General features: G+C 42.6%; 16 protein-coding genes, 2 long non-coding RNA genes and 1 other non-coding gene across 25 annotated transcripts; 6 read left to right on the top strand and 13 right to left on the bottom strand.

Annotated features, from left to right (window-relative positions):
- The first annotated feature begins 10460 nt into the window (after nt 1–10460).
- LOC138611185 (uncharacterized) lies at nt 10461–13838 on the top strand. Its single transcript, XM_069684160.1, has 3 exons — nt 10461–11556; nt 11645–11880; nt 11967–13838. The coding sequence occupies exons 1-3, from the start codon at nt 10461–10463 to the stop codon at nt 13836–13838; spliced, it is 3204 nt and encodes a 1067-aa protein (XP_069540261.1).
- Nucleotides 13839–31524: 17686 nt separating this feature from the next.
- On the top strand, nt 31525–35121 carry LOC138611857 (uncharacterized). The gene is made up of 3 exons (XR_011309618.1): nt 31525–31614; nt 32215–32258; nt 33864–35121. It is a non-coding gene; the product is annotated as an uncharacterized lncRNA (long non-coding RNA).
- Nucleotides 35122–42456: 7335 nt separating this feature from the next.
- On the bottom strand, nt 42457–45956 carry LOC138612185 (uncharacterized). Its single transcript, XM_069685498.1, has 4 exons — nt 45875–45956; nt 43958–44263; nt 43598–43876; nt 42457–43047 (listed from the first exon to the last, which is right to left on the bottom strand). Exons 1-4 carry the CDS (start codon nt 45924–45926, stop codon nt 42923–42925), a joined length of 762 nt encoding a protein of 253 aa, XP_069541599.1. The 5' UTR covers nt 45927–45956; the 3' UTR covers nt 42457–42922.
- A 3779-nt stretch (nt 45957–49735) lies between these two features.
- LOC138611184 (uncharacterized) lies at nt 49736–61420 on the top strand. Its single transcript, XM_069684159.1, has 4 exons — nt 49736–49787; nt 59866–60171; nt 60253–60531; nt 61332–61420. Exons 1-4 carry the CDS (start codon nt 49736–49738, stop codon nt 61418–61420), a joined length of 726 nt encoding a protein of 241 aa, XP_069540260.1.
- A 2880-nt stretch (nt 61421–64300) lies between these two features.
- Nucleotides 64301–70653, bottom strand: LOC138612225 (uncharacterized). The gene is made up of 4 exons (XR_011309626.1): nt 70569–70653; nt 66396–66702; nt 66036–66314; nt 64301–64479 (listed from the first exon to the last, which is right to left on the bottom strand). It is a non-coding gene; the product is annotated as an uncharacterized lncRNA (long non-coding RNA).
- An 8262-nt stretch (nt 70654–78915) lies between these two features.
- LOC138612140 (uncharacterized) lies at nt 78916–84942 on the bottom strand. The gene is made up of 4 exons (XM_069685452.1): nt 84861–84942; nt 80686–80991; nt 80326–80604; nt 78916–79782 (listed from the first exon to the last, which is right to left on the bottom strand). Exons 1-4 carry the CDS (start codon nt 84910–84912, stop codon nt 79652–79654), a joined length of 768 nt encoding a protein of 255 aa, XP_069541553.1. The 5' UTR covers nt 84913–84942; the 3' UTR covers nt 78916–79651.
- A 3754-nt stretch (nt 84943–88696) lies between these two features.
- On the top strand, nt 88697–100458 carry LOC138611183 (uncharacterized). Its single transcript, XM_069684157.1, has 4 exons — nt 88697–88748; nt 98781–99086; nt 99168–99446; nt 100241–100458. The coding sequence occupies exons 1-4, from the start codon at nt 88697–88699 to the stop codon at nt 100327–100329; spliced, it is 726 nt and encodes a 241-aa protein (XP_069540258.1). The 3' UTR covers nt 100330–100458.
- Nucleotides 100459–107884: 7426 nt separating this feature from the next.
- Nucleotides 107885–113282, bottom strand: LOC138611182 (uncharacterized). The gene is made up of 4 exons (XM_069684156.1): nt 113201–113282; nt 108918–109223; nt 108558–108836; nt 107885–108015 (listed from the first exon to the last, which is right to left on the bottom strand). Exons 1-4 carry the CDS (start codon nt 113250–113252, stop codon nt 107885–107887), a joined length of 768 nt encoding a protein of 255 aa, XP_069540257.1. The 5' UTR covers nt 113253–113282.
- Nucleotides 113283–116577: 3295 nt separating this feature from the next.
- On the top strand, nt 116578–128587 carry LOC138611181 (uncharacterized). The gene is made up of 4 exons (XM_069684155.1): nt 116578–116629; nt 126702–127007; nt 127089–127367; nt 128165–128587. Exons 1-4 carry the CDS (start codon nt 116578–116580, stop codon nt 128251–128253), a joined length of 726 nt encoding a protein of 241 aa, XP_069540256.1. The 3' UTR covers nt 128254–128587.
- A 2657-nt stretch (nt 128588–131244) lies between these two features.
- LOC138612260 (uncharacterized) lies at nt 131245–137489 on the bottom strand. The gene is made up of 4 exons (XM_069685576.1): nt 137408–137489; nt 133229–133534; nt 132869–133147; nt 131245–131313 (listed from the first exon to the last, which is right to left on the bottom strand). The coding sequence occupies exons 1-4, from the start codon at nt 137457–137459 to the stop codon at nt 131276–131278; spliced, it is 675 nt and encodes a 224-aa protein (XP_069541677.1). The 5' UTR covers nt 137460–137489; the 3' UTR covers nt 131245–131275.
- Nucleotides 137490–140784: 3295 nt separating this feature from the next.
- Nucleotides 140785–153212, top strand: LOC138611179 (uncharacterized). The gene is made up of 4 exons (XM_069684154.1): nt 140785–140836; nt 150923–151228; nt 151310–151588; nt 152386–153212. The coding sequence occupies exons 1-4, from the start codon at nt 140785–140787 to the stop codon at nt 152472–152474; spliced, it is 726 nt and encodes a 241-aa protein (XP_069540255.1). The 3' UTR covers nt 152475–153212.
- Nucleotides 153213–164386: 11174 nt separating this feature from the next.
- Nucleotides 164387–167077, bottom strand: LOC138611178 (uncharacterized). The gene is made up of 4 exons (XM_069684153.1): nt 167059–167077; nt 166753–166977; nt 166393–166671; nt 164387–165252 (listed from the first exon to the last, which is right to left on the bottom strand). The coding sequence occupies exons 1-4, from the start codon at nt 167075–167077 to the stop codon at nt 165122–165124; spliced, it is 654 nt and encodes a 217-aa protein (XP_069540254.1). The 3' UTR covers nt 164387–165121.
- Nucleotides 167078–183355: 16278 nt separating this feature from the next.
- On the bottom strand, nt 183356–287176 carry kirrel1b (kirre like nephrin family adhesion molecule 1b). 2 transcript variants are annotated; one of them, XM_069684472.1, is made up of 15 exons: nt 286775–287176; nt 223153–223302; nt 215655–215804; nt 213691–213848; nt 209035–209185; nt 208346–208451; nt 206246–206394; nt 204955–205082; nt 204361–204487; nt 202380–202480; nt 197591–197807; nt 195378–195485; nt 192858–192985; nt 192243–192353; nt 183356–190747 (listed from the first exon to the last, which is right to left on the bottom strand). In XM_069684472.1, exons 1-15 carry the CDS (start codon nt 286818–286820, stop codon nt 190115–190117), a joined length of 2463 nt encoding a protein of 820 aa, XP_069540573.1. In that variant the 5' UTR covers nt 286821–287176; the 3' UTR covers nt 183356–190114. The 2 variants fall into 2 exon arrangements, with proteins under 2 accessions (XP_069540573.1, XP_069540574.1); XM_069684473.1 differs by having other exon boundaries at nt 192243–192317.
- A 2576-nt stretch (nt 287177–289752) lies between these two features.
- On the bottom strand, nt 289753–408283 carry cadm3 (cell adhesion molecule 3). Of its 2 annotated transcripts, XM_069684019.1 has the most exons (11): nt 408003–408283; nt 406268–406426; nt 360543–360692; nt 337895–338047; nt 328192–328329; nt 312512–312682; nt 311828–311918; nt 302488–302660; nt 300260–300280; nt 296219–296344; nt 289753–293805 (listed from the first exon to the last, which is right to left on the bottom strand). In XM_069684019.1, the coding sequence occupies exons 2-11, from the start codon at nt 406356–406358 to the stop codon at nt 293687–293689; spliced, it is 1233 nt and encodes a 410-aa protein (XP_069540120.1). In that variant the 5' UTR covers nt 406359–406426; nt 408003–408283; the 3' UTR covers nt 289753–293686. The 2 variants fall into 2 exon arrangements, with proteins under 2 accessions (XP_069540120.1, XP_069540121.1); XM_069684020.1 differs by lacking the exon at nt 300260–300280 and having other exon boundaries at nt 408011–408283.
- Nucleotides 408284–410288: 2005 nt separating this feature from the next.
- trnar-ucu (transfer RNA arginine (anticodon UCU)) lies at nt 410289–410362 on the bottom strand. The gene has a single exon. It is a non-coding gene; the product is annotated as a tRNA-Arg (tRNA).
- Nucleotides 410363–411977: 1615 nt separating this feature from the next.
- Nucleotides 411978–415911, bottom strand: sdhc (succinate dehydrogenase complex, subunit C, integral membrane protein). The gene is made up of 6 exons (XM_069684953.1): nt 415878–415911; nt 414748–414807; nt 414465–414566; nt 413906–413967; nt 412562–412725; nt 411978–412257 (listed from the first exon to the last, which is right to left on the bottom strand). Exons 1-6 carry the CDS (start codon nt 415892–415894, stop codon nt 412153–412155), a joined length of 510 nt encoding a protein of 169 aa, XP_069541054.1. The 5' UTR covers nt 415895–415911; the 3' UTR covers nt 411978–412152.
- A 2807-nt stretch (nt 415912–418718) lies between these two features.
- Nucleotides 418719–472504, bottom strand: atp1a2a (ATPase Na+/K+ transporting subunit alpha 2a). The gene is made up of 24 exons (XM_069683982.1): nt 472420–472504; nt 470192–470266; nt 467785–467844; nt 466765–466968; nt 463094–463207; nt 462503–462637; nt 459773–459890; nt 457730–457998; nt 454606–454804; nt 453465–453574; nt 449954–450088; nt 446291–446370; nt 444014–444123; nt 440991–441166; nt 437162–437298; nt 433045–433195; nt 432147–432315; nt 428842–428996; nt 426103–426226; nt 421755–421900; nt 421539–421669; nt 421312–421413; nt 420984–421075; nt 418719–419085 (listed from the first exon to the last, which is right to left on the bottom strand). The coding sequence occupies exons 1-24, from the start codon at nt 472429–472431 to the stop codon at nt 419057–419059; spliced, it is 3033 nt and encodes a 1010-aa protein (XP_069540083.1). The 5' UTR covers nt 472432–472504; the 3' UTR covers nt 418719–419056.
- A 3368-nt stretch (nt 472505–475872) lies between these two features.
- Nucleotides 475873–493610, bottom strand: mpz (myelin protein zero). Of its 4 annotated transcripts, XM_069683985.1 has the most exons (7): nt 493402–493610; nt 491772–491938; nt 488106–488319; nt 486952–487081; nt 486403–486445; nt 479406–479435; nt 475873–478370 (listed from the first exon to the last, which is right to left on the bottom strand). In XM_069683985.1, exons 1-7 carry the CDS (start codon nt 493445–493447, stop codon nt 478359–478361), a joined length of 642 nt encoding a protein of 213 aa, XP_069540086.1. In that variant the 5' UTR covers nt 493448–493610; the 3' UTR covers nt 475873–478358. The 4 variants fall into 4 exon arrangements, with proteins under 4 accessions (XP_069540086.1, XP_069540084.1, XP_069540088.1 ...); XM_069683983.1 differs by having other exon boundaries at nt 475873–479435; XM_069683987.1 differs by lacking the exon at nt 479406–479435.
- Nucleotides 493611–502313: 8703 nt separating this feature from the next.
- lig1 (ligase I, DNA, ATP-dependent) lies at nt 502314–568005 on the bottom strand. 2 transcript variants are annotated; one of them, XM_069684550.1, is made up of 27 exons: nt 567870–568005; nt 567296–567358; nt 564828–565008; nt 562748–562913; nt 560052–560186; nt 555587–555973; nt 555323–555431; nt 551762–551848; nt 548501–548557; nt 547634–547692; nt 546269–546382; nt 545937–546103; nt 545488–545564; nt 545214–545305; nt 542798–542897; nt 542519–542604; nt 540226–540341; nt 534902–534997; nt 529105–529215; nt 525296–525367; nt 521548–521692; nt 520834–520916; nt 518994–519146; nt 512472–512525; nt 507180–507323; nt 504999–505091; nt 502314–502496 (listed from the first exon to the last, which is right to left on the bottom strand). In XM_069684550.1, the coding sequence occupies exons 1-27, from the start codon at nt 567884–567886 to the stop codon at nt 502422–502424; spliced, it is 3039 nt and encodes a 1012-aa protein (XP_069540651.1). In that variant the 5' UTR covers nt 567887–568005; the 3' UTR covers nt 502314–502421. The 2 variants fall into 2 exon arrangements, with proteins under 2 accessions (XP_069540651.1, XP_069540652.1); XM_069684551.1 differs by having other exon boundaries at nt 562748–562910.
- Between the last annotated feature and the right edge of the window lie 3733 nt (nt 568006–571738).

Below are 571738 nucleotides of genomic sequence, written 5' to 3'. Positions count from 1 at the left end.
GTCACTGAGAACGGAGCTTTTGTAAAACTCCGGCTTCTTCTTCTTTGCATGACCAGGTTATATCGTCGCCTGTTGGTGTGGCATTCTCATGGCAGTGTTACTGTTGTGTTTTGGTGTTTTCGTTAAGACAGGGATTTTTTAAAACCGTGCTTGTGTGGACGGGGATTTTTTGGGAAACAAAGGAGGCAAAAACTCAGTTTACAATAATACCTGTGTACCTGTAGACATGGCCTGATTATAGTACTTTTTTTACAGAAGCTTTGCACAAAAGAAAAAAGGGAGCAGAACAACTTTGCTTTGCATTTTTACTTCTTTATTGGACTGTGTCACTCTTTTCCCCTTGCGTACCTGCGTACCAAGCAGGGGCAATACACACACGCTCTGCAGAGCAACAAACAGGTACACACACAGATAAAAATGTCCTCTCTCCTATAGACATGCTGTTCTTTTTCATTTATTTATTTATTTAGGCTTTTTGTGCATTTATTTAGTGAGAAAGAGAGGACAGTGGATAGTGTCGGGAACAGGGGAAGAGAGTGTAGGGATTACACGCAGCAAGGGGCAGAGGGTGGGAGTCAACACAACATTGAGGACTACGGATCCTCACACGGCCCTACTGATTACTGTTCATACTGATTCAAAGTTGAAACCAAAAGTTTTTGGGGCGAATTTGCTTAACACAATGCAGATGATCAAATGTCAACAGAACGCACGTTAAAGGGGGGGCAGTCGAAGAGGCTGGAGCCGCTGTTTGAGAAAAAGAAGCTAAGAGCAGATAAAACCAGTTTGTGTACAAACACAACAGTAAAATGAAGAATAAAGTACAATCTGTGAAACTGTGAAACAAGAAATGTACCTGTGATGGAATCCCCCTTGATTGTTGATATGTGATTAATCTCCTTACCTAGTTTATAGAGCTTATTGTTTATGTGACCAGCTCTACGGAGAGAGACCTGTACATAAACATTTCAATCAGGCGATGGTTTTGATATGTATATATATGTATTGTGTTTTGTAAATATTTATATTTGGAATTTTCATATTTTTCTATTTTTAGAGTTGTGTAATTGCTTATATTTCTGTTGTATATTGTCCTAATGTTCCATCATCTCGTACATTGATGCTTCTGCAAAATGCTTCTTAAACATGTATTTCTAATAAATCCTCTGAATTAACCTGAAATTGAAAGAATTAATTTGAGCTTACACTGAGCGTCATGTCAGCACAAACAGCTGTAAAACTATATGAAAAAGACACTTAACATCACCACCACTAGTTGCTCTTTCAGCCATGAGGTAAAATACAAACGTCTTGAAGACCATTTGTATTTGTTGTACCAATAATGTGTCCCTGAATTGTTGCCTGTGTTCACAGCTAGAGAGCTAGCTATCAGTGTGTAGAGCACCAAGAAGATGAGGAGTAACTTTTCTTATATATTATTATATTATTGAAGAAATGTTCACCGTAAAACTGCAACAAACTACATTCGAAATTATAAAAAAAGAAACTCATATTATGAGGCACAATGTTAAACCCCAATTATAAGAGTGGAAACTGCTGAGTCATACTGCTAGCCACGAGCTCACAGCTCTGCTAGCAACCAATGAACACATTTTACATATGCCCTTTAAGAGCAACTTGCAGGTTACATTTTTTACTACATTAATACTCAGTCTTGTCTGAAAATGGCTGTGGAAAAGGTTAATCCTTGATTTCATATTATTTACAAGACTTAAAGGCACAGACATGTAATGTTTTACCATCAACTGTGGATCAGAGGAACAGCATGAAATCAGCTACACATGCACAACATACACAAAACATGAACTTAGTCATTAAAAACAAAATGTGAAACGATATGAATATGAGGATAGTGACAATGAATAAGGCTGAGGTGTGGGGAAGGCTTCACTGGGGATCAGCAGCAGCTCCCGGGCTGACGGACCCTAAGGAAAGAGAAAAAGATATAACAGAAGGGAAGGGGGGGTGGGGCACGAGAAACGAGAACAGACAGGTGAGAAGGGCGGTGCAGCTTATATAAGCACATGACAGGAAATGATTGATTAAGGTGGTCCTGCTCCTGAACTTCAGCTAAACTTTATCTCCAATGCGTCAACAATCTGATGAGTACGAGTTTACACGTTCACTCGTCGCACCTGACATGTAGCAGGTGTAACAGAGCAGCTGTTAGAAACGTGAACTAGTCGTTGGCAGACCCTGGGCGTCCTCTGTTTACTGCTATGCGTCCTTTAGACAGTCACACAGCCACCCCGGCAACCTGGTGTTGTCGGGGTGTCGGCTCTACAGGGGCTGTCGGACGGGGTACTGACACTACATTAGCATCACCGGCTAATGAGGACTTGCTACAGCAGCTAATTATTGAGTTTCCATGTTATGGAGACGTAGTTCCACTTCACTTAGCCTCGCCATCACTGCATCTAAACTACAGTATTGACATGTGCCGCTGTCACTACGGAGGCAGAGGAGAAGCTAAACACCTGAGACACCTAGCAGGAAACAGCAGAGGCTGTCGCTAACAGCTGAGCTACAGTATGGTCATTAGCAGAACTGAATGTCAGTCGGATGAGCGATGAAGAAGAGAGCCGAGTGCTTGATCAGAGCTACTGCAAGTTTCATTGTGCAGTTTATTAATGAGCTGCACTAATGAAAGTTTATTTTGTTGCAGTGATGAAATAAGTACTCAAAAAAAATATAATAGAGTGTATAAATACTCATTACAAGCAAAAGCCCTGCAATAACATAAGATAAACCTTTATTAATCCCGATAGTCCTACAGTACAGTAACTTAAGGTAGCCCACTCACTGTGCAGGACGGCCTATTTCAGAGTGCTATGTTTAATATCAGTGGATTATTACTAAAGCATTACTGCGTAGGCCTACACCACTTTTTAAATGTGGAGCTGTTTTTAAGTACTTTATATTTTTCTTTCTATCTTTCTTTCTTTCTAAATTCAGTGGAGTAAAAGTATAGATACATTATAAGTTCAGTACTAAAGTATATGTCTTGGTTTATTTCTACAACTGTTTATTATTGACATTATATCTAATAATTGGTTTACCCGCCAATGGCAGGTAGAGCAAAAAGTTCCAGTGTTTTAAATGAAGACAATGTGGAAGTGCAAAAGACTTCAGTTCCTAGAGTTTACACTTGATGCTGGCTCCAGAAAAAACAAGGTGCAGAAATCAACAAATAATCTGTCTCTGTGTGATTTATTGTCCGTCCAAGAAATCTGTGCTCCTGCTCTTCGGTGAGTTAAATTCTAGTATCATTGTATTGATATTTTTGCACAAAGTAGCAGGTACACTGCGCTGCCACGCCCAGCTTGTTAGCTCATTCAGTGTTTGTTACGTTTATTTATTCTTCAGCTGGTATATAGAGGTCAGGATTGTTGTCAGCTTTTCCCCAGAGAGATTATAGCGGACCGTAGTGATGAGAAGACCGCTTTTTTTAAGTGTCCCGGTACGCAGTCGAGAAACCAATGGGTGACGTCACGGTGGCTACATTCATTACTCAAACAGACACATAGGTCCATATCAGCATACAAAACATAATAATATAAAACAAAAAGACAACAGCACTAGGATACAATCATTACGGTCCACAGGTCCACAGATTTGTTCCAGACTTCTTAACTTTCTTTAAGAAAGAAATGCTTATATGCTCCAAACTGTTAACTTTGTATCATTATCACCAATTTGTTTTGTTCTGAGTCTTACCAGCAGACTTTTTACAAAGATCTTCAATCCTTTTGCTGTCCTGACACTGGATCTGGAGGGACAATAACAGGTGCGAATAGTTTTGAAACAGGAAACGACTGTGTATTAATATTTGAAATGTTCAGTAACCTACCCACAACTGTGACCTTGTATGCAGCTACAACTGTTTCACCTTCACCAGAAACCTCTGCTCTGTAATCTCCACTGTCATCCTCTTGCACATTCTTCAACAGCAAAGAGAGATTTTGTGCAAAATATTCAGCTCTTCCTGAATAACTCCTGAAAATTGTTTTACTAGTATCAGAATATCTTGCAATAGTTTGACTGCCATTGACACTCCATGTAAAGAGATCTGACTCTCGTAGATCAACATGTTTCTCCACATCCAGGAGTAAATCATGTCCTGTCTGCACAAACACAGGAGTCACAGCGCTGGTACCTGCAAGAAGAAAAGACATTCAAATAATCTGTACGTATATTATCTGTATTCAGTATTTACATATTAAATTGTCTCCTTGTATGTGAAGGTGCAAAAACACACCTGAAACAGAAGTGAATGTTGGACTTACATTAAATGAATCTCCTAAAGCTGTAGTAAAAGAGGCCGTATCTAATATTCATATTTAGTGTGTGCCTGTTTACACTCCGCACACACGCCCTGAAGCCTGCTTCCCCTTCTTCTTCTCCGGTTTCATCTCTGCCTGCTGTTTCCAGCGCCAGCCCCCCCTACTGTCATCCATTAGCAATAACAACTTCACTGGTTCATCTCCCTATTCAGACTGTTGTCACAGAAAGGGCTTCCTGTCCACGATGCACTTTTAAAAGGGTAAACAAAATCAATCTTCGTTACATAAAATGTAACACTGTTCCACCACCACCCACTGTGAGTAAGATGGCTCTTTTAAATGTGAGGTCTCTCTCTAATAACACTTGTATTCTAAATGAGTTTATCTCCTCCGCCCTCCAAGACTTTCTGTTCCTCACTGAAACTTGGTTGGAGTCTGGTGAATATAGCCAGCTCTAAGAATGATGTCCCCCCAATTATCACTTTTTTAGTTCACCCAGGCTTTGTGGACGTGGAGGAGGTATTGCACCGTGCACTCCCATCGGGACTCATGTTTACACCAGTTTTGAGGTGTTTATGTTTAAAACAGGAGGTACAAATCCCATCCTATGTGTTACTGTGTATCGCCCGCCCAAAAAGAACGCCATTTTCCTCGTTGAATTACCTGAGTTTTTATCAACACTTGTTTTAAACTATCTCTGATCTCTGGGGATTTTAACCTTCATGTGGACACTCAGTCCAACACCAGCACCGCTCAGTTTCTTGGAACCATGGACTCTTTTAACTTTACTCAGCATGTAACCAGTCCAACTCCCAACCGTGGCCATACCTTGAACTTAGTTTTTACGCTTGGTCTGTCCATTGGCTCTCTCGCTGTGGAAGACTTGAATGTCTCAGACCATCAGTGTATCAGGTTCTCCACCTTGTTTCACACCGTCCACAATTACCAATGACCTGTGTGCTACTCCCGCTCCATAAACACCTCTACTGCAAGTATTTTCTCAGATGCCTGCAGAACCTCCTCTCTGTTCAACACTATTGAGGCACAACCCCTTCGGCTGGACACAGACAAAGTGGTCTCAAAGTTTAATTCATTTTGTGGAGACATCTTGGACTCTGTAGCCCCCCTGAAAGAGCCAAATCTCAGCCCTGGCTGAATAGTGACACCCGTGCTCTTAGGCAACTATGTCGTAAGGCAGAACGCAAATGGAAGAAGGATCGGCCTCAGGTGTCTTCTGAGATACTGAAAGGCTGTCTGGAGAATTATCAGCAATCTGTTAAAGCCGCATGAGCGAATTATTTTCCCAACATTGTAGCGGTAACTACCTTTTTGGATTAGAAATTTACTCTCGTTGAAAGGGGCACCACCTCCGATTAGGAGGAAAATAAACAGATAGGATTACAGGAAAATTTATCAGTCTCGTTATCTTTTTAGTAAGATCTGAACACATTGACCATAGTTCTGTAATGACAAATATAGACAGACAACGACTTTGATCAATAAATGAAGACCTTTTATTTATAATAAAATGATGATTAATAAGTGAATAAGTGAGCATACAATGAATATAAACACTTAAAGAAAACTGTTACCTGGTTATGAACTAAAGTATTAAGCTGGTGATAATGATAAAGAATATGATTTGATTTAGTTCATGGCGGATAAACGGACGGGTCGGATATCACGTAGATCTCTAAATTTGGAATGGTGAAATTTCAAATATTATACGCTACATCAACTTTTGATCACAGCAGTGTCGGGTGTTTTATGCCTACTTGTTGCAGCGTTGTCAGAGGGCTTCTCCGGTGGGGTCCAGCTGTAGTTGGCTCCAGTCGGCGGCGTCAAGGGCTCCGCAACGGGTCTCCACCCGGTGAAAGGCCGTCACTGCCGGTCGACGAATGCAAGGATCGATGTTACTTTAGCTGGCCCGAGCATCCACCACGGTGGATCGGTAGAAGTCTCTGGTTAACTGCCTGGGCAAAACACGCTGGTCCCGCGTTCAGTGCTGGTAGTCAAAAGCCGAAGGCGGACAAAACTTCTTAATTAACTCGTTTAAATAACTTCAAAGTAATCTCGCCGGCCGGACGATAATACCTTCAAACTATAAAAGCGGGCTTTACTGATGTAGAAAAAGAAAGAAAATCAAGCTTGCTGAGCTGGATACAATTACGCGTTACTTTGACGGTCGAGAAGTTAAGGAAAGTACGAAACAAAAGAAGGTCCGGAGAAAAGAATTAAGGTTAAGAGGAGTATATATGGCTCTTTGGTGGACCGTGAATCCCAAAGGGAAAAAGAAAAAGAAGCGCGGACAGAAGAAAGTTTGTGGTTTTATCAATGTTGTGACTCGTCACTTTGTGGGCGGTCTCGAGCTCTCATCTTACCGCCGCAAACTTTCTTAGTTTAAAATAAAGGAAATTTCCTATATAATCACGTAGTTATTCGTTTACTTAATTTTCGCACAAAGTAACATATTCTTTATCACTTGTCAATAGATGTTAAGCAGTTGTTTTTAAAACACACATTAAATGGAAATAGGAACATAATCATGAACACAAGATAACTACGGCAACATACTTTATGAGCATTATAGATTATTAAACGGCGCATGCAATTCCTAATCCATTCGTTGCCAGATCTAACTTTCTTTCTACATTAAAAGAAATAGGGGTTAAATGACTCATTTTAATAAAGATCGCCGGATTATCAATAATTCACAGACGTATTTCAACATGTCCACTGGATGGCAGTATGACCACACGGTAGAAGTTACAGTATAATTGTAATTTCATATCTCAGTAAAAATATAACGTACAGAAGCGGGAATTGCACCATTTTGCAGGGAAACACAAATTGAGCAACATGAACTTGTTTCCTGAATGATTGGACCACAAGTTTACCTCAATTCAGAGCTGATCAAAAAGTACTTCAGAACACACACAAGAATGCTCTTAAATTTATGACTGGCGTCTGTTTTCACAGTGAGAGTAGGAGAGAGGAGGAGGTGTTGGGTGTGTTTATGTTGAGATGAGAGAGAGAGGAGAGACAGATAAGACATAGGAAAGGCAACCATTGTTATTCAGTGTCCTTATCAACCAATTCTTGTTGATTCGCCTTTTGGTCTTGTCAGAGGGTACAGTCTTCACATTAGAATGTTTCTGTGTTAATCCATTTGATTGTGAACAAAGACAATTCTACCCAGTCTAATATTTCACGGTCCACTTATGATCCCTCTCTGGTGTCTGCCTGCTCTGCCTTCCTTAATGACTTTCAGCCTGTGTCCCTCTCCAACATTTATGACACAATCTCTCACACAAAGTCCACCTGCCCCCTGGACACTGTTCCTACACATCTTCTAAAAGAAGTGTTGGACACTGTAGGTCCCACAATTTCCCTTATTATTAATAGCAGTCTTGCAAATGGAACTGTCCCGTCCTGTTTTAAACATGCAACAGTCCAACCTCTCATTAAAAAGCCTAACCTTGACAAATCACATCCATTCTTTATTGCATCCAGGACGTGAAATGCTGGATGGCAAAAAACTGTCTTCAGCTAAATGACAACAAGACAGAAGTGATTGTTTTTGGTCCCCCCAGCACCACAGGTAGTATAACCAGCCTCCTAGGGCCATTGTCATCAAACATCCATACCCAGGCCAGGAATCTCGCGGTCATCTTTGACTCTGAACTAAAATTTGACACACAGATCAACTCTGTGGTGAAAGGTTGCTATTTTCAGCTAAGGAACATTGCCAAACTTAAATCCATCATCTCTCTCAACGACACGAAAACCGTCATCACTGCATTAATCTCCTCAAGACGAGATTACTGCAACTCACTGTACCTGGGTGTCGGGCAGTCCTCTTTGTCTCACCTGCGGTTTAAGAAAAAGAGACAGCTTTAAACCGATACTAGCATCCCTGCACTGGCTGCCTGTTAAATACAGGATTGATTTTAAGGTTCTTCTAATTGTTTTAAGGCCACACATGGGCTGGCACCCCTGTATATCTCAGAGCAACTGTTTGGAACTGTTCCAAGGTCAGGGCTAGTGGGTAAGGGAGACCGCGCCTTTGCAGTGGCAGCTCCAAAGCTTTGGAATAGCCTACCATTTTCCATCAAATGTTCCCCCTCCACTGACTCTTAAAGATAAAACTCAAAACGTACATGTTTTTTTCCGCCTTTGGTTGCTCTTAGTGTTTCTGGTGTTTTAGACACATATTATTGCTTTGTATTTGTTCTATTGTCATCTATTGTTGTTTTTTGTTGCTTTGGTGTGCCGTTTATTTTAAACTTGTACAGCACTTTGGTCAACTCTGGTTGTTTTTAAATGTGCTCTATAAATAAACTTGACTTTCTTCAGTCATGTAATTGATTGATTGCTTTTTAAAGCCTCACACCTAAAGTAAGAAAAAGTCACTGACACACGATCTTTAGGCTTCTTTTAATTCACAAAGTCACAAACAAAGAAGACGAGTATATAGCTTAATAAGTATCCAATGAGGTGCTTGAACAGATATTGAAAATGAACATTTCATTTACAAAACACACACATAGGCTGTATATACCAGTGTGTATTCTTTTCTATAATGTAAACAGGAGCACAGAAAGTGTTACACATAGGCCTATTCATCGAAGCTTTTTCTTGTAGCCTTATTAGTTTGTCTTTTTCATACACAAAAAACTTTATTTCTGCAAATAAGATCCTCTAAGAACATTGTTCATATGGTCATGTCTGCACAGTTAATCCGTTTACACAGAGAAGTATAAACTATGTAGAATAAACAGCATTTGAGTTAAAGATGCACTTTGGATTTATCTTGCAAAGAAACAATGTTTCTGTTCACATCATGTTTTACTCACCAGAATGCATCGTGAATATGTTTCAAGAGTTGCAAAATGTTTGAATCTATTTCCCTCCTAAAAGACTTTAACAAAAGCACAGTTTTACAAATATTTGAGTTCTTTCATTGGATGCATCCATGTTTGCAGTTTTATACCTCCTCTAGCTACATCAAACTGCTGTTCTATTTCATTCTTACTGACCGCCAGAGGCAGTGCTTAACACTGGATGTTATCCATCTCGCGCATGCGCAGGTCGAGTATTTAATATCAACAAAGTCACATGTGACCTAGGATGACGTAGGCTAGCCCTGCCTACATAAGCTCATGTCATCATCAAAGATGTCCCTCGCAGGTAATCCGCGAATGCAGGTTGAAACTATAAGCTTGAAATAAAAGCAGATAGCCGGTGACTCTTCGCTGGTAGCCCTGTAACCACATGGTTGGAGCTACGGTTTCGTCCTCTAAGGGTCGGTTGGGTATACTACGGCTAAACTCAACTTTGCTGACAGACCGGTGTTTTCGCCCGTCCAGGCAGCCTAACGTTTCGGGTAGGCAAACACAGGAGCGTCTTCGCCGGCTCCGAAGCTCGCCTGGAAGGGTTAGTATTCTCCTTTGTTAGCGTAAAGTTACGTAATGATAATATATTAAAAGAGGCCTGTTTTCAGGGTTCCTCTAAACTTTACAGTGGCTGTACGGTGTGTTAGCGCTTGCAGTGAGCATCAAGGCTGGCATCGGGATAGCACTAGCCTGTGCGGCTGGGTTATTGATTTATTGATTTATTGATTTGACAACGTATTGTTGTAGTTAAATCACCGCTCCCTGACGACTGTTTTCGCTCGTTAAAGTGTTTATTATGTTCCTCAATTGGGATTTCAGAGCGGATGCTCCCAAGTACCATGTGTTTCGTGTTATCGCTCCCTGACGAATGTTTTCGCTCGTTAAAGCGTGTAGTGTACCTCCTCAGTTGTGTGTTTTAGTCTAAAACACTGCTCTAAAACTTTTAGAGCAGATGCTCCCCAGTATTGTGTGTTGCTAGTGGGTAAAAGCTTCCTTTGTTGCACTTAAAATATTGCTCCCTGACGATTGCTTTCACTCGTCAAAGCATATTATTTACCTACAGTGAGTAGGGTAACATTATCTTAGTAGTGATTTAAGTTTTTGTTACTAAGTATAATTTCATTTGTGATCGGCGGAGTGTCCGTAGTGAGTATATTTCGCTGCTATATTAATGATTATGTGTTACTTAAGAGTGTGTGCGCTCCCAAGTAATTAAGTGAACTGAGTAAAGGACGAAAAATACATGCAGGCTGGCCCTATCATGTTAGACTCACATGCTTGCCGCACCTGCATGGCTCCACTGCTAGCTGCAGATGGACATGATGAATGCCCCACATGTCTCGGTGTTGTCCACCTGAGGGAGGGGCTGTCTGATAGTCAGTGCATGAACTGCAGTTATATGCCGCGTGGGCTAAAGGTAGCCCATCTGGCTGAGGTAGAGGAACGGCAGCTTGAGGGCGAGCTGCCCCCATCTGGTGTGGCTTCAGTGCAAGGACGCTCTCCTCCTAGGAATGCTCCACCAAGAAAGAAGGCCAAGAAAGTTGACTGTTTGGCAGCCAAAGTCCACAGCCTAAGCTCTGAGTTTGCAGTGTTTAAAGATTTGCTCCTTAATCTTCAGCCTGGCAGCGGGACTTCAGTCCCAGTGCACAGCCCTCAGGCTCCTAACCCACAAGGATGGGATGAGGACGCCCTGTCTACAAGGGCCTCCTGCAGCCAGTTTTGTGAGGACAGGCCTGGACTGGGAGAAGGGGAGGCTTCCACCCATGTTTCCGACACCTGTTCCCAGCAGTCTGGAAGTGGGTCTAGGGCGGGCTTGGAAACTGCCCAAACCACAGTGAAGCCAGTTGTCCGCATGGCACTGGCACGCTTGGGGTTGGATGAGGCTCCAGCAGCAGGCACCCCAGCTAGTGCATTTTTTAAGTGGATCCCGCCGCAGGCTACTTTCTCTGTGCCGCCATCCCTGCCATTCATTGGGGAGCTCCACAAATGCTGGCCAGACCCCAAATCCTTTTCTCACCACACCAGTGACAGCAGGGCCCTGGCTTCCATGCAAAATACCAGCAGTTACGGACTGGACCGCATGCCAGCCGTGGAGACATCTATTGCCTCCCTGATTGTGTCACCCGAGGAGGTACTGAGACGTGATGCTCGCTGTCCCAGGCCACAGTGTCGTATCACAGATGACCTTCCGTCAAAGTGCTACGATACGGCAGCACGCATGGGCCGTGTTGGGAATTCCCTGTCCCACCTGATATTAGCCCTGTCCCAGTCCCTGCAAACCTCCAGTGTAGACGCTTCCGTCCAGAGTCTTAGTGATGCCTCTCTGCAGGCATTCGCCTTCATGACCCGGGAGCTTGGTAGGCTAATGTCAACACTTACTTTGACTCGCAGCCCAATCTCCACTTTCAGAGCCATGCCGCAGGGTCCTCCGCACTCTCCCTGTAGTACCAGGGGAGCTGTTTGGCCCAGCAGCACAGCAGGCCTTGGAGCGGGGAATCCAGGCAAACCAGACTAGGCAGCAGTTTGCTAGCCTTCGGGGACCTACACCCCTTCCGAGACAGCGGCCTCCACAGGGTTTTGGCACCAACTGCCCTCAGCTACCAGCTCGTCCTGGTGGCTACCCAAGGACCTCACATTCCTTCGTGCGACCTGATAACCGCCGCCGGGCTCCCACACGGCAGGCGCCTCAAACGCAGAGGGGTCGGGGGTCTGGGCATTGGCAGGCCCTAAGTGCGTGGGGTCGGCTGTCGCACGCTTCTCCCAGTAGCACCTCAGCTTCTGGGAGAGCTGCACTACAGACCCTTGGGTGGTGACTACGCTTTCCCAAGGGTACAATCTCCAGTTCCGACGCCGGCCCCCAGTTTTCAGCGGGATCCGACTGACCATAGTCAGCGATCCCACAAAGTCTTGTGCACTCAGCCAGGAGATATCCACCCTCCTGGAGAAGGATGTCATCGAAGGCGTAGATCTTCAGACACAGCAAGGTGGGTTCTATTCAGTTTATTTTTTGATTCCCAAGAAAGAGGGTGGGTTTCGCCCTATACTGGACTTACGAGGGCTGAACAAATTTCTAAAAGTGTTGCCCTTCCACATGCTACGTACAGCAGACGTGCTCCAAGCCGTGACACGGCACAGTTGGTTCACATCAATCGATTTAAAGGATGCCTATTTCCACGTCCCCATAGCACCTCATCACAGGCAATACCTGCGCTTTGCATTCGAAGGACAGGCCTATCAGTTCAAGGTGCTCCCATTTGGTCTTTCCCTAGCCCCACGGGTCTTCACGAGGTGCATGCAGGCAGCACTGGCCCCGATGCAAGCCACCGGTGTGCAGATCCTCCCTTATTTAGACGATTGGCTGATCTGTGCCCCCACCCGGGAACGGGCAGAGCAGGACACAACAGCCCTTCTATGCCATGTGACGCGGTTGGGTCTAACCGTCAATCATGCCAAAAGTTGTCTCGTACCCAGCCAAAGGATAGTGTTTATTAGGATAACCCTAGACTCCTGCCAAATGCTTGCCTACCCAACTCCACGACGGGTAGAGGCCATACAGCAGCTCCTCCTCTGTTTTCGGAGGAACAGGAGGTTAAGGTACAGCCTATTTCTCAGGCTGATGGGTATGCTGACTTCTGTAACATCAGTAGTGCCACTGGGTCTCCTCAACTTGCGGCCGTTCCAAGTTTGGACCAATGGCCTCCATCTAGATCCGAGGTTGCACGGATTCAAGAAGGTCAGGGTTTCCAGTCGATGCCTCCTGACATTGCGGCCATGGAGAGACCGGGCTCATCTGGCCAAAGGTGTCTCATTGGGTTCAATCCCTTCGCGCCGCGAGGTGGTGGTGACCAATGCTTCGCCCTCCGGATGGGGGGCAGTATGGCAGCGCAGAGCAGTAAGGGGACTATGGAGTGCACAGGAGGCTGCAGAACACATAAATGTGCTCGAGCTCCGTGCTATACATTTGGCTCTCCGCAACTTCCTACCATATTTGCGGGGCAGGCATGTTCTCATTCGGTCCGACAACAAGTCAGCCGTCTACCATGTCAACGGCCAGGGAGGCACCAGGTCGACACAGTCATTACACGTAGCACAGCAACTCCTTGTATGGGCTTTCCCTCACTTATCCAGCCTCAGAGCCATGTACCTGCCAGGACCACAGAACGTGGTGGCCGACTTTCTCTCCCGACAGAAGCCCCCCTCAGGGGAGTGGAGACTCCACCCAGAGGTAGTAGAGGCAATAGGGGGCAAATATGGCACAGCAGAGGTGGACTTGTTTGCTTCGGAGTCATCGACACACTGCCCCCTCTGGTTCTCACTGACGGAGACAACGAGTCCGTTGGGACAGGATGCCCTGGCACACCCATGGCCAGATCGCCTCCTTTATGCTTTTCCACCATTTCCGCTCTTAGCTGTGACGCTACACAGAGTTCAGCTAGGCAACCACAGACTCCTGTTGGTGGCCCCGAACTGGCCAGGGAGACCCTGGTTTCCAGCGATGTACAAACTTCTAGACGGGGATCCATGGTGCCTGCCCAGGAGGAGAGACCTACTCTCACAGCTGGGGGGCCAAATCTGGCATCCAAACCCGGAACGTCTGCAGCTTTGGGTATGGCCCCTGAGGGGCCTGACCCACTCCTAATGGCATGTGATCAGGAGGTAATCCAAACCATCATGGACTCAAGAGCTCCCTCCACCAGGGCACTTTATGCTAACAGATGGAAGATATTTTCGGAGTGGTGTAGAGCTCAAAAAGAGGTACCTGAGAGTTCCTCTGTGCCAATGATACTGCGGTTTTTGCAGTCTTTGCTAGAGAGAAGGCTCTCTGCTTCTACCTTGAGGGTCTATGTGGCTGCGATTTCGGCCAGGCATATTAGAGTGGATAACCAGACATTAGGGTCTCACACTCTGGTGACCCGTTTCCTTAAAGGAGCCCAGCGGCGGAACCCCCCACAGGCTGTCAAAGTTCCCTCATGGGACCTGCCTCTGGTGCTGGAGGTCCTTCGTCTCCCCCCCTTTGAGCCTCTGGAGCAGGCAGAGCTAAAGTGGCTTTCAGCAAAGGCTGTTCTGCTGGCAATGGCGTCAGCGAAGCGTGTGAGTGAGCTTCATGCCTTGTCAGTGAGTGAAGCATGTATGCGCTGGAACTCAGACGGCACAGGGGTGGCACTTTGGCCTAACCCGTCATTTCTCCCGAAGAGGCTGGCTCCAGCCCACTTTAATCAGGTCATTGAGCTAGCAGCTTATGACCCCGCTTGCCTACAGGATGACGAAGCTAGTTCAGCAGAACTTCTCTGCCCGGTGAGGGCCTTGTCACATTATATACAGGCAACTGCTGGCTTTCGCCGCTCTGATGGCCTGTTTGTCTGCTATAGTGGTCCTAGAAAGGGGCACGCCCTGTACAAACAGAGACTTTCCAGATGGATTGTTGAGGTAATCGGTGAGGCATACAGGTCAAAGGGACTGCCTCTGCCTCTCAATGTCAGGGGCCACTCAACCAGGAGTGTCTCCACTTCCTGGGCAGCACTATGGGGGGTGCCTCTAGATGATGAGATGAGATTTGTGCTGCGGCCACCTGGGCTTCACCGTGCACCTTTGCCCATTACTACAGGGTCAATGTCGCTGCTCCCAATGCATTGGCGGCAGCGGTTTTTCAGGAACCCTCAGGCCGTTTCCGGTAAGGTGGGTACTGATTCCTCGTGACTATGTTGGTAATAGTCATCCAGTGTTAAGCACTGCCTCTGGCGGTCAGTAAGAATGAAATAGAACGAGAGTTACGTATGTAACTGCGGTTCTATGAATTCTGGATGGAAGATTCTATAGGGACATCTTTGATGATGACGTGAGCTTATGCAGGCAGGGCTGCCCTACGTCATCCTAGGTCACATGTGACTTTGTTGATATTAAATACTCGACCTGCGCATGCGCGAGATGGATAACATCCAGTGTTAAGCACTGCCTCTGGCGGTCATCCAGAATTCCTAGAACCGTAGTTACATACGTAACGCTCGTTTTCCCATCAACTGTGGCTACTTCAGCTACACATGCACAACATACACAAAACATGGACTTAGTCATTAAAAACAAACGGCTCCACAGTGCTGCTGGTGGTCAAAACGTCCACAGGGAACCTTTAACTAAAGAGTTATTTGTAAGATAGTTGTTTATTTTTTCTTCTTGAGCTTCTCTATGACGTGAACACTGATGACGGCGGACACCATGATGATCAGACCGACAGAGAACACGGCTGTCTTCACCTGGCACACAGAGATACCAGCGGAGACACTCTCTGAATCTGAAACACAACATAAGTTGTTTCATTATAAATATGACACAACTGATCAAGGATATGGCACTGCAGCACAACAGGAGTGGAGGTAGCAAAACAAACCTCTCTTTATTTCAGGCCAAGCGGCTCCAGTGTTTTAAATGAAGACAATGTGGAAGTGCAAAAGACTTCAGTTCCTAGAGTTTACACTTGATGCTGGCTCCAGAAAAAACAAAAAAACCCTCATTAGGGCGACATCAACACAGTCACACAGTCACGCAACTTAACTTTGTTGTGTTTTTGTTTTTGGAGCCTTTTTGGGATATTTTTGATGCAACAATCGACAAATAATCTGTCTCTGTGTGATTTATTGAACTATCTGTCTGTCCAAGAAATCTGTGCTCCTGCTCTTCGGTGAGTTAAATTCTAGTATCATTGTTTTGATATTTTTGCACAAAGTAGCAGGTATACTGCGCTGCCACGCCCAGCTTGTTAGCTCATTCAGTGTTTATGTTACGTTCATTTATTCATTGGCTAATACACAGGAGTTTTGTTTTTAAGTCTTACCAGCAGACTTTTTACAAAGATGTTCAATCCTCTCAACATCCTTTTTCCAGCTGACCTGGTTGCTATGGTTACATATGACAAAGCCACTCTCCAGGTAGACACGGAGAGAAGCAGCAGATGTTGTAAACTCTGACAGTTCTCGTCTCTCATGAGAGCAGGTTTGGTTTACACATGTAAAAGTGCTGTTGATGAGAGAGTCCAGAGCGCTGCAGGTCACTGTGAGGTTACTGGAGTCTGTGCTGCAGTGTTTCACTGTCAGCTTCACCGGGGACACTGGATCTGCAGGGACAATAACAGGTGTGAAGAGTTTTGAAACATAAAGCACTTTGTATCAACATTTAACATTTCAAGAAACTTACCCTGAACTGTGACCTTGTATTCAGCTCCATCTATGCGATGGTCAGCAGAAACCTCTGCTCTGTAATCTCCACTGTCATCCTCTTGCACATTCTTCAACAGCAAATAGAGATTTTTGTGCAAAATATTCAGCTCTTCCTGAATAACTCTGAAAATAGTTTTACTAGTATCAGAATATCTTACAATATCTTTACTGCCATTGACACTCCATATTAATTGATCTGACTCTCCTAGGTCCACATGTTTCTCCACATCCAGGAGTAAATCATGTCCTGTCTGCACAAACACAGGAGTCACAGCGCTGGTACCTGCAAGAAGAAAAGACATTCAAATAATCTGTACGTATATTAACTGTATTCAGTATTTACATATTAAATTGTCTCCTTGTATGTAAAGGTGCAAAAACACACCTGAAACAGAAGTGAATGTTGGACTTACTGTCACAGTCTGCTCCACTCTGCCAGTCTGCCACACCTCCTCATCAGACCAACTCCCTACACCTGTCTCTGCTCCACTCTACCTGTCAGCCACGCCTCCTCATCAGGCCAACTCTCCACACCTGTGAGAGCCCTGGCTGCATTTAAGCCTGCTCCAGTCTCTGCTTCAGTGCCAGATTGTTCTTGTATTATGCCTGACTTTCCAGCGTTTTTCCCCGGACTGATCACCTGTTGCCGACCTCGTCTGTCCCCGACCTGCCTGCCTCGTCTCTGCCCTGGATATTACCTCAGCCTTCTGTCTTCGACCACGAGTTTCGCCTATTCCCTCCTGGTTACACACCTACTCGGCTCTGTGGCTACACAGCTCACCACTGGACCTGTCTGCCAGCTAGGTAATCCACCTGTTGTTGGCTTTGCCTTCAGGCAGCGACACCAGGCTCACTCCTTCTCAGATCTCGCAGAAGATCACTGTGAGCCAAGACTTTTCACCCTGCCATTGTATAAACTGTTAAAGACTGCAGTGAATAATAAAGGTCATTACCGACTGATATCCCGTCTGCCTGTGCTGCTTTTGGGTCCTCACCATACCCGTTACACTTACATTAAATGAATCTCTTGATGCATACTATTATTACTCCACATGTATGCTGGATTTCAGTGCTGGATTGGGACAGTGATGGGCGGAGTCTGGAGACGTTTCAGAGGTGGAAGAAGGCAGTCGGGGTGATGTTTTGAATGTGAGGTGCAAATGAAAGGGTGCTGTCCAGAGTGACGCCGAGGCTCTTGACTTGGGGGGAGAAGGGTACAGGGAATCTGTCGATGATGATGGGTGTGGCTGGGGTGTGTTGTGATTTTGTGAGGGTGGATTTGGAGCCAATGAGCAGGGCCCCGGTTTTATTGCCATTGAGCTTTAAGAAGTTCCTGCTCATCCAGCTCCGGATGTCTTCCGGGCAGGTGATGAGGGAGGTGGGAGGGATGGCAGCAGTGGGTGTGAAGGAGATGTAGACCTGTGTGTCATCGGTGTAGCAGTGAAAATGGATCCCATGGTGACAGAGAATTGTGCCCAGGGGGAGGAGGTAGATGATGAAGAGTGGACCTAAGACTGACCCCTGGGGGACACCCAGTGAAACACCCGAACACCCAGACTTGTGATCCCTTATCTGCACGAATTGTTGGCGGTCAGTGAGGTATGAAGTAAACCAGCAAAGTGCAGTACCAGTGATCCCCATGCCAGCCAAGCGGTCCAGGAGTAGTGTGTGGGAGATGGTGTTGAATGCTGCACTGAGGTCGAGGAGGATGAGAACGGTAAGTAGGGCTGTTTCAGTGCTGTGTTTTGGACGGAAACCGGATTGAAAGGGTTCATGGAGGTTGTTTGTGTCAAGGTGGAGCTGTAGTTGTGCGGCAAGCACCCTTTCAAGTGTTTTGGAGATGAAGGGGAGGTTGGAGATGGGCTGGTAAAGGTTAAGGTCTGTTGGGTCAGCACTGGGTTTTTTCAGGATGGGTGTGAAAGCAGCCAGTTTGAGAGTGGGGGGAACAGTGCCAGAGGTGAGGGAGGAGTTAATTATATTGGTGATCATGGGAGAGATGGATGGCAGACAGGCTTTGACGAGGGAGGTGGGAAGAGGATCAAGCTGACAGGTGGTGGCTTTGGCAGATGAGTTCAGAGATGGTCTGTTCTGATACTGGGGTGAAGTCGGAGAGGGAACTGATGAGAGGTTGGCCGGTGGTGATCATCCAGGTTGAATCGTTGTAGGAGGTGCAGGATGAGGCCAGTTGTTGGTGAATGGTGTTGATTTTAGAGCAGAAGAAGTCCAGGAAGGCAGTGCACTGATCGGTGGAAATGTCAGGTGGGAGGGTTTAAGGCCTCTGAATTAGGTGGCTGTTGAGAATAGGAGTCTGTTGTTACCTTTACCAGTGTTGATGAGGTTGGAGTAGTATGAAGATTTGGCAGAGTTAAGGGCATTCTTGTAGTGATGTAGGTGGTCAGAGTTAATTTGGCTGTGTACAGTGAGTCCGGTCTTTTTGTACGGTCGCTCCAGTCGGCGGCCTGTGGTTTTTGGCTGGCGTAGGTCCGGGGTAAACCAAGGAGCAGTGTGGGTAAATGATACTGAGCGGGATTTCAGGGGAGCCAGGGTCGTGAGGGAAGAGGAGAGACAGTTATTGTAATGAGTCACCAGGTCAGCAGAGGAGGATGCTGGGGGAGGGCTGGGGTAGGAGCTGATCAGGGTGGTGAGATCTGTGGTGTTGATATGTTTGATGTTTCTGAAGGAGATGGTCCGTTGTTCTTTGACTTTGTGTAATTGGGTGTAAATGTCAAAAAGTTAAGCTTTGTGGTCAGAAATCTGTGATATCGAGGTTGGTGGGAGTGATGTCAGTGCAGCAGATTAAGTCCAGTATGTGGCCTTTACTATGGGTTGGGAGGTTGACATGTTGTGTTATACCGAGACAGTCCAGGGGTCCGTTTCACAAAGCAGGTTTATTGAAAATTCGGAGTCTGTTAACCCTGAAATGAGGGAAACTCTGAGTTTTCCGTTTCACAAAGGGAGGTAACTTAAGCTCTCGGTCAGTTACCGTAGTAACAGACTCTATGAACCTAACCTGGTCGCGAGCAGGTTTTCTTCAGGAAACTCAGAGTTTCGTCTCCTCCCTCTAGAATATAAAACCCTCATTCGACTTCCTCATTCATTCAGCCCGTCTCACGCTTGTGTTTGAGCGGTTACCGAATTAAAAAAAGAAACGTTGCGTCTCTGTGCTGCTCTGACCGCTTTGCAAAGTCTTTTATAATTATAATAAAAAAGTCAAAAGACAAATCTGTGTCAAAGTCATCATTTTTAGATTTTCCACCACCACTGCCGAGGGCACTCATATAAGACGTCGTAAGTTATTGGATTTTTTTTTTTTTAAACTAACACTCAGTTTAATCAACATAAATTATAATGCATGTGAAGTCAGCATCATGTTAGGGATAAAGCTAATACACATTAAAACAGCCACTGAATGATATTTCATTAGTTTAATATTTAAAATATGACTGAAGTGAGGGTCAGCCATGAGCCTGTTCTGCCTGAGCCTTACTTTGAATGATGATCTGGTATTTTATTTTTAACTGCTTCCAAGTACGTTTTTCTCCCGCTGGATTGCTCCTAAATTAATATAAATTTTAGCTTCCGGTCGTGTTTAAGTATTAAATAAATAGACCAGTTTAAACTTGCGCATTAACTAGAGCAGCAGTTTCTTCCCACGCCGCTTCTCTCTCTTTTGCAGCTGCAGCCGTGTTACTTTATTTTTCTAAAAACATGCTCGTATTCGCTGAACGTCCGCATGAGGATTTCGAGCTCCACTGGTGTGACGTAGGAGGACCTCTTTTTGTGTATCGTTGCCATGGTGACTCGTGGTGTTGGGGCTCCATTAATGCTGGCTTTTTACTGTCAGCGTGCACGCACTTAACTCTGGCTGAACCTACTCAGAGTTGATTGAACTAACTCTGATCAGCTGTTCTGGAACCGAAAACTCAGAGTTTCCTATCTCAGAGTAGATCAACTCAGAGTTCAGGGTTAGACTCAGAGTTTGTTGAACCTGCTTTGTGAAAGTTGTTGGCAAGGATACTGGATGGGTTATCAATGTGGATGTTGAAATCGCCGAGGAGGATAACAGCGGGGGACATTGCGCATACAGATATTAGTAGTGATGAGAATTCATTGAGGAAAACAGCAGAAGGTTTTGGTGGCCTATAGATGGTAACAATGATGGTGGGTTTGGGGCCTGTGAGTTTTACAGCTAACCATTCAAAAGAGGAGTGATGGGGGACAGTGACAGCAGTGACTTTGATGTTATCATGGTGAAGGAGAGCGAGGCCGCCCCCCCTCCCTGTAGCACAGGGTTTACTAGTGTAAGAAAAACCTGGTGGAGCAGCCTCATTTAGGTGGGAAAAGTCGTTAGGCTGTTGCCAGGTCTCAGTGAGGCATAAAATGTCCAGCTTACGGTCAGCAATAAAGTCAGCTATCAGCAGAGCCTTGTTACTGAGGGATCTGATATTCAGCAGACAGAGTTTCAGACAGGTGAGTGTGTATGTAGTTGCTTTGAGCAGGGGGGACAGTACATTGTGATTTACAGGACTTACAGGATGGGCAGTGCGGGGAGGGGGGCGGGGCTCCGTGGACCAAAAGGAGCGGATGTTTGTGTTGCTGTTGTGTTGACTGTACTGAAAGTTCCGTCCAGAGCCTCTGTGGATGTATCTCGGTCGTTTGAGAATGTAGTGCTGGAGTGCAAGGTGGGGTGGAGGGGTCCTGGAGAAGATCCGGAGACGTAACATCTCTGTTATCGAGTAACGGAGCGGCAGACTTGCACTCGTAAGAGTCACACACAGCGCAATCCAGAGCAACAGGTCAAAAATCCACATGATGTAGGATGGTCAGCGACGTAGTCCAGCTGTAGATGATTCAGGTGGTGAAGCCACAGAACCAGCGCAGTGGAGGCAGAGAAGTGAAGCGTGTAGGTTGTAGCTTCGCTGGAGACGGGTAAACAGCTGATCGACGCTGGGGATTAGCTAGCCGGCCGGCGAGCGAGCACCCTCGGGGCATCGGTATAACGGGGGTGCAGCATCCTCCGCCTTGACAGTAATCAGTGGGCGCAGGTAAGCATCCAGGAGAGCTGGCAGGGTGGCAGCGGACCAGTCCGATCCAGAGCAGGCTATCCAGCCACAGAGTGCGGAGAGGAGCCCCAAGAGCCCTGTGCAGGTGAGCCTTGTATCAGCGAAGCTAGCCCAGTGGCTAACCAGTGGCGAGGCAGTAGCAGCAGACAGGTAGAGACTGTTTGACTGGTGTTTCGGTGTCGCAGAGTGTTAGATCGAACAAGTCAAATCAGCAGATGGCTTTAAAGTCCAGAGTTCATACACAACATAATCGACATGAGGCAACAAAAGCAAATATTGCAAAAACAGCGAAAACAGTATAGGAGGTGCGGCAGTAGCTTGCCAGCGGTCCCTCCTCTACCTGAGAATTACCTGTAGTGTACCGCATGTTCAGTTTTAGGTCCAATTTATTTTCAATTTACACGCTGCCACTTGGCCAAATAATGCAGCGCCACAATGTCTCCTTTCATTGCTATGCAGACGACACACAGATATACCTTCCACTGAGACCCGGGGACCCTAGAAGCCTAGCTGCTGTCAAAGATCGTCTCAGTGACATAAGCTGTTGGATGGCTGAGAACTTTCTCCAATTAAAGCAATTCTTACCTTTCTGGCATTTTTACGCTTTTCTTTTGTAATCATAAAATGCTCCTAATAAGCGTATAGCACAATAAAATGTAAAAGAAATCAACTAGGCGTTGAAACTCATCAATATTTAATTCTCATATATTTCTGATAAAAGTCTGACCAATCATTTTATTCAGTCCGAATAAATTGATTTGCCGAGCTTCCTGTCTGTCATCCGTCGCCGCGTCCCTCCCAGTTGCACCGCTGTCACGGCTCTCAAGTCGCGCGCCTCTCTGGCAGAGCAGTAGAGCGGTGAGAGAGAGCAAGGAACGGAGAACTGACAATGACTGACCAAGGCGAGCCGCCACTTCCATCATCAGCTGCCCCCCACAGAGAAAATTATCAGGACAAAGAAGACTATTTCACAAAAAGCTGCCTCAAAGAAAGAGCTTGATGCGGCAAGAGGCAAGACTCGAGTCAACATCGGCTCTGCTTTCTAGCAATGGAGGAGGCTAAAGCAGCTTCATCCGGAGCTAAAAAGAGATGAGATGGTCGCGGAGTTTCTGCTGGACAGGTACTTTTAGTTTGCCTAATCCTAGAACACAACAGTACATGTGATAACATCAGTTACCAGTTACTGTCGTTCTGTAATATTGTGTTATTTGTGCAGGGAAATTTAGCCTAGCGTTAGCGTTAGCACCGGTAGTGTAAACAAACTGACTCCACAGCTTGGTTTGTTTAACGTTACCGGTGACGTTAGCTTCAGCGTTAGCCTCAGTGTTTATTGTGAAGTTGTCATTAACCCAGTTCTAGTATTATAACTCCGGGGTTGCGTTTGACTTGGTTGGTTGTACAGTAACCAGAGCTAGTTCAGCACATTGCTAGAAGACTTCTCCGGCTAATAGATAATGCTGGCTAGCTGACATCTGTGTAAATAAGACCGATCTGTCTATGTTTGGGACTTTTTCCATCCTTGGGAAGAAGTACTATTTACCAGTAGTGAATTTTAAATTGTAATAAGTTGATACATACACTTGCTCCACTTACTGTACATTGTGATAACATCACTCTGTGCCAAAGCAGCCTAAGATCTATATAAAATCTAGCCTGTTTGAGTTTATGCAATTTATATCCTGTGTCACGTTTCTATTTCTTTTACTCTTTGTCAAGGTACACCACTCTCACCGTAATGGAGGACATCCGGCACCAGCCAAGACTTGGTACCCCTGGAACTCATGAAGAGCTGAATGTTACATCTAAAAGATTTGTTTGCATTACTAAACAGTAATCTTGCAAGTGCCTTATGTTGTTTATTTGCTTTTTTATTGGGACCAAATAACTAATTTCTTACAGAAGACAGCTGTAAAAAAAATGATAAACTGTGTACAATAATAAATGTTTTTCTAAAAAAATGATTTTAGTAATTCACTGCAGTTCATTCAGATGAAGTGGGAATATGAAAAAAGGGTCATAATGGAAGTAAAGCATAATAAACATTACGTTATGTGAGTAAAAAGACAAAGGCAATTATACAATGCAAGGTTTTATTGAACAACGTGAATAAGAAAAAATACAAAACTATATGAACTGCTGGACTCGGATGAGATCGTCAGGACTGCGTACAGCAGGTCCACGTGCCCTCCGACTGGCTCTTGTTTTGGATCTTGGGGCAGCTTGTCTGCTGGTTCCGGGCCTCTCCTCAGCAGATTCCCCACTCTGCATCACCCCACGGCCCTGCTGCTCCTAACCTGGAAGGACCCGCCCTTCTCGGGGCTCTTACACCTCCTGTGCTGGTTCCTGCTGTAGGCTGCTGCTGTCGGCCCCTGCCTCTGAAGATCCGGAACGTAGTCGGGATCTCCAACCACACTCTCCTCCAAGAAGCACCACAATTTTAAAAAAAAAGAAAGAGCCTTTTACTTTGTGACTTTAACATAAAGTTAAAAGAAAAAAATGTTGAAGCTAAACGTCTGAACGAGGGCTAAAGTTAGCTACCGTTAGCTACCATTTGCTGACAAAACAGGTTCTCAACAAAGTTAACCTGTAAACAAAACTGCTTCAACTGCTCCTAATTTTATGACAAACGTTACCGGGACAATTCAGGCAAGGTAAGACGTTATGACAGCAAGAAAATATTAATTCTGCAGAAAAACGACGCATTTGACTGTAAACAAACAGGCGATGAAATGCTATAATTACGATAGTAACGTTGGTAGTTCGTCAGACTACAAAAGGTAACTAAACGTTACGAGGGAGGGAATTTTATTTTATACCACATGCAGAATTGAATATTATTTAATTACTGTTGGTTAGTTTTCACTTACCTGTGCCTCTGACTCTGACTCCGACTCCATTGACCCGTTTCACTCGCGTTAATTCTCTCACCGCACGCGTCAGGGATGCATGGAGGAGGAGGGAGGGAGGGAGGGAGGGGAGCGTCAGAGGTCAGGCAGGGGGAAGAGGGTGGGACTTTGAAGGGAGGCGGAGTTGTTCATGTTCAAATTTTAACTAAGTGCTGAGGGACATGCCAGAAAGGTAAGAATTGCTTTTAATAACTCCAAAACCGAAATAGTACTAATCAATCCACATAACTCCACCCTCCATATCGATAGCGGCCTTGGCACCCTATCTGATAATGTAAAACCAACTGCCAGAAACCTTGACGTAATATTCGACAGCGACCTTACATTTGACCCACACGTAAAGAGAGTTGTACAATCCTGCTTCCATCAGTTACGCACCATCTTAAAAACTAAAGCAATAATTACTAAACCGGACCTTGAAAAAATAATCCACGCTCTCATCTTCTCCAGACTGGATTACTGTAACTCCCTGCTCTCCGGAATCAGCCAGAAATCCCTCTCTCGCCTCCAAATAGTCCAGAATGCAGCAGCTAGGCTTCTTACTGGTTTTAACAGACGACATCACATTATCCCCAGTCCTGGCTTCTCTGCATTGGCTTCCAGTGACTTTTAGAATTGATTTTACTGATCACTTTCAAAGCACGTATAGGTCTGGCTCCAAGCTATATCACAGAGTTGTTGTCACCATACGAGCCAGCCCGCAGCCTTATTTATGTTTTAAAAATGTAATTTTACCTTATTCTTACTTTTCCATCTTTCATTGTTTTTATTGATCCTTTATCTCCTTTATTGCTTTTATTGCTTTAATCTCTTTCGTTGCCTTTACTGATTTGATTCCTTTTAATTGCTTGTATTGCTTTAGCCCTTTAATTGTTTTTTTTGCCTTTTACTGATTTCTATCTCTCCTATTGCTTTTACAGCTTTTATTTCTTTTTGCATTATTTCCTTTCTTTATCTCTTTTAGGTATTTTATTTTATTTCATTTTATTTACTCTTTCTTCTTCATCCCCTTGGTCTTGGTTGTGTGGGTTCTCCTGCTGCCTGTTGGGTATTGGGTTTTGTGCTTTGCTTGTTTTGTGAGTTGCTGGTTTTGTGATTTGCTAGTTTTATGATCTGCTTGTTCTCTGCTTTACTTTGTTTGCTTGGCTGTCAAAGCACTTTGTAAACTCTTGTTTTTAAAGGTGCTATATAAATAAAGTTATTATTATTATTATTATGATTAATATAATATGATATAATGTATGTAATGTGATATAATGTACAATATAGTATTGTATATTATGATAATGAGTATTATGATAATTAATCAAAATGTTATATAGCAATGAGGGGCGAGGCCCGGACCGGGGCATCGGAGAGGTGAGCAGGAGACCCCCGGCCCCTAGAGGCACAACCCGAAGCCCCGACAGGAGAAAGGCGGGACAGGTCAGCGAGGGCCCCCCCCACAACCAAACACCCTTTATTTATTTATATATATATATATATATATATATATATATTTCATTTTGTTTGTTTTTTTATTTTTTAGTGAGCCGTCCTGTACATGGGGCCGCACTCAGGCCCAGAGGTGAGTGCTGGCCCGCTGCACTCACAGTTTCCGCTCCCCTACAGCTCTCTCGTGATTTTTTGAAAAGTCCTGTTTGAAAGCCACAGAATAACTGCAGCAACGGACATGAACAAAGTGTAAAATAGGTTAGCAGCAAAAGGAAGGAAGGGAAACGCACTGCTCTCTGCTGGGTGGAGCACGTGGGAGATTGTGTCACACTAATGTAGCACTACAAGTTTACTTTAGACAAGCTTTAGACTACATACAATGTGTTCATGGTGCTCTGTGTTTTCTATCCGAGGGTGATTATATATGAGGGTGATTTCTTGGTTTCTGTTATGACTGTCACTGCGGCTAAAGACAGAAAGTTAGCACTTTATTCAAATACACTATGTACATTTGCAGGAAGTTTAGCTTCCTATGTTTAAAGCCTTAATTAAAGAAGATATGTTTATCACACTAATAAAGCACTTAGACTGTAACTGTCGTTGAATTTGAGGAAGTTGCAAGTTGAATATGGGTTAATGTCTTTATGCCATCACAAACAGCTTCTGTAAATAACATGCATGTAAATGCTTTCTGGATGTTACAGTTTGAAAATACTACAGTGAACTTTCTGTGTGTAGTAGGAGCCCTCCAGTTACTAATGTTGTCACATTTTTGTCGAGGCCCTTTTACCTCTTAGATGCCAAGGGCATGAGGTGGACTTGTAAGATGACCACACCAGACTACAGCTGAGTGATGAAGGATGATGTGAAAGAGATGTTGTAAGTTACAAAGGATTCTGTTTGAAATGGGCGACAACGATGGAAAGACATGACGAGTAGAGCGAGGACGAGAAGAATTAACATCAACATCTTAAAAGTAAAATAAGAAGAAGGAGAGATGACATGAGACCACTTCTCTTTTTATGTTAATTTAAGTTGAACCGGAAACTTCAGTGGGAAGTTCAGTGTGTGCACATAAAGCCTTACCACTTCCCTCTCTCTGTCACTGTGAAAAATGGGTCCCATCGTACTTCTCTGTGCGTCGCTACTACTTTTATTTAAACCACAAGGTAAGAACTCTAGAATTGTATTTAATACTTTTTTAAGCTGTAAAAAAATGACTCAAGCTAGTGGTTAACATGAATAGACACTGAAAATGTATTCCAAAATCCATTGATGTTGTCTTCCAATTCTGAGACATCCTCCTCTATCTCTAGCAACTTCAGTCTCCTCTTCATCTGGTTCAAAAATGGTTCAGTCTGAAATGTGTTGTCCTTGCAGGGGAGTGTGTGGATGTGTATGGGGATGTTTTCCATCTGATGGATGAACATAATGTAGTGTTACGCATTCATTTCCTTTGGTGGTCATTTTTGTGCTGCTGCTGTCTTGGCCGGGACACTCTTGTAAAAGAGATTTTTAATCTCAATGAAGCTTTTCCTGGTTTAATATAATTTAAATAAATGACCGGGAACACCACAGGGGTTACAAAGTTGACTATTATATAATCAGCAATTATCAGGGATACTCTGATTAAATATATTACAGCCTTAGGCCCTGTGAATATAAGGAGCCTCGTTCACCTTCATTAGACTGAAAACATCATATCCTAAAAACTGTGATGCAGACTCGCAGCGCTGAGAGGGGGAAAGCACGAGCACAGAGGGAGGGAGGGAGCGTGATCACGGACTGAAGTGACAGACAAACAGAAAGATCCGACTGATTAACACACAGATCTGTGATCTCTCTTCAGTTGCCCCCAACAGGGCATGTCATGGAGGGAAAGAAATGACTGCTCACTCGAGGGGTCGAATGAGGGGTCACAGACAGAGATTCGACTCGTCACTAGTGATGATATATATAATTACATTTAACCAAACTTTACACGTTAGAGAGAGGACAGTGCATAGTGTCGTAAACAGGGAAAGAGAGAGTGGGGATGACACGCGGCAGAGGGCCGAGGGTGGGAGTCAAACCCGGGGCTGCCGCATGGAGGACTGTAGCCTCTCTATATGTTGCACGATTTAACCACGACCTAAAGAGGCGTCCCTTATCTGTGCACCTTTAAACATTTCTGTATCTCTCTTACCGATGGATTTATTTTTCTTGGACGACATTTAGTCAAATTACAGACTGCTTACTACAGAGTATAAAAAATACTGGAATCAGCATAGTCTGCTAATCACAGTGAAGCTCCTTATGAACTCTTTTTGAATCGCTGCACAAAGCAAAGGTGTGAGCGGCAATTCAGAGGTCGGGGACCAGGCTATCATTTTAAGCTACAAACACTTTGCTTTCAGTATGATGGTGATTCTTTTATGCACCTGCAGTAATTCATACGGTCACTCTGTTTCAAAGTGTGGATTTAAAGAGAATTTCAACACATTTTTTCTTTCAACAAAAAGTAATTCTATTAAATTGCTTTAAACTAACTACACCCTGAAATTCTGGTTGGACCCTCCCTCCGGATATCGTTATGTTTTTCTTTACTGAGAAACTTTGTAGTATTTATCTTTAGCGTGGAAAACAAGTGTAACTTCAATGATTTTAATCCGGATTTAATCTGGATGCAAACAACTTGAAATGATAACGTGTAAACAGCCGCCTCAGTGTTTTATGTAGAGGGTCGGGGGAAACAGACTCTGACTGACCACTGAGAGTTTTCAGCTAAACCAAACATTGCTATTTTTTTTACATTAAAGATTTTTTACAAAGCACAGAAAAAAATATTTTGTAAAATTTAGGGTGGACTTTCTCTGCAAGGCCTTTAATCTACTAAATGTACTTCCTTTCAGCAGGATAAGTCACTCAGTATCAGTGCTGCTTTCATGGATGTCCTGCGTACAGAACATTGTGACGCCAAGAAGGATAACACAATTAAATAGGGAACGATTGTTAAATTAAATACAAAGTTTGAAACAAATCTAGAGGATAAAAGAGAACTTTTAAAAATGATCTTCCTCTTAGCACATGAGTGTGTGTGTGTGTGTGTGGGTGTGTGTGTGTCAGAGCCTTACAGCAGCAGATACTATTTTGTAAATGCAGGGAACTTTTGTGTGAGAAAAGAGCTGCAGCAAAGTGCAACAACAGAGATAAGTGTTATGTTCTATAACCACTTGAAACCAGACAGCTTCACGGTCACGCTGTTTTTTAGGTCAGCTCATTTTGTTTCTTATTTAGTTCCTGAAACCTTTTTTCTATCTGTTGACTAACTTGTTAACTATATTTTCAGAGATGTAACAGTTGAGACTAAAAACTACCCTTCTATTTTTAGTTGGTGATCAATATAAAAGTTGTGAGTCGCTAACACTATGTCAGATATCCTACAGTTATATGACTTGCAACTTGTGAATACAGTGAATACTTCAAACTATGCAACATTGCAACATACCGGATCAGACTGAAATTCTCCCTCCTACTTTTACATTTATTTTACACTTATAAAGCTACCTTTAAAAGGAGATGTAAACCACCTGGATGTTATGGTACTTGTGAAACCTGACACAGATTAATTAGTGTAAAAACTACATGATCTTGAGCTGATTCGTAGCCAGTGGCTGTATATAAAGATGGACAACGCGTCTCCAGCTCTTGTTGTACAAGGATTTCCTCATGGATATGGAAAGTTCAATAACTGTAGTCATGGTTTTAGTTACATGTCTGTAATCAGGAACAGAACACTGCAGGAGTTTTATGGAATCAAATAACTAATTAAAACTAAACTAATCAGACAAAAATCATCATAAAAAATGTATTTAACGTGTATTTTGATTTAATAGTTTGGCCAATGTCCCATCTGTTAACATGGAGAAGTTGGGCTTTATGACCTATAGGTACTGCAGCCAGTCAGCAGGGGAGTACAAAATGATTTGGCCTTACTTTTAGGGAGCTGTCATGTTTTGTCCATCTTTTTATACCGTCTATGGTCTGACCTGAGAAAGAGGGAGGCTTACGATGCTGAAAAAAAAGCTACCTACCTAAGCTCACTACCTTCTGCATCTTTATGTAACAAGAGGGGCCGTGTCAAAGCCACATTTGTACCTTTAAGCACCAAAAATTGTGCTTAACTTTTCATAAGAGATCATGAGAACAGTTTTTGAGGATAAACTGCAACATGACAAGTGCAAGTTTTGTTTTACCCAACACTCCCCAACATTGTAATATCCCTGTAGCACAACAATACAGAGATCTCACTGTTGAAGTTATACACATTCATCATATACAGAGCTACGTTAGCATTCATTAAGAGTTATTTATGTAGTGTAAGTGTAACATTCTCTTCTGTTTAGGTGTGTTTTTGTACCTGCAGATTTAGGTGATAATTTTCTGTAGTTGTGATACCTTGACTGATACTGAGACTGATCATTTTTAATATGTAAATACTGAATACAGTTAATATACGTACAGATTATTTGAATGTCTTTTCTTCTTGCAGGTACCAGCTCTGTGACTCCTGTGTTTGTGCAGACAGGACATGATTTACTCCTGGATGTGGAGAAACATGTTGATCTAGGAGAGTCAGATCTCTTAACATGGAGTGTCAATGGCAGTGAAAATATTGCAAGATATTCTGATTCTAGTAAAACTATTTTCAGTAGTTATTCAGGAAGAGCTGAATATTTTGCACAAAATCTCTCTTTACTGTTGAAGAATGTGCAAGAGGATGACAGTGGAGATTACAGAGCAGATGTTTCTGGTGAGCAGCGCATAGATGTAGCTGAATACAAGGTCACAGTTGTGGGTAAGTTACTGAACATTTTAAATATTAATACACAGTCGTTTCCTGTATCAAAACTCTTCACACCTGTTATTGTCCCTGCCGATCCAGTGTCCCCGGTGAAGCTGACAGTGAAACACTGAAAAACAAAACAACTGTCTTACTGTCAGGCAAAGTGTTTATTGTAGCCTGGATTAGAATGAAAAGTTAATCAGCTGCTTTGATGAAACAATCGATAAATTCAGTTTGTTTCAAAAAATGGGTTTAAAACATGTATTTGTCCTTTTGTTTTAGTGGTATGTAGGTCGTAAGATTTAAGGATTTTCAAGTAACAGTTGCTCTGGTTGCAGATTCAACATCATTCATTAGGTCCAACCATAGCAGGCTTGAATTATTAAATCAAGAGCTAGACTTTTTCACTGTTAATTGCTGTGTGCTTACTTGGACAGGAAACAAAAACATTTTTTTTAATTATAAAAACTACCACCTACAGAAAAGACAGAAAAGTTTTGCCATTTAAATTGACTAAGATGAAAAGTTGTAGACCTAAAAATGGCGAGTGAAATTCTCCACTATTATTAGACTTTCAAAACATGCTTTCATAATTAACCTCTGCAGGGGTGACTTGTATAATCAGGAGGATGTTGCTGTTTAAATGTACTCATAAAGTTGGTAGTTTAAATTTGTAACAATGCCTGTTGGAAATAAACTGTATGATATTTAATCATCAGCTCTGTGAGTAAAACTGCATTATTTCAAAAGCATTGGTGAGCAGCATGTGAAGCTACAGTAGCAAACTGTCATTAAAGCAGCATGACTTCAAACAGGTATGATGTTCTAATCTGGCTTTTGTTTTTCTTCACAGATTCCGAACATCATGACGACAGAAAAAATGTCACTGCAATTGTTGTTCCCATCGTCGTTCCGATCATAACTGTTGTTGCAGTATTACTTCTTTATCTTCTTCATCGTTATAAGAGAGGAAAGTGTAAGTCAAAGTCTGCATTTTAACAGAATTAGAAAAATTCAGCAAAATCCTAATTATTCACTTTTCATTCAAACATACGTTTTAAACAAGTGAATCACCGCCCCCTGTTTTATTATGCAATGAAATAACATTTCACATATCAACATCTGAAGCCCTGCACACACTGTTACATGTACTCATGTACGTATACATTTACAAAATACATGTAATGCTTTACGTAAATTTAAGCCCATATATATATCAATGTTTTATTAATTATATTGCAACTTAATAGTACAATTATTTTTTTACCAGAGTGGGTTTTTCAATGTCGGAAAACAAGACAATCTTAAACTCAGTGCCGTCTTTATTTTGTAGCTTGTTCATGTTTAGCATCAGGGCCAGATGTACCTGCAGGCTGTGCTGTTTGCAAAAGCACATTTTATGATACAACTTATTGTTGATGGGAATTATTAACATCTAAAGAAATAACTAACCCTACACACAGAGGCTGGGAAGCTACTGTTTGAATACAGAGTTATTTAGACACCTAAATTATGGACTCCATGTTGGTGCAGCTCAAGTAATGTTAATGTCATTTTTTTTATGACTGACCTGCAGATAAAACTGTGGACACGGAAAATACAATATATGAAGATCCAAAGGTAAGAAGGAGAACACCACCAAAGAACACCACTCTCGCAAATTCACTCCCCAAATTAGTGAACAGACTTTCAGATTCTGAGAAAATTAACAAGTGAAGTGAAACAGGCAAAAAAACAAAATCAAAAACTTTATGCGTCTATTGGCCATGCTCATGCTCACCAATTACTGTACAATTTTCATACAATGTGGTCCATATAATGTTCTTGACCTTTGAGTCCTTGCTAAAGAAGCCTCTGCATCGGTCTGCTGTTCCAGGTCGTGCTGCTTGCTCTAACCTGCCACACGCTTGTGCCTCTGGTCGTTCTGCTTTCTTTTGATTCATCGTCTCACTTTGGTCAAAATAAACCAGATTAATTTCAAGACGAGCCACGACTCATCTCTTCCAACCTGCTGCCACAGTGCCATCTCACAATCAGTGAGACTCCTATTATCTCAGACTGCAGTGCTTTTTACGTATGATTGCCTGCTTTTTTCAATATATATTTTTTAATTATGTAATTATGTGTTTTTTTTAGAAACAAAGAGTCCATCTTTGAGAAAAATAAACATTGTCTGCCAATGGTGTGTTGTAGTTTGCAAAAAACAGCAAATGCAGGTAACACAAAGTTTCACAAACCACATGTTGGTGTCGATAAAAGCATCAGTGCAATAATGCCATCTACATTCGGCCATGCATTGCTTTCTGCATTTGTTTCCGTTTGCTGACACACACCAGGCATACTAAGCTAAATATGACTTCTTACTGACCCCAATATTTTTACTCTTGTGCTCTTATTCAGTAAAGATTAAAGGCCACCTGTTTAAAGGGAACAAAAAATATATGTAGCAAATCAATATAAGAAAACTATATTTTGCAGTGTCAGTTTATAAATAGGGTCTGTTTCTAAACAGACCAAAGACTCATTAGGTTAATTGCTGGCTCTAAAATTGCCCATCAGTAGGTGTGAGTGTGAACATGAAAGGTTGTCTGTCTCTATGTGATTGACTGGCTATCATTCCAGGGTTTATCCCGCCTCGCACCTAATGACAGCTAGGATAGGTTCTAGTCCCCCGCAACCCTGAACAGGATAAGCGGTATGGATAATGTATATTTCTAAATAAAACAGATGCATGTGTTGTCAGTAAGTGTAAATGCTTTCTTTAACCCTTTGTGTTTAGGTTGCTGTGTGTTGTGCTCTGTTGTTTGCAAAGGAATCTCTTGCACCTAACAGATTTGTTGGAGGTCAACGAGAAGTTAATTTGTTTAGGCACAGTGGAACCACGTCTGACACCGTACAGGGTTCTCGAAAAAAAACTGCAAAAGTCAGCAATCGATCCATCCATTAGCTACACCACGTATCCTGTTCAGGGTCGCGTGGGGGCCGGAGCCTATCCCAGCTGTCTGACAGCAAATTACAACAATAATACACAAAAAAATAGATTGTTACATAAAAACAGGGTTATAACTTTTAAGGCTTTTACTGCATAGGAGCTGTTGTTTATTGTAGTGCGATTACCTCATATGCTTACACAGTCTAATAGCACCATCTCACCATTTGAAATAAATAATGAATTTAAAATACTGAATAACCTTTATTGTTTTTGTTTTGTTTGTATGTTTTTAGGTCGAAAATACAAACCAACCTCCGAATCAGATCCCAACAACTAGTGCACCTGTTTCTCCTCCCTCCACCTACTGCTTGGTAGGACCTCACGCCGGCACTGTGGGATCCTCGGAGGCTAGAGGCAACACTCAGCCAGAGAGCCTGTACGCTACGGTGGAAAAACCTGCAAAGTCCTGAAACAATTCATCACAAATTGTTTTCCACACACTGCACTTACAGCAGATAGAAGTTTGTATGCAAGTGCTGCCTGAGCTGGCGATGCTTATTCTAATGCAATCTCTGAACTCATCTGCTTTTATCTGACCACGTACATGGGGCGCCTGCTCTGGCTCAGAAAGGAGTTCAAGAGATTCTGTCTGCATTTCTAAACAAATGTTTTTCTATAGAGATTAATAAGAGCTAATAAGAGTACGGCTCGAAATAAGATTGAAAAAAAATAAAAAATAAAATAAAAAAGTGCCCCCTCACTGGACCGACTCCCTCACCAAGGGTCTGGGAGTGGTCCATATACAGGACGGCCATCGGGCCATGAGATTTGGCCGTTTTTTATTTTTTTGCAGCAGGCCAGCACTCACCTCTGGGCCTGGGTGCGGCCCCATGTACAGGACGGCTCACAAATAAATAAATAAATAAATAAATGAATAAAGGGTGTTTGGGTGTGGGGGGGGCCCTCGCCTTTCTCCTGTCGGGGCTTCTGGTTGTGCCTCTAGGGCCGGGGGTGTCCTGCTCGCCTCTCCGATGCCCTGGTCCGGCCTCGCCCCTCATTGCTGTATAACATTTTGATTAATTATCATAATACTCATTATCATAATACACAATACTATATTGTACATTATGTCACATTACATACATAATATCATATTATATTATATCGTATTGTGGTAAGATATCATTATATTGTTATATTATTTGGTGGTTGCTGATGGTATCAGGTTAAACTGATCATGAGATTGTCATGTTTATGATAATTATTATACTACCCTATTACTAATACAATAACATCACAGCTAGTTATTCATTTCTGTATTTTATTCACTTATTTCTGTGCCACAACTGCCGAACCCCCCACCTGTCCAGGTCATACAAACATCCAGCCACACACACACACACACACACACACACACACACACACACACACACACACACACACACCATACCTGAGTCTAATTTCTACTCCCAGACTGTAATGATATCAACACTTACACTGTCGTAACTTTTCTATACTATTGGTTTATTTTATTTTTGGTTTGTTTGTTTGTTTGTTCTGTTCATTTGTTTGTTTTTTCTGTTCAGTGTCACTTTCTTGTTTGTCATGTTAATCCACAAATAAAAAAAAAAGAGATTAATAAGAGCTAAACGTCTGAGGCCATGTCCACACGTGCTCGGGTGTTTTCACAGAACGTAGCTTTTTCTCTGCGTTTTGGCCTTTCATCCACACACACGCCATGTTAGGTCACTGAGAACGGAGCTTTTGTAAAACTCCGGCTTCTTTTTCTTTGCATGACCAGGTTATATCGTCGCCTGTTGGTGTGGCATTCTCATGGCAGTGTTACTGTTGTGTTTTGGTGTTTTCGTTAAGACAGGGATTTTTTAAAACCGTGCTTGTGTGGACGGGGATTTTTTGGGAAACAAAGGAGGCAAAAACTCAGTTTACAATAATACCTGTGTACCTGTAGACATGGCCTGATTATAGTACTTTTTTTACAGAAGCTTTGCACAAAAGAAAAAGGGAGCAGAACAACTTTGCTTTTCATTTTTACTTCTTTATTGGACTGTGTCACTCTTTTCCCCTTGCGTACCTGCGTACCAAGCAGGGGCAATACACACACGCTGTGCAGAGCAACAAACAGGTACACACACAGATAAAATTGTCCTCTCTCCTATAGACATGCTGTTCTTTTTCATTTATTTATTTATTTAGGCTTTTTGTGCATTTATTTAGTGAGAAAGAGAGGACAGTGGATAGTGTCGGAAACAGGGGAAGAGAGTGTAGGGATTACACGCAGCAAGGGGCAGAGGGTGGGAGTCAACACAACATTGAGGACTACGGATCCTCACACGGCCCTACTGATTACTGTTCATACTGATTCAAAGTTGAAACCAAAAGTTTTTGGGGCGAATTTGCTTAACACAATGCAGATGATCAAATGTCAACAGAACGCACGTTAAAGGGGGGGCAGTCGAAGAGGCTGGAGCTGCTGTTTGAGAAAAAGAAGCTGAGAGCAGATAAAACCAGTTTGTGTACAAACACAACAGTAAAATGAAGAATAAAGTACAATCTGTGAAACTGTGAAACAAGAAATGTACCTGTGATGGAATCCCCCTTGATTGTTGATATGTGATTAATCTCCTTACCTAGTTTATAGAGCTTATTGTTTATGTGACCAGCTCTACGGAGAGAGACCTGTACATAAACATTTCAATCAGGCGATGGTTTTGATATGTATATATATGTATTGTGTTTTGTAAATATGTATATTTTGAATTTTCATATTTTTAATGGTGTGTAATATTTCTGTTTTGTATATTGTCCTAATGTTCCATCATCTCGCACGTTGATGCTTCTGCAAAATGCTTCTTAAACATGTATTTCTAATAAATCCTCTGAATTAACCTGAAATTGAAAGAATTAATTTGAGTTTACACTGAGCGTCATGTCAGCACAAACAGCTGTAAAACTATATGAAAAAGACACTTAACATCACCACCACTAGTTGCTCTTTCAGCCATGAGGTAAAATACAAACGTCTTGAAGACCATTTGTATTTGTTGTACCAATAATGTGTCCCTGAGTTGTTGCCTGTATTCACAGCTAGAGAGCTAGCTATCAGTGTGTAGAGCACCAAGAAGATGAGGAGTAACTTTTCTTATATATTATTATATTATTGAAGAAATGTTCACTGTAAAACTGCAACAAACTACATTCGAAATTATAAAGAAAGAAACTCATATTATGAGGCACAATGTTAAACCCCAATTATAAGAGTGGAAACTGCTGAGTCATACTGCTAGCCACGAGCTCACAGCTCTGCTAGCAACCAATGAACACATTTTACATATGCCCTTTAAGAGCAACTTGCAGGTTACATTTTTTACTACATTAATACTCAGTCTTGTCTGAAAATGGCTGTGGAAAAGGTTAATCCTTGATTTCATATTATTTACAAGACTTAAAGGCACAGACATTTAATGTTTTACCATCAACTGTGGATCAGAGGAACAGCATGAAACCCTAACCCTAACCCCAGAAAAAACAAGGTGCAGAAATCAACAAATAATCTGTCTCTGTGTGATTTATTGTCCGTCCAAGAAATCTGTGCTCCTGCTCTTCGGTGAGTTAAATTCTAGTATCATTGTATTGATATTTTTGCACAAAGTAGCAGGTACATTGCGCTGCCACGCCCAGCTTGTTAGCTCATTCAGTGTTTGTTACGTTTATTTATTCTTCAGTTGGTATATAGAGGTCAGGATTGTCGTCAGCTTTTCCCCAGAGAGATTACAGCGGACCGTAGTGATGAGAAGACCGCTTATTTTAAGTGTCCCGGTACGCAGTTGAGAAACCAATGGGTGACGTCTCGGTGGCTACATTCATTACTCAAACAGACACATAGGTCCATATCAGCATACAAAACATAATAATATAAAACAAAAAGACAACAGCACTAGGATACAATCATTACGGTCCACAGGTCCACAGATTTGTTCCAGACTTCTTAACTGTTTTCTTTAAGAAAGAAATGCTTATATGCTCCAAACTGTTAACTTTGCATCATTATCACCAATTTGTTTTGTTCTGAGTCTTACCAGCAGACTTTTTACAAAGATCTTCAATCCTTTTGCTGTCCTGACACTGTATCTGCAGGGACAATAACAGGTGCAAATAGTTTTGAAACAGGAAACGACTGTGTATGAATATTTAAAATGTTCAGTAACCTACCCACAACTGTGACCTTGTATGCAGCTACAACTGTTTCACCTTCACCAGAAACATCTGCTCTGTAATCTCCACTGTCAGCCTCTTGCACATTCTTCAACAGCAAAGAGAGATTTTGTGCAAAATATTCAGCTCTTCCTGAATAACTCCTGAAAATTGTTTTACTAGTATCAGAATATCTTGCAATAGTTTGACTGCCATTGACACTCCATGTTAAGAGATCTGACTCTCGTAGATCAACATGTTTCTCCACATCCAGGAGTAAATCATGTCCTGTCTGCACAAACACAGGAGTCACAGCGCTGGTACCTGCAAGAAGAAAAGACATTCAAATAATCTGTACGTATATTAACTGTATTCAGTATTTACATATTAAATTGTCTCCTTGTATGTGAAGGTGCAAAAACACACCTGACACAGAAGTGAATGTTGGACTTACATTAAATGAATCTCTTAAAGCTGTAGTAAAAGAGGCCGTATCTAATATTCATATTTAGTGTGTGCCTGTTTACACTCCGCACACACGGCCCGGAGCCTGCTTCCCCTTCTTCTTCTCCGGTTTCATCTCTGCCTGCTGTTTCCAGCGCCAGCCCCCCCTACTGTTATCCATTAGCAATAACAACTTCACTGGTTCATCTGCCTATTCAGACTGTTGTCACAGAAAGGGCTTCCCGTCCACGATGCACTTTTAAAAGGGTAAACAAAATCAATCTTCGTTACATAAAATGTAACACTGTTCCACCACCACCCACTGTGAGTAAGATGGCTCTTTTAAATGTGAGGTCTCTCTCTAATAACACTTGTATTCTAAATGAGTTTATCTCCTCCGCCCTCCAAGACTTTCTGTTCCTCACTGAAACTTGGTTGGAGTCTGGTGAATATAGCCAGCTCTAAGAATGATGTCCCCCCAATTATCACTTTTTTAGTTCACCCAGGCTTTGTGGACGTGGAGGAGGTATTGCACCGTGCACTCCCATCAGGACTCATGTTTACACCAGTTTTGAGGTGTTTATGTTTAAAACAGGAGGTACAAATCCCATCCTATGTGTTACTGTGTATCGCCCGCCCAAAAAGAACGCCATTTTCCTCGTTGAATTACCTGAGTTTTTATCAACACTTGTTTTAAACTATCTCTGATCTCTGGGGATTTTAACCTTCATGTGGACACTCAGTCCAACACCAGCACCGCTCAGTTTCTTGGAACCATGGACTCTTTTAACTTTACTCAGCGTGTAACCAGTCCAACTCACAACCGTGGCCATACCTTGAACTTAGTTTTTACGCTTGGTCTGTCCATTGGTTCTCTCGCTGTGGAAGACTTGAATGTCTCAGACCATCAGTGTATCAGGTTCTCCACCTTGTTTCACACCGTCCACAATTACCAATGACCTGTGTGCTACTCCCGCTCCATAAACACCTCTACTGCAAGTATTTTCTCAGATGCCTGCAGAACCTCCTCTCTGTTCAACACTATTGAGGCACAACCCCTTCAGCTGGACACAGACAAATTGGTCTCAAAGTTTAATTCATTTTGTGGAGACATCTTGGACTCTGTAGCCCCCCTGAAAGAGCCAAATCTCAGCCCTGGCTGAATAGTGACACCAGTGCTCTTAGGCAACTATGTCGTAAGGCAGAACGCAAATGGAAGAAGGATCGGCCTCAGGTGTCTTCTGAGATACTGAAAGGCTGTCTGGAGGATTATCAGCAATCTGTTTAAGCTGCAAGAGTTAATTATTTTCCCACCATCATCTCCAGAAGTTCCAATAATCCCAAAGCTCTGTTCCATACAATAAATTCAGGTCTCCACCCTGTCGCTGCCACCTGTCCTGTGCCGACCACAGCCATCTGTGAGGACTTTTTAAACTTTTTCTCCACAAAAATTGATCAGTCTAATATTTCACGGTCCACTTATGATCCCTCTCTGGTGTCTGCCTGCTCTGCCTTCCTTAATGACTTTCAGCCTGTGTCCCTCTCCAGCATTTATGACACAATCTCTCACACAAAGTCCACCACCTGCCCCCTGGACACTGTTCCTACACATCTTCTAAAAGAAGTGTTGAACACTGTAGGTCCCACAATTTCCCTTATTATTAATAGCAGTCTTGCAAATGGAACTGTCCTGCCCTGTTTTAAATATGCAACAGTCCAACCTCTCATTAAAAAGCCTAACCTTGACAAATCACAACTAAACAATTTCCGTCCCATCTCCAAGCTCCCATTCCTGTCCAAAGTGCTGCAGAAAATTGTCTCCATTCTGTCTTATCTAGACAACTGTAACGATCTGCATTGACAAATGTTAACCCAAAAGCATGACAACAGACTAGGAATCCAAGTAAATAATAAATATTTATTTACCATAAATTCAGAGAACAAAACACAAGAAATAACAAGAAAGCCTGAACTCACCCTGATATCAAAACCGGACTTCTGATAACAGAAAATCTCACAAGAAATAAAAATCACTGTTTAAATAGAGGAAAACTCTAATCTAGAACAAAATACCTAATTGTGATAAAGAAATGAAAATCACTCAAAAGAGGATATCTAGACTGAATAAATAAACAAAGAAAATCTCAATAGTGGCAAAAACGCAGAAACAAAAATAGTCTATCTAATCTCGAACTCTCACCGATCTGACTTGGAACATGGAACATGGATCAAGGAAATTGCTGGGACAACTGACATGAAGACAAGTACGAACTGGCACAGAACAAAGGGAGACACCACAATTTAAACATGAGGAAGGGAATGACAGGTGAAACCGATTAGGGAGGGGCCAGACAATCACCAGAAGCGGGAAACAAAGGGGCAGGAAGTAAAGTGATCTGAAACAAGAGGGAACAGAGTTACTTTCAAAATAAAACAGGAAATGACAAAACATGAAAGAACGAGACAAAAATGGTAACTTGACTAAAGGAAAATGACGAGACATGACAACAACAACAACATCATGGAGAAATTCCAATGTTGTTTCAGGGCTCGTCACAGCACTGAATCTGCCATTCTTAAAGTCTCAAATGATCTATTGTTGTCTTTAGACTCTGGTAAATGTGCCATTTTAATTCTTTTAAACCTCAGCGCAGCCTTTGATACAGTGGATCATTGTATTTTATTAAACCATCTTTAAGACCAGGTTGGCATCCAGGGCTCTGCCCTCAAGTGGTTTGCCTCCAATTTAACTGTCAGGACTTTGTTAAGATTGGCAGCCTCCTCTTCTACTGCCCATTTAAGTTGTGGTGTACCTCAAGGCTCCATCTTAGGGCCCATTTTATTTGCGCTGTATATGCTTCCCTTAGGCTCCATCTTCTGCAAGCACAATTTCACTGTTACGCCGATGACACACAAATATACGTTCCATTGAATCCTGGGGATTCCAGCTCCATCACATCCATTCTTTATTGCATCCAGTCGTCTTCAACTTAACGACAACAAGACAGAAGTGATTGTTTTTGGTCCCTCCAACACCACAGGTAGTATAGCCAGCCACCTAGGGCCATTGTCTTCAAACATCCATACCCAGGCCAGGAATCTCAGGGTCATCTTTGACTCGGAACTAAAATTTGACAAACAGATCAACTGCGTGGTGAAAGGTTGCTATTTTCAGCTAAGGAACATTGCCAAACTTAAATTCATCCTCTCTCTCAACGACACGAAAACCGTCATCACTGCATTCATCTCCTCAAGACGAGATTACTGCAACTCACTGTACCTGGGTGTCGGCCAGTCCTCTTTGTCTCACCTGCAGCTGGTGCAGAATTCTGCAGCGAGACTTCTAACCGGTTCAAGAAAAAGAGACAGCATTAAACCGATACTAGCATCCCTGCACTGGCTGGCTGTTAAATACAGGATTGATTTTAAGGTTCTTCTAATTGTTTTTAAGGCCACACATGGGCTGGCACCCCTGTATATCTCAGAGCTCCTTTGCCCCTACTCCACCACGAGGCCCCTCAGATCCTCAGAGCAACTGTTTCTAACTGTTCCAAGGTCAGGGCTAGTCGGTAAGGGAGACCGCGCCTTTGCAGTGGCAGCTCCAAAGCTTTGGAGTAGCGTACCATTTTCCATCAAATGTTCCCCCTCCACTGACTCTTAAAGATAAAACTCAAAACGTACATGTTTTTTTCCGCCTTTGGTTGCTCTTAGTGTTTCTGGTGTTTTAGACACATATTACTGCTTTGTATTTGTTCTATTGTCATCTATTGTTGTTTTTTGTTGCTTTGGTGTGCCGTTTATTTTAAACTTGTACAGCACTTTGGTCAACTCTGGTTGTTTTTAAATGTGCTCTATAAATAAACTTGACTTTCTTCAGTCATGTGATTGATTGATTGATTGCTTTTTAAAGCCTCACACCTAAAGTAAGAAAAAGTCACTGACACACGATCTTTAGGCTTCTTTTAATTCACAAAGTCACAAACAAAGAAGACGAGTACATAGCTTAAGAAGTATCCAATGAGGTGCTTGAACAGATATTGAAAATGAGCATTTCATTTACAAAACACACACATAGGCTGTATATACCAGTGTGTATTCTTTTCTATAATCTAAACAGGAGCACAGAAAGTGTTACACATAGGCCTATTAATCGAAGCTTTTTCTTGTAGCCTTCTTAGTTTGTCTTTTTCATACACAAAAAACTTTATTTCTGCAAATAAGATCCTCTAAGAACATTGTTCATATGGTCATGTCTGCACAGTTAATCCGTTTACACAGAGAAGTATAAACTATGTAGAATAAACAGCATTTGAGTTAAAGATGCACTTTGGATTTATCTTGCAAAGAAACAATGTTTCTGTTCACATCATGTTTTACTCACCAGAATGCATCGTGAATATGTTTCAAGAGTTGCAAAATGTTTGAATCTATTTCCCTCCTAAAAGACTTTAACAAAAGCACAGTTTTACAAATATTTGAGTTCTTTCATTGGATGCATCCATGTTTGCAGTTTTATACCTCCTCTAGCTACATCAAACTGCTGTTTTACCATCAACTGTGGCTACATCAGCTACACATGCACAACATACACAAAACATGGACTGAGTCATTAAAAACAAACGGCTCCACAGTGCTGCTGGTGGTCAAAACGTCCACAGGGAACCTTTAACTAAAGAGTTATTTGTAAGATAGTTGTTTATTTTTTCTTCTTGAGCTTCTCTATGACGTGAACGCTGATGACGGCGGACACCATGATGATCAGACCGACAGAGAACACGGCTGTCTTCACCAGGCACAGAGAGATACCAGCGGAGACACTCTCTGAATCTGAAACACAACATAACAAGTTGTTTCATTACAAATATGACACAACTGATCAAGGTTATGGCACTGCAGCACAACAGGAGTGGAGGTCGCAAAACAAACCTCTCTTTATTTCAGACCAAGCGGCTCCAGTGTTTCAAATGAAGACAATGTGGAAGTGCAAAAGACTTCAGTTCCTAGAGTTTACACTTGATGCTGGCTCCAGAAAAAACAAAAAAAACCCTCATTAGGGCGACATCAACACAGTCACACAGTCACGCAACTTAACTTTGTTGTGTTTTTGTTGTTGGAGCCTTTTTGGGACATTTTTGATGCAACAATCGACAAATAATCTGTCTCTGTGTGATTTATTGAACTATCTGTCCGTCCAAGAAATCTGTGCTCCTGCTCTTCGGTGAGTTAAATTCTAGTATCATTGTTTTGATATTTTTGCACAAAGTAGCAGGTATACTGCGCTGCCACGCCCAGCTTGTTAGCTCATTCAGTGTTTATGTTACGTTCATTTATTCATTGGCTAATACACAGGAGTTTTGTTTTTCAGTCTTACCAGCAGACTTTTTACAAAGATCTTCAATCCTCTCAACATCCTTTTTCCAGCTGACCTGGTTGCTATGGTTACAGATGACAAAGCCATTCTCCAGGTAGACACGGAGAGAAGCAGCAGATGTCGTAAACTCTGATAGTTCTCCTCTCTCATGAGAGCAGGTTTGGTTTACACATGTAAAAGTGCTGTTGATGAGAGAGTCCAGAGTGCTGCAGGTCACTGTGAGGTTACTGGAGTCTGTGCTGCAGTGTTTCACTGTCAGCTTCACCGGGGACACTGGATCTGCAGGGACAATAACAGGTGTGAAGAGTTTTGAAACAGAGAAGTACTTTGTATTAACATTTAACATTTTAAGAAACTTACCCTGAACTGTGACCTTGTATTCAGCTACATCTATGCGACGGGCACCAGAAACCTCTGCTCTGTAATCTCCACTGTCATCCTCTTGCACATTCTTCAACAGCAAAGAGAGATTTTGTGCAAAATATTCAGCTCTTCCTGAATAACTCCTGAAAATTGTTTTACCTGTAACAGAATATCTTGCAATATTTTTACTGCCATTGACACTCCATGTTAAGAGATCTGACTCTCGTAGATCAACAGGTTTCTCCACATCCAGGAGTAAATCATGTCCTGTCTGCACAAACACAGGAGTCACAGCGCTGGTACCTGCAAGAAGAAAAGACATTCAAATAATCTGTACGTATATTAACTGTATTCAGTATTTACATATTAAATTGTCTCCTTGTATGTGAAGGTGCAAAAACACACCTGAAACAGAAGTGAATGTTGGACTCACATTAAATGAATCTCTTAATGAATACTATTATTACTCCACATGTATGCTGGATGTGTAAATAGGAAACTGCTTATAATCTTCCTGTAACAACACAGTGATACAGTAACATCACACTTCTGCTCAACATATCTACAGACAACAGTTTGTGTGATTTCGTACAGAAAGGTCAGACACAGGTTTTGGTGACTCATTGTATGAATGTAGCTTCGTCACGGCTCACTTCTGGCATCACAAACACTAACGCTAAATTTAGCGTCTTTAGCTTTTTTTTTAAGGTCTGTTTTCTCCCTTTCTAACGCATTGTTATTGTGAGTTAAGTTTTTCTGACTGTCTATGACTCGTTAAATCATAGCCCTCTCTGAAAGCTCTTTGACATCCATCCAGAAATAAATCATTTCCTGTCTGCACAAACGCAGGAGTCATAGTGTCAGTACCTGCAAACTGAACTGATGAAAATCATCTTTATGTTTAAAGCAACTATCATTTATGTTCCTATATGAACAATGTTTCTCTTGAGTACTTGTGTGTGAAAGGTGTCCCTTGTTGTGATAAACTCATAGAAAGTTATCAGTGGACCTCTCAGGTGTCTTTCAGCTTCTCTGCAGTGTGTTCAAAACTTAGCTTGAAGTGAACAGACATGTAAACCATGAAATATGGAATATAGACCTGAACCTTAATCCCTGACTATATTGTTCATTTAAGAACGTCTTTTTACAAACAATATTTAGATATTAAGAGATATTTTCAGTGGCAGGTAACCAAGCCAACATGTTCCTTGTATTTGGCGGTGGCTAATTCCATCCCCTCCTCTAACATGAACCCTATTGTTCACCAGCGTCGTTTCTTAGCTGCTTCGGTTCATGTGTCAAACTGGCCTCGAGTAAGAACCACAAATTGTTCTCCGTGTGTGTATGTGAGGGAAAACATGAGATGTTTTCGGGCAGAAGCGTCCTCCAAATTGATGTTGTCAAAAATATCTTCATGTTGGTTTTGGGACTGAATTTTCATGCAGACGTGTTGGCCTTTAACGCTCAACACCTGAAATAAGGTGTTTGTTTGCTGCTTTAAATTCTGGATCTGAGACGTTTTTACTAACTTTACTAACTTTACAAAACGGCTTCAGGCTCACAGTGATGTCACATTAATGACTCCACAATGTTCTCTTGGAGTTAAACTGTTTTAAGTCTTAATGTGTTCACTGCTGTTAAATATACACAGAGACACTGGACATATTTACCATAATGAAACCTCTCCACTGTGTGTTTCCTTCCTGTCAGATTCTTAGATCAGTCCTTCCTCTTGTATATGTGAACACTTGGTTGATGTTAATATACTCCACCATATTGCTCATACATTAGGAAGCATATGATTAAACCTGAGTAACTTTATGTTGCTCCTCTTATTAATCACAATAAAGAGGCGTGTTTATGAAAAATGGCTGCATCTGTTAATAATATAAATGAGATGGTGTCTTCTCCTACCTCGTGCCTTCATGCAGAGCAGCAGCCCCAGAATCACACAGATGGACATCATAGAGTCTCTGTTGTCCTGCCTGCTATAACGTGTGTTCTGTTTCACTCTAACAAACACACAATAGGTTAAAGTCTGTCCACATTGTGACTTCCAGTCAAACCCACAGACTGTCAGTAAGTTACACAGCTGATGACGTGAATAAATGTGCTTCTCTCTCCAAGTTCAAGTCCATTAATTATGTTTTATTTACTCCCTTAAGAGAAGCTAGTCTTTAATGTTGCACCAGACCTAACTTAAGTATGTTTAAAACTTTATTTGAAAGTTATTTGAAAGAAATGAAAATTGCATCAAACTTGAGAAACGAAAAAAGCTAAGAAATTAAATTGTGTCAACAGGACATTAAAACTACACAACATTGTTGTTTGTTCTCTGTATTAGTTCAGGTTTTGCTGGGGCCTCTCCTTTTCTCATGTGTCTGTATTTAACACCTTGTATTTTCAGAATACTAGAGTCTAGAAGAGATTACAAAAACTGTTACCCACTACCATACATGTAATTAAGCCGATTTAAAGTGAGTTGAAGAAACTTTTGCTCTTCCTGTCTGTACTTCCATCTTTACAGTATGGTCTGTTAAAATAAACTTACATATATATACATTAAAATAAGCTACAGCTACACTTCAGCAATAATTAGGTTCCAAGTAAGAAAAAGTTCCTCACTAAGATGTTTTTGACAGGAAGTTAAAGTGCATGTTCTTCAGACCAAACTTCTTGTTAGTGATGGAGAAGGTGAGAGCCGTGTGCTCAACTAAGGTTCCTGTGTTGCTTGAGTCATCACTGGCTGCAAGTAGACAGGAAATCTGCACCTCAGATTATTTACTGTAAAATCATCAATGTAACCATCAATGATTGTCAGAAAGCGAATCTCGGAACCCATTGGCCATCGTCTGACAACCAAAGTGCGCTGCATTGTTTACAGTCCGACCAGCAACTTGAGAAGCCAGAATGGAGTTGCAGTTAAGATATCACGTCTAAGAACAGGTCGTTAGCTGCACTTGCATGCAGATGTCTGTTTATAGAGATGAATAACCACCTTCCCGCCCCTTTTGCTCTCCACACTTGCATGCAATCAAAGCCTGCTTACATGATTGGTCAATACTACTTGGACTATGAAGGCACTACAAACAAAAGCTTTCAATTCCAAAATCTGGTCCTTCGCCTACATATTATGCTTTTTTATGCAGACTCTGTAAAAGTAGATACGGTCAAATACGTAGCGGACTTTGCCTTCTTCGACAAAGTGACCAAGACCAAGACCCCGCCCATCTTTAAGACACCCAGCCCCCAGCACGTGTACAAGAACAACGGGGGTGGGCTTGTGGCCGAGGTGTCCGATCCAGAGAAGACTCGTCTGGAGCAGAGCTACAGGGAGAGAGGGGAGGAGCGAGGCCCTGCCAGAGACGCTCCTCTCAGTGTTCGTATCAGCAGTGTGTGAAGAGATGGACTGGATGAGATTGGAGCATTTTATTTAGAGCGCAGGAAACAGGCAAGTTCAGTGCCAACAGAAAATCAGTTTGAGACTGTGTTTTTAGACTGTTTGGACTCATATCAGAAAGATATCTGGGTCCTAGTAGCACCAAATGATGCAGGCAGCAAAAATGGAAGGCTTTTGTAACCCAGGTCATAAAATGTATAGCTTAAAATAATAATATATTACAAATATAAAATTATGATAAAACGGTATTGTATAAAATTATTTTGTATATTTATATCAAGATTTAATATAAATTGTACAGCGTAAATTTAATATAAATGTGTTTTATGACAGCAGTCTTAAACTGTCTGTGGTCTAGATCCAAATCTCGTGTTGCAGCATGAAATGTTTGACGCTGCGGCGTGTATTGTTACTGTTAATGAATGTTACATGTGTTGAATATTGCTTAATTGCCAATGCTAAATTGTTTGTGCTAAATGTTCGCTGCACAGCAACTAGCTGTATCTAATACACAGTGTGGGGCTGGTTTATGCTAAATATATCGCAAATGGCTTGAATATATGACGATGAGAAAATTATATTTAGTTTAAATGTTTATTTATCAAAGTTTATTTTTGTATTGAGATTAATTGCTGATGAGTTATAGCAGCTTAAAGTTCTGGCCTTGTTTCATACAGGCCAGGTGTTTTTGATCCCCTTTCATGGATGAGTGATGGCGAGCTACGAGAACTGAACCAATCGGCACAACTCACCCAACTCTTACCTCTAGACTAGGAAAAATCTCTCTTGACTCTTCATTTTGTTTTTGGACTTTACACCTGAAAAGGTTTTTTTAAATTTTATTTAAAGGACAATTATAAATGAACCTTTGAAAATAAATTTAATGTATTTTGAGTTTAGATTATATGAATGTCTTGAGCTGTCTGGTTGACAAAAGTACATTTGATTTGTGAATTGTTATAAATATATTTTACTTATTTTTTATTTATTTTTCATTTTCCTAAATATAAGGTATTTTGCTAAAAAACATTTAAAGTCTCCTGAGTTTTATTAAATATTAACATAAGTTTCATTTTCCTCCTCTTTCAGAGTTTATAATCTTCTGGTTTAATTTTCTCTAGTCCAATACTTAATGTTTAGCAATCATATATTGTAGTTATATATGTATATACTACACTTTGGTCAACGTCACGGTTTACACTGGTTTGACTGTATTTACGTAGCAGCATAACACTCAGCCTAACTCTAGCTACTGAATGTATTTTGGAGAATATACTGTAGACACTCTCATAAATAACAGGTGGATTTATTGATCACAGAGAAAAAAAACCCATGGGAATATAAATACAAAAACAAAACCATGAGTGGAGAGTACGAAAAACGTACTGAAAAACTTTGTCAGAAAAATGTGCAAGCTGTCATGTGTAGGCAAGTACAGGGGTTGGGAAGGTTAGTATCACAAGGGGGGTGGGAAATCACCCACACACAGTTTGGTATAAATGTGTGTAACTCTCTATATGTCCTCTAAAATACCCATGCAGTTAAAACACAAACACAGAAAGCAGCTACACTATTATAAGTTTCAGCCCAGTTTGCTTCTAGCAGGAAAAAAGTAAACTGACGCCACGTTCTGTAGCACTCACAGTTTCCGCTCCCCTACATCTCTCTCATGATATTTTGAAACTTCCTGTTTCAAAGCCACAGAATAACTGCAGCAACTGACATGAACAAAGTGTAAAATGTGTGTACTGCACAAGGAAATGCTCTCTGCTGGGTGGAGCACGTTGGCGATTCTGTCACACTAATGTAGCACTACAAGGTTACTTTAGACAAGCTTTAGACTACATATAATGTGTTCACGGTGCTCTGTGTTTTCTATCCTCTTACATGAGGGTGATTTCTTGGGTTCTGTTATGACTGTCACTGCGGCTGAAGACAGAAAGTTAGCACTTTATTCAAAGCCTTCATTAAGAAAGATATGTTTTTCACACTTCTAAAGCACTTACACTGTAACTTTTTTTCTCTGCTGAACGCAGTGCGTCTGTCTCAGTGGCAAACAGACTAATACAAATGGGTTAATGTCTTCATTCTTTCATGAGAAGTTTTACTGCTGTTAGAAAGCGGAACACTGCGGCCCAGGAGCTCTTACTGTATGCAGTATGCCTAATGTCACAATGATGTAAATATAATAAAGTAAATATACAAACTGTTGATATGCTAACATGCCAATTCTCTTTTCATGATTGTTTTTTTTGCTCCAAAAAAGAACACTAGATTTTTTCTTTTGAAAAACTGAAACATCAGTGCAGTCTGAGGAAAAAAACGTCTGCGTACAGTTAAAGGCGGATCACTTCCTCTTTAGGTCATTGTGAGGAATGGGGCCCACCGCACTCTTTGTATCGCTGCTGCTTTTGTGTGAAACACAAGGTAAGAACTATATTGGATTTATGTTTCGCAATTTTTGAGTAGCTTTGTAGACGTTGTACTGCTGCATTGTTTTAAAGACAATCTTGGATCCCATCGGCGATAGTCTGACTGCGATATAGCCTCTGGGCACACTGGTGAACATCCTGACATGTAGCCATTTAATCCCATAGGTCACAATAGTGACCGTAAAAAACCTTTTCAGTTAAAAGGTCCTAAAAATGTTACTGAATGATGTATTGATACATTTCCAGAAAATATTGAAAGAATAAAACCTCTTGATAACATACGTACAGTTTCACGTTTAGTGTATATTGTCACATGACCAGAGCTGATTACTTCTGGTTGCATAATTAGAGGAGGATGACTGCTTCAAAGCTTGGACATGTGGCATTAATATGAAGAAGAACATCTTTAAGGTGTTTAGAATTGATATATGTATTTACAATCACTCACCTTTGTTCAGTGTGGTCACGGTATGAGTAAACATGTTGACGGCAACAATAGTGACCAGTGGGATAACAGTGTATCTAGATATACACATACTTATACAACTACAGAGTTTTTGTTGTACTGAACTCTCAACAGTGTTCTTCCTTTTAGTTTATCTTTGAATTACACATGTGGGACCTAGAGAACAATCTATCCGTCTGTCTGGCTGTCTATATGTCTATCTGTTTGCTTATATGTCTGTCTGTGTGTGTGTCTGTCGATATGTCTGTCTGTTTGCCTATATGTCTGTCTGTGTGTCTTGTGGGTCTTACCTGCCAAAATTTCAACAACATGATGCAATGGAGGTCAGATCGATCATTTCTGCATTAGAGGAAGTTGGTGAAAACTGAACTCTGAATGGCTTTCGTGACACTGCGTCAGGGAATTTATCTCAAGCTGAGTTTTAGATCTAGAAGGGTTTGTCAGCATGTGGATGTCTGTTTAAAGAGATGAATAAGAAGCTAAATCATCATCAGATAGCCGCTGATGGGAGCCGGGATGTTGCATTACGTTCTGCCTGCTTTTGCCGTCCACAGGGACTGTTTTCCTGCGTACGCCGCAGCCTGCTGATACAGGATTGGTATTATATGTGATGGAATATTATCCATGTCCTATTTTGACTTACTTCATCTTAAAACGAACAGTTGAGCAGCTCAAGCCCACCACCTGCTGCCTGGATCCTGTCCCTATCGCCCTTTTTAAAAATGTTTTTAACTGTCGAGCACCTGAGGTGTTACAAATGATTAACTGCTCTCTCCAGTCAGGTTTATTTCCTACATCACTTAAAACAGCTGTCATTCAACCACTTCTGAAGAAGAGCAACCTTGACGTAACAGTTAGTCAACTACAGGCCCATCTCCAACTTACCATTCCTCAGCAAAACACTGAAAAAAACATTTTTTTCCCAGCTTAATAATTATCTCACATCAAACAACCTTCTAGATATTCATCAATCAGGTTTCCGATCCCACCATAGCACAGAAACACCTCTTATTGAAGTTAATGATCTGCATATAAACAGACTATATGGGCACTCTGATGGACAGTGATCTACATTTTAAAAGCTGTATCAATCAAATCACAAGCTCAGCCTTTTACCATCTAAAGAACATCTGTCAAAATCAGATGCTGACAAATTAATACATGCATTCATAACAAGTTGACTAGACTACTGCGATGGTCTGTTCAACCGCCTCCCAAAATCAGCTGTTCAGTGTTACATTTTAATTAATTCAAAATGCAGCTGCACAAATTCTCAATAGAGCTAAAAAGTTTGAACACATATATATTTTACAGATTAAATTAACTTACCACTACATAGAGGTGTGTGTCTTTCTGATTTATGTCAAAGTTGAAACGTAATAGAAATACTCGATCTATTCAACTAAAGTTTGTATTTTCATTCTTTATTGATAACATTTGATGGATGGGTAAGTTGTATTCAGAGATTCTGCTACGCAAAGCTTAATTTACTTCATACAATAGATAACTGGTAGACTGAAAGTACGCACAGACATACTGACAAAGTAAATACAACAGAAAAGGAAAGGATGTAAAATACTGGGCAACCCCCGTGTGATAAAATATATATAATACATTTTATTAAAATTCACATTTTTCATTCTTGCACAAGGTCTTAGTACGTTATACTGAGACAGAATTGTCAGCATCCGGTCAACAAATCTGTACTTCAATGCTGTGAATCCCAAAAAACAGAAAACAACTTTGATATCTGTGAAACTTTTAAAATGTCCATATCTCTCCTTTTAGAGTCTTCACAGTCAGACTGTCAGTCTCAGAGATGTTCACAGATGATCATATTGAAATAGTTGATGAATTCATTTCTTTGGCCTACGTTTGTCAAATTTGCTGACTGTAGAGTATTCAAAATTGTCACACGTCAAAACCAAAGACAAACCCAAATGCACGACTCAGAGACCAGAGTTCACAAAAAAACAGTTTCTTTACTGAAACAGTAAACAGGTTACAAGGACAAAATATCCAGGCAGGCAAACCAAGTTAGAGGGATCAGGCTGAGGCAGAGTCGGGAAACAGGCAGGGTTGATATCAGGATCAAAAACGGATAATAAGGCAGGATACAAAAACGCTGGAAGGTATAGGTACGAGACACTATGACAATTTGGCAGAGGGTGAGTGGGGAAGCACATGTTAAATAGTGTGGGGAGTGATTAGGGAATGAGGAGCAGGTGAGGTGAGACTACAGGTGAAGGGACTTGTCTAAATGAGGTAGGAGGGGTTAGGAGGTGGAACTGGAGAGGAGGCGGGGTGAGTGAACTAAGGGTGAGGGGAGCTGAGAGATGAGGGTGACCGGGTCTGAAATGACAGGAGAATTAGTAAACAGAATATTGCAGACAAACAGAATGAATATTGCAGGTGTATAACTAAAACCATGACAGAACCCCCCCCTCAAGGAACGGCCCCTGACGTTCCACCAGGCTGGTCAGGATGTGAGTGATGGAACTCTGAGATGAGCTCCGGATCCAGGATGCTGCGGGCAGGGACCCAGGAGCGCTCCTCAGGACTGTAGCCCTCCCAATCCACCAGATACTGGAGCCCCCTCCCTCTGCGTCTCGACTTGAGTAAACATTTGACAGTATAAGCCGGTTCCCCATCAATGAGCCGGGTGGGAGGTGGGGGTCTAGAGGCGGGTTGCAGAGGGCTTTCTTTGACAGGTTTGATGCAAGAGACGTGGAAGGTGGGATGTATTCTGAGGAGGCGCGGAAGGCGCAGGCGTACAGCTGCAGGGTTAATGATCTTGGAAACAGGGAATGGGCCGATGAATCTGGGAGCCATCTTCCGGGACTCCACCCATAACGGAATGTCCCGGGTTGAGAGCCAAACTCGCTGGCCCGGAGTGTATTCGGGTGCTGTGGAGCGCCTCCGGTTAGCCGCTCTCTGATACCTCTCAGAGGTCCGAAGAAGAGTAGAGCGGGCCCTAAGCCAGGTGCGACGGCAGCGTCTGATGAACGCCTGGACAGAGGGAACACTGGCCTCTTTTTCCTGTTCCGGAACGAGGGGAGGCTGATAACCTTGGGAGCACTGGAAAGGGGATAGACCAGTGGCGGAGGTGGGGAGAGTATTGTGGGCATACTCGACCCACAACAGCTGCTTAGACCAGGAAGAGGGAGCATGAGAGGCAACGCACTGCAGGGCAGTCTCCATTTCTTGGTTTTTCCGTTCCGTCTGGCCGTTGGACTGTGGGTGAAACCCTGAAGACAGACTGGTAGAGGCTCCCAACAATCTGCAAAATTCCTTCCAAAAAGAAGAGGTGAATTGGGGCCCCCGGTCAGAAACAATGTCTCTGGGGAGGCCGTGCAGGCGAAAAACATGATGTAGCATAAGTTCAGCAGTTTCTTTGGCACTGGGAAGTTTGGGCAGAGGGATAAAGTGTGCAGTTTTAGAAAAGCGGTCAACAACCGACAGAATGACCGTGTTACCTTCAGAGGAGGGCAGACCAGTAACAAAGTCCAGGGATATGTGGGACCAGGGGCGATGAGGTATAGGCAGAGGTCGGAGGAGACCCGCAGGGCTAAGGTGGGAAGACTTGTGTTGTGAGCATATGGGGCAGGCAGCCACAAACTCACGTGAATCCTCTTCCATGGAGGACCACCAGAACCGCTGTCGGATGAGGGCCAGGGTGCGCTGCACCCCAGGGTGACATGCCAGACGAGAGGAGTGCCCCCACTGCAGGACCTGGGAGCGGAGATGATCTGGGACAAATAGGCGGCCATCTGGACAGTTACTAGGTGCAGGAAAGTCAGAATTGGAATCTTTGACCTTACCCTCTATGTCCCAGATCAGAGCTCCGACCACGCAGGAAGGGGGTAGGATTTTCAGTTTCCACAGGGTTCTCCTCCTTTTGGAATTGTCGAGAAAGAGCGTCAGGTTTGGTGTTCTTGGAACCTGGGCGATAGGAGAGAGAGAACTGAAAACGGTTAAAGAACAGAGCCCACCGGGCCTGGCGGGAATTCAACCTTTTAGCAGAGCGTATATATTCTAAATTTTTATGGTCTGTCCAAACCATAAAAGGGAGCTCTGCCCCCTCAAGCCAGTGTCTCCACTCCTCCAATGCCAACTTAACAGCTAACAGTTCCCGGTTGCCTATGTCGTAATTCTTCTTGGCGGCCGACAGTTTCCGGGAGAAGAAAGCACAAGGGTGCACTTTCTGATCTTTAGCTGACCGTTGAGAGAGGACAGCCCCCACACCAGTGTCCGAGGCATCCGCCTCCACCACAAACTGCCTGGAGGGGTCAGGGAGAGTGAGAATAGGAGCAGAGGTGAAGCGTCGCTTAAGCTCCTGAAACGCGGCTTCAGCAGGGGGAGTCCAAGAGAAAGAGCTCTTGCAGGAGGTAAGGGCTGTGAGAGGGGCCGCCACCGAGCTGTACTTCCGTATGCAACGTCTGTAGAAGTTGGCGAACCCGAGGAATCCCTGTAGTTGTTTGCGAGATGTGGGTTGAGGCCATTCTGTGACCGCTTGGACCTTAGCCGGGTCCATCTCGATGCTCTCTCCTTTGAGTATAAATCCCAAAAAAGAAACCTCTGGAACATGGAACTCACATTTTTCGGCCTTTACGAAGAGCTGGTTCTCCAATAGTCTTTGCAGCACTTTCCTCACATGACCCTCATGCTCCTGAAGGGATCTGGAAAACACTAGAATATCGTCCAGGTACACAAAGACAAATTTGTTAAGCATGTCCCTAAGTACATCGTTCACCAGGGCTTGAAAAACAGCAGGTGCGTTAGTCAGGCTGAAGGGCATGACTAGATATTCATAATGTCCACTGGGGGTGTTGAATCCTGTCTTCCATTCATCCCCCTCCCTAATGCGGACCAAGTGATAAGCATTTCTGAGGTCTAATTTGATGAAGACAGTGGCACCTTGGAGCAGTTCAAATGCAGAGGAGATGAGTGGGAGGGGGTACCTGTTTTTCACTGTGATGTCATTTAACCCTCGATAGTCAATGCAGGGACGCAGAGTCTTGTCCTTTTTGTCCACAAAGAAGAATCCTGCTCCTGCAGGGGACGAAGAGGGTCGAATAAGACCAGCTGCCAGAGACTCACTGATGTATTTCTCCATGGACTGTGTCTCCGGAGCAGACAGGGAAAACAAACGACCTCTGGGGGGAGAGGTGCCAGGGAGAAGGTCAATAGCACAGTCATAAGGTCGGTGGGGAGGCAGAGAAGTGGCACGGGATCGGTTAAAGACTTCCTTTAAATCCAGATATTCAGGCGGCACCTTAGACAGATCAGAAGACACAGGAGGAGAGGGAGAGCCATGGACAGGAGACAAGGCATTTCTGAGGCAGATAGCGTGACACTTTTCACTCCAGCCAGAAATCACTCCAGTAGACCAGTCAATGTTAGGATTATGTTTACATAACCAGGGGAACCAAGAATAACAGGAAGTTGAGGGGCATGAATTAAATGAAAAGACAGGGTCTCATGGTGGTTACCTGACATGCTGAGGTGCACTGGAGCAGAGTGGTGGGTGACAGAGGCAAGAAGGTGACCATCGAGAGCGCTGGCCTGAATGGGGACCTCCAGGAGGTTCTGTGGGATGTTAAACTGTCGTGCCATCTGATAGTCCAGGAAGTTGGCGTCTGCTCCAGAGTCAATGAAAACTGACACTGTGTGAGTGTGTCCATCCAGCAGGAACTGAGCATGGATTAATGGTCGAGAGGGCATTTCAGGAAGTCGAGCCCGGCCCACCAGCGCCCTCCGGATTACTGGTGAGCCTTCTCTTTTACAGGGCAGGTGGCGACAAAGTGTCCCAGTTGTCCACAGTACATGCACCGTTTCTCCAGGTGTCGCTGACGCCGTTCCTCCGGAGTGAGACGAGTCCTTCCCAGCTGCATGGGTTCCGAGTCGTTGAAGGCTCTCGAGGGCGAAGTGAATGTCGGTTTTGCTGGCTCTGTGAAGACAGGAAAAGGGCGAGCAGGTGCACGGGAAACTGTGGACTGGAGTCTCTCCCTCTTTCTCTCTCTCATGCGATTGTCAATACGTATAGTCAGTTCTATGAGAGCATCAAGCCCGATGGGTAATTCTCGAGCGGCTAGTTCATCTTTTATTTTATCCGACAGTCCATGATAAAAGGCATCATAAAGAGAGGGAGAGTTCCACTTACTTTCCGAGGCAATTGTCCGAAACTCAATGGAGTAATCCGCCACTCGCCGTTCCTCCTGTCGTAAGTTGAGCAATCCCCTTGCTGCCTCGCAGCCCGAAGCTGTGTGGTCAAACACCTTCCGTAATTCCGCTGAAAATGTCTCAGCGGTGTCGCACGCCAAAGACTGCCTCTCCCACTCGGCCGTTCCCCACGACTTGGCCCGGTCAGTGAGCAGAGAAATAATATAAGCGACCTTGGAGCGTTCATTGGGAAAGGAGGAAGGTTGCAGTTCAAAAGTCAGGGAACACTGGATCAAAAAAGGTCGGCATCCGCCAGGTTCACCTGAGTAACGCTCCGGGGAGGGGACACGAGGCTCCGGTCCGGTGGCAGCACGAGCAGGAGGACTGGGAGGCGGAGCAGCAGCCGCTGCAGCAACCGGACCAGTAGGTGACGCTTGGTAGAGCAGCGTTAGCCGCTGAATCTGGTCGTGTAGAGCTTCCAGGTTCTTGTCATGCCGTGCTGAGGATTCTTGGAGCGCTCCGGCGATGGCTGTGAGCTGTTGGTCATGGTGGCGTAAGGCGCCAGCCTGCGCCTCCATCTCTAGTCTGAATTTGTCAGAGTCGGCTGGGTTCATGTTTGGGCCAGATTGTTCTGTCACACGTCAAAACCAAAGACAAACCCAAATGCACGACTCAGAGACCAGAGTTCACAAAAAAACAGTTTCTTTACTGAAACAGTAAACAGGTTACAAGGACAAAATATCCAGGCAGGAAAACCAAGTTAGAGGGATCAGGCTGAGGCAGAGTCGGGAAACAGGCAGGGTCGATATCAGGATCAAAAACGGATAATAAGGCAGGATACAAAAACGCTGGAAGGTATAGGTACGAGACACTATGACAATCTGGCAGAGGGTGAGTGGGGAAGCACATGTTAAATAGTGTGGGGAGTGATTAGGGAATGAGGAGCAGGTGAGGTGAGACTACAGGTGAAGGGACTTGTCTAGATGAGGTAGGAGTGGTTAGGAGGTGGAACTGGAGAGGAGGTGGGGTGAGTGAACTAAGGGTGAGGGGAGCTGAGAGATGAGGATGACCGGGTCTGAAATGACAGGAGAATTAGTAAACAGAATATTGCAGACAAACAGAATGAATATTGCAGGTGTATAACTAAAACCATGACAAAAATACTAGAATCAGCCACAGCCTGCTCATCAGAGTGAATACGGTGAATACTTCAAACTAAGAGCTATACCACATGACTGAAATTCTCCCGCCTACTTTTACACTTACTTTACCCTTGGACTACATAATACAACTCTTTGCCACCTGGATTGTATGTTGTAACTTGCAGGCTGTTCTCATTCATTATTGGAACTTGTGAAACGGGACAGAATAATTTGTGTATAAACTGCATGATTGTAAGCCAATTCATGGGTCTTACCAAATGATAAAAAGATGAATGACGTGTCTCCACCTCCCCCTGTTGTAAAAAAAGTGAAGCCAAAATACCCACTGGAGTGGGCCCGGCCATCTTGTGCATTTAAAGCAAGTGTCTGCGCAGTAGAGATCGGTAGAGCCGTGGCATTTACATCCTTACCAAACTGCCAACTTACCAAAAAGATGGCAAAAACTCCTCACAATGTACTTATTATTTTAGTTACATCTCCTCTCATGGTTCCTCCTCTACTCTGCTACTCAAAGACAGAAATTTGTCAACAGAGCTGTCAATCTTGGTGTTAGAACCTTTTTATAGCATTAAATATAACTACAGTATTGGTTGTATAACATGTTTTTTTTTTTTTTTTTACCTTGAAATACATCTGAAAAAGTGGGATTGTCTAGACTTTTAAATGCAAATACCACTTATCCGAAAAGTGAGCGTAGTCTACCCCTCACGTCTGAGGTCAGCCATCACTCACAACTACAGAGGCAGGGGAATGAAAGACTGAAGGACATGGTGATCGTCTGGGACTAAATCGCTCAAAAGTAGGCCAAGTTAACCAACAACTAGGGCGGAGTAATGATGCCAATTTTAAGATAGTGGTTATCAGTGCAGCAGAGTCAAAAACAGCTGTCAAGCAGCAAAGACATATGGTGTCACAGAGTGTAATGTCCGAAGACGGTGAGCCCAAAAAGATCGTCTTACAAATAGCAGTCAGAGAAAATCTGATTTAAATTAAATAAAATGTCATTTGTCCTATTTGCGGTGGACACTTGTGTTGTGAAGCATATGACAAATAAACTCAAACTTGTTCTACTGCAAATATGACACAATGACACAATACATAGGCTCACCCATCAAAGCTTATAGTGGGTTAATGTTAGCTAGCTTTACATGCTAACATTGGATAGCATGTTAGAAAACGTGTCAGTTAGAAAACACACTTAGCGAGTTCTGTCTGTGGTGGTTGCTGTTGCATTGCTCACGTTGTAATACTCATTTGTAAAATGATGACTTCATGAACATCACTAAAAGGGAGTATTTGCTAATTGAGTTCATCATTACTACATCATCACGTCACACAAGGTCCCCATTACTTCCTTGACTTGTGTCCCCCAAGTAAAGTGACTTCATCATTTCTTAATGATGAAGCAACAGGAATTCATGACCTGCATTACTTCATGCATTAAATCATCATGAGTCATGCATTAGTTAAGCATTACTTCAGTATATAAATTGTACCCTTAATGTAAAGTGTCAGAAACCAGTCATTGAAGTTTCCATATCAGAGAACATTAACTTTGGACCAACACAAGAAGCTGTTCTGCTGTTAAATACCAATGTATTTAACAGCAGAACAGCTTCTTGTGTTGTTGCGGGATCCTTGCTGTTTTTTTCAGTAAATTAAGTGTGTGTTTTGTTTTGCATTAGTGGCGACGGCGGCTCCACCGGCCGATCTCTACAGCACAGCTCTGGCTCCAAATGACGTCACCATCCCAAGATGGCAGCGCCTATCACAGGGGTTATTTTGGCATCAATTTCATACAATGAGAGCAGATTGACACGCGTCGTCCATACAGTCATTGGTAACACTAAAGAGGGACCCTGTCAAAGCAACATTTGTACTATAAAGCATCCGGAATGGTGCAAAACTTTTCATTATACGAAACAGTTTTTTGAGGATACACTGCAACATGATAAGTGTACTTTTTTTTACTGAACACTCCCTAACATTGTAATATCACTGAAACACTTGATACAGGTATCTAAATAGCAAACAGTTGCCAAAATACACATTCAACGAACAGAGAGCTAAAGTAGCATTCATTGGAAGCTGTATTTATGTTGTGTGAATCCGACATTCACTCCTGTTTTAGGTGTTTTTTTCACCTGCAGAATTAGGTGATAATTTTCTGTGGTTTGTCAAAACCTTTCACATACTAGGAGCCAAGTGATCGCTGTTAATATGTAAATACTGAATACAGATAATATACGTACAGATTATTTGATTATCTTTTCTTCTTGCAGGTACCAGCGCTGTGACTCCTGTGTTTGTGCAGACAGGACATGATTTACTCCTGGATGTTGAGAAACCTGTTAATCTAGGAGAGTCAGATCTCTTAACATGGAGTGTCAATGGCAGTAAAAATATTGCAAGATATTCTGATACTAGTAAAATAATTTTCAGGAGTTATTCAGGAAGAGCTGAATATTTTGCACAAAATCTCTCTTTGCTGTTGAAGAATGTGCAAGAGGATGACAGTGGAGATTACAGAGCAGAGGTTTCTGGTGCCCGTCGCATAGATGTAGCTGAATACAAGGTCACAGTTCAGGGTAAGTTTCTTAAAATGTTAAATGTTAATACAAAGTACTTCTCTGTTTCGAAACTCTTCACACCTGTTATTGTCCCTGCAGATCCAGTGTCCCCGGTGAAGCTGACAGTGAAACACTGCAGCACAGACTCCAGTAACCTCACAGTGACCTGCAGCACTCTGGACTCTCTCATCAACAGCACTTTTACATGTGTAAACCAAACCTGCTCTCATGAGAGAGGAGAACTATCAGAGTTTACGACATCTGCTGCTTCTCTCCGTGTCTACCTGGAGAATGGCTCTGTCATCTGTAACCATAGCAACCAGGTCAGCTGGAAAAAGGACGTCAAGAGGATTGAAGATCTTTGTAAAAAGTCTGATGGTAAGACTGAAAAACAAAACAACTGTCTTACTGTCAGGCAAAGTGTTTATTGTAGCCTGGATTAGAATGAAAAGTTAATCAGCTGCTTTGATGAAACAATCGATAAATTCAGTTTGTTTCAAAAATGGGTTTAAAACATGTATTTGTCCTTTTGTTTTAGTGGTATGTAGGTCGTGAGATTTAAGGATTTTTAAGTAACAGTTGCTCTGGTTGCAGATTCAACATCATTCATTAGGTCCAACCATAGCAGGCTTGAAATATTAAAAGAACCATTTGTTGTGCTGAACTTGTTAACGATTTTTTGTGCCCATCTCGAGTTAAACTTTTTCACTGTAAACTGCTGTGTGCTGTCTTGGACAGGAAACAAATACACATATTTTTTAATAATAATAATAATAATAAAAACTACCTATATTTCTGTGAAAACGGACAGACAGAAAAGTTTTGCCATATAAATTGGCTAGCATGAAAAGTTGTAGACCTAAAAATGGCGAGTGAAATTCTCCACTATTATTTGACTTTCAAAACATGCTTTCATAATTAACCTCTGCAGGGGTGACTTGTATAATCAGGAGGATGTTGCTGTTTAAATGTACTCATAAAGTTGGTAGTTTAAATTTGTAACAATGCCTGTTGGAAATAAACTGTATGATATTTAATCATCAGCTCTGTGAGTAAAACTGCATTATTTCAAAAGCATTGGTGAGCAGCAGGTGAAGCTACAGTAGCAAACTGTCATTAAAGCAGCATGACTTCAAACAGGTATGATGTTCTAATCTGGCTTTTGTTTTTCTTCACAGATTCCACAGGTCATGGCAACAACAATGATGTCACTGCAATTGTTGTTCCCATCGTCGTTTCGATCATAATTGTTCTTCATATCTTATAAGAGTAAGTCAAAGTCTGCATTTTGACAGAATTAGAAAAAATCAACAAAATCCTAATTATTCACTTTTCATTCAAACATACGTTTTAAACAAGTGAATCACCGCCCCCTGTTTTATTATGCAATGAAATAACATTTCACATATCAACATCTGAAGCCCTGCACACACTGTCACATGTACTCATGTACGTATACAAAATACATGTAATGCTTTACGTAAATTTAAGCCCATATATATATCAATGTTTTATTAATTATATTGCAACTTAATTGTAGAATTATTATTTTACCATGTGGGTTTTTTAATGTCGGAAAACAAGACAATCTTAAACTCAGTGCCGTCTTTATTTTGTAGCTTGTTCATGTTTAGCATCAGGGCCAGATGTACCTGCAGGCTGTGCTGTTTGCAAAAGCACATTTTATGATACAACTTATTGTTGATGGGTCAAAGTATCTGTGTCAAAGTCATCATTTTCAGATTTTCCACCACCACTGCCGAGAGCACTCAAATAAGACGTTTAAGAAGTTATTGGATTTTTTTTTTAAACTAACACAATTCAGTTTAATCAACATAAATTATAATGTATGTGAAGTCAGCATCATGTTAGGGATAAAGCTAATGCACTTTAAAACAGCCACTGAATGATGTTTCATTAGTTTAATATTTAAAATATGATTGAAGTGCCTCCATGTACGTTTTTCTTCCACTGGATTGCTCCTAAATTAATATAAATTTTAGCTTCCGGTCGTGATTAAGTATAAAATAAATAGACCAGTTCAAACTTGCGCATTAACTCGAGCAGCAGTTTCTTCCCACGCCGCTTCTCTCTCTTTTGCAGCTGCAGCCGTGTTACTTTATTTTTCTAAAAACATGCTCGTATTCGCTGAACGTCCGCGTGAGGATTTCGAGCTCCACTGGTGTGACGTAGGAGGACCTCTTTTTGTGTACCGTTGCCATGGTGAATCGTGGTGTCGGGGCTCCATTAATGCTGACTTTTTACTGTCAGCGTACACGCACTTAACTCTGGCTGAACCTACTCAGAGTTGATTGAACTAACTCTGATCAGCTGTTCTGGAACCGAAAACTCAGTTTCCTATCTCAGAGTAGATCAACTCAGAGTTCAGGGTTAGACTCAGAGTTTGTTGAACCTGCTTTGTGAAACGGACCCCCGGTTATATCGTCGCCTGTTGGTGTGGCATTCTCATGGCAGTGTTACTGTTGTGTTTTGGTGTTTTTGTCAAGACAGGGATTTTTTAAAACCGTGCTTGTGTGGACGGGGATTTTTTGGGAAACAAAGGAGGCAAAAACTCAGTTTACAATAATACCTGTGTACCTGTAGACATGGCCTGATTATAGTACTTTTTTTTACAGAGGCTTTGCACAAAAGAAAAAGGGAGCAGAACAACTTTGCTTTGCATTTTTACTTCTTTATTGGACTGTGTCACTCTTTTCCCCTTGCGTACCTGCGTACCAAGCAGGGGCAATACACACACGCGCTGCAGAGCAACAAACAGGTACACACACAGATAAAAATGTCCTCTCTCCTATAGACATGCTGTTCTTTTTCATTTATTTATTTATTTAGGCTTTTTGTGCATTTATTTAGTGAGAAAGAGAGGACAGTGGATAGTGTCGGAAACAGGGGAAGAGAGTGTAGGGATTACACGCAGCAAGGGGCAGAGGGTGGGAGTCAACACAACATTGAGGACTACGGATCCTCACACGGCCCTACTGATTACTGTTCATACTGATTCAAAGTTAAAACCAAAAGTTTTTGGGGCGAATTTGCTTAACACAATGCAGATGATCAAATGTCAACAGAACGCACGTTAAAGGGGGGGCAGTCGAAGAGGCTGGAGCCGCTGTTTGAGAAAAAGAAGCTGAGAGCAGATAAAACCAGTTTGTGTACAAACACAACAGTAAAATGAAGAATAAAGTACAATCTGTGAAACTGTGAAACAAGAAATGTACCTGTGATGGAATCCCCCTTGATTGTTGATATGTGATTAATCTCCTTACCTAGTTTATAGAGCTTATTGTTTATGTGACCAGCTCTACGGAGAGAGACCTGTACATAAACATTTCAATCAGGCGATGGTTTTGATATGTATATATATGTATTGTGTTTTGTAAATATTTATATTTTGAATTTTCATATTTTTCTATTTTTAGAGTTGTGTAATTGCTTATATTTCTGTTGTATATTGTCCTAATGTTCCATCATCTCGCACATTGATGCTTCTGCAAAATGCTTCTTAAACATGTATTTCTAATAAATCCTCTGAATTAACCTGAAATTGAAAGAATTAATTTGAGCTTACACTGAGCGTCATGTCAGCACAAACAGCTGTAAAACTATATGAAAAAGACACTTAACATCACCACCACTAGTTGCTCTTTCAGCCATGAGGTAAAATACAAACGTCTTGAAGACCATTTGTATTTGTTGTACCAATAATGTGTCCCTGAATTGTTGCCTGTGTTCACAGCTAGAGAGCTAGCTATCAGTGTGTAGAGCACCAAGAAGATGAGGAGTAACTTTTCTTATATATTATTATATTATTGAAGAAATGTTCACCGTAAAACTGCAACAAACTACATTCGAAATTATAAAAAAAGAAACTCATATTATGAGGCACAATGTTAAACCCCAATTATAAGAGTGGAATCTGCTGAGTCATACTGCTAGCCACAAGCTCACAGCTCTGCTAGCAACCAATGAACACATTTTACATATGCCCTTTAAGAGCAACTTGCAGGTTACATTTTTTACTACATTAATACTCAGTCTTGTCTGAAAATGGCTGTGGAAAAGGTTAATCCTTGATTTCATATTATTTACAAGACTTAAAGGCACAGACATGTAATGTTTTACCATCAACTGTGGATCAGAGGAACAGCATGAAATCAGCTACACATGCACAACATACACAAAACATGAACTTAGTCATTAAAAACAAAATGTGAAACGATATGAATATGAGGATAGTGACAATGAATAAGGCTGCGGTGTGGGGAAGGCTTCACTGGGGATCAGCAGCAGCTCCCGGGCTGACGGACCCTAAGGAAAGAGAAAAAGATATAACAGAAGGGAAGGGGGGTTGGGGCACGAGAAACGAGAACAGACAGGTGAGAAGGGCGGTGCAGCTTATATAAGCACATGACAGGAAATGATTGATTAAGGTGGTCCTGCTCCTGAACTTCAGCTAAACTTTATCTCCAATGCGTCAACAATCTGATGAGTACGAGTTTACACGTTCACTCGTCGCACCTGACATGTAGCAGGTGTAACAGAGCAGCTGTTAGAAACGTGAACTAGTCGTTGGCAGACCCTGGGCGTCCTCTGTTTACTGCTATGCGTCCTTTAGACAGTCACACAGCCACCCCGGCAACCTGGTGTTGTCGGGGTGTCGGCTCTACAGGGGCTGTCGGACGGGGTACTGACACTACATTAGCATCACCGGCTAATGAGGACTTGCTACAGCAGCTAATTATTGAGTTTCCATGTTATGGAGACGTAGTTCCACTTCACTTAGCCTCGCCATCACTGCATCTAAACTACAGTATTGACATGTGCCGCTGTCACTACGGAGGCAGAGGAGAAGCTAAACACCTGAGACACCTAGCAGGAAACAGCAGAGGCTGTCGCTAACAGCTGAGCTACAGTATGGTCATTAGCAGAACTGAATGTCAGTCGGATGAGCGATGAAGAAGAGAGCCGAGTGCTTGATCAGAGCTACTGCAAGTTTCATTGTGCAGTTTATTAATGAGCTGCACTAATGAAAGTTTATTTTGTTGCAGTGATGAAATAAGTACTCAAAAAAAATATAATAAAGTGTATAAATACTCATTACAAGCAAAAGCCCTGCAATAACATAAGATAAACCTTTATTAATCCCGATAGTCCTACAGTACAGTAACTTAAGGTAGCCCACTCACTGTGCAGGACGGCCTATTTCAGAGTGCTATGTTTAATATCAGTGGATTATTACTAAAGCATTACTGCGTAGGCCTACACCACTTTTTAAATGTGGAGCTGTTTTTAAGTACTTTATATTTTTCTTTCTATCTTTCTTTCTTTCTAAATTCAGTGGAGTAAAAGTATAGATACATTATAAGTTCAGTACTAAAGTATATGTCTTGGTTTATTTCTACCACTGTTTATTATTGACATTATATCTAATAATTGGTTTACCCGCCAATGGCAGGTAGAGCAAAAAGTTCCAGTGTTTTAAATGAAGACAATGTGGAAGTGCAAAAGACTTCAGTTCCTAGAGTTTACACTTGATGCTGGCTCCAGAAAAAACAAAAAAAACCCTCATTAGGGCGACATCAACACAGTCACACAACTTAATTTCATTGTGTTATGTTGGAGCCTTTTTGGAATTTTTTCATGCAGAAATGAACAAAAAATCTGTCTCTGTGTGATTTTCTGTCCGTCCAAGAAATCTGTGCTCCTGCTCTTCGGTGAGTTAAATTCTAGTATCATTGTTTTGATATTTTTGCACAAAGTAGCAGGTATACTGCGCTGCCACGCCCAGCTTGTTAGCTCATTCAGTGTTTGTTACGTTTATTTATTCATTGGCTAATACACAGGAGTTTTGTTCTTAGTCTTACCAGCAGACTCTTTACAAAGATCTTCAATCCTCTCAACATCCTTTTCCCAGCTGACCTGGTTGCTATGGTTACAGATGACAAAGCCATTCTCCAGGTAGACACGGAGAGAAGCAGCAGATGTCGTAAACTCTGATAGTTCTCCTCTCTCATGAGAGCAGGTTTGGTTTACACATGTAAAAGTGCTGTTGATGAGAGAGTCCAGAGTGCTGCAGGTCACTGTGAGGTTACTGGAGTCTGTGCTGCAGTGTTTCACTGTCAGCTTCACCGGGGAAACTGGATCTGCAGGGACAATAACAGGTGTGAAGAGTTTTGATACAGGAAACGACTGTGTATTAATATTTGAAATGTTCAGTAACTTACCCACAACTGTGACCTTGTATTCAGCTACATCTATGCGCTGGTCACCAAAAACCTCTGCTCTGTAATCTCCACTGTCATCCTCTTGCACATTCTTCAACAGTAAAGAGAGATTTTGTGCAAAAATATTCAGCTCTTCCTGAATAACTCCTGAAAATTATTTTACTAGTATCAGAATATCTTGCAATATCTTTACTGCCATTGACACTCCATGTTAAGAGATCTGACTCTCGTAGATCAACATGTTTCTCCACATCCAGGAGTAAATCATGTCCTGTCTGCACAAACACAGGAGTCACAGCGCTGGTACCTGCAAGAAGAAAAGACATTCAAATAATCTGTACGTATATTATCTGTATTCAGTATTTACATATTAAATTGTCTCCTTGTATGTGAAGGTGCAAAAACACACCTGAAACAGAAGTGAATGTTGGATTTACATTAAATGAATCTCTTAATGAATACTATTATTACTCCACATGTATGCTGGATGTGTAAATAGGAAACTGCTTATAATCTTCCTGTAACAACACAGTGATACAGTAACATCACACTTCTGCTCAACATATCTACAGACAACAGTTTGTGTGATTTCATACAGAAAGGTCAGACACAGTTTTTGGTGACTCATTGTATGAATGTAGCTTCGTCACGGCTCACTTCTGGCATCACAAACACTAACGCTAAATTTAGCGTCTTTAGCTTTTCTTTAAGGTCTGTTTTCTCCCTTTCTAACGCATTGTTATTGTGAGTTAAGTTTTTCTGACTGTCTATGACTCGTTATATCATAGCCCTCTCTGAAAGCTCTTTGACATCCATCCAGAAATAAATCATTTCCTGTCTAGACAAACGCAGGAGTCATAAGAATACTTCGGATCCGAACCCAACTGCCGTCGTCTCCGGACCTGGACCTATTTAAAGTTTTGAGGAGCGCATCTATTTTAACCTGCGCAGCTTTTTTGTCTTTGCGGTAGTGATTTGGGGGTCCAAGAACATCGCGACTGACCCAGTGGGTGCGTGAGAATACAGATCCTGGCTGCTTCCCAAGTCTCTTATTTGATAGCTCCTCGCTCCTCGCCCGAACCGGAAGTAGTTCCGGAGCCACCATATTGAGGATCGTCTCAAAGGTCTTATTGCTGCTCCGAGGAGCGGGGAGAGAGGAGAGAGGAGGGAGTTCAGATGAGCGATAAGCGAGGACACATGAGAGCAGCCTCCACGGAAGTCTTTTACTGTCCGACACGCCCCCTTATTAGATATCAGTTAGTGATTGGACGCTGCAGCAGATCGGACTCATGTGAAACTTCACAACATCACCGGAGTTTCATACTGCAGAGAGAAAGAAGCGGACCTTAAAACAGACTTTACAGGGCGCCTTGAAACCGACTATAAACAACGTCGGTATAATGAGTTGGTATTTGACACTCATGATCGTTTAAAACGAAATATTGATCATAACTTGTCATAAAATATATAAAATGCAGTGAATAACTGCAGATTTGATTTGTTTTCTGAGTCAACATCTGAGTAAAAATAAGTTTAAAAATCAAAAGCAGCAAAAACAGATTCATTTCTATTAAATTGAATCTTAAAAAATACCTCTCGTCACGATCAGTTATTCCCCTGCTAACTTTTATTACAGATGAATGAATGAATTCAGAGGGAGCAGGAGAGTCTCTCTGTCAGCAGGTAACACTACGTGTGAGAGTGATCATCAGTGAGGTCGGGTTTGATCAGCGTGACGTGATTTCTATTTATCCTGAAACTTTGAGCCTAATGAATCATTTTCATAGTTCATGAACAGACAGTATTTGGGCTTATTAAAAAATGAATTCAGATCAGATGATCAGTGATCAAAAATGTAAATAATGAACAAATAATATAAAGACACAGTGCTGGTGAGAAATGTCCGTATGGCTCTGCAGCAGGAACACAGACTGCAGCCTGTTCTTCATGTGCAGGTGTTTGTTACACAGGTAACAGGTTACAGAGAGGAAACACTGTTACTGTGTGTTTATTAGAATGAATACAGAGCACATGTGTGCAGACACAAACAGCTGTTAAAACAGACTGACAGATGATCCAGCGATGATCAGCTGACGTGATCATCACAAACGGACGTCGCAGCACGTGACGCTTCATCGGAAAGGACGTCTCATGTCTCTTAAAAAACATTCCCTCGTTTCCTCTCTCCTCTCTTGGTTTCCTCGCGTCTCTCCATGCATCTCTGGTGGGAGGGACTAAGACGTAAGTGAACGACGCAAGTGAAGGAAACATGGATGCAATTTAAGAGACTTGGGAAGCAGCCACAGACTGAAGAGCTAGTCGACAAGAGAGTTACAGAGACACAGTGGGAGAAAATAAGTGAGTTAGGGAAAAGAAGACATGGCGTGCCCTAAAATGAGAGCAGTAGAGAAAACCGAGCTTTTAAGACTGGACAGACTCGTATATGTTCCGTGACTGTGGCGATTATTAAACGCGGACATTGTCTGACACTGTCACTCTGTTTGTCTCTGTTAACAGAGACTCCAGGCTGCAGTTTAGTTCAAACACTTTATTGATAAACCTGAGAGTTACACAGAGCTACATCAGCTTCATCATCATGACTAGTTTTCCTCTTATTTCCACAGTTCTGTTCTTATATGTACCGGTATGTGCCCTCTCTCTCTCCCCCTCGCTCTCGCTCTCTCCAGCAGTCCGTCAGTGTACAGTGCGTTTAAATGTTATTTATTTCATAGTCATTGCCTCTTTTAAAACTCACCATGAGAAAAAGTTTAATGCAACTGCATTTTGGCAAAACATAAAATAAAATATAAAGTGAATCCCCCTGTTATGGTCACATCTTGATAACTCTGTCAGGAGGCAGAGAGACAGCAGCTTAAGTGAAGAGGTAAAGCTGTCTCTCTCTTTCATGTGATTTCTGCATGGACAACATTATACTACCAGTAGTACCAGACATTATATTATTTGTTTTCATTTACAAATAAAGACACTTCCATCACAAACTGGGGCATACAATAAACCACAAATACAGGAAATAAAGGTTTTGACACTCAAAGTTTCCTGGGGGAGACCCCCCCGACGCCCCGACATACAAACACACAGTATATTTCCTTACCAATATTGAAGTGTTCATTATTATTATTGTTAAATTATGAGAGCTCTGTGTAAAAGTTGTTAGCGCTGTTGTAAAAACTATTTAGCCTAATTGTATTTTCTTTATTTGATTTGACAGACGTTCAAAATGTATAAATGTATGGTACTGAATCATAACGCAGGTCAGACATTATGATGTTCCGGACCTTTGCTTGAGAAAGAAAATCTCTAACTGGACCTCTTTGAAGTTTAATTGAGTACCCCTGTACTGAACCTTAATCACTGACTATATTGTTCATTTAAGAACGTCTTTTTACAAACAATATTGAGATATGAAGAGATATTTTCAGTGGCAGGTAACAAAGCCAACATGTTCCTTGTGTTTGGCGGTTGCTAATTCCATCCCCTCCTCTAACATGCACACTATTGTTCACCAGCGTCGTTTCTTAGCTGCTTCGGTTCATGTGTCAAACTGGCCTCGAGTAAGAACCACAAATTGTTCTCCGTGTGTGTATGTGAGGGAAAACATGAGATGTTTTTGGACAGAAGCGTCCTCCAAATTGATGTTGTCAAAAATATCTTCATGTTGGTTTTGGGACTGAATTTTCATGCAGACGTGTTGGCCTTTAACGCTCAACACCTGAAATAAGGTGTTTGTTTGCTGCTTTAAATTCTGGATCTGAGACGTTTTTACTAACTTTACTAACTTTACAAAACGGCTTCAGGCTCACAGTGATGTCACATTAATGACTCCACAATGTTCTCTTGGAGTTAAACTGTTTTAAGTCTTAATGTGTTCCCTGCTGTTAAATATACACAGAGACACTGGACATATTTACCATAATGAAACCTCTCCACTGTGTGTTTCCTTCCTGTCAGATTCTTAAATCAGTCCTTCCTCTTGTATATGTGAACACTTGGTTGATGTTAATATACTCCACCATATTGCTCATATATTAGGAAGCATATGATTAAACCTGAGTAACTTTATGTTGCTCCTCTTATTAATCACAATAAAGAGGCGTGTTTATGAAAAATGGCTGCATCTGTTCATAATATAAATGAGATGGTGTCTTCTCCTACCTCGTGCCTTCATGCAGAGCAGCAGCCCCAGAATCACACAGATGGACATCGTAGAGTCTCTGTTGTCCTGCCTGCTATAACGTGTGTTCTGTTAAACTCTAACAAACACACCAAAGGTTAAAGTCTGTCCACATTGTGACTTCCTGTCAAACCTACAGACTGTCAGTAAGTTACACAGCTGATGACGTGAATAAATGTACTTCTCTCTCCAAGTTCTGCTTTAATTCTTGAGATCTGTTGATGAAGTTAGTTTGTCGAGGGAGCAGATCAGAATGTAAAAACCCATAAAAGCATGATAAACAAGATTATGTATTTCATCAAATCCTGTAGGTTCCTAGATTATAAACATCAGCTCCATTATTATGTTTTATTTACTCCCTCAAGAGAAACTTTAATGTTGCACCAGACCTAACTTAGGTATTAGCACTTAATAAGTAGCACTTGCATGCAGATGTCTGTTTATAGAGATGAATAACCACCTTCCCGCCCCTTTTGCTCTCCACACTTGCATGCAGCCAAAGCCTGCTTATACATGATTGGTCAATACTACTTGGACTAGGAACGCACTACGAACAGTTCCTTCAGCTTCAAACACTCCTATTTACTGTAAAATAATCTGTTTATTTTTGCACAAATGTATTTCTTTAAAATGAAATGTTCAGATAAATGTTAAAACCAGTGAATGCTAATAGACTGTTGAGGATGATCCCATGATGAAGAATTAAAATCATTAACTTCTTTTTCTTCCTGTTCACATGACCTCTGGGTCAGTAATGAGTGAAGCCAGCTAATTTATGGCTCTTGTAGGAGGACGACTTTCCTTGATTTCTGGCTAACATCAAAAGACTCACTCGAGCAACAAGATGGAGATCTCCAAAAACTGTATGAAAATAAAGAACTTTATGACTAAAATGTACATTTACTAATATGTTATGTGTAATAACCAACTGAAGTTACTGGACTGATGCTTAATGTTGATTGTTGATCCTAAATGTACAGAGAGGATGAGTGTTATCTGTCCGCTCTCCCTCTCATCCCTCCTGCCATTGCTTTAACTGATAAGAGATACTACAGTTCTGTGACTCTCTGAATTACAGTTCATTAATACTTATTCTTTTACCTCAATTATTTTACTTTATCCTGTTAGACTTATATTTATGTCACAAGTTTCCTAAAGTCTCTGATAGGAATGCATGCGCACATTAGAGCTTAAGCCTCAGTTACTCTCCATATTTTAAATTATATATGTTTGATATGTAACGAGGGTGGTAATGTCGATGACCACGTGTCGGTGAGTTTAACTCAGCAGCATCCCATCCTTATAGAATGGACCTTTGGTTTAATACGAGGGAGGATGTTTGAGCAGACATGTTAAACCTAATATTAAAGTGCTTCACAGTCTTCCAAGATGCTCCTTGAACTCTCCACTGCCGAATGGTGTTTTATACATTCAATCAGTTGATAAACTTCCAAAGATACGGTCACTGATTTGAGTTGACTTAATGTCAATCCTATTTAGAGATTGTTCATCATGCAAACTATTCATTGTGCTCGCTCATTTATTTCTCATTGTCATGAACCGGCGACCAAGAATGAAAGACTCAATTGCAAACTCAGACCAGCGGACAGATTTCAGAGATTTAATGCTGGGCAAGGTACGGTACACAAAATAGGCAGTCAAAATCAAGCCAAGGTATCCAAAAGACGTGAGGCAAAAGGCAAGGTTGAAAGGCAAAACAGGGTCAGAATCAGAGGTCATACACGAGAGATAGGAACAAAAATGCTGGAACGCGACACTAGGGTACAAACGAACTGGCAACTAGACAGGGGAAGACAAGGGGTAAAATACATGAGGTAATGAGGGTGATGAGACACAGCTGGGGAGAGCACAATCAGGAGCAGGTGAGCACACGACGGGGGAGGGGCAGGACACAGACCTGAAACAGAGACAGGGGTGAGTGATTTCAAAATAAAACAGGAAGTACCAGACAAGACACATGAGGAAAAAAGAAAAGAAAACTTAACCTAACGGGCAGGCATGACACTCATTTACTCATGTATTTCCTATTTAGTAGTTTAGTCATGCAGTCAGTAGTTTAATAAAAATCTCATCTATAAAGACCTTGATTCTGTGATTTGTGTGTGTATGAAATGCTAAAGTCAGTCATGGCCAAGAACCTCGTAGCAACCCTGAGATCACAAGCCTAAATTAATTAGTAACTAATTATAAGTTTTCCCTGTTGTGTCAGAATTGGGTGGCGTCCAACACTGAATTTGAGGTAAACCTAAACTCTGTTAGCTAAAGATGAGTGCCCTCACTCTCCTTCAGCTTTTACACTAATGTCTGTAATAATGATGCAAAACTTTGAGTTATGGATGAGTGTTACGTAATTTGATATTAATTAGTTATTAATTATTAGTCCTTTAGCAGCTACAAGACTTGTTAAAAACAAAGGTATGGCAGACAGAAGTGATCTAGTTTAACTAGCTATAAATGAGATTTTGGAGTCAATGCGCAAACGCGTTCAGATGCCATTCCCATGCCAACCCTGACCCCACCTTTACCCCTCCCAGTATAATCCCTGCTTATATTTTCAGTTTAAGACCTTTATAGAAGTCAGCTTTTAATTATAGAGTGGCACAAGATAAAAGAGACAGTATCTAGTATTCATATTTAGTGTGTGACAGTTTACACTCTGCACACACGCCCTGAAGCCTGCTTCCCCTTCTTCTCTGGTTTCATCTCTGCCTGCTGTTTCCAGCGCCAGCCCCCCCTACTGTCGTCCATTAGCAATAACAACTTCACTGGTTCATCTCCCTATTCAGACTGTTGTCACAGAAAGGGCTTCCTGTCCACGATGCACTTTTAAAAGGGTAAACAAAATCAATCTTCGTTACATAAAATGTAACACTGTTCCACCACCACCCACTGTGAGTAAGATGGCTCTTTTAAATGTGAGGTCTCTCTCTAATAACACTTGTATTCTAAATGAGTTTATCTCCTCCGCCCTCCAAGACTTTCTGTTCCTCACTGAAACTTGGTTGGAGTCTGGTGAATATAGCCAGCTCTAAGAATGATGTCCCCCCAATTATCACTTTTTTAGTTCACCCAGGCTTTGTGGACGTGGAGGAGGTATTGCACCGTGCACTCCCATCAGGACTCATGTTTACACCAGTTTTGAGGTGTTTATGTTTAAAACAGGAGGTACAAATCCCATCCTATGTGTTACTGTGTGTCGCCCGCCCAAAAAGAACGCCATTTTCCTCGTTGAATTACCTGAGTTTTTATCAACACTTGTTTTAAACTATCTCTGATCTCTGGGGATTTTAACCTTCATGTGGACACTCAGTCCAACACCAGCACCGCTCAGTTTCTTGGAACCATGGACTCTTTTAACTTTACTCAGCATGTAACCAGTCCAACTCACAACCGTGGCCATACCTTGGACTTAGTTTTTACGCTTGGTCTGTCCATTGGTTCTCTCGCTGTGGAAGACTTGAATGTCTCAGACCATCAGTGTATCAGGTTCTCCACCTTGTTTCACACCGTCCTCTGTAACCGGCTGATTGGTAGGGTGCGCTCCGGAGTGTGTCAGGTTAAGGGGGGAACCAATCACCTGTGGCTTTTCACTCAGTTTCTGGGGATAAAATACCCTGTTTTTGCTCCCCTCACCCTCCACAGTACTTTCGTTTCCAGGGCAGGTATGGTCCGCGCCGAGTTTCATGCTGTCTGTATTTGTGTAGATTCTGATTTTAACTTTATTCCAGGCCGGCGGTTTACTGGTTGCTGTCGCTGCTGTGTCGGTGAGCGGGGGTGTTGTGACATGTCGGGGTAGCGAGCTTAGGGAGCGATGCCGCTGTTGCGCTGCGGACAGCCGAGGTAACCCCTTATTGTTTATTTTTGTTTATATTAATTATGATTTTGGTGTCATGTTGGTCAGTCAAAGTATTAACATGTTCTATTTTCTTTTGGTTGCAGACGGCCACTGTTGTCTTGCCTTTTGTTGCCTTTAGTTAAACCTTTTGTTGCCTTTAGTTAAAGCTCTTGTTGCCTTTAGTTAAACCTTTTGTTGCCTTTAGTTAAAGATTTTGTTGCCTTTAGTTAAACCTTTTGTTGCCTTTAGTTAAAGCTTTTGTTGCCTTTAGTTAAAGCTCTTGTTGCCTTTAGTTAAACCTTTTGTTGCCTTTAGTTAAACCTTTTGTTGCCTTTAGTTAAAGCTCTTGTTGCCTTTAGTTAAAGCTCTTGTTGCCTTTAGTTAAACCTTTTGTTGCCTTTAGTTAAAGCTCTTGTTGCCTTTAGTTAAACCTTTTGTTGCCTTTAGTTAAAGCTCTTGTTGCCTTTAGTTAAAGCTCTTGTTGCCTTTAGTTAAACCTTTTGTTGCCTTTAGTTAAAGCTCTTGTTGCCTTTAGTTAAAGATTTTGTTGCCTTTAGTTAAAGCTCTTGTTGCCTTTAGTTAAAGCTCTTGTTGCCTTTAGTTAAAGATTTTGTTGCCTTTAGTTTACGCTTTTGTTGCCTTTAGTTAAAGCTTTTGTTGCCTTTAGTTAAAGCTCTTGTTGCCTTTAGTTAAACCTTTTGTTGCCTTTAGTTATAGCTTTTGTTGCCTTTAGTTAAAGCTCTTGTTGCCTTTAGTTAAAGATTTTGTTGCCTTTAGTTAAAGCTCTTGTTGCCTTTAGTTAAAGATTTTGTTGCCTTTAGTTAAAGCTCTTGTTGCCTTTAGTTAAAGCTCTTGTTGCCTTTAGTTAAAGATTTTGTTACCTTTAGTTAAAGCTCTTGTTGCCTTTAGTTAAAGCTCTTGTTGCCTTTAGTTAAAGATTTTGTTGCCTTTAGTTAAAGCTCTTGTTGCCTTTAGTTAAAGATTTTGTTGCCTTTAGTTAAAGCTCTTGTTGCCTTTAGTTAAAGATTTTGTTGCCTTTAGTTAAAGATTTTGTTGCCTTTAGTTAAAGCTCTTGTTGCCTTTAGTTAAACCTTTTGTTGCCTTTAGTTAAAGCTCTTGTTGCCTTTAGTTAAAGATTTTGTTGCCTTTAGTTAAAGCTCTTGTTGCCTTTAGTTAAAGATTTTGTTGCCTTTAGTTTACGCTTTTGTTGCCTTTAGTTAAAGCTTTTGTTGCCTTTAGTTAAAGATTTTGTTGCCTTTAGTTAAAGCTCTTGTTTCCTTTAGTTAAAGATTTTGTTGCCTTTAGTTAAAGCTCTTGTTTCCTTTAGTTAAAGATTTTGTTGCCTTTAGTTTACGCTTTTGTTGCCTTTAGTTAAAGCTCTTGTTGCCTTTAGTTAAAGATTTTGTTGCCTTTAGTTAAAGATTTTGTTGCCTTTAGTTAAAGCTCTTGTTGCCTTTAGTTAAAGATTTTGTTGCCTTTAGTTAAAGCTCTTGTTGCCTTTAGTTAAAGATTTTGTTGCCTTTAGTTAAAGATTTTGTTGCCTTTAGTTAAAGCTCTTGTTGCCTTTAGTTAAAGATTTTGTTGCCTTTAGTTAAAGCTCTTGTTGCCTTTAGTTAAAGATTTTGTTGCCTTTAGTTAAAGCTCTTGTTGCCTTTAGTTAAAGATTTTGTTGCCTTTAGTTTACGCTTTTGTTGCCTTTAGTTAAAGCTTTTGTTGCCTTTAGTTAAAGATTTTGTTGCCTTTAGTTAAAGCTCTTGTTTCCTTTAGTTAAAGATTTTGTTGCCTTTAGTTAAAGCTCTTGTTTCCTTTAGTTAAAGATTTTGTTGCCTTTAGTTAAAGCTCTTGTTGCCTTTAGTTAAAGATTTTGTTGCCTTTAGTTAAAGCTCTTGTTGCCTTTAGTTAAAGCTCTTGTTGCCTTTAGTTAAAGGTTTTGTTGCCTTTAGTTAAGGTTTTTGTTGCCTTTAATTGAACATTTTTGTTTCCATGAGTTAAAGCATTGCTTTTTCTTCAGTTACATTTTGCTCAGTATTATTCTGTTGACGCGGTTGCTCGTGTGCTGCTCAGATCTAACCTGCTCAGTAGTCTTCATGTTGTAGGAAGGAGCAGTAGGGGTATCGGCGCCGGACCTGTTGTATCAGGGCTTTCTTCTGTTGTATCTCATTAGTTGTGTGCCTTGGTTCTTTCCTTTTTTAGTTTGCCCATTGTAGTGTTTCTTTTTTTTTTTTTCCTTATTTAGATGAGATAAACAAAGGGGCACTGGAATTGCAGGGGTTCCGGTGCAAGTACAGCTGTGCCCCCTTCTGGCAGCATTGCTTCCCCTGAATAGACTGTTTGCATGGCCTGATGTTATTTATTGGCTAAATTAAATATAATTGTGTTTAAAAATAATATTTTTGCTGAAAGAAAATAAAGATTGAATTTATATTTGTAAACCACGCCTTTGTATTCATTTGTCAAACGTGCCTTTGTATTTTTCTTTGGTTTATGGTTCTTACAAAAGCGGAACCCTCATGTTAAAGGGGGGGGTCAGGTGTTACTTGCCGAATATTCTTTGGGTGAGAGTCCCAAGGTGGCGTTGTTGGTCATCTCCATAATAATCAGTCAGGCAGAGCTCCTCCTCTAGACCTAACTCGGTTACAATTCAATTACCAATGACCTGTGTGCTACTCCCGCTCCATAAACACCTCTACTGCAAGTATTTTCTCAGATGCCTGCAGAACCTCCTCTCTGTTCAACACTATTGAGGCACAACCCCTTCAGCTGGACACAGACAAATTGGTCTCAAAGTTTAATTCATTTTGTGGAGACATCTTGGACTCTGTAGCCCCACTGAAAGAGCCAAATCTCAGCCCTGGCTGAATAGTGACACCAGTGCTCTTAGGCAACTATGTCGTAAGGCAGAATGAAAATGGAAAAAGGATCGGCCTCAGGTGTCTTCTGAGATACTGAAAGGCTGTCTGGAGGATTATCAGCAATCTGTTTAAGCTGCAAGAGTTAATTATTTTGCCACCATCATCTCCAGAAGTTCCCATAATCCCAAAGCTCTGTTCCATACAATAAATTCAGGTCTCCACCCTGTCGCTGCCACCTGTCCTGTGCTGACCACAGCCATCTGTGAGGACTTTTTAAACTTTTTCTCCACAAAAAATTGATCAGTCGAATATTTCACGGTCCACTTATGATCCCTCTCTGGTGTCTGCCTGCTCTGCCTTCCTTAATGACCTTCAGCCTGTGTCCCTCTCCAGCATTTATGACACAATCTCTCACACAAAGTCCACCTGCCCCCTGGACACTGTTCCTACACATCTTCTAAAAGAAGTGTTGGACACTGTAGGTCCCACAATTTCCCTTATTATTAATAGCAGTCTTGCAAATAGAACTGTCCCGTCCTGTTTTAAACATGCAACAGTCCAACCTCTCATTAAAAAGCGTAACCTTGACAAATCACATCCATTCTTTATTGCATCCAGGACGTGAAATGCTGGATGGCAAAAAAACTGTCTTCAGCTTAACGACAACAAGACAGAAGTGATTGTTTATGGTCCCCCCAGCACCACAGGTAGTATAGCCAGCCTCCTAGGGCCATTGTCATCAAACATCCATACCCAGGCCAGGAATCTCGGGGTCATCTTTGACTCTGAACTAAAATTTGACACACAGATCAACTCCGTGGTGAAAGGTTGCTATTTTCAGCTAAGGAACATTGCCAAACTTAAATCCATCCTCTCTCTCAACGACACGAAAACCGTCATCACTGCATTAATCTCCTCAAGACGAGATTACTGCAACTCACTGTACCTGGGTGTCGGCCAGTCCTCTTTGTCTCGCCTGCAGCTGGTGCAGAATTCTGCAGCGAGACTTCTAACCGGTTCAAGAAAAAGAGACAGCATTAAACCGATACTAGCATCCCTGCACTGGCTGCCTGTTAAATACAGGATTGATTTTAAGGTTCTTCTAATTGTTTTTAAGGCCACACATGGGCTGGCACCCCTGTATATCTCAGAGCTCCTTTGCCCCTACTCCACCACGAGGCCCCTCAGATCCTCAGAGCAACTGTTTCTAACTGTTCCAAGGTCAGGGCTAGTGGGTAAGGGAGACTGCGCCTTTGCAGTGGCAGCTCCAAAGCTTTGGAATAGCCTACCATTTTCCATCAAATGTTCCCCCTCCACTGACTCTTAAAGATAAAACTCAAAACGTCTTTTTTTTTACGGCCTTTGGTTGCTCTTAGTGTTTCTGGTGTTTTAGACACATATTACTGCTTTGTATTTGTTCTATTGTCATCTATTGTTGTTTTTTGTTGTTTTGTGTGCCGTTTATTTTAAACTTGTACAGCACTTTGGTCAACTCTGGTTGTTTTTAAATGTGCTCTATAAATAAACTTGACTTTCTTCAGTCATGTAATTGATTGATTGCTTTTTACAGCCTCACACCTAAAGTAAGAAAAAGTCACTGACACACGATCTTTAGGCTTCTTTTAATTCACAAAGTCACAAACAAAGAAGACGAGTATATAGCTTAATAAGTATCCAATGAGGTGCTTGAACAGATATTGAAAATGAGCATTTCATTTACAAAACACACACATAGGCTGTATATACCAGTGTGTATTCTTTTCTATAATGTAAACAGGAGCACAGAAAGTGTTACACATAGGCCTATTAATCGAAGCTTTTTCTTGTAGCCTTATTAGTTTGTCTTTTTCATACACAAAAAACTGTATTTCTACAAATAAGATCCTCTAAGAACATTGTTCATATGGTCATGTCTGCACAGTTAATCCGTTTACACAGAGAAGTATAAACTATGTAGAATAAACAGCATTTGAGTTAAAGATGCACTTTGGATTTATCTTGCAAAGAAACAATGTTTCTGTTCACATCATGTTTTACTCACCAGAATGCATCGTGAATATGTTTCAAGAGTTGCAAAATGTTTGAATCTATTTCCCTCCTAAAAGACTTTAACAAAAGCACAGTTTTACAAATATTTGAGTTCTTTCATTGGATGCATCCATGTTTGCAGTTTTATACCTCCTCTAGCTACATGAAACTGCTGTTTTACCATCAACTGTGGCTACATCAGCTACACATGCACAACATACACAAAACATGGACTGAGTCATTAAAAACAAACGGCTCCACAGTGCTGCTGGTGGTCAAAACGTCCACAGGGAACCTTTAACTAAAGAGTTATTTGTAAGATAGTTGTTTATTTTTTCTTCTTGAGCTTCTCTATGACGTGAACACTGATGACGGCGGACACCATGATGATCAGACCGACAGAGAACACGGCTGTCTTCACCTGGCACACAGAGAGACCAGCGGAGACACTCTCTGAATCTGAAACACAACATAACAAGTTGTTTCATTACAAATATGACACAACTGATCAAGGTTATGGCACTGCAGCACAACAGGAGTGGAGGTCGCAAAACAAACCTCTCTTTATTTCAGACCAAGCGGCTCCAGTGTTTTAAATGAAGACAATGTGGAAGTGCAAAAGACTTCAGTTCCTACAGTTTACACTTGATGCTGGCTCCAGAAAAAACAAAAAAACCCTCATTAGGGCGACATCAACACAGTCACACAGTCACGCAACTTAACTTTGTTGTGTTTTTGTTTTTGGAGCCTTTTTGGGACATTTTTGATGCAACAATCGACAAATAATCTGTCTCTGTGTGATTTATTGAACTATCTGTCCGTCCAAGAAATCTGTGCTCCTGCTCTTCGGTGAGTTAAATTCTAGTATCATTGTTTTGATATTTTTGCACAAAGTAGCAGGTATACTGCGCTGCCACGCCCAGCTTGTTAGCTCATTCAGTGTTTATGTTACGTTCATTTATTCATTGGCTAATACACAGGAGTTTTGTTTTTCAGTCTTACCATCAGACTTTTTACAACGATCTTCAATCCTCTCAACATCCTTTTCCCAGCTGACCTGGTTGCTATGGTTACAGATGACAAAGCCATTCTCCAGGTAGACACGGAGAGAAGCAGCAGATGTCGTAAACTCTGATAGTTCTCCTCTCTCATGAGAGCAGGTTTGGTTTACACATGTAAAAGTGCTGTTGATGAGAGAGTCCAGAGTGCTGCAGGTCACTGTGAGGTTACTGGAGTCTGTGCTGCAGTGTTTCACTGTCAGCTTCACCGGGGACACTGGATCTGCAGGGACAATAACAGGTGTGAAGAGTTTTGATACAGGAAACGACTGTGTATTAAAATTTGAAATGTTCAGTAACTTACCCTGAACTGTGACCTTGTATTCAGCTCCATCTATGCGCTGCTCACCAGAAACCTCTGCTCTGTAATCTCCACTGTCAGCCTCTTGCACATTCTTCAACAGCAAAGAGAGATTTTGTGCAAAATATTCAGCTCTTCCTGAATAACTCCTGAAAATAGTTTTACTTGTCTTAGAATATCTTGCAATGTTTTTACTTTCATTGACACTCCATATTAATTGATCTGACTCTCCTAGATCAACAGGTTTCTCCACATCCAGGAGTAAATCATGTCCTGTCTGCACAAACACAGGAGTCACAGCGCTGGTACCTGCAAGAAGAAAAGACATTCAAATAATCTGTACGTATATTAACTGTATTCAGTATTTACATATTAAATTGTCTCCTTGTATGTGAAGGTGCAAAAACACACCTGAAACAGAAGTGAATGTTGGACTCACATTAAATGAGTCTCTTAATGAATACTATTATTACTCCACATGTATGCTGGATGTGTAAATAGGAAACTGCTTATAATCTTCCTGTAACAACACAGTGATACAGTAACATCACACTTCTGCTCAACATATCTACAGACAACAGTTTGTGTGATTTCATACAGAAAGGTCAGACACAGTTTTTGGTGACTCATTGTATGAATGTAGCTTCGTCACGGCTCACTTCTGGCATCACAAACACTAACGCTAAATTTAGCGTCTTTAGCTTTTCTTTAAGGTCTGTTTTCTCCCTTTCTAACGCATTGTTATTGTGAGTTAAGTTTTTCTGACTGTCTATGACTCGTTATATCATAGCCCTCTCTGAAAGCTCTTTGACATCCATCCAGAAATAAATCATTTCCTGTCTAGACAAACGCAGGAGTCATGAAAATACTCCGGATCCGAACCCAACTGCCGTCGTCTCCAGACCTGGACCTATTTACAGTTTTGAAGAGCGCATCTATTTTAACCTGCGCAGCTTTTTTGTCTTTGCGGTAGTGATTTGGGGGTCCAAGAACATCGCGACTGACACAGTGGGTGCGTGAGAATACAGATCCTGGCTGCTTCCCAAGTCTTATTTGATAGCTCCTCGCTCCTCGCCCGAACCGGAAGTAGTTCCGGAGCCACCGTATTGAGGATCGTCTCAAAGCTCTTATTGCTGCTCCGAGGAGCAAGGAGAGAGGAGAGAGGAGAGAGGAGGGAGTTCCGAGGAGCGATAAGCGAGGACACACGAAAGCAGCCTCCACGGAAGTCTTTTACTGGCCATCGCGCCCCCTTATCAGATATCAGTTAGTGATTGGACGCTGCAGCAGATCGGACTGATGTGAAACTTCACAACATCACCGGAGTTTCATACTGCAGAGAGGAAGAAGCGGACCTTAAAACAGACTTTACAGGGCGCCTTGAAACCGACGATAAACAACGTCAGTATAATGAGTTGGTATTTGACACTCATGATCGTTTAGAATGAAATATTGATCATAACTTGTCATAAAATAAAAAAAGCAGTGAATAACTGCAGATTTGATTTGTTTTCTGAGTCAACATCTGAGTAAAAATAAGTCTAAAAATCAAAAGTAGCAAAAACAGATTCATTTTTATTAAATTTAATCTAAAAAAATACCTCTCGTCACGATCAGTTATTCCCCTGCTAACTTTTATTACAGATGAATGAATGAATTCAGAGGGAGCAGGAGAGTCTCTCTGTCAGCAGGTAACACTACGTGTGAGAGTGATCATCAGTGAGGTCGGGTTTGATCAGCGTGACGTGATTTCTATTTATCCTGAAACTTTGAGCCTAATAAATCATTTTCATAGTTCATGAACAGACAGTATTTGGGCTTATTAAATAATGAATTCAGATCAGATGATCAGTGATCAAAAATGTAAATAATGAACAAATAATATAAAGACACAGTGCTGGTGAGAAATGTCCGTATGGCTCTGCAGCAGGAACACAGACTGCAGCCTGTTCTTCATGTGCAGGTGTTTGTTACACAGGTAACAGGTTACAGAGAGGAAACACTGTTACTGTGTGTTTATTAGAATTAATACAGAGCACATGTGTGCAGACACAAACAGCTGTTAAAACAGACTGACAGATGATCCAGCGATGATCAGCTGACTCGATCATCACAAACGGACGTCGCAGCACGTGACGCTTCATCGGAAAGGACGTCTCATGTCTCTTAAAAAACATTCCCTCGTTTCCTCTCTCCTCTCTTGGTTTCCTCGCGTCTCTCCATGCATCTCTGGTGGGAGGGACTAAGACGCAAGTGAACGACGCAAGTGAAGGAAGCATGGATGCAATTTAAGAGACTTGGGAAGCAGCCACAGACTGAAGAGCTAGCCGACAAGAGAGTTACAGAGACACAGTGGGAGAAAATAAGTGAGTTAGGGAAAAGAAGACATGGCGTGCCCTAAAATGAGAGCAGTAGAGAAAACCGAGCTTTTAAGACTGGACAGACTCGTATATGTTCCGTGACTGTGGCGATTATTAAACGCGGACATTATCTGACACTGTCACTCTGTTTGTCTCTGTTAACAGAGACTCCAGGCTGCAGTTTAGTTCAAACACTTTATTGATAAACCTGAGAGTTACACAGAGCTACATCAGCTTCATCATCATGACTAGTTTTCCTCTTATTTCCACAGTTCTGTTCTTATATGTACCGGTATGTGCCCTCTCTCTCTCCCCCTCGCTCTCGCTCTCTCCAGCAGTCCGTCAGTGTACAGTGCGTTTAAATGTTATTTATTTCATAGTCATTGCCTCTTTTAAAACTCACCATGAGAAAAAGTTTAATGCAACTGCATTTTGGCAAAACATAAAATAAAATATAAAGTGAATCCCCCTGTTATGGTCACATCTTGATAACTCTGTCAGGAGGCAGAGAGACAGCAGCTTAAGTGAAGAGGTAAAGCTGTCTCTCTCTTTCATTTGATTTCTGCATGGACAACATTATACTACCAGTAGTACCAGACATTATATTATTTGTTTTCATTTACAAATAAAGACACTTCCATCACAAACTGGGGCATAAAATAATCCACAAATACAGGAAATAAAGGTTTTGACACTCAAAGTTTCCTGGGGGAGACCCCCCAGACCCCCCGACATACAAACACACAGTATATTTCCTTACCAATATTGACGAATTCATTATTATTATTGTTAAATTATGAGAGCTCTGTGTAAAAGTTGTTAGCGTTGTTGTAAAAACTATTTAGCCTAATTGTATTTTCTTTATTTGATTTGACAGACATTCAAAATGTATAAATGTATGGTACTGAATCATAACGCAGGTCAGACATTATGATGTTCCGGACCTTTGCCTGAGAAAGAAAATCTCTAACTGGACCTCTTTGAAGTTTAATTGAGTACCCCTGTACTGAACCTTAATCCCTGACTATATTGTTCATTTAAGAACGTCTTTTTACAAACAATATTGAGATATGAAGAGATATTTTCAGTGGCAGGTAACAAAGCCAACATGTTCCTTGTGTTTGGCGGTTGCTAATTCCATCCCCTCCTCTAACATGCACACTATTGTTCACCAGCGTCGTTTCTTAGCTGCTTCGGTTCATGTGTCAAACTGGCCTCGAGTAAGAACCACAAATTGTTCTCCGTGTGTGTATGTGAGGGAAAACATGAGATGTTTTTGGACAGAAGCGTCCTCCAAATTGATGTTGTCAAAAATATCTTCATGTTGGTTTTGGGACTGAATTTTCATGCAGACGTGTTGGCCTTTAACGCTCAACACCTGAAATAAGGTGTTTGTTTGCTGCTTTAAATTCTGGATCTGAGACGTTTTTACTAACTTTACTAACTTTACAAAACGGCTTCAGGCTCACAGTGATGTCACATTAATGACTCCACACTGTTCTCTTGGAGTTAAACTGTTTTAAGTCTTAATGTGTTCACTGCTGTTAAATATACACAGAGACACTGGACATATTTACCGTAATGAAACCTCTCCACTGTGTGTTTCCTTCCTGTCAGATTCTTAAATCAGTCCTTCCTCTTGTATATGTGAACACTTGGTTGATGTTAATATACTCCACCATATTGCTCATATATTAGGAAGCATATGATTAAACCTGAGTAACTTTATGTTGCTCCTCTTATTAATCACAATAAAGAGGCGTGTTTATGAAAAATGGCTGCATCTGTTAATAATATAAATGAGATGGTGTCTTCTCCTACCTCGTGCCTTCATGCAGAGCAGCAGCCCCAGAATCACACAGATGGACATCATAGAGTCTCTGTTGTCCTGCCTGCTATAACGTGTGTTCTGTTTCACTCTAACAAACACACCAAAGGTTAAAGTCTGTCCACATTGTGACTTCCTGTCAAACCCACAGACTGTCAGTAAGTTACACAGCTGATGACGTGAGTAAATGTACTTCTCTCTCTAAGTTCAAGTCCATTAATTATGTTTTATTTACTCCCTTAAGAGAAGCTAGTCTTTAATGTTGCACCAGACCTAACTTAAGTATGTTTAAAACTTTATTTGAAAGTTATTTGAAAGAAATGAAAATTGCATCAAACTTGAGAAACGAAAAAAGCAAAGAAATTAAATTGTGTCAACAGGACATTAAAACTACAGAACATTGTTGTTTGTTCTGTGTATTAGTTCAGGTTTTGCTGGGGCCTCTCCTTTTCTCATGTGTCTGTATTTAACACCTTTTATTTTCAGAATACTAGAGTCTAGAAGAGATTACAAAAACTGTTACCCACTACCATACATGTAATTAAGCCTTTTGCTCTTGCTGTCTGTACTTCCATCTTTACAGTATGGTCTGTTAAAATAAACTTACATATACATACATTAAAATAAGCTACAGCTACACTTCAGCAATAATTAGGTTCCAAGTAAGAAAAAGTTCCTCACTAAGATGTTTTTGACAGGAAGTTAAAGTGCATGTTCTTCAGACCAAACTTCTTGTTAGTGATGGAGAAGGTGAGAGCCGTGTGCTCAACTAAGGTTCCTGTGTTGCTTGAGTCATCACTGGCTGCAAGTAGACAGGAAATCTGCACCTCAGATTATTTACTGTAAAATCATCAATGTAACCATCAATGATTGTCAGAAAGCCAATCTCGGAACCCATTGGTCATCGTCTGACAACCAAGGTGCGCTGCATTGTTTACAGTCCGACCAGCAACTTGAGAAGCCAGAATGGAGTTGCAGTTAAGATATCACGTCTAAGAACAGGTCGTTAGCTGCACTTGCATGCAGATGTCTGTTTATAGAGATGAATAACCACCTTCCCGCCCCTTTTGCTCTCCACACTTGCATGCAACCAAAGCCTGCTTACATGATTGGTCAATACTACTTGGACTATGAAGGCACTATAAACAAAAGCCTTCAATTCCAAAATCTGGTCCTTCGCCTACATATTATGCTTTTTTATGCAGACTGTGTAAAAGTAGATACGGTCAAATACGTAGCGGACCTTGCCCTCTTCGACAAAGTGACCAAGACCAAGACCCCGCCCATCTTTAAGACACCCAGCCCCCAGCACGTGTACAAGAACAACGGGGGTGGGCTTGTGGCCGAGGTGTCCGATCCAGAGAAGACTCGTCTGGAGCAGAGCTACAGGGAGAGAGGGGAGGAGTGAGGCCGTGCCAGAGACGCTCCTCACAGTGTTCGTATCAGCAGTGTGTCAAGAGATGGACTGGATGAGATTGGAGCATTTTATTTAGAGCGCAGGAAACAGGCAAGTTCAGTGCCAACAGAAAATCAGTTTGAGACTGTGTTTTTAGACTGTTTGGACTCATATCAGAAAGATATCTGGGTCCTAGTAGCACCAAATGATGCAGGCAGCAAAAATGGAAGGCTTTTGTAACCCAGGTCATAAAATGTATAGCTTAAAATAATAATATATTACAAATATAAAATTATGATAAAACGGTATTGTATAAAATTATTTTGTATATTTATATCAAGATTTAATATAAATTGTACAGCGTAAATTTAATATAAATGTGTTTTATGACAGCAGTCTTAAACTGTCTGTGGTCTAGATCCAAATCTCGTGTTGCAGCATGAAATGTTTGACGCTGCGGCGTGTATTGTTACTGTTAATGAATGTTACATGTGTTGAATATTGCTTAATTGCCAATGCTAAATTGTTTGTGCTAAATGTTCGCTGCACAGCAACTAGCTGTATCTAATACACAGTGTGGGGCTGGTTTATGCTAAATATATCGCAAATGGCTTGAATATATGACGATGAGAAAATTATATTTAGTTTAAATGTTTATTTATCAAAGTTTATTTTTGTATTGAGATTAATTGCTGATGAGTTATAGCAGCTTAAAGTTCTGGCCTTGTTTCATACAGGCCAGGTGTTTTTGATCCCCTTTCATGGATGAGTGATGGCGAGCTACGAGAACTGAACCAATCGGCACAACTCACCCAACTCTTACCTCTAGACTAGGAAAAATCTCTCTTGACTCTTCATTTTGTTTTTGGACTTTACACCTGAAAAGGTTTTTTTAAATTTTATTTAAAGGACAATTATAAATGAACCTTTGAAAATAAATTTAATGTATTTTGAGTTTAGATTATATGAATGTCTTGAGCTGTCTGGTTGACAAAAGTACATTTGATTTGTGAATTGTTATAAATATTTTACTTATTTTTTATTTATTTTTCATTTTCCTAAATATAAGGTATTTTGCTAAAAACCATTTAAAGTCTCCTGAGTTTTATTACATATTAACATAAGTTTCATGTTCCTCCTCTTTCAGAGTTTATAATCTTCTGGTTTAATTTTCTCTAGTCCAATACTTAATGTTTAGCAATCATATATTGTAGTTATATATGTATATACTACACTTTGGTCAACGTCACGGTTTACACTGGTTTGACTGTATTTACGTAGCAGCGTAACACTCAGCCTAACTCTAGCTACTGAATGTATTTTGGAGAATATACTGTAGACACTCTCATAAATAACAGGTGGATTTATTGATCACAGAGAAAAAAAACCCATGGGAATATAAATACAAAAACAAAACCATGAGTGGAGAGTACGAAAAACGTACTGAAAAACTTTGTCAGAAAAATGTGCAAGCTGTCATGTGTAGGCAAGTACAGGGGTTGGGAAGGTTAGTATCACAAGGGGGGTGGGAAATCACCCACACACAGTTTGGTATAAATGTGTGTAACTCTCTATATGTCCTCTAAAATACCCATGCAGTTAAAACACAAACACAGAAAGCAGCTACACTATTATACGTTTCAGCCCAGTTTGCTTCTAGCAGGAAAAAAGTAATCTGACGCCACGTTCTGTAGCACTCACAGTTTCCGCTCCCCTACATCTCTCTCATGATATTTTGAAACTTCCTGTTTCAAAGCCACAGAATAACTGCAGCAACTGACATGAACAAAGTGTAAAATGTGTGTACTGCACAAGGAAATGCTCTCTGCTGGGTGGAGCACGTTGGAGCTTCTGTCACACTAATGTAGCACTACAAGTTTACTTTAGACAAGCTTTAGACTACATATAATGTGTTCACGGTGCTCTGTGTTTTCTATCCTCTTACATGAGGGTGATTTCTTGGGTTCTGTTATGACTGTCACTGCGGCTGAAGACAGAAAGTTAGCACTTTATTCAAAGCCTTCATTAAGAAAGATCTGTTTTTCACACTGCTAAAGCACTTACACTGTAACTTTTTTCCTCTGCTGAACGCAGTGCGTCTGTCTCAGTGGCAAACAGACTAATACAAATGGGTTAATGTCTTCATTCTTTCATGAGAAGTTTTACTGCTGTTAGAAAGCGGAACACTGCGGCCCAGGAGCTCTTACTGTATGCAGTATGCCTAATGTCACAATGATGTAAATATAATAAAGTAAATATACAAACTGTTGATATGCTAACATGCCAATTCTCTTTTCATGATTGTTTTTTTTGCTCCAAAAAAGAACACTAGATTTTTTCTTTTGAAAAACTGAAACATCAGTGCAGTCTGAGGAAAAAAACGTCTGCGTACAGTTAAAAGCGGATCACTTCCTCTTTAGGTCATTGTGAGGAATGGGGCCCACCGCACTCTTTGTATCGCTGCTGCTTTTGTGTGAAACACAAGGTAAGAACTATATTGGATTTATGTTTCGCAATTTTTGAATAGCTTTGTAGACGTTGTACTGCTGCATTGTTTTAAAGACAATCTTGGATCCCATCGGCGATAGTCTGACTGCGATATAGCCTCTGGGCACACTGGTGAACATCCTGACATGTAGCCATTTAATCCCATAGGTCACAATAGTGACCGTAAAAAACCTTTTCAGTTAAAAGGTCCTAAAAATGTTACTGAATGATGTATTGATACATTTCCAGAAAATATTGAAAGAATAAAACCTCTTGATAACATACGTACAGTTTCACGTTTAGTGTATATTGTCACATGACCAGAGCTGATTACTTCTGGTTGCATAATTAGAGGAGGATGACTGCTTCAAAGCTTGGACATGTGGCATTAATATGAAGAAGAACATCTTTAAGGTGTTTAGAATTGATATATGTATTTACAATCACTCACCTTTGTTCAGTGTGGTCACGGTATGAGTAAACATGTTGACGGCAACAATAGTGACCAGTGGGATAACAGTGTATCTAGATATACACATACTTATACAACTACAGAGTTTTTGTTGTACTGAACTCTCAACAGTGTTCTTCCTTTTAGTTTATCTTTGAATTACACATGTGGGACCTAGAGAACAATCTATCTGTCTGTCTGGCTGTCTATATCTCTATCTGTTTGCTTATATGTCTGTCTGTGTGTGTGTCTGTCTGTTTGTCTATACGTCTGTCTGTGTGTCTTGTGGGTCTTACCAGCCAAAATTTCAACAACATGATGCAATGGAGGTCAGATCGATCATTTCTGCATTAGAGGAAGTTGGTGAAAACTGAACTCTGAATGGCTTTCGTGACACTGCGTCAGGGAATTTATCTCAAGCTGAGTTTTAGATCTAGAAGGGATTGTCAGCATGTGGATGTCTGTTTAAAGAGATGAATAAGAAGCTAAATCATCATCAGATAGCCGCTGATGGGAGCCGGGATGTTGCATTACGTTCTGCCTGCTTTTGCCGTACACAGGGACTGTTTTCCTGCGTACGCCGCAGCCTGCTGATACAGGATTGGTATTATATGTGATGGAATATTATCCATGTCCTATTTTGACTTACTTCATCTTAAAACGAACAGTTGAGCAGCTCAAGCCCACCACCTGCTGCCTGGATCCTGTCCCTATCACCCTTTTTAAAAACTGTCGAGCACCTGAGGTGTTACAAATGATTAACTGCTCTCTCCAGTCAGGTATATTTCCTACATCACTTAAAACAGCTGTCATTCAACCACTTCTGAAGAAGAGCAACCTTGACGTAACAGTTAGTCAACTACAGGCCCATCTCCAACTTACCATTCCTCAGCAAAACACTGAAAAAAACATTTTTTTCCCAGCTTAATAATTATCTCACATCAAACAACCTTCTAGATATTCATCAATCAGGTTTCCGATCCCACCATAGCACAGAAACACCTCTTATTGAAGTTAATGATCTGCATATAAACAGACTATATGGGCACTCTGATGGACAGTGATCTACATTTTAAAAGCTGTATCAATCAAATCACAAGCTCAGCCTTTTACCATCTAAAGAACATCTGTCAAAATCAGACGCTGACAAATTAATACATGCATTCATAACAAGTTGACTAGACTACTGCGATGGTCTGTTCAACCGCCTCCCAAAATCAGCTGTTCAGTGTTACATTTTAATTAATTCAAAATGCAGCTGCAGAGCTAAAAAGTTTGAACACATATATATTTTACAGATGAAATTAACTTACCACTACATAGAGGTGTGTGTCTTTCTGATTTATGTCAAAGTTGAAACGTAATAGAAATACTCGATCTATTCAACTAAAGTTTGTATTTTCATTCTTTATTGATAACATTTGATGGATGGTTAAGTTGTATTCAGAGATTCTGCTACGCAAAGCTTAACTTACTTCATACAATAGATAACTGGTAGACTGAAAGTACGCACAGACATACTGACAAAGTAAATACAACAGAAAAGGAAAGGATGTAAAATACTGGGCAACCCCCGTGTGATAAAATATATATAATACATTTTATTAAAATTCACATTTTTCATTCTTGCACAAGGTCTTAGTACGTTATACTGAGACAGAATTGTCAGCATCCGGTCAACAAGTCTGTACTTCAATGCTGTGAATCCCAAAAAACAGAAAACAACTTTGATATCTGTGAAACTTTTAAAATGTCCATATCTCTCCTTTTAGAGTCTTCACAGTCAGACTGTCAGTCTCAGAGATGTTCACAGATGATCATATTGAAATAGTTAATGAATTAATTTCTTTGGCCTACGTTTGTCAAATTTGCTGACTGTAGAGTATTCAAAATTGTCACATGTCAAAACCAAAGACAAACCCAAATGCACGACTCAGAGACCAGAGTTCACAAAAAAACAGTTTCTTTACTGAAACAGTAAACAGGTTACAAGGACAAAATATCCAGGCAGGAAAACCAAGTTAGAGGGATCAGGCTGAGGCAGAGTCGGGAAACAGGCAGGGTCGATATCAGGATCAAAAACGGATAATAAGGCAGGATACAGAAACGCTGGAAGGTATAGGTACGAGACACTATGACAATTTGGCAGAGGGTGAGTGGGGAAGCACATGTTAAATAGTGTGGGGAGTGATTAGGGAATGAGGAGCAGGTGAGGTGAGACTACAGGTGAAGGGACTTGTCAGATGAGGTAGGAGGGGTTAGGAGGTGGAACTGGAGAGGAGGCGGGGTGAGTGAACTAAGGGTGAGGGGAGCTGAGAGATGAGGGTGACCGGGTCTGAAATGACAGGAGAATTAGTAAACAGAATATTGCAGACAAACAGAATGAATATTGCAGGTGTATAACTAAAACCATGACAGAACCCCCCCCTCAAGGAACAGCCCCTGACGTTCCACCAGGCTGGTCAGGATGTGAGTGATGGAACTCTGAGATGAGCTCCGGATCCAGGATGCTGCGGGCAGGGACCCAGGAGCGCTCCTCAGGACTGTAGCCCTCCCAATCCACCAGATACTGGAGCCCCCTCCCTCTGCGTCTCGACTTGAGTAAACATTTGACAGTATAAGCCGGTTCCCCATCAATGAGCCGGGTGGGAGGTGGGGGTCTAGAGGCGGGTTGCAGAGGGCTTTCTTTGACAGGTTTGATGCAAGAGACGTGGAAGGTGGGATGTATTCTGAGGAGGCGCGGAAGGCGCAGGCGTACAGCTGCAGGGTTAATGATCTTGGAAACAGGGAATGGGCCGATGAATCTGGGAGCCATCTTCCGGGACTCCACCCATAACGGAATGTCCCGGGTTGAGAGCCAAACTCGCTGGCCCGGAGTGTATTCGGGTGCTGTGGAGCGCCTCCGGTTAGCCGCTCTCTGATACCTCTCAGAGGTCCGAAGAAGAGTAGAGCGGGCCCTAAGCCAGGTGCGACGGCAGCGTCTGATGAACGCCTGGACAGAGGGAACACTGGCCTCTTTCCTGTTCCGGAACGAGGGGAGGCTGATAACCTTGGGAGCACTGGAAGGGGGATAGACCAGTGGCGGAGGTGGGGAGAGTATTGTGGGCATACTCGACCCACAACAGCTGCTTAGACCAGGAAGAGGGAGCATGAGAGGCAACGCACCGCAGGGCAGTCTCCATTTCTTGGTTTTTCCGTTCCGTCTGGCCGTTGGACTGTGGGTGAAACCCTGAAGACAGACTGGTAGAGGCTCCCAACAATCTGCAAAATTCCTTCCAAAAAGAAGAGGTGAATTGGGGCCCCTGGTAAGAAACAATGTCTCTGGGGAGGCCGTGCAGGCGAAAAACATGATGTAGCATAAGTTCAGCAGTTTCTTTGGCACTGGGAAGTTTGGGCAGAGGGATAAAGTGTGCAGTTTTAGAAAAGCGGTCAACAACCGACAGAATGACCGTGTTACCTTCAGAGGAGGGCAGACCAGTAACAAAGTCCAGGGATATGTGGGACCAGGGGCGATGAGGTATAGGCAGAGGTCGGAGGAGACCCGCAGGGCTAAGGTGGGAAGACTTGTGTTGTGAGCATATGGGGCAGGCAGCCACAAACTCACGTGAATCCTCTTCCATGGAGGACCACCAGAACCGCTGTCGGATGAGGGCCAGGGTGCGCTGAACCCCAGGGTGACATGCCAGACGAGAGGAGTGCCCCCACTGCAGGACCTGGGAGCGGAGATGATCTGGGACAAATAGGCGGCCATCTGGACAGTTACTAGGTGCAGGAAAGTCAGAATTGGAATCTTTGACCTTACCCTCTATGTCCCAGATCAGAGCTCCGACCACGCAGGAAGGGGGTAGGATTTTCAGTTTCCACAGGGTTCTCCTCCTTTTGGAATTGTCGAGAAAGAGCGTCAGGTTTGGTGTTCTTGGAACCTGGGCGATAGGAGAGAGAGAACTGAAAACGGTTAAAGAACAGAGCCCACTGGGCCTGGCGGGAATTCAACCTTTTAGCAGAGCGTATATATTCTAAATTTTTATGGTCTGTCCAAACCATAAAAGGGAGCTCTGCCCCCTCAAGCCAGTGTCTCCACTCCTCCAATGCCAACTTAACAGCTAACAGTTCCCGGTTGCCTATGTCGTAATTCTTCTTGGCGGCCGACAGTTTCCGGGAGAAGAAAGCACAAGGGTGCACTTTCTGATCTTTAGCTGACCGTTGAGAGAGGACAGCCCCCACACCAGTGTCCGAGGCATCCGCCTCCACCACAAACTGCCTGGAGGGGTCAGGGAGAGTGAGAATAGGAGCAGAGGTGAAGCGTCGCTTAAGCTCCTGAAACGCGGCTTCAGCAGGGGGAGTCCAAGAGAAAGAGCTCTTGCAGGAGGTAAGGGCTGTGAGAGGGGCCGCCACCGAGCTGTACTTCCGTATGCAACGTCTGTAGAAGTTGGCGAACCCGAGGAATCCCTGTAGTTGTTTGCGAGATGTGGGTTGAGGCCATTCTGTGACCGCTTGGACCTTAGCCGGGTCCATCTCGATGCTCTCTCCTTTGAGTATAAATCCCAAAAAAGAAACCTCTGGAACATGGAACTCACATTTTTCGGCCTTTACGAAGAGCTGGTTCTCCAATAGTCTTTGCAGCACTTTCCTCACATGACCCTCATGCTCCTGAAGGGATCTGGAAAACACTAGAATATCGTCCAGGTACACAAAGACAAATTTGTTAAGCATGTCCCTAAGTACATCGTTCACCAGGGCTTGAAAAACAGCAGGTGCGTTAGTCAGGCTGAAGGGCATGACTAGATATTCATAATGTCCACTGGGGGTGTTGAATCCTGTCTTCCATTCATCCCCCTCCCTAATGCGGACCAAGTGATAAGCATTTCTGAGGTCTAATTTGGTGAAGACAGTGGCACCTTGGAGCAGTTCAAATGCAGAGGAGATGAGTGGGAGGGGGTACCTGTTTTTCACTGTGATGTCATTTAACCCTCGATAGTCAATGCAGGGACGCAGAGTCTTGTCCTTTTTGTCCACAAAGAAGAATCCTGCTCCTGCAGGGGACGAAGAGGGTCGAATAAGACCAGCTGCCAGAGACTCACTGATGTATTTCTCCATGGACTGTGTCTCCGGAGCAGACAGGGAAAACAAACGACCTCTGGGGGGAGAGGTGCCAGGGAGAAGGTCAATAGCACAGTCATAAGGTCGGTGGGGAGGCAGAGAAGTGGCACGGGATTGGTTAAAGACTTCCTTTAAATCCAGATATTCAGGCGGCACCTTAGACAGATCAGAAGACACAGGAGGAGAGGGAGAGCCATGGACAGGAGACAAGGCATTTCTGAGGCAGATAGCGTGACACTTTTCACTCCAGCCAGAAATCACTCCAGTAGACCAGTCAATGTTAGGATTATGTTTACATAACCAGGGGTAACCAAGAATAACAGGAAGTTGAGGGGCATGAATTAAATGAAAAGACAGGGTCTCATGGTGGTTACCTGACATGCTGAGGTGCACTGGAGCAGAGTGGTGGGTGACAGAGGCAAGAAGGTGACCATCGAGAGCGCTGGCCTGAATGGGGACCTCCAGGAGGTTCTGTGGGATGTTAAACTGTCGTGCCATCTGATAGTCCAGGAAGTTGGCGTCTGCTCCAGAGTCAATGAAAACTGACACTGTGTGAGTGCGTCCATCCAGCAGGAACTGAGCATGGATTAATGGTCGAGAGGGCATTTCAGGAAGTCGAGCCCGGCCCACCAGCGCCCTCCGGATTACTGGTGAGCCTTCTCTTTTACAGGGCAGGTGGCGACAAAGTGTCCCAGTTGTCCACAGTACATGCACCGTTTCTCCAGGTGTCGCTGACGCCGTTCCTCCGGAGTGAAACGAGTCCTTCCCAGCTGCATGGGTTCCGAGTCGTTGAAGGCTCTCGAGGGCGAAGTGAATGTCGGTTTTGCTGGCTCTGTGAAGACAGGAAAAGGGCGAGCGGGTGCACGGGAAACTGTGGACTGGAGTCTCTCTCTCTTTCTCTCTCTCATGCGATTGTCAATACGTATAGTCAGTTCTATGAGAGCATCAAGCCCGATGGGTAATTCTCGAGCGGCTAGTTCATCTTTTATTTTATCCGACAGTCCATGATAAAAGGCATCATAAAGAGAGGGAGAGTTCCACTTACTTTCCGAGGCAATTGTCCGAAACTCAATGGAGTAATCCGCCACTCGCCGTTCCTCCTGTCGTAAGTTGAGCAATCCCCTTGCTGCCTCGCAGCCCGAAGCTGTGTGGTCAAACACCTTCCGTAATTCCGCTGAAAATGTCTCAGCGGTGTCGCACGCCAAAGACTGCCTCTCCCACTCGGCCGTTCCCCACGACTTGGCCCGGTCAGTGAGCAGAGAAATAATATAAGCGACCTTGGAGCGTTCATTGGGAAAGGAGGAAGGTTGCAGTTCAAAAGCCAGGGAACACTGGATCAAAAAAGGTCGGCATCCGCCGGGTTCACCTGAGTAACGCTCCGGGGGGGGGGACACGAGGCTCCGGTCCGGTGGCAGCACGAGCAGGAGGACTGGGAGGCGGAGCAGCAGCCGCTGAAGCAACCGGAGCAGTAGGCTACGCTTGGTAGAGCAGAGTTAGCCGCTGAATCTGGTCGTGTAGAGCTTCCAGGTTCTTGTCATGCCGTGCTGAGGATTCTTGGAGCGCTCCGGCGATGGCTGTGAGCTGTTGGTCATGGTGGCGTAAGGCGCCAGCCTGCGCCTCCATCTCTAGTCTGAATTTGTCAGAGTCGGCTGGGTTCATGTTTGGGCCAGATTGTTCTGTCACACGTCAAAACCAAAGACAAACCCAAATGCACGACTCAGAGACCAGAGTTCACAAAAAAACAGTTTCTTTACTGAAACAGTAAACAGGTTACAAGGACAAAATATCCAGGCAGGAAAACCAAGTTAGAGGGATCAGGCTGAGGCAGAGTCGGGAAACAGGCAGGGTCGATATCAGGATCAAAAACGGATAACAAGGCATACAAAAACGCTGGAAGGTATAGGTACGAGACACTATGACAATCTGGCAGAGGGTGAGTGGGGAAGCACATGTTAAATAGTGTGGGGAGTGATTAGGGAATGAGGAGCAGGTGAGGTGAGACTACAGGTGAAGGAACCTAAGGTAGGAGTGGTTAGGAGGTGGAACTGGAGAGGAGGTGGGGTGAGTGAACTAAGGGTGAGGGGAGCTGAGAGATGAGGATGACCGGGTCTGAAATGACAGGAGAATTAGTAAACAGAATATTGCAGACAAACAGAATGAATATTGCAGGTGTATAACTAAAACCATGACAAAAATACTAGAATCAGCCACAGCCTGCTCATCAGAGTGAATACGGTGAATACTTCAAACTAAGAGCTATACCACATGACTGAAATTCTCCCGCCTACTTTTACACTTACTTTACCCTTGGACTACATAATACAACTCTTTGCCACCTGGATTGTATGTTGTAACTTGCAGGCTGTTCTCATTCATTATTGGAACTTGTGAAACGGGACAGAATAATTTGTGTATAAACTGCATGATTGTAAGCCAATTCATGGGTCTTACCAAATTATAAAAAGATGAATGACATGTCTCCACCTCCCCCTGTTGTAAACAAAGTGAAGCCAAAATACCCCCTGGAGTGGGCCTGGCCATCTTGTGCATTTAAAGCAAGTGTCTGCGCAGTAGAGATCGGCAGAGCCGCGGCATTTACATCCTTACCAAACTGCCAACTTACCAAAAAAATGGCAAAAACTCCTCACAATGTACTTATTATTTTAGTTACATCTCCTCTCATGGTTCCTCCTCTACTCTGCTACTCAAAGACAGAAATTTGTCAACAGAGCTGTCAATCTTGGTGTTAGAACCTTTTTATAGCATTAAATATAACTACAGTACTGGTTGTATAACATGTTTTTTTTTTTTTTTTTACCTTGAAATACATCTGAAAAAGTGGGATTGTCTAGACTTTTAAATGCAAATACCACTTATCCGAAAAGCGACCGTAGTCTACCCCTCACGTCTGAGGTCAGCCATCACTCACAACTACAGAGGCAGGGGAATGAAAGACTGAAGGACATGGTGATCGTCTGGGACTAAATCACTCAAAAGTAGGCCAAGTTAACCAACAACTAGGGCGGAGTAATGATGCCAATTTTAAGATAGTGGTTATCAGTGCAGCAGAGTCAAAAACAGCTGTCAAGCAGCAAAGACATATGGTGTCACAGAGTGTAATGTCCGAAGACGGTGAGCCCAAAAAGATCGTCTTACAAATAGCAGTCAGAGAAAATCAGATTTAAATTAAATAAAATGTCATTTGTCCTATTTGCGGTGGACACTTGTGTTGTGAAGCATATGACAAATAAACTCAAACTTGTTCTACTGCAAATATGACATAATGACACAATACATAGGCTCACCCATCAAAGCTTATAGTGGGTTAATGTTAGCTAGCTTTACATGCTAACATTGGATAGCATGTTAGAAAACGTGTCAGTTAGAAAACACACCTAGCGAGTTCTGTCTGTGGTGGTTGCTGTTGCATTGCTCACGTTGTAATACTCATTTGTAAAATGATTACTTCATGAACATCACTAAAAGGGAGTATTTGCTAATTGAGTTCATCATTACTACATCATCACTTCACACGAGGTCCCCATTACTTCCTTGACTTGTGTCCCCCAAGTAAAGTGACTTCATCATTTCTTAATGATGAAGCAACAGGAATTCATGACCTGCATTACTTCATGCATTAAATCATCATGAGTCATGCATTAGTTAAGCATTACTTCAGTATATAAATTGTACCCTTAATGTAAAGTGTCAGAAACCAGTCATTGAAGTTTCCATATCAGAGAACATTAACTTTGGACCAACACAAGAAGCTGTTCTGCTGTTAAATACCAATGTATTTAACAGCAGAACAGCTTCTTGTGTTGTTGCGGGATCCTTGCTGTTTTTTTCAGTAAATTAAGTGTGTGTTTTGGTTTGCATTAGTGGCGACGGCGGCTCCACCGGCCGATCTCTACAGCACAGCTCTGGCTCCAAATGACGTCACCATCCCAAGATGGCAGCGCCTATCACAGGGGTTATTTTGGCATCAATTTCATACAATGAGAGCAGATTGACACGCGTCGTCCATACAGTCATTGGTAACACTAAAGAGGGACCCTGTCAAAGCAACATTTGTACTATAAAGCATCCGGAATTGTGCAAAACTTTTCATTATACGAAACAGTTTTTTGAGGATACACTGCAACATGATAAGTGTACTTTTTTTTACTGAACACTCCCTAACATTGTAATATCACTGAAACACTTGATACAGGTATCTAAATAGCAAACAGTTGCCAAAATACACATTCAACGAACAGAGAGCTAAAGTAGCATTCATTGGAAGCTGTATTTATGTTGTGTGAATCCGACATTCACTCCTGTTTTAGGTGTTTTTTTCACCTGCAGAATTAGGTGATAATTTTCTGTGGTTTGTCAAAACCTTTCACATACTAGGAGCCAAGTGATCGCTGTTAATATGTAAATACTGAATACAGATAATATACGTACAGATTATTTGATTATCTTTTCTTCTTGCAGGTACCAGCGCTGTGACTCCTGTGTTTGTGCAGACAGGACATGATTTACTCCTGGATGTGGAGAAACTTGTTGATCTAGGAGAGTCAGATCTCTTAACATGGAGATTCAATGGCAGTAAAAATATTGCAAGATATTCTGATACTAGTAAAACAATTTTCAGGAGTTATTCAGGAAGAGCTGAATATTTTGCACAAAATCTCTCTTTGCTGTTGAAGAATGTGCAAGAGGATGACAGTGGAGATTACAGAGCAGAGGTTTCTGGTGCCCGTCGCATAGATGTAGCTGAATACAAGGTCACAGTTCAGGGTAAGTTTCTTAAAATGTTAAATGTTAATACAAAGTACTTCTCTGTTTCGAAACTCTTCACACCTGTTATTGTCCCTGCAGATCCAGTGTCCCCGGTGAAGCTGACAGTGAAACACTGCAGCACAGACTCCAGTAACCTCACAGTGACCTGCAGCACTCTGGACTCTCTCATCAGCAGCACTTTTACATGTGTAAACCAAACCTGCTCTCATGAGAGAGGAGAACTATCAGAGTTTACGACATCTGCTGCTTCTCTCCGTGTCTACCTGGAGAATGGCTTTGTCATCTGTAACCATAGCAACCAGGTCAGCTGGAAAAAGGACGTCAAGAGGATTGAAGATCTTTGTAAAAAGTCTGATGGTAAGACTGAAAAACAAAACAACTGTCTTACTGTCAGGCAAAGTGTTTATTGTAGCCTGGATTAGAATGAAAAGTTAATCAGCTGCTTTGATGAAACAATCGATAAATTCAGTTTGTTTCAAAAATGGGTTTAAAACATGTATTTGTCCTTTTGTTTTAGTGGTATGTAGGTTGTGAGATTTAAGGATTTTCAAGTAACAGTTGCTCTGGTTGCAGATTCAACATTCATTAGGTCCAACCATAGCAGGCTTGAAATATTAAAAGAACCATTTGTTGTGCTGAACTTGTTAACGATTTTTTGTGCCCATCTCGAGTTAAACTTTTTCACTGTAAACTGCTGTGTGCTGTCTTGGACAGGAAACAAATACACATATTTTTTAATAATAATAATAATAAAAACTACCTATATTTCTGTGAAAACGGACAGACAGAAAAGTTTTGCCATATAAATTGGCTAGCATGAAAAGTTGTAGACCTAAAAATGGCGAGTGAAATTCTCCACTATTATTAGACTTTCAAAACATGCTTTCATAATTAACCTCTGCAGGGGTGACTTGTATAATCAGGAGGATGTTGCTGTTTAAATGTACTCATAAAGTTGGTAGTTTAAATTTGTAACAATGCCTGTTGGAAATAAACTGTATGATATTTAATCATCAGCTCTGTGAGTAAAACTGCATTATTTCAAAAGCATTGGTGAGCAGCATGTGAAGCTACAGTAGCAAACTGTCATTAAAGCAGCATGACTTCAAACAGGTATGATGTTCTAATCTGGCTTTTGTTTTTCTTCACAGATTCCACAGGTCATGGCAACAACAATGATGTCACTGCAATTGTTGTTCCCATCGTCGTTTCGATCATAATTGTTCTTCATATCTTATAAGTGTAAGTCAAAGTCTGCATTTTGACAGAATTAGAAAAATTCAACAAAATCCTAATTATTCACTTTTCATTCAAACATACGTTTTAAACAAGTGAATCACCGCCCCCTGTTTTATTATGCAATGAAATAACATTTCACATATCAACATCTGAAGCCCTGCACACACTGTTACATGTACTCATGTACGTATACAAAATACATGTAATGCTTTACGTAAATTTAAGCCCATATATATATCAATGTTTTATTAATTACATTGCAACTTAATTGTAGAATTATTATTTTACCATGTGGGTTTTTTAATGTCGGAAAACAAGACAATCTTAAACTCAGTGCCGTCTTTATTTTGTAGCTTGTTCATGTTTAGCATCAGGGCCAGATGTACCTGCAGGCTGTGCTGTTTGCAAAAGCACATTTTATGATACAACTTATTGTTGATGGGTCAAAGTATCTGTGTCAAAGTCATCATTTTCAGATTTTCCACCACCACTGCCGAGAGCACTCAAATAAGACGTTTAAGAAGTTATTGGATTTTTTTTTTTAAACTAACACATTCAGTTTAATCAACATAAATTATAATGTATGTGAAGTCAGCATCATGTTAGGGATAAAGCTAATGCACTTTAAAACAGCCACTGAATGATATTTCATTAGTTTAATATTTAAAATATGATTGAAGTGCCTCCATGTACGTTTTTCTTCCACTGGATTGCTCCTAAATTAATATAAATTTTAGCTTCCGGTCGTGATTAAGTATTAAATAAATAGACCAGTTTAAACTTGCGTATTTACTGGAGCAGCAGTTTCTTCCCACGCCGCTTCTCTCTCTTTTGCAGCTGCAGCCGTGTTACTTTGTTTTTCTAAAAACATGCTCGTATTCGCTGAACGTCCGCGTGAGGATTTCGAGCTCCACTGGTGTGACGTAGGAGGACCTCTTTTTGTGTACCGTTGCCATGGTGAATCGTGGTGTCGGGGCTCCATTAATGCTGGCTTTTTACAGTCAGCGTGCACGCACTTAACTCCGGCTGAACCTACTCAGAGTTGATTGAACTAACTCTGATCAGCTGTTCTGGAACCGAAAACTCAGTTTCCTATCTCAGAGTAGATCAACTCAGAGTTCAGGGTTAGACTCAGAGTTTGTTGAACCTGCTTTGTGAAACGGACCCCTGGTTATATCGTCGCCTGTTGGTGTGGCATTCTCATGGCAGTGTTACTGTTGTGTTTTGGTGTTTTTGTTAAGACAGGGATTTTTTAAAACCGTGCTTGTGTGGACGGGGATTTTTTGGGAAACAAAGGAGGCAAAAACTCAGTTTACAATAATACCTGTGTACCTGTAGACATGGCCTGATTATAGTACTTTTTTTACAGAAGCTTTGCACAAAAGAAAAAGGGAGCAGAACAACTTTGCTCTGCATTTTTACTTCTTTATTGGACTGTGTCACTCTTTTCCCCTTGCGTACCTGCGTACCAAGCAGGGGCAATACACACACGCGCTGCAGAGCAACAAACAGGTACACACACAGATAAAAATGTCCTCTCTCCTATAGACATGCTGTTCTTTTTCATTTATTTATTTATTTAGGCTTTTTGTGCATTTATTTAGTGAGAAAGAGAGGACAGTGGATAGTGTCGGAAACAGGGGAAGAGAGTGTAGGGATTACACGCAGCAAGGGGCAGAGGGTGGGAGTCAACACAACATTGAGGACTACGGATCCTCACACGGCCCTACTGATTACTGTTCATACTGATTCAAAGTTAAAACCAAAAGTTTTTGGGGCGAATTTGCTTAACACAATGCAGATGATCAAATGTCAACAGAACGCACGTTAAAGGGGGGGAAGTCGAAGAGGCTGGAGCCGCTGTTTGAGAAAAAGAAGCTGAGAGCAGATAAAACCAGTTTGTGTACAAACACAACAGTAAAATGAAGAATAAAGTACAATCTGTGAAACTGTGAAACAAGAAATGTACCTGTGATGGAATCCCCCTTGATTGTTGATATGTGATTAATCTCCTTACCTAGTTTATAGAGCTTATTGTTTATGTGACCAGCTCTACGGAGAGAGACCTGTACATAAACATTTCAATCAGGCGATGGTTTTGATATGTATATATATGTATTGTGTTTTGTAAATATTTATATTTTGAATTTTCATATTTTTCTATTTTTAGAGTTGTGTAATTGCTTATATTTCTGTTGTATATTGTCCTAATGTTCCATCATCTCGCACATTGATGCTTCTGCAAAATGCTTCTTAAACATGTATTTCTAATAAATCCTCTGAATTAACCTGAAATTGAAAGAATTAATTTGAGCTTACACTGAGCGTCATGTCAGCACAAACAGCTGTAAAACTATATGAAAAAGACACTTAACATCACCACCACTAGTTGCTCTTTCAGCCATGAGGTAAAATACAAACGTCTTGAAGACCATTTGTATTTGTTGTACCAATAATGTGTCCCTGAATTGTTGCCTGTGTTCACAGCTAGAGAGCTAGCTATCAGTGTGTAGAGCACCAAGAAGATGAGGAGTAACTTTTCTTATATATTATTATATTATTGAAGAAATGTTCACTGTAAAACTGCAACAAAGCACAAACTACATTCGAAATTATAAAGAAAGAAACTCATATTATGAGGCACAATGTTAAACCCCAATTATAAGAGTGGAAACTGCTGAGTCATACTGCTAGCCACGAGCTCACAGCTCTGCTAGCAACCAATGAACACATTTTACATATGCCCTTTAAGAGCAACTTGCAGGTTACATTTTTTACTACATTAATACTCAGTCTTGTCTGAAAATGGCTGTGGAAAAGGTTAATCCTTGATTTCATATTATTTACAAGACTTAAAGGCACAGACATTTAATGTTTTACCATCAACTGTGGATCAGAGGAACAGCATGAAACCCTAACCCTAACCCCGGAAAAAACAAGGTGCAGAAATCAACAAATAATCTGTCTCTGTGTGATTTATTGTCCGTCCAAGAAATCTGTGCTCCTGCTCTTCGGTGAGTTAAATTCTAGTATCATTGTATTGATATTTTTGCACAAAGTAGCTGGTACACTGCGCTGCCACGCCCAGCTTGTTAGCTCATTCAGTGTTTGTTATGTTTATTTATTCTTCAGCTGGTATATAGAGGTCAGGATTGTTGTCAGCTTTTCCCCAGAGAGATTATAGCGGACCGTAGTGATGAGAAGACCGCTTATTTTAACTGTCCCGGTACGCAGTCGAGAAACCAATGGGTGACGTCTCGGTGGCTACATTCATTACTCAAACAGACACATAGGTCCATATCAGCATACAAAACATAATAATATAAAACAAAAAGACAACTGCACTAGGATACAATCATTACGGTCCACAGGTCCACAGATTTGTTCCAGACTTCTTAACTGTTTTCTTTAAGAAAGAAATGCTTATATGCTCCAAACTGTTAACTTTGCATCATTATCACCAATTTGTTTTGTTCTTAGTCTTACCAGTAGACTTTTTACAAAGATCTTCAATCCTTTTGATGTCCTGACACTGGATCTGCAGGGACAATAACAGGTGCAAATAGTTTTGAAACAGGAAACGACTGTGTATTAATATTTGAAATGTTCAGTAACCTACCCACAACTGTGACCTTGTATGCAGCTACAACTGTTTCACCTTCACCAGAAACATCTGCTCTGTAATCTCCACTGTCAGCCTCTTGCACATTCTTCAACAGCAAAGAGAGATTTTGTGCAAAATATTCAGCTCTTCCTGAAAAACTCCTGAAAATTCTTTTACTAGTATCAGAATATCTTGCAATATTTTTACTGCCATTGACACTCCATATTAATTGATCTGACTCTCGTAGATCAACATGTTTCTCCACATCCAGGAGTAAATCATGTCCTGTCTGCACAAACACAGGAGTCACAGCGCTGGTACCTGCAAGAAGAAAAGACATTCAAATAATCTGTACGTATATTAACTGTATTCAGTATTTACATATTAAATTGTCTCCTTGTATGTGAAGGTGCAAAAACACACCTGACACAGAAGTGAATGTTGGACTTACATTAAATGAATCTCTTAAAGCTGTAGTAAAAGAGGCCGTATCTAATATTCATATTTAGTGTGTGCCTGTTTACACTCCGCACACACGCCCTGAAGCCTGCTTCCCCTTCTTCTTCTCCGGTTTCATCTCTGCCTGCTGTTTCCAGCGCCAGCCCCCCCTACTGTCATCCATTAGCAATAACAACTTCACTGGTTCATCTGCCTATTCAGACTGTTGTCACAGAAAGGGCTTCCCGTCCACGATGCACTTTTAAAAGGGTAAACAAAATCAATCTTCGTTACATAAAATGTAACACTGTTCCACCACCACCCACTGTGAGTAAGATGGCTCTTTTAAATGTGAGGTCTCTCTCTAATAACACTTGTATTCTAAATGAGTTTATCTCCTCCGCCCTCCAAGACTTTCTGTTCCTCACTGAAACTTGGTTGGAGTCTGGTGAATATAGCCAGCTCTAAGAATGATGTCCCCCCAATTATCACTTTTTTAGTTCACCCAGGCTTTGTGGACGTGGAGGAGGTATTGCACCGTGCACTCCCATCAGGACTCATGTTTACACCAGTTTTGAGGTGTTTATGTTTAAAACAGGAGGTACAAATCCCATCCTATGTGTTACTGTGTGTCGCCCGCCCAAAAAGAACGCCATTTTCCTCGTTGAATTCCCTGAGTTTTTATCAACACTTGTTTTAAACTATCTCTGATCTCTGGGGATTTTAACCTTCATGTGGACACTCAGTCCAACACCAGCACCGCTCAGTTTCTTGGAACCATGGACTCTTTTAACTTTACTCAGCATGTAACCAGTCCAACTCACAACCGTGGCCATACCTTGAACTTAGTTTTTACGCTTGGTCTGTCCATTGGCTCTCTCGCTGTGGAAGACTTGAATGTCTCAGACCATCAGTGTATCAGGTTCTCCACCTTGTTTCACACCGTCCACAATTACCAATGACCTGTGTGCTACTCCCGCTCCATAAACACCTCTACTGCAAGTATTTTCTCAGATGCCTGCAGAACCTCCTCTCTGTTCAACACTATTGAGGCACAACCCCTTCAGCTGGACACAGACAAATTGGTCTCAAAGTTTAATTCATTTTGTGGAGACATCTTGGACTCTGTAGCCCCCCTGAAAGAGCCAAATCTCAGCCCTGGCTGAATAGTGACACCCGTGCTCTTAGGCAACTATGTCGTAAGGCAGAATGAAAATGGAAGAAGGATCGGCCTCAGGTGTCTTCTGAGATACTGAAAGGCTGTCTGGAGGATTATCAGCAATCTGTTTAAGCTGCAAGAGCGAATTATTTTGCCACCATCATCTCCAGAAGTTCCCATAATCCCAAAGCTCTGTTCCATACAATAAATTCAGGTCTCCACCCTGTCGCTGCCACCTGTCCTGTGCTGACCACAGCCATCTGTGAGGACTTTTTAAACTTTTTCTCCACAAAAAATTGATCAGTCGAATATTTCACGGTCCACTTATGATCCCTCTCTGGTGTCTGCCTGCTCTGCCTTCCTTAATGACTTTCAGCCTGTGTCCCTCTCCAGCATTTATGACACAATCTCTCACACAAAGTCCACCTGCCCCCTGGACACTGTTCCTACACATCTTCTAAAAGAAGTGTTGGACACTGTAGGTCCCACAATTTCCCTTATTATTAATAGCAGTCTTGCAAATGGAACTGTCCCGTCCTGTTTTAAACATGCAACAGTCCAACCTCTCATTAAAAAGCCTAACCTTGACAAATCACATCCATTCTTTATTGCATCCAGGACGTGAAATGCTGGATGGCAAAAAACTGTCTTCAGCTTAACGACAACAAGACAGAAGTGATTGTTTTTGGTCCCTCCAGCACCACAGGTAGTATAGCCAGCCTCCTAGGGCCATTGTCATCAAACATCCATACCCAGGCCAGGAATCTCGGGGTCATCTTTGACTCTGAACTAAAATTTGACACACAGATCAACTCCGTGGTGAAAGGTTGCTATTTTCAGCTAAGGAACATTGCCAAACTTAAATCCATCCTCTCTCTCAACGACATGAAAACCGTCATCACTGCATTAATCTCCTCAACACTAGATTACTGCAACTCACTGTACCTGGGTGTCGGCCAGTCCTCTTTGTCTCGCCTGCAGCTGGTGCAGAATTCTGCAGCGAGACTTCTAACCGGTTCAAGAAAAAGAGACAGCATTAAACCGATACTAGCATCCCTGCACTGGCTGCCTGTTGAATACAGGATTGATTTTAAGGTTCTTGTAATTGTTTTAAGGCCACACATGGGCTGGCACCCCTGTATATCTCAGAGCTCCTTTGCCCCTACTCCACCACGAGGCCCCTCAGATCCTCAGAGCAACTGTTTCTAACTGTTCCAAGGTCAGACCTAGTGGGTAAAGGAGACCGCGCCTTTGCAGTGGCAGCTCCAAAGCTTTGGAATAGCGTACCATTTTCCATCAAATGTTCCCCCTCCACTGACTCTTAAAGATAAAACTCAAAACGTACATGTTTTTTACGGCCTTTGGTTGCTCTTAGTGTTTCTGGTGTTTTAGACACATATTACTGCTTTGTATTTGTTCTATTGTCATCTATTGTTGTTTTTTGTTGTTTTGTGTGCCGTTTATTTTAAACTTGTACAGCACTTTGGTCAACTCTGGTTGTTTTTAAATGTGCTCTATAAATAAACTTGACTTTCTTCAGTCATGTAATTGATTGATTGCTTTTTACAGCCTCACACCTAAAGTAAGAAAAAGTCACTGACACACGATCTTTAGGCTTCTTTTAATTCACAAAGTCACAAACAAAGAAGACGAGTACATAGCTTAAGAAGTATCCAATGAGGTGCTTGAACAGATATTGAAAATGAGCATTTCATTTACAAAACACACACATAGGCTGTATATACCAGTGTGTATTCTTTTCTATAATCTAAACAGGAGCACAGAAAGTGTTACACATAGGCCTACTCATCGAAGCTTTTTCTTGTAGCCTTCTTAGTTTGTCTTTTTCATACACAAAAAACTGTATTTCTGCAAATAAGATCCTCTAAGAACATTGTTCATATGGTCATGTCTGCACAGTTAATCCGTTTACACAGAGAAGTATAAACTATGTAGAATAAACAGCATTTGAGTTAAAGATGCACTTTGGATTTATCTTGCAAAGAAACAATGTTTCTGTTCACATCATGTTTTACTCACCAGAACGCATCGTGAATATGTTTCAAGAGTTGCAAAATGTTTGAATCTATTTCCCTCCTAAAAGACTTTAACAAAAGCACAGTTTTACAAATATTTGAGTTCTTTCATTGGATGCATCCATGTTTGCAGTTTTATACCTCCTCTAGCTACATGAAACTGCTGTTTTACCATCAACTGTGGCTACATCAGCTACACATGCACAACATACACAAAACATGGACTGAGTCATTAAAAACAAACGGCTCCACAGTGCTGCTGGGGGTCAAAACGTCCACAGGGAACCTTTAACTAAAGAGTTATTTGTAAGATAGTTGTTTATTTTTTCTTCTTGAGCTTCTCTATGACGTGAACGCTGATGACGGCGGACACCATGATGATCAGACCGACAGAGAACACGGCTGTCTTCACCAGGCACACAGAGAGACCAGCGGAGACACTCTCTGAATCTGAAACACAACATAACAAGTTGTTTCATTACAAATATGACACAACTGATCAAGGTTATGGCACTGCAGCACAACAGGAGTGGAGGTAGCAAAACAAACCTCTCTTTATTTCAGACCAAGCGGCTCCAGTGTTTTAAATGAAGACAATGTGGAAGTGCAAAAGACTTCAGTTCCTAGAGTTTACACTTGATGCTGGCTCCAGAAAAACAAAAAAAACCCTCATTAGGGCGACATCAACACAGTCACACAGTCACGCAACTTAACTTTGTTGTGTTTTTGTTGTTGGAGCCTTTTTGGGACATTTTTGATGCAACAATCGACAAATAATCTGTCTCTGTGTGATTTATTGAACTATCTGTCTGTCCAAGAAATCTGTGCTCCTGCTCTTCGGTGAGTTAAATTCTAGTATCATTGTTTTGATATTTTTGCACAAAGTAGCAGGTATACTGCGCTGCCACGCCCAGCTTGTTAGCTCATTCAGTGTTTATGTTACGTTCATTTATTCATTGGCTAATACACAGGAGTTCTGTTCTTAGTCTTACCATCAGACTTTTTACAAAGATCTTCAATCCTCTCAACATCCTTTTTCCAGCTGACCTGGTTGCTATGGTTACAGATGACAAAGCCATTCTCCAGGTAGACACGGAGAGAAGCAGCAGATGTCGTAAACTCTGATAGTTCTCCTCTCTCATGAGAGCAGGTTTGGTTTACACATGTAAAAGTGCTGCTGATGAGAGAGTCCAGAGTGCTGCAGGTCACTGTGAGGTTACTGGAGTCTGTGCTGCAGTGTTTCACTGTCAGCTTCACCGGGGACACTGGATCTGCAGGGACAATAACAGGTGTGAAGAGTTTTGATACAGGAAACGACTGTGTATTAATATTTGAAATGTTCAGTAACTTACCCACAACTGTGACCTTGTATTCAGCTCCATCTATGCGCTGCTCACCAGAAACCTCTGCTCTGTAATCTCCACTGTCATCCTCTTGCACATTCTTCAACAGTAAAGAGAGATTTTGTGCAAAATATTCAGCTCTTCCTAAATAACTACTGAAAATTGTTTTACTAGTATCAGAATATCTTGCAATATTTTTACTGCCATTGAATCTCCATGTTAAGAGATCTGACTCTCGTAGATCAACAGGTTTCTCCACATCCAGGAGTAAATCATGTCCTGTCTGCACAAACACAGGAGTCACAGCGCTGGTACCTGCAAGAAGAAAAGACATTCAAATAATCTGTACGTATATTAACTGTATTCAGTATTTACATATTAAATTGTCTCCTTGTATGTAAAGGTGCAAAAACACACCTGAAACAGAAGTGAATGTTGGACTCACATTAAATGAATCTCTTAATGAATACTATTATTACTCCACATGTATGCTGGATGTGTAAATAGGAAACTGCTTATAATCTTCCTGTAACAACACAGTGATACAGTAACATCACACTTCTGCTCAACATATCTACAGACAACAGTTTGTGTGATTTCATACAGAAAGGTCAGACACAGTTTTTGGTGACTCATTGTATGAATGTAGCTTCGTCACGGCTCACTTCTGGCATCACAAACACTAACGCTAAATTTAGCGTCTTTAGCTTTTCTTTAAGGACTGTTTTCTCCCTTTCTAACGCATTGTTATTGTGAGTTAAGTTTTTCTGACTGTCTATGACTCGTTAAATCATAGCCCTCTCTGAAAGCTCTTTGACATCCATCCAGGAATAAATCATTTCCTGTCTGCACAAACGCAGGAGTCATGAAAATACTTCGGATCCGAACCCAACTGCCGTCGTCACCGGACCTGGACCTATTTACAGTTTTGAGGAGCGCATCTATTTTAACCTGCGCAGCTTTTTTGTCTTTGCGGTAGTGATCTGGGGGTCCAAGAAACTTGCAGACCAATGCATTCGTTGTAAATCATCACGTGACACTACTCAGCCAATCAAATCTGTCACTCAGATTAACATTGCGACTGACACAGTGGGTGTGTGAGAATATAGATCCTGGCTGCTTCCCAAGTCTCTTATTTGATAGCTCCTCGCTCCTCGCTCCTCGCTCCTCGCCCGAACCGGAAGTAGTTCCGGAGCCGCCATATTGAGGATCGTCTCAAAGCTCTTATTGCTGCTCCGAGGAGCGAGGAGAAAGGAGAGAGGAGAGAGGAGAGAGGAGGGAGTTCAGAGGAGCGATAAGCGAGGACACACGAGAGCAGCCTCCACAGAAGTCTTTTACTGGCCGACACGCCCCCTTATTAGAGATCAGTTAGTGATTGGACGCTGCAGCAGATCGGACTCATGTGAAACTTCACAACATCACCGGAGTTTCATACTGCAGAGAGGAAGAAGCGGACCTTAAAACAGACTTTACAGGGCGCCTTGAAACTGACTATAAACAGTGTCGGTATAATGAGTTGGTGTTTGACAACCTGTGATCATTTAGAACGAAATATTGATCATAACTTGTCGTAAAATATATAAAATGCAGTGAATAACTGCAGATTTGATTTGTTTTCTGAGTCAACAGCTGAGTAAAAATAAGTTAATTGTTTAAAAAACAAAAGTAGCAAAAACAGATTCATTTCTATTAAATTGAATCTTAAAAAATACCTCTTGTCACAATCAGTTATTCCCCTGCTAACTTTTATTACAGATGAATGAATGAATTCAGAGGGAGCAGGAGAGTCTCTCTGTCAGCAGGTAACACTACGTGTGAGAGTGATCATCAGTGAGGTCGGGTTTGATCAGCGTGACGTGATTTCTATTTATCCTGAAACTTTGAGCCTAATAAATCATTTTCATAGTTCATGAACAGACAGTATTTGGGCTTATTAAATAATGAATTCAGATCAGATGATCAGTGATCAAAAATGTAAATAATGAACAAATAATATAAAGACACAGTGCTGGTGAGAAATGTCCGTATGGCTCTGCAGCAGGAACACAGACTGCAGCCTGTTCTTCATGTGCAGGTGTTTGTTACACAGGTAACAGGTTACAGAGAGGAAACACTGTTACTGTGTGTTTATTACAATTAATACAGAGCACATGTGTGCAGACACAAACAGCTGTTAAAGCAGACTGACAGATGATCCAGCGGTGATCAGCTGACGTGATCATCACAAGCGGACGTCGCAGCACGTGACGCTTCATCGGAAAGGACGTCTCATGTCTCTTAAAAAACATTCCCTCGTTTCCTCTCTCCTCTCTTGGTTTCCTCGCGTCTCTCCATGCATCTCTGGTGGGAGGGACTAAGACGCAAGTGAACGACGCAAGTGAAGGAAACATGGATGCAATTTAAGAGACTTGGGAAGCAGCCACAGACTGAAGAGCTAGTCGACAAGAGAGTTACAGAGACACAGCGGGAGAAAATAAGTGAGTTAGGGAAAAGAAGACATGGCGTACCCTAAAATGAAAGCAGTAGAGAAAACCGAGCTTTTAAGACTGGACAGACTCGTATATGTTCCGTGACTGTGGCGATTATTAAACGCGGACATTATCTGACACTGTCACTCTGTTTGTCTCTGTTAACAGAGATTTCAGGCTGCAGTTTAGTTCAAACACTTTATTGATAAACCTGAGAGTTACACAGAGCTACATCAGCTTCATCATCATGACTAGTTTTCCTCTTATTTCCACAGTTCTGTTCTTACATGTACCGGTATGTGCCCTCTCTCTCTCCCCCTCGCTCTCGCTCTCTCCAGCAGTCCGTCAGTGTACAGTGCGTTTAAATGTTATTTATTTCATAGTCATTGCCTCTTTTAAAACTCACCATGAGAAAAAGTTTAATGCAACTGCATTTTGGCAAAACATAAAATAAAATATAAAGTGAATCCCCCTGTTATGGTCACATCTTGATAACTCTGTCAGGAGGCAGAGAGACAGCAGCTTAAGTGAAGAGGTAAAGCTGTCTCTCTCTTTCATTTGATTTCTGCATGGACAACATTATACTACCAGTAGTACCAGACATTATATTATTTGTTTTCATTTACAAATAAAGACACTTCCATCACAAACTGGGGCATAAAATAATCCACAAATACAGGAAATAAAGGTTTTGACACTCAAAGTTTCCTGGGGGAGACCCCCCCGATCCCCCGACATACAAACACACACTATATTTCCTTACCAATATTGAAGTATTCATTATTATTATTGTTAAATTATGAGAGCTCTGTGTAAAAGTTGTTAGCGTTGTTGTAAAAACTATTTAGCCTAATTGTATTTTCTTTATTTGATTTGACAGACATTCAAAATGTATAAATGTATGGTACTGAATCATAACGCAGGTCAGACATTATGATGTTCCGGACCTTTGCCTGAGAAAGAAAATCTCTAACTGGACCTCTTTGAAGTTTAATTGAGTACCCCTGTACTGAACCTTAATCACTGACTATATTGTTCATTTAAGAACGTCTTTTTACAAACAATATTTAGATATTAAGAGATATTTTCAGTGGCAGGTAACAAAGCCAACATGTTCCTTGTGTTTGGCGGTTGCTAATTCCATCCCCTCCTCTAACATGCACACTATTGTTCACCAGCGTCGTTTCTTAGCTGCTTCGGTTCATGTGTCAAACTGGCCTCGAGTAAGAACCACAAATTGTTCTCCGTGTGTGTATGTGAGGGAAAACATGAGATGTTTTTGGACAGAAGCGTCCTCCAAATTGATGTTGTCAAAAATATCTTCATGTTGGTTTTGGGACTGAATTTTCATGCAGACGTGTTGGCCTTTAACGCTCAACACCTGAAATAAGGTGTTTGTTTGCTGCTTTAAATTCTGGATCTGAGACGTTTTTACTAACTTTACTAACTTTACAAAACGGCTTCAGGCTCACAGTGATGTCACATTAATGACTCCACAATGTTCTCTTGGAGTTAAACTGTTTTAAGTCTTAATGTGTTCACTGCTGTTAAATATACACAGAGACACTGGACATATTTACCATAATGAAACCTCTCCACTGTGTGTTTCCTTCCTGTCAGATTCCTAAATCAGTCCTTCCTCTTGTATATGTGAACACTTGGTTGATGTTAATATACTCCACCATATTGCTCATATATTAGGAAGCATATGATTAAACCTGAGTAACTTTATGTTGCTCCTCTTATTAATCACAATAAAGAGGCGTGTTTATGAAAAATGGCTGCATCTGTTCATAATATAAATGAGATGGTGTCTTCTCCTACCTCGTGCCTTCATGCAGAGCAGCAGCCCCAGAATCACACAGATGGACATCATAGAGTCTCTGTTGTCCTGCCTGCTATAACGTGTGTTCTGTTTCACTCTGACAAACACACCAAAGGTTAAAGTCTGTCCACATTGTGACTTCCTGTCAAACCTACAGACTGTCAGTAAGTTACACAGCTGATGACGTGAATAAATGTACTTCTCTCTCTAAGTTCTGCTTTAATTCTTGAGATCTGTTGATGAAGTTAGTTTGTCGAGGGAGCAGATCAGAATGTAAAAACCCATAAAAGCATGATAAACAAGATTATGTATTTCATCAAATCCTGTAGGTTCCTAGATTATAAACATCAGCTCCATTATTATGTTTTATTTACTCCCTCAAGAGAAGCTAGTCTTTAATGTTGCACCAGACCTAACTTAGGTATGTTTTAAACTTTATTTGAAAGTTATTTGAAAGAAATGAAAATTGCATCAAACTTGAGAAACGAAAAAAGCAAAGAAATTAAATTGTGTCAACAGGACATTTAAACTACACAACATTGTTGTTTGTTCTGTGTATTAGTTCAGGTTTTTCTGGGGCCTCTCCTTTTCTCATGTGTCTGTATTTAACACCTTTTATTTTCAGAATACTAGAGTCTAGAAGAGATTACAAAAACTGTTACCCACTACCATACATGTAATTAAGCCTTTTGCTCTTCCTGTCTGTACTTCCATCTTTACAGTATGGTCTGTTAAAATAAACTTACATATACATACATTAAAATAAGCTACAGCTACACTTCAGCAATAATTAGGTTCCAAGTAAGAAAAAGTTCCTCACTAAGATGTTTTTGACAGGAAGTTAAAGTGCATGTTCTTCAGACCAAACTTCTTGTTAGTGATGGAGAAGGTGAGAGCCGTGTGCTCAACTAAGGTTCATGTGTTGCTTGAGTCATCACTGGCTGCAAGTAGACAGGAAATCTGCACCTCAGATTATTTACTGTAAAATCATCAATGTAACCATCAATGATTGTCAGAAAGCCAATCTCGGAACCCATTGGCCATCGTCTGACAACCAAAGTGCGCTGCATTGTTTACAGTCCGACCAGCAACTTGAGAAGCCAGAATGGAGTTGCAGTTAAGATATCACGTCTAAGAACAGGTCGTTAGCTGCACTTGCATGCAGATGTCTGTTAATAGAGATGAATAAGCACCTTCCCGCCCCTTTTGCTCTCCACACTTGCATGCAATCAAAGCCTGCTTACATGATTGGTCAATACTACTTGGACTATGAAGGCACTACAAACAAAAGCTTTCAATTCCAAAATCTGGTCCTTCGCCTACATATTATGCTTTTTTATGCAGACTCTGTAAAAGTAGATACGGTCAAATACGTAGCGGACTTTGCCTTCTTCGACAAAGTGACCAAGACCAAGACCCCGCCCATCTTTAAGACACCCAGCCCCCAGCACGTGTACAAGAACAACGGGGGTGGGCTTGTGGCCGAGGTGTCCGATCCAGAGAAGACTCGTCTGGAGCAGAGCTAGATTATGCTAAATATATCGCATTATGGCTTGAATATATGACGATGAGAAAATTATATTTAGGTTAAATGTTTATTTATCAAAGTTTATTTTTGTATTGAGATTAATTGCTGATGAGTTATAGCAGCTTAAAGTTCTGGCCTTGTTTCATACAGGCCAGGTGTTTTTGATCCCCTTTCATGGATGAGTGATGGCGAGCTACGAGAACTGAACCAATCGGCACAACTCACCCAACTCTTACCTCTTGACTAGGAAAAATCTCTCTTGACTGTTCATTTTGTTTTTGGACTTTACACCTGAAAAGGTTTTTTTAAATTTTATTTAAAGGACAATTATAAATGAACCTTTGAAAATAAATTTAATGTATTTTGAGTTTAGATTATATGAATGTCTTGAGCTGTCTGGTTGACAAAAGTACATTTGATTTGTGAATTGTTATAAATATATTTTACTTATTTTTTATTTATTTTTCATTTTCCTAAATATAAGGTATTTTGCTAAAAACCATTTAAAGTCTCCTGAGTTTTATTAAATATTGACATAAGTTTCATGTTCCTCCTCTTTCAGAGTTTATAATCTTCTGGTTTAATTTTCTCTAGTCCAATACTTAATGTTTAGCAATCATATATTGTAGTTATATATGTATATACTACACTTTGGTCAACGTCACGGTTTACACTGGTTTGACTGTATTTACGTAGCAGCGTAACACTCAGCCTAACTCTAGCTACTGAATGTATTTTGGAGAATATACTGTAGACACTCTCATAAATAACAGGTGGATTTATTGATCACAGAGAAAAAAAACCCATGGGAATATAAATACAAAAACAAAACCATGAGTGGAGAGTACGAAAAACGTACTGAAAAACTTTGTCAGAAAAATGTGCAAGCTGTCATGTGTAGGCAAGTACAGGGGTTGGGAAGGTTAGTATCACAAGGGGGGTGGGAAATCACCCACACACAGTTTGGTATAAATGTGTGTAACTCTCTATATGTCCTCTAAAATACCCATGCAGTTAAAACACAAACACAGAAAGCAGCTACACTATTATACGTTTCAGCTCTGTTTGCTTCTAGCAGGTAAAAAGTAATCTGACGCCACGTTCTGTAGCACTCACAGTTTCCGCTCCCCTACATCTCTCTCATGATATTTTGAAACTTCCTGTTTCAAAGCCACAGAATAACTGCAGCAACGGACATGAACAAAGTGTAAAATGTGTGTACTGCACAAGGAAATGCTCTCTGCTGGGTGGAGCACGTTGGAGATTCTGTCACACTAATGTAGCACTACAAGGTTACTTTAGACAAGCTTTAGACTACATATAATGTGTTCACGGTGCTCTGTGTTTTCTATCCTCTTACATGAGGGTGATTTCTTGGGTTCTGTTATGACTGTCACTGCGGCTGAAGACAGAAAGTTAGCACTTTATTCAAAGCCTTCATTAACAAAGATATGTTTTTCACACTGCTAAAGCACTTACACTGTAACTTTTTTCCTCTGCTGAACGCAGTGCGTCTGTCTCAGTGGCAAACAGACTAATACAAATGGGTTAATGTCTTCATTCTTTCATGAGAAGTTTTACTGCTGTTAGAAAGCGGAACACTGCGGCCCAGGAGCTCTTACTGTATGCAGTATGCCTAATGTCACAATGATGTAAATATAATAAAGTAAATATACAAACTGTTGATATGCTAACATGCCAATTCTCTTTTCATGATTGTTTTTTTTGCTCCAAAAAAGAACACTAGATTTTTTCTTTTGAAAAACTGAAACATCAGTGCAGTCTGAGGAAAAAAACGTCTGCGTACAGTTAAAGGCGGATCACTTCCTCTTTAGGTCATTGTGAGGAATGGGGCCCACCGCACTCTTTGTATCGCTGCTGCTTTTGTGTGAAACACAAGGTAAGAACTATATTGGATTTATGTTTCGCAATTTTTGAGTAGCTTTGTAGACGTTGTACTGCTGCATTGTTTTAAAGACAATCTTGGATCCCATCGGCGATAGTCTTTCTGCGATATAGCCTCTGGGCACACTGGTGAACATCCTGACATGTAGCCATTTAATCCCATAGGTCACAATAGTGACCGTAAAAAACCTTTTCAGTTAAAAGGTCCTAAAAATGTTACTGAATGATGTATTGATACATTTCCAGAAAATATTGAAAGAATAAAACCTCTTGATAACATACGTCCAGTTTCACGTTTAGTGTATATTGTCACATGACCAGAGCTGATTACTTCTGGTTGCATAATTAGAGGAGGATGACTGCTTCAAAGCTTGGACATGTGGCATTAATATGAAGAAGAACATCTTTAAGGTGTTTAGTATTGATATATGTATTTACAATCACTCACCTTTGTTCAGTGTGGTCACGGTATGAGTAAACATGTTAACATGTTGACGGCAACAATAGTGACCAGTGGGATAACAGTGTATCTAGATATACACATACTTATACAACTACAGAGTTTTTGTTGTACTGAACTCTCAACAGTGTTCTTCCTTTTAGTTTATCTTTGAATTACACATGTGGGACCTAGAGAACAATCTATCTGTCTGTCTGGCTGTCTATATCTCTATCTGTTTGCTTATATGTCTGTCTGTGTGTGTGTCTGTCGATATGTCTGTCTGTTTGCCTATATGTCTGTGTGTGTGTCTGTCTGTTTGTCTATACGTCTGTCTGTGTGTCTTGTGGGTCTTACCTGCCAAAATTCCAACAACATGATGCAATGGAGGTCAGATCGATCATTTCTGCATTAGAGGAAGTTGGTGAAAACTGAACTCTGAATGGCTTTCGTGACACTGCGTCAGGGAATTTATCTCAAGCTGAGTTTTAGATCTAGAAGGGATTGTCAGCATGTGGATGTCTGTTTAAAGAGATGAATAAGAAGCTAAATCATCATCAGATAGCCGCTGATGGGAGCCGGGATGTTGCATTACGTTCTGCCTGCTTTTGCCGTCCACAGGGACTGTTTTCCTGCATACGCCGCAGCCTGCTGATACAGGATTGGTATTATATGTGATGGAATATTATCCATGTCCTATTTTGACTTACTTCATCTTAAAACGAACAGTTGAGCAGCTCAAGCCCACCACCTGCTGCCTGGATCCTGTCCCTATCACCCTTTTTAAAAATGTTTTTAACTGTCGAGCACCTGAGGTGTTACAAATGATTAACTGCTCTCTCCAGTCAGGTATATTTCCTACATCACTTAAAACAGCTGTCATTCAACCACTTCTGAAGAAGAGCAACCTTGACGTAACAGTTAGTCAACTACAGGCCCATCTCCAACTAACCATTCCTCAGCAAAACACTGAAAAAAACATTTTTTTCCCAGCTTAATAATTATCTCACATCAAACAACCTTCTAGATATTCATCAATCAGGTTTCCGATCCCACCATAGCACAGTAACACCTCTTATTGAAGTTAATGATCTGCATATAAACAGACTATATGGGCACTCTGATGGACAGTGATCTACATTTTAAAAGCTGTATCAATCAAATCACAAGCTCAGCCTTTTACCATCTAAAGAACATCTGTCAAAATCAGACGCTGACAAATTAATACATGCATTCATAACAAGTTGACTAGACTACTGCGATGGTCTGTTCAACCGCCTCCCAAAATCAGCTGTTCAGTGTTACATTTTAATTAATTCAAAATGCAGCTGCAGAGCTAAAAAGTTTGAACACATATATATTTTACAGATGAAATTAACTTACCACTACATAGAGGTGTGTGTCTTTCTGATTTATGTCAAAGTTGAAACGTAATAGAAATAATCGATCTATTCAACTAAAGTTTGTATTTTCATTCTTTATTGATAACATTTGATGGATGGTTAAGTTGTATTCAGAGATTCTGCTACGCAAAGCTTAATTTACTTCATACAATAGATAACTGATAGACTGAAAGTACGCACAGACATACTGACAAAGTAAATACAACAGAAAAGGAAAGGATGTAAAATACTGGGCAACCCCCGTGTGATAAAATATATATAATACATTTTATTAAAATTCACATTTTTCATTCTTGCACAAGGTCTTAGTACGTTATACTGAGACAGAATTGTCAGCATCCGGTCAACAAGTCTGTACTTCAATGCTGTGAATCCCAAAAAACAGAAAACAACTTTGATATCTGTGAAACTTTTAAAATGTCCATATCTCTCCTTTTAGAGTCTTCACAGTCAGACTGATCAGTCTCAGAGATGTTCACAGATGATCATATTGAAATAGTTGATGAATTCATTTCTTTGGCCTACGTTTGTCAAATTTGCTGACTGTAGAGTATTCAAAATTGTCACACGTCAAAACCAAAGACAAACCCAAATGCACGACTCAGAGACCAGAGTTCACAAAAAAACAGTTTCTTTACTGAAACAGTAAACAGGTTACAAGGACAAAATATCCAGGCAGGCAAACCAAGTTAGAGGGATCAGGCTGAGGCAGAGTCGGGAAACAGGCAGGGTTGATATCAGGATCAAAAACGGATAATAAGGCAGGATACAAAAACGCTGGAAGGTATAGGTACGAGACACTATGACAATTTGGCAGAGGGTGAGTGGGGAAGCACATGTTAAATAGTGTGGGGAGTGATTAGGGAATGAGGAGCAGGTGAGGTGAGACTACAGGTGAAGGGACTTGTCTAGATGAGGTAGGAGGGGTTAGGAGGTGGAACTGGAGAGGAGGCGGGGTGAGTGAACTAAGGGTGAGGGGAGCTGAGAGATGAGGGTGACCGGGTCTGAAATGACAGGAGAATTAGTAAACAGAATATTGCAGACAAACAGAATGAATATTGCAGGTGTATAACTAAAACCATGACAGAACCCCCCCCCTCAAGGAACGGCCCCTGACGTTCCACCAGGCTGGTCAGGATGTGAGTGATGGAACTCTGAGATGAGCTCCGGATCCAGGATGCTGCGGGCAGGGACCCAGGAGCGCTCCTCAGGACTGTAGCCCTCCCAATCCACCAGATACTGGAGCCCCCTCCCTCTGCGTCTCGACTTGAGTAAACATTTGACAGTATAAGCCGGTTCCCCATCAATGAGCCGGGTGGGAGGTGGGGGTCTAGAGGCGGGTTGCAGAGGGCTTTCTTTGACAGGTTTGATGCAAGAGACGTGGAAGGTGGGATGTATTCTGAGGAGGCGCGGAAGGCGCAGGCGTACAGCTGCAGGGTTAATGATCTTGGAAACAGGGAATGGGCCGATGAATCTGGGAGCCATCTTCCGGGACTCCACCCATAACGGAATGTCCCGGGTTGAGAGCCAAACTCGCTGGCCCGGAGTGTATTCGGGTGCTGTGGAGCGCCTCCGGTTAGCCGCTCTCTGATACCTCTCAGAGGTCCGAAGAAGAGTAGAGCGGGCCCTAAGCCAGGTGCGACGGCAGCGTCTGATGAACGCCTGGACAGAGGGAACACTGGCCTCTTTTTCCTGTTCCGGAACGAGGGGAGGCTGATAACCTTGGGAGCACTGGAAGGGGGATAGACCAGTGGCGGAGGTGGGGAGAGTATTGTGGGCATACTCGACCCACAACAGCTGCTTAGACCAGGAAGAGGGAGCATGAGAGGCAACGCACCGCAGGGCAGTCTCCATTTCTTGGTTTTTCCGTTCCGTCTGGCCGTTGGACTGTGGGTGAAACCCTGAAGACAGACTGGTAGAGGCTCCCAACAATCTGCAAAATTCCTTCCAAAAAGAAGAGGTGAATTGGGGCCCCCGGTCAGAAACAATGTCTCTGGGGAGGCCGTGCAGGCGAAAAACATGATGTAGCATAAGTTCAGCAGTTTCTTTGGCACTGGGAAGTTTGGGCAGAGGGATAAAGTGTGCAGTTTTAGAAAAGCGGTCAACAACCGACAGAATGACCGTGTTACCTTCAGAGGAGGGCAGACCAGTAACAAAGTCCAGGGATATGTGGGACCAGGGGCGATGAGGTATAGGCAGAGGTCGGAGGAGACCCGCAGGGCTAAGGTGGGAAGACTTGTGTTGTGAGCATATGGGGCAGGCAGCCACAAACTCACGTGAATCCTCTTCCATGGAGGACCACCAGAACCGCTGTCGGATGAGGGCCAGGGTGCGCTGCACCCCAGGGTGACATGCCAGACGAGAGGAGTGCCCCCACTGCAGGACCTGGGAGCGGAGATGATCTGGGACAAATAGGCGGCCATCTGGACAGTTACTAGGTGCAGGAAAGTCAGAATTGGAATCTTTGACCTTACCCTCTATGTCCCAGATCAGAGCTCCGACCACGCAGGAAGGGGGTAGGATTTTCAGTTTCCACAGGGTTCTCCTCCTTTTGGAATTGTCGAGAAAGAGCGTCAGGTTTGGTGTTCTTGGAACCTGGGCGATAGGAGAGAGAGAACTGAAAACGGTTAAAGAACAGAGCCCACTGGGCCTGGCGGGAATTCAACCTTTTAGCAGAGCGTATATATTCTAAATTTTTATGGTCTGTCCAAACCATAAAAGGGAGCTCTGCCCCCTCAAGCCAGTGTCTCCACTCCTCCAATGCCAACTTAACAGCTAACAGTTCCCGGTTGCCTATGTCGTAATTCTTCTTGGCGGCCGACAGTTTCCGGGAGAAGAAAGCACAAGGGTGCACTTTCTGATCTTTAGCTGACCGTTGAGAGAGGACAGCCCCCACACCAGTGTCCGAGGCATCCGCCTCCACCACAAACTGCCTGGAGGGGTCAGGGAGAGTGAGAATAGGAGCAGAGGTGAAGCGTCGCTTAAGCTCCTGAAACGCGGCTTCAGCAGGGGGAGTCCAAGAGAAAGAGCTCTTGCAGGAGGTAAGGGCTGTGAGAGGGGCCGCCACCGAGCTGTACTTCCGTATGCAACGTCTGTAGAAGTTGGCGAACCCGAGGAATCCCTGTAGTTGTTTGCGAGATGTGGGTTGAGGCCATTCTGTGACCGCTTGGACCTTAGCCGGGTCCATCTCGATGCTCTCTCCTTTGAGTATAAATCCCAAAAAAGAAACCTCTGGAACATGGAACTCACATTTTTCGGCCTTTACGAAGAGCTGGTTCTCCAATAGTCTTTGCAGCACTTTCCTCACATGACCCTCATGCTCCTGAAGGGATCTGGAAAACACTAGAATATCGTCCAGGTACACAGAGACAAATTTGTTAAGCATGTCCCTAAGTACATCGTTCACCAGGGCTTGAAAAACAGCAGGTGCGTTAGTCAGGCTGAAGGGCATGACTAGATATTCATAATGTCCACTGGGGGTGTTGAATCCTGTCTTCCATTCATCCCCCTCCCTAATGCGGACCAAGTGATAAGCATTTCTGAGGTCTAATTTGATGAAGACAGTGGCACCTTGGAGCAGTTCAAATGCAGAGGAGATGAGTGGGAGGGGGTACCTGTTTTTCACTGTGATGTCATTTAACCCTCGATAGTCAATGCAGGGACGCAGAGTCTTGTCCTTTTTGTCCACAAAGAAGAATCCTGCTCCTGCAGGGGACGAAGAGGGTCGAATAAGACCAGCTGCCAGAGACTCACTGATGTATTTCTCCATGGACTGTGTCTCCGGAGCAGACAGGGAAAACAAACGACCTCTGGGGGGAGAGGTGCCAGGGAGAAGGTCAATAGCACAGTCATAAGGTCGGTGGGGAGGCAGAGAAATGGCACGGGATCGGTTAAAGACTTCCTTTAAATCCAGATATTCAGGCGGCACCTTAGACAGATCAGAAGACACAGGAGGAGAGGGAGAGCCATGGATAGGAGACAAGGCATTTCTGAGGCAGATAGCGTGACACTTTTCACTCCAGCCAGAAATCACTCCAGTAGACCAGTCAATGTTAGGATTATGTTTACATAACCAGGGGAACCAAGAATAACAGGAAGTTGAGGGGCATGAATTAAATGAAAAGACAGGGTCTCATGGTGGTTACCTGACATGCTGAGGTGCACTGGAGCAGAGTGGTGGGTGACAGAGGCAAGAAGGTGACCATCGAGAGCGCTGGCCTGAATGGGGACCTCCAGGAGGTTCTGTGGGATGTTAAACTGTCGTGCCATCTGATAGTCCAGGAAGTTGGCGTCTGCTCCAGAGTCAATGAAAACTGACACTGTGTGAGTGTGTCCATCCAGCAGGAACTGAGCATGGATTAATGGTCGAGAGGGCATTTCAGGAAGTCGAGCCCGGCCCACCAGCGCCCTCCGGATTACTGGTGAGCCTTCTCTTTTACAGGGCAGGTGGCGACAAAGTGTCCCAGTTGTCCACAGTACATGCACCGTTTCTCCAGGTGTCGCTGACGCCGTTCCTCCGGAGTGAGACGAGTCCTTCCCAGCTGCATGGGTTCCGAGTCGTTGAAGGCTCTCGAGGGCGAAGTGATTGTCGGTTTTGCTGGCTCTGTGAAGACAGGAAAAGGGCGAGCGGGTGCACGGGAAACTGTGGACTGGAGTCTCTCCCTCTTTCTCTCTCTCATGCGATTGTCAATACGTATAGTCAGTTCTATGAGAGCATCAAGCCCGATGGGTAATTCTCGAGCGGCTAGTTCATCTTTTATTTTATCCGACAGTCCATGATAAAAGGCATCATAAAGAGAGGGAGAGTTCCACTTACTTTCCGAGGCAATTGTCCAAAACTCAATGGAGTAATCCGCCACTCGCCGTTCCTCCTGTCGTAAGTTGAGCAATCCCCTTGCTGCCTCGCAGCCCGAAGCTGTGTGGTCAAACACCTTCCGTAATTCCGCTGAAAATGTCTCAGCGGTGTCGCACGCCAAAGACTGCCTCTCCCACTCGGCCGTTCCCCACGACTTGGCCCGGTCAGTGAGCAGAGAAATAATATAAGCGACCTTGGAGCGTTCATTGGGAAAGGAGGAAGGTTGCAGTTCAAAAGCCAGGGAACACTGGATCAAAAAAGGTCGGCATCCGCCGGGTTCACCTGAGTAACGCTCCGGGGGGGGGACACGAGGCTCCGGTCCGGTGGCAGCACGAGCAGGAGGACTGGGAGGCGGAGCAGCAGCCGCTGCAGCAACCGGACCAGTAGGTGACGCTTGGTAGAGCAGCGTTAGCCGCTGAATCTGGTCGTGTAGAGCTTCCAGGTTCTTGTCATGCCGTGCTGAGGATTCTTGGAGCGCTCCGGCGATGGCTGTGAGCTGTTGGTCATGGTGGCGTAAGGCGCCAGCCTGCGCCTCCATCTCTAGTCTGAATTTGTCAGAGTCGGCTGGGTTCATGTTTGGGCCAGATTGTTCTGTCACACGTCAAAACCAAAGACAAACCCAAATGCACGACTCAGAGACCAGAGTTCACAAAAAAACAGTTTCTTTACTGAAACAGTAAACAGGTTACAAGGACAAAATATCCAGGCAGGAAAACCAAGTTAGAGGGATCAGGCTGAGGCAGAGTCGGGAAACAGGCAGGGTCGATATCAGGATCAAAAACGGATAATAAGGCAGGATACAAAAACGCTGGAAGGTATAGGTACGAGACACTATGACAATCTGGCAGAGGGTGAGTGGGGAAGCACATGTTAAATAGTGTGGGGAGTGATTAGGGAATGAGGAGCAGGTGAGGTGAGACTACAGGTGAAGGGACTTGTCTAGATGAGGTAGGAGTGGTTAGGAGGTGGAACTGGAGAGGAGGTGGGGTGAGTGAACTAAGGGTGAGGGGAGCTGAGAGATGAGGGTGACCGGGTCTGAAATGACAGGAGAATTAGTAAACAGAATATTGCAGACAAACAGAATGAATATTGCAGGTGTATAACTAAAACCATGACAAAAATACTAGAATCAGCCACAGCCTGCTCATCAGAGTGAATACGGTGAATACTTCAAACTAAGAGCTATACCACATGACTGAAATTCTCCCGCCTACTTTTACACTTACTTTACCCTTGGACTACATAATACAACTCTTTGCCACCTGGATTGTATGTTGTAACTTGCAGGCTGTTCTCATTCATTATTGGAACTTGTGAAACGGGACAGAATAATTTGTGTATAAACTGCATGATTGTAAGCCAATTCATGGGTCTTACCAAATGATAAAAGATGAATGACGTGTCTCCACCTCCCCCTGTTGTAAAAAAAGTGAAGCCAAAATACCCCCTGGAGTGGGCCCGGCCATCTTGTGCATTTAAAGCAAGTGTCTGCGCAGTAGAGATCGGCAGAGCCGCGGCATTTACATCCTTACCAAACTGCCAACTTACCAAAAAGATGGCAAAAACTCCTCACAATGTACTTATTATTTTAGTTACATCTCCTCTCATGGTTCCTCCTCTACTCTGCTACTCAAAGACAGAAATTTGTCAACAGAGCTGTCAATCTTGGTGTTAGAACCTTTTTATAGCATTAAATATAACTACAGTATTGGTTGTATAACATGTTTTTTTTTTTTTTTTACCTTGAAATACATCTGAAAAAGTGGGATTGTCTAGACTTTTAAATGCAAATACCACTTATCCGAAAAGCGAGCGTAGTCTACCCCTCACGTCTGACGTCAGCCATCACTCACAACTACAGAGGCAGGGGAATGAAAGACTGAAGGACATGGTGATCGTCTGGGACTAAATCGCTCAAAAGTAGGCCAAGTTAACCAACAACTAGGGCGGAGTAATGATGCCAATTTTAAGATAGTGGTTATCAGTGCAGCAGAGTCAAAAACAGCTGTCAAGCAGCAAAGACATACGGTGTCACAGAGTGTAATGTCCGAAGACGGTGAGCCCAAAAAGATCGTCTTACAAATAGCAGTCAGAGAAAATCAGATTTAAATTAAATAAAATGTCATTTGTCCTATTTGCGGTGGACACTTGTGTTGTGAAGCATATGACAAATAAACTCAAACTTGTTCTACTGCAAATATGACATAATGACACAATACATAGGCTCACCCATCAAAGCTTATAGTGGGTTAATGTTAGCTAGCTTTACATGCTAACATTGGATAGCATGTTAGAAAACGTGTCAGTTAGAAAACACACTTAGCGAGTTCTGTCTGTGGTGGTTGCTGTTGCATTGCTCACGTTGTAATACTCATTTGTAAAATGATTACTTCATGAACATCACTAAAAGGGAGTATTTGCTAATTGAGTTCATCATTACTACATCATCACGTCACACAAGGTCCCCATTACTTCCTTGACTTGTGTCCCCCAAGTAAAGTGACTTCATCATTTCTTAATGATGAAGCAACAGGAATTCATGACCTGCATTACTTCATGCATTAAATCATCATGAGTCATGCATTAGTTAAGCATTACTTCAGTATATAAATTGTACCCTTAATGTAAAGTGTCAGAAACCAGTCATTGAAGTTTCCATATCAGAGAACATTAACTTTGGACCAACACAAGAAGCTGTTCTGCTGTTAAATACATTGACAAGCGGGATCCTTGCTGTTTTTTTCAGTAAATAAAGTGTGTGGTTTGTTTTGCATTAGTGGCGACGGCGGCTCCACCGATCTCTACAGCACAGCTCTGGCTCCAAATGACGTCACCATCCCAAGATGGCAGCGCCTATCACAGGGGTTATTTTGGCATCAATTTCATACAATGAGAGCAGATTGACACGCGTCGTCCATACAGTCATTGGTAACACTAAAGAGGGACCCTGTCAAAGCAACATTTGTACTATAAAGCATCCGGAATTGTGCAAAACTTTTCATTATACGAAACAGTTTTTTGAGGATACACTGCAACATGATAAGTGTACTTTTTTTTACTGAACGCTCCCTAACATTGTAATATCACTGAAACACTTGATACAGGTATCTAAATAGCAAACAGTTGCCAAAATACACATTCAACAGACAGAGAGCTAAAGTAGCATTCATTGGAAGCTGTATTTATGTTGTGTAAATCCGACATTCACTCCTGTTTTAGATGTTGTTTTCACCTGCAGAATTAGGTGATAATTTTCTGTGGTTTGTCAAAACCTTTCACATACTAGGAGCCAAGTGATCGCTGTTAATATGTAAATACTGAATACAGATAATATACGTACAGATTATTTGATTATCTTTTCTTCTTGCAGGTACCAGCGCTGTGACTCCTGTGTTTGTGCAGACAGGACATGATTTAGTCCTGGATGTGGAGAAACTTGTTGATCTACGAGAGTCAGATCTCTTAACATGGAGTGTCAATGGCAGTAAAAATATTGCAAGATATTCTGATACTAGTAAAACAATTTTCAGGAGTTATTCAGGAAGAGCTGAATATTTTGCACAAAATCTCTCTTTGCTGTTGAAGAATGTGCAAGAGGATGACAGTGGAGATTACAGAGCAGAGGTTTCTGGTGCCCGTCGCATAGATGTAGCTGAATACAAGGTCACAGTTCAGGGTAAGTTTCTTAAAATGTTAAATGTTAATACAAAGTACTTCTCTGTTTCAAAACTCTTCACACCTGTTATTGTCCCTGCAGATCCAGTGTCCCCGGTGAAGCTGACAGTGAAACACTGCAGCACAGACTCCAGTAACCTCACAGTGACCTGCAGCACTCTGGACTCTCTCATCAACAGCACTTTTACATGTGTAAACCAAACCTGCTCTCATGAGAGAGGAGAACTATCAGAGTTTACGACATCTGCTGCTTCTCTCCGTGTCTACCTGGAGAATGGCTCTGTCATCTGTAACCATAGCAACCAGGTCAGCTGGAAAAAGGACGTCAAGAGGATTGAAGATCTTTGTAAAAAGTCTGCTGGTAAGACTGAAAAACAAAACAACTGTCTTACTGTCAGGCAAAGTGTTTATTGTAGCCTGGATTAGAATGAAAAGTTAATCAGCTGCTTTGATGAAACAATCGATAAATTCAGTTTGTTTCAAAAATGGGTTTAAAACATGTATTTGTCCTTTTGTTTTAGTGGTATGTAGGTCGTGAGATTTAAGGATTTTTAAGTAACAGTTGCTCTGGTTGCAGATTCAACATCATTCATTAGGTCCAACCATAGCAGGCTTGAAATATTAAAAGAACCATTTGTTGTGCTGAACTTGTTAACGATTTTTTGTGCCCATCTCGAGTTAAACTTTTTCACTGTAAACTGCTGTGTGCTGTCTTGGACAGGAAACAAATACACATATTTTTTAATAATAATAATAATAAAAACTACCTATATTTCTGTGAAAACGGACAGACAGAAAAGTTTTGCCATATAAATTGGCTAGCATGAAAAGTTGTAGACCTAAAAATGGCGAGTGAAATTCTCCACTATTATTTGACTTTCAAAACATGCTTTCATAATTAACCTCTGCAGGGGTGACTTGTATAATCAGGAGGATGTTGCTGTTTAAATGTACTCATAAAGTTGGTAGTTTAAATTTGTAACAATGCCTGTTGGAAATAAACTGTATGATATTTAATCATCAGCTCTGTGAGTAAAACTGCATTATTTCAAAAGCATTGGTGAGCAGCATGTGAAGCTACAGTAGCAAACTGTCATTAAAGCAGCATGACTTCAAACAGGTATGATGTTCTAATCTGGCTTTTGTTTTTCTTCACAGATTCCACAGGTCATGGCAACAACAATGATGTCACTGCAATTGTTGTTCCCATCGTCGTTTCGATCATAATTGTTCTTCATATCTTATAAGTGTAAGTCAAAGTCTGCATTTTGACAGAATTAGAAAAATTCAACAAAATCCTAATTATTCACTTTTCATTCAAATATACGTTTTAAACAAGTGAATCACCGCCCCCTGTTTTATTATGCAACGAAATAACATTTCACATATCAACATCTGAAGCCCTGCACACACTGTTACATGTACTCATGTACGTATACAAAATACATGTAATGCTTTACGTAAATTTAAGCCCATATATATATCAATGTTTTATTAATTACATTGCAACTTAATTGTAGAATTATTATTTTACCATGTGGGTTTTTTAATGTCGGAAAACAAGACAATCTTAAACTCAGTGCCGTCTTTATTTTGTAGCTTGTTCATGTTTAGTATCAGGGCCAGATGTACCTGCAGGCTGTGCTGTTTGCAAAAGCACATTTTATGATACAACTTATTGTTGATGGGTCAAAGTATCTGTGTCAAAGTCATCATTTTCAGATTTTCCACCACCACTGCCGAGAGCACTCAAATAAGACGTTTAAGAAGTTATTGGATTTTTTTTTTGAAACTAACACAATTCAGTTTAATCAACATAAATTATAATGTATGTGAAGTCAGCATCATGTTAGGGATAAAGCTAATGCACTTTAAAACAGCCACTGAATGATGTTTCATTAGTTTAATATTTAAAATATGATTGAAGTGCCTCCATGTACGTTTTTCTTCCACTGGATTGCTCCTAAATTAATATAAATTTTAGCTTCCGGTCGTGATTAAGTATTAAATAAATAGACCAGTTTAAACTTGCAAATTTACTGGAGCAGCAGTTTCTTCCCACGCCGCTTCTCTCTCTTTTGCAGCTGCAGCCGTGTTACTTTGTTTTTCTAAAAACATGCTCGTATTCGCTGAACGTCCGCGTGAGGATTTCGAGCTCCACTGGTGTGACGTAGGAGGACCTCTTTTTGTGTACCGTTGCCATGGTGAATCGTGGTGTCGGGGCTCCATTAATGCTGACTTTTTACTGTCAGCTTGCACGCACTTAACTCTGGCTGAACCTACTCAGAGTTGATTGAACTAACTCTGATCAGCTGTTCTGGAACCGAAAACTCAGTTTCCTATCTCAGAGTAGATCAACTCAGAGTTCAGGGTTAGACTCAGAGTTTGTTGAACCTGCTTTGTGAAACGGACCCCCGGTTATATCGTCGCCTGTTGGTGTGGCATTCTCATGGCAGTGTTACTGTTGTGTTTTGGTGTTTTTGTTAAGACAGGGATTTTTTAAAACCGTGCTTGTGTGGACGGGGATTTTTTGGGAAACAAAGGAGGCAAAAACTCAGTTTACAATAATACCTGTGTACCTGTAGACATGGCCTGATTATAGTACTTTTTTTTACAGAGGCTTTGCACAAAAGAAAAAGGGAGCAGAACAACTTTGCTTTGCATTTTTACTTCTTTATTGGACTGTGTCACTCTTTTCCCCTTGCGTACCTGCGTACCAAGCAGGGGCAATACACACACGCGCTGCAGAGCAACAAACAGGTACACACACAGATAAAAATGTCCTCTCTCCTATAGACATGCTGTTCTTTTTCATTTATTTATTTATTTAGGCTTTTTGTGCATTTATTTAGTGAGAAAGAGAGGACAGTGGATAGTGTCGGAAACAGGGGAAGAGAGTGTAGGGATTACACGCAGCAATGGGCAGAGGGTGGGAGTCAACACAACATTGAGGACTACGGATCCTCACACGGCCCTACTGATTACTGTTCATACTGATTCAAAGTTGAAACCAAAAGTTTTTGGGGCGAATTTGCTTAACACAATGCAGATGATCAAATGTCAACAGAACTCACGTTAAAGGGGGGGAAGTCGAAGAGGCTGGAGCCGCTGTTTGAGAAAAAGAAGCTGAGAGCAGATAAAACCAGTTTGTGTACAAACACAACAGTAAAATGAAGAATAAAGTACAATCTGTGAAACTGTGAAACAAGAAATGTACCTGTGATGGAATCCCCCTTGATTGTTGATATGTGATTAATCTCCTTACCTAGTTTATAGAGCTTATTGTTTATGTGACCAGCTCTACGGAGAGAGACCTGTACATAAACATTTCAATCAGGCGATGGTTTTGATATGTATATATATGTATTGTGTTTTGTAAATATTTATATTTGGAATTTTCATATTTTTCTATTTTTAGAGTTGTGTAATTGCTGATATTTCTGTTGTATATTGTCCTAATGTTCCATCATCTCGCACGTTGATGCTTCTGCAAAATGGTTCTTAAACATGTATTTCTAATAAATCCTCTGAATTAACCTGAAATTGAAAGAATTAATTTGAGCTTACACTGAGCGTCATGTCAGCACAAACAGCTGTAAAACTATATGAAAAAGACACTTAACATCACCACCACTAGTTGCTCTTTCAGCCATGAGGTAAAATACAAACGTCTTGAAGACCATTTGTATTTGTTGTACCAATAATGTGTCCCTGAATTGTTGCCTGTGTTCACAGCTAGAGAGCTAGCTATCAGTGTGTAGAGCACCAAGAAGATGAGGAGTAACTTTTCTTATATATTATTATATTATTGAAGAAATGTTCACTGTAAAACTGCAACAAACTACATTCGAAATTATAAAAAAAGAAACTCATATTATGAGGCACAATGTTAAACCCCAATTATAAGAGTGGAAACTGCTGAGTCATACTGCTAGCCACAAGCTCACAGCTCTGCTAGCAACCAATGAACACATTTTACATATGCCCTTTAAGAGCAACTTGCAGGTTACATTTTTTACTACATTAATACTCAGTCTTGTCTGAAAATGGCTGTGGAAAAGGTTAATCCTTGATTTCATATTATTTACAAGACTTAAAGGCACAGACATTTAATGTTTTACCATCAACGGTGGATCAGAGGAACAGCATGAAATCAGCTACACATGCACAACATACACAAAACATGAACTTAGTCATTAAAAACAAAATGTGAAATGATATGAATATGAGGATAGTGACAATGAATAAGGCTGCGGTGTGGGGAAGGCTTCACTGGGGATCAGCAGCAGCTCCCGGGCTGACGGACCCTAAGGAAAGAGAAAAAGATATAACAGAAGGGAAGGGGGGGTGGGGCACGAGAAACGAGAACAGACAGGTGAGAAGGGCGGTGCAGCTTATATAAGCACATGACAGGAAATTATTGATTAAGGTGGTCCTGCTCCTGAACTTCAGCTAAACTTTATCTCCAATGCGTCAACAATCTGATGAGTACGAGTTTACACGTTCACTCGTCGCACCTGACATGTAGCAGGTGTAACAGAGCAGCTGTTAGAAACGTGAACTAGTCGTTGGCAGACCGTGGGCGTCCTCTGTTTACTGCTATGCGTCCTTTAGACAGTCACACAGCCACCCCGGCAACCTGGTGTTGTCGGGGTGTCGGCTCTACAGGGGCTGTCGGACGGGGTACTGACACTACATTAGCATCACCGGCTAATGAGGACTTGCTACAGCAGCTAATTATTGAGTTTCCATGTTATGGAGACGTAGTTCCACTTCACTTAGCCTCGCCATCACTGCATCTAAACTACAGTATTGACATGTGCCACTGTCACTACGGAGGCAGAGGAGAAGCTAAACACCTGAGACACCTAGCAGGAAACAGCAGAGGCTGTCGCTAACAGCTGAGCTACAGTATGGTCATTAGCAGAACTGAATGTCAGTCGGATGAGCGATGAAGAAGAGAGCCGAGTGCTTGATCAGAGCTACTGCAAGTTTCATTGTGCAGTTTATTAATGAGCTGCACTAATGAAAGTTTATTTTGTTGCAGTGATGAAATAAGTACTCAAAAAAAATATAATAAAGTGTATAAATACTCATTACAAGCAAAAGCCCTGCAATAACATAAGATAAACCTTTATTAATCCCGATAGTCCTACAGTACAGTAACTTAAGGTAGCCCACTCACTGTGCAGGACGGCCTATTTCAGAGTGCTATGTTTAATATCAGTGGATTATTACTAAAGCATTACTGCGTAGGCCTACACCACTTTTTAAATGTGGAGCTGTTTTTAAGTACTTTATATTTTTCTTTCTATCTTTCTTTCTTTCTAAATTCAGTGGAGTAAAAGTATAGATACATTATAAGTTCAGTACTAAAGTATATGTCTTAGTTTATTTCTACCACTGTTTATTATTGACATTATATCTAATAATTGGTTTACCCGCCAATGGCAGGTAGAGCAAAAGTTCCAGTGTTTTAAATGAAGACAATGTGGAAGTGCAAAAGACTTCAGTTCCTAGAGTTTACACTTGATGCTGGCTCCAGAAAAAACAAAAAAAACCCTCATTAGGGCGACATCAACACAGTCACACAACTTAATTTCATTGTGTTATGTTGGAGCCTTTTTGGAATTTTTTCATGCAGAAATGAACAAAAAATCTGTCTCTGTGTGATTTTCTGTCCGTCCAAGAAATCTGTGCTCCTGCTCTTCGGTGAGTTAAATTCTAGTATCATTGTTTTGATATTTTTGCACAAAGTAGCAGGTATACTGCGCTGCCACGCCCAGCTTGTTAGCTCATTCAGTGTTTGTTACGTTTATTTATTCATTGGCTAATACACAGGAGTTTTGTTCTTAGTCTTACCATCAGACTCTTTACAAAGATCTTCAATCCTCTCAACATCCTTTTCCCAGCTGACCTGGTTGCTATGGTTACAGATGACAGAGCCATTCTCCAGGTAGACACGGAGAGAAGCAGCAGATGTCGTAAACTCTGATAGTTCTCCTCTCTCATGAGAGCAGGTTTGGTTTACACATGTAAAAGTGCTGCTGATGAGAGAGTCCAGAGTGCTGCAGGTCACTGTGAGGTTACTGGAGTCTGTGCTGCAGTGTTTCACTGTCAGCTTCACCGGGGACACTGGATCTGCAGGGACAATAACAGGTGTGAAGAGTTTTGATACAGGAAACGACTGTGTATTAATATTTGAAATGTTCAGTAACTTACCCACAACTGTGACCTTGTATTCAGCTACAACCATGCGATTGTCACCAAAAACCTCTGCTCTGTAATCTCCACTGTCAGCCTCTTGCACATTCTTCAACAGCAAAGAGAGATTTTGTGCAAAATATTCAGCTCTTCCTGAATAACTCCTGAAAATTATTTTACTAGTATCAGAATATCTTGCAATATCTTTACTGCCATTGACACTCCATGTTAAGAGATCTGACTCTCGTAGATCAACATGTTTCTCCACATCCAGGAGTAAATCATGTCCTGTCTGCACAAACACAGGAGTCACAGCGCTGGTACCTGCAAGAAGAAAAGACATTCAAATAATCTGTACGTATATTAACTGTATTCAGTATTTACATATTAAATTGTCTCCTTGTATGTAAAGGTGCAAAAACACACCTGAAACAGAAGTGAATGTTGGACTCACATTAAATGAATCTCTTAATGAATACTATTATTACTCCACATGTATGCTGGATGTGTAAATAGGAAACTGCTTATAATCTTCCTGTAACAACACAGTGATACAGTAACATCACACTTCTGCTCAACATATTTACAGACAACAGTTTGTGTGATTTCATACAGAAAGGTCAGACACAGTTTTTGGTGACTCATTGTATGAATGTAGCTTCGTCACGGCTCACTTCTGGCATCACAAACACTAACGCTAAATTTAGCGTCTTTAGCTTTTCTTTAAGGTCTGTTTTCTCCCTTTCTAACGCATTGTTATTGTGAGTTAAGTTTTTCTGACTGTCTATGACTCGTTATATCATAGCCCTCTCTGAAAGCTCTTTGACATCCATCCAGAAATAAATCATTTCCTGTCTAGACAAACGCAGGAGTCATAAGAATACTTCGGATCCGAACCCAACTGCCGTCGTCTCCGGACCTGGACCTATTTAAAGTTTTGAGGAGCGCATCTATTTTAACCTGCGCAGCTTTTTTGTCTTTGCGGTAGTGATTTGGGGGTCCAAGAACATCGCGACTGACCCAGTGGGTGCGTGAGAATACAGATCCTGGCTGCTTCCCAAGTCTCTTATTTGATAGCTCCTCGCTCCTCGCCCGAACCGGAAGTAGTTCCGGAGCCACCATATTGAGGATCGTCTCAAAGCTCTTATTGCTGCTCCGAGGAGCAAGGAGAGAGGAGAGAGGAGAGAGGAGGGAGTTCAGAGGAGCGATAAGCGAGGACACATGAGAGCAGCCTCCACGGAAGTCTTTTACTGGCCGACACGCCCCCTTATTAGATATCAGTTAGTGATTGGACGCTGCAGCAGATCGGACTCATGTGAAACTTCACAACATCACCGGAGTTTCATACTGCAGAGAGAAAGAAGCGGACCTTAAAACAGACTTTACAGGGCGCCTTGAAACCGACTATAAACAACGTCGGTATAATGAGTTGGTATTTGACACTCATGATCGTTTAAAACGAAATATTGATCATAACTTGTCATAAAATATATAAAATGCAGTGAATAACTGCAGATTTGATTTGTTTTCTGAGTCAACATCTGAGTAAAAATAAGTCTAAAAATCAAAAGCAGCAAAAACAGATTCATTTCTATTAAATTGAATCTTAAAAAATACCTCTCGTCACGATCAGTTATTCCCCTGCTAACTTTTATTACAGATGAATGAATGAATTCACAGGGAGCAGGAGAGTCTCTCTGTCAGCAGGTAACACTACGTGTGAGAGTGATCATCAGTGAGGTCGGGTTTGATCAGCGTGACGTGATTTCTATTTATCCTGAAACTTTGAGCCGAATGAATCATTTTCATAGTTCATGAACAGACAGTATTTGGGCTGATTAAATAATGAATTCAGATCAGATGATCAGTGATCAAAAATGTAAATAATGAACAAATAATATAAAGACATAGTGCTGGTGAGAAATGTCCGTATGGCTCTGCAGCAGGAACACAGACTGCAGCCTGTTCTTCATGTGCAGGTGTTTGTTACACAGGTAACAGGTTACAGAGAGGAAACACTGTTACTGTGTGTTTATTACAATTAATACAGAGCACATGTGTGCAGACACAAACAGCTGTTAAAGCAGACTGACAGATGATCCAGCGATGATCAGCTGACGTGATCATCACAAGCGGACGTCGCAGCACGTGACGCTTCATCGGAAAGGACGTCTCATGTCTCTTAAAAAACATTCCCTCGTTTCCTCTCTCCTCTCTTGGTTTCCTCGCGTCTCTCCATGCATCTCTGGTGGGAGGGACTAAGACGCAAGTGAACGACGCAAGTGAAGGAAACATGGATGCAATTTAAGAGACTTGGGAAGCAGCCACAGACTGAAGAGCTAGTCGACAAGAGAGTTACAGAGACACAGCGGGAGAAAATAAGTGAGTTAGGGAAAAGAAGACATGGCGTACCCTAAAATGAAAGCAGTAGAGAAAACCGAGCTTTTAAGACTGGACAGACTCGTATATGTTCCGTGACTGTGGCGATTATTAAACGCGGACATTATCTGACACTGTCACTCTGTTTGTCTCTGTTAACAGAGATTTCAGGCTGCAGTTTAGTTCAAACACTTTATTGATAAACCTGAGAGTTACACAGAGCTACATCAGCTTCATCATCATGACTAGTTTTCCTCTTATTTCCACAGTTCTGTTCTTACATGTACCGGTATGTGCCCTCTCTCTCTCCCCCTCGCTCTCGCTCTCTCCAGCAGTCCGTCAGTGTACAGTGCGTTTAAATGTTATTTATTTCATAGTCATTGCCTGTTTTAAAACTCACCATGAGAAAAAGTTTAATGCAACTGCATTTTGGCAAAACATAAAATAAAATATAAAGTGAATCCCCCTGTTATGGTCACATCTTGATAACTCTGTCAGGAGGCAGAGAGACAGCAGCTTAAGTGAAGAGGTAAAGCTGTCTCTCTCTTTCATTTGATTTCTGCATGGACAACATTATACTACCAGTAGTACCAGACATTATATTATTTGTTTTCATTTACAAATAAAGACACTTCCATCACAAACTGGGGCATAAAATAATCCACAAATACAGGAAATAAAGGTTTTGACACTCAAAGTTTCCTGGGGGAGACCCCCCCGATCCCCCGACATACAAACACACACTATATTTCCTTACCAATATTGAAGTATTCATTATTATTATTGTTAAATTATGAGAGCTCTGTGTAAAAGTTGTTAGCGTTGTTGTAAAAACTATTTAGCCTAATTGTATTTTCTTTATTTGATTTGACAGACATTCAAAATGTATAAATGTATGGTACTGAATCATAACGCAGGTCAGACATTATGATGTTCCGGACCTTTGCCTGAGAAAGAAAATCTCTAACTGGACCTCTTTGAAGTTTAATTGAGTACCCCTGTACTGAACCTTAATCACTGACTATATTGTTCATTTAAGAACGTCTTTTTACAAACAATATTTAGATATTAAGAGATATTTTCAGTGGCAGGTAACAAAGCCAACATGTTCCTTGTGTTTGGCGGTTGCTAATTCCATCCCCTCCTCTAACATGCACACTATTGTTCACCAGCGTCGTTTCTTAGCTGCTTCGGTTCATGTGTCAAACTGGCCTCGAGTAAGAACCACAAATTGTTCTCCGTGTGTGTATGTGAGGGAAAACATGAGATGTTTTTGGACAGAAGCGTCCTCCAAATTGATGTTGTCAAAAATATCTTCATGTTGGTTTTGGGACTGAATTTTCATGCAGACGTGTTGGCCTTTAACGCTCAACACCTGAAATAAGGTGTTTGTTTGCTGCTTTAAATTCTGGATCTGAGACGTTTTTACTAACTTTACTAACTTTACAAAACGGCTTCAGGCTCACAGTGATGTCACATTAATGACTCCACAATGTTCTCTTGGAGTTAAACTGTTTTAAGTCTTAATGTGTTCACTGCTGTTAAATATACACAGAGACACTGGACATATTTACCATAATGAAACCTCTCCACTGTGTGTTTCCTTCCTGTCAGATTCCTAAATCAGTCCTTCCTCTTGTATATGTGAACACTTGGTTGATGTTAATATACTCCACCATATTGCTCATATATTAGGAAGCATATGATTAAACCTGAGTAACTTTATGTTGCTCCTCTTATTAATCACAATAAAGAGGCGTGTTTATGAAAAATGGCTGCATCTGTTCATAATATAAATGAGATGGTGTCTTCTCCTACCTCGTGCCTTCATGCAGAGCAGCAGCCCCAGAATCACACAGATGGACATCATAGAGTCTCTGTTGTCCTGCCTGCTATAACGTGTGTTCTGTTTCACTCTGACAAACACACCAAAGGTTAAAGTCTGTCCACATTGTGACTTCCTGTCAAACCTACAGACTGTCAGTAAGTTACACAGCTGATGACGTGAATAAATGTACTTCTCTCTCTAAGTTCTGCTTTAATTCTTGAGATCTGTTGATGAAGTTAGTTTGTCGAGGGAGCAGATCAGAATGTAAAAACCCATAAAAGCATGATAAACAAGATTATGTATTTCATCAAATCCTGTAGGTTCCTAGATTATAAACATCAGCTCCATTATTATGTTTTATTTACTCCCTCAAGAGAAGCTAGTCTTTAATGTTGCACCAGACCTAACTTAGGTATGTTTTAAACTTTATTTGAAAGTTATTTGAAAGAAATGAAAATTGCATCAAACTTGAGAAACGAAAAAAGCAAAGAAATTAAATTGTGTCAACAGGACATTTAAACTACACAACATTGTTGTTTGTTCTGTGTATTAGTTCAGGTTTTTCTGGGGCCTCTCCTTTTCTCATGTGTCTGTATTTAACACCTTTTATTTTCAGAATACTAGAGTCTAGAAGAGATTACAAAAACTGTTACCCACTACCATACATGTAATTAAGCCTTTTGCTCTTGCTGTCTGTACTTCCATCTTTACAGTATGGTCTGTTAAAATAAACTTACATATACATACATTAAAATAAGCTACAGCTACACTTCAGCAATAATTAGGTTCCAAGTAAGAAAAAGTTCCTCACTAAGATGTTTTTGACAGGAAGTTAAAGTGCATGTTCTTCAGACCAAACTTCTTGTTAGTGATGGAGAAGGTGAGAGCCGTGTGCTCAACTAAGGTTCATGTGTTGCTTGAGTCATCACTGGCTGCAAGTAGACAGGAAATCTGCACCTCAGATTATTTACTGTAAAATCATCAATGTAACCATCAATGATTGTCAGAAAGCCAATCTCGGAACCCATTGGCCATCGTCTGACAACCAAAGTGCGCTGCATTGTTTACAGTCCGACCAGCAACTTGAGAAGCCAGAATGGAGTTGCAGTTAAGATATCACGTCTAAGAACAGGTCGTTAGCTGCACTTGCATGCAGATGTCTGTTAATAGAGATGAATAAGCACCTTCCCGCCCCTTTTGCTCTCCACACTTGCATGCAATCAAAGCCTGCTTACATGATTGGTCAATACTACTTGGACTATGAAGGCACTACAAACAAAAGCTTTCAATTCCAAAATCTGGTCCTTCGCCTACATATTATGCTTTTTTATGCAGACTCTGTAAAAGTAGATACGGTCAAATACGTAGCGGACTTTGCCTTCTTCGACAAAGTGACCAAGACCAAGACCCCGCCCATCTTTAAGACACCCAGCCCCCAGCACGTGTACAAGAACAACGGGGGTGGGCTTGTGGCCGAGGTGTCCGATCCAGAGAAGACTCGTCTGGAGCAGAGCTAGATTATGCTAAATATATCGCATTATGGCTTGAATATATGACGATGAGAAAATTATATTTAGGTTAAATGTTTATTTATCAAAGTTTATTTTTGTATTGAGATTAATTGCTGATGAGTTATAGCAGCTTAAAGTTCTGGCCTTGTTTCATACAGGCCAGGTGTTTTTGATCCCCTTTCATGGATGAGTGATGGCGAGCTACGAGAACTGAACCAATCGGCACAACTCACCCAACTCTTACCTCTTGACTAGGAAAAATCTCTCTTGACTGTTCATTTTGTTTTTGGACTTTACACCTGAAAAGGTTTTTTTAAATTTTATTTAAAGGACAATTATAAATGAACCTTTGAAAATAAATTTAATGTATTTTGAGTTTAGATTATATGAATGTCTTGAGCTGTCTGGTTGACAAAAGTACATTTGATTTGTGAATTGTTATAAATATATTTTACTTATTTTTTATTTATTTTTCATTTTCCTAAATATAAGGTATTTTGCTAAAAACCATTTAAAGTCTCCTGAGTTTTATTAAATATTGACATAAGTTTCATGTTCCTCCTCTTTCAGAGTTTATAATCTTCTGGTTTAATTTTCTCTAGTCCAATACTTAATGTTTAGCAATCATATATTGTAGTTATATATGTATATACTACACTTTGGTCAACGTCACGGTTTACACTGGTTTGACTGTATTTACGTAGCAGCATAACACTCAGCCTAACTCTAGCTACTGAATGTATTTTGGAGAATATACTGTAGACACTCTCATAAATAACAGGTGGATTTATTGATCACAGAGAAAAAAAACCCATGGGAATATAAATACAAAAACAAAACCATGAGTGGAGAGTACGAAAAACGTACTGAAAAACTTTGTCAGAAAAATGTGCAAGCTGTCATGTGTAGGCAAGTACAGGGGTTGGGAAGGTTAGTATCACAAGGGGGGTGGGAAATCACCCACACACAGTTTCGTATAAATGTGTGTAACTCTCTATATGTCCTCTAAAATACCCATGCAGTTAAAACACAAACACAGAAAGCAGCTACACTATTATACGTTTCAGCTCTGTTTGCTTCTAGCAGGTAAAAAGTAATCTGACGCCACGTTCTGTAGCACTCACAGTTTCCGCTCCCCTACATCTCTCTCATGATATTTTGAAACTTCCTGTTTCAAAGCCACAGAATAACTGCAGCAACGGACATGAACAAAGTGTAAAATGTGTGTACTGCACAAGGAAATGCTCTCTGCTGGGTGGAGCACGTTGGAGATTCTGTCACACTAATGTAGCACTACAAGGTTACTTTAGACAAGCTTTAGACTACATATAATGTGTTCACGGTGCTCTGTGTTTTCTATCCTCTTACATGAGGGTGATTTCTTGGGTTCTGTTATGACTGTCACTGCGGCTGAAGACAGAAAGTTAGCACTTTATTCAAAGCCTTCATTAACAAAGATATGTTTTTCACACTGCTAAAGCACTTACACTGTAACTTTTTTCCTCTGCTGAACGCAGTGCGTCTGTCTCAGTGGCAAACAGACTAATACAAATGGGTTAATGTCTTCATTCTTTCATGAGAAGTTTTACTGCTGTTAGAAAGCGGAACACTGCGGCCCAGGAGCTCTTACTGTATGCAGTATGCCTAATGTCACAATGATGTAAATATAATAAAGTAAATATACAAACTGTTGATATGCTAACATGCCAATTCTCTTTTCATGATTGTTTTTTTTGCTCCAAAAAAGAACACTAGATTTTTTCTTTTGAAAAACTGAAACATCAGTGCAGTCTGAGGAAAAAAACGTCTGCGTACAGTTAAAGGCGGATCACTTCCTCTTTAGGTCATTGTGAGGAATGGGGCCCACCGCACTCTTTGTATCGCTGCTGCTTTTGTGTGAAACACAAGGTAAGAACTATATTGGATTTATGTTTCGCAATTTTTGAATAGCTTTGTAGACGTTGTACTGCTGCATTGTTTTAAAGACAATCTTGGATCCCATCGGCGATAGTCTGACTGCGATATAGCCTCTGGGCACACTGGTGAACATCCTGACATGTAGCCATTTAATCCCATAGGTCACAATAGTGACCGTAAAAAACCTTTTCAGTTAAAAGGTCCTAAAAATGTTACTGAATGATGTATTGATACATTTCCAGAAAATATTGAAAGAATAAAACCTCTTGATAACATACGTCCAGTTTCACGTTTAGTGTATATTGTCACATGACCAGAGCTGATTACTTCTGGTTGCATAATTAGAGGAGGATGACTGCTTCAAAGCTTGGACATGTGGCATTAATATGAAGAAGAACATCTTTAAGGTGTTTAGTATTGATATATGTATTTACAATCACTCACCTTTGTTCAGTGTGGTCACGGTATGAGTAAACATGTTAACATGTTGACGGCAACAATAGTGACCAGTGGGATAACAGTGTATCTAGATATACACATACTTATACAACTACAGAGTTTTTGTTGTACTGAACTCTCAACAGTGTTCTTCCTTTTAGTTTATCTTTGAATTACACATGTGGGACCTAGAGAACAATCTATCTGTCTGTCTGGCTGTCTATATCTCTATCTGTTTGCTTATATGTCTGTCTGTGTGTGTGTCTGTCGATATGTCTGTCTGTTTGCCTATATGTCTGTGTGTGTGTCTGTCTGTTTGTCTATACGTCTGTCTGTGTGTCTTGTGGGTCTTACCTGCCAAAATTCCAACAACATGATGCAATGGAGGTCAGATCGATCATTTCTGCATTAGAGGAAGTTGGTGAAAACTGAACTCTGAATGGCTTTCGTGACACTGCGTCAGGGAATTTATCTCAAGCTGAGTTTTAGATCTAGAAGGGATTGTCAGCATGTGGATGTCTGTTTAAAGAGATGAATAAGAAGCTAAATCATCATCAGATAGCCGCTGATGGGAGCCGGGATGTTGCATTACGTTCTGCCTGCTTTTGCCGTCCACAGGGACTGTTTTCCTGCATACGCCGCAGCCTGCTGATACAGGATTGGTATTATATGTGATGGAATATTATCCATGTCCTATTTTGACTTACTTCATCTTAAAACGAACAGTTGAGCAGCTCAAGCCCACCACCTGCTGCCTGGATCCTGTCCCTATCACCCTTTTTAAAAATGTTTTTAACTGTCGAGCACCTGAGGTGTTACAAATGATTAACTGCTCTCTCCAGTCAGGTATATTTCCTACATCACTTAAAACAGCTGTCATTCAACCACTTCTGAAGAAGAGCAACCTTGACGTAACAGTTAGTCAACTACAGGCCCATCTCCAACTAACCATTCCTCAGCAAAACACTGAAAAAAACATTTTTTTCCCAGCTTAATAATTATCTCACATCAAACAACCTTCTAGATATTCATCAATCAGGTTTCCGATCCCACCATAGCACAGTAACACCTCTTATTGAAGTTAATGATCTGCATATAAACAGACTATATGGGCACTCTGATGGACAGTGATCTACATTTTAAAAGCTGTATCAATCAAATCACAAGCTCAGCCTTTTACCATCTAAAGAACATCTGTCAAAATCAGACGCTGACAAATTAATACATGCATTCATAACAAGTTGACTAGACTACTGCGATGGTCTGTTCAACCGCCTCCCAAAATCAGCTGTTCAGTGTTACATTTTAATTAATTCAAAATGCAGCTGCAGAGCTAAAAAGTTTGAACACATATATATTTTACAGATGAAATTAACTTACCACTACATAGAGGTGTGTGTCTTTCTGATTTATGTCAAAGTTGAAACGTAATAGAAATAATCGATCTATTCAACTAAAGTTTGTATTTTCATTCTTTATTGATAACATTTGATGGATGGTTAAGTTGTATTCAGAGATTCTGCTACGCAAAGCTTAATTTACTTCATACAATAGATAACTGATAGACTGAAAGTACGCACAGACATACTGACAAAGTAAATACAACAGAAAAGGAAAGGATGTAAAATACTGGGCAACCCCCGTGTGATAAAATATATATAATACATTTTATTAAAATTCACATTTTTCATTCTTGCACAAGGTCTTAGTACGTTATACTGAGACAGAATTGTCAGCATCCGGTCAACAAGTCTGTACTTCAATGCTGTGAATCCCAAAAAACAGAAAACAACTTTGATATCTGTGAAACTTTTAAAATGTCCATATCTCTCCTTTTAGAGTCTTCACAGTCAGACTGATCAGTCTCAGAGATGTTCACAGATGATCATATTGAAATAGTTGATGAATTCATTTCTTTGGCCTACGTTTGTCAAATTTGCTGACTGTAGAGTATTCAAAATTGTCACACGTCAAAACCAAAGACAAACCCAAATGCACGACTCAGAGACCAGAGTTCACAAAAAAACAGTTTCTTTACTGAAACAGTAAACAGGTTACAAGGACAAAATATCCAGGCAGGCAAACCAAGTTAGAGGGATCAGGCTGAGGCAGAGTCGGGAAACAGGCAGGGTTGATATCAGGATCAAAAACGGATAATAAGGCAGGATACAAAAACGCTGGAAGGTATAGGTACGAGACACTATGACAATTTGGCAGAGGGTGAGTGGGGAAGCACATGTTAAATAGTGTGGGGAGTGATTAGGGAATGAGGAGCAGGTGAGGTGAGACTACAGGTGAAGGGACTTGTCTAGATGAGGTAGGAGGGGTTAGGAGGTGGAACTGGAGAGGAGGCGGGGTGAGTGAACTAAGGGTGAGGGGAGCTGAGAGATGAGGGTGACCGGGTCTGAAATGACAGGAGAATTAGTAAACAGAATATTGCAGACAAACAGAATGAATATTGCAGGTGTATAACTAAAACCATGACAGAACCCCCCCCCTCAAGGAACGGCCCCTGACGTTCCACCAGGCTGGTCAGGATGTGAGTGATGGAACTCTGAGATGAGCTCCGGATCCAGGATGCTGCGGGCAGGGACCCAGGAGCGCTCCTCAGGACTGTAGCCCTCCCAATCCACCAGATACTGGAGCCCCCTCCCTCTGCGTCTCGACTTGAGTAAACATTTGACAGTATAAGCCGGTTCCCCATCAATGAGCCGGGTGGGAGGTGGGGGTCTAGAGGCGGGTTGCAGAGGGCTTTCTTTGACAGGTTTGATGCAAGAGACGTGGAAGGTGGGATGTATTCTGAGGAGGCGCGGAAGGCGCAGGCGTACAGCTGCAGGGTTAATGATCTTGGAAACAGGGAATGGGCCGATGAATCTGGGAGCCATCTTCCGGGACTCCACCCATAACGGAATGTCCCGGGTTGAGAGCCAAACTCGCTGGCCCGGAGTGTATTCGGGTGCTGTGGAGCGCCTCCGGTTAGCCGCTCTCTGATACCTCTCAGAGGTCCGAAGAAGAGTAGAGCGGGCCCTAAGCCAGGTGCGACGGCAGCGTCTGATGAACGCCTGGACAGAGGGAACACTGGCCTCTTTTTCCTGTTCCGGAACGAGGGGAGGCTGATAACCTTGGGAGCACTGGAAGGGGGATAGACCAGTGGCGGAGGTGGGGAGAGTATTGTGGGCATACTCGACCCACAACAGCTGCTTAGACCAGGAAGAGGGAGCATGAGAGGCAACGCACCGCAGGGCAGTCTCCATTTCTTGGTTTTTCCGTTCCGTCTGGCCGTTGGACTGTGGGTGAAACCCTGAAGACAGACTGGTAGAGGCTCCCAACAATCTGCAAAATTCCTTCCAAAAAGAAGAGGTGAATTGGGGCCCCCGGTCAGAAACAATGTCTCTGGGGAGGCCGTGCAGGCGAAAAACATGATGTAGCATAAGTTCAGCAGTTTCTTTGGCACTGGGAAGTTTGGGCAGAGGGATAAAGTGTGCAGTTTTAGAAAAGCGGTCAACAACCGACAGAATGACCGTGTTACCTTCAGAGGAGGGCAGACCAGTAACAAAGTCCAGGGATATGTGGGACCAGGGGCGATGAGGTATAGGCAGAGGTCGGAGGAGACCCGCAGGGCTAAGGTGGGAAGACTTGTGTTGTGAGCATATGGGGCAGGCAGCCACAAACTCACGTGAATCCTCTTCCATGGAGGACCACCAGAACCGCTGTCGGATGAGGGCCAGGGTGCGCTGCACCCCAGGGTGACATGCCAGACGAGAGGAGTGCCCCCACTGCAGGACCTGGGAGCGGAGATGATCTGGGACAAATAGGCGGCCATCTGGACAGTTACTAGGTGCAGGAAAGTCAGAATTGGAATCTTTGACCTTACCCTCTATGTCCCAGATCAGAGCTCCGACCACGCAGGAAGGGGGTAGGATTTTCAGTTTCCACAGGGTTCTCCTCCTTTTGGAATTGTCGAGAAAGAGCGTCAGGTTTGGTGTTCTTGGAACCTGGGCGATAGGAGAGAGAGAACTGAAAACGGTTAAAGAACAGAGCCCACCGGGCCTGGCGGGAATTCAACCTTTTAGCAGAGCGTATATATTCTAAATTTTTATGGTCTGTCCAAACCATAAAAGGGAGCTCTGCCCCCTCAAGCCAGTGTCTCCACTCCTCCAATGCCAACTTAACAGCTAACAGTTCCCGGTTGCCTATGTCGTAATTCTTCTTGGCGGCCGACAGTTTCCGGGAGAAGAAAGCACAAGGGTGCACTTTCTGATCTTTAGCTGACCGTTGAGAGAGGACAGCCCCCACACCAGTGTCCGAGGCATCCGCCTCCACCACAAACTGCCTGGAGGGGTCAGGGAGAGTGAGAATAGGAGCAGAGGTGAAGCGTCGCTTAAGCTCCTGAAACGCGGCTTCAGCAGGGGGAGTCCAAGAGAAAGAGCTCTTGCAGGAGGTAAGGGCTGTGAGAGGGGCCGCCACCGAGCTGTACTTCCGTATGCAACGTCTGTAGAAGTTGGCGAACCCGAGGAATCCCTGTAGTTGTTTGCGAGATGTGGGTTGAGGCCATTCTGTGACCGCTTGGACCTTAGCCGGGTCCATCTCGATGCTCTCTCCTTTGAGTATAAATCCCAAAAAAGAAACCTCTGGAACATGGAACTCACATTTTTCGGCCTTTACGAAGAGCTGGTTCTCCAATAGTCTTTGCAGCACTTTCCTCACATGACCCTCATGCTCCTGAAGGGATCTGGAAAACACTAGAATATCGTCCAGGTACACAGAGACAAATTTGTTAAGCATGTCCCTAAGTACATCGTTCACCAGGGCTTGAAAAACAGCAGGTGCGTTAGTCAGGCTGAAGGGCATGACTAGATATTCATAATGTCCACTGGGGGTGTTGAATCCTGTCTTCCATTCATCCCCCTCCCTAATGCGGACCAAGTGATAAGCATTTCTGAGGTCTAATTTGATGAAGACAGTGGCACCTTGGAGCAGTTCAAATGCAGAGGAGATGAGTGGGAGGGGGTACCTGTTTTTCACTGTGATGTCATTTAACCCTCGATAGTCAATGCAGGGACGCAGAGTCTTGTCCTTTTTGTCCACAAAGAAGAATCCTGCTCCTGCAGGGGACGAAGAGGGTCGAATAAGACCAGCTGCCAGAGACTCACTGATGTATTTCTCCATGGACTGTGTCTCCGGAGCAGACAGGGAAAACAAACGACCTCTGGGGGGAGAGGTGCCAGGGAGAAGGTCAATAGCACAGTCATAAGGTCGGTGGGGAGGCAGAGAAATGGCACGGGATCGGTTAAAGACTTCCTTTAAATCCAGATATTCAGGCGGCACCTTAGACAGATCAGAAGACACAGGAGGAGAGGGAGAGCCATGGATAGGAGACAAGGCATTTCTGAGGCAGATAGCGTGACACTTTTCACTCCAGCCAGAAATCACTCCAGTAGACCAGTCAATGTTAGGATTATGTTTACATAACCAGGGGAACCAAGAATAACAGGAAGTTGAGGGGCATGAATTAAATGAAAAGACAGGGTCTCATGGTGGTTACCTGACATGCTGAGGTGCACTGGAGCAGAGTGGTGGGTGACAGAGGCAAGAAGGTGACCATCGAGAGCGCTGGCCTGAATGGGGACCTCCAGGAGGTTCTGTGGGATGTTAAACTGTCGTGCCATCTGATAGTCCAGGAAGTTGGCGTCTGCTCCAGAGTCAATGAAAACTGACACTGTGTGAGTGTGTCCATCCAGCAGGAACTGAGCATGGATTAATGGTCGAGAGGGCATTTCAGGAAGTCGAGCCCGGCCCACCAGCGCCCTCCGGATTACTGGTGAGCCTTCTCTTTTACAGGGCAGGTGGCGACAAAGTGTCCCAGTTGTCCACAGTACATGCACCGTTTCTCCAGGTGTCGCTGACGCCGTTCCTCCGGAGTGAGACGAGTCCTTCCCAGCTGCATGGGTTCCGAGTCGTTGAAGGCTCTCGAGGGCGAAGTGATTGTCGGTTTTGCTGGCTCTGTGAAGACAGGAAAAGGGCGAGCGGGTGCACGGGAAACTGTGGACTGGAGTCTCTCCCTCTTTCTCTCTCTCATGCGATTGTCAATACGTATAGTCAGTTCTATGAGAGCATCAAGCCCGATGGGTAATTCTCGAGCGGCTAGTTCATCTTTTATTTTATCCGACAGTCCATGATAAAAGGCATCATAAAGAGAGGGAGAGTTCCACTTACTTTCCGAGGCAATTGTCCAAAACTCAATGGAGTAATCCGCCACTCGCCGTTCCTCCTGTCGTAAGTTGAGCAATCCCCTTGCTGCCTCGCAGCCCGAAGCTGTGTGGTCAAACACCTTCCGTAATTCCGCTGAAAATGTCTCAGCGGTGTCGCACGCCAAAGACTGCCTCTCCCACTCGGCCGTTCCCCACGACTTGGCCCGGTCAGTGAGCAGAGAAATAATATAAGCGACCTTGGAGCGTTCATTGGGAAAGGAGGAAGGTTGCAGTTCAAAAGCCAGGGAACACTGGATCAAAAAAGGTCGGCATCCGCCGGGTTCACCTGAGTAACGCTCCGGGGGGGGGACACGAGGCTCCGGTCCGGTGGCAGCACGAGCAGGAGGACTGGGAGGCGGAGCAGCAGCCGCTGCAGCAACCGGACCAGTAGGTGACGCTTGGTAGAGCAGCGTTAGCCGCTGAATCTGGTCGTGTAGAGCTTCCAGGTTCTTGTCATGCCGTGCTGAGGATTCTTGGAGCGCTCCGGCGATGGCTGTGAGCTGTTGGTCATGGTGGCGTAAGGCGCCAGCCTGCGCCTCCATCTCTAGTCTGAATTTGTCAGAGTCGGCTGGGTTCATGTTTGGGCCAGATTGTTCTGTCACACGTCAAAACCAAAGACAAACCCAAATGCACGACTCAGAGACCAGAGTTCACAAAAAAACAGTTTCTTTACTGAAACAGTAAACAGGTTACAAGGACAAAATATCCAGGCAGGAAAACCAAGTTAGAGGGATCAGGCTGAGGCAGAGTCGGGAAACAGGCAGGGTCGATATCAGGATCAAAAACGGATAATAAGGCAGGATACAAAAACGCTGGAAGGTATAGGTACGAGACACTATGACAATCTGGCAGAGGGTGAGTGGGGAAGCACATGTTAAATAGTGTGGGGAGTGATTAGGGAATGAGGAGCAGGTGAGGTGAGACTACAGGTGAAGGGACTTGTCTAGATGAGGTAGGAGTGGTTAGGAGGTGGAACTGGAGAGGAGGTGGGGTGAGTGAACTAAGGGTGAGGGGAGCTGAGAGATGAGGGTGACCGGGTCTGAAATGACAGGAGAATTAGTAAACAGAATATTGCAGACAAACAGAATGAATATTGCAGGTGTATAACTAAAACCATGACAAAAATACTAGAATCAGCCACAGCCTGCTCATCAGAGTGAATACGGTGAATACTTCAAACTAAGAGCTATACCACATGACTGAAATTCTCCCGCCTACTTTTACACTTACTTTACCCTTGGACTACATAATACAACTCTTTGCCACCTGGATTGTATGTTGTAACTTGCAGGCTGTTCTCATTCATTATTGGAACTTGTGAAACGGGACAGAATAATTTGTGTATAAACTGCATGATTGTAAGCCAATTCATGGGTCTTACCAAATGATAAAAGATGAATGACGTGTCTCCACCTCCCCCTGTTGTAAAAAAAGTGAAGCCAAAATACCCCCTGGAGTGGGCCCGGCCATCTTGTGCATTTAAAGCAAGTGTCTGCGCAGTAGAGATCGGCAGAGCCGCGGCATTTACATCCTTACCAAACTGCCAACTTACCAAAAAGATGGCAAAAACTCCTCACAATGTACTTATTATTTTAGTTACATCTCCTCTCATGGTTCCTTCCATCCTTCCTCTACTCTGCTACTCAAAGACAGAAATTTGTCAACAGAGCTGTCAATCTTGGTGTTAGAACCTTTTTATAGCATTAAATATAACTACAGTATTGGTTGTATAACATGTTTTTTTTTTTTTTTTACCTTGAAATACATCTGAAAAAGTGGGATTGTCTAGACTTTTAAATGCAAATACCACTTATCCGAAAAGCGAGCGTAGTCTACCCCTCACGTCTGACGTCAGCCATCACTCACAACTACAGAGGCAGGGGAATGAAAGACTGAAGGACATGGTGATCGTCTGGGACTAAATCGCTCAAAAGTAGGCCAAGTTAACCAACAACTAGGGCGGAGTAATGATGCCAATTTTAAGATAGTGGTTATCAGTGCAGCAGAGTCAAAAACAGCTGTCAAGCAGCAAAGACATACGGTGTCACAGAGTGTAATGTCCGAAGACGGTGAGCCCAAAAAGATCGTCTTACAAATAGCAGTCAGAGAAAATCTGATTTAAATTAAATAAAATAAAATGTCATTTGTCCTATTTGCGGTGGACGCTTGTGTTGTGAAGCATATGACAAATAAACTCAAACTTGTTCTACTGCAAATATGACATAATGACACAATACATAGGCTCACCCATCAAAGCTTATAGTGGGTTAATGTTAGCTAGCTTTACATGCTAACATTGGATAGCATGTTAGAAAACGTGTCAGTTAGAAAACACACTTAGCGAGTTCTGTCTGTGGTGGTTGCTGTTGCATTGCTCACGTTGTAATACTCATTTGTAAAATGATTACTTCATGAACATCACTAAAAGGGAGTATTTGCTAATTGAGTTCATCATTACTACATCATCACGTCACACAAGGTCCCCATTACTTCCTTGACTTGTGTCCCCCAAGTAAAGTGACTTCATCATTTCTTAATGATGAAGCAACAGGAATTCATGACCTGCATTACTTCATGCATTAAATCATCATGAGTCATGCATTAGTTAAGCATTACTTCAGTATATAAATTGTACCCTTAATGTAAAGTGTCAGAAACCAGTCATTGAAGTTTCCATATCAGAGAACATTAACTTTGGACCAACACAAGAAGCTGTTCTGCTGTTAAATACATTGACAAGCGGGATCCTTGCTGTTTTTTTCAGTAAATAAAGTGTGTGGTTTGTTTTGCATTAGTGGCGACGGCGGCTCCACCGATCTCTACAGCACAGCTCTGGCTCCAAATGACGTCACCATCCCAAGATGGCAGCGCCTATCACAGGGGTTATTTTGGCATCAATTTCATACAATGAGAGCAGATTGACACGCGTCGTCCATACAGTCATTGGTAACACTAAAGAGGGACCCTGTCAAAGCAACATTTGTACTATAAAGCATCCGGAATTGTGCAAAACTTTTCATTATACGAAACAGTTTTTTGAGGATACACTGCAACATGATAAGTGTACTTTTTTTTACTGAACGCTCCCTAACATTGTAATATCACTGAAACACTTGATACAGGTATCTAAATAGCAAACAGTTGCCAAAATACACATTCAACAGACAGAGAGCTAAAGTAGCATTCATTGGAAGCTGTATTTATGTTGTGTAAATCCGACATTCACTCCTGTTTTAGATGTTGTTTTCACCTGCAGAATTAGGTGATAATTTTCTGTGGTTTGTCAAAACCTTTCACATACTAGGAGCCAAGTGATCGCTGTTAATATGTAAATACTGAATACAGATAATATACGTACAGATTATTTGATTATCTTTTCTTCTTGCAGGTACCAGCGCTGTGACTCCTGTGTTTGTGCAGACAGGACATGATTTAGTCCTGGATGTGGAGAAACTTGTTGATCTACGAGAGTCAGATCTCTTAACATGGAGTGTCAATGGCAGTAAAAATATTGCAAGATATTCTGATACTAGTAAAACAATTTTCAGGAGTTATTCAGGAAGAGCTGAATATTTTGCACAAAATCTCTCTTTGCTGTTGAAGAATGTGCAAGAGGATGACAGTGGAGATTACAGAGCAGAGGTTTCTGGTGCCCGTCGCATAGATGTAGCTGAATACAAGGTCACAGTTCAGGGTAAGTTTCTTAAAATGTTAAATGTTAATACAAAGTACTTCTCTGTTTCAAAACTCTTCACACCTGTTATTGTCCCTGCAGATCCAGTGTCCCCGGTGAAGCTGACAGTGAAACACTGCAGCACAGACTCCAGTAACCTCACAGTGACCTGCAGCACTCTGGACTCTCTCATCAACAGCACTTTTACATGTGTAAACCAAACCTGCTCTCATGAGAGAGGAGAACTATCAGAGTTTACGACATCTGCTGCTTCTCTCCGTGTCTACCTGGAGAATGGCTCTGTCATCTGTAACCATAGCAACCAGGTCAGCTGGAAAAAGGACGTCAAGAGGATTGAAGATCTTTGTAAAAAGTCTGCTGGTAAGACTGAAAAACAAAACAACTGTCTTACTGTCAGGCAAAGTGTTTATTGTAGCCTGGATTAGAATGAAAAGTTAATCAGCTGCTTTGATGAAACAATCGATAAATTCAGTTTGTTTCAAAAATGGGTTTAAAACATGTATTTGTCCTTTTGTTTTAGTGGTATGTAGGTCGTGAGATTTAAGGATTTTTAAGTAACAGTTGCTCTGGTTGCAGATTCAACATCATTCATTAGGTCCAACCATAGCAGGCTTGAAATATTAAAAGAACCATTTGTTGTGCTGAACTTGTTAACGATTTTTTGTGCCCATCTCGAGTTAAACTTTTTCACTGTAAACTGCTGTGTGCTGTCTTGGACAGGAAACAAATACACATATTTTTTAATAATAATAATAATAAAAACTACCTATATTTCTGTGAAAACGGACAGACAGAAAAGTTTTGCCATATAAATTGGCTAGCATGAAAAGTTGTAGACCTAAAAATGGCGAGTGAAATTCTCCACTATTATTTGACTTTCAAAACATGCTTTCATAATTAACCTCTGCAGGGGTGACTTGTATAATCAGGAGGATGTTGCTGTTTAAATGTACTCATAAAGTTGGTAGTTTAAATTTGTAACAATGCCTGTTGGAAATAAACTGTATGATATTTAATCATCAGCTCTGTGAGTAAAACTGCATTATTTCAAAAGCATTGGTGAGCAGCATGTGAAGCTACAGTAGCAAACTGTCATTAAAGCAGCATGACTTCAAACAGGTATGATGTTCTAATCTGGCTTTTGTTTTTCTTCACAGATTCCACAGGTCATGGCAACAACAATGATGTCACTGCAATTGTTGTTCCCATCGTCGTTTCGATCATAATTGTTCTTCATATCTTATAAGTGTAAGTCAAAGTCTGCATTTTGACAGAATTAGAAAAATTCAACAAAATCCTAATTATTCACTTTTCATTCAAATATACGTTTTAAACAAGTGAATCACCGCCCCCTGTTTTATTATGCAACGAAATAACATTTCACATATCAACATCTGAAGCCCTGCACACACTGTTACATGTACTCATGTACGTATACAAAATACATGTAATGCTTTACGTAAATTTAAGCCCATATATATATCAATGTTTTATTAATTACATTGCAACTTAATTGTAGAATTATTATTTTACCATGTGGGTTTTTTAATGTCGGAAAACAAGACAATCTTAAACTCAGTGCCGTCTTTATTTTGTAGCTTGTTCATGTTTAGCATCAGGGCCAGATGTACCTGCAGGCTGTGCTGTTTGCAAAAGCACATTTTATGATACAACTTATTGTTGATGGGTCAAAGTATCTGTGTCAAAGTCATCATTTTCAGATTTTCCACCACCACTGCCGAGAGCACTCAAATAAGACGTTTAAGAAGTTATTGGATTTTTTTTTTGAAACTAACACAATTCAGTTTAATCAACATAAATTATAATGTATGTGAAGTCAGCATCATGTTAGGGATAAAGCTAATGCACTTTAAAACAGCCACTGAATGATGTTTCATTAGTTTAATATTTAAAATATGATTGAAGTGCCTCCATGTACGTTTTTCTTCCACTGGATTGCTCCTAAATTAATATAAATTTTAGCTTCCGGTCGTGATTAAGTATAAAATAAATAGACCAGTTTAAACTTGCAAATTTACTGGAGCAGCAGTTTCTTCCCACGCCGCTTCTCTCTCTTTTGCAGCTGCAGCCGTGTTACTTTGTTTTTCTAAAAACATGCTCGTATTCGCTGAACGTCCGCGTGAGGATTTCGAGCTCCACTGGTGTGACGTAGGAGGACCTCTTTTTGTGTACCGTTGCCATGGTGAATCGTGGTGTCGGGGCTCCATTAATGCTGACTTTTTACTGTCAGCTTGCACGCACTTAACTCTGGCTGAACCTACTCAGAGTTGATTGAACTAACTCTGATCAGCTGTTCTGGAACCGAAAACTCAGTTTCCTATCTCAGAGTAGATCAACTCAGAGTTCAGGGTTAGACTCAGAGTTTGTTGAACCTGCTTTGTGAAACGGACCCCCGGTTATATCGTCGCCTGTTGGTGTGGCATTCTCATGGCAGTGTTACTGTTGTGTTTTGGTGTTTTTGTTAAGACAGGGATTTTTTAAAACCGTGCTTGTGTGGACGGGGATTTTTTGGGAAACAAAGGAGGCAAAAACTCAGTTTACAATAATACCTGTGTACCTGTAGACATGGCCTGATTATAGTACTTTTTTTTACAGAGGCTTTGCACAAAAGAAAAAGGGAGCAGAACAACTTTGCTTTGCATTTTTACTTCTTTATTGGACTGTGTCACTCTTTTCCCCTTGCGTACCTGCGTACCAAGCAGGGGCAATACACACACGCGCTGCAGAGCAACAAACAGGTACACACACAGATAAAAATGTCCTCTCTCCTATAGACATGCTGTTCTTTTTCATTTATTTATTTATTTAGGCTTTTTGTGCATTTATTTAGTGAGAAAGAGAGGACAGTGGATAGTGTCGGAAACAGGGGAAGAGAGTGTAGGGATTACACGCAGCAATGGGCAGAGGGTGGGAGTCAACACAACATTGAGGACTACGGATCCTCACACGGCCCTACTGATTACTGTTCATACTGATTCAAAGTTGAAACCAAAAGTTTTTGGGGCGAATTTGCTTAACACAATGCAGATGATCAAATGTCAACAGAACTCACGTTAAAGGGGGGGAAGTCGAAGAGGCTGGAGCCGCTGTTTGAGAAAAAGAAGCTGAGAGCAGATAAAACCAGTTTGTGTACAAACACAACAGTAAAATGAAGAATAAAGTACAATCTGTGAAACTGTGAAACAAGAAATGTACCTGTGATGGAATCCCCCTTGATTGTTGATATGTGATTAATCTCCTTACCTAGTTTATAGAGCTTATTGTTTATGTGACCAGCTCTACGGAGAGAGACCTGTACATAAACATTTCAATCAGGCGATGGTTTTGATATGTATATATATGTATTGTGTTTTGTAAATATTTATATTTGGAATTTTCATATTTTTCTATTTTTAAAGTTGTGTAATTGCTGATATTTCTGTTGTATATTGTCCTAATGTTCCATCATCTCGCACGTTGATGCTTCTGCAAAATGGTTCTTAAACATGTATTTCTAATAAATCCTCTGAATTAACCTGAAATTGAAAGAATTAATTTGAGCTTACACTGAGCGTCATGTCAGCACAAACAGCTGTAAAACTATATGAAAAAGACACTTAACATCACCACCACTAGTTGCTCTTTCAGCCATGAGGTAAAATACAAACGTCTTGAAGACCATTTGTATTTGTTGTACCAATAATGTGTCCCTGAATTGTTGCCTGTGTTCACAGCTAGAGAGCTAGCTATCAGTGTGTAGAGCACCAAGAAGATGAGGAGTAACTTTTCTTATATATTATTATATTATTGAAGAAATGTTCACTGTAAAACTGCAACAAACTACATTCGAAATTATAAAAAAAGAAACTCATATTATGAGGCACAATGTTAAACCCCAATTATAAGAGTGGAAACTGCTGAGTCATACTGCTAGCCACAAGCTCACAGCTCTGCTAGCAACCAATGAACACATTTTACATATGCCCTTTAAGAGCAACTTGCAGGTTACATTTTTTACTACATTAATACTCAGTCTTGTCTGAAAATGGCTGTGGAAAAGGTTAATCCTTGATTTCATATTATTTACAAGACTTAAAGGCACAGACATTTAATGTTTTACCATCAACGGTGGATCAGAGGAACAGCATGAAATCAGCTACACATGCACAACATACACAAAACATGAACTTAGTCATTAAAAACAAAATGTGAAACGATATGAATATGAGGATAGTGACAATGAATAAGGCTGCGGTGTGGGGAAGGCTTCACTGGGGATCAGCAGCAGCTCCCGGGCTGACGGACCCTAAGGAAAGAGAAAAAGATATAACAGAAGGGAAGGGGGGGTGGGGCACGAGAAACGAGAACAGACAGGTGAGAAGGGCGGTGCAGCTTATATAAGCACATGACAGGAAATTATTGATTAAGGTGGTCCTGCTCCTGAACTTCAGCTAAACTTTATCTCCAATGCGTCAACAATCTGATGAGTACGAGTTTACACGTTCACTCGTCGCACCTGACATGTAGCAGGTGTAACAGAGCAGCTGTTAGAAACGTGAACTAGTCGTTGGCAGACCGTGGGCGTCCTCTGTTTACTGCTATGCGTCCTTTAGACAGTCACACAGCCACCCCGGCAACCTGGTGTTGTCGGGGTGTCGGCTCTACAGGGGCTGTCGGACGGGGTACTGACACTACATTAGCATCACCGGCTAATGAGGACTTGCTACAGCAGCTAATTATTGAGTTTCCATGTTATGGAGACGTAGTTCCACTTCACTTAGCCTCGCCATCACTGCATCTAAACTACAGTATTGACATGTGCCCCTGTCACTACGGAGGCAGAGGAGAAGCTAAACACCTGAGACACCTAGCAGGAAACAGCAGAGGCTGTCGCTAACAGCTGAGCTACAGTATGGTCATTAGCAGAACTGAATGTCAGTCGGATGAGCGATGAAGAAGAGAGCCGAGTGCTTGATCAGAGCTACTGCAAGTTTCATTGTGCAGTTTATTAATGAGCTGCACTAATGAAAGTTTATTTTGTTGCAGTGATGAAATAAGTACTCAAAAAAAATATAATAAAGTGTATAAATACTCATTACAAGCAAAAGCCCTGCAATAACATAAGATAAACCTTTATTAATCCCGATAGTCCTACAGTACAGTAACTTAAGGTAGCCCACTCACTGTGCAGGACGGCCTATTTCAGAGTGCTATGTTTAATATCAGTGGATTATTACTAAAGCATTACTGCGTAGGCCTACACCACTTTTTAAATGTGGAGCTGTTTTTAAGTACTTTATATTTTTCTTTCTATCTTTCTTTCTTTCTAAATTCAGTGGAGTAAAAGTATAGATACATTATAAGTTCAGTACTAAAGTATATGTCTTAGTTTATTTCTACCACTGTTTATTATTGACATTATATCTAATAATTGGTTTACCCGCCAATGGCAGGTAGAGCAAAAGTTCCAGTGTTTTAAATGAAGACAATGTGGAAGTGCAAAAGACTTCAGTTCCTAGAGTTTACACTTGATGCTGGCTCCAGAAAAAACAAAAAAAACCCTCATTAGGGCGACATCAACACAGTCACACAACTTAATTTCATTGTGTTATGTTGGAGCCTTTTTGGAATTTTTTCATGCAGAAATGAACAAAAAATCTGTCTCTGTGTGATTTTCTGTCCGTCCAAGAAATCTGTGCTCCTGCTCTTCGGTGAGTTAAATTCTAGTATCATTGTTTTGATATTTTTGCACAAAGTAGCAGGTATACTGCGCTGCCACGCCCAGCTTGTTAGCTCATTCAGTGTTTGTTACGTTTATTTATTCATTGGCTAATACACAGGAGTTTTGTTCTTAGTCTTACCATCAGACTCTTTACAAAGATCTTCAATCCTCTCAACATCCTTTTCCCAGCTGACCTGGTTGCTATGGTTACAGATGACAGAGCCATTCTCCAGGTAGACACGGAGAGAAGCAGCAGATGTCGTAAACTCTGATAGTTCTCCTCTCTCATGAGAGCAGGTTTGGTTTACACATGTAAAAGTGCTGCTGATGAGAGAGTCCAGAGTGCTGCAGGTCACTGTGAGGTTACTGGAGTCTGTGCTGCAGTGTTTCACTGTCAGCTTCACCGGGGACACTGGATCTGCAGGGACAATAACAGGTGTGAAGAGTTTTGATACAGGAAACGACTGTGTATTAATATTTGAAATGTTCAGTAACTTACCCACAACTGTGACCTTGTATTCAGCTACAACCATGCGATTGTCACCAAAAACCTCTGCTCTGTAATCTCCACTGTCAGCCTCTTGCACATTCTTCAACAGCAAAGAGAGATTTTGTGCAAAATATTCAGCTCTTCCTGAATAACTCCTGAAAATTATTTTACTAGTATCAGAATATCTTGCAATAGTTTGACTGCCATTGACACTCCATGTTAAGAGATCTGACTCTCGTAGATCAACATGTTTCTCCACATCCAGGAGTAAATCATGTCCTGTCTGCACAAACACAGGAGTCACAGCGCTGGTACCTGCAAGAAGAAAAGACATTCAAATAATCTGTACGTATATTAACTGTATTCAGTATTTACATATTAAATTGTCTCCTTGTATGTAAAGGTGCAAAAACACACCTGAAACAGAAGTGAATGTTGGACTCACATTAAATGAATCTCTTAATGAATACTATTATTACTCCACATGTATGCTGGATGTGTAAATAGGAAACTGCTTATAATCTTCCTGTAACAACACAGTGATACAGTAACATCACACTTCTGCTCAACATATCTACAGACAACAGTTTGTGTGATTTCATACAGAAAGGTCAGACACAGTTTTTGGTGACTCATTGTATGAATGTAGCTTCGTCACGGCTCACTTCTGGCATCACAAACACTAACGCTAAATTTAGCGTCTTTAGCTTTTCTTTAAGGACTGTTTTCTCCCTTTCTAACGCATTGTTATTGTGAGTTAAGTTTTTCTGACTGTCTATGACTCGTTATATCATAGCCCTCTCTGAAAGCTCTTTGACATCCATCCAGAAATAAATCATTTCCTGTCTAGACAAACGCAGGAGTCATAAGAATACTTCGGATCCGAACCCAACTGCCGTCGTCTCCGGACCTGGACCTATTTAAAGTTTTGAGGAGCGCATCTATTTTAACCTGCGCAGCTTTTTTGTCTTTGCGGTAGTGATTTGGGGGTCCAAGAACATCGCGACTGACCCAGTGGGTGCGTGAGAATACAGATCCTGGCTGCTTCCCAAGTCTCTTATTTGATAGCTCCTCGCTCCTCGCCCGAACCGGAAGTAGTTCCGGAGCCACCATATTGAGGATCGTCTCAAAGCTCTTATTGCTGCTCCGAGGAGCAAGGAGAGAGGAGAGAGGAGAGAGGAGGGAGTTCAGAGGAGCGATAAGCGAGGACACATGAGAGCAGCCTCCACGGAAGTCTTTTACTGGCCGACACGCCCCCTTATTAGATATCAGTTAGTGATTGGACGCTGCAGCAGATCGGACTCATGTGAAACTTCACAACATCACCGGAGTTTCATACTGCAGAGAGAAAGAAGCGGACCTTAAAACAGACTTTACAGGGCGCCTTGAAACCGACTATAAACAACGTCGGTATAATGAGTTGGTATTTGACACTCATGATCGTTTAAAACGAAATATTGATCATAACTTGTCATAAAATATATAAAATGCAGTGAATAACTGCAGATTTGATTTGTTTTCTGAGTCAACATCTGAGTAAAAATAAGTCTAAAAATCAAAAGCAGCAAAAACAGATTCATTTCTATTAAATTGAATCTTAAAAAATACCTCTCGTCACGATCAGTTATTCCCCTGCTAACTTTTATTACAGATGAATGAATGAATTCACAGGGAGCAGGAGAGTCTCTCTGTCAGCAGGTAACACTACGTGTGAGAGTGATCATCAGTGAGGTCGGGTTTGATCAGCGTGACGTGATTTCTATTTATCCTGAAACTTTGAGCCGAATGAATCATTTTCATAGTTCATGAACAGACAGTATTTGGGCTGATTAAATAATGAATTCAGATCAGATGATCAGTGATCAAAAATGTAAATAATGAACAAATAATATAAAGACATAGTGCTGGTGAGAAATGTCCGTATGGCTCTGCAGCAGGAACACAGACTGCAGCCTGTTCTTCATGTGCAGGTGTTTGTTACACAGGTAACAGGTTACAGAGAGGAAACACTGTTACTGTGTGTTTATTACAATTAATACAGAGCACATGTGTGCAGACACAAACAGCTGTTAAAGCAGACTGACAGATGATCCAGCGATGATCAGCTGACGTGATCATCACAAGCGGACGTCGCAGCACGTGACGCTTCATCGGAAAGGACGTCTCATGTCTCTTAAAAACATTCCCTCGTTTCCTCTCTCCTCTCTTGGTTTCCTCGCGTCTCTCCATGCATCTCTGGTGGGAGGGACTAAGACGCAAGTGAACGACGCAAGTGGAGGAAACATGGATGCAATTTAAGAGACTTGGGAAGCAGCCACAGACTGAAGAGCTAGCCAACAAGAGAGTTACAGAGACACAGTGGGAGAAAATAAGTGAGTTAGGGAAAAGAAGACATGGCGTACCCTAAAATGAAAGCAGTAGAGAAAACCGAGCTTTTAAGACTGGACAGACTCGGATATGTTCCGTGACTGTGGCGATTATTAAACGCGGACATTATCTGACACTGTCACTCTGTTTGTCTCTGTTAACAGAGACTCCAGGCTGCAGTTTAGTTCAAACACTTTATTGATAAACCTGAGAGTTACACTGAGCTACATCAGCTTCATCATCATGACTAGTTTTCCTCTTATTTCCACAGTTCTGTTCTTATATGTACCGGTATGTGCCCTCTCTCTCTCCCCCTCGCTCTCGCTCTCTCCAGCAGTCCGTCAGCGTACAGTGCGTTTAAATGTTATTTATTTCATAGTCATTGCCTCTTTTAAAACTCACCATGAGAAAAAGTTTAATGCAACTGCATTTTGGCAAAACATAAAATAAAATATAAAGTGAATCCCCCTGTTATGGTCACATCTTGAAAGCTCTGTCAGGAGGCAGAGAGACAGCAGCTTAAGTGAAGAGGTAAAGCTGTCTCTCTCTTTCATTTGATTTCTGCATGGACAACATTATACTACCAGTAGTACCAGACATTATATTATTTGTTTTCATTTACAAATAAAGACACTTCCATCACAAACTGGGGCATAAAATAATCCACAAATACAGGAAATAAAGGTTTTGACACTCAAAGTTTCCTGGGGGAGACCCCCCCGATCCCCCGACATACAAACACACAGTATATTTCCTTACCAATATTGAAGTATTCATTATTATTATTGTTAAATTATGAGAGCTCTGTGTAAAAGTTGTTAGCGCTGTTGTAAAAACTATTTAGCCTAATTGTATTTTCTTTATTTGATTTGACAGACGTTCAAAATGTATAAATGTATGGTACTGAATCATAACGCAGGTCAGACATTATGATGTTCCGGACCTTTGCTTGAGAAAGAAAATCTCTAACTGGACCTCTTTGAAGTTTAATTGAGTACCCCTGTACTGAACCTTAATCCCTGACTATATTGTTCATTTAAGAACGTCTTTTTACAAACAATATTGAGATATTAAGAGATATTTTCAGTGGCAGGTAACAAAGCCAACATGTTCCTTGTATTTGGCGGTTGCTAATTCCATCCCCTCCTCTAACATGCACACTATTGTTCACCAGCGTCGTTTCTTAGCTGCTTCGGTTCATGTGTCAAACTGGCCTCGAGTAAGAACCACAAATTGTTCTCCGTGTGTGTATGTGAGGGAAAACATGAGATGTTTTCGGACAGAAGCGTCCTCCAAATTGATGTTGTCAAAAATATCTTCATGTTGGTTTTGGGACTGAATTTTCATGCAGACGTGTTGGCCTTTAACGCTCAACACCTGAAATAAGGTGTTTGTTTGCTGCTTTAAATTCTGGATCTGAGACGTTTTTACTAACTTTACTAACTTTACAAAACGGCTTCAGGCTCACAGTGATGTCACATTAATGACTCCACAATGTTCTCTTGGAGTTAAACTGTTTTAAGTCTTAATGTGTTCACTGCTGTTAAATATACACAGAGACACTGGACATATTTACCGTAATGAAACCTCTCCACTGTGTGTTTCCTTCCTGTCAGATTCCTAAATCAGTCCTTCCTCTTGTATATGTGAACACTTGGTTGATGTTAATATACTCCACCATATTGCTCATATATTAGGAAGCATATGATTAAACCTGAGTAACTTTATGTTGCTCCTCTTATTAATCACAATAAAGAGGCGCGTTTATGAAAAATGGCTGCATCTGTTCATAATATAAATCACAGCCCCAGAATCACACAGATGGACATCATAGAGTCTCTGTTGTCCTGCCTGCTATAACGTGTGTTCTGTTTCACTCTAACAAACACACAATAGGTTAAAGTCTGTCCACATTGTGACTTCCTGTCAAACCCACAGACTGTCAGTAAGTTACACAGCTGATGACGTGAATAAATGTACTTCTCTCTCTAAGTTCTGCTTTAATTCTTGAGATCTGCTGATGAAGTTAGTTTGTCGAGGGAGCAGATCAGAATGTAAAAACCCATAAAAGCACGATAAACAAGATTATGTATTTCATCAAATCCTGCAGGTTCCTAGATTATAAACATCAGCTCCATTATTATGTTTTATTTACTCCCTCAAGAGAAACTAGTCTTTAATGTTGCACCAGACCTAACTTAGGTATTAGCACTTAATAAGTAGCACTTGCATGCAGATGTCTGTTTATAGAGATGAATAACCACCCTCCCGCCCCTTTTGCTCTCCACACTTGCATGCAGCCAAAGCCTGCTTATACATGATTGGTCAATACTACTTGGACTAGGAACGCACTACGAACAGTTCCTTCAGCTTCAAACACTCCTATTTACTGTAAAATAATCTGTTTATTTTTGCACAAATGTATTTCTTTAAAATGAAATGTTCAGATAAATGTTAAAACCAGTGAATGCTAATAGACTGTTGAGGATGATCCCATGATGAAGAATTAAAATCATTAACTTCTTTTTCTTCCTGTTCACATGACCTCTGGGTCAGTAATGAGTGAAGCCAGCTAATTTATGGCTCTTGTAGGAGGACGACTTTCCTTGATTTCTGGCTAACATCAAAAGACTCACTCGAGCAACAAGATGGAGATCTCCAAAAACTGTATGAAAATAAAGAACTTTATGATTAAAATGTACATTTACTAATATGTTATGTGTAATAACCAACTGAAGTTACTGGACTGATGCTTAATGTTGATTGTTGATCCTAAATGTACAGAGAGGATGAGTGTTATCTGTCCGCTCTCCCTCTCATCCCTCCTGCCATTGCTTTAACTGATAAGAGATACTACAGTTCTGTGACTCTCTGAATTATAGTTCATTAATACTTATTCTTTTACCTCAATTATTTTACTTTATCCTGTTAGACTTATATTTATGTCACAAGTTTCCTAAAGTCTCTGATAGGAATGCATGTGCACATTAGAGCTTAAGCCTCAGTTACACTCCATATTTTAAATTATATATGTTTGATATGTAACGAGGGTGGTAATGTCGATGACCACGTGTCGGTGAGTTTAACTCAGCAGCATCCCATCCTTATAGAATGGACCTTTGGTTTAATAGGAGGGAGGATGTTTGAGCAGACGTCCTGACACCTCCTCATGGGCTTTGCACTCAAAGTCATAAAGATGACAAAAGTGATGCTTCCCAGTGATATCCCAGGTGACCCAGACACCTCAGGAAAAGACCTTTCAGAAGATAAAGGGGTTAAACGCATGTAAATGTGCCATTTTAATTCTTTTAAACCTCAGCGCGGCCTTTGATACAGTGGATCATTGTATTTTATTAAACCATCTTTAAGACCAGGTTGGCATCCAGGGCTCTGCCCTCAAGTGGTTTGCCTCCAATTTAACTGTCAGGACTTTGTTAAGATTGGCAGCCTCCTCTTCTACTGCCCATTTAAGTTGTGGTGTACCTCAAGGCTCCATCTTAGGGCCCATTTTATTTGCGCTGTATATGCTTCCCTTAGGCTCCATCTTCCGCAAGCACAATTTCACTGTTACGCCGATGACACACAAATATACGTTCCATTGAATCCTGGGGATTCCAGCTCCATCACATCCATTCTTTATTGCATCCAGGACGTGAAATGCTGGATGGCAAAAAACTGTCTTCAGCTTAACGACAACAAGACAGAATCTTAGTCATCTTTGACTCTGAACTAAAATTTGACACACAGATCAACTCCGTGGTGAAAGGTTGCTATTTTCATAATATAAATGAGATGGTGTCAAGGAACATTGCCAAACTTAAAAGAATCCTCTCTCTCAACGACATGAAAACCGTCATCACTGCATTCATCTCCTCAACACTAGATTACTGCAACTCACTGTACCTGGGTGTCGGCCAGTCCTCTTTGTCTCGCCTGCAGCTGGTGCAGAATTCTGCAGCGAGACTTCTAACCGGTTCAAGAAAAAGAGACAGCATTAAACCGATACTAGCATCCCTGCACTGGCTGCCTGTTAAATACAGGATTGATTTTAAGGTTCTTCTAATTGTTTTAAGGCCACACATGGGCTGGCACCCCTGTATATCTCAGAGCTCCTTTGCCCCTACTCCACCACGAGGCCCCTCAGATCCTCAGAGCAACTGTTTCTAACTGTTCCAAGGTCAGGGCTAGTGGGTAAGGGAGACCGCGCCTTTGCAGTGGCAGCTCCAAAGCTTTGGAATAGCGTACCATTTTCCATCAAATGTTCCCCCTCCACTGACTCTTAAAGATAAAACTCAAAACGTACATGTTTTTTACGGCCTTTGGTTGCTCTTAGTGTTTCTGGTGTTTTAGACACATATTACTGCTTTGTATTTGTTCTATTGTCATCTATTGTTGTTTTTTGTTGCTTTGGTGTGCCGTTTATTTTAAACTTGTACAGCACTTTGGTCAACTCTGGTTGTTTTTAAATGTGCTCTATAAATAAACTTGACTTTCTTCAGTCATGTGATTGATTGATTGCTTTTTAAAGCCTCACACCTAAAGTAAGAAAAAGTCACTGACACACGATCTTTAGGCTTCTTTTAATTCACAAAGTCACAAACAAAGAAGACGAGTACATAGCTTAAGAAGTATCCAATGAGGTGCTTGAACAGATATTGAAAATGAGCATTTCATTTACAAAACACACACATAGGCTGTATATACCAGTGTGTATTCTTTTCTATAATCTAAACAGGAGCACAGAAAGTGTTACACATAGGCCTACTCATCGAAGCTTTTTCTTGTAGCCTTCTTAGTTTGTCTTTTTCATACACAAAAAACTGTATTTCTGCAAATAAGATCCTCTAAGAACATTGTTCATATGGTCATGTCTGCACAGTTAATCCGTTTACACAGAGAAGTATAAACTATGTAGAATAAACAGCATTTGAGTTAAAGATGCACTTTGGATTTATCTTGCAAAGAAACAATGTTTCTGTTCACATCATGTTTTACTCACCAGAACGCATCGTGAATATGTTTCAAGAGTTGCAAAATGTTTGAATCTATTTCCCTCCTAAAAGACTTTAACAAAAGCACAGTTTTACAAATATTTGAGTTCTTTCATTGGATGCATCCATGTTTGCAGTTTTATACCTCCTCTAGCTACATGAAACTGCTGTTTTACCATCAACTGTGGCTACATCAGCTACACATGCACAACATACACAAAACATGGACTGAGTCATTAAAAACAAACGGCTCCACAGTGCTGCTGGGGGTCAAAACGTCCACAGGGAACCTTTAACTAAAGAGTTATTTGTAATATAGTTGTTTATTTTGTCTTCTTGAGCTTCTCTATGACGTGAACACTGATGATGGCGGACACCATGATGATCAGACCGACAGAGAACACGGCTGTCTTCACCTGGCACACAGAGATACCAGCGGAGACACTCTCTGAATCTGAAACACAACATAACAAGTTGTTTCATTACAAATATGACACAACTGATCAAGGTTATGGCACTGCAGCACAACAGGAGTGGAGGTCGCAAAACAAACCTCTCTTTATTTCAGACCAAGCGGCTCCAGTGTTTTAAATGAAGACAATGTGGAAGTGCAAAAGACTTCAGTTCCTAGAGTTTACACTTGATGCTGGCTCCAGAAAAACAAAAAAAACCCTCATTAGGGCGACATCAACACAGTCACACAGTCACACAACTTAACTTTGTTGTGTTTTTGTTGTTGGAGCCTTTTGGGTATTTTTTCATACAAAAATCAACAAATATTCGGTCTCTCTCTGTGATTTTCTGTCTGACCAAGAAATCTGTGCTCCTGCTCTTCGGTGAGTTAAATTCTAGTATCATTGTTTTGATATTTTTGCACAAAGTAGCAGGTATACTGCGCTGCCACGCCCAGCTTGTTAGCTCATTCAGTGTTTGTTACGTTTATTTATTCTTCAGCTGGTATATAGAGGTCAGGATTGTTGTCAGCTTTTCCCCAGAGAGATTACAGCGGACCGTAGTGATGAGAAGACCGCTTATTTTAAGTGTCCCGGTACGCTTTGTACGCTTCGTTTGAGTGCGCTACTTTTTTAGTCTGGTAAACAACTACGCTCAGTCACCACGAAAGATAGAGCGTCACACTCTGGGTAACACAAAGTTAAACTAGCTCATTCACAAGTTTATGAGTCAGCCACACCTGTAGACTGTTTAGCTTTGATAACCTGATGTTTGCCACCCCCTCATGACCCTCGACCTCCACGCTCTCGTCCAAATATGGTCACTTCTGGCTCCAGAAAATCATACAAGGCAGCGAGCGAATCCCAAACTCAAGGCTCCATTGATGCAGTCGAGAAACCAATGGGTGACGTCTCAGTGGCTACATTCATTACTCAAACAGACACATAGGTCCATATCAGCATACAAAACATAATAATATAAAACAAAAAGACAACAGCACTAGGATACAATCATTACGGTCCACAGGTCCACAGATTTGTTCCAGACTTCTTAACTGTTTTCTTTAAGAAAGAAATGCTTATATGCTCCAAACTGTTAACTTTGCATCATTATCACCAATTTGTTTTGTTCTTAGTCTTACCAGCAGACTTTTTACAAAGATCTTCAATCCCCTTGATGTCCTTTTTCCAGCTGACCTGGTTGCTATGGTTACAGATGACAGAGCCATTCTCCAGGTAGACACGGAGAGAAGCAGCAGATGTCGAAAACTCTGATAGTTCTCCTCTCTCATGAGAGCAGGTTTGGTTTACACATGTAAAAGTGCTGCTGATGAGAGAGTCCAGAGTGCTGCAGGTCACTGTGAGGTTACTGGAGTCTGTGCTGCAGTGTTTCACTGTCAGCTTCACCGGGGACACTGGATCTGCAGGGACAATAACAGGTGTGAAGAGTTTTGAAACAGAGAAGTACTTTGTATTAACATTTAACATTTTAAGAAACTTACCCTGAACTGTGACCTTGTATTCAGCTACATCTATGCGATGGTCAGCAGAAACATCTGCTCTGTAATCTCCACTGTCATCCTCTTGCACATTCTTCAACAGCAAAGAGAGATTTTGTGCAAAATATTCAGCTCTTCCTGAATAACTCCTGAAAATAGTTTTACTTGTCTTAGAATATCTTACAATATCTTTACTTTCATTGACACTCCATATTAAGAGATCTGACTCTCATAGATCAACAGGTTTCTCCACATCCAGGAGTAAATCATGTCCTGTCTGCACAAACACAGGAGTCACAGCGCTGGTACCTGCAAGAAGAAAAGACATTCAAATAATCTGTACGTATATTATCTGTATTCAGTATTTACATATTAAATTGTCTCCTTGTATGTGAAGGTGTAAAAACACACCTGAAACAGAAGTGAATGTTGGACTTACATTAAATGAATCTCTTAATGAATACTATTATTACTCCACATGTATGCTGGATGTGTAAATAGGAAACTGCTTATAATCTTCCTGTAACAACACAGTGATACAGTAACATCACACTTCTGCTCAACATATCTACAGACAACAGTTTGTGTGATTTCATACAGAAAGGTCAGACACAGTTTTTGGTGACTCATTGTATGAATGTAGCTTCGTCACGGCTCACTTCTGGCATCACAAACACTAACAAAACTTAGCTTGAAGTGAACAGACATGTAAACCATGAAAGAGGCACTTGAGGAAATATTAAATTCCTTCTTCTTCTTTTTTTGAAGATAGTTAATCAAAAATATCTTCATGTTGGTTTTGGGACTGAATTTTCATGCAGACGTGTTGGCCTTTAACGCTCAACACCTGAAATAAGGTGTTTGTTTGCTGCTTTAAATTCTGGATCTGAGACGTTTTTACTAACTTTACTAACTTTACAAAACGGTTTCAGGCTCACAGTGATGTCACATTAATGACTCCACAATGTTCTCTTGGAGTTAAACTGTTTTAAGTCTTAATGTGTTCACTGCTGTTAAATATGCACAGAGACACTGGACATATTTACCGTAATGAAACCTCTCCACTGTGTGTTTCCTTCCTGTCAGATTCCTAAATCAGTCCTTCCTCTTGTATATGTGAACACTTGGTTGATGGTAATATACTCCACCATATTGCTCATATATTAGGAAGCATATGATTAAACCTGAGTAACTTTATGTTGCTCCTCTTATTAATCACAATAAAGAGGCGCGTTTATGAAAAATGGCTGCATCTGTTAATAATATAAATGAGATGGTGTCTTCTCCTACCTCGTGCCTTCATGCAGAGCAGCAGCCCCAGAATCACACAGATGGACATCATAGAGTCTCTGTTGTCCTGCCTGCTATAACGTGTGTTCTGTTTCACTCTAACAAACACACCAAAGGTTAAAGTCTGTCCACATTGTGACTTCCTGTCAAACCCACAGACTGTCAGTAAGTTACACAGCTGATGACGTGAATAAATGTACTTCTCTCTCCAAGTTCTGCTTTAATTCTTGAGATCTGTTGATGAAGTTAGTTTGTCGAGGGAGCAGATCAGAATGTAAAAACCCATAAAAGCACGATAAACAAGATTATGTATTTCATCAAATCCTGCAGGTTCCTAGATTATAAACATCAGCTCCATTATTATGTTTTATTTACTCCCTTAAGAGAAACTAGTCTTTAATGTTGCACCAGACCTAACTTAGGTATGTTTTAAACTTTATTTGAAAGAAATGAAAAATGCATCAAAATTGAGAAAAGAAAAAAGCAAAGAAATTAAATTGTGTCAACAGGACATTAAAACTACAGAACATTGTAGTTTGTTCTGTGTATTAGTTCAGGTTTTGCTTACTGGTGCCTCTCTGCACTCAGAATTAAAACCACTTCCTCTTTTCTCATTGGTCTGAATTTCTCACCTCTTGCATGCAAAAAGGTGGTAAATGATAACAGTTCCCCCTGCAAACAGACATCAGCAAGAAAATACACTAGCAACGCCATCTTTACACTTGTTGAAACATGTGGGAGGTTTTACTCTCCTCTACAGAGTTATAATCATGTTTAAGTTATTTAATCGAAAGTTATAATCTTGAAGGTCTCAGTTTTGTTCTCTTTGGCACCTATGATGAGAAACAGTAACTGCGGGAGCACACTTCCCAGATATCCAGACAGTGCTGCATGTGTGACGGCCACGGTTAGCTCCGGTTGTAACTCTTGATTTTCCTGGCTGACGGTCGCTTTTCTTTTCAGACTGTGTGCTTCATCTGAGCGTCGAGTTAGTTTCTTTTTCTTTGGATTTTCACTTCTTGTTGAAGTTGTATCTGTAGTCATCCATCTTTTCTTTGTTTGTTCAGCCATAGTAGATTACTGTTTACTCGCAACACTTGCAGAGACTGGAAAAGCAGCCGCTTAGCTCCGCCATCACATTTTGGAGTCTCCATCCTCGTCCAACAGGGCTGGGTATCTCTGGATCTGATTTTAAGCATCTCCTCCATATTGCAGCCTGGTAGTTGGCACATTTTGCATGCTGTAATAAGCAGTCAAAGCAGGGAGGTAACTGATGACTCTCGATTTCCCCTTTCTTTGTGCAGAAAAGATGGTACCTCAGTTCATTCACCTTAAATGCTGAGGCTTTCGAATTGTAGAGAAGGCATGTGAAAGTCTCCAATTTTTCCATCAGCGCTGGTGTAATTTCCCAATCCTGGCCCAACTCAATGAAGGTTTCTTGGACTTCGGATCTGTTCCTCAGTATCTTAATTGCAGCAGCCTTTCCTTTTCCTGCAAATGCAGTAACTGAATCACAGCCTGTGTATGCATGAAGCCCAATAAGGGCTTTGCAGAAAGCAGGTCCAAACATTGTAGCAATTTTCCTTATGTCCACTAATCTTGTGTGGGATCTTGTGCCACATTGTAAGAGTGTATCGTGTTGTGGAATGCTAAACACATCACAAAAACATCTGTGTCTTCTGAGCTGATGGTGGATTTATGACCTTCTTTCAACGCATGAGCAGCATGCAGAAGCAAACGTCCATCAGCTTCTTCTTGTACACATCATAGTTCACTGATTTCTTCACATCTTGTGCTTGTGATCTTGAAACATTTTTCTTAAGCAGTGACAAACAGCACTTTACCACTGACACGCTTTGTTTACTCTTCCTTTCTCCATTCTGACACCAGGAAGGAGATTAGGCTGTTTTTGTTGTGGATGAGGCCCAGAAAGCTCCTCCACTGTCTTACAAGCTGTGTGGCTGAAATGCTTTGCAGCTGGTGTCCTCTTTCCTCTCCTCGAGATGATCGTTCCATGCCCTTGATTGACATCTCTCTGTATGTGTCAAAGACTACATCGATCCTCTTACCCTTGCTGCCTTCCCTCAGAGCCATGTGAAAAATCGACTTGGCAATCTCTCCGAATGTTGTTTGAGCCCCCCTTACCTTTTGAACTAAATGCATGCCATCAACAATGGTTGCAGAGTGTGTTGGTATGTCTGTGGTCGGGGGGATATCTTTCTGAAGGCAGGAGGCAAGAGCTGCCTAGCTTGTTTTTCTGAGGAGGCCCTCTGGGGTTGCAAATGCCCATGGTAATGGACCCAGTGGGTGGGACAGGATCTCATTCATGCTAAGATGCCATGACAATGATGCGACCAAACAAGGATCTGTCAGCTTTCAGAATGATGGTCTGCCTTGATGTCTTCACTGGTTTCTTTTTACACATGTAGCTGAATGTCTTCAGTTTTTTTCTTTTGAGAGGATCATGGAATTGTTTTTTTTGAAGACTTTTTAGGCGCTCCGATGTGAATGTTGCATAGGCTTGCTCTCCTATTTCAGATGCCTTCAGCAAATCTGGTGCGATGTCACAAGGTGCTACTTTTGCAGTGGATAAGCTCACAAGCTCGTGGCTCCCAGCAAATGGATTTATCCAGCTATTGATGAGACTTGTGACAGCAGAACCTGCTTCTTCATCTTTGTGCAATCTTGGTTTGTGAAGATCTGCATGATGAAGGTCTCCTTTATTCACCTGGACCATATCCCTCATATGGCTTACGAAGGCACTTCGGTGCTCTGCTGTTATATAGTATCGTTTTAGAGCACCGGATTTCAGGCTGAATCTTGATGTGCCCCCAGGGGTCTGTGTGTCCGTGTTTACTGTCATCTCAATGGCTTGATCAACAGGGACATGTCCAAATGAATTGCTTCCTGTGAGCTGTACAGAAAAGTGTCCCTCACAAAAGGCTTCATAGACCTCTGGATGATCTGAGGGTAGATTTGACATCTCAGCATAGTATGCTGGGAGATACCTGGCATAGTTAACTTTGTCATAGGCAAAGCACCATGGGATCATACAGCGGATTGCATTCAGATGCAGATCCCAATCTCCCTCACGAGAGGCACGCAGGAAACCAAGCAGAACATTTTCCACCATGTCAACATATGACATCCAAAATGCTGACAAGTCTCCATTCCCATGTCTGCGGTGATGCAGGAATTCATTCCAGAGCTCAGTGTGAAGTCTTCTAAAGAGTGGCTCTGGAGAAGAGAGTCAAATGTTGTGGGGCTGAGATCTTCAACCGTCTCTCTGTCCTTATCCAAACACTTTGTAACGGTTTTCCGTTGCTGGTGGTTGTCTTTAACCCAGACAATAAACTCAGTCCATGTCACTCTCATCAGTGCTTCATAAATGCACTTTTGCACTCTGACTGCACGATTGTACATCTTTTCATCCAGAACTCTATTACTGACCCCTCAGGAACAATTCCAGCTTCAATACAAATGTCACGGAGACCAGCATCTTGAAATCGCTTCCCTATCATACTGAGGAAATTGCAGATGGTGTGAAGAGCTCCCATGCATAGAATTATGTTGTTGAAATGGTCTTTATGTTTCCATGAAATTTCTGTTGCTTTTGCAAAGAGGGCTTGGTCCATGACCACCACCACGGTTTGCAATTGTAGCTGTTTCCGTATGAGCTCAGACTGAGTCAGAATCTCAAAGACTGTAGTGAGCTGTGTTGCAGGAGCATTTATTGTGGGAAGTTAACCAATGGTGTCCTCTGTGACTGCTGTGTCCCTTGTGCAAATGTTGAAACCAGTCCAGCTTGGAATTCTGTGTTTGTTGTTCTCAGATTGTCTTGCAAGAGTCCAAATCAAGTTCTTCTTTCTGGCAATATCTGCAGCTCTCCTGCTGTCTCGCCTTCTTATGCCACTTTTCAGAGGTTCTGGTCCAACCCTTTCACCAGATATGTACAATGACAACTCTTGAGAAACACTAGATAGATCTCTGCTTCAGTTTAGAGACAGCAGGAAGTGCAGGTTTTGGAAGATGTGGTCCATAAACTTTTGCTTGCACTGCAATACCATTCACTCTGTGAGATGTACCTTTACCAGCCAGGGTCTCTTCTAGTCGATCAATGTTGTCCCAGGCCAGTGTTGTGAAAATGTGTGGTTGTATACAGGCTGGAAGGATCGTTTGCTGATTCTGTACTGCTGCTAACTTCTGGAGACACAGGGCAGTGTCATTTTCCTCCAGCTGAGTGTATGAGACCCCCATGTCCCAACCTGTTGAGTGTCAGTGTCTTCACAGCATATGGTAAAAGAAAGTGCTTTGGAGGCTTTTGCTGGCCACATGTCACAGCGTAGGTAACATCTTGACTAAAAGACTGTATGAGCATATTGACTCGTTGGGAGAGACATTTATTTTCAGAATCACCTGTTAATTACCCAATGAAAAACCTCTCAAGATTATCTGGAACTCTAAATGAATCGCCTTTTACATCTGAAAGGTGATAAGGCCAGGGAGTCGACTTTTGGTTGTGTTTGATGGCATTTCGAAGATGCAATGCTGCCTCGTCAATGCTTTGTCTGATATCTGGTGACTTGGATCTTGGAATGCTGAGCTTTCTCTTGAGCAACTGGTTTTCCAGTACCACATTTGCAGTGCTATGGTATGTGGTACAATCATACATCTCCCTCTCTCATCTGAGATCATTTGTATGAAGTCTTTTAATTCAGTTGACAGCTTCCTGCTGAGGTACTTTTTAGTTGACTCCCTCAGAATTTCACTTTTCATCTCCATGCATTACTGCAATTTCTCATACAATGCTGTCATCATGATCATTTGCAATTTGCAATAATATTATCTCTGATATAGCATATAATCTCTTCATATGTCTCTTTTTCAGATTTTTTGTATTCACATCCAGACCTCTTTCTGGATGCTCGTTCTCTGGCGTTCTCTTTATAGCAGGATTTGTGGTAATGGGCTTGTGCAGCCACTATGTCTCAACTTACAATGACCAGAATCTTTGTGTCCTCTTTTCTATGAGCACGCTCTCTTAATCGCTGGTCTGCTGTCAGTAGAGTGGCCTTTATCAGCTTCTCTTTAGTTTTTGTGCATTTCATGTTCTTTGCCTTTTCACAAAATATGCACAGAGATTTATACACCCTTGACTCAGGCATCTCAATGGACGATCTCCTTGACAGCTTTTTTATGCTGGATCCACTATCCTTAGTTACATCTGCTAATTGTACCTCTACTTTGCGTTTTAATGCTGTAATGTGTCTTTTCATCGTGAATAGACTCCTACATTTCCTGTGATAATATATTTGTGGTATTTCATCATCTCCAAGATCCTTGGTAAGCTGTAGACTTGGTCTATGACCTCTAACTTGGGCAGCCTTTACCAGAGTCAACCAAGATGCATGTGTCTGTGGACTGACTAATTGCCCCTCTTCAAACGTATTTGAGGATGAATAATGCATTTCCTGTCTGTATCATCTACTCTTCCACCTAAGATAAAACAAACAAAAACAAAACACCAAGAAGACCTTAGATTTATATTATGTATGCATTTACCTGGACTTTTAAACATGACCGTATATGATTTTGTGTCGTATAGGTGAAATATGAAACCACTGTCCTTACCATGGGAAGACATATCACTTATTGAAGATGGGGACCCACCCAACATCGACTCTGTTTTAGACGATATATAATGATGGGTCTTCTCATACTGTGCAAGGCTGTGACCTAGAGGCAGAAATGTAAACACGACACTGTGTTACAGTGCTGTTCCTGTCATAGATTAGTCTTACAGTTGTATTGCAAGTTTTGATTGAGTCATTATAGTTATAATGTTGTAGTTATATAGTTATATTTATCTGTTAACCATAGTTATATTTATCTGTTATAGTTATATTTGTCTGTTAACCAGATAAAGAAGAGAATACCTGCTATCAGTTATTTCTGAAGTTTACGTTTTTTGCCACTATTCAGAGTCTGTACTATATCTAAGCAGACATAAGCCCACGTTACAATAACTTAATAAAAAATGTGTTTGCCTTATTTAATAGTGTGATGTACTTACCTGATTTATAACCTGAAAAGAAAGAAGAAAAGTGTGACCAGTGTTGTTGCATATATTTAATTTCAATTGTAACATTGTGTATATTTTATTGTGTTGCAGTTTTAAAAAAATAACTGAGAAGATTCAGTAAAGCAACTTCAGTCAAATCTACTTGGTCTCTCAAATTTGTTCGCTATCTGTCAGCCAGGACAGAATAGCTGGGATCAGGATAATCCTGATTTTTTTGGATCAAAGTTATCCCAATCCTTCTCAAAATGTTTGAACAACACAAGATAAAAACCAAAACTGGATTACCTGATCTAAGACAATTTCAGACTTTTCTTTTGAACAACCCATGCTCAAGATTTGACCCAATCATTTAGCCGTAATCCGACCAGATCACTTTTGAACAGCTGAGCCAAGCTGTAACAATGCTGTTGGAGAGGTTTTTTTATATCAAAATGTGTTCAATATATCAGTTAAATTCACATCCTATTGATCTGATTTAACCACCACCCCATTTAACACTATTCCAAGTCATGCTAGCATTCTGGTTTGGTTTAAAACTGTTGTATGTGAAGCACAGTCGGTGTACTTTTTGTCATACTTATAGTTATTGTATGATAATGACTTGAATGGTTCTTTATTCTTGTGTTTGGGACTGTTTACAATGTGAAGAGCTTTTCTTTGGAGAATCCCAGCATGAATCCCTCATTCTGACTTACAGTGGAGATGTGAGCCAGAAGAAGCCAAATCTGTCGAGCAAACAATGACAGGTTTTGCTTTGATTCATCATCTGCATTTTGATGACATACAAGTCACTCGTAATCTTTCCCAATCCGCAATCCAAGAGCCTCAAACCCACGGAGCTGCAGAACAAATCTCTCTCCGCTTCAGGCCAGGTAGGAAGGCCAGCATGACGTCTCCAAACAGAATCCCCGTTGTTTGCTTTTATCGTGCCAATTTTCAGTGTTAATGTTGATCTCGCTGTAGTCTTTCCTTATTTGCAAATGCTGATGAGTTTAAGGAAGTCTAATGCACCAAATGCTGCCTGCTTATTTTAGAGGACGGGTGTTTGAGGCCAGACTCCTGCCCTGCCAAAGCTTGGACTTAAACCAGAGCAGTTCGCACACATGCTGGTCTGTTTATAGCCTCGTCAGATGCGTCTCTGCATCTATACACTCTATTTGAAAGAAGAGGCTTTAGCAGAATTAACACTGAGGAGGAATAATCCACCAACAGTTTTCACTGATCAGCCGGGGATTTTTACACCATGACTCAAATAAACCATCTTCAAATAGATGATGAATGCAACTTGGATCATTTTCGGAATACATTTGCATCATAAATTGCTGCTACAACTCCATGTAGACTACCACAAAAGAAAGATAACCTTAGCACGAGGAAATCTTTTGTTTTCCCGATAATTTGTCCACTTTAGTTGCACATTTGTTAGTATTTTTTAGCCGAGTTATTTAAGCTTGCAATTCTTCTTTAAATAAATATCTGTTAAGTCACTATCGCCGAATGAGGAAACACAATGCTGATTGAGCCTATAGCCCACTGATGAAAGCCTTTGCATTTGCAGTATCACAGACTGGGTGTCTGTGGTGACTTTTGCAGAAAAAAATCACAAGCGACGCCCAGTTAGTGACGCGTTTTCCATCAGCCAGCAGTGGTTGGTCTGCCAGAGAGGGTAGGCGGAGCTAAGCGGCTGCTTTTCCGCTCTCTGCAAGTGTTGCGAGTAAACAGTAATCTACTATGGCTGAACAAACAAAGAAAAGACGGATGACTACAGATACAACTTCAACAAGAAGTGAAAATCCAAAGAAAAAGAAACAAACTCGACGCTCAGATGAAGCAAACAGTCTGAAAAGGAAAGTGACCGTCAGCCAGGAAAATCAAGAGTTACAACCGGAGCCAACTGTGGACCATGGACAGAGTGATTTAACAGACTTTTTGGATGTTTGTAGAAAGGTCAGCGCTAATTGGACTTGTGTAGGAGTTTGACCTTTAACTACAGCACCTCAAGTCATTTCAGGGCCAAAAATACATTGTTGCTCAGTTTTTAATCAAAATCAGTCCAGTGGCTTTGCACATTTGATATCTTTTTAAGAAATAAACATGTACATGGGTGCTCCAGCACTGGATAATCACAAATGAATGTAGTTATGATGGGCCTCTGCGTATAAATGACAGTATGATAAATGTACGTAGAGTTTAAAAATGGTAATTGCCATAAAAAGAAATTTGCTGTTCTGTTGCATGCGTTCTGCATCTTCATTTAGTCATGTTAATCATTGAAAGCAAGGGTAGAAAAATGGATCATTCATTTTTAAAGCTGTGTTCTATTCTTTACATGTTTTGGTTTGTAAATGAAATAAATAAATTGTTGGTTTCATGGACTGTCTCAGAGGGCGGCTGCAACATGGCTTTAATGGCTGCAATGTAATGTGGGGCAATCACAGGCGATCAAATTACTTCCACTTTAAGTGCTTGTTTTTTCCCTCTGACAGACAAACTGTTATTTTAAGTGTCTTACAACATTGCACAAAGGATCCCTACAGGGATTAACCTTTCATTGAAGACCAAGAGGCTGTTTTTGGAACCAGAAACAGCTGTGACATCACTCTCTTCAAAGCCACCAGACTCCATTAACAAATACAACAATTGTACCTGTTGGAACAGGTGAGCTGCTGGTCCACCACTGCTTTGTTGATTTTTTTTAATGTATTTTATGTTACACAAACATTGTGTTGGAGTGGTATACCAGCAACACACGTCGTATGTGTCAATGGTGTTTGGTGGTTTTGAGCAGAGCAATGTGACAACTGTTTCTTTATTAAGTTTTAACAATAAAGGTCTATCTCTTGAGGGATCCTTTCTCTAATGCTCAGACACTTCTGATAACCTGAACCTGTCAAAATAAGCACTCTTAGTGGACCTTAAAATCGTCCCAAGGCATCTCCTCCTTCTCCCTAATTAAAAAATTCCTTAATCTGCATAGGCCCCGCCCACTATGTGCTACATTTCTCCTGTAAAATGACAGCCAAAAACAAAACACGTCTCTGCCATCGTTTGTGGCAATGTGTTGAAACTAAGCTAACTTGAAATGTAGTAATTAGCAGTAGTAACGTTAACGTTAGCAGTCAGCAGTGGTTTGCAAAAATGGCGATGACGGTTACAGCTGGCTCGAGCATCGCCGAAGTGGTTGCCATAGGTTACACATAATGATACGCATAGCGTCACCCCGTCCATTAACGAGATTGGCTCCTTAGGTTTGTGACGTCTCAAACCTGCCAATCTGAAAACGTGTTGTTCAGCCTGTCCTTGGTACAAAGTTTAAAAGCAGACAGGCCCAGCCATGGAGATGATGCTGATGTTGTCCCTGATATGTCTTGTAGCACATGAAGAACACCACATGGAGATGTTTACAAAGTTAAACACTTGATTTTCATTGGAGGGGGTCTTTGAACGTACACATTTGCGTGCACAGATGATGCAGTAAAGAAACTGTGTTATGTGGATACCATCTTTCTACGACAGCAATTTCAAAATAGTAATTTTGACCCCAAATTATGTAAAGTTTTTAAGTTTTCCCCTTGCTTCATGAGTAAAGGACACAACTTACAGAACCTGAATACTGCAGTATTAGGATTGTATCTATGGCAGATTTCCAGCTCAGAAACGCCAGTATTCCAGCTTCCTGTGTATCAAATGTTTAACAAAGATTTGTCTATGTGCAACATGAAATCACTACATGATAACCTTCAATTCAGAGAATTTTCTGCTGTAAAACAGAAAATGAAAAGTACAGATCCAGTTTTAAGACCATCACCACCTGTTTGTGTTCACATGCTGCATTTTTCTGAATGAACGTCTTTAATTAAATTCTCACAAAGCAAAACTGAAGCCAGGAACTGTTTCAGCGTCGGAAAAGTCAACACGCTGCATGGAGTTAATATGGACCCAACAGCTTATTTAGCTTGGCCTTGCTTTATAATTTCCTCCGTCTTTGTTTTTTATAATCATCAGAGGATTCTGAATAAACAGTGCTACTGGCTTCTCTTTATATCCTCATGTAGTCAGCCGTTCGTTAATTTCTCCAGGGACCCAGCTTTCCTTTTTTTTCTTTGACTTTCATGCAACATTTGAATGACACATTACAGACGTTTACCCATCAGTATGCACACATCGTATATTGAGGTAGACCAATAACTGCCAATAACTTTCATGAGATTTGAAGCTTTACCGCCTGAGGTTTTTATGACTCTTGTCATTTTTTGATTAACAACTTGTTCGTTGTCTGGCCTCATTTACGGTATTCATGTGCTTTTATATTGTTGTCTGACTAAGAATGTTTCTTGTTCTCCTGCCTCCCTAAGAGATGTTCAGAATAGATGATCTAGTGTAGTTAAACAATTACATACATGATCAATAACAACCTTGTTTGTACGGAAGCCCTGAGCAGACATACAGCCATACATTTTATTTACTCCGTTTTCCAGAACAGAAACGGAGATAACGAGTCGCTTCAGTTTTTTTTCGCGAGAAATCAACTTATTTTTCTCGTTATCTCAAGATAACATACATATTTCATAGGCTGGAGAGACAATGTTGATTTTCTCATGATACCGGGATAATTTTCCAGCGATCTAGAAAACAAAACAACAGGCTGGTCACTTTGATAGTACAGAGCAATGATTGTATATATAGATGGACAATGCGTCTCCATCTGCTCCCATTGTCAAAATTGATGCCAAAGTAGCCCCTGTGATAGGCGCTGCCATCTTGCGATGGTGACGTCATTTGGAGCCAGAGTCTCCGCAGTAGAGATCGGCGAGTGATGCGGCCGTAGCCACTTCCGCTAACCCAAACACACACTTAACTTACCGAAAAAAAAGCAAGGATCCCGCACGCCGGCGTGTTTAACAGCAGACAGCTTCTCAGTGTTGGTCTGAGGTTAACGTTCACAGGTATGGAACTTCAAAGACTGTAGTGATTGTTTTAGTTACGTTTCCACTCGCAGATCGCCCTACGCTGTGCTCACCCAGAACAGATCAGCTGCAGGAGCCGTATTTGTCAATCATCATTTTTCTTTATCATCAGATAACTCATTAAAAATAAACTTGTCAGAATAATGAACACTTGGACGTAAATCAGCATGATAATAACTAACTATGATGACAGAAACCATGTTTGAGAAAAATGTATCGGGCGTGTATTTTGATTTTATAGTTTATAGTTCACTTTTAGGGAGCTGTCATGTTGTCCATCTTTTTATACAGTCTATGGTACAGAGCATGGCATGCCCACACTAATGAGGTAAGTGAAGCCTGTTTTTATATTTGTTTTGTGCCTTTGCAACTCTGGGGATATCAATTAAGATAATCAGTGTTGTTACCTCGAGATAACGAGATAAATAAGTCGAGATCTTGAGAAAACAACCGGAAATGACTCGTAATCACAGGAAAAAGGAGAACTGCGAAAAGCGATCATGACTGCACATGTCCATGATGAAGCTTTAAGCTAGATTATAGCGCCATCTTATGGGTGAAATACAGTGGTGGACAAAGTACACAACTTCATTACTTGAGTTAATGTAAAGATACTCCTGGTCAAATATGACTCCAATACAAGTGAAAGTTGCACAGTCAAATTATTACTTCAGTTAAAGTGCTGGACTTGCTTTTAAAGATACTTCAAAGTATTCAAACTTTTTTTTGTTGCCCCTGATAAAGTCTGTGCGCAGTTCATCTCTATTCTACTGTGTAGAATCTGTTATTTTCTCTTTCTGTAACAATGCAGCACGGGGAAAAGTAAGTCTTGATGTGAAGTCGATTATCGCTTACCGCCTGGCATGTTCATCGGTGTCCCCAGAGGCTATATCGTCTCAGACTGTAGCCGATGGGATCCGAGATTGGTGCGTAAAAGGAGCAATGATTTTAAATGATACGAATCATTCATTTCAAAAACCTCATGAGCTGAAGATATGGCCATATTTGTCTTTAAGATGTAGCTAAGTAAAAGTAAAAAGTAAAAATAATTCTCAAGTACAGCACTCAATCCCATTTACACCCCTGGTAAAGTACCGTAACACAATAAAGTACCTCTCTCTGCATTTTATACTGGTGTATTGGTCGCACTGGGACAGGACGCAGCCCACTTTTTAGATAGAAAAATTGTATTACGAGTGCGTCTTATACACAGAGTTGAATGTGTGTCTGCTTCGGGCTTCCGTAGGTTTGTCAGTTTGTAATGGGATATTTTATCAGCTTACATATACTGACTTGGATATTCTTTTCTCTTTCTCAAAGATTTTCTGCTTCCTCTTCATTCCTTTTCTTTTCCTCATTGGGTTTCGTTTTTTGAGTTTTTCTTTCCAAATTAAAATCCTAAAATCAGTTTTTATTCACTGCCATGAAGTGAAGCGCTGCTATTTCCATTTGAATGTATTTTACTTGTTTTAGTTTACTTATAAGATATTAGTTTTCTATCAAATCCTTCCATGGCAACAAGCTCCAAAAACCTTTATTTATAATCAAGTCATGTCCGCAGTGTCTGTCCCTTTGCTTGTGTCCCCGACCCAACAGTCCACGTCAGTACAGTTACACCAAGGACGTCTATTATGACTCACATTATCCTCTGCTTCAGTGATAAATAATCGCCTACATCCCTAATTTCCCCCCTTCCTTTCCCTTTTCCACTCCTCTCTCAGTTCTCCTCTCCCACCACTAGATGGCGACGGCACCAAACAAACCCCACAAACTGTTTGACAAGTTCTCTGCCTCGGAGACACAAAGCCAGTGACATCATCTGCGGAGGGACAGAGGGTGTGCGAAGGACAAATGTCTTGAAACGCATTACATCATTCTCCGCTAATATGATAATATATCTGGAGCGCTGAGTGCCGTGCCAAGCGTGAGAGAGGGGCCATAATCCATACAACGACCGCTTCAAATGTGAACAAGGGGATAAAATGGAAGTGGAGGTGGCGGAGGAGGTGGGGGTCCGCTGGAGTCGGGAGTGCGGAGCTGAAGGTTATTCCAGACATTTTTCCTCAATGAGAGCAGGAGGAGCGAGGAGACGATAATCACTATAACACACTATAAGTAAAGACGAGGAAGGAAGGAGGGGGGTCTAATGCTTCCTGTCTTTCTCCTGTCCTTGTCTCTCTCTTTTTCCTGCCGTATCTCTTATTTCTTTTTTTCCTTCAGACTCATTTTTTCTGTCACTTAGAGAGGAGGGGAGGACTGAGGAGAGACATGCTAAAAGAGGAGGAGTGAGGAGATGTAATGAGCCGAAGATGGGGTGAAATAAAGGTTGCAGAGAGGGCTGAAAAGTAGAAGAAGTATAGAGGAAAAGAGTGACGGAGGAGAAGATTAGAAAAGAGGAGAGGGGAGGAAATGAGAGGAAAAGGAGAAGGATGACAAAAATGAAGGAAAGAGGAGTAATGGAGGAAAAAAAACTGGAGTAGGAGGAGGTGAGATTGTAACTGTTGATGAGACTCCAAGAGCTATCTAAAAAGGGGGGAGGAGAAAAGAGGAGAGAAAGAGAGAGGGAAAATGAAAGCAGAGGAGAGGAGGAAAAAGTTGGAGGGGACTGAAAAAGGTAAAACCAGGTGAGGTGAGGGAGGAGAAGAAAAATGCAAGCAAGAGAGATGAAAGGAGGAGTAGAGAGAGGAGGGCAAGGGAGGTGAATGCTAGACAGTCAGAGAGGGAAAGAGAGAAGTATAAGGATGAAAGGGGGAGTGAAAGACGGGCAGTGAAGAGGGCCAGAGAAGGATAAAAGCAGAAGAGGTGAACAGAGAAAAGGTGAAATGAGGAGCAAGGAGAGGAGAAGAGCAGAAGTTATGAAGGAAGACTGAGAAGTGGAAGTGAAGGAGAAGGAGAAGGGATGAGATTAGAAAGGCAGGATGAGGTGGGAGAAGGAGAGAAGAGGAGTAAAGGTCAAAAGGAGACAGAAGAGAAGTAGGATAAGAGAAGAGGAGGAGAGAAGAGAGAGGGGAAAGAAGAACAGAGGAAGAATGTAAGAAAAAGATGGAGGATGGGAGGTGAAGAAGATGCATGTCATGAGGAATGAAAGGATGAAGAGAGGAAAGAACAGACAAGGATAGTAAAGGAAGAAATGGAGAGACTGAGGGAGAGAGTGGAGAGGAGGCAAGGAGAAAGAAAAGAAAAACTGGAGAAAATGTGAGGAGGAGAAGAAAGATTGAGTGTTTGAGAAGAGACAGGGGGAAGAAAGAATGAGAGGTGATGGAGAGACCAAAGAAGAGGAGGAGGTGAGAGAGGGACAGACGGGGCAAGGAAAAAGGAAAGGAGAGACAAGACGGAGGAGTAAAAGGGTGTGCAAGAAACAGAGAGGAGAGGAGAGAGAGAGAGTGACGAAAAGGAGGAGAAGACTCAAAAGGAGAAGATTGGAGATGAGAGAGAAGGACAGAAAGCAGTGAGGAGACCAATCAAAAGGAGGACTGAATAGGCAACAAAGAAGGAGAGAAAAGGAGGCAAAGAGAGGAGGAATAAGAGACGAGAGCGAAGGGGGGACTGAAGGAAGTAAGAAGAGATTAAATAGTGAAAGGAAGTTAGGTATTAAAAAAGGCGAGAAGGAGACAGGTGGAGGAGAGAGGAGGAAAGGAGACGAGAGGAGGACAAAGGCAGGGGGAGGCAAAGAAAAAGAAAGAAGACAAAGGATTGAAAGGGGGAAATGAGGAGAAGAGGAAAGGAGAGAGTGACAGAGTAAAGAGGAGAGGAGACAAGAGGAGAGGGGATACAGTAGGAGAACTAAAGATGGGAGGAAAGGAAAGGAAGAGGAGGACAAAAGCACGGGCGAAAACAAAAAGAGTGAAAGGAGAATGAGGAAAAGAGGAGAGGAAGGAGGAAACCATGAAAGGAGAAAAGAGCATGAAAGATGCTGGTGAAGAGGAGGAGAAAGGGGAGAAAGAGGAAAAGTTGGGTGTGAGGATAGAACGAAGGCGAGAACGAGGAGACATCAAAAGGAAAGGAGGGAACAAGAGGAGGAGACAGGAGACTGAGACCCTGCAGGTGTTTGTCTTGGCGCTGTGCTTCAGTCTCCCCTGACTCCTTTCAAAGTAAAAGCAACCTGGAGCGTCACACTATCGTCGCGATAAGAGTCATTTCAAAATAAAAGAGCCTTTGCTGCTGTTCGTATGAAAGCCGTGTCTTCTTTTATTTTCTGTAATACTGTGGAAAAATAATTACATACATTTTGAAAAGAAAAAAAAAACATAAATCAAACAAAGAAACATGAAAATAAAGAGACATTTTAATAATATCTTGTATGTTTTGTACATTTTTTTCTTGAATAAAAGAGATAAAATAAAGTACTCAAACCCAACGTGAACATAATACACGTGTGAACAATATAAAGGGATAAAAATAAAGAACTGGAGTATGGAGATTATCTGCTTATTTGACCACCCACACTGTCCCTCTCTCACCTGCCTGCACACCTCCACTTCAGACGTTTTCAAGTGCAATATGGAATCCCTCTCACCGTACTTATCACTGTCTACATATGCTCAACGACAAGCTGAACACCAATTAATCCTGCTCACTGTGCAGCCGTTTCAGCGAGCAGACAGGCTCAGCAGCTGGAGGAGGGACGGGAGGACTCGCTCGTCTCCTTCCTCGTGCCCTAAGGCCACGCAATGTCTCCTTCACTCTGTCTTACCAGCTGTCCTGCTTGAAAGTAGGGTTTGACTGATGTGGTTTCTTTGCATATGATATTTTACACCTTCAAAATGTACTTTTTTTTTTTAAAATTCCAAAACAAATGAACTGCAATTACACGGCGGGAAATGCCTCTAACTTGTCAGTTGTTCACCACTAGGGGCAGCAGAGAGCTTTTGAGGGGCTGCTCAGACAAATCTGCAAGTTTTGTTTTAGTTAAGGTCGAGGTGAAATGAAAAATGTCATTTTAATCCTTTTAGATCACATCCCCGGTAATATTGTGCATCAATTTGACAATATATGCAAAAAAAACCCAGAAAATCAATTTCTTCGTATTCTTAAATCAAAATCTGATCATTTTTTCTTCCTGGAAAAAAAAATATCCCGTGTGTTTACGTAAGCTAGGACCAACCAATTTCAACCAATCAATCTGCAACATTTAGCCGCAGAGCACCAAGAACGCTCGGTCAGTTAGCTAGCTACTGCGCTGTGGAGAACGTCTGTCTACGCCCACTTCTCAACGATCAAATCAAATCCCTCTAATGATATGTCCCGCCTGCACGTCCTGTTTCACTCGGGAATACATCACGATACGGAAGCTAGAAACTCTCAAAATGCTGTTTCAGCTCGACTTGAATCTCTATAGAAATGTAAAATCTGTAGGCAGGGACGTTATAATAATGTCAGCAAGTTTTCTGGTTTCCTTTTGTAGTACGCTTGTAGTCCAAGTATTATTGACCAACCCCGTATCACTGTACTGTGCAGGATAAACAGTCCGCGTGGAGAGCGAAAGCTCCCATTGGCGTCATCTGACAACGATTTAGCTTCTTATTAATCTCTATAAACAGACATCTACATGCTAACAGCTAACAATCTGTTCTAGATCTAAAATTCAACTAGAGATAAATTCCCTTGACGCTGTGTCACGAAAGCCGTTCAGCGTTCAAATTTCCCGACTTCCTCGAATGCATCGGAAATGATCGATCCGACCTACGTTCAACAAACGAGCATTTTAAAAGTCGTGTTCTTCTCCTCTTGAGGACAGACCTGACAAAGCTTCAATATGACTTTTCACTAATCTGCATCATCAAGGTGAGACCTGTTAAAGTCAATCACAAGAAAAACAGGTTCTTTTTCTGTAAACAAAGCGTAAACGACTTCCTGCTCGGCGTGCTGCAGACTGCCGGCTACACACCCAACATGTTCACCGTTGTCCCCAGAGGCTATATGGACGTCAGACTATAGCCGATGGGATCAGAGATTGTGATTCAGTAAAATAAGCCCAATTATCAGACTGAATTTCATTATTAAGAGTGACATCATAGTAGTTTTCTAACATTTGATTAAAAATCTGAGTTTTTTTGCTCTAACCGACAGTTTCACAGCCGTTTCCTGTCTGTCCGTTTTTAGCTGACTTTGAATTTGCATTGTTGCATCATTTCTGACATTTATAAACATTTTGGAGGAAATGCATGTTAGGCTAATGTAAGAGTTATTTCTTAAAGTTGTGGGCAGATTTGAATCAATCAATAAATGAAGAAAGAAGACACCAGGCATCATAAACAGACTCATGGTCCAGTGCTGTCTTCTTTAGTAAAGTAAATGTGTTCATGTCACCTCTTTGTCTTTGCTTGTTAGTCCATATGCAATTTGAAATCTGTGTGGGAATCGCCTCTGACATTTAAAACTAATATATAATTAATAAAAAAAATTATGATATCAAAATAAACCATTCATAATAGTATAAATCACAGGGTTTCAGGGTTATAACCTTATATAAATTTAAAACCAATGGGTAAAATAAATCACTTTTCATTGTAGGTGTTTCAGGCTGTTGATATGCAGCTGTGGTCAGGAGGAGACTCCATCATACCAGCAGATGACAGCAAAGAACTTTGATCAATCTGACCAAACCATCAGTCAAACCCTAATTTCTACAGTCAGTGAGCCCACATTAACAATGTATGGAAACACGCAGGCTGCCAACACACGTGTTCACAGAAGGATGTGGACAGCACGTGTGCATGTATGGAGATAGAAACAGGGAGCGCAGACACGCACACACACACACACACACCCGCGAGCACACAGACACATAAACAACATTAACACAAATGGCTGCTGCATTTGTTTGTCTGCTCTTTTTTTTTGCACAGTCTTTTGGCACTCGCTGAAGCATCCAAAAGGTAAAAATGGACACCGAGCCACTTGAGTCAGTCTTGGCCAGGGATGGCGCGGCACAGCACAGCATGGAACAGAGCGGTTAGCTGCAGGTCTGGCCTGGTTCTAGCCTGGTTTGGCCTAGTTGAGACAGAGTTTTGGCTATTTGTGGCCTGGCTGAGGAGTCGTTTTGGCCACAGAGACGCACATCTCCTTTCTTTTTTTAAACCAAAGCCCCTCTATTTGATGCACACAAAATAAAATATAATACTGTATATAAAGTTTAAACAAACACTTTTGACCGCAGTCATTTCTTCCACAGGTGATAAAACACCACAAAGTAAGATTTTCATATAAAGAAAGGAGAAATGAAAGAACACCAAGGATGATGTCTCATGTCGCTATATATTCTGTAATAACAGACTCCCAGCCTCCCAACACACACACGTCAATGCAAGTTAGATTGTAATATCAGCTCCATATGTTTTCATCTTAAAGGAAATTTGGAACAAAGCAAAGAGAGGGAAGGTTTACTATGTTGTGATGCCTTTTTCCCCCATGAAGTTTAAGATGGTAGGGGGCTGTTAATCTGAGGGGAGAGAGGTACGTATGGAAACAAGAGGAAAGGACATCAAACTACAATCAAAACTGCATTTTTTTTTTTCATTGCTGAACCAAATTTAAACATCTGTTTTGCATTTTTGGCATCTCTGGCTTCTTTTACATAATTATACTTCCCCAGTGTCAATATATTGTGAGCACTGAAGAGGTAATGACTAAGTACCGGGATTGCCCGGCCGTGTTTTTGTTGGCCTCAGCACCTCATCGGTGTCAAATTGTCTCATTCCACACAAGGTCACGATGACATTTCAAGTCAGATGCAAAATACTGCACGGCTACAACTCTGTAAAAAGGTTGTAAAGAGGTAATAGTATGCAGTACTGAGGCTGTGATAACCATATAAATTTAAAAGGGTGCTCCATCTGCCGTTCTTCTCTCCATAATGCTTTATATAGTGACCTTGGAGCTACAAGGCTCCATCTAATATTCTAATCAGAATTGGCGTGGCTGCAGTTTCTTTCTGAAAGTGTTTATTCAAAATAGAGGCAATAAATACAGATTTTACTGCCTCTTTGCTGAAAATTACCATAATATACTGTATCTGTGAGGGGTTGATAGGGTGCCTGATAAGTATAAAGACTCAATGATTACCTGTGGAGGTGCAGAGATTTCTGACTTCACTTTCACGGTCTTTTATGAAGCAGCGTCCCATTAGCTATAATTTTTATCTGCTTTAAAATGGATGGCAGAAAGAGCAGTTGGCCTCTCTTGTCGCCTTAAGAAAAAGGAAAAATAAAATGTTTAATATATTCTGTTGGTTTCCAAAAAAAGCTTTAAAAAGGCATGTATTATTAGTGAGAACTTAAATATGTGATTAAACCTTATAATTTCACGCTATGAAAAAAGAAATAAGCAGAATACAAAAAACGTATACCTCATCAGGCGGAAAAGAATCAATGATGTGATGGATCAAACCTACTGCTATGCTATACTCCACGTGGAGGTCGATGCCAACCACATGTTGGATTTAATGGATATCCAAATTTAATTTCCAACCTCAATTGAAGGACTCCAACGTTGGAGGTCGATGTCAACACATTGTTGGCTTTTGAATGTTGAATTTCAACCAGAGTTCAATGGAAAAAATATTGCTGGTTGATGTCATACCAAGGTTTGACATCAATGCAATTTTTATTCCCAACAACAACAACCCAACGTATGTCCAGTGTTGAAGGTCAGTGTCAAAATTGGGTTTTGATGGATATCTGTGTTAAATTTCAACCATTATTCAAAGAATATCAACATTGGTGATTTCCATAAAGCCAACATTGAGTTTTGGTTTCAACCCAATTTTTCATCTCTCAATTGTTGGAGGGCAGTGTAAACCCACTGTTGGTTTTCTGCAGAGATCCTTGATGAATTTCACCAAAGTGTAATGTAAATCAACTTTGGTGGTTGATGTCAAACCAACATTGGGTTTTGACATCAGTCCGATCTGTATTTCCAACCACAACTAAATGTCCGTCCAATAGTGGAGGTCATCCAGGTTTAAGTTTGAACCAAATTCAATGTCTTTCAACCTTTATGGTAATTTTCATGATAATGTTGGGTTTTGATATCAACAGGATTATCAATTCCAATCAAAATCAACATCTTTCCAACGTTCTTGTCCAACGTAACGATATCATCCAAAGTCATGGCTATACAGAAAATTTGGATTTTCTCTCTTGGTGTAAAAACATGGCAGTGGGGTGGTGGAGTTCCTTTAAGACATGGGACTTGTACAGTAGCTGCATCAGTAGAGGTTAGAGTAGAGAAGCAACATTTTAAAAGCTGATAATTATGAACCCATGCGGTTAAAGGCAATCACACGTACCAAAGCAGACACAATATAAAGGAAAAATCTCAGACAAAGAATGCCACCAAATTTTCTGTTGCACTGAACAAACCAGCATACTTACATATAAATGTACAAAGTACCATATGAGCTAGATAGAACCGTTTGTACGTTCATTTTGATATGTTAGACAACACTTGAACCTTCTCATTGCTTACAAAGTTCTCAGCACAGCCCAAAGTGAGCAGCTGCTTCTACTCCATCCATCATTTTGAATGTCGTCGACGTTTGAAAAAGGCAGTCCAGTCAGAAGACTGGAAGTCAAAGAAAGAGTTTCACACCAAACGGAGATATCCACCAAACGGATTGCTGGATATTTATCATTTTAGAAAGAAGCTCTTCAGTTTTTTCTAATTTAAGTCTACAGAACATCCACTTTAAAAAAACACCGCCCCTCGCTTTTTAAAGAAACTCAAAACGTTTCCAATAACCATCACGTCGCCACGTATACATTAAAAAGTGAGTTTCACCCAAAATGCTGAACCTTTGGTCCACAACTCCTTAGAAAAATACTATAAAATGTTTCTGAATGCCTTTTTTTTTCATACGTTTCAGTATAAATATGGAAAAAAAATCTATCCTACTGTGCAAGTGAGAGAAACAAATGACACTTGAGGGTAGGGGAGGTATCTTTTTGTACAAATTGCAGAAATTCATTGAATGAAAAAGCGCTCCCGCCGCACCTCGTTTCACAAATACTGTACACAGACAGCATTGACCTCGAGTGAAATGTTAAGAGTAGAAATGCATCATGATGATAAGAATGAGACTTGAGGAGAATGAGCACATAGAGACGCTTGCTACTGCTCGTTTCTTTTCCTCTCAGATGTGGCATGTACAAAACCTCTTTTTCCAGAGCATCCTATTGTCCACTCTTTACAAAAGAAGACACACATGAATAGCGTGTGTGTTGGCACATAAGCATTGGCACTCCGGTCACTAACTATACCCCTTTAAGAAACTCTGTCCCACTTAACTGAAGGTAGATCTTGTAAGCAATGGGCAGGTTTAAGTGAGGAAAAAGGATCAAAAAGTGCCAGAATTTTTTTTTTCGTCCAAGCTGCCCTGTTGCTGCAATACATCAAAACAAAGAAGTCTTTTAAGATCTGTGTGTGATTTTGAGTCAGAGAATGCAAGAAGTGTTGGATTACTGGGAGGTTTGCTGTAGGTCACTGTACTGCATCACACTGTATAGGTTTGTACAAGGAAATAACTTCAGAATGACCCAAATCTCCATTTGCGTTTATTTACAGAGATGGGGTGGGAGGAGAATGTGATGCAGGGAGACGATCCAAGAGCAAGACGAGGATTGCAGGAAGAAAAACGGTTTCTCTTCTTCTTCTTCTTCTTCTTCTTCCTGTCTTCTAAGTGCTCTCCTTCACCTTTTGTTTCTTTTCTCTTGATTGTGGCTCTCGCCGTTGCTTTTGTTGGAGCATAAACACTGCACGCAACAGAAGGCCTGCGCAAATGTGTGTGAATGTCGCTTTGCATGTGTCTTATGTATTGCTGCTGACTGTTTTAAATGCGAAGCTGCTAACTGCTGTGCGTTGTTGAGGTGTTTTATTGGTTCAGAAAACGAACCGAATCCCATGCACTGGATGCTATGGAAACAAAAAAACAGATTTGTTTATGGTTATTTTCATATTTATGTATGATTTAGTTTGTGTTGTTGTAAGTACTGCTGTTGCAAAAAGCAAGTCAAAGAGAGTGTGTTTCTCAAACATGAGTCTGCATCCGCTGTGTGTGTCTTTGGGAATAGTCAGAGGGTGGAGAAGAATAAGAGAAGCGAGTGGAGGTTCCATACTGCCCTAGCCCTGCCTCAGGACTTTGTTGTCCCTGGGGCGCTGGACCTGGACCTGGCCCCGGCCCTGGTCCGGGCCCTTGTCCTGTTGGATACATCTCATAGGCCGGCCCTTCCTCAATGGGTGGAGCAAAGCCCATGCGGTAGCTGGGATATTGGGAGGGGTATCCGTAGTTGTCATAGGCCAGCTGGGTGTTGCTGTCCAGCAGGCCGCAGTCTCCGGGGTAATCTCCAGGTGATTGAAGAGCTGGATTGGGAGGTGCTTGCTGGCTCTGTGCCGCCCTGGTGAAGGTGTTGAACTGGGCGTAGGTGGCGTGGGAAATCCTGGAAGGCGGACGGGGGTCGTAGCATCCTGCTCTTGAGCCTGGAACCCCACTGGGTGGAACAGAACTGCTGGCACCAGCTGGGGGTCCGCCGGAAGTGGCACCGGCTGGTCCGCTGTTTAGGTTCGGGGAACGGAACTCTCCCTGGTAGTGGATGGCACGGGACTGCGGGCGCGCCTCCTCGTGGGTGGTCGCTCGGACGTTGTAGTAGCCATTGGTTGGATCCTGTGATCAGAGGGGAGAATATAAGTCTGTTAGTCCCATTTAAATGTATTTAACAAGCTTTGGGTTAAGTTAGACCTGGACATCTGCTCTGTGCTTGAGGTAGCTTAGCTTGATTTAACCAATGGTAGTTCTTACACATTTGGATCTAAATAACTCCAAACATTACTAAAGGCAGGTAGAATAACTGCAGAAGCTGTTTGGAAAAGCTGCCTGGGGTACTGACATGAAAACTAAGCTATGTACGGATACACATGGGGTTTGAAGCAGACCTAAAAATATCAGTTTAATTGTGCAAAGCTTAGCTCATGTGTACTCCAGGCGGCTTGTCGTAATATGGGCCGCCCTCATGAACACTTATCATACCACCCCACTTCAAAAAAACGGAGCTATTCTTAATTTTTCAACAAAACTTGACCAGAAGTCCAATACCAGGCAAGGCTAATGTAACATAGACAACTTAACAGTGGTTGTTGTTTATTTGATAAATCTTCTCATATGGTACACCATGTATCAGTCACGTTGCAGGCTGATGTGGGCGGTGATGTATGCGCAGTGTGGGACGAGCCGTTGTTCATGCTATGTCCAGAAATGTAATAGTGTGTGAGCGATGTAGCGCACAGCATGTGTATGAAGACGATACGTAATGAAGCAGATTCATTTTCCCAGGATGAGCATGGTTTGCAAAGTGACGGGACAGGAAGCTCACCTGGGCAACAGTTAACACTGGAATAAAACTTCTGCTAGGACTTGAGGTATTGAGGGTATAAGGAAATTTTTTTGCCCCACTCCAGCTTAAAGAGGAGGTATTATGCTGTTTCACATTTTAACACATATATGCTACAATGTTGGATGTCCAGACTAAACGTGGGTGAAGTTTCAAATCTGTAGTTAAAAGTATGTTGGAGTAACCCCCAGGCTTCGCAGCTCAGTCTGCTGCAAACACCACGTTTCACACTTTGTGACGTCACAAAGTGCAGCATCAGCAGGCTTCGGAGAGCTGGCCAATCAGAAGAAAGCGATCTTGTAGGGGCGGGGTTTCTTAAAGGGACAGAGCTGACTGAGCGGTTTCAGGCAGAGGCTGTATGAGGGCCTGCACAGAGCACCAGTGTGAGAAACATGAGGAGTTTTTTTAACTGTAAATTATGCTAAGCTACTCCACAGGTATAACAGGAGTGAAATATGTAGCTTAAAATTAGCACAATACCCCCCCTTAATGAAACCTAAAATGTGGGGTTGATCATGCTCTGAACACAGAACCCTTGAAATGATGCATGAACAATCACAACATCTGTTTTCAGAACTTCAGGGGCACAAATTAAGAATTAATTAATTAATTGTTAAGGAAAACCTGAGGAAAAAGTAGGAGCTGGTAATTTATGATGGATATGAAAAAGTTTATGAAATATGATATGCCTGTACACCATGCAGGAAATTAAGTTCAAGTTCAACTAAGTTGCAGAAAAACCAAAACAGTGTCAATGACCAGCCTCCTCACCTTGAGCTCGTACTCCTCCCTGGTGTCGCCCTCGCTCCGGATGTCCTGCTTCAGGTCCATGTCGTCTTTGAACGGCTGAGTGGAGGGAGAGAGGGAAACAGAGGGCAGAAACTAAACCATCAAACAACGAAACACACACACGGAAAGAGGGAGGGCGAGAAAAGGAAAGGAGAAGGAAGAAGAGAGGGAGGGGAGAGGAAAACAGAGTTTCAGGTTTTTCATCCCAAGAGAGAGGAAGACGAAAAACGATTAGTCGCTGGAAAAACACGTCTTGGTCCGAGTTTTAAAACCGCGTTGCCTCAGTTCTCCAGGACTTCCAGGGTTGAACGCTTTTCTTACGTCAAAGCTAAGTGTGAGTGTGTCTTTGTGTCTATGTGACTGTGCTAATGTCTGTTAGTCCTGTGTGAGAACAAGTGCTTTCCTGTTTCAGTGTTTTTTCTGTGTGTTGTGCAATCAGGCTGTTTGACTCTGTGTGTGGAGTTAAGGTGTGAGTATGCGCGTGTGCCTCTCCTGCCACGTCACCCTTCATGTTGGTGTCTCTGTACATTTAAGGCCGTTGACCCATACGCCTCCTCTCCTCGGCCCCCGGTGACTCAGATATGGGCATCTACTCACGGAGTACATGGCCTTGACCATCCGCGTTGCTGTGGAAACGTCGGCCGCCTCCTCCTCCAGGCTGTGGGTCTCTTTGTTGACCGTCTCTACCTTGATGTCGGGTTTACCGAGGGTGACACCCCGGCGGCCTGGAAGAGAAGCACAACCTCAGGTCATTGTTTGGGTCAATGGCAACATAAATTGATGATTTCAGTCTGGTTTAAAGAAGCTTTAAAACAACGACTCTTTCTTGTGTTTAAAGCTGTTTCTGTCTGAGTTGATTCGTACATCATTTGGCTTATATCTTTAATTTTCTCTGCTTTGATAATGATGCATGAAGTGATTTGGCAGCAGGCAGCTTCAAAAGGCAGAAAGAAAGAGGTAACAATTTTGACGCTTCCTTTAGCATGAATAACTTTACAGAGGCCGCGAAGGTGAACATGTAGCAATGCATCTTTCTTTTTTTGTTGATGACAACTTCAGTTTTTAATGTACGCACTTAAAGGAGGGTTTCAAACTCAGTGAACATCTCACAGTCCGCTAGCTGTCCGGTCTGTGAGTGATGTTTGTACCCTGGCTTTTATATCACAGTCTTTCTTGGTACAAGGCTTGCAAAAGGGTTGTAAAGATGCTGTCTTATGAACAATGTGCAAACAAAACATTTAACATGGATTTAAAGCCACTTCACGTTTCAGGATGTTTTATGAATTTAAGTGGTAAGTTATAATCTCAAAGATCTCAGTTTCGTTCTCTTTGGCGGCACCTACGGTGATAAACGGTAACTGCGGGAGCACACTTCCCAGATATCCAGACAGTGCTGCATGTGTGACGTCCACAGTTGGCTCCAGTTGTAACTCTTTGATTTTCCTTGCTGATGGTCGCTTTTCTTTTTAGACTGTTTGCTTCATCTGAGCGTCCAATTTGTTTGCAGGTCACTTGCAGAGACCGGAAAAGCAGCCGCTTAGCTCCGCCTACCCACTCTGGCAGACCAACCACTGCTGGCTGATAGACACTAACTGGGCGCCGCTTGTGTTTTTTTTTGTGAAAGTCACCACAGACACCCAGTCTGTAATACTGCAAATGCAAAGGCTTCCATCAGTGGGCCATAGGCTCAATCACCATTGTGTTACCTCATTCGGAGATAGATAGTGACTTAACAGACATTTATTTACATGAAAATCGTCGAGATTATTACTTTAAAGCTCAGACTAAACTTGAAGGGGAACAAAATTTCCAATATTTTTAGGATTTATGTTGTTGTTGGCATTTCTGCTTACACATATATATAGAGACAGCTGGAGACAGACAGAAAAGGCAGAAAAGAGGGAGTGAGGGGAAGACAGACAGCTCAGGGCCCGGGCTGCTGTGGTAAGTATTCAGCCTTAAAAGGTGTTTCAGACCCACACCTTGTCGCTGTACATAACTGTGCTGGCAAATTGAAATGTTTGTCTCATATTTGACTTAGTGCCAGAGTCGCTTTTACATAAAAGTCACTGAGGCAATCATATTAACCTTGTAATGTGGCACAAGTCTGAATTGAGTGCTGTCACATTAACATAAAGGCTAAACAAGGTTAAATATGCACAGGTAGAGATTAAACAAGTGTTATGTCATTTCATTAAAAGGTTTTTACTTAGATTAGTCACACAGTCGCTGCAGAAATGTGGATTTAGGGCCTATAAACAGATATATTTCCGGGTTAAACATCGCCGTTTGTAACCTAAAGAGATAACACTCCTCGTTTTAGTTGATACATCCTTTGCACAGCACAGTCAATATTTGTCTACATGAACAACAATCTTCTGAAACCTTAAAAGTAAAGACTGAAGTCTGTGTAGTCTCGAGCTGCGTCGAACAACAAATGAGCGGCGGCTTATCTGGAGCCACAACAATGTTTGTTGGAGTTTCTATTTCCAAATGATATCTCCTCTGTTGTGGTGTTATCAGCTCTGAAGCAGAAAATATACTCTTATCCCTCGAAAATCCCTCTGGGGACTCTGCCAGTCACCTTCATTGTCTTTCCCGATTCTTTATTTGTGATGAAACAGCTCGAAATTAAACAACTTAAAGACAGCACATGTTCTCTCTCTCTCTCTTGTTAGCTTTAGTGTGGTTTGTGTTCATAAATGCTAATTGGATTGCCGCAGGCTGTATAAATAACATATAGGAATTCATAATTTAAATACTATTCACCCCTAAATGCTCTTGTGTTCTGCTCTGTTATTTATGTACTTTATCTAGTGTAGGAGCGGAACAGAAATACGATTTATTCTGAAAATACTCATACAATCGCATGTCAGTAGAATGAAAAGGGAAACATGCAGTGGGCGTTTTACGGCAGTTTGCCACATTATATGAATATTCATTAATCTCATTTGAATAAAAAGCTACACAGCTGGCATATGTTCCTTTCTTCAGACGTGGCGAGGCAGAGTGACAGATAGGGAGAGTGAATGAAAGAAAGGAAGACTGATAGACACATACAGTAGATGTGTGATGCGTGTGCGTGCCCCTAAACACATATATTAAAGAACAACTCACTGCCTTTGCGTTGGCGGTAGAGGAAGAAGGCGAGCGCCAGTAGGAAGATTAGGAGCAGAATGGAGGAGCCCACCGTACCACCGGCGATTATTCCCACTGGAACAATATCTGAAACAGCAGCAAAGGAAGGAAGGGGGGGACAAGGGGGGGTTAGGGACAACTGGAACCTGTGTCTTTAAGCATAAATCCTGTTGTGTCTTACAGTAGCTTAATATTACATCTCTCAGGCCTGCTTATGTTGATAAGGCGTGCAAGTCAGACGGGATAAAAACACTACATGTGAGGACAAATACACGTTCTCTCTCTCTCTGAGATGTTTTGGTAGATTTTCTGAAGCCTGCGAAATCTGACAGCTGAAAGAATAAGAGGCAGATAAGACTGACAGAGCATGAAGAAATCATTTTCTCAATGTAATGTGACACAGCAAAGCTCTCAAAATAAAATGTGTAACCATCCCGCGCGCACTCATAACAGTGTGATCTATCGTGTGTCCTCCAGCTGAGGCCACCGTGCAAGTCGTGCTCAAAGGCGCTTCAGTTTGAAGCAGACAGGAGAGCGCCACACATGAGGACAGTGCAGATACAGGGAGAAGTATTCAGATTAGACAAACGCTGTTTTGTTTTCTGTTTTCTTCTTCCCTACCCTTGTAAGTCAAGTCACCAATGTGCTTGTGTGCACACTCTCAGGTCTAACAAAGTGACTAGCCCCTTTTTACACTGCCAGTTCAAGGCGGGATTATGACGCATCTGTTACGTCCGTGTTCTACGTAAAACGCACAGAGGCAGAATGACTTCGCCCCATCATTCCACCTCTGAGCCGGCATCGGAGGAGCCGGCAGGGCAGAACAGCGCTGTGTGTGTATTTGAAGCACGCGCTGTTTGTTTACACCTCGCTCATAACAAACACTGTGGCGGCTTTATGCCGGCTTTGCTTGGTTCAATGTAAAATGGCAAAGGCTGCATGATGGTGGGGCCTTGTTACGGCGCTGAGGCGGAACTGCAGTGTAAAAAGGTGGGATGGATCGGAGCTTAAGTACTCCTCCTCGTACTCGTAAAACTACGACGAGTACCGCACCTGAATACCACTTTACGGCTTGACGTTAGCCTCTTGTTAGTTAAGCAGGTAAGTGGAGAAGCGATGTTGAGTGTTAAAATGTCTATGTTTACTTTGTTACAGTCAGAAAGTGAGGAACATCTGATGAAAATGAAACTTTTAAAGTCATTATGAGAACTGTAATGATATCATTAAGTACTCATGTCATTACTCAGTATCGGCAAGTACCCAAATGTAAGTACTTGTACTTGGTCTGAAAAAAGGTGGTGTCAGTGCATCCCTAAAAGGGCGACTGGTTCTGTTGCCTGCTTTTCAACTGAACTTTTTCGGGGTACGACGAGTCTGTTTTGCTCAAAATTGGTCCCAAATGTCAAATGCAGGAATGAAACACTCAGGAACACATTTTCTCATGGGTTGATAATAAAAGTAATATCTTTAAACTCTTGAAAGCACTAATGAATTTGCAAATGAACAATTTCAATCGTTATGTTGTGAATTAGGGCTGCATGGTGGTGCTAGAAGGCTCCTAGCTGGAACATTGGTTCGGACAAATTGGGCCTTTCTGTGTGGAGTGTGTGACATGCTCTTTAGGTTCATTGGTGACTCTTAACTGCCCACAGGTGTGTGTGTGAGCGTGAAAAGGTTGTCTGTCTCTATGTGTCAGCCCTGTGATTGACTGGCGATCAGAGCAGGGTGTAGCCCTGCCTCTCGCCCAATGACAGCTGGGATAGGCTCCAGCCCCCTGCGACCCTGAACAGGAGAAGCAGTAGGCTATAGATAATGGATGTATGGATGTTGTGAATATGTAAAACAAACTGATTTATGACTACAATCTTTTGTTGCCTTTTGTGCATGACAAGAAAACACAAAAAGAAAACCAGGAAAAAGTTGCTCTTGGTGAGCGTCTTATTAGAATGAATGGGAGGCATCTAGGAGTCTGTGTCTAGTTCTCATGTTCTACATGATACGAACCCTGCCAGCATCTTCTCGTCATTTAAAGAGGAGCCAAAACTGATGTCATGATGTAAATGATGCAAACTGATCTGCAATGATTAACACCACTGCACTTGTTAATTGTGTGACACGATGACTGTGTTACACTGTAATATTTGACGGACACCCAAATTCTCATTTGTTATTTCAACCTTTGTTTTCCGTACCTGTCTCCTCCAGGGTGATGATCATGGTGCCGGGTCCGAATGAGTTCCAGGCGGTGCAGTTGTAAGGCGAGTGGAAGTCCGACTCCATGACGTTGTTGATGGTGAGCGTGGAGAGCACGGCCCCGCCCTGCGACGGAGGTTTGCTCTGCTCCACCGTGTACCTCTCCATCAGGGTGCCCTTCTCCTTCTCCCACACGTTCTCCTTCCACGCCCAAACCTGAAACACACATTTAGGAGATTTCATTTGGCTTCTATATTCTAAACCTGGGTCCTATTTATGATCATTGGTGGTCTAAAAAAAAGTAAGAAAAGTTTGAAAATTGCTCCAATAGTTCAACCGCAGACAGCCGTCATGAAACGGGCTGCAATAGGCCGCAACATAATCCCTGCCTGATCAAAGTGCATCCCCTTATAGTGCTTCTTTTCTCAGCTGACAGGCTCAGATTTGTAGTGTCTGACAACATTAGGAGAGGCTCTCTACACAGAGACCACTTTTGTTAAAAAGAAGCCTTTCTTATAACCAGACACAGTCGTTACTTTGCTCTTCAAAGTTACCAGACTCCACTGACAAAAACAGTAATTTTACCTTGCACAACACTAGAGTTGCTGTTTTATCGCCGCCTTGATTTATTGGTTTGTTTGTGGGACTTTTTTGAATGGATAGATCAGATCAGAAACTAAATTAAAGTTACACGCATAAACACAAAAATAGTCATCAAAAAAAGGCAGGGGTAGAACAGCAACTCCTGTGTTCTGCAAGGTTACACGACTGATTATGTCACTAGAGTCATTAACTGCCGAACTGAAATGAGACGGTCTGGTCTACGGAGCATTTCCTGTTTGCGTCACCAGCTACTCCCGCCCTTACCCCTGCATCACCAAACGCCACTCCTGTCGCCTAGCAACAGGTAGCCAGCAGGCTAAGTAGCTAGCAAAACTAATGTCACGTAACTTTTATTTTAAAGATAATTTGTTTCAAGGGCCTTTTTGTTATTTTAAACATGTAACACTAGCTGTTCCATTGAGCTGAAACCAAAAAGTTTTACACTTTAAAGTGTATTCCTCGGCCGTGTTAAAGTCCACCATTTCAATTGAATTGGCGCACAATGCATCTTGGGATATGTTGGCCCGCGAAGGACGCACCCGATGGATCCTTCGTGGACTGGGAAACAGAGGACGCATTTGTCAGGCGCATCTGAAGGAGCCTTCAAAATGGGACAAGCCTCGACGTGCTTCTGTGACGCTTCCAAGGCCTTCAAATACGGCCTTCGAAGGCTGCAGCCCCTGGACTGGGACACAGCTTATCTCAGCACTAATAGAATACCTCCAATCAGATAATTTGGTCGGAACAAACTGTTGCATAAAAAGTTTTACTAACACACGTATGTGATCAGTGGGTAGAGGCCATTAGAAAGCCTTTGTATGCAAAGCCAGCTCTTGCCCTCAATCACTGTGATCCTCCATTTATAAAAGGATTGCACTGAAATGGAAAGCAGGTCTTTGCCAATTTAGGATTAAGTTAAGATCAAAGGCTGTACGTCTGTACACTATAACGTTTGTAAATCTATAAATCTGTCGCTAATCAACACAGCAGGCAGAATCCTTCAAGGCGACACAGGCTCTTTATGAGTGTGATGAAGATGCAAATTTCAATACGTTTCATTTGTTTGAGTTTTATCCAAACTCTGCAATCCAAAGCTTTCCCCTCGGGGATCAATAATGCTAATTTCACTTTATCTTATCTTTTGTAGTATTAACCAGAATGACTCACACACACACATACACACACACACACACACAAACACACACAAACACACACATAATACCAAGTAAACATTCAGCAAACAGATGGGCTGCTGTTAAGAAAGGTTAAGCGAGTCTGGGCAGGAAATATATTTGAGGCAAAACAAATTATATCCTCACACCTTGGTCACTTTCTTTTGTGGGCTCCTTGTGCGGTATATGCCTAATTAAAATTTGTGCAGCCACTTTTCAGGGTAGTAAAAGAAAGAAATGCATCACAAATATATCAGAACACACACACACACACACACACACACACACACACACACCGTTCAGCAAGTGTACATGGGCGATAAAACCTCAAGCAGGTTTTTCTACTTAAAATCTGCTGAGGTAGAAATTTGAGGGTATTAAATATGGAGCACGGGGATATCAAATATACATAGAGCCATATGTCGGGCTAATGTACCTTTTAACCTGGTTTGATAAAATAAAAAATGTGAATATGATCAAGAGTGGATGAGGGAAAAAGAGGCTTTTCTTCCTCTGCCAGTCTTACATAATGTGTCTTTTTAACGTCTCCGTCTGCCTCAGAATCCCTCACTTTCTGTCTTTATTCCTTTTCCTCAAAATAATTTTGTTGCACCATCGTCTTTATTTCTTTCTCCCTTTCTTAAGCTCTCATTTTCTCTTTTACATGCACACACACACACACACCCTGTACACACACACACAGCATCACATTCCATATTTTATAAGTCTTTGTGTCTCTGCATTAAGCCAGGACTATAATGTCGTATCACATTATACGCTCGGAGCTCTCTGCCACTGCGGCAGGGGGCTGAAGCTTCTAAAAGCTCTGATTTCTGTCATGTCGGCGCTGCACAATTGGATAATTGACGCTGAAAGGTACAGAATTTTACCCTCCCTCCATCGCTCTGCCTCTGGTTTCAATCTGTTTCACCCTCACAGTCGCTCTCACTCATCCTAGCCTTCAAACTCAAATGTCCTTACCAGATTTATTTCCATTTTACGGCTCATAATTGTGATTTATGAGAACTCTGGTATTTCCCCCCTTTTTAAAGGTTTGTATCACCAACCAAACTTCTTGTTCTGTAACTTATGTAATGCACAGACAAAGAAAGGGAGGGAATAAAACACTGCATGTAGTTCTGCAGTTTCAGGAGACACAAACGTTTCCCTGGAAAGAAAAGATGGCTACTTGGGGAGGGCTCACTGAATTGGAACGGTTGGTCCAATTTATACTAAAATTAGGATGGCATGGATTGTGCACTGACCCTTTTATAATGACAAAGTAACAGTTTTAAAGCCACTATTTGTGAAACCCTATGTGATTACAGCTTCTTTTCTCTTTGTTCTGATGGCAATTTTTGCAGAAAATTAAAACAATCCTCGTGAAAATCCTCCTTGAATCAAACTGAAATCATGCATCTACACCATAGACCAGAGATTCCCATAGCGGGGTGCGTGTGAGGTAAACTGTAATGGTGGTGTAATGGTGTGTTTAATTCACCAAGTGGGATTTTTCACTTGAAAATCCTCAAATGGATCCACTTTGTGTCCATGTGATCTGTTTCTGAGCCTCTGCACGTGTCAGTCTAATTTTTCTTTACTTGGTGGGTCGTGTGTAACTCTACTGCAGTTTGATTCAAATTAGGCTTTAGGCTGATGTTCTAATTTCCATAACCGCTACATTATGTCTGGTAATTGCAATTTGAACTTGGTTCAATTTTTCTTGAATGCGGCTGAAAATCTGACAGCATGTTCCCCATCTTCTCTCATGATGGGCCTGTCTGTCTGTGCGTTTCTCCTCGCCCTCACTCATCTTCTCTGCTCTTTAAAAGTGAGGACTTGTGCGTAAGTTTGTTTCGAATGTAAGAGCGCATTGTTGTGATCTGTTTTTGAATATCTTCATTATTTGTGCAGAATTAAACTTGATGCCTTTAATGCGCCTATAAATAGGCTATGTTGCGTTTTCTTTCTTTCTTTCTTTCTTTCTTTCTTTCTTTCTTTCTATAGTTAGTTCTTATCATGCTGATTTATGTCCAAGTGTTCATTTTTCTGACAAGTTTATTTTCAATTAGTTATTTGATGCTATAAAAAGGGGGTGTAACCTCATGATTGAAAGCTCTCTTGACAAATACGGCTCCAGCAGCCGATCTGTTCCTGAGTAGCAGAGTAGAGGAGGAACGGCGAGAGGAAACATAACTAATACACCTCAGACCAACACAAGAAGCTGCACTGCTGCAGGCTGAGGCGACCTGAAGGCTCTTTGCTGTTTTCTCTGTAAGTTAAATGTGTTTTTTGGTAAGCAGAAGGGGCGGGATGTCATACCGCGGCTCCACCAGCTGGCTCCAAATGCACAGGATGGCAGCGCCTACTTCCGGGGGGTATTTTGGCTTCACTTTTTTTACTATGAGAGGAGGTGGAGACGCGTTATCTATCTCTATATACAGTCAATGGACTACACACAGTGAAGTGCTGCTCCGATGAGCACCTTTAATGCTTTGTTCAAGTACACCAAAGCATCATTGATTAAGGATAGAAATATTCACAAACGGAGCTCTCTAACTTCCTGTGCAGCGGTTCCAAACAAGGGGATTGGGACCCACCAAGAGGTCAAAAGAAACATAAGAGGAATGACAAGAGGATTAGTAAACATATGGTCATAGTAGAAGCATCCATTATTCCTGTAGCTTCAACATTTCAGTGGAACATGAACACAGTACTGTGTATCCCCCCTTTCATTTCAACCAATAACCACAGCAGCTGTTTTGATGAGTCACACGTTCCTCCACAAAGGAGGACCAGATCCTTCACACATACTCGTGACACAGTCGGAGAACCGTGCAACCAGTGCAGATCATTTCTTTAGTAAAACAAGCTGCAGAGAAGAAGTAAAGAACATTTTGTTTTCAGGGATGACAAGGAGTTCTTCTTATCAGGATTCTGTCTGGGGAAAGATGCAATCTGACAAAGGTCGAGCACCTCTGCAGCAGATTACAACTTCCAAGGATGGACTTACAATCTTATCAGGAGGGGGGGTGCTGGCGATGTAACACTTGATCTCTCCTCTCTCGCCTCTGACAGCGTACTGGACTGGATCGCTGGAGATGATGGGAGGGCCTGGAGAACACAGAGAGACAGACGAGGATTACTGCAACAAGTATTGTGCTGTACTTACTGAACTTCAAATCAACGAGTCATTGCCACCTTAACTGATAGTATACCATCTGTAAGCAGGGACCACCAGACATTATATGTATGACTGCGATGTCAGACGTCTAAATCACTGCCAACATTTATGATAGTTATGCAACATAAAGCAATTAGGAGGTGTGTTCGTTGATGCTTGTTTCCAAGCTGTAAGCGACGTCATCTTCATGATCCAGAGCTACAATCTATTCAAGAAAACGTGGGATTACCATGGATGAGATCAAGTCTCTTTCTGTGTGTCAATAAATGTCGACTGATTCGTCAGCCATTATCAGAGGACTGGGACAAAAATGTATTTCCTGTTTTATTTAGTCATCCACCCATCCTTATTGTGTTTGTTGCTGTTCTATCTACCTTTGTGTGTTTTCTGGCTTGTGTGATTAGCTGTGTCCCACTTCAGGGGCTGCCTCTTTCGAAGGACGTATGTGAAGTCAGATTGCGTCACAGCAGCATGTCAAAGGCTGTCTCCTTTCAAAGGCTTTTCGAAATGCGTCATCCTTTTCCTGGGCTAAGAGGGATCCATCGGGTGCATTCTTCGTAGCCAAACATCATTGCACGCCAATTGCCAACTCTCAAGTGGCCGAGGAATATGCTTTAAATGTAAAAGTCTTTGCTTTCAACTCAGTCGAATAGCTAGCAATACGGATATAAAAAAAGGAAACGGGCCTTGAAACAAATTATCTTTAAAATAATAGGTTAAGTTACGTGACGTTAGCTATGATAGCTAGTTAGCTCCCTAGCTACCTGTTGCTAGGCGACAGGAGCCGCGTTTGGTGACGCAAGTGTAAGGGCGGGAACAGCTGGTGACGCAAACAGGAACTCCTCCGTAGACCAGACCGTCTCAGTTCAGTTCGGCCTCAGCTGTCCACACAGGCTGCAAATGACTCATCCTCCGTAGGCAGCGTCCTTGGAAGGATGCAGCCCCCAATTTGAGCCACAGCTATTGTGTGCCCCGCCCTGTGCCTGATTACACTCACCTTCTATTTAGTCTTTCCCTGTCTCTTTGCCAGTTTGTTTTTAGTGTTTCTAGTGTGGACGTTTTTACTTCCGCTGTTTCCCATGGACTCTGACGGCCTTTTTGCTTTGGTCTGTTAGTTTATTCAATTATTCTAAAGTCTGGTATTTGATTCTCTCTCTTTGTGTTTAAAACCCAAACCTGATGAGGTTAAGGCCAGCTCGAGACCCCGTAACAGGGAAAGTGATCATATCAGCTGCGTTGTGCCATTCAATAACTTTGCGCTGGTTTTTATTATTTGTGAGGAAGGAGTGTAAGGTGCAAATACTTTCCTTTGAATCGACTGTGTTAACATTTTCTCTGCTTGTCCGTGAACGAGTCATCACAAGCTCATCAAGCTTTCAGGACCACATATTTCGCAAGGACGTGCCAATGAGTGTCGCTGCCCCCTTTTTGGTTGGACCGGCCACCTTGTCAGTTGACGAAGATTTAGGAAGCATTCCTGAACTCCCTTTTTGTCATTGGGTTCCTGGTGAATCAGTTTTGATATATGGAGTAATTGCAAGACTCTCATGGAGAGAGTTTTGACATTGAAGTATTAGCTTTACTTCTGTACTGTTTAGGCTTACAGAATTAGCTGCTGGGTTTGGGTCAGGCTTGTGTAATGAATCAGGCCGGGTCGATGGAAAGACAAGCCCAGGGAGTGGTCTAATCTGTACATTAAGGATATTAAGAATTATTCTTAATTCTAGATTAAACAAAGGGTTTTAAACTTGTCATTCTTTTTGCTAATAAGCACTGTTATTAATATCAGAGTAATTGGAAAGTCACTGACCATTAACCGTGAGTGTAACCTCGGTCTCTCCCACTCCTATCCGGGGCACGATGGCCTTGCAGACATACTGGCCTGCATCGGCCTGGCTCACTGACTTCAGATACAGCTGGTTGTTGTTGCTGAGCACCTGCACACACACATTACACAGGTTTAAGTATGCAGAAAGAGCAGGAGAGTAGTTCTGTGAGGTGGGGAGCAGAGACAGACAGAGAGGGAGAGATGTTACAGAGAGGAGGGGAGGGAGAGAGGGAGATCTATATTTAATTCATAAAACATGTTGATTTACTCAGCAGGCTCCATTAGTTTTTTTTCCTGGAGCTTTTCTTCACTTGTTAGCCATGAATTAAAGATTTAAGATATGAAGACGGAGTCTCTCTTTTAATCGTCTGCTTTGCAACTGAGCAAACATTTATGAGGTCTGAATCTTACACATTGTTAATATAGGTTGAAATTGGGGTTTTTACCCGAATATGTTTTATGTTCTGAATTGGGATATTCAACATTTTACTGAGATAAAGCTTCATATCTGACATGATCACACAGTGTAGGCTTTGAGGTCAAAGGTCAGGGGACGGTTTGGTGCTATCCTCTCACCATGTTGGAGCCCTTCTTGGTCCAGGTGAGGGTGAGAGGGGGGTTACCCGACCACTTGCAGTTCAGAGCGACATCAGAGTCCACGTCCACCGTAACAGGCCTCGGCTCCACCACCAGTATCGGGCCAACTGAAGGTGACACGAGAGACAAACTGTGTTGAGACAGAATTAATGATTGAGATGGAAACAGACAAAGAGGAGACAGACGTCTCTTTTCTTACTAGAAAACCCAAAATACAAAAAAGATTCAAAATACATTTTGCCCCAAATTTCTTGTAAAACTTATTCGAGTGGAACTTTTCAAACTCTCCTGTAGCTGTCAGGAGGATATAACCTTGCATCATAGAGTAAGGTACACTTTATTCCTTATTCCTTATTCCACGGCTGTGTTTAATACTTGATTCTGATAACGGCATTCCGAGGTCTCTTATTTCTCGATAACAGACTGTTGCTATGAAGAACAGACCGTTGCTAGGGATGCGGTTCTAAATCACACATTCTGAAGGACTGACTGTAATCATATCAATCCGGGCCGAAAGAAGTCCGGTAAATTTGACATCGGTCTGTATACAGAGGGAGGAAAAGAAAAAAGACAAATCAGCCAAGAGAAAGCAGTAAAGGTTAAACGATGCAAAAACGGCTACGACAGAGAGATCCGGGTCTTGCTCACTCTGTCGGGGCTCCATTCCGCTATAACAACCTGCTCACTGTACATTATCTCTTACATAATAGACTGTTGAATTACAAACTGTGGATCATACACAGTTCTAATCAGAGACTCGGTCCAATCATATCAATCCACAGAAAGAAGTTAGTTACATTAACATCAGTTTACTGTGAAGAAGAAAAGAAGACGAAAACAGTAACGAAGGTTAAGATACAGAAAGAGGAAGACAACAAAATGAAAGAGGAGCCACAAAGTAGAAACGCTAACCTCAACACGGTACTGGTTAGAGTTTTTGTTAACAGCTAAGTGGACACATTTAGAAGGCTACAGAGTTTACTGTTTGTATGGATGCAGTTCCAATTTCATGTTGTATCATAACTTTTTTACATACTTTTTTTATTTATAGGCTTGACAACAACTTCCATTATACTTTGTTGAATGTAATAGAGAAATGAGAGGACAGATTAAACAGTAACCAGATACGGTAATGTTATTCTGCTAAATATATGAGTACAAAATAAACGCAGCTTTGCTCTACAAACAAGTACCAACAAATATAGCAACTGTAACACAACACATCATCATAAAAACCCACTCAGGTCAGGAGTGTTTTCACTCTACTCACAGTGCACGTCCACCAGGATGCTGACGTTGGTGCTTCCCACAGCGTTGAACACCTGACAGGACACGGGCTCGGTGAAGAACGAGTGATCGGCTGTGGTGACAAACACGCTCTCCCTGGCCCCCTCCAGCAGCACGCCACCTTTCGCCCACCTGACAGAGAAACACATCCACATGAAACAAATATTCAAGCTTTACAAATCACCGTAATGTGAGTCTGTCAGCATGTGATCTCTAAAGCATGATGGGTAATAAGTCTTTGGAGGTGATCCAAATGTTAGATTTCCACTATGAGACAATGAGTGTTTCTATATTAACAATTACAGCTATTAAACTAACATTTAAACAGCAGTGATGTCAAAATCTGAGCGAGTGATTGCGAGTTAAGAAATAAATCTATCTTAATTTCTGTCAACGCTTCTATAACTTGCCAGATATATAGCTCAAAATCATTCATCCATATTGCACATCTGCCATCGGATGACACTCTCATATACACTCAATAGGCTTAGTGCTTAAGTACCTGGCAGAGCTCCCACTCTGGGACCCTCTGGTGGAGTCTCAAACCTTAGATTAAAACCACTGACTTAAAGCCTGAGCATTTAGCAATTTCCCCGCCTCAGTGCTGTCACTTAAGATAAAAGTCAATGTTTAATTGTACAATTGTTCAATACTTTCACCAATTCTGTTCTGCAAGCAGAAATTACGATTCAGGATCACCTCCAGGTGGTGGTTACAGGCAGATTGGAATAAATGAGAGAAAATCTATTGGCTTTAAACAGAACTGCGGCGTGGCTTCTGAAGTTGCAGTCCCTATAGAACAGTTACCAGCATCTAAGAATCCATCCCGTTCTGGAGTGGACATAAAGTTACAACAAAGCTCACAAAGTAAGTAAGTAATATCATTTAGTTTGTTTGATACATAGTCCAGAATTTTAACCTGGGCTCTATTTTTACATATTGGAGTCTATTGATGGTTGCAATGAAACCTTTGAGGGCAACAATGTTCAATTCAATTGTTTGTGGCACTGACAGAATCACATTGCTCTACAAAGTGTCAACATGACATGACAGCATTTCAGAAAGGACTGATAGAGAAACAGCCGTCACATAGCTCTCTTCAAAGCCACCAGAGTCCATCGACATCCGTCACAGAACATCTGAGTATCTGCTCTGATGTTTGTTTGTATTATTGTTGTGTGAGACTGTAGACTGTAACTGTATAAGATGGACAACATGACAGCTCCCTAAAAGTGAAGCCAAACCCTCTCTGTCGCCCCCTGCTGACTGGCTGCAGTATAGGTCATAAATCCCGCCTCCTCCACGTTAACAGATGGGACATGAGTCAAACCATAAAATCAAAATACACGCCAAATAAATCTTTCTCAAACATGGTTTCTGTCATTATAGTTAGTTATTATCATGCTGATTTACGTCCAAGTGTTCATTTTTCTGGTTTATTTTTAATTAGTTATTTGATGCTGTCAAAATGATGATTGACAGCTCTGTTGACAAATACGGCTACTGCAGCAGATCTGTTCTGGATTAGCAGAGTAGAGGAGGAACGTGAGAGGAGACGTTATTAAAACAATCACTGAAGTTTCCATATCTGGGAACGTTCTTCGCAGGATTCTTGCTGTTTTTTTCCGTTAAGGTAAGTGTGTGTTTTGGTTAGTGAAGTGGCTAAGGCAGCTCTACCGGCTGATCGCTTCTGCGCAGCTCTGGCTCCAATTGACGTCACCATCGCAAGATGGCAGCACACGTCACGGGGGCTATTTTGGCATCACTTTTGTACAGTTAGAGCAGATGGAGACGTGTCGTTGTCACAGACCCACTGAAATCCCAAAGTCACTGATAGATAGAAAATAACTGATGGAGGCAGTGGAAAAATTAAGTACCTTAACAAACGGTCCATCTCTGTGGCGATGGTTTCTGTAATGTTGTCACTTTTAGATAACACAGTTGGATTAAGGATATGCTGGAGCACCACCAAATCTTTTTGTACTTACTTACACCACTAATTTTGTCCCAGGTTTAAAAACACCTTTAAAATGACCCTGGTGTTTTTATCTAAGGTTACAATCAGGAAAAACTTCTTCCGCACCTGAAGCCCATGATGGGAGGGTTGGCAGTGGCCTGGCAGGTGAAGGTGACTCTCTCGCCCTCCAGGACGGACCGAGGCTCGATGGAAAGGGTCACCATAGGAGGGTCTAGACGGAGAAAGACAAATACTTGAGTGATTTCTCACACAATTAAATCACAAAGACTATTAAAAAACCCCTGATGATCTGATGTTCTGAAAACCTTCTTCTCGACGGCCTTCTACACAAACACACCACCGGTTAAGCAGCACGTACTTACTGCAGTTATTCTCCCAGTAATTAATAACTACACTTGGTAGGAAAAACACATCAATCTTCTTGATTGAAAATTCAAAGTAGAGTTTTCTCGTGAGCAATCATTACTCATTTCTCATTCAGGGACACGACTGGAATCCTTTTCACAAAGTTTTCCAGATGTTAAAGAAAATCCACTTGCTGAACTGCTTTAGTGAGAAAATTACTGGCCTAAAGGATTGTGCTGAATCGATTCAAAGAGCTAAATCAAACCTGGAAGTGGCCCAAGTTTGAGAATGGTGCAAAAACAGTGGTTGTAAATTGAAATAACTAGCATATTTTTTGTGTTTGACTAATGCTGGGCCTAATGAAAGCTTGATTTTTACAATGTGTCCACACAAACAGCTCGGCCCCACAAACCTGAGCCACTCTGACAGGGAAAAAAGGGGCAACATACGGTGGACGTTGAGGGTAACAGTGGCTCTTTTGCCCATCGGCACCGCGGGGTTGCTTGCCACGCAGGTGAAGTTGCGGCCGCTGTCGGTGTCGGCTGGTGTGATGGGAAGGTAGCTCCTGGTTGTTACCCTCTTCCTGTCCGGTAACACTTCCTGTTTGGTGAAGAAATGGGGAGTGATGGGGGAGAGAACGGTTGTGGGTAGAAGATGGTGTTGGTAGGATTGAGGGAGGAGAGGAAAGATCAAAGAAGAGAAGGAGGAGCACGGTGGATGGAGAAGGACAAAGAAAGGAGGGTAAGGGGAATATCATGGGAGAAATAAGAGAGAAGAAAGGGAATAAAAAAAGAGGGAGACAGAGCAGGGTTACTAATGGAGCCAAGAGAGATAAAGAAATAGTATACAATGAAAACAGAAAGTGACAGTAGAAAACAAAGCAACATTTTAAGACACGATGCAGAAAGCAAAGCTGTGTTGTTACTCCATCGTCATAGTTCAGAAGTTTAATGTTGCTGCAGGAAAATAACTGCCTACAAAATGTTCCTTCAATTAACACGAGAAACTCCGTTTTTTTAATGACACTGGAATGTGCATTCATAATGAGAGCGTAGCACTTCAAAGAGAGAGAGCAGGAGCACAGTGGGGCCGAGACGTTTCACTGACTGATCTGTTGAAACAACTGTTTTGGAAAAATTGGAGAGAAGAAGCAATTTGAAGATCTCCTGTTCGGCGTGTGGGTGTGCATGTTACATCTAATGCAGTAAGGATTTTTTAAGTTTATTAGAAAATAATCCTTAACTGCAGCAATGACACACAAGATAGAAACCTTTTCCTGCACAATAAGAAAATTCTTCTGGATTCAGGGGGTTTGGTGATTTGCATGCAGAGAGTGTATGTGCCTGCACAGTGGTGTAGCTGCGTGGTCAGTAGCACAGGAACATAAGAGCAGCATGTAATATGCATGAGCGTGTGTGTGGGGGGGCATAAAACTGGCTGCAAGATGTAAAAACATCTGTGTTTGAGTGTGTGAGTCAGTGTTTGCTGCTGCCTCTGTGTGCATAGAAAAGCATGAGTGTGCATATGTGTATGCGTGTGTCTGTGTTTGCGTGTGTGTGTGCCGCTTAAAGGCATCATTTCATGAGTAGGAGAGAATACGGGAGCACAGAGAGTGTGAATGTGGGAGAAAGAAGTGCAAAATATATCACTGAGATCGTAAGTGTCACACAGTTTTCACCTCTGTGTGTGTGTGTGTGTGTGTGTGTGTGTGTGTGTGTAAGAGTCTCTGTCTGTGCATGTGAGTTAATTAAACATGTCTTGTATCTGTGCGTGTTTCACGTTCTGTCACGACTGTTAAATGTGTGCAAAGTAAGTGATGCCTACATGTGTGTGTTTCATATCCATACTTTTCCTTTACTGTGTGCAAGGATGGTTGATGATGGGAAAACAAGTTTATTGGGGAGTAAGTGTAACTGTAAACGCTTCACATCTAGACATAAGGCCAAATCATCTAGCACAGTAACATGATGGACCAAAGTGCCCATATAAATTAATGTGCATTGTCCCTTCTTAAATAAAACAAACATGAACCTGTAAACTACTAAAAGTAAATACAAGTCATTGTGCAGGTATAAACAATTTTCATACCAAACCTCATTGCATTTTGTTCACATTTTAAACCTAAACTGATGAACGACGAACTGATGATGAATGTTATGTTAAAGGCTCCCTCCAGTGAACAACAAGTGTTTAACCTTGTAAACATCTCCATGTGGTGTTCTTCATGTGCTACAAGACACATCAGGGACAACATCAGCATCATCTCCATGGCTGGGCCTGTCTGTTTTTAAACTGCAGTGTACCAAGGACAGGCTGAACAACACGTTTTCAGATTGGCAGGTTTGAGACATCACAAACCTAAGGAGCCAATCCCGTTAATGGACGGGGTGACGCTATGCAGATCATTATGTGTAACCTATGGCAACCACTTCAGTGATGCACGAGCCAGCTGTATCCGTCATCGTAATTTTTGCAAACTCACAACTGACTACTAACGTTAACGTTACTACTACTAATTACTACATTTCAAGCTAGCTAAGTTTCCACAAGTTGGTGCTAACCGATGGCAGAGACGTGTTTTGTTTTCGCGACAGAGGGAGCGGCTGTAAATTTGCATTGTGGGCAGGGACTATGCAGATTCAGGAATTTTTAATGAGGGAGAAGGAGGAGATGCCTTGGGAGGATTTTTACAAGGTATTTTGCTGAAAAAACATATCAGACACAATCAGGCTCGGACTGGCGATCTGGAAACTCTCGTAAACGCCAGATGGGCTGGTCCACCTAGTGGCTGCCAGGCCGTCAGAAATGTGTGTGGGGGGGGATTGTGGGAGAAAACTTGCTGGCCGCGGCCCACTACTCCAAAAAGACACCGCAGTTCAGGCTGGATTACAGAGCTTCTGAAAGGGATACGATCATACCGGAGCCCTAATTCAAACGGCACAACGGGAACGGTCTGCTCTCCGGTCCTCAAAAGTAGCCCAACTCCAGTGGAACTGCGGACCTGGCAACCCTGGCTTCACAACACCTGACGTGATATGCAACTTTGTTTTATCATGAAGCCTGATGCCCCTCTACAGCTCTGTGTTTGTGAACTACACAGCATATGGGCATATGACAGTCTGTGGAGACGACGTTTATACTTTAACTGTGCGCAGAAATACGGACGGATCGCACCGTTATTGATTCAGGTACGAGCATCAAAACACAGACAGGTCTGCGTCATATCTGCTCCTCTCCTAACGTCTTTCTCCTCCCCGCACAGCATGATAACTCTGATCACCTCCAGCACATCTCAATCACAGCTTGTGGAGACGTATTTTATTCTCGATAGAGATTGTGCGCGAAATACGGGAGCGATCGCGTCCCTATTGAGTCAGGGGCAGAGCCTGAGAACCACTCACAGATCGATGTCCTCACTGCGCTGCATGATTATAAACTGCTCACTGCTGGATCACAGAGTTAGACATTCTGCTAAACTGCTCGTAGATCACCTCGCCGTCTCTTCCTCTAGTCGGATCGAGCGATATTGTGCTGTGTATGTTGGAGAAAAATGGGGCCGGTCCAGGCAAAAATTGCCAGGGCCGAATTTTGTTCCCAGTCTGACCCTGGACACTGCATTTTATACGTCTTAAAGTCAAGGTGAAATTAAAAATATAATTTTAATCCTTCTAGATCACATCCCCGGTAATATTGTGCATCTATTTGACAAAATAGGCCAAAACGTTTTTTTATTCTTAAATCAAAATCCGACCATTTTTTCTTCCGGTAAAACTAAATTTCACACGTGCTTACGTAAGTTAGCACCAAACAATTTCAACCAACCAATCTGCAACATTTAGCCGCAGATCACCAAGAACGCTCGGTCAGTTAGCTAGCTACTGCGCTGTGGAGAACGTCTGTCTACACCCACTTCTCAACAATCCAATCAAATCCCTCTAATGATATGTCCCGCCTGCACGTCCTGTTTCACTCGGAAATGCGTCACGATACGGAAGCTAGATACTCTCGAAATGCTGTTTCAGCTCGACTTTCAAACATGACTGGAGGGTCAGGGTGTATAAGAACTGAGTGACAGGGTTTGGATGACTGAACCAACATAGATCTTAAACTGATGTGACAATGAATGATAATTTAAAGCAGAGGTGCGTCACTCTTGTTTCAGTGTTACACTTTTCCTTTAACACATGCACCTATATGTGTACTATAGATAAAAACTATAGTTTGCTTTTTGTCATCCCTGATTGTTGCATCATTCTGAAGCTGAGCCAAGCAGGTGGCAGAGTTGGTCCAATTTCAGTTTTTTATGTTGGTTCAAAAATAATTTAACATTATCAGTACTTTTGTGGTCAAATTTAACTTTGTTTTCCGGTTTGTCTTGAATCAACTGGCAGAGCAGACGTTGATTTCTCAGAGTGAAATGTTTCTGTTGAGCCCTAAATACATTTGAGAAGTACATGCAAAAGTTGCAGATTTGACCTTGATAGGGTAAATAGAAACAGCTGATGCATTTCACTGATGTTTTTGCACTTTCATTCCCACTACTGAAATAACTACATACTGTAATAATTAGTTCCTACATGCTTTAAGTCTCCCACCAGGTTTTACGGCACAAATGCTGCTGCCCACCAGTTAACAGGTCAGAATTTACAATTTGCAAGTGTGCTAAGGTGTTATGTAATAAATATGGTCCCCATCTGCCCAGACATTATCATTCTGCCAACCAAGAACCAAGAAACTCTTCTGCTGCCTTGCATACTGCATGCGCTACATACTGTATTTGCCTAACGCAGGACTCCAGGGGGTGATGTGCGGCCTGAGGTGTAAACACTGTAATTCCCCTTTGCTGTGCTTACAGCAAAAAAACATAAACACACAAACAAACAGCCAGCGAGCGGCTGCTGTTCAGCACAAACTGTAAGTGATAAAATGTATGTTCCAAACTCTTTTGAAGTTAGCCATGTGAGACGAAGCAGATCTCATTTCAATGTCATAAACTCTTCATGTGTGCTTTCTGCTGCTTGATTTGTGTGTTTGCTGTCTATCTACATGTGTGCCTGCGTGTGTGTGTGTGTGTGTGTGTGTGTGTGTGTGTGTGTGTGAGTCACCGTGGACTGGTAGGCTCCATCTATAAAGGCTCCATCCTTGGTCCACTGGATGTGCGCTGCAGGCTTGGCCCCGCGGGTCACGCAGGTCAGGTTGAACGGAGTCCCAGCCATCAGCAGGAGCTCCGGGGATCCATCGACCACCGGGTCCTCAGGGGGGACTGGAGGGGAGACGTACACACATAAATACACACTTTAAAAAGGACACATTTCTGCACTCATGCGTACAAATATAACTATACATGTAGATACAGTAGGTACACATACACAGAATACTTTATAAACCACTTGTGACTTTCAAACAACAGCTGAATGTTTTGCTCTTTGGAGAATCATGTTGCAATGTTCCTTGACCTTTAACCTCTTTGCAGTTTCTACATTCCTTTATTTTCTTCCAAGTCTCATTCTTCTTGTCCATCAGTTTTGCACAATCAAGAGCCACTTCCTGATTGATTCGGGTTATAGCTGAAGTTAATCAGTCAGTTAATGTTCAGATAGAAGCTCCATAAGACAGAGGAGACCCAGTAAATATCGTGTTTAAGGCCTACATAACACGATGTGACAATGTTGTTTTCCCTTTATTTCCCCTACCTGCTGTTTCACCCAAATCTGTGAGCTAGAGGATTTACACCAAGCACATTATGGAGACAAATTCAGTTGTTTAACTTCCACGTTAAGCTGCTCGGGTATTCCTCAGTTTGTATATACTTTTTTTAACCAGTGATGTATGACCATCATCATGTGTGAAGCATCATGTGATTTGTTTTTGTTGTAATATTGGTAGACTCTGTTTCCCCTCACCAAAGAAACCTGTGGATTCCTGAAGTTATGTTCCTGTAACGGCCGAGTTGATTAAAGAGAAAGACTTAGGCCGAAGCAAAAGAGTTTGCATTCAGCGATTTAGAAAGAAAAAGATCGATTTTTAATTTCAGCGATTTATTACAAGTAGAATTAAAACCAAAATGAATACAAAGGTCAAACAAACAACAAACTATTTTTGCTCTTAAAAATCGTGTGATTGTAACGACTCAAAGAGAGGAAAACACCTTTTCAGGGTTTGGAACCCGCAGATACAAAGTGTTCTGGGGAACACGACTAATACTTTTAACCGACAGTTAAAACTGAAAAAGGCGTTTATGATACTTTACGTGTCAGAAAGCGTCCTTGGAGAAGTAAGCATATACTGTTGTAGTGTTCTGACCTTAACTTATATCCTTATATATTTCGTTTTTTAGTTTAGTGTCACATTTCTTTCAATAATCTTAAAGATGCTATCTTGAAGATTTCAGTTTCGTTCTCTTTGGCACCTCTAATGCGATAAACAGTAATTGCAGACCTCCACGGTTTTGAAGTTGTATCTGTAGTCATCCATCTTTTCTTTGTTTGTTCAGCCATAGTAGATTACTGTTTACTCGCAACACTTGCAGAGACTGGAAAAGCAGCCGCTTAGCTCCGCCTACCCTCTCTGGCAGACCAACCACTGCTGGCTGATGGAAAACGCGTCACTAACTGGGCGCCGCTTGGGATTTTTTCCACAAATGTCGCCACAGACACCCAGTCTGTAATAATACTGTGTACTGCAAATGCACAGGCTTTCATCAGTGGGCCATAGGCTCAATCACCATTGTGTTACCTCATTCGGCAAAAGATAGTGACTTAACAGACATTTATTTAAATGAAAATTTTCAAGATTATTACTTTAATGCTGTTTTTTTTACTATGTAAAGCTCTTTGAATGTATGAATGGTGCTCGATAAATAAAGTTGCCTTGCCTATAAAGGATGAAGGATTTTTCAATGGATACAGACAGGAGAGCCAAATATTTACTTCCAGAGTGAAGCATCAAAGGAAATCAATAATTATTATCTCTGCTCACATTGGAATAAAAACGTCCAGACATTACATACAGCGTCAAAAGAAACTCAGAAAGTTCTGTAGAAAAGTGTCCCCTGTATGTGTTGACTCACTGAGCACGTTGAGCTTGGCCCTCCTGGAGCGCAGCGCCGCCTCTGTGGCCTGACACTCGTACAGAGAGTCATCAGACAGCTCGGAGTGGGAGATCTCCAGGTTGTACTGGCCGATATCCAGAGCCCGCAGCACACGATACCTGGGCCAGGCTGCTTGACACGCACAAACACAGACGCACGCACACACAAACACACACGCATACGCACACACACACACACACACACACACACACACACACACACACACACACACACACAAACACAGTTAAATACATGAAGAGACATCCAGTAAAAGACTTTGTGATTCACACGCTTGTTAGTGTCTGCTTTAGCTCGCCTGTTTGTCGTGCATGTTTATTGACGGGTCAGAACAACCTGACGTATTTGGAAGAAGAACTTCTGGAATGTAATTTAAAAATAGTGCACCACCTGGAAAACATGACCTACTCTTTCAGAATGATTGCTGGCATGAGGGAAGAGGCACATTACGCGCCTCTATTACAGCGATGAGTCATCATAATAGCGCTGCCTTCGCTAACGATCAGTGTCTGAGGATCAGATCTTTATTTTAGAAACATGCAGTGAAGAGTTTCAGGGAGAGACGCTGAAAAAACTTCACATCATAACTTTTTATCTCCAGCCCACTTGATGAAAATGTAAATTCAGTGGAGAACGAAAAGTCAAGGTTCACATTCTGGCCTTTCTTTATACCTTCATGATTATTTTTGGTGTGATGGATGATGTTAAAATCAGAGGGAACTTTTTTAGACGAGGAAAGTCTTAACTCAGTTAAAAAGTGATGGAATATGAAAGAAATGTAGCAAATTTAAAGATGCAGTTCACCTAAATTAACAATCCACTAATCATACTGTTGCTGTGTCCCAATCCAGCGGCTGCAGCCTTCAAAGGCCGTATTTAAATGTTTTAACTCAATCAAACAGCTAGCATTACACATGGGTCCTTGAAACAAACTATATTTAAAATAAGGTTAACTTACTCGACGTTTGTTATGCTAGCTATAGCACGCTAGCTACCTGTCGCTAGGTGACATAGTGAAGTTTGGTGACGCAAGGGTAAGGGCGGGAACAGCTGGTGACGCAAACAGGAAATCCTCCGTAGACCAGACCGTCTCATTTCAGTTCAGCTTTAACGGTCTACGCAGGCTGTGAATGACTCATCCTCCGCAGCCCCTGGATTGGGAACCAGCTTGTGACTTGTCTTTGATCAAAAAAAGTAGTCCCTATGACAGTGTTTACAGTGTCTTTAGGTGTAAACCAAAAAAGCAGTGTCACGTTTTCTGTAAGGGATGTTACTTTTCAGCAATGCATTGATTAGCACAAACACAATACCAGTCATCTCGTTTGTATTGGGGTTGCAGCAGAAATCTCAAAGATGGATGTTTCCTAACCAAACTTTTGAAAGGATCGATTGCAATAAGGTCAGTAAGGAAATTATATTGTCTCAAACGGAATGTCACACATCTGTCTTACACAAAGAACAGAAAAGATGAAGAGAAAAGGGGGCTGAAAATCTTTGAAAACAGAGTCTGATACGGATCAGAGCATCGATCAGATACCATACGTATTTCCCTTCCCAGGTAAGTTATCCTGCGATGCTAACAATATTCATCAGTGTAATGCTAGCAGAGAGTGTGATAGTCAAAGCAATCAGTGTTCGCTCACCGATAATGTATATATACATATTGTTTTTCATACGAGTATCTGAGGTATACTCGCAGAATCACAGACTGTACATAAAGATGGCCGACATGACAGCTCCCTAAAAGTGAAGCCAAACCCTCTGTATCGCCCCCTGCTGACTGGCTGCAGTATGCTGTAAAATGCGGTAAAAAAGATGATTGGCAGCTCTGATGACCAGTACGGCTCCTGCAGCCGATCTGTTCCTGATTAGCAGAGTAGAGGAGGAACGGGGAGAGGAGACATAACTAAAACAATAACTACAGTCATTGAAGTTTACATAACCGTTAATATCTGCTTTAGACCAATGACTGCATATCTTGCGATGGTAACGTCATTTGGAGCCAGAGACTACGCAGTAGAGATCGGCAGGTGGCGCCAAAAAAACACACTTATTGAAAAAACAGGCAGGATCCCGCACGCCGGCGTGTTTAAAAGCAGAACAGCTTCTTGTGTTGGTCTGAAGCAGACGTTCACAGATATGTAAACTTCAATGACTGTAGTGATTGTTTTAGTTACGTTTCCTCTCGCCGTTCCTCCTCTACTCTGCTAATCAGGAACAAATCGGCTGCAGGAGCCGGATTTGTCAGCAGAGCTGTCAATCATCATTTTGACAGCATCAAATAACTAATTAAAAATAAACCTGTCAGAAAAATTAACACTTGGACATAAATCAGCATGATAAGAACTAACTATAATGACAGAAACCATGTTTGAGAAACATTTATTTGACATATATTTTTATTTTATAGTTTGACTCATGTCTCACCTGTTAACATGGAGGAGGCGGGCTTTATGACCTATACTGCAGCCAGTCAGCAGGGGGCGATAGAGAGGCTTTGGCTTCACTCTTAGGGAGCTGTCATGTCGGCCATCTTTATATACAGCCTATGCTTCAGACCAACATAAGAAGCTTTGCTGTTTTTTTTTCGGTAATTTAAATGTGTGGTTTGGTTAGCAGAAGGGGTGGGACATCGTTACCGAGGCTCCACCCGGCTGACCTCTACTGCTCCAAATAACGTAACCAGCAAGATAGCAGCACCCACCTCGGGGGTATTTTAGCTTCAAATAAGTGTAATGAAAGGTGATGGAGACGTGTCGTCCATCTTTATATCACAGTATATAATCAGAAACATCATGAAGGGGAAAAAATGGTATTATAACATCTCTTCTCCTGCATTCCTATTAATGTCAGTGACTGCTTGTGTCCTCTGCTGAAAGCTGACTTGTTGTCATGACAAAGCAAATATAAAATCTCTTCTGAAACGGATAAAAGCAGAATCATGATTGCATTAGCCCCATCAATCAGAGAGAGAGAGAGAGAGAGAGCTGCACACAGGACATTATTTAAGTGAAAATGTCAAAGCTATTAATCATAACATAAAGATAGCATTAGCATTAATGGCATTTATCATAAAAGTTTTGAACACCTTTGTCATCAGATCATTATCGTATGTAATATACACAAAGGGCTCTGTACACAAACACACACAGCTGTACACAAACAGCTGGAGGGTTTCAGCACACACACAGATCAAACATTGACACATATACAATGATGCCACATCAATTCCTGCATGCTACACACACTGCAGAGCTACAGGCAGTGCCGCTCCAATTACAACACCCCCCTTCTCTCCCTGTTTGAACCCTCGCCTCTCAGACAAAGACATAATTGAGCGTGACGTCCCACTAGGGGGCACTCATTGATCCTCCGTGCCCAATCCTAACATGACATCATGGATTCAGATGGCAAAGGCAGCAGGCAGGCAGGGAGGCAGGGAGTTGAGGGGTGCGTAGAGGAGGAAGGAGGGTGTGGGGTGGGAGGGGGGGCAAAAGTATTAGTGGAGATTACATCATCCACTCCAGCACCTCGCAGCATAGCAACCACAGAGGTGAGAGCACCCCGGGGAGACGGAGAAGGAGAAGAAGAAGGAGGCGGAGGAGGAGGAAGAACAATAAACTGATGCCTGCAGGAAGTGTGCAGATGTGTTTTCAGTGTTTGCGTTCATACGTGACACACACACACGTCTGTGCACATGTTGCAGGACAATCACGCATTAAAAAAGCTTTTCCTTGTATTTCATCTTTATTTATTGTTCTTTATTTTCCATCCTATGTGATGTGGAGAAAGCTGTTTTTGTCTGCGAGCAAACACACATCTCCCGCATGTGTGTGGGTGTGAAACTGCAGGTATGAATTTACCGCACAATCTGCACTCCCACACATCATCAACAGCTGTATGAAATCATACAGAGCTCTTATGTGTCAGACATCATGCACCAGCATCGCCTCATTAGATCACAGTACATTTATACTATTAGCAGGTGGAACAACGTATAACAGCACACACACCTCCCTCCATTAAGACATGACTTTGTGCTCACACTATAAAACAAGAGGAGCAGCAGATTGAGAGACAGTGTGTCAGGGATGAAGGGAGGACTGGCAGCACAGACGACTTAAGGATAAATAATGGACAGAAGGTGATGATGGATGGCTGAAAAGCAGAGAAAAAGAGACAAAGAGGACAACGTGTTTATCAAACGCCGGTGTGTTTGTCAGCTGAGCCGTACTCGCAGAAGGCTGCAAGGACAAAGAGAGCATTACAGAGAGGAAGAGAGGAGGAGAGAAAGAGAGGAGAGGAGAGAGGAGAGAATACGAGAGGAGAAGAGAGGAGAAAGGAGAGAAGACGAGAGAAGAGAGGGGAGAAAGAGAGGAGAGAGGAGAGAAGACGAGAGAAGAGAGGGGAGAAAGAGAGGAGAGAGGAGAGAAGACGAGAGAAGAGAGGGGAGAAAGAGAGGAGAGAGGAGAGAAGACGAGAGAAGAGAGGGGAGAAAGAGAGGAGAGCAGAAGAGAGAAGAGAGAAGAGAGGGGAGAAAGGAGAGAAGAGGGGAGGAGAAGAGAAGACAAGACAACAGAAGAGGAGAGGGGAGGAGAGGAAGAGTAATAAAAAGCAACAGAGATGATGTAGTAAATTCATAAAGCAAGTGATGATGGAGCTGTAGTTTGGAAGATGGAGGAATTAAAAGAGGAGGGGAGAGAGAGAGAGAGAGAGAGAGAGAGAGAGACATGCTGACCTTTACTGAACCTGTGAATTAAATTGAGTTGAACACGAGATTCACATCACATGTCAGATCATCACTTGTGTGACTGTGTGCATGTGTCTCTGTTCAGTGTGTGTGTGTGTGTGTGTGTGTGTGTGTGTGTGCTTGTTTGTGTATTCATTTACAGTGTGGTGATAAATATGATGTGTGTTAACATCTGAAAGAAAGGGCGCACATTGTGCAACAGCTGATGTTCTGATCGTGCATCATTAGATTGGTAAAGTAAATATCTGTGACATTTTCACAGTGAAATAAATGTTTTATTTTACCCTCCACCGTTTTAAAAATAGTGTTTCTCATGCGGGTAATGAGTCTCTGTCTGACAGTCGCAGGCGTGTGAACAAAAGACAAACTTTGTATTTCACATGACAGAAACTCAAACTTTACCCACAACAAAATCTATAACACAAAATGTCACACTCCTCCCACAGTTTGATCGACGGAGCAGAAATACCACAAAAATCACACAAAAACACTTTTAAAAATAACAGAGAGATTTCACCGATTATAGATTTAATAACTTCTCCACCTTTCATCTAGAAGGTCTTTCACTGATAATAAAGGAGCTTTTTTATGCTTTTATTAGAGCCAGAGGACGGTGGATAGTGTTGGAAACAGGGGAAGAGAGAGAGGGGATGACCCTCGGCAAAGGGCCGAGGATGGGAGTCAAACCGGGGACCGCCGCATCGAGGACTGTAATGTCTGTTTATGGGACGCATGATTTAACCCTGGGCTAAACCGGCGCCCAGACCCCACTTTTCTATACATGAAAATTATAACATTACTCAGTGCGCATTTTTCCTTTAAAGACTTTTAAAAGACAAATACTGAAGTTCAAAAATTGATCTATTTGAGGATGTTGATTAAATGTTTATGTTTAGACCAGTTGTTATGAAAACAGAAAAAACGGGAGTCTGTACCGGTCTGTGCCGGTCTTTTATTTTGAAATGACCGGATGCTGTATGCTGTTTCATGTGTGACTTCCTGTTTGGAACGATCTGCTCTGTTCAGCTTGACAGGTGTTTGAAGCGGCCTCCGTCAAAAATAGACCCGGCACGTGTCTTTAGCGCAGCAGAGAGGAGAGACGCTTCTGGGACGCGCCGGAGACGGACCGCGCCGCGTGCCGTGGAATCACGAGCATTGACTTGAAAGGGCGTGGTCGACTCCGTAGGTCGCGGCGCACATGGAACGCGCCGGAGACGGATCCTGTGGAACTTGAGGGTTCCTCGTCTACTATATTGAGGAATGTCAGTACCCCATCCGTCCCGGCTGCCCGATCCGTTCTGCACATGCGCAAAAGTCAGCGGACGTGCAGAATTGAACCTGTTTTATGACACTACCCGATCTGTTCCACGCATGCGACGCTCGACTCGAGAGAGTTGTGTTGGTGTGCTGGCGGTCAAATTGGCGTGCAACATTAGATTAGAGAGTTGTGTCATTGGGTTGGCTGTCAAATTAGCTAGTTTTACCAAATTAGCTAATTGGTATGTATGATACAGAGTTCTTTTAACAATCTATGTTAATAAAACAAGCAGTTGTGCAACTTTCTCTGCTTTTATGTTGGCTGATAACAGCCACGTACTGTTATTTGTATTGCAGTGTAGTGTATTTGTCTAATATTGTGTTGTTAATAAAGTTATAAAAAAAAAGACTTGCAACGTTCACACGTTCACAAATCGGGCTGTGTATGCGCATACGCAGAACGGATCGGGCAGCCAGGGCGGGTGGGGTACTGACAAGGAACAGAGTTGTCAGGATGGATTTTTCAGACTTTTGATTGGCCGCGATTTTCTTCTTCTTCTTTGCATGTTTTCGTTTGGACGGGGATTTTTTATAATGGTGCTTATGTGGACGGATTTAAAAATCACATCTCATGTTTAAATTGAAGTGAAAAGGGAAAGTCAATGGATGACTATCAAGGTGATAAAACAGTGTTAAGTAGTTTTTGAGCTGTTATAGAAGGAGCTAGCGAAAGGTCGAATTCTTAGCACACTGTGTAACCATCCTTCAGTGGAGTGGAGGATTGAATCCTTTCAATAGATGAAAGTCTGAAGATAGTTTTAATTCACTGAAATATTTTGCCAAAATACATCACAGACAAAGAGTAAAAGCAGCTTCTCTCTCTCAGCGCTCAGGAAGCCTCAGCCGTCCGCAGCGTGTTCAAAGATTTCTGCAGGCTCTTATTTTGGCACTTTCCTCTGACCATTTCCTGAATGCAGAAAAATACCTTTTCTCTGTCTATTGTGTCTCTGACCCTTTTACTCTCCTCGCTTTTGGTCGCATGTGACGCTTCCCCGTTTTCAATATAAAGTGTATTCTACTCCTGTGTTGCACTCGCAGTAAGTCACTCTGGATGTGCGTGTCGGCTTATGCCAATGTGCGTCTGCTTTTGTCAGCAGTGTGAGGGATTTTCTCTAATTCAGCATGATATACAGGACTCATTTTTGCCCAGATTGTCACTCACACGCCTTTTGGCTCTTTACTCTCTCCCTCTCTCTGCACACTGTTCATTCCCTTAATGTTAAAAACCCCTACACTTTTCAGGCATAATAGCTTTTGTCAGGGTTCTTACAGTCGAAACTGAACCGAAACCGTGGCGGAGTTATTCTCCTTCTTCACTTCACTTTGATCCCTGCAGCTCGGGGAGGCTGCGAGGGTTTTTTTCTTACTCTCCCGCTTCTCCCCCTCCCTTACCTCGGAGGCCCTCTCCGATGCCGAGGGCCAGGCCGTCCTTGGTCCACTGTACGATGCCGCTGTAGTTGAAGATCACGCAGGACAGCACCACCCGTTCTCCCAGCACCACCGACTGGTCCGCGGGCTCCTGAGAGAAGCGAATGCAGCACACTGCAACAGAGGGACAAGAGAGGGAAATCAATTTTAAGTTCCTTTCATTGTGACCTGGCCGTGAGCCGCCATCTTTTATTGCACTGTATCGAGCCACACAGTCCCTCTCCGCTCTTATCGACTGGTGTTTGTCCATATGGAGGCTGTTGGGGTGATTTGTTATGTGTCTTTATTGTGTATATGCTGCTTTTACTGCCCTTTTTTATTGTGCTGTTATTGTGAGTGTGTTTTAATACGGACCCCGAGTGTGTGTGGGGACTTCTCTGACGGGACGGCGAGGTTTTGAATAGAGTTTATGCACATTTGCTCCGGCTGAATGGAGGGAAACAGGAGAATTCACAGATTTTACTTTACAACAAAGGACAAAAGGGACTTTTATCCGGAATGATCCAATTGTACACACGTTTACAGAATTGTCACTTATCCATGACGTTTATGGAAAGGAGGTCTGATCTGTCATCGAGGCCTGAAATGATTTCAACTATCTTCACTTATCCCGAAGAATACCAGAGTTATACATCACAGATATCACAGATGTCACACGGATTCTCAGGCAGCTGCATTAAGAGAGAGATACAAAGAAATGTGATCTTCAGTACGGACTCTGCAGACCTTTATCTGACATTTACGGGATATTTGTTGCCATTTGCAAGAATGTAATGTGAGGTATCGGCTCCGATTGGATATTACAGACCTGTAAATCCCCCAAACATCTTCAAAGATGAACTTAAAGTTGTAATCTCAAAGATCTCAGTTTTGTTCTCTTTGGCGGCACCTTATGGTGATAAACAGTAATCGTGGGAGCACACTTCCCAGATATCCAGACAGTGCCACATGTGTGACATCCACGGTTGGCTCCGGTTGTAACTCTTGATTTTCCTGGCTGATGGTCGCTTTCCTTTTCAGACTGTTTGTCTTCATCTGAGCGTCGAGTTTGTTTCTTTTTCTTTGGATTTTCACTTATTGTTGAAGTTGTATCTGTAGTCATCCATCTTTTCTTTGTTTGTTCAGCCATAGTAGATTACTGTTTACTCGCAACACTTGCAGAGAGCGGAAAAGCAGCCGCTTAGCTCCGCCTACCCTCTCTGGCAGACCAACCACTGCTGGCTGATGGAAAACTCGTCACTAACTGGGCGCCGCTTGTGATTTTTGCCGCGAATGTCGCAACAGACACCCAGTCTGTAATACTGCAAATACAAAGGCTTTCATTAGTGGGCCATAGGCTCAGTCACCATTGTGTTACCTCATTCAGCGATAGATAGAGACTTAACAGACAGTCGAGATTATAACTTTAAAATGTGAAAAGATCATTAGAAATATAATAAATTAAACTTGACAATATGAAATGTATTATTCACAGGTGGGTCTGGATTCGGGTTCTTTCAGGGTTCAATTTTGTCTGTTTGCAGATAATACACCCCCTCAAAGATCTAGTGTGAAATAGTGTGCATATTTGTGCGCACTTCTTCCAGTGTAAAGTCGTTCTAATCATTCTCTCTTTAACTGGACTCGGAGCTCGATTGCTCCGATTTGCATATTCGTCATTCCTCTGTGCCTCCTGCCTCTGTTTCGTCTCTTCCTTACCCCCTTTTCAAGTTTTCCCTGGACTTCACCGAGGCTTATGTGTGTCTCTGCGTGGGTTTGTGTGTGTGTGTGCCTGCATGGATGTGTGCGTGTGTGTAGCATGAACATCCTTGCCAAGCTGTGATACAGCCTGCTCTTTTTCATCACACAGTACAAAGGATTTTGCTTACACACTCACATTTCCTCCAGCAAAATAAGCCTTTTGGCCATTGCAGAGCCACTGAAATACACGGATATAAAAACTACAAGTGTAGCGGCGGCATACATTAACGCTCTCGCATAAAGAGAAAGTGTCAGGTGAGGAGGCGAGGCACTAACCCGCCGCAGTTTTCAACCGTTTGCATCATCAGTTAAAATTGTTTCATATTCCAGAGAAAGTCTTGCGAGAAGGCGCGTTAATTAAGGCAGAGAAGAAGAAGACCGTGGCGCCTTAGATGACACATGCACGCGCGCATGCACGAGCACACCGAGTCTCACGCAGACAGAAGCTCCTGCACACTTGTAACGCTACATAACACTCACTTTATGCACTCGTACACACACTTCACTCATCCATGGACATGCATTGAGTCACACAGCAGAGGATACACGCACACACACACACACACACACACACACACACACACGCACACACTTGCACAGAGTTGGTGTTTGTCTTCCCGTGGGCTATTCTGTTCTTGGATCATGGTTAAAACAATCCTATTAGCTAATTAAGGCAGAACTGCTTAATAAAGCCGGCCGTGGCTCTGAGGGACACGTCTCAGCGGGATTCCAGCACAAAGGTGCAAACAACAGGGAGATTCACTGATTTGTCAGGAGGATTACACGACCTGTCATGTTATTTGTGCAGAAGGCTGCTTTTATTGCAGACAGGAATCTTCAGACTTCACAGGCAGCACTTTGATGTTTCATCAACTTTCCTTTTGAAAGCCGAATCAAGAAGACGACTGCTGCGACTGTGAGCCGGTGAAGCTGCAGTCTATTTGAAGTTAAAAGGAAGATCCTCCTTTAAATACTTATCTGTTGCAGTTGTTTGCTTGAGTTTTTTTATGGCCAGGAATAGAGCAGATGGTGGGATTATGAAATATCTCCATTACTGATATATAACAGAGATAATATCATCATTTTCAACTGGCTCAGGTTTCTTTTCTGTCCTGTCCAGGTTTTTAGAAAGATCCTCTCTTGGGATCAGGTCACTAAACTCTCTTTTGATTGTATATCACTTTACATCTAATGTTAATGCTCTGAGTCCTATGAAGGCTTTTTAACACAGTTTAATCCTTGATTTAGACATTTAGGTGGTTTTTGTGTTTTCCTTTTGTCTGTAACTATATTATCTCATTTTAAACTGAGAATCAGTTTGTAATCCAGTGTCTTTTGTAAAGTGATCATGATCATGCTGGAGCTCACAGTGTCGTGGGAAGAATGCATGGAAGAGGCCAACGAGAGGAAGCGTGAAAAATACCAGGAACTGGTGGAAAAATGTCAGAACAGGGGCTGGAAGACACGCTACGAGCCCATAGAGGTGGGCTGTAGAGGCTATGCAGGACCCTCATTCAGCAAAGTCCTCAACCGACTGGCCGTCTCAGCTGCAGAAGAAAGAAGGCCATTCGCTCCGTGAGCGAAGCCGCAGAAAGAGCTAGCAGATGGCTTTGGATAAAGAGGGCTGACCTGTGGGTGGTTGCAATGGGACGTAAGTCGAGGCCTGATCAAACCTGGCTGGGTCGCCCGGGCGAGGGTGTGTGATGTTGAAAGACCCGAAACACCTGATGACCCCAGGTCACATGACTGATGATGGGTCCCAGTGCATCCAGGAGATGTAACTTGCACAAATAGTCTTTAGCAAATTCAGTTTGATTCAGTAAACTCACACAATCAAAATAACAATCTCAAATAGTTCAGTTTTATGCTCTTGAGCGCCACCCACTGCCGATAATTTCACTTATTGTTGAAGTTGTATCTGTAGTCATCGATCTTTTCTTTGTTTGTTCAGCCAGAGTAGATTACTGTTTACTCGCAACACTTGCAGAGAGCGGCAAACAGCCGCTTAGCTCCGCCTACCCTCTCTGGCAGACCAACCACTGCTGGCTGATGGAAAACGCGTCACTAAGTCGCACCAGACAACCAGTCCATAAAAATACTATATACTGCAAATAGAAAGGTGGGCCACAGGCTCATCACCATTGTGTTACCTCATTCAGTGATAGTGACTTAACAGACATTTATTCACATGGAAAAGTTTGAGAGTATCACTTTAAAGAGAAATGGCTCATGTGAGTCATGACTTTGCTCGAATGTTTAAACACTATGTTTAAGTTGGATGCAACACGTTGGCTATTTTTAAAGTGTATTTTGCTCTGTGAAATAAAAGCTTGTTAATTGAAGGTCTGTTCACTTGCAGTCCCGCCTCCACAGATGAATGACGTCAGGATTAAGTAACAGGATGTGAATCAGGTTGGGGGCCTCTGTTGCCTCCTTGTGTTTCCTGTCCTGAGTTACTTCAACCTATCGTTCCAAATAGTTCATATTTTACGAAACCTTTTTCTGGTACGATTCTATGAAAATCCATGGCGCTCTAAAATACTACCACATTACTTCACAAACCCGCTTTTGGGTCTCATTCAGATGCAGAAGGTCACTTCTTGTTTGGTTGGTATTATGCTCTGCTTTAAGAAACAGTGATTGAAAACAGCCTGCAATCTTTAAAAAAATCTTTCAAAAAAAGATTATTATAGAAATCACAGAAAAGAAAATGTTTTTAAGCACTCTTTGCAGCGCGAGGACAAAAGTTGATTTCAAAGCTGCCAAATTGATTAAAACGCTCCCGACCTTCGATTCAGGCCCTTGACATAATCTTTTATCAGTCTAACAAGGAGATATTTACTACAGAGGCACAATGATACACATTTTCATAACTTGACAAGCCTCATACAGCCGAGTGTTAGGCAGGTACAAGACGTTTTCAGCTAATGAATACGAGGAATGTCACGAATGTTCGACAGCCCTGATGAAGCTGCCAAAAATATACTTTCTCTTCTTCCCAATGTTGACAGATGATTTTTCTTACACTCAAACTACGTGCATCTTTCTCTTTCATCTTCAGAGAGCCAGAGACAAACAAAGCAGCTGAGACAAAGCAGTGGAAGTGAAGAGGAGAAGAAGAAGGAGCTGCTGGGATGTGATATCCTGCTGACATGAGTGATTTACATGTGGGTCATGTTATGCATGATTTATGCAAAATTAACAGCTATTACGAGCGGGGGCCTCTTCTCCGTGTAGAACTCTGAACAGAACAACGCGTGTTCTCCTGGGACGGGCTGCGGTGGGTTACTGAGTGTGTGTGTGTGTGTGTGAGACAGGCAGAGAGGAGACACGGTGACAGAAAGACAAAAAGAAGGAGACAGAGAACATTTCTGCTCGTGTGTCGTGATCTATGACTGTGCGGACGTTTGTGTGTATTTATCTGTGTTTATGAGAATGTGGGTATATTAGTGTGTGTGTGTGTGTGTGTGTGTGTGTGTGTGTGTGTGTGGCCTGTCAGCCTGCAGCAGGGACTCAGATCACAGAGGAGAGAGCCGCACTGACAGAGAACAGAGATGTAATTAACCCTACGGGATACCCCCCCCCCCCCCTCCCCCTCCCCCCCAACACACACACACACACTTACACGCACACACACACACACTCCTCCTCCATCTCTCCGGCCCCCCTCCACGTTCAAATTCCCTGTCTATCTCCTCTCCCATGTGCTCACCTCTTCTCTCCTCCTTTCTTCCTTCTCTCTTTCTTCCTCCCTTACCTCCTTTCCTTTCTTCCTTTTTTCTTTCATCCCTCCTTTCCTCTTTCTTTTCTATCCTCCTCTCCAGGTTCACCCACCTATCTGCCTCCTCTTGTCTCTGCCTTTGTGCGTCCCCTTCTTCATCAGCTATTTTTCTATTCTTTCGTCTTCCTTTCCTTCTTTCTTTCTTTTTCTAACGCTTCCTCTTTGTATCCCTTCCTCTCCTCTCTCCATCTTCTTTTCCCTCACCTCTCTTATTTTCATCTTCCTTTCTGCCATCCTCTCCTCTTCCCACACTGTCTTTCCCTCTCTCTGCAGTCGTTTCTGTCTTTGTCTCTTCCTCCTCCTCCTTCCTCCTCCTCCTCTCTTCCCTTCTGTTCATTCTTACCGCCCTGCATCATTACCCTGAGGGATGATGTTAGGTATATCTTCTCTTCCTCTCGCTCTCTCTCCCTCTTATTGCATAATGACCCAGCGGTACAATAGACAGAGCTGCACAATAACAGCCTCAGCGTCCAAACATATTCTGCTTAATGTCTTTAATATCTTTTATTCTCTTTGTCCCCGTCTCTTCCGTCAGACTGAGTTTTATTAAACATCTTAGTTCTATCTAAGCAGCCTTTTATCAACTTATATTAACATTTAAGTACAAAGTACACAAGTCTTGTGAAGTGTTCTACATGTTCTATTATACATGAGCTGAAGCATTAAGATTTTAAGACTCTCTCGGAAAACGATGAACTGCACGAGAAACTGAGCAGGTTTCATCCTCACAAGGCTCCACGGTGACTGACAGGAAAGTCAGATATCTAAAGTGAAACTCGATAAGAACTTTTCTTTAGACTTTCACGAAGGCAATTAGTGGAGTAAGTCATAGCTGGAAACTCAGAATGCTTTCGGCCGACACGTGACAACCTGCTTTTAAAGTGTTGCATCATTTAATGCTTGCACACGTCGGACTCGCCATGCAGAAAAGTCAAAACAAATAAGCCTCCATGAAGCTTCTCTGACCTGATGCACTGCAAAAACTTCAACACACTCTGAGTGAAGGAGTGTTGTTTAGGTTTCACATCAGGTCTGACTCGTTGTGAGTGGTTTAGATGGTCTCCTAACGATCTTCACCTTTTAGTGATGTTCTGAATCCTGCAGGCTCTACTGTAGTGAAAAAAGGCGACAAGCTACGAAACATAAAGCAGTTAGGGGAGTGTGGAAATCTCGATGGCTATAGAGAACAGCACCAGGTGCATACAGCTCTGGAAAAAAGTAAGCGAGCACTCCAAATGTTCCTTATATCAGCATCTCTCTCTACATGTCACGGCCAGCCCAATGCAGATCTGATCCACTGAAAACCTCGTGAATGTGATCCAGAGGAAGACGGACGGTCACAAGCCATGAGATGCATGAGTTTAAACATTATTCTGTTGTTTAATGAACATGAACTTGTTTTCTTTGCATCATTTGAGCTCTGATCTTTTTTGCATCTTTTTGTTAGTTTAAAGTTATAATCTCGAAGATCTCAGTTTCGTTCTCTTTGGCGCCACCTATGGTGATAAACAGTAATTGCGGGAGCACACTTCCCAGATATCCAGACAGTGCTACATGTGTGACGGCCACGGTTGGCTCCGGTTGTAACTCTTGATTTTCCTGGCTGACGGTCGCTTTCCTTTTTAGACTGTTTGCTTCATCTGAGCGTCGAGTTTGTTTCTTTTTCTTTGGATTTTCACTTCTTGTTGAAGTTGTATCTGTAGTCATCCATCTTCTCTTTGTTTGTTCAGCCATAGTAGATTACTGTTTACTCACAACACTTGCAGAGAGCGGAAAAGCAGCCGCTTAGCTCCGCCTACCCTCTCTGGCAGACCAACCACTGCTGGCTGATGGAGAACGCATCACTAACTGGGCGCCACTACTGTAATTCTACTGCAAATGCAAAGGCTTTCATCAGTGGGCCATAGGCTCAGTCACCATTGTGTTACCTCATTTGGCGATAGATAGAGACTTAACAGACATTTATTTACATGAAAATCTTCCAGATTATTACTTTAACTCTGCCCGGTCTTCAGTGTTTCCTGTCAGACCAGCCTTACAGGAGACATCACCTTCACTCCTCCCTTCAAAATACGTTTGTCTCAACATACGTAACTCCAGAACTTACATTAAATATACAAACAGATATTGTTGTGGCGAGGTCTTTGTGAGTGAAGAAGCCATTTATTAAAATACATTACAAAGGTCATGATCGAAAACTTGTCAATGTCAAGATTAGGCCACAAATTCCTTGTTAGCTCGGATGCTAACATAGCAGCAGGTGTTGTGCCACTCCCAGTCTGTTGGGGCAGGAGTGTATGCTGACATGGTGTTGCACATTTACTGGGAACTATACCTTTCAGTGTCTGACATTAGTTTGGTAGCTCGTTAGAGTTTCCTGTGATTGTTGCGTCTTATCAGGTAGCGTCTCATTTTCCAGCCAGCTAAAAAGCTTTTGGTCAACTTGAGGATAAAAGAAAGGAAGAAGGAAGGTAAAATCATACCTGCCATGTTGATAAGGACAGAACATATCTTTGTAGAGCACAAATAGTCTGTATATATGTTAATTCTGGACTTTAAAGCTGGCTGTCTCGTCTCTTATCAGACACGGTCTCATTATTTCACTGCATCCAGCGTGTCCTAACAGCTGAAGGCCACCAGAGGCCAAACACAATCTCCCGCCGGCGAACCATTCCGGTGCGGAAATGAAAGGACAGTTTGTGAGGTTTGTAACCCTAAACTGCTCTCCTCCACGCCCTGCAGCCTTCATCCTCCTAACCCCCGCCCCCAAAACTGCCACGCTGACCCCTCTCCCTGTATTCATGTCCCGGCTCTGCCTCCGGGCTGCAGCTCGCTCCCATTTCAACTGCCGCACACCACTCTCAGGCAGGAGACAGCACGCTGAGTCTCAGTGTGTGTGTGTGTGTGTATTGTCCGTGTTTACACGCATGCCTGCATTCATATCTGTCATTGTTGTGTTGTGTATGCCGTGTGCATATATTTGCCATTTCTGAAAAGGCAGCAAAGGGCAAAGTGTGGAAAGGAGAGTAAAAAAAAGGTGTTTGCATGAGAGAGAGAAAAGAGTGAAAGTGTGTGTGTGAGTGTTTGTGTGTGTGTGAGGGAGGGAGAGGGGGAGAGAAAACATGAAGATGTAGCAGAGAAAAGAAAGAAGAGGCGAGGATGAAGAGACACAGACGGAAAAAAAATAAAGACTCCTTTTAGATAAGACAGCTGAAGAGAGACAGGAAACATGGGGAGGAGAGAGAAGGGGATGACATACAGCAGAGGGCCGAGCCCGGGAGTCGAACCTGCAGCCGCTGCAACGAGGACTGTAGCTTCTGAATGTGTGGCGCCCGTCTACTCACTGAGCCAAACCAGTGTGTCTGCACAGAAACAACCGGGTGCAAAGGATCCAGCATGGTGCATTATCGGTCAAAGGGAAGGTGCAAGTGTGCTTTGTAACAGAAAGTCTGTATTGTGTGTTCTTCAAGAAAGGAAAATATTTCCTGAGGAGGAATTGTGAATTTGAGTCTGATCATTTCTCAAACTTATGGACCCATTAAGAAGAAGACGAAGATACACTTAGATCATTTTTTCACTCTGTTTTAAATGAACATGCTGCACACACAGAGGCCCGAAGTACAGACACACACAAATAGGACTGTACATGCATTAATGGAGAGATGCAAGAGTGAGGGCGCTGCACATGGATGTGCCAACAAACAGTTGAGGGCTTTGGTGCCTTGCTCAAGGACACCTCGATAGTAGCTATGAAAGGAACTCACCTCTCCAGCCCCAATTCCACATTTGGTCCATACTTGGACTTAAACCGGCGACCCTCCAATTTCCAAGCCAAGTCCCTACAGACTGAGCTACCACTCACTCAAACTAGACTGCCCGTTTCACCAATCGAAACACACACACCTGACTCCCACTTCAGCATCCATCATCTTACGCCTATGTGCAATTTCTGAGTGATGATCCTTCGTGAGTGTGATGCTGACACTATTTAGTGTCTGCATGCAGTATGCTGCGGCGTGGCAAACTGTTTTGGTGTACATGGATCTGAAACACCCCGGCTCCATCGGCGCAGGGCTGTGTTTTGCTCTTACTCATAGAGGAGAGGAAATGCCAGCAGGAGAAAGTGTTGCATGAAAGAATGTCATCATATGACAGCGGAGGATGGATGGATTAATTATAGATACAGAACCAGAGGTAGACACAGAGCGTGCATGCAAACAATGTTTCATGCATCGTTGCATCTGATTAGATCTGTTTATTAATTAGCTGTTTCTGCTGTCTTTATTGTTCTTATAGGAATACGTTCATGGTGCCTTCAGGTCTGCAGAGTGTGCGGTACATGGGAGATGACAAAGTTATAACGCACAAACAGAACAAGCAGGAAAGTGATCTGCGTCACATTACCGAGCCATGTGTCCCTGCAGTCATTTACAAACAAAGGTCAGAATACAGCGACCTGTTTGTTTCTGATTGGCCGTGAGGGACGGCTGCATCATTCCTGTGGGACGATGTGTTTACTGCTGCCTTGTTTATTTTGATGTTTTTGGAAATATCATTCATGTAACATTTGAACGCCCGAAGCGCGCAGCACGACTGCTGACGGAGACGCACAGCGGAGCAGACGGAGAAGGACTGCGCGAGACAAACACAGAGGGACAGACACCAAGATCATAACTCTGCGTCCCGGCGCGCTCGATGTTTGCTGTAAACAGAAGCTCAGTGATTTCCCAGTGTCCCCCCTCGCCACCAAACGCTGCTTTTATTTCCCCTCGCAAACACTTCCAGCAGAACAGAGGAGCAGCGTGACGCCAAGCGCAGAGGAGATGCTGAGCAAAGCCAGCAGTTATTGGAAATCACACACACACATGCACACACACACTTACAAGCTCATCCAGGGGCAATTACTACAGTGTAGAAGCAGAAACACACACTCCCTTACACACAGACAACTGCACGCATGAGTCACTTGCACACAAACACACACATAAACACAACACAAAACTAAAGCAGAGGCAATTACCAAACAGCACACACACACACACACACACACACACACACACACGTATACACAGTCGCTGCACAAATTACACAAATGCCCGCAGAGTAAAATGCACACTCAAATCTAAACGCAAACGTACTCAATTACTCTCCCAAAATCCCTACGAGACAGCACGACCGGATACAATCACGCAGACATTTCCCTCCGCCTGCACAGCTCACACACACACACACACACACACACACACACACACACACTTGAGTTAAATGGAAACAAGTTTAAAGATTGACATTGCTGGGACATAAAAATACCTGATAGCAGCACTACTCTGCTTTTCTTAATTAAATTCTTTTAATCTCAATTTGCTTCATTGGCATGACATAAAACACATTTGTGTTGCCAAAAAAAATAGGCCCACTGATAAGTGAAGAGAAGAGAATAAAGGAGCATAGTTAATTATAGCCCTTTCCCACCAAAAATAACACATTAACACAGGTTTTTCAGACCCAGCGAGACGCGCTTATAAATTGTCTGTTTTCCTAATGCCAGTGGAGTATCCTGCTTTCGGCCTCTTTTCTGCTGCGGCACCGTCTGGCGTCACAAACGCGCTGGAGACAGGGTTAGAAAGCGAACATGTTGATCTTTAGTGTATATGTTACTATATAATTTGGAACGATGTTCGAGCGCTGCTTGGACGGAGACGGGCGGACTTTGTAGCTGACATAAGAAGGAGTTGTTGGTCGTCATGCTTTTTTAACAAGTCAAAAGTTTAGCCAGTTTGTACCACAGACATAAAAATAAATGATGGCTGACATGGCAGTGAAAAAGTGAAGCCAAACCCTCTCTATCGCCCCCTACTGACTGGCTGCAGTATAGGTCATAAAGCCCGCCTCCTCCATGTTAACAGATGGGACATGAGTCAAACTATAAAATCAAAATTCACGTCAAATACATTTTTCTCAAACATGGATTCTCTCATTATAGTTAGTTCTTATCATGCTGATTTATGTCACAGTGTTTTTCTGACAAGTTTATTTTTAATTAGTTATTAGATGCTGTAAAAAGGATGATTGACAGCTCTGTTGACAAATACGGCTCCTGCAGCCGATCTGTTCCTGATTAGCAGAGTAGAGGACGAATGGTGAGAAGAGACGTAACTAAAACAATCACTACAGTCATTGAAGGTTACATACCTGTGAACGTCTGCTTCAGACCAACACAAGAAGCTGTTCTGCTGTTAAACACACCGACGTGCTGGATCCTTGCTGTCTTTATTGGTAAGTTAAATGTGTGTTTTGTTAGCAGCTCTGGCTCCAAATGATGTCACCTGCATAAGGTGGCAGTGCCAATACATAGAGATGCGACATCCATCTATATAGTCATTGGTTTGTACAATGAGAGATTATTACCATTATTTGTTCTCATTCATCTTCCTGCCCCCACAAAGCCGTATATACAGAGAGCCTTTGCACACACAGCTGCAGGATGTACTTTTGTTGACCTGCCAGTGAAAATGCATCAAAATAACTTTTCTCTCCTGAAACAGATTCGGAATAATCACCTCAGGGATATATTTGCTGATACTGAGCACCAGTGCTCTCGATGCGTGAGGCAGGCGCTGGCTGCGGCACAATAGCCCGCCATGACTGAATAAATGTCAGTGATAGTGGAACACAAAATTTTATATCCACTTAAAAAAAGGTCGGTATCAGCAACAAAACAGATCCAGCATATTGGATCAGAGCGTCCCTGGAGAGGTCGGGTTTACTGTTCAGCATCGTTCTCTCCTCCAGATAAGTGTGGCGGACCTGGGGGTTTGTTTACAACCTGTTGTGATCACCTGACTGTGCTCAGTGTTTCTAAACCAGTGTGACTTCCTCTCAGTTAATGTGCTACGCCTGTGTCCAACATCAATCACTCATCCACTTCTTCCTACTCACTACATAGTGAGCTCTATGTAGGAGATGATGTAATGAAAAACACTTTCAGACACTATTTGGGTCATTTTCTCTGCATTGTTGATCACGTCTTTTTTTCTTTTCTCGCAATGCATGATGGTATGTAATGTTTGGTTTGTGACCGTTTGTTGTACACTTCTGTCCACGATGCATTATGGGACACTTTGAGCCCACAATACAGGGAGTACTAACTCTCTCTCTAACTCTCAAACATTTGGACAGCTCTTAAATTGACAAACTCACAGCCCACATTCCCAGATCCCAGATGGTAAACCACATAGTGAAACAAGGTCGAATTATATGTCCTGTACTCTTTCTTCTATTGTATCTAGTTAACATGAAGTACTGGTCTGATTTTACTGACACATGTGTAGCTATGGTACATGAAATCAATCATTCCATCAATTACATTGGGCCTTTTTATGCCTTTATTGAGAGAGAGAGAGGACAGTGGATAGTACCACCACATCAAGGACTGTGGCCTCTGTATATGGGACGCCCAATTTAACCTCTGAGCTAAACCGGCACCTCTCAATCCATCCATCCATTATCTGTACCGCTTATCCTTTTCAGGGTCATCAGGGGGCTGGAGCCTATCCCAGCTGTCACTGGGCGAGAGGCGGGGTACACTCTGTACTGGACGCAAGTCAATCACAGGGCTGACAAACAGAGACAACTTTTCACGCTCACACCCACAGGCAATTTTAGAGTCACCAGTGAACCTAACGAGCATGTCTTTGGACTGTGGGAGGAAGCCGGAGAACCCAAAGGGAACCCACGCGTGCACGGGGAGAACATGCAAACTCCACACAGAAAGGCCCACTGCGTCCAAACCGGGGTTCAAACTAGGAACTTTCTAGCTGTGAGGCAACTGGCTGTCACTCAAAAAATCAAGTTGAATATATTCAACATGATATTGAATTCATTTGAATTAAATCGAACAGCAACATCAACAACCCGCCCCCTGTACATAGCGGTGTACAATGTATCTGAGGTGTGCTAGTGTTGAGATGATCAGTTTTTGTAGAAGACGCGTAGCTCGGTTTTGGGAAGAGCTCAGTGCGTGAGAGTGGGGTGGTAGAGCGAGTGAGACAGAACTGAAGAGTGTCGGGCCGGAGCAGTGGAAGAGCAGAAAAGAGGGATCACTAGCTGTGTAAACAGCAGACCTAATGTAGAGTTTAGGTGTGCTGCTGGCGTATTAGAGTGATGGAAGTTAGCCCCGAAGCTAGCTACAGCTTCGGACCTGGTCCAGAACAACAATAATACCCCTTTCCCACCTTAATTTAGCGCATTGACGCAGGTTCTTCAGACCCGGGAAGACTCGCTTATAGATGCCAATTGTCTCTTTTCCAATTGCCAGTGAAGTATACTCCTGTCTCTCTCTTTTCTGCTGCGTCACCATCTGACCTCACAAATGCACCCGAAACAGGGTCAGTAAACAGTGAAGATGTTACGGTGGTTAGGTCTTTATTGTATCTATTAATCATTCAGTCTGTTTAAGCTCAGCGCGACAAATTTGGAACGATGTTTGAGCGCTGCTCGGACGGAGGCGGGCAGAATTTGTAGCTGAGATGACGAGGAGTTGCGGAAGTTACCGACGGAGCATAGCATCACGCCGGAGAGAGGGTGGAGATTAGCGTGTTGACACGGGTTTTGTGTTCCCATCAATGCCGATCGGAGCCAAGGCGATAATTACCCGGGTCTACATGCAGATTGCAACCTTTCCCATTAAGCAAAAAGCTGGCAGTTAGCGGGTGTTAGTGGGTTTTTTTAACAGTGGGAAAGCGGCCTAAGTCTCCCCTGTGCTTTCTGACTACGGTCGGGACGCTGAAGCAGGAAAGGTTAATAGCGGCTTGGCTCTTTAGTTTCCTCCATGGTTTGTAGCAGGCGCCGTATTATCGCCATTTGTTGGAATACAAGGCACACTACTTTAAACGTGAGAGCATTCTGGGACTCTGGACAGCAGATTCCTAATTTTATCGTGGGTTAGCTTTTATCTGCTGTGCTTCAATTTTGAATTCGATCAAAGTTCGAACTATTAATATTTCACCAGGTTCAAACGATATATCGAATTTCGATTGAAAAGTGACAGCTCTAGAGGCGACACCGCTAACCACTGCGCCGCCATTCAGCCCCTCCTCAATCCATTGCGTATTATCTTATTAGCTCTGTACATATTTTTAGGATACACTTGTTTGGTTACTTATTTTCATATGCCCTATATTGTAATGTTGGATTATCCACTGTGCTGCTGTAACAACTTCCCCGTTATGGGACGAATAAAGGATTATCTTATCTTATCAATTTTAATTTAAATATTGCCAAATCACAACAAAACTTAACTCATTACACTTTACATACAGAACAGGTCGAGATCACACTCTTTATTTTTACTCGGCAGTTAATTTTCATGTATAAAACAAATGCCAAACATCACTTGTGATCCACACACGAGCGCGCTCGACACGAGAACTGGTAATTTGCAAGCGGCAAATGTGAAACACGATGCTGCCACCATTTGCGATCTGTGTGCAAGCGGTGCTCACAAATCGCTTTTTGGAAACGGGCCCCTGCTTCACACGTTATTGTCACACACGCACATGCAGAGAAAACACACTTGAACACGATGTCGTTCATTCCTAGTAAACTTCAGCTTCGTAAAAGAGAACACGGTCTAATCATCCCTGTACCAACCAACCTGATTATGCCGCTGTCGACTTCAAACAACTGGGTTGCGTTAGTCGACTCTTTTCCGGAAAGTAGGCAGGAGAGACGCACACAGACACGGCCTGCACACGCTCGCAAACACACACACAAAAACACACACGCTTGCATCAAAACCCTCCGCTCTCTTCCTATCTGCTTTCCCCTGCAGCTCTCTCCCAGTCTCTCTAATTGACTTCTGCTTTCTTACATTTCATTTCATCTCTTATTTCAGTTTTATTTCCCCCTTTTTTTATGATCCCCTCTGTCTTCAATTATTCATCCGTCTCTCTTTCTCTCTCTGATTTCTTTCCATCTGGTCCTGGTGATGTTTAATTCACCTCTTCATTTGGAGGAGGGGGGCGGCTGCTGCTGTGCGCTGTTAATTGGTTTTTAAGAGCGGTAAGTACACACACATGTACGCACACTCGCATTTACACTCATATTCTCTTGCACACACACGCTCAAACACACACACCCTCCCCTCCCTCTGCTGTTAGAGCACACTGTACATGTCTGCTGGCATTAACATCACCAAATGAGCACGGAGTGAAAAGGCATGTGAGAAGAGGGAGGCAATTGTGTGTGTGTGTGTGTGTGTGTGTGTGTGTGTGTTTGAGGGGGGGGGGGATATGTTTATGTGTATGTGTGTTTTTTGGTGCATGTTAGAACGTGTGCGTATGAGTGAGCAGGTCAATGCTGTGAATGTTGCATTCGATAAAAATTAGACCAAGTGCATGGATGAATGTGTGTGTGTGTGTGTGTGTGTGTGTCGTTGTATTTCTATCTTTGTGAGGACCTGGTGACCCAGGGGACTGTGGTGGGGCGAGGACATTTGTGGAAAGTGAGGACACTTTCACTAACCCTCATTTCTTCCAGTGGATTTTTAGAGGGACTGTTTCAGGGTTGGGTAGACATTAAGGGTAATGTTAGGGGCATGTAGCTGGAGTTATAAAATTAAGGGGGTTAGTTAGGGCTTTGTAGATGAGGGTTCTTACTAGTATAGATGTACAAAGTGTGCGTGCATAGAACCGCCAGGGGTCACAGTATACCTAAAAACGCCAAAGGGTAATATTCACCTGCTATTAGAATGTATTGATTTTCCAGGTACAAGGTTAATTTATTATAAATATAAGTTTTATAATGAAATGCTAGATGTGGTGTATTTATGCAGCTTACAAAATGACAACATGTCAATGAAATATATATATAACAATAAGCTTCGCAGAAAACAAACCAAAAAACAGCATATAGTCCAGAGACCTCCCACCATCAGACTCGCCTTCACTCGAGGCACTGAGTATATCTAAGGCCTGATTTACATTCTCGCATCTCTCCCTCTTATCCATGTTGAATTGGAGTTTATGACTTGATGAGCAACTTGATGACACACAGCAGTAGAAAAAACATAGACTGTATAAATGATGGACGTAGTCTCAGTGACGTCACCCATTGGTTTCTGAAGAAGCGTTTGGAAGCCCGAATTGCGCCGCCGCTGGGGGTCGCCATATTGGAAATGCCAGAGCCGGCTAATCCAGAGGCAGGCAAAGAGGCGGAGCGTGACCGAGCTACAGCCTATGGCTGAGCTCTATGGGCGGGCCGCATGAATCAGCCAGCTACGGCTATGAAGCTAGGCTATATGCTCCTCAGCGTAGCTAACGGTTATTATCCATAGACTGTATAAATCATGAATGAGCTGGTTTGACTTTCCCAGGAGGAGATTTCTGTCGGTGACTGACTGCAGGTGTTTAGTTACCAGGCTAAAGAAGTAGCAGACTTTCTGCTCGCTCGCCCTGTGAGAGAGCGGCGAGCCGACACGTAATGGGAAACGTAAAAGAACCGGTCTCTTCATCACTACGGTCCGCTGTAATCTCTCCGGGGAAACGCCAACAACTCCTGACTCCTATTTACTGACCGACGATTAAATAAATAAACACTGCACAGGCTAACAAGCAGCTAAAGGGAGCACAGTATACCTGCTACTTAGTGTTATTGTATTGAAATATTTTTAGCACTAACATTTAACTCACCGAAAAGCTGGAGCTCAGACTTCTTGCACAGCCATAAAGTCCCATAAATCCCACAGAGAGATTATTTGTCCAAACTTTGAATGAAAAAATCCCCAAAAGTCTCCAACAACACAAACAGGTGAAGTTAAACTCAGTGTCTGTGTCTGTGTTGACGTCTAGCAGACAGCCAGCAGGATCCACCTGTCAATCAAGTGATCCGGCCCCTATGATTTAAGTCATTTTTAACATCTGACTTCTTGTTGACATTTTTTAACAATAGGGGGCCCTACCGAACAGACTTTTAGAAAAGTTAAGTTACTCAAGTTAATCAAAAGACAGCTGCGGGTCAATGTTACCCATTGGCGGTTCTTGTGTTAACCGCAGGCATGCAGTGGAACATAAACCCATAAAAGATCAATCTGAAGTAGATTTTTACTTGTTTTTTTCTATTTAAAATAGTTTCTTTCTTCTCCTCAGTTTGAAGTCTAAATCACTTGTGTCTACTTTCACAAAGCATGATGTAGCTAAGTAAATAATGCTTCCCTTTGGAGTAAATAGAGGATAAATAAAATGATGCATTAGGGTGTGGCTATACCTTGCGATAGACAAGTTGCTACCAGGATGACCAGCAAAATGTCCTGTTGTTCGGGGGGCGTCGGTTTAGCCCGAGGGTTAAATCACGCAGCACGTATACGGCCTATCACGGCCCCCCGTTCGACCCCCACCCTCAGCTCTTTGCTGAGCGTCATCCCCACTCTCTCTTCCCCTGATTCCCACACTATCCCCTGTCCTCTTTCATTCTCAATAAAGGCACAATGTCCTGTTCAGCTTGTTTAGTTGTGTAAGAAGATGGTTTTCAGTTTTTCTGAAAGTAAATTTTGTTGAAAGCTTTTTTTTCACAAAATAAGCCCAAATACACACACAGCAGACTCTTATTTCACTGGTTGATGATAAATTAAATCAAATAGATAAATATACATGATGAAAAGCAGAGAATGTTTGGGTTGCTTGGCAACAACAGTCCAGTTTCAGTTGTGGAACTAGGACGGAAGTTCACTAGGTGGAGTAAAAAAATAATCTGTTGTTGGTAGTTACTTTTTACTTCTATTTTCCGCTTGTATAAGTGTTGTATAAAAGCAATATCACACTCGAGGTTGTGATGTTGTACTGAATATCAGCACGGCCGTGATTATCAACGGCCTTGTGCCTATGACTGAATCACAGTCGTAATGATATTCAGTACAGAATTGGTGCATCTAACGGTTTTGGGAGATTTAAAATGTTTGTTGAATTCAAAACCCTGGTTTATATTTTTCACTTAATGTAAAGAGTCAGTATAAAAAAATGTATCGTCTGTCATTATTTTGAGGGAAAATGAGGGAAAGAGGGAGAAAAATATAGTAGATAGGGTTCTGGCCAAATCTGTGTGTCAATGCGTGACACTGAAGCAAACACACACATAAGTGCTTACAGTATGTGAGCAAGTGAGTGACTTACAAATGAATGTCTGAAAGTATCTTCTGTGTGTGCGTGTGCGTGTGTGTGTGTGTGTGCTCTCTGCATTCCCAGACAACGCTGCAGCCACATCATTAGCCACATCCTCTGACTGCAACCTGGACGTCGGATCAGAGGAATGGAATTAAGTCGGGAGCAGATTAGTCATTATCCAAATAACGACCTCGCTCAGCAATGGCTGTGCGATTTCCCCTTCAATAAGAATTGGTGATGTGAACTCCACTGAGGCAGAGGAGATGAGATTCTGCTGTGAAGTGAAACGGTGAAGGGAGAAATAACCTCGCTGTGGCCCTCCGAACAAGAGGACATAAAAAAATCTGTGCTGCAAACAGGGATGAGGATACTTCAAGTTTAAAGATGAAAAAACAGAGCTGAAGGAAGAATCTGAGCTGACACTCGACTGAATGTTCATACAGTTTAATCTGATTGTTAATAAGTTACAGTTGTAAAGAGTGAATTTTCATGCAGTTACTGCAGTAACTCAGCATGAAGAGGAACTGGGCTTCTTTCCAAGAAGTAGAAAAGCTGAATGTAAATGTCAGGTTTTATGCTCACTCGAGGTAAAAGGAAAGGTCTGCAGGTTAAGAAATTCTTTGTGCGGTGTATTGTGCAAACTGTGACCTCCCAGTGAAAAGGAAACTAACTTCGTGTAGTCTCTCCCAAGTATATTGCTCAGTTGGTGCTTAACAGTATGCAAAGTGCATTCCTTGATTTCCATCTTGAAAATGAAAGCATGAAATATCACTTAGACTCTCTGACACAAAAGCGCGATAACAACTTGCCAAATAGAAATCATCTCTCGAAAGTCTGTGTGGAAATTCAATTTATTTTCTTCAACGCTCCTGATGGAAACACACCTAATTTACATTTCATTTTTTACCCTGCATTTCAAAAATTCGCTTGAAATTCCCTTACCTCCCCACAGCGAACGCCTGACATTTCTCATGCAGCTTCTACACTTGGTAATGCATAGATCTAATAGAGCTGCATTGAGAGGGTGTGAAAGCTTGCCAAAGCCGTGCGTTGGAGGCCCTTTTTTTGTCAGGACTTCACAGCCCAACAGCATTCAACATTCATATTTTTTTTTTCCTCTGATGTAAGTGCAAGATACTTCAGCTACTTGAGACTTTGAAGATCTGATCTTGCTATGGCAAAGAATGTAAAATATGTAAAAAGGCCTCTAAGGTTTGCATGTGCTAATTTAGGCTCCGTCACAGGCTGTATGTTTTAGATCTGGCATGTGTGTTTGTCCGTGTATCCCCTGCCTAATGCTTAATTTAAGAGGTATGTGTTAAAGCAGTAATTGAGATTTTCCTTTTCAATGTAGCAGGCGATTAAAATATTAATCAATTCTGCATCAATCTGTCAAACATAGATAGGCTACGAAGAAACAAAGAGTAATAGTTACGTCTAACGCCTCATGTCCGTTGCATGGTTTGCCTCAACTCAACTTGCCTGTCTAAAACCATTCGTACCTTGGTTTCAAGGTAGCTAAAATTGTGAGCTGTAGCCTACCGGGTACCTTGTCTATTTATTTATTCATTTACTTTTTTTAAGTGAGAGGTAAATTGTCACGAGCAAAACAGCAAGACATGGGACCCCCTTTACAATATGCACAAGGTAGTTCAGGTGCAGAGAGGGGAAGATCTAAAGCACATTTTCAGAATCCACATTTTAATATATTTATTTAATGTTTATTTGTACAGGGACAAGTATGAAGCAAGTAAACTGATGGCACACACTACAGCATTTAAAGCCTTGGCTAATTTGCAAAGCCCATCCTGAGATGGGCCTTTAAAATACATAAAATTAACTACAAATGCACAAGAGACAAAACAGACTCAACCATAAAACAGATATATAACAATACAGGATACAAAATATCCTACAATAAAACTTATTGTAAAACAGGAAGCACAAATCATACATAACTACAAGACTGAGCCCTGTTCAAAAACAGTTTCAGATTGAGTTTAAAATGCTTCAAGTCCGGGTCCAGTTTGAGCTCTGCAGGTGAGGCATTCCACATATGGATCCAATGAACAGTATCAAAGTTCATAGCTAACTAAACCTACCTAGCTTACTAAACTTATGCAGCTAACTAAATTTATGTAGCTAACTAAAGGTATATAGCTAACTACGTGTAGCCTACATGGCCTAAGTTCATTGAGTAAATAATGTTAAAAGTTCGTGCCTGTGTTTACACAGAACAACGCACCACTCAGGAGATATAAGTAGAAAGTAAGTACAAGTAAGTTACTTATAATTAAGTATAACAAAAAGTACAGAGCTAACTTAAGGTACATATAGCTACTAAGCTAACTACATGTACTTGGCTTAAGTTCACTAAGTAAATAATGTTACATAAAGAACCACACACCACTTATAGGAGATATATAATTTACATAATTAAGCGGAACAAAAAGAACAGACCTAACTTAATGTACACAGCTTAAAGACGTATGTAGCTAGTGTAGCCAACAAAACCTATAGCCTATAGCTATCTAAACCCACATAGCTACTAAACGCATGCGGCTAACTACATGTAGGCCTACTTGGCCTAAGTTCATTGATTAGATAATGTTATGTAAAGACCACACAGCACTTAGGAGATATAAGTAGTAAGTAACTACAAGTAAGTTCCTTATAATTAAGTATAACAAAAAGTACAAACCTAACTAAATGCACATAGCTTATAAAACACATGTAGCTAGTGCAGCCAACAAAACTGTGCTAGCTAAACCTACATAGCCAGCAAAACCGATTCGGCTAACTAAATGTACGTAGTTGGCTAAAAGCTTAAAACTAACTAAACGTTCATGGTTTCAGTTCATTGAGTAAATAATGTTATGTCAAGTTTCTGCCTGTGTTTACACAGAACCATGCACCAATCAGGAGACATAAGTAAGTAACTTACAATTATGTTAGTTTAACAAAAAGTACGAACCTAACTAAACATACATAACTTATAAAACCTATGTAGCTAACAAAACCCAGATAGCTTGTAAACCTACGGCTAGCAAAACCTATAGCCTATGTAAAATCCTTTGTCTGACAAATCCTACATAGCTAAGTAAATCTACATAGCTTACTAAGCCTATGCAGCTAACTGAACGTAAGCAGTCGATTAAAAATGTAGCTTAAGTTCATTGAGTAACTTATGTTTAATGTAAAGTTCCTGCGTGTATTGAAACAGACCCACACACTACTCAGTAGTCTGGTTGAGTGGACTGCGATGGCTACTTTGCAAAGATTAAAGTAGGCCCCATATTTACAGAATACACATTTTAAAAGGTCCCTAATTGTACGTAGTTAAGTATAACGTAAAGCTCCTGCCTGTGTTTGCAAGTCAAGACACAAACACAATAGACTCACGGCCTTTTTACATGGCGTGGCTACGATGCTTGGTTAAGAACAACTTCTACAGTGAGCAGATACTATGCAGCGCTGTGGGAAACAAGAGAGAAAGCTCTAGTACCAGTTCCAAGTGAGTAGAGATCTAATACCGTGACTTGTGAAAAGGCAGCATAATGAACTCGGAGCTCGATGCTGTGCTATTACTGAGCTGCATCTCCAGACATCATCTATCAATCACGCATTGCTGCGGTGCAGAAGCATCACGATTCCATCAGGGGACTCCTTTTTTCACTGAGAATATGTCTCGAGGGGAGCGGGACTCTCTTTGCCTTGATAATTACCCTAAATTAAGTTTGTCTTTGGGAAAATACATTTTTAAAAGTGATCTTAGTGAAATTTGCTGCCAGGGCAGAATTAAGGTAATAGGCTGGATCACTGCTCTAAATGGAAACTGTCTTGCTTTTAATCTCTCTCTCCACCAAAGCAGCAGCAGCGAGGAAAAGCACAGCTGCAGCCTCTCAAAGCAAAGACAGCCTGACAGAAAGGCAGAGCTCAGACGCCTGCAAAGACTTCCTTTTCTGTTGATAAAAATTTCAGTCTTGAGTGGGCGGCATGCTTTTTTTTTTCTGGCTGTCACCGCTTGCGTTGACCCAAGACTGTGGAAAATATTGACATACTGTAGTATCTGTGAGTTTTCTCTTGCCATCTTTTTGTGCTCTAGAAAACCCGACTATAAGCAACAGTCTATTCCCTTTTCAGGCATCTGTGTCATCTGTATAGAAGAAACAGGTCCTCTTCACCTTTAATCATTCCAGCTGTCCTCACCTGCTGTGTGACGGCATGCACTTCACTCGTATGCGTGCGACTGTGAACTGAGGCATATTTTCACACATCTACTCCACAGCAGTACTGCGGCTGCACAGATCCAGACACTGACAAAGTACTGAACCTGCTGTGATACTGATGTGCTGCTTTCATGATGTGACCCATGTGGACAGCGTGCAAGACAACTGTCAATCAACCAAACTCGCTGTCAACACATATTTCTATTTAAGCCTTCATATCTTCATCAGCTTCTGAGAATTGTATTGAATTTTTATCCATTTTCTTTTATATATTTCTACAGTTCTGGTAATAACTCCAATACAATCTAATGCTAGAAACCATGCAACAGGACGCCCCTTCAAAGACTGCAGCCCACGAAAGGTGAGATCTAAAAGCTGGTTGTACTTCATACTCAAAGAAGATGGTCTACCTTCACAGGGACCAAAATCGAAAATTACTTTCACTACTCCGTGACTACACTTCAAGTCAAATATTGTCATCATAACCACCTGTAACACTCGGAAGTTCCCCTAAAGAACTCACGATATCAGTGGCAAATACTGGCATATTCCAAATCCCGAGTGCACAATTTCTGCTGCAATATCTCACTCAGAACATGCAATTTAAAGTGATAATCTCGAAGATCTCAGTTTCATTCTTTTTGGCGACACCTATGGAGATAGACGGTAATTGCAGGAGCACACTTCCCAGATATCCAGACAGTGTTGCATGTGTGACGTCCACGGTTGGCTCCGGTTGTAACTCTTGATTTTCCTGGCTGACGGTCGCTTTCCTTTTTAGACTGTTTGCTTCATCTGAGCGTCGAGTTTGTTTCTTGTTCTTTGGATTTTCACTTATTGTTGAAGTTGTATCTGTAGTCATCCATCTTTTCTTTGTTTGTTCAGCCATAGTAGATTACTGTTTACTCGCAACACTTGCGGAGACCGGAAAAGCAGCCGCTTAGCTCCGCCTACCCTCTCTGACAGACCAACCACTGCTGGCTGATGGAACACACGTCACTAACTGGGCGCTGCTTGTGATTTTTTCTGCAAATGTCGCCACAGACACCCAGTCTGTGATACTGCAGATGCAAAGTCTTTCATCAGTGGGCCATAGGCTCAATCACCATTGTGTTACTTCATTCAGCGATAGATAGAGACTTGACAAACATTTATTCAAATGAAAATCTTTGAGATTATCACGTTAAGTCTCAAGTTTAGATAGTGGTATAACTTTAGTTTCCGAGCAGAGCCTTGTAATTATCAACATTACAGTAGTATGTTACAGAAAAAGAAACAATGGTAATCTTGTGAATGAAATGAGTGGATGGTCTACCTGACAGTATATACCTGCTGACCTGCTCGCTCTGTGCCTGTGTACTAAAGCTTCCACAAGCTAGAGCTCGCCCAAGAAGACAGAGAGAAAGGTAGTTCGACGTTGACTGGCTGCGCTCATCTCCCAATGCTCTCATGGATATCTACCACTTTAAATAATCCTGTTTACTCAAATTGCACAGCATGTTTGTCTGTCCCTCATGTTTGCTCTTCTTTCCTTTTGAAGTTACTTTCGTGATGTTTCCTATCGGGCTGCACGGTGCTGCAGTGGTTAGTGCTGTCGCCTCACATCTAGAAGGTTCCTGGTTTGAATCCTGGCTCGGACGAAGTGGGCCTTTCTGTGTGGAGTTTGCATGTTCTCCCCATACTCAGGCTTCCTCCCACAGTCCAAACACATGCTCGTTAGGTTCATCGGTGACTCTAAATTGCCTGTAGGTGTGAATATGAGTGTGACAGGTTGTCTGTCTGTGTGTGTAAGCCTTGTGATGGTGATGTGATGGCAGGTGATCAGTCCAGGGTGTAACTCGCCCAATGACAGCTGGGATAGGCTCTTTGTCTGTTGATGGAAAATCGCATGAGGGCTGAAAAGGCTGCAATGGTTGCATGTTCCAAAAGTATAAGAGATGAGGCTCCATAACCATCTCTTTTGGCATGGCATGGCTCTTGCCAGCTCTTGTCAGGACATTACCAGCGTAGAAAAGCACGCTGTGAAGGACGTGACCCCTAAATTAGTTTCTATAATCCTCAGAAGCAACCGATACTCAACATTTCAACTTTTTTCCACATGGCCTGCAACATTAAACCGAGCTGTCTGCTCCTTGAGTTCAACTTCTATTTATCCAAAACAAACCAACAGAAAATGCATCATTTCCCGAGCTGCAGATGATTTCCCTGCAAAAGCCCGACATTGCCAAACACTGCGAGTTGAGCGCAGCAAATATGAGCAGCCCTGATAATCTGTGTTTTTCACATGAATCACCGCTGTCGAGGCATACTGTAGGCAAAAACTATGTTTATGTGCAAAACCAGCGGGTCACAAGGTGTTTAAGGGAGCGACCGAGGACACAAACAGACAAATACAGCAAGTGACTGTCACTCGGTCCGTCTGTGTGTCTGTCTTTTTGTTTGTCTCTCTGCTGTCTGTTTCGATTTGTATACGGCTGTGGATCACTGCGTCTCTCCCTGTCTTTCCCTCTCCCTCTGTCACTCTCTTTCCGCTCATCCTTTTTTCAGTCTGTAGGCGTGTCTGTCGGTCTCTGTCAATCACTCCCTGCTGCTGCTGCTGCTGCGTGTATTTTGGTGTGTGTGCACGTGTGTACATGATTTTTTTAAAACTCATCTGCTACTGTCTTCATCTCTCCATCTCTGTGCCCTCTCCAGCTCATGTCTGCTCTCTCTTATCTCTCCCCGACTCGCTGTCAGTCTGTCTATTTCTATCCGTCTATTTATCTGTTTATCTCGATCTGTTTTGGCTCTTTTTTTGTCTGTACGAGGTTGTGTCGCTGCGTTTCACGTGCACACGCACACACACACACACACACAAACACACACACAAACACACACCAGCCCTGCCTGCCTGCCTGCCTGCCTTCTCTGGGCTCCACGGGGACATGTAAGTGGGACGAGGGAGAGAGAACAAACAGATCAAACTTCAATCTAGGCTTTTCACTCTTTCCTCCTCGTTTCTACGAACCCCCCACCACCAACCTCTGACACACACACATACACACACACACTCCTCTTCCTCCTCAACTCCTTCCCCTCCTCTTCCTCGACACACTCTTTCTTTGCCCAGACCCAACAGCTTGTCTGGCAGGGTCGGCTTGTTTCAAACACACACGCTACTCTTACACATGTGCAAACACACACACACACACACACACGCCCACAGACTGACAGAGAGGGGGGTTAATGACTTGAAAACAAGCACACACAGAGATAGGAAGACATGATAAAAGTTGCAAACACTCACACGCACGAGTACTCTGCCTTCTAAAATTGCTAATTGGCTTGTTGACAGTGAAATATTTAAAACGAAGCATGAATTATATAAGGAGACATCGATTGTATATTTGCTGTGTGAATAAAACATGAGCGTCCCGTGTTTCTTCTCTCTCGCAGGCTCTTACCCCCCACTCGCCGCCTCTCAATCAAACTCAGCTCAGTTTAATAAAGCTGTACTGGCTTCATGCTCACACAGAGGGACGTACATAAGAAACAATGAGGACGTACAGAACATGGAGTCTCCCTCTCTCTCTGCGCCCATCTTCCCCACACAGATCCAGGTCATTGTGTCTCCGTCTGTTCACACTTTCACACATTTGCTGACCTCGCTCGTGACTACATCTTTCGTGCTCTCTATTGCTTTTATCTCACATCATCCTCTCCATTCATCTTCTGCTCTATTTATCGCTCTCCTGTCTGAAGCCCAGCAGGTGTCAGGAGTTTTTTTTATACACCATTGTTGCTTTATATTAATAACTAAAGCTAACAGGTTGGTGTTTTGCTGTTGAGGTAATATAACTTCTTCATATTACACTACAGCTGCAGTCAAAGTGCTGCCAATCCGTTCTCACACCAAGTTGTCAAACACTGGCGATTTATCCAACGGTTTAGCGTCTCGTCTGGATGCACAAGGTTGCTTAACGTGGTGTAGGCGGAGCTAAGCGGCTGCTTTTCTGCTCTCTGCAAGTGTTGCGAGTAAACAGTAATCTACTATGGCTGAACAAACAAAGAAAAGATGGATGACTACAGATACAACTTCAACAATAAGTGAAAATCCAAAGAAAAAGAAACAAACTCGACGCTCAGATGAAGCAAACAGTCTGAAAAGGAAAGAGACCATCAGTGAGGAAAATCAAGAGTTACAACCGGAGCCAACCGTGGACGTCACACATGCAGCTCTGTTTAGATATCTGGGAAGTTCTAAGCTTGAGAAATATAAGCCTCTGTAGGTCATTAGTGCTAGTATAGCATACTAATATATTTCCAGCTCCGTCCACCAGTCAGCTTGGAACTGAAGAAGGTGAAACGTCTTCAAGAACTTAAACCAAGTCCAGTTACCTTTTGGATTAAGCTTAGAGTTACCGTGACCTGGATGACTGAGAACCTTCACAGACATATCTGGGAAGTGTGCTCCCATAATTACCCGTTTATCGCCAAAGGTGCCGCCAAATAGATCGTTGAGATTACCACTTTAAGGTAAGTGAACACATCATATGGTAGGCTAGAACATGACACAACAATTTACCTTTTGGTTCACATGGGACTTGAAGCCTAGTCTGCTAGATGAAGGCCTTAAATCCTTTGACTACAACCCAATCGTACATTACTCGGTCTTTTTGCTATGTCACTAACAACAGTCTCTCTAAATGAAGTTATTCTAACGTAGGTTCAGGAACAGGACCACGCCTCCATCACTAAATCAATCACCTGTGTCTCGTTAGCTCCCACACCTGTGCCTCCCTGATAGCTGTGCGTACTTATATAAGCCTGCCTAACCCCTGCTATCCTCTCCTCTCTCCTATCTCAACACAGGAACCACAACAACATAGGGGATGCTGAACCAGAAAGCGTATTGAGACGTGCCCCCACCCTGAGTCTTGACCCCCGGGTTCCTGAAGGCTGCGTTGACTCCCTCTCATCCCACCTTACCTCGACCCTCGAGCCAAATAAACTACTTTTATACTGTACAATGGTGTGGTTTTGTTAGTGAAACATCTAATATCGCTGCAGAAGGGTTGATAGTACAGATGATTGAGAGCTTGATGTATCTCATGCAGACACTTAAAGGTACCTTGTGCATCTGAAACGTCCACAGCTGTGAGAAATCATCCATATTTGACGCCTTGGGAATAAAAAAGGGCTAAAGGCGACGAACACGTACAATGACATTTTTGATCATAGCGTCCTACCAATGGCGTCAACAGTTTGGGCTTGACCTTTTCCTGTTCCAGCATGAACATGCTTTTCTGGGTTTGGTGTCGAAGAACTTGACTTGACCTGGCCTCAGCGCCGTCTAACACCCTACGGTTGAACTTAAAACTCGCTTGACCTCTCTCGTGCTGTTATGACTCAGTGGGAGCAAATCTCTGCGGCCAGGTTCACAATCATGTGGAGAGCCTCTGCCTATCCCAGCTGTCAGTGGGCGAGAGGCAGAGTTACATCATCACACATGTTTTAGACTGGTCTATAGTGTTATAGGTCAGTCTTAATTTTGCTCAAAGATTACACACAAATTTCACAAAAATAAAGGCTGACTCATTTTAAGCCAAACCCCCGGTCTAACTCAGCTTTAAGATCCATGTTACCATGGTAACAATCAGTGACACCTGCTGACCAGTAGCACCAAATTTTAGACGTCTCCTTTCAACGGTCAGATTAATGCTGTTTACTGTTGCAGCAACTTTCTCCCATATCAGGTTTTGTTGTTGTTGTTGTTGTTGTTGTAGTTGTTTACACTCTTGACTGAATTTCCAAGTAAAATGCCCTTTTAACCTCCGACAGACAAACATTTTCTGCTGGGGTAAAAGGACTTGAGCGGTTAGATGCCGTTACTCGGTCGGCCATTTTTTTTGTTTTGAAAAAAGTCTTCATTTACCCAGAATTCAATGCATCATAGTCCTGCTTAAGATAGTCAAGAACTAAACAGCTTTGTGAAACGGATGAATTTAAACGTCTATCTGAAGTGTAACTGTTACATCTGAGCCACACTCAAAGACTAATCGCCAGTCAATCACAGGGCTGACACACAGAGACAGACAACCTTTCACACCTGGAGTCACCAATGAACCTAACGAGCACGTCTAACGAGGAAGCCGGAGTACCCGGAGGGAACTGGGAACCTTCTAGCTGTGTGGCAATGGTGCTAACCACTGCACCACCTTGCAGCCTGCTGCACTGTTCGATCAGATGCACATTTTTTTACACAAAATGTGGGCTGACATGTCGGGCAAACTTGTAATCTTTGGGATCTCCAGGAGAATCTGAAATAATTATGGGTCTGTGAGGTTGAAAAATAGATTCAGTAGCAAATCTATAAAGTTTAAGAGGTCAGAATTACCAGCAAACAAAACACTACCGGATTTGATGTTAAAATACAGAATAAAAAGTGTTTATGGTTCATTATTCATGATGATGCTCTGTGTTGACATGTGTAGGTTTTAGGTTGATGTACACAAATGTAAAAGATGTTATCGTGCTTCTTTGCGTCGCTCTCTCGGACACAGAAAGGCCAATGTGGTTATTCAACTCGTTTACATTTTACCAATAATGTGTCGTGCTATATTCTCGATGCTATATTTGTGAGGATGAAATAAACAAATGTGCTGACATTTTTATTCATGAAGCACAAAATCAGAGCTTTTTTTAACCTGTGCAGTTCACGACCCTCACTAAACCCCCCCCCCAGAAAACCCTCCCACTCCCACTCTCTTTGCCTTCCAGTCTTTTCCTCTCACTCCCTCTCTCTCCATCTCTCCCTCTTTTCAATCTCTCTCCTATCTACTCCTCTTTTCCCATGTTTTCCTTTCCTCCCTCTCTCATTCTCTGCCTCCCTCATTTCTCTGGAACAGTTTTAATTAGCTGGTAGCCTGAGGTCAACCTCTGCTCCTCCGCATTAGCACACACACACACACACACACACACACGTACACACGCCTACTGACACACACGCACGCACAAACATATAGATACACTTTGTGTGTGTGTTTGGATATTTGTGCGTCTGTTATGACGAGCAGAATTGATCTTCTCCGCTCTCTTCCAACAGCGGATTCATATACTGATTCCTCTTCTAATATTCAGAGTGGCAGAGTTTGCACTCCCATGATGCCAAGCAGGAAGATGCATTAAGTGAGTGTGTGTGTGTGTGTGTGTGTGTGTGTGTGTGTGTGTGTACATATGTGTTTGCATGTGTGCAATGTGTGTGAGTGTGCAAACATAAAGATTCTGAAGCAGCTGAATGTCTGTGGGTGTGAACTGCCTGTGTGTGTAGGTGAAAATACATTTCAGGATGTGTGTGTGTGTGTGTTTTTGTGTGTGTGTGTGTGTGTGTGTGTGTGTGTGTGTACTATGTTTATAATTACTTGTGAGTGCATGCAGTCTCGTATGATGTGTGTGTGTGCATGCATGTGTGTGTAGCCTGCAGCCCCCTGGAGGTTCTCGCGACATGCGACATTAGCAGTGACACAGAAAAGATGCATTAGTTTCATTTCTTGTTACACACACACACACACACACACACACACACACACACACACACACACACACACACACTCAGTTCCACCAGCACCTTTAAAAAAAAGAAGAAATCCTGGACTTCTCTTCCAATTTGATGAATTTTTCATTTGGTTTTTTTACTCTAAAATCATCAGTGATAAAATGGTGTCTGTGTGACCGACTGCTGCAGGGACGGGGGACATGAAAGCGATCTCTGCGGAGTTGGACCCGAGGACGCGTTTTCTAAAAGGCGGCTCTTTGCTCCCAGACATGGAGCCAAGGGACAAGCGTGTGTACATGCACTTCACACATGCATATGCTTTTGTCAGCAGGGATTCTGAGAGTGTGTGAGTGTGTGTGTGTGCTCCTCTATCTGTGCCTGCTCATGTGCTCCTTTGTTTGTGCGCCCATTCTGTACTCGCTGCTTTTTCTGTCTGCATATCAGTAAATGTATCTCTCAGTGTGTGTGCACAGTTCTGTGTGTGTGTGTTTGTGTGAAAGAGAGAGAGACAGACGGGGCAGAAGGTTTTTCATTAGACAAAGTATGAAGGAGGTGGAGGAAGATGTGGAGGAGGCTCGAGGGAGGAGATCCCAGTCACAGGACTATCAGCAGGGAAGCAGCGCCTTCGACCATCACACACACACACACATACACATACACACACACACTGGTACACTACACACACAAATAATTCACTGATAACAGACGTGCTTGAAAGCAGCTCTGTGGCTGCATGTGTCCACATGAAGCAAATAAAACGAGTTCATATTCTGTTTTACACAGTGAGGCTTTTGTTTGAGAGAATAATTGACCTCGCTGGGGTTTGTTCAAAGTTAAATTAAAAATAACTTGTTGTCTCGTGCTGCTTCAGAGTTATCTTTAGCATCTGAAAAGCAGCATGAGACAGTTTGTCTGCTTTCAGTGTGCAACAAGCTATACAGTGAAAGATGCAACGTAAAATAACGTCTTTATATCACATTAGATTACGAGATTATCATGTAGTTAACTGGAGCTGCACAGCCTAAAGTTACATGTACTCAAGTTGGTTTTATTGTTGTGTATCTCTGTGTCGAATGTCCTGTCTGTTTGTGAGAATGAGACCACACGTTAAATAAAGGCTGAAATAATAATAAAACTTGGTGATCCACTTTGCTCACTAGTGCTGTCTTGCATTGCTTTGATAAGCACGTCTGTATTATTTGAATGTGTTGCATGAGTTGCCACGGTGACGTCACCCATTGCTTTGTGAACCGCACTGTTGAAGGCTCGAGTTTGACATTTCAGCCGTCGCCATCTTGGTTTTTTGGGGGGGAAAAAAAGTATTTTGGTCGACATTGTCTGATAGGCATTTTACGTCTCTATCCTGGTTGACACGTCGCCAAGGTTCAATCAATCAATCAATCAAATTTTATTTGTATAGCGCCAAATCATAACCAGAGGATGGTTGCGGCTTGTCAATCACAGGTAGCCACGCCCTAAAGCTTTCCCTGCTTTATCATCAGTTTTACTCTAAATAAGATGATCATTTACAAAACTAAGATCATGTGGTGTTGAAGATGACTTGAAACTAGCAGTTGGGGATGCTAGTTTAGCTCAGCTGGTAGAGCAGGTACACAGGCTACAGCCCTCGAAGCACTGATCGCAGGCTCGACTCTCGCCTGTGATCATTTCGTACATGTCATCCCCCACTCCCCCACATTTCCCCTCTCTCTAAGGGCCCGATCAGACAGAGCGCGTTTTAGCAGCTGGGGGCTTTTTTGTCATTGTTTTCAATGAGAGGCTTTTTCCACTCTGTGCGCCTCGTGTTTTTGAGGAAACGCTCTGAGTGCCTCGAGTTGAAAAAACTTCAACTCAAAGCAGAAAAGCGCCCAACGTCATGGCCCGTTTATTTATTATATTTATTTCTATATTATTGTCCAATCGGATGAAAGGAGAGGCGGGCCTTCTGTCAGTATACAATATAACGGTTAGGTTAATGACAGCTAATGACTCGGTGGTTGCCTTAACAACAGTAGAAAAAAAACGCGCCGCAAGCTGCTCTTTTTTTACCGTAGGCTTCAACGTTTTACAGCGTGCAAAACGCACTCGTTCTGATCGGGCCCGAATGAAAGAAAAAGCTTAAAAAAGAATCTTTAAAAAAAGAAACTAGCTGTTGAGACTAAAAACTCCTTTGGTACTGTGGTCATAAATTAACTGAGAAAAAGCTCAATTTTCCACTTTGGTTTCATCAAATCTGACTCAGTTTGTATCCAGTGGAGTCGCCCCCTGCTGGCCATTAGAAAGAATGCAGGTTTAAGGCTCTTCTGCATTGGTCTTACTGTTCAAAACAGAGACTACATCCACTTCTTTAAAACCGTCTATGCTTCAGAGGTAACAGTACGCCAAGAAAAGAGGAGAAGAAGAAGAACGAGAGTTAATGTAGAATACAAGTTTTTTTTTCTGAATATGTGTGAGTTGTAAAGAGACACACGGTGCATTTTCATGAGACAGGTTAAAGTCAATTTTGTTTTCAATATTACCTTCGATCTTTAAGCATAATGTGTAGCAACTTCGCTTGTCTAGTGTAGCTAGCTCAGGGGGCACTGTCATGTTATTAGTTAGTCATGGCAAAGCATCAGATGAGCTTGCAGGATCAAATGAAAAGCCTCAATGACGCTGAAAGTCCAACTGTTCTGGTTTAAAATTAGTACCCCAAAGTGTTAGTTATTGTAGCCAGTAAGTGTAGCGTTTGCTGCATCACAAAATTCTCCTCTGTGTGCTTTTTACCTCCAATTTAACTCTGAGACAGAAATCTAAAAGATTCTTACGTCTACAAAGAAAAGAAATAAAAGACTATGAGACCCCAGAAATTAAAATGTCAACGTACACCTCTTAACACAAAGAAGGATCTGTGCACACGAGCAGCTTAGCGCCGCCCTGATCCCTGCATGCTGACAGTAAGTGTGCTCACATGTACTTCATCTCTTTATCTCATATCAACACACAAACAAACCTGCTCCAGTGTTTACTCGCAAACCCTTTTACATACAGTGCACACACACACACACACACACACACACACACACACACACACTCAAACACACACTCTTAGATATCAAACACTCAAGGATATGAATCACAAATAGCTCACTTCCTCTCGTGGCCTGAATGAGCATCAGGCCTTTATCACAAACATCAGAATAAAGACAAGTTTTGTTCCTTTTCTCCCTCCAACAAAAAACCAACTGTTCACATTCTCCTGGGAGATAACACAGAGATCTGCCTGTGTATCACTTTCAGTGTTATAGCTCCTTTCAGTATACGTTTTAGCAGTGTTCATGTGTACCGCCTGATGCTATCTGCAGACTTCTCTTTGCGTTACGAACCCTTTTTACACTCTGCCTGGAGCTGGCTTTAAGACCATTTAACCTCTTTAAACTTTAGACAAAACTTTCTTTAAATTCTGAAAACCTCTTCTCCACACTGCATTTATATTTAATAAAGCCTTTTCCAACACTTATCGAGTGAAATATCCCAACCCAAGATGCAGATGTTTGGAGTTCTGGAGCCTATCCCAGCTGTCACTGGGCGAGAGACGGGGTACACCCTGGACCGATCGCCAGTCGATCACAGGGCTGACACACAGAGACAATCATACACACTCCTACGGTAAATTTCGTGTCACCAATGAAACTTGTCGCTCAGATTCTACAGAGAAATGTAGACTCTGTAGGCAGGGACGTGGATTTTAGGGACGGCAAGTGTTCTGGTTTCCGTTTGAACTACACTTGTAGTCCGAGCATTTTAAAAGTAGTGTTCTTCTCCTCTTGAGGACAGACCTGACAAAGCTTCATTTTGACTTTTTACTAATCTGCATCATGATCAAATTTCAGCAAAGGTAAGATCTGTTAGTTAAAGTCAGTCACAAGAAAAACAGGTTCTTTTTCTGTAAACAGCGCAGGACATGGAAAAGGAAGTGGTTTATCGCTGAACGCCGGCTACATGCCTGGGCATGTTCATCGTTTGTCCCCAGAGGCTATACTGTCGTCAGAAGCCGATGGGATCCATGATCGCCAATGAATCTAACCAGAAGCCAGAGTACCCAGAGGAGACCCACGCATGCACTGGGGGGAACATGCAAACTCCACAAAGAAGTCTGAGCCCGAACTCGAACTAGGAACCTTCTAGCTGCGAGGGACTGCACCACAAATGTTCCTGCTGTCTCGTGCAGCATTTATGCACAGTTACACAAAATTTATGCTGACATTTTTTGCAAACTTGGAAACTTTAAGATCTCCAGAAGAATTAGAAATAATGATGGGTCTAGAAGGTTGAAAAAAAAATTCAGTTGCAAATCCATCAAGTTTAAGAGGTCAAAACAAATCGGAGCTAATGAACATCCTGAAACTAGACAGATTAGAACATGATGTGTCATCGTAAGTGGGCCGCTACATTGCACACAGTCTCATCACATAATGCAACATGGGGAAAATATTAAAATATTGACTTCTTCGTGTGACACAGAGGCCCTCCTCTCCGTCGCTGCCTCGACCAGATATCACAGAATGCAAACAATCTGCTACAACCAGGATCAGTGTGCGTCTGTGGCATTTGTTCAAGGCTCGCCCAGCGAAGTCTCATTCTGACTCATCTTGGCCTGAATCCTACTCGGAAATTGTTACTGGGCTGCAGCGATGAGAAAACATCCACTTTCTGCTCCTTTCCTCCCGAGCGGGAACAGATACAGTATCTGTGCGGCTGCGAGGGTTTGCTGAAAACTGCATTTTGATTCAAGGTGAGAGCATCAGCGGACTCATGTAAAGATGTTTGAAGGTAAAATGTTTCTCAGATCGAAGCTGCGTGAGCGAAATGAGCAAAATGAGTCACCACAAGTCTGTGAATCAGAAAACTGTGAATTATCTCAAAGCGAGGGCCACACAAAGAGGAGAAAGTCATCTATTTGTATATTTCATAGATAAGCCTCTGTGTTGAGTCACTTTGTGCAGTAATTATGAGTCACTTTGCAATCAAAGTCTTTGTTTATTCTCCAGGTGCAGTCTCTCTTAGGGATGTACTAATGGAGGCTGATAGTGACCTTTAAAAGTGGATTTGGTACAAGTCAGATGTCACTGATCGAAATCAAAGGAGTTTTGGCTTCACTGAGCTAACGTGCGTTTAGCTACCTCTGATTCTGAGCTACTTCCTGTGTGGAGCTCATGAGAATGCATCTTAATGTGAGGGTGGAAGCGTTTACTATGAAATCTGAGGTGTTAAAACATTTCATTTTGCAGGTTTTTGCAACATTTGGAGGTTGATTCAAATTTTTGTGCAGACATATTACATTTTATTACACGCTTAAAGGAGCAGTTCGCCCCTGGAAAAAGCTGCTGTCAGTCAAAGCTGGTGTTCTCTGTAATCTATAGAAGTAATAATATTTGAAATTGGCACCATAGCTGTGGAGAGAGTATTACAAACAGCTCGTGGTTTCACCCATTCTACATTCCTACAACACCCAGCATGCATTGCGCCCCTCCCTCTGAAAGGAACTACCCAGCGATAGACGCTGGAGTGAAATAATACCGTTTAACTGCAGGCGATGCCTCAGAGCGGTACAGAATCTGAAATATGACAAGAATATACCGGTGGATCGTCTAAAAAATCTTCAGGTCTGCAGTCTACATTTCAAACCTGATGATTTTGAACGAGACAAGACATCAGAAGCGGGCGCTAGATGACACGTTTTTACATCTGGCGGAGGTTTTCCAGGGCCAAGAGAAGTGGATAGCATCCTCCAAAGGCACAGAGCTAAATTGCATTTTTTTGCTGCCATCATGGCATCAGCTCTACAGAACAGCACGATAGGACTGAGGTTGAAAATCTGTCCCTTTAACGATGCTTTAGAGAGCTAAAGGGCCAATGACACAGTGCAGGACTTAAGACCTTTTTAACAAAGAACTTTGAGAAGCTTTGTTGTTTGTAAAGATGTGGGAGCATGTAATTAAAGGAGGGAAGCCTTTTCCATGTGGACACACAGAGGGCAGTGAATGCAGCATCAGCTCTTATCTTTGTTTATCAAGCAGCTCAGTTTGTAAAGTCTGCACATCGCCAGTAATCCCGCAGCATGAATGTGTGTGTTACATGGATTAGACAAAAGGGTTATTGTGCGTCTGTTGATTTGAAGATGTGCTATTGAAGTGATGCAATTTTGGACATAAAGCAAATGCATTTAAAGGAACGTTTGTGTTTAAAATTACCCGTACAGTTAGAGGAACAACTCGCCCCTGGAAAAAGCCGCTGTCAGTCAAAGCTGGTGTTCTCTGCAATCAATAGAAGCAATAATATTTGAAATTGGCCTTAGCTGTGGAGCAGCTTGTGGTTTCACCCATTCTACATTCCTACAACACCCAGAGTGCATTGCGCCCCTTCCTCTGAAAGGAACGGCCCAGCGAGGGCGTGGTTACATAGGGAAGTTATAGGTCTCCGTGAAAAGTCTACCTGTTTGTTTTGTTGATTCTTTCGACCACAGTTGGTAAAAGAAAGAGGAAGTGCAGCCTCCACCAGACTACGTAAAACGCGCCATCTGGCGGAGGTTTTCCAGGGTTCATTGGAGAAGCAGATAGCGTCCTCCAAAGGCACAGAGCCAAATTGCATATTTTCCTACCATAATGACATTAGCTCCCCATGATAGCATGACAGGAATGTAGAATGGGCGAAACCACAAGCTGTTTGTACAACTTTCTCCACAGCTATGGCGCCAATTTCAAATATAAATGCTTCTATCGATTACAGAGAACCAGCTTTGACTGACAGTGGCTTTTTCCAGGGGCGAGTCGCTCCTTTAAGAGTTTCAAAGTAAAGTCTCAAGATAAGATCTAAAATAAGAGGTTTAGTTGATATTATAAACAGTACAATAATGTACAGACCTAACTCAGATGGTACCTGTTATACGTTTAGCTAAAAGCCTGAAGCTACAATCAGGCTTTGGCCACAAGGGGCAGTTTTGAGTGCGATCAATTCATTATTGGTTTTGGGGATTTCAAACAAAGAACAAAGAAACTACAAACTATCAAAGGCCTTTTTCTAAGCTTTTTTAGATCTGAGATTTTGCAGAGTGCTTTAAAGTGATGCATTTTCTCCACCAACAAAGGCCTGGCATGTTAGTCTCTGCCTTGACAACTAAAGAACAAACATGGAGGCCGTCAGAATGTTAAGTGCTGTCTTGTCTAACATTAACTCCATTTGCAAAGGTCAGGGGCACAGATGAGGCGCTGATGAATCGCTCACTTCATTCCTGCGCTTATAAACCCCCTTTTTTAAATCTCTATCTGTCTTTATGTGGTGGTCTAATCCCTGCAACCCCACCCCCTTCCTCCTTCTCCTCTACCTCTCCTCCATTTCCTGTATTTCTCTCGTTTCCTCCCCCTCTCCTCCCCTCCTCTCTCTGTGGTTTTCTCTGGCCACTTAATGGAATGCATGGCATTTCCTCCCTCACTCCCTCCTCCCCCTCTGTTCTTCTTCTTCTTCTCCTCCATCTCTCTCTCCATCCTCTCCCCAGCCCCCGCCTTCTGTAATGAAACGTAAACTTTGACATTTGTCAACTTAGTCCTCCCATCAACAATTTGCAGCGTCCGGGGGTGGCGGGTTCGCTGTAGCGTGGCGGCTCCGGGCGAAGGCGCCACTCGCGGCGAGCCCTGACCCCTCGCCCTGCTCTCTCCCTCTTTTTAGTTTATTTGATCTTTCTTTCATTCGTCTGTGTTTCCGTTAGTCCCTTAATCATGTTTTTCTCTTTCTTTCTTTTGAGCTTTCTTTGTCCTCTTTCTTTCTCTCCTTCACTTTTGTCTCTTTCCTTCTGTGTTGCTTGATAATCTCCTTTTCCTTCTTCAACCACTCGCTCCTTCTGTCTCCCTTTAATTCAATTCTCCGCTGACTGATAATCTGCTTTTTCTTTTTTTCCCCCCTCCGTCTACTGGGCACCCTCTTTCTTTTCCACTCTCTCTTTCATTCCCCAAGTTCATTGATAAGGTCTTTTGCCCTTTTCCACCCTCCCTTCGTATTTCATATTCCAGTCCTCACAGCTTGAATCAATAGCAGTTTCGCGGCTAATTCCACAGCTCTACATCAATACCCAAAGGCTCCAGTCTCCTCCATCACCCCCCTGCCTGCCTACTATGAATATTCAAACGCGTATTATAATAAAGTGGTTTTCCTAAATGCATTAGCACGGAGAGCGGAGGGAGGGGAGCGGGGGTTCAATCCAAAATGGAATTTTTTCCATCATTTTGCAGGAGGTGACAAACACAGTCACAGAAACAAAGCAGAAGAAGACGCTTTACAAGGGACGACGGCCTCGTTCGGCTTCATTTGGATGATTTTTTTTTTCTCCAACGTGACGATCGAGCTTTAAATCTGCAGCGGAGGCAGAACAAAGCAAGGCCAGAGAGTACCGCTGAGAGTTTAATGAAGTGGTTTCTCTACATGCATTAGCACGCACACACACGGGTTTCATCTTTAATAGCGAGTACTGGAACAACCGGCACGCACTCTTACAGAGTGATTGACAGCTGAAAATGTAAACAAACAAGATGAGTTTAGGAGGCAAACTTGAAATGCTGGTTTGGTATCTTCAACACAAAATAATTTCTGACATTTAGAAGGTTTAAAGGATTCTCTTTAGGTATTTTTCTCTTGTTAAAATGACTGTATTTAGGATTTATCCTGCTAAAAGGACAGACATGACTCTTTCTTTCTTTGCAAAAGGACGATGTACAATATTAAACATAAATGTTGCCATTTGATGCATTATATCGGTTAGCTTAAAGCTAATTTAACTCCACAGTCCCCTCCCCCCTCCTTCTTTTTCTCTATACTCACACATTTTCTCTCCTTTTTCCATCCCTCTATTCATCCCTCGCTCTACCCAGCAAATCCAAAAGTTGTGTCGCCATAGCAACAGCTGCCGTCTGCGAAAAAAATTACCTAAATCCCTCCCTTTTTTTTCTTTTTTTCACCATGACATTCAATGGATACTGTTTTGATGTGGGAACACACAATCCAGTCGGGGGGTGAAAGAGAGAAGGGGGGGAAATAAGGAGAAAGAGGTGGATGTTAGGGGAACAACAGAGCAGAAAGAGGAGAGAGAGAGGAGGGATTAGAGGTGGAGAAGCCTGGCGGCCAGACAGGCAGCCAGTCAGCCGGAGAGAAAGACAGAAAAAGGAGTGAGACAGAAAGCAAACACAGACACACAGAAAAACAAGCAGACGGACAATCATGCAGATACATAAAAAAACAAACAAAGAAAGGCAGGCCAAGGGCACCGAACAGCAGACAGACAGACACACAGACAGGAGGAGAGACTGACCCAGTGAGACAGGTAGCAGGCAGAGAGGAGACAGACATGTGTCGCCATGGTAACACTGAAACCAGTGAGTAAAGGAGAGATGAAAAAAAGAGAGGTGGAGGTGGTTGGGGGGGGTTAAGAGGGAGAGATATAGGAAGCATGCCGTCCTCATGGTAACACAAACAGAGGGATCCTGAGAGAGGAAGCGAGGCCTACACACACACACACACACACACACACACACACAAACAACACAAAAGGCACATTAAGAAAGTGGGGAACCTCGTCCTTCATATCCCAGCATCCCTCCCTCCGTCTCCCGGTTTGATTTGCATCAGTGTTCATGCTGTACGATGTGTTAGTGAGGAGCCTGAGCCCTCCTCTATGTGGCCAATTAGTGCCTCCAACACGCCATTTATGATTCTCAGACGGTGCCAGCCAGGCAGCAGTTTTATCTCTGTGATGAAGAAGGCATGTAGTTGTGGAAAAACCCTGATGGATGGTGTAAATTATTACAGCTTGCAGCATTATTCTTGGTTGGATGGCGTACAAGGCAATCTGTTGTCTTATCATGTGTGTGAGACAAGGCCAGTTTCCAGGATCATGGCTGAGCCAATTCGGCAAAAGACAATCACATTCAATGGAGATAAAGCCTCGGTGGAAATCATGTAGCTGGGAAACTTCCCCAGAACGCTTATCAGACGCTAGTAATTACTCTTCAGCAAACACGCCAGCAGATTTGCAACTATTGTACCGCTTAATCAGAGCATTGTGGAGCAAAGAGGCTCGTGGCAGAATGTGACGAAATGAGTCAAGTTGCTTGACCTGAATGTGCTGCTGACTACAGCGACTGTCATTGCCAGGGAAAGAGTCACCAAACACAGCCCGCGGATTTACACCGAGAGCTAGTAGTGGCAGCATCAATGAGCCCACTGTCATTGAACAGAGCAGAGTGCATCATGGGAAACAGCACAGAGAGCTGGCAGCTAAGGGCTAACCAGCTACTCTATTTGGCGCCTGCTGCTTTCGGGGCTCGTCCAGGGCCGCTGCAGCTGAGCTCAGACAGAAATACAACTTTGTGGAGCAATGAAGTGCTTTTGAACAGTTTATGTGAAAGCCTCTGGAAACACAAATCAGTAATAGCTTTCTGACTTTGTTTTATGGGGTCTTGTGAACATAAAAGCAAGTTACTAAAAAGTCCGTCCAGTCCAAATTTGAATATTGTCATTTACGTTCTGGAAAATGTCCTGATACTAGGTTTGAATTGTTGAAGATTGTGGTTATATTCGGGCGTCTAGTAGGAAATTACGCAGTTAATTCCAATCATAAGAAAAGTCACAAGGAAGCTAGTCTGCTATTTACACCTAGCTTTAGCGTCCTCCGTGAGCTAAGCAGTGATTAATGCAGGTGTTGAGTTATGTTGTATTTTTTATCTGTGGAGTTGCGGGCCGCTAATGATCTATCTTGGCAGCAGGTGTTTTGCGTCAGCTGGAGGAGTTTAGCTCCATGATAATATATCGCTAGCTAACACCACAGAGCAAACACTGAGTACGCTAACTGCTGAGCACTCCTGGTTCCTCCTCTGATTCTGACTTACATATAAGCTGTGTCTCATTTCGGGGAGGCTGCATCCTTCGAAGGACGCAGAGTCATCCGCTAAGGCCGAACTGAAATGAGACGCTCCGGTCTACGGAGAAGTAGTTTGCATCACCAGCTGTTGCTAGCAGCTAACGTAGCACCTGTTGGTAGCACAGGGAGCTAGCCAGCTAATTAGCTATCATAACTAACGTCATTCTTCTTACACATATCCAGGACAAGATCAGCAAAGACAAGAGGTACTAATTTGTCCACAGGGGTCGCCAAAATCAACACAATCTGAGAGTTCCTCATGGGAGCTTTAAGCTATTATTTTACAGATAATTTGTTTCAAGGGCCCTTTTGTTTTTTAAACATGTGTATCACTAGCTTTTTGATTGAGTTGGAGAAGAGCTGCTTAAGAGTCCGCCATCTCGTTTGAATTGCCGCACAATAAAACTCGGGATACGTTGGGCCGCAAAGGATGCACCCGATGGATCCTTCGCTGCCTGGGAAAAGGAGGGTGCATTTGTCGGCCGCATCTGAAGGAGCCTTCGAAATGGAACAGCCTTTGACGTGCCGCTGTGACGCACTCAGCCATACGTCCTCCGGAGAGTGCAGCCCCTGTTCTAATTGTTATGAAGGTTTGCGCTCATATTTTTGTGGACACTTAATGAGACTCTCAACTTTTGTATCAGATCTGAATTTGTACTTTTTCCAAATTTCCAGAGGCTGTAAAAAGTGAAATTGTTGCATAAGTAGAAGCAGGAAATAATCCATCTTAACAAACTCCATCAGTATTCATGGAGCTCTCCGGCTCTTCAGAACACAGATTGTTACCGCAGGTATCATTGAAAATTCCCCGTTCCCCAGACGTATTTACCATTGTGTTGGGTCATTAATGCATGCTCAACTCATAATTACTATATTTCCAACAGCACTTTAAGGCAGCATAATTGCAGAGTGCGGCAGATGGCTGTTGGCTAACTGGCTTGCAGTTACGCCTAATGGCTATTTGCTATCGGTGTAAAACAGGCTAATGGTTCGCTGGCCAGCAGCTATAGCTTAAAATAGACAGCTGTCCTGTGTGGGCTCAGCCAGGATTGAAATGACTATGTGCTCCTCATTATCTGCTGCCGTGAATTCGCCACACAATGATCGTCCATAAAAAGCAAGAGAAGAAGAAGAAGAAGTGATAAACATGTTTCCCTGTCTGATGTCGGAGTGCACTGAGGCTAAAATCGAAAAAGGTTAATTTATGCAGAAAGACTGGCCCATGCTTATGTCTAATTATAAAGGCCAGTCCTCTTGGAAATAATTATCTCTGTGAATTTGAGTATAACAAATGTAAATCATTAATGGTTGCATATAGTCTAACTGCTGTTCAAAGGCAGACCGTGTGCATGTTTATAGGCAGCGTGCTCCACAAAAGACATTTGCGCTGTTTTTCTCTGCATCTTCATCTCACAAGGGAAAGAGGGGGAGACGGAGAATGTATATTCCTTTTCAAACAAGGAGACTAATTACAAGGGATTAAGTAATTGCATGGGGAATAGTCAGGAAATCTTTCTCAAAACCTTTTGTTCCAAACCCCATTAATTTCACCCTGCTTCGTCTAGTGTGTAACGGGTTGACTTGATGTGAGCTGTTTCAAAGGACAAATCTGCGAGATAGTTTCTGTGCTGCTTAGAAAACAGCAGATCATGAAGGCGGAGGCACAGAAGGCTCCTCTGTGAAAGACTCCAGATTCAATTGAGGCTGAAAAGTCACGCACCCACACTCTAACTTTACAGAGGAAGCATTTTATTTTATGTGGGAAAAAAGTTTGATGAAAGTGCCCTACCTTTTTAATAATTTAGAAGAAAATAATTCTAAGGCGGCTGGTGTGCTTTGCAGAAGCTCTTTTAAAAGTAGGTATAATAAGTGGGAGGTAGCAGAAGTTGTTTATAAGACTGTTTTTCAGTGTCAAGGGCAGGAAAAGAAAGAAAGTATGATGATGAGCTCACACTGCAACACTTTTTAAAATAATATACCAGCTAATATCTTGGACCTTATCTTGCCATGGTCTCAGTCAGATGCACAAGGAGTAGAACAATAAGTTCGATGTAAACCCCTCCACACTAACATGTAGTAGAAAGAACTAAAGTCCGGTTGGGGTACTGGTATTAAACTAAAATGTACAAGCCTACATTAAACATTATAAACTAGTATCTACAGTATTAGAGAGCGCAGTACCGAGGCTGCCATCAAGGAACAGATAGCAGGAGATAAACTTCTATTTACAGATTCTGCATTAAAATGCAGCATCAGAAGTGTTCTGGTTTCCGTTTGTAGTCCGAGGTCTAATGACCAATCATGTATCAGCAGGCTTTGATTGCACGCAGTAAAAACAGTCCATGTGGAGAGCAAAATGCGCAGGACGCAATCCGTCGTTATACCGTCCCGGCACCCATTGGTGATTTTACTTTTTATTCATCTCTATTTAGAGAAATCTGCATGTAAGAGCAGCTAACAACCAGTTCTAGATGTCATATCTCAACTCCAACTGGACTGTAAACAATGTGGCGCACGGAAAAAGAAGTCCTTTGGGAGCAAGTTGGCCATTGCTCCCAAAGGCTACACTGTCATCAGAGATTGTTGGGTCAAATGAAGCAGGACTTTCAGGAGACCGAGGTTGAAGTTTGTTAAAAACCAAAGTCAATGTTGGATTGTTGTTATTTTAAGCAACCTTTATAACCTTTATATTTTTTTATAGAGCGCTTTTCAAAATCGAAGTTACAAAGTGCTTTAACAAAGGCAGGAAAGCAGAAAAAACAGGTCATGAAGTAAAACAGACGGGTCATAAAATCAAAGGCAGATATTAAAATAACAATTCATTTAACAAATATATAAAATTAATTTAAAAGAACCCTGACAACATAAAATTCTTTAAAATGAATTCTAAAAAAATAAAAAAAATAAAATTAAAGTAAAGTCTGGAAAGGCTCACTGATAAAAGTATGTCTTAAGAAGGGACTTAAAAGAGATCACTGATTCAGCTGACCTGACCTCCTCGGGCAGGTCGTTCCAGAGCTTCGGAGCCCTCTCAGCTAAAGCTCTGTCTCCCTTAGTCTTAAGTCTGGCATTTGGTACACACAGAAAACCTCTGCCCGAGGATCTCGGTGTACGTGTCGGCTCGTACAGTACAAAAAGGTCTCAGATATAGCTGGGAGAAAGGCCATGGTAACACCATGAGGTTTATCCTGGATTTGATCAAACAAACCGTTTCACATTAGCAATGTGTTGAAAGTAGAAAGTTCACGCTACCTCTCCATCACAAAGTTTTGGAATTCGACCAACTTGAAAGAGAATGTGTTTGGTCATCTTGTATTGATGCTGATGAGTTTAGATGAGAGCTGATTTCATGCAGGTGCTTGGGGGTGGGCGTCAAGCTTGGGGCTGCCACATCGAGGACTGTAGCCTCTGTAAATGGGACGCACGATTTAACCACTGAGCTAAACCTGCGCCCCGCTTCAGGCGCCCCTTTTGCGACTGTCCCTGACAAAGCGTCAGTATTTGTCAACTTGAGATGACAGATTGGTGAATCTGCATTTGAATAGGAAAAGAGATTATATTAGGTATAAAGGACGGATGGTATCACTTATGCGGTTCCCCTCTTTTCTGCCTTACTGCCTTAAGCATGGCATTGAACCCCAAACAGCTCCAGGGGCGCTGCACTGCAGGCAAGTCGGCGCTCTGAGCTCTCTGATGTGTGTGCGGGACTGTATTTATGTATAACTAGGGGGGATATGCAAAGATTCAGTTGTGTACATTTCCAATAAGTAAATCTGAATCTTAATCTTAAATCCAATATGCATGGAAAATCGCATGACTGTGAACATTTTTGTTCTGCACAATCCTGGTTCCCAAATGTTCATTTTAATTTACATCTATTTGTTGGCTTATAAAGCAAAGCTCTTAATTTACTGCTCATTGGAGTGAGACAGCCAATCATGATTCAGGAATACAACAAGCTACTTTTTTATCAATGGAGGCCAGTTAAGGTGGTTCAAACACCTCTACAGTACTCCATCTGCAGCCCTCACCAGACAAAGCAGATAGAAAATGGATAAATACTACTCAAGCATGGTATTCAATAAGTGGAAGTGCACACCACAGAGAATCAGAGTCAAGTCGTAGAATCAAAGCAGAGCCTGTGTTTAGAGCTGTCACTCACAGCGCACATCAATTAGGGAGCGCGGTGCAACACGTCGACTGTATGCGATGCAGATCACAACACCTGAATGTGTTTGCCTGTTTTTAATGTGCGCCGACACGCCCGTGGCATCAACACCCACTTCATAATGGATTGACACGTGTCACCATATCAAGATGTGGCAGAACTATTTTCCAGCACAACAATCAAACCACGATATCTATCATGTTAAGCCATCCGTGCTGATGTATTGTGACTACTATCTCTGTCAGTAATGCTTGTCTGGTGTGTGCGCTACAGAGATGGCACAGCCTTGACTCAAGTGCGAGATACTGTCATGGACATATCCACTGGCTGTTTATGTGCAGAGCTAACTGAAGCTCACATCATATTTGGGTAACTACTAAGCTTAAATCACAAGAGAACAAGATACTGAATATCATTTACTTTGCCACAATTTGCATATCAGTTAGATGGGAAATGTCTTGCTAGTCTAATTGTTGCTACGACATAATCTGCAAATTTGGCTGGTTTAATTTCATCCATGTGGCTACAAGTTCTCCCTGTTGGTCACAGAGATTCCCGTGTTCATGTTTCTCTCTCTTTACTGTTTCATCTTAATTTGTCTTTTGTAACGTCTGTGCCGAGTCATACGCACCAACTCTCAGCTCCGACAGAACAGACATCGTAGCCCACCAACATCTTGGATTTTGGCATCAACCATTAATGGACAACTGAATGAAGGAAGTGGTGGTACGGGTGGAGGTGTGTCTGTGACGCCCATGGGTCTGTGGGTAATCAACCAATTACATCTACTGTAGTCGTGATGGTAGGTCGTTACAAGTTTATGTTTCAAATGCATTCTTTTTTCTAGATTTCAGTGTGTTGTTGTTATGAAAACAGAAAAAAACGTTTGTCTGTACCGGTCTGTACATGTTGTTTTATTTTGAAATGACTGATGCTGTATGCTGTTTTCGTGTGTGACTTCCTGTTTGGAACGATCTGCTCTGTTCAGCTTGACGCGTGCTTGAAGCGGCCTCCGTCAAAAATAGACCCGGCGGGTATCTTTAGCGGAGCAGAGCGGAAAGACGCACCGGAGACGGACCGCCGCACATGCTGTGGAATCACGAGCATTGACTTGAATGGGCGCGATTGACTCTGGAGGTCGAGGTGCACATGGAACGCGCTGGAGACAGATCCTGTGGAATCTGAGGGTTAGGCTAAGTCTCAAGTTGCTAGTTGGACTGTAAACATTCTTTGCCGGTGTGTTTTATTGCTAACCACCGGCTACACCAGAAGCCCTGAAAAGTTGGCTGTTGCTACCAGAGGCTATATCATCAGACGATAGCCGAGGGGTTCTGAGATTAACGTTTCCCTTCAGTAACCTCATGGCTAAACCATTCACCAACTTCAGACAGACATCTGGTTTTGTTGATGCAGCCTCTTCTTTGTACATTTCTTATAGAAATGGATATCTAACAATAAATATCTTTGCACTCTCTCAAGTTCCTATACTACCAGTGTGTAGGATGAAGAATTTACACTCTCTCCCCCTCATGACCCCTGTCTACTCTTATTTTGGATCTCTGTGTAGCTTCAGTGTTTTCAGGTGGAAACAGATGGAGGCCTCTGTGGTCAGAGCTGTCTGAACTCTGGGACTCCCAATCAATCCTCTCCCTCTCTCTCTCTCTCAGGCTCCCCCTCTGTGTTTCTCATTGCTCGCTCGCCCTCTCCACACAGTGATGGAGGTCATGTGTGGTCAAGAGCTGAGAATGGACAATCAGGCAGCAGCCGTACCCACTATTATCACTGCAGCTCATACCTCTGTCTCTCTGTGCCGGCTCTATACACTGCAGCCATATCATCCTGCTCAGCCTGTCTATAGCTCCCGTAGAGTGCTGGAGCAGTACTGGAACTAAACCTTTTTTTAACCAGCGAGTACTGTAAGGGATTATAATTTAAATTCAATCAATAATCCTGGTTACACTTCACTGTGTTGACATTATTGGGCTTGTTTGCTGTCTTACCAAGAGATAAATGTAGGTAACCAAATGCCCAAATCTATAAAGAGTCACCTCATTTGGCTCAGCGTTGAAGTATGTAGACACGGCTAAATTAGCTTTAGATTATTAGTTCATACCTGCAAAATGTAGGCAGACTACTAATGAATCTACACCAGTGTTTTTTATGTCGACATGCTAAATACAAAAGAAGTTACAGCTTCAACATTGGAAGGGCGATTCCACTTTAAAGTGATATGTTCAATATTCATCAGTATAACAGCAGAAGTTGTTAGTAGTCTCCTGGATAATTTAACACCACATGTTCATGTTATTTCCATTAACTTTCTTCAAAGTATTTCCCACCACTCTGATATGAGGTGTTGCTTTACCACCAATCGAACAAGCCTCAGCTGTCATTGTTACAGAGAGAAAGATGGTCTGCAGAGCCATAGCAAATTAGTCATGATTTGTTGTTGCATTTGGGAACAAAATACCACCATGGCAAAGTTGAAACGTGGTTCCAGATTTCAGCATTGCTGACCCTTCTAAGATGTGTTGAACATTACAATTAGAGTGCTGTTGTGCCCATCTCTGCCACTTGGAGAAACAGTCAACCAGAAGTATTAAGAATGGCAACCATTAATGCAGCAAGCTCGACTTCCACTTCAGCCTCCTGCTGCATGTCGTCCCCACTCTCTCTTTACACATTTCTGACTCTGTCCACTGTCCTGACCAATAAAGGCCAAATGATAATCTTTCAAAAACAGTGGCAACCATTGACTTTATAGAAGAGAGCCATCACCTTTTGTTTCGTGGCCTACTGTTGACAACCCTCAAGTTTGCCATTGTAGCAACTAAAACAAAGAGGCCACCAACACTTCCTTGGTGGTAGAAGTGACCTTACTTACATGCATTTCTACTACTCTATCCTGGCATACAGTTGGCTGTGGTGGCATCTTGACAAACACAGGTAGCCACACCCTAAATACTATACTCTATCGTGAACACCATGCTGTTCTGAAGAAGATTGGAAAAGTGATAGAGACCATAAACTCATTACAACACTTGTTAGCCCCACCTTAAGGCAGCCTAATGGGGCTAACAACTATCTACTATCTGACCCAAGAAGAACCATGTGAAACAGCTTAAAACACATAAAAACATGGGATTTCTTAAAGGATAACCAAACAAGCAAATCATTAACTGAAGTCAACCAAAACACAACAACACAAAATCCCTGCTGAGAGGCAGAAGCAGCCCAGGCCACAGAAGCCTCTGTCTTCAGATGTCATGACTTTAAGCATCTAAGACCAGGTTTACTGAAGTCATAAATCACAAGAGAAGTAGGATTATTTTCTGGTAGACCGTCGTACAATCAGACTTCTTTTTGCAACCAGTGGAGTCGCCCCCTGCTGCACAGGAGAAAGAATGCAGGTTTAAGGCACTTAAGCGTTTTCTTCACTCTTAAAACCAAGAGGCTACGAACACTTCCTATACACTGTCTATGATGGGATCCTCCTCTGTAGGTGGCTGGCTACAAAACATGAAAACAAAAAAGGCCTAAAAATGGCGACAAGCTGCACGGTCTGATGTATCGACTGTAAATAAACTAACTTCTTGCTAGAAGCGTTTGACTCTTTCCTTTTTTAACACCATGCCTCGTCTTTGGTTCTGAACACTGAAGCAGCAGAGTTTGGGACTGACCTCACATTGTTTATGCAGAAAAGAAAAAGGATTTTTCTTTTTCTACGACCACGCTCCCTGGACGTGCGAACAGACTCCTCCCACTTCTCTCGCTCTATAAGGGAAGTCATGTAATCACTTTTTCAATGAGTAATGAGCCTTTAATTAAATCTTTTAATTAACTTTCCCGCCGCCCGATTACCCTTCACTGCAGTCCTGTAAATTCACTCTTCCTTTTCTTATCTTGCCTTTTACTTTTTCTCCCTTTATGTTTTTTTTAAGTTTCTTCAAGTCCCTTTTCTCCCTCTTCCTCCGTTGCTATGGTAACTCTCTCTCTCTGGTGCACCCCCACTTTCCTCTCTTTTTCTCTCTCTCTCTCTCTGTCTCTCTCTCTCTCCTTCTCTCCCTCTGTCTCTCTGGTGCACCCCCACTTTCCTCTCTCTCTCCTTCTCTCCTCCTCTCTCTCTCTCTCTCCCTCACCCCCGTCTCTCTGGTGCACCCCCACTTTCCTCTCTCTCTCTCCCTCTCACTCTCTCTCTTTCTCTCTCTCTCCAGCGGCTGGTTGGAATGGTTGCTATAGAAACAGACTTATTTAAAAGAAGAGCTAAGAAATTATCTTTTTCTCTCACTCTCCCCAACGCGCTCGCTTTCGCTCCCTCGCTTCCTCTCGCTTTCACTTGGCCCCATCTCGCTCGCCCTCCCCCTCTTCCTCTCCGCCTCTCTTTCTCGCTTTGCCTCAATCTCGAGCAGGCAGACCTACTCTTTTATTTTCCTTTGGCCCTCGCCGTATATTGTGGATTTACACACACACACACACACACACAAACCTGCAAGCTCGCCCTTTCTTCATCTCTTGTAGCTGCACAGCACACACTTTTTTTTTCAATGGTCTCTCTCTCTCACTGCTGCACACACACACAAGCGGCACAGTACTTTTTCTTAACAAACACACAAAAGAATACACACACTTGCTCTTTTCCTTGCGCACACGCACACACATCTTCGTGTTTCACTTATGGGGGAAATATTGCATGGACAACCCTCACCAAAAGCCCTTCAATGTATTTTCTTACTGGCTGAACACTTGATTTTGGAGTGCTAATTGGACTTGGGGTCCCAGTATTGCGAGTGCACTTACACACCACTTTATGAGGTGCTCATTTTTATTCTAATAGATCCAATAAAGCAGCTCAGCCATAAATTCTGCCTTCACAAATAAACAAATGCTTTGACTGACGCTGTCGGAGAGGTTTTAATTTAACCACATCTTTATTATTCAGGCTGCAGGTTGCAGTGGAGTTGAGCTGAACTACATTAAGAGGTTTCTGGCTTGCACAATATAAGGAAACTTTGTGATGTGCAATAACACTGAAAGTGATTGCAATAGGGCAGGGTGGTGGTGCAGTAGCGCTGTTGCCTCACAGCTAGAAGGTTCTTTGTTCGAACCCCGGTTTGGGAGCAGGGGGCCTTTCTGTGTGCGTGTTCTCCCCGTGCATGCGTGGGTTCCCTCCGGGTGCTCTGGCTTCCTCCCACAGTCCAAACACTTGCTCGTTAGGTTCATTAGTGACTCTAACAAGAAGTGAAAATCCAAAGAAAAAGAAACAAACGCGACGCTCAGATGAAGCAAACAGTCTGAAAAGGAAAGCGACCGTCAGCCAGGAAAATCAAGAGTTACAACCAGAGCCAACCGTGGACATCACACATGCGACACTGACTGGATATCTGGGAAGTGTGCTCCTGCAATTACTGTTTATCACCACAGGTGCCGCCAAAGAGAACGAAACTGAGATCTTTGAGATTAAAACTTTAAGGCAGTTTTTTAAGAAGTGTGATGATAATAAAATACTTTTTTGTATAGTGATAAGAGGCCTCTAATATTTTCTGCACCATGTTAACATAGAAGAGAGAGGCAGCGTATCAGTAACACCTGTCAATAAAATGCACTCCAGTAAAACACCAACACCCACTTCAACCTAAATAATCAACACAAAGTGGAACTCATGGCCGAGCTGTATGATTACAGACAGAAGATTGTGCTGGTGTATCTTATAATGTATCCTAACTACATTTCAGTCGGCCTTTCGACACGTCACAGTAGAAGAATCAAAGGTGCAAATACTAAATGTAATTATGGCTGAGTTCCAATAAGCTGCTTAAGTATCAAGGCTGTTGTTTCGTGCGTTTTAACTCACTGTCACACTGTCGCGGCTTACTGTGACACTTTAATACAACACAGCCTTTGTTCATTTCATCTTCCACGCGTGTGCTTTTCTGACCATGACAAGTCAAAACGTCTGCCGTGAAAGAAGGCTCAATTCAAAGATGAGCACATGCACTTCATGATGCAACAGTCACAAAAAACTGTTGAGTCACACTCAATGAAACACACACACACACACACACACACACACACACACACAGTCTAATCTCCTCTCCAGAACAATGACAAACCTCTCTCTGACACAATCTTCACCTGTGACGCTGTGAGGTAATTTACCGCCACAGGAGAGAGACACAAGCACCGTGACGTCACCGCCCCCCTTCACCGCCACCGCTGAGAGCTGCTCGCTTATCTCGCATGCACCCGAGCGTATCAGGCTTCACTGAGGGGAGATAGTGTCACCCTCCTCCACCTCCTCCCCACCCACCACCTCACCCACCCCTGCTCTCGCCTTCCTCTCTCCTCGCCTCATCGAGCCTCGCAGAGCAGAGCGCGGCCCGGGGTGTTATCAGTTCCTGATAGTTATCGACTTACATTAAAACATAAGAGGGGAGAGAGAGGAGGAACAGGCAGATAGACGGAGCGAGGGAGGACGGAAACACAAACAGAGTGGGTGGTGATGGATACCGGCTTTCATCATCCGTAATCATGTTGTCCATCTCCATCTTTAAATCGCTGCTGCTTCTTTTTATCGCCGTTTAAAATCCACCAAAGGAAGAGGAATAAAAGGGATGGAGGGATATATTGAGACTTCAAAAAAGAAAAGGGGGAAAAATCTCGGTCTTGGTGCCCACGCAATGAAATCATTTGGTTACACAAGTTGAGTTTGTGATAAGGGGAAATAAGTTTGGAAAGCCTCTGTGGGGGAGATTGGAAGGCGCTAAATGTTAAATTAAGTGTAAGTGGAGCCGGTGGATACGGGGTCTGTAGGGTGTATAAAATGAGGATTATGATCGTCACACATCGTCGGATTCGTGAAAGCGGAAGTATTAAATATTACAAACTTTTCCTTTAGCAGCAGCTTTACTCTGAATAAGATATGCCGTCTTAATAGAATTAGAAATTGCCTGGTTAGACGAGACTGAAAGGAATGACTTGAAATAAGATATGGTAATATATAAACATATCTCGTTTTATGTAATATATTGGGGTATGATGGGGCCCTCTAACTACACTTTGAGTTTGACTCATCATCTACTCAACAGTATTCCTCACAAATCGTACACATTGACTAAATGGGGCGACAACCTGCGAGCTAGTTCAGGCAGACACCTCGAGCGGCACTGATTTCATAATTGATATGCGTCACCTGACAAACACTTTTCCCAATTGGCGCTCTATTTCAGCCGCGAGATCTCCGGCCTCTCCCTGTGCTCTGTCAGTGCCATCGCTGCCCGGCACCAGCACACTGTAAAAAAGGGTTTTTGAGGTAATTACTGCACAAAGGGTTAATGGAGATTATAATTAGAATTTAGGTTTTTGTGTAATTAATCATAGCATCCCCCTGGTCTGGTAGCAAGTGGTCCATGGCCTACTAGTTGGTATGAAACTGTTTTGTGTGATGGCTAAAGTTTGGTATTTGGGCTGCAGCTGTCTTTTCTTTGGATTCATTTGGTTTTAAATGACGGTGCTGCATAACCCAAATTACTGATTTAGTTTGGCAGAATCCCTAAGACATAAAAGAAAGGAAGCTTTTTTATCTGTTGGCCTTTTGGTTTTTATTGGATCGGGCCGCTGAAGACTGACAGGAAGTGGGGAAGAGAGAGAGGTGATGACATGCACAGAAGGACCGCGAGTCGAAGCGTCGAGGACTGTAGCCTCTGTATAAAGGGTGCATGCTCTACCAACTGATCCTCTGTATAAAGGGTGCATGCTCTACCAACTGATCCTCTGTATAAGGGGTGCATGCTCTACCAACTGCCACTGGAGGGTCCATGTCTATGTGCAGCCCCCTCACTCTGACATCTCTCCATTAATGCACGTCCATAGGGTTCTGTGTGTTCATGTGTGTATTTTGTGTGGCGTGTTTCTAATAACAGAGTGAAAAGAGTGGAATTTCCCCTCTAAAGCAGCGTCCTCAGAGAAAAGAAACTACAATAAAAACATTTTGTTATACGCGACACATTTGGTACAAAAACTAGACTTGCTCCATCTTTATAGCTTACTTTGAAAAATATCAATGTTTTTCTGCAAAACCCTTTTGTCATTGTTATTTTGTAAAATGTGTAACTCTTGTATGAATGTTATTTTCTTTAAGATTATTCTTGTGGGAAAGAGAGAGAGGGGATGACGTGCATCAAAGGGCTGAGGGTGGAGTCAAACCAGTGGCCAGTGCGTTGAGGACTGTGCCTCTGTGTAATCTACTGTCTGAGCTAAACATGCGCCCCACCACTGTATCCCTCTGCGTCTAAGAGCTTTTCCCAACAATATTCCTAAATTAGCAAAATTATGATTTGAATCAGGTAGGGATGCACCGATGCATCGGCTGACATCACATCGGCCCATCGGCAAATAAGGTGGCATGTAATTGTAACATAGCTTAGGCTTTGTAAGCACTGAAACATGTTTGTACTCTGACCAGGTGATTCTGAAACAGGCTCAAGAGGCTTTTCAGACAGTTAACGATTATTTCCGCCTCTGAGCATTCATCTCCTCCTTTTACTCCACTTCTTCATCTTTTTATCTACTCCTCTTTTTTCCTCTCATCTCACTTCCTCCTGCTCCTTCTCTTCCCTTTCCTTTCTCCTCTTACCGCTTCTTCTGCCCTCCTTCCATGTTTCCTTCCTTTGTCTCCACTCCCCCTCCGACCTCCGACCTCCTCCTCCTCTCTGCTGCCTTCCTTCACTCCTCTGCCCTCTACCTCCTCTCTGTCCCCCTGTTTTCTCCTCCCCCGTGCTCTGCCTCTCCTGCTCCCTCGCCTCAGCCCTTTTGCCAAATATTAGTTTGGAGCTGCACAACCCTCCTCGCCTCCTCCTTTTACTCTACCTCCTCCATCCTCCTCCTTCACTCCACTGCATGCTACCCAAATTTCTCAGGTGATTCTAAAAAGAGGCTTTTCAGGCAGCTATTTTTTGAAAAAATATTATTTTGAGGTGAAAGAAGTTTAAACAAAAAGATGTATTGGGAAATTGAAAGATTGAATAAAAGTGTGATGAAGGCCAGTGATCCAGACGAGGTCATTCATATTTACTAAAAATGACAGTTATTGAAAGAAACTTTGGTGTAGGCATCGGCCCTGAGATTCTCAATCGGTGCATCGGATCAGGAACTCTTGATGGTTTTTGCCTCTTGATTAACACTGTTTTGTGATGGTTTTTGTAGCGCACACAGAGTGACAGGTATGGAGACACAGATCGGCTTCCTCGGCCACCATGACGCTCCTTCATTTCACATCTTAAAAACTGTAATTATATTTTCATCTTTCTATGTAATCTATCAGTAAAGTTCTGACTTGTTTCATTGATGACGAGAGACTGCAAAACAGTGTTGGTGTATGGAATAGGTGCAACACTTGCTCTAACACACACACACGCACACACGCACACGGTGATACCATTAGCATGCATAATCCAGGGCAAAGACAAAAGGGAAAACCTCGTGATAGCGATCTTGTAATGGATCAGATTGATTTAATTCAGTGCGCCGGACAATTTCTCATTCTTAATCCTCAAGATGTCTCTGAATGGATTTTATGTGGGAGGCCCATTCAATTGTTCTCTCTCACCTCCACACAGCAGACTCTCAGACAGCGGGCGAGCGAGCGAGAGAAAACACAGGCAGACAAAGAAACAGAGAGAGAGAGAGAGAGAGAGAGGAACATAAACTACCTCCACACTAAGCTTATTTGATCTCGCAGCCTTTTCTGTTGACATTTTTCCTCATATAAAAGAAAGCACTTTTATGCTTTTTGCTGCCTTTATGCTTGATGTCCGTGCGTCTTTGAAAGCATCTCCTAGAGGATAGGTGAGGGGGAGGGGGAGGGGGGGTTTGGGTCTCACTTTCCCTTCCAAAAACAGGCTACATCCAGCCTTTTATCACTTTTATTGAATACTCATGCAGCGAACGGAGACCCACTTTATTTCTCCTCAGAGGGCTGACGACTCGGCGAGGGGGCGGGGCTTTGTGCAGTGCAGCGTGCCGTCTGGAATAGCGGTGAAATATGCTGGAAATGCCTGGAAAACTCCCGGCCCTGCTCTCCCAGGAGAGCTCCATCTATAATAGGCCTGGCTGTTTCCCTCTGCTCCCTCGCTGCAGCCCTCTCCACACATAAATCTCTGCTACCCAACCCCGCTCTCCTCCTCCGTCACTCCTCTCCGCTCGCGCTCTCTTTTTCCTTTCATTTCTGCACTCCTGCCGTTGGTGCTTCAACTGGTCCTCACCTCTCCTTCACTCCTTTGTCCTCTTTTTCCTCCAGATTTCTCCTCCTTCTAACCCTCTCTTCCTGCTCTCTTCTCCTCCCCTGTGATCTGCTTCTCTGTTTTCCGGCTCCTTCGCTCCAGCCTTTGCCAAATATTACTCTCCCGTCTTCTTTCTCCTCCATCCTCCTCTTCGCTCCTCTGTGTTCTAACAAAATTCTCCTCATCCTGTTGTCTTCTTCTCTCCTCCCTCCAGTGTTTCCTCCACACCTCCTCTTTGCTACCCTCCTATTACTCCACCCATTCCTCCCTTTCTTCATCTCTCACCTTATCTACTCCTCTTTTTTCCTCTCATCTCACTCTCTCCTGCTCCTTCTCTTCTCTTTCCTTTCTCCACTTACCGCTCCTTCTGCCCTCTCTCCATGTTTCCTTCCTTTGTCTCCACTCCCCCTCCGACCTCCTCCTCCTCTCTGCTGCCTTCCTTAACTCCTCTTCCTCCTCCAAATTCCTCCTCGCTGTCACCCTCTTTTCTCCTCCCCCATGATCTGCTTCTCCTGCTCCCTCGCCTCAGCCCTTTTGCCAAATATTAGTTTGGAGCTCCACAACCCTCCTCACCTCCTCCTTATACTCTAGCTCCTCCATCCTCCTCCTTCACTCCACTGCTGTTATCTTCTACTCTTTCTCTCCTTTCAGTCCTCCTCCACATCTCCTCTTCGCTGGCCTCCTTCACTCATCCACCCTATTCCTCCCGCCTTTTTTCCCCTCTCCTTTCACCTCACCTGTTCCTCTTTCCCCTGCTCCACTTCCCTCCTCCTTCTCCCCTCCTACTGCTCCTTCTGCCCTCCCTCCATTAATTTTCCTCCCTTTGTCCTCCTCGGCTGCCTTCCTGCACTCCTCTGTCCTCTTCCTACCACATTTATCTCTTACCCTTATCAGCTATTCTTCTCCTCCCTCTCATCTCCTCCTCTGTTTCCCAGCTCCCTTCTGCGCCTCCTCTCTAACTCCTGTCAGCTAATACTCCTCCTCTTCATTTCCCTCCTGCTCTCCACTGGCCTCAACTTCGACTACTTCTGCTCCCCTTCTGTCGATGTCTCCTCCCTCCATCTCTGCTCCTCCTCCTCACACTCCTCTACTCTCTTCCTCCTACCTACATTTCTCCCATGACCTCCCTCTCCTCTTATCTACTCCTCTTTTTCCTGTCGCCTCACTCCATTTCTCCTCACTAACAAAGCTTTTCATCCTCCCTCCATCTCCATATTTACTCCTCCTCTAACCACTCTGCCTCTGCCTCCTTCACCCCCCTGCGCTCCTCCTTCCACTTGAATTTGTCTCCTCATTTTGATCCTTTCTTCTCCTCCTTGTTTTACTCTCAGCCTTGTCTGCGCTTCTCGTCTCTCTCTCCTCCTTTCTTTCCTCTTCTGCCCTTTCTCCATTGATGTTTCCCTCCTCGTCTTCACCTCCTCCCTCCTCCCTCCTCCTCTCACCTGACTCCCTCTCCTGCCCGTATCCTCCTTTCACTACGACTCTCAGTCCTTATTCCTTCTGCTCCCCCGTGTCGATATCTCCTCCCTGTCTTTCTCCTCTTGATTTTCTTCCTCCCTCCTCTGACCACGTTCTCGCTAACTCCTTCACCCCTCTGCACTCCTCCCGCCTGTCTCCTCCTTTAGCTCCTTTCTTCTCCTCCTTGTTTTACTCTTGCACTCCCTTGGCCTTGTCTGCACTTCTGCGTCTCCCTCTCCTCCGTCTCTTTCTTTATTCCACCCTTTCTCCATTGATGTTTCCCTCCTCCTCCCTCCTCCTCTCACCTGACTTCCTCTCTTTTCTTGTTCTCTTCCATCACCTGTTTTCCTGCTCCTTTTGCTCCCCGACCCTGCTCCCTTCTTCTTTGTATTCCAGCTCTCAGCATCTCCTCTCTTCCTCCTCCTCCTCCGCCTCCTCCTTCTTCCTCCCAGTCCAATACTCCTCCCTCATACAGGCTGTCATATCCGCCAGATTGACAGGTGTCAGTCTTAATACCAGTCGACGCTCTCTCATAGGATCAGCGTAGTCTTTAGTCTCTACACACACACACGCACACACACACACACACACACACACACACACCCCTCGCAGAGGAGGGGAGGGGGGGATTTGCCGATGTCGTTTTAGCAGATTACTAGATTATGGAGGCATCGTGCTGAATTAAGCGCCGCCTAATTGTGCCAGTTATTTTATTTATTTCTTTTAATTGCTGTTACTTGTCACCTCGCATTATGATTCCCGCGCCACGAGGATATCAGATCTGTCAGGTACTGCAGGGCTGTAGGACGAGGAGGCACACACACACACACACACACACACACACACACACACACACGCACACACACACACACACACACACACACACTTAACTCCGCCGTAACCGTGTCGTTTGAACCCCCGCTCTGCTCTTAAACAAGGCTCGTCATGTCATTTTTAATTATCTTCATTTGAGAGCGCAGCGTTTTTGGATTGAAGTGGATTTTCTTTACCTCCTAATGAGAGCGACAGAGTCAGTCAACCTTTCATATCTGCTTGTATGGCGCGATCAGCGCGGTATGGCACTGATGCAAGGCCGGGGGTTTGAGTCCCTCTGACGCCGCTCATGCAGGCAGCGCTCATCAGTGGCGCTTTAGAAGGTACAATCCAGCACGGAGACGTTCAGCAGCTGTTTCTATTAAACAACAGTCAGAACGGAAAACGTTACAGCAGTGATTCATATTTTTATTTATCTAGCTTCCTTAGTGTTCATACAACACCTCTAAGGTGGCTGCACGGTGGTGCAGTGGTTAGCGCTGTTGCTTCACACAGCAAGAAGGTTCCTGGTTTGAATCCCGGTCCGGACGTAGCGGGCCTTTCTGCGTGGAGTTTGCACGTTCTCCTCCTGCATGCTCGGGTAAAAACACAACAGCTCGTAAGACTCAAAAATTGACCGTAGGTGTAAATGTGAGCATGAAAGGTTGTCGTCTCTGTGTGTCAGCCCTGTGATTGACAGGTGATCGGTCCAGAGTATAACCCCGCCTCTCGACCAATGACAGCTGGGATAGGCTCCAGCCCCCGGCAACTCTAAACAGGATAAGAGGTATAGATAATGGATGGATGTTACTTAACGTGATAATCCTGAAGATTTTCATTCATAAATGTTCCAATATTCACGGAAAAAATCACAAGTGGCACCCAGTTAGTGATGTGTTTCCCATCAGCCAGCAGTGGTTGGTCTGCCAGAGAGGGTAGGCGGAGCTAAGCGGCTGCTTTTCCGCTGTCTGCAAGTGTTGTGAGTAAACAGTAATCTACTATGGCTGAACAAACAAAGAAAAGATGGATGACTACAGATACAACTTCAACAATAAGTGAAAATCCAAAGAAAAAGAAACAAACTCGACGCTCAGATGAAGGCAAACAGTCTGAAAAGGAAAGCGACCGTCAGCCAGGAAAATCAAGAGTTACAACCAGAGCCAACCGTGGAAGTCACACATGCAACACTGTCTGGATATCTGGGAAGTGTGCTCCTGCAATTACCATTTATCACCATAGGTGCCGCCAAAGAGAACAAAACTAAGATCTTCAAGATTACCGCTTTAAGGTACAACGAGAGACATAAGTAAAATATTTTACTGCACATCTTCGCTGTAGAGCAGCGTCAATGTTACAAAATCTACCTGGAATGTGTCCTTGAGCACCTTGGTGAATGACTCACATTTAATAGCAGCAAAAGTTGAGCCAGGTTCACCTTCTTTGCAGATGACACTGCCAACGTTTTCTCTGTTTGCAAACGCACGGCAACATCACCATGGCTGCATTCAAAGAAATGAAAGGACACTGTGTAGATCTGAACGCGACCCTAAAGAAAGGCCCTATTTACAACACGGGAATACAAAAGGGACATTATGCTCCTACAGTCCATGTAGGGTAGGTTAAATTAGCCTACTTTAAAGCCCATGGGTACGTACACAAGGCACAGAGAGGTGGCGTTGGTGGTCAGAGGAGGCATTAGCAAGACCCAACAAGGGACCATACAACAGAGGGTATCTCCTGCAAAATAAGTAAAATGCTGAATTAGTTGGTTATAAATTATATAACTTGATAACTACAATAAACATAATCCAATGCTCCAAAAACGTCTTCCTGTCGAGGTCCTGTTAGTGCAATTACATAAAGTAGAGCCTCGTTACTCAGAAATAAAAACAAGCTAAAGAGGTGGAGTGCGTTTTGTCGTTCTCTTCACATGCTGTAAATGCCAGCACAGTTCTGATTTAACCCACAAACCCCATCTCAGAGTATTTTTGTTGTTGATGATTCAGACAGGAATTACACAACTGTTTGAGGGCGGAACAGTGGAGAGTTTGAAACTAATGATCAGAGACGACGGTCCATCGCTGTGCAGAGTAACAGCAAGTGATATCAACTGTTTTAAGGTGCTGGAAGACGCTCGGTTATCCAGGTCAAGGGTCATCTAGAAGAAACTGGACTCGGTTTAGATTCTCTGAGATGTTTTGATTGGTGCCCTTCGAGGAGAGTTATTTAAACACATCTCTTGATACATTTAAAGATCTTACTGAGGATCCCTGGATGCCCCTGGAGCCCGCTTTGGTGTAAACCTGTGCTGATACAAACCATCAAACATTGATGGTCCAGCTGGGTTGCTGCTGAAGGAGAGACTGGAGCCAATGGGACCCTGCTCTTCCTCTCTCTGAGCACTCGTGCTCTGCCTCTGTTTCTCCTCAAACATCCCCTCTTGTCAACAGATTAGGACTGAACCCCGCTGTCTCTTCCTCTCTTCGTCTCTCTCTGCCTCCATCTCTCTGTCTTTGGGCCTGTCTCTTTACATCTGCGCCTCTGCTCTATTCTAGTGACGGGAGAAAAGAGCGGGAGGAGGAGGAGGGGAGAGACGGGAGAAAAAGAAAGTCTATGTGTGTGTGTGTGTGTGAAGGAGAGAGAGAGAGAGGAGAAAGATGGGACAGGTGCTTGCAGTGCGAGAATTGCTTTACTTGCTTTGCTTGCATGATCAGGCTGCAAAAATGTTCAGCTCCAGCAAAAGTGCTGTTCAAGAATCGACTCTGAGAAACAGGCTTTCCTCGCCTGTGGCCAGAGCGGCGCTGGCAGCGCAGTGTCGGATCACAGCCACAACACGCCACATCAGACCCACACACATTTACACAAACAGGGCCGAGCAGTGTAATTACAGAGGCCCGCAGACGCGCGGTCAGCCACACACACAGAGGCAGCGGGCCCGTGTTGTGCAGCCAGGGACAGCAGTGGGCCGGAGCGCAGAGAGGTGGTCCGGGCTGTCGGCAGAGGAGACACCTGGAAGAGTCCAAACAGGCTGAACACACATTAGACTGCAGCTGCTGCATGTCGGGGACGGATTCACTCTGATCACATTTACAGGCTTACACCAGCTCAGCTGGAGACCCCGAGCTGCTGCTCTGCTGCCTTCCTCTCCTCTGCTCTCTGCTCCTGTGTTCTCTCTGCTCTCTACTGCGTTCTCCTTCTGTTCTCTGCTTTCTGTTTGGTTCTGTTGTCTGCTGTTCTTTTTCACTTCAGGTCTGTTTTCTACCATTCTCTTTCTGTTTCTGTTCTGCTCTGTTCTCTCCTGTTCATCCTCTGTTCTACGATGTTCTGTTTATGTTCTCTATTGTTCTGGCTCATTTCTCTACTGTGTTCTCTTTCTCTTCTGCTCTATTCTGTCCTATTCTACCTCTGTTCTGCTGTGTTTTCTACAGTTCTGTATGTTCTGTTTTCTGTTGTTTATTTTCAGTTGCGGTCGGTTCTCTACGGTTCTCTTTTTGTTCTGCTCTGTTCTTTCCTTGTGTTTCTCTTCTCCTCCTTTCTTTGCTATGTTCTGTCCTACTAGGTTCTGTTTCTGTTCTACTCTGTTTTTACCGTGTTGCCCTTTGCTTTCTTTTGTTCCACTATGTTCACATTCTCGTTCTGTTTGGTTCCTTTCTCTTGCTGTCATGTTCTCTTCTCTGTTCCCTTTTGTTCTTTACCATTCCTCCGTGCTCTTTTCTGCTCCGTGTTCCTTCTTTCCTGCTTTGTTCTCCTTTGTTTCCTTCTTGTCTTGTTCTTTCCTCTTCCTGCTCTGCTTTGTTCTGTTTCATTCTCTACAGCTGCAACAATCAAAATCTCCTCACCTGATTAACTCTCTCATCCAACTACATCCAGTGTTCTCAGTTCTTTGTGGCCGTAATGAGTCGGAGCTCCGAACAATGACTGATTGTCAAAGATTTATCGTAACATCAGCCGGGTTCATCTGATGCACTCAGTTCAACTGTTATCTAAAGACGGATGCATCCGTTCCTCAGCCTGCTCAGGCTGCTGCTGTGTTCCCTCCACGTGTGGCTCTGTTCTACTTCATTGTATAAAGCAGTGATAATATTCTGTTCTACTCTACTGAGGCGGTCAGCTCTGCTGCAGCCTGGGAGCTCCTCTCACTGTCTGTCTGCACAGATCACCGTCTGTGGTTCATCACACCGGCGGCCTGCGGCACCGGGGACCCAGGTGCTGAGGCAGGTACACACGGGCACACACACACACACACGCACACACACACAGCTGAACTGCTCACATCAGGCCACCTCAATTAATCACCTCTGCCTTTGGAGCCGTGACTGCCCTCAAACACAAACGCACACTCATCCTGTCTCTCAGTGAATTGTGTGTGTGTGTGTGTGTGTGTGTGTGTGTGTGTAGAAGGGGAGAGAGAGACGAAAAGGGCAATCTATCAAGGTGATCGATAAAGAGGGACATTAATATTAGTAATGGGGGCTCTCCTTCAGTCCACTGAATATGTCTCCGTCTTTACGGTAAAATATGAATTTTTCTTGGCACCTGCACGTTTGCAGCGGGGCCGCGCGTGCGGGCGCGAGCACGCCAGACTCTACCTGCATGCTAAGAGGAGGACGCACAGGTCTCTATTATCTCTCGCTCTCTCTCTCTCTCTCTCTCTCTCTCTCTCTCTCTCACACACACACACACACACACACACACACACACATTCTGACTTTCTGTCTCGAGGGATACTTGCGCTGCTCTTTCCTCTCCACTCTTTTTCTTAGAAACACACATTGTGATTGAAGAAATGCACGTGCCTGGCGCGTGCGTGCAGTGTGTGTGTGCTCGTGCATGATGGAAATTGATCTTGTGTGACTCATGTTAAAGCCAGACTGTGCATTGGATCCCCGCCTCATCAATCATCCCCTGCTGGCAGGCTATGCGCAGTGTGTGTGTACGTATGTGTGTGTCTGTGCACGTGCGAGTGATTGTAACACATCTTCTGCTGACCCACACTGCGTTTGTTTGTGTCAACCAAATCTCTCTATTCATGCGTTGCAAAGGTCACGTCAAAGCAATGTCGCGTGCAGATGCTGCACATCTCTCTCATGAACGTGTAATTGAAGAAAAATGAACGCAACGTTTGTGTCAGCACTCTAAATCTCATTTCTCCCCCAGCAGAGCGGAGACCCTGAACACCCCATGACTCTTCTCCCTTCAGCGCCTGCGGGCTATAATGATGATGTCCAGGGCAGCACAAATCTATAACAACATAACACATTTACACACGTGCACGCGCGCTCACAATCACGCGCGCGCACACATTGCCAGACATACAGGAGCACAAACACATGCAGTGCCAGCCTAGACGGAAAGACACCCACAAAGCGCACAGACACCCGAACACAGCAGGGTTAAGAGGAAGGGCAGAAGAAGAAAAAAGGGCATTAAAAAGAAACTTTCCGCTTTAGCAGCTGAGCCCGAGCGTGTTTAAACATCTCTTACCTTGGTTCAAAGTGATCGCTAAAGTTAGGATCCACAGGGCTGGCATGGTTCAGCCGAGCGCATTCAGATTCCTCCCCTCGGCTCTGCTTCCCCGAAAAGACACCATCAATTCCTCCCGAGCGGGTGACTTTAACTGGAATCCTCTTTGAGTCATGAGAGTGAGAGAAGCCAAATTTAGAGAAAAAAAAAACAAAATCCAATGCCTCTTTTTTCCTCTCTCCTGCTCTCCTCTCTGCTTCTCGTTTCCCTGTTTCTTCCCGTGCGTAAAATCAATCTGTCTCCACTTTTTTTTGTTTGCCTGCTCTCCTCAGTCTGCGTCTCTTTTCCTCTCTGCGCTCCAGATTCCCATTTAAACAGGACTGAATTCCTCTCTCCCTCTTTTCCTCTCTCTCTCTCTCTCTGCCCCTCTCTTCCCCCCCTCCTTTCATACAATCAGTAGCACACACCCCCTCCCTCCACCACCACCCCCTCTTCCCCCGCCTCCCCGCTCCAAAATCTCCGTTTTGGACTCCACGGAGAGGAGGTGGAGGGCGCTCCAGCGGACGCAACGTGAACTGCGCTTTGAACATGAAAACTTAAACATGTATGACTTCAAACTGTCAACTGAATGCACCTCAGACTAAGAATATTCTTTGGTAGCTTTTATTTAAATTAAATTCCCACGAAATGGAAATCAGGTTAGTTAGACGGAAATACATTTAAGTCTTTATTCTGACATCAAACAGGTTTGTTTGTGTTTTTCTTATTGAGAAACATATAGGCTGGTTTTACTGGTTTTAACACGCACGTTAAGGCCCTTATGAGTATGTTCATAATGGGGTGGTTGCTGTAAGTAATGTGGATCTACATGAAATCAGAAGTTTGAACAGTTTCTGGACTTGATCTTCTGACAGGTTTAAGACGGCACAGCTGGAGACAGGTGATGTCATGTATGTCCATAATCTAATCACATTTGACTCGACATGTGACAGATGGGGACGTCAACACAGTCCTGATGAAGCAGATTACACACATTTTTTATTCTTTATTTTGATGTAATGTAGCCTTTAAGTATCAGAAAACCTGCGTCTGCTCTCTTTATAAAAACGCCTGTCAGTCAATATGAAAACGACATCCGGTCCAAAACGTTTGTTTTGATTTGGAGTGCTGAATTTGTGCTGTTCTGTGCACACATGGATCTCTTAATGTTCACTGACTCATTATGAGATTTAATTCGTAAGCAGTTTGTGCTTGTGATTCACCAAAACTGAATCCAATGTGACAGGACTGTTAGACTGTCGGATCATGCACACAGACACTCTCTGTTTGCCGCTGTTAAAATGTTAGTAAGGTGTGTTTTTTGTATAATGTATGAGAATGCAACTTAAGTTCATGTGCTCTGTTTAATGATGACGTGTACTGACCTTTGAAAGCCTAACCAGGGACAGGGGTTGCAAATGAGCCTCGGCTGGAAACCCTATGTGTAATACGTATGTCTCATGTTACTGTAACCATGTCAGTCACAATGTCTTTGTCCCTGACAAGTAAACTAATAACAATAATCACTAGAATGACCTCATCATTGTAATGTTTCCTTCAGATTGTGTTCCTGTGACGAGGACGTGTGTCATGTGGATTTTGAGTGACATGTTGCTGTAACAGGATTACTTCCATACATGTTCAATAACGGCTCGGTGTGTCTCAGAATTCAACAGTGTGTTTGTAGAACCTTTGATGTATTCTGTTCACTTTGGTTTGATGGAAACAGCATTATTATTCTCAGAGGTAATACGTTTGTATTCAAGAACAACTTCAGCAGAAACCTGTTTTTAATCGTCAAACGGTCGGACAGTTATTAACATCCGTCTGTGTGAGGGCTGTGACCACTTACTGTTAATTAACCAGCAGCATGTGTACATGTAAGGCTCATCATTAACCTCTGTACTGGTATCAACATGTGGTAACTATATTCTGCAAACCACAGCCCGTGAAGGGGGGAGGAAGGGAAAAGATAATAAGGATCAAAGGAAACCACAGAGGAAAAGAGGGAACAAAAAGAAAGAGAGATGAACAGACTGTGATCAGATGTTATTTTAATGTGTGAAAAAGACAAAAGAATGATTTAATATTCTTTATTAGAAATAATATTAAGACTACTGTCAATACAAATCTAATTAAAGTTCGAGCAGAGACAGTCGGTCATTGTTTGAGAAGGAGGGACTTTGAATAATTGCACTGTGCTGCCCTCTGTTGGCCGTTTACTTTAACTGCATGGCACAAGAAACAGGAGGCTGGTTTTTACAGTGAGGACCTGTTGATAACATCCATGTGAACTATTTTATTTTATCCATTCGGTTATTCAAATATAATGTTTGTAAATTGTGTAAAAGGTGAGTAAACTAAGGAAGCAATGCTTTATAAAAAGGAAGATTTTTACGAGTAATCTGGAAAAATCTGGATTTATTGGAAAAATAACATCCTTAAAGAAAATCTGTGAGTGCGAAAGTGATTTAAAAATACGGAATTTTGAGTTATTAATATGAATGTTTGATTTGATATGCATATGGATGTTCAGAGATGTAATTTCTTTTAACAGCACAGACATTTGAAGTTGATTTAAATAGATGGTTGCACCTCAACAACGTGATTATTCAGTGTACTGCTCATCCTAAAATAAAGTGGGACATTACAAAATATTCTATTCAAAATATTCTTCCCATGTTTTCAAGTCAGGGAGGACAAAACACATTCCCCTGGTGATTTGTCTGCTAATGGAGGCTCTGTGACCACACTTCGAACAAACAAATTAAACCAAATTAAAGAGTAAAGTGTATTTTGTTCTCGTGTTTAAATGTTCGACAAAATGTCACATTTTCCTGCAGTGCTGGAGAAAAACCACGAGGAACCACGACAGGAAAATGACCCCCCATGCAACCTTCTAAATGAACTTTATTGTGAAAGTCTCTGAACAGGAAGAAGCAACAACCAGACAGGTGAAATTAACCCAAATGCATGTTTATTGAAGTCAACAACTCAACTGGTATTCGAACAAAAAGAATAAAATAAAACAAATTTTGTATGAACGTAACAGCCAACAGACGCAGACCCACCACAGCATGCGGTTGGGTGCGCCTTGATGACATCATCAGCCATAGTACAAATTAACATACATGACAGCACTATTCTCATGTGATATGGATATTTATTCAAAAGGAAGACTTGTCATCCAAAGTAATAATCCTAAAAACAAAGACGTCATTTTAGTCATCGAAATTAAAACAATGTTTTGTGAACGCATCACACGTACGACCGAGTGTCTCCGGAGTCTGTCTGGGTCAATTAATACACACCTCACACTCATACACAAACACACATACACACACATATGTACCAATACACCATAGTCACAGACGTCATGCCTGCGTGCATATCCAGATATGTGTGTGGATGTGTATGTACCCAAAGTGTGTGTGCAAAGTGTGTATGGGTGCTTGAAAGAGTAAAGGCAACACTATATACACGAAATTATATCAAAATGGTCGTTGAGACAATCGAAAGAAAAACGCTAACTTCAAGTTTTGGGAAATCTAATTTTAAAAAATGATTATCAATTGAACTGAAAAGATTATGCACACCTTTAAAAAACTGAATTTGTTTATTCTACAAAAAGAAGGAATGAGTGGCAGGCGGTGCGCGGCTGCCTGAAGAGGAGGCAGTGAGAGTTAAGTGTTGGGGCAGGACGGCTCGGTCTGAATGAAGACGGGAAAATAAGCTGCTGTTTGCTAGCATCAGATGACAGCTAGTCAATACTGCACTGATGCAATGAAATATGAATCAGACTGAACGCTTGTCCCAATTTAACGCCGCTTTACCCCTACGTGGTTGAAATGTAGCCGTGGTTGGAAAAGCAGAATGAGTCCTACTTCTTCCTCCCGTTTCTATTCGGAGCACCGCAGAGTCGAGGGTTACACACGGGTCTAACTGGGTCACGGCCCGATGTTTGCAGATCAGAGAACGGCAGGGAGGTCAGCCGGGCAGACCGCCACTCTTGTCTCAGGAGAGGAGTTTGTCGGCACTTCTCATCTACCAACACTATCTACATTTCCAACCGTTTCTCATGCAAGCTACATGCTAGCACATTAACTAAGACGAAGGACAGGACGATAAGTTACAGGCAAATACAGGTCCATTAGTTTTTAAAGACACTACACTTTGTTGAGTATGAGGCAGGTATTCCTTTTCTCCATTCGCAGGATTAGACTGGGGTTAAATACAAATCAAAGGTTACTCTTCAAAGGGGACAAGAAACCCCGTGAGACAAAGCCCATCCTCTGGTCTGCAGACATGAACACTGTGAAAAGCTGCAGAGCAAACACGGCTCTGAATTCTTGGAAAAATTAATCTTGGTTTGTTTAAAGCCGTCTGATTCACGTCCAAACAGCCTCCAGCAGAATTCAAACATTGTTGAAGCCAAGTTTACTTCAGCATCGACTTACTGAGCCACTCTGAATCGTCCCTGTGAAGAAAAATAACACGAGAACCGACCCTGCTTCAGGTCACAGTAACCTTTGTAGTATAGCTAGCTTATAGACGCACCAGCCAGGCTGCTTGATTTCACAGCAGCTAGCTAGGTTTGCGACGATGCGGGGAAAGGTACGAAAAGCACAATCCCTGAACATTCCCAAAAAAAGGGGGTACAAAAACTATCACAGACGTAACTGTCTACGGGCAGACTGACAACAGCAAATGGATTCCTCTCCGCAGAGAACCATCGGCTCTACTTCTACTGTACGTTTATGTCGACTCCTGAACCAGAGAGACGGACCAGCATGAGAATCAGACATCGATCAGAGATGGAGGGAGAGAGGGAGAGACGAGGGGGGCAGGAGTGATGAGGGTGGGAGAGGCAGGGTGAAGGTGGATCAGGACGCAGACGGGATGATTGATTAAAGAATGAGAAGAATTGGACGAGTGGAGCGGAGGGAGGAGGGGGGGGAGAAACAGAGAGGACGTTTAAGTTCCTAAATGACTTTGTTCAGTGTTAGCGCAGCCCAGACTCCGGCTCGGCTCCCTGCCCACCAAGCCAAACGTTGGCATGTGTACAGTCTGGAGCCCAGAGCCTCTTAGTTAGATTGCAATCAATTTCCACGACCGGGCCAAGTGGAGCTCGCCAGTGCCAAGGCGAACTCCCACCCTTAATAAAACACCCTTTCTTTATGGGAACCTTTTGCTAAGCTGGCGAATGCCTCCTGCTCGCAGAGACAGAAACTAAAACAGAAAGGGATTTTTTTAGCTTTTGCCAGGAAGTTTTGTTGTAATGCATGTAGGCGGCCCTGTTGTGGAAAGCGAGCAAGAATTTTCACCTCCCCGAAGCGACGACTGTGCCAGCTTTTGTCGGAGACAGTCGCGATGCCACAGCAGCGCCAGGTGGCCTCGCCAAGACAGAGCAGTCCGCCGCGGGGGAGAAAACCGCGCGGGTCGAAGGGAATGTTAAGTGATACTCCGTCGAAGACTCCAACAAACACTTTAGACACCTTTCGAAGCTGCGTTCGAACGAGGCTTTGCTACAGTTTAGTGTTTGGGAGCGGAGGACTGACAACGCAGGGAGGGAATGGTGGCACTGAAGGTGGCGCAACAAAAACGAATCAAAACGTAGATTCATGTGTACTCGTGGACTGACAAACAGACGGACACTGTAAACGGTTAACACTGACGGTAACACGCTGAGACACTGAGGAGAGGAGGCCTCTCATAAGTCCCAAAAAGCAACAGAAGTCAAAGAAACAGAAGGAAAACGTTCCTCATACAAAGATTTGCAGTTAAGGTTAGTTTTCATCGCAACGTCATCGTCGGTATTTTAATATATTTTCCCCAGATATTGATAGTTTCAACTCTGCATTTCCACGCATGTAGTAAAAACAGGCAGGCTTTAGTTTTTTTGTCTTTTTGAGTATATAAGTTACTGTAACGCAGTAACAGACTGAGAGAGACAGGAGAGAGGGAGATCTAGAGAGAGAGAGAGACAGTGTATTTACAGCACACCAAACATTTTCTGTCAAGTAAAAAGAATGCTATATAATTCTATATATATATATTTATATATGTATACTGGAGCCCCTCAGCTTGGTAGCACAAGGCGGGAATGCTATTTTCGTGTTGCATGTTGTGTGGCTGCTGCGCTGTGGGAAATTCGACGGCTCGTATCGGGGGTTTGCGAGGACGCGGGAAGGAGGTTTGATGGTATAAAAAGATTAAACTGCGAGAGAGGGAGATTATGTTTGTCAGTCATAATATGCTTTGGATGGATTTCTCTGCCACTAGGATGTTTACAGAGGGATACTGCCTTGTTAGATGGAGGGAATGGGAACACGGATGTGAGAAGACAGAGCTGGTTTGGGTTTAAATGTTGAGGAGATGGGTTCGGAGTGGCGTGAAAAGTGAAATATCAGCTCAGGAAACCGGAATGTGAGTTACAATTTTGCTTTTTCAAGGCGCTGACAGTTAGAGATGAGATCGATGCGTGTGTGAGAATGTGTTAATGCTTCATTCAGACATGTTAGTAGGAGGCTCGTATGTGTTTAAGTCTGTGTGAGAGGACTGTTCCCACCAACTGACTCGTGTGTGTGTGTGTGTGTGTGTGTGTGTGTGTGTGTGTGTGTGTGTGACTTCAGTTCGTCCGTGTGTCAGTGCAAATCTCACTTCCCTGTATCAATGCAAAGAGGGTAGTACCAGTTGAAGCTCGACTCATCGCTCGATCCTGCCCACAGTTCTTTCCCTCCCTTCCCCTCCCGTCACCCCTCCAACCGAGTGAAGAACTGAAGCGTCGTGAAAACAAATGGAGGTTTTTTATTCCCTTCGCTCCTCCCCTCCCCTCTACGCCTCGTCCTCCATCTTTTCCCCCTCCTCCGTTTCCTCCACCGCTCCGTCCCATGTCTAGATGAAGTACTCCTTCTTGTCCTCTGCTCCGGAGTGGCCTCCCTCCGCGTTGATGATGGCCGTGTCTGCGTCGGGGGCGTCGTCCGAGCCCTTGGCCTCGTGGGTCAGGTACGTTCCTGTGGACGGAAAGAGACAAGGATAGAAAGAGAGAGAGAGAGAGAGAGAGAGGGGGCGGGGGGGAGAAATAAGATTGCTGAGGCAGTAAAAGTCAAACACTGGAGATATGAAATGACCAGCAGGCTGGTTCTAACAAATATATATAGTCTTAATGATGACTTCAGGTGTGACTTTAGCTCCTGTTCACTTCTTATGTGGGTGAAAAACTTCATAGAGAAGTTTTCTGTATTTTGTGGGCACACAGAGTCCGGAGAACAGCTGATAAAAGGTTGTTTATGGAAAGACTTTACTTTGAAGAGGCTTAATGTGGACGGCTTTTGGTTATAATTGGTCAGAGCTAATAGAAGAAGTCAGTTCACAGTAAGTGTTCGTTTCTTCTCTTACTTTCAGGGAGAATTACTTTGGACTGCAGGTCCTGAGACGTCTAGACACCTCGGCTCCAAACAGGCTAAATTTAGTTGGAAGGGAAAGTTTTTATGCATCTAGGTTAGAGAGAACTTTTTCTTTGAACAGCTTATCAATGTCTGAATTTCAATGTTTGCTTCAGACCTGCTTTCCTGAGAAGTATAACAAGTGATGTCACTTTAAGAGCAGTTTATATGAAACCTCGATGTCTTAAAAGCTTTTTCTCCACGTCTGAGAATTCACAGCTCAACTTTATTTTCACAGTTTTTCTCATTATGATGATATCTGTACATATATCTTACTGTTTAAGTGATTTTAAGTCCTTTTTATGCTCTGATAAAATAATCTTAAGGTCCCTTTTCGCCCGAGGCAGTTTCAGGGCCGGTTTGGAGCTGTTGTTTTGAAAGCTTCAGAACAGTCAGGAAAACAGGTTCCAGAGCGGCACCGACTCTTTGCTGTTCTAGAACCACAAACCGCTTACGTCAGTGGCGAGGGGCGAGGTCGTGACCAAAAACACAAACCGGAAAAGCGGTCACGTATAGAGTGCGACATGACGTGGCTCTTCCACGGGGCTCGAGCAGGTGGAAAAACAAACTGGTTTCGAGTTGGTTCTCAAAGTTGAACCAGCACGAGCACCAGCCCAGAACCAGAACCGGGTTCACGTTGGTCAGAGAGGGCTATTAGAAGCTTTTTGTGTCTCTGTCTTTATCACCCAATATATTTAGATGAGTTGTTGGCTTAGTCGACATCAAGTGACCAAGTATGTATGTTAAGTTAGACAGGTGGTTGATTCAACATGCGATCATGCTTCAGATGTAAGTAAAGTTGCATTACTGTTAGAGCATGCTGAACAGGAGCTCAGAGGAACAACAGAAACCTGATGTTCTCAGCTGTCTGAGAACATCAGGCTGAAAGTGGTCTGACAGTCAGCGCCAGGCCGGAGATCATGAAGAGAGATATGTGTTACAGTATAAAACCTTACTGTATAAAACCACCTGTTAGGACCTGAGAAAACACATCCGTACTCTTTCAGCTGTGATGAAGAGCGCTGGCTGTCTTTCAAAGTTGTGGGAAAAGCAGGAAAAAGAGCTGAATTAAAGATATTTTTCTGCTTTTAACTTGCACATGTTGATGCACCTGTTGCTTAAGTGTTTTGAAGTGAGTTTTCATGTAGCACAGTCCTTGTAATCCATCACTCCTGCAGACAGATACAAATGCACTCACCAGACAGTGAGGACCTTCACACTATCGCCCCGCGCTCCTGCACAAATGTCTTAACCAACCAGAGGGGGTCACTAATGCAGAGACACGGACATGACCCCTTAGCAGACTGGGCATCAGTGAGCGATGGCCACCGAGTAATTGTGTTCAATATTCAGGAGCAGCTGGAGACACCAGGGCCTGGGTTTAAAGCTGCTGCTCCACCCCCCCTGCAGAAGCTGAGACGTCTACATTTGCTTTCTCTTGTTTGTTCATGTGCTAAAATGTGTTTTTGAGACCGAAATAAGAGTGAAAAGGCAGAAAAATGAACATTAATTTGTTGTCTCACACCAGAGCGTATGAGCAGCAGAGTAACTAATCAGTATTAAGGCCAGAAAACAATTATACTCGCACCAAACTCATGTTTACCACATAATTGAAAACATGTCGCTGACGTCAGGAAATCTATTTTCACGGTACGTTATGTGAAAATGTTTTAAAAGGCAATGAATAAATATTAATTTACTGTCATTCATTCATCTTCTTGTTAAGCTTTGAGAGGGAGCAGGAGCTCTGTGCGCTCTGAATCCATATGAAGGCATTTGCATGCCTGTATACCCCTGCATCTGTATGCATATGCATGTTTGTACTTGTGAGATCATGTCTTGGTACGCATGTATCCATATTTATGCAAGTGTATCTCAGTGTACGCTCATGCATGCATGCATGAGTGTGTCCCTGTGTGTTCATGTGTGTGTGCAGGTGTGTGTGTGTGTGTGTGTGTGTGTGTGTGTGAGAGCAGTTGACCTTTGTGTCTGATGAGGTATCTGCCGAGGACGATGAGGAGGCAAAGCAGAATGAAGACGATTACAGCCACCACCCCTCCGATCACAGCGTGGTCCACCCCCGAAGAGGTCGACATGGCTGTGGGGTCTTAAAAAGAGAGTGGAGGGGGAGGAGACAGGAGAAAGAGAAGTGATGTAGTAAAGATAAGAAAACAGGAATCATAATGAGAGCGAGGGAAGGTGAGAATCGATGAGAAAGAAAGACAAAGAGTGACAGAAAAGGAGGCAGAGACAGTGAAGAATAAGGGGACAGAGAGGCAGAGATTGAGAGCAGAGAGGGAGGGGGTGACGGGTGAATATGTTTGGAGACGGATGATGAAAGGCAGCAGAAATAGAGGAAGAGAGGGAGAATAATGGGGAGAGTGACAGAGAGAAGGCAGAAAGAAAAGAAGAGAACAGGGGAGTGGAGAAGACTTGTCAATAAATAATACCAGGCAAAGCGACAAACCTTCACAAGACAAAGACAAGGATATGAAAAAAGCCAGGCGAGAGAAAAGGGGCCACCGCCTCACCCTCCATTAATAGCTGTTCGTGACTAACATGCAGTGTGCAGTTTACCACAGACCCCGGCGCTTGTAAGAACCTCGTAGGAGCGTTGATGTTGGGTGAAATCCTTGCCCCCCTCAGCTGTGGTGATGTCCACGTTTAACTGAAGGTTTCTAAGCTCTGCTATTGAGTGTGAAACTTTGAAACTCTTTTAGACTCTGAGTTTAAAACAGAGGAATGTGAGGAGATGCATCAGACCCCCCCGGGCCACAAAAGCCCCAGATACAGTTTTTGTGACAATTTGATGAAAGGAAATTGAAGTTTTCTGCTGGTTAAATTCAGCTATGATGGATCCTGAAATATAGAAGAGTACGATTTCTAAAGGAATATTTCATATACGTTGTTATGTTTCAGATACATACTTGTTGTATAGAACTATTACCAATCAAACTCTACATTACATTAAAAGTTGCACAAAGAATATGATTGAGTATACTTAACATGGATTGGTTCCATATTATTGGGCTACTATTTGTTACTAGTTACACTATGTTGAAGTATACTTAAAGTCTTATGAGTACCTTTTTCTACCTGTTATATTAAGTAATAATAATGAACTTTTTGGGTAGCATTCAGGTAAACTTCTCAGTACTTAATATAACATTTAGTTATTTTAACTCTGAAGATTTTCCATAACAGCACACTATCTTTAAATGTATAGCTTGTACAGTAGTTTGATTCTATTTTGAAAGAGGAATATACTCAAATATCCAAGTTATAATATACAGCTCCGGAAAATATTAAGAGAGCACTCCAAACGTTTGAATCAGCATCTCTCTCTACATGTCACATGTCATGGGGTCCAGATCTGAACCCCACTGAAAACCTCCTGAATGTGATCAATAGGAAGACGGATGTTTATCAAACAAAGCCGAGCTGCGTCACCCAACAGTGATGTGAAAGTCTTCCAAGACGCATGAAAGCTGTAATTAAAAACCAGGTTATTCACCACATATTGATCTGTGAACTCTTCCTGAGTTAAAACCTGTTTTCTGTTTAAACATGAACATGAACTTGTTTTCTTTGCATTATTCAAGGTCTGAAAAACACATTATTTGCATCTTTTGGTTTTCTTAACCAGTCGTCATGTTCTGCAAATAAAAGACCTAAATTCTGAGCTTAATCCAAAAGGCAGCTGGACTTGGTCGACGTTCTTGAAGACGTTTCACCTCCCATCCGAAAGGCTTCTTCAGTTCCAAAGTGACTGGTGGATGGAGCCAGAAATTAGGCTTATATTTCTAACTTTAGACTCCAACCATGTGGGTCCAGTTGCCTTTTGGATTAATCTTAGAATTACCATGACCTGGATGACTGAGAACCTTCACAGACGAGAGATCTAAATGAGAACATTTTATTTTAAAATAGGAGAAAGGTTGTAAACAATAAAACAAAAGTTAAATTGTCAGAAACATCCATCCATCCATTATCTATATCGCTTATTCTGTTCAGGGTCGCGGGGGGGGGCTGGAGCCTATTCCAGCTGTCATTGGGTGGAAGGCGGGGCTTCACAGGGCTGACACACAGAGACAGATAACCTTTCGCACACACTCACACACACACCTATGGGCAATTTAGAGTCACCAATTAACCTAACGAGCATATCTTTGGACTGTGGGAGGAAGCAGGAGAGAACCCACACATGCACGGTGACAACATGCAAACTCCAAACAGTAGCCCTTGTCAGACACACAAACCTATAAATAGAAAAACCAGATATAAACACATCTTTGCAGTGGTCTCTTATTTCTTTCCGGAGCTGTATATGAAATATAGCAAGTTGCACTACATGCAAGCAAACATAAGATATGCAGTAAACCCAGGAAAAGCACGATTATGTGTTTTTAAAAACTAATACATACATCAATTAACTGATCTGCCCATCAGCATACATATAATATAACATGTATTCAGTTTTTAGAACTAAAGTACTTAAAAACAATAAAATTAGTCACAAATCTCAAAATATGATCATTATTTGAGTGACAAATTATGTACAATAAGGTCTCAAGTTTTCTTCAAATACTTTTATATAGGTTGAAATATATTTGTGTAGTTTGTATATTTGTATCTAAAAGTGTGATTTCATGATAGAAAATCTGTGAACTTTAAACTGGGGGGTAACCGAGGTCAAGCTGAAGACGAGCCCTCCTCTCCTCGTGCTTGAGAGTCAGTATTGTTTATACATGCAAGACTTTCACCCAATAGCAGAGTTGATATTTTTCCCAGCGCTTCAAACACTTCAGCTACTCGCCCCTCTGAGAAGAAAGCAATCTAGGCGGAAATAATTTGATACATCATTTATTTCGCCAGACTTTTCCTACCGGATCCAACGCCGGGTGTCAATTTGAAAGTCACTCAGATAGGCACGGCTCGTAAGCAGCACTTCTCACATCGCAAACGCGTAAAGAGACGACAAACACAGATAATAGAGTAACAGAAAGAAAAGGGAGTTGGAATAAAAACATTGGCTCCACTGTGAATGTTGAGTGGGGAACAAATGAGGGCTCAACCTAAGGATTCAACCAGTCAGAGGTACAAACAGGTAGGTTTCTCACCCCTTCAGAGAACAGGAAGGAGAGATAGAGCCACAGAAATGAAATGTTTACAGAATTGAAACTGAAAGGAGAGACGGAGGGGACACGTTTGACACAAAATCAAAGGTTCATCGACCAATTTTTGGAGGGAAAAGTCACATTTCAGGGAGTTAAGGTAAGTGAAAGGGCATGACAACAACCAACCAGAGGCCACACAGAGAACAGGGAGAAAAGAGCGGCGAGGAGGGGAGATACTCCGAGTACCAGTCAGAATGACACACACACACAGAAAGTGGAGCACACACTCCAGGCTGGCCGGTGTGGAGGTGAGAGGGGCATGCTGACGAGGCGAGACTGAGAATGAGCCCATAAATCCTGCTGTCAGCATCAAAGGAAAGCAGACAAGACCCGAGAACACCTCAAAGCCTGACCCTCCCCACCCACCCTTTATCCCCCCTCCCAACACACACACACACACAGAGGAACAACACACATATATAGAGAAACACACACAGAGGAAGTGGAAAACTGTGTAAATGACTTGTACCACTTAAGGGGTCAAGCCTGTGTGTGTGTGTCTTTGCTGGATAGATGTGAGTGCCTCTGGTGTGGCTGCTGGTGGTGTGTTTTTGTATGTGTGTGTGTGTGTGTGTGTGTGTGTGTTTGGGTTTTGAGCATGTATAGGAAACAACAGAGCATTATGTGGACAGGAGTATGAAATATTCATCCCTCCGCTCTGAAGTTCAAAGTGTCCCCACAGTAGGTTTTTCTTTCCCAGAGTGACAGATAAAAACAGATAGAACTACAGACAGTCAGACCTACAAACAGTCAGACCTACAGACGGACAGACGGACAGACAGACAGACGAAAAGTTAGAACGACAGAGAGTCAGAACGACAGATGACTCGTGGAAAAAGTTATACCTGCAATCTTGTCTGTAGCATCTTCTCAAGTGGATGAGTAGATGATGGATTGTTGCATGTTTGGATGGATGGATGAATGGATGGATGGACGGGTGGTTGGTTAGATGAGTGGAGGAGTGCATGTTAGAGGGGGGGGTTAGGGGTTATTAAAAAGAGGAAAGAGGAAAACAAGAAAAAAAGAACATCAAACAGATGTGACACGGCCACACGAATGCCATTTTTTCCTTCATTGTACGTTTGTTTAAATCTTTGGCTTCGTGTTTGATTGTGTGCGGGTGTTAAAACAAACGCCCAGTGTCTTTGGCTGCTCCAGAGTGCAAGCACAGTTTGTGTATTACGGGAAAAATATCACAACAGTAACTTGACCAACCATATTCACACGGCGACCATTTTTTCCGACGTCGCGCTCAAGGTTGGAAGCTAAAATGCTAATGTTCCTACTGCTGTGTTCCATGTAGCAAAATTATTTAGTCGTGAATCTGACAAATGTTTTATCATTTCACGGTTGATAAGCAAACCAAAAACAATGGATGAGGAAAATCTGGAGGGACATCGGGCCATGTTTTAAATTAAATCGGACAAACATATTTGATACACGTTACCTACCATCCGATAGCAGCTACCACCTTATGTTAGCATTTAACTACTTGCTAGCTGACATTACCATTTGATAGTATTGCATGTGATGGCGGGAAAGGCCTAAAGTACAAGTTTACAGTTATTTGAGCTAGTTACACATTAGCTACCATCAAAAAACAGCTAACGTTAGCATTCAACTATTTGCTAGCTAACATTATCGATTGATAGTGTTGCATGTGATGGCGGGAAAGGCCTAACGTAATAGTTTACAGTTATTTTAGTTAGCTCAAGATTCGGTTGACTAGCTAGCTAACGTCAATGTTGGGTAGAAATTGGTTGAATGCTAACCTCAGCTGTGTGATTTAGTTGTCAACACCTAATGAGTTATCAAATAAGTTCGGGTTTTTTTCAGTAAAATATGGTTCAGTGTCCTTCCAGATTTTCACTATGCATTGTTTTCAAGATTCAGATGAATTGTGAAACGGTGAAATGATAGCTTTTATAAGATCCATTATGTTTAAATGATTTGCAACAGGGAATAAGGCTGTACAACATTATAATAGTATTTGAGCTTCCCACCCTTGGTGTGATGTAAGAGGAAAATGGCCGCCGTGTGAATATGGTCAATACGCCTTTCGCGTCGACTTTGTTTGCATGTGTGTGTGCAAGAGTGTAACTCAGATGGTTTTACCTGTGAAAGTAACTCCATTCAGCCGACCGGAAACTGAGGGAGTAAGGGAGGAGGCGAGGGGGGAGTCGGAGCGAGTGGCAGCGGAGGGAGCGATGCTTGCGGAGGAAGGAGGAGTCGGAGTCGGTGAGGAGGAGTCAGGAGAAAATGTCAGGTCGGGGAAGAGGACGTTGGAGAGAGTGGTGGTGGAGATTTCGGGGATGGCTGTCGACTCGACAGACGCGGTGGGGGTGGGGGTGGGAGAAGGGGAGGAGTCAGGGGAGGAGGTGGAGGTGAGGTCAGGAGGAAGGGAGGAGGCGGAGGTGAGGTCAGGAGGAGAGGAGGAGGCGGAGGTGAGGTCAGGAGGAGAGGAGGAGGCTGAGGTGAGGTCAGGAGGAGAGGAGGAGGTGTCGGTGGGATCAGAGCTGGAGCCAGGCAAGATGTCAGGAGGAGAGGAGGATGGGAGAGAGGTGGAAGAGGAGGATGTAGGAGATTCAGATGGATAGGTTGAAGAGCCGAGGGACGGGGAGGTGGTGTCGAGGGAATCTGGGTCCATGGGATCTTTGGAGGAGGAGGAGGAGGAGGAGGTAGGAGATATGGCGTGGGAGGCGCAGGTTTGAGCAAGCAAAGTGAAAAAATGGCCATAAATTGAGCGACCGGGACACATAAAAGCGGAGGGAAAGCAGCGCAAGAACGAGCGAAAGCGGTTGGATGGTAAGCGTTGGGCGGTTGTGGTTATGGTGGCGCGGTTGGATGAGAAAAAAAAACAAAACAAAAAAAACAGGAGGAAAGAAACGAAAGAAAATCAGAAGAGAAAAAAGATGGAAGTACAAGCAAAAGCCACAACAAACGACAGAAATAAAAAAAGGTGATGAAAAAACGTAAAAGAAGAAGACAACTCTTTTTCTACATCAGTTTTTTCCCTCTTTCCCTTCACTCACCCCTCTTTTTATCCCTCTTTCTTTTCATTTTTTCTTGTTACCTTGCACCAGGAGTGTGTACTCCCCCAGGCTGTTTCCGATGCCGTTGTCAGCGTTGCAGAGGTAGACGCCATTATCTGATTTGTTGAGCATCTCGAAGCGCAAGAAAGCACCGTCGGCCTTGGCCAGTGGGGGGAGCTCTCCATCCTTCTTCTCCCACATGTAGGAGGCGGGCCTGAGCCAGGAGAGAGAAAGAGAGACAAGAATGAGAGTCCTGATGTGAACTGTACGAGCTCGGCCAAAGTAACTAAAAGTAAAAATCAAAAGAGGGGTGAAGTGATGAGAGGAGACGGGGAGCTGTGACAAGTGCTGCAGGAGAAAGAAAAAAAATATGAAATGATCAAGGGAAAAGTAAAGATGGAAGGGAAAGAGAAGAAATGGTTGGGGGAGAGGAGAGGCTGGGAGGGACGAGGATGAAAAAAGAAAAGATGAAAGCAAAGGAGGAGAGCAACTGAGAACAAATAACAAAAAGAGATGGATCTTACAGTAAGAAAATAGGGAGGGTACCGAGGGAGAATGAACAACCATAGATGGATTAAGAGACAATCTGCCTCTGGGCACAGACATGTAAAAGCCCCCCACCCCTGCTACATCAGAGAAAGACTTGCACTTGCGTCATTTCAGGCACTTTGTGTCTCTTTGTCACTGGTTTGCTTATCCTTGTGCTCATTTGCATCTCTTTGTAGTTGTTTTGTGTCTCTTTGTAACAGTTTGTGTCTCTTTTTAGTTGTTTTGTTTCTCTTTGTAACAGTTTGTGTCTCTTTTTAGTTGTTTTGTTTCTCTTTGGGACTGTTTGTGTCTCTTTGTAGTTGTTTTGTTTCTCTTTGGGACTGTTTGTGTCTCTTTTTAGTTGTTTTGTTTCTCTTTGGGACTGTTTGTGTCTCTTTGTAGTTGTTTTGTTTCTCTTTGGGACTGTTTGTGTCTCTTTGTAGTTGTTTTGTTTCTCTTTGGGACTGTTTGTGTCTCTTTGTAGTTGTTTTGTTTCTCTTTGGGACAGTTTGTGTCTCTTTGGTACTGTTTGTGTCTCTTTGTAGTTGTTTTGTTTCTCTTTGGGACAGTTTGTGTCTCTTTGTAGTTGTTTTGTTTCTCTTTGGGACTGTTTGTGTCTCTTTTTAGTTGTTTTGTTTCTCTTTGTAACAGTTTGTGTCTCTTTGTAGTTGTTTTGTTTCTCTTTGGGACTGTTTGTGTCTCTTTGTAGTTGTTTTGTTTCTCTTTGTAACAGTTTGTGTCTCTTTGTAGTTGTTCTGTTTCTCTTTGTAACAGTTTGTGTCTCTTTTTAGTTGTTTTGTTTCTCTTTGTAACAGTTTGTGTCTCTTTTTAGTTGTTTTGTTTCTCTTTGGGACAGTTTGTGTCTCTTTGTAGTTGTTTTGTTTCTCTTTGGGACTGTTTGTGTCTCTTTTTAGTTGTTTTGTTTCTCTTTGGGACAGTTTGTGTCTCTTTGTAGTTGTTCTGTTTCTCTTTGGGACAGTTTGTGTCTCTTTGTAGTTGTTCTGTTTCTCTTTGGGACTGTTTGTGTCTCTTTGTAGTTGTTTTGTTTCTCTTTGGGACTGTTTGTGTCTCTTTGTAGTTGTTTTGTTTCTCTTTGGGACAGTTTGTGTCTCTTTGTAGTTGTTCTGTTTCTCTTTGGGACTGTTTGTGTCTCTTTGTAGTTGTTTTGTTTCTCTTTGGGACTGTTTGTGTCTCTTTGTAGTTGTTTTGTTTCTCTTTGGGACTGTTTGTGTCTCTTTGTAGTTGTTTTGTTTCTCTTTGGTACTGTTTGTGTCTCTTTTTAGTTGTTTTGTGACTCTTTGTAACCGTTTGTCTCTTTGTAGTTGTTTTGTGTCTCTTTGTTACTGTTTGTGTCTCTTTGTAGTTGTTTTGTGACTCTTTGTAACCGTTTGTCTCTTTGTGGTTGTTTTGTGTCTCTTTGTTATTGTTGCTCTTGTAACAGTCTCTTTGTGGTTGTTGTATGTATCTTTGAAGTTCGTGTGGTTATATTTATGGTTTTTGAGCATCTCTTAGTAATTGTTTTTTCTCTCTCTTTGTGGTTGTTGTGTGTCACAGTCATCAGTGTCTCATTGTTTTGTGTCCCATTGTAGTTGTTTGTTTGCCTGTTTAGTCGTCTATGTCTCTTACGGATATTTGGTGGTGTTTTGTGTGTCTCTGTGGTTGTCTCTAATCTCGTAGTAGTTTTTTGTCTCTTTGCAGTTTTGTTGGGTGTCTTTGTAGCAGTTTTGTGTATACTGTATTTATGGTTGTTTGTAGCTATATTGTCATCTTGCCTCAGCATAATTGTTGTTGTTTTGTGTCCATTTTTAGTAGTCTCTTATCGCTCTGTGGTGATTTGTGCCTCGTTGTATTTGCTCGTGTCTCTATGGTTGTTTTACATATATTTGTAGTTGTTTTGTGTCTCTTTGTGGTTGTTTTGCATTATTTGTGCTCAATCTATGTTGTTTCATTGACTTTCCATCAAAAAAAGTTGACATCCACTTTAAGCAGAGGCCCCTGGGTCAGTGCCCAGTAGACCTTTACTATCCAACCATGTGAATGAGAGAGAGGGAGATCAGTGAGAGCTTTTACAGCAGTAAAAGTGAAAAAGATGATTAAATAAATGACAGAAAGAAGAATGGGGTTCAGAGAAGTGCCACAGATTGAAAAAGAGAAGAGATTAAAAGAGTTGGAGGGAGAAGAAGACAACAGAACAGAGATCAGCATTTCAAATCAGGCTGCGTTAAAAAATCTATTCTGCATAACAGATTGTGTATGAGAGAGATAGCGAGACGGGCCTTGATAAAAGAATCAATTATGTAAATGGGGAGTCCTTAAGCGCTGTACAGTAATTACAATGACGGGGAGTCTGAATCGGGGACAGACCTGAACGGGCTGGTCTGATTAATCGCTCTTCAAAAAAGTAAAAAAAATCCTCAGCAACACCTAAAGGTGCAATACGTAAATTCACAATGGTGGCCAGGTGGTTATTTGTGGTTGTAAAGAAACTGTTATCTTCTCGACCAACCTCGTTCAGACCACTATTTTATAATCTAGTTGGATGTCTCAGAGAGGTAAAACCTACAACATCTCTTTCTGTTGTTGCTGCTGGGCAACATTCGGAGAGAAAGCTAATGAGAAACATGGTTTGCTCCCTTGACACCTGCTGCTGTGCAAACACCAGGGAGACTGTGGAAGTTCAAAGTTTTGAATATGTGTCATTTGAGGAATATAAATCCTAGCCATGCTAAAAAAAACAGCTCCAGTATTCAGTCAGCAGTCCTGACAAATGTGCATAATCAACTATAAAGCATTTTAAATAGCATGTCTCGCTCGTGTTTGACTACATCATGTAGTTACCTTCAATAAAATGTAATCAGCTGTTGTACTACACTGCCTCCAAACGCTAGATAATATGCAATTAACTGAACAATTAACTCCCCATTTACAGGCTGTAACTGTTGTAGTGTTATTAACCATAATGCTTAAAAGTCAATCTCTGTTATACGGCCAGTTGTTCAAGTGCAGAAAGCTGATTGGTGAGTACATGCTTCCAATCATGCATGTCTAAAATCTATCTAATTCTATTCTTGGCTCTGAGCTCAGCTGAGCAGGAAACTTTTCACTTAGCATGCATGCATTAGTAAACACTGCAAAAAAAAGTCATAATGTGCTTGAAGACATTCTTTTATTGCAATTATGGGTGCTGGATTTTCCTCCCTCTCTCATCTATAATCGTTATTGCTGTAAAAAAGAGCCAACGGGTGTTTTTCCTAAATTATTAATATAAGATTTGCTAAGTTATGTTAATGTCCTAAATCTTTGTAATCCAACACTTATTCCTACAGAAATGTATCTGACATTTGATCAGTGCTCTTACAGAGTATTAAAGGATAAGTCTGGGGTTGTTTTGGCGACGGTTCTTACAAAGAGTGGACACATTTAAATGCTCTAATCACTTTCTCACATATAGAATATGACTAAATTCCTCTGTGGTACAGAGCATCAGGGTTTCTCTCTTAACTGTGTTGGCTTTACAGTCCACGGAACGGAACAGTTTTGATTGAATCAAAATGAGAGTAGTCTATAGACACATCAGGCAGCTGTTTACAGCTTAAAAAGCCCCAATGAACCCTCTGTCCCTCCCTGTCAGACAGCAGACAACAGACAACAGACAGACAAAGTCAGCAGCTAGCTGGTGAAGATAGTGGAGCACTTATCTGCTGGAGAGCCAGATATTTCCCTCAGGAGTTAGTGGAGACCAAAATGAGGCTTAAAGGAGACTGAATATTGGTCTTACTTAGACAAGACACCAAATGCATGCTGATGTTGCTCTGTGTCTGCCTGATGTGTAAATAAGCCGCTGTTTGCCAACTTGTTGCCAAGTAAAACTTTATAAGGGGATGAAATGTTTTGTTTACAACATATTGCTCTGCCCCCAAGTGACCAAAAAAATCAATACTGAGGCTTGAAGATTGGTCAGAAATATATTGTTTAATTTACAAAAAGTAATTCCTAAAAGTGCCAGGAACTACTGTAGTGAATATAAGTCAAACAGGAGCAAATACTGCATTTGTTGGGGACTATTTTAAACCGTGGAATAATACATATTAGGTCAAGTAGCGAGTATCTGTTGCAACAGGTTTGCGTATAAATTGACTCAAAGGTCTCACCTTAAAGGAACAATATGTAACATTGACAGCTAGCGTCTCAAAAGTGTACTGCAGTCCAAATTCTAAATATTGGACACCGTTGTGTCCCCCCGCCCCCTCCTCCCCAGATTCGAGTGTTAGCCTTCCCTGCTTCAGCGTCCGACTGTGGTCGGAAAGCACAGGGGAGACTTATCAGCCTGCCCCAGGGCCAAAGCTGCTGCTGGCTTCACTTTACACACAGAGCAGTGAGCAGGAAGCAAGGCACAGGAGCGCGGCTTCAGTCTTGAAGAATACGTGGCTTTATTACACACACAGCCTTACTGTACAGTCGTTCTGTTATTGTCAGTTACCGATAACACTCTCTGCTGATCCACTCCGATCAACGTTCACTCTTGTAACTCATGCGCACACACTCACTGCCTTTCTCTCGCTTCTAGTACGACGCGAAGCTCACGCGGGTTGCCAGGTTGAGGATACTGAACTTACTTGAGTGGAAGACGTGGGCTTTGACAATGACGAGCAACAAGTCCTGTGCGCCAAATTATTTCATATCTGGCAACCCGGGGTGACGGAATGGGCAGTGGGCAGGATCGCGTATGTCAAAACACACAGAGATGTTCCGCACCGGAATGGACATTTCAGGAGGAGAATAAACTGGCTGTAGCATTGTTGTCAGAGAAGCCAAAATTTCAACTTAGCATGTTTCCTTCATCTCTGATTACAAGGCCATTTTATCGGTAAATTCCAGTCAATATATTACATATTGTTCCTTTAATGATTTATAGTTCAGTAATCCATCTATCCATTATCCTTTTTTGGGTCACGGGGTAGCTGGATTCTATGCCAGCTGTCATTGGGCGAGAGGTGGGGTACACCCTGGACTGATCACCAGTCAATCACAGGGCTGACACACAGAGACAGACAACCTTTCAACCAATTGTAGAGTCACCAATGAACCTAACGAGTACTTCTTTGGACTGTGGGAGGAAGCCAGAGTACCTGAAGGGAACCCGTGCATGCACAGGGAGAACATGCAAACTGGGATTCGAACAAGGAACCTTCTAGCTGTGCAATTAACTCATCTAAATATTTAACATTTCATCCGGACATTAACTCTGATAACTTTGCTATCTCTTGTGTGCAAACATGCGTCTCATTAAAGGGATTTTAATTGTTTCGGACTAAACTAGAGCAACATTTACTTACATTGTGCTGTAGATACTCGGCTCAAACTTGTTAGGAGGATCAATTCATGTTAGCTTTAGTCTTTTCTTGGGATTTGTTAACAACAGGAAAGATACACTGTAGAGTACGGCCGGCCTTATCCTCTCACAGGTTACAGATTACTGTAATCCTGTTACATGTCACCTGCTGTTTTCTTACCGTGGCCCTGACCTTGAACATGTGAGGAAGCTTGCACGCGATACGGCCAAAGTTATGCAAGGCTCTTCAGCTGTAAATGTGTTAAGTGAACGGTCTTAGGGAGTTTAACTCGGTTAAGCGACTTCGAGCTCTGAAATGTGATGCAATTGTGAGCACTCCTGGGCCGTGCTGATCGAGTAGATGGGAAATATAATAGAATGTAGAGCACAAATTCCTTTCTCTTCTATTAGAAAACTCCTGCCGCCGGGCGTCCAGGAAACACAGTATAGAATTTGATACGGTAAGTTATTCTTTTGAACCTGACAGGATGCGACCACGCAGAGAAAAAGCGCGTGTCGTGGAATGGAGTGCGACGTTCATTGAGTTTGATTGGGGAGGGCAGCTCGGGAGGAGGAGAGGGGATCTGAGTGGCTGGGTCTGTTAAGGGAAGGTGTCGTCGCAGTGATTGGGTTTTGACTGACAGCTGCGGGGGCAACCTGTATCTGATTTGATTGGACACCGGCTCACCCAAAAGCGGCGGCGAACGTAACAGAACACGCTCTTTCTATCTCGCACACACAGACACACTTTCTCTCTCTTGTTTGCTCTCCCTGTCTCTGTCTTAGTCATTCGCTGCTTGTCACCAAATCTTTCTGTCTCCTCTCCGCCCACGCTTTTCTCCGCTTGCCTCCACCTCTCCCTCTCCTGTCGGTTTGTTTTCCTTCCCTCTCTACCTCTCCTTCCCTTGTCAATTTTTTTCTGCTTCTCTTTTTTGCTTCTATACCCTCGCTTTCTTTTTTACATACAGCCTCTGCCACTCAGCAGACGCTTTTATCTTCAGCCTCTCCCTGTGCTATGAGTTAAGTACATTTTTAGAATAGGGGATCCCACTGGGAGCCGAACCCTGAACCCCTCTACTGTCAGGGCCATTTTAAACTACACAGAAGCATTTATTACTATAGAACAAGAGTGTTTCATATATAGAGCATACAGCATTTGAAGGATGCTTTCATCCTCAGAGTCTAATTGTGGCTCAAATAAATAGATTTCTAGCCTCGGTGGTCCCTGTGGGAGCTGAACCCCTGACCCCGCCACACTGTTCACACCTTGCTTTTCTCCTGTCGACAATTTATCGACTCCTTCGCTGCCTGTAAACGCACGTACATGCGATGACAGTCACCTCCTCCTTCCCCGCCCCTATCTGTCCAACTGCCAATCAAATTAAGCGGTTAGTCTTATTCCTAGCGGCTTCCTGTGATGAGCTGACAGCGGGGGGGAGGGGAGGGGGGTGATAGGAGGAGGAGGAGGAGGAGGGAGGGGGAGTTTAGAGGGAAAAGGTGTGAGGAGAGATAGAGGAGAGTTATAGGGAAGGACGGGGAGGAGAGGAGGGCGAGGAGACGTCGCGGCAAGACGGAGAGGGGCGAAGGAGTCGTGAGTGACACAGCCGGCGGAGAGATACCTGATGATGGAGGGATGGAGGGAGGCAGGGGGGAGAGGGAGGGGAGGAGAGTGGATCGATAGGGCTGGTTGGCTGGAGGTTCATCTATAATGCAGAAAGGCCGAGGAAGGAGTGTATTTGTGTGGGAAGGCTTTAAGACAGGAGTTGCAGTTTGTTTGTGTGTGTGTGAGTATTTGTGTACACACTGTATCAGTGAACACCTGTAAGCTTGTACAAGCAGGTGTTATGCGCTAACTGTGCCTGTGTGTGTGTGTGTGTGTACGTGTCATGTTCAAACACCTGACTATTTGCACGAGGAGGTGTCAGAAATTGAACATGTTAAACGCGTGACTGCTTTCAAATGTGTTACTTTGTGTGCAAATTGTCGGTGCTGCTTCTGGCGCATGTTGCCTGGAGGTGTGTGTGTGTGTGTGTGTGTGTGTGTGTGTGTGTGTGTGTCCATTCCTGAAGGATTTGTCTGTGTTTGTGATTGTGAACCTGCTGAATAATTTGACACCTTTTACGCTAATAAAGGTGGGTGTGTTAACATGTGTGTCTGCTTCTTTCTATGCTGATATTAAGTGCCTCTAAAATCTCTTGAGACTCTCGACATGACTAAAAGCTCTGATTGGAGCAGCAGCAGCCGACCTGCACTGTTCATTAGAGTCAGGACTTCTATGCTTTAATTAAAGAAAACAAGTTACTATGTTGGTTTGGCTGTTTGACGTCCTGGTTCAGGAGCCAATGGGCAGAGTCGGGGAGGACTGTGCCTGAGTTAATTGGGCCTCAACTCATGTAAGTGGCTTCCACTCAAACTTTTGTCTCCCCTCTCTTCCACCCAGAGGGGGGTACGACGAAGCAAGATTAGAGGGTAAGCCGGGACAGTTGAGCCTAAACCCGGGGTTTTCAGTGTCTCCAAGCTGGTTCTCTTTTAACCTGGCTAGATCACCATGGTTACTCACTCTGATTATGTTCAGAGTTTGGGCTTTAAAGCTCCCTTTCATTCATTATTTTTTGACGATGTTCTCTGCAGGTAATATAGATCCTAAGCTGAGGTTGCATTTATATGGAAACTACTGGAACATAATGTTAAACACGTAAAGCCATAGCACATAGGCTACTGTATGCATCACATCACAGAGTCTATGCATTCAGTGATGAATATAAAATGACCAGATAACCCGTATGGTGCTCAGATTACCTCGATAGAAGAACAATATTAAGACACGCACATGTTTCAAGTCGTGGAGGTCAAAGACTGCATCAGTGCTGGCAGAGAGGGTGCGATAATACGGCTAAGGGCACTATGATAGAGTGCATAAAAGATGACTTAGTGATCTGATTATGAAGAAAAATGGCAGCATCATCCAACGGTAGCATCTCCCACCAACAGTCATTGTTGGTTTTTAACTGTTATCAGTAACTTTCACCAAGCAGTGTGTGGTCAGTAAGTTTCGTGGAAGTTTAGAAAGTCACATGATTAGTTTTGGAAGACACCTCGAGGGTGTGAGGATTTGTGTGAAACCAACAGAAAAGCTTATTTAAGACACATGGACAACGTGTACCAGTAAGTCCTCTAACTCCGGTCTGAAACACCTCCCTGTTTTTTGCTGGTTAGCTTCCTCTTAGTTTTATTTTTGTTGTGTATTTTCTTTGCTTTCATTTGGCTGACAGCAAAAAATGTGAGAATAACTGCAATGATATGAACCACTTCTGGCAGGAAGAGACAACGACGTCTCTGTTGTGTTGCAAACTGGCTGGAAATGTTGGAACATGATCATGTTGTTCAGTGATTTTAATTATATTAAAAATGCATTTTGTCAGAAGTGTTTCAAGTGTGTTCAATTTGATTTGAATGAGCCGTGTGTGTGTGTGTGTGTGTGTGTGTGTGTGTGTGTGTGTGTGTGTGTGTGTGTGTCTTACTCGGGGTTGCCGTTGCCCAAACACTCTAGATGAAACTTCTCCCCCTCTCTGGGTAGATCGCTCTCAGGCACGATCAGCACGCTAGGGGAGTCTGGAAGTGGGAAAACACACACAAAAACACACACACACACACACACACACACACAGAGTATAGTTACATAACACAGAACTCAAACAGACATGGACACAGCACCGATAGTCTCATTCATCCCTGTCTCCATCTACTCCCGTCTACATCCTGTAGGCGTCACCCTCTCTCTGCCTCCCACAATGACATAACCCCCTTACACAACCACATCCCTTTCTGTCAGGGTGCAGTACCGCTGTCTCGCCCACAGGGTGGCAGCACCGACACAGACCTGTCTCCGTTTCTAGTTTCATTTCAGATGATAACCTGCTCTTTTTATCCACAGTGACTCAACTCTGGGCGAGTGCAGCCGCAGAGGAAGGTTAAACTCCTGTGTGGTCATTTTTCCAGGTAGCTAATGTGAAATTATTGGAGCAGAGATCAAACTGTAAATTGGAAAAAAATGTGTTTAAACTGCCCGGTAAAAGAGAAAAGTGAGGCTGGAATTAAAAACAGAGCAGTCTGAGATTTCACTTTGCATGTCTCTGTCCTCTACTCCTCTGCACCCCCCCTCTCCCTCCCCCTTCCCACTCAACCCCATTTCCCAGTGGACTCACACAGCACCCGCAGAGTCTGCTCGCTCTTCTTCTCCCCCGAGGTCAGTGAGGGATGGTCGACGATGCAGGTGATGAGGGCGTTGTCATCGCTGCGGCTCACCTCCAGGGTGAGCTCGCTGCTCACGTTGTACGTGGGATCATGTGGATCGGGCTCCACCACGTTTGGACGTCCTGAGGTGGAGAGAGACGAGAAGGGGGAGAAAGGGCAGTCAGAGGGAAGGCGTCTACATCTTAACCAAACAATAATACATGCCACACTTGAAATAAGGCACTAGAGAAGGTAATTCTACTGTAATTATGTGGTACTTTCATGTTGTAGGACTGTGCAGAACTTCAATGACCCCCATTTGTTCCCTTTAAATGAAAAATACCTGCTCTGTGCGGTTACCTTGCGCCCCCGGGTTGTTTTGTTCTGCTATCTATCACTATAAGCCACATGCACTGTAAGCCTAACAGTGCTTTTCCACACATTTCCACTGTAATATCACACCTTTCCTAGCCCATAAAGCGATCAGCCCTTTCTGCTGACTCATTCAGTGATGTATACAAATGTTTCATCCAATGAAAAGTGAAAACAGAGTTTCGTCTGACCCTAAAACTTTGCATTGTATAAATCCTGCAGGACTATCTTTAGCTTCAAGGTAACCAGGATTAGCAGCAGTAAAATGATGTGTGTGTTATTCACAGTCATCAGAAGATGTGAAATGATTAGTCAATTAGTGGATCAACAGAGAATGAATCAACATTTTTTTTTGTCATTAATTAAACTGCAAAATATGTGCTGGCTGCAGCTTCTGAATGGTGAGGACGTGCTGCATTGTTCTGTTTTATTCTTGCACAATGAATATTTTTGGACTTTAAATCTCAGTCAGAAACAAATGAGTAATTTCTTCTATTTTCTGACATTTAAAGTGATAATCTGGAAGATTTTCAGGCAAATAAATGTCAGTTAAGTCACTCTCTATCGCCGAATGAGGTAACACAATGGGGATTGAGCCTGTGGCCCACTGATGAAAGCATCGGTGGCGACTTCACAAGCGGCGCCCAGTTAGTGACGCGTTTTCCATCAGCCAGCAGTGGTTGGTCTGTCAGAGAGGGTAGGCGGAGCTAAGCGGCTGCTTTTTTCCGCTCTCTGCAAGAGTTGTGAGTAAACAGTAATCTACTATGGCTGAACAAACAAAGAAAAGATGGATGACTACAGATACAACTTCAACAATAAGTGACAATCCAAAGAGAAAGAAACAAACTCGACGCTCAGATGAAGCAAACAGTCTGAAAAGGAAAGAGACCGTCAGCCAGGAAAATCAAGAGTTACAACCGGAGCCAACCGTGGACGTCACACATGCAGCACTGTCTGAAACTGAGATCTTTGAGATTAGCACTTTAAAGATACAATGACAAACATTTCATTCTTGAGTGCCTCATATTGGTCATAATCTGTAACTCTTTGAGTACACTTCCCAATTTAACCAGACATCTACAGCTGGCTCCCTTTGTCATGGTTCTAATTCTTCATTCAATTTCGTTTGCAGACTGACCTCATGAGTGTCAAATTTGTTCCTTTTTCTTTGGATTGTCACTTATTTTTAAAGTGCTTACAGAAACCAGAAAAGCAGCCGCTTAGCTCCGCCTGCCCTCTCTGGCAGACCAGCTGTGGTCGAATCAACACTAATCTACTCGCTTCCTAAAGGGTATAAATAACAACTCCAGACAGTGTCGCTGTAACATCCTGCCACAACATCCTTGTTCAGGAGAAAACATGTAAAGAAACTTCCACTTTCAAAGCCGCATCATCAAAGCTGGGAACATCAATGTTGCATGTTGGCAGCTCCGAATAGCAGTCGGAGTTAAGTGAAAAATGTAGTACCCAGAACCCCCCTGTAATGTGACATAACGGCACACGGCACACGGCACACAGCACGCTCCATGTTTACTAACCAGGCCAGTCTGTGATATTCAATGCAGAAGGACAGCAAAGGGATGAGGGAGGCTAAAGATCTAATGTTGCTGCGTCCGGCTTTCTCTGGACTCGCTCGCTCGCTGTTGCTTAGGAGACAGCTTGCATTTCACATGATGTAATGCCTCAGTGAGGACGGAGAGGCAGCTATACCCGGGAACGGAGCTTTAGCTTGGCAAATACAGAGAATCTACAGCATCTTAACGGCAATCTGTTGCAGCCATATTTTGTTATTTGGAGTGATAAAACAGGTCTGTTCTACGGTTTATGTTAAGTCGTGAAATGCACACTTTCACATTTGCTGCTGTTTCCTTTTTGTTATTTTTATTTTACATTTCAGGCAGCAGCCGCAGCTGTCTGTGCAGAATAAAAAGGGGAAGAAGAAGAAGCAGAAGGCAGGTGCATGTGTGTGTGTGTGTGTGTGTGTGTGCGTGTGTGTGTGTGTGTGTGTGTGTGCAGCAGCAAAGAGCGCAGAATGAGACAAAGTATGAAAGCATTAACACAGTGCAGACTGTCATCCGGAGATCGCACTCTATTGTAAGAAAAAACATCAAACTGGGTGGTCAGAGCGTGAAAGTGGTTGGTGAATCTTGGAAAGTGGACCGGAACCTTATCACTTTCTCCAGCATGGACTCACACACACACACACACACACACACACACATGCACACACACAAGCACGGGCACATGTAGGTCAAGCTCATGAATAACATATACACAGAGGAGACAGAGATAGAGGCAAGGGAGCAGATTGGAAAACACACTTCCTCCTCTCTTTCTCCCGCACATGGGTATCATACCCCCCTCCACCTCCTCATCCTCCCACCTCCTCCCCCCCAGAGAACTCTTCAAATACCACTGAATCTAATGACATCTCTCTTTTTATTACCATAACCAGTCCTCTGACCCGCAGAGAAAATTAGTTTACTTTCCAGGTGCATTTCAATAATCCGACGCCACTCAGAGGAGTCTTTTCGTCACTGTCTGCCTCTCTCTCCCTCCCTCCCTCTCTCTCTCCATCGGCACACACAAACACAGACAGTATACAGCCTTTATTAAAGACCACGGATCCCCAACACCAGACCTGGGAGTGGAGAGCTGCTGTTTGTTTACTCACCAACTCCTGTGTACCTCATACATTTGAGCTTTAATAAGTTTTTGGGGCCCAAAGGGTCATGGAAGTGACTCCACACCGTTCATTAAGGGAAAATAAGATGCAGTCAGTTTAAGGGGCTTTTTTCCCAAGACAGCAGTGATGCACATTTATTCATAATTCACATTTCCTCAGTTTATTATGAGATAATCAGGGTAGATTTGCATGTCAGCTGCTGCAAGCGGAGCAACAAGCAAATCGCTCAGGAAAGCAGCAACAGGTTTTGTCGCTCTTAAAGGGCCAGTTCACCCCAAATGATCAAAAAACAAACATTTAAGCGTGCCACATCATTTTTATATTCCTGTCTCTACCAACACACCGTTTGAAAATGAATTTAAAACACTCAACAGAAACAGGGTCATCATTACTCTATGATCCACAGAGCAGGCTGGGAGCAGTTATTCATTCGAGGGAATAATATCGCTCTGTAAGAAACTTTGTTCCAGTAAAAACTGTGTGTGGTTTTTTTATGGTTTAGTCTGAATAAGCCCGAATATTGTTTCTGGAAACAGAGTGTGCTGCTGAATTTTTAAAAATGTTATTTTTCTAAGCTGTGAGCACCAAAACTGATAGTGGTCCCTTCACCGGCACTGTGACAGCAGAGAGGCAACATCTCCAAACTTTGACAAATGAAATGAAAACTACTGAAAAGCTAGATTCAAGTGAAAATGTGTCATGTGGGTAAACCGACCTTTTGACTGTATTCAGGCCCTTTAAAGTCACAATTTGACACATTTCATGAAACAAACTCCAAACAGAAGGACTGGGAGGCGGTGGGCGGCTGTGGCTCAGTGGTAGAGTCGGTCGTCTCTCAATCAGAAGGTCGGGGGTTCGATCCCTTAATGCTAAAGTCACATGACGAAGTGTCCTGAACCCAAAATGACTCCCGAATGCATAGCCTTCAGTGTATGAATAGGGTTAGTATGATTGGAGATTGGCATAGTAGCCTTTGCCATCAGTGTGTGAACGTGACATGTAGTGTAAAAGAGCTTTGAGTGATGTGAAGATTAGAAAACGCTATAAGTGCAGCCCATTTACCATTGTAAGGGCCAAAATACATGAATGAGGACTTACAATTATAAAAACAACACACTCTAGCGAGTGGAGTCATGCGGCTTAAACACAACATAATATAACATCAATTTAAACATGGGGCTTTTGTAGTTTAAATAAGACCAGGCCAGGACTACAAAAATCACCACATACATTTTAAAGTGATAATCTCTGATTTTCATGTAAATAAACATCTGTTAAGTCACCATCTATCACCGAATGAGGTAACACAATGGTGATTGAGCCTATGGCCCACTGATGAAAGACTTTGCATTTGCAGTATTACAGACTGGGTGTCTGTGGCGACTTTTGCTCAAGCAGCACCCAGTTAGTGACGCGTTTTCCTTCAGCCAGCAGTGGTTGGTCTGCCAGAGAGGGTACACTATAAAAAACAACCTATAGAATCTACTCAATAAAATTGATTGGCTGGACACACAAACAAAGATCGATGACTTCAGTTACAACGTTAAAAATAAGTGAAAATCCAAAGAAAAAGAAACAAACTCGACGCTCAGATGAAGCAAACAGTCTGAAAAGGAAAGCGACCGTCAGCCAGGAAAATCAAGAGTTACAACCGGAGCCAACCGTGGACGTCACACATGCAGCACTGTCTGGATATCCGGGAAGTGTGCTCCCACAATTCCTGTCTATCACCATACGTGCCGCCAAAGAGAGATTAGCACTGTAAACAATGTCATGTAAACATCTGTGTAGAGTCATACACCAGTGGGGCCAAACGTTTTGGAGCTGGTAAGTTTTTTTGTAAGTGTTGCCACTGGCGTCCCAAAGTCTTAACCCTTGTCCGGTGCAACGCCGACCCAGTTGACTTTAAGATGTTTAAACAGCTATAATGTTTTTATATTTAGAGGAATATGTGAAACAGATCATTTGAAGGACTTGTGACCTGCTCTATGGAGTTGTTCAGTCTTTTTAGGCTCTAGAACATTTGTGTTCAGTTTCCTTCATCAGGTTTCCCCAGCGCAGTGGGCCAAACCGATTTGCAAATTAGAGATGAAGGAAAGCATTGAACTCTTACTCAACAGGTGAGACATGTGGCTCTATGTAAATGATGCTGCTGCTCAGTCTCACCTGCAAAAGTACATAAGGTGATGACATGTAAATGTTGGCTGCAGCTTGTTTCGCTGCTTCCACGCAGCCAGAAAATCAATTAGTGCAGGTTTTATTAATGAGTGTGATGTATGAAAGTCTGACACTCAGGCTAGTTAAAAGGCTGGTTCTCTGTGTGTAGAGCTGATGGTGTGTAGAGGTAAAAATAAAGGTGTGAAAAGTGATGGTGGATCAGTGTTAAATGGAAAGCAGCCATACGCCTATTTATGCCTGTTAGCATAAATTAAAACACAGCCTTAATTGGGGAAGAGAGATACATGCCTCTCTTAAAGAGCTTATATGTGACAACAAGGGTTAAACAAGTGCATTTACTTTATTTGAACCGACTAAGTTTTGTCTTTAAAGTTGTAACCTCAAAGATCTCAGTTTCATTGTCGCTGGCGGCACCTATGGCGATAAACGGTAATTACAGGAGCACACTTCCCAGATATCAAGACAGTGCTACATGTGTGACGTCCGACGTCCAATTTGTTTCTTCTTCCTTGGATTTTCACTTATTTTGAAGTTGTATCTGTAGTCATCCATCTTTTCTTTGTTTGTTCAGCCATAGTAGATTACTGTTTACTCGCAACACTTGCAGAGAGCGGAAAAGCAGCCGCTTAGCTCCGCCTTCACTGTAAAAAAGGAGAGTAGTAAATAAAATTCATGCAAATTGTGTAAATTAAACTAAAAGTATATAAGTCAGCAAGTGAATTAATAGAAGTTAGTTAAGTTTACCTGCATTACCTAATTTTCAACAGTAACAACTGCAGCCCAAAATAACATATAATCTACCCACAGGTATCGGGCCTGTACTGCAGAGTGCACACGTGTCAACGACTGTCCTTGGCTGCAGGCCAGGGTTGGATTAATAGGTGCGAGTATCGCAAGCATTGGTGAGCCATTGGGGTTTATATATTTTTTAGTTAGATATACCAGACGATTTGTAGTCGCTGTGTTTGTATATAACAAGAAATTAAATTCCCAAAAGGCTGCACGGTTAACGCTGTCGCTTCACAGCTAGAAGATTCCTAGTTCAAATCCCGGATCAAACGCAGGAGGCCTTTCTGTGTTGAGGATGCATGTTCTCCCTGTGCATGCGTGAGTTCCCTCCAGGTACTCCGGCTTCCTCCCAGGAGTCCAACATGCTGGTTAGGTTCATCGGGGACTCTTGCCTGCGAGTGTCAGCGTGAAAAGTTGTCTGTCTCCATGTGTCAAGAGTTGTTATTACTCCTTTTTATTAAGTGATTAGTTGTGTAATCTATTGAGAAATGTTAAGTAGAATTTACCCAATTTATTTTAGTGCATCATTGTTGTTAAATTTAGGTACTCTTCATTCAAAACATAGGGTAAAATTTACTCTATCAAAATATATAGGTTGCTTTTCATAGTGTACTCTGGCAGACTCTGTTTTTCCATGAAAGTCACCACCAACACCCAGTCTGTGATACTGCAAATGCAAAGGCTTTCACCAGTGGGCCACAGGCTCAATCACCATTGTGTTACCTCATTCGGTGATAGATAGAGACTTAACAGACATTTATTTACATGAAAATCTTCTTATATCTTTAAAAAACTAGCATGAAACAAAAAAGGCCCCACATGCTTTAACACATATCTTTGATCCAAACTTCTCTATGTGCTCAGGTTACAGAACACAGGTTAATTGTATGATACCAGCTGCTTATCACAGGATTCATCACTATCAGCAATAGTTCAAAAGTTGGTCCACAAAATACCCGCTCATTACAAAAACACATCATATCATCAAAGTTACATTTTAATGACTTTTGAATCATTAAAAATAAATATCAATATTCAATTAGTGGAAGTGTGTGCTGCATTCTCCCTCTTTAATATTTAAGCTCGACTATCCTCTCGGCACCTGCTGCAAATTTAATGGGGCGCCCGTACTTTTTTTCATTAAAACTCCAATTCCTCGAATAAAAAGGTGGGCAACTGGAACAACCTTGAGACTAACTTCCCCCCAGGTGGCGATGCGACGCAGATGAGGTTCCGGTGCTGCTGATGCCTCAACCCTCCAGTGTACAATCCGCCATAAAAATCATATTAGGAGAATCAAACAACTGGATGCAGCAATTACTGCGTCCCGCATGGTGGGGCCTTTCAGGCTGGAGAAGTGTGCTTGTGAACATAGGTTCGGCATTAGAGCTGGAACAATTAGTCAATTAATCGATTAGAAGATGGAACCAAAATTATTTAGTCTGCTTATGAGATGTAAAATGTGGGTTTTATAATGGAGGGTATGAATCTGCCAGTGGGCAGAGAGAGCTTCATGTGTTTTTAATGCTAATTCAGCTCAGTGAAATCTTGTGAGAGGTGAAAGGAAACTAATTGATCTGCATGTGAAATCCATCCTAATTAATATGTTTCGAATGTAGAAATGATCCTAATGCACTTTAAACTTATAATAGATTAATAACAGGGGAACTTGTTGCACTCTTTGCCAGTCTGCAGCATTTTATCCTCAACGATTTATTTCATCAATGAATCATTTCAAGACATTTTTCAAGTAAAAATCATTAGCTGGGCTCTGCTCCTCAGAAGTAAGTATTCGCAGCTCTTTGTGTTTCATATTGTTGTTGTGAGAGAAAGAAATCAAACTGAAGACCTTTGAAAATGTGACATTTACTGCTTGTGTGGAATATCTTTGAGTTTTGGCCGGTCAAAACAAGTAAAAAAAAGCCGCCACTTTGGCTTCAGCTGAACTGTCATGGAGATTTTCACCTGTATCTTACAGCTTATAGACAAAAGCTCCAGCAGAAGAAGACCTCATAGTAATGAAAGAAATGTTCAGTTGCAGCCCTACATCTCGATCTGGAGGAATATTAGAGAAAAGGCCGGCTGGACCACTGTGGGATGCAAAGTAAATGAGAGAGTAAAACTCATTAATATTCAGCTACTTTGCCAAGAGAACAAGCCGCTTAACCCCCGGCTACTCCAGTGAAGCTGCTCAGCCGTCAGATGTAGGAGACTCTGGTTCTACTTGGCATGAGTGAGGTGTGAAAATGTGTAACTGTGAATAGACAGTAATATGTGGTTAAACACATCCGTGCATGCTCAGCAAAAAGTCCCACTTCCCTTGATAAGGGGGGACGGTTTTAGAATAATCAAACGGTCATCAGTTTTAAGCGGAAATCGGATTACGGACGGTGAAAGAGCGTTCAGAGAAGGTCATCGAATTTAGAAAGAGATTGAATTAGTCCTGCTGAATAACCAGGGGAGCGTAACTGCTGGGTCATATTTTAGTTTTGTCTTACTATGTCTGACTGGACTACATCTATCTCCACTGGTGGAGGTCATTGACACAGATAAAATTGGCTTTTTCTGCTGTATTCTTACTTTATATCACTACAATACTGATGCAAACACTGATCTATCAACTTTGCTCCAATTATTTTACACTTACAGTCATGATTAACTTTATTTAAACACAAACTATATGTTCGGCTCTTGAAATATGATGCAATCTAATAAATTAAACAGTTTTATAAAGTTGTCAAAATTGGCTCCACTTTGACCACTTTCTCAGGTATTAAAGGCACAGTATGTAATTTCCACCACTAGGGGGCTTTTAACAATAACAAAAGGTGCAGTTTGCTAAAGTTGTAACGTTGCGTGGGATTATGGGAGTTGTTGTCTTCATTATTAAACGACCACCATTGTGAGCAGCAATAATTATTCATGCTAAATCACGAGTGAGCAATAAAAAAAATATTAATCAACATCAATATTAAACAATCAGTAGGACGCCTCCAGTCTACTCCAGGAGTCCTCACACGTACAAGTACATTTGAACACATCACACCGGTAGTCTAAACACTTCATTGGCTCCCCGTACAATACAGAATCACATTTAAAATCCTATTATTAGCCCCTCGGGTCATCAGGTGGAGGTCTTTTAGCTGTACCCAGCATTAGATCCAAGTCCAGTGAGGGGGCTTTTAGTTACTGTGGTCCTCTGGAACAAGCTGCCTGTTGACCTGAGGTACATCACAACTGTGTCTACTTTTAAAACTAAACTCAAAATCCATTTATTCTCCTGAGCATACGTGTGTGTGTGTGTGTGTGATCACTTGTGCCAGTGGTTGTATGTTATTTTATTCTCTTTTTGGGTGTTTGATTTCTCTGTGATGTGTCTGAATGCATGTTTCATTAATTTGATTTTATATGTCGTTCATGTTTGTTTGTTTCTGTGTTTTACCCCCAATGTAAAGCACATTGAGCTTACCTGTAATGAAATGTGCTTTATAGATGAAATTGCTGTTGCTATTGCCAGAGGCCCTAGCTAGCTAGTTAGCCGACTTCCTTCCCACAAAAGTCAATAATATATATAAAACAAGTCTCATTGTTTTTGGACATTTTAGTGCGGAAATTTTAAAGATTTTGTCTCGAAGATCTCAATTTCACCCCCTTTGGCGCCCCGAAAGGTGATAAACAGTAATTACAGGAGTACACTTCCCAATTTAACCAGACGTCCACGATTGGCTCCCTTTGTCATGGTTGTAACTCTTGATTTTCCTGGTTGACGGTCGCTTTCCTTTTCAGACTGTTTGCTTCATCTGAGTGTCGAGTTTGTTTCTTTTTCTTTGGATTTTCACTTATTGTTGAAGTTGTATCTGTAGTCATCCATCTTTTCTTTGTTTGTTCAGCCATAGTAGATTACTGTTTACTCGCAACACTTGCAAAGACCGGAAAAGCAGCCACTTAGCTCCGCCTACCCTCTCTGGCAGACCAACCACTGCTGGCTGATGGAAAACACGTCACTAACTGGGCGCCGCTTGTGAAGTCGCCACCGATGCTTTCATCAGTGGGCCATAGGCTCAATCACTATTATGTTACCTCATTTGGCGATAGATAGAGACTTAACAGACATTTATTTAAATGAAAATCTTTGAGATTATTACTTTGATTACGAGTGAGGGTATCAAATAAACTTACAAGGGCGATATGACACCATTGACAGGGAATCTAATGAAACACCTGTAACCTGAAATACAATTACAGGTAACCCTGGATGTCAGTATTGTTGGAAACATTCAGGATCATTTAACTAACTAGCTCTGGTTGTTTTTACATTTTAATGTGGAAATGTTACATTTTTAACAGCTCTATAATAATTAGTGTTAAAATGGTTCATTTATCATATTATTACTTTATTACTGAAGTAAAATGTCGATCATTCATTGGCTGCAGCTTCTTGAATTTGATGTATAACTGTTTTTTTCCATCACTGCAAAATCTAACAGCGACAAAACAGGCAGCTTTAGAAGACGTGGTTTTGAGCTCTGGGATCTTGTGACGGTCATGACATGAATTTATTCCTTTCTGAAAAAGGATGTAACAAAACAAATCCAGGCGACGTGGAATCTGTTTATTCTGTTAAAACTTCTGTTTCAAATCTGCTGTGGCTCACATTTTGCCCTCAACACTTTTAGACCTCAGAGCTACTTTGTGGCACTAATAAAGCTGCAAAAGGCAGGTGTTATATAATATGCATAATTATAAAGAAGTCTCAGAGGCACCGCTTTTTTTTTTTCTTTCAGCAAATGAGGCAGATTCTTTACTTTTATTTAAGTAGAAATTCAAATGCAGGATTTTTACTTCATCACGTTGCAGCTATGAACGGCCGAGTGCTGCTTCCTGTCTCTCTCGCTCCTCTCTTACATTACGATCCTCCATATGGACACACGCCCATGTAGGCTTCGCCATCCGCCCCACGTCCCGCATTATGACAATTTGGGCCGGTATTCAGCTGGTATGGCCTTAACTGCCACCATAAATCCCCATTATCCTCAATCCAATACATCGATGTCACTAAATGATCCATAGCCCTTTCACACAGTACAACTAATACAGTCTTCAAAGCTCTTAGCCTTTCATTCTTCTCAATTACCACTCCCTTTCCCGCACTCCTCCATCTCCCCTCCTCCTCCTCTTCCCCCCCTCTATCTAAATCCTCTTTCCGGATTTCTCTCTCCATTTCGTCAGCCTTTCCTCCTTTCCTCTCCCCTCTCTCCTGTTGCGCTCACCAGTCCCCCTCTTCTTTAAAACTGGTCCCCCCCTTCACTTCATCCTCTGCCCCCAGTCTGCGCTCCCTCTCAGCCGCAAAGCCGCCTCGCTTCTTCTTCTTCTTCTGTGGTTTTCTTAATTCCCTGCCTGCTCTCTCTTTCTCCCTCAGTCTCCCTCTTCCATCGCCTTTTTGCAACTTCCATCACTCTCTCTGTATCTTTGCAGTCGCTCCGTCTATTTTCATGCACACACACACACACACACACACACCCGCTCATTCACTCTTTCCCTCTGTTCTCTGTTTTCTCCGCAGACCCTCACTGTCACTTTCTTGATACAAGGCGCCTCTCTCTCCCTCGCACACACACACACACACTCTCTCTCTGCATCTGTGTCGGCCTCATTCCCTTCTCTCTCTTTCTCCTTCTTTGCTTTACTGTCACTGAAGCTGTCAGAGAAGCAGCAGTATTTCTAACACACGCACGCACACACTCACATACCTAGACTACAACTGCATGAATGAGAAGCTGTAATAATAGCATGCTGACCTGGGGTGCTCTTCTCCTATCAAGCCGGAGATGAGCACTGTTGTGACAGAGTGTGTGCGTGATTATCATCAGTCTATTACCAGTGTTTGTGTGTTGACCGACGGGGTGTGTGTGTGATAGAGTGTCGTTGCAGCGATGACTGATTGGTGTTGTCTGGAGTCAGGACGGCTGGGCGAGGCCTCGAACACACCATCATTCACATCCAGTTGATCTCCGTCAAATCTCTCTCTGTCCGTCTCTATTTGTCTCTGTTCTCACAGTGCTTTAAAGGGTCGCTTCAGCCAAATTAAACAGAACAGAACTAATGTTCCCTGTTACTTTGGATGCAACCCTGCCAGCAGACAAGACCAGTGATTCAGCAAAAACCCTGCATTAGGTTCATGATGATGTTTTTCTTCATTCAATGAACCATTTAAAAATGATTTATTTAAGCAATATATTTGCGAGGTCCTGCCAAAGATCCTGTTATGGCACATAAACAACAGTTTAAGGGGCACTATTTTACTAATAATGCACTCAGAAATGTTAGGTTGATTGTGCTGCGTCACTATCTTGGTTTATTTTTAGGGTACTGTACACACTCCGCTGGGTCGATCGCGCTCGGTCAGAGGATGTAAACTCCCAGCTGAACAGCTGTTTGCGTTACTTTGACCCCACTGCTGGTTCATTTGCTTTAACGCTTGTTGATCCTTCTGGATCCTTCTCTCACAGCCAGATGTCTCACAACACACATGGTCATGCTGCGATAATATATACATTTCACCTATTGTTTGGATAAGCTGTGGTCACAGCAACATCTTAAGCTTAATTTAAGTGTAAAACAGATATTCTGGGGTCATAAGGGGTGGGGGTTACTGGTTTTTACTCTGTTATATTCCTTTACTAGCTCGCTAACTTGCCATTCTTTAGGGCCTGTGTCCACTAACAGCATTTTTTGCGCTGGCGGCGCCCACAACCTCAATTTCAGAGCGCTTCTCACCGGCGCCTACTGTTGCTTGGTTATGGAAGTTTTCTGGCGGCACATCCGCTTCCCCTGTGACCATTGAGTTTGTTCTAAATCGCTCTGTATGTTTAATATTTGCTTTTATTATAAGGAAATATAGTAAAGAAAAGTAAACCAATAGAAATGAATCGTGTCCTGGCATTAGCAGCAGCTCGACACCTGGAAATTGTACCCTCGAAAAAAAGCTTCTCCTAACGCTATTGCTGTTGATAAAGTTGATTTCAGAAGTCCCGCACCTTTTTGATTTTGATGGGAGAAGTGGAGGGAGAAGTGACATTGACGAGTGTGGCGGTGTTCAAAAAGTTTATCTATTTTCAACTGAGAACGCAGTGACAAAAAACAGCTGACACTGAGGGCGTTTTTGCACTGAGGACGCCGAGCGCTGAAAACGCTGAACTACAGGTTTTGTTAAGAAAATGCCTTTCGTGGACACCGGCCCTTAATAAATGCTAGCTTGCTAACTTTAACAACAGCAATAACGTTAGCTAATTAAGCTGCTGGATCTGCAGCCTTTCTGAATTTTTCAATTTAATGTGTAGCTGGCTCTCTTTACTTTGTTGCTGCACATTTTATCTCAAAAGTTTAAGGTAAAGTTAGCTAGCTAGTTAGCTCGTCTTTACTCTTGCTGCTATAGGTTAAGGCTCCTCGGCCTGTCTGCTTCTTTCTCCTTTCTCTATACCTTCATCTCTATTGCCGTTCCAAACTTGTCCTTCAAACAGCCTGTAATATGAACATGTTTTAAATATTCAATATCATTATCTATATCATTTATTAAAGTAGTCAGCTACACGCCCATCCAGCTCTCATACCTCCCAACCTTCACTCTCCATCATGCTACATAAAGGGCTAACTCCTCTCTGCTCTGGCACTGGATGTGAATCATAAGTGCAGCTCAGTCCGGTGTAACCATACTTCAATGGTTAAGGCCTATTTCTTCAGCAGAGACAGTTCCTGTGAAATCTCTCCACAGCCAGGTTATCCAGAGCGATCAAAACATTGTTTCTGCAGAGACATGTTGCTGTGGAATCTTTTTAATGAAACTCTTCAATGTTGCGAGCACCACAAACAAAATTGCATTCACCTCCATTATATTGTATCGTCTGCGGAAATCTCAAGAGAGTGTCTGCGTGGCTAGATCCCATTACAGGTAAGAGGAAAAATACATCTTTTTGTGTTCTGGGCTAGCTGACCCTTTAAACCAAAATCTGATCGCTTTAAAAAGCAACAATCTCCAGACTCCTCTTCCCCTCTGTCTCCTGTTCTCAGTTTGTCTGTAACAAAAAGACCAGATAATCTGTCCTCAGGCAGGCAGCTCTCCCATTTCTCCCTCTCTTTGTAGCTTCAGTCCATTCTTTCGATTCATTTCAATCCATAATTATACTAAACACCAACGCTGCCAAGGCGTCAGGACAAGAGATGGGCATTTTTGCATTACAAAGCCCGAGTGTAGCATTTTCACATCAATAAATAACTATCATATTATAACATCATATCACATTAGTGTAATCACTGAAGAAAAGACCACTGTAAAGACGATCTAGCAGTCTGAACACTGAGGTTTACAGATTTGGCGGGACATCTGCCGAAGCTCTGTAAACGCACAGACAGAGGGCGCTGTTCTCTCCTGTGCTAACACAGCTTAGCGCTTATTGTTTGTGGTGACGGCAGATGGTGGAGGGAGCAAAAGGGCGACAGAAACAACACTTCCAACATGTTTGTTCTGCTCAGTAAAGCAAAACAGAAAACCTTTGACTGATGAGGCAAACAAGAAACGGGAAGGGCGGAGGGAGGGGTGTACAGGCGTAATTTGGAGAAACGCGACCACTGCCAATACCTCTGGTGTGAGTCAGAGGCTGCCAATCGGCCGCTTGATTCTCAGTTTATCTGTAAGAAGAAAGACGGTTAATTTGTCCTCTCCTGACATCCTCGCTGTGCTCTCTCTTTCTGCCTCTCTCTTTCTCTTCCCTGCTCATTTTTCTTGTTTATCAGTAACAAAAGACCAAGCAGTCTGACCTCATGCAAAGCTCTCCCTATCTCTGTTTCTCTGTTCAGCCTCATCCCTTCATCCTCTCCTCCGCCCGGCCTTTTATTGCCTGATTCTGCCGTTATCCCCGGCTCGATCCGACCCACGCTGTATATCTCTCGCTCGCTGTTGTGTCGCTCTCAGTTGCAGATATGTTGCAGCTCAACGGATGACACGCGCACACACACATACACTTGCAGAAATAAACTCTGCATCAACACACACACACACAAAACAATAAAAGCAAACACACACACAGTTCCTGGATGCATGCATGGGAATTAATTTAAAGGATCAAGACATGAATGACAGGAGAGAAGGGCGCAAACACTCTCGCAGCGGGATTCTTCTGCACTCGCACACACACGAGCAGCATGATCTTGCACTTGCACACACACACATATGCAGGCAGGACACACAGAGCGACAGCAGGCAACGTGGCAAGGACGCAACACACACACACACACACACAGCATGATCACATTCAGAAACACACGCACAATCAAATACAGGTACACTTTCAAATCCCCGTACACACTCAGTAGCCTACCGCAGCATCACGCAAACACTTTAAGTCCACAAAGAAACACACACACACACAAACCACATCCTCGCATTCCTGTGGAATATCCTCACGGCTACACACTCGCACACATACACACAATCACACCAATGCACTTTCCTGACCACACACACAGATCCAGCAAGAGTACAACAACAACAGACACGGCCAGCGCACATTTTTCTGACCCCACAATACAAACACACACACAGAGCATCCACACACTCTCTGTGTGTCTCACCTTCCAGCTGGAGGTCTCCTAGGTACCAGTGCAGAACGGCGGGGGGTTTGCTGCCGGTGCTGGTGCAGGTCAGGGTGACTTTGCCCCCCTCGGGCACCGCATTCTCAAAGCCTGAGATCTGAGGTTTACCGGGCACACCTAGAGCGAGAGGGAGACAGAATGAGTTAGAGAGAGGGGGAACTTTTATGCTGCAGGGCTCACCTTGTAGCCAGGCAAAGCAAAAGAGGTCAGGGCCGATCGCTGAGCTTCAATCAAGTGCAGCACATTTCTTTGTAAAGTTGTTGTGAGTCAAAATTGGGGAGAAAATGAATAACAGCTGCAGAATTTGACACAGCGTCCTCAATAGCACAGATGAGCTCGACTTTATTTGGTCAATTCTGAAAGCTCTGATGGAAACCAGCTCGGGGAGAAAAATAATGATGCAGGCTCGCTAAGATTTGCCCTAAAAATGCTTCAGAGTCACGGCACAGCAGCTGAAATGTCTGCAACGCTTCTGACCTTCCACGAGCATCAAACCTGCTGTGTCCTCATCAGTGTCCATCAGGGCAGGTGCACTCCAATATTGCTGTTTCACTGACAGCCAGTCACTTAAAGTGGGCAAATAGTGACAATTGTGTAAGGAAGGGCGTGACTTCATGTCGTTAGAGCACCACAGGAGCTGCTAGAGCCGAGGTTAGGTTGTCAGTTTAATACTCAAGAGGGTTTTTGAACCACACTTCCTACCAAATATCAATTTTGGTTTCTTTCATCCGTGACCACAATCCTTCCCGAGCTGCAGCAAAGTGTTTTTCCGAGCTCTAACTCAACCAAACATTAACCACAGCGGTGGCAGATCAGAAGCTGTTTATGTGAATCAATTCCTTCCTGGTTATTTTGTGAATGATTTTGAAGACCAGATCCAAGTGTCTCATATCGGCTGTTGATTTATTTTGGCAATAAGGTTAAAGGGTTGATAGACATTCAATAACATTCTTGTTATTTTCTTTGATGATATCTCCATTCAGCAGTTACATAATGGGGTCTGTTGTGGCACAGAAAAATATTGACAAAGGAGCGATATTCAATCGTTTTTCTTGCCGATACCAGATCTGCTTACTATAATTAGGTCAGTATCAGGCCCAATAAGGATGTGGTGCTTTGGATGGAGGCATCTCTTGGTGAGCCTCATGTTAAACACAGTGGGACTCTTGCTGGGTCTGGGCTGCAATGTTTAGTCAATCAAAAGAAAATACATTTCTAACCGAATTCGGTAATCAACATTTCGTTTGAGTAATTCTTATTTTTTACGATTTTTTTTGGCCTTCATCTATAGGACAGCTGAAGATTGACAGAAAATGGGGAAGAGAGAGTCGGGATGACGTGCACCAAAGGGCAGTGAGTTGGAGTCGAACCCACAGCCGATGCTTCGAGGACATCGCCTCTATACATTGGGCTCCTGCTCTTATAATTAACCTACCCCATGATGCTTAGTGGTCAATGTGCAAGCAGCATTGCCAACTTCAACAGACCCAGAGAGCTAAACCTGCGCCCCGTTTCAGTACTTTCTTAAGAAAAAAGGCTTCTTAAAGAGCAGCTCCAGTCATGTCTTCAGACGTATAAAATGCTCTGCACAAAATAATAAATTGTGTCTGATATGTTTTTTTTTTCCTCCTTCTCCCTCATTAAAAATTCTTGAATCTACATAGTCCCCGCCCATTATGCGAATTTCCAAACGCCCCCTCCGTCGCGAAAACAAAACACGTCTCTGCCATCATTTAGTGGCAACTTAGCTAGCTTGAAATGTAGTAATTAGCAGTAGTAACATTAATGTTAGTATTCAGTAGTGAGTTTGCAAAAATTATAATGGCGGTTACAGCTGGCTCGCGCATCGCCGAAGTGGTTGCCATAGGTTACACATAATGATATAGATAGCGTCACCCCGTCGATTAACGGGATTGGCTCCTTAGGTTTGTGACGTCTCAAACCTGCCAATCTGAAAACGTGTTGTTCAGCCTGTCCTTGGTACACTGCAGTTTAAAAGCAGACAGGCCCAGCCATGGAGATGACTGCTGATGTTGTCCCTAATGTGTCTTGTAGAGCATAAAAAACACCACATGGAGATGTTTACAAGGTAAAACACTTGTTGTTCACTGGAGCGGGTCTTTAAATTGACAGATTCTGCTGCTTTGCTTTGTTATGTATGACAGTAAATGCAGAGTCTTTCAGTTTTGGACTGTTGGTTGGGCAAAAGAGCAATTTAAAGATGTCACTGTGGTATCTGGGAAGTTGTGATGAGCATTGTTCCACGATGAATGCTGATCACATTTTTAAGTAAGTTATGACAGCGGCATTCACAAGCTTAATATAGAGACAAAACTATTCCCAAGGACAAACTTAATATCCCAACAGTACTCATGGCAAACACATGAAGTATTTATTCCAACATGTGAAGCTCCCAAAAGGAAGCTTGGCTGCCGACTGAGATGGACATCCAATTAATTCAATGGGAAATATAATAATGCTTTATTGCTTTAAAATCAGCAGCATGAGGTCTGCATTAACTCTGACAGCCATGGCATTTCTACATTTCAAATCACTCTGGTAAATAATAGCGTGTGACTGTTCACTCTAAGTACTTCAGGTCAGTTCAAAATGTCAAGGAAATTAAATTTTGCTCAGATTATTAAACACGACTCACAGAATTCATTAGTTAAAAGCCAAGATGGGACTCAGAGTGACTCAGTCAGACTTAATGGTTTTTCGGGAGGGCACTGGTGCCTCGTGTGATAGTTTGAAAGAAAAACTGAGAGGGACAGACGGATGAAATGAGGTCGGGTTGGAAATGACTTCAGCCAATGAGACACCTCCGGCCAAACCGAAATTTCACGGTTCGTCTTCCCTCTCTCCCACAGGTGTTCCTCCACAACCCAGAGCCGTCATTTACAATAACAAAACATTTCTGCTTAATTACTATTTCAACGTGGAGTGAAAGTTGGAGTGAAAACAACACAACCCGGAGAGTGCCAAATATTTCAGAATACACTTTGTCTTGCACATCATTGTCGAAGGCAAGAGTGAAGAAAATTAAACTTTCCTCGCCGTCGCTCCATCTGGAGTCGCTGTGGGCGGCACTTTTCTCCAAGAGTTGGCCACGCTCACTGTCATTCTGCTTTTTGGAAAGAAGAACATTCGGTTTGCTGTCTACCACATACCGCTGTCATTAAGGGAAGAGAGAGAAAGTGATGGAAACAGAGAGAGAGAGAGAGAAAGAGAGAGAGAGAGAGAAGAGCAAAGAAAGTTAGACTGATTGATGTCGAAGGAGAGACGAGACCGAGTCAAGATGGGACGAAGGAAAGTTACACTTCTGGATCAACACTGACAAGACCTGAACGTGATGGAAAGGATGGATGGATGGATGATAGCGAGAGAGAGAGAGAGAAATAGAAGAAGGGATGGATGGATGGATGGATGGATGATGGATGGATGGATGATAGAGAGAGAGAGAGAGAGAGAGAGAGAGAGAGAAAAAGAAATAGAAGACGGGATGGATGGATTGTAGAGAAAGAGAGAAGGATGAATGGATGGACAGAGAGAGAGACAGAGAGAGAGAGAAGGATGAATGCATGGATAGATAGAGAGAGAGAGAGATGATAGAGAGACAGAGAGAGAGATGATAGAGAGAGAGAGAGAGAGAAATAGAAGAAGGGATGGATGGATGGAGAGAGAGAGAAAAGGAGAGCGAGAAGGAGATAGATAGATAGATAGATAAATAGATAGATAGATAGATAGATAGATAGATAGATAGATAGACAGACAGATAGAGAGATAGATAGATAGATAGACGGTTGGCTTGTCGATAGATGGATGTACAGCAGACAGACAGACAGACGGATGGAGAGATAGATTGTAGGTTGGATAAGCAAACAGACACAGACCGGAACATTCCGATATAAAGTGCTGTGAACAAAAAAAGGTATAGATCAAAAAAATAAAAACGTGGTCAATTTTTAATGTAGCAGTATTTGATGTAGTGCTCTGTGTGCGGAAGCTCTCTGGCTGTAAAGTAGCATTGAATATTAATAAGGGAATAATACTGCACGTATAGAACTGGTTGGAGAAGCCCTGTCGAGACCCTTTCCCGTACAAGGAGAATAAAGGAGAATAAAGCCGTGATAAATTATTCTCTGCTTAGCTCAGGAGAGAGCGCGGAGGCATGGCACACATTTTACCCTAACAGAAGCACGGCAGTTTCAAACTGACCACACTCAGCAGTTATGTGCCCGTGTGTGTTTGCGGATGTGTCTATCAAAACGCTGCTCGTGTCAAAACAGGAATAAAACATACGCATGAACACCGCTGTGCCAAAACTGGATATCTTTGGCTGATTTCCCCCATAGGGGCCTGTGCATTTTAGACATTTTACCATACATTTTTAATGGTTTGGCTCTCTCTCGGGGGTCATGAAATATTTATCGGACGCAGAATACAGTGTCACAGCTGTCAATTACAGCCAATATGAAATGCTTGAATCACAATTACTGCAAAACGGGTCGAAGTACGGAGGAGTGATTCTCATCTTAATTTGAATTTAAAGAGCTAAAGTAGAGCCGCCTTCACCCTTGCACCGACACTCACGTCCCCCTCCCCCCTTTCACACAAACATCACATTAACATTTCAGGCGTTCTGCTCAGGCTGTGGTCCACAGCGACTACATTGAATTCTTTTCAATACACCTTGCAGCGCTGCCAAAACATTTGAATAAATATCAACTAAATGGTTTATTCAAGGATGCTTCCACAGCTGTTGACTGACAAACCTCAAATTTGGGCAGCAACCTTGTGGACTTTCAGTCATTGAGCAGCCGTTGTAAACATAACTGACCCTGCCCCACCCTGACTTTAAAAAATTTAGCATCTCTTGTTTCCACTAAGTGCAGTTTCAGACGAAATTAGGCAGAAATGCTGTGAAGCTCAGTTTTCATCCAGCAATTTATTGGCAAATGATGCTGTATTGAATTAGAAACGCTGAGAGGAAACAGCAAAAACTGATGAAAAAACCTCCTAAATATCACAAATAAGCTTACAAGTATGCAAAATTGAAGCCTGTTTGTTGAGTAAATGGATGTGGGTTTTTCGTGATCAGCACAAAGAATGACTCAATTTCATTACACAGCAATTTAAAAGTGGCACTGGAGGCCTTGAAATGTTGGCCGTAAATCTGCCCACCACAACCTCCCAGGAATATCCGACCAGCTGTCTCTCCTGTGTATACTGTAAGTCTCTATTGTGGTTGTGCTGCCATTAGATGGTGCATTACAGTATTGCCAAGCACGCTGCTTTGTTCTCATCTTCAAGAGAAACCATGAGATATGGCCAGAATAAACCGACATGGAGGAACAATAACAACTCGACTAATAAAAATCAATGCTTGAAAGACGGTTTGTGGCGGCCCAAAGCCGATTAGCCCAATATCCAATCAATAAACAGGCCCGCTCACCGCTGACGGTCTGACCGCAATTTATGGCAGGCTGCAGGGAAGCGTCACACACGTCGGTGATAACATCCATCCCAAGGAAGATGAGTGGAGCAGGTTTATCTTCAGAGAGATATACGAGGTCGTAACCTTACACAAAGGTTAACGCTATAAGCACGGATCTGGATCAAACAGGATGAAGGCATCATGAGGCTCTGGGATGAGGGATAATGTTTCAGTATACGTAACAAGTTTGTCTATCTATTTTTTAGTTCTTCTGTGGCACAAAAAGGCAACAAAAAAAATAGCTTCTCTTTAAAGGGGAAGGCCATAATTGAACCTTGGCTAAGACCCGCCCCCCTTAGTTACTGTTGCTACGCCTGACAAGCTTTCGCACCGGCATGTAAATATTATGCCCTTTTCAACTATAACATTGAGAGATGTTCCACAGGAAATAATAGCTAACTTCTCGAAAATAGTTCCCAAATATCAGAGAGAAGTCGACAGAAAGGACGACAACAAAAGCTACATCCAGAATGTAATGTGTTGAGAAGGAAGAGGACATAAAAATGGAGGCTAAAGCTCAGCGGTCCCAATGCGAGTGTCAGGCACCCCACATCTTGACAATCCATGTTCAGGACAATCATATACAGGAACAACAATGTTCTTGTGCAGCAGTGTAAGTCAGGGGTTCCCAACCTGTGGACCGGTACCGGCCGTAGGTGGTTCAGCACCGGGCCGCGAAACCCAATAGGTGTCTGTGACATTCCAAACATACGCGGAGTCAGAACCGTCGAATGGGCTGTGTGAAGTGTGCAACCACACAGGGCCCCGTGCCTCTGAAGACACTTCAATAGTGGCACAATTCAGCTGGAAAAAGCGCGGACCTGGCAACCCTGGCTTCACATCCCATGAAACTTTGATCAAGAAGCCTGATGCCCCTCTAAAGCTCTGTGTTTGTCAGTGAAATATATGAACTACACAGCATATGGGCACATGACAGCCTGTGGAGACGACGTTTATACTTTAACTGTGCTCAGAAATACGGATGGATCGCAACGTTATTGATTCAGGTACAAGCATCAAAACACAAACAGGTCTGCGTCATATCTGCTCCTCTCCTAACGTCTGTCTCCTCCCCGCACAGCATGATAACTCTGATAAACTAAGCGTGGATCACCTCCGGCTCATCTCAATCACAGCGCGTGAAGACGTGTTTAATGCTTTATGAAGGGTTTCCACGGAAATACAGGACCGATCGTGACGCTATTAAGTCAGGGGCAGAGCCTGAGAAACACACACAGATCGGTGTCCTCACTGCGCTGCATGATTATAAACTGCTCACTGCTGGATCACGTTATAAATTTAGATAAAGTGCTAGGATCACACTATGGATCATTTGTCTCTGACCCGCGCCGTCCCTCTCGTTGGCTCGTCGCGTATTAAAAACTTAGATGCAGTCTCCTCACTGAATAAATACAGATACGATCTGTCTGTATTTCTAAGTGACCGTGATTTATGTGCATGCGTGTCAACCCCCCCGTCCGTCAAAAATATTATGCTCCTGTCTGGTCCGTGTAGTCAAAAAGGTTGTGAGCCCCTGGTGTAAGTCAATATATTGTTTCATTTTAAGCTAATGTTTAGTTATGACTATGATAACTTTCATTATCGAATATGTTTAAGCCCATTGCTCCAAAGCTAAATTATCCCACTTTTGTATTTAGTTTAAAGAGCGTCAGGATATTGCTCGCATATCGCGGGCTTGATCCAAACGCTGGATCTCCTAAAGGCACAAGCCCAACAAAATCCTATTTGCCACAACAATGGCACAAACCAAGGGCGGTAAAATAAAGGCTGTGCCAATATCATCGGCGACGGTAGTGAAGGCCAGACAGGATCGCAAGCGGAAACCAGTCTACTTCTTCCACAATTTTTAAATCCATGTCCGTCATTTCTCCTCTCGAGTTTTTGGCTTCTTTGGCATTTCTCCTTGTTCTGAAAGCTTGACAGGCTTCCCATGCCTAGTTACACTTGCTAACGTAGGATTGGACAGTGGACGTTCAAGGAAGGGGCTTAACGAAGGGTCAATTGTAACATTTTTTCAAACAATGCCTTCCCCACACGTAATATTTTCAGGCAAATGACCTACATGTGTCTGCTGTCACAAACCATTTAAAGTTTGTCATTATGGAAAAGAAGTCTAGAAGAACTAAAAGTGGGTGCTGGCCGATGTTAAAACCGAAGCGTGTTAGTCTCAGTGGTAACAGAACTAGCATGCATGACATTTGAAACGTATGCTAACAGATAAAAACCGACACATGCAGACAATTGTATGGTTTTTAGCTCCACCACATACAATCACAACATTATATCAGAAAAACATTTCTGGATCTTTAAGTTGTAAATTCGTAGATTTCGTTCTCTTTGGCGGCACCTATGGCGATAAACGGTAATTGCAGGAGCACACTTCCCAGATATCCAGACAGTGCTGCATGTGTGACGTCCTCGGTTGGCTCCGGTTGTAACTCTTGATTTTCCTGGCTGACGGTCGCTTTCCTTTTCAGACTGTTTGCTTCATCTGAGCGTCGAGTTTGTTTCTTCTTCTTTGGATTTTCACTTATTGTTGAAGTTGTATCTGTAGTCATCCATCTTTTCTTTGTTTGTTCAGCCATAGTAGATTACTGTTTACTCGCCAACCCCGACCTCGTAATCTCTGTGCATCAACAGTAAATGAAAGCTGTAGTATTAACTGTTTATTATCACTTCTGTCTTATTGTGTCTCATTAAATCAGCCGTGTACATGTTGTTATGGTGTTTGTATGCATTTGTATGCACAAAATACCGCATAATGCGTTGTTATCCACTGGTATTGCTCACAATGGCTAACCTGGCTAGAGCTATCCGTGCATATAGCTACTGTTTATTAGCCCTTCTTTCTTATTTGTGTCACACTGATTCAGTCGTACACACAGTACGGTCCAATGTGTTGGACCTCATATTTGTTCTGTAGTTGTATTCCAAGAGAGCAAGCACAATAACTGTTTTACTGGAGGCGTCCAGCTTGGTTTTCCGACTTGTACTGGATCTGTCAACTCGGGTGTGATCATTCCCAGTTCCGACTTCCGACTTCCGAGGTAAATGGAACGGCCCATTACCTCATTCGGCGATAGATAGTGATTGAACAGACTTTTATTTACATGAAAATCTTCAAGATTATTACTTTAACTTTACTTAGTTTGTGCTAAGCGTGCATGTTAGCAAGTATTTCCTGCAGAGTGGACAAATCCTGTGATTATTTCTCAGGGATGGTTAAAGCCACACTGATCCATGAAGAGGTTCCTAGGTCCTGATGGCGTATACGACGATGTTCCAAGTGTAGCTTGTTACAGCTCTCCCCTACAGGACCTGAAATCAGCTTCCCTCGGCCTGGCTTCATTGATTGCAGTCATGTTTTTCAACTCTGTCCTTCATAAGTCCCCTAACTTTATAAAAGTGCAAAACTAACCAATACTCTGCCTCCTGCCAACACACAGCCTCTCCTGCATGTGACACTTACAACAAACTTCCACAGGGTCAAACTTCCTTCTGCTCTGAGAGAGGCTCGGCTCTGCGGGCTAGGTCAGGCTGACACAAAGCCTCAGCGGCGTATCAAGGTGAATTTCAGCCACTTTTTTCAACACTCCCGTGCAGTCTGGCAGGTTGTATAAAGCAGACATTGTTGTAAAATTGTTGTAAACAACCCGCCAAGTGAGGAGAAAATAAAAAAAGATGCCAAAAGCTTTCGAATCATCCATTTATATTTGTCAAAACCCTGCAGGTTTGGGAGAAATGAAGATAGACTGCACTCAGGCTGATTCTTACAGCCGTCAATCAGTCTCAAAGGAGACGTGTCTGGGTACGAACACAAGGAAGGCAGGACTGTCAATCTGCACCACTGGGCCTCAGTGAGAAGAAAAACAGATTTTTAGAGGAGTCTACATAGAAGAGAATAAAATCTGAAGCAACCTTAGGATGGTCCTCACAGAGAGGAATCCTCCTTCAAGGACAAGAGGATGCAGTAAGGTTAGAGCGAGAGAAACGACAGAAGTTATCATAGAAAACAGAAAGTAATACTTTTTCTATCAAGAACATCCAGTGTTTAAGTCAAGGTCTGCATCCTCTGTTTTTGGCAACATGGAGATGCCAGATATCTTCCCATTATCACAGTTAGCTAGCAGAGTGAATGTGCACTGTGTGTTTGCGTTACCCCACCTAGCACAGTGACGGTGGCTCGGGCGGTGCGGACCGGCATGGTGAAGATGGAGCAGGTGTACTCGCCCTCGTCGGACAGTTGCACCGCTGCGATGGTGATGGAGAGCTCGGTGGATGTCGAGCGGTGCAGCTGGATGCGGTTATCTCTCAGCGCTGGAGGAAGAGGAGAAACAGGAAGTCAAACATTTGTGTAAATATAAATCAGCTGCGTTATGAATTATTTAAGGATATTTAAGATGTGCAAAGTTCTTTCTGTTTTACTTTTTTGGAGGATTATAGTTTCCTTTCTCAAAGTGTCTCATTCTAATAAAGGAGAAGGGAAAATGAGGCAAGAGGTAGAGGAGAAGGAGAGAAGGGGACAGAGTATAATTAAGGTAAATGGGACAGAAAGGAGGTAGAGATGCAAGGAAAGAAAGAAAATTGGGAGACAAGATGAAGGGGTGACAGAAGGGGGAGTTTGCAGGACAGAGAGGAGAGCAGTGTACAGAGGTAGAAGAAGACATGACTGGAGAAAGGAGACAAGTGGAAGAAGGAAACAGGAGTGGATGGAGGGATGAAGGAAAGGGAGAGATGTGACAGAAGAGATGGAGGATGAAAAATGGGAGGGTGGAAGGAGGGGAGATAGTATGAGAAAGTGAAGGAGATGCAAGGATGGTACAAGGGAATGTGGCACAGGTGAGGGAGAAAGACGCAGGGAGGGAAGCAGGAAGAAAGGGTTAAAAGAAGGAGAAACATGAAAGAAAGGGAAAGAGAGAGAGAGAGCAAAGAAATGGGGAGGAAAAGATGAAGGGAAAGGATAAGGTAGAAAGTCGGAAAAAGGGAGAGAGAGAAATGGATGTAAGGGGAGTGAAAGGGAGACTTTGATGGGCACAAGTTACAAGAAACAGTGGAAAGAAAGAGGAGTAGTGAGGATGTAGTGAGATAAATAAAAGAGGTGGGAGGAAAAAAGCATATAAAGAAGGGCGAGCCAAAGATGGGTAGGGCAGAGTAAGAGGTAAAGAGGAAAGTAAGAAAGATGATGTGCAGAATTTAAATCATGTGAAAGAGAAAGGTAAAATGGAAAAGAGGAGGAGGGAGGGGGGAGAGGTGTTTAGAGAGAAAATGATGTAAGATGGAGAGAGAGAGAGGAGGAGGAGGAGGGGTGATGAAGACGAGGTGAGAGAGAGAGGAGGAAAAAATAGCCGAGATGTGAGCGCGAACAAGGCAGAGAAAGACAAAGAGGGGAGTAAAGAGAGAGGAGACGCAAAATGAGAATGAGAGACGAAAGGAAGTGCGAGAGAGAGAGAGAAATAAAACAGAGGAAGCATAAATAGCAAGGAGCATAAGGGAGACAGTGAGGAACGGGTGGGGGAGGAGGATGAAGAGGAGGGAGGCGAGGGGGAACATAAGAGAGACATAAATGGCTTTGTCATCAATGAGAAATCCAGCCATGAAAGAGAGAGAGAGAGCGCAAGCGACCAAGATAGATGATGATGATGAAATGCTACGAAATAACCGCTCGTTTCCGTGATAGCATTGACCTCTACGGTGTTTGTGCTGTGTGATTGCTGTCTGTCTCTCTGCCTTGCTATCTGCCTGTCTATCTCTCTTTCTCAAAAGGCTTCCCAGCTTTGTTCTCTGGCGCCACCATGCAGAGTGGCACCCAGGAAACACTTTACATACAGTATAAAAGAACCAACAAAATACGACACTGATCAATACAAGTGAAAAGTCTGATAGACTTTTATTCTACATTCAAAGTGGGTTTTAGTTACCTGGCACAAGGTGTGTGAAGTTTGAGAAGACACATGTAGAACGAGTATATTTTTGGCCAAGGGAGGAACTTCTCAAGGCCTTACAGTGTAGGAAAGCCAGTTTGTAACACAATGGCCCCATGCAGCGCCTGGAGAAGGATCCCTTTTGCTTGTTTTATGGCAGTTTTGAAACTATTCTTTTCGCTGAATTAATTCAAGTTCTATTAGCGAGTGCAAGTTGACAACATAACATTGCATTTCAGGCAACTGGAAATAACAGAGAAAACCACGAAACCAGCGGCTAGCTTACATGCGAGCTTACTCATTTGTCGTGTTAGCCTGCCTTTTTGTGTCACTGTCTGTTTCATTGTTGATTTTATTTCCTTTGAAACTATGTTTATTTTTCTTTTTACAGTGGACATGTCTTAAAGTTTGAGACTTTCCCACTGCTGAACCGTTTAGGGTACCGTGTTTTTAGCTACTTTTGTAGTCGGTCAGCAGACTAGTTTTTAAAGATGCAGTTTGTTTCGTCTGCTCTCTATCGTGATTTTATAACAAAATCACAGAATTATTCACAGTACCTAATTGAATTTTGTAGTCAGTAACCAAGGCAACACTGTTTTCATGACATTGTGACTTTGAAGCAAACCATAGGTGTGTCCCAATCGAGGGGCTGCAGCCTTTGAAGGAGGCGGTCTATGGAGGATGTGCCATTCACAGCCAGCTTAGACCGTTAAAGCCGAACTGAAATGAGACGGTCTGGTCTACGGAGGATTTCCTGTGTGCGTCACCAGCTGTTCCTAGCAACAGGTACCTAGCGGGCTAACTACCTAGCATAACTAACGTCACGTAACTTAAGCTATCATTTTAAAGATATTTAGTTTCAATGCCCCTTTCGTTATTTTTAAATTTGTATCTTTAGCTATTCGACTGAGCTGAAACCAAAAACTTTAACATTTAAAGTGTATTCCTCTGCTGCGTTAGTGTCATCTCGTTTGAACTGAGTCTCATGATAATTTGGGCTGTAAAGGATGCACCCGATGGATCTCTCGTGGCCCGGGAAAAAGAAGGATGCATTTGTCGCCCGCATCTGAAGGAGCCTTCGAAATGGGACAGCCTTCGACGCGCCGCTGTGACGCAATCAGCCTTCGAATAGGTTCTTTGAAGGATGCAGCCGCTGGATTGGGACACAGCTCATGAAACTATTCAACTTAAAATCTTTGATTTAAAGGGAGCAACAGTTTTTGTAAAGAAAGTACCTTTAGGGTTCTGCTGAGAGCATTTCTTACGGTAATTTTCAACTGCTTTTTAGTAAAGAAGAAACAAAACAAAGCAAGCAAAAAGCAGAAAAAGTATTTTAAATATGGCGACTTTATGTGCAACACATGTGAACTGCACTTAAGATAAAAATCACTGTTTCCCTACCCTCTTCCGGTTGATATTTAAGTGTGCCCTTTTGCACCTGTAACCACACCCACCAGTGATGTCACAGCTTACTGACCACACCCTGAGTACACTGCTACATCACAGGGATACGCTGAGTACTTTAAGCGGTGAGTATTAACAAAAACCAACAGTTTCAGACGGTTTCTTTGAGTCAATTTATTCTGAAAATCTTAAGAAAAGTATCGTGTGGGCTAGGAGGCCAAATATGCGTGCGTGCGTGTGTGTGCGTGTGTGTGTGTTGTGGCCACTGTCTGTTTTCCTATCTTGTTTATTTGCCTTTCTCAGTATTGAGCCACATCTGTGTCTGTTTGTCTGCTCATCTCTTTGTCTTTCTTCCTGTCTCACTATGATCTCCTGTCTCTCCATCTCCCCATCTGTCTGTTTACCTGTCTATCTCGATAGCCCTCCCACACACACACACGCACACACACACCTCTGTTTCTGTGGTATTTTTCCGTTATTTTATCCAACACTACTTTATCTTCATGCCTGATCACTAAGCAAGGTCACTACATTTATCTTCATGAGCTTCCCTCTCTGTGTGGGTGTGTGTGGGGGTGTGTGTGAGGCATACGGTCACTCACTCAAACACACACACACACACACACACACGCACACACTTATCCATGCCCTCTGGACCCTGCGCTCAACTATCAGTCTCCTTAATTCCCTTCCCCTCATCTCTCCTCGATCTCCCCTCTTTCTCTCCCTCTTGTTCTTCTTCGTCTCTCTCCCTCACATCTCACACATTTCTAATCTTTTCTGACTCCAGGCTTTTCGCCCCCTTTTTTTCTTTTTTGTTCTTTCTTTCTTTCATTATAAACAAAGTATATTGCTCGAGAGTAGTGGTGTGATGGATTTTCAAAAAAGCGATATGATATCTACTTACGGGGGGCTTATCGATCGAGAGGGCCCTGAAAATTGTACATGTGCCTCTCGCTGTTTAAGCCTGTGATGTGGACAACATAAACAGTCTGCCAATAGGTCACACTCTGCTGTTCGCCTTTTGATTCTGCAGAGAGCGGATGTAATGAATTTATTGAGGTAATCGGGATTAATGTATCAGGTGTGTGTGTGTGTGTGTGTGTGTGTGTGTGCGTGTATGTGTGTGTGTGTGTGTGTGTGGTAGAGGAGTATCGTTGAAAAGTAGAGGTCCTGTGTGGTTTCTCACAGATCGTGCCAGGTGTCTACCATTTGGAAAACCTCCAAGGACTGGACGGACATGAAACTAACACAGCTGAGGTCAGAGGTCACAACTGTCAGCATTAACAGAACTTTTGAAACCAGTGGAAGTTTGTGTCCTCTTTTTATCCCTAATGCTTCACAGCAGAAAATACGAATCAATTCCACATTTTAAACAGACAAAGAAAACCTCTCCTGGTTGAATTATGGGTATAAAAGCGGAGCAACTGCTGAAAGTGGACATATTTTAGCCATGCAATCAATTTTCTATTATTCTAATGTGTTTTTCAATCATCTTGGTGAAGTTTGTTTCGTTTTTAAAAATTGTACACATATTTTAATTTAATTATTGTTCTCCTTCCTGAGACCTGAGCCACTGCTGAAGGAAACACCACACTCATCTTGAGTGTGAAGTAAATCATGTAACCTGAGTGAAGATGATATATTCTGCGTGATTAAAATCATATGCTTTAAAGCTTATTATGCGTTTAGCTGATTTACTTACATACCTGCCATATATTGTGATATCTACCAGGTGGTTATATCTTCATATACTGTACTGTACTTACTACTTACCTCCATATTTTACTGCACTATCTAATACTATGATATCTACTGGTCCCTGTTAAATAGTATAGTATATTATATAGTGTATTATATTGTAGTATTCTAAATGTATACGTTCATATTGTACATTATTACGATATTGTTATTGTTACCGTACCACACGGTACACTATATTATATTACACGATCCTATATTATACTATAATGGCCATTTTTACCCTTATATTTCTAACGCACTTTATTTATTGTACCATATCATAAACCTTAGAGCTCACACCATACTGTATTACATCATCCTGCATGCTCCTCACCATGTCACTTTATCCCACAACTGTCACTCTAACTTGTCACTTACTCCTACTTGTATAACAGTGGTATATAAATCGTATTTTTATGTATCTATTCTTATCTTTATACTGTATTTACTGACTTGCTATTTTGTCTTTGTATTGCTGTCACACCCGAATCTCCCCCTGGGGATCAATAAAGGATTATCTTATCTAATCATCTTATCTCAGAATGATTTCTTTTTGCTATTTTTTGAAAATCTGTCCGGTCAGTCTTAACTGTGTCAGACTCCTGAGCGGGAGCCGACCACCTGCAGCTCCATTAGAGTCCAAAAGAAGGAGAAAATCACTCCTGCTTCTCAGCTTAATCCAAAAGGTTCTTGAAGACGTTTCACCTCTCATCCGAGAGGCTTCTTTAGTCCTAACTGACTGGTGGACAGAGCCAGAAATATAAGCCTCTGTAGGTCATTAATGATTCATTAATGCTTATATTTCTAGCTCCATCCACCAGTCAGTTTAGAACTGAAGAAACCTTTCAGATGAGAGGGGAAACGTCTTCAAGAACTTCAACCAAGTCCAGCTGCCTTTTGGATTAAGCTTAGAGTTACTGTGACCTGGATGACTGAGAACCTTCACAGACATCCCACTCCTACCCGCTTCTGACACACTTACGAATGAGCAAGGGACATGCAGATGATGAGAAAAAAGGAGGACCATCACAGAGAGCTCTGCACAGTGCAGGCAGTTGCACCATGCTCCACCAGCTCCGACTTTGTTGCTGCATTTGACCATCTGTACACAATAAACTTGTGTTGCATCAGATCCTGCTATTTCCCAGAGCCTTACTATTTTTAAGAGTTTTGACCTTAGGCTTTCACAATTTTTGAGAGTTTTCAATTAAGTGTCTAATCAGCGGGATCAGGCCTCACCGTGGCCTGTGACCTTTTTGACACAACACCACAATTGGCTGACAGTATTGGGAGTGACCGCGTAGCCCCTCTCACACATGTGCGATCCCACGTGAGGGAGCGGCCACACTGCACCGTCACTACAAAGTTGTAGAAAACATGGCTGCTCTGGGATCGCTTATTTGGCCTTATATGTACGAGCCAGCGAAACACGGATTATGCAGTTTTCACTTTTTCACTGTAAACAATAAACACCCAAAAATGTGAAACTCGTGCAAAATACGAGGACCGTTTAAGGAAATATGGGGATTACATGATTCAACTCTCACTCCCTTGTTTCCTGACATCTCTTTGCTGTCTTTACCTACTAGAGGCATAAAATTACCCAAAATTATTAATTACAGAAAAGTAAATGTCAAGTACAAGCCTGTATACTTACAAAAAACCTGACTAACTAACTAAGCATTTTGGTTTGAAACATCCCACCATCCCCAATCTGAAGTTTCTGTTGCGTGTAGTAGCGGCAATCCAAAGTTTAAGATCGTGCATTTGAGAAAAAGCTTGCAGCAGTTCATTTTGATCTCCTTCTGGGTCAATTTTGGATGAATTGGCACAAGTAGCATGGTGTTTTCTTCCTGCTGGTAACAATGGGCCGTTTGTATTTGCTGCGGCCCTGTTTTGTGCTTCAGACTGAATTCTTCTCCATGACAATGTCATCTAAAGTTCACGGGAGTCGCAGTGTTTACAGCCATCTGCTTACCAGACAGAAAACAATCTGAATTTCTCATAAATAACATTGATTAAGTTTTCTAAAGACTGTCTTACTCAAAAGCAGCCGGATTTCGTGGATGGTTTGGAGACGTTTCAAAGAGAAGTTATTTTTAAAAGCATAGAAAACACACAGGTGCAACTCATTTATGCTTAATATTGTAACAGACTTTGAAGCTGTACTTTACTTGTTTAAAGCTCCTGTGAGGAGTTTTTTGTTGGTTTTTGAAACACTGAAATTAATTCTGATTACTCTATATGAGCTACAAAAGCAAACCAGACCATCAGCAACAAGATGGATTATTTCTGGACAGTTATTTTTATTGTCTGAAACTGCTGGTGGGGGGGGGGGGGGGGTTAGGTGCCAGATGAAGAGATTAACTGCACGCTGCCTTTGTTTACATTTTCCATGGCAGAAATTTAAAGAGTGAAACATATGACTGTTAAAGAAAGCAGGACAAGATTTTTTGTTGAAAACCACCACTTAAAGGAGAAATTTGGTATTTTTAAACTTGGTTTAAAATGGTCCAGTAGATCCAGTAGTCTAGTAGCCTCCGCTGTAGCCGCGATACGGCCGCAATGGCTGCAACATAATCCAGGGCAACTTCGCTCGATCAAAGTGCGTCCACTAAAAGTGCTTGTTATTGCTACTGACAGGCTCAGATTGTCCTTTCCGTAGTGTTGTCAGACACCTGTAGTAACAATCAGAGCCTGTCAGTGCAAAAACCAGCACTTTTAGTGGACATACTTTGATCGGGCGCAGTTGCCCCAGGGGATTATGTTGCAGCCATTGCGGCCGTATCTCGGCTACAGCGAGTTCCTATGAGTGATTTCGACACACAAATTTGTACAAATATGGCCCAGGTTTAAAAATACTGAACTTCTCCTTTAAGCATGTACAGGACAAAATCAGCAAAGAGATAAGAGGTACGGCTCTGTCCACAGGGGGCGCCAAAATCAACACAAACAGAAAGCTCCCAACAGCAGCTTTAAACACAACTTGCCCTCTTATCTAAATGTTATATCTGATCTTCTTCTAGCTGAAAAAAGCAGCATTCATCGCCCTGCTCCACAAACCTTGAGTGAAACATGGCATTATAAACAGCCAAAAAAATGAAAAGTGCACAGTGAGCGAGTAAATAACAAATGAAACGCATCATTAAATATCAATTTTGTGTCTTTTTATAACAACTAAAGGCAATTATATACATTCACGAGTACATTTCATGCCTCAGAGACGCATGCTGCTGTGGCTAAAGTAGACGCAGACAGTGAATCGTCTCCTGCAGCCCTGTAGTGTTGTTAAGTTATCAAGGAGACCCCTGTGCTTCTGTGCGGAGGAATGTTGTGGATAAAAATTAAAATGGGAATTTACAGAGAGCAGAAATAAGTCTGCAGACGGCGTCTTCTTCCACTTTGCAAATCCTGTATGTAAAAGAGTATGAGGGGTTTTTCTAAGTGGTGTCAGGAGGGCTTTGAGCTGAGGAGACGGAGCATTTATGTGTGTTGATTACATACCGAGTACAAGATCGGCTTATCAGCGAGCAAACCTTCTTGTGCGTCACTGTTTGTGTCTGCGTGTGTGTACTTTCTGTGTGTGTTCGCCCAGACAGTGGTTCGTGTCTGCAGCTCAAACTCGAGATTCGATACTCCCCAAAGGTCCAACTGTTGATCTGGTCACAGCAGCTATTTTCGCCTACTCGTCTTCTTCCTCCTCCTCCTCCTCCTCCACCACATCCTCCTCCTCCCTCAATCTCTCTCATGCTCTTTCAACTTCAAACATTCAGGAAGAGGGGAATTCGCTCACAACACATACCGAGTGCACATACATATATTCCTTTTTCATCTGCCTCCTGCCTCCTTATGCCTTTCCAACCAAGTTTTCACTCGGCCCAAAAACTCTCTCAAATTCAAATTTGCGTTATTGGCACGATAGGGGAGAAAACCTGTGTAGCCGGAGCAAAAAGCACATCAGTGACAGACCGATATTTTCATATTTCCGTCTCCATCGCCCTCCCAGCTTCTGCATCTCTTCATCTCCATATTTGGCTCAACCTGAATCTGCATGTCACCTCAGCCTCCCGCCTCCACCTCGGTCCATTTTTCTTCCAATGACTCGTTTCATGTTTCCTTCTTGTCTCTGTCTTCCTCTGTTTTATTAATGAACCGCCTCTCTCTCTCTCTTATTTTACATTTTTAGCATTTAGCTGATCCAAAGTGACTGCCGCTCTTCCTCTTTCTCTCTCGCTTTCCCACACATGTCGCCTCCATCCTCCCATCTGTTTCTGAATATTCTCTCCAGCTCCCTAATTATCCGTCCTTTCCGACAGCTGATCTGGGTTCAGTGACCACGGGCTTCCCTTGATCATGCCGTCCCCACTGATCTGAGAGTGCCAATTGATCCCGGATCAGTGCGCCAACTATGAAACGCTTGAAAAACACACACCTCTGTCTGTTTTATCCATCTTCCTCCCTCTCAATCCACTTGTCCCCCTCGCCCCGTCTTCACGCAGAATTAATAGCATATTCATTTGGAGGCAGGAGCAGAAATAAATGCAAAATCAATGGAAGGAGGCAAACGGAGCGGGAAAACCCAAACTTTGCCCAAGGTTGTGCAAATAAAAGCAAGAAGGCGTTAGTTCCAGTCAAAACTTGAGAGAGAAATATTCCCAATGGTGTATCAGCTTCAAGCAACGTGCCAATGAAATCCCTCCGTGCAGTATTTACGGCATCTAAAAATCTCCATGGGGGATTTCTAGCAAATAACACTGACCGATGACACATCCTAAGAGCTAGATTACTTTGAGAAGACTCTACTCATGCTGGTTCTTTAGCCTGGTGCAAAGGGATTAGCAAGGAAGCAGGATAAAGTAAAATGTATAATGCAGAAAAACAGCCTATTTTCTCATCTTTCCTCACCTTTATAGTGGAAAGAAGTCAAGGAAGCAATTATCATAATGGCTGCCTCTATCAGGCTGCTGCTTTCAGCTGCTTTTTGCTTCCCTGCATTGCATCACATTAACTCGGCTCCTCATATTTCAACTCAGAGGATCAGACTAATGTAAAATTAAAAGTGGGAAATATTTTCGCCCGTCCTCCTGATGTCTCTTGATGTCCTGTAGTGCTTTGGTTTGATTGGATTTGTTTGCCAGTGTGTGCGCAGCGCTTTTCATTCTTTTATTTTAACAACGCCCGTAGCTTCCACTGTGGCCCGTCCTCAGTTATACATTGTTAGATAACTATAGAGGCACAGACGTCAATAAAGAGACACAAAGGATTACAAAGACACACAAAACAACTACTAAGAAATGCAAAAAATTAAGAGAAATAAAGAAGTTAAACAACCACAGAGACAAACGACAGTCAAGAAAAAAAACCAACAAAGATAAGCAAAGAGACAAACAACCACAAAGATAAGCTAAACAACCACAAAGAGATGCATATCAACCACAAAGATAAGCTAAACAACCACAAAGATAAGCTAAACAACAACAATGATAAGCTAAACAACCACAAAGAGATGCATATCAACCACAAAGATAAGCTAAACAACCGCAAAAAGATGCATATCAACCACAAAGATAAGCTAAACAACAACAATGATAAGCTAAACAACCACAAAGATAAGCTAAACAACCGCAAAAAGATGCATATCAACCACAAAGATAAGCTAAACAACCACAAAGATAAGCTAAACAACCGCAAAAAGATGCATATCAACCACAAAGATAAGCTAAACAACAACAATGATAAGCTAAACAACCACAAAGATAAGCTAAACAACCGCAAAAAGATGCATATCAACCACAAAGATAAGCTAAACAACCGCAAAAAGATGCATATCAACCACAAAGATAAGCTAAACAACAACAATGATAAGCTAAACAACCACAAAAAGATGCATATCAACCACAAAGAGATGCATATCAACCACAAAGATAAGCTAAACAACCACAAAGAGATGCATATCAACCACAGAGATAAGCTAAACAACCACAGAGATAAGCTAAACAACCACAAAGATAAGCTAAACAACTGCAAAGAGACAGAAAAACAAACACAAAGAGACACAAAATACCAACAAAAACACAGCTACAAGCCCTTTTCCAAGGGGTGTTGGTCTTTTTATGTCCCACTGGCAAAAAAACAACAACATATATGTTGGTGTAGCAAATAGGTGAACATCCCAAAGTGTCAGAGTGAATTGGGGCCGAGCAGTAAAGGATAAAAGTGAAGTGGAACTAAAGGAGTGCAGGCGAGCAGGTAAACATCAGAGGAAAGAGAAGAACCTGAACAACAACAACAACACTGTTGCAATCTTTTTATTTAAAATCCAAGGAATCAATATTTCAGACCTAAATAATGTCAAATAGTTTTTATTCAATTAAAAGTAAGATTGCATGTGAGTTATAACCACCTTCCTCTAAGGATTAATTAAAGTGAAGAGTTATTATACTTAGACTTACACAGTTCTATTTGTGCACGTCTGTATGTTTTTAATGTCTGCTTCGTTGGCTTTGTTTTTCTTTCTATGGGTAAAACAGACTCATGTTTTTCACCGTATGTACTTTATTAACTTTAAAAATTAATTACAACTACAGCTTTTGAATCGTTGTATTCCTATCCCTTTCTTCGCCCTGCACTTCTCTTCCACTAGAAATGATTTTAAGGTCACGTGGAAATGAAATGAAACAAGCAGAAAATGTAGAAAAAGGCCTCTTTCAAGTGCCGCATATGAGAAGTGTCTCCTGCAGTCTTTCAGTCCTGTGATGGTTGTTGTTAATACATTCTCAAGAGAGCCTTCCCAGACACCAAGAAAACTTTGACTGATGGGATGCGGATCAATAGTTTTTCAGAAAATGTCAAAAAAACAATTCACGCCGTGCATCTGGAGTACCGTCTCACAGTGTTTTGAGCAGTCATTGTCAGTTTGTCTCTGCCTCTGAGAGGCTGAGGGGATAAAACCATCAATTTCCCTATTTTTTGTGCTCGTTTCACTTAAGACTGCTTAACACTGAGCTTAGTGTGTGTTTTTAAATGAAATGATTTACAAGTTACAGTCATTTTCACCACAGTTAAAGTCCGCCTACTCAATATCCTCCCACTAGACATGAGCTTCCCCGTCCACCATGCTTTGTAAATCACCAGAGAGCCATTACCTTGTTAAATTGAGGCAGATCGGCTGTCTGATGTCGGCTGATATGCTTTTATGGAAAGGAAGGAAACCCCATATGACAAATAAATACAATTATAGCCAGACTGAAAGCAAATATACAGATTTTTTTTCTGGGGCGGAAATGGGTTTGCAAACCTCAAATTGAGAGTCTTTGCACTGCATGTCTGTATTTATGGTCAGCACACTGTAATATAAGCATATAAGGAGACACTTCTGTGTGCAAGCCATGTGCGCCTCCTGCCCTCATGAAATTTTATGGATTGAAAACAGCTTGAAATGTAAACAACATGGCCCTTGTACATATAGGAAGAGAAATAAGGGTAGTTTTATAAGGCTGGGACACAGCTGGAAACATGGTGTTGTTTTAAATTGGACTGGAAGTGTGTAAAACAATAAAGAAAGGGCTGTTAAAGTGCGCAGATTTATTTGCTTTCCACGCTTGGTAACCTTGGCTTAGCTCCTGAACAATAGAAAAAATGTTTTTTTATTTTTCTAATCAAGAGAAACTAATCATACAAATATCTTCATTTGTCCTGATTCTTTTGCTTGAAAGTTAATCGTTAGCAGGCTAGTGAATATACAGCAACTAATTTGGGCTACTGTCTGATAATCCTTTCACAGTAGAAGAAAAGCAATTATCGTGTGTGTGTGTGTGTGTGTGTCCATGTCACGTATGTATTTCACAGTTTGGGCTCGTTCTATTTCGACTTCACTTGGTGGTGGGAAAGTACAGCTCACCTCCGTCCCACTGTTGTGTAGCTACTTCAGATGTATGTAAATGATGTAACATCAGCACAAATGCTCTGCATTACACAGGATGCCGACGAATTAACATCATATTAGAAAAACAAAATAGCATTCGCATACACGATGGTCTACATATTAAGTTTGACTTCAGTGAAACTAAATCATTATGATTTCCAAATGACTCATAAATGACTCAGCTAAATTTACCCATAAAATAGAATAGAAGAAAATACCTTGATGTCTAAAGAGGCTTTAAATTGCCATAATGTATACGCAGCACAGGAGCATTTAGAATATAATATAAATACAATAACAGGATGTCATTGGGGTTGAAAATACAGAAGATTTAAAAAAAATATTGTGTAGAATATATAAAACATTTATCTATTAAATGTTTTAGTCATTTTGAAGAGAAAAAACCTTTTTTTAATTCAGCTCCTGCTTCTCTCTGCCTTATGGCCTATAAACTGAAGATCGCTGCCTCTTTGGTGGAATAAAACAAGGAATAAGAAACCTCACAGTGCGCTCTAGGAAACTGTGATGGACATTTTTCACTATTTCCTGACATCTTAAAGACAAAATGACTAATGGGGAAAATAACCAGGGCTGCCAAAGGCACCCCAGAGCATCCCCCAAAGATCAGGGTCTCATCATGAAGAATAAAGCATGAGAACTGTCATCAGGATGCCCATGGCTTTATCTCTTTTCTTGACACTATACACAAGTCACCCAGCTTCGTCTGCCGTTTCCCAATTATTTTGCTGCTCTTGCCAACTATAGCTCACCTCCGGGGCTTCAGTTCAGGTGACCAAACCCCGATGTCAAGTGGAATGTTAGCACACTCGACTGGAGACTATTTTTAAGACTTACTGACTCACTGTGGAGCTGTTGAGTCTCCGAAGAAGAAACTCAGACAGTCTTTAGGGCTTGTAGACGTTTGGCTTGAAATAGTAAAAATGCATAACTGATATCAGAGTTGAGGGACTCAATATTTAACCATCCACAGAAATCCAAATGAAAGTAAAAGTTAATAACTGTAAAAACAGGTCATTTTACTGTTGGGACCATTGCTTCCTTCTTGTGTGGGCGTGGCAGACTACGTTTTGATTGACATTTCTTTGACTCCACACAAAACAATGGCGTATTTGACAATCAGTGTTTTGTAGCCCTCAACAGTATTTTTGAGATGTCTAAGTCAGAATCAGAGAAGGAAACAGGACAACCACCGGAAAGGTCACTTAACGGTAGGTTGTACAATGCTTTGCTATCCATTAGGGGTGAGAATCGCAGCGTAACTCACATTACAATATGATACGATATACGATACGATATGCGATACGATACGCGATACGATGCGCGACTCGATACGATACACGATTCGATACGCAATACGATACGCGATTCGATACACGATACGATACGTGATTCGATACACAATACGATACGGGCCATGCAATACAAGACACAATATGATACATGAAACAATACGCAATACGATACACGATATGATACACAATACAATACACAATACGAGACACGATACACGATATGTGGCCCGCGATAATGATAATATCACGATACATTGATTGAGCGATATCATAATCATATATGATTAACTTCTTCTTTGGCCAATCAATTTCCGTTTACCTTACGCTACGTTTATGTTACCCTCATTCATGTATTAAGCGCCACCATGAGGAGTCATGAAGTAGTGACGCGGTAAGTTAAAATCGCAGGGAAATCTGGTTAGAGCGCCGTATATATGTACATTAAAATATCAGTATATGGCGCAAGCCTTTGTAGTTGTATTGCACGAGTCAGGACGATAATATATTGTCAACGGTCAACAACCGTCGTCGCAAATACATCATCAACGGCCCAAAGTAAACTCACACAGCGTCCACAGTCGACACTAAACATCCCATGGCCATTAATATCACTCCTGGACGATGCTAACGCTAGGTGTAGCCGAAAAGCTGCCTTGTGACTATTTTTGTAATTTCATAATAAATATCCAAGCTAACCATGCCCAGTTCCAAATCCATCATCAGAGAGGCTTACACAAACTTTAGGATGCTTATAATGTACACAAGACCCTAAATGACAAAGAAATAAGGCTATTAAGAATTCGGTTTTTCAGTAGCTTTACTATATGCAAAATGAATGCTAGCTTCTTTTCGATGGAGCACCATCTAAAGGCCACATATGATGGCCTAAATGTAACACATTTGCTTGTTTCCCTTTCTCTGTCTTGATTTTAGGCTTTCCTGGCCTGTCTCTACCTCCCTCGAGTCCATCTTTCCATCTCAAAGCCTCTCTTGTCACTCTTGCTCTTCGTCTCCTGGTAGTCTGGTACTAATGTAGGAACCCATCTGTGTTCATGCTTTCCTAGCTGTCTAATCTCTTCTATTAGCAGCACTGAGTCTTTTCTCCTCCCTGATCCATCCACCCATCCACTCCCACATGTTGCCTCCAGGGTATCTACGGGTCCTTAAAAGGGTCTTAAAATACATTATCTAGAATTAAGGCTTTAAAATGTATTAAAATATCCCGTATTGGCTACAGCTATCAGATCATTTGTTCTCACCATGGAATGACAGGTTCCCTTTGCTCTAAATGTTCACGCTCAGATTAATACAGGACAGGATTAGCTGTACAAAAAAAAGTCATTGTATCTGCTTTAATAAACACAACTGGGCTTTATGTCCCTTAACAATTAATTTCCTGTTTTGCTTTATCTTTATCTCGACAGTTATAGTTGCAGAATTCTCATTAGCTCTGCTCCACTGGAACCAGGCTGCTTTCCTCAGTTTTGTTCCTTTACTTTAGTCTTTCTATTCACTTCTGGTAGCTTTAAAAAAAAGTCTCTTAAATGTGCCCACACTCAGCTCCCTCCTCTGTGCCTGTGTCTGTCTGTGTGGCAGGGTCAAATTAAACTGATATCAATAGCTATCCTTGGCTGAATAATGATAAAAGTCAGCCTGAGCTTCCGATGTACCGCGGAGAATTGGATCGAATTGATGTGACCCTGTGGTTATGCAACACCAACATCAACATTTCATACATCACAGCTCCGGTTTAGATTTTTCATCATTTTTCACATTATTTGTGAATAAGAATTCTTTTTTATAATTTAATTCCAAGGTCTCGTTGCCTGTATCCCCACGCATCATTTTCACATTACGGTTTCTCTTCTCACCTTAATGTAAAGTCTGCCACTCAGTCTTCATACTCTCACTCCGTCTTCTATCTTACTTTGATGATGATCCTGTTTCTTGGCCCTGAATGGGTTCCCTAAATAGTAAAAGAAATATGCTTCTTTCTATGTATCCTGCTGTCTTTGGTTTTCTTGTTAGCAAAGGGTGTGAACCCCCTTCTGAGGCCTTGACCTCCTCTGAGGAAGTATCCGCCAGCTATGCTGTTCCACTCGGACCTGTGGAGCATTTTAGTGTCTTTTGTGTCATTGTTTTGGTTTTCAGACACACTACTTTACCTCACTATGTTGTTTTCAGCAAGAAAAACCTGTGATAAAACCACTGCATGCTACTGTCCCAGCATTAAATGGCTGTCAGTCAAAGTGTGCGCCATAGAAGATGTAATAGAAACTAAAGAGTTGTGTATTTCCCCTAAGGTGATGGTGGAGACCAAAATGGAGCACGATTATTGGACTTAAATTTGTCTCTTGGACAGATTAACAACTCCAAATGAATGCCTGTGTTGCTCCTGGATGTAACAGTAGCCAAAGCCTTGAGAGGCCAAAACACCAGTGAATGCAGGTTTAAACAAATACACAATCTTCAAAGCCGGGCCTGAGTATTCCCTGATCTAGATCTAAATCTTTAAAATTATAAAGCCTAAATGTAACAAAAGTTCATGGACAGTTAATGTTGCCCTGACTCTATGTGCTCAAGTTTAGACATCTTTGTTTACTTAAGAGACCCTCAGTCTCATATAAACTAACACAGGCCTCATGTATGGCTGACTGTGGAGACTGTTGGGCATTTTGGCCGTCGCCATCTTGTTTTTTTGGAACCAGAAGTGAACATATTTGGATGACAGGATGGATTGATATTGTTAAGTCTCTATCCTGGTCAATCACAGGTAGCCACACCCTGAAGCCTAACCTGCTTGATCCTCCATTTGTCTCCACGTGGGACCATTATTTACATGATGTACTGGATAATAGCTGAAGCTAACGATTGAGACCATGAACCCCTTATAAAAATGTTCACATAGGTAATTAATAAACTAAAAACCAAGGCTTGTTTTCCCATCTGGTTACGTACAATCTGATTTTTTGTGTGTAACTAGTGGAGTCGCCCCCTGCTGGCTGTTAGAAAGAATGCAGGTTTGAGGAACTGTTTTATTGACTTCACTTATGAATAATTACTCTCTGGTTATTCCTCTCCCTCTGTTGTCTTTTTCTCCTCTTTACCATCTCTGATCTTGCCTTAGTACAGTTTCTTCTCTGCAGTGTGGCGGCAATCACTGTGAGGACTTGTCAGTCATAATTTTCTTCTTCTACTTCTATCACTCATCATGCTGCTCGTCCAATCCTCGCTCCCCCGCGCTCCCTCCACCCATCCGTTTTTGTCAAGTCTGAAGCCTTCAAAGCCCGGTGCATGCTGTGCAGTGTTGCAGAATGTTGGTGAGGAGTCCATATTTCTCTCCTTTCCTACCTACTCACTTCAATCAACTCGCTTATTTCTTTCCCTTTCCATTCCTCTTCTAGTATATTCTTCATTTTCTCCTTGCTCTCATCCGTCCACCTCTTGCTGTCTCAGCTCTGAAGCACACTGTCTGCACTTTGCTGTTTGGGCCAACTGCTTAGATGACTTGCCGCTCCATCTCGATCTATCATCTACAAAGTGGAGGACTGAGGAATTTTGTGCCATTTCTCGTCGTGCCTTACTTTTTAGATTCCACCAGCCATTTATTTGACTTTCTAAATCTGTCGGTGATTCGTTCTCCTTTCTTCTCTTACAGTTAACTACCAAAGAAGAAGTTTTGGGACGGTAAAGTGTGCAACATGGTAAAGCTCCATGACAACCCAACAGAGCAAAAAGGCAGCTCATAAATGTATTATATCAAAACAACATTGGAAACTGTTTTATTACAACTATAATAATATTTATGATACCGTGACACAGGTCACATCCCATATCCTACCAGCAAATGCCAACATATCTATTATTGTAAGTCTGCAAGCACATCAGCTGCGTTGGGATACATTTCCTAAACAATAAAAATTCCATTTGGTTTAAATTATTGCTTGTTGGTGAGTCGGACCACCCTAAAATGTAATGGGTTCTCTCTTGACCCGTGCTCCACTCGTCCTGCAGGTTTGAAACCATCTTTTTTCTGGTAACAAACAACCGGCACTGAAAAACATAACCTCCAGTGGGAAAGTATCGCCAAACTATGCAGTTCCCCTCAGATCTCTGGATCATTTTAGAGTCTTTCGTGTCATTGTTTAGGTTTATAGGCACACTTCTTTACTTCACTGCGTTGTTTTCAGCAAGAAAAGGCTGTGATAAAACCACTGCATGCTACTGTCCCAGTATTAAATGGCTGACAATTAAAGTGTGCGCCATAGAAGATGTAAGTGGTTCTCAAACTTCACAAATGGTTTAACTTTTATTGAAAGAAAGTCAAGATCGTGACCTTCTTTTCACTTTTCTCTGAGTCATTTGCTGTGCACAAAACCCCCCAACTATTTCAATTGCTCCATCAGACTTTTTCAAATAGAAATATAATAAAATGTGCAAAAACTTAACAACAGAACAATAACAATGAAGTTCAATCTGTGCTAAGAAAACCAGTGTTTCTGCTACATACATTTTGCAGTGGCGGCCCTGAAACAGTGACAGGAGTCACAGGACGTCAATCACACGTGAAGTCGTGGCAACCAAATAAACAACAGCGGGACCAGTTTACTCCTCACAGTGTTCTAACGGCAAAAGAGGGTCCGACATCGGACGCTCTCTCTCAGCAAACAATCATATGCAGTTCTGTTACGCAATCTAATCTAAACAATCATATTGTGTATCGCCGTACGTCCCTACTGTAAATGTAGCGCCCGCTACATTTTCCAAACGAAAAGAAAACACACAGGAGAGGTGGCGCGCCCCACAGTTTGAGAATCACTGCCCTAAGGAGATGGAGGAGACCAAAATGGAGCACAATTATTGGACTTACATTTGTCTATGTTGCTCCTGGATGTAACAGTAGCCAAAACTGTCTTCTAAGCTAATAAAATGTCCGTTTTGCACACAAGCCCCAAGGTGCCAAAAACATCATGAAAGCAGGTTTAAGCAAATACAACATCTTCAAAGCAGGGCCTGAGTATTCCCTGATCTACATCTAAATCTTCAGAATTTTTAAGGGCCTAAATGTTACCTAAAGTTCATTGACAGTTAATGTTGCCCTGACTCTATGTGCTCACGTTTAGAAATGTTTGTTTATTTGAATATAAACTAACACGAGCCTCATGGATGGCTGACTGTGGAGATCGGTCTAAGGGTTACTCTCACCAGGTTTTCTCCATGTGCCTCTCTTCCCCTAAAACCTGTTGTCTTCAGTTTACAATCCTTCCCCCTCTTCTCTCTTTGCTGCAGGACATCCCTCCATCCCTCCTCCCCTTTCCTCAAACAGGATCTCCATGTCCCCCCTCTTCTCTCTCCCTTCATCTGCTGCACTTTCCGTAGAAGACATGAAGGGAGTGAATTCTGAGCTCCCATCATCCTCCTCTCCCCTCTCTGTCTCTCAACTCTCTGCTTTCCAAAGTACAGCATCTGCTGTGCATGTTGGACCACTGCAGTGGGGAGTTTCTGCTCCATCTCTCACCCCCCCATCTCCTCCTCCCCCACTCCTCCTCTTCCTCCTCCAATACTCTTCTCAATTCCCTCCAAAGTCGAGGTCAGCCTTTAAGTGTTCTATCATTGCAGAGAAGAGCTTCACTTTCTATTTCTCTCCTCACTTTTGTGGTTGAAGCTCCATCTGGAGTAAGGACTTGCTGATCTCTCCATTTGTCCATCCCCACCTCCCCCCCCACCCGTCTCATTCTCTCTCGCCTCTCTGTTCTCCAAATTGTCTGTTGCAGAAATCTTGGCCCTCTGCAATGAAAACTTCTCGGCCTCATCCGTCTCTTCTCTCGCCATTTTTAACTCCCGTCTTTCTATCACTTCACTTCGGCTTGCTAAGTCTTGCATTTGTGGGCGAGTAACTCTCTCACCGCCCTTGTCTCTAACTCTCCATCCTTCCCGTCTCTCCTTGCTTCCATCTGCACCACTCTGTCATCTTTACAGTCCTGTTGTCTGCTGTGTGATGTGGAGCATTTAAAAAGAAAAGAAAAAGTTTCAGCTTAGCTCATCAGGATTTTCAAATTATAGTCAAGTTTAAAAAATATCAAAATTATTCGACTTTAACTATTATTTTCATGTTGTTTCATCACGTCAAATACAAAATAAAAACCTGCCCCTGTCCCCGTAATGTCCCGCTCTTTGTATTCAAACAGGCCGCTCTGCGTGCTGCTTTTCATTGCTGACAGCGTGTTTGAGCAGCACAGTCAAAAGTAACCATTAGTACCACAGCTCCATATTTATAATGTCACTTCTTATTTACAGTGTCACATTTTTCCACCACTAGCTGTCCCTCGCACCTCTTTTTTTCTGTCCTAAATGCAAGCTCCGTTTGGTGATGTTGGACATGTTACAACAAGGAGTCTTTCTTTTCTAAATATCATTAGAATGCCGGCTCTGGTTTGCCAGCCAGTTAGACCATCACGTTGGACAAAATGGATTATTTAAAAGCAGAGACTGTTTTCCTTCAAAAAGTAGCTGTTGTGAATTGGACCCACTGACGCACTTTAGCCTATCAGACTGCTTTCATTTGCTGCACTTATTGAGCACTTTTCGCACAGTGCAATATTACAAAAACATGTTGTTTGCCGTCTCAGTTCCCAAATGTCTTTGTTTGGGCCTTTTTCTCTTGAACAAAGCTTTTAACCCAGTGTGTACACAGTCATTATCGGTGCCTTGTTCAGCAAAGATGCAACAGCAAACATCTCTGTATCAACCCGTCTGTTTTGAAATTGTATTAATATGTAACTAATATGCATTAGCAGACATGTTTAGTAGCAAATGTAATGCCTCTGCAGTTTTGTTCACTCCATTTACATCTTGTTACTTCATGCGCACATCTGATATCTGATCTCAAAGTGTAAATGCATCCAAGAAGCTTTCAAGACTGAACTGCCATTCCTCGAGATGCATTCTAACCAGGCGCTGAAAAGGTGTAAATGAATCCATCTCCCTGAGACGCATATATAATCTTTACTTCTCTCAAGTGTAACTAAATCAGTAAGCAGCCTGTGGAAGGATCCTCGACATGGTCTGTCGCCTGTGATAGCAGCAGTGACACTGAAAGTACACTGAAATGAGACTGGTATCTGACGCTTAAAAGCATTAACAAACCGCTTTAACACATACAAAGACACAGAAGGTGCATTTGTAGCATTGATCTAATCCCTGATGGTTTTAACCACTTAATGATCTGTGGAGGTGAGAGTGTAACGATCTGTATGGGTAAAGGCTAAATGTCACTGAAGACAAATTCACATTTTTGTGTTACACATAATTGTTGGGAAAGCGAGTCTTCTGACAGAACTGACACTCTTTGGACTGGAATAAGCTCTGTGTTGACTTGCATGTAGACGGGGCAAACCATGACGTAGTGTAATCAGATTTGTGATCTGGCCAACAGGTGTGCAACAAAACTCTATGGAATTGCACCTAGATTTTGTACGGATATTTGACTCTTGTAATTGTTCGTTGCCAATGTAATGACTGATCATTCTGAATATTTTTGCAGACAATCATTATCTTGATACTAGAGATTTTGCATTCGTAGTGTCGTTAAAATGATGGATAGATCAGAGTCTGGGTTGAAAAACTATTAAAAAAGTCAACACCGATTTTTGAGCATTTGAAATGTTGCGTTGACTTTTTAAATATTTGATTGTTTTTATGGCCTAAACCTATAAACAAAAAAGATATCTCTGTCGTCAAATACCTGTGCTTAAAGGGGGGTATTATGCTAATTTCAGCTAATCATTTTTTTCTCTGGTGCTCTGTGCAGGCCCTCATACAGGGTCTGCCTGACACCACTCAGTCAGCTCTGTTCCTTTAAGAAACCCCGCCCCTACAAGCCCTCTTTCTTCTGATTGGGCATCTCTCCGAAGTCTGCTGAGGCTGCACTTTGTGATGTCACAAAGTGCTGGTGTTCACAGCAGCCTGCAGACTGAGCAGAGAAGCCTGGGGATTACTCCAACATACTTTTAGATTTGAAACTTCACCCACGTTTAGTCTGGACATCCAACATTGTAACATTATATATATGTGTTAAAATGTGAAACAGCATAATACCCCCTCTTTAATTTGCCCAGCTACCCAACCCCACATCATCTCCCTGATGTAGGAATATCACCTTTCCTGAACTAGAAAACGCGTTGCCAGCAGCTCAACTTAAAGTCCAAACTCTTGGTGGGGCCAGCAGGAGGAAACACTACTGTGTTAATACAGTAGGCCACATACATCAGAAGTAGACCCTGCAGTTAGGAAGTGTTTAGGTTTATGCGCCAGGCCTTATTGGACTAAAAGAAGGTCCATTATCCACAAACATCCATGGTTGCCGGAGAGTATAATCTAGGCAGCATTTATGTTCCCTCTAAAACATATTTTGCAAAGCTAATCAGTTTTTAACACAACGTACCGCGCTTATTCAACACTTTAATAGTTCGTCCCGCCCCCTGTGTCTCTCCATCCCTCCCTCTTACCTCTTTTCTCTCCAAAGTACAGGGTCTGCTGCGCTGTGTTGGACCACTGCAGTGATGAGTTGTCGCTCTCGGCCACCCTGCAGGTCAGCGTCACGGTGCCCCCCACGGACACGGTTTCATCTTGGGTCACAGGCTGCAAGGGGTCGTCATCTAACGGGAGAGAAAGGGGAGGAAAAGAAATCATGAGACAGAGCGATATTGAGGCAACAGAGACAAGTCACAGAGACGCTTTTATGAAAATACAAGCAAAGAAACAGTCGCACACACCAACACACAAATCAGATAAACCCACAAAACGCATTACTCGCCCCGCTCTCTCTCTCTTTCTCTCCATCTCCCCCCGCCCCTCTCTTTCTCTGCTTGTCAGATTATCTATACATCTCTATCTGTCTTTGTGAAAGCAGAGACACAATGTGCGCACACACACGGACATGCTGTCAGAGGGACAAAAAAAAGCAGACAAATGGCTATCTGCTTGTATGTCTGCGAGGCCAATGTAAGAGCGATGAGTCAGTAGCGGGCCTCGCATCCAGAGACTGCACGACCTGAGGGAGCAGCAGAGATGAAGAGGCGGTGGCAGGCGCTGGTTCTCGGCAGGTCAAAGCAACAACAAGAGCACTGTCTCATACCTCTAATGGCTCCGTAACCCTCTTTTGTCAATATCTGTGTCACTCTTTACAGCCATGCATATGTATCGGCGGGTACGGAACAAGCTCAAACGGGACAGGCATTATGGAAATGAGCAGGTCAGAGGGAATGAGAAAGAGAATACAAATGACCCGGCATAATGAAGGGAATCTAAAGGCTGGAGCGGGAACACCGCAGAAAAAATCAGTGAACAGTGAACTGCCTGGTGTGTAACAGTATTCAAATTGGCTCAAATTATGGTATTTAACAGTACTCCCTTGATAACGGGTGATTGTGCGGGCTAATTCTGCGTTTTGCATTCAGTGAGCGTGGCAGACGATTACCCGGAGCAGAATACAAGATGTATACTTTAAAATGCAGCCGCTCCTTATGGAAAGTCACGCCGAACACGGCCACTGCGCCACTTTTTGACGTCTTAACTTATTGAGAGCTTTTCCTGCATCGCCTCAAACACCAACGCTCGCTAATAAGAATAATAACTTCGCCCTTCATGGGACCCTAGGCCGCTTTACAAAGTAGATAACGAACAAAACAAGCAAACAAATAAGGCAGAAAGAGATGAATAAAACCAGCACTGAAAACAGGGGAAGGTGGTGAATTACAGTGGTGAACAGATGGGTTGTGAGGGTGTTTTTGAAGATGTCCAGGGAGGCGGTGTTGCGGAGCTCTGCAGGCAGAGAGTTCCAGAGGGTGGGGGCCGCAACAGTTGGCCTGCACCTGAGGACCGCAGACTCCGGGATGGGGTATAGGAATGGAGGAGGTCCTTTAGGTGCTGGGGGGAGGGGGGCGAGGGAATGGAGAGACTTGTAGGTGAGGAGGAGGATTTTATAGGTGATGCGGGACTTGACAGGGCGGGGGTGATGTGCTGCCAGGGCTTGGAGTTTTAGACGTACTGTCTGGAGCCTGTCCAGGGTTTTGCTGGGAACCCCGAACAGGACTCCTTTGCAGTAGTCCAGGCGGGAGGTGATGAAAGCATGTATGAGGGTCTCTGCTATGGAGTCTGGAAACGTTACGGAGGTGGTAAAAAGCAGATTTGATGTGAGCCTGGAAAGGGAGCGTGGAGTCTAGGATGACGCCGAGGTTGCGGACCTCGGGGGAAGGACAGATGGAGCAGCCGTCAACAGAGAGGAGCAGATCTCTAACCTTCCGGAGCAGCACCTTGGGAACCATAACAACGAGTTTTATTACTGTTGAGTTTGAGTAAGTTATGACATCCATTTTTTTCACTCAACCTAATCTCAAGCTAAACTAAAATGTGGCATAACTGACGACAAGGCTAAGCCAACGGAGGGAACATCTCACAAGACGAGATGCCTCAAAGCGCTCTCCTCACCCCTGAAAATATGGCGTGTATAAATAGTTTAATTGGAACCAAATTGTCAAGCAGTAGACAGGTTTATATTCGTCGTGCAGTGTTAACGCATCCTCGCACCGGCGGTGGAATTGATTTTTTTTCCCAACAGGAAGAACATCTGCTAAAGTGCGCTACGGCGGAACTCCCATCAAGGCATGAAAGAGGAGGACACGCGCAGAGAGGATGCAGAAGAGGAGGCGAGCAAACTGACTGCATGTAGCATCAAAACACACATTTGCAGTACAAGAGCTGAGAGCAGCAGGAGGCAACTATGGGTTTATTTTTTTTTGTAATTTTGAAGCTGGACGATCAGTTGAGCATCTCAGAAAACACAAGTTATTAGAGAAGAAAAAGAAGCCTTAGGTTTGCCTCTGGGCTGAGAGGATTCAGAGCTATAACCAGCCGTTTGCTCAGCTTCCAGAGCTCTTCGTGTCAGAGTAAGTCTCTCCCTCGCTCTCTGTGGTGTTTTACTGCAGCTCTGACCTTGTGGTTAGTTTATCTAAGCACCATGATGGCTGAGGGCTGAATGTGTGGTCAAGTGCACCTCGGATTAGTGTCTCCTTTAATAGCATCTTGGGCTAATTCCTGCAGCTGATCGTAAGAGCTCCTCTACTTGGCATGAACACTTTGGCTAAATTGGCTGTCCCAGTGTATCAGTCATCAAGCCGACCGCAATGAGCTCCGACAAGTTGGCCAAACTTGTGTCTAATGTTTGGAGTGCCTGTGTAAAAAATAACCTGTGTTTGAGGCTAAAAGGGACATTTGTGTTTGTAAAACAGCTGTTGTCTTGTCCAGAGAACCATCGAGCAGGGCTTTGAGGCTGAACTTAACATTTAAAAGACCCTTTATCCATTTCTGCTCACGCAGGTTTGTTTCTGCACGCTCTTCACAGCATTACTGCTGCATCGCTTCCTGACTTTCCAAACTACGGGGCGGGTGGAGGGTCATAATAATAGAACGTGTGTCATAATAAATAGTGGCGTTGAAGGGAATGTGCGTTAACGTCTTATTATCACGGTAACTTTGACAGCCCTTGTAAATTTAGTTCACATTATTCTATTTTTAATGATATGGTATTACTTCTATTACAGTTTTATAAAATCATTTTGTATTTTGATGCCTAAAAATGTTTCATAAACCTTCATGCCAAATAAAATTGTAATATATTCTTAATACTGATTTGATGCTTTTTAGTCATTAGTGGATGAACAGCAGAGCCAGCTTTCGGGGATGTTACATTCTCTATCTGTTTTTTCAGTCGTTGCAGAAGGTCCAGACGAGCTGCGATGATAATTCCAACATTTTGCAGCAACACACAGTATGTGTCGTTTCTACATAGTTCTGCGTCTTTTTATGATCTGGTCATTTCAGAGTCTTTCATTTTCATTTCACATTATTGATCTGGAGCACCGGTGGCCTGAGAGTAAGATAAGTGAGCAGGTGCCTGGAAGATGACAGACTCGATCCATGAACCTGCAGCTTTATCTGAGAGTCAAAGGCAGCACCTGTAGCTTGCTCATTACAGTCAATCAATGAATCAATCACTGATTATTATTTATATAGCAGCAAACCACGAGAAAGTTATTCCATTAAACTTTACACACCGAGCCGGTCTAGACCGCTCTGCTTGTTTAGCAGCGTTATCCACCAATGAGCAGGCACTTGGCTGCAGGCACAGAATGACTCTCTCTAAGGCAGAAACCTCGAGCAGAACCACAGTCATCGGTGGATAACCATCTGCTGCGACCGGCTGGGCAGAGAGAGTGGGATTTTAAGACAGGGAGAAAGAGACACACACACACACACACACACACACACATGGAGCATTGCATACAGCAACAGCAATTACAGTAAAAACTATGATAATAATAACAGGGACTAAAATCATTGATAGAACATAATAATAATAATGATAGAAATATAATTACTATAAGCAGTTAGAACTGCTGTTAGTTAAAGTCAATCACAAGAAAATCGGGTTCTTTTTCTGTAAACAATGCAGGACGCGCAAAAGTCTTGACTGGAAGTCGTTTATCACTAACCGCCGGCTCCAGAGGTTATATCGTCGAAATTGTCTATCAATTAATGCAGGCTAATAAAAAAGCTTAATGCCTCTCTTGAAGCTGCAGTGGGTAAGATGGAGAAGAGAGCGGACATTGCCCCAAAATTTGAAAGATTACAACCTCCAGGTCCCTCCCCCTCTCTCTCCGCAGCGCTCAGTCCTGCTTCCAAAGCTCTCCCCGCAGAGGAGGCTATAATGCGCGCAGGCTAGTAACCACAGCAACTGAAGGAGACAGATATACAATGGCGGGGACACCTGTAAAAACGTGAAATGACAACAACCGCAGGAGTTGTATTACACCACCAACACTATCGAAGCAGATAAACATCAAAGCAGCGGAAATCAGTGTTTTTGCTGTGAACGGTAATCTGCAGCTAATACTATTTAACAAAACCACCAGCACTTAGTTTGCTAACAGAGACTGTGGAGAAAACACCGCCAACTAAGCAGTAACACACTGATGTCGTGAACATTTAGCTGTGAGAGCACAGGCACACAGAACTATCAGGAGAAAGTCAGAAACAGTAACACTGCCTGGACACTTCACAGAGATATTTTCAGCCACTCCGCCATGAAACAACTCTGAACAGCAGCAGCATTCAGAACAAGCTAACGTTAGCCCGACTGCAACACCAACGTAACACAACGTCACAGTAACCGCAGACATCTCAGCAGTGTGAAACAAATACAGCAGAAATGAAGCTGGGGTAATTACCTGTCGAGCAGAACTGTCTAACTTAGCATCGCTTTTTAATCCTCACAGGTCCTGTAGCTCTCTCCACCTCGGAAATGCCGCTCTAATGTTTACTCTCGTTTCATTTCTGTCTCGGTCCAGCTCTTTCTTTTTCTTTTTAGCGTACTTTTTTTTCTTTGGGTTAACGGTCTTTGTAGTGTAAGTTGTCAATAGAGCGATGGGCAGCTTTTTCATTCCCTGTGGTTGTTTTTAAGCCTTTATGGACACAAACCAGCTGACGCTGCGCACACTGAAGAAAATGAACTTGACCATGTGAGCATGTGCAAAGGAGTGGTGCTGCGCAGCGTGTGATTAGGCTTGCTAGGGATGACTAGGAGCAGCAGGAGGAGCCAGAGGAACATTCTATTTTATTATCTCTCTCATGTACTACTGCATGTTTAAAGTGACAGTTTGAGCAAATATGACAAACAGTTATTTGAAATAATGTTATCTACTACAGCTTTAAATGTTTTAATGATAATTAAACGCCTTCTGATATCTAAAGCTAATGAACACAAATCATTTGATACTGTGGAGTATAGACGCTTGGCAGCAACCGATCAGTCAAATATTAATCACACATAAGTTGAGTTCAGTTGGAGCACAGTGTGGGCAGAATTGAACTGCATCAGCATTGTGTATCAATCTTCCAGCAATATTTCAAATCGATGTCAGCAGTCATTATTGGGTGAGATGGATGGGGGAAGCTGCTGAGGGAATCAAGATGGCCATCAGGGAGATGGTACTTTTTGAATTAAGATAAAAGTTTTTGTGGTCAGCAGATTTAATCACACATTTTCACTGTCCTGATGGCACACCCAGCCCGTCCGCCGGTCCAAACCGGCTCGCACAAACACCGCAGAGTCACTCGCCGGAAGCATACAACCCCCATAAGCCTCAGATACAGATACAGCTGTTCTTCTTACCTTTGAAGCTACTTAGGAGCAAAGTTAAAGAGGGGAAATTAAGTTCAGCGAGAGTTTAAACAGTTAAGTCAGGCTAAACACCCGCGCTGCAAAAAAAGAAAGGAGAGACCTATCTATCCTTAGCAGACGTTAAGTTAAACACTGTGGCTTCTTTCTTCTCTCCTCTCATCCACTCTTTCACTCTCCCTCCCTCCCTCCGACCCGTAAGCCCGAGGAAGACACGGGTATTTAAAGCAACACAATTTACACTTTCCCTCGCTGGAAAACAAGGTGAGAGAACGTAGAGGTAGAAGGCTGACTGGGATATCAAGTCAAGGGAGGCAGGGAGGGAGGAGGAGGAGGAGGGGGGAAAGATGGATGGATAAGGGTATGTAGAGGAGGTAGGGTGATAAAATGAGGCGAGGAAAGTGTGTGTGTGAAAAAAGGGGGAGGGAGGGGGAGAAGAAGCAAGTGAGACAACAGGGGAAGTGTGAGGAGCTCGACGGGGCTCCAATAATGACAAAAAAACACATGAGGAGAAAACACGAAGATTTAAATTAGACTTATTTACTTTCTTCTTTGAGTCACCCACACTTTCTCGAATCGAATTAGGTTCCTTTCAGTTTGACGCTTTAATCTTAATTCATTTTCTTTGTGCATGATGTAGCCGGGAACGTTTTCTGGCATCTGTTTAAGATCATGTACAAAGTTTTGGCTCATGAAGACGGTTTGAGCACAGCAACACATGATGTATTATAAGACAACATGAACAGGTAAAGTAATAATCTGGAAGATTTTCAAAAACGAAATTAAGATCTTCGAGATTACCACTTTAATTAGATACTAAACAGAAATGAACTTGAAACATAATGAAAACTGATTAAGATGAAGTGATTTTATGAGCAAATGGGCCAAAAAGTGGCCTTAAATTTGTGGCTTTTCTAGGTCTTTATAAAATGTAGTGGGCTTATTTTGGGGTTTAATAATGTTTAATGGAGCAAACTAGTAATTAAGGAGAATAACAGCAGATAATCTATAACAAACATAATTATGAGTTGCATCTCTGCTGCAGTGTTTGCTTCCCCAGCAGTGTTTTTCTCCCTCCTGCTCGGGACGTAGACGAATGACGTCACGCACATATAAATAGCTTCTCTAAGTTTACAGAAGTTTTTGCAAATATGAGGCGTAAAATATAAAAAATCATAGTTTAAAGACTAATAATGAACTTTATTTACAGTTTGAGTTGTTCTGTGTGTTATACAGAAATCTCCTGCGGGGAACATCCATTCTACTCACCGGGGTGCCTGCAGACAGCAGAGGTACACTTCATGTCATATCACACAGGTGCTTTATTCTATCATTCCAATTTATCATGACTCAAAACTATCATGATTGTTTTCTGCTTTAATTAGTGCTTTTTAAAAGCACCAATGCATCGGGGTAGCAGAGGAGCCCGGTGAATTCTGCCTATGTGCGGTTTTGATGGATAGAACTAATTATTGAGTTCATGTTTTCTGCGGCTCCTATTTTAAAGTCACACAATGTTAGAAGTAGTCGGCGCACTCTGTCAGTCATTTTCAAGGACAGAGACACACAGATGCAGCAGACGCTGATTTCCACAAGTTCTTTTATAACCAAATGTCAGTTTACATAATGTGCTAATGGATTTAACTTTCCTTAAAGGGCCAGTTCGCTGATTTTCAACCTCAGTCCTATCATGCTATTATGTAGAGCTAATGTCATTATGGTAGAAAATAATGCAATTTAGCTCTGTGCCTTTGGAGGACACTATCCGCTTCTCCAATGGGCCCTGGAAAACCTCCGCCAGGCTACGTCAAACACGTTATCTGGCGGAGGCCAGGGAGCTCGCTAAACTACACTTCCTCAATCTAGGACGCACGCCTCTGATGTCTTGTCTTGTTCTAAATCGTCAGGTTTGAAATGTAGACTGCAGACCTGAAGATTCTGTAGACGATCCGCCGGTATATTCTTGTTGTGTTTCAGATTCTGTCCCGCTCTGAGTCATTGCCTGCAGTGAAGCGGTAGCATTTCACCCCAGTGTCTCTCGCTGGGCAGTTCCTTTCAGAGGGAGGGGCGCAATGCATGCTGGGTGCTGTAGGAATGTAGAATGGGTGAAACCACAAGCTGTTTGTACGACTTTCTCCACAGCTATGTAGCCACTTTAAAATATTATTGCTTCAATTGATTACAGAGAACCAGCTTTGACTGACAGCAGCTTTTTCCAGGGGAGAATTGCTCCTTTAAATAATACAAGAACATGTTTGGCATTAGGTACATAACTAATAATGTTTTGAGAAGAAACACATTCACTTTTTGCTTTAATGGTTGTCTCTTTCATGGATTATACTGGAATCCTCAGGAGCAACAGGCTGAACGCCTGCCTGTCCTGGTAAATAAAATGTGTTGGCATGATCAGGGTTATTTGGGCAGCAGTGTATTTTGTATGGTGTTGTTGCAGTACCGCTGTTGTCCACTGGAGGAAACTGGCAGCTGCAGCAGAATTGTGTTGCTTTTTCCAGCTCCCCCATTATACCCATGGAACAACCCTAAGTCTTGTCATTCCAGGGAGGTTGCCAGCTTTGGCACAGAGGCTGAAATCAGGGGCTCACTGACCATATCTGGTATCAGTATAAAGAGCAGCTGCACAGAAGCTCTGAGTAGATAAATAAACTCCCCCTCACAGCAAATGTGAGTGTTGTTAGGTGTTGTAACTGCCTCCAGTTTTTAAGCTAAGCTAGGCTAACTTCTAAGCCTTGACACCAGCTTGCTTCTAAACTTACCCAGATTTATTTCTTCTCTCACTCTCAGGAATAAAGCAAATAAGCCTATTTGCAAAAAGATTGAACTATTCCTTTAATTAAAACAGCTTCCTCCATGCTCACCCCCTGTCTTCCTTCCTCCTCCATCTGTCTCCCTCCATCTTTTCCCCCCTCCTCCTCCTCTCCATCTGCCCCGATGTCCTCCTCGGTTTCCTCTCGTCCTCCCTCACCTCTCCGCCCTTCTGTCGAGCCTCCTCCCCCCCTCCTCCCGCCCTCCTCCACCCATTCCTGATCAACTCATTTGCTTCTCGAAAATCCTTAATTCCTTCTTTCCCTCCTTTTTTTTGTTCTCCCAGGGAAGCTCGTCAGTGTTGCTGCTAATTAGTGCGGGTTAATGAACTTTATTCACTGTAATACAAGTGTGTGCATCCTCAGCATGCAGGTCTGGGCTAAGTATGTGTGTGTTCGCATGATGAGGTTATTATCCACATGCGCACATGTGTTGTGTGTAAGGTGTGTGCATATCTGCAGGTGTTTGCACATAGGGGTGTTAAACGTAGTTGCTTTCCAAGGAGGTAATTATCTGAGGGTGTGTTAAGTATGTGCATGCCTCTTCATGTGTGTGCGAGTGTAAGTCTCAGGAAGCTTATTATCTGTGTGTGTGTGTGTTGATCTGTTTGCACGCAAGTGTGTGTTGCAGCTTCAAGTGCGTTTGTGTTTGTTTTTGCAGGAAGGAATTTATCTGTTGGTGCACAAGTGAGTGGGACGAAGTATCTTTGTGATTTATGAGATGGTTTTTATCTGCATGTGGTTGCGGCTGCGTGTGCACGTGTGTGTGTGTAGGTATGTGTGTGTCCGTTTTTTCCATTGCAGCTGCACAGAGGGAATACTGTGCTGCGGTGTGTGACAGGCAGAGCCATGTGTCTCGGTGCTGCTGATGCTGTACACATTTGATGGGAAATTCAGCCAACAGTGTGCGGTTTGATATGGCATGCTATGATACAGGCCATTACACACACACAGAGGCATCCACTGGCACAGTGCAAGCATGCCGGCACGCCCCCCCCCCCCCCTCGAATTGTGCACAGGAGCACACACACAATAACACACACTCACACAGACAGGAAGACACACACGTTTGTCAAGAACAAACAACACCTACGCGTTCAGAACGACATAAATACTTGAAAATGTGCTTAAAAATACATCTGATACGGTTTGAAACATAGAGCAAACATGCAAACATATGCACAGTGAGCGCACAGAGGACACATTCACACACACACACACACACACACACACACACACACACACACACACACACGCACAGGCAGAGCAACCTCCCCCACACCATCCATCTATGCCCAGCTGTCCCCAACTGCTGCCCATCCCCCTGGGTAAGTGTGTGTGCGTGTGTGTATCAATAAGTATGGACAGTGTGTGTGTGTGTGTGTGTGTGTGTGTGCCCTTCTGCCCACCTCCAACCTCCCCAATCCCCCCCCCCCCCCCCCCTCCCTCTCCTCCTCCTTCTAATCCCTCTCTCCTTCCCGTTGCCCTCCTTGTTCCCCTGTTGTGGGAAAAAATCTGCAAATTTGAACCAGATATTTGAAAATTCGCCCGGTGAATGAAAACATCTGCAATGTGAAACAAATCTCCCTTTTTTTCCAAGTAGCAGCCCCCTGCCCCCGCTCCCCCCCTCGCCTCCGCTCCTCTGTGAGAGAAACACTTCTCCGGCCTGTGAAGAGCGGAGCAGAGCGGGTGTAGCGAAATGCTTTGTTTTCCGCCTGATTTCCGCGGCACCGCAGCCTCCTAATGGAGGAACGGTTGTTGCGGCTTTCATTCGGTTGTCCTGTCGCTGTCATCTGGGGGCGCTGAACAAATTACTTATAATCTCTGAGGGGTGCGGGTGGGTGGGGACGTGAAGGGGGGTGGGATTGAGCTGTGTTTTTGGGATTTAAGCACCCCTGCCTGCTGTCTTAGCACAAACAAACTCCTTAGTCCTTAGTTTGTCCTCAAGCCCGCCTTTTTTTTTTTTCATCAGGGCTGAGGGTGTGCCCCCACCCGTCTCCAATCAAGTACCCCCTCCAACTACCTCCAGCAGCACCAGCCGTGCCACCCCACCTTCCTCTGCTGCCTGTCAAACATAGTTAGCTAAGAGCTCAGACAATCCCCCCGTACCTCCTCATCCTCTACCAGCTACCCCCCCCAAACACACACACACACCACTCCCATCACAGCCCAGCAGTGTGTCTGCAGCAGCAGTGAGGCGCCAAGCCGGCCGCCCCACCCTGCCACTGGAAGAGCGCTATGAGAAAGAACAGAGAGCGCGGGTCGAGAGAGAGAGAGAGGGGGCAGAGAGGGAGAGGGGGAGAGGGGGGGCTCAGCTTGCAGAAAAGGGCAGCAGCATCACTGCTGACAAAAGAAAAAGAATAATGATTTGCCAGGGAGAGAAAGACAGAGAGAGTTTGGGCAGTGGGAGAGAGGAAGAGGAAAGACACAGGGGGAAAACAGAAGATAGGAAGAAAGAGGGATAGAGAGTGAGAGGTGAGCGAAGGACGAGGCAGAAATAAGCATATATAGATAGATGGGAGCAATGAGAGGAGATGACAGGGTGACTTAGAAAGAGGGCACAAAAAGACTGAAAGTGCATAAAAAAACAATGAGCGCGAGACAGAGGGAAGTAGAGCAGAGTGGAAGACAGAAAGTCAAAGAGGAGACAGAGGGATGGGAGAAGACAGAATGAGGGGATGCTGGGAGAAGAGGAAGAGAGAGAGAGCGGGCAAGCATTCGGGGATGGTTCACATTTATTGGAGTCTGTCTTAATACAATAAGCATGCAGAGTTATCGTCCCTGTTATCCTTCATGCCTCCTCTCCATGCAGGTCTGAAGCGATCTCTCTCTCAGGTGGATTTATTGTAAGTGATGGGGGACAAAATCTAGCACTCTTATACTGAAGTTCAGCTGCTTGATATAATGCTGCGGCAGTCTGAGTTAGTCAAATCAAGTATCTTCCGGTTGAGAAAATTCCCTATTTGTGTTTCCTCTGACAGCGTTCCCTTTCTGATCCGCAGCAGAAGGAAACTTCCTGGTGGTTGCATGTCAGGCTGTTGGTACTTATCCCTCCGAAAAAGTCATGCACAATAATTTGTATGTAACCCAATTTTGAGGTCTTATCTGTCACAGAGGCAGGCTGACGTAACAGGTTCTGCATTGCAAGGTTTTAAACGGACAATATTAGACCTCGGAATAACTGCACCAGCATCGATGGGAAGTCAGGTTATGTTGTGGGAAGGCCGATATAGTCTGCCTGGGGTGGCGGACTGGGGCGATGCATGGGTTAAACAATGCAGGTATTTTACACAGGATTCTGGGGTTTTTATTTTGACCTAAAACATGGTACATATCCTGAAAAGCTAGCTCGGACCAGATGCTAAAGCTTCCTTGAAATAGAGGCTGAACAGACGCTTCCCTGTGCGACCATATGAGACACCGAAGGGGGGCCGAGAAAAAGTTACACAATGTGATGACCTGGAACCAGAAGGCATTGCAGCAACATTTGAAGGACTACCCATGCAAATTGCGCAACCTTAAATGTTGGCATGCACAAGCCTGGATTATCAACCAGACACAGCCAGGGGTTGCCCCAGAGCTACTGACCCCTTCATGTCTCAGATACACTCACTACAACTTAATGCCAGATGTCGCATACAACCAACAATCAAAATATACTAACCTTTATAACAAACTTCCCCAGATCCTACCTAACCAAAACTTTACCTTTCTATCTTCTGGGGCTTGCCGGGCATGATGCAACTTGAAAAGCAATCTATCAGCGGCCGACACGCTGAAATGTCTACCTCCACAAGGGAATCGTAACCCCACCCAGGATCCACCCCGAAAATAAAAAAGGAAAAACAAAAAATGAGTGCCTGAAGGAAGATTTTTTGTTTAAACGTCTAACGTCCTGTCTAAACCGAGGAAGCGGTTTAGCTTAAAGTACAGTCTGACGACGATATAGCCTCTGGGCACAACGGTGAACATGCCAGGTGTGTAGCCAGCGGTAAGAGATAAACAACTTCCAGTCAAGACTTGGTGTCAAGGGAATTTATCACAAGCTTTTGGCTTTTGCCTTTATTTATAGGACAGCTGAAGAGAGACAGGAAATGTGGGGAGCAGAGAGCGGGGGATGATATGCACCAAATGATCGGCAGATCGGGGGTCGAGCCTGCGATCAGTGCATCGAGGACTGCAGCCTCTGTACATGGGGCACCTGCTCTACCAGCTGAGCCAAACCAGCGCCCCTAGAACAGATTCTTAGCTGAACTTGCTGCTGATGTCTGTTTATAGAGATGAATAAGAAGGTAATCTCTATTTACAGATTCTACATAGAAATGTAGACTCTGTAGGCGGGGATTAATAAGATTAATCAGAAGCTAAATCATCGTCAGAGAGCTGCTGATGGGAGCTGCGATGTCATTATGGTGGATTACGTTCCACCTGCTTTTGCTCTCCTCACAGACTGTCCTTCCTGCATACGCCGCAGCCTGCTGTTACGTGATTGGTCAAAATTACTCGGACTACAAGCGTACTACAAACGGAAACAGAACACTTGCCATCCCTAAAATCCACCACATTTCTATGTAGAATCTATAAATAGAGATTAAAGGTTGGCAAAACACTGGATGATTCTACACCTAAAGATTACGTCCAATGCCAATGTTCAGCGGCAATGCACGAATGCTGTGCCATATCTGTAGTAGGGCTGGAAGTATACCTGTGGAGGACGGGCGTGGCTCGTAGCATATCCCACTTTGTTTTTTACCATTCTGTAGCTGCCTTGTGAAAGATTCTGTACAAAGTGAGACTTCAGCAGTCATTGTTAATTAATAACTCAGGTTCTGTGTCTGCCAATAGAGCGGTTCTGCATTATTACCTGATTTGGCTGCATATTCAGCTGCTGGCATCCACAAAGGCACCCACTCGATTTAGCTAACTAAGACTTTTGAAGCTTCTCGTTAGCTGAAATGGAGTTTTTAAAGGAGTTTCCCACAGAACATGGTCTATATTTAGACTCATTTTTATAGTGAAGTCACATGAGGCTCCAAAGCTGGTATGATTACTGCGAATATAAAACTCTTTCAACATGCACATGAAAAGTTTGAAAGAGGCCGAATATAAAGTTTAATGTCAGATAAGCTTCATTTAGTCGCTTATCCTGCTGAATAGCATTTATCAGCCACTGTGACATCATAATTAGCTCTATAATCATCCCTCTGAAGTGTTATGATACCTTTCTTTGTGTTTGTAATGCTCTGTAAACCTCTTTGGTAATTGTTCATTATTTGGCTGCTAATCTTCTCTTTAAAAATTAACCGATTGGACGCAGACAGACGGAGACAGAGAGAGATGTTTGAGATGTTAAAGAGAAGACTGCAGCAGTGTGCATGCGAGGCCCCACACAATCCACCAGAAAACATCATTTGGTTAGGCTGTATCCGTCCATCTGCACACACACACACACACACACACACGGACAGAGAGGAAGATAAAGAGAGTGAAATCTTTAATGCCTTGGCAAATGCACTGACTGGCCCTGCCAATAGGCCACTTAAAGAAATGAGTAGTCAATTACCAGAAGTCTGCCCTTTTGACTAAGATCACTGGACTCGCCATCGGGAAGTTCAGAACCTGCACTCTCACTCCCTCTTTAACTATCTCTCTCTAACACACACTCTCGCTCTCTCTGTACAGACACACCCATCTTTCAGAAGAGCCACAACAAGAAGGCCGGAAAAGTTTCTGGTCAGTTCTGGTTGAGTGTTGCAACCACACACACACACACACACACACACACACACACACACACACACACACACACACACACACACACTTTAACTGGATGATAATTTAATATCATTGTTGGTCTTTCAGTGGAATCAAATCCTAATGATGTTAGAGTTTCACCAAATTCTGTTATGTGGATCGATGACTCTGAACAAACTGTGATTAAAAACTAAACTCATTCTTTAACTTTACTGAATATTGGATAATTTTGTATTAAAATTAAAAATATACAATCCAAGCCAAAGGTATTTGGACAGCCTTGAGTGTTCTTATTAAAGTGGCAGCAACATCCACTCCACTACAGCAAACGTGCACGCACATTTTGCAGCTGGTGCGTGCCGCGCAGCCGTCTCTCTGCAGCACTGAAGCGAGGAGAGGGAGAGAGAGGAGAGATGCTGTTTATTTCAAAAAGTATTGCTGGCAAAATGTTCAAATACAACTAAAGTTAACTTTGTAGTTATGATTCTTGGTGTGGACCACCTTTTTACCTCTAAGTGTTGGAGCTTAGCTGTTACCGTAAGAGCCACCGTTACCTGTCAGGAAGGAACAGGGCGACCTCTGCACCCCGTTACACTCCCGCTCGTCTGATCCCTCTTTTCATTGAGGGCTCTCTTTGTAGCTTTCTTCTCCTCCGTGCTCCTCCTTCTTTTTGCTTCTTTAGCAGTATATGCCATGGTCGGCAAAGCAAGTACAGGAAATTTACCGCAAGTTGCCATAGCTCCGGAACTGAGATGTGGACTTGAGACTTGGTGACTTGGACTCGAGTTGACTCAAGTCACTGTTTTGATGACTTGCGACTTGACTTGACAAAAAATAAATGACTTGACTCGACTTGAGGCCTGATGACTCGGATGACTCGGATGACTTGCGTGTGTTCATAAGTTTGAATGTTAGCTGTTCAATATAAAATGATAAAACTGAAGTTTCTGTCTATCAAGTATGTACGCAGCGCAAACTGGGAATCATGATTGGACGACTCAAAAAGCTCCCCGGTATGTGATTGTCATGATTGGATGACTGTCAGTCAAACTCCTCGCTAAGGCAACACGCAACATCAAAGCCCCCATAGAGAAGCCTCATCAGTCGTACTCGTTACTCCTCAATACGGTCTCAGAGCAGACCATCATCATGGCTGCATCTGTGCCAAGATAACACTGATACAATTTATCAATAATATCATTATTAGACGGGCTACTGATACCTTGTCTTTTCTCTTCATAAAGACCGGGTAAGTGACTTGACTAAGGACTCGACTTGTAAAAATGACTCGAGACTTGCTTGAGACTTGGACTAAATGACGTGAGACTTACTTGGTCACAACGCTGCTCCTGACTGACCTCTGTGTGAGGGCTGCTGACACAAGCCACGTAGAAGCCGGATGACGCTAGTTTGTACAGAGTCGCTGTGATTGGCTAGTCATGTGGAAAGCTAACCCTGATTGGTTGTTTGATTCAGACCGGACAAACTAAATAACAAAGGGGCTGGTGCTCACAGTCACAGATCAGCAATCAATATAATTTCAACTTAATATTGTTAGTGAAATGCAATGAATAAAAGTAAGTACTATGAAGTAATGTTACTGCAGCTTTAATGCTGCAGAGTACAATGAAGCTTGACACACGAGTGTGGGTCCGGATATGTTGCAACAGTTAGGGGGGCCTTTTCCCGTTTGAACCCCACAGTGCCCTTGTGCACAAAGCAAGGTCGACTTGTTGGACTTCACTTTGTGTTTAATATCGGTGCTCGACCTCACTAATGCTCTTTTGGCAGAATTGGAGCAAATCCCTGCGGCAAGGTTACGAAATCTTACGGAAAGCTTTCCAAGACAACCGGAGGATGTTTCAGCAGCAGAGTACTGCTCATTGCTCAATGTTCTACAATTACACACTGTTATTATTGGTATGTTAGTTTTACTGTTTAAGAGTTTGTGTAAAACATGTTGTCCTTCTTTTGGCTGATGTGATTGTGTGATTGTGATTGTGATAATAGAGCTATGTTTGGCGAGGAAGTGTAAATGTATTTGTTTAATGTAACAATATTCACATTTTCTGCATAAGTGACACAGACGCTCACCCTCATCTGTGCAGCTCTTTAGCATCCACAACAATACATACAAGTATATATGCACTGCCACACACGGAAGAAAGCATAGTCACCACTTTCAAACTGCACACACACACACACACACACACACACACACACACACACACACACACACACAGAACTATCCACTCGTAAAACCCTCTGATAGCAGCAGGGACTCAAACACCGGGCGAGAAGGGACAGAGCTCTCGATGCCCGGAGAAGGGACGAGATTGAAAAAATGGGAAAAGTCTTAAAGATTCAGGAAAAGGGAGGGTGATGGGGATAGAAGGAGAAAGGGAGAGATGGAGTCAGGGGGAAGGGGAACGAAGGGAGGGATGGAAGGTGAGAGGGAGAAACAGATAGAGGGAGAGTTGGAGAAGGTGGATTGAGATTAAAGGAGAGACTGGTGGAGTAGAAGGGGGAAATGCAAGAGGGATAGATGGAGAGGGAATGGAAAGGAGAGAGGAAGGGAGAGAGAGAGAGGGAGGGAGGAAGAGAGAGGAGAGAAGGAGGGAGGAAGGAAGAGAGAGGAGAGAAGGAGGGAGGAAGAAAGAGAGAGGAGAGAGGGAGGAAGAGAGAGGAGAGAGGGAGGCGAGAAGGAGGGAGGAATAAGAGGGAGGGAGGGAGATGAAGAGGGCGAGGAGGGGAAGAAATAAGGAGGGGGAGATGGAGAGTGAGGGAAGAGATGGGAGGGAGGGAGGAAGACATGGAGGGGGGAAGAGAGGGAGAGATGGAGAGAGGGAAGGAGGAAGAGAGAGATGGGAGGGAGGGAGAGGAAGGGGGGTAAAGATGGAGAGGGAGATGGAGGGAGAGAAAGAGGGTGAGCCTGTGACTCAGGGGTGACGAGGGAAGATATGCTTCAAATTAAATCATTTGGAACAAAAGAGGATTGTTGCCAAGCAACCCATCCAGAACAGGGTTACCAGGGCAACCGAGGTGACCCGAAGCTTGACCTAAGAAATGGAGTCGCCCTTGTCGTCCGTCGGCACACACACACACGCACACGCACACGCACGCACGCGCACACACACACACACACACACAGACACACACTTCTACCTATCTCTCTCCGTTGCTCTCGAGGTCCGACAGACACAAACAGACAGCTGCAGGTTCCTTCTGGAGAATGCACAACACAACGTAAACGTCTCTCAAAGAGGGTCTAAAAGTGTGAGGGTGTGAGGTTAGGCAGCTAATGGGTGACGTTAGCCAAAATCAACAGCTAGCGAAGCACAACACATAAACTGTCCAAAGTCCAAGATGAGCTCGCAGAATAAATAAACAGAGCTGTATTTCTCAGTGCTGGTTTGGCAGCACGTCGGTACACAAACACTGATTTGATGGATGGATCCCAGATCCTCCTTTAGCAAGGGAGAGGATGAGCAATCCTCATTTGAGGGACTATTAGCAATGTTACACTGTGAAATAGCATAGCACTATCTTAACCCAGAACAAAACAAAGAGCCCTACTGATACAGGGTATAAAGCCAGAACATCATCTAATAAAAACACATTATCGTATCTCTAATTCCTCTCTTCATCTGCTATCCGCATCACAAACTGTGAGTCTGCATCATGTCGTTCCAGCTTCTGAGCTGTATCATGTTTACACTGAGGGAGATATTCAAACCAAAGACTCAGTGTTCTTTATGGCTGGGCCATGTCTTTGGCATTATTTTAAGCACACAGATTCATCACATCTGCCTTCATATCTGACTTCACTGCTGCAATTATACTTTTCTTTGAGTTGGACAGAAGAGCAGGCTTTCCCAAATGCTTCTATCAAAGTGCTTGTTGAACCCAAACACTGTCTATAAGAAGTGCATGTATGTGCTTGGTTTCAACTTTGAAGCCAATGCAGTGCCTTAGACCTGCATTCTTTCTAGTGGCCAGCAGGGGGAGCCTTTAACGGTAGCAAAAGGAAGTCTCTCTTCAGCTGATGAGGTTAGCTATGCTAGCGAGTTAGCTCGCTAGCTACCTGTTGCTAGGCGACAGAAGTGGTGTTTGTTGACGCGAGGGTTAGACCGGATTGTCTCATTTCAGATTGGCTATAGAGGTCTTCACAGGTTATGAATGACGCATCCTCCGCAGACCGCCACCGGGACACGGCTTATGTGTGCAGCATCATGACTGTGTAAAAACTTTTCCCCATTTGTACGATTCATCTACTCAAGACTACAAATATACGATGAAAGACACAGAGCCCCTTTGAGAGAAATCAGGGTATTGTAGCACTTTATGCCCCGCCTTTGAGTTTGACCATTTGTAAAAGGTAAACACTTCTATCTTTAGAAGTGGCCGGAGAACACGGTGTACGCATGAGTTCATTTCAGCTGGAAGCCTTTGAGTAAACTCTGCTTACCAAAACAGCTCTCATAATTTCATCATCCCTCTTCAAGACTGCTTTCAGTGCTGATTTCGATCAAAAATCCATTTGAATTATTATAAAATCAGTGGAGCGTGCTGCGCTTTATGACTTTTTTCCCTGCACAGTTGGAGAATGATAAGAGGCTGTCCCGATACAAGCTGTGATGGTTGCAGGTGGTACTGAAGTCGGTCTCTTTGGTATCATGTCAACTCTCCTGCCTGGCTGCTTCAAATAAACGTGTCCTCTCTGCTCATCATGTAATTGTGCAGAGTTACTCGAGAATGGATGTTCAGCTGGATGTTTTTGTTGTTTCGTTTCAGGCGGACCTCCTTCCTTTCTTCTCATCTTTGTGTCTCTAACTGCTCGGCAACATGACATGAAAGGACAAAGAGCGTTTTGGGAATGTTTGTGTGTGTGTGTGTGTGCATGATGACAGTGAGCGTGTATGTGTGCATGTCTCCCTGGAAGTACCGCATAAAGACAAAGAAGGGTTGAAAGAAGCAGAAATGGAAATGTGGACCAAAGTTGGGAGTGCAGTGTGTATCTGTGTGTGTGTGTGTGTGTGTGTGTCGCTCCCACTTCACTGTAAGTGTGTGCTGGCAGTGTATTGGAATGCTGTCCTCCTTGTATCCATGCTTGTCTCTTTTCCCCAGTGACCCATGTAAGCTCCCTTTTCCTCCCCCAACATGTCTGCAGGAATGTTTGTGAGTCTTGTAACGACGAACGCACACTAACGAACGCAACCTTTCAGACGGCCCCCACGGTTTGTCACTCCCAATCAAGACAATGGAGATCAATGGCAGAGCGAGGCGAGGGAACGGACGAGGAGGAAGATGAAGAAGAGGAGGATGGGGAGGGGGGTTCGCTGCTTCCAACAATGAAACAGACAGTGAAACAATAGAGGCTTGACAGTGCCGTTTTTTTATGTGCGTGCACGCTGAGTGGCGTGGCGGCTCCAGACTTCGTTAGGGCGCCCCTCGTGGCCTAATTGACTAATTAGGGTCACCCTACGTGGTCTTAACTGTCATGGCCACCAGCAGCGCAGAATTGGCGCGGCCCTGTGACCATCTGGTGACCCACTTGACATTGGAGGTGAAAAATAGGCATCGTTGTATAAAATGCCAAAGTAAAAGTGAAGAATCTGGCAGCGTCTGCAGATTCTCTTTAACGTCACAAATAGGGATGCACAATATTGTAAGTATAATATTGTATATAAGTCCGGTAAAATGACGACAATGTGTGCTAGTTAAGAGTTGTGAAAGTTGTTGTGTGACTTTTTAGTCTTTATTTGTATATTGTTGATAACTTGTCATAGCATTACGTCTAGCTTTTTTAGGGAATCATCGAGCATTTTGACATAATTAAAGCGTTTTATCAGCGGAAAATGACATCGGCCGATGCCGATATGTCATTTTCAAGCCATAATCTGCAGATACTGATAACGTGCCAATAATATCGTGCATCCCTACTCACAAACATACACATTTTATCAGAATATCCAGTCTTATTCATTCTGAAAAATTAATTTCTTCCGAATTGAATTATCGTGAAATGAATCCATTTATCATTTCACTGGAGATCCAGTGGAAGCTCCATCAACGACCTCGGGACCCTGATGAATTCAAATACATGAGCACAGCGGACTCATACACACACCCACACACACTATAAATACATACAAAGACAAGGATAATTCATGGTAGTAATGCTGCAGTAAAGTAGTGTGTAAGACCTCCTTACAGGTGGATGAAGAATGAACTGAGGTCAGCGTCAATCACAAGACAAAGCACCACTTATGAAACCTATCATCTATTGTTCTTTCAGAAAAAAGCCCGGTGTTATTCCTGAGAGGACTTAATGTGACTGACATCCATTTGATACTACTTACTTTAATTTATTCAGACTCTATTCATCACTGCTCGCTATTTCTTTGTACATTTCATTTTTGACAGTGAGAGCCTCTAAACGAAAACTAAAAGTCATTTCCTGACCATGAAACTCTGAGCACAGCCCTGACATCAGTCCACACATTACTCTGTTTCAAGGCTCGGCCAAAAGCCTGGGTTATATTAGGGGAATGTTTTATAATAAAAGGAATAAGAATTGTTTGCAGGTGTGCCTCTGCAGCTGTGCACAGGAAAGAACAACCATTTAGGCAGCAGCATAACTATGTAATATGTAGTATAAGGAGGCAAATACCAGCGGGATCTATCATCCGGTCCCAAATGTGCACTATAAATTGATATCATAAAGGTATATGTCAAGCTAAAATGCCGGGTAAACACCAAACACCCTTCACTATATCTCCCTGCTTGCAGGCACAGATACATGACAGATGTACAGCACACTGTGCAGATGTGTGTGCACCGTACCATCAATGTCATTTAAAAAATGTCACCTGGTCTAAAACTGCCAGGGACTATGAAAAACAGCCTTTTTTCTTTACATTTACCACCATGGAGCTGCAAGAAATGTGCGTCTCATGGGTTTTCTGAAAGTTTCCTTAATTTTCTTTTCAACGCGCCCCAGCTGTCTGCTTCCTTTAAAAAGTTCCACTTTATAAAGATTAATTACAAGGTCCATAGAATTGGTTGATGTCCTTCTAAAGTATTTTTATCCTGATGAAAAGTGAATGTAAACAATCTTTTCAAACTTTTGCTTCCAAAAGAACCATCAGAACAGCTTCAATGCTCCTTGTTATAGATTCTCCGTGTCTCTGGACGCCATTCTGCAAAAGATAAATGGCGTCTCAAGTGATGCTATATAACAACTAGACTAAGAATTGATTGTGCACAGGTGCTTATTTATCCATATTTATACTCTTTGATTATTCCCCTGTCGCTGTTTCGGGTGTGCAGATTTCTTTCCTTTCTGTAAAAGTTTCAAAAGGTGCATAAAATCCTTCACCAGCGATCAGAGTGAGTAAAAAGGTCAGTCCTCACAATTGACTCAAATATAACAGAAGAGAGTTCCTCTCTAACCCCCAGAGTTCCCGATGATTGTGGTTTAACTCGGGCACAAATGAGATTTACGTCTTTGAGATTTCTGCTACAGTCTCAGTTTAATATCATAGAATAGAATTTGTTTATGGTGCTACAAAAATCAATGATAAATTCTTTGGAATAAAATAGTTCCACTGAAAAATGTCCACAGTGAGGCCTGAGGATTATTCAAAGAAACAGGGACATAAGTATAGAGAGATTTTTTTGAAATATCATTTGTCAATGTTATGAGCCGCAAAATGAAATTCTATCCACTTCCATTGTGGCGAGGTGAGAGAAGAAATCTGACAGACTGATATTTTAAAAGCTTAACAAATGAAACTCAAACAATCTGCGAGCTTATAAAGCACAAAGGTGAGTCAGAGGAAGAGCATTTTAACACACTTGTAGCGTTAATGGGTTCAAGATTAATAACTAATAACTAATTAATAGCAAAAGGTTTTAGGTTTACCTTATATTCAGTGTTGGACGCCACCCAATTTTGACAAAACAGGGAAAACTTATTATTATTATTATATAGTTAATTAATGACTTTAGGCTCATGATCTCAGCACGGGATCAGCATGGTGATACTGGCGGCGTTCTGCGGGCCAGTACACAATAAGGCCGTTCTTGACGGCTCAGGACTTCAGGAGAGGTTCAGGCTGCATGAGCTGACAGCAGAACCTGGGACAGGCCATGTGGCCAACCCTCCCCCCTTCAGGGGGGGAAGAGAACTCAGAGGAGTCAGGAACAAGAGCAACAGGAGAACAACAGGAAGAGAGTGAGAGGAAGTTGCTTGGAGCTTTATAATCTTGGGACCAGAGGGGTCTGGTCTCTGTGGTCCCTCTCTAGCCACACCCATGAGGAGAAGGCTCTGAGAGTGAGATCATGTCTTTTAAAGCATTAAAATCAATATTGCCTACTTCACATATTTAATTCTTCCATATTTAAAAGTTGGCCTCTGTCAAATACAGAACGATACCAAACGCTTTATATTAATCGTTGAATAAAACCTGTTGAAAAGGGATTAGATGAACTAAACAATTAAACAACAAGGTTGATGGCAACATCCATTGTGACGACAAATAGTATATACATGAACACGTACACGTCTGCATATGCACAGGTAAACCTTTCTGCACATCACATGAATGGATCAAACGATCTCACTTGTCCACATGTGGTCTTCCTGTGTTAGGAGACAGACATGAGGAGGAGGTGTGATCAGGATGAGGGGAACTGCAGTTTCAGATTCAGGTTAAAACAATTTTCACAGTATTAAAATATGTTAGCTCCGCATAACATTACTTTAAGTACATTCCAATTGCATAGGAGAATCAGTCACTTTAGTCCTTATATTCTCTGCAGAAAGGATGTGTCTGCATGTGAGTTATCTTCTCTGGAATGTGAGAAGGGTCGTAAACTTGGGCGATGGTTGGTACCTAAATTGACCATTTGTACATCATTCTTCTTACAGACTCTGCATGTGTCTGTTCCAATGATCAGAATACTAAGATGCAGAATTAAGGTCAAGGCGATTCACGCTACACACTAGTGATAACAATGCTCTTTTAACACACTAAGAGCCTGACAGATATATTAATTGGCCCATATTACTGGGCCGATACGGGCCTATGACAGATATATCGTTGGAGTATATGTTTTTTGATATGTGGCATTAAAGTGATAATCTCAAAGATTTTCATGTAAATAAATGTCTGTTAAGTCTCTATCTATCACCAAATGAGGTAACACAATGGTGATTGAGCCTATGGCCCGCTGATGAAAGCCTTTGCATTTGCAGTACATAGTATTATTACAGACTGGGTGTCTGTGGCGACTTTAGCGAAAAAAATCACCAGTGGCGCCCAGTTAGTGACGCGTTTTCCATCAGCCAGCAGTGGTTGGTCTGCCAGAGAGGGTAGGCGGAGCTAAGCGGCTGCTTTTCCGCTCTCTGCAAGTGTTGCGAGTAAACAGTAATCTACTATGGCTGAACAAACAAAGAAAAGATGGATGACTACAGATACAACTTCAAAAATAGGTGAAAATCCAAAGAAGAAGAAACAAACTCGACGCTCAGATGAAGGCAAACAGTCTAACAGGGAAAGAGACCGTCAGTGAGGTAAATCAAGATTTACAACTGGAGCTGACCGTGGCCGTCACACATGCGACACTGTCTGGATATCTGGGAAGTGTGCTCCCGCAATTACCGCTTATTGTCATAGGTGCCGCCAAAGAGAACGAAACTGAGATCTTTCAGCTCACAACTTTAAGGAAAGTTCTTTGAATAATATACAATGCAGAAAACAATGCTTGGGGTGATTTAGAAATGGTAATATCAAGTAGTTTGTCCAGCAGAGTGCTCTCCAACTCGAGAGCATCACAGCTGAGCAGATGCTGGTCTGCACTAGAACTGGTTTACAGTGTATGATAAAGGTAAAGATCCTTTTTTATTCTTATATCCGTGCAGAAAGCAGAAAAGGTGTATTTTTATTCAAGCACAACAAATTCACTGTATCAGCTGCAGTATCGGTATCAGTGAACTGGTTTGCTGTATCGGCCTTAAACATTCTGTATCGGTCGTGGCTCTACTTGTGACAATAAAGAGAAGTGCATACAGTATAAACATCCAGTGCGCAGGCTTCCTCTGACACATTATAAGTAGTTCTCCGGGCTGAGCCACTGTACAGCAGCAGCACATTACTATGATATACTTATGCTCCCCATTCATGCACTCCGTCATGACGCTGAGTCTTATTTAATGTCACGAGCCACATTTGCCTGGAGTGGAGCCCTACAAGCTGAGATCGGAGAGGAAAGGACTGAAGTCATCTTTCTTTTCTTGCTGTCTCTGTTTCTGCTCTCCCTCCGTCTGTATCTCTCTATCTCCTCCTCTGCTGTGATCGCACCCAGCCCCTCCCCCTCCTCCTCTCTCCAGATCTATGCCTCTCTACCTCTCTCTCTCTCCCCCTCTGCAGTCAGTGAATTCCCTCGGGTTCGACAGCGGGAGACTATTACACTCACAGACAGATTCGCTCTCCTCCAATTTCTCTCTGTCCTCTTTCTCCCCGCTCTCCCCTTCTTTCATCATCCCCCTCTTCCTCTCCTTCTCCTCCTCCTCCTTTACTCCTCCTCTGCTTTCAAACCTCTCACCCCTCTTATTCATTCCCTCCATCTGCATGAATGTGTGCGTTTGTGCACACATGCACAGGTCTTCCAACACTCCCTCCTCCTCCTCCTCCCGACTCCCTCCTTCCCTTTCTCTTTCTCCTTTTCTTCAGTCAATATAATTGGCATCGCAGGAGTGCTCCCTGCAGAGTATGCTAAAACAGCAAGCACAAAAACAGAGGGAGAGCAGAGGAGGAGGCAGGAAGGGAAAGCAATGTGGATAAAGGCAAAAAGGCGAAGAGAAAGCGAGAGGGGAGGACAGGAAAGCAGAGAGCCAGGACGAGGGAAGAAAAAGATGAGAGGGAAACAGAAAAGGACTTAAAAGTGATGAGAGAGGAGGAGATATAAATATAGAAAAACAGAGGGAAGAAAGGAGAAGAGGGCAGAGAGAAAGAAAAATAGCATAACATAAGGTGAGTAAGCAAAATAAGAATGTAAAGGAGAGAGGCAAATTAGGAGAAAGAGGGGAAGAAAGAAAGGCAGAAAAGAGAGTACAAAGGGGATGCAGAGGAAATGGAAAGAGCGATAAAAGCTTCACAAAGAAAAAGGGGGAACTGAGAGGCCCAAAATAAAAGAAATTGGGATGAAACAAAGAGGAGAAAAGACAAACAAAAAGAAAAATGGAAGGAAATTAGTGGATGAGAGGAAAAAGGAGGACACAACCAGAAGCAGATGCCGAGAAGATGAGACAAAAGGAGACGCGGGGAAGAAAATGAAGAAGAAAATTGGAGAGAAAAGTCCTGACCGTGGCAATCAGCAACCAGTGAAACCAGAGCGCCTCCATTCAGAAGCCAGCCAGCCACTCAAGGCAAATTCAACCATATATCTCCTCCTGACTAGACACACAAGTGCCAAACCACATTAGACTGCGAGACAACCATCCTGAAATATCCCAGACCTGAGTCGCAGCAGCGCTCGCTCTGTCTCTGCCTCTGCAGGATCTCAGCAGGTTTCACAAAGAATATCTCAGGATTTTGTTTGAAGCTATGGGCAATATTTTATCGTAAAAGTGCACGTCTTATCAGGCTAAACTGCAGATTCTCCACAGGATTCAGCAAAGAGGAGCATCCCACTATCGAGACCTGCTACATTTGTTCTAATTAACCAGCACAGTGTCAGTCGCAGGAAATGTTCTCGGCAAACTGCACATTAATCAAACCTCGAGTGCAGCAAACAAACACAAAGTTCTCCAGCGAAGGTGAGCCGAGCAGCCACCTGCCTGCACAACATCCACTCATTTGGTGGAAAGAAGCAGGTCAGAGGAGTGCACAGATTACTGACACTACAGTACTTACATTAGTGAAAGATTACGACATCACATGACTCCTTGCTAATGAGTCGCTCGCTAATGAGCTAATGAATCTCCTGCCGCCGCTCGGGGTTACTGAAATGAAATGTTGCCTTGTGAGGTCTAAATGTGACGCATGTAGGGCTGCCAGTAACCTTTGTATTCATTATTATTCATCTGTCAATTATTCTGGGATTAGTCCATCGCTCATGTAGGAAATGAAATGTCAATAATGAAGACAAACGCCCGTCAAAGCAACACATAAAAACTCCCTCGTTCTCCATCTGTTGCTCTCCGTCAAATGAAAAGTGTTAATCAAAGCGGCTATAATCGATAATTTTGTAATAACACACCAACACATTCATCAAACGACAAAGTGACAGTTAGACAGCGAGAAACTGGCTCTTCATACCGCTGAACCTACAGTGAATTATCACCTGAATCTGCAGCTCCCTTTAGAGAGTTTCTGCTAATTGTTTAGCTGTCCAGATAAAACTTAACTGTTCGTGTTCGCTCTCTCCGTTCCTAGAATGCTGCTTCAGCTGTTTTTAAAGGAAAAGCTCTAAAAGCTACTGAACACCACCTGCTCAGCACCAAACAGCAGACAGACACTGTAGTTAGCGACTAACTGGTGAACAAAGTGGAACACTTGGCAGCTAAACGGCTTGAGATTTCCCTCGGGAGTTGGTGGAGACCAAAAACAGAGGTAAAAGCAGAGAGTCGGGGCTGGTTAGAAAGGGAGACTGTATTCTGTTTTTAAAAGAAGAAGAAGAAACAGAGATGGTCAGACATTAAGAGCTAAATGATAGATTGAAATCAAAGTCCTAAAAAGAAGTTGATTACAAGTGTACTTTAGTACGGAAGCCCTAAGCGGACATGCATCCATACATTTTATTTGCTCTGGTTTCCCGTGATAACGAGGAATTTCGGGTTGTTTTCTCAAGATCTCGACTTATTCATTCACCATAAAGTCTGATGATCATAACTTGTATCCCAAGAGCATAAAACAAACAGATACCCCTTTCCCAATGAAATTAGTGTGTTGACGCAGTGAAGTATACTCCTGTCGGCCTCTTCTCTGCTGCGTCACCGCCTGACGTCACAAATGCACCGTAGACAGGGTCAGTAAACAGTGAAGATGTTACAGTGGTTAGGTCTTTATTGTATCTATTAATCATTCAATCTGTTTATCAAACTCGGTGCAGACAAATTTGGAACGATGTTCGAGTGCTCCGCAGACGGAGACGGGCGGAATTTGTAGCTGAGATGACGAGGAGTCGCAGAAGTTACCGACGGAGCATAGCGCCGGAAAGGGGGCGGAGATTAGCGTGTCGACACGGGTTATGTGTTCCCATCAATGCCGATCGGAGCTGAGGCAATAATTACCCGGGTCTACTGCAGAGTCATTTGACCCGGGTCTGAATGCAGATTGTAACCTTTTCCATTAAGCAAAAAAGCCAGGTGTTAGCAGGTTTTTTGACCAGTGGGAAAGTGGCTCTAGAAACAGACTTAACTTACCTCATTAGTGTGGGCAATGGCAGCATGGCATGTCCTGGTCTGTATTACAGTGACCAGCCTGTTGTTTTGTTTTCTAGATCGGCAGAAAATGTTCCCATTATCATGAGAAAACAAGCTTTGTTATCCCAAGACAATGAGAAAAATAAATTGAGATCTCAAGAAAACAAACAGAAATTACTCGTTATCACGGATGCATGTCCGCTTAGGGCTTCCGTACTTAAGTGAGCACATGAGCTGTCACAGGTATCTCCAGCAGGCCTGTTGCACATGGTTTTCGTGCTATTTCACCAGGGATACAGTTGATGTGAACTACATTGCACCACTAAATGGATTCTATTCCCCGAGGTTATTGTGACAGCACTGTATTTGTTATGCACTTTTCAATAGCATGTCAAGGCATGACAATGTGAAATGGACAATATTCAGAGGTGTACAATAGGTGGAAAGAACTATAATTCAAATTCTAAGAGGCTGATAAACTAGGATTAATGACAAAATATATATTTGTATTCTTTATTAATTCACTGATTGTAAACTTCCTACCCCTAAAAATCCTGAAAATATGTGTTGCTGTGAAGCATGGCACCTGTTTTTGTACCTGAATGTGCTCTCTTTGCGTTGTTAGTAATTTCCAGCAATATCAGACTTGATAGGACCCTGCAGAGATCCTTAGAGGCTGACAATCTTCCTGGTAATAGTGTCATTTGTTGATGGTAATTACTTTATTGTCAGAGTGTGGCGAGAGGGTTTACAGATCTTACAGTGCTACAAACACAAGATTTGCGATTATGTGCGATTCAACACAGCGAATAAAATTTGGGAATTATGAATGGGCAGTGTAATGAAAAGGACAACATGTAATTATTTGTGAAGGAACATGAGGTCCAATTTTGTTTCCTAAAGCAGAAATGTTGAATAAAACATTACACAGCCTTTTGTGCTGCTAACCCTGGCCTGCTCTGGAATAATCTGAGAGGAGACACGCAGGACAAAGACACTTTTCATAGAGAGGCAGAAAAATAAGACCTCTAATACAGGCGTTTCACGCATTTGCACACACTTGCACGCACTTCAAGGCCTTAAATTCAGATTTATTTTAGGGCTTTTACAATTTTAAAGACCCGTGGACGCTCTCCTGTGCTCTGTTTTTCTTATTTCCCCTCTGTCTCCTCCCACTCGGCTTCTCTCCCTCTTTATGTGTCTCCTTCCCTCCCTACCTCTATCTAATCTTGCTTTCTGAAGCCACGGAGGCAAGAAAAAAAGAAGAGGACAGACTCTATTCTATTCAAATCCAAAGCCGGGAGAGCAGACTCAAATCCAACCCAATCGCATTTACAGCCAGGTTCCGCTCCCAATGGTAATTTGTTGACTGTCTATTGGCTGGGGAGCAGGGGCTCCTGTGATTGACATTCTGACTACAACACAGCCGAGGGAAGACGTGAGGGAGGAGGAGATGCTGACATCGTGCTGCTGTGATTATTTCACTTTTCAGCAATTATTTGTCGTCTTGTTTTTATGATCACTTTATTTCCAGATATTGCTGTTCCTTCAGATTTACTGGCAGTTAAAGTTTCTTTTATGAGTCTCATCTACCTGATTTTTCTTACTGAGCTAGCAACCTGTTCTTAAGGCCCACCCCGTTGACATTTCCAGGAGCCTGTCATGTTCCCATCAGAATGTATCTCTGAACTGTTCATCCAGCTCTAACATCGGGTCATTGTTTCAATACTTTGGTTTATGATCAGTCTGTCTCTATAGGTGCTTTTTCGACCAGAAGTTCCAGGAACTACATAAACGGTTCATTGTCACGGACGTGCCGGGGAATGTTTACAGTTACGTCCACAGCATAAGCACGGCGTGAGGTTGTGTGCCGACAGGAAGGAGAAGACGTGAGTTTTCTTTTCATAAAGTTACTGTCACGGTGCAGGTCACGCTGATTAAACTTTTCAACAGCAGATTTCAACACCATTAGAAACGGTTGATGACATAATAATATTGCTACTATGTATGTTTTTTTCCAATATCATGCAGCTCTAGTGGGTGAAATAAAACTGTAAATACTCGACCAATCAGAAACAATCAGCACTGCAGGCCCTGCCCGGAAAGTTCCTGGACCTTTGGAAAGTCCTACCCCCTGAGACGGGACTTTTCAGGAGGTAATTAAACTACCCTGGAACTAAATTTAGACCCTGGTTCCTGCTGTCGAAGTTCCTGAAAATTTCCTAGTTCCTGGGGAAAGTTCCTGCTGTTGAAAAGCACCTTATGTGTAAGCCCAGTGATCAGTCCAGGGTGTACCCCGCCTCTCGCCCAAAGACAGCTAGGATTGGCTCCAGCTCCCCCACAACCCTGAACAGGATAAGCGGTATAGACAATGGATGGATGGATGGAACTAATCTGCCCAACTGTTCTTCATGTTTGATAATTAGCCAATGTTAGCATGCTAACACAGCAATCTACAATCATGAAGCCTTTTTCCTCCACAAGAGAACACAACTCCTGCTCCTACTGCGCTGTGATTGGCTAGTACCACTGTGCTGTGATTGGCTGGTACCACTGTGCTGTGATTGGCTAGGGAAGCAAATAGATCAACCACAGAACATTAACCAATTAGACCGCTGTTCGCATCTCGGTGAAAGCAAATGTTAGCGTTAGCGTAATATTTGTACCGAAAAATCTTTTTCCAAATAATACTGGGAATATTGGTGCCTAAACCTGGCCGAGTGCGTGTTTGATGTTGTGAAACATAGGCAGTTTGGTAAGACACAAATACTGCTTTTTACATTTTAGAGAAGATTTAGGTTCAACAATAGGTTGACGTGGACTTTTACATACATCCTCTGGTACTGCTGGGTATAAAAAAAGCTTCATGGAAGAAAGCCCTGGTGGGAAAGTTCGAGGCCACAAGTACCAACCAATCAGAGCACAGCAGGGCTTTATAGCGGGAAAAAGTTCTTTGATTGGGAACGTGGTACACATTTTACCTGCTCAACATCAGCATGTTATCATTGTGTTTGCATGATGACGTTAGCATTCAGCACAAAAACACAGCTGAGCCTAAGCACAGGCTCACAGAGCAGCTAGCATGTCTGTTGACTCCTAATCTTGTTTGATCATGAGAAGCAGATTTCAGTGCGTCTCTGTTCGTCACAAGAGATAACTCATGCTTCATCAAGTTCAATGATATGGTCAGAAGAAAATTGTTACAGACCACAAAGTCAGTCTTCAGGAATTCTCTTTTGAACAGATCATAATACATAAAATGAAAGGCAACTACACTGGCCCTTTGTGGCCTTGGTATCAAAGGAAACTTGAGCTTGTGTTTGACCAAGAATATGTTGAAACTGTGCTAAAGATAGGTGAAGCATCTCAAAGTCCAGTTACCTTGGATATACCACTGCTGGATATTAATAACTCTCATATCAGTGAGCAAAGGAGACTGTTTCCCTACAGTCTGACATCCTTTACTGGCCTTTCCAGCTCAAATCTTGCATAAAAAAATCTGCTGCATCGCTGTTTCTCTGCAGATAGATCTCTGTGCTAACACTGTCATGGTTAGGGATTCCCCCTCGGGCCAACAGTGCTAAAAAATGTATGCAAGCTCGAAAGCGCTTTGGGAGAAATCATCCGACAAATGGCAGGTGTTGCATCATTGTTCTGTTTCTTGTTTTTAATGGATTAACTTTTCTGACAGTGAATATGTATGAGACTCTACTTTGAAACGGCTGTATAAATAGTTATTCTGTCATACTGTCTATCCCGCCTGGCACTCTGAATTATTAATATTTATCTTGGTAGTATCCAACTGGAGCTTCAGAGGTCCTATTGTGGGGTATTTTTTTTTTTTATAACAGAAGTAATGATGCATTTTGATGTTTGTCAAACAACTGCATGTTTTTAAAGCCACGCTGCAGTGAGGTGCTTTTCAAATACAGAACAGCAGCTACTGAAGCTAATCAGATATGTGTCTGCCTCTCTCTGCATGTGTTTCTTAACACACATCGAAGCTAATGACAATATCAAACGGGGTGTTTATGAATATTTAATGTGTTTGTTGAATTGGCAGGCCTCTGTTTGTTGGTGTCACCAAATGACCCTTTAAATCGCTCAAAGAAATATCTGCCAGTGTCTCCCAGTTTAATTTTCCTTTATCCCGTATTCCTCGATTGAAGCTGAAGATGTCAAGCTTGATTCAGAGGATCTTTTTACTTTTCAGAGTTAAGTGATTCAACTCGGACGGGAAATTTAATAGAAGTAGTTTATTGAGATTGAACCAAATTGAAAGCGCGGCCATTAAGCAAGAGACCAATTTTGCCGCCTCCCCCTGCTACTTCTTCACTGTCGTAGGACGTCCTCTGTAACCACTGGTAGTTCTGTCTACATACACTCTGACAGATGTCTATTGTTTGGTGAATATGCATCAGTCGATTAAAGACATGCTGGCTGGAGCTAATCAGAAAATGCCAGTAAAAGTGATTGGATTTTTAAAGATGGAATTACTGCGTGTCTCAACATGTCAGACAGTTAGCTGATGCTGTAAGACAGAGCCGAGAACAATGACTCGGCAGAAAGTGGACGTTTAATATTACAATCAATCCATCCCTCACTTTGTATTTATAAAGAGCCAAATCGCAACATTTGTGTTGTGACACTCAACATATGGACTTTCCTTTTAACAGGCCGAACCTCGAGCAGAACATGGCTTTACCCTCAAACTCCACAGGATCCGTCTCCGAGTCTATTTTTGACGGAGGCCGCTTCAAGCACGTGTCAAGCTGAACAGAGCAGATCGTTCCAAACAGGAAGTCACACACGAAAGCAGCACACAGCATCCGGCCATTTCAAAGTAAAACACCATGTACAGACCGGTACAGACAACAACACAGTGAAATCTTGAAAAAAGAACACTTTAAAGTAAGTAGTGTACTCAGCCATGGTAGAAGCACAAAAATCACAGAATGATCTCTGAACTGAGCAGATAATCAACCTCGGAGGTGCAAACTGAACTGTTGTTTGTGTGTTGCTCTGTTAAACGTTGTAGTTAGGGCGTGATTTCGCAATTGTCCCGCGATCTTGTGATCTCGCGAATCCAGCTGCTTGGGCCAGCGCTGCGCTCCGCTGCGCCGCGGATCAGACACGCTTCCTGTGGGCGAGGGCTCACGCCGTCTGACGGACCAGAACCGCAGCGCAGACGGAACGTGCCGGACACGGATCCTGTGGGATCCAGGCGCTAGGTGGACAGCCATCCGCCTTGGTGGATTTAAAGAGGGTAACTGTTGCTGTGCTGTTTCAAACACAAGTGTAGACTTGTGACTTGAGGGCTGACTTACATGAGACTTGACTTTACTAAGAGGAACAAAGTAGCAACACTTTCTCAAAGTTCTGACTCCACTGAATGCCACAAGAGTAAAGAAAGAACGATGGCCGCTACTAACAATCATTTCTATAATTGAATATTTGGTCGATTGATTGTTTGGTCTATAAAATCTTTCCCTGGGCCTCGGTAGATTGCTTGTTATGTTCCGACCAACATTCCCAAAGCTGAGGATCTCCTGTTAGAGGAAATAATTGAGAGGCTGAAACTAGAGAACCAATCCTGCTTGATGAATGGCTTAAACGATGACTCAATTATCAGGCCGTTTAATTTTCTGTTGTTAGACCGATCAATAAATTAACTAATTGTTTCAGCTCTAGAATTAAAAAGCCCATGTGAGGCAGGTTTGCATCGTCACAGAGCTTCGATGTCTACTTATTAAGCCAATGCACTGAAGGACTGGTACCAACTGCGTGGGAGATAGTGTTAACACACCTTCTTATAAAGGAAGAACTTATGTGGCATTAAATTGTCAGCTTTCTGTTTCTTCTTTATCAATTTTGATCTGAAGATTTGCAACTTGTTTCAAAGCAGAGAAAAACTTCACACATCTATTTCATAGGACAGATGCGTAGGAGAGGAAGAAATCCATCAACAAATGCAAGTGAACTCCTGCACACTGCAAAACATAGACTCATTGTCATGTTTCGGTGCTCGACCTTCTTCATCAGGCAAACAAGTCACTTGACTTGTCGGACAGGCTTGCACCTCAGAACCTTCCTGCTACCAATAAGGTTAAATATTTTGCATTCAAAGTGATTATCACTATCTATCACCGATTGAGGTAACACAATGGTGATTGAGCCTGTGGCCCGCTGATGAAAGCCTTTGCATTTGCAGTATTACAGACTGGCTGTCTGTGACGGTTTTTCGCAGAAAAAATCACAAGCGGCGCCCAGTTAGTGACGCGTTTTCCATCAGCCAGCAGTGGTTGGTCTGCCAGAGAGGGTAGGCGGAGCTAAGCGGCTGCTTTTCCGGTCTGGGAAGTGTGCTCCCACGATTACCGTTTATCGCCATAGGTGCCACCAAAGAGAACAAAAATGCGATCCTCCAGATTAGCACTTTAAGCAAATGTCCTTAGTGCAAAGTTGACTGTATAAATAGTATAAAAAGTGGCATTTAACATGTTATGGCAGGTTGATTAAATTACTTTAACTATGTAACCCTGGTTTACAAAATGACACCTTTTATCAGCTTGATTGAACATTTTCAGATATGATGAAATGAAGGTACTATTTTTGATTCTGCACTGTGTGGATGCACAACTTTTCTGCTGAACTCTTGAAATAGTCTCCCCTTTAACACTCTGCACAGTGAGATGGCAGGTCAAAACAGGTTGCCTTGGTTCTCATGTTAGCTCCATCAAGGTGTAACACACAACAGTACGAAGAAATGTCAGCATGCCGCCATCTCGCCACCGGCAACTGACCCTATGACGTAAATGACCCTTCCTTTTCTCCTCGTCCTTTCAAACTCTGTAAATTTTACCGGGAGGTTGATGAAAACCAGGCCAGCGCGTACTCTTTCAGCCCCGGAGGGGAAAGAACCAGAAAATGTCACAGAACCCTTCAAACAACAACAAAAAGATGCTCTCGCAGGCACACCATCCAGCGCTGTCACAAAGTCAAGCGTGACACCTCCCATGTACGAGCCTGCGTGCCTCCCCTCCCTCCTGGCTGTGAAGATATCAACCTGAAAATAGCTCCGTGCAGCTGAACTCTGAGCGCCGGAAAATAAATCAGAATAATATTTAAATATTCAGTGTAGAATAAGAGACTAAAAAAAACAGAAAGGCAGAGGATAAACTCCTTATTCTGTGCTAACAAATCAAAACAGTTTGCCTTGAGGAACTTCGTCTGCATTATCAAATCCTCCCTCCAAGGGACTCATCAAACATACAGTAGCCTGTGTAAGAGGCTGATAGTCGTCACGCCTCGGGCTGCCCGTATGAATGAACAGCAGATAAGGGCGTGTAGCTCATTAACTCAATTATATCGTCCGCTTGTGCCGTCTGCCCATGCATTAAGCAAATGGGATCGAATGTGTAAGTAGATATGAAGTCATCTTCATTGACACGGAGGCCAAAGGAGGGTGATTGTACTGTAAATACACAGAGAGGAGGGTTTCCCATTCAGAAAGCAGACCACGTGGGCCTGTGGAGCCTCACAGCAGAAGCTCTGTCAATAAATCTGTCCTTTAAAAAAAATGCCTGTCCATGTGTTGAAAAGAGGCCGGAAAAAAAGGGGCCGAACAATGAGAATAGCACTCGACACGCTGCGGCACTCTCAGCGTGGAAAACGGGAGGTCTGGCTTGCACTCCTAAATCCAACCCTGCTGTTTGCTTTTGATAGCAAAAGTCATAATGACATTCGAGTACTCACCAAGCTGAGAAATGAAGCAGCGACAGAAGGAGAGAAATGGAGATAGAGGCACGTGTGCGTGTTCGCAGAGTAATCGTGCATGTGTGTCAGCGCATGTGTAAGTACGTGCTGCGGGTCGGGTGAGACATGAGATGGTCGGGAGCCAAGCGTTGGAGACGGCAGAGTTCCGCTAAAGTCTGATAATAAAATGTGTGATTAATTTGCGCTGTGTCATTTTTTCCTCCACTCCTTCAACAGAAAGAGCTCGAAGAGGAGTTTAATTACTCAGCACTTTGCTCGCTACGAAATGGAGCGTCCCTGGTTGGACACCACATTACGGGAGGAAAAATGTGTCTATCTGTGAGCAGTTTGGAAAACGTTACATATCAAATGCCTACAGAAGTGGCCCCTCGTGTGGGGAATATACACTGTATGCATGCATTGCCTGGCCTGTAAAACACACACTTGTGCACACACACAGATAGCAAGGCGGGCCCACACACACACCATTTTCCGCCTGACAGTCAACAGCTTGGCTCACAGGGGTATTTAAAGACTAGAGGGCCTTCAAAGCATGTTTGTGAGGTTGTGTTTGCACGTCTTCATGCATAAATATGTACATAAGTGCTTTTCTTAAATTGTTTTTGTGAGAGTGCTGCGGTGTGTTTACATGCTTGCGTGTGCATTTCTCAATTTTTCTGAATGTGTTTCAATATGCGTGTGCATACATACCGTCAAGTACTCGCATGTTCATTGAACAAGGAGCATGCGTAAGTGTGTATGGGGACAGATAGAGTGACAGTGCTTATGTGTGTGTGTGTGTGTGTGTGTGTGTGCGCGCAGGAGGATTCTCAACATTCAGCCAAGCAGAGTGTGAGAAAGCAAAGTGAAAGAGAGGGAATCAAAACAAGGATGGTGTCTGTGCGCAGCCTGTGTGTCTGTGCGTGTTTATTTGGAGCACTCTGGCAAAGGTGTGTGTGTGTGTGTGTGTGTGTGTGTCAGTGTGTGTAGTAGATTCTCATGCAGGGATAAGCAGCTTAGGGAAGGAGCATATTCTTTTCTAAGTAAATCTCATTAATTTTAATTAGCTGTATATTTAGCCCATACACCTGGATTGGGTGTAATTCCGTTTGTATATATAGCGAGGAGAGAGCAGAGCAGGTGAAATGACTCAGGTAGCGATTATATTTCCGTAGCAGCCTCACATTTGCATAATGTCCTGTTTTTGATTGTGCCGCGTGGCTAAGGAGGATATCACAGGCAAATATGCATTCCCTTCATTTCCCTATTGCATGCTCTATGTAGCGCGCCATGCCTCGTCCTTTTTAAACATTCACCTTTATTCTCTTGTGTTTCTCTCCCTCTCTGCGCTGCTTCTTTTCATTTTCTCTCCGCTCTGTGCACCCCATCATTAGAACGCGTTTATTTTTCCCCCTCCTCCTCCTCTGTTCCTCCTGCCCTCATGCTCCCTTACTGTATGGATTTCTCTTGTTCACGTGCACGCCTCTGTCTTTCTCCCTCTGTCTCCCCCCTCGCCCTCCCTCCTTTCTTGGTAATCAGCTTATCCTATGTGTGTCCAAGCCTCTATGTCTGCGTTCCTCCTCTCTTTGTTTCGGATTCATTCAGCAGGGAGATTAGAGATGCCTATTTGGTGCCTTTGTCTTCCACCGGCGCGGTAGCTCCCGGTTATGCAACGCGGCGATGGCCTCGTCGTCAAAAGCAACATCCACTCATCATGTGCTCATCATACCCGGATCAGTGTCAGGAATAAAAGCCAAGGCTGCATCTGTCCACTGGGCAGAGTGCGAGTTTGCATCCACTTGCATCACGGTGATTGACTGCTCGATTGATCGGCTGACCTTATTTAATGTTTGAGGGAAGGCAGCGTAATCCCTGCGCCAATTGTCCCTGGAAAACATTTGAAAAACTCAAGGATAACAGAATAAAGCCGACATGCTCATTTCGAGGCTCATCAACAGAATCAAATGTTCCGGATTCCTTAACAGTAATGATTTCTATTCCTCCTTTCAAGAAAAATAAGTGGAAGCAGCAAATCTCATGAAAAGAGAAGCGATACCTACTGTAGGTCACAATCACTCCACTCAACGTGCGCACAAAAGCACAGGGAAAATATAATGTGATGCAAAGGTACAGCGCAGGAAAGATAACAGACTATTTACTCCACTTTCGGTTTAAACATTTAGCAGCCTGACCTCATTTACACCTTTCATTAAAATGCAATGCCTGAGGTGGATGTGAAAAAAAAACATGCCAATTCAGCGAATAAACGCACAATAGAATCTGAACGTTATCAGGTTTTAACCACATGCAGAGTGATCAAACCTCAGCCAGGAGCACGCACACTTTGGATTCTTGCAAACAGTGCAGAGAAGTTTAAACTCACTCCAAAGTTTGCCATCCGCTCGGCTCCTCCCTGAGACACCGACAGTATCTCACTCCATCCCCACCAGCCCTCGCTCGTTTTCCTCTTCCACAGCATTTACAGTAGAGTTGCAAACTGCAGCGAAAAGCCACACGTCATCATTTTTGTTGCCTTCCAGGAAAGAATCATAAAAGACGACCTTTTCCACTTCAATGAAAAGTAAATCCAGGCTGTATACAGCATCAAATCTAATGATCCTACACCCGTCATGCTTGCTCTGGTTGACAATGCAACCTCCCAAACCGTTTGCCCGCTTTGCATAGGCCTCGTGAAATATTCCATCCAATTACAATGCAGCTATAAATGGTGATGAAAACACATACACTAAATGCCAGGTACTGTTCTAACGCAGAGGACGTTCAAATAATACAGAGTGCACTTTAATAGCAGATGAATATGAGAGCTATGAGCATTCAAGCAGCTCAGTAAAGTGTCATTGTGAGACATAAGGAGCGCAGCAGTGCAGTGGAAGCGTAAATGAACTGCACAGAGCAGTGGCTGTGGTACAAAAGCATCCGATAGTTTGAATGCAAAGACCATATCTCAGTACACAGTAAACACGCGACTGAAACAATAAAAAGGATGGGATGTATCGGAAGCAATATTCCAAACTGCTTGTGTACAATAATACACGTTCAGAATGACTCTGTCTCAGATTTTTGGCTGCAGCCAACGCTCGGTTTAATCGCTCTGACTGAAACTATCAAAAACTTTGCTCCATGTGCCAAAAAAGGACACAGCCTCGAGGTCTCTGTCAGTCTGGCTGCTGATGCACTTTAACATCGGATCAGATGGTAAAGTAGAAATGCCAGACTCGCTTCAGACTGTAGTCAATTCTGAGTTTCTCACACATTATATCCATCAAACTTCCAATTACATTTATGTTAGAGAGGCAGCAAGTTAAATGCTTGCAGTAAGCTTGGGCTGGACGGTAGCTCAGTCTGTAGTGACTGTAGGAAACCGGAGGGTGGCTGGTTCAAGTCCCGGGACAGACCAGGCGTAGAAGTGGGGCTGGTAGCTGGAGAGGTGCTGTGTCATTTCCTGAATTTCCCCTCAGGGATTAATAAACTATATCTTCTTCTTCTGAAACAGCAAGTTTTTTGAAGAATGAACATTTTCTTAGACATTTTGCATTTAAAAATTCACAACTTATTGGTAGATTTGACTTTAGAGTACAACTAGCAAGATGTTAATTGTATTCACATATATTTTCAAAGAGGGGGTATTATGCTGTGTCACATTTTAACACATATATATAATGTTACAATGTTGGATGTCCAGACTAAACGTGGGTGAAGTCTCATATCTGTCTGTAAAAGTATGTTGGAGAAATCCCCAGGCTTCTCAGCTCAGGCTGCTGTGAACGCCAGGTTTCACACTGTTTTTTCTACACGCTGCACTTTGTGACGTCACAAAGCAGGCTTCGGAGAGCTGGCCAATCGGAAGAAAGCAGGCTCGTATGGGCGGGGTTTCTTAAAGGGGCAGAGCTGACTGAGTCGTTTCAGGCTGTATGAGGGCCTGCACAGAGCACCAGAGTGAGAAAAATGAGGAACTGTTAATTATGCTAAGCTACTCCACAGGTATCACAGAGTGAAATATGAAGCTTGAAATGAGCGTAATACCCCCACTTTCATGATATGACACGTTTTCATCCAGCTTTCTTTCCCCGTTTGGAGTCCTCCATCGATACATTTGGAATTGTCAAGCAAGCTATTGAAAATTTGCATTTGTGGCTCTTCAGTTGACATTCTTATGCAGAAAACTGTAAATAATAATAAATTATATATATAATAATTCTTTAGCTCCTCCTATAGTTTGTCTCTTTTATAAGAAAGAATCGCAAATGAGTTGAAAAATCGTCTCTGTGCAGCCTTGAGTGTCCCCTGTGTCCGTGGAAGCAATGATGGACGCAGCCATAAAGGTATAATGGTTTCCTGCTGCAGAAAATATCTGTTTACTTTACTGATAACGACATGACTGCATCACTCGAAAATGTTTAATAAAGCTAATATTTGTCTATTTGTGATGCTTCGTATATACTGTATATAAAAAGCTTGAACATTTCCTTTAAAGCTAGGTTGATGGCAGGTTTCCAGAGTTGCTACAGTTATGCTGCACAGAGGCTGTGACATACAGGCGGGGAGGCAGCCCTCTGAGCAGGACTTTGTATTCAGTCCAACCATGTGACATAAAGCTTGCTCTGGCTCACACTCACTCACACTAGTAAACATTTTGGCTCCAATATGCATGAAAAACACTTGTATGATCAATAATAAAGGACTCAATGCAAACACACACATAAGAACTCTATCAATTAGAGTTTGTAGCAGCAACCTGGGGAACGGCCTCACAGTTCTTTTCCAGCACTGGTTTTAATGTGACAGTAGTGTGTTAAGAGCCTCAATAAGACTGACCATCCAGTGAATGGGCGGTGATTTTCTCAGCAGAAACCACACCAGGGAGAATTCCCCAGACTGCACAGAGGTGAATTAAAATGGCTTTATGGTTGTGGTATCAGCGCTGAGATCTCCCCCCACAGACACACTCCCCACCACCAGCCCAACTGATGGCATCATCAAAAAGAGGCAATAAACAAGAGCAACCTCTGCTCTTTCATTGGTGGAGCCCCTGCGCTCAGGGGGAAACCCTCAGCACTCAGACTCAATCAATAGAAAGGCTGCGTTTTTACAGCCGCACGCTCGCGTCTTCCGGCACCCCGTCGTACTTGGAGTTTCACGCACAGCGCAGTGAGCAGTGAAGGGCTCCCACAAACCAATACACCTTTCCAGGAAGCCTTGGTTTGACCATCCATGCGTCAATGACAGGATGGGTGATTTCCAACCCCCCGCAGCAATCAATTAAAACACCCATCAGAGAATTCCGGCAGGTAGTGAGAGAAGCAGGGGTGGAAGGTTTGGGGGGGTGAGAGTGAGGGACCTGATCAAAGGAAAGCCAGCTGAGTGTGGAGCACAATAATAAGGGCTCTTGTTGCTCGAAAAGGAAGTGAATTAATTTATTCCGAGCCTGACGTTGTTATTGTTGTTAGGTTTGTTTAATCCGCCGTGTCTCTGTGAAGCGATGATTTAAAGCTGACAGCTCCGCAGAAGCTGGACCCCTCATTTTTTTTTCCCGACCCGGAGTGATGTGTCTTTTAAGAGCACCTGAGAGGAAGCGGAGTGTTTTACCGCTTTGCTGAAATCTCAAGAGCACTTCTCCCTTTCAATTTCCAAATGGCATTTGCTGTTATTATGATGCTAGCAGGCGAGATTGATCTGTTCTGATGTAATCTCACGCAGCCTGAGTGGAGCCTGGGTGGATGAGATCCGCCTCAGATTGATGAGGTCTAATGGAGTCTTGTTTGGGTGCTCCGGATTCCTTTTAGATCCGATGATACTGGCGCACTGCTGCATTTTAATTCAGCTTAATTTAGTTACTTATCAACACTTGTGCCTTGTTGAGCTGTGAGTTCCTCTTCCTGGCGCTTACGCATGTGTGATGTCTCAGCACGTCTGAGGGGCTATATGAAGACGACGTGAAGACGCAGCAATGTGCATAATGTGTGATGAAAATCCTCCCCAGGGCTCAAGTGCTCCTGGTTGGAGCTTTGTTGGGAGTTTAATCAATCAGCCACAGCGCCTTAATTAATCGGCATGATGAACAGGAGAAATAATTGGTTTTCTGCCAGATGTGAATCTGTTGCAAACTAATGCCAGCCAATCAGGATCCAATTCATAATCACCAAACTGATCTGGACGACAAAACACTTAGAGGATCAGAGAAAAATAAACACACAAGACAAAGGGAGTAATATGGCTTTGGATTGAGACTCTGTGAGGAGACAGTTGCTCGGAGCTCTTCTACATATTGTACTGTGTGTTTAAGATCTCTAATTGGATCTGTGTCAGAATCATCAGTCTCATTGATTGAAATCTAGGAGATGTGTTGGAATATGTCAGTCGTTTTTCTTTTAAAAACCAAACATATTGCTAATTAATTGGCATGATCAGCATGAGGAGAATTAATTGGGCTCCTCCCCAGATGTTTCTGAATGAATCTGCGGCAGACTAATGAGGGGTGTCTGCTTTTCTATTGAAGCAGCAGATGCCATTAACTGCAGCCCACATTGAAAATACTGATCTGCCCAACTCCAACCACACCAGGTAACCAGCGGCTGAAACAAATGGAAAAGCAGTGGAGCCAGTAAATAGCCAGGGCCGAGATTGGAAACCACTGGTTTAACCAGCAGAGCCAAATGGAAAAATAGCTTAGGCCTCTTATTAATGTCACAGTGGCTAGGCGGTAATTCCCCCGGGCTCTGTGTACCTCAGCTTGCTAATGAGTCACTGCTTATCAGTCAGCCTTGTTAACAGGCAGAGGCCTCCCATCCAAACCGCCTACTGCCATTGTGTGCTAGCCGTTCTGTGTATTAGCCAAATGTTTCCCCCATCTTGGCACACAGGAAGTCAACAGTAAACAACAGCAGCACACACAGGAAGTGGGAGCCTAGCCAACGAGAAAGAGCCGGTCCAGTGGGGAAGGAGCCCATTTTGTTGCAGGATAAAGTGAACCGCTGGCAGAGACAAACACACGCCGAGCCCTCCCGCCTGTAAATCTTAGCGCACCAACGATTGGTCCACACTGCTCCCGTCCTTTAATCCCTATTCTTCATTGACCTCAGCTAGAAGCATCGCGGCTTCATTCACTCGCTTCGACCAGCACAACTCGTTGAGGTAAATAAACTATTAGGCACGTCTCAAACCTTCTCCTGGCGTCCAGGATCAGGCTGCCGTGGAGCTAGGGTCCAGGTGGCTGATGGGAGGCCGCAGCATGCTATTCTCCACGCTGTCTGCTGAGAGCTCCAGCGGACGGACCCTCCACACACCATAGAAGCCCTGAGGTAACTGGGTCAGCAGTACAGAACCAGGGCACAGCCGGCCAATTGCATGCCTAATCTGTGCCCTTCTGAGAGGCACTTTCCATCCGCAGCGCATGGCTGCACATCCAGCTGTGGAAATGGATATGTCAAATGGCGCGCAATTAGTGTCTCCCCGATTCGTTCACTGGCTCTAAGGGAGCCTGGTCACAGATAAATCCAGAAAAAAGCGAGTTATAGTGCTGTCCTTTCCCTGACTTTGACATACATTAAATGAAGACGTGTCAGTGGAGTGGGAGAGTCGGAGTCCAGAGTTTAACAGGAATGTAAACCGTCAAGACGTGATAATCAACCTCATAACTCATGAGGGAAGCTTCTTCTCTCTTTGCTAGTTTGAATGATGAAAAGAGACAACCAGTCTGCATGTTTTTAATTCACTGTGGACTCTGAGTACGGCAGTGATGGGCAGTTCTGCTCTCTGATGGCTCATCTGCTGCTGCATTGATTTGCTGAGCTAATCGTTTTTTCCCCTCCGATACATAACATTGAATTATTTATGCTAAGTAGACCCTTCTGTTCCAGCACCTCTTAGCATGGAGATCTCCATTATGACGGCATCATCCGACTGCCCGCCCCGCCCTACTCCATCTTCTACTTAGCAGCTCTGCCGCTGTGTCACAACAACAACAATCAGCACGATCGGAGCAGATGTGAGCGATGGACCAGAGCTCTGCACTTTACTCACATTTACCACTGAGGCTGAAACGCCGCTGTTTGCCACATTGCTCAAATGTCTGGAAACTATAGAACAGGGAACACAAGAGTGATAGAAAGTGAACATAGTTTAGTCTGAGCTGAATTTGGCTCTGTTGCGTCTGGTTGTATGTGAGGTCCTGTGAGAGCTGATTGCCTTGTTTGCCAGAGACAAAGTCTAGAAGCTGTCAGTTTGTCTTAAATCAATGCCAACAAAACAAAATGTCTGATACACTGAAGGAAACTGATGCATTCTGATATTGATTAAAGCCTCCCAACCATTTGTTTTTTACAAAAGGGATTCTAATTGATGTTACTATAGAGATGTTATCAGTTCTGTAGTGATGATGAGTGTGATAATGCTTTGATAGCTAAAATTAACCACAAAAAGGACCTTGAGTCCAGCGTGATGCTTTACAACGTGCACACTGAAACCATAAAGCCGGCACTCCACCCCTGCCTCCCTTCTCCTCTCAATTTCACTCTCTGACGTGTTTTCTCATCTCCCGAACACTGTCAGACGTCCCAGGCTTAATTATTCTCCTTGACTGACATGATAATGTAAAACAGCGCTTAGGTGAAACCAAAGCAGGAATTGGTCATGCATGGTCAGGCCTCCTGCTAGGCACACCTTAATCAAAAGTGACGTGCGTCTGAATGCGAGCCAAAATCGTTTTCGGACCCAAATAACAAACCACCGCCTGCGTTTCAATGACGAGCTACACGGTCGGGGTCAGCGGTCTGATGAGAGATTGATATTTCATCATCAGCGCCTCAATCTGGAGATTGTTTGCGCATTTCTCATCTTCGGCAGCTTTCTGGGCCTTGACGGGGCCTGCATTTGCATTTGTTTAGCAGTGACCTCACCCCTTGCTTCTTGGCACAGCCGGATCGTTTCTCGCTTTTTACTGCGCTGACCACTGAGAGCTCCCACTGACAGTCCACCACTTCCCCACATCTCATCCACAAACGCGCAGAAACACAAGAATGCATAATTCAACAGGAAGTCAAAACAGCTGATGTAGATAAACCAAGTGGAAGGAGAGTAAATGCGGGGCGTGCGCTCGCATACGTGTGTGTGCATACACGTGTGTCCATGCTTGTGCATAGACCGTGCACTCGAAGATGTATTCAGATTCGTGAATTTGTGTGGGTGAGCACAAGTGAGTGCAGGCGGCCTCTGAGAATATATATTGCAAATGCAAATGAGGGATCGTCTATTAGAATCCCTCTTGCCTGCTAGATCGTCTTGCGGTTCTTCGCCAAACACTCAGTGCAATTAAATCCAAACTGTAATGAGAAAATGCCAACAGGACTCTACCTGTGTCAATCAATTTTCTATGGATTGAGCGACAATCATGATGCACCGTTTCGCCATCGGCACAGTTCGCCCTCTAAAGGTTGTATTACCGGCAGCCAGTCACTTGAGTGTTATGTAATTGGAAAAAGCACATTGAACAGTGTATTCCTGTTCACTTGGCGCTCACAGCGGGGATGATATCATTACAAAGTGCTTCTCTCATCAAATCCTCTCTTACCATCCACTTTCAGCGGCGCCCGGCTCATCACAGGTTGAGCTTCTGCCATGATGCGTGTCATGTGTCTCTGAAGTATGTGAGTGTTAAGTGTGCATGCTCCCGTGTTGCTATTTGAGAAAGTACAACATGATTTCTGCTCATCTCCGGGTTGCATGAACCTCTGACACAGATACGGTCTGCGCATATGTGAGGAAACAGATGCTGAGCAGGTGAGAATGAAGGAAAGAATGCTGGAGCGGGAGTGTGTGCTTGTTTTTGTACCGTATGCAAGTGATTGTAGGTGTCATGGAGGGAGAGAGGGGAAGTCATGAGACAAGTGAGCCACGCCAGCAAGGACCTGTAGTGCTAATATGTGCGTGTGTGTGTGTGTGGAGTCCTGTGCCCACGTGCAAGTCACACACATTCTTCAAAAACAACGGCAGAAATTCCACTGGGGTCCAGGAAGGTGGGAGTGTCCCATGTGCTTATTAACGGCTCTCTGATTCTCTTGTCATAATACAGGAAACAACAAAAAAGCCTCAAGTCAACAGATAAGGGGCACCACCGGAGACAGAGAGAGGGGGTCGGCGAGGTCAGGGGCCCGGGGAGAGCCGGCCAGATAGAAAGAATAGGAAGCGGAGAGATAAAGAGGGAGAGAGGTGCTTACTTACCATAGACAATGTTGCTGTGAACCGCAGCTGCGAATAGTACTGTCAATAAGCTGACACTCCATAATGCGGAGGGGGCTGATGGGAAGGCCATGGTCGGGCGCACAGATCCGCCTGTCTCGCTGAATCCTCAGGAGGGGCAGAGGAGCTCTGGAGTGTCACCTGCAGGGAGAGAAGAGGAGAGATGAAGAAAAACAAGCAGGGCGAGGAACACTGGCCACTAATTGCGTCCCCTGCCATTGGTTGGCTGCTGCTGAATAAACGCTTGGCCCACCCGTTACTCACGCGTTGCTCCATGGGTATTCATCGATCTGCTTGTGTCATACCATACTGAGAGGCGATTGAAAGAGGCGGGGGGGGGGGTAATAGAGGAAAACGTGGATGGTGGTTGTGGTGGTGTATGGGTGGTAATGAGAGGAGAAGAGGAGGGGAAGTGTTTTTTATTTATTACTGTGGATTTATTCATCCGGTCTAACAAGCTGAGCGCGTGTGAAGTGAAGGAAAACGAGTGTCGGGGACAGCTCCAACTAACTGGTGCTAATTAGAAATAACGCAGAGGAACCTTCCCTCCAATTGGTGGTGAAAGAAACACAAAGAAGAAGAAAGGGGCAAACAAAGCAGCAGTTGAGGGATGCACCTGTCGCCCGCTGAGAATACTCGGTGCGCTTTGCACAGTACTGGACACGGCTTAGGCACTCGTCCTCTCTCTCTTTCTCTTTGTCACACACACTCCCCTCTCTCTCTCCACCTCTCTCTCTCTCTCACGCACATTCCTTAAAATAGCCTGCGCCGAGGTGAGCGCTCGGTCCATCTGCGAATCGCTCCCTTTTTTTTGTATTGTGGACGCTGAGAGAGGAGCGGTGTAGCCGGAGTGTTGCCTGCGGGACGGGCGGGCGGTTACAGGGCGGGGATAGAGGGAGTAGGGGGGGGCTATGGGATGGGGATGCAAGGGATTGAGAGAGGAGGGGAGGGGAGGGGTGGGGGCTGTGTTTATTGTTGCTCCAGCCCTTTCCTGTTGAGTGATGGCGAGAAATGAAAACAAAACTAGAACAAGTGCATCCATGGGGAAATTACGCGGACACTCTGGGCGTGATTTAACACAAGTTGTTGTGGGCTACGTGCAGAGTGATAATAGTAATAATCACAGTAATAATAATAATGATAGGAGCTCGTGCGTGGTGGCGACGATCGCTGCGACGGAGCGCAGGAGCTCCGGAGCCAGCTCTCTCTCTAACACCTGCTCCCGCACTTGCAGGAGAGATCTGGCGCTGATGGGATGAGATTTAGAGACTCTTGTAGCGGCTGGTGAGAGGTGGCTGCTGCACTCACATGCCTAGTTGTGATGCTTTTATTTTTGCAAAGCGATAAAGCCAAAAGAGCCGAGAGAGAAGAAGAAGAAGAAGAAGAAGAAGGGGAGAGGAGTCGGGTACAGCGCAGGCAGCCCGATAACAAAACGCATTTTCAGAGTAAATTATAGAACACGCAGGGATTATACAGCTCTCTCTCTCTCTCTCTGGGCAGGCATAACGGATTACACACACACACACACGCACACACACACACACGCACACACACACAACCAGCCACCTACCTACCCACAGTGCGCACACAGACACATTCCTGGAGACGGAAAAGCGTCAGCACTGACAGGTGTCTCCTGTCCGCCCTACAGGCTACAGCCGGACAATACTACAAACTGCAAAGCAATGCACGGTGATCACAACACACACACACTTACACACACACCGTTATATTCCGCCTCCGGAGTCCGGTTTTGCAGGCGCTGGTGTCCAATAAGGTCCCCAGTAAGGTCCCTCCTTTGATGCGCAGCAGTCGCTTGTCCGGAGCTTTCTTTCAATCTGCTTTTATCGACTTTTTTTTATCTCCTTCTTCCTTCTCCTGACTCTTTGTTTTTCTTGCTTTTCTCCCCTCGCTCGCTCGCTCTCTCTCTCTCTCTCTCCTACTCTGTGTTTGTATCTCTCCCTCGCTCGCTCTCCACGGCTGCCGTTCACTGCAGCAAAAACAGTCTGTCTGAAAGACGAGAGGGAGGGGAGGGGACAAGGGAGGGAGGAGAGGAAGGGAGGGGAGGGAGGGAGGGGATTTTAATACGATTTGGCCCGTACCATCGGGATAACAGGGCCAGAGCAGGGGCCTACTGGCTGAGAGCAACATGAAGGAGATTGAGCAGATACAGAAGTGTGATCTCACCATACCGAGAAATCACCATAATGTTCCCATAATGCCCCACGGTGAATCAACATTGACCTTATCGGGCTTTTATTATCTCCTGGTGTGGCGCATGACACTTCATGCACAGGTCTGATATTGAGTCGGTCTCGTGTCCTGCTTTTATTCTAGAGGTTTGGGTCTACATATCTCCTGAGATGAGCACAAGTCCTCTAAGAGTTGATTGTCACGCCTCTCCTCTGATGTCTCTTATCATTGACATTAAGGAGTTATTACCCCTATCTTACAGATAGGCCCGCTGCTAGCGCCCCCAGGCCTGATCATTTGCAAAATGGTGATGATGAGTCCTGTGGAGTTTGGGGACTTTTTTCAGTCTCCATACAATTCTGCTGTTAGTCCTTCAACAGTGGCACTGTCCCTTATCAACTCTACATTTGTATAACGCTTACATAACGTCTACATCATTATTATATCACTAGGGATTCAGTTTTGCATGCTTGTAAACTTTATCACAGAGTCGCTGTAGTTCTGGCGTTTCATGCACAGACCCATTTGGGAACCAGGATCCAAGGGACGGAGGAGGGAGGGGAGAAGGGAGGAGGAGGGAGGAGGAGGAGGGGGGTGTTCAACTTGCCAGAGAGGATTAAGGATTAGTTTTACTGGCGGATTAGGTCTGTGTGTGGGGAGACATGATGGGGTTAAACATGGATGGCGGCAGCCGCACGACAGCCCAATCAGTCAGTGGCGGTGGTGACAAACTGACATAAAGGGAGGGAGGTGGGTTTGAGGGAAACACAAAATAATAGTTTCAAGGGAAAAAAACCAAACAACGGGAGCCGGGAGGGGTTAGAGTGGCGGGGTTGTTTGGGAGATCTTTAAGCAAGCAGCTGCTTTCCACATGGTAAACAAAACCGAGCTGCTGTGGGCTCCCGTGATTGGGCTAATGTGGGTTTTTCTCAAGCAGAAACTTAAGTCCACCTTCAGGGGTCCTTGAAAGTCCCCACTTTGATTTCACTAAATTAAAAATGCATAATGACAATCCTTATTCTCCACTCGCACAGCCACATTGTAGTTAGAGTCTATAATTCATTACAAAATCTGCATACAACAATCTTGAGACGACACCATTTTCTGGCCTTTATGTTCAAAGTAAAGCGGCGTCTTTATCTCTCCCTCTGTCTCGAGACCAAATGGGAGACAAGAAGCAGCATCTGGAGTCATTAAACACTTGTTATGGGGACGGGAAAGCTTTAAATGTTCTGTTGTTGGCGCTGTATTAGAAAAGCTTTAGCTCTGGCTTAAATGAGTGGACAGCCCCAGGTGCTGAAACCGTGCGCGAGCGAATGAGCGAGGAGCGTGCGCGCGCGTGTGTCCACTGACTTTCACACGAGGATGCTAGCACCGCGCTGTGTCGTCCTGCGGTGCCTGCTACGTGATGGCCGTCGATGAGACCCAGAGCCTGAGCGTGCAGCCTGGACAGTAATAGGCTGGTAATGAAGCCCGTGCTGTGCTGCCACACCGGAGCTGAGGTTTCAGGCTCTCTGCCCGTCTCAAATCTGCATATTAAAGCACTGACCTTTGAGGGGCTGAAACGACTCAATGTGGAATTTCTATAGCAGTTCAGTCCACACGCACATTATGTTAGGGCCTCTGCGAAATAAACCCATCTCTGGAATCACTATCTATTTCTCCAGCCATTCATCCATCTATCCTTCATATGTAGACAGAGCAGCCTTGCCAGATATATCCTTGCTGCGAGAGCAATATAACAACGTCGCTGCTTTTTTCTCCATCACTCTATCTCCTCTCATCCAAAAAGCCTCATCCCTTTATACCACATCTCTGCCGGGACTCGAACCCGGAGCCTCTGGATTAGAAGTCCAGCGCGCTATTCCATTGCGCCACAGAGACTGTGACACATTTTTTTCGATCAAAAGCGGGTTTATACTCCCCCCTCCCAGCCCTGTGCAGCATCCTCACCATCCTCCCTCAGCATCAGGACCGCAGCCCTGTGGAAAATACACAGCCGGCCGGTAGGGGGTGCTGCTGCCGCGGAATCACTATATGCTTCATAGAGATTTTCCATCCCCCATTGCTCCCACGCAGGTTATCTCGTCAAAACATCATAATAGTGATATTATCTGAGCAATGCCATAAGATGGGACATCTTACACAGTGAATGCATCAATACATGTGAGGCAAAGTGCTCACTCTTTGCAGGGAATAGCCTGAGTGACAGCCCATGTTTATATTATTACTTCTGTTTGATTTTCTCTAAAAATTCTACAGGGTTTGGTGTGAGCAGACTATAAGCAAGTCCAGTTTAAAAGTCTGTGGAATGTGAATATTCCTGTCATTCACAATCGATAAGGCAGAGTCCGATGATGGATCTGTAGCTCGGATGGAAAAAATGCCTCTGATTCATCTAAACTCGCCGTCAGCTGTCTTAGAGAGGGAGGTTTTGCAAGCATTGCTTAAAAAGTGACAATTATTCTGCTAAATATGGAGATTTCTTTACTGTTCCTGCACTGGTATAGCTATGAGGAGAATAAAACACTAACACAAGCATTAGATTACCCTTCAACTGAAATAAGCAGTGACAGTTATTGTACAGTAGATTGTTGGCTGTGGCCTTTATAAGCAATACGTTCGATGGCATGTGTGGTGGCTCACAAATAAATTCTATCAACAGCAAAGTGAAAAGAAATGCAATTTGACAAGCATTTTCCCTTAGAGCCGCCGGTAACAAATTACTAAAGCAATTCTGCCGGAGCTAACTTGACTAAGTGGTCGTGTTGTTTCTCTCAGTGTGACTTAAATTGATCTAAACCGACACATTTTTAAACCAGGTGCTACAAAACTGTTTGTGTGCGGCCTCCTCCCCAGAACGTTTACCGTCCGTCTTTTTTTCCCTGTTTGCACTTGTTACTGTACCCTACATAAGTGGAGTTGGATCTGACATTACATCACGGCTTGCCTTTACTCACACTGCAGGACAAAAGCTGTTCAGGTGCAGTGTGTAGCTCCTGTGTGGCTCAGTGGGAGGTAAAGCCTGAGGCAGGCTGCCGGTGAGGAGCCTGTTCACGTTCACAGCTTCCACCACTGGGCTGCCTCTCTGCATTTCAGCCACTCGCTTTCCTGATGTTAAAAAATGTATCAAGCAGCTGCGGCCCTGGAATGGGTAAAATATGAATGACAGCCTACAGTAAACAGCCACTCTAGACACAAACACACATTCCTCTGCACAGAGACGATCCGCAGGCACACTGGTCGGGTTGGCAGTGACTGAGTACTTAGAGCAAAGAGAGGTGATTAATGAACTTGACGTCACAGCACGATTAGACAAATTGCATAAAGACATAACATGTAGGACACGTCTAAAATTGGCCGCTGGTTGTTGTTGTTCACATAGAGTACATGTGTGAAACAAACTGGGTCACATTAGCATGCACTTTGCACTCTTGCTGCATATGATGACCCCAAAGCAGAGTTTAATTAATTCCAAGGGACAAAACATCACAACATCTTCTCTGCGTACAGCGTATTAGAATCTTTTATTTAACATTTTGATGAAACAGGGCCTGCAGTAGGCCAGAACAGAACATATACACAAAACTCCCCACAGTGCATCCAGTCCACATTCCCTTCAACCCCCTCCTCTTCTCTTCTCTCCTTTCCGCTCATCTCTTCTCATGCTGTGCTCAGAGGAAAGCCACGGCTATGGATGTGAGGATGGACAGACCGATAACTGTGTAGCCGGTGCGGTAGACCTCTGGGATTTTGAAGCCTTTGCCCATGTCCCAATACTGATTTAGATGATGATGATAATAAACAAAAAAGAGAGAACAGGCAGAAGAAAATTTAGCATAAGAAACACCATCTGCTTGTTAATCTTGGTAAATATAATATATTTTCTTAAAATCAGTAAAATGAGAGAACATCACAAAATTAAAAACCTAACAAATTGCACAGAAATCTGTTGCTTAAGGACTCCAGACACTACACCAAACATGCTGATGGAATAAACTACCAAAGAATCTCATGCATGTAATTTAGTATGGGAAAAAGCCAAACATTTACTAGTCTCAAAACACAATTATTAAGTCTTACCAAGTGGCGGATGCCGTTATAGGTGTGGTACGATACGGGGAAGGCGATGCCGAACTTGGCCAACCCAAGGAGATAGGGTCCGATGGACAGCGAGTGAATCAAGTCCAGGTAGTATGGGTAATTTCCTGGTAATACCAGTGCTGCCAGAGCAAAGGCTGAGATAGCTAGACACAGACAGAAGTAATGAGAGCAGAGATGGCAGTTTTGTGAGATGCATGCCTTTTAGAGAGAAATAAATAGGTGATAACCTCAAACAGCTCAAGGACCAGCATTCTGCTACCCGTTTTCTTTTCAGGATAAGTCTCAATGAGTCACCATACATCCACTGGGCAGTTGTTTTTAAACATCTGAATGTCTCAGTTATGAGAGGACTATTTTCCCTGCTGTCTGAAAATGAAGGCAAAACAATGGGTCTGCACCGAGCAGACTAGTCATTGCTTTGCCTCTTACAATGGACTGCACTCAATGCTTCTGTCTAGCTTCTATTTTCTGCTCTGTCTGGATGATTAAAGGGCCTACTGGTAGAAGAAATGAAACATTATTTCCTTGTGGAAACACACAAAAGTGGATCAATGTACACAAAAGGCAGAGTTGCATAAAACAAACCTGAAACGATATCAATTGCACATGTGTACGGAAAACAAATTGTATTGAAAGTAGCAGCAGGATATCTAAACATTACAATCAAAACATATTAATCAATGTGGTGCGTAAGATTTACTCTCAGCATGTGATATCTTATAGTTAAGCAGCGCTGTGTGTGAGCCGGAGGGATGATTTCAGACACTGCGATGAAGAACATGTGATATTGATGGAAAGAGGAGACATAATGTGTGACTGTTTCTAAACTGGCAGATGAGGGTGCTGACCTTTATTGAACCCATTAACATATAAACAAAGCTGGGCTATGCTTTTTTTTTCCAGCACGGCACATCAAGGTCAACAGTACTGATGTGCGATGTAACACAAGGTAAATGAGTACAAGCTGTTAGCAGTCCAGTGTTAGAGTTGATTTTCCCATGCAAAGGGTTGAATTGTATTGAACAACTTCGGTTTTGTAATGCCAGTAAATGCTCTTAGCAGCAATCAATAGCCATGGATTAAAATGCCCTGAAGAGATTTTCAGGGTCAATCAAATGCTGACAGTGGCAGCAGAATCGCTTCCTTTCAATGCTGGAATAACAACAGCAGAGACTCCCACGTTTTTATTCATCATTTTTTCCACCTATATGGGATAGTCAAGTAATTTTCAGTATAAAACTAGCCACAAAGGGGAGAATATTTACTGGTATATCTACAACTTAAGTCATGAAGACAAGAGGAAGAAAAATAATGATGTGTTACCTCCACTGAGCCCCACTCCAGTTCCTCTGAATGTGATGGACATCATCATAGGGACAGACCATCTGTAACACACACACAAACCACAGCTTAATGCATTGCGCCTTCACTGCCTTATACTTTCATTTTTTTTTTAAACAGTTCTGTTTTGTGTTAGGCCATAATAGGCAAGTTGCATCACTGCAACATAATACAGAGACAAAATGTGTAGTTTTTTTGCCTCTGGCAACAACGCTACATCAAAGTGGTTGAGACTCAAAAGGCAAATTATGAGGCACAAACTGAACTGTTGGTTTTCTTTACTGTAGGTTTTATTTTTATAACTTCCTTACAATTAAATCTCTTGTAATGGTGGCTTGTTCTGCTGTTTTATACACATTGAAAGAATGAAAAGACTATTGTCTGAAAATTGACTATAACAGAAATGCTATTTTTCAACTTTTCAAAATTACAAAATATACATGGATTGACGATTTAAGGGAAACATCGATGTCATCTCCAACCTTTACGTTAGATAATTATCAGGGTGCACACTGTACTGCATGTAACACATGGTACATACTTGTAAATGGTGAGATGAGGAGACATAGGTCTGTTTAGTCTGGCATTTTTGGACCAAAACTTGTTCATCTCCTCCTTAGCTGTGGTTCCCATTGGAGCAGCACTGTTGCAGAGAGAGAAAATGATTTAGAGTAAAGAAGTTTACTGTAGAAAAAAACACAGTACATATGTATTAGTATGTACCGTCGTCATTACTATGAGTTGTAGACGTATATAAATGTAAATCACAGCGTTCTTGCCCACTTTTTCTCACACAACATCACACAGACACACACGCAACTCACTGTCTGTAGAGGACACTGTAAGTTGGTCTGGAGATACAGACACCCTGACGGGCCAACGTCCTAAAGACAAGAAAGAAGTGTTAGAATAATGCACTGTGCACAGGTAAGCTGTCAAATAAAGAGAAGATAAAAAACATACAGCATTTAGTACACATCTGGTTTACTAAATTGATAATTTTAGGAAACGACAGATCTAATATTTCCTTAGTGATTTTCATGTATTGGTGAATCCATCTGTCTAAACATTTAAACTGTGGATAATGACATAAATCATACTCTATGCACCAACATAACAAAGCAATCAATAAGTCATATTTCTCACAGCACTATTTTTGAAACACCCACTCAACTTACTGTTATTATGCTCCCCTAAACACATACACATACGTCTTTAGTGGACGAAAGGCTTCTATTAATTAGTTACGGGCTTAAACAGTGACTACAAATATGATTATTCCAGTTTTGCACACAAAAAGTAAACCAATGTCAATCTGATCAAGAAGGTTATCAAAGTAAATACGTAATTAAATCGTTGTCCGCTTCACTGAACTTAGATGGGTGTTGGACGTTATGTTTATCGCCCAAAAGGCTCATCAAACCAATGTTTAACTATATGAAGTTCATTTACTCCTTACTAAGCATGACAGAGATTGATTTTAACAACTGGCAGCTGCTCCTTCCGTTAACACACTGTTGATAATAGCACGACAGAGCAGCAGAGTAAACTGTCAGCTAACTCCAAGCTAAAGCTAAACCAGACCAAACATTACCGATTAGCATGACTAGCTGAAAAACGGTGACTTACTTTAAAGTCGTAAAGCGAACACATGAAGGAAGATAGTCATTAAAACCCTTGAGTCTGTCATTAACAATTATCACCAAAGCCAAAGTCCATTCCCTGTTAGCTTTCATATACCTGATAAACAGCTAGCCCGTTAGCTAATGTCAGCTAGCACCATGTTTACGTTAAATACGAATACATAAAGCAAGGTAAAAATGTAAATTCGGGCGGTTTACTTTAAACAATACCACTTTTATACAACAAACGCGTCTACGTGAAATGATAACCCTGAAAAACGACCCAAGAAGCTTTCCCCGAGCTCAAAATTGTGTAGCCCAGACGTACTGACCTTAGGAGGAGCGCCATGTTTGACAAGCAGTGAGTGGAAATGACGTAAACGGATGTTGTTATTCCGCATGGTTATCTAAAACCTTGAAGGGCTGCAGCGTCCTGAGTTGTTTTGACAAGGTCAGCTTCGGTCAGAGAGGTGTGAAGACGTTGGTTATAGGCTGTAATTTCCACATATTCATTCAAATATCGGGGGGTTATTTTGTGGAATGAAAATGTTAAACAGTGTTAATCAAACAGTGTTATACAAAGTTATACAAAGAGTATCTGTCTATGAACAAAACCTTAGAAATGTTCTGCTGTCAATACATAATTTGAAACAGTAGTGATCACTAAAGATATGGTTTGTTATTCCATTGTATGGCAACATTCCCTTGTTTCTTTCAATGTTTTTTTATCTTTATGTTAACTTAAATTCTGCACTTTTATATGTGAAAACTGATATTTAGGTTGGTTTGGTGGTTTGTATGACCTTTTTATGACTTCTGGATGGGGTTTTTATATAAGCCATTTGCCGGTTTCTACCACATCCACACACATGCTTTTATAATTTGTTCATTTGCTCTGTATGTTTTTTAATCTTGTCTGAAACTAATTAACTAAACATCATATTACTTAACACAAATATATTAATATACACAAATATACGTATTAATAAGCCAGTGTATATATGTTTATTGTCTCCGTTCCAGCTTTAATAGATGGTAATAAAAACATATATAATATGTATAACTGCTAAATATAGCTGCTAAAGCATTATAAATAGTATAAATGCTGCTTTGAAAGCTAAAACTACATATGCAGTTAAAATGCCAAACATTATCTGGTTCCAGCATCTCAGTTTTGAGGATTTCAGCTTTCATCATTCCTCAAATGATGACACTGTTAAACCTAACAGTCTATCTAAATAAAAGAAGTAAGTTAACTTAACTCAGTCCTCAAAGAAATTTGACCCAACTCATCCCAATGAATTAGCAATAACTCATAAATGATCATTGTGGTCGTTACTCATTCATTTTGAGTGATGCTAATTTTTGGAAGACTTTAAGTTGCAGTAATTGATTACAGTTAGTTACATTAACTTATTTAGCCTAAACTGAGTTCATAGCATTAATGAAAATTGTAAACCCCGTCCAAGGGCTGTTCAGATGCAGAGGGACCAGTTTTTGCCGGTTCAGAAGAGTGCGCACAAGACAGAAAGGAGATGATAAGACTCTGCAATAATATCCTGGACTTACACCGCGTCTGTAGTATTTTTGGAGGGAAACCTGTGTTTTTTGATTGTTGCTGAAAACATTCACCATGGGCTCTACCGAGGACACAGCAACAGACACAGTGACGTTTCTGTTTTATAAGGTCATTGTTTTTAACTTATTTGAAAATGTTAAAGTCATGCTAAAATGTGAATTAAACTACTGGCGCAAGCTGTCGAGCTTTTCCCGAGGTAATAGGTTTCCTAATTTTTTTTTAAAGTAAACTTAACTTGATAGAATTTACAGTGTAATCAAGTAACTGAAAAAAAACAAGCATGTTGTTAAATATATGACACAATGAGGAAAAACTGCAAGTTGGTGAGACATGACTTCCCGTCTACAAAAATAGGTGGGAATAGCTCTCTGCATGCAACCCTAAACTTGTCAGTCATAGATAAACATGAAGCTGCTCACCTATCCACTGCCAGTAAAAATAAACACTTGCAACAGTAATTAAAAGTATTGACCCACACATACAATCAGACATTCACATACTCACTCCTACAGACTGGAACAGGTAATAAGGTTAATGATGCCCACAAGCAGCCCTAGACTGGGTCCCCAGTGGTCTTGTTCTATATTAATGTTGCATAAAGTATTAGAAGAGCCCATGCAGAACTCGTTTGAGACAAGGTCCAGGTTTGCTATAGGAAAGTGAAAACCCCATCCAACTACATTTTAATATAGTTTTTACACTCCCTTTTACATAATATCTAAATAATTCTGAACAGGAAGCTTCCACGAAAATTCCAGGGCTGTGCAAGTGGGGAGGAAATGCTTCGTTGTAAGTCGATTTTTTTCTTGACTGTTTTGACAGCGAGGTAACGAGCGTCTAGTGAGTAAAAGACACAAGCAAATACATAATGGATGATGAGATCAGGAAAATGCGAGTGCAAGCAGAGCCTGACTGGCACTGAACTTTTTGGGCCAAATGATAATTGATATTTGGAGTGAAAATTTGATAACAGTGTATATCAGATGATATGTTGCATTACGATTTGTTAATACCAATGCACACCATTTATGATGAGGGTGTTGAATAATTCAGAGGGACAATTTGCGTTTGGAAAATGAACTTGTCATTGCTCTGTAAGGAACAGACGATGTAATGGTTTCTAAATTACCTCAGTCATATTGGTGTCAATTTTGTATTGCAGTTTCTTGTAACTGTATGTATTGGCTGACATAAAACCTCCCAGTGACGTATGTGTTATAACTCGATATCAGCTATTACCTCTGCTCTTGCTGATTAATCTGTTTTAGTTTGGCTTGTGTAGCATTAGGTAGCATTAACTGATACACTGGCATATACAAAGCTAAATTTGGCTAGTATTTGGAGCCAGTAAGGGGTGACTGAAAATGCACATTTTAGAGTTATTAGTAGTAAATGATGAGTGGATTATCTGTTATTGGAACACATGGTGTCCCCACATATTAAAATTGACAAGCTTTTATACATTACTTCCAGATTAAGTTCTAAACCTCAATCAACTCAAGAGGAAACAAGAGTGCTAAGGATTGTTACTGACCACAAAATCAATGAACTCCAACTCAAACAATGGCCCACAAATATTTGGGAATACATTTTATTTGGTACATTTCACATTTGGCATTCCTCTTCAGCCAAACAGGCCACGATACATCACTTAGGTAACAGTTTGCATAAGGCACATACGTGTACAATACCATCGCTCTGCTGGAAATGTTTTCTGAAGAAAACAAAAAGGAGAAACTCAAAGCACAATCAAAAGCCTATTTTCAGCAGTACTTTTATGATAATCAGATTTGTGAACTGATCCATGCAATATTACAACTGACAGACACGCACACACACACCCTTCTACCCTCACAGGCACTCACAGATACATGCACACAGTCGCGCACACACAATCACAGACGCACAATTCAAACTGACATTTTCTGAATGTTAATAATATGTCTCCTGCTCCACCCAACCTAGAAGAGAGGAAGAGAGAGAGAGAAAGAGGGTAAAGTGTCAGAGACCGAAATGACAGGCGAGCAGATTTCATAATATCCTTTTGTTTCAATCTATTTGTATTCATCTCATTGCCTTTGTCTTTGTACATTTCCAAATGAATCCCCCTCTAACTCTAAGACTTTGATCAGCCGCCCGTGACACACAGATTAACAGAAATGATTAACTGTCATGATAAATTGTATTTGTCTCGCCATGTCTTGCCCCTCTCAGCTGAACTGCGCTGCAGCGAGCAGATTTTTGAGCTATTGTGGTGTGTCCATATCATATGTTAGATCTCTGGGGCGTATCTCAAGAGTCTTCATCAGCCCTGCTTTCATTTCCTTTCTCATCATTCGCTTGTGTTTCTGTTGTTGTTTGACAGGTACAATCTATTTCCTGGTGCAAGTGTTACACATGTTCTTTGAGTTGGCAGAGGCTATAAAGATGGCTGCCTACATGTTAGACATTTCACACTGTGAACACAGCTAATGATTTTATTCTTCAGGCCAGAAGAAGGATCAAGAAATGTTTTCTAAATAATATATGACTATTTTTCTCAGCTGTTTCAATAAACAAAATTAGAAGTGGCTTATGTTTTCACCTAAGAAATATACAAATTAGAAAGGACTGCGGTTAGACTCGGGCACAGATGCAGCTCTTGGCCCAAAAATCAGATCAGATTAGATTGCAGTGATGATTTGTGTTTGTCACCATTTTATGCTCCATTAATCAAATGGAATTCCCAAGCAAAATGCCAGACAGCAGTGCATTTACATGCTTTTTTGTAAGAAATCAAACCTGGAAGACAAGCAGTAATCAGTCAAGTGTAGCTTTGAAAGCTGGAGAACCGTTCAGCATTGAGTGGATTGCTGGATGCCTGAGAGCTTGCAGCTGCATTGCAACGTTTTAGGCTATAATTCTCTTTTGTGGTTAAAGCTAGGGTAAATAAAAATGTTTAGATTGAAAAAATCTAAAAGTTTTGGCTTTATTATGAGTTTTAAAACAACAATAACCATACATTGCACATCTGTAATAGGTGTCCTAAAAAGTATAAACAACTTTGCTTACAAGTTAATTATCATTTTTTATGACTACTACTGTTGAGTAGTAGTTTATTTGTGTGCAGTATCGTATCGTATCGCAGCATGGCGTATCGTATCGTGTCGTATTGTATCGTGTCTTGTCGTGTAGTGTCGTATCATATCATATCATATCGTGTCGTGTGGTATCGTGTCTTATTATGTCGTATCATATCGTGTACTATCGTATCATATCATGTCAGACCGTATCGTGTCAAATCGTATCATATCGTGTCATATTGTATCGTGTCATATTATATCCTGTCGTATTGTGTCATCTCGCATCGCATCATGTCGTATTGTGTCATATCGTATCACTTTGTGTTGTGTCATATCGTGTCGTATTGTATTGTATCGTGTCATATGCTGTCATATTGTATTCGTATTGTGTCATATCAAAATTTCCTTTTAGATCTCACTTAAAAACAGTTAAATTTTTTAGTGCTTGTTTGGACTGACATTGAACTTGATCTTCCCCTTCATGGCCCCATCTGTCAAATGCCTGCAGGGATCCTTCAGGTCATATCAGGAGAGCAGAGCTGTGGTAACTGTGTCAATCAGTCTGTGCTTAACGGAGTGGACAGTCTACTTTTTTTAGGATTTGTTTTTTTTTAAACAAGGACAGTATGAAAGCTGAGAGAGGTGCAGAGGATGGGAGAAAAGGTCTGGTACATGTGCTTCCTGAGATAGGCGTGTCAATCACTGAACCATCACTGGGCATTTTTTTCTTTCAGCTTATTAACAAGACAAAGAAGGTTGAAACCTTTTAATCTGGGCTCCTCTTAATAACTGCTTACCTCCAGGGCTCCTCCTCAGAATGAATTTACGGACCTCATCATAAATGAAGATGAGAAGACTGTATGGGAAGGCACAGAACCACCACAGAGTCCTAAGAGGAAGAGAAGAGGAGTATGAAAGGGGCGGGGATGGACAGAGTAGCAGTGTGAGTCACAGGCAAATTGTTAAATTCATTGCAGCCATTTTTGAATATTAAGGATAACAGGGTGGTGTTTAAGAAGATCACAGACTTCATTTAAAGTCGAGAGTGACAGGCTAATGGCAGCCTATTAGGTCTTTAAGAGGTTATTTTACGGTTCAGTGGAGATATGCATATGCAGAGCGTACTTCAGGGGGTACATGCGCAAAGCGACGTCCATTCCAGGGCAGTAGGAGAGGAAGGCAGCCAGAGCCGTCTCAACAAACAGGCCGAATATCAGGATCCTGTTCCTGTTGGCCAGGAAGAAAGAGAAAGGAAAACATTTAAAATATTAAGGTTCAAACTATCAAAAATATTTTTGAATGTTACAGTTACAAATAACTGACTTCAACAAACTGCCTTCCTAACATCTTACCTCATGCCCTGCTGAAAGAGGGAGTTCCTTCTGGTCTTGCAGATGATAAGATCGGCCCACTGGACAACCACAATGCTGGCGAAGAAGGAGGTGTGGCAGGTGAACTCAATGATCTTCCTCTGCTCGTATGTCTGCAAGGTTGAAACACAAATCAAGCATGAGTATGGTATTAAAAGGGTGTGCTGTTTATTTTTATTAATTTGTCTTGCTTCTTACCCACTGCTGCCCATAGCTATCCTCCAGGTCATTGAGATCTCTGTCGTCCCAGTTGATGCGGATGCCCACCAGGAAGCCCGGGAGGAAGCCGTTCTCAGCCAAAATCACAAAGTAGGTGAAAAAACCACCAAGAGCCTGAATCATGCCTGAAAACCAAAAAATGTGCAAGAGATCAACGTCAAACCACCTTTTATTCATGTATTCAAAAGACTCTTACAAAGTGTTTAAAACTTTATACCATATTTTATGGCTTTATTTTAACAGTTTGTATTTTTTCCTGCAAAGAACTATGTGATTAAGTGCTACATAGACACAAAGTTTGGTTATTTCAGATAAAATTAAAGTTAGAATCTTGAAGATCTCAGTTTTGTTCTCTTTGGTGGGAGCACACTTCCCAGATATCCAGACAGTGTTGCATGTGTGACGTCCACAGTTGGCTCCCTTTGTTACGGTAACTCTTGATTTTCCTGGCTGACGGTCGCTTTCCTTTTCAGACTGTTTGCTTCATCTGAGCGTCGAGTTTGTTTCTTTTTCTTTGGATTTTCACTTATTTTTGAAGTTGAATCTGTAGCCATCCATCTTTTCTTTGTTTGTTCAGCCATAGTAGATTACTGTTTACTCGCACCAGCCGCTTAGCTCTTACCCTCTCTGCCAACCACTGCTGGCTGATGGAAAACGCGTCACTAACTGGGCGCCGCTTGTGATTTTTTCCACCAAAGTCACCACAGACACCCAGTCTGTAATACTGCAAATGCAAAGACTTTCATCAGTGGGCCATAGGCTCAATCTCCGTTGTGTTACCTAATTCGGCGATAGATAGAGACTTAACAGACATTTATTTACATGAAAAACTTCGAGATTATATCTTTACGTTAATTATGTTTACTTTATAAGGGTAGCCATGTATTCATACATGGTTGATTTATCTTAATGTCAAACTTAAGTGCGGGCTGCACGGTGCTGCAGTGGTTAGCTCTGTAGCCTGACAGCTAGAAGGTCCCTGGTTTGAATCCCAACCTGGACATGGAGGGCCTTTCTGTGTGGAGTTTGCATGTCCTCCAGCTTCCTCCCACAGTCCAAAGAAATGCTCGTTAGTTTCACTGGGGACTGAATGTGAGTGTGAATGGTTGTCTGTCTCTCTGTGTCAGCTCTGTGATTGACTAGATTAGTACAGGGTGTACCCCGCCTCTCGCCCAATGACAGCTGGAAAAGGTGACCCTGAACAGGATAAGCGGCATAGAAAATGGATCAATGGACTTTAATCCTCATCAATAGAAAAATGTTATAATTTACATATACAAACTGACCATGCACATACTGATTAACAACAATGTGATCATTTCATCTGAAGTGTACATTTTAAACACTCTCATTTTATTGAGCAGTAAATTACAGTCCTTTCCAGGAAACTATTAACAAGTTGTTCGTAAATGATAGACCTGTAGAATAAAATGTTCATCATTTATTTGCTTTGAAAACTACTTTTCTCAGTGCCACTTAAACCATTGTCAAATTAGTTTGGGATCTTATGGATAAATTACCAATAACATAACGTGAGTATAGATACAGTAATGGATGGATGGAAACAAGACTATTGTGTGATGTTTACTCATCTGTATGACAGCACAGTGAAGCAATAGTCACAATGTTTTTACAGAACCAGTAGAATGACACAAATTATAGATAATGGGTGTCTTTACACAAGAGCTCTTCTGACAGCAGCACTAACAATAGCAATATTTTTGTAGCGCTTATTTAGGGAAATTAGCACAAAATAGGACAAATAAATTGACTTGTATGTATCTGGTGCTTTTTACTTTTTAAAAACAGCCCAGGTGATTATCTCTCTCTCTCTCTCTCTCTCTCTCTCTCTCTCTCTGTCCGCTGTGATGTTGCTGTTTTGTAACTAAATGCCTGCAGACAGCTGAGGACGGCAATAACAGCCCATAGTGAGTTTTAATTCCATGTTGGAAAATTTGTTTTGTCAGAGTGGGCGGAACGTTTTCAACATGATGGACGTCTTATTTTTAGAGCTTAAAGCTTCACATATTACAAACCTCCACAAGTACTGATCCTGGATTGAGACGATGCTTATTAATCATCTCCTCCACAATAAACTAAGACACCAGGTCAGGGCGTTCTATTGATCGATGTTCACCCTGAGAACTCTGAGAAATGGTACACATAAATGAATACTTTTGCTTGTATTGATGTTATTTCTTGGAGTATTTTCAAATGCTTTATATCCCTGGAATCTGTTCAACCCAAGCTAAAAGGATATGTTAGTTAATAAACCATCATAATTAATGAAAGTATTGGAGTGTGTCATATTAAGCTTTTGCTAAATAAACACAAAATATTGATCTGAAACAATGCTGAATGTAGAAACATGAAAAGATTAGATTTGCTCATTTTTTTGGAGCAGGGAGCAAACAAATTGTACTGTTTCACCTGCAATAGAAATACACTGCCTTCATTAGTTCTTTTGCTGAATTTAATGTGATGTCTTGGAGTATTTTCAAAAGCTTCATTATCCAAAAATCAGTTTGTTAAGTTTGCTTTCACTGCTATGGTTCTTGTTTATGATCAATTTAAAGCTCCTGTGAGGAATTTTTCGTTGGTTATGAAACAGACCAAAATTAATTCTGATGACTCTATATGAGCTACAAAAGCAAACCAGATCATCAGAGACAACATTGATTATTTCTATAGAGTTATTTTTCATGCCTGAAACTGCTGGCAGGGGGGTAGATGTCAGACGAAGCAATTAACTACACGCTGCCTTTGTTTACATTTTAAATTGATACAAGTGAGTGATACATATGACTGTTAAAGAAAGCAGCATGGTGATTGAGCCTATGGCCCACTGATGAAAGTCTTTGCAGTATTACAGACTGGGTGTCTGGTGGCAACTTTCACGTAAAAAATCACAAGCGGCGCCCAGTTAGTGACGTGTTTTCCATCAGCCAGCAGTGGTTGTTCTGAGAGGGTCCGAGAGGGTAGGCGGAGCTAAGCGGCTGCTTTTCCGCTCTCTGCAAGTGTTGTGAGTAAACAGTAATCTACTATGGCTGAACAAACAAAGAAAAGATGGATGACTACAGATACAACTTCAAAAATAAGTGAAAATCCAAAGAAAAAGAAACAAACTCGATGCTCAGATGAAGCAAACAGTCTGAAAAGGAAAGCGACCGTCAGCCAGGAAAATCAAGAGTTACAACCAGAGCCAACCGTGGACGTCACACATGCAACACTGTCTGGAATACTTGGAAAGTGTGCTCCTGCAATAACCGTTTATCGCCACAGGTGCCGCCAAAGAGAACAAAACTTAAATCTTCGAGATTATAACTTTAAGCATGTAGAGGACAAAATCAGCAAAGAGTTAAGAGGTGCGGCTTTGTCCACAGGGAGCGCCAAAATCAACACAAAACGCAACCATCCTTAAACTAGAAGGTGATGACTCATTAGAAACATTTGGCCTTCTGTTAGAACTGTTAGCGTTCCACTGCAAAAATAGTAACAGCTCTGAGTATTATAGTTTGTATTTTAGATCAATATAAAAATGAGAATGTGAAAAAGATACGATCCATTGCGGCTGTCTGCTGGAGGTCCCTTTACTTCCTTCCAGTTATGAGGAAATTGGTTGCATCTGTTTGCTGTTTGCTGTTGCTTTGGCTTTTCCTCGCTGGTTTTTGCTTTTAACGTTGGATATTTGCCTCTCCTGCCACATTCATTGTTTGTCACTCTAAATCAGAGCAGTTCAGTGCTCACTGTACACGCTTCAGGACTTCAAGCTGTTACATCAGGACATTGGTTTGTAAATGTGATTTGACGTGACCTGCAAAAGTTTTGACCCAGCGTTTCCTCATCTTGGAAGAATTATGGGAGTTGATGTAAGTCGCCGTGTGTGTTGAGTTTGAGTGTGTTCAGCTTTAAACTGTGTGTCATCCAATGAAGCCCTGTCATATTCTGACCTATTTAACAGCTTATGAAATTGGGCCAGCCTTTGATTTTCACTATTCCCAAACCATATAAAACCAGAGATAAAAAGCATGCATTCAAGTTAGGTTCCAACCAGTGAAACATGACCGAGAGTAAGTAGAAAATAGGCGCTCTCAATTTGCTGTAAATGTCAGGACAATTAGAAGAAAATTCAAGGACTCACTCCTGACTTTCTGCTCACCTCTGGATCTATTTTTCTTACCTGAACGAACCTAAACATTTACAAAGGCGGCAAGAAATGCCAGATCTTCTGATTAATGTCAATATTTGACGTTTTTATGCCTGTGATGTTTATTATAGCCATAACTTCACTACAAGCGGCCTGGCACAGAGCCACAGGAGGACAAACCTATCTGTCCGTAGGCCATGCTGATGAGACGTTCATTGACCAGCTTGTCCGTTTTCGGGTTCCTCGGTTGGCGCTTCATGATGTCGCTCTCGGCTGTCTCGTAAGCCAATGAGATAGCTGGAACCTGGGGGCGAATGGGAGGAAAGCACAGAATCAGCTCTCTTTATGCACCCTGTGTAATAATAAATGTGCAGGAATTTGTCTTAGTGGCAACCGAACAAAGACGTGATGACAGTGCCAGACACGGGGTACAGCAGACATATCACTATTAATGTCATTCAGCACTCAATCACTGCTGGGAAGGAGAAAAGGCAGAAAAAGGGCAGGGAGAGGGAAAAAAAGGAGCAGTGACAGTGACAGAGAGAGAGAGGCGGCGAGAGGAGACAAGTGGAGAGAGACTGATTTCAAGACACTCATAAAATAGGAGGGTAGAGAGGTCCCTGTAATAAAGATCTTATATTGGCTGGTTTTACCAGGTAAGCAACAGAGCAATATGTGTGACTTAGGGCAGGATATCCTCCAGACTTAGGTGGGATTTGAGGTGGTACTCGGCACTATGTGAGACTGAACACAAGCTCTGTGGTCGACAAATCCAGCATGTTTTTGGTGTTATTTTCCTCTGACCTCAGCAGGGGAGAAGAAAAAGGATGTGGAATTGATTTTTTACACCTCTGAATGTGCGATTGTGTGCGATATCTAAACTCCAGTCTTGAAGCACTCTTAAGTATGCCACATCTCGCTTTGATAAACATATTCTGCAGCCATCCTTTTCCACATGGCACTGCTTGCTAAAAATAATCATCGCAGACTCCAAGTGCTGCTTGTCACGGCTAAGTCTCAGCAGAGCCCTGGAGCCTGTTGCCTCGAGTTGAACTAAGCTGTTAACAAGCTGTTAACAACCTTCCCAGCAAGACATGGGGAATTTGTAGTTTTACTTGTGGACTGTACTATAAACACTTTTCAGGTACTTTATTGAATGTTTTAATTTTTTCATTTGAGGGTGCTGCTCTTCAAAGTGGACATCCAGCTGTTCGCACCACCAGCTGTTTGAATACATGCAGACATGTTGCTTTTGAAGGGAACGGGTTTTATGTGCAAAACAGGTGCAAAAATTAGACTCCTTTAAACTTCAGTCATCTCAACTTTAAAGAGAAATCCAGCCAATAAAGAGAGCACCATCCCTGTGATCTCAGACAGGTAAGGAAATATTTGTCAACAGGAACAAATCTGTCCTGCTACTGATGTGGTCTGAGCAAAACAAACTCCTTCACTAACAATACAGTGACCTGGTCCTCTTTATCTGTAACCTGGGCTGATTTAAAGGGCCAGTTCGCCGATTTTCAACCTCATCATGTTATTATCGGGAGCTAATGCCATTATGGTAGGAAAAAAATGCAATTTGGCTCTGTGCCTTTGGAGGACGCTATCCGCTTCTCCAATGAACCCTGGAAAACCAGGGAGCTCGCTAAACTACACTTCCTCAATCTAGGACGCCGCCTCCGATGTCATGTGTCGTTCAAAATCGTCAGGTTTGAAATGTAGACTGCAGACCTGAAGATTATTTAGCAGCGAAATGGGAGTGTTTCACTCCAGCTGGAAAGTTCCTTTCAGAGGAAGGGGCGTTATGCATGCTGGGTGTTGTATGACTGTAGAATGGGCGAAACCACGGGCTGTTTGTACAACTTTCTCCACAGCTATGGCTCCGATTTCAAATATTATTGCTTCTATGGATTACAGAGAACACCAGCTCTGACTGACAGTGGCTTGTTCCAGGGGCGAACTGCTCCTTTAAAATGCATCCTGGCTTTTGTATTTGAGGCCATTACAGTACATACACCTCATTACCTGAACAATTTTAGCTTTTGGCTCATTGGGATGTATAAGAGCCAGACTCAGCCACATGCTGGTGCCTGAGAGCAGGGAAAATTAAAGTTCAAATAATGAGCACAAGTCCTTTTGAATATATTCATCTTGTGCTTCCTTTCTTTTGCAATGATGGATTACGCCCCTCAGGCGAGCAGCGTGCCAGCAACTCTTTTTGTTGCTGCTGGAAATACAATGGCGAGACTGGCATCTGGAAATGGCAGAGCTGTGAAATGTAAATCTGTGTGTGAGCGTCACCCCGGTCTTTGTTCTGCTTGAACAAATGGTCGACGGCAGTCAGCCAAAAGTGAATTTCTCCCACTGACAGAAAGAACAAATTAAACCAAACGTTTTGTTTCATTTTACCTCCAGGCTCTCATATTTGACACCAGTATTAACGCTACTTTCCTTATTGTCACCTTTAGCTTGCCTGCAGCAATGCAACAATTAACATCCCCTTAATTCAGGAGAATCCAACAATTAGCTCTGAGCACTGAGGAAGCTTTGGAATACACCCCGATAAATCTACAGCCTCATGTTTTGTCTTCATTACCTGTTTTAAAACTCATTGAATTGAAAGTGTAGCGAGAGGATAAAGGATGCCTAAAAAGCTTCCGTTCTTCACACACAAACACTGCAAACCAGCATCCAAAAGGCCAGGAAGAAAGTGAGACGTCTTCAACGATTAATACATCACACAATTAAAACACAACACAGGCCTGGCAGCAGTCGATACATCTATTAAGCCGTCATTTCTCAGAAACTTAGTCAAAGTATTGATTGAGATAATGAAGGAAAACCATTGCTAGCACGTCCATCAAAAGGATTGAGGCACTGAACAAAGGGAGCTAAGCGTCAGTCCCCCCCCGTACTCACCATGTCAGTGCCCAAGTCGATGCAGAGGATGGTGACAGTTCCCAGGGGCAGAGGGACGCTAGCGATGATGAAGAGGAGGAAGGGCGAGATCTCTGGGATGTTACTGGTCAGCGTGTACGCAATGGACTTCTTCAGGTTGTCAAAGATGAGACGTCCTGCAGCAATCAGAGACACAAGAGAGAAAACTGTCCTTTAGATACATTTTATTGATGGATTATCATCACTGGGATGTGTGAGTAGGTTCTGGATGAGGCACTGATCCCATACTAGCTCAAATATTGTCTTTTTCCAGTGTTCATCAGGCCTCCTCATGTTTGAGTGAATTTTCCAGACATAGTGAAGTAAAAAATGATGACTCTGACTGCTCTGTCAGCATATCCGCATTACTAATGGCTTTTCCCAGACTATATTAGCAGCCCTACTTTAGATTAAATTCCTGTCTCTTGTGGCGAGACAAAACTTAAGTCTTTCAGAGTAACTCTCTCACCACTGAGGGGAAAGACTTGTCAATTCACAACTCTTAGTGAGCAAATTGCAGGTCAATATTCAGGTCTTTCATGTATGTATATACGTATGATGTTTGTATTTTTTTCTGTGGCCAAGTAAGGCCATGTAATTTCAGCACACAACATGTACGCCCTGCTTGGTGCTGTCTTAATTTGCTTGGTTTTATCAGTCCAAATGTTCAATGTTACAGTTTCATTTAGCAGACACTTTGGACCAAAGCGACGCACATCTGAAAGAATAAGACTTAAAGGAGCAGTTCACCCCTGTTAGTTAAAGATGATGTTCTCTGTAATCCATAGAAGCAATAATATTTGTTATTAGAGCCATAGCTGTGGAGAAAGTTGCACAAACAGCTCGTAGTTTCTCCCATTCTACATTCCTACAACACCCAGCATGCATTGCGCCCCTCCCTCTGAAAGGCACGGCTCAGTGAGAGACGCTGGAGTGAAATGCTACCGTTTCGCTGCAAGCGATGGCTCAGAGCGGTACAGAATCTGAAATACGACGAGAATATACCGGTGGATTGTCTAAAAACTCTTCAGGTCTGCAGTCTACATTTCAAACCTGACGATTTTGAACGAGACATGACATCGGAGGCCGCGTCCTAGATTGAGGAAATGTAGTTTAGCGAGCTCCCTGGCCTCCGCCAGATGACGCGTTTTACGTAGTCTGGTGGAGGTTTTCCAGCATTCATTGGAGAAGCAGATAGCGTCCTCCAAAGGCACAGAGCCAAACTGCATTTTTTTCTTCCATAATGGCATCAGCTCTACATAATAGCATGATAGGACTGAGGTTGAAAATCTGCGAACTTGCCCTTTAATACAACACAAGCAAGGATCAAGACAGGAAGGAACAAAGTCAGTTAATGCCAACAAACAGCTTCAAGTGCGATCGGACACTGGTGCCAACAGGCAGTGTACAGAGGCAGTGAAGAGAAGCAGAATCATCATCATCATCATCATCAACAACATCAAAAAGGTCAATATCATCATTATCATAAATATACTAATCAACATCCTCAATATCGTCGATATCACCATCAATATCAATAAGATGTTCACAAAGAGCTGGGTCTTTAGCTTCTTCTTAAAGGTGAAAGGGACTCTGCGGACCAAATGGAGTTTGGTAGCTTGTTCCACCACCTGTGGACGACTGAGGAGAAGAGTCTAGCTAGAGACTTAGGGCCCTGCTGTGATGGGAGTACCAGGCGCCGTTCATTGGCAGAGCGTAGTGGGCGGGACGGAGTGTAGACCTGGCTGAGGGCGTTCAGGTAGGCAGGAGCCGTTTTTGTTGCTGTTTTGTAGGCGAGCAACAGGGTTTGAATTTGATGCGGGAGGCGACTGGGAGCCAGTGGAGAGATATGAACAGTGGAGTGACGTGCTGTTTTGGTTACTTAAAGGGGGGGTATTACACTGTGTCACATTTTAACACATATATATAATGTTACAATGTTGGATGTCCACACTAAATGTGGGTGAAGTTTTAAATCTGTAGGTAAAAGTATGTTGGAGTAATCCCCAGGCTGCTCAGCTCAGTCTGCAGGCTGCTGTGAACGACAGGTTTCACACTGTTTTTTCTCCACGCAAAGTGAGGCCTCAGCAGGCTTCGGAGAGCTGGCCAATCAGAAGAAATTGGGCTCGTAGGGGCTCGATTTCTTAAAGAGACAGAGCTGACTGAGTTGTTTCAGGCAGAGGCTGTATGAGGGCCTGCACAGAGCACCAGTGGGAGAAAAATGAGGAGTTTTTTTATAACTGTAAGTGATGCTAAGCTACTCCACAGGTATCACAGAGTGAAATATGAAGCTTGAAAGTAGCATAATACCCCCCCTTTAAGAATTAAGTGGGTTAAGTGGCTCAAGTTAAATCGAATCTTTTGTAAAACTTTATAAAAACTATTTTCAATTGGTAATTCAAGTGGTGTCAGAGAAAGCTGGACTTCTGCACTTTCTCTTGGCTCTGTTCACAGGCTTTAGAAAATCGAGTCCATGATGGGAGACTTGCCAATCAAAGGTCGTTTTAAAAAGAGACGTTCCTGTTGGATGTGTTCAACAAATTCCCATTCGAGTGATGATTTTGGAAGCCTGATTTAATGATAAGAAATCCTGCAGAAAATGTTGCTTTTGCAGCATTGGCAAAATCTGTTGATGCTGCAAAGGAACCTAAAATTGGAGGACAAACTTCTTAAAAAGAGAGTTTGTCAATAAACGAAACTACAGAGTCGATATCAGTGACGTGTTTCAGCCTCTCCTGGGCAGGTTAGCTGCTAACTTCATTTCCCTGTTATATCTAAATGTATTAAAGTGGTTGGTTAGGTTGTGAAGGGAGATTTAACATGACAGCAGTATGCCTCAGCATGTGCTTATGAAGCATTTTCCCTTGTCTGTGTGCTCGCCTGGTGGGACGGGCTCACAGAGAGGAAGAGCGGCAGCAGCAGGGCTGTATTTGTGCCGTTTCTTTTGCCTTTTTCAGAAAACTGCTTTAACATAGTGATGTCCTAATTTTTGTGACTGAAGTCTGACTCTAGTCCAAGTCTCAAGTCTACAGCTCTGTTTAATACTGTGTGAAATCACCCACAATAAAAGTCATGTCACATTTTTTATTATAACTTGTTCAGAAATAATCTCGTGTGTCTATTGGTGCATCACAAAGGAGTTTGCTGGCAGAATGTTTTAAATATTAAAGCTTTTAAATCTTCTTTGTTTCTCTGTCTCGCTTTTTCCTTTATCTTTACCCCCCCCCCCCCCCTCTCTTTTTACCATTTGCTTCTTTTTGTCTCTGAGTCATTCCCCCCACACTCACCCTCCTCTACCCCGGTGACGATGGAGGCAAAGTTGTCGTCCAGCAGGATCATGTCAGCCGCCTGCTTGGACACATCAGAGCCCGCAATCCCCATGGCAACACCGATGTCGGCTTTCTTCAGGGCCGGAGAGTCGTTCACGCCGTCACCCGTCACAGCCACGATCGCCCCCTGCACCCACAAGGAAGCGGCGAACAAAAAGTGTCAAAAAGGGAAAGATAAGTACCACGATTTAAGCTTTTCTCTCTCCTCTCCCTCCTCCCCCTTCTGTCTTAATAATGTCTTTTCAAAGCAGCTCTGGGGAGATTAAATGAAAAATGGAATTGAGTTGCAATCATTCAGTCACACGGAGGGAGAGTCAGTGAGTCGGGGTGAATTGTAGCATGACCTCAATATAACGCAATGTGTGCAAGTCAATGCACACATTTATTTTCAGCATTTTATACAGAAAACGCTGAGCACATGCTTTAAAGGATAAATATATAGAGTTTAATATACAGTTAAAATATATACTGTTCAGACACACATTTGTATTCAACCAAACTCTGGCAAATGGACCTCGATTTCATGCACACATACACACAAACCCTGTATTCATCCATTCAACCACCTGCACTGACAAACGGCTAAAATACACACACACAGTCACACACATAGTAAACAGTATTCAGCCTTAAATGGCACAAACACACACACATGCATACACACACCTGCATTCAACCATACCTCCACACTTAGACATAAACAGACCCATTCAGGCATTCTTCCAGACTTTATCACAAACACACACATGCTTACCTTCAACCATATAAACACACACATTTATATTCAGTTGTATTCTCTCTGAAAGGCCCACACACACATTTACACACTCTCACACACACAATGGTGGCCATTGACCTGTCGCTGGCAGCCCTCCACTATGATGAGCTTCTGCTGCGGGGAGGTGCGAGCGAACACTATCTCAGTGTGGTTCCTCAGCAGGTCGTCCAGGTACTCGGCGCTCATGTCCTTTAGGTCCGAGCCGTGCACCACGCAGGCCTTGGCATCTCTGGGAAACACACACACATCCGCGCACAAACACAGTAAGGAGTCAGCGATACCTTGGGCAATTATATGCAGAGGGGAGTGTTGACATTTTCTTGCTTTCTCCTCTGGTTTGTCTTTCTGTTTCCTTCACACACACACACTTCATTGGCAGGAAACATTCACTTTTTCATGCTTTCTGTGAAACTGTTTGACATTTTGGGAAATATGCTTATTCCCTTTTTTTTCTCCGCAGTTTTGGTGAGAAGATCAATAAAACTCTCAGGTCTGTCTGCTGAAAATAAACTGGAGCAAACTGCCGGTGAGTTTAGCTTAGCATAAAGAAAGGAGCCTGTATAGCTCACTAATGTGTACTTTTTAGCTTTTAATCTGTAAGATTAGATCATATAGACGTTAAAATGATAAATCCTGTATAAATGCATGGATTAGTGCTGAAGATGTTATTTCCCTAACCCTTTCCATTGAAAATGCAATATGACCTAGAGCCCTGTGCGGGACTGTTTTCTGAATCCCGCTCCCGTTGGATTTCTGACCATTACTGCCCACTCCCACAATGTGTGGCTGTGTTTGAAATGCCGTACTATATACTGCATACTATATACTACATACTACTTACTACATACTACATACTATATACTATAGACTACATACTACATACTACATACTATATACTATATACTATATACTATATACTACATACTACATATTATAAACTGCATACTATGTACTACATATTATATACTACATACTACATACTATATACTATATACTACATACTACATATTATATACTATAGACTACATACTACATACTACATACTACATACTATATACTATATACTACATACTACATATTATAAACTGCATACTATGTACTACATACTACATACTATATACTATAGACTACATACTACATACTACATACTACATACTATATACTATATACTACATACTACATATTATAAACTGCATACTATGTACTACATATTATATACTACATACTACATACTATATACTATATACTACATACTACATATTATATACTACATACTTTGTACTACATACTACATACTACATACTATATACTACATACTACATACTATGTACTACATACTACATACTATATACTATATGCTATATACTACATACTTCATACTACATACTATATAATACATACTATATACTGCGTACTATATACTGCATACTACATACTATATACTACGTACTATATACTGCATACTGCGTTCAGCAGAAGTATGTATGGAGGAGCTTTTCAAATTCATTTTGCAGTATGCTACGTCGGGTGGAAGTAAACAATAACCACCGCTTCTTTAGCTGTAGCGCCCCCTTCTGCTGGAATGCTGCTGCTGTCCGTCATTTCATCTGCTGTTGTGACGTTCCAGCGTTCCAGCATTGTGGGATACAGTAAGCGAGGTAGACTGGTCCAATGCATACTGGAGATTTTCTCCGCATCAGTATAACATCCGGGTATATAACTGCACATTTTGCTTTAGTTTGCATACTGCAGACTACATTTTGGCCAAATCAGTATGTACTGCTGGAAGAGAATGACATTTCAAACACAGCTTAAGTTTTCCACTCCCGTCGGCATCCGCAAAAATTCTGACCATTCCCGCCCGCACGATACTGCTTGATTGATTTTGATTTCTCCCGTCCCGCAGGGAATAAATGTTATTGTTATTTATAAAGAGAGGCGCAATGTGCAAACCTGTCGGTAATGACACAACGAAATTCTGTTCTCCTCCTTTGCTTTTAAACATAACAGTTTGATTTATCAAAAATATTGCACCATTACATGCAACCAAAGAACCAATTAACTTAAAGTTAAAGTTTCAAATTATATCAACACTTATATATAATTTTGCTAAATGATTGTCGTACTTATATGTGTATCCATGGCAACGCCAGTTTAGTTCAGTTCAGTAGTTCACAGTCATCTAGGCAAAGAGGACTTGTGAACAATCTGTTCACTTGGTGTTTATTGTTAATGAACAAGGTTATTTCAAGACAGTGTGATCATTAACACACATAAAGGGACTCATTTCTACAACTTTTATCCTGTAAAAAACCCGCTGTTTATTTTTCACTGCCCGCTTTGCCCACAGCAAAGTTTAAACCACCCACTCCCGTGAGATTTGGGTCCTGTGGGACTCGCCGGGTCCCAATCCCAATGTAGTCCTCTAATACAGCCCACCACTGCTTCCCAATCGCAGGAAGCCCAAGTCAAAGTTAGTGCTATAGTGCAACAATGACTTCCTTGCCACTCTACGGACTGAAGACAGTATCTTTGTCTGGCACAAATACCTGCAATAAAAATGGTGTGAAAATGATGGTTTGTGGTTTTAGGGGCTGTATTTCTAGGCAGAATCCTGGTGTCAAGATGTTTCCATTTTAGACTGTCATTCTAATGTTTCATACAGTGACTTATTATTGTTCATTCAGTCTACTTTCTGCACCTGTCATCTACAGCATGTTAGTCCCTCCCTCTGTTGCTTTTCATTATATTTCTTCCTTTTTATGTGATAATGGAAAATCACAAACATTTCTTCTCAACTAATCAGTCTTCCCTCTCCCAACCTGCCAGCCCTCATTGACTTTGCCATCACGCAGAGCACTGACCAGATCACACGGCCTCTGCCACCCCCCGTGTATTTTGTTCTTATTATTTCCCTCTATTGTTCGTGTGATGGCTGCGTGGTACTGCTGGCTGTAAAACAAATTGCCCCTTGGGGATAATAAAGATCTCGTTGATCCTTGATCCCTTAACTAGTGCTTCTCCCTCCTCCCCTGTGGCTGCAAATACAGACAATCTGTAAAAGAAACACTCTGGGAGGAGTTTTGTGCACTCAGCTAGAACTGCTTTAAAGCCTGGGCAACGTTAATCAGCTTGTTGTTGTTCGTTTATAATTTGTTTAAGTTGCCATTTCCTACATAAATGACAATATAGAATTGATCCAAATCTGATATAATGGGTTGATGGTGGGGTTGATGGTGGGTTTGATGACATGCTTATTGGAGCTGGACTTGCTGCTTCCCCCTGTTTTCATTCCTTCCACTATGCACAGCTTACAGGCAGCTGAGGGTCATTTCTCTGTCTCCAAGATTGTTGTTTGGACTCTGCAGCTGTCCTCATGTTGCTGTTCAGACTCGTCTCAAAGGGATTTCAGGGTTACAGATATATATATAACATTATCTTTAACTTACATTTTTCACGACTACAACTTTCTCTTTTCAGATATGCACTTGTGTGACCTGAGAACGTACCGTATGACTTAGTAATCCTATATGTGATCGAATCTGCACAGAACTTAAAGTAATAATGTGATTTTCATGTAAATAAATGTCTGTTAAGTCTCTATCTATGGCTGAATGAGGTAACACAATGGTGATTGAGCCTATGGCCCACTGATGAAAGCCTTTGCATCTGCTGTATTACAGACTGGGTGTCTGGTGAGACTTTCATGGAAGAAAATCACCAGCAGCGCCCAGTTAGTGACACGTTTTCCATCACCCAGCAGTGGTTGGTCTGCCAGAGAGGGTGGGCGGAGCTAAGCGGCTGGTTTTCCGCTCTCTGCAAGAGTTGCGAGTAAACAGTAATCTACTATGGCTGAACAAACAAAGAAAAGATGGATGACTACAGATACAACTTCAACAATAAGTGAAAATCCAAAGAAAAAGAAACAAACTCGACGCTCAGATGAAGCAAACAGTCTGAAAAGGAAAGAGACCGTCAGCCAGGAAAATCAAGAGTTACAACCGGAGCCAACCGTGGACGTCACACATGCAACACTGTCTGAATTACCGTTTAACGCCATAGGTGCCGCCAAAGAGAGCCAAACATTCACGTCTGCATAAAGTTCCTAAAATCTTGAACTCTTATTGAAGCATATATATATGAATGTGCATGCACACACACACACACACACACACACACACACACACACACACACCTGGGGTTAACTTGGCTCAGAGGGATGTTCAGTCTCTCAGCGATGTCCTCCACTGTCTCGTTCCCCTCAGAGATGATGCCCACACCTTTAGCTATGGCCTTGGCTGTGATTGGGTGGTCCCCGGTCACCATGATCACCTGACCGCACACAGAAGTGTCCCATAAATCAAAACGCATTTACACAATAAACCTGGCTGTTTCTTATCTGTGTGTCATGTGTCAAAGCATGCTGGAGCTACAGTGCAAAATGGCCCTTTAGGGTCTATAAGTCATCCGAATGTGCTGTGTAGTTACACTGGGGAAGAACGCTGCGATTAGGGGTTGAGGGTTAAAATCTGGCTCTGAACTCGAACACAAATCTTGTTTGGTGTATTCCCATGGGTGAAATAGTGGGATTGTGACAAATGAGAAGCGTAGTTTCATTCCCCATCCACAGTTATACTAGTGTCAGTGTTTAGAGCTTAGTTTTAGTGTGACTTGCAAGCTGCAATGTTTTTCTGCAACCATCCAAACAAAAGAAACAGCAGGAAACAGATTTGATTTCTTAGCTTCTCCAAATCAGACACAATCTGTCCATGTCTGGCATACTAATAAATATGACATTTTTTACTTCTGTTGACAAATGTAAAGTAATAAACCTTAACTAAGAGAGAAAGAAGGATTTCTGTTATTTTGGATAGGCTGTGGTCAATGGTCTGTATCTATATGGCTGCTTGCTAATCCTAAGGCACTTTACACTACATGTCAAATGTCCCTAACTTACACATTCAGACACTGTTGATACTGTCTGCAGGTTCAGAATTGCACTAGCACTATGCACTATGAGCCTATAGTTTAATGTAAATTTACACCATAACTTCGTCCTCACAAACCTCAAGGAATAACTCATTTTGAATGTCTGTAATATTGCATCTTACCATTGTATGACAGGACAAGTTAAGTAAGTCACATAGAGTGCATTCTTGTAATTTACAACACTGCCATGATCTACAGCAGGACACAGGCTGAATGAAGGTGCATCTCCCAAATCTCCCCCCGGGGATTAATAAAGTATTTCCGATTCTGAAGACAGCGCAGTAAGTATTGCACTAAAGCCTTTGGACAAAGGACGCTCTTTTCACTGAAACATCAGAGCTCCATCTATATAAAAGTAATGTGAGTCATGTGCTCCTGTTTCCTACGAGGAAGTACACTGGATTTGTAGGGATGTATAAATGTGTACATACAGAATTGTGTTCTTTCAGCTCAATCAGAAAGTTCACCTTCAGCAAAGTTACATAGCTGACGCATGTTGAGAGATCTTTCCAGAGCTAGTAGACTTATACCATCTGCATAACAATCAATTATAACAGACACATCAACCAGGACTAATCCTTGTTTAGAGTTTAGGTGTAAATAATTACAATGTACTATATTATATTACAGTTATTATGACCAAATAATCTGATTGGATAAGAGATGTTCCATGAGTGCCGATATAGAGAACAACATCATTGGGACTTTTCACTCTGTGTATCACTCCGCTTCAGCCAGGTGTTCTGAATGCTGTTAACAACAGCAGACCGTGTGTGTCTACATTGATCAGGCTGGTAATCACACAGCAGACTCTGATTTCACTGGTTGATGATAAATTAAAACAAACAGATAAATGTACATGATAAAAAACAGCTTATCTGTGGTAACCTGGAGACACAGAGTGCAGGAGAATCTTTGGGTTGCTTGGCAACAAACGACCAGTTTCAATGAAGTTGTGGAACTAGTTGAGTTTGTGGATCAAAAATTATCTGTTGTTGATTTTTACTACTAATTGTTGCTTGTATAACTGTTGTGTAAAAGCAATATCACTCTCGAGGTTGTGATGTACTGAATATTATCACATCACATATCTGCAACCGAATTACAGCCGTGAGGATGTTCAGTACAACATCACTGCCTCTCGTGTGATAGTAGCGACTTAAACTGATACGGTTAAAGGGACAGCTACAGCATTCGGAGAAAAAAAAGTTCCACTTTGCGCACTTCCTGTTGTTGTAGCCCAGCTGTCTAATTTGCCTGGTTTGCCATAGTACAATGTCAGAGTGTAAGCAGGTCATTATACGTTTTTTATCGTATTTGACATTTGTCATTTGTCTCTTTTGAATGAATTATTAGGATATTTGTTAAAGATAACCGCTGATTTGACTGTTTTTCCTGTTTGTTATAGACATGTCATCAGTTGCCAGCTGCAGTCAGGAGCAAATCGTTGCTTAGTGACATTAGATTTCTGTCACTACGGCAACCCACTGGAATGTTTCACAGGCGTTGTAGCCATCCCTCAGCTGATGCTGCTCTAAGTCCCTATTCCTTAAAGCTCCTGTGCGGAGTTTTTCAATGGTTATGAAACAGACTGAAATTAATTCTGATGAATCTATATGACCTACAAAATCAAACCAGATCATCAGCAACAAGATTGATTATTTCTGTATAGTTATTTTTGATACCTGAAACTGCTGGCAGGGGGGTAGATGTCAGACAAAGCCATTACCTGCATGCTGCTTTTGTTTACATTTTCCAGGGCAGAAATTTAAAGTGAGTGATACATATGACTGTTAGAGAAAGCAGGGTGAGATTTTTTGTTAAGAAACACCACATAAGCATGTACAGGACAAAAAAAGCGAAGAGATAAGAGATACAGCTTTGTCCACAGAGGGCGCCAAAATCAACCCAAACAGAAAGTTCCTCACAGCAGCTTAAAATGAAGGAAAACAGCTGATCTGTGTCTCATAATTTCCTCCTACAGGTCTTATCCAGTCAGAAGCTCTCTTGAAAAAAACATATAATCTAGTGATAAGATTTCCAGGGTTAAAATCATACAAGCAACACACGCAGGTGCAAAGCTAATTATGAAAAGAGTAACACCTGCCCACATTCTGTACGACAAGTTTAATGAGATAGAAGCTGTTCCCCTGTCAGATCTGTGTCGAGACAGACAAGGCACAATTTTGAGTTCAAACCAAAATGTCCTGTCAAAACAAAACTGACATATTGCAACTGAAACGTACAATAATAAAAGTCTCATTCTATCAGACATTGAATCAGCTTTGCAGCCTTTTAGCATAAACTCCTCAACCATAATTATATCTCTGCTCACATCAAACTCTTTTTGGTTCTTAAGCCAATTACACTATGTCTTTCAAAAATTCAATATCAAAGGGAGCATGATAACTACTGTACCTGAAATTAAATGCGCAAAATCCCATCTCCATGTTTGCAATAGTTCCCCCAATACAGAACGACTCATTCTACTGATTATCCGTTTAAATCTCTGCTGGAAGTTGTTTAACCTTCCTGCGGCCCAGCTTATTACTTTTCTGGGAAAACATGTGCTCTGTGTCTATTTGCAGTTGATTAACACTTAATGAAAATTTGTATGAAATGCACTGAATCTGCATTAAAAGAAAGAACCTTTTTTTTTAAACATACTGAGTTTATCCTTAATCGTGTGCCTTTGCTTTTATTTCTTCCTTTAAAGATTCTATTTTTGCTTTTCTTAAGATGTTTTCTGACCTTAAAATGAAATACCTTGGAGAGATATACATATACAGCCTCTGAATAAACATCAAAACTGTTCATCATGCTCGGAGTGTTTACATTAAATATATTATCAGCAGCTTCATTTGAGCAACAGAACTTCATTTATCCAGCGATTATCATCAATCAGGGCCCCTAAATCAGGCTTTGAAAAGGACATTTAACATGCAAATCCCTTCTCTAAAACGCCTGATACATGAAGCCCTCAGAAAAGGCTTTTCATGAACTACAATGAAGGTTGAATCTGTGGAACCAATTACCTTGATACCAGCCGAGCGGCATTTACCCACTGCATCAGGCACAGCGGCACGCGGCGGATCAATCATGGAGATGAGACCCAGGAAGCAGAGCTGCTCCGTGGGGAAGTTGGTGTCGTCGCTGTCGAAGGTGAATCCTCGGGGGAACTGGGATGAAGACAGATTCAATTGGCAGAAGCCTGCAGGAGAAGAGGGATCAGTGAGGTGATTTTTCTAAAATGATTGAAATATAATGTCTAAGAGTATACTGCTGCCTTTGTAAAGAAAAGAAGCCGTGTTGCTTTGTTGCTCTGACATCAATTTATAATTTATCTGGCACTAAAAAAAGGAGACAAAACATCCAATAATCAATAAGGATGCTCTTGTGTTATTTTTCTAAAGCTATAGTAACATTTAAACGCTACAAAGTAACATATAAACGCTACAAAGTAACGTGTACACGAGACAAACTCAGATCCCATCAGCTGTAGTCTGACGACGATGTAGCCTCTGGGGACATGTTGGGCTTGTAGCCAGCGGTTAGCGATAAACCACTTCCGTTTCCGGTACTGGTTCCGCGTGCTGCATCCTCTACAGAAAAAGAAACCGTTTCTCATGTGATTTACTTTAATTAACGGGTCTTACCTTTGCCAAATTTTCAACATCATGATGCAGATCACGTCCGTCTCGTTTGTTGAACGGAGGTCGGATCGATCATTTCTGATGCATTCGAGGAAGTCGAGAAATCTAAACGCTGAATGGCTTTCATAACACAGAGTCATGGAAATTTGTCTCAAGTTGAATTTTAGAGCTAGAACAGATTGTTAGCTGTTAGCATGCAGATGTATGTTTATAGAGATTAATAAGAAGCTACATTTTCGTCAGATAGCCACTGATGGGAGCAAGAATGTCATTACGTTCTGCCTGCTTTTGATCTCCACGCTGACTGTTTTTCCTGCATATATAGGTGATTGGTGAATATTACTCGGACTACAAGCATACTACAAACAGAAATCAGAAAACTTGCCGTCTCGTAAATCCACATCCCTGCCTACATTTCTATGTAGAATCTTTAGATAGAGATTAATGTGAGATGTTCTTAAGGCTCTCTTAGACAATGATTCCCAAACTATGCTACAAAGTATGCAAGAGCCTTGCTGCAAGCCCGGACAGTTACATACCAAGTAGCCCTAGTCCTTCTCTTAACACTAAACTAAATTGAGTTTTATTCGAGCAAAATGTAATATGTTTTTGTATTTTGCAATTTTGTAAAATTTAGTTTTTAATCATTTAAAGAGGGGGTATTATGCTGTTTCACATTTTAAGACACATAATGTTACAATGATGGATGTCCAGACTAAACGTGGGTGAAGTTTCAGATCTGTAGGTAAAAGTATGTTGGAGTAATCCCCAGGCGTCTCAGGTCAGGCTGCTGTGAACGACAGGTTTCACACAGTTTTTTCTACACGCTGTTGAGGCTTCGGAGAGGTGGCCAATCAGAAGAAAGTGAGCTTGTAGGGGCGGGGTTTCTTAAAGGGACAGAGCTGACTGAGTCGTTTCAGGCAGAGGCTGTATGAGGGCCTGCACAGGGCACCAGGGTGAGACAAATTAGTTTTTATAACTGTAAATTATGCTAAGCTACTCCACAGGTATCACAGGGTGAAATATGAAGCATGAAATTAGCATCATACCCCCCCTTTAAACATTTTAGAAAAAAACTGCTGGAACTTTCTCAAAGGTGGGTAGACGTAACATGATGTGACGTCCGTTGTAGCATAGTACCATTATTTGTATCATTATTGTTACCATTACAAGTGTAGTTATAGGTAGTATTTGTATTATTATCGTTGTTGTTAATATTAACAATATTGTTACTACTGCTGTTACTATTGTCATTTCTTCTTTGTTCTTTCTGTTGTTACTTTTACTTTCCTGTCCTTAATGCAGTCATCACTGTTGTCTTCATCATCTTCATTATTATTCTTTGTTATTTTCAATATTAATATCAATGTTATCATTATAAAAGGCATAAAATGGTCTGGTTCAGAATGGTAGATGGTCTGAAAAGCTTAGGAACCTCTGCTTTCAGACAACTTTACAAAATGCATTGTCTCCTGTCTGCGACGATCTTCACCTTACAGTCTGCATGCAAATCATTTTTAATATTAGATGTAGATTTTGTCACGGCAGGTCTGAAATACAGATCGGATCCACCACTTTTATTAATGTATGATCCACAGCCTTTGGAATATGTATCTCTTTGAGTCCCTACGGAGCAAAGCAAAACAAAATGCTTGTGAGGAAAAGCCTGAAAGCCTAAAAGCAGAGAAACCTCTCTTTGTCACGAAACACCCGACACATCATCCTCATCACCCAAAGGCAAAAGTGAGACTTAATAATTTACATGATTTCAGGAGCTTCACTCCAAAAAAAAAAGAAAAAAAGCCTGGCGCTTTTTCACATTTTACTGCTTAAAAAAAGTGACACCCACTCTAACAAAATGATGATAGCACATAATTATTACCTATGGCACTTTTAAAAAGATGCCAGGTAACTTTTTTCCTTGCTTGTCAAAATGATGACATTTAAAGAGTCTGAAAGCGGAATACTTCAGAGATATTGAAAGTTGAACTTCAGATAATTTTTTTTTTTTCACCCCAGAATCTGCCAATGGCATTTTACAAGGGAAATGTTTTTTTATGGACAAATTATGAAAGAATTTAGAGCAAAGTCTGACCTGAGTTAAATGATTACTCATTTACCAGCGCATAATCCGTACCATTACGTACAAATTTCACACGATAAACAACATTTTGTGTAACCATGGTATTTCCAGCTTCAAGTCTCCTGCAATTCTGATTAAGACTACAGTGCAAAAAACTTCTTTATTATGCACACAGGTCCAATAAAAGCACTTTTATGTGGACATTTGGTTAAACTACCCTGTTCACAGAGGAGATTATAAAAGGTGAGAGCTGTGTCCAACTGCTCCTCCATGCTATCTACTCCCAAACAGGCTGATAATAAGCTGGTGCCATGAAACATACCGAGCACTCTCTCCCCCAGGCCTCCCAGCTCCATGTAGGCACTCTGGAAAGCCTCCCTCCAGCTTTCATCAAGTGGAGTCTCCTGGCCATGGATCATAATGGTACTACACCTGTAAAACATTCATTAAATGCAAAATCAATCAGTGGTATTTGTTAGGGTTAGATAAAATACCTTAACTGTTGTCTAAGAGGAAGCATTTTTGTGCCTTTTGATATAAGAGCAAACAAGAATAATTTCAGTGGTACTTCCTACACATGCAGCGCACGGTATCGGATCAGCTGGGTCAGTAGTTTGTGGAAGAGACAACAACTAAAATAAAATAAAATATTATGGACACGACGGAGTGCTGTTCACGGTGGGGACTCGAGGATATTGTTTTCACATACCTATTCTGCATGTGTAGGTATATAAGGGCCGTTATGCGGAGTAAGACATAGTGCAGAGGGAAAGGGCTGTCTGACGTCAATGTGAAGCGATGACAAAAAACTAAAATACAGCGTACACTTAAACTGTAATGTTTGTTTGTATGTACGACTCTTTTCAGTGGCTAAAGTATGTGGTACTTTTGACCCCATCTGCAGCAGTGCTTAAGTTAGCTTCCTTGTAGGACGCCGCCAGACAGCCCTTTGCCTCGGCACTATGTCTTACTCCGCACAACAGCCCTGTAAAGACTAATCCAGTGAGCGAATTGTGCGCACTGGCATCTTGTGGAGCCGCCATGACTGCTGTGGTCACTCCGTGCCTGCTGACTGTGAGGGCAGCATAGTTAGTTGGATTAAAGACGTTAGACAGCTGCCTCTCGTTACTAATGAAGGGACCTTAATCAGGCGATCTTAACATTATTCAGATTTTACATATTAGACATCGGTTACAACAACAGCCTGATTACATAACGGAGAAACCATCCACCACATATTTGTGATAAAGTGCTGTGTAATATAACGTTATTCTACCAGCTAGTCAGCTTAATCACTAACAGCTGCATTTAATCATCACAAACTAGTTGCATAATATTTATGTTTTTTATAGATATCAATTCAGCATGTATTTTCTGTTTTTCTGCTAATGCAGCGGCTCTGTAATGATTACATGCAGCTCTTACTTGATCATGCTAACTAGCTAGGAACGTTGTACGAGAACATTTTAATAATCGCAAATGAACAACAAAATGCATCTACAGGTTAGGGAGAGCCGAAATGACTGTAATAATAATACAAATATTTTCAATTCACTTCTTAGCACAATCAGTGATTCTATATAGAGCGTCCGGTCTCATACAGGGGTCTCTAAATGACTTGTGTATTGTGCAATTCTTTTTCCAAAGTTTTTCTCAACTGTTAGAGCAGCCAATGACTCCACAGGTTCTTCCTGGTGACCTTCACATCTTTGTCTGAAGTAAAGTTACACTGGAAGTAACGCTAAATGTAGAAAATAGTTCACTTCTGAGGACAGCTTGCATGAGAACGTGCCAGATGTTGTAGGGAGACGCCACCGCAGAAATGGCAGCTTGTCAACTTCCAGTATTTCCCTGGATTAGTATATACCTACGCATGCAGAGCAGGTATGTGAAGGAAAACAATGTCCTCTGGTCCCCACTGTGAATGGCACTTAGTCGTTTGCATAATATTGTATTTTCTTGTATTTGTTGTCTCTTCTACAAACCGTTGACCCAAACTGTTGAACTGATACGGCGTGCTGCATGCGCAGGAACTCCAGCCGGCTTCTCCTAACAGAGGCCGTGCTAACTGTACGTAGCACACTGACTATTGATAAGAACCTCATACAACCCCACTTCAAACAATCTGAACTATCAATTTAAGCAACTCAGCCTTTCCCAATAACATCAAAATGCAATAATAAAGAGTTTAAAAGAAAAAGGGCGAGTACTTTCCCAAGCAGCAGGTTCTGTAGCTGTGTCACTAAACGTTTCTCTGAAAGCAGTACATTGTGAATGTGTTGGGGACTATTTTTACCAGCAGATTAATTAAACACATTTGGTGCTCTAGTGAGTAATAACGGCAGCAGGAGGGCGTATATGGGATCGACTCAAAATAAACTATAGTGTGTGTGTTCATACTGAAGTTGGTTTTAGTCTTTTAATGGGATTTGTTCTCTATAAAGTCAAATGCATAGAATGTCAGAAGCCTCTGAGGAGCCTGTCGGTTTTCTTTCATTATATTGCTGGAAGAAAATGAATAGTTAAATGAAAAACAAGAAAACATGTTGTGCAGCCTCACTTGTGAGACATATAATCGATTCATTATTGATTAACCAACCTGTCCAGGATTCTCTCTGGCGCTCCCTTCATGACCAGAATATGTCCAGAGGGATTGTCCTCCACTTCATGGACCGACAGCTTGAAGAGAAAGGGGGGGAGGTAAGGAAGAGCGGTGAGGACATAACATGAAAGGATTGATTTTGAAACAGTTTCTGCTTCTTGTTTGTCTACATTTTTTTTCTGTTGTAGTCACAAAAAGCTAAAGACAGACCTCCACCTTCGTAACACTCAGCAATGAATTCCACATTAAAGCCAGCAATCATGTTCTGGGCCGCTGCTGGTGTCATATTTCTCCAACCTTGACTCTAACATGACTGAGTGCACATTGTAAGTCATATGTATCCCCTGTGTTGAAGCAGCAGTCATTCACACATACTCTCACATGTATTCCTGTGGTGTTGCACCTCGGCATTACCCCATCCCCCCACACGAACATACGAGCGCACACATACCACCCAAGGTAATTTGTATCTGAGTCACAGCATATCTAATCTCAGAAAACCAGAACAAAATTGCTTTTTTTTCTCCACCCTCCACACAGACATTCCTATTTAAGTCAGGGAACAGGTGCAACAAAATACATGCAGGAACTCCTTTGTTTGCTTCTGCATCACTGTTGGGTTATTCATTGGCTGGTCCAATTCTCCAGACAGGATGGGATTGACTGGGTGTGGAAATCAGAAACACTCCCCCCTGCATTAATTGCTTTGGTGCCCTTCACTAAGGTGTTATGTCTCAATGTGTTCACCATTTATTGGTTCAATATTAAGTTTTCATTTTTGAAGTGTCGCTGACAACTCCTACAGAATCTACGACCCTTTAGAAGAGCCTATTGTGACAATGTACTTACTGGCTATACTCTAATAGGGGTGCGACATTTAGTCGATGTCAACAAAAACTGGATGACAAAATTAGTTCTCTCTCTCTCTCTCTCTCTCTCTCTAGGAAGGTTCTGTCATTGACTCCTGGTGAAGTGAGGAAATAAAAGAAAAAGATTTTCCAAACAAGAGAATCTTCTTTGCAGCAACAACAACAAACCAGTTTGTAAAGCACATTTACCCGTCTATCAAAAATAACATACACTGTAACAGTGAAACAGCTTCCTAACAATGTTGTGTTTGGCAGAATCCAGGTATAAACGTGTGCAGCAGTGTGAATGTAAAGCAGGGTGTCGTGTTCAGGCCGCCTTCCCCTGATGGAAAGGTTAAAAATGAATATGCATGATTCACTCAAAGTATGTCAAAAGAAATGTTTTCTGTCTAGGAAACGCTTGCTTTAGAAAAATCAGTTTAAAGAGCGACAACAAAGGGACACTGAAGGCAAAAAAATGCAATATAAAAACAGTCAAAAATAATCCCTCAAGCATCAACTGGGATGAACTAGAACCGTGTGGTGACGTCTGTATCTGCATAGACGATGCTTCTGCCTGGAATTTATTATTTTGAAACGTTCAGACGACATTTTCTGCGTGTCAAATTTTTGGCAAAGGTCTCACCAGCCTGCTTCTTAGTGGTGTCAGCCCGCAGCATACTACAGCGCGCAGGTTGGGATTACAAGAAAATTACAAGAAAATTGCTCTCCTTATGGATTGTTTTTCCTGCATACGCCGCAGCCTGCTGATACGTGATTGGTCAATATTACTCGGACTACAATCGAAGTTCAAACGGAAACTGGAACACTTGTCTTCCCGGAAATCCACGTCCCTGCGTACAGATTCTCCGATGTAGACTATTTGACTATGTAGAATCTGTAAATAGAGCTAAGGAGGGACGAAGCATGGCTTCCACTTGATTCATACAGAATCCATCACAGGCATGGTTTTGCGGAGGTATGGATATACTATCGACTTGTGCTTTAGAAAGTACCTGCATTGAAAATAATGTTTTATTTGTCTGATTCAATGCCTTGTTCTCGCTAACCATGCTCCCTCTGTTTTTCAGTCCCTCCAGGGTTTCAAGGGCATTTTCTATGATTGTTGCAGTCATAGTAACTTAGAATTCATTGTCAGTTTAAGCAGCAGTCAGTGTAAATGTTGTGATGTGAAGAGAACATTTTGTGTTTATGTCATCTCAACAAAAGCAAAGTTTTCCAACTTACAAAATGATTCAATTTGAAGTGGCTCTATAGTGTAGTGGCGAGTGCCGTCGCCTCACAGCGAGAAGGTTACCTGTTGGCACCCTGGTGTGGCCACAAGTGAATCTGAAAGACTGTGATGACAAAACAACTAAATTGTGATTACAAGTTGAGTAAACTAAATGATAAGTTAATTTAACAAGCAAAGTTCTTTTGTTTTGAGGCGATACAAATGTATCTTAACTTATTTTCTCAAATTAAATTAAAGTTAAAATTTGAAGGCAGCCCGGACACATCCTTATTTTAGTTCAAACAAAGTTTTTTTTTTACACTGTGCCTGATCGTGCAGAAGCTAAAAAAGTTGCAAAGTTTGGATGATTTTTTTCTGTTGAACGTATTACACGTCCACTGTGAGCATCTGGGACAAACGCTCCAATAAAGCCGTCTACTGGCTGAGCGAGCTGTTTGTCTTCTGACATCACTTCCGGTTGATTTCAGCATCAGGACTCAAAAGAAAATGTGAACAAACTGAATGACACTAAAGTGAATAGAAATGAATATTTGTAACATCAGAGAAGTGAGTTTGGTGACGTACATGACTTCACGTTTGAGGGGAAATTGGAAGATGCAACTTCCTGGAGGGACTGCTTCTTTTCATTGACTGTATAAAAAGATGGACGACATGACGGGAAGCCAAACCCTCTCTGTCGCCCCCTGCTGACTGGCTGCAGTATAGGTCACAAAGCCTGCCTCCTCATGTTAACAGATGGGACATGAGTCAAACTATAAAATCTAAATACACGTCAAATACATTTTTCTCAAACATGGTTTCTGTCATTATAGTTAGTTCTTATCACGCTGATTTACGTCCAAGTGTTCATTTTTCTGGTTTATTTTTAATTAGTTATTTGATGCTGTAAAAATGATGATTGACAGCTCTGTTGACAAATACGGCTCCTGCAGCCGATCTATTCTGGGTGAGCAGAGTAGAGAACCTGAGAGGAGACGTAATTAAGACAATCACTACAGTCATTGAAGTTTCCATACCTGTGAACGTTAACCTCAGACCGACACAAGAAGCTGTTCTGCTGTTAAACACGCCGGTGTGCGGGATCCTTGATGTTTATTTTGGTAAGTTTAGTGTGTGTTTTGGTTAGCGGAAGTGGCTACAGCAGCTACACCCATCGATCTCTACTGCGCAGCTCTGACTCCAAATGACGTCACCATCGCAAGATGGCAGCGCCTGTCACAGCGGCTATTTTGGCTTCAAATGCGTACAATGGGATCAGATGGAGACGCGTCATCCATCTTTATATACAGTCATTCGTTCTTTCTCTCTACCTGCTCTCCCTTGGCTCATTGAGTCGGGGAGGAGGGGCACACTGCAACTGACAAATCCTCATTCTCTCACTCATTCTCCCTTTAATACAAAAGAAGTTTAAGAAGGTAAACACAATTAAAAAGTTGTTGTTAGCAATAAAAACAAACGTTTGATGATAAAAACGACTTAAAAGGTGTTTCATAGAAGACTTGCATCAGCAGCCCTTCCAGCACAAAGCCATGAACACTGCGGTCCCATGCAGTGTACCTGGTACTTGTTGGTGGAGTTGAAAGGGATCTCTGCCACTTTGGGGTTCCTGGCTCTCATGCCACGAACGTTCCCACAGCACAGCTCGATGCATTTCAACAGAGCCGACTCTGATGCATCCCCCGCCGTCTCCCTCTGGGGAAAACACACACACAGCCGCACATTAGCACTCTCGCTCACGTATGCATATTAAGGAAGGAGTGTTGTGTTTCTCATCGCCTGTGCTGGAAGGAAGCTCCGACTGATTAAAGCTTCACCTGAGAGGTCTTTCTTTACCTCTTTACCTCCGTTCTCCGAGGATCACCTGCATCACCAGCACTTGTACTTTGGTCACAACATTGTTTTTTAAAGTTATGTAAAGATTAATGTAAAAGTAATGACACTGCAGAACATGGTTTTCGCTTCGGGTTTGGGGATGCAGAATAATTTGCTTAAAAAAAGCAGAAAAAAGCTGATTAGTAGATTTTTAATGTCTCTTAAGGGCATTTTTTAAGAATATTGATGTAAAAGGGTCTGGATATGAGGAGTTCACATTATGTTAAGAATATACAGCTCCGGAAAATATTAAGAGCCCACTCTAAACGTTCTTTGAATCAGCATCTATCTCTATATGTCACGGTCGGCCCAATCCAGATCTGAACCCCATTGAAAACCTCCTGAATGTGATCAAGAGGAAGACGGATGTTTACGAGCCATCGAACAAAGCCGAGCTGCGTCACCCAACAGCGATGTGAAAGTCTTCCAAGACGCATGAAAGCTGTAATTAAAAACCAGGTTATTCACCACATATTGATCTGTGAACTCTTCCTGAGTTAAAACTTGTTTTCTTTGCATTATTCGAGGTCTTTTGGTTTTCGTCGTCAAGTCGTCAATTTCCGCAAATAAAAGACCTCAATGAGAATATTTGATTTGGCAGTAGTAGTGTTTGTTTATTCACAGTGGAGTGCAGAAATGTTATAATGACACTTTTTTTCATGGAACGACGGGTGCTTTTATCGCCGAGTAATAAATAGAATCTCTAGTTTTAGACGATCGATCATGACGTATCAAAATTCCTACGCATTTATACATTTTTGCATGAAGACGACGTCCTTGATTTGAGCATGTGTGGAATATTTGCACGTCCACACACTGACACACAGGGACACAAATGGTACGGGGCCTTTGTTTAAAGCTGAGAATTGAATTATCTTCTGTTTAAATGCACAAGGCTCCATATTTGTTTTTGTGGTCTTTGCAGGTTTATCTGATTCAGTCTGTGTGACGAGTTGCTTGTTCCACACTTGAATCATTCAGGAGGAAATGCTCCTTTGATAACCTGTAAAATCTCCCCTTGATAAAAATCCCATAATGATCTCTGCAGTTCCTCCCGGTCTTGGAGCCAATTCATTAAAATCACACCGAACCGATTGACCTAACGCCAAATATACCAACGGGGGCCGAACCAAGACAAGATATTTCTCTTTGTTCCTGTTTATTCATTCATGAACAGCCGCAAAACAAGGACACGCGCTCCGCAAGATTTGTCCTTGTTTGTGCCTTTTCATGAATGAATAAATAGACCAAGGAAATTCCATTTCTCTGTTTTCCCGCTGCAGATGGGGACTTGTTTGTGTAATGGTAGAGGAGCCGGGGCCTCGACTGCTGTGTCTGAGTGCTGTCAGGAGATACGGCTGTTACTTAATGCAGGGAGGAAGCCCGAGCAGCTCGAGGGGCGGAGAGGCAGCAGAGGTGGGAACTGCTCTCACCGGAGTCAAGGAGTTGTAATCCCTGTCGCTGAGAACCACACAGAGAATTTCTTCGGGTCAGTGTAGCACAGGTTGCAGAGCGGCGGTTTGTAGAACACTGGGATATTATTGACTTACCAACCCAGCAGTGTGTGTGTTTGTGTAGCAGTGTGGGGGAGGCATTTCCAGGGGTGCATTGGATTATCCTCAGCATGTGTGTGTTTATGTGTGACAGGGAGACTAAGCGTGTGAGACAGTGCGAGTGTCAAGAGGTATTGACAAATTATTTTTATGGGTTGTTTCTTTCCCTGTGGGTGCCATGGGGGTGAGGCTCCGCGGGTCACAGGGAAGAATATTTACTCAACAAGTTCCTTCCTTTCCTGCAGTGCGTCCATGTTCTGCTGCTTTATACTGCACTTAAACTTAACAACATTTCAGAAGGAAACACTGCCGGCAACATGAATGTGACCGTTATCGATGCTGAATGCTTCGATTCAAAACGTTTTAAACTAAACCTTTCATACATGCACTACACTACATCTCACAGGGAAATATCAAACATTTATATTCACTAAATTTTTTTTCCGGATGAATCTTGTCAATTGGCAATTAACAGAATACTTTCAATTTCGTCGCGTGCACGCGTGGGCCCATAGACATGTTCTTTAGGTTCATTGATGACTTTGAAATTGTCCGGAGGTGTGACTGTGAACATAAGTGTCTGTCAGCCCTGCAACTGACTGGTGATCAGTCCGGGCTGTCCCCCACCTCACACTCAGTGACAGTCGGGAAAGGCTGCAGCCCCCCCGAACAGAAAAAACTTCAATACTCACTGGTGAATGTATATTTCTCCTCTGCCTTACATGAACATAATTTGTCTTATTATAAATATTTCTCAAATATCCTTATTATTATCATTGTTTCATTACTGCTATTCTTTATTATTTGTTATTATATTTTATGTCTGTAATATTAAATATTTAATATCTAGCCTTTCTAAATGAAGTCTCCCAGGATAAGAATTTCAAACACTTGTACCGGAGTGACAGTAAACATTCTGAATCTTGAGAATGGATGTTTGTACTTTTGAGTAAGAATACTGTAATGGAGTAACATGGTCAGATTGCTACTTTTGCTTGAGTTTTGTTGTGAAAAATTCCTCCAGCTAAAGTTAGCTTAATTTAGACCATTGACAACATTAAAGGGTCCTCACATTAATAATAGTAATATAATTCTCTAAAAAGTGCACATTGAATCACAGTAAGGGTCAGGTCCACATTATTATATATATAGTAGTTTGATCAACAACTTTTTACTCCTCTGTGTTTCAGATCATTTTTGGATAGTTGTGGAATCAGCTCTGTTGGACTTAGAAGAATGATACAGTACAATTAAACACCATCATCATCGTCTTCCTTATAATGGAGTATTTTTACATTTATATGTGGCTGCTTCACTTATTTATACAAGCAGAAGTCTTCCTCCACCACTGCTTTTTTCTTGAGTGACAGCTCAACTGACACTGCCCTGATGCTGTTAACTTCACCCTGCTGGCGAACCATGTAGGCAGAATCATGTCTTATGAATAATGTGCATGCATTATTTGATCCTAATGTAAAACGGCCTGCTCATAACGTCCTTGGATTAAACTAAACCTGCTATACTCCACTGCCTAAGAGAGTCGAGATAATTCATGAGACTGAAGCATCGGAGCGTCACTTCGGAAAGGATGTTGCCGCTGTACTGTGTGTGTGTGTGTGTGTGTGTGAGGTGTAGGTTCATACCATCACGATGGGGAAGCTCTCCTGTCCAGCTTTGAAATCAGCTCTGTTGCACAGGCCGGCCACTCGAGACAGAGAAGCCCAAGTAGCAGAGCTCTTGTCAAAACCCAAACCTGGGAGAATAGCAGAGGGAGAAGTGTTAGACTTTTTTTTATTTTAAAGCCGGGCTCATGCACTATTTATGCCTTTGACTTAACTCTCGGTTCACAGAGTAGCGCTGGATGTTGTAGCTAAACAACATGGGGTCAGTTAAGTTGAGCAATCGCATTTTTTCCTTGACAAAAGTGATTTTTCAGCTCCCCAGTCTTAAAAAATAACATCCATTTTTAACGAGAATGTCTGGGAAAATAAAAGCTGTTTGGACGTTTCCTGCATCAAAATTTCATCCGTCTCACCTAATCGAACTGAAAATGACCCTCAGTCTTTCTGCTGTCGCCTGCATTCATTTTTCATTTTTATCCTACGCTCTCTAGAGTGGTCACTGTCCCTGTTATTGTGAAAACAGAATAGGGAAGCAGGAAACACAGAGTACACAGCGGCAAACTGTGGCTGGAGCTGTTGAACGAGACAAAGCAAGGTGCAAAAAGCTCACAAAACCTGCAACAACTGCAAAAATAGTCTGTCAGCCCGAAAAATGAATACTCTGTGTTTTCTCTAGCACTTGCACTCTTACAGCTGTACAGCCTTTTTCGGCACTGCTGGCATTGTATGATTGCACAATCGTCTGACTCAATACTCATTGGTATGCACAGAACACCTGTTATTTCGTCTTTCAAACCTTTTGATTATTGCTAACAGCTTCTTTGAAATTTGGCTCCATTTGTATCTGTCTGGTACGACAAACGGATCTGATTGGTTCTGCAGCGGCACTCTTGCTGGGGAACTCTGGGAAAAGACATGTTTGTAGCTCAGGGTTGTTCCGCCCACCGCATACCGCTGCTCAATTAATCCGAGCGCTAGTGTGAACAGCAATGTCGGTTGGCGGCGTGAACATTGGGCAGATGAATTTCAGCAGGTGGTCACGCTCCCCCTCCTGCGTTCCCACACTCTCTCTATCTCCCCTTTCTATCTTTCGCTCTCGTCATCTTTCTTTCCCTTCTTCCTCCCTTTTCTTTTCATCTATCCCTCCCTCTCTCTGTCTCACCAGTCTGGTCCTCGGTGGTGTCAGCCTCATGGATCTGGTTGTCGAACCACATGTGGGCCACGGTCATGCGGTTCTGGGTCAGCGTGCCCGTCTTGTCGGAGCAGATGGTGGAGGTGGAGCCGAGAGTCTCCACGGCCTCCAGGTTCTTCACCAGGCAGTTCTTCTTGGCCATCCGCTTGGCAGTGAGAGTCAGACACACCTGGGAGCACGGTGGGAGGTGAGAGGGGGAGTGAAGGAGGGAGAGAAGAGGATAAGGGAGGGAGGGAGGAGGAGAGGCGAGGATGGATGATTGTTAGTCGACGAGAGGAGAGAGCATGTGTGCGCACCGGTGCGTTCAAGTGTTTGTGCATGTGAAACCATGCGTGGTCCAGATGCCTTAAGCGTTCGAGTGTGTTGGTTTGTGTGCATGTGTGTGTGTATTTAGTTGGCTGGTTAACAGCAGGTGCACAGCAACATAAAAATATGATGAATGGACACATTGGATATGTTGTAAAAGACACATGGACACACATTATTTCACACTGACTGTATGACTCACACATCACATGCTGCACAAACACAGATTCCCACACACTACTCATGGTGTGTTTAAAGGCAGGGCAACTAAATAAACCAGTCAGTGGAAGTGAATTCTTTTTCTGGGACCAGTGAAATGTCGACTGATGGCATTTCAAATGCCAACTGGCATACTCCTCAGCTCACGCTTTGTTTATTGTTGCAGAAAAAGTTAGCAGTGCTTCCACATCCGAGCAACTTCAGCAGTGAGTAATAAATCACCTGCTTAGCTGCGTTCTGTAGCATCATTAGCGATAAAGCTAACACTCACCGAGGGTAAATTAGAGTTAGGTGAAGCACAGGTGTAACTAATAACATTGACAATGGCTCCGTTCCATTTAGGTGTGCCAGTAAACCATGACAGTGAGCCAGCAGGCACAAAGTCAGTGGCTGCAGAACTGGCTTGTTTAAAGCTGCAATAATCAATACTTTGTATGGTAACAAAGGATCAAATTATTGCTTATGATGAGGAAACAGATGCACAAGGCAACAAAAAAAGCATTTCCCCTCACGCTCTGCAGACCTCGAAACCTCTTTGAGCTCATTATTTTGGATTTAAGGCCCAAAAACTCAAGAAAACAAGCTCATGAATCCTTGTCAGCTACCTGCAAAGCAACAAGCAGCACACAAACAAAGCTAGCAGTTAGCTGGTGAAGTTCTACATCTGGCAGCCAAAGAGCCAAAAGAAGCATGAATATTTAAGTGTATTAGTAGAGTGTATTTTATAAATGTTGCTCCTCGCCTCGTAAATGTTTAAATTGTCAACTGTTTGGTTAACAGTGCTCTCACTTGGTGACTGTAGGAGCCAAAATCATAATTTCCTTTTGCAGCCTCTGCAGGTTGGAGGTTACTTAAGAGAAGGGCGGAGTCACCAAGCTGTGGCTGTAAACTTTCTTTTGACCACAAAGAAAGAGAGCCCTTTGTTTGTTGTTGTTGTGATATAATTTTAGGATGGAATTAACTAGGGATGCACCGATACCTCCTTTTTTCAGACCAAGTACAATTACTTACATTAGGGTACTTGCCGATACCGAGTACTTAATAATATCATCACAGTTCTCATTATGTCTTTAAAAGCATGTTTCATTTTCATCAGATGGTCCTCACTTTCTGACTGTAACAAAGTAAATAGACACAATGATGCAACTGTTGCTGACATTTTAACACTCAACTCGTTTTACTTAACAAACATGGCACTGCCACACATTCTTCTTTCGTGTAGCCTATAACACATTCTGTGGATTCCAATATAACATAACAAAACACATAAAAAAGGTCACGTGATGAACACTCCCATTTCCGAGCGCACCTGAATGCAGCACAACACAGCACATCCCCCCGAAACACTGCTGGGAGGAGACATAGCCGGACTTGTTAACTGCACTTACTACGGAGACATCCATGATCGCCAATGGACTCTTTTTATCGTGTGTGCGTTCATGAATATGTGAGTTAGTTTGCCTTATTGTTTATGTTACTCTACTAAAAAAGGCAAGCTGCTCTTTTTTTAACCGTAGGCTGCAACAAAAAAAGACCTCCAGTTTTACAGCCTGCAAAGTGCCTACCTGCTTAACTAACAGGAGGCTAACGCCAAGCCGAGTATTTAAGCTCCGATACCGCCCGATACTGGTATCGGTATCGATGCATCCGTAGAAGAAACCATCAATCTTCTTTGCAAATACACATCTCGAGGTTGGATTGATTTTTGTTTTTTTGTTTTTTTTAAATCAAGTTGCGTCAAGACAAATCCCCCATTCAGCCTCCACAGTGGCTATAGCTGAACACTGGAACTTTAGCACGAAAGGAACTCTCGAACATCACCACAGCGACAATATCTCAGACGTTGTATCATCATCATGTATCCGTGCCTCCACATTTTAAAACAAACTCAATTCAGGCGACTTTTAATGATGTGCAACCTTCAACAATGGTAAAAGGACTGTACCTGGGTATATGGCGCTTTTCTAGTCTTCTGACCACTCAAAGGTGCTTTTACACTACATGTCACATTCACACACTGATGGCCTAAGTGCCAGTCTCCTACCGCTACATGCACATTCATACACCAAAGGATACGCCTTTGGGAGCAATGTGGGGTTCAGCGTCTTCGACATGTGACTGTAGCAGTCAGGGATGGAACCGTCAACATTCCCGATGAGATACGACCGACTCTACCACTGAGCCACAGCTGCCTGTAATGTTTTTATGCTACAGTCCAACAAAAATCATCTCCAGATAAACACGAATGATAATTACTGCTCAATTAAGTGAATATTGAAAAGATAAACAACAATTACCACTCGCACAACAAACACTCTATAATCCTTTTGTTCGTTTAGCTCAGCCCGTGTTTAACTGTTCCCGTAGTTCTGTTCGCCTTGTTCTCCCAGAAGAATATTATAAGCTGTCCTTGCTACAAGGGGACCTAGTTTGTTGTAAACTGAAGTCTGCTTTCAGCAGAAATGGGAAGAAGGCGTGCTGGGACAAACAATCACATTAAAAACAAGTAAAAACCACTGCATAAGATCAGCCTGCCTCATTAAAATAACTAAAAACAAGCACAACTCACAGTGACAGTAGCCAGCAGCCCCTCGGGCACGTTCGCCACGATGATGCCAATGAGGAAGATGACGGCCTCAAGCCAGGAGTAGCCCAGGATGAGCGACAGGACGAAGAAGCTCACGCCCAGGAAGACCGCCACGCCCGTGATGATGTGGATGAAATGCTCGATCTCTATGTTGATGGGCGTGCGGCGGACTTCGAGCTCCGACGCCAGCGTGGCGATGCGACCCATCACAGTGCGGTCTCCGGTGCCTATCACGATGCCATGTGCCGTACCTGAGAGAGGGGGGGAATTAATGTTAGTCTCTCTCTGGATTAAAGCTTCATTTAAACAGTTACATTGTGCTGTTTTGTAATCATTACTTTTTCAAAGTGTCAAAGTGGGTTGTCAAGAAAATGTCAGATTTTTACATGTTTTTTTTTCTTCCCTCGGAGGAATATATAAAGAGACAAATGACTGTTAACAGGGTGTAAGACACTGCAGCAGCTGAGTGCTGTATTTAGTAAACAGGAAGGAGGGTTGAAAGGGTGGTGATGGCTGGACGAAGAGTGGTGATGGATAGAGGGGAATTACAGGTGTTGGGAAGTGATTGATGGGTGGGTGGACAGAGCAGATGTCTGAGTGGAGGACTGAGGGAGTAAGAAAAGAATCTGAATCACTTAAAGTTCAAATAACGTAATCCACAGACTTTGCTGTCAGCGAGTACAAATCCAGATTTGTTGACTATTTAGAGTTAACTGCAGTAAATCGGACTTTGTGTCTGAAGAGGAAATGCTGCTCCTGAATTTTTAAAATGTCATTTCTAAAGCTGTGAGCACAACAAACACAATTTAATTTATCTTCATTGTGTTGGGTGGAAGAGGAAATCTCAGGCACAGATATTTAGAAAGCCCAAACTCGATATACATAACCAGCGTTAAGTGAGTACAATTGCTCTGTTTTTTTTTTATTAGTGTGAATAAATCCTCTAACACAGCCTCTACAGAGGAAGCAAAGTAAAACAACAAACTATAAGACGGCAGGTTAAACAAATGTTTAACTCAACCGTTTTCTTTCCTGATTCATTCACTAATTATTCGTATTTATCGAGCTTTTTCTAGAGATGTGACATAATTAAATCAACACGGACGTGAAGAACTCAAAGGCTTAGAAAACATGAAACATACATTTTAATTAATGCAGCTCAGTGACTCCGCCTCCTTATGAGGATAATGGAAAGTGTCTCTTGAACAGCTACTAAACAGACCATGTGGTTGGGTTTGGATTTTCACTTATTGTTGAAGTTGTATCTGTAGTCATCCATCTTTTCTTTGTTTGTTCAGCCATAGTAGATTACTGTTTACTCGCAACACTTGCAGAGACCGGAAAAGCAGCCGCTTAGCTCCGCCTACCCTCTCCAGCAGACCAACCACTGCTGGCTGATGGGAAACGCGTCACTAACTGGGAGCGCCGCTTGTGATTTTTTCCGTGAATGTCGGCACCATCATCAGTGGGCCATAGGCTCAGTCACCATTGTGTTACCTCATTCGGTGATCAAGAGTGACTTAACAGACATTCATTTACATGAAAAAGTTTGAGAAGCTTAACCTCCATTTCTGAAAATAAAACATTTGATCGATCCATCATTGCCATTTACAGGCTGGATCCTCCATATATTAGAAGTATCATTGGACCTATATACCTTTATTTCCAAAATAATGTACTAACTCTAACCCAAACTGTTTATATGTTATTGCAGATACAAATATGAAAATCCCATTGCAATGTTTACTACATCCCCATTTGACGATTTTGAATACCTGAAATATTAACTAGAATTCCCACTGGTTGAGTCTCAAATGGAAACACTCTTTAATAATCTCACACATCTAAAATTCAGTAACTGCACACTTTCCTGTAGCATGTAGGGATGGTTTTATGATAAATCTTGCACCTAAACCCACTCAGGCTCGGTGGTAAAGTCAAAACTATGTTGATCTCCAGATGGCTATACCAAAAAAACATTTAGAAGCGATAAGAGACAATCTTGTCCAGATGTGGCCTACTGACCCTCGACACAGTTGGTGGAAAAGAAGCAGATGTTGCGGGTCTCGAGAGGATTGTCGTGTGTGAACTCTGGGGAGCGGGTCTGCGGCTCGGATTCTCCCGTCAGAGAGGAGTTGTCCACCTTCACAGGGACAGGGAGAAAGGAAGAGACAGCGATGTTACCCAGACAGACGAGGGAAGACACAGGGGAGACTGACAGGGGGGAAATGAAACAAACAGCACTCAGCAGCAACAAGTTTCCTTTTCTCTACAGGTGGAGACATTTTTACCACTTAGTACAGCAGCCTTATTGAACTGCTTCAAACTCCAGTTGGACAAACTCATAAATAAATGCTGGTCGAGCTAAAAGGCTGACATTTTGGAGAATTGTTCACCCTGCAGCAACAGTTTTACAGAAAGAAAGAACAGACTGACAACAGAGCTGAATGTTGACCTCTCACTACTCTGGTCTGGACTGAAATATCTCATCAACTATTGCATGGATTTTCATTTTATATTGACATTCATGATCCCTGGAGGATGAAGCCTACGGAGTGTGGTGACCTCCTGACACTGCCTTTAGCAGAGGTAACATATTTAGGGTGAAATAAATAAACAACTGTTGGGTGGATTGTCATGAAACTCGGCAGTGATAGCCATGGCCTCTAAAGTATTAATCCTTTAACTTTGTTGGTTCCCTAAATCTTCGGAAATCTTCCAGTAGATCAAAGTTTTAATTAATCTAATATTCTTAAATCTACAGGGCCCGGCTGTCCAAAAGGTTTAATCCAGATAAGAATTATTCAGATTTGTAAATCTACTTGTTTTCTGTCCGGGACCAGGAAACTGGATAGGATCAACTTCCATCTACTATTATCCTACTACTATCCAGATACAAGCTGTGTCCCAATCCAGGAGCTGCAGCCTTCGAAGGCCGTATTTGAAGGCCGATTGCGTCACAGCTGCGCGTGGAAGGCTGTCCCAATTGGAAGGCTCCTTTAAATGTGTCCTCCTCTTCCCGGGCCATGAAGGTGCCATCGAGTGCATCGAATTCAAACAAGATGGCTGACTCTTACGCGGCCGAGGAATACACTTCAAATGTAAAAGTTTTTAGTTTCAACTCAATCGAACAGCTGGCGTTACACATGTTACACAGGCTATGAATGGCGCATCCTCCATAGACCGACTCCTTAAGGCTGCAGCCCCTCGATTGGGAAACAGCTACAGACTTTTAAGGATTATCAAACCCAGATTACTAGCAAATCAGCAATTCAAGAGCAAAATATTTAAAAAATGTCGATCAACAATATTGGAAAAATGTTGGATTGTTTGACCTACTTAAAAGTTTAATTACATTTAGTTCCTGTAATCCAGCCTGAATCCACCCCTGTGCTGGGATCAGGGTAATCCTAAATTTTTGGATCAAAGTTATCCCACCTCGCTCAAAGGTTTTGAACAACACAAACTTGAGGTTTTATCCAGACAAAATCTAGATTGAATTACCGGATCTTATATGATTACTTAACCTTATTTTCTTTTGAACAACCGGTTTCCAAGATTTGATCCTGTCTGAGCTTTAATCGGATCAGATTACCTTTGAACAACACGGCCCTGGATAGCACTTTTATTTACAGCACATTTATGGTTGTGAGAAGATATATATACTCTTATGAACATCCTTGTTGTGCCACTAGAAGGACAGTTTTGATCCAAGTGAAATGCCACCACACCTATTGGCTGTATTGTAATTACATTTTATAAAGACATCATGACAGCTCCCTAACAGTGAAGCCAAACCCTCTCTATCGCCCCCTGCTGACTGGCTGCAGTATAGGTCATAAAGCCCGCCTCCTTTATGTTAACAGATGGGACATGAGTCAAACTATAAAATCAAAATACACGCCCGATACATTTTTCTCAAACATGGTTTCTGTCATTATAGTTAGTTCTTATCATGCTGATTTATGTCCAAGTGTTCATTTTTCTGACAAGTTTACTTTTAATTAGTTATTTGATGCTGTAAAAATGAGGATTGACAGCTCTGTTGACCAATACGGCTCCTGCAGCCGATCTGTTCCTGATCTCTACTGCGCAGCTCTGGCTCCAAATGACGTTACCATTGCAAGATGGCAGCACCTTACACAGGGGCTATTTTGGCTTCAGTTTCGTCCAATGAGAGCAGATGGAGATGCGCGGTCCATCTATATATACAGTCATTGGGTGAAATACATCAAAAACTGTCAAATGGATTGCAATAAAATTTTGCAATAATGTTAAAGGCCCCCAGAGAACTTATCCTAATAACTTTGTTGATTCACTTATTTTTTTATCAAGCTATGGACTGAAGGTTTATGTTAACAATCAAACATTCAGTAATCTGCTGCAATCTGACCCTCAGGTTGACTGATTTAGTTTTTGTTCAGTGAAAAGTCTTGACAACTGTTGGATGGATTGTAAAGTTTTGTGATGTCAGCGTGAGTTATAATAACTTTGGTAAACCTCCGACATCTCTCCAGGAAACATTTTCAACCAATACTTCATTTATGACGTACAAAACGTAGACCTTACATTGTTGCAAATAAGCAAAACTTTCCTGCTATCACACAAACTTAAAATGGTTAACATGATGACAAATGACGACATTATTAAATGGTATTATTAGAAAGTGTCGAATAAAAAAGGAAACAGCCAGTTGAGCTAATCCCACCGACACCTTCAGCCTCCCCAAGGCTGAGCCCAGCTCCCCTCCCCTACCTTGCATCCGCTGGAGGAGATCACTCGAAGGTCAGCTGGGATGCGGTCTCCCCCTTTGATCTCCACCAGATCTCCCTGCACCACAAGCTCTGCATTGATCTGCATCTTCTCCCCCTCCCGGATCACCAGGGCTTGCTGGCATGCAGAAAAAGGATGGGTGAGACGAGAGTGAGGAACAGGGAGAGAAGGAGTTTGGGAACAGAGAGCGGATTTAGTCAGAGGAAGAGAGAGAAAAAAAAAAAAAAAGAAGTGGGAGCCAGCGGGTGTAGAGGTATGGGAAAGGAGAAGATGGAGAGAGGGGAAAAAAGAAATGAGAGCAAGAATAGACAGGTATGGATAAAGGAGACAAGGAGGGAGTGAAAACAGCCTAAATAGATTAAAGAATTAGGCAATCGAAGCGCTAGAGGTGGATAACGCGCAGAGTTTTTATGCAAACACACTCACAATCCAAAGTTGGCTCAAACATTTACTCTTTCTTTGTGCAAGCTTATTAGGTTTCCACTCAAGTGGGAGTGTAAGCCCTACTTGAGGGACGGCTTATTGATTCAGAAAGCTCTGAGACTACACCAAACACAGAATGCATCAACTTACCTGTGGCACCATTTTTTTGAAGGAGTCCATGATTCTGGAGCTCTTGGCCTCTTGGAAGTAGGAGAAACAACCGGTGATGATGACCACGGCTGACAGCACCACGCCCAGATACAGCTGAAACCAGGGGAAACCACAAGAGGGGATCTGTGTCATTATCGACTGAGTTTGGTTCATGAAAGGCGTGTTAAAGGGAAGGAAACCGCATTTACAAACTCCTAAAGGGGACATATTTCAGCGATACAATCAATATTCTATTATTCTAATGTATTTTTGAATCACGTTGGTAAAGTTTGTTTCGTTTTAAAAATCATATACATATTTTAATTTGATTATTTTTCGGAGCGTCTCCTTCCTCCTGAAACGAATGTTTTGCAATTCAAAGGTCAGACCTTAGCCACGATTGGCTGACAGTATTTGGAGTCAACGCGTAGTCCCTCCCTCACATGGGGAGCGGCCACACTGCACTGTCACTCCAAAGTTGTAGAAAACATGGCTGCTCTAGGATTCGGTTATTCGGCCTTATATGTACAAGCCAGAATCACCAGGAGGTATCAGAATGGTAAGTTGAAATCTTGACAACGACTTGACTACAAGCTCGTGCAAGAAGGCAGCCTGAGGGGAATGACGGTGAATGACGATTGGTCGGTTTCAGCCAAAGCATGGTTCTGCGTACAAACCTGCAGCTGTTCTGAACGGCCCATTTCAGAGGCAACCTTTTTAAAAATGTCATTCTGGAAAAAAACACAGAATTTTTTTTATCACTGTGAACAATAAACACCCAAAATGTGAAACCCATGAAATATCCATTCAAAAGATAGAAGAGAAGAGCAAGAAAACCAGCAGAAGCTCTCAGTCCTAATGAAAGATTGGAAAGGAGAGGCCGTCGAGCTGCATTCTTGTGTACTATTCCTGTCATCTTGGACGGTTCATTCAATGTTAGTCCAAGTTAACATCTGTCTCCCAAACCCAGAAAACCAAGAACCGACGCTCTGATCTGTGAGGCCACCCAGAGAAGCTCTCTGAACTGGAGCCAGACTTTGCCGACACATGGAACATTTATTCTGATGTTTTTTTATTTTTGAATATCTTCACAAGTGAAAAAGCGGTTATGGGTTGAGCTCTCACTGATGCAAACAAGACAGCCAGGCACTTTGGATGAAAGCATCTGCCAGCTGGTGTACTGTATGTCCTGTTCTCCTGGAAAAGTAAATTCCGAAAAGCTTGAAAAGTTTTTGGAAGACGCTGCCTTCATTTGACAGCAACAACAGAGTGTTTTGCTCTCTCTTACGCTTGAACGGCCCTTTTTTCCCCTCCTACCATAGCAATGCAAAAATCTTCTGAACCAGGAAATACATTTGTATCCTCAGAAAGTCGGTTGTCAGTGTTTACAACATTTGCCTCACATTCAGCGCTCAGGTTTTTGTGTGTACACTTTGTGCAGATTTCGGCTCAGCTCTTTTGCCTGTTCTCACTGTGCAAGTCTTTGTTCTTGTTCTCTTCCTGTACAGAATCTCTGCAGGCAGAGGACACATTTCAATCTACTGAGTTTAAGGAAATGCTTTATTTCCATTTTTTGAATACATGAATTTTATAATTCGGCAGTAAATTGCTTAAGTACAGAACCACACTGAGAAAGCGCTCGTTCAACTCACTACCTCCATCTCAATAATGAAAATGAAGTTTTAATCCGACAACAGCAAGGTGTAAAGTTCTGTTCAGGTGGATTTTCATCTTAAATAACTACATGTACATTATTCAACGGCTCAAAGTGCCGGAGCTGCAGGCAGTCGAGGCTTTGAAGTGGCTCAGCAGAGCATCCATCTGTACATACTCAGTACTAAACATGGAGATTAAATAGTGGGGAGATTAAAGTTATCACGTGTGTGCATGTGTGTGTGTCTATCCACAGTATAACTGTATATTATGCAAGGCTTAAATGCTGTCTGGGGTTTCGCAGAGAGCTGAATGATGATTGCATAATGACCCGGAGCCATGAAGTGCAGTATGGACGGCTGCTTGGCTCCATTCGATCAGCGGTGGGTCTGAGTATTTATCCGTGCTAATGCCAGGAGCGATGCCAGAGTCAGCTGGTTGCTTCAGCGTCACACTCTCCGAGGGGGGGAGGGGCTCAACTTCTATTTTTAAACTTTATCTATTGTTTCTATTTTGATACTTTTACATTTCCTCTTTTGCTTTTGCACATTTGTTTCCCCTGTGTCGGTTATTAAATATCGGCTCTGTGTGTGTCTATGTTTTTGGCCCATGCTGGATGAAAAGGAGATTTAGATGTCAAAAGGCTCTGATGGTTCAGTAGAGGTCATATAGACGGTAAAAATAGACCAAAGAGAAGGATTTCTACTGGGGGGATTAGATTTAGGATTTGGTTTAAATCTAGAGATGTACATTATAGTAAGCATGTCTGTAAAATGTTAAAATGTGTGTGTGTTGTTATGTGTAGGACTTTTCTTGATGTGAAGTGAAATTATACATTTCCCTTGTGTCATCAACCAGTGAGTCATTTTACATTTGTTTTATTTGTCTTTCTTAGAAGCCCATTCCAATACTGAGGCTGCACCATCCACCGAGAGAGAGAGAGAGGGAAAGAGGGAAAGAGGGAGAGAGAGAGAGAGAGAGAGAGAGAGAGAGAGAGAGAGAGGGAGGGCAAGCTGTATTAAATGGATTAAAAAAATAAAAACACACAACAGTATGTTTGATTGAAATGAAAGATAAAGTGGTCTCTTTGAGCTCAGCTCAGTGAATTGATATGATCATTTTATATGTGATTTATGTCTATGTTTACTGTAGTGTAATGTTTATTTTAATGTTTAGAATATACTGTAAAATATTGTTACATTGGACACAGCTTTAAAGAGCAGCCCCAGTCATGTTTTTCAGACATATAAAATGCTCTGCCTGAATAATAAATTGTGTCTGATGTGTTATTTTCTGCAAAATATGTTTAAGTAGCTTGTGAAAATCCTCCCAAAGCATCTCCTCCTTCTCCCTCAGTAAAAATTCCTGACGCTGCATAGGCCCCGCCCACTATGCATATTTACAAATGCCCCCTCTGTCATGAAAACAAAACACTCTCTGCCATCGTTTAGCACCAAATTGTTGAAACTTAGCTAGCTTGAAATGTAGTAATTAGCAGCAGTAACGTTTACGTTAGTAGTCAGAAGTGAGTTTGTAAAAAATACGATGACGGTTACAGCACAGTGGTTGCCATAGGTTACACATGATAATATGCATAGCGTCACCCCGTCCATTAACAGGATTGGCTCCTTAGGTTTGTGACGTCTCAAACCTGCCAATCTGAAAACGTGTTGTTCAGCCTGTCCTTGGTACACTGCAGTTTAAAAGCAGACAGGCCCAGCCATGGAGATGACTGCTGATGTTGTCCCTGATGTGTCTTGTAGCACATGAGAAACAGCACATGGAGATGTTTACAAGGTTAAACACTTGTTGTTCACTGGGGGGGGGCTTTAATAAAGAATGCAGATATAATTGTATGTGTTTCTGCATAAGCCCCTGTGTATTCTTCTCATTGTGTCCTCTGTGTCTGTATAATAACTGTATCTGTCTTTGCGTACCTGCATCTGGCCCTGTGTGTGATTAATATGTTTGGTGTGTACTTGTACACACGTGTGCATGTTTAACAAGCAGTTTCTCACATTGTCATTGGGCGCCTCGTCCTCTGTGGCCACCTGGATGCTGTAGGCCAGGAAGCAGAGGATGGCACCGATCCAGAGCAGGACGGAGAAGCCGCCGAACAGCTGACGGCAAAACTTGACCCACTCGGGGGTGGTGGGGGGAGGGGTCAGTGCATTTGGACCGTCCCGGGCCAGAATCTCCACAGCTCTGGCGTTGGTGAGTCCCTGAGGGAGAGACGTTTTTAGGTTTGAATGTCTTTTTTTGTATGCACTGAGAATCTTATTACAACACAACGGCCCCATTCTCACCACAGCTTAAAAAGCAATTTTTACTGCTACAGTTGCAGAACATCAAGTATCCCTGCCTGGCCTATTTAACACCACAAGTATAATAAACTGGGTGACTCTCCTCATGGTACGGCTTATGTCGTAAAACTGCTGGATGTAAAATGATACAACATTTTATCCTGATTTTATGCCTAATAGTTTCAACATCTAATTTACAGACAGAGCTTGAAAATACCTGAAACAATGTGCTGTAATTACAGGGAAAAACACATAAATTGACTTCAAACTTCAGGAGGATTTTGACATCTTTACAGCTTGTGATATTTTTGGAGCACCCAAGCTTTTATCTTTTCAAACACTAATCTTAAAAAGATCAAATCAGTTTCACTGCAGCTGCAATGTCAACCTTCAGGTAAGCAGCAAACGCTGCTACAGCTTAAAGACTTCTGTGATGCGTTTGTATCTGCCTGTTTATGGGATTGTAGAAGTTGTTGCATCAAAGTCTGTATGTTTGTTGGCGTGTGTGTGTATGTGTGTGATTGAGGGATTAAAGATGAATAAGGCTCAAGGTGAGCTGGGGATGCGGCAGTGGATCTAACTCCTCCAAAGTAATGCTTAGTCTCAGTTTGGATGCTGCTTTCCAGTACAGGCGAACAGAGATAACATCTTTATAAAAGATATTACAGCAGCTCTTTGTTGTTGTGTGCTTGTGTGCAAGTGTTTATGCGTAACTGAGTGTTTGTGTGTGGTTACCCGTGCGAGGTCCACTCCGTAGCGTTTTCCCAGATCATCCAAAGCTATTTTGTGGTCGTCCTGCAGGGATGAAAGGCTCCTTTTTAATACTCGCCTCAGTGGAACAGAAACAGTAACAGAATCTGAGTTATTTTAATTGGCCAGTTAAATTATTTCTTAGGGGATTTGTCTTTGAAATAGCATGAATGAAAAACTGTACATATTCTTTACAGCGATACATTAAACATTGTGCGATGTGGATTGAAGCAGGAAGGCCGCAGCTGTAAAAGGGAGTTAATAACTGACCGAGGTGATGGTCAAATAGAGCGTGAGGCTGTAGCTCTGGTGTATTACACACCTCCATCATGAAGCGACTCTGGATCTGACATGGATCGAAAAGCTTTATATATATATATGATTCATTTCTTGTGAAATATCAAAGAGGTCAAAGAGTGAAGTCACCTTAACCTGCCAGGTAGTGCTGAGCTAGAGAAGAGCAAACCGTCTGCTCTACAGAAGGTGTTACCATGTAGGTTTGCTATACAAGGGGGAAAAAATCGTTTATAATGTTTGTTGTTCTTCTGGGTTAATTTTGTTGTTCTGCGTGTTTGTTTTTTAGCAGGCAAGGACGCTGATTTTCACTCAGCATCTTCCACTGTGTCACGACAGAGGGGGTTAATCTGTGGAACAGCTGTAGTGAAGATGAGAAATTATGTTAGCAAGTTTAAACACAAAAATATTCAACAGATACAGAACAGAAGAACAAAGGGCGAAACTGGACTAGCATCACTACTGTGTATCTTGTGTTATTTAGCTGATTAGCTAGTTATCTTTATTCTTTGGTGTTATGTTGAATGTTTCCTGACTGAAATGACTTAAAAGAAAAAAGGGGCAGGACAAGTTAAGTGTTTCTCACTTCATCCTACATCCTTTTCAAACAGACTTTATAAATGAAGAGAGAGAGAAAGTATGCAGCTATTGCTATTTGCTTTATTGGCCTGGATTTTTTAAAGTTATTTTCAAACATGTTCGATTTAAATGAAAAAAGCAGTCGCAGTCTGTTTATGTTTTGGCACCAAAACGACTCATGGTTGGGTTTAAATGTATGTACAATTGTTACATAACTTACACACGTTACTTAACTATTCACCATATATGATTTCAGTCACGTACGATACATAACTAACATACATTGTATAACTTAAAGAGAGCTGGCATGGAGGTGTCATGGGCCTAACTTGACAAAACACAGATGAAGGGAGGTGCCCACTCGATAACCCTGTTGATGTGCTGCCCATCTAACTACAAGTTTGAGTTTCTCTCTCATCCCTCATGAAAATGGGGGAGCAGGGGGAGGTACAGCGTACTGCCTAGCCCGGCGGAGGTGAGACAGGACACCTCACCCTGGCTCTGCCTTCCCCGTCTTCTCTCTATCCTTCCCCCTCTATATTTGTATGTGTTTAATACAAATGTGGGGGCCAGTAGAGGCCACGTATCAGCGTTGTCAATACCTGGAGCTTGCATGAACGGCACCTGGGTCTGTTGAAGGTGGCTTAATTATAAATATTTGGGGGCACAGGGGGAGGGGCTTCTTCAATGAGCGCTTATCCTTATCATTAGGGCACAAGTATCTTGTGTTTAATTCTATTGCCCCAACCTCCACTCCAAGCAAAAATTACCGTCCTTTATTTACTACATCAACATCAAACGCTTCATCAAAACAATTATCTAGACAATCTAGCAATTACACTAGATGGTTACCTAAAGTTTCATATTTTTTCTACTGACCAAGCTGCTGTACTGGACGCCTTGGGAGGGAGAGCGGGCTGTCGCTGGTTTGATTTCTGGGCCAGAAATGTAGCAAATCACTTACTGAAGAAGTACATGAGGCAGATGGTGAGACTTAAACACAAACACTTAATCACAAAACTAGTCGTGTAGTGTTGACAGCATCCAGGGAATTCTTTCCTTTAATCAGTCACAGGCCAACTTGATAAGTGACAAGAGCGGTTTTATCAGAGATGCTGCGTGCAGCCAAACTTACCCCAGTTTTCATGGGCATCGCTCGGCTGCGTCTTGACAGCACCTCAAAGAGCTACAGCTCTGCACAAGACAAAAACTCTGCACTACACTGCTGGTGGCCCACAAATTATTCAGTATCTTTCTGAGCACAAAGAAGAGCAGCCAGAGGGTGGTGGAGGAGATAGGAAAGGACAGGCAGGCTTAGTGCTCATCTACAACTGACTACACTAAGCAGGTTGGATTGTCGTTTTTGTTTACGGGCCACTGTTTTCATTTATAGCCTTGTTAAATAACCTGGTGTCTTCGGCGTTACGCTATTTGGGGATCGTCTGGGAGCAGCGGTGATGGAATCAATCACAGTGCAGAGTGAGTGTGTGTTGGAGCTCTGACAGCTTGTTTTTCTTACCAAGGCCACTTCCTTCTTCAGCTCCTCCAAGTCCCTGTCCTTCTTCTTCCTCTTCCCTCCTTTCTCAGCGCCATACTGGAGAGAAAGAGACGGATGACATCAGACGTTTGAAGTGACAAAATACAAATACTTGGTTACTGTATTTAAACATACAGTGAGGAGTGTTTAACTGGTTATGAAACAAACTCAATTTAATACAGACGACTCTTTATGACCTAAAACAGACCAGACCATCAGAGAGAAGATTGACAAAGTCTTTATTTTGAATGCCTGTCACCTCTGCCAAGTGATGTACAGCTTACAGAACAAAAAAGCCGTCGCCAACTGGTATGATTTTTTGTTTTGGTTTTGCCTTTATTAGATAGGATAGCTGAAGAAAGACAGGAAATATGGGTAGGAGAGAGTGGGGGATGACCGGGAGTCTAACCTGCGGTCAGTACAGCAAGGACCGTAGCCTACCAACTGAGCCAAACCGGCACTCCTGGTAAGAATATTCCACAAAAAATACTATACACATGTACAGGAAAGGATCAACAAAGACATCAGAGGTACGGCTTTGTCCACAGGGGCCGCCAAATTCATTCAAACATTTGGTGTTCCTCACAGTAGCTTTAAAGCTTTCGTCTTGTGTTGATTTTGGCGCCCCCTGTGGACAAAGCTGTACCTCTCATCTCTTTGCTGATTTTGTCCTGTACATGCTCAAGTGGCAGAAAATCACAGTCATATGTATCACTCACTTTAAATTTTTGCCCTGGAAAATGTAAACAAAGGTGGCGTGCAGTTAATTGCTTTGTCTGACATCTACCCCCCCCCCGCCTGCAGTTTCAGGCGTTAATAATAACAACTGATACTTACATTTCAAAACAGGTTCGTTACTCTCGTTTAATGAAGTTAAGAGGAATTACTGATTTTATGTTGCATCATGTGCGCCACCTTCCAACAAATGCATATCAATTAAAGCTGATACAACAGGATGAAAACAACATGACGGAGGTATGAAGACGAAACAGACAAGAGGGAAACTAATAGTTAATTATTTTAAGCTTACGTTGTATTTTATTTTACGTTAGAATGATTTAGGTTTAAAAGTCTTCCCAAATATGTCAGAAGGTTCCGTTAGCTTAGCTCAGAAATAGCTTGTAGAAATGTCCTTCAGGGGCCTTGTTACATTTATACTCGCTCTATTTCAGAGGCTGCACTTTTCCACTTTTACTTCAGTAAAAAAGTTGAATCAGTGCTTCTTCTTTTACCAGACTTTTCTTCCCAGACACAAGCATTTCTACTTTTACTTGAGTTTAGAGGTTACTTTTGTCACCTCTGTTTAACCTACATCAGGCCCCGAGGCTGTCATCCCAAACCGTCCACAGGAAGTACGAGGTAAGGAGTCACATGCTTGTCGCCACATTGTGCCCGGTCATTTACATTCATAGCCATGTATTACAACATCAGGGTGAGCACAATGGACTTTGTGTACACTGGTTCATTTCAATCTCCTGGCACTATTGGCAAACCTTTCACTGAATATGGAGGAGAAAATATTTCCCCCCTCACAGCGCGAGTTCCTCATTTGTGCGAGTGAGCGAGAGTGTGTGTGTGTCATGAACAGTTGGAAGAATGGTGCATCATGGAAATCATCTGCTGCTGTCAGTCTCCTCTTAGCGGCACGTGTGCGTGTCAGTGAGGGAGGGATACACCGAGAGAATGAGTGGAGAGCGTGAGCGAGTGACACAGTGAAAAAAGTAATCAAAAAGAGCCAAAGAGGAGCACAGAGCCGGTGGAGTGCCTGAAATGTGTCTGGCATAGCAATTTCTTCCCCACTGTGTGTGAGGAAGATTACCAGCCTGTCCTCCCATAAAGCTAAATGGAATGGGCCTGATGGAGAGAATAAAAACTAAATTACGTAATTACGCAAGTAAACAGAAAGCCAGGAACAAAACTTATTGAGGGGAAAAGCCATCATCCTGAGATGTTTCTGTGTTGAAAAACACAAAACAAGGAGCATTGTGATGCTAACAGATATCAAGCCCTGCAGACAGAGTTTTTCCATGACACATATCCGCGCCATATGCTGTTACTGTACATAAAACTACAGGAGGAAAACAGAAGATCATATGTTCGTACATTGATTTGTGACAGGAAACAAGATCTTGAGAAGAATAAAAGTCATATGAGGATAAGAACAAGAACAATTTCAAGTTTTTTCTTTATTATAAATGAGTTAGACTCACCCCTTTCCCCATGTTGGACGTCCAGTCGTCGGCAGGTTATAATGTGAAGGACAGCGCTCAGGGGCCCCGCCACAGCTGAGACCTCCCGCCCCCACGTGTGGAAGACACTGGTGGCTTTTTTTGGGCCTGGCACCCCCCACACAAACATCCAGTACCCTCTCCTCTTGCTTCCTCCTGCAGCGTAACCTGAGCCCCCTCTCCACCAACAAACACACAGAGGGGGTTTCTGCATGTACCTGCACCTGCTCAGCACATCCCCTTCACAACACACACAGTTTTAGTAGAACAACAGGCCATCAATCACAGTTGTCAACACTACAAATGAAACCTTGCACTCTACATAAAAAGCAGTATTTATAACAAATGTGATAATGAGGGGCCGCTACCAGCCTGCAGGATTTTTTAATGCAAAGGACGCAGAGTATTCAGCTGTTTGGATTCTGAGCACAGACTCAGCGCTCAGGTCTGCAAATAAATCCTGCGATAAACTGTTTAATCATTTGTTAATTGATCCTCAAAGACGCAGCAGAGTTTTTCTGCAGCTTAAATCCAAAGTGACTGCTTGTACAATGCTGCAATGAGCTTAGAGTCCAACATATTTACACCATAAGGCAGGTCACCACCGCTGCGCCCACACAGCAGATGCAGCCAAAGATCCTGTGTCAAATAGCAGCAAATGTCTTCTCACTTGTTGCCAACTTGGACTCTTACCACATAGCACTACTTCCAGTCCTGTATGGGCTGTGGACGTTGATGTATGTATGAGGCCCTGTAATGTGCTTACTTTCAAGGTTTCTTTTCAATTTCACTCTCACTAAATGGTTTTTCAAGGACACCTTAGCTTGCTTGTTTAGTGTCCTTATCGCAGGAGTTTAGCATATGTCTTTGGATATTTAAAAAAAAGAAGTTCATTTCATGAATAAAGTTTTCTATTAAAATGTCGTATTTCACAAAGTTATTAATATTTAAATTAGCCAGAGAAGTAATCAAGGTCAATAAAGCTCAATGGGTTTAGAGTTGACGTTAAGAGGAAGCTAACACGTGTTAAGCTAGCTATTCTTGCTCCAAACAAAAAGGGAGGCTGTGTAACTTTGGAAGAACAGAAATAAAACAATCCTAGTTTTAGAAAAAGGTTACATTTAAACACAACCTTTCCTAAATCAAAACACTTAAAAGTTTGGCTCCGACATCCTCAAGTGGTCTAGTATTGCAAGTAGTTAATGTTAGTTAACTTAAGCTAACTGTAGTGTTTTTAAAGTGGACATATTTTAGCAATGCAATCGATATTATTCTGACGTGTTTTTGAATCACGTTAGTAAAGTTTGTTTCGTTTTAAAAATTGTATACATATTTTAAAGTAATTATTTTTCGGAGCCTCTCCTTCCTCCTGAAACGAACAAGCCGTTTTAACATTCAAAGGTTAGAGCTTAGCAACGATTGGCTGGCAGTATTTGGATTGGCCGTGCCACATGTGCGATCCCTCGTGGGGGGAGGGGCTACAGTCTTCAGCTACAGGGCTCACTCCAAAGTTGCAGACAACACGGCTGCTCTAGGATCGCTTATTCGGCCTTATATGTACAAGCCAGAATCACCAGGAGGTATCGGAATGGTAAGTTGAAATCTTGACAACGACTTGACTACAAGCTCGTGCAAGAAGGCAGCCTGAGGTGAATGACGATTGGTCCATTTCAGCGGTTCTACATAGAAACCTGCAGCTGTTCTGAACGGCCCATTTCAGAGGCGGCCTTTTTAAACATGTATTATGCAGAATTATGCAGTTTTCACTTTTTCACTGTGAACAATAAATACGCAAAAATGTGAAACCCATGAAAATATGAGAATATCCATTTAAATGATATGGCCCCTTTAAGCCTCCCTGGCAGTACTACAGTTTGCTAACCTCATTACTTTTGCTTTTTATGTCTTCATTACACTATATTTAAGATGTCACTGATTAGCATGAGATATTTAAAAATAATTACTGTATATTTCTAAATGTCTTACCATTAGTTCAGTGGTAGGCAGACAGCTGACGATCTGTCCAAAGGACAGTGTGATCTTGAAAGCAGCACACGGCCTACCTGCAGACCTCGACCTGGATTACCTTTATTTTTAATGGAGAAATACTTTAATAACATTTTTGGTGATACTGTTATTTTTACTACTGAGACTTAAATAAGATAAAGATGGATATTACCATTGTGTTCTTGGGTGACGCATGGATCTAAAGACAGGAGGAAATTAGCTTAGCCTAGCCTAGCATGAAGACTGACCAGCATTAAACAGCTAGCCTGACTCTGTTCAAAGTTTGAAATAAAGGCACCTTAATACATAGTAAATGTCACTTTTTTCATTTGTTAAATTTGAACACGACCAGTTGTGGTTTATACTTTCATTGAGAAGACTCTGGGACGTTTGTCAAGAAATAAAGGTACGTTAGCGTTTAAAAAACCCAAAGTTACACATGAATGAGGACCTTTTTTATTTAAATCTATTTTGAATATAGCCTTGTTAGCTTCTAAACCAAGCTAAGCTAATGGTTTCCCGATACCAGCTCCACACTGACATGAGTTTCTCATCCAACTCTCAGTAAGAAAGTAAATATGTGTAAACTCTAATCATCCATTTCTTTTAAACATGCTTTAGAAGTATAAATTCTATGCAACTAAAGAACCATTGTGTAAGGGTTAAAGACGCTTGTGACCTCCGTGACTCAATGTGCTCGCATCAAAAACAGACACTGCACACAGGGTTGCACCCAATCACATCTTTTAGCCATTCATTCAGGTGCTGTATGGGCAGGTCAGCGGGCATCATTTAAAGACTGAGACTGCAATGTGTGTGTGTGTGTGTGTGTGTGTAACCGTCTGCATATGAAGCAGAGACTTTCTGAAATGGTTATGTATGCTCACTGAACCCTGCCTGCAAGTTAAGTCAGAAAAAATTAAGCCTTTCTGGAAATTATACCTCATTTTTGTCCCTGTGTAAAATGTGAAAGGTTGCAAATGGTCACTGGGCATTTATTTTAAGTTCATCATAATTACTTTAAGGTAGTTGGGGGGGGGGAAAGGGTATCAGGTAAAACCATTTCAGTCCTAACCTGCCGACATCGAGAAGAAGTTACAAAGTTTAATTCCCAAACGAAATTCATTTTATATTTAAAAAGAAAAAAACACCTGATGGCCATTGTTCAGACTTTAATACCTCCAAATTAGGTCCTCCAAAATGTTCCTATTGTGTATGCAAATGTCTTTAGATAGCTAATAAGGAGTTTTGCTTTCATGCCAGCCATCAGAGTATTTAAATACTTCAAATGGCGGGCATCTCATTTTGGAAGGACTTTCTTCTTTTGAAAAGTTCATGAAAGTATATCTTGGCAGAGACGTCCGTGACAGATTTGCAAAATGCTTAGGACTTGGAAGCGAAAGAAAGAAGACTGTAGACATTTTCAGCTGGGTTTACTTTACTGTCTTCTGTTGACAACAGCTGCGCTTTGGGCTTTTTTTATTTATGTTCTCTTTACAACATATTATACAGAGTCATCAAAAGTTGTTAGTGCTCTGGGTTTATGACAAGCATTAAAAAGAAATGTAAAAAAAATGTAAGAAGCTCCAGTCATTTCAAATAAAGGAAGGTTATTGTGCAACTAGGACTAATACAGTTTATAATACATATAAAACACTTTTAAAAGGCATTTTAATGTCGTCTGTCTTATGTCAGGTGTCTGTGTGGCTTTGCAGAAAAACAAGAAAACATTCAAACTGATCCATCTGACTGGATAGTTAAACAGCGACTAGTGAAACAGATCTCCAGTTATAAACGTGGATTTTTAGCACCTCCATTCCTGTTATGAATTTTAAAGGAACATTCAAGTCTACACTATCCACCCTGCATATCAAGCACGCAGATCACAATCCATCTTTGGCTCAGGGTTGGGGAAGGAGCACCTCTAAAAAGGAAGCTCTGGGGGAAGAGCCGACTCTATCTGTCGTGATACATATGGATTTTTGGCTTGGCTTAACACGTCAGATACGTCTCTCCCACCAAAAGCTTTCTCCCTCCTTCCTCCCCCTTCTTCTTCTCCCCAGCCACATCGCGCTGAATCTGAGGCTAACCGAACCCTTATCCACCCCTCACCTTCTCTCTGACACCGCACGACAACCTCGATTTACCTTTGTCTCGGCACAAAACGACAGCCACACAGTACCTTCCATAACACACGAGGTCAGAAATATAATGACATATTCCATCAAATGCAATTACATTTCCTCCCTGCCTCGAAAAACATGTTCTCCATGTTTTTCCTCGTGTAAAACGTCTCAGAATACATTATTTGCTTTACTTAGGGTGATGCTTTTTTTTTTGCTTTATATCAAATCTAATTTTCACACTCTTAACTTAACACACATATACATAAAACACGCGTCGTATTTTGCGACCAGAAGAGAGCTAGCTAGATTATAAGTTTCTGTTTGGCGTCTTCAGTGAGAACTAAAGGCGGATTTCTGCCCATGTGTTTGCCTTCCTTTGCCAGAAGGGGGCAGAGGCGAGTATTTTGGCATTCGAACCAGCAGAAACAAGACAGTAAGGGGGTCGGAGGAAGGAGGGACAGGCGGACAGGCGGGCCGGCAGGGGGACATGCCTTTTGGGGGGAGGCGGAATTTTGAAGGGCAAGCGAGAGGGCGCTCGTCGATCATTGGACAATTCAGAGGGAGGGGAGTGAGATGTCCGTCACTGAGTTTGAAAAAGAAAGGAAGAAGAAGGACGAGGAAGGAGTGAAGAGAGGAAAGAGGAGCATTGAGCTGTAGGCCTGGCAGTCAGATAAGGAGAGGCTTAAAGAGAGGAGTGGATTGTGTATAGGCCTTTCTGTGGGGGAATAATGTAGTGCAGAGTCACCAGACGACAGGAAGAGGAAGAGATAAAGAAAGGCAAAGACGTAAGGACAGAGAGAACGAAACTGTGGTTCGGAGGGAGGAGACGAAGCCTGAGATGGGAGAGTGAAGAACAGAGGAGGAAAGACTGCAGAGAAGGAGGCAGGGAGAGAGAGGAAGATGTAGAGAGAGATATCCTGTTACCAGCACGTGCTAAAATAATTAGCCCTGGGTTGGCGAGGAGAAACGTGCGGGCGGATTAACCGGACCTAAAATAACTCTGAGAGCGCAGAAGCTGCACCTCTTCCTGGTAAGCCCTTTTGTCAGACTCCTGAGCGAGCACGCCCGCCCTCGGGGGCCGTGACGTCATTCCAGGTTGTCAGTCGCCGGCCGTCGAGTCAACAGCGGACAGCCTCATGCACTCACAGCAGGCAAAGCTCGCCTCTCCCTCCCTCCCTCCCTCCCTCCCCCCGACGGCTGAAAAATGTGCAGCTGTTACAGTAAGCCCGTACGCTCTTATAGGGCCAGAAATAGTCGCCTTTAGCTTGGGTAGGGACACGGCGACAACCTCCATTAGCTCAAATGTGAGAGGATTGAATCACCCCGAGCTCCAGGGTTTGAACCTCTATCTACGCCGGGCCGAGAGCAGGAATCATATTTCTCCTCCACTATCACTCTCCTCTGCTTCTCTGTCTCTCTTTTTCTCTATCTGAAGTCCAGAGTGCGCTCGCAGCTCCGCTCAGTGTGTGTGATTGAGTCGTAAACATTAAAGGAGAAGATTCAGGGGACTCTAAACACAGAGGGACGGTCTTTCGGGTTCCTCTTAAGGATGTTATGTGCATAGTTAGGCCTTAAAACAGTTTTACAGTTTGCCCAATGAGTGCATATAGGGGCTCCGATGAGACGGTGTAAAAATTATTGGACGCCATTGCCACTGATATAGTAAGGCTATTCTTACAGCCAGTGCTGTCTTGAAAGAGTAGAGATAATAGGAAATAATGGGGGTTGCATCAGGCTGGGCAGAAAAGGAGGGAGCAGACTAGAGGAGTGGAGGCAGTCATGGAGAAGTCAGACCTTTATCTATAAGAGAGAGAAAAGAAAGAAAGGGAGGGAAGGGAGGAAAGAGAAGAAGAGAAACAGGATAGAGCAGTTAGCATATAAATCACTTCTGTAATTTGAATTAACAAGAAAGGCAGGATATTCACAGTGAAAGAGGAAGAAATGGGATAGGAGAGGAAAAGAATGGAGATCAGCGAGAGGGGAGAAAGTTAGAGTTTGACACGCCACCTCCAAAAAAAAAAAAAAAAAAAAAAAAAAAGGCAAATTGGCTTGTCCCCGCAGCTTGGGATTGGTGATGCGTATCGGACGCACTTGGAGAGAGCTTTCTCGGTGGATAGGATCACAATGAAAGGAACCAGAAAGGCAAAAACCCGGGGAGCGGCTTTTTAGATTTTGTTATCAAACCCCGCCGTCTTAGGGTCTCGCTTCAAATGGCATATCTTATGACCTGACAAAAGTAAGTCTGGGTGCCGGCTGCTGTAAGAGATTATCACGGCATCTTAGATCTGGGCTCATATAGCTGCGTCTACAGTCCTCAGCCTGTGACAAGAGCTGATATGATTTGACTCATTTATTCAGGCACTCAGGTTGGCGTTGTGGTGGGTGTAAAGTAGGTTTTTGATTTAACTCTCCTGCCGTCTCCTCAGTAGACTTCCCACTCTCTTATCCTTGACCGTTCCCTCCCCCTATGGCCTCCCCCGCCTCCCTATTTGTGTATTATTTGAAGGTGAGCTGGTTGGCGAGGCGGGAGAGGAGGCCAAGCGATTTTGACCTCCCAATCCCTCCCTCACCGCTGGGCCCCTCCTCCCCATTTTCGCGGGTCAGCTCCAGTTCGATGGTCATCAGCACCCGGCCCGAGCCTTCCTCCCCTCCTCCCCCCACCTTCTCTGTCTTTCTGACTACGGTTCGCTGCTTCTGCTCGGACTGGGCCTTCGCCACCGCCTGGCGCACGGGCTGGAGCAGCCGGCCGGCGAGCCCGCCCCAGCCCTTCCCCGTATCCTATTTCTTATCCTTGCGAGACTCCTGCTTCTTCTTTTCCGAGGCAGCCGCCTTCACCTTGGAGGGGTCGGCGGGAGGCGCGGGGCCCTGTGGGGGAGGAGGGAGAGGGGGTCGGGGGGAGAACAGGGGAGGAGAGTCACTTCAGGAGGAAAGGAGTGTAAGGGAGACAGAGAGAGAGAGAGTGAGAGAGGGAGGGAGACAGGTCAAGGAGGGGTGAGATGGGTGCGTTAGAGATGAGAGGATGAGAGATGGGGTTAGCAGGACGGGTGGAGCTGTGTGAAGAGGAGAGAAAATAACATTTAGGTAAGGGAAGAGGAGGTGAGAGAGAGATACAGAGAGACGGGGGTGAGGAGGTAGAGACAGTCCTTTTAGGGGAGGGGGTAGCAAGTGAGAGGGGGCGGAGTCCAGAGCTGTAAGGGGGTGACAAAACAGGTAACCATGCGTTAGGATGGGGCACAGTTGCAGGTCAGCTCCATACACCTGTGACAATAGATCAATAACACACACACATACACACACACACACGCACACACAATGTAGTCCTTTGGCTTTGACTGCTTCAGATACTTTCTGCTGATATTCAACAACTTTAGATTTGACTGTTTGGAGACAAAATCGCTCTTGTTTTCACTTAGTGTCGATCTCGTCACATTTATGAGTCTCTAAGTTTAAATTTAGCTACTTGTAGATAGAAACCAGTCATATATTTGACTAAAAAGTGACTTTCAGACATCTTTTCTAGACGTCTAAGCTACATTTTAAAGGAGCAATATGTAACACTGACAGCTAGCGTCTAAAAAGTGCTCCCCCCGCCCCCTCCTCCCCAGGTTCGAGTGTTAGCCTTTCCTGCTTCAGCTTTCAACCGTGGTCGGAAAGCACAGGGGAGACTTGAATAATCATCGGTCTGCCCCAGGACCAATTCGCCAAGCTTCGGCGTTAACTGCCGTCACTTTACACACACAGCAGCGAGCAGGAAGCACGGGAGCGCGGCTTCAGTCTTGAGGAGTATGTGGCTATATTGCACACACAGCCGTACTGTACAGTCGTTCTGTTATTTTCAGTTACCGATAACACTCTCCGCTGATCCGCTCAGATCCACATTCAATATCGCACACACTCGCTTCCTGTCACTCACTTACTCCACCAGCCACACTCTTGTGCTGTGTTGGAAAGGCCATACTACACTAGCAGCACGTACTGATTTGGCCAAACTGTAGTATGTAGAATGCAAATAAAAGCACAGTTTACAGTATGCCAAAACTACCCAGATGTCATACTGATTTGGAGAAAATCTCCAGTATGCATAGGACCAGTCTACCTCGTCTACTGTATCCCACAATGCAAAGCGCTGGAACGTCACAGCGGCAGTTAAAATAGTGGACAGCAGCAGCATTCCAGCAGAAGGGGGCGCTGCAGCTAAAGAAGTGGCGGTTAGCTTTTGTCCAAAACCAGAAACTGGTGCCTGGAAGCATGCTGCAAAATGAATCTAAAAAGCTGCTCTATACTACATACTACCGCCAAACGCAGTAGGCAGTATGTAGTGTCCGAACTGGAACACAGCACTTCACTCAGCTTTTCCCAAACAGAGCTACGCTTCTAGTACGACACGAAGCTCACGCGGGTTGCCAGGTTGAGGACTCTGAACCTACTCGAGCGAAAGACGTGCGCTTTGACAATGATGAGCAACGAGTCCTGTGCGCCAATTTGTTTAATATCTGGTAACCCGGGGTGACGAAATGGGCAGTGGGCGGCCAAAACACACAGAGACGTTCGGCACCGGGACGGACATTAATTTCAGGAGGAGAATAAACTGGCTGCAGCACTGTTGTCAGAACTCCCAGTAATTCAACTTAGTTTCCTTAATCTCTGATGACATGGACATTTTATGATAAATATATTACATATTGTTCCTTTAACTGTTCACATGGATGCTATATCTCAGAGTGTAGTTAAGACATGCATCACAATGAAGTATAGCCATAAAAACACCAAGCATAAAATCCATAACCTCATCTGAATTATGCAAATCTCGGCTTCTTCACATTCGAAATAAAGCTTGTCTTGCTTTTAAGTTTATTTTCTAACCTTACATTGAGTGTCATCCTAATGATTATTTTATTCAAATTGTGTTTCTTGGTTTTTTTATTGTTTCCTTCTTTAATGTTTTTTCGGCGCATAAATTGTCTAAATGCATAAATTGAGACAAAGCGATGTCTAGGCAGGACCCTCTTGGAAAGTGGACGACATATCTCGGGGGGAGTTGTTCTATTGACGGGAACATTTTTCCAAACTTTACCCATTCAGCCAGATTTAGTTCAGCCGAGACACCTACTTCAAATGGCTGTCTGACTGCAAATCAAAGCGTCCATGCGTACTTTTCGACTCTGAGGGAAAAAAACTAAAACAAAAGTAGAGAAAATGAATCATATTAAGGCCAGCTGCACTTCAAGGCACAACACCCCATCGCATTGTAAAAGGGGAAGTACCTGTAAATGAGATATTTGTCAACAGATCATATAATCAGGTTATAATAAGTGCTTGCTGTATGTGTGGTCAGAGATAGAGCCGCCCCACATCAGCTGTAAATATTCATCTAACTTGTACTTATATAATTCACCCATTCACTCTGCCCACTCATTCTGCATATTGTCTGTGCAGTGTCTAAAAAAAAACATCTCTGAGGAGAAATCTATAAAAGGAAGAGGAGGGAGGAGGAAAAGGGAAGTAAAGTGAGGCTTCACTTGAGCACAACAAGTCCATGAGGAAGGACTGGACAGAGTGGAGATAAGGTCAAGGTAACACTTAACTTTACAATAGCCGTGTGCCAGTGCATTAACCTGTGAGTTAACCTACTGAAAAGCAGCACAAGTGCACGATAATGCACTGATGGAGCTTAATGAAACTTCACTCATACAGGAGGTAACGCTCTTCTCAGTGCTGTACTGTACTTTTAACACTCCCCCACCAGCTGACCTGCAGGCCTGTGCACTGTTTTCAAGTGTTACTAAAGAAAAACAGAGGAAGTATTTCCGTCTCTCACATCCAGCATACTTTAGCTACTCACTCTAATACATCAGGTTAGTAGACGCTGGAAAGCACACCGGAGGCGTCTTCTACCCACTGAAGCTCCGACTAATAATACCCTGCTGATTGCATTAGAAAATTTATCATCTTTAATTATGAGCTGTGCAAAAGCAGCACGCTCTCTGATAAGACAGCAATCGAGGCGGCTACAATCCGGCTCGATGGGGCAGCTGCACATCCCATCCGGTGTCATTACCTTCGATCATACTTACACTCCCTCATACATCATTGTATTGTTTACCATTATGCATCCCACAGTACGGCTCTGTTTTTGGTGCAATGTATTGCAAGGCTCTCACGCTAATGACAGATCCGCCTCGTAAACATACCGGAGCCTGCTAAGGCAGAATGCAGAGCCCCTCCTTGTAACAGGGGCTGCACACACTTCAAAGGGAATGTGGGTACAGTGGCCAAACAGGAGGGACCGGCGGGGAGGCAGATAGGTAGTTAAGTGGCTGCGTCCCCTGCTGCATACTAAAAAGAGACAGTGACAGGTGAGGAGGGAGATTGAGAGGTGGATGAAGGGTGAGAGGTAGTGATTTTCTGTCCAGAACCGAAGCTGATCAGAACCCAGAAGACCTGAGGAGGGAGAAACTGGAGAGGGAGGGGAGGAAGTTAAAGGGGGATCGACAGAGCGAGAGAGGGGAGAGGAGAGGAGAGGAGAGGGGGGAATTACAGACAGATAGATGCTTCTCATGGTCAGCGAGGAAGTCAAAGAGAGGGAGAGGTAGGACGGAGAGAAGGAGGAGGAGGAGGATGCGACTGAAGGGAGGGAGACAGGGGACCGGATAAAAGGAATGTGAATGAGAGAGCGAGGGAGGGAGGGAGTGAAGTGAAGTGAGGGGAAGGGGGGGAGGCAATTGGGGGATGGAGAGAAGAATGGGTGGGTTGTGTATGCGTGCGTGTGTGTGTGTGTGTGTGTGTGTGAATGCTCAGATCGATACCGAGTGCACTCAATTATCATTCCAGTACAGTATGTGTGTTCATTCCTGTGCGCTTGTGTGGCTGCGGGGTAAACTCCTCTCCCACAACTCCACCTAATGGGGACTAGCACACACCACAGGGTTCCTTTGTCTCGTTGTCTCCCTCACCCCCCCGCTCACGCTCTCTCTCTCACCCACAGCATTTTTTCCAGATTTGTAGTGCAAGGCCAGCAAAGGGAAAGTAACGAAGATGGTGCAGCTGATACAAAATGTTGTTGTGTCAGCAGAGCCTCCTAATAAGGGCTATTTGATCAAACAACCACTTATGAGCGCACTGTAAAATCCCCAGAGTCCTCTGTGTGCGGCGTAGCTTCAAGAGAGGAATCAGCTCTGAAGGGGGAAATAAATACAAATAAAAAATAAGGGAGAGTGAGCTCGGACGGAGTGGCTGTTTTTGTCTGTATTTTTCTTCCCTCTCGAGCCAAGACTTGCAGGAGAGTAACTGTAAATGACAACATTGTCAAATATTTCACTGTCCTTTTGGCGGCAAGTTATTTATTCATATATGCACTGTCACCCGCCGCAGGCACTTGAGAGCAACTGACTGCAGCTCAAGAGTAACCTGACAATCACACGACAGTAGAAAGGAAAGAAGAAGACAGAGGGAGGAAGAGGGGGCTCCGGGGAGATGAGGATGCGCGCACTTGTTTGAGGCAGGAGGTAGGGCTGGCCCTCCCCGGTATCGCCCCCTAGGTTTAGGCTAGTCAAGTGTTGGCCTCGAAAGAATCGGCCCTAAAAGCAGGCCTCCTTAATTGAATAAGGGAAATCAATTTCCTCCTTAAAGGAGCAGTTCACCCCTGGCAAAAGGCGCTGTCAGTCAGAGCTGGTGTTCTCTGTAGTCAACAGAAGCAATAATATTTGAAATTGGCGCCATAGCTGTGGAGAAAGTTTTACAAACAGCTTGTGGTTTCACCCATTCTACATTCCTACAACACCCAGCATGCATTGCGCCCCTCGCTCTGAAAGGAACGGCCTAGTGAGAGACGCTAGAGTGAAATACGACCGTTTCCCTGCAGGCAACGGGTCAGAGCGGGACAGAATCTGAAATACGACGAGAATATAGCGGTGGATCGTCTAAAAATTCTTCAAGTCTGCAGTCTACAATTCAAAGCTGACGATTTTGAATGAAACATGACATAAGAGGCGGTGTCCTAGATTGAGGAAGTGTAGTTTAGTGAGCTCCCTGGCCTCCGCCAGATGACTCGTGTTACGTAGTCTGGTGGAGGTTTTCCAGGGCCCATTGGAGAAGCAGATAGTGTCCTGCAAAGGCACAGAGCCAAAATGCTTCTTTCCCTACCATCATGGCATTAGCTCTCCATAATAGCATGATAGGACTGAGGTTGAAAATCGGTGAACTGGCCCTTTAAGTTTGCTTTTACTTTTCCAATTTTAACCAAGGCATTAAAAAGAGTGATCCTGTGATCCTGTAACATATTTGTTAAATACGATCCAAAAAAGTCTCAGTTTGATATTTAACTTTAAGAGCCATGGTGAGACTTTTGTAGGTTTGGCTTTGTAAATATGTAGACACCATGTTGTTAAGTAGTATTATGTTATTTTTGTTAGATAACTAGGAACATGTGACTATTTCATTGTAAAGAGGGACAACTCTGCATATTCATATCGTACTCATAATGCTTAGTTTGACTGAATTGGTGCTAAACTGAAAGTCGTCTGGGAGCAAAGAGTCGGCTCTCTCAGCTGAGCTGAACCAAACGATACAGCTTTAAAGACTCAGAATCCCCATCAACGGTTTGAGCCACAGGGGGAAGACGACGCACTCCTTACCGCCAGCAGAAGCCTGCAGCCACCGCTGCTGCTGCCTCGTCTTTACATTAGCTCCTACCTGCGGCTAAATGACTCTCTGTCACAATGGCACCTTTGATCTACTACCTCTGATAACTTCAGAGTGTCTCTCATTTCAAAGCTGATTTTTGATTTAGAAAAGCGCCTTGAACTAAAGTCCCTTGACTTACCCTTTTTTTTCCCTATTATCAGCATGCAAGCCGTACAGTCGATTACAATGCACCCCCGCAACCATCCAGCCCCCGCATTACCACAGAGTAATCAAACAGAACTTGCCCTGGTGCCTTGTATTCACTAAAGAATACAAGCCACCAAAATGTCTGATTAATCCACCACTTTAGGCTATCGCACTCCCAAGAGGAATAGAGAGAAGAAGAAAATACCCCAGATCCTTGGCGTGCAGCAGTGTAAAACCACTGATAACAGCCTAGATCATAATAGGCCCAGTGATTTTCATTTGACTCCCAGTGAGAGGAATCAGCAGCTCCCGTCCGTGTACCCACTGCGAGCAAATCACAGCCTCCATTCAATACTGCAATAGCATTAGGGCCGTGACATGGCCTTGGCCATTTCACAGCCGCTGGTTTGATTTTTGCCCTGTGGCTGTTTACTTGCACCGAGCTGTTTGGCCCCCCTGAGGGAGCTGAAGGCGGAGTGAGGGCCACAAGAGAGAGAGAGAGAGAGAGGAGGAGGAACAGAGAGCTCTAAAGCACCTCAGACGCTGAGAATCTTAACAGCTTGAACACTGTTATTAGCGTTCGCCGGGCAGACTTTGAATGACATGTTATTTTGTTGTTGATATGTAGCTTCGAGGAGGAGCCGGGTGAGTGCGTGGACGTATTTGAGCTGCCTGGACTGGCATTGGGGGAATGCGATTATGAAAGTGTGCCGTTCTGCACTGTCATGTCGGATGTGTGCTATTGTGCAGCTGCACAGCATTAGAATAGATGAATATTCCTTCTGACAGCACGTTTCCTGAGCCTAACAAATATCCTAACACTGAATGCTATTGTAATCGCTCCAAAAGGACGTCATTTCGCTATTCAGCGCCTGAACATGACAGGAAAGGAAGCTGTTGCATTTGGTGTTTGTCGACTGGAGGTGTACATGCCATGGAGGGTGTGAGGAAAAGAGGCAGGGGGAGAGGAGCGGGTGTGAGGGAAGGAGAGGAGGTGACTTGCCTGTCTCTGCTGTGATCCCTCTTTCTTTTTCTTGCCATGTTTGCTGGAGGGGACAAAAGAAAGACAATGTCAGGATGTCGAATCTATCTCTCCCTCCAGTGGTCACAGGGCAGCATTGCCTGGCAGCCATCATAAAGAGAACATCAACCTAATCTACGGGCCCTGTCTCAAACACAGCCCCCAGGTGCTGGATGTGTTATGATCTCATAAGATAGGATAGGTATAAGCAAGATGACGGATGCATCATCCTCATGATCTAGTGGATTATCCACTCAGAAACACTCGCTTCAGCACTTTTAATCATCTCACTTTGGACCCATGCAGCACTGTTTCAGATTACATTTAGATTGGAGATCATTATCCGTCTCTTTCCAGCAAAATAACTTCAAATCTAAACCTCGCACACCTGACCAAATCAAATCGTGACTCTGCAACTATGCCAGCTTGGCCACGCAGGTGTCGGTGCCAGGGATGGGCTCTGGCTTCAGCTCGAGTCCCTGGCACAGACCGCACTGGCAGAGCGCCGCAGGCCACAGGCCGGTCACTGACCTGACGCTGAGGCTGAAGACGCGGCGCGCCACCAGGAACCTCATCAGGTAGTAGATGACCACAATGAGCACCAGCAGGCCCAGCACCACCCCGATGATGGCTCCCGTGATCACACCGGCCTGGATGGGCACTGTGGGTGGAGGAGAGGAGACGGAGAAAAAAGAAGGGAGGGTTAGAAGGTAGGAGAGAGCAGAGGGGAGCAACTGGGAGGATAAAAAGGAGGCTGAGAAGGAAGAAAGTGATGGAGTTGTTAGGAAACGTTCGAGGACAATACAGTTAAGATGAGCCGACAAGGAAAAGATGATTTATCAACTGCACTATCGTATTGTGTATTCATGTCTGTAGGCCTTTAAACAGTAGTTTAATGCTCGTTACCTTGTCAAGCCTGCTGTCCTTGTCTTAAGCGTATGTATATTTCCGTGTATGAGAGCAGCGTAAATCCAGTCTAATTCCTTGCATGTGCACACATACCTGACCAATAAAGCAGATTCTGGTGTTTTGTAGAACAGAGGGAACAGAGGGAACGGAGGGCAGAGATAAGCAAGAAACAAAGCAAGAAGGAAAAGGAACAAGAGATGAAAGTAGAAAAGAGCAGAAGGTAAAATAAAGGTTGCATGAAAGATGTAGAACACAAGTGCAGTAGAGGCAGAGGAGAAGGTGAGGCGATAAGGTAGAATAGAGGTGAGAACAGTGACAGAGTCAGGGAAGGAGAAGTTGGGGGAGGGGACGAGGCGAAGGAAAAGGGGGAAGTAGATAGAAATGGGAGGAGAAGCTAAGGAGGAGGGGGAGAAAAGAAGCGAAAGGCAGGCAGTGATAGCAATCTCAAAAAGAGAAAGAGATAAAATTGTAATTGATTTCATTTAAAAGGAGGTGCGGGGAATTCTAAACGAGGCAGTGCGACGCCTGGTCTGAACACAGTCCTCGCTGTAGTCGAATGCACAAAGCAAATTAAGATTAATTTCAGAGTTTGGAATGATTATAACAACAATTGAGAACAGTTGGCTTCTGATGACAAAAATTCACTAAAATACGCCATATGGGCTCAGTGGAGAGCTAACGAGCAGGCACAGATGTAAGACAACGCAGGCATTAGACTTTGAATTTGATTTTCCTGACGAACCCCCGCAGGACTCACAGAACGCCCTCCATCTCACCCTTCTCAAAGACCAGCAGGCGCACGCTGGAGGGCCGGCCCACTATGTCAGGGGGGTTTTTGGCGTCGCAGGTGAAGGTGCCATTGTCGCTGAACTCCAGGTTCTTAATCAGGATGGAGCCGTCACGGCGGCCCGGGTTCCCCACAAACTCCACACGGTCCCTGAATGGGCCCTTGTTGTCCACGTAGGCGGCACCACCAGTGTAGTGGAAGATCTGTGGAGGGCAGAGAGGACACTCTGTGCATGTGGTGTCATAATAACATGCATTTACACTGCTGTTACTTCTGCATTATATTGCTGTCATACAGATGTTTATTTGCTTTTGAGGTACATTGAGCGCTAATGGGTTGTCATGAAAAATGCATGAGTCCAGCCTGCAGCAACAAGTTCAACTGGGTATACCACAGTATATTTGACTCTGTCAAAGGTTACTCTCAAATCTGCTTGTTTTCTGGTAGGATAGCTCCTGATTTAAACCTACTATAGCATATTTTTTTGCTACAAAATAACACCCTATAAAGTTGATATGGCTAACTCGTTCTTATGCAGAGAAACATTAGCATTCATTTGGAATCACATTCAGTCCAACATTCACTCTGCATTTCTGCGCTGCTCTAAACATCCTCTACAGAGGAAATAAATTATGTGTTTTTAGCAGCTAAGTACTCTAATAATATGTTAACTAACTAGTCACTCAATTTTCTTTGTCTTCTGTTTGGTCTGGGACAAAAAATGCACAGTGTATTTTCTTTTCTTTGTTTTGGCTGTGACAGCTGCTTTTTAAAGCTGTTATAGAGCCTGAAACGAGAGCACGGAGAGTGAGCAAGAACCATCGACTGTATAAAAAGATGGACGATATGACAGCCCTCTAAACGTGAAGCCAAACCCTCTCTATCGCCCCCTGCTGACTGGCTGCGGTATAGGTCATAAAGCCCACCTCCTCCATGTTAACAGGTCGGACATGTAGCTATTATCATGCTGATTTACGTCCAAGTGTTCACTTTTCTGAGTTTATTTTTAATTAGTTATTTGATGCTATAAAAATGATGATTGACAGCTCTGTTGACAAATCCGGCTCCTGCAACAAAAACAATCACTACAGTCATTGAAGTTTACAAACCTGTGAATGTCTGCTTCAGACCAACACAAGAAGCCATTCTGTTGTTAAATACGCCAACGTTTTACGGTAAGTTAAGTGTGTGTTTTGGTTAGCGAAAGTGGCTACAGCGGCGCCACCCGCCGATCTCTACTGTGCAGCTCTGGCTCCAAATGACATCACCAGCGCAAGATAGCAGCGAGGGCTGTTTTGGCTTCACTGTTGGGAGCAGACGGAGACTTGTTGTCCATCTTTATATACAGTCACTGGCAAAAACAGTAAAGCTGAGGGCTTAAAAAACCAAAACAATGAGCTGAAAGGAGCTAAAACATTTCTCAGAGCTCAGGGAAACTCAGGTGATCATTTTCTGTGGCTTTGACATCTTTGACATTTTACACATTATATTTATTAGATCTAATTTTAATGTAAATATTGATTTAGCAGCTTTAATTTTCCAATTGAACAACGTTAATTTAAGTTTTTGTGCGCTACTTGTAAGTTTGATATTATCAACTTTGGCCTGTAAAAAACATTCTGAAAGTAAGGTTTCACTTTTTTTTTTGTCTTAGTATCAACTGATATTCAAAACTAATAGCACTGGTATTGACAAATTCTGCTTCCCAGCTCTACAGTAAAGGGAGATGATCACCAAACTAAAAGCTTATTGACTTTTCAGGGAAACCTAAATGGCCAGAGGGGTACAACTGCAGAGAGCAGGGTAAGTCAAGTCAAGTCAAATCTATTTATAAAGCACATTTCATACTACAGCTATGTACTCTATGTAGTTTGTGAGTAAGTGAGTGAGTCAGGGTAAGTGTTGTTACCCTTGACCTTACAGACAAGGTCAAAATGGGTCGATTGGAAAGCGATTAAGTTAATTTCAGCAGCGCACAAACTGAAGGTTAGAGGCCAAAAGGAAAGCCCTCCATGAAATACATGACATGAACATGACAGAAATCAAATACGATTGCAAACGGACAAATGCACCGTGAAAACAGATATAGAAACATATGAAATCTGTCACAGCGGTTGGAGAAATGAGCGACAGAAGATATGTAGGGGGGAAAAAAGAAGAGAAATCTAGTTTCAAAGCGAGGGCACTGCGGGAGACGGATGAAAGCGAAGGAGGTGAGGGGAGGAGGTAATGAGAGAGGAGGGGAGGGACAAAGAAGGTAAGGCTGGGGAGGAGGAGATTAAGGGAGGTGGACAGAGGGAGGCGCAGTCAGGACGGGGAGATAGAGAGATTAGAGAGATGGCAGGACGATAAGGCCAGGGAGAGTGAAATTAAAGAACAGGAGACAGGAGAGGCGGGAGGAGGAGGGGGGAGGCAAGGAGAGAAAGTTGTTGTTTCCTTCTTTAAGTTAATACAGAATGCTGCACTCTGAATAAATTGTTTGAGGGTGTGATGACATTTTAGATAATCACAGAGTGCTGAATTCATCAGAATAAATCAGGTCTTTTGTGTCATGTTTGCTCTTAAAGGACTCACCAGTTTGTCCATCCTGTAGCTAAATTAATCATGTTTAAATCACGATGTCCTGCTATTAAAGCTGCAGAGACCAAGTTCACTAATTATTTATTTTATATATTATTAATTAAGGACGTGTTTACCCACAAATCATCTCATGTGACATCAGCACCGCTCCCCCTCCTCTGGCTAAATTTGTGTTCCTCTTCGTGCCTGGCAGGGGCGGAGAGGCGGCGAGGGTGTAAACAAAAACGTCCTTTGACACAAGAGGTAGCCATTGTTGTTGAGGCTACGAGCCCCCAGCAGCAAAAACACATGTTTAAATATGTAGTTTCATGAATTTGATAAAAGGTTAACTCCTGATGGGACCGCATGACATCAGACTTTCATTTAGGAGAGAAGGGTACTTCTCTGGTGCGCCTCCCGTTAATGATTTATGCTAAATGCTACACACTATCACAACTACAAGTTGCTAACTTTGTGTGTCTGTTCCTTTGGTGCTGGACAGATCGTGTACAGTTGGTTTGTCAGAGCTTCAGTGAAAATAGTTTTATAAGGCATGTAAATGCACACGCAAGTCAAAGACACATTTCTGCTTCTTGCATGCAAAAAGTATTTTTTCTATTTGCATGGCACCTTTCATATAACAAATGCAGCTCAGGGGTCCATTTTTAACTAAATGTATGTAAATCTGCAATTTTGTGTTCTTTATTTACTGTTTTATATTTGCCCTGGAGCTTCAAAGAACAATGTGACCAATGAAACTCCTGCCTCACACATAATCACTTTTTAGCTTTTACCAAAATAATACACTGGTTGGATTTAAGCTCCGACCTGGGAGTGAGTTTACTTTAAGTTTGCTCTAAGACCATCTCATCAGATACACCTTATTTGTTGCTGTATGTAATGATGGTAGAGATTTACTGACCTGCTTGACTGTAACTGCAAACTGTCTACAATTTCTTTGTAGATACCATGATTAGATAATGGTTCCCCTGTCTAAAGCCACACTCATTGGCATGTACAGTACCCCTATAGTGTGTGTGTGTGTGTGTGTGTGTGTGTGTGTGTGTGTGTGTGTGTGTGTGAAGTTGTAAATTACAGAGATGCTGTCTCGGGAGCCATCGGGCCTGTACGTCCAGGAGAAGGTGACGTCCTCAGAGGTCCAGCGCCAGGAGAAGAAGGAACAGGACAGCCGGATGTCGGAGCCCACCAAGGCGTGGCGCTCCCAGCCGGTGTAGATCACTATGGCCTGGGACTGCTCAGGCACTGGGACACACAGAGCAGGTGGATGGTTAATGCACAATAACACACAGCCATGCACACCAACACAGCATGGTTTTGATTTAACATTGCCTTACTATGAACGAATGATTCCCTTTACTGAGATGTGTGTGAAATAAATCCTTCTTCATGCTGTTTATGTAAACAAACTGCACTGACTGGCAGTTTTCCTTAAGTTGCTGCATGCCTGAACTATTTTCAATCCTTACAGCGATCACAAGACCTACGAAGCATCACCCACATTACTGTTAATTAGTTCTCCCCTTGAAATCAGTAAAACAAATCCCAAATACTTAAATATGCACCGAGACACACACCGTTAAACTGCACATTTAGCGGCGTCAGATCCTCCATCGATTCAGACATGCACTCAGTAAACATTTGGATTATCACTGGAATATCAGTGCTAGTCTTTTAAAGTCAAAGGGGAACATCATTTTCTCCATTAATATGGATTATGTTGGCTTAATCATGGGCTCTGTTTATGCTTGAATAATATTTAATGATCGATGTTAATTCGGTTTGGCTGCAGAATCAATATTTTACTTCCCTGGAAAATGCACTCAGAATTTAAAACAACCAGCAAAGCCCCTGGGAGCTGCAGCCCCCTGCCTCTAATATCAGTGAAAAGCAGCATTTTGGTATTGTTAAGTTTCACTTACAACATGGGAATGAGCCGTCACATACATCAGAGTATCCTCACACCTCCATTTGCACTAATGCCACTCAGCTTTCTAAAGCTCTCTGCCTCTTTTAACACCGCTGGAGTAAAGTTCACAGTTTTCACCGCGGGCGTCCTTGAGCAGACGCCTTTAGAGCAGACAGCCACCGCGAAACTTGTCAATGAAATCACGCTTGACATTTTTTAATTAAAATTCTGACAAAACTGAAAATACCTGACAGGAGGGGAGCAGAGAAAGCCGTCTGCTTGAGAGCAACATGTCTGCCAACCTTGGGTTTAAAAGTCATAACATAAGTGCTCTTTTAACTTTGCAGGCTTAGAGACACCTGGTTACCAAGAGGAGCACCAATCCTCTTATAAAGCGTGGGTCATTTACCACAATGCACCTGAGGATATCCTCCACAGGTGCCCTAATGGCTGTTTTCAATTAGAACATATTTAGATGTTAATGAGAATACTCTGTATTAAGCAGTGAGGAGAAAGATATTACATTTCACAGAAAGATGAATTCATTTACTGCAGAGCCTGTTGACCCCTTTTATTATCATCAAGTCCATCAGCCTTCAGGTAAGCACTGAAGAAGAAATAACAGAAAAAGCCCTCTTCATCATATCCTTATTTCACCTTTAACCCCTGCATCAGTGGAAAGATTATTTCTACATCTTCACTCTCAATAGATGCAATTCACTGACGGCTTTCTTTGAGACCTCATCAAGATTAAACTCAATAAAAGTTAAAAGAAGATCAATTCTTTCTTCTCTTTTACCTATTCCCAGGAGGACCACCGACGCCAGCGCCAAAAACGTCAGCATGGTTTCTGGCTTCTACGGAGCTCCACAAAGACTGATGCCGCAGACCTGACGAGGAGTCGGCCGAGGAAGAGTCCCACTCTGGAGCGAGCGTGGAGTGAAAAGGAGGAGAGAGAAAGAAAGGAAGAAAGAGAGTGGAGGGGTGCAGGATGCCAGGACAGAGGGCTTCAAAACGGGACAACAACAGAAAACCCACTGTCCCCTGGTTTATACCCAACCACACCCCTCGTCCAGGCCCGGCCCGGCCCATTCCTCCTCTCCATAACCCCCCCACCTCCGTCCTCCACCCCCACCCCCACCCCCTCCTGTCATTTCTCTCCAATCCTGCCCTCATTGAAACAAATTACACACATTATCTCTTAAAGTGGGAGAAAAAAACGCAACCGAGAGGCACCTGTGCTGTACAGTAGCCGGTGAATTAATTGGGTAAACAATGGGAGAGTTTGGGCGAATTTGCAAACTCTGTGCAGCATTTCACCATGATGGATGTAATGTGTTAGATTGCACCCCAACTGAGATGTGACTGAGCTGAGAGGGAGAGCTATCCAAAGCTTGGCATGTCGAGCAAGAATGTGTGACAGGGACTCATGTACATCTGCAGCACTCTGCATGTGCTCACTGCTCATATGTAAATATTACATGGGGAGCGGTGGGACGGAGGCCGTCTCGGGCCTGTTTACAGTGAAGGAGGAGGGGAGAAGGGGATCCTGCATCGGGGTCAGTCCAGTGCTCTCTCCTCCATCCCCATCCCTCACCCCTGTTTCTCTCTCTGTCTCCTCTCTGTGCACTTTCACCCGGTCCAAACCCAGCGGCCCCAAACAAAGCCGCGACTCTTTGCTCTCTGTCCTCCCTCTCTCCAGATTCCTGTCGTTTGCTGACGTCTAGCACTCGGAGACAATGGGGCGAGAGGGGGACAGGGCCTGACTGGAGTCTGTCAATGGCGCTTTCTTCCTCTTCGGCCTCTCCCTTTTCTTTCTCTCGCCCTGCCTCGTCTTCTCCTCCTGCCCAGACAAAGCTGTGTATTCAAAGTGGGGCGCCCACTCCTCGCTTTACCAGTAACACAGACAGCCAGAGAGTGGGGAGAGACCTGCTATATATAGATGGGTTGATATGAGGACAAGATGCTCAGACATGAGAGCAAGACAGCAGCAGACACGGGAAGAAGTTGAAAATAGAGCCAGCTGTGTGAATGAGCAGAGTTTCTGCAAAAGCCTCATTTCTCGAGGCCTCATTCCATCATCTTGTCACATGTCATAAATATGCATTCATTCAGCCGCTGGCATCGACATGGTGAATACATGCACAAATTAATGGTCTGCGGTTCTCCTCCAGCTTCTGCAAACACACAAGCCCGAATCGCTTATCCTGTAAACCACATTAGTCATGAGTTGACTCCTCCTACATAAGTTGGGAATGTATATTGGATGACAATGTAAGAAGAGGAGGCACTCGACAAGCATGCCCACTTCCAATGTTGTTTCATTAAGCCTACTCACTCATCTTCCCTGTGCTTAACTCAAGCATCCCCTTCGCACGGGGGCTCTTGGCCGGGACGGCAGCAAAGCATTAAGCGATAGTCGCCTTTTGCTTACGTTTGCGACCACAACATAAATTCTTGCCACTTGTGATAAATTGCAACCACTCATTCATCTTAACACTTCAAATACCCCCACTGACGGATCAGCTGAACAAAAATGGACCATCTGCCAACTTGTTGGCGCCATCAACTGTCTAAGCTTTGGCTTGAACGTCTAAATCGCGACATCCTTAACAATTATGGCAGATCCTGCCTGCAGGCCCCCTGAGAAACAGGGGGATTCTTTATGAGCCTGGCAGGTGCAGAGTGTGGCAAGCGCCCAAACTCGTCAGCGCAGAGTGACGGTGGCAGCGGCAGCGGCTGAGCTTGGCAGGCAGAAACTGTATCACATATAGAGGGGTGAGTGAAAGCCCCCCCTTCCCTTCAGCTGGCAGTGGTATAGCACACTAATGTAGGAGAGGGAGAGCTTATCTGCAGCTAAATTATACAGAGAGGAGAGGTAGCGGAGAGGGGAGAACACAGGAAGAGAGCGAGCAGTGAGAAACAGACAGGGAAAACTCGATCTGTAGAGCCATTTAGAGAACTCTGCTAAATTATACATAACTCCTCAGCTGTGCTTTAGCGATATTGAGGTGGACAAGGCTTCATATCAATCGGTGTTATTAGAGATGACTGAATACGCAGAGTACCTCAGGCTGCAGCCTCAGTGTGAATGAAACCATCTAAACTGTCTGCCTGTGTAACTCATCAAGCTTGTTTTCACGGGTTGACACAGTGGCCTCGGTTGCGTACAGTGAGGGCATGTTATTAGACACCCATGGAAATTTACAGAGCATATTTTCTTACGACATTGTCATTTTCTTTGACATATATTTATTTCCAATGGGATGAAAAAATAAAAAACATACTAGGCGCAGATTCTAAAGACCGGGGATAATCAGAGTCTGGGAAAGCATCCCAAGCTGTAGAGATGTTAGGAGCTCTTGTCAACTCCATCCATGTCTAATTTTTCTGCAATGTCAATGTGTTTGTCACAGCTCTGAGTGCAGCCCCTGATCGCAAGCCAGGCTGGCAGATGTGCGGAAGGGGAATGTCTTTCGAAATGTGGAGGGCATCTGTGAATGGAGAGCCTCTTTGAGATGGGACTGCTGGAGGGTTTCTCGCCCGTCAAGATGGGGGGAAAAACCAAGAGAGACAGAGGAGATACACACCACAGAGGCTGGTTCATACGAAGGTCATAAGACTAATGACTTTGAACAATGAACCAATGGAGTGCACTGCAGTCGTACCCCCTTAAGCACAAGCCTCTCAGTGTGGGCCAAAGTGAAGCACCGACAAGTGGGGAACAAACACAACCACTGCCATCATAAACCAATCATAAAGTGGTCGCGCAAACGACTACATCGGCTCACAGTTTTGCTGCAGGGGTTGGATAATCAAGCGGAGCATTTCCATAACCAAATAAAGCAAATGAGCCATGGCGAGCAATTGGCCAGAAAACTGTCAAAAGTTAAGGCTAGAAGGCAGGATTATACATAAACACAGCAGTGTTATGCCATCTAGGTTTTCTAATAGGAGACAGGTTAGAAGCCTGCTGACTTAAAAAGATCTAAAACAGGAAACTGACATAGAAATATGTCTGAAAAGGGTCTCTATACATGTGCAGACAGCATTTGGAGCTGTGATTACCAACCATGGGTACGTCTGCTGTTTATTGAGGGTATGTGGGAAAGATTGCAGGGTATCTTCAGTCACTGGAAAAAGTAAAAACTACAAAAACTATATCTTCACTTTGACTAAACTGTGACTACTTAGAGTCATGTGCTGACATTGGTCATGGGGGCACCTGTGGCTCAGTGGTAGAGTCGGTCTTCTTTTAATCAGAAGGTTGGCTGACTGCTACAGACACAAAGTGCCCTTGGGTAAGACACTGAACGCCAAAATTGCTTATTGCTAAATGCATTGATCCTGATTGGGAATTGGCACTTGTGTGTTTATGGGTGAATGTGACATGCTGTGTAAAAGCAGCTCTGAGTGGTCGGAAGACTCGAAAAGGGCTGTGTAAGTACAGTCCATTTACCGTTGGTGAAAACTATCTGGCAAACAGAGAATTTCAAGGAATAAGAATAAAGTGATAGATAGAGATAGATAGATAGATAGAACAGTTCAAACAGTTACTTAAAATAAATGAAAACATAGTTTAATAAAATATGGTGTAAGAGAAGGGGCCCTTGAATTCACCTGTCAGGGGAATGGAGGTACATCGGGCAACAAAAAGTTGAGACAATTTAGCAGATCAGTCATTCACACTTGCCTCCTGTCATGTAGCAGCTTGATGCAGGGAGCATGGTAACATTTAACTTGTGGTTTTGTTGTGCACAGTTACGACCGCCTTCAACAAAGAACAGACTTAGTAGTTTCAGCAAATGATCAAAAGCTACATATGTTTACGCCTGAGTAACAGACCTCTAGCAGCCCAAGTCATCATGACTCATCAAGAGCACAAAAGAAAGTTGCAGCAAAATCAGAAGGGGGAGGAGGGCTCAACAAGGTGAAAAGGTTGTACTTTCCACGCATTCATGTGGTGTAATGAGTCTCGGGCTGGGACAACGTACATGAACGTCTCCTCGAGATGGAACAAAATATCGGATATAAGTCGTAGAAAATGTTGGTACATGATTTGCCGAGTTGGTTCTTTGTGTTAATCTATCAGACAAAAGTTAAGGTTGGCTTGATGATCAAATACTTTACTAACTCAAGTATTGCCAATTAACTTTTGCCACATGTTATATTTTATAAGGATGTCACCGTTAGCCGCTGATCAAGTAGAGCGACCTAGTTTAGCTCTGTACATTACAATACGACATCTTTGTAGCTGAGGACTTGAAGCTCGTGTAGGACACCAAAGTAGGAAGAACTTTCAACCACGGGAAACAGGACCTTCCATTGGACACTTGAAAGAAAGGTCAGACGTGCAAGATCTGTGTTTGCTTTATATGTCCTGCCAACAGTGAGGTCTTTCCCTCGCCGGGTTGTTCCTGGGGATGGCACTGCCGGTCTGCTGACTACTCTAGACTTACATATCCCAACAACTACTGGATGAATTCCCATGAAACATCCATGTTGCCCAGAGGATGAATCCCACTTCCTACTCTGGTGACACCATAATGTTACACAGCTCCAGCAGTTCAAAATGTCTTTGTGTAATATTTTGGTGTATTTCAAAATCTCTGCAAAACTAATGTCATTCCAACAGCTACACTTTGTGTTTCATGCTATTTAGCAAATGTTAGCATGCCAATGTTTGCTAATGTTTGCAGAAGCTAACTACAGTCAGACAACCCAACAGTTTCATTTTGACGCTGGTGAGTTGTGATGTTTAATAAGGCAGTGAGAAGTGATTTCCTTCCAACTGAAGGGGGCTCTGGGGGGCATTTATGAATGCTGTATTTCCTCATTACACTTGGAGGACTTGTTGGCAGCGTCGCACACAACTTGTACGGGTTAAACTGAGCTGATGAAGTGCCCTGATGAGTCACACAGAGCACACAATCCTGCACTGTCTCTTATGTCGAGGAGCTAATACCCTGTTAGAGTGGAGACTGGAGGACGAGGGAAATCATATAAAGGGCCCAAAAAAGAGGGGGCCTGACATCATCAAATCCGAAAGGTTACTGGCCAACGCTCGGCGCTCCTGCTCAAGAAAAACACTATTGATATTCCGTGGGTTCGTCCGGGGACAATGGCAGGGCCTGTCCCTCCCTCTCTCCCTCATAGCCTGGCATGGCAGAGATGTCACAGAGAGCACCAAACAAATGGATGGAGGGATAGAAAGGGATGGAGGGATTGGGAGGAGGTGGAGGAGAACAAACGCATTGTTCTCGGGGTGGAGAAAGGGGTATTGTGAAGAAGACAGATAGCTTATGTGGGAGAAAGGGGTGGGGGAAGAGAGAGGGCCACAAAAGGACAGAGAAAGGTGAAACCTGGCATTTTTCATAGATGTCTTTTTTTTTTTTCTGTGCAGTTGGAGTAATTCATAACCCTGCTTTAGGGGACACTTCGTAAAAGTTTAAAGAGGAGCACAGCAGGCGCGGAGGAGCCTTCTTCAGTGCTCCTTTCATCTGTCATAACACCACAGATCAGTTCTGGGCTATTTTTTTAAAATCATGCTGCACACCGCAGAGCCCCCAGCTGCTTCTTAACATGTAGCAAAGCCAGGTTCAACAGAGGCTCTGAGCAGGTAGGTTTGCATCTGCAACTCCCCCCGCGGGACCCGGTCTGAACGGGTGACTTGATGTGAACTAACAGCCCAGCTGTTTGAACACGGGCTAGGACCTCGGTGGAGACGGAGGCTGCTGTGCTGCGATGCCCTGCAGGCGTGTGATGCGCGCCAGCTGCCCCCCTCGGTAAACATCAGTGACATATACACATTCACAAACACGGCAGTTAACCAGGCGCACACATTTTCACACAGATGATAAAAATAAACCCATTCACACGTGCACAAAAGGAGGACACAAATACAGCAACGCCTCAGCGTGCAGACACCTGCACTCAGCACAAAGACTCAGACACTGTCTCCCCAGTCTCACGTACACAAATTAAGCAGAGACAACGCCTGCCGCAGTCAACCTTCAGAGTAATTCACAACAAAGCCCGGGATCATACAGCACACACACAATATGGAATTGAATTCATTACATATTTGCATTTTCAATATTTCATGCTCTGTTGCCTGTTTGATTTCCATTAGGGCCTTTTCCATCGCTCACACTCGCTGTTTCAAGCCAACTTCTAAAGCAACAGTACAGCTGACGACTGCGATTTGAAATTCAGATTTTAGTAACACCAGCAAGTCCCTTGTTTCAATTCAAAACAGAGATGAGAAGTGATGATGATATTGGAGATGAGTGTCAGATGTGCCCAAAGTAGTGTTTGGGAGAGGAGACGTTTTAAAGAGCAGAAACGGATTTCAAACAAAAACATTAACATCTTCACACGAGGGGATGGAAGTGAATGAAAAGTGATGAAAAAAATAAGAGTATTGTACACATGGAAAACACAAACAGATGGAAAGGGCATTTTCAGGGCAATTTCCATGATTATTCTACACAATGGCGTCCTTCTCAGACTCCCCTTCAGCAGACGCAGGACTCAGCCCACACACACAAATTATAGGCAAATCACCAGTCGGGCAGTGTGCATACTTGCATATCGAGACGGCATAACAAATAGTAATCTCAAAAGCTCTCTAGTATACGAAATAAAAAACGCTCTGCATAAGGAAACCGTGACAATAGTATGCCACATGCAGCGTGAGTCACCAACAAATTGGCAACAGTTTTCATACAAATATTCTGCACACAAGCCAGCGCTGGAAAATTGCACACTTGATACATGCCTCCTTGCAGCCACATGAATACCGGCCTACCAACGCTTGTAAATTATTTCCTGCATCTCATTGTGTTCAGCAACACTTCCTGCTGCTGTGCTAGAGCAATACATCACTGATTACCTGCTACACATCCCTTCACTTCAAGAGTCCACAGCCATGTTAGCAGCTGTAAGGCTGCACTCAGGCACAATGCTGCTTTATGCTCAGCTCAGCATGTCGACGGTGACAAAGCTGGTACAGATACACTGTTTGCCATTTACACCTCCTTGAACAGTATAACACTACATGTGGCGTAACAATCGGAAAATTAGTTTCCCACCAGAAAAAAATATTTTTAATTTCTCCTTTAACTTTCTGAGGAAGAAAACAAGGTGAGTAATATTATGCAGAAAGACGGCTCACCAAAGAGCTGGGTTGATTTTTATGTGTTTTGTATGACAGTTTTGGTTATTACCATAAGCTGCTGCTCACACAGAGTGATCTGCGAGTAAACAGTAATCCACTATGGCTGAACAAACAAAGAAAAGATGGATGACTACAGATACAACTTCAACAATAAGTGAAAATCCAAAGAACAAGAAACAAACTCGACGCTCAGATGAAGCAAACAGTCTGAAAAGGAAAGCGACCGTCAGCCAGGAAAATCAAGAGTTCAAACCAGAACCAACCGTGGACGTCACACATGCAACACTGTCTGGATATCTGGGAAGTGTGCTCCATTCTTTGCTGGGTCCATGTTGTTTCCATATAATGACTTCTGCTCATGAAAACACAGAAGTTGGAAGAACAATTAGCCTACTTGGGACCATCAGAGGAGCACACAAAAGCAGGCTAAGATGTTAGCATGCTTACATTTACAAAGAGACATTTAACACAAGTTGCTTACACACGATGGGGATGTCTTTAGTTTTGCAGGCATATGGAAAGCATTTACATTTTGAACTTATGATGGAGCTGGATGACAAGTTAAGGGATCAGGGGGGAAGACATCAACCTCTGGGCGAGTTGAAGTTCTGTACCAAGTGTCAGAGCAATCAATCAATCCAGTAGTTGCTGAGTTATTTCAGTTACAACATATTAGTGTGGTTTAAAATCTGTGAGCACGACCTGAGGAAAAGTTAAAGGAGTTTATTTGCTGTGATGTGAGCTGTTTGTAATGAAGCTCTGCGCCCTTGTTTGATGTGTATATATGCAAAGCAAAAATCTCCAGAATTCAGTTCATGTGTGTCAATGTCAGCTAAATATTTCCTGCACACTCGCTCTACTTAGCATTTAATGCGACTCCGAGTTGCTTACTCCTCACACAAAGAGAAGCACAAACACATCGCAAACACTTAGTGCTTCAATCTCCGTCACAAGCACACTCACATCCTCTCACACGGCATCACTGTGCAGTAAACTCAAAATCCTCTTTGCTTCTCGGTGTAATAACTGCCCGTCCTTGGCTCTCAAACTGACCCCCCCGCCACCCTCCCCTCCGCACATCTCCAACAGTCTCTGATTGATTCATGCTGGACAGTTAGTGGATTTCCACCATCTAATGCAAGCTGTGAGTGCTTCGCTTTTGTCCTGCTGTTTGAGCAACTGTCAGCTCCCGCATCTTCTTCTGCTTCTAATAACGTTTCAGCCGATCTCCTTGGCTTGTCCTCTTATTACTGCACACGCTCAATGCACTCTGCCGCCGCCTTTGGGGTGCTCAAGCAGAAATCAGGCCAACTGACAGTATTGGTATGCCGCCCATACGTTTCGTGTTTTGCTGGGGCGGTTTTGCACTGTGAATTTTTGATAGGGATCTATTACCAGCAGGTCAGCTGTAACCGCTGGGTCAGTTTCGTTTTCCTGACTTCGTGCTCGCTGTTTGGGCTGAGATGTTTATGCAATTTTGGCTCTGAAAGGGAAATCTGAGCATCAATAAATCAATAACACAAATGCTTGAAACTGGCAAGAGCCTTTATTGTCATTCAAAATTACAACAAGAACGAAGCTATTTACAATTATTTTAAAATTGCCATTATTTATTATTCTCTTCTGATGACTGCAGAGGATCAGTAGTAGTCCTCCGGATCAGCTTTCTCCCCCTGGTTCTGGATCTGCTGCTGCTTCTTGTACAGATCAGCGATCTGCAGAAATGGAGAAGAGATATTGAAGGAAAAAGAGGGAGGGGGTTTGCATGAGAGAGCATGCATGAAAGAGAGAGAGCAGGAGGGAGGGAGAAAGGGATCATGGAGTCAGGTCAGTTACATGATGAGGAGAGGCTAAAAATAACAGTTTGATTATTCATATCCCGCGCTTTGAAGTCGCTGACTCCCAGCTGCTGACTGGGAGACAGAGGTTGTGTTCACTTGAGCTCATCAGGGTTTGGCGAGGAGGGGGGTTAGTGGAAGGCGGGACAATGAATAATGTGTGAGCAGCAGGCCCACCCAGAAGCAGCAGCAGCATCAGCGCCGGTGCAGCAGGGCGGCACAGTGAGGAGGAAAACAACGAAACATCACATTATTTCTCCTACGCAGCACCGAGGAGAAGCTTTGATCCTCAGCCTGAAGCTGACCGCGTCCAACCTGTGCAGCCTCCGCGTTTGCTTACCTCCCTCTGGCTTGAATGCGGTCAGGTATCATTTAAATCGACGGCTAAATCGCTGGATGTGAAACCATGTGTTGTTATAAAGCTGGTGTATGAGTCTGAACAGATAATAACTGACAGAAGTATCATTTAAATGCAGCTGGTGTTCAAACTCCCACCTGAGCACAAATAGACTCCACTGTTAACAGATGGCTGTTAATTCAAACCAGTGAAATTCACATTATAAAAAATGAATCAGACCTTATAAAAAGTTGGATTCAGCCGCAGGTTGAATAGAAATACAGGCTACACCTCTGTCTTTCTGGCCTCATCACACCTCGATGTGTGAACGTCCTCTGTGTGCCGTTACACAACAATGTGCAATGCTTGCGTGATACCTGGCTTGGATTTAGTTGTCAGTCAGTTTGTGCATCCAGGGAGTCTCCTGGTGCCGGCGAGCATCTTAAAATTTTTAGTAAAGAATCCAACCTGAAAAATGAAGCCTGTTGTCGGACAAAGCGGTACACGTCGAACACGTTTGCAAACCACAGCGTAATGTTAGAAGCTTTTTGTCTGGCTGCTGGAGATGCTTGTACCACTGATGGTCTGATTTTGAGCTGAGTCAAAGACAAACACAGAAGCTTTCTCAGAAAGTGAGTCGATCCAGACACCGGCTCAAGAGAGCACGATTTAATACTTTTACCGATATAGACTTTAGACTATAGATTTTGGACACTACTCATTAGACTATTGTTTGACATTACATATATACAGTAATGCAAAATGCAAAATGTATATATTTTAAATTCATGGCACTTTGCATATTCAACATGAGAGATTTCTTAGAACTACCAATTAAAGATAAGATAAAACTTTTTCTAATCTTTCAATCACTTAACGATTTTTTTAAGCTAAAAGGCCAAAAATTAGCTGTTTTTCTTCTCTCAGACTTAATTTTATTTTATAATTATATTTAACTTTTGGACTGACACCTTCACCTAAATTTACTCCTTTTTTACCTTTATTTCTGCAAGTGATGTATCTGTTAATGAAAACAATCTACTGACTATTCAATAATGACAAGAATTGTTCGTTACAGGCCGAATTATTTAAAGTCCGAGCTCTGTTAGCGTGTAAAATATGCTGTTTTTGTCTTAATACTTTAAAGGGGGGGTATTATGCGAATTTCAAGCTTCACTCTGTGATACCTGTGGAGTAGCTTAGCATAATTTACAGTGAAAACAACTCTCACACCAGCCTCTGCCTGAAACCACTCAGTCAGCTCTGTCCCTTTAAGAAACCCCGCCCCTACGAGCCCACTTTCTTCTGATTGGCCAGCTCTCCGAAGCCTGCTGAGGCTGCACTTTGTGACGTCACAGTGTGAAACCTGTCGTTCAAAGCAGCCTGCAGACTGAGCTGAGCAGCCTGGGGATTACTCCGACAGACTTTCACCTACAGATCTGAAACTTCACCCAGGTTTAGTCTGGACATCCAACATTGTAACATTATGTCTGAAGATGTGAAACAGCACGATCCCCCTCTTTAAAAGGATTTAAAGCAGTCAGCAGACCTCTCCACAATCAGTTCAGTTAATAATTAGCTGTAGTTAGATAGTTGAGTGTGTGTGTCCTCAGGTGTAGGTGCAGCTGACCAGCACATCTCTACTGTACATGCTTTACGGTTTGCTGTCTCACTGTATATCATCTGCTGACCAGGAGACATGCAGCTTTACCTGACTGTTATACAGCTCTGTTCCTCATGCAGCGGGAGGCCACTACATAAACCAACGCGAGTATAAAGAGAGATCGTCCTTGCAGCGCTGTTCACCCTTGAAATTTTACAGGAGAGCTCTTGTGAAGTGATGCTCCATCTTTACACGGCACTTCAAGTAAACCCAGACAAAAACACAACTGGGTTTTTATTGGTTTACGGTCATCATTCCATAGAACAAGACTGACCCGTTTGACCTTGTGATTCTCAACAACGCCCTACACATAATATTGATGCTGGAAATGTGTGTGTGACGTTATTCTGTAGTGATCTGACAGCCCTGTTGTATTCACCTGAGCTGCACTGGTGGCGTCCTCGGGCTTCTTGTCGTCTCTGATCCGAAGGAAGCGGGGGAACCTCAGAGAAATGCCTTTCACTGGATCCACCTGAGGCAGGGAGAAACAATCACAGTCAGGATAGAGCCTCTGATACATGTGTGTATGTGTCCCTGTTACTTGAACTGTACTGAAAATGGTACAAAAACTTTCTCTGAGCTATTGCAGCCCCATTAGGTTTCAAGGTTTAAAGCATCAAACAGAATGATTGAAAGAGAAAAAACAAAAATGATCTTTCAGTTCTGTACAAAAACCTGTTTCCATTTATCTGCCTTTCAATTTCTCTTATGACTTTCAAATACAGATGCGCTGCACATTTCCTTTCTAACAATAACACGGGCTGTTTGAGAAGGAAAAGTGTTATATGTGAAGAATTGCAGTCAAGATATTTGAAGGATTATATGAATGTAGATGTTTGTCTCGACTGGAGAAATTCAGAAATATAAAATGCACTTTATAGTATTCTTAAGTGTCAATTTTGATAGGTCAGTTAAAACAACGATGATCAAACAAAATCAGTGAGAGTTATGAGGTTTCAGCTGAAACTGGCTGCAACTTTGAGCTTACAACAGCCTCATAATAAATACTGCACACAGGGGAAAGTTAATAATGTGCAACAACAAACACTCAAAGGAACCTTTTCTCAGAGAAAACAAGGTCGACACCACCAATAAATAGAATAAGCTACTATTTAAAGAACTCTTTAACGCCTACGGATGGAGATATACTTGCGTTCATGAGCGGAAGTGTTCACATACTTGTCTCTGGTCTACGCGTGCTACTTGAGGACACCTCTAGAGGGCACACCAGAGAGCTGAGGCTGTATGCAACGACCATATGTAAACAGACATGGCGACACTCGGGGAGGTGACTATAGGGCTTTTTTACAGAAGACTTTTCAGCATATCACAGCAGGAAAAGCGCAGGTGTTGTTTATAGCAGCATTAATGATGGCTCTATTCCATTTAGCTGCTTCAACGTCATGGTCCTGGTTGTGTGCATGCTGACTGCCTGTCATGTCTTTCTCGGACACCTGAATAGAGCAGAACCATTGTTGAAGTTATTATTAACACCTGTGCTTTTCCTCCTGTTAGAAGTCAAAATGTCGGCTGTGAAAAAAACCCATTGTATTAATTCTGAGATCGCAGCAGACAAAGCGACAGCTTTTGTGTGTTCAGTGGACAGAGCACACCGTCTGCACCGTCCTCACTCTGTTTCTTTAACATGTTCCTCCGTGCACGGACGTAACGGTCCCGGATTTGTTTCCATTTGGTTTTGCAGGTTTCCATGTCAACTTCTCAAATAAACGTATCTGCCTCCAGCTGTTCTGACAGGCATGTTTGTGGCTGTGCAGTGGCAACGACACATCGTACAGGTGTGGATATTGCATACTTGGTCTATCAACTTGTCTTGGAAAATGTTCTGCCCTTGTGGTACCTGCTGCTGTGTCGACCCTGTCACATCCCCTCTGCCTCTACACTGCCCCTACCAGTCATGTGCATACTGCATCTTGCCTATGCATAGCCTTAACTTTGAGGATGTGCACAGCCCACGCTCTAAACAGACGCGGGGAACAGGCACATGCGAATGAGTAGTTAAAAGCAAGTATATCTCTGGCTTAAAGAGAATGGGACACAAAGACTTACAACTTTCATTTTCCCATTAAAGTTTGTTACAGCAGTCTAAGACCAATCAAGAAGGATCATTTGTTTTAGTCGTACGCACCAGGTTTTAAGACTCACTTCACCAGTGGGGACTTACAAAACAAATTGGAACACAAGCAGAGAAACAAGCAGGGAAGATGGCGAGGACTGGTCGTTTCACTAAAAATGTGGACTACAATGTTGCCAGATCAAGAGAAGTGATTTATCTCAGTGCCATTTTATTTCAACTATGGTTATAATGAGAGCTGGATCCTCTTAATGTTATGTGCATTCTGGGATTGACTCCAGCATTCAGCCAAAGTACAGCTAATAAACGAGTATCTGTTCCATTAAATCCAGCATCTTTTACAACTGTTTTAATAACTCAATTAAGGAGCTCTAATTGTGACTTTTATTGCAGGCAGCAGACCATAACAGACGGGATTTATCAGCAGAAACGCATGGAGGGGGAAGAGAATTAACATGCTGAACTGACCAGTCCCATGGCAGCCTTGTAGACGGGAGACAGCGACAGGTCGGCGCATTTCACCTCCCAAACCTGCACGGCGTCCAGCCACACGTCGGGCTCTGCTGATTGGTCGAAGCGGTAGTAGGCGCGGGGCTTGGGCAAAATGTGCTCCTGAAGAACAAAGAAGAAATATTATTCATTAGGATTTATATAAAAAGTTTTCAATTGTGTAAATCAGCAAAGCAATATTAAGCATATCCAGGTTCTTAGAGTTTAAAATGAGGCCACCAGACAAGAACTTAAGATATTAAAGGGAAAAGAAGTAAACATAAACAAAGTATAGACTGTAGATACATGCAGACAAGCACAATGTACAAAATAGGTCAATGCAGTCACAGAAGAGCTGATAAAGAGACAGTGACAGAGTGGCTATGGTTGCCCTGCCGCCGCCTCACAATCGCTTCCCAAGAGACCGCACAGTCTGAACACTCTCATATTCAAATGATAGCTACTTGCCTGAGGGGCAACATAAGAGGGTGACTTTCAAAGCGCATTATCATACACCTACATGAAAGATTTCAATCAGAAGCAGCTGCCTATGCACGTTTTGGTTACCTTATATTCACTCTTTAGGATAAAGACAATCCTCCAAACTGTTCCTGTTCTGTAAGCAAACCGTCGTCTCGACTTAAATATTTAACAGTGCCGTTTTTACTTTGACATAAGCAATCATTCCGTCAGTGTAGGTGTCACACTTTACAAAACGACACCCATCTTACTTTGGCGTAAAACATCTCATTTCAGCGTACGGGACTCTGAAACGGTAGAATGTTAACGAGAGTGCCGCAGTGTCCACAGAACTGGGTCATAGTTAAGTAATGCTGGGAAAAGGAAGCTCCAGCAGTAGTGGTGCTGGTTTTCTAACACACATTATTTATACTGTAGGCATTCAAGTGACACTCTTACACAGAGTGAATTACAATGAGCGAGCTGGTGGGCGTGTTGAGTCTCATAAAGCACTGCCGCTGATAGACACCAGATAGTGATACACTTATACACTTTATTTGACGGGTCAGGCATCAGCCAGACGTGGCTCATCCACATTAAAGCAACACTCTTAGTCTTTATGGGAGGAAGATATAACAGCACCTCCTAGACCATAATAATGTGTGGGAGTCGTCTCACTTACATGCAAATATTTGTGTCATTTACACCAATTACTGCATCCTTCTTGAGGGCATATGTAAAGAGCCTTATTTAAGGAGAGTAATTATAATCAGGTACAGGTGCTGTTGCTGGGGGAAGCAGTTTTTGAAGCAGTGCAGCACTAATGGTGAGTGCAGAAGTTTGACTTGTTGATTAGTGGGAAAACAAGATTTTTAACACCCAAAGCAAACGCCTCAGCAGCAGCCTGTAGAAGTCAGCTCAAGTAAAGCAAAAGATTCATTCAGAGTATCACCTGATAGTTAAAACTTAAAGAGGGGGTATTATGCTGTTTGACATACATACAGTTTATATAATGTTACAATGTTGGATGTCCTGACTAAACGGGGGTGAAGTTTCAAATCTGTAGGTAAAAGTATGTTGGAGTAATCCCCAGGCTTCTCAGCTCAGTCCGCAGGCTGCTGTGAACGACAGGTTTCAGACTGTGACGTCACAAAGTGCAGCCTCAGCAGGCTTCGGAGAGCTGGCCAATCAGAAGAAAGCGGGCTTGTAGGGGCGGGGTTTCTTAAAGGGACAGAGCTGACTGAGTGGTTTCAGGCAGAGGCTGTATGAGGGCCTGCACAGAGCACCAGCGTGAGAAACATGAGCAGTTTTTTAAACTGTAAATTATGCTAAGGTATCACAGAGTGAAATATGAAGCTTGAAATTAGCATCACACCCCCCCTTTAAGTTCCGGTTCAATCCAACTTGGGTCCATATATTGTTCAGAAAAAGCCTTCAGCCGACAGCTCAAAGAGTGTAATCTCTCCCTTTCCTGCTAAGCCTTTTAATTTGAAGGATCTGAGCAGCAGTGTAGCAATATGACTTTACTGCTGTTGTCCTGATGGAAATGTTGCAAAACCCAAGGTTAGCCAAATTCATTTGGAAAGGAAAATGAAGGTGAACCAAATAATTCATCCAAACTGTCCGATGTGAACACACCCAACACAGACAGACTGACCTCCAGTTAAAACCTTGATCTACTGTACTTGCTGTAGTTGCTGGGCACAGACAGTTTTCTGTTTAATGAGGGATAATTGTCAACATTTTTGGCACTCTATGTTTCATTTAACCTCCAAATAAGAAAAGTCTTGCTTACGTTTTTCTGCTGTTTGACTTTGTTGTAGTAATGCTGCCACATTTTCAGAGCCCTGCTATTTTCTTAATGAGTAAAGTGTAGTTATAAGGGCCAGAGTTTTAGAATTAATACTGATGCATCTTTAAAGATATAATGTCAAAGATTTTCATTTAAATAATTGTCTGTAACAAAAGTCTCTATCGCCGAATGAGGCAACACAATTGTGACTGAGCCTATGGCCCGCTGATGAAAGCCTTTGCATTTGCAGTATTACAGACTGGGTGACTTTCGCAGAAAAATCACAAGCGGTGCCCAGTTAGTGAGGCGTTTTCCATCAGCCAGCAGTGGTTGGAGAGAGGCCAGAGAGGGTAGGCGGAGCTAAGCGGCTGGTTTTTCCGCTCAGATGAAGGCAAACAGTCAGCAAACAGCAAAAAGGAAAGCGACCATCAGCCAGGAAAATCAACAGTTACAGCCGGAGCCAACCGTGGACGTCACACGCGCGACACTGTCTGGATATCTGGGAAGTGTGCTCCTGCAATCACCCTACATCGCCATAGGTGTCGCCAAAGAGAACGAAACTGAGATCTACGAGGTTACAGCTTTAAAGCAAGATCGTCAGGCTGACTATTTCTGTATAGAAATTTCTACGTTCCCCAACGTTCCCGTTAGTGTCTTTGTTTACAATTTCCAAGGAAAAGAATCACAGTGAGTGATACGTTTGACAGCAGGATGAGATGTTTCATCACACGCGCATGTACAGGACAGGATCAGCAAAGAGTCAGTGCTTTGTCCACAGGGGTCGCAAAGATCAGACAAACCAAAAGTACCTTTGAAAAAGTATCAACAGAAGCAAAAGGTTCTGGAAGATATCTACATTACATCCTTTTTGAACCAGACAGAAGACTGTTTGTGTGGTCTTGCAAGCTGCTGATGAAATACTCTTCCATTTCTTGCGAGTAAAGAGTAAAATATGTCACACGATTTCACAGAGCCAAGGTAATGTATGAAGGTTCCCTGTTTTATTCAATAAACACTGAAAGAATCTACAGATACTCTGAGAAATATCATAGCAGAGTAAAACAACCAAATATTTACACCTAAGAGGCTTGTATCCGGTTCTGTCTTTGGCTTTTCTGCTTAATGTTTACACTAAGCACACCTTGAAGAATGCTCCCAGATCCAGAGAGTGGGCTGTGTAGAGATTGTGCAAACAGGAGCACTAGTTTAAGTTCTGAAGTAGCCAAAATCCCGGGTTCAGTATCAGAAAACACATTAGAGCAGGAAAAACAAAAGGGATCAGCGTGTCCCTCGCTACAGCACACAGGCCCTCGCCACCCGGAGGAGGGAGAACAGAGCCAATCGTGTCCGTGTCTGGAGTCCCATCGGCTTGCAGCACTGCAGCCAAAGCAACACGGCCACACCAGAGGCTCGCCTTAATTCACCATCCATCACTTTCAGATGGAGGGCTTCATTACAAAGCACTACAGTACAGGCTGCAATGGTCTGGAGGAAAAAAAATTGGTTGGAGCGCCTTCTCAATCACTGTGATTCTGCACTGTGCAGCAGTTTGTAGCACTCAGTTTAAACCCTTAACCTTTACAGCATCACTTTGAGGTTATTTGAGTCCAAAGCGCCGGAGAGTGAATCAGGTTTAACACACTTAATGTGATTTCACAATTAGTCACTTTCTTAAACAGATGACTCCATGTTAAAAGCCTCTCTTCTGTTCCTTCTATATTTAACTGCTTTTACTCAACAAATTGTGACTCCCACAACAGCTATCGTTTCAGAGAGCAGTTGTCAATTTCTTCAAATGCGTTTGCTCTGCTGCTCTGGAACGAACCTCTTCAGATGTAAATTGAAAAAGAAATTCATTCATTACCCAACGTCAGAGCGCGCCGGCACACAGTTACTCCGAATGAAGACTTTTATTGGTGAAACAGAACTACTTTATGATCTCTGCCCAAAACTTTCCCAGAAGGGAACTCAATTCACACATTTGCAAACAAATACAAGTTTTTTTAAAGGCACATTATTGATGCTTTTGTAATTTCTTTGAGGTGATACGAGGCACGTTTGGAAAAGCAGACACTATAATGACAAGCCAGGGGGGAATAAAAACACACATTTCCTTTAATACATGAGCTCATTTCTATGACTTCTCTCATTTTGGCAACTTAAAAGTACCTGGAGGCGTCAATTACAAAATGACTGCAGTATTTGAGTTGTGTTTTACAAGTAGATTTGCACAGTGGCCATTTCATTTTGGTGTTAAACTTCTTATTTCTGTCTAAAAAGATGGAAAGATGGAAGAATTAAATGAGGGAATGATTGTTTGAGGAATAAAAAGGGGCCTTAAAGGGCCAGTTCACCGATTTTCAACCTCAGTCCTGTCATGCTATTATGGGGAGCTAATGCCATTATGGTAGGAAAAAAATGCAATTTGGCTCTGTGCTAAGAACACGTCATCTGGTGGAGGCCAGGGAGCTTGCTGAACTACACTTCCTTAATCTAATGTGGCCCACCTCCGATGTCATGTCTCATTCAAAACCAACAGGTTTGAAATGAAGATTTTTTAGACGATCCACCGATATATTCTTGTTGTATATTGCCTGCAGCAAAAACGGTATTATTTCACTCCTGCGTCTCTCACTGGGTCGTTCCTTTCAGAGGGAGGGGCGCAATGCACACTGGGTGTTGTAGGAATGTAGAATGGGCGAAACCACGAGCTGTTTGTACGACTTTCTCCGCAGCTATGGCGCCAATTTCAAATATTATTGCTTCTATTGATTACAGAGAACACCAGCTTTGGCTGGCAGTGGCTTTTTCCAGGGGAGAACTGCTCCTTCAAAGACCTCAGCAACACTGATTCTGGTTCTTTAAAACTCAAAAATGGTGGTTTAAGAAAAATAGTAAGTTGCAGCTGAAGAATGTAAAAGGCTCAGGATTTGATTTAAAAAAACGGAGGCAGCAATGTGAGAAAAATAAGTGTTGAGTTGTGAGTTAGAAAGTGCAGCAGTCACAACATGCCACTTTACCTTTAAGAACTTGTAATGCTGCTCCAGATCCTCATCCTTGAAGCCTGTCCCGATCTGGAAGAGACGAAAGGAGATAAGAAAAACAGACACACACACTCAGATATACACATACTCATATTCCCTGGTGGTGAGACAGCAGACATTTGGCAGCAAGCAGCTGAACACAGAACAGCAAGCAAATCCTCCTCTATACGACGAGCGGCTTGTCTGCGCGCTCCGCCTGAAGCGTCATGTCACCTCTCAAAAGACCTGAGCCCGCTGAGACGCGAGAATCACCTGGCGGGCTGACATGTATAAAAAGGGAAAGGAAAAGAGGCTGGTATATCATGCAAATATAGCATTTTCCAGTTCTCAGATAAATTCTAAAGGTGGATTCAGGAGGTGTCCACCGGAAGCGTTGTGTCTATAAAGCTGCCTGACACCACAAGGAGGGTTTAGAGGTGCTTCATTCAGCTGTGACACCTTTATGGATTCAGTTTTATCTGTCTGGCCAGGCCAAGACCCCTACCACGCCACCTGTGGGGCATTTTGATACAAGTGACAACCTTATATTGCAAACCCACCCCACACTAAACACAGAAAAAGACACTATAGGCAGCTTCTCTTTGTGTTGGGAATTGCAAAGACCTGTTTGTTTTGTTGAAGCAGACCCTTCCAGCAGCTTCATTTGAATGGTTGAATGAATTTACAGGTGTGAGTATATGTGAGCTAACATTACCCAGAGAAAGAGCAGCCCAACACTTTAAATGCAGGTGCCAAACCAAGAGTTTCATTTCTTAACACCTTGCATAATACAGTTAAACTGCTTCAAACCCTTTTCCATTTGAAGAAATGGTTCCCAACTCTGGGAGACACAAAACACACAAGGAGGTGCAGAAGAGATGGGCTCCAACGCAAGTCATAATTAAACAGGGTTTTTAAAAACTAGATGAATATTCTTAGATTTTTTTGACCTTTATATGCTTTTATTGACAGAGAGAGTCGGGCTGCACGATATTGATTAACAACCACAATTGCAATGTGCAATAGTCACACCGCAGGATGTGCAATAGCAAACTAAGTGAAATCTGTAAAGCTGCTACTCTGTTGTTGTTGGATGCTGCAGAGTCTGTGTGTCACCTGGAACGTTCATGGAGCAGACGTGCCGCAGAGTGTTGACTTTCAGCAGCTACACCTGCAGCACACACACGGCCTGAGGTTGTGTGAGTCGACAGGAAAGTCCAAAAGTTACCGACACCGAGCTGATCACGCTGATTAAACATACATTTAAACATCGTTAGAAGTGGTTGATGACATACCGTATAAATAACACAACTGCAGCCCACAGGTCTGTTTGTATTTGTTTTATCAAGAAATGTGTCGACCCACCTGAACTCTCGCTACTCTTTCATCAGGGTGTCAGAGTTTGAACCAAAAGTTGGAGGGGGGGTTTGTTTTAGACTTAAAAGTCCCACATAATAAAAAGTGTGATTGTTAATCATTTATATATAAACATGAAAACTGCATTTTTCTGGTATAATTTAATAAATATCGCAGAACAAAAAGATATTGACATTTTTCCAATATGGTGCTGTGCTAAGAGAGAGCACAGTGGATAGCGTCAGAAACAGGGGAAGAGAGAGTGTGGATGACAAGCAGCAAAGGGCCGACCGTGTGAGAGTCGAACCCGGGGCCTCCACACTGAGGACTGTAACATCTGTACATGCGACCACTGATGGAAATTAGACGCACAATGCTCCAAACAGATTTTGGGTGGTACTCAAAGTACTGAGGTTTGCCACTCAGTCCTAAAGAGAAGAATCATTTCAACTACTGTTTGCAGCCTTCAGTTTGTGTTGAATTTGAATGGATGGCATTGCGCGCTTTGTTTTAAGTTTAAGATGAACATTTCTGATTATATTGAGTGACTTTTGTTCTTTAATGCATATATACGAGCCTGTAGCTCTGAGTCATTTGTGCCTCCGATAATATCAAGCAACAGACCCACTCTTGTTGTTACAAAGTAGCATAAAGAGCCCAGAGCGGTGTTGATGTGAGATTTTAAAATATGGCAGAAAGTATTTATAAAGAAGTTCTATTTGGCTTCAGGGACTGGGATTGGGAAAGACTGCCAAAGTTGTTAGCATACCATTATGCCAGCTCTAATAATAAGAAAATATCCTGTGAATGAGCCGTTTGAGTCCAAGCTGTTTTTAAGTCTCTGTTTTCTCGGTGGATATGAAACATCCAAACAAAGTGAACTCAATAGGCACCTGTGAAATTAAAGTAATGCTGAGAGTCCAAAGAACAAGCTGCTGCCGTGACTCTAACCTAATTGTCTTTTCGGTTTCATTTAGCGTTCCTCTCATTCTCTGAGGGGAGTCTATGTGAGCTGTGTCTGAGTGGACTTCACAGCAGTGCTGCTCGTGGATCAGCTGAGGACTCGTGTCTGGCTCAAGGACATTTCAACCGGACGTATTGTCGAGATTACATATGGGGAATGGAAATGTGGGTTAAAGTCTGCTTTCAGCTACAGTGGAGCCTCTCAAACTGAGGCTGTCTGAAGTGTAACATGTCAAGGACAACAAGATTATTCTTTTTTTATGGATTTTTTTTGCCTTTGTTTTAGGGCTGACTTTGAAGAGCCAAAGAGGGAAAGGATGAAAGGCAGCACACAAGAATTACTGCCACTGTAGTCACCAAACACACCATCAACATTAAACAATGTATTATAAAATTAAAATACTAAAGTAAAGTACCTCAAAAGTTCAATACATTCAAAAATGTGTTAAGGTAATTCCAACAAGTGTTATGCCATGGATCTGTGAAAGGGCAAGGTAAACTTCCATCCATCCATCCATCTTCTTCCGCTTGTCCAGAGTCGGGTCGACAGCAGGATAAGCAAGTTAGCCCCGACGTCCCTCTCCCTAGCAACATTTTCCAGCTCCTCCAGGGGATTCCGAGGTGTTCCCAGGCCAGGTGGGATATATAATCCCTCCAGCAGGCTCTGGATCTGCCCCGGGGTCACCTCCCAGTTGGACGTCCCCAGAAAACCTCCACAAGGAGGCGCCCAGGAGGCATCCTAATCAGATGCCTGAACCACCTCAACTGGCTCCATTCAGTGCGGAGGAGTAGCGGCTCCACTCCGAGCTCCCCCTGGATTTCCGAGCTCCTAAACCTATCTCTAAGGCTGAGCCCGGACACTCTGCGGAGGGAAGTTATTTCAGTCACTCGTATCCGCGATGTCATTCTTTCGGTCACTACCCAAAGGTCATGACCATAGGTGAGGGTTGGAATGTAGACAAACTGGTAAATTGAGAGTTTGCACCGACCCATCTGTCAATCCTGAGATGCATTTTACCCTCACTGGTGAACAAGACCCCGAGATACTCCTTCGCTTGGGGCAGTACCTCTCTTCTCACCCGAAGCGAGCAATCCACTGATATTGTATTTTTTTAATCGACATTGTAACAGCTTTCATGTTTCAAATCTTCGAACACTGCAGGCCTCTGAGTTCTGCCCGAATATTAGTAAAGTTGCAGTGCATGGGGGAGTTAATGCACCAACACAACTTTAGGAAAGCACGAGGTATAACTGCCAAGTTGTCCACACAGCTGAGATCAGATGGAATTACAAGCCAGGAGCCAGGAAACCTCAAAATTTACATTTTTGGCCAAGATCTGAGCTGAAAGTGTTTAATAAAAAATATGTATCCTGAAGAAGTTATGTAGAAAAAAAACTTACTTTGAAGAATATCCTCAAATTGAAGGGTTCCCAAACACTACATTTAGCAGTTATCTGAGCAGAGGGAGACTAATAATAAACAATCAATAACAGAGAAGGTAAGAGCTCCACATACGACATTTTTCACATTTTACACAGTGAGTAGTCCTTTCCGTTGTGCATTATGAAAGCAACATCCATTCTCGCCTCACTTACCCAGGATCTCAAGTGGCAAACCTCCTTCAATGAGATCATATTTATAGAAGAAAGTATGTGAGAACAGGAAAAAAAACGCCTGCCTGAAACAGCTAGCACAATGATCTAATGGGCGCTTTAACCTCCGCTTGCTCTCACGGAGCTGCTCAGTGGCCAACAGCAGAACGCTGTGTTTGTACCAGCGAGCTCCCAGGTGTGAATTTGTGTAAGTACATGAAAGTGAAGCGGGCGGAGGAGGTAAAAATGTGTGAGCTAGATGCTCACTAAATCCCTTTTCCATGGATAAAGACATAAAAGTTACAGACAGAAAAAAAACTGGAGATGCAAGACAGAATTTACGCTCTGTAGTGAAGTCTTACTCATCTCAAACACACGCACAGAAACACACACAAGTGGTCACGCATTCTCCTATACATGCTTACTACTTATCCTAAGATGTACCCTGTCACGCTTCCACACACTTTTGGAGACACAAAGATTCTCTTCCAGCTCGTATTTAGTGTGTGTATGTGTGTATGTGCTTTTGAACTGTCAGTCTTCACCTCCAATCTAACAAACACACCCAAAACACACTCACACAAACATGAAAACACCCCGCAGCGCACACACTATAAACAGACGTGAACAGAAAACACTGATCGTTGCAAAGTGAAGCTCCTGAACACAAATATATTAAATGCATTTTGCTCTAAAAAGAAACAAGCTGCTGAACAAAATGCTATCCGACATATCAACACATTTCTGTCAGGCTTGCCTCCCATATGTTTCCGTGCTTACATTCTTGGACTGCCGGAGGGCAGAGTAAATTATAGAGATTAACATTTTGAACTCCAGGATTCAACTACTGCTGAAAAATGTCGATATTCATGCTCAGGCCATGAAATATGAAATCTGTTTCACTGTGGATGGTAAGTACATTTTCCAAGGTTGTCTTGGCCAAAGAACCCGACATAAAGACGCTGGGAATTTAAACCATTTATAAGTTCACTATTCTCTTACATAAGGATCATTAATCCCGATCATGATTTTGGCTTCCCATGGTTATATGATTGATTGACGCTGATATTGACATTTAAAATGCTCCACCCGTAAAAAACTTTGCTGCATGTGGAAACAAGCGCCCCCTGAACTAACAGCCACTCCCCCAGGGGGGCGATGGAGAGAGACCAAGCATTTAAGAGTGGAAGAGTTAACAACTGAGACAGGTGTTTCGGTTCAACCAGTGATCATGTTAAGTTGACACTTTCAGTGAAATGTTTCTGTGGTTGTCGTGGTTACAGCAGCTGTTGAAAACAGAATATGTAACTGTCCCCGTGAATGCCTCTTATCTGTTACGTCTTTGAATTGTTGTTTGTGCAAACATGTCATGTAGGCCATGCTGTTCATTGTTATGCTAAAGCAACACAACTGTCTTGATCACCTACAAAAACACTACAAAGTGCATAATGAGTCTACGAAGGCCAAGAGGAACAACGTCGCTTCTCCCCGTCCTTGTCCAGCGCCAAGTCAGACATCCATAACAGCGATGCTGTACAGCGTGACCTCCTATACACCCAACTCCCAAAGACAAATTGAAATTACCAATGCAAGTAGCACTGCATTTTGCCTCTAGAAGATGCACACAATGTAGGAAGAACCAAGTTAAAGGGCCAGTTCGCCAATTTTCAACCTCAGTGCTACCATGCTATCATGAGGAGCTAATATCATTATGATAGAAAAAAAAGAAATTTGGCTCTGTGCCTTTAGGGGCTGTTATCCACTTCTCCAATGGGCCCTGGAAAACCTCCACCAGACTACGTAAAAAGCGCCATCTGGCGGAGGCCAGGGAGCTCGCTAAACTACACTTCCTCAATCTAGGACGCCCGCCTCTGATGTCATGTCTTGTTCAAAATCATCAGCTTTGAAATGTAGACTGCAGACCTGAAGATTTTTAGACGATCCACCGGTATATTCTTGTCGACCTTGGGATTCTGTACCGCTCTGAGGCGTTGCCTGCAGCAATACGGTATTATTTCTCTCCAGCGTCTCTCGCTGGGCCGTTACTTTCAGAGGGAGGGGCGCAATGCATGCTGGGTGTTGTAGGAATGTAGAATGGGCAAAACCACGAGCTGTTTGTACAACTTTCTCCACAGCTATGGCGCCAATTTCACATATTATTGCTTCTATTGATTACAGAGAACACCAGCTTTGACTGGCAGTGGCTTTTTCCAGGGGAGAACTGCTCCTTTAAGTCTTAGTTTGATGCAAAATTATTACATGAGCTGAAATGAAGCTCAAAATGAAACTGAAAGTGTTGCTGTGTTTATTTTAAAGTGAAACTCTAATTAAAAAGGTTATCCCTAAAATGAACAAATAATGGTGATCATCATTTTGGCTATAATCGTGCCCTAGTTGGGACAATACAGTGAATAGTAGCATGTTGGTGTTTATTTCTTCTTCAGACAGATGTTTGCTATGATGCAAACCTTGGAATCAAAATAAGCCTCACTACTCTAAAACAAAGAGATCATTTAACTCAGATTTCAGGAGGAATAAATGACATTTATCCTCCTCCATAGTCTGGTTTCATTCAAAATACTGTCAATGAGAGAAAGAGACACACACCTTGCAGACAGACTGAAACTCCTCGTTCTCCTCGTCGTAGCAGGCCAGCAGGAAGCCTCCATAGGTGCCCGTCCTCTTGCCTTTCCCCAGATAAGCGCCAATGACACACAGGTCCACTGTGTCACCAACCCCCTCCAGGTAGTCCTTCTTCAGCTGAGGGGAGGAGAACAGCGACAGAGAGACGTAACTGCGCGTTTCATGATGAAGGATGGAACAGTATGTCACGGCGCAATAAAATGTGATGATTTTCATTGTAAGAGCGGGAAAAATTGAGTTATGACTCTAAAATAGTACCAATCCTAGGACACAATTAAAGGTTTTGTGTGTGCTGTGAGACTGTTAGAGGTCTAAACTGCCATCTGTAAAATGTTGACAAGCTAATAGTATTTTTGTATCCTCCAGAAATATTGAATAAAATGTTAAAACTGATGATCGTGACGAACCGTCTGCTGTCTGAAGAATGTTATCTGCCAAGAGATCTGCTCCTTACCCTTTAGCCCAATTTTCATGCTTCACTTCAGTTTGTTGATCAAACTAATCGCCTAAAAGCTGGGGGCGTTATTCAACTGAAAATATTGAATTTTTGTATTTTGCATTAAAATAGGGAGAATTGTAAAATGTTTTACCTACAGAGAAGTTAATTAAGGATGCTTTCACACCTGACAGCTTTAGTCTGGACTTCCGGACTTCACTCGGAAAGTCTGGCTCGTTTGGACAGGTGTGAACACGCATTTGAACTCTGGTGCGCACCAAACAACCGGACAATTGTCAAAGACGAGTCCGTTTCTAAACAAGCCACGGTCCGATTCGATTCGGGTGAGAACATAAACAGACTGAAAGTAGGACCTCATACAGCAAGCAAACCAAAACATTGTGGGTTGTTAACGGGTGCTGACACTTGCAGAGACAGTCACGCAGCCAGGCAGCAAGATGAGTAGAGGACAGACGAGGGGGAGTGACGAGGAAATAGAAATATGGGCTGACCAAACAATTTCACACATGCATGTGGAAACGCACGAGAACACGGAGGAACTCAAACAGCTCAGGGAGAAACTGAAGGAGAACTGATCGAACTGTGGAACAATGTCGGTTAAAGTAAAAAAACTGACAACAGAAGATTAAAGTCTGCGATCGTGTTGAGTGTGATTGAGGAGTGTGCTCTCTCTCTCTCGTGTCCTTCAGGGAGTTTACCCACATGGAAATTCATCAAAACTTTTGGTCAGCAGGTAAAAGCTGCCGTGTGAACACAAACCAAACTCGAGGCAAAATGCAACATTGTAACAATTTGGTCTTTGATTTGGACCAAACAAACAGACTTTATACAATTAGCCTGCTGTGATAACTTTTACGTTATCCGACTCAGATTTTCAGAGTTGAATTGGCTTTTCAATAAAGCTATGCCCACTCTTTCCTTTGTAAATATTTCAGCGGCACATCAATCTCTTGTAGCCACCTTCATTAGCTGCGTGTTTTACCTGTGAGGTTCATATCTATCAGAATTTTCCACACATTTCCAGGCCTATACTTTCTTCGTGAGAAGCTGAGCTAACATAAGCAGGAGCTCATCAGTAATCTTCGGGAGCCCCGCTGAAGTGCGTGAAACGGCTTTACTCAGTGTTTATACCAGTTTTAATCACAGGGGTCTGTTTGCTTTTGGAGACCTCTGCCTTGCTGCTGCTGCGGATGTGCTCTGTGTACAATGACGCTGAAAACAAACATGCGGTGATTGGACTGACAAAATGTGTGCCGACTCGAGGTCACAACTTGTGACTGGGTGCATCGGCCTTTAGGGTTCAGCTCTATGTAAAGCATATTCTAGCTATGACTGTGTTGCACACACCTTGAGCCAGTTATGAGAGCGCTTGGCAATTTCATAGGTGGCGTCCTTCTCCAGAGTCTTCACCATGAGGCCCTCGCAGGAGTCTACACACACACACACACACATCGTACACACATTAATACACCAAAACACGATTCTAGTAGTGCAGAAAGGAAATGAACAGATTATCTTTCAGATACATGAAGGGTCTTTTTTTCTCCTTCTGAGACACACACAGACACACACACATACGCGTGAAGAAGGGGCAGTAGACAAGGACACAGGCATATAACTCTTATACACAGAAAATACACACATGGAAACACATTTCAATGACTCTTATCATAAACGCACACAAATACACAAGAAAAACTCAATTACACAACTCACAGGTTCTGTTGCACACACACACTCAAACGCAAACACACAATAATACAACGAACATACAGGCCTAAAAACGAACCAGCAGGCTGGGAAACAAGTACACAACCGCTACACACCACACTCACACCATTTACACATGAAGGCAGCAGGCAAGGCCACAAATTAAATCAAACTTGCACGCAAAACACCCACACACAGAAAGGATCAAGACGCACAGGGACGGCAGGAAGGAAAAACAAGTACACAGTTAGTGCGCTAACACAAAAAGTTCAAGACACAAAAAGAGGCAGCAGGAAGTAAACAAATAAAAAACTATGTCTTTGTCTCAAACACACACGAACGCACACACACCTCGGACAGACTGCTCCAGGAACTCTGCGATGGTCTCTGTGTTGTCAGAGTCGATGTAGCGGGCGAACACAAACTCTCCCTCCACCTCTGAGAAGCTTTCTCTCAGCAGAGCCCGACGCCGACACAACGGCTGTCGAACCAAGGACTTCACGCACACACACACAGAGAAAGAGAGAAACAGACATATCATCACAAATCACAAAACTGTGTGTCATTACAACCATTTCCCCTTCATAGCTTGGAGCCTTGCAATGACAAGGATGAAATGCCATCTCAAAAAGCTACCCACACACACACACACAGTCTCATGGTATACTCAAAGATACAGTCACGACAGCTTTGAACACATACAAAACACCCACACACAAGTACAGTCTCATACCAACAGAAAACACACAATCTTAGCTGCACAATGAGCCAGTTTACAACCACCTACTTACTGTAGTTTGCAGGGTGTTTTGGATTTGTGCATGACAGAAAATGGATGAAAACGTCTGCTAACCACAAACAAGTCATACACTCTTCTTCCGGTGCAATAGACTGAGGCGGAGGAAAACTATACAAAGCTTAATGGTTTAGTTTTTCTACTAATACATAACCAGTGATGATTGATGGTAAGCTGTTGAGAGATCCCATCGCCTATAGTCTGACGACGATATATCCTCTGGGAGTGACGGTGAATTCTGTGTCCGAGCCAGCGTTTAGTGATAAACGACTTCCAGCCATGACTTCCTTTTCCGTGCACTGCATTGTTTACAGTCCAGTTAACAACTTGAGAAGCGACCGTGTGTTGAGTTGAAAAGTGAAGTAAATTTCGCCCCTCTGGATATGTCAGTAAAATGAACGCCGTCATTTCATAGTCATTCCATCCCCCGTAGGAGCACCCGTTCATCTGTTTGTGGCGAGTCTCAGTTTTACTGTAAATACTAAAAGTTACACAGAGGCTGCACTCTGGGTTACTTCAGCGGTATGATCCCGAAAAAGAAAACAGATTTTCCTGTGATTGACTTTAATTAACGGGTCTTAAGTTTGCCGAATTAAAACATCATGATGCATTTTTGTAAAAAGTCAAAATGCAAGCTTTGTCAGGTCTGTCCTCGAGAGGAGAACAAAACTACTTTTAAAATGCTCGTTTGTTGAACGGAGGTCAGATCAATCTTTTCTGATGCATTTGAGGAAGTCAGGAAATCTGAATGCCGAGCGGCTTTTGTGACACAGCGTCAAGAGAATTTATCTCAAGATTAATTTTTGATCTAGAACAGATTGTTAGCTGCAGATGTCTGTTTACAGAGATTAATGAGAAGCTAAATCGTTGTTCGACGACGCCAATGGGAGCCGGGATGTCATTACGGCAGATGTTGCTCTCCACACGAGTGTTTTTCCTGCATACGCCGCAGCCTGCTGATGCGTGATTGGTCAATGCAACTCCAACTACAAGTGTAGTACAAACAGAAACCGTCCCTGCCTACAGATTCTACATTTCTAGAATCTGTAAGTAGAGATTAGTGCACAAGCAGTCAGAGCGATGGGCAGGATTTGAGATGGGGACATTTGTGTCAAATTTAACTCTTTGGAGTCTATAAACCGGCATTAATGGCCTTCTGTCTACGGCAGTGGAAAGAAGCTATAAACAAAATGTTCACATAGATCACTTTATAAAGACATGTTTGAGAGATCCACAAAATAAGTTAAACAAAAGCTTCTGTTTGGAGCTGCATTTCTCACATCATGGTGTAGATAACTCCATTCACTTCTCTTTTAGCTCTGTTTTGGTCTCTGCCAACACCTGAGGGAAAATATTAGTCAACTGCTAAATGCTCCATTAGGTTTACTAGCAAGATGATAACAGTGGCTGCCTGCTGCTTGGAGATGGGTGGGAAGAATCTTATGGATTTTTAGAGATTTTGTTCCACTGTTAATTGAAAAAATAGTCATTGATTGAAGTTTTGATTGCATTTTTTTGATTTGCAGTGCCAGTGTGTGTGGGCATTAATAGCAAACAAAGCATGTGTACGTCTTAACACACGATGCGCTGTTAGTGTGTGCTGCCTTAAATGCCTTAAAGAGCAGCTCCAGTCATGTTTTAAGACGTATAAAATGCTTGAAATAATGAATTGTGTCTGATTTTTTTTTTTTTCTGCAAAATTCGTTTAAATACCTTGTAAAAATCCTCCAAAGGTATGTCCTCCTTCTCCCTCGCTAAAAATTCATGAATCCGCAGAGTCCCCGCCCACTATGCACATTTCCAACCGCCCCCTCCGTCGCAAAAACAAAACACGTCTCTGCCATCGTTTAGTGGCAACTTGTTGAAACTTAACTAAAGACACAATCATGAATATTTCAGTTTTTGTGCTCTTGAGCGCCACCCACTAGCAGTAATTGGTCGTTATGGGAGTGCATGTCTCAATTTAACCAGACGTCCACGGTTGGCTCCGGTTGTAACTCTTGATTTTCCTGGCTGACGGTCGCTTTCCTTTTTAGACTGTTTGCTTCAGTAGTGAGTTTACAAAAATTACGATGTTGGTTACAGCTGGCTCGCGCATCGCCAAAGTGGTTGCCATAGGTTACACATAATGATATGCATAGCGTCACCCCCGTCCATTAACGGGATTGGCTCCTTAGGTTTGTGACGTCTCAAACCTGTCAATCTGAAATCGTGTTGTTCAGCCTGTCCTTGGTACACTGCAGTTTAAAAGCAGACAGGCCCAGCCATGGAGATGACTGCTGATGTTGTCCCTGATGTGTCTTGTAGCACATGAAGAACACCACATGGAGATGTTTACAAGGTTAAACACTTTTCACTGGAGGGGGTCTTTAAATATTTCAATCATTTTTCCCCCCCTAAAAGCTGTTAAGTTTTACTCTCACTGTTAACAAATAAACATGTGTACTGTGTGTTGAACTGTAGAGCCTTAACTCCTCCTCTGAGTCTTTAAACCTAGAAAATTCCCCAAAATAGCACCAAGGACACGACCTTGGTTGGCTGGTGTTGGTCTTGAGGGTAAAGCCAGACAAATCCTCCCCAGGCCAACAACATAGTTCGCAGTGACATCAGTGCAAAGGGATTTTGACAGCCAGAATTTATAGCCAAGAGAATTAATTAAAAATAAATACAGAAACTAAATAATGAAGCTAAATAAAGCCAAAAAAAGACAAAGTATTTGTGTACAGAGACAAATTAATTCATAACATTTACATAACTGGCATATTAAGCGGGAAGCAGCGAGAAAACGGCACAACTTAAGAGTCACTGTTGCGCTTTTAATTCTGTAATTTTGTTTATGTCCACTTGGGAAAACTCGCACATCATTGGCTGATAGAAACATGCACTGATTTGCATTTTCTTTGGCTGGCTTTTACAATATTAGCTTAAAAATTGTGTATAATTTGGATGGAATTGCACGCACCCTGAATCTCCCTCAAACACACACACAGCGTCAAAAACACCCGACTCTCTCTCTCTCTCTCCAACCAACAGACTCAGACAGTCTCATATAAACACACACACACTCAGACACACTCTGCCGGAATTACAATGAGCATTACAATCATTATCTAGTTACGGCCTCCAGTAGCACCATCATTGGCATTCAGGGACGTTGTTTGCAGCTCGGCGGGGCCAGGAGCACGCCTGCACGCTCGCAAACAATGAACACGTACGCACACACACAGCAATTTTAAATGACAACAGGAGTATTGAGAGGGATCCCTGGGTAATATTTTGCTCATCATCAGCACCGGGCCTTACCTCGCCGTTGAGATAGAGGAGGTCAAAGGCGTACACACACACTTGGACTTTGATCTCCGAGGCATCCACGTCCTGCAGGGAAACATCAACACACACACACACACACACACACACACACACACACATTTTAATATTTTACCCTTGACAAAAATATGCAAATAAACGCATCTTATTCACAAATTGCTACATCCAACCTTGGGACTTGTTACAAAGAGCTCTTTGATTTTCCTCCCATTCATCTTGGTGTTGTTAATCAACCAGCCTTCCAGTTTCACCTCCACCTTTTAACAACATCACACCTCCGCGATGTCTTCATCCCTCTCTTCCTGCTCCACACTCCTCGGCTCGCTACATTCACCTCTCCTGCTTCTTCCACACACACATTTTTTTGCAACTCATCCAGCTTATTAAACTCTGCCAGGGAGGTTATGTGTTTGATGCCAATTTCATGTTTGGCAGCAGGATTTTTTCTGGAATTTGGTGAAAGGGTGAAGCGCGGTGCAAAGAAGAACCAATTGAAATTTTTCAACCAAATCCAACTTATTATCGAGCAATAATATTGACCAAATTTTAACACCAGAGTTCAAATAAAAGCATATCCAAATCACAAATATTCCTTCCTTGTGAACAAAGTTTTTTTTCTTGGCCCTTTTTGCCTTCATTGGTGGGAAAGCTGGAGAGAAACAGGAAATGTGGGAAGGAGAGAGTGGGGGGACGACATGCAGCAAAGGGCCGACGACGGGGAGTTGAACCTCCGGCCGCTTTGTCGAGGGCTGTAGCCTCTATACATGGGGCACCTGCTCGACCCACCAGGGATGGGCATTACAAGCAAAAATACTATTCCATATGCACTGTGAACTATGCGACTATTACTCGCAGATTTTCTTTTTAAAGGAAAAGACCAGATGAATTTACATTAGGGACAAACCAGAGGTCGTCTCCGTCTGTATGAGTGTGTTTCTCTGCAGACCGTATGTGTGTAGATGGGTAGGCTACGGGATGGTGCGAGAGTGAGGGCAGATTGTCCACTTATTGATCGATCTCAGATGGATAAAATAAAAATAAATGATGAGCCAGGTAACGTTGCGTCATGTGTTTCCGTCACATTTTCAAAGCTGCCATACACGGTTGTATGCTCAGTGATGTATGAGGTGAGACGATATAATAAAGTGAGAATCTGCATTCATTTTTTTGATGCGTTATTTTTTCTGTAATTAATAAATTCACAAAATCACATGAGAGGGAGTGATGTTGTACTGAATATGTGATTGTGTGATATTGCCTTTATACAACAGTTAAACAAGCCGCAAATAGTAGTAAACAGTAATAATCAATAACATCCATCCATCAACTGATCTAGTTCCACAAATTAACTGAAACTGGACGTTTGTTGCCAGGCAACACAAACACTCTCCTGCACTCCGTTTCTCCATGTTACCACTGATCAGCATGTACATTTATGCATTTGTTTTAATTTATCATCAACCAGTGAAATAAGATTCTGCTGTGTGATTCAGAGGTACCAGCTTGATCAATGTAGACACACACGGTCTGCTGTGATGTTAATTAACAGCATTCAGAACACCTGGCTGAGGCGGAGTGATACACAGAGTGAAAAGTCCCAGTGATGTTGTTCTCTATATCGCCACTCATGGAATGCCTCTTGTCCAATCAGATAACTTGGTTGGAACTAACTGTTGTATAATCATAATTAACGTGTTATTTTGACAGCCCTAATAAACTGTGCATCTTCCCTATATAACACACAGACATGGATCATTTCTCATACTCATACTGTGCAGAGCTCTTGTAGACTTATGATACAAGCTAGTAGTTTTACCTGGCAAAGTTTTCTCTTTTTTGTTTCTTTTTTTGAAGGAGTTCCACACAGAACTCTGACGGCTGCAGAAGTCTCTGCATTTTTCTCTGGTTCCAAATCTCACAGCGCCACACCTGTTTTACCGGCACCTGGCACTAATGCTTTCTTCTTCTCTTGTTATTTGATGGCGATTAGTAAACAGCTTTCAGATGTGCTAAAGCCACCATCTGGCGGTAGTACCAGGTGCTGGTAAAAACTTTAACATGAGATCGCATGAACTCTTTGATTTTTTTGAAAAATAAGTGACTATTCAAATATTCATAACCCATCTCTACTGCCCGCTGAGCTAAACCTGCGCCCATGAACAAAGTATTTTTGTAACTGTCTCACTAACACACATATATAGGGGTGCACTTGCATGAAATGTAATATCATATTTTTAGGTATTTAAAGCCACTGTCAGTTAAAGCTGGTGTTCTCTGTAATCGATAGAAGCAATAATATGTGAAATTGGCGCCATAGCTGTGGAGAAAGTTGTACAAACAGCTCGTGGTTTCGCCTATTCTACGTTCCTACAACACCCAGCATGCATTGCGGCCCTCCCTCTGAAAGGAACAGCCCAGCGAGAGACGCTGGAGTGAAATACGACCGTTTCTCTGCAGGCAACAGCTCAGAGCGGGTCGGAATCCAAAATCTGACGAGAATATAGCGGTGCATCGTCTAAAAAATCTACATAACTCTATTTCATGTAGTACTTTTACTCCAAACGAGCCATGTATTAACAGGCTAATGTTGGCTGTAGGTTGTGATAGAAAGGTAACACTTACACCTGGTATTTACTGCTGGTTCATACTGAGCTAAAATTAAAAGTTTTTGAGGAGCAGTCTGTCTCCTCTTATTACACGCTGTAGCATTTTGAAGTTTGAGGTATCATTTCTGTGAAATGTCATCAGAGATGTTATCAAGTATTTCAGTGAAGATGTTTCGACCGTATTTTGTATCATCTCTTTTACTTCTCACTCTAAACGGCTCCACTCAGTCAACAGCTAAGTTATAATTAGCGGATGATATTCCAAAATTAAAAGTCCTGGAAGGGAATTAAAAAAGTGATTATTCTTGTTCTTCTAATTAGAATATATCTGAATGTATGAGGAGCTGGTGCAGCGTGCTATTAAGGTTCTTCTTTAAGGAAACACTGGTAAAGGGATTTGATCAGAAACACAAAGTGAAATGCGGCTGCAGTCTTCAAACCTGAAGGATTTCTCTCCTGATTTATTCCTCCTCTCCTTTACACTTCCTCATTACTTTCCCCTCCACCCATTAATGCTGTTTAATTAGTCCATATCGGGTTTCATCTCCTCATCTGAAATATTTCATTTCAGCTGGAACGCTCATGGAGGCACAAACAGAGGAGATGTCGTTACAAAATGCCAGAGGGGCTGTACAATCAGTTTGTGCACCAAACCATCATTACAAATAATCATAAATTCATAGTGGCGGTATCTTGCCAAAAATCATCAGGATAATCATTTTCAGCCATTTCCATCATCACGTTCTCTATATTTGAACTCTCATGCCTCCTTTCAGAATGTTCAAAGACGTCATCATGCGTACAAACAGACAAGTCAAAGGGACACGTTTTATCCTGATGTGATTGGCGGTGTGGAAAGAGGTCGTTATTTTGATCAAAACTGAAAAAACACCTCGCTGACATTTGCAATCTCACACCCCCCTCCTCTCTCCTCGATCCATTTGACTCCTCCGTCTCCTACTTATCAATCTCCCCTTTCTTTCTGTCTGCTCTTTCGCCGTCCATCTCCCTCCATCTGCTGGATCATTTCACTCTATTATCTACCTCTCCTCTACCTCCGTCTAGTTTTCCCTCTTCACCCTTTTCACTTCTTCATCATCTTCCAGGTTCTACGTTTTTAACACCCTGAGCTATTCATTCATCCTTCTTCCACTCTAATATAGTCCTCTCAGTGCATACCTTTCTCTTACGGGTGGTGAGGACCTGGAAGGGCTGGATCTGCTTCTTCTCACGATCCCAGGCGACTGCCTCAGAGTCCAGGACACAGGATACCACCGAGTCCTTCTTCACCTTTTGAGGAAGGAATAATAAATGATTAAGGCACTTCATCCATTATACCTTTCCCACCAAAATTAGCATGTTGACGTGTTTTTTCCAGACCCGGGAAGACCCGCTAATAAATGCTGATTAGGTTAGTAAACAGTGAAGATGTTACGGTGGTTTGGTCTTTATTGTATCTATCACTCATTCAGTCTGTTCATTAAACTCGGCGCCGACAAATTTGGAACGATGTTCAAGCGCTGCTTGGATGGAGACGGGAGAAATTTGTAGCTGATATGACGAGGAGTTGCACAAATTACCGATGGAGCATAGCATCGCGCCGGAGAGGGGGGGGAGATTAGTGTGTCGACACGGGTTTTGTGTTCCCATCAAAGCCGATTGGAGCCGAGGCGATAATTACCCGGGGCTACTGCAGAGTCATTTGACCCGGGTCTGAGTGCCGATAGTAACCTTTCCCATTAAGCAACAAGTGTTTTGATTAGTGACAAAGGGGCTTTAGAGAGACAAGGAGGCATTTTTACAATAAAAAACAATGCTTTCTGCAGCAGAGGAGGATTGTCTGGAAGTGTCATTGTGAAAATAACAAACTTTGAGATTTACCCTCGGTACAAGACTCAACTTCTAACATCTTTTAAAAAGGCGTGGATGTAAGAAATCAAATTGAAGACATGCTCCGGCTGTTTCAGGACCTGCAGATGCCCTCCATTTGTTGCCAAAGGTTTAGAAAGTCAACACATTAACATTTCGTTCCCTCCACACTACATTTATTCCTACTTTTGTAGCAATCTCAGTTGCTGCCGCTTCCTCTCCATCAGCCAGTGACCAAAGTGTTAAACACACCCCCTCTTTTGGTCGGGTGCCCACATCGTGCCAAAAGCCAAATGTTTCACAAGAGACATTTTTGCAGTTTGCTTCTCAGTATTTGTTTTTTTCTGGTTTTGCATTAACTAAAAGGCCTTGGCAGCTGATAAATAGAAGAGAAAAAAAAACACTGATAGGGTTTAGGCTGGGGATGAAACATCTATGGACAGATTATATTGACTATGGCTGCTGCTTTTCAAGATCAGAGAGAGCGTCTGCTAATTATCTGAGTCACCAAATCCTGTGCGTGCAGCTTAGGGATGTTAAATCTCTTGCGTCTTGGTCGATTTGGGGCCACCGGGACGCTTTCATTTGACAACTTGGACCAGAATGAGAGCAGATCTGAGAGTGGAATGTGAAAGGTGATCAGAGGAAGCCGGGAGGAGACACGTTCGAGGTAACAGGTTGTTTGGAGACCGATGAATAAACCAAACAAACAGTTACAATAAAAGGTCATTAAACTAAGTAAAACATTAATTAACAATTAATTTATTTGAATTAATATTAATGTGTTAATATTTTAATAATAATTCATAATTAGAAGAAGCATTAAGGAGCTGAGGTAGCTTTGGGAAAATTGGTTTTCCCTCATTATCATGCAAAATAATGCAGCAAGGTGCTGGAAAATCTAATCAGATCATCTCCTCTTTGCACCCCGTGTTAGTGTGAAGTCTCACTCTGGCTTTGTTCATGCATTGTGTGCATGGAAATAGAAAGTCAGGACAAAGATGCAAATTCAAGCCATTTCTTTCAAAAATGATCCGCCATGTTAATTATCAGCAATCGATTTCCTGCGAGAAAGCTTCATTTAAATGACCGTCAGGAGCTATTTTTACAGCACAATCAGGGTCAATTAAACATCATTAATTAGGAGTCCCACATTAAATAAACACAATCAAAATGGTTTCAAGCTCAAATTAATTAAAATGAAATGCTGCCATCACTTACAAAGGGTGTTTCTTTCCCATGTCATGGTACTTGTTCCTACTTTTAATTGTTTTTACCACACACAGCCCAAGGGTTTAAGTAGAGATGACGGTGCGAAAGGAGAAGTGAGAGACAGGAAAGGACAGAGTTAGAAAATAACAAGAAATACAAGTTTAGCAGTGTAAAATGAAGAGAAGTGGGAAAAAGCAAGAGAAAAAATAAAGCAAAAAACAGCAAAAGAGAGGGTTTAACAAAGGGAGCGAGATGTGTGGAAACTGAGTGCGAAAGACAAATGGCGAGAAGGGAGTCGGGGATGCAGAGGAAGCCAAGAGGAAAAAAGAAAAAGGTGAGAGAAGACAGCAGTCAGGAGAACGGACAGGCAATGTGGAAAAAGAGCGAGATAGAGGGAATATTTAAGGAGTGTAGAGGGAGCAAGAGGAGTGGTGAAGAGGCAAAGAGGAGGTACAATTGCAGACGGGCTGAATCAAAGTGCTAAAAAAAGATAAGAGGCAGAGCGAGAGACAAGAAGGAACAAGACAAGGGTGAGAAGAGAGGTGAGGAGGAGAGCAGGCGAGTAGAGAGGGACAGAACAGGTATCATCAAGAAGTAATGAAGAGGAAAGGAGGGAGCGATGATTAGACGAATGAGAGACATGAGAAAGCGACAGATGGACATAGAGAGCAAGAAGGTGAGAGCGAGAGACAAAGAGACATGTAGCTTTTAAAGTTGTGAAAAGAAAATCAGAGCAAGAGGAACGTGAGAGGGCAGATGTGATGTGGAACGATGAGACAGGATGAGAGAGAGAGAAAGAGCAGTGGACTAAAATTAAAGGAGGGGCTGGAAAATAACTTTTTTTGTTTGCTTAAATGACCTGATGCCGGGGAAGCTGGGAAGGGGGCACACTAACACCGAGCAGCGCCGTGAGCAACCACCACCATTCAACTCACGCTGGCAGAGAGTTATTGGTTTTCCACAGAACAGCAGAAAGGTAGAAGAAGCCGTTTACCTTGATGTGTTGGTGGTTTAAAGAAACTGCAGAGTGAGCATCTCTACAATCTCACTGTGGCTGTTTCTTCTTTAACAAATCCTCCCTGCACTACACGACTGCTGCTACACACAGAACAGAATTCACACAGCTTTAGTTTAACCCTGACGGTTTTGGCAGAGCAACAGTTGTTGACTAATGATTGCTAATTGGCTGTCAGCCCTGTGATTGACTGGTGATCAGTCTGAGGTGTACCCCGCCTCTCGCCAAATGGCAGCTGGGATAGGCTCCAGCCTCCCGTGAACCTGAGCAGGATAAGCGGTGTAGATAATGGATGGATGGACGCTAGTTGGCTAAGCAGGGTTGGACAATCTATATGGATAGCCATTACAGTCAAACTGTGTGCCGAGCACAGACCGTATAAAAAGATGGACGACATGACAGCTCCCTAAAAGTGAAGCCAAACCCTCTCTGTCGCCCCCTGCTGACTGGCTGCAGTATAGGTCATAAAGCCCGCCTCCTCCATGTTAACAGATGGGACATGAGTCAAACTATAAAATCAAAATACACGCCAAATACATTTTTGTCAAACATGGTTTCTGTCATTATAGTTAGTTCTTATCATGCATGTTTACCAATGTCATTCAAAATATGTGAAAAGTAGAAGTAAAGAAAAAACATGCCGGCCACGGCAACGTAACTTATTCATTATTTTAATTTCCACACGCGCCGTCAGGTCACTGGACAATGTCTTTGTATCTGTGGGCACGATTGTCAGTGCCACAGGTAGCTGTGTTTGAGGTTTATCATAAATATATCTGTATATGTTTGTCTCTGTGTGTGTAAGAGAGAGCGCGCGTCAGAACGAGTGTGGATGATGGAGAGCTTGGTGTCGGTCTCTGGCTGTTTTTGGCCCGCGCGGGGCGCGAGCAGGAATCTCCCTGAGGTGAAGCAGGCGTGTGTGGAGGCTTCTGGCATCCTCAGACTGGCACCAAACTGAAAGCAGTATCATGACTGAGAGACGGTGAGCTTTTGTTTCCCTCGTCGCCTTGCATCATCTGCTTTGTCCCATAAGCAACTTAATTTCATTAATTTGTGTCAGCAAATACACATTTCCTTATGAGGAAGAGCACTGCTGTGCGTCCCTGTGTGAATAACAAGCAGAGAGACTCGCGCGTTGTGAACTCGCTGATGTGCCAATCTTACTAATGCACCCTTTAAATAGCACAGACTAGACGCCGTTGGGTGAGAAATAGCGCTGTCCGCTTCACTCTTTTTTTCTTTTTGTCGTGAGGTTGACCAGATATCAGATGTGTTTTATAGAATATTCTGATATTGATATGCCTTCAAATGTCCACCCCTTAAAAAGAAGCTGTTCTGCTGTTAAACACGCCGGCGTGTGGGATCCTTGCTGTTTTCTCGTTAAGTTAAGTGTGTGTTTTGGTTAGTGAAGTTGCTACGGCAGCTCCACCTGCCGATCTCTTCTGCGCAACTCTGGCTCCAAATGACGTCACCATCGCATGACGGCAGCGCCTATCACGGGGGATATTTTGGCTTCAATTTCGTACAATGGGAGTACATGGAGAGGCGTCGTCCATCTTTATTTACAGTCATCTGTGCCGACATGGAAGAACTGATGTCAGGTATGTCTGATGAAACGCTTAAAACATGTTAAAACCTCATCAAGGGCACCTGTGGTATCTCATGATCACCTTGAAGCAAGGACCACTACCTTTCAGCGAGATGAATCATTTATTAAAAACCTGAAATATGTGGTAAGTCAACAAATGGTGAAAGCACACCAAGATGCATCATTTCTTTCACCTTTGAGGGGCTGTATGACAAAAAACAGCACTTTGTGTCCCTCAAATTGATTTCCCAGTTCCTTGAACTGTCCACTAGCTAAAGGTTCAGTCCGAGAAGCTAAATGCACTGTAGAAAGATGAACAAAAACACTTAATATGTAAACCTTCACTGTCGATTCATCAGTTCATCATAAACTAACCAAATAATCAGGACAAAAGGAGATGCTGTTTCTTTCTTGTAACCACTGAAGCGCTGCCTTCTTCCTCAATCTGCTGTCGAAAAACAAACGGTGCTTCTCTTGAAGCAGAATACAGACTATAATTGAATGCAGCAGAAGTGCACCTTTTTGCTTTCCCAAACTTATAAAGAAGGGGCACTTGTTAGTAAAATTCTCTGACTATTCCAATTCATCAGATTCAATAAGTTGCTCTGATTAGTGCAGAGCAGCGGGGAGTTTCTTTTATTATTGACATTTCAATAACGCCTGTGTACTTGACTCAAAGTGAGAGTGAATGAGATTGGAAGGAGTGGAGACTTCATTGCAGTTCCTTACTTAAGCTGAAAAACACACTCAGCAGGTGCAGAGGTAGTGAGCGTGCTCAGATAACCCCAGGGCAACTGCCAGAGCTTCAGGTAGCGGTGATCTCTTTCTCTCTCCCCACGCAAGCAGAAATCTCACTAATTTGGCGAGCCAACCCACAGCTGCTGTTCTAATTTAAACGGCCGGTGTTTTTAACACCATTTAGAGGGATGAAGTTTCTCGACGAGCTGGTTAAGAGTGGCCATCTTTAAAGAGACCCCTCTCAGAATTCAGAAAAGAAATGTGATGGTCTTGATGAAAAGAGGATAAGGGAGGTTAAGGATAAACAAAGGAACTATCCACTTTGCCTCTGTCTGTCTCCATTTGAGACCCACCTTCAGAGAGGGGGAGTAGGCGTATGGAGACCATACAGATGAGAGACAGGTTGAAAGAAAGAGACAAAATGAAAGAGTGAGCAAGATAAATGTGTGCAGTTGTTATCCACACTGCTGTTAAAGCCCTCATTTGGCATCACAGCTCACACCGTCTCTCCTCTCTCTCCCAGGGGCTGAGCTGCAGCGCTCAGTGTGTTTTACCTTGGGAATGCGAGCGATGATATCGGGGTATTTGCTGGTGTTGTCCTCCTGGTTGCGGCTGAATACTCGAACCTCGCCACTCTCAAGAATGTGAATCTGTGGGAACAAAATGTAAATTAACAAAATGAGAATAAAGAAAATATGAACAAAAAGTGGTCAGTGTAAAGAGAAAGCTCCGATTCTGATAGATGGATGTGAGATTAACGCATGAAGTGGAGAAGGGAGGACTGCCAACTAACCATGGGGCACATAAAATGAAATTCACTACAAGTGCACAATATGCCAACATCAGACGATAAGAGATGGTCATTGTGTTGGCGATAACTTGGCAGAGAGACGTGGCAGACTACCAGATGGACCCCGTCCAATAAAAGCTTGCCTTCTTTCAATTCCTGCGTGAGGTTGCATGGCTAACTTTACTGTCCCAGATGACAGAAACTAATGTGTCTGCGTGTAAATACAGTTTAATGATTCATAGTGAATGTGATTTCTGATGAATGATACTTGTGCCCTAATGAGAATTATAATAAGCACCATCCCAATTCTTATAACTATGAGGGAGGCCCGCACAGAATCGATCGCCGCCTTGCCAAGCACATTGCATGACAGTTAGATTGTCCGACTTTCTCTGAAAACCCGACTGTGCGAGACTTGCAAGTCTCACGGGAGCGAGGCAGTCGCAGTTGCTCTCCACTGACTGCACAACTCCAGGCATGATGGGAAACGACTTGCTCTGGTTTGAGTGAAGCGCCTACTGGCTGAAAAAAGCTTTGACACCCCCCACAAGGAAGTGACGAGACTTCTGTCTTATTCATCTTTATTCCCCGATAAACTTCATTAAGTGTCAGACACCAAATGGTTTTATCAAAGTACTGCCATACACAACTGAATGCTTCACACATTCCTCATGAATGCTGTCTTAATGAACATATAGAAATTCATCTTGGTATACAAACTCCTGTATCCAATTAAAATAATAATAACAAATAAAGACTTCAATGTACAGTGAGGTGTTGGTATTATAGATGCTCGACGAGGCGAGCAGCAAGCTGGTCAATGAAGAAGCGTCCCACTTTATGACTCCTCCCCCGGCTGCAATCGGCTACTCTCGCCTGTTGTCGAGGCGAGTCGGCATTCATCCCGAACGAGCCTGTTGCCAACTTAAACAGACCCAGGCTCCGCCATGCGAGCTCCAGGTATTGACAACGCCGATACTACAACAGTGTTTTTGGATTAAACACAAAAGAGAGAGAGACGAGTTTGTAGAGAGAGGTGTGTTAGAAAGAAGACGAGGAAGGCAGAGCCAGGGTGAGGTGCCCTGTCCGGGGCTAGCACTCACCCCCGTCGGATCGGGCCGTACGTTCCTTCCCCTACCTTATTAAGGAAGACGGAGGGTTTAGGTTAGGGTCGGAGGTAACCCTAACCATAAGTCGATTTTACCTACCCTATCACAACGGCACTGATGATTATTTGGTATTTATTAGAGTAAATGTTTGATCAATAAAACAATCACAATGTTTCTCAAAACAGTCAAAGGGTGACAGCTGCAGAGCTCCCATCTGGTCAAACCAACAGTTGAAAAGCCAAAGTTAAGTGTTGTTCTTGAACAAAAAGTTTAACTATGAATCAAAAATGAAAATATTCAGTATCCATTGACCAACTGATAAATTAATTGACCTATAATCTTTTGGCTATAAGCGAGCATGCAGAGTGAAGTGGAGCTGTGGGGTGATGCTCATTACCGGAGGATAAAAGTCAAATGGTTACAGATTTTCTGAAATTAAACTAAAGCCTAATTTGCTCGGGTGCCTCTAGTCATTTGTAATAATTGAGGAGGCCGTCTGATTTCAATAACTTTTAAATCTGCAATGTTTGTAATCTGTAAAGTACAAACTCCAAAGCAAATTACACAGGGACACACAGCGATCTGTAAAAACACAAGCACTCTCTGTGAGTTTGGCTTTTGTTTTCTCCGTGCTTCTCTTCAGGTTGAGACATTTGCACGCCGTGTAACCAGTCAAAGTTGGTTTTGACAGCATTTTGGGAGCAAATTCAGGGCTCATGTCACGACACAGCAAGGAGACGGATTCACAGAGAGAGAACTTTACAAATCCATCAGAAGAGCTAAATCTATAAGACGATGAGATGGATGACGGCAGCATGTGTTAAAGAACATTTTTCACTCTTTCAACAAGCTCAGCTGTTGTTATGTGGTAACCCTTCAATAGTAGCGTTAGGAGGTGAGTGTTACACGGAGCCTTGACATCATGTTGTGGGGTTCATTTAAGCAGGACATTTATAGTGATAATCTCGTAGATCTCAGTTTCGGCTCAATCACCATCGTGTTACCTCATTCAGCGATAGATAAAGACTTAACAGACATTTATCTAAATGAAAATCTTTAAAGTCGAGGTGAAATTAAAAATGTCATGTTAATCCTTTTAGATTATATCCCCGGTAATTTTGTGCATCTATTTGACAATATAGGCCAAAAAAAATACAGAAAATCCATTTCTTCGTATTCTTAAATCAAAATATGATCATTTTTTCTTCTGGTAAAACTAAATTTCGAGTGTGCTTACGTAAGCTAGCACCAAACAATTTCAACCTGTTAATCAATCTGCAACATTTAGCCGCAGAGCACCAAGAACGCTCGGTCAGTTAGCTAGCTACTGCGCTGTGGAGAACGTCTGTCTATGGCCACTTCTCAACGACCAAATCAAATCCCTCTAATGATATGTCCCGCCTGCACGTCCTGTTTCACTCGGAAATACGCCACGATACGGAAGCTAGATACTCTCGAAATGCCGTTTCAGCTCGACTTTAAAGTAAAATAGAAGTAGAAATAGAAAATTGTGCACAAAACAGAGCTGGAGGGATTTCTAAATCACATGAGGTCCACTTGTGATACTAGTCCCGTTCACACAGGCCTGAAGACATAATAGTTGCTTTCCCATCTTTACAGTTGTTGTACACAGTTGCTTTTTGAGCTTACAAAACACTTAGCTGCAGATGTCAAATCAGGCAAGAGAAGGAAAAAAAAAAAATAGTAAAGCCACTGCACGAGCTCACATCTCTCTCTCTCCCTCTCTGTGTGTGTGAAGGGTAGGTGGAGTTTTGCCTCTTGAATAAATGTACAATATGTCCTCTTTTCCAGGTCCAAGGTTGAATATACCTGCCTTTATATATATATATATATATAGTGTGTCTGCAATCTCTCATTCTCATACTGTCATTCTGTTTATCCACAGTGGGAGTATATGTTCCCTGTAACGTCCATTACATGACTGTCTTTGAAGAGGGACCCTCCTCTTTCTCTTCCTGATGTTTATACCGCTTCTGTTCTGTATCCCTAACTGGGAATCTACACCGTCACTGTTCAGACGAACGTGCACCACAGGCGAGCATCACGACAGCATCTATTTTGCAATCTACACCGGCAAAGATGAGTCTCTATGGTTAGCCAGTGGTAGTTGTGGTAGTTGATGAAGATGAGACGTGGACGAGCTAAAAATAGATCTTTGATAATAAAAACTCTGACGACACGTAAGTTCCGGTCTGAGACTAGATGAGACTCAATGTTAGTGGTGGCTGTCAGACATTCAAAATGCATATTTTCCCCCACTGTGCGTCTAACCTGTCAACATACAAGCAATGCATTGCTGTAACTGGGCAACTCATCGGCTGTCTGCTTCAGTCTGACTGTTTAAATGAGACGCGATGGTGAAAAGTAACCTTTAGATGCTGTGTCTTCATCGCTCTCGTACTGTATGGATGATCTGCTGAAATTCAAAGTCTTAATTTTACGTGAAGCAAACGGGTGAAAACGAGAAGAGGGAGACAGGATGTGAAAATGTGACTGAACCATTTTCTGACTGAGGCTACATCTAAAGTAGCTGCCAAAATTAACTCTGAAATAGACTTGACGTGTGAAACGAACGGAGCAGCAGAAAGTTACTCGCGTATTACGCCCGCCTCCCGCGCAGCATACGCGTCTGCTGGAGACCGCAGCATTGAATAACATTGGAGCGATTCTGTCCCGGCACACACGTGTAAGTTCCCTGTTAGCTTCTGTGTGTGACTTGAGTGTTTATTGAAACTATAAATTTGGATCTAACAGCTCAATAGATTTCTCTCCTTTCACTGGCACTGATGTGAGCAGTATGAAACCAATTGTCACCATCTTGAAGTGCTTTTCTTTCCTTATGTGTTATTATTTCTTAAACCATTTGTCCTTTGTAACCACACGGCACATGTGCAACATTAACATCTGCTAAATGTGTATTAAATGTAAATGTATTGTGCACAAGATCAGTTATGTTCCTCCTACGAATCAGCTTTGCAGGACGTGCTGTGTTTGTGCATTTCTTACATTTGGCCAGAAACAACAGAGCTTTTCCAGTTTATCACTGTTTTTCTTCCATTGATAAATCATGATTGTCTCTGATCAACAAACTCATGAAATAGAAATAAAATCACTCCCTGATTAGACTCACACCCCCATGAATACATACAAAGTTATTTTGATTCATCGAACACCACGCAGATACACACTTTCTTGGCTATTCACAAAATCTGACACACACACACAAACACACACACACACAAAGGGAGTGTTTAACTGAGTGGTGTATCAAGAGTCCCTCTGCTGGCTGTTCAGGGTAATGTCCACTGCAGTGACACCACAGAGAGAGAGAGGAGAGAGGGAGGGAAGAGGAGGACGTCATGGGGCTCTCTCTCCCCCATCGGTTTCTGTTTTCTCTCTCTGCTCATCGCACTTCTTCTCAATTCAACTCAGTTCAAAGGCACTTTATTGGCATGACTGTCCAAAATTAACAATACAGCTGGAGGGGTTTACATTACAGTCTCTCGCTTGCTGTCTCTTTATGTCTCTCTCTCTCTAACAAAATTTCCCCAGCCCCACTGCCGTCTCCTGTTGTGTCGTCAAGTTCCTCTCCCTCTTCCCTTTTATGTTTCTCGCCTCCACTGTCTCTTGCCTCTCTCTCCTCACCTCTCTCACCACCCTTCCTCATTTCTTCTCCTCCTGGTCTACAACGGCAGAGGCAGCTTTCTCTGCTTACAGGCCCAGGGCACAAGCAGCAACCCTGTTTATCTTAGAAGAATAGGCACAGGCCAAAACACCCATGCATGTGTGCACGCAGCGGGAGACGCAAGATGGCAATACCTCACGCTGAAAGAACACAGCCCAAAGGTATATGCATATGAAATTCAGCCGGCATATGTTTGAAAGCAAGAAAAAGAAACAGTTGCATGGTGCCACTTTGCCACCATAAATGCACAAACACACACGCACACACACACACCTGTGCACGCTCTCCGTCGTATTTATACTCGCAGGTGAACGCTGCTTCGTCAAACCTCTTCATCACCTCGCCGACACCCTTGGTGGGGTGAGCCAACATGGGTCTCAGCGGTACACCTGAGAGACGGAAAAGTGGGGAAAAAAAGCAGGAAGTTATTAACTTATAACATCGGGGGAGTATACTACGAAGCAAGTTCAACATACGCAGGCTTTCTGTGGGTAAGTTGGCTCAACAAAGCCACAAGAAGCAGTTAGAGATAAGAGGCATAACAGGCAAGGTGGTTATGAACTTTCTCTGTTAACTCAGGCTTTCACAGAAAAAGGGGCATTTTACGTCATTTGACGCGTCTTCCGCACAAAAGGAGCGATCGGCTGTTTCAATAAGAAGCGATGAATATACAGAAGTTATTACGATGAAAACCAACACTGCCGCTGCAAAAAGGCAAGAGAGGAACGCTGCAGAAATGTATTGTGTTAATACGTAAATTAATGTATTTATTTTACCACACGGTACACTCAGTGCCTTCCGTTTATTTATAATATAACAACTACACAGAGTACAACTTTAACGATAAAACACATGATTTCAGTCGTCATTAAGTCGGATACTTTTACTTCATGAACAATGCATGGGAATAACTTCAGAGTTTGGCCAAATACAATTCAGATAAATTCATTGATTTGCAGCAGATTTTTTAGCCGAAACTCTGAACATAACCTGGTACCGGCCAGGTTAGCTTTGCAGAGCAATACCCCTTTCCCACATAAATGTAGCGCGTTGACGCAGGTTTTTCAGACCCGGGAAGACCCACTTTTAAATGCCGATTGTCTCTGTTCCCATTGACAGTGCAGTATCCTCCTGTTGGTCTCTTTTCTGCTGCATCACCGTCTGACGTCACAAACGTGCCCAAAACAGGGTTAGTACAGTGCAGATGTTCCGGTGGTTAGGTCTTTATTGCATCTATCACTCAGTCAGTCTGTGTATCAAATGCAGTGCCAACAAACTTGGAACGATGTTCGAGCGCTGCTTGGACGGAGACGGGCGGAGTTTGTAGCTGAGATGACGAGGAGTCGCAGAAGTTACAGACGGAGCATAGCATCGTGTCCGAAAGGGGGCGGAGATTAGCGTGTCGACACAGGTTTGGTGTTCCCATCAATGCCGATCGGAGCCAAGGAGATAATTACCCAGGTCTACTGCGGAATCATTTCACCCGGGTCTGAATGCAGATTGTAGCCTTTCCCTCTAAGCAAAAAAGCCGGGTGTTAGCGGGTTTTTTGACCAGTGGGAAAGTGTTTTAAGTTACCATGGTGATCTAGCCAGGTTAAAAGAGAGCCAGCTTCCTGACACTGAAAACTCTGAGCTCAGGCTCAACAGAGCCTCTAATCTCGCTTTGTAGTACACCCGTCTGGCCTCTGGACACCAAAGCAACCACAAAGAAAACAAAGTCATGTATGTTTCATGACGTTTTTAAAGGTTCAGACTAATTGTAAGTGAGCTCAGAAGTTTTCCTTATTTGCCACTTTCTTGATGAGGCTGGGCGGGGCTGTCGCTAACAGGCCCAAGGTTATCAGAGTGAGGCAACTTTTGGATCAGTATGAAATAACATACATATACCCAGGAGCTGTGAAATTAGCTTCAATGACACATTCTCACATGACACATCAGCATCACTCCCACAACAGTTTTCTGTGACAAAACCACAGCTGAAATTAGTTTGTTTGTAGTCTCATTTGGCCGTAATATGAAAGTCCTGTGACTAACAACCCCTTTGGGCTTTGCTGCTAAGTTAAGCTTAAAAAGAAGCAGAGGAGTGTTATAATGAAATATACCAAACAAATTGCTTTAATTGCTGCTTACAGAGGATGGAGCCAGACATGAGAGGACAGTCGGTTTTTGTCCAAGCTGGCTGGTGCTATCCAAAAAAGACAACAGCTCCTTTCACATTTAGGAACAGAACATCCCTCTGTGTGAAAAAAAAACTATTGTTTACCTGCCAAAATAGCGGCTAGATTTGTCTAACTGACCAACAAGGGCCAATTTACTTTCCCAATTTAGTGGTGTTCAGATGGTGGCTGGTATTAATTTCCTACCTTGGTGCCAAGGCTCCGTATCACAAATAGCTTGACAACAGTGTAATTGGGAGCTAATCCTTAGTTTAGTGGTATCTTTTATCTTTCTGTGATAAATGACTCAACTAAAATAACTGACTCACCTCCACTGCACGGATCAATAAACACACACCAGTCCCTGCTTGGGATCTTACAGCCTCTGTGCGCCCTTATTGGCTGCTTACCTGGAGTGAGCTTGCAGTGATTGGGCAGCTGGTCTATGCCCTCTTTTAGAAGAACGGGGATCAGGACGTCGTAATTGGGCATCTCGCTGGACGGGAGAGTGCAGGGAGATGAGGTGGTTGTGTTTGGGAGGAAAAAGAAAATAAAAAAATCAATACCATCCAGAATGAAAGTGAGAACAATGAGTGAGGGAGAATCAGGGACAGGGCTTAAGGGAGGGATAAGACATCGTAGTGGTGTCGAGGAGAGACTGCAAAGTGATTCGAGGAGGCCTGGGTTACCAGTAAGTCTGTTTGAGAATGAGACTCTTCTCTTCGATCCAAGCCCGCCTGCTCTCCGTGCTCATCCCCTTCCCAGCGTCAATCACAGCAGGAGGGAAAACTATACGGAAAAAAATGCATTTCAAACAGATCTGTGTAAGCGTTTGAACATTTGTATGACAGAACAGTTGTTGGATGAAAGTTCAGAGGCACTTCAAAAGGCCGGGAAACATAGCAGACTCACTGCAGATCAATTACATGTGTACAGCTGCAGCTGGTGTTCTCTACAATACTGGATTCACTCAGCCTAAATATGTAGTTTCAGTCTCACTGGGGTTAAGATGATAAAAATACGGCCTGATTAAGAGTTTTGTTTCCCAGTTCAACATTAATAATTACTAGAGATATAAATATACCTCAATACTAATTCATGAAAATAAATTATTCATTGCAATGACCCACCTCAGCGCTACAAAGAACTTGCTCTTAGTTGACCTGCCTGATTAAATAATGGTTAAATAAATAAATAAAAATGTTATAAAAACATTACCATACCTGGCCACAGATTAATGCAAATTCCACCGAGCCCCCTGCTCTAATTGAGACTTATCAAAGCATACCTCCGAGTCATGAGTAAGCCACGAATACTAATACAGTCAGGAAGGAATGTATTTAATAAGGTGTAGGTGGTGTCAGTGATAACAGGTCGGATAAGTGCTGAAAGCAGCTGGCGAGAGACAGACTGTCAAGACTTCCTGAAGAAAGTGATAAATTCAGAGACATATTGGTGAGAAGACGTGTTGATTTCCTCATCAAGAACTCAAAATAGCTGCTTTTGTTGACATAACATGTTTAGAGGTTACACATTTGTTTGATTTACAATTAAAATAAGAATTGAGGGAATATTTTAACACTGTTTTAACAAGCGCTCTATAAATAAAACTAATTTCTTCTTGCTCTAACAGCCCACCTCCTCACCTTTGAGTGTGATCTCCCAGTTGAGTTTTAATTTAAATTTAATGAAGGAAAGTTCCATCATACCACAAAGTACAGAAGAGTCTTATTAATACAACCAGAGCCGTCGCATGGGCTGTGCGAAGCGTGCAACCACACAGGGCCTGGTGCCTCTGAAGGGCCTCGCACAGGGTCCGCAGCAACACTTCAAAAGTGGCGCAATTCTGCAGGTAAACCGCAGACCTGGCAACCCTGGCTTCACATCCTGCATTCTTATTATATTTTAAAGACTGTTGTTGACCCCCCATAATTTTGAATTGATTCAATGAAATGAAATATATTACAGCTGCAGGCCCTGTTAATATACAAGGAGCCTCATTCACCTTCATTAGACTTTATATACTGTATATCTATATAAAATAAAAAACTGTGATGCAGACTCGCAGGTTACAACTCGCGTCATTGACAGCATGTGGACACATAGTTTATACTTTATAGTAACTGTGCAAGGAAATACGGACAGATCTCGACCTCACTGAGCCAGGTACAGAGCATGAAAAACACATGACAGACATGTGTTACATAAGCTCGTCTCGTAAAGCCTGTGGTTAACAAGGGGAGATTTATGCCTTTGATTACCATGGCAACGGTTGAAACATTCAGGTCAGCCCTATAAAAATCTGTCTTCAACGCAATACAGGCGTGTGCGACTCTCTCTCTGTTTCTTTGCAGAGCATGTGTGACTTCAGAAGCTGAAACCTCCCCGCCATATCAGAACGACACGGGATGGGAGAGGTAGATTGCCCAGTGCCACTATTTAAATCGATCACAGGTGGCGTCGTTCTCTCGGATGGATAAAAAAAAAATTTCTAAAATGGGTCGCCAAATATACTCCTACTTTACTTGGGCTGCCCATGTGTGGGAAACCCTGGATATTGCGTCGTTACATAGTGCATGCTCCATCTCGCTGCTCACTGCAGAGACGGAGGAGAAGGGGAAACAATGTCGGCTGCATGACAGTGCGACAGATTTCGTAAACACGAGTCGGGTGTTGAGAAAAGAAAAATAATTTAAAAAAAGGAAGAATTTAATAAGTCACTGCGAGGATCGCTGGATACATTTATCAACACTTCCAGATACGTGGTGGCTGAGCAGTTGTGCAAAGCTAGCAGGCATGCATGTCAAGGCGGCTGCGCGGCGGCTCTGAACACTACCATTAAAAATGTCTGCAAATAAGGAAATTGGATGAAACGCCAGCTTTTCCAGAGATGGCGGACAAAATCCACAGTCCTGGATGCGTGCAGAAATATATTCAGACACAGAAAAAGGATTTTGTCCCTCATAACTTACAATGGAATCGCTTCAGGATGGACCTCCCAATGGTCAGTAAGAACAGAAGCAATGATGTCAGAACACATACAGTATGTGTACCTGACAACATACTCGAAAAATTGTGATCCTTCACTTTAAAATTCAAGATTACCTTGTCCAGGTGGGGTGAGGCACACAGCCTGGCTCAGTGCTGATAGGACACTCTGCTCAGCCAGGCCTATCCTCAGCTTCCCAGCTAGGGACCTGTCAATCAAAACCACAAGACCATCAGCTGTCAGCGCTAAAGGCCATTTGCACCATCCGCCAACAACAACATCTACACGCTTGAATGTACAGACCAGGAGTTAAAAAATGAACAGCAATATTTGTGTGTCTATAAACACCCAGGCGTGTGTGTGTGTGTGTGTGAGGGAGTGTTATTCTACCTGACGATGTAGCGGGCCTCGGAAAAGCGGCATGCCACAAAGAGGCCTTTGATGATGTCGATTTTCTTATTCATGGCCTGAGGCAGGCAGGAGGAAATTGAGATTCACAGAAGATGAGCGAGAGGAGACAGAATGCAAAAAGACTGAGGTCACCAGCGAGTACAAACTCCATGTTCAAACCAGAGTGTGAAAAAAATGATGATAAAATAACACGACACAGCAGCAGCGGGGATGAATAGGGAACTAATTGCTGAAGAGATTCCAGCCAGGTGATGAGTTTACACATAGGCTTCTGATGTAGACAAACAAAATACTCTTCCCTCTGATACACAATCACATTAACATTTCCTTATTTCCACACCTGACCCCAACACTGAGAGGCAATAGAGTGAAAACAATATTTTCCCAAGACTGCTTCCCCCTAATGAAAATGTTATTCTGTGGCTCACCGAGTTTCCACTCATGCTTGCAATTTCCTTCAATTTCCTGAACACGCCCCCTGCTGTCAGGCTGGCCGGTTGGAACATCGTGCGCTGGTTGCTGCGGGAACTCTCGGCCACAAGACCCAGATCTCCTTTCTCCTGCGCCTCTGCCTTGATTTTGTCCAATTGTCGCCCTGGAAACAAGAGCGAGACCGTAAATGACAGCCGCATCGCTGGCTGATGAGCTAAGAAGGGTCGAATTAGCAGTTAGGCAGGGAATGCACAAGCAAGTGTTTGGATGCAACAGAATGGTTATGTTTGTGTGTGTGTCCATTAATGTGTGTGTGTGCGCCTATTACCAGTTGCTTGAGCAACAGCTTTCATCAGCACCGTCTCTCCAACGCCAAGCTCCATCCCCAGGTGGGCAGGACCCAGCTGGTTCAAACACAGGTACACACAGCACAGCAGGTCATCTGGAAAAATAACACAAACGCACACATAAACAGAAAGCTCATTTTATTACACAGAACACATAAGCATGCAGAACAGAAAACCACAGACACAAACATGCAGGCCAGCAAAGAGAAGCACACACAGAAGTAAAAACAGAACGCAACATCACACAAACAGACACACCGGAGAGCAACAAACCAACATATGGACAGACTCACAAACACTGAAACAAACACACACACAGAAACACTGACGCATGAAAACACTTGGACACACACACAGAAAACACACATTTTATAACACACATAAGCATAAGCATGCAGAACAAAAAACCACAGAAACAAAAGTACAAGCCGACAATGAGACACACACACAAATAAAAACACCACACACAGATGCAGAGGAAAACAACCACCCAATCATTAACACACAACCGAAGACATACAGAACCAAAGCAAGACAATCTCACTCGCACAAAAAGAGACACACATGGACATATACACTCCTTTCCCACCAAAATTAGCGTGTAGCCGCAGGTTTTTCAGTCCCGGGACGACCCGCTAATAAATGCAGATTGCCAGTGAAGTATAGCTGCCGGTCTCTTTTCTGCTGCGTTACTGTCTGACGTCACAAACGTGCCCAAAACAGGTTAGGTCTTTATTGTATCTATTACTCATTCAGTCTGTTTATCAAACTTGTCGTCGACAAATTTGGAACGATGTTCGAGTGCTGCTCGGACGTAGACGGGTGGAATATGTAGCTGAGATGACGAGGAGTCGCAGAAGTTTCCGCGATGGGGCATAGCATCACGCGGGTTTTTTGATCCCATCAATGCCGATCAGAGCCGAGGTCGATAATAACCCGGGTCTACTGCAGAGTCATTTGCCCGGGTCTGAATGCAGACTGTAACCTTTCCCAAGCAAAAAAGTGACAGCGTTTTTTTGGACCAGTGGGAAAGAGGCTTATAGACACAAAAACAAACTCTCAAGACACACAAATACAAAATTATTGTCCACACACACTCAGATACCACACAAAAGAAGGCTAGACACTCACACACACACATAATACAAACACACACACAGAACATTGGATTCCCACAGGTACATGCTCACAGACACACACACAGCCACACATCAATGAACTGACTCATCCTCCCACGTTTATGTGCAACCTGGCTTCATCATCATCTCCTTGATAGAGTGGCTGGCAGCCAGCTGCCTGTGTAGCTACATCAGCATGCATTATGGGAGAGATAAAATACCATTTACCTGGAGAGAGCAGCAGCACGGAGCGAAACAGGTTCGACAACGTCTCGATGTTTCTCAGCCTGGGAAATGACAACGGGATTGCTTTGAGACAAGGAAGACGAGTTAAACGAATTTTAAAGCCGTCCTGTAAATACCGGGAGGTGGGAAATGAGATTTGTCTGGAGGTTTTAATCGGAAATGGAAGCTGGGCAGGCAGATGAACTGTTCGTTTATGAAACGCTATACATCAATAGTAAGTGGGTGGAGAAAATGCAAGTTATTACCGCGATGTTTGTCATTCAACATCCTCAAAAGAATAAAGAAAGTCTGAAAAGGCATTTTCAATTTGTTGGTTAGAGACTTAAGCTATGACTCATCCTTTAAGAGGAATCAACTGGATTCCTGAAGCTGAGAATCACAAGCATCACTTATACCAAAACCTGGATTATTGCAGGTTTCTGGTCTTTTTTTAGCTCAAGAGTTTAAAAATAATAGAAAGAAACCTGCAAGAAAAAAAATCCTCAGGAAAGTTTCCAAGAAAGTGGCAGAGAATAAAGGCGGAGAGCCGCCATTAAAAGAAACCCAAGTGTGAAAAAACACTTGTTAAAATCTTGAGCATTCCTAGAAAGTGACCTAATTGTAGAATTTCTTCATGTTCCCTGCCCTCCCCGGAAAATTAATCCAATTTCCTCACTTTCCCTGGCTGGAACACACGTCTCTAATTATGCTCCCAGAAATTCCCAGCAGGACGCTTGAATGGTAATTTTGTAAAAATGCTTTGAAATATACTTTAAGCTTTGAACATAGCCGAGGCTCGTTTCTCCCACATGGATTTTATCTCATTCTGGGGTTAAATAAACATCTTTCTCTTCCATATGGAGCTCTTACCTGCCAGAGTCCTCTTCTATCTTCTCGAAGGTGCGAGCCACCGCCAAGTATGGTACTCTAGAGGGTGATGAGCATGTAGTTAGCAGGCGAAGCATCCACGCTGACAGATTTTTACACTCACAGCGTTAAGCTGACTCAGCTGTTCAGAGCAACTAGCAATTAGTGCCACAGTAGACAGAGCTTTGATTCTGTGTAATCAAAACCTGCATGAAAGCAACGATGGGAAGGACAAAGGTCAGAGCTTCCTTGGTGGGAAAATTGTGTCCTAACAGTGCTGTTTGATATGCAAAAAGAGCTATTATGCTCCCTACAGGGATGACTGCCAAAGGGGAAAGTTTTTTAGAACAAAAGCCTCCAAAAGAGAATTTTCTGCAGAGATTTGTTCAGATGAACCATGGGAGTTAAACACAATCCAAGGCTAAAATCAAATTATTTCAGGATCTGTTTTTGTTTCTTTTATCTCTGAAGCAGCAGATGGTTCGCACCATTTCCAAAATGAGAAAAACTCAGTTGCAAAAAATAAATCAAAGTTTATCAAATTCAACAGCAATTCATTTAAAGTGTGTTACTTTTGCATTAAGCATTACAATCATTGCGGGAGCATATAACACTTGTGACGTCTTTGGGCTCTCCATTATACAGATATTTATGCAATAACACCAGAAGGCCAGTTATTACGTCTGCTTTTTACACGGCTGTGTTAGGTACTTGATTCTGATTGGTTAATCACAGCATTTCAAGGGTTGCTATTTCTCAAGAGCAGACCGTTGTTATGAAGAACAGACCGTTGCTAGGGATGCGGCTCTAATCACACAATCCGCAGGACTAACTGTAACCATATCAATCCACCGAAAGAAGTCCGGTCTGTTTACAGAGGGAAAAAGAAAAGAGACGAAAAACAGCGGAGAGAAAGCAATTAAGGTTAAACGATGCAAAAACTGAAGACGGCACAGGTAGCAAACATTAAACAGAACACAGTACGGGATACAGCGGTGTTTAAAGACGGTGAATGTCAACAGACTCTGACAGTGATGAGACAGAAAATCTCAATCAGGTGCTGCGCCGATTCCTGCGGTCCGGTTCACCGCGTCTTACTTCACCATATGTGGAAATGTTTCAATTTAATGTGAGTAAAAACAGCTAGCTTAGCTCATTTTAAGAAGGCTACAGAGTTAACCGTTGCTATAAACGCAGATCTCACTGAGTGTAACGGACTTTTTAAAACAGAAAAACATGGTGCCTTAGTCTCTCTGCTCTCTCTTGTATCAATATTTGGTACCAGTCGATGTAACTGTAATCAATACTTGGTAGTACTGACTTAATTTGTTTAGAACCAAAGCCTTGTGATTTTTCTGGGACTGATTTTTCGCCTTAACTTTCAGAAAGCAGTACCCATCTGGTACTTCAATATTAAAAACACACGAAACATGACTTTGCTCAGTAGTTGACCCGAGTGTACGCTGCATGTCTTGCACCGTGACCTTGATGTAAAATTCCATAATTTTTCCATGACGCTCCATTACTGAGTCAGAGCACTTCCCTGGCCTGAAAAATTGATCTGCCCTGAGTTTCTTAATGTTTTACTGTGGAAGGTCAGAGAAAACCAGACCGGTGTAGAGGTGAGAAAACACTGATCATCATCACTGCTGGCTGAAACCTTTTACCTTAAGTCTCAATGACTGTTGCATATAAGGAATCTTTGCTTATTTTTGTATCACTAGCTATGATTTCGGTCTCGTTTTGGGCTCAATCTTCTCCTCAAATGTCGAATGTCAAGCTAAACATGTTTTTTTCTATTAACCAAAAATTCAATAACACTTGAGAAATAGGTACAGATGTAAGAATTGGCGGATTCAAGATTCTTAAATCAATGTTAAAGTCATTCTTAAGAGAAAACGTCACACATATTCTCCTCCTATTTGTGACGACATGTTGCATTGCTTTGTTTCATGTGATACATTCAACTTATTTTTAGATGTTTTATAGATCAATCAAATAATCAAAAGTAACATTTAGAGCCCTTTAGAGAAATGAGTGATTAAATACATTCCTGCGAAGTAACCTATGTGTAACATCGTCTATCACAAGTCTTCAACTTATGGTCAACCTCGGAACCCATCGGCTATTGTCTGAGGATGGTGAACTTTTACGGCCATTCCGGTTTAGCCAGCATTTAGCATAAGGACTTCATGCCAAGACTTCCTTTTTCTGTGAGCTGCATTGTTTACAGTCCAGTTAGCAACTAGCAACAAAAGTGAGGTGAAATTCTCCCCTCCAGATACAGTTACACAGAGGCTGCTTACTTCAGCGGGATGAACCAGAAAAAGAAAGATTTTCTCGTGATTGACTTTAATTAACACATTACCCACTGTTTACTTGTACATTTTCTAAGAGTGTATATTTTATATATTTTGTTATCTAATTTTGTACTTTTTTATATATATATATATATAATATATATATATATATATATATATATATATATATATAATCGATAGATATATATATTTTGATCTTTATTTTTTACCCTCTGTGTGCTGATTCTTTCCTATTGTATTGTACTGTATAAGCTGCTGGAGACTGAATTTCCCAGAGGGAGTCATCCCAAAGGGATCAATAAAGTTGAGTCTAAGTCTAAGTCTAAGTCTAACAGGTCTTAAGTTTGCTGAAATAATATCATGATGAAGAGTCAAAGTGAAGCTTTGTCAGGTCTGTCATCAAGAGGAGAAGAAATCTACTTTAAAATGAGAAGCTTGTTAAACGGAGGTCGGATCAATCATTTCTGACGCCTTCAAGGACGTCGGGAAATCTAAACGCTGCTTCACACAGCTTCACACAAATTTGTCTCAAGTTGAATTTTAGATCTAGAACGGATTGTTAGCCGTCAGCATGCAGATATCTGTTCATGGAGATTAATAAGAAGCTAAATTGTTGTCAGATGATGCTGATGGGAACCGGGATGTCTTTACGGCGCATTATGGTTCGCCTGCTTTTGCTCTCCACACAGACTGTTTTTCCTGCATACGCCGGAGCCTGCTGATACGCGATTGGTCAATATTACTCGGACTACAAGGGTACTACAGATGGAAACCTGAATACTTCCCATAATAAAAATCCACGCCCCTGCCTACGGAGTCTACACTTTTTATGGTTAACAGCCAATGCTAACTCTGGGTTGGGGACAAAAAAACAATTAAGACTTCCCATTAGCCTGAATAAGCTGGACACTGTGTAGGCAAAGTAAAAGTGGGCTGGAATTACTTTTGGCCCTGCTTCCAGCATGCGTGGTCCACTGGATGGTAGCTGGATCTGGATGGATCGTAGTCCGTTTGTCCTGAGGCTGACTCACTGAGGAAGAACACAACGGGGAGAAGAGCAAATTAAAAGAGAAACATAATGATAGTGACAGCTGTATCAGTCAGGTCTCTGTGTAGACAGACAATCATGCACACCATCACCATAAAAATGAGATACTCTGAAATGTTAGGAGAGTTTTGGAGGACACGTTAAAGAAGATGAACACCAGAGTTCATCCTGAAAGACAAACACCAGTTACTTGTTAAGAATTAAAATGCACTGGATTTAAAAAGAAGAGCGCTTCCCAAGTCAGCAATGTTAAATAATTCATTATTAAAAAAACACTAATAAAGATGGTTAAAAAGTCACACTTTCTACTGTAGTACATGAAAAATATGTCAACTTTTTCTTCATCTCAAACTAAAACTTGAGAAAAACAAAGTATCTTTTGATTACAAGCAGAGGGAGTGCAGCTGTGAACTTTCTTCTTGTATGCAATGCCAATCACTCCTACACAGTCGCACACCAGGCAGTGATAAAAAATAAATAGTTAGGGAGATGAAAAATACATTCTTCTCTTGTAGAGCTAAAAATAGAGTGTGGCTGGAATAGTTAACGTGACCTCAAAATGACAAAGCAGTAATACGCTGCTGCTGTTGTTTGTTTATTTACAGGTAATAAAAGCACTGCTTTACCTAAGACAGACTCAGGTAATGTGAAAGTACAGTCATAATGAATAATGAATGATGAATATAGACATTAAGCACTATAGAGCACACACTTTAGGTAGAGCTACAAAATCTTCTGTTATCAAAACATTGATTTAGATTTGCATCTGGATCGAGATCTTCTTCCATATACACACAGTGATCAATCATTTAACTGTGACAGCTCAAGTAATTGAGAAAGTATGACGAAAGGTGAACAGAAATCAGTTGTTATAAATATCACGGCCTAATTTTCACTGAAATCTCTTGATGTTTTTTGCCATACTCTGATAAGTTCTGCACAAATTTAGACCCATTTGTTAAGTTGTTAAACTATTCAAAGCCCCCCTCCAGTGAACAGTAAGTGTTTAAAGTCGAGGTGAAATGAAAAATGTCATTTTAATCCTTTTAGATCACATCCCCCGTAATATTGTGCATCTATTAAATATATAGGCCAAAAAAAAACAGAAAATCCATTTCTTCGTATTCTTATATCAAAATCTGATCATTTTTTCTTCCGGTAAAACTAAATTTCACGCGTGCTTACGTAAGTTAGCACCAAACAATTTCAACCAATCAATCTGCAACATTTAGCCGCAGAGCACCAAGAACGCTCGGTCAGTTAGCTAGCTACTGCGCTGTGGAGAACGTCTGTCTACGCCCACTTCTCAACGATCAAATCAAATCCCTCTGATGATATTTCCCGCCTGCTTGTAAACATCTCCATGTGGTGTTCTTCACGTGCTACAAGACATATCAGGGACAACATCAGCAGTCATCTCCATGACTGGGCCTGTCTGCTTTTAAACTGCAGTGTAAAAAAACATAGACAGAATTTATTATTTCAAGCAGAGCATTTTATATGTCTGAAAACATGACTGGAGCTGCTCTTTTAGAATCAGGGCTGAAATTCAGATAGATAGGCTGTTGTTTAAAAATCAGTTTGAGAGGAAGACGTCACACCTCATCAATACTGTTTCAATGTTATGATAAAAAATAACACGTTGAGGCTATCACTGCTGTCCTGAGATTTAGCTATGATATCAATAAAACTGAACTTGGCAAAAAACAAACAAACAGACCAGCCACCTGCAGACCCATTGCACAAAGTAATGCTAATTTTCTCATTTGGCAGCAGTTCCGTGTATGCGTCCATCGTGCTTCACTGATTTCACTGGAATTGTCAATGGACAAAAATCTAAAGCAGGGGTTCCCAACCTTTTTGACTACATGGACCAGACAATAGCAGAAAACCCTTTATAAAGCATTAAATACGTCTTCACACGCTGTGATTGAGATGAGCCGGAGGTGATCCACGCTTAGTTTATCAGAGTTATCATGCTGCGTGGGGAGGAGACAGACGTTAGGAGAGGAGCAGATATGACGCAGACCTGTTTGTGTTTTGATGCTCGTACCTAAATCAATAACGTTGCGATCCTTCCGTATTTCTGCGCACAGTTAAAGTAAAAAACTTCGTCTCCACAGGCTGTCATATGCCCATATGCTGTGTAGTTCATATATTTCACTGATAAACACAGAGCTTTAGAGGGGCATCAGGCTTCATGATCTAAGCTTCATGGGATGTAAAGCCAGGGTTGCCAGGTCTGCGTTTTTCCAGCTGAATTAGGCGACTTTTGAAGTGTCTATCGAGGCACGAGGCCCTGTGTGGTTGCACACTTCACACAGCCCATTCGATGGTTCTGACTCCGCGTATGTTTGGAATGTCACAGACACCTATTGGGTTTCGCAGCCCGGTGCTGAACCACCTACGGCCCGGTATCGGTCCGCGGACCGGGGGGTTGGAAACCTCTGATGTAAAAGGGTTTCAGAGTAGGCTTTCAGTGTGAGCTAGGGCTGTGAAGGTACTGAATTTTTCTAGCCACAGTGAAACATTAAGGTCCCCCTGTAGTTTCGGCAGTTTGATCGTGCTCTGCGTGACAGCGCTTCACAACCTAGCTGCTGCACTGAGAGAGAGAGAGAGAGAGAAAGAGACAGACCCCTGTTTAAATTGTGACTTGCAGAGGAGACATGTAATATTGGACCTTTTATCGTTATTAAGCTTTAACGTTTATTTCAGTTTCAGTTAATTTACTGAACCTGGCAAGCTACAGGTCTGTGACATTCAAAAACAAAAGTGGAGATGTGGCGTTACATAACCACAGTGTTGCGGTCCTGCGGTCAGGCAGATGTGTCACAGCCCTAGTGTGAGCACCCGCATCTTGAACAGAATAGTGTGATATGGCCATGCAGAAGAACCAAAAACACAGATGTGAGTAACAAAATGTAAAAATTAAGTTTAATAAGGTTAAGGGAACTAGTTTTCTCATTTATGATGTTATCAATTAACCCATTCGTTTTTTGGTCTATAAAATGTCAGGAGTCTCTCCCAGCTGTCTTTGGGCGAGAAGCAGGGTCTGGACTGATCATCAGTCAATCACAGGGCTGACACATCGAGACAGACAACCTTTCACGCTCACATTCTCACATCTACGAGCAATTTGGAGTCATCAATTAACGAGCATGTCTTTGGACTGTGGGAGGAAGTCAGAGTACACAGAGGGAACCCAAGCATGCACGTGGAGAACATGCAAACTGCACATAGAAAGACCCTCTACATCCGAACCACTGCAGCACTCCACTGAGCAGAATTAGCTTCCTCCATTTGCCCAGAACATGCACATACTTTACCAAAGGGGTCAGAGGTCAATGTCAGCTGAACAGTAAAAGGTAAAAGTTCAGTCGCAGTAAGCAGGCGGGTGAGGCACACAAAGCCTGCCTGTAACTTCCTGTTGTACTCTGCGTCACCCTTTTGTCTCACCCTTTTGTCTCTTTACTCTCCTCCGCCGATGTCTTCCTCTCTGCACTCGTCTTTTTCTCTCCTTCATTCTTCTCTGGTTTCTCCGTCTTCACTGCAGATTTTCTGGGAGCTATTAAAAATAATAAATGGATAAAACAGAAGGTAAATGTAGAGCAGAGGTTTAGGCCAAAGCAATATTTTGCTGTCTTTCCGAACTTATAAAGAGTAGCACATTTATGGACACATTTTTTATGCAAGCACAGAGCTATGCAAATTCCTCCTCACCAAAGAAACTGCTGATAGGGGCTTTCTTGGGCGGCTCCTTATCTTTCTGCTCTTTTGCCTCTTTCTGTTTTTTCACTGTTTGACTTTTTGGGCTCTCTTCTTCTTCTTCTTCTTCTTGCGTGTCCTTTTCAACCACCGCCTTCTTGGCAACAACAGACCCCGTCTCATCATCTGTCTTCTCCTTTGCTTCATTTTTCTTCACCGCCCCCTCGGCTTTCTTTTCTTCCTCATCAGAGCTCTGTCTCTCGGCCCGCTCCTCCTCCTTGGCCTTCTCTTCTTCCCCTTTTTTCTTCTTCTCCACCTCCTCATCTGGGCTGTTAGCCTCTGTCACTTTCTTTTCAACTCTTTCTTCCTTTGCTCCCTCCTCCATGGGTTCATCTGTGTTCCCTGTACAGGGTGAGACAGAAAAGGGATTGGAGTCATTGAAGAGATAAATGCCAGCAGGTTTACTGAGGGCGACCCAGTTTTTTTGTGAGCCTCTTGTGTGAAGGTGGTTTTCAACACAACAGCCTTTTTCAATAAATGCCGCAGGTTATATTTTTTAGGTTTCCTTTTCACCCGAGAGAGTCAGGAAAGAGAGGAATGACTATTGACAAACTTGTAGCACTGAGTCCCTGCAGAGCGAGCTGAGGTCATGATACTGGCTGGGAGAGAAGCTAGACATGAAAGTTTAATTTTCTCATCCACAAGTTCAAATGGCTGCAGGGCTGGACGGGTACTTAAACAGTCACTTTTGGTGCTTTTACACACACTTTTAGAAGAGAGAGGAGCCATCTCTCTGTCTGCCGTGCTACTGTAAGTATACATGCAGTCTAAAATAACACCATATTAAAGGGCCAGTTCGCAGATGTTCAACCTCAGTCCTGCATCATGCTGTTGTGGGGAGCTAATGTCATTATGGTAGGAAAAAAATGCAATTTCACTCTGTGCCTTTGGAGGACACTATGGGCCTTGGAAAACATCCGCCAGATGGCGCTAAACTACACTTCCTCAATCTAGGACGCCCGCCTCCGATGTCATGTCTCATTAAAAATCGTCAGGTTTGAAATGTAGACTGCAGACCTGAAGATTTGTTTAGACGATCCACCGGTATATTCTCGTCGTATGTTCACCACTCTGTGCCATTGTCTGCAGTGAAACTGTAGTATTTCACTCCAGCGTCTCTCGCTGGGTCGTTCCTTTCAGAGAGAGGGGCGCAATGCACGCTGGGTGTTGTAGGAATGTATAGTTGGTGAAACCACAAGCTGTTTGTACAACTTTCTCCACAGCTATGGTGCCAATTTCAAATATTATTGCTTCTATGGATTATAGAGAACACCAGCTCTGACTGACAGTGGCTTTTTCCAGGGGAGAACTGCTCCTTTAAGAGATGCTGATTGTTGTAAAACTAAATAAGTCGGACTGGGACAGTAATTAATTTTTTTAACCACGATGAAACACTAATGCCCTCTTGCGGTTTGGCGATTAACCGCCGCCAGAGTAGGTTCTGTTTCTTTAACTACAGCGCGTCCCCCAGACAGTAAAACATCGACATGGACACAGCATGAGCAGTGGAAACAAGAGTTTATTAACCGCTAAGTTCTGATCCTTATTTGTTGAAATTAAATCTGTGGTGACGGACTAATTGTTGTTGTCGCAGCTAAACAAGCACCTTGCGAGACTGCACACGGGCCGGTCTGCACCGATTAGATGCGCAGAGGGTTGAAACAGTTGTGCTCTGACAGCCAGGTTTCTCTTGCTGATTACTGTGATTTTAACACGAGTCTGTTGTTCATAATGTATCGTTCTGTATGGAAACATGAGGTGCTGCCCTGGGACGCATGGATAGTGAGTTTGCTGCGTCCCTTTAGAATTGAATGCATCAGAGACACAGGACGGGTACCTCGCAACATCACTGGAGCTATGATATTAAAAAAAAAGTAGCGGTGATGACGGTCACTGGGTTCTCCCCACAGTTATTGTGGTCATGCGGTTATTATCGCAGCCCTATAATAAGCCTGCTGCCTGTTTTGACTCACTCATTACAGTTAAGTAACAGATTAGCTAAAGTGCCTTTGGTGGATGGTGTAAATGTCATAGACTTCTTATCACTGATGGTACAAACTCAGGCTCTGATGCTGCTTTAAGTTGTTTTGGATAAATACTCTAAACAAATGGCTGAGGGAGTAAAAGTGAAACCTCGTGAAAGAGTTCCAGTTCACTTAGAAATTCAACATTTACCATCAATAGCCCCATTTCTTGAACTAAACTGAGGCTTTTGGAAGTTGTTGTGGCATCCTAAGAGGGATTAATTTTTAATTACATGGCTGCAAGCATTAAAACTGCAAGCAATGCCTGATGAGATCTGACCGGCTCTGCTCTTTTTTCACTCTATTTTGCAGGCTCATGGTATCATCACTACATCTCTTTGGCCCTGTGTCCACATAGCACTTTTTTTCTGGCAGAAAAGCGGTGGGGAGCGCTGGGATGACGTGCTTGTGCAGTGAGAGAAAAAACGCTGCACGTGGGTTTTGTTTATATGACAAAAATAAGTTGAACTTACTACCCAGCTAACAACAAGCTTACGACTCGTAGGGCGATAAAAGAAAATAAAAGAACCAGCAACATTTAGTGTTTCAGGCCGATCTGCTCCCACAAATTGGCTTTTCAGTCTCTATTGTGATCCTGTTTGTTTGTCATATCGTTCAGCTCCGGCAAACAAGTTGCTGCTATATGTTTGGTGGTAACCAGGGTGACGAGTGGTGTCGGAGCGGCTGCACAAAAAAGGCGGAGCGCTCTGAAAAAAAAAAGGCGCAATGTGGACACAGGGCCTAAGGTCAACAAAACATTGTTTCTGGATAATACAGATCAGCCGTGTCATTTGACGTTAAAGATGACACTAGCAATTATTTTGACGCCTGTCACAAACTCCCCAGAGCCAAAGACGACCTACAATGACCTTACTCTACACATTTCATCAGACCAACAGTCTAAATCTTGTTCATTAACCATTCTCCTGTCCATGGATATCTTAATTACTACAGTGGCTTTCAATGTGTTGGCATGTTGTTTCTTGATTGTGCAATGTTGTGACCTAATGGGCTCTATAAATGAATTGACGTGAGCAAATACTCACACTAAAGAAGCTGGAATCAAAGAAGGCTTTTGCTTGACAGCTGACTTGACAATTTACTGATTATAAGGTTGAATGCAGATACATTTTCTTTTAATCATCAGATTGATTTAAGCCATTTTCCAGCATCCCCTCAGCCCACAGCACAAAACAGATGTGTTGAACAGACTAAAAGCCAATCTGGGGACTGAATGTGATAAAATTGCTGCTTGTCCATCAAGTTTATGTACAGCAAGACGTGTTGACGAGGAACAAGCTGCCACCGGTGTGTGGGCTTTTACAGCAAAACACAAGCATGTGTATTAACAAACATCAGATGTCACCAGTTTGTTTCACCATTTAGGACAATAAATGCCTTCATCTGGCAAGCAATGGGTGCTTGACATGGTAAAGGATAACTTCACAGTTTTGCCTTTATTTGGAATAGAGACAGTCGGGAGAGAGACATGAAAAGCCCGGGAGGGACTGGGATGACTTGCAGCAAAGGGTCCAAGATGGAATCAAAGCCGAGCCCGTACTGTACGAACTGTACGGACTGTAAGCCCACAGATATATTTGAAACTGGCGCCATAGCTGCAGAGAAAGTCGTACAAACAGCTTGTGGTTTCGCTCATTCTACATTCCTACAACACCCAGAGTGCATTGCGCCCCTGCCTCTGAAATCAGCGGCCCAGCGAGAGACGCTGGAGTGACAGACTACCGTTTTAATACACCAGTGGAAAAAAAACTTCTGGTCCTCAGTCTACATTTCAAACCTGACGATTTTGAACGAGACATGACTCAGTTTTAAATGTGGAATGTCTGGGAAGGAAGTATTTCAAGGTACCTCACGGAACAACTACTACAAACAACTACAGTCCGTGTTTCTTTCAGCTTAATACTGCAGACATCGGAGGTGGGCATCCTAGACTGAGGAAGTGTAGTTTAGCAAGCTCCCTTGTCTCCGCCAGATGACGCGTTTTATGCAGTCTGGCGGAGGTTTTCCTAGGCCCATTGAAGAAGCAGATAGCGTCCTCCAAAGGCACAGAGCTAAATTACATTTTTTCCCACCATAATGGCATTAGCTCCCCATAATAGCATGATAGGACTGAGGTTGAAAATTAGTGAACAGACCCTTTAATAATGGAGCAACTGTAGCAGTATTGTAAAACAAAAATAAATATATAATATCAATGATTCGTGAATGTTTATCAATGAAAAACTACTACTACTAATTTTGTTGTTTTCCAATGTATACAACATGTTTGAGCAACTTTCCAGCTCGGGGAATCTTACAAACTCTTGAGTTCATTTTCCAGCGTCGGTGCAGGAGCTGCATCGGATATCAGACTCGTAGCAGAGGTGAACCTTTACCTGCACTGCTGCCGCCGCTGTCAACGCGAGGTCGTTTGTTTTGCTGACCCTGCTCCTCCTCGACCTCGGCCTCGTCCTTCTGACTCTCGCTGCCGCTGCGGCTCTCCAGCTTCCTCTTGGGGAACATCTTCCTCGCTGCGCACGTCAGCGACAGGAATTAAATTAAGAGGGAGGAGAAGAAAGAAAAAAAAGAAGTGAGAGGCATCCCAACTGAAATCACACCAGGATCAAACAGAAAGAGACTGTGGAGATGAAAACAGGACCAGACTGCTCGCTTTCTGCAGATGTAGGCCAATGGGAAAAAAGAATCCACGTATTTTCGCTAATGAAAACACTAATTCCATCCTGAAAGATATTATGCAGCACAGCAGCTCAGGGTTCCAGTGTAATTTCCTCTGTAATTTTATGCAGCAGTGTTGCTCGAGGGTAATTCTAGTTTTGGTTCCACATTCGTCTCTGTTCTCGGGTTCTAGCACAGGTAGCACTGCTGGTGCTTCCCTTCTAGAAATGATAATGAAAGCATTAACCCGGCATCATTAAGACTGCAATTTCTGCTGAAATTAAAGGCGTTTCTTTAATGCGATGTTTTCTCCAGTGGTGACGATGGCAGGGGCTCTTATTGTGGCAAAGCGCCGCTACTGAAAGCAAACACTGCAGTCATCAAACACAAAGAGAATTGGATGATGAAAAGAGAATGAGCAGCTTTTCTTGCTGCAGAAGTAGGATGAAGGAAACAAAGTGAGGGAAAAGGAGGTGCTGCAAAATGAAAACAAAGCAGTTATTGCGGGAAAACTGTGGAGCTTTAAGAAGCTTTAAATCCTCTCGTCTAGATCCTGCGCTTCTGGTTCGACATGAAAAACACAGCGAGAATAAAGCTCCACTTCAAATCACTTTGCCGTTATGTTTAATGCAGAGGAGTTAACACATGCATCTCATTTAAAATGTACTGATAATGAACATGTTTGGCAGAAAAAAAAACAGCTCCCCTCACTCCGATCTTGCACGTCAGGCTGTCAGGTGCAGACGAAAATAATACGATCGGGAGCCTACCCGCAGGCTCGTTGTACTTTCATGACGTCACACACATTAATAAGCAGGTTGCTTCAAAGCGACGGACGAGCAAGGGACAGTGCGGTGCAATAACTGCAAGAAGAGTGATGTAAATGCGTGTCAATATTTTTCTACTGAATGACTATTTCTTTGTGTTAATGTAGATATACTGTACATACTTATGTCAGCCAATTCTGATAAGGATCTAGAGCTTTGATGTTCAATATGTCATGTTCATGTTTAAGGTATAATAAGTAGGATTTTCCTAGAAAAATAAAATATAGACTTTTACAAATATAATTTAATTAATCATTTATGGGCCTCTATACATGTGTGTTGGTGAGTGTGTGTGCAGACCCTTTTGAGACCCTAGCATGCTAGCGCAAAGGTAACTGTGATGCTGTCGGTGTTAGCTCTGCGGGGTGGGCGTGTCCTCGCACGAGAGAGTGAGAGTGAGCTTCTGGTGATGGAGAGCCCAGGAGGAGGGGCCCAGTTTGAATGTGTTGCAGGGGATGCAGGGAAAAGTCCTGCTTATTATACCTTTAATTATATGCACATTAATTACAGCCGTCAGACCTGCATCACGCTAAGTTCAAACATGTTTGTGTGTTTATGTGTTCATCTGTTATAGTAGTGTTAGGTGCTTAATGGTTGAGCTTACATATGACATGAATAGTGCTAATCATATTGTAACCAAAATAAAAGCATCCTGCTGGTTTGGCAGCAAGACATTTAACATTAGCCATAAATAACAGGAAGTGTCAGGTTCACATTAGCAGTAAAATGTCTATATGAGAGAGAGTGAGTGTATTTATGTATATATTAATTATTCATTTATCTTCTTTCCTTTATAGAAACCACACACCCACACTATATTTTATTGCAACGTCATTGCAACATGTGAGCCTGTCACTACTAAGGAGGAAATAAAGCAGCATCAACCATCGCTTGCCTCTGTAATGCATACTCTTGTCCTTAAGAAATGTTCTGGCCGACACACTGATGTGAATCTAGTGATGAACCCCACCTAGCACCCAGATCAAGCAGTTTCCTATCATCTCCACTACAACGACATATGCTTGTGCTTTATTTTCTCAAGTTATCAAAGCCTGCAAACATAAAATCCTCCTTAGAAACACTGACAATCAGCTTCTATAATGAGACGACTTGCTCTGCTGGTTCCATTAACGCCCAAGTCAGCAGAAACTATACATCCGAAGACAATGCAGGAATAATAATATTATTACCATAATGTAAATACATGCAGGAAAATAATGATATAGGCTAGAAGAGTGTGCGCTCGTGGATCAGCAGATCAGATAAGACGACAAAACAATCTAGTCTACTGGTGGTGACACCGTTCCAAGGAGTCAGGAGATAAATGAAACAGCAGTGTGGAGAGTTTACAGCAGTTTGTGGTGAACAAACTTCTCATGCGTTCACTTTGTGATGAATGTCTTGTTTTTCATCTCATTGTGAAATAATGAGCGTTTGAAACCATTAGGCTCCTGCTAACAAGTAATCAAGTATAAAACAGCTCCAGGCAGAAAAACTATCAACCCTCAGCTGGTGTCAAAGTTCAAAGATGGTGAAACTTTGGAGGAAAAGTTGAGAAAGGCAGATTTAGAATGATAAAATATACTGACCAGTCTTGCGTTTCACAATCCCAGAGGGCGAGATGGAGTTCGGGGTGCCTGGGGTCCCGGGTGAAGCCGAAGAGGCCGGGGTGGCTGGAGTGGTGGGGGTCACGGGGGTGGCAGGGGCAGGTGGAGGAGAAAGGGGAGTAGGAACGGCCTTAAACACATCGTCCTTCTGAAAAAGACGGGCTGTGTTGGTGATCATTGTGACGAGAGAGTAAACATAAAACCACAGCTTTAATACCCAGAACAGTTTCTTCTCTCTTAAAGGTACAATAAGGAGGATTTTCCTGGAAAAATAAAATAAAGACTTTGACAAATATAATATAAATCCTCACTTCTGGGCCTCTATACATGTGTGTTGGTGAGTGTGTGTGCAGACCCCTGTGAGACCCTTCCCTCTGCGTCTATTCTGTTGTTTTGCTTTGCAGGCTTTGTGGTTCCCTGAGCCAATCACAGCATATAGGTGAGTGTGGGAGTGCTTCAAATTAGCAGCTGGGCCCCATTCAGACCAGCGAACATGGCGAGAGAGCGATGCAGAGTTGGCCTTCTTTCTGTTGGACAGGGAGGTGCCTCAAACCAGGTAGGACAAGCTAACCAGCGGTTAGCATGCTAGCACAACGGTAACTGTGATGCTGTGGGTGTTAGCTCAGCTTGGTGGGTGTGTCCTCACACAAGAGAGTGAGCTTCTGGTGATGAGGAGCCCAGGAGGAGGGGCCCAGTTTGAATGTGTTGCAGGGGATGCAGGGAAAAGTCCTACTTATTATACCTTTAACATCAACATCTTCACTATTTCCATCTACAGTTAACAAAAATGCTGCAACAACTGTCCACCTGTCCTAAACAACATGATCTAGATCCCATCCTCGTCTTCTGCTGGGGGGGAAAGGAGAATTTGTTTGTTTTTGAACTGTCTATGGAAGACTAACAATGACCTGTCAACACTGAAGAGCTGAAAGCAAAAAACCTCCACAAAGTCTATGAGGCAAAATATCTCAAGTATTGGGAAACAATACTGCACACCCTGAACGGCACACACCTCCATCAGTGAGGAAACAAGTTTGTTGAGCAGTGAAGCGAATCGTGCAGAGAGGGCTGCGAGGAGACAACCAAAAAGAAGAGGCACTAAACTAGACAGGTTGGCAGCCACCTCTAGAGCCAATGTTGAAGCTCGTACTGAACACGAAATGTCTCCATATCCCCAATTAGTCGTTAATTGTAACAAGCTAGAGAGACCATAAACTTATTAGGAAAGTGTAGTAAAAACACAAGAGACTCCTCAGTTAGTGGAGTCGTGCAAGAAGCTGACAAAACTAACTAGTTGAATAAACGCCCAGAAAATTAACAACTCTGAAAATCAATCAGGTTTAAGTGTCCTATTTACTCCGTCAATGACCCCAACCTGGAAACTGATTTAATTCAAAAAGCAACAGAAAGATTAATTACTGATAAAAAAATAATCATTAGCTGCTGCCCTGGATTTATCTCCTGTGGAGCGGCTCTGTTTCCAGCAGCACTGACTGCTTATCAGCACCTAATCATATAAAAAAATAATAATTGTGACCATATAAAAGTGATGCAGGGCATCATGTATCTGCCAAAATCTCTTTCCTCAATGAAGAAATAATGAATCATTTCTGACACATTACAAACCAAATGAACAGGCGGTTAATAGAGGTGTTTATCAAGCAACAGGTGGTCGAGTGACGGCCAAAGCCGATAATCAGGTCTTTTCATTATGTGGCTTATTGACGAATGCATTCAACATGGTGAATCACCGCACAATTACTGTGCCTTTGTGCCACTGCGTTTTCCAATTCCAGCAATAAACAACAGGCACGGCTACGTCTACAGGAGCTCCAACAGTCTTATTAGATTCAGCTTTTGCAGGTGCAGAGTGGATTCAGAACGTTTGATTGGTTGCACACTGTTACAATCACTTTTATGCTGTGCAAGGAAAAAGGAAGCACACTGGTAAATGGTGTGCTCCAATCATAAAATCAGACATTCATTATATGAACGTTCGTCTGCTTTGTTTTTATATCACAATGAAATCCCATGAAACCTTCAATTTGCAGAAATAAAATACCTTTTCTGTTTTTCCAACAGCTTCTTTGTCTCCTTGTCCCTTGGTGGCGACTTGATCTTTAACCACCGGCGCTTCATCATCATCGCTATCCAGGATCTGACGGCTGCGTTTGGTAACCTTCTTGACAGGTGAATCAGCTTCCTGCACGCCGTTCTGCACCTTGAGAGGGCTTTTGACAGATCTAGCGGAGAGCACAGACATAAACAGTTAAGCAGCTTTTAGTTCAAAAGAATAAAGCCATGAGCCTCATTTAGAGAGTAACTTTGAAAAACACAGGAGCAAGGTGCTAAACTAAATATTTTAAGTCAACTCCAAAAGCAGTAAAAAACAAGGGAGACATATAAAATCAAAGCAGGAGTCTTAAAAGAGAGGTCAGCGCACTGATGAGAGGATCATTACATAAAGAGAAGTGCATTAAAGTGAGTTTTAAGACATACTTTAAAGATGATACTTTAGAGAGATAATGAACACTATCATCAAAGCAGCTGAGAGATAAAAAAAACCTGAAGTTATCTTCTCTTTTGATTATAATAAAACCGGCCACAGAAAGGCTTTTCTAAGCAGCAGAGATCTGTGATTCAGGGTAATTCAAAGATAATTGCCCGTACTCAAACTGTCAGAAGGGTTTGAAGACAAAAAATATGTTTGAAAATTACCTCAAGCACTGATATGGTTAGCTTATGTCTTCTTCCCACCCATAATCTCATTTTATATTTATATTTCTCACCACTTACACCGACAGTGTGCTCCAATATTCAGCTATTCTTGTAATACGTTACCTTAGAGAATTACACGATGCTAAACAAAACAGTCCAAAAACGTGTTTTGTCAAGATGACAAATCTGCATCAGAGTTGTTTTAACTTGAAACTACAAATTCAGTGCAAAGGGACATAGTATTCTCCTATAGATCCTAAGCAGACAGGATGGACCTCTGAGGGCGGGTTTACACCAACCTTGTTTAGTCCGACTGAGAGCGTAAACTGACTTAAAGTAGAACCAAATACAGAAAGCAAACCATAAAACTGTAGATTGCAGTATGTTTACGGGTGCTGACATTTGCAGAGACACGCAGCGAGATGAGTAGAGGACAGACGTGGGGGAGCAATGAGGAAGTAGAAATATGGGCTGACTAAACTACTTCACAAATGCTTGTGGAAATGCACAAAAATAAAGGAGAACGGAACTGACTGAACTGTGGAACAATGCGGTTAAGAGTAAAAAAAAAAAACTCTTTAACAAAACATTAAAGTCCACGATCATGTTGAGTGTGATTGATCAGTGTGCTCTCTTGCTTTGTTTACTTCAAGGAGTTTTCGCACGTGGAAATTCTGACCAATCAGTGAGCAGTTTCCCCGCACATCAAAACTTTTGGTCCGCTGGTAAAAGCTGCCGTGTTACCACAAACTAAACTCGAGGCAAAATTAAACTTTGTAAAAATGTGGACTTCGATTCAGATCAAACAAACGGACTTTAGGTGTGAATGCGCCCTAACATAAGGTTAGATAAGACAAGACAGACAGCAAAGGAACTTTTCTGCAGCAGTTAAAGTACAAAGCAGGAAAGACCGCAAGTAAAGAAGACCAATAAGAATATGTTGAACAATTCACGATATCCAAAGTATACACAATGCCAAAAATATAGACAAGCTTAACAGTAAGGATCAAAAGTTGCACATGTCTCAATATGCTTCTTTATGTATGTAGAATTAAGACTTTTTTCTACGTGCTGGGTTACAAAGACAGGCTGATTAAAGGTGATACATAGATAAGACCTCTCTCTTGTGAGGTTGCATTTAGCTGGGTGGGGGGTTAAGCTTAACTTTAATATGGTCTATAAATGATTTCCATGTTTTCTCGAAGTTATCAGAGGAGCCATGTAAAGTAAATCTTAATTTTTCAAGTTTGAGATGCTGCATCACATCCCTCAGCCGCTGAGTCCAGCTAGGTGAATGAGGCGTCTTCCAATGGAGGAGGATCAATCTCCTTGCTAACAGAGTTACAAATGTAGTTATCTTGAGTCTAGTTCCGGATAGGTTCTTGTCTATTTCTCCTGCTATACCTAAAGTAGCTATCATAGGTTGCTCTGTCATTTTAAAGATTTCAAACTGTGTTTAGAAGATTGAATTCTAAATAAATGAATAGATTAGGATGTAGCCAGAGCGTGCTAAGGAGGCAGGGGAGAGTTTACATTTGTCACAGGTAGAGTCTACATCTGGGAACATCTTGGAGAGCCTGACTTGGAAAAATGAAGGCGATGCAGCACTTTAATTTCAATGATCAAGATGCTTCTTAAATTGCGCACAGACATGTATAAGTAGCAATATATAGCTATGAATGTGCAATGTCAGAGGTCAATTACAGGGGAGTGTGATGTTTAGATACTCAATGATTATGTCCATAATATTTCCCCCATACACTTCTGAAATGGTTAAAGTAAACACTTGTGTGAACTGAAATGTGAGCCTACTTTTTCACTGTTTCATCTGTAGTCTTCTTCTGAGTATCCTTTCCTTTGGGCTGAAAGAAAGATCTGATGGAAGAAAGCAAGCAGTGACAGTTAATGGTCTGAAGGGCATTAGCATGCTTATATACAACCATTAAAACTTATACAGTAGCATATAAGACTACGACACTATTTATGTGTAACTCACAGTGTATTATTCCGGCAGTTAAATAATAAGTCCGAAATTGAACTTCGAGGAGTGAATAGATTCGTTAGAGTGTCATCTTGCTAACTTAGCAGGCAGCAAGTCTCATGTGCTGCAGCTAATGTTACAGTTTTCATCCTCTTAGAAAAAGCTGATACAAACTAATGTATGCTAATGCTAACCTACCGGAAGTGCAGTTAGCGTTTAATTCAGATAGTTATCTAACGTCTAACCTATATCTTAAATTTACTGCCAACACTTAAGGATCCATAAACACAACTCAGACAAAATCAACTACGTTAGTTAGAACTACAGATTCAGACGTCACCCAGCTAACGCTACAACCATTAGCAAGCTAGTAAAATAGGAACTAGTTATACGCGTTTTACTTACGCGATGCTCCGCTGCATTTTGTCGTCAAACTGCTCCTTTACCTTAGACTAAATTAAGACTAATAGTTGAATTGCAACACAACTCCAACATCCACCCCCAACAACACAAACTCCCGCGCTGTAGAATGACAAAATACTTGTAATATTCGGCGCCAAAATGACATCTCAGCCAAAGATCGCCAAAAGAAGAGATGAGTCACTCTCACTCGCTAAAAATCTGGCGATTCAAACTTGATGATCATCAGAATCAGAATCAGCTTTATTGGCCAGGTATGTACCGTACTCATACAAGGAATTTGACTCCGGTTTAACTTTTCTCTCTATGTACACTTAAACATTAAATATTAAGCTAATATTAACAAGCCTACATTAAACATTGAATATTAAAGTAGTATCTAAAAGCCTACGACGGACAATAGTGCAAACATGAGGAGTGCAACAATGCTGAAATATTTAATGTGATTTAGAAAAATGATGTAATTATGTGACAGATGAGGTAATTCACATGAGGTAGATAGTTTCCAGTATTTACAGTGCCTGGTGTCACTTTGTACAGTTACAGAAGAAAAAGTAAACCTATTACCCCTCATAAACCGTCCCATTAACTATTAATTATCTCTGTTAACACTACGGTTAAGCAAATTTAAATACATTTTCCTTACTAAATTGATTTGGATTTAGGGTGCCCGAAATAACGCCATCAGAGTGACACCTCTTCGTTTTTATACATCTCAGTTCTGACTCTCTCCCGGGGAAAGCTGTGCAGTGAAAAGTTCGCGGGATGCCAGAGCTGCTAGTGCCCCCTGCTGTATCGGAGTGATAACTGCAGGCACCTGCTACTGGTCCTGATGCTGCAAAGAAGACCTGAAGGCTGCTGTCGTGAGAATTTCACAGTCTCTACTTAAATGCAACATTTATGCAGCAGCTCTTCTTATTTTCATGAAGTCTGGAGAAGGAGGGCGAATGCAAGACAAACAGCTGAATAATGTAAGTTGAGTGTTCTGCTTTATTAACTCAAACACAAGTGCCATGTTGTTAATTGTTTACAAGTGCGATTCCCCTTCTGTGGCATGAAGTGCTGATAGAAGAAAAGCTACTTCATGAACATCTCTATTCAGCCAAAAAAAAGAAAAAACACATCATTGTCCAACTGAATAAATACAAAGTCAGTTTATTACAGGCAGTGAATAATAAAATACTGTAGAATTAGCTAGAAAATGCAAAAACAGTGCCTATTTGAGTAGGGATAGCTGTCCATCTGTTGTAGTTTGTTCTTCCTATTCACTCCCTGTCCCCCATTTGTGCGTCACTCCCCCCTCTTCTCTCCTCTCCTTCAGTTCCAGTCTGTTTCACGCCACCAAACAGGCCTAGACTGATGTGGTTCAGATGATCCCACCCCGCAGGGCTCTTGTGCGGCCAGACGTTGGTGCTAAGGTGGAGGGCCGAGGACAGTAGTGGAAGACCTGACTCCCTCAGCTCCCGTAAGTTGGACCCCGGACGTGCAGGGGTAGAGATAAAGGGGAAGTGGGTGTGGAGACTGTGAGGCGTCGGGATGGGCTTAGGGAGGCAGCAGGGGAGCAGGAAGGGGTGAGGCCAAGGGTGGACTGCTGTCAAGAGACAGGGAGACAGAGACATCAGTCAAGTGTTCAGGAGATTCATGTAAAAGTATTTATAAGCCACAAATCTATAAATCTAATCAGTTGGAACCATGAATTGTTTAAAAAACTTAAATGGATTATCCTGGCTTTACCCCTCTGTCATTGTCTTTGTGTTTAATCATATGGATTGTATTTTATGCTGATATGGGTTAGACCTACTGTATGTGTCTAAAATAAATAAATAAAGTAAAGTAAGGGAAGTATGATGTCCTGTCAATCAGTTAAGTGACTAATTGTCTAACTGTTTCAACGCTGGTATATTTTCTTGTGTTTTTAATGCAAAAAAGTGAACTTGTAAAGTGACTACAGCTGTCAGATATCTGAAGTAGAGCAAAAAGGTCAACATTTTACTGCAAGGAGTCATTAAATTAAGTGGCATGAAAAGAAAGTGGAATAAATGTTCTTAGTTAAATTCCACCACATGATGCTTACTAACATAATAAAACCAGAGTTCAGTAGTCACCTTGGGGCATTGAAATTAAATCTAACTCATTCACAGACATATGAAATGTCTTTTAAACATGCCGGCTGATGCGATGTAATATAACTTACACATATCTGATATCTTTATGGTGAAAGTAATAAAAGAAAAGAAGAAATCTTGAGAGTGAATTTCATTCTTGGCCGTGGTAGTTTGGGGGGGGGGGGAGCTTTACTCATGGTTCACTCCATGGCCCTTTTTTCTTTGGGTTTAAACTGAAGATAACTAAAAAGAGAGACCTTAAAACTAGCTGGAAAAGACAAGAGGACTCTGATAAAGTGTTAAGATTTTTTTGTCAAAAGAAATCTCCTATGGTTTATTTTATGATACAATTGTATCAAAGTAAATCTTTTTTATTGTTGATCCTCAAAAGATACCACCATTACATCCCACATGCTCTGAAAACCCCAGATTTTTGTCTTCAAGGTCAAGTTTGGACTCCATCCCTGCCTCGTTCTCCAAAACACACGACACTTCACCTTGAAGTCAAAATAAATTATGCAAGTGGAAAGTTGGAGAAAAGCAGGCAGCTTGTAGCTTGAAGACACTTTTAGTTCAAGTGTTGAGTAAGAGTGAGTTCAGTGATGATGAACTGAGTATGAAAATGAATATGAAGAGGGTGGAAATATTATTGTTTTCTTGGTGTTGCTCCTGTATTTTCAAAATAAAAGTAGCTGAAACACATTCTGGTCGCAGTCTATCTTGTACTGCAGTTAGTGTTCTTACTGAGTAACGCTTTGCTCTATGGGAAGTTTATTTTGTTTTTTTGGGTTAGCCACAATTAGCATCCCAATTAATATCCCAGTTACCTTGAATTACAAATGCCCCTTGCTAACAAAGCTAAAGCTAGCCCATATAGCGTTTTCAGAACCCCTCGTTCCTCACAAGCTCCACCTTCTCGTTCAAGCATGGTCACTTCTGGAAGTAAATAACCAACCATTAGCTACAGCTAATATGCTATACTTTAGGGGTACGTTTCAGAAAGGAGGTTCAACAAAGCCTCAGTCTAACCCCGGACTGTGGTTTGACTCACTCTGAGTTAAAATTCGCTGGCTTTTTGGTTTCAGAACAGCTGATCAGAGTTAGTTCAATCAACTCTATCAACTCTAGGTTCAGCCGGAGTTAAGTGCGTGCACACTGACTGTAAAAAGCCAGCATTAATGGAGCCCCGATACCACGATTCACCATGGCAAAGAGGTCCTCCCACGTCACACCAGTGGAGCTCGAAATCAAGCGGACTTTCAGCGAATACGAGCATGTTTTTAGAAAAATAAATTAACACGGCTGCAGCTGCAAAAGAGAGAGAAGCGGCGTGGGAAGAAACTGCTGCTCCAGTAAATTTGCAAGTTTGAACTGATCTATTTATTTAATACTTAATCACGACCGGAAGCTAAAATTTATATTAATTTAAGAGCAATCCATCGGGAGAAAAACGTACATGGAAGCAGTTAAAAATAAAATACCAGAACATCATTTGAGTGATCTCGGCAGTGGTGGTGGAAAATCTAACAGATGTGTCTTTTGATTTTTTGTATCATAATTATAAAATACTTTTGCAAAGAGGTCAGAGCAGCACAGAGACGCAACGTTTTTTCTTTTAATTCGGTAACCGCTCAAACACACGCTTGAGACGGGCTGAATGAATGAGGAAGTCGAATGAGGGTTTTCTATTCTAGAGGGAGGGGACGGAGCGAAACTGAAGAAAACCTGCTCGCGACCAGGTTAGGTTCA

Source organism: Semicossyphus pulcher, unplaced genomic scaffold (genome assembly GCF_022749685.1).
Source record: "Semicossyphus pulcher isolate SPU_LCO1_2020_fin unplaced genomic scaffold, fSemPul1.0.p SCAF_7, whole genome shotgun sequence".
Taxonomy (NCBI): Eukaryota; Metazoa; Chordata; class Actinopteri; order Labriformes; family Labridae; genus Semicossyphus; species Semicossyphus pulcher.
The sequence above is the reverse complement of the archived record's forward strand: the minus strand, read 5'-3'. Positions and strand labels throughout refer to the sequence as shown.

Bases quoted from the DNA above. Each gene is read 5' to 3' on its own strand.
- LOC138612185 (XM_069685498.1), bottom strand. From the start codon at position 45,926: ATGATGTCCATCTGTGTGATTCTGGGGCTGCTGCTCTGCATGAAGGCA. The intron at 44,264-45,874 runs GTAGGAGAAGAC...TTCTTCTTGCAG, and splicing joins GCTCTGCATGAAGGCACGAG to GTACCAGCGCTGTGACTCCT. The intron at 43,048-43,597 runs GTAAGACTGAAA...TTTCAGATTCAG, and splicing joins TCTTTGTAAAAAGTCTGCTG to AGAGTGTCTCCGCTGGTATC.
- LOC138611185 (XM_069684160.1), top strand. From the start codon at position 10,461: ATGTTAGACTCACATGCTTGCCGCACCTGCATGGCTCCACTGCTAGCT. The intron at 11,557-11,644 runs GTAGGCTAATGT...CTCTCCCTGTAG, and splicing joins CTTCATGACCCGGGAGCTTG to TACCAGGGGAGCTGTTTGGC. The intron at 11,881-11,966 runs GCGCCTCAAACG...TTCTCCCAGTAG, and splicing joins GCCGGGCTCCCACACGGCAG to CACCTCAGCTTCTGGGAGAG.
- kirrel1b (XM_069684472.1), bottom strand. From the start codon at position 286,820: ATGCCAGCCCTGTGGATCCTAACTTTAGCGATCACTTTGAACCAAG. The intron at 209,186-213,690 runs GTGACTCACACA...TTCACCAAACAG, and splicing joins ATGGAGCCTACCAGTCCACG to GAAGTGTTACCGGACAGGAA. The intron at 190,748-192,242 runs GTGAGGAGGCTG...CTCTGATCACAG, and splicing joins GGGAGGAGTACGAGCTCAAG to GATCCAACCAATGGCTACTA.
- atp1a2a (XM_069683982.1), bottom strand. The intron at 466,969-467,784 runs GTAACCACACAC...TCTCTCCCTCAG, and splicing joins ACGGAGTGGACCTCGCACGG to GGACTCACCAACGCCAGAGC. The intron at 463,208-466,764 runs GTGAGAAACTGC...CCCTGGTTTCAG, and splicing joins ACGAGGCGCCCAATGACAAT to CTGTATCTGGGCGTGGTGCT.
- LOC138611184 (XM_069684159.1), top strand. From the start codon at position 49,736: ATGGGGCCCACCGCACTCTTTGTATCGCTGCTGCTTTTGTGTGAAACA. The intron at 60,172-60,252 runs GTAAGTTTCTTA...TTGTCCCTGCAG, and splicing joins ATACAAGGTCACAGTTCAGG to ATCCAGTGTCCCCGGTGAAG. The intron at 60,532-61,331 runs GTAAGACTGAAA...TTTTCTTCACAG, and splicing joins TCTTTGTAAAAAGTCTGATG to ATTCCACAGGTCATGGCAAC.
- lig1 (XM_069684550.1), bottom strand. The intron at 548,558-551,761 runs GTAATTCCAGCC...ATCACCCTCTAG, and splicing joins TGCTGGAAGCAGGGCCAAAA to AGTACCATACTTGGCGGTGG. The intron at 502,497-504,998 runs GTGAATACAACA...CCATTTCTGCAG, and splicing joins ACGCCACCAGTGCAGCTCAG to ATCGCTGATCTGTACAAGAA.
- LOC138612260 (XM_069685576.1), bottom strand. From the start codon at position 137,459: ATGATGTCCATCTGTGTGATTCTGGGGCTGCTGCTCTGCATGAAGGCA. The intron at 133,535-137,407 runs GTAGGAGAAGAC...TTCTTCTTGCAG, and splicing joins GCTCTGCATGAAGGCACGAG to GTACCAGCGCTGTGACTCCT. The intron at 131,314-132,868 runs GTAAGACTAAGA...CTCTTTCCTTAG, and splicing joins TCTTTGTAAAGAGTCTGATG to GGTCCGTCAGCCCGGGAGCT.
- sdhc (XM_069684953.1), bottom strand. The intron at 414,567-414,747 runs GTGAGTTGCGTG...TCTCTGCAACAG, and splicing joins TACAGTGTCCTCTACAGACA to TGCTGCTCCAATGGGAACCA. The intron at 412,726-413,905 runs GTAACACATCAT...GTCTGTGTCTAG, and splicing joins TGGAGTGGGGCTCAGTGGAG to CTATCTCAGCCTTTGCTCTG.
- LOC138611183 (XM_069684157.1), top strand. From the start codon at position 88,697: ATGGGGCCCACCGCACTCTTTGTATCGCTGCTGCTTTTGTGTGAAACA. The intron at 88,749-98,780 runs GTAAGAACTATA...TTCTTCTTGCAG, and splicing joins GCTTTTGTGTGAAACACAAG to GTACCAGCGCTGTGACTCCT. The intron at 99,447-100,240 runs GTAAGACTGAAA...TTTTCTTCACAG, and splicing joins TCTTTGTAAAAAGTCTGATG to ATTCCACAGGTCATGGCAAC.
- mpz (XM_069683983.1), bottom strand. From the start codon at position 493,447: ATGCTGACGTTTTTGGCGCTGGCGTCGGTGGTCCTCCTGGGAATAG. The intron at 487,082-488,105 runs GTGAGATGGAGG...CTCCACCCACAG, and splicing joins CCTGCTGGTCTTTGAGAAGG to TGCCCATCCAGGCCGGTGTG. The intron at 486,446-486,951 runs GTCAGTGACCGG...TGTCCCCTCCAG, and splicing joins GTCTTCAGCCTCAGCGTCAG to CAAACATGGCAAGAAAAAGA.
- LOC138611179 (XM_069684154.1), top strand. From the start codon at position 140,785: ATGGGGCCCACCGCACTCTTTGTATCGCTGCTGCTTTTGTGTGAAACA. The intron at 151,229-151,309 runs GTAAGTTTCTTA...TTGTCCCTGCAG, and splicing joins ATACAAGGTCACAGTTCAGG to ATCCAGTGTCCCCGGTGAAG. The intron at 151,589-152,385 runs GTAAGACTGAAA...TTTTCTTCACAG, and splicing joins TCTTTGTAAAAAGTCTGCTG to ATTCCACAGGTCATGGCAAC.
- LOC138611178 (XM_069684153.1), bottom strand. The intron at 166,672-166,752 runs GTAAGTTTCTTA...TTGTCCCTGCAG, and splicing joins ATACAAGGTCACAGTTCAGG to ATCCAGTGTCCCCGGTGAAG. The intron at 165,253-166,392 runs GTAAGACTAAGA...GTTGTGTTTCAG, and splicing joins TCTTTGTAAAAAGTCTGCTG to ATTCAGAGAGTGTCTCCGCT.
- cadm3 (XM_069684019.1), bottom strand. From the start codon at position 406,358: ATGGCCTTCCCATCAGCCCCCTCCGCATTATGGAGTGTCAGCTTATTG. The intron at 302,661-311,827 runs GTAAGACACACA...CTCCTGGCTCAG, and splicing joins TTGGGCAACGGCAACCCCGA to GCCCGCCTCCTACATGTGGG. The intron at 293,806-296,218 runs GTCAACTGCTCT...TTCCGTCCACAG, and splicing joins ATACCTCATCAGACACAAAG to GAACGTACCTGACCCACGAG.
- LOC138612140 (XM_069685452.1), bottom strand. From the start codon at position 84,912: ATGATGTCCATCTGTGTGATTCTGGGGCTGCTGCTCTGCATGAAGGCA. The intron at 80,992-84,860 runs GTAGGAGAAGAC...TTCTTCTTGCAG, and splicing joins GCTCTGCATGAAGGCACGAG to GTACCAGCGCTGTGACTCCT. The intron at 80,605-80,685 runs GTAAGTTACTGA...TTGTCCCTGCAG, and splicing joins ATACAAGGTCACAGTTCAGG to ATCCAGTGTCCCCGGTGAAG.
- LOC138611182 (XM_069684156.1), bottom strand. From the start codon at position 113,252: ATGATGTCCATCTGTGTGATTCTGGGGCTGCTGCTCTGCATGAAGGCA. The intron at 109,224-113,200 runs GTAGGAGAAGAC...TTCTTCTTGCAG, and splicing joins GCTCTGCATGAAGGCACGAG to GTACCAGCGCTGTGACTCCT. The intron at 108,837-108,917 runs GTAAGTTACTGA...TTGTCCCTGCAG, and splicing joins ATACAAGGTCACAGTTGTGG to ATCCAGTGTCCCCGGTGAAG.
- LOC138611181 (XM_069684155.1), top strand. From the start codon at position 116,578: ATGGGGCCCACCGCACTCTTTGTATCGCTGCTGCTTTTGTGTGAAACA. The intron at 116,630-126,701 runs GTAAGAACTATA...TTCTTCTTGCAG, and splicing joins GCTTTTGTGTGAAACACAAG to GTACCAGCGCTGTGACTCCT. The intron at 127,368-128,164 runs GTAAGACTGAAA...TTTTCTTCACAG, and splicing joins TCTTTGTAAAAAGTCTGCTG to ATTCCACAGGTCATGGCAAC.